The 555,655-nt window shown below is 43.1% G+C and overlaps 2 protein-coding genes across 4 annotated transcripts; both read right to left on the bottom strand.

Annotated features, from left to right (window-relative positions):
• Positions 1-179,773: 179,773 nt before the first annotated feature.
• dhrsx (dehydrogenase/reductase (SDR family) X-linked) lies at positions 179,774-545,021 on the bottom strand. Of its 3 annotated transcripts, XM_072262658.1 has the most exons (8): positions 544,898-545,021; positions 429,793-429,900; positions 408,804-408,872; positions 327,677-327,751; positions 321,261-321,362; positions 280,435-280,642; positions 228,549-228,756; positions 179,774-181,075 (listed from the first exon to the last, which is right to left on the bottom strand). In XM_072262658.1, the coding sequence occupies exons 1-8, from the start codon at positions 544,995-544,997 to the stop codon at positions 180,878-180,880; spliced, it is 1,068 nt and encodes a 355-aa protein (XP_072118759.1). In that variant the 5' UTR covers positions 544,998-545,021; the 3' UTR covers positions 179,774-180,877. The 3 variants fall into 3 exon arrangements, with proteins under 3 accessions (XP_072118759.1, XP_072118760.1, XP_072118761.1); XM_072262659.1 differs by lacking the exon at positions 327,677-327,751; XM_072262660.1 differs by lacking the exons at positions 327,677-327,751; positions 408,804-408,872.
• LOC140200025 (E3 SUMO-protein ligase ZBED1-like) lies at positions 519,106-544,984 on the bottom strand. The gene is made up of 2 exons (XM_072262657.1): positions 544,898-544,984; positions 519,106-522,185 (listed from the first exon to the last, which is right to left on the bottom strand). The coding sequence occupies exon 2, from the start codon at positions 522,131-522,133 to the stop codon at positions 520,148-520,150; it is 1,986 nt and encodes a 661-aa protein (XP_072118758.1). The 5' UTR covers positions 522,134-522,185; positions 544,898-544,984; the 3' UTR covers positions 519,106-520,147.
• Positions 545,022-555,655: the final 10,634 nt, after the last annotated feature.

Below are 555,655 nucleotides of genomic sequence, written 5' to 3'. Positions count from 1 at the left end.
GAGTGGGTATGTGGAAAGACCTGCTGGGGTCATGGTAGAAGCAGATACGTTAGGAGCATTTAAGAGATTCTCAGAGAGGGTCATGGATGACAGAAAAATAGAGGGCTATGTGAGAGAGAATTGATAAATTGGTCCTTGGGAGTAGGTTTAATAGGTTTACACAACATCGTCGTCCGATGGCCTGTACTGTTTTATGTTCTCTGGTGGTTGTCTATCGTGTCTAACGATGACAGGACCTGTTTGGGAGTTTTTAAAGTGGAAAAACCATTGCACCGGGGCAGTTTCACTCTCTCGACCTCAGAAGTGTGGGTCCACTGGTATGAACGAACATCACCAACTGGGGACTTCCTTAGGTTGCAGTGAATGACCATGACATCTTCTGCCCTTCCCTCTCCATGGAACATTGCAGAACTGCCTTCCTAGCCATTGGGCCTCACTGGAGGTCTCATCCGCCGGTCCACCAGAGCTGACTTCACCTGCTGGGACAGGTATGTCCCTACCTCACCAGGGTGTGAGGCCGCCAGCTACCCTCACCTGGTTTAGAGCACCTGTCAAAGCGGTGTACCAAGGTGTGGCCACTGTCGTATGTAAACAGCTGCTTGGAGCCACAGGTGAGAGCTGGGGAGCAGAAGGTGAGTGAGCTGCCCCAGAACGGACATGCCAAACCCCTTCACCAGACTTGCTATCCCTATGTGCACCCCATATATGTTCTAATATACTAATCATAATTTTGCTGTACATATGTCCACAAAGACATTTGTGGAATAATTTCTTCCATAGATCTACTGGAGATCCATCAGCTCTTTATGAAACTTGGAGTCACAGAATGACAGAAGTACACAGCATGGAAACAGGCTGTTCTGCTCACTCATCCATTTTGACCTTTTTTTAATAGCATTTTCCTTTATTTGGCCCATATACCTCTATTCTTTTCTTATCCATGTACCTTATCAAATGCTTTTTAAACATTATTATTTGATCTGCCTCTACCATTCCTTCAACAGCTTGTTCCAAATACTCAACATGAGCTTGCTCCTCAGATCTCCTTTAAATTTTCCTCTCTCACTTTCATAAGACCATGAAACATAGGAACAGAATTAGGCCATTTGGCCCAACAAATCTGCTGCACCATTCAATCATGGCTGATTTATTATCCTTCTCAAACCCATTCTCCTGCCTTCCCCAGTAAGCCCTGAAGTCCTTAATAATCAAGAATCTAGCAACCTCCAACTTAAATATCAAAGATTTAAATAATGGTGCAGCTCGAACAGCTGTAAGGGCCCACTCTGCGTTGTATCTCAATAAAATAAAATATACTCAATGACTTGACCTCCACAGCCTCCTATGACAATGAATTCCACAGATTCACCCTCTGGATAAAGAAATTCTACCTCATTACTGTCCTAAATGGATACTCCTCTATCCTGAAACTGCGTCCTCTGGTTGTAGACTCACCCACGATAAGGAGCATCCTACATATGTCCTCTCCATCCAGATCTTTCAATATTTGATAGGTTTCAATGAGATAACCCCTTTGTTCTTCTGAACTCCAGTGAGTACCAGGTTCACAGACATCAAACGCTCATCATATGTTAACCCTTTCATTCCCAAAATAATTTTCGTGAACCTCCTCTGGACCCTCTCCAATGCCAACACAGCTTTTCGTAGCTAAGGGCCCCAAGATTGCTCACAGTACTCCAAATGTGGTCATATCAATGCTATAAAGCCTCAGAATTACACCCTTGTTCTTATATTCTAGTTCACTCAAAATGAATGCTAACATTGCATTTGCCTTCCTTATCATCAATTCAACCTGCAAGTTAATCTTTAAGGATTCTTGCAGGGCTCCCAAGACCCTTTGTACCTCTGATTTTTGAATCTTCTTCCCATACAGAAAATAGTCTTTGCCTTTTATTTCTTCTACGAAAGTACATGCTCGACTTCCCTACACTATATTCCATCTGCCACCTCCTTACCCATTCTCCCCATCGCAACCTGAAAAGTTGACTGTTCATTTCCATGGATGCTACCTGGCATGCTGAATTCCTCCAGTATCTTGTGTATGCAGACTCCCTGCTTCCTCAACGCTAATTTCTCCTCCACCTGTTTCCACAAATCCATCTAATCTGTTTTCAAAATCATTGACATATAACATGGAAAGAAATGGTCGCAATACCAAATCCAGTGGAACACCACTAGTCACCGGCAGCCAACCAGTAAAGGCCCCCTTTATTCTTACTCTTTGCCTCATGACAAAGGTTTATTTGTTATCAGATTTATTATCACTGGCACGTGATGTGAAATTTGTTAACTTAGCAGCAGTTCAATGCATTACATAATAAAGAAGAGAGAAAAATTAATAATAAATAAGTACATCAATTACAGTAGATATTGAATAGATTAAAAATTGTGCAAAAAACAGAAATACTGTATATTTAAAAAAATGAAGTAGTGTCCAAGGGTTCAATGTCCATTTAGGAGTTGGATGGCAGAGGGGAAGAAGCTGTTCCTGAATTGCTGAGTGTGTGCCTTTAGGCTACTGTGCCTCCTACCTGATATTAATACTGACAAAAGAGCATGCCCTGGGTGCTGGAGGCCCTGGATAATGGATGCTGCCTTCTGAGACATCGCTCCGTGAAGAGGTCCTGGGTACTTTGTAGGCTAGTACCCAAGATGGAGCTGACTAGATTTACAACCCTCTGCAGCTTCTTTCGGTCCTGTGCAGTAACCCCCCCACCCCCATGCCAGTCAGTGATGCAGCCTGTCAGAATGCTCTCCACGATACATCTATAGGTTTTTGAGTGTATTTGTTGACATACCAAAATTCTTCAAACTCCTAGTGAAGTATGGCCACTCTCTTGCCTTCTTTATAACTGCATCAATATATTGGGACCAGGTTAGATCCTCAAAGATCTTGACACCCAGGAACTTGAAGCTGCTCACTCTCTCCACTTCTGATCCCTCTATGAGGACTGGTATGTGTTCCTTCGTCTTACCCTTCCTGAAGTCCACAATCAGCTCTTTCATCTTACTGACGTTGAGTGCCAGGTTGTTGCTGTGGCATCATTCCACTAGTTGGCATATCTCACTCCTGTACACCCTCTCGTTACCACCTGAGATTCTACCAACAATGATTGTATCATCAGCAAATTTATAGATGGTATTTGAGCTATGCCTAGCCACACAATCATGGGTATAGAGAGAGTAGAGCAGTGGGCTAAGCACACACCCCTGAGCTGCATCAGTGTTGATCGTCGGTGAGGAGGATATATTATCGCCAATCTGCACAAATTGTGGTCTTCTGGTTAGGAATTCGAGGACCCCTTTGCAGAGGGAGGTACAGAGGCCCAGGTTCTGCAACTTCTTAATCAAGATTGTGGGAATGATGGTATTAAATGCTGAGCTATAGTCGATGAACAGCATCCTGACATAAGTGTTTGTGTTGTCCAGGTGGTCTAAAGCCATGTGGAGAGCCATTGAGATTGCGTTTGCCATTGACCTATTGTGGCGATAGGCAAATTGCAATGGGTCCAGGTCCTTGCTGAGGCAGGAGTTCAGTCTAGTCATAGCCAACCTCTCAAAGCAATTCGTCACTGTAGATGTGAGTGCTACCATGTGATAACTTTTTCAGGAAGTTATCAGGAAAGTTGATGAAAGCAAGGCAGTGGATGTTGTTTACATGGACTTTAGCAAGGCTTTTGACAAGGTTCCACATGGGAGGTTGTCAAGAAGGCTCAGTCACTCTGTATTCAAGATGAGATAGTAAATTAGATTAGATATTGGCTTTGTGGGAGAAGCAAGAGTGTGGTAGGAAATGGTTACCTCTCTGACTGGAGGCCCATGAGTAGTGGTGCTGCAGTGATTGGTGTCTGTTGTTTGTCATCTAGATCAATGATCTGGATGATAATGTAGTTAACTGGATCAGCAAATTTGTAGATGACACTAAAATTGGAGGTGTAGTGGACAGTGAGGAAGACTATTATGGCTTGCAGTGGAATCTGGATCAGCTAGAAAAATGTGCTAAAGCTGGCAGGTGGAATTTAATGCAAACAAGTGTGAGGTGTTTCTCTTTGATAGGCCTAACCAGGGTAGGTCTTACACAGTGAATGGTAGGGCACTGAGGAGTGTGGTAGAACAAAGGGATCTGGAAATACAGGTCCATAATTCATCGGAAGTGGTATCATTGCAGGTCCTTCATTATCGATGGGTTAAATCCCAGAGGTTCTGAACTTGGGAAGCCCTTCCATCAGAAGAAACACAGCTCTCTAAGAAGATCGCCTCCTTCTGAAAGGGATGTGCAATAAATGCTGGTCTTCAAAACAACATTCACATTCCAGAAGATTAATATTTAATGAAAGCTAATGCTTTATTTCTTGTATAAACTTGTCTAGTGTGGATAGTTTCACTCAATTCAACAGTGAACACAACACATGGACTCACTTTCAAGGACTCTACATCTCGAGTTCTCAATATTTTAATTTATTTATTTGTATTTGTACAATTTTTCTCCTTTTGAAAGTTTGTTGTTTGTCAGTCTTTGTGTGCAGTTTTTCATTGGTCCCGTTCTATTTCTATGTTCTATTGTGAATGCTTGCACAAAAATGAATCTCAGGGTAGTGTATGGTGATATGCAAGCAATGGCCACTTTATTAGGTACCTCCTTGCTTATTTGATTTACTGGTACCTTCCTTCAGCTTGAACCGGTCTGGACATTCTCCTCTGACTTTTCTAATTAACAAAGCATTTTTGCCCACAGAACTGCCACTCAATGGATTTATTTTTTGTTGTTTTTTGCACCATTCTCTGCGAACTCTAGAGATTATTGTGTGTGAAATTCCCAAGAGATCAGCAGTTTCTGAGACACTTGAACCACCCTATCTGGCACCAACAATCACTCCACAGTCAGAGTCACTTAGATCACATTTCTTCCCCATTCTGATGTTTGGTCTGAACAACTGAACCTCTTGGCCAGGGCTACATGCTTTTATGCATTGAGTTGTTGTCACATGGTAGGCCGATGAGATACTTACATTAATGATCAAGTGTACCTAATAAAGAGTCCTCTGAGAGTATACATACTCTGATAATAAGTTTCCTTTGAACTTTGAACAATAGCATCACTGTATGCCCTGGGTGAAAGATGAAGCAACTGCATGTGTTCCCAGTTTGGGTGACCTTGTAATCAGCTCTTGGCAAAGGACTTGAATGATTTGCAGTTATGTACGTGACAACCCCTTCAGACGAAGAATTACAATGATTGTAATTCAGCAGCTGTGGTACTGCTTCAAGCATGAGTCAACGGATTGTGTTTAGAATTCCACCTCCACCCGCTAGCAGTAATTTAAAGACCAACTTAATTGGTCTATGGTACACAATACAACACCTGGAGCTGCCTTTTATTGTAACTAATCTTATTAGAGGAGCACTTAGCACTTCATCCCTGCCACCACCGAGTCTCAAGTCAACCCTGACCAGTCAGAATTAGAATCAGGTTTACTGTCACTTTCGTGGGTCGTGAAATTTGTTGTTTTCTCCCAGTAGTACAGTATTGATTGGCTAGGTTACAATCAATCAATAAATGTAAATAATGTGAAGGAGGAATAGAGAGCTGGTGCTCATGAGCTGATGGTCTTTTTTTTAAATCTGATGCCACAGGGAAAGAAGCTGTCTCTTTAACATCGAGTGTGTGTCTTCAGACTCTTGTACCCAATGATAGTAATGAGAAGAGAGCATAGCCCAGAAGGTGAGGGTATTTAATGAAGGAAGCCTCCTTCTTGAGACACCAACTTTTGAAGATCTCCTCCATGGTGGGGGGATTGTGGCCCACGATGCAGCTGGCTGATTTTATCACCCTCTTCCCCATCTTGTGATTCTCTTCTGGGGGACTCGTGAGGAGATTAGGTTTGTCACCAAAGACACTTGCAAATTTCTACGGATGTACCGTGGAGAGCATTCTATCTGGTTGCATCACTATCCGGTAGAGTGGGCCGGTGGGGAGGGGGGTGGCACTGTACAAGATATAAATAGGCTACAGAAGGTTGTAAACTTAGTCATCCCCATCTTGGGTGCGAGCCTCTCCAACATCCAGGATATCTTCAAGGAGCGATGCCTCAAAAAGGTGGCATCTATTATTACGGACCCCCATCACCCAGGTCATACCCTCTTCTCATTGCTACCATCAGGAGGAAGTGCAGGAGACTGAAGGCACACACTCAACGATTCAGGAACAGCATCTTCCCCTCTGCCATCAGATTTCTGAAAGGACATTGAACCCATAAACACTACCTCACTACTTTCTTTCCTCTTACTATTCTTCTTACTCTAATTCATAGTTTTATTATTATGTATTACAATATATTGCTGCTGCATAACAACAAAATTCACAACATATGCTGGTAATATTAAACTTGATTTTGATTAGTGATCTGCGCTGATTTTTTTTGAGTTGGACCAGCACATTGAAGCATTGCCACTAGGGGGCAGACAAAGCTAACTAACAGCCATATGTGAATTCTCAGGGTGGTTGATCGGGAAATATTAGATTTTTGCCCAATCTTCCAGATTGTCTCCAAAATCAACCTCCATCTGGGTAGTGTATTGATCAAACTTCAAGTTTGGACCATATCTTAGGGCAAATCTTAGGGCTTGATCAGCAAGGAAGGTTTTAAGAAACAATTTTAAAGATGCAGGAGTTGTGGAGAGGCAACCCAAGATTTAAGATTCAAGGTTGTTGATCGTCAGTCTTCAGTACACGAGTGTAAAGGAAAATGAAATGATTGTTACTCTGGATCCAATGCAGCATTAAAAACACAATAACCACAACAAAGAGAATAAATATTAATTTAAAAGCAATCCTATAAAACACAATGTACAGGTAATTGTGTGTTCATAAGCACAGTAGATTCTGTAGATGCTGGAAATCCAAAGCAACACACGTAAAATGCTGGAGGAACACAGCTTTTATGGAAATGAACAAACAGTTGATGTTTCAGGCAGAGACACTTCATCAGTCAATGATTGTTAGTGCCAGATGGGGTGGTTTGAGTATTTCAGAATCTGCTTATTTCCTGGGATTTTCACACTCAACAGCCTCTAGAGTTTACAAAGAACAGTGTGAAAAACAAGTAGCATCCAGTGAGTTATGTGGATAAAATTATCTTGTTAATGAGAGAGGTCAGAAGAGAATGGTAAGACTGTTTCAAGCTGATAAGAAAGTGACAGTAACTCAAATAATCACACGTTACAACAGTGACATGAGAAAAGCATCTTTGAATACACAACATGTTGGATCTTGAAGTGGATGGGTTGATATGAACATACACTCAGTGAGAATAAATCTAATTCAGTTTCTCCCTTTCTCCCTCCACAGATGCTGCTCGACTCACTGAGTTCCTCCAGCAGTTTGTTTTCCTGCTCCCGTTTTCAGTCTCTCTCTTGTTTCTTGTTATTTTCCTGGACTGGTTTCTAGACCAAGCATTCCCAACCTCTTTTATGCCATCGACCACAGGCTGGGCATCCTGATCCAGAGGATTGTTCCAGTAGAGCGTAGCACTCATTTCCTGGGAAGTTTTAAACTGGGAATTAAAAGACTTCTATTATCAATGATGAACATAAAGTTACTGTGTTCGGGAGTATTCTGGAGTTGTGTGAATATAGCAGACATTAAGCAGGCACCAGGCTGCAGATCTGTAAATGTAAATAAATTCAGGAAGCTTGTGCAAGCCTTCAGGTTTTCTTTTTTTGTAAATTGCAAGCAGTATATTGAAGGCAAAAGCACAGGCTGCTCCACAGATTAAGAGACTGCACATGCAAGAGGCAAACATTAAAACAATGGGGTTGTATTAATTGGCTTGCATCAAATCAGGCAACATGGCTAAGTTTTTTGGACCGATGTGACTTGAGTTCAAGCTGGCAGACCAGACAGATGTTGTCACTTAGCATATTAAACATGGTCACGGGTATATGTAATCAATAGGTTTTGAGCACTTATATCTGTGTACTCAGAGACAGCCCTGACAACATTAATTTTGGGTGTCAGGCTCCCTTTGTTAAAAGGTTTTAGAATATTTATGTTAATTATGTTCTTCCAAAGACAATTGGACCTTCTGTAATGAGCTCTTTGGGCTCGTGCAGAGAGCTGGAGAGTGATGGGCTCTGAGGGTTTTAGAGCACCTGAACTGGTTAATTGTTGTTTAACAAGAGTTTAGAGCTCCTTGTGTTTTTTCTCGAGTGACTGGCTCTTTGTAATGTGGTCTCCTGGTGCTTTCTGTTTAAATGTGTTAAGTTTATTTAGATAAGCTCGAGGATTCTGTGTTACTTGTATTATATAAGTGGATGACCGATTGGCACTAATCACGGGATCCTAGTCTTGAGAATGTTACGTCTCACAGTGTCGCTTGGCCAAACTACTGATGTTCTGTTGGAATTCTTATGCATAAACTCTGGTTACCATCTCTACGTTGGAGTCTGTCTTTCCTCTGCTCTTGGATTCTGACATTGTCAACGCTCATCGTGACACCTTCAGTGGAGCCTTATCAATGACAGTGGTCTTCCACTATGTAACTCAAAGGAACCATTTGTCAACCCAAAGTATTGAAGTAAGCAAGATCATTGTAACTATTGAAACTGTATTGTAGCAACTACCATTACCTTTGATCTTAAGAGTATAAAATGTGATGTAACTTTGGGCTTGTGCTCCTCTACCGAGAGTGTCCCCATGAGAATCCTGTTTGTTGTGATGAATAAGGACTTCTATATCATTAGCTTCAGTGTCTGTCCAGTGATTTCAATCACAATCACAACATACTGGACTGTAATTTTTAAAACCCATCTGACTCACTTACATGCTTCAGTGAGGAATCTCTGCCATGCTTAACTCTTCTGGGCTATATGGGATACCAGATCAAAGTTCAAAGTAAATTTATTATCAAGGTATATATATGTCACCATACGTGATACATTTTAACCATATAACCATATAACAATTACAGCATGGAAATAGGCCATCTTGGCCCTTCTAGTCCATGTCGAACGCTTACTCTCACCTAGTCCCATCTACCCGCATTCAGCCCATAACCCTCCATTCCTTTCCTGTCCATATACGTATCCAATTGTTTTTTAAATGACAAAATCAAACCTGCCTCTACCATTTCTGCTGGAAGCTCGTTCCACACAGCTACCACTCTCTGAGTAAAGAAGTTCCCCCTCGTGTTACCCCTAAACTCTTGCCTCTTAGCTCTCAGCTCATATCCTCTTGTTTGAATCTCCCCTACTCTCAATGGAAAAAGCCTATCCATGTCAACTCTATCTATCCCTCTCATAATTTTAAATGCCTCTATCAAGTCCCCCCTCAACCTTCTACCCTCCAAAGAATAAAGACCTAACTTGTTCAACCTTTCTCTGTAACTTAGGTGCTGAAACCCAGGTAACATTCTAGTAAATCTTCTCTGTACTCTCTCTATTTTGTTGACATCTTTCCTATAGTTTGGTGACCAGAACTGTATACAATACTTCAAATATGGCCTCACTAATGCCTTGTACAATTTTAACATTACATCCCAACTCCTATACTCAATGCTCTGATTTATACAGGCCAGCATACCAAAAGCTTTCTTCACCACCCTATCCACATGAGGTTTCACGAACTAGGCACCATTATTCCTATATCCCTCTGTTCTACTGCATTCTCCAATGTCCTACCATTTACCATGTATGTCCTATTTTGATTAGTCTACCAAAATGTAGCACCTCACATTCATCAGCATTAAACTCCATCTGCCATCTTTCAGCCCACTCTTCTAACTGGCCTAAATCTCTCTGCAAGCTTTGAAAACCTACCTCATCATCCACAACACCACGTATCTTAGTATCATCTGCATACTTACTAATCCAATTTACCACCCCATCATCCAGATCATTAATGTATATGACAAACAACATTGGACCCAGTACAGATCCCTGAGGCACACCACTAGTCACCGGCCTCCAACCTGACAAACAGTTATTCACCACTACTCTATGGCATCTCCCAAAAAGAGTGGCAGCAAACGAGAAGCAGTCTACAATTTCTTGAATCACATTACCATCAGTCGCAACCAGGGCTGAGTTATCTGCATACAGAAGCTCTCTGACAAATATCTCTCTTGATTTGGTTGAGGCTTTGAGTCCTGACAGGTTGAACAATTTTCCGCTTCTCATTTGCTGCCACTCTTTTTGGCCTAAGAATCAATGTCTCCAATACTGAACTTCTGTACCAGCCTCCTCCTCTGTGTAGTCCCAGTGAGACCCAGCCACCAGTCATATTGGTCAGTGGGATGGCGCTGAAACGTTCTGACTCTTTCACATACTTAGGAAGTGCTGTGACCAACACCAACTCATCAGGTCTGGAAGTTGAGAGGAAAATTCAATCAGCTAGAAAAGTCTTTGGTGCTTTGCAGAAGTGACGTTGGTCTCGCCATGACATTAAAATGGCAACCAAAGTCAAAGTGTATAACACAGCTGTTTTACCATCTCTGCTTTATTCAACTGAAACAATGACATTGTACCAGAAACACATCAAGAAATTGACCAAGACACAACACAGGCATTTACACCAAATATTACACATCAAGCGGCAAGAGAGGGGACCAGATGTGGAGGTGCTCAAACGTGCTGGGACAGTCAGCGTAGAAACGCTCATTACAGCTTCTCAGCTGCGTTGGACTGGTCACGTCACAAGAATGAGTGATGATCGTTTACCCAAAGCTGTTTTCTATGGCGGCTACACAAAGGAAAGAGGAAGCACGGTGGTCAGAAGCTGCCCTACAAAGATGTGCTCAGGCGCCAGATGAAGAACACCGACGTGAATGTCAACGTCTGGGAGAAAGATGCTTTGGACAGAAGAAGTTGGCACTGCATTGTCAAGAAGTCAATCCCAGCTATCGAGGAGAAAAGGCAGAAGAAATATGAAGCAGGTCATGAACGCAGACATTCGGTGCTAGACCAGTCAAATCACAAATGCAACTAATGTGGGAGACAGTGCCAATCCAATGCTGGTCTTGTGGCCCATAAACCTACCTGCAGAGACTAAACCCTCAGCACAGTCAACATCGAAATCGATGGACAGCCAAAGAAGAAGAGAAGAGGTAGATAGATGGATAAACAATACTGAGAACATGAGTTGTAGAGTCCTTGAAAATGAAGGCATAGGTTGTGATCCAGAGATCTGTTGGTATAGGTCTAACCTGCCTTCTGAAATAGCTAAATAGGTTTAGGACAGTTGGAAAGGACAATAAATGCTGGTCTTGGCAGTGATGGTCACATCCATGATCAAATTTAAATGAGAGAGAGAGTCATAGAGCAGTACAGCACAGAGACAGGCTTTCGGCCCATCTAGACCGTGCCGAACTATTATTCTGCCTACTCCCATCGACCATCACCTGGATCATAGCCCTCCATGCCCCTTCCATGCCCCTTCCATGCAAACGTCTGTTAAAAGTTCGTATCAAACTCACATCTACCATTTCCGCTGGCAGTTCGTTCCACACTTGCACCACCCTCTGTAAATTGATTTAATTGTAAGTTGGCTGCCTTTAATTCTAATTTGATTCCCAAGGAGAGGTGAAATTATTAATGAAAGTATGATTAGTACATTTGTGGATGACATACAATTGTATAGAACACTACAACATGGGTACAGGCCCTTTGACCTATCTAGTTTTCTGCCTATTTCCAGCTACCTACACCTGAACCATATCACTCATACCCCTTTCATGAATGTACCTATTCAAAGTTCTGAAGTTCAAAGTACTTTTTTTTAATCAGTTTATGTATACATTATATAACCTTGAGATTTGTCTCCTAACAGGCAGCCACAAAACAAAGAAACCCAAAAGAGCCCATTTAAAAAAAAGACCTATTCAAACTTCTCTTAAATGTTACAATTGAAACTGTATCTGTCACTTCTGCTGGCAGCTTGCTCCACACTGCCATCACCCTCTGAATGAAGAAGTTTCTCCCAGATTCTCCTTAAATATTGGACCTTTCACCTAAACTGATGACCTCAAACAACCTGAGGGTAAAATGCCAGCTTGTATTCACCCTATCTCTACCCCTCATAATTTTGTATACCTCCCCTCATTCTCCTATTCATCTTTTCCCTATAACTCAGGCCCTCAAGCATTGGCAACATCCTTGTAAATTCTGTGAAACATCCAGGAAAACTGATGGTGCTCTTGGCAGGGAGGAGGATAGTCGTAAACTATAGGAAGAATTGTTCAGGAGGCAGGGTGGGTGGAACAATAGCAGATGAAATTCAATCGTAACTAATTCAAGGTGAAGAATTTAGGAGGACTCAATCTCTCAGCAATATCACCAATTAAAGCACCAAGGAAGTTTGAAATCATTGAGGTGGGGGTGGAAGTGAGCTAGTGTTCAGCCCAGTCTACCAACCTCTCACCCGCTGCTGCCGGTGGAGAGTGTCTACGTGTGATGATCTCTCTCTTCCTCTCACTTGCTGCTCTCGAGGAAAGGCCCACGATTTCAAATGATCTTCCTCTCTCCCTTGATGCTCTCGAAGGATGTCGACGGAGCAAGGTTTAATCAGCGTGATTTGTAGGTTGGATGCAAATTCACATTTTGATGTGTTCTATTGTTCTAGTTGTTCCCTGTTTTTGTTGTTATTTTTGGGTGATTTTTGGTTCAGGGCTGCCTGCAGACAATGAACACTGAGCTGAACTGAATTATGCTTTTTGATTTTGTGTTTTTGTTCTTTTTTTTTGTTGTCATTTGTGCAATTTGATTTTTTCCCATGTGGCGGGTTTGATGATTTTCTTTGAACTGGTTTCACGGTTCTTCTTCATTTCATGATTATCTGTGGAGGAAAACAAATCTCAGACTGCGTCCACACTATGCCGGATAATTTTGAAAATGAAACTTTTTCTCTTCGTTTTGACCCTCTGTCCGCACTAAAACGGCGTTTTCATCCCCCGAAAATGGAGATTTTCAGAAATGGTCTCCAGAGTGAATAAATCTGAAAACGCCTAATATCCGTTGTAGTGTGTACGGGGTAAATGGAGAGATTTAAAAACGCTGTCATGACAACACCACAACAAGAAATCTTTTTCTGCTTCTGCTTGGTACTGCGCAAGAACTGCCGTACGGCTGTTAGAGTGCGCAGTCGGTGTGAATGGCGTGAGAGTTAAATTGTAAAGTGAGCTTTTTTGACTATTTAAAACCGCTGTCATGATATGCCAGGACAGATGGCCTCAGCGCGGCATTTCATTGTTTTCTTGGACGCAAACCCGCACATAACCTAACAATTTCAGAACAGACGGCAACGAGACTGAAGCCAGAAGAGTTAGAAATGTACTCATCAAATACTTTGACCCATAGCTTACTGAATAAATAAGTATACTCACTTTGCCTCATTTTCTGTCCTTGCTTGTATGAAGGTGGTTTACCTATTAATGCAAGTACTTCTCTGACAATAGATGTGTAACAGCCTAATGTAACATTGTATGGAAATACAAGATAACGCTGATGCAGACGTTTTATACATTTAACAAGCTGCTTTATTAATGCAACAGAATTAGTCAGTTTTTCAATGTTCGTCGTCAGCCGGGTCATACTGTCCGTGAACTCCCTGTCGGTTGCCTCCATATGCTCCAGTATTTGTTTTTTTTAGTTTTAAGTCCTCCTGTGCGAGAGCCAAGAGCAATTCCTTTAAAGTTTTTCTACTCTGTGACTGGACAAACGCGCACCAAGTATATCGTTTCCTCTTCGCTTGTTTCCTGTGTCTTGCGCATGCCCAGTAGGAGGAGATTTGTCCAAATATCCGTCTAATGTGGACGGAGATATTTTGAAAAACGCTTAGTGTGGATGCTTGTCGTTTTTACTCGAAACTGGCATTTTCAAAATTACCCGGCGTAGTGTAGACGTAGCCTCAGGGTTTATACTGCATACGTACTTTGATAATAAATGTACTTTGAATTGTTTGAAAGGCTGTAGAGTGAGAAAATACCAGGGTGTAAAAATGATGAAATGCACCTCTGTGGGACCTGCCAAGCCTGTGAGAACGGAAGGGAAAGTGGCCTGTATTTGCAGATTCAGAATCAGGTTTATTGTCACCGGCATATCGGTGAATTTGTTGTTTTGTGCAAGTAGTACAGTGTAATACACAAAAATGCTATAAATTACAATAAGAAATAAAATAAATATGGCTTTCTGAATTGTTCTCCCTTCCTTTCCAGTCTTGATGAAGGGTCTTGGCCTAAAGCATTAACATTTTTTTACCTTTCCGCAGATGCTGCCTGACCTCCTGAGCTCCGTCAGCATTTTCTGTATGCTATTCAGCATTTCCAGCATCTGCAGAATCTCTTGTGTTTAATAAATAAATAAACAAACAAACAAATAAATAAAGAGTGCAAAGGTCGTGTACATGGACGGTTCAGAAATCTGATGGCAGAGGTGAAGAAACTGTTTCTAATATGTCGAAGTTGTGTCTCCATGCTCTGGAACCCCCTCCCTGATGGCAGTAATGAGAAGAGTGCACGTCCACATGGTGAGGGTCCATTATGGTGAATGCTGCCTTCTTAAGGCACTGCCTTTTGAAGATGTCCTTGACTCTAGGAAGGTTAGTCTACCACCCTCCGCAACCTCTTTTCATCCTGTTGATTGGAGCCTCCGTACCAGATGGTGAAGCAACCAGCCAGAATAATCTTCATGGTACCACTGTAGAAATTTGCTGGAGCCTTTGGTACCATGCCGAATCTCATCAAATCCTAATGAACTATCGCTGCATGATTGCATCAATATGTATCAATAATAATCAGAAAGATGACTTAGAGCAGTAATTGTTCTGATACTGAGCTGAAAGTGACAGACCTGAGATCACTTATAACTTCAGTTCCCTGTCCCACTCACTCCCTGATTTTGCTGATTTTGGCCTCCAAATCTGTCCGACTGAAGCCCAGTCTAATTTCAGGTGACAACACTTCAACTCCCTACAATTTCATGAAGCCAAGCATTCTTGTATTAGAACCTTATTAATTTTAGTTAATCTTTAATTATGCTCTCCAACATTGTTCATTCTCTAAATAATAAGACCATGAGATATAGGAGCAGAACTAGGCTATTTGACCCACGGAGTCTGCTCTGCCATTTCATCCTGACTAATCCTTTTCCCTCTCAGCCCCAGTCTCCTGGCTTCTCCCCATCTCCCTTCATGCCCTGAGTAGAACCTATTAACCTCTGCCTTAAATACTCCCAAAGTAGTGTCCTGGTTCACATCTTTACTGTTATGCTGTTGGTATTCATTTAGATAGATAGATAGATATACTTTATTAATATTTTAGATAGATAGATAGATATACCTTATTAATCCTGAGGGAAATTTGGTTTCGTTACAGCCGCACCAACAAAAAAAAGAGCGTAAATATAGCAATACAAAAACCACAAACAATCAAACAACAAAATACAAACTATGCCAGATGGAAAATAAGTCCAGGACCAGTCTATTGGCTCAGGGTGTCTGATCCTCCACGACAGGAGCTGCACGTTCGATGGCCACAGGCAGGAACGACCTCCCGTGCCGCCAAGTGTTGTATCACGGTGGAATGTGGCCGAAGTCCAACAGTAAAAAGTTCAATATCCAGTCTGCAAACACGTTCCTCGATCGTAATATGCCCCGGATTGCACCATCTGTTGTTAACCAGATCAGTAAGGACCCAGCTCCTTTACGCTTACCGCTCTCAGTGCACTTCCGGTCAGCCTGAATGGTATTACCCACTGAACTCCTCTTCTCCATAAGTCTCTGTTGTCTCGACCCAGTCCTCTTTCCTCGACGTTGTGATCCCTCTCTGCATCCTCTGTGTGTTTTCCTCCCGATTTCAGCAGGGGTGTCCACCGCTCTGCTCGCTAAACCGGCCGGCATTAGCTGGTCCCTGGAATGAACAATGCGACCTTGCTTCTGTCCCGCGTGTCGAGATGTAACCATTTCCAGTGCTAAAAGGAAACAAATAAAACTCTCTCTACCAGCATGTTAGAGAGGGTGCAGCTTCGACTGTGTTACCGTGAGAAGAAAAAATACAAAAAATAACATAGAAACATAGAAACATAGAAAATAGGTGCAGGAGTAGGCCATTCGGCCCTTCGAGCCTGCACCGCCATTTATTATGATCATGGCTGATCATCCAACTCAGAACACCGCCCCAGCCTTCCCTCCATACCCCCTGACCCCCGTAGCCACAAGGGCCATATCTAACTCCCTCTTAAATATAGCCAATGAACTGGCCTCAACTGTTTCCTGTGGCAGAGAATTCCACAGATTCACCACTCTCTGTGTGAAGAAGTTTTTCCTAATCTCGGTCCTAAAAGGCTTCCCCTCTATCCTCAAACTGTGACCCCTCGTTCTGGACTTCCCCAACATCGGGAACAATCTTCCTGCATCTAGCCTGTCCAATCCCTTTAGGTTCTTATACGTTTCAATCAGATCCCCCCTCAATCTTCTAAATTCCAACGAGTACAAGCCCAGTTCATCCAGTCTTTCTTCATATGAAAGTCCTGCCATCCCAGGAATCAATCTGGTGAACCTTCTCTGTACTCCCTCTATGGCAAGGATGTCTTTCCTCAGATTAGGGGACCAAAACTGCGCACAATACTCCAGGTGTGGTCTCACCAAGGCCTTGTACAACTGCAGTAGTACCTCCCTGCTCCTGTACTCAAATCCTCTCGCTATAAATGCCAGCATACCATTCGCCTTTTTCACCGCCTGCTGTACCTGCATGCCCACTTTCAATGACTGGTGTATAATGACACCCAGGTCTCGTTGCACCTCCCCTTTTCCTAATCGGCCACCATTCAGATAATAATCTGTTTTCCTATTTTTGCCACCAAAGTGGATAACTTCACATTTATCCACATTAAATTGCATCTGCCATGAATTTGCCCACTCACCCAACCTATCCAAGTCACCCTGCATCCTCTTAGCATCCTCCTCACAGCTAACACTGCCACCCAGCTTCGTGTCATCTGCAAACTTGGAGATGCTGCATTTAATTCCCTCATCCAAGTCATTAATATATATTGTAAACAACTGGGGTCCCAGCACTGAGCCTTGCGGTACCCCACTAGTCACGACCTGTCATTCTGAAAAGGTCCCGTTTATTCCCACTCTTTGCTTCCTGTCTGCTAACCAACTCTCCACCCACACCAATACCTTACCCCCAATACCGTGTGCTTTAAGTTTGCACACTAATCTCCTGTGTGGGACCTTGTCAAAAGCCTTCTGAAAATCCAAATATACCACATCCACTGGTTCTCCCCTATCCACTCTACTAGTTACATCCTCAAAAAATTCTATGAGATTCGTCAGACATGATTTTCCTTTCACAAATCCATGCTGACTTTGTCCGATCATTTCACCGCTTCCCAAATGTGTTGTTATCACATCCTTGATAACTGACTCCAGCAGTTTCCCCACCACTGACATTAGGCTAACCGGTCTATAATTCCCCGGTTTCTCTCTCCCTCCTTTTTTAAAAAGTGGAGTTACATTAGCCACCCTCCAATCCTCAGGAACTAGTCCAGAATCTAACGAGTTTTGAAAAATTATCACTAATGCATCCACTATTTCTTGGGCTACTTCCTTAAGCACCCTGGGATGCAGACCATCTGGCCCTGGGGATTTATCTGCCTTCAATCCCTTCAATTTACCTAACACCACTTCCCTACTAACATGTATTTCGCTCAGTTCCTCCATCTCACTGGACCCTCTGTCCCCTACTATTTCTGGAAGATTATTTATGTCCTCCTTAGTGAAGACAGAACCAAAGTAATTATTCAATTGGTCTGCCATGTCCTTGCTCCCCATAATCAATTCACCTGTTTCTGTCTGCAGGGGACCTACATTTGCTTTTACCAGTCTTTTCCTATTTACATATCTATAAAAGCTTTTACAGTCCATTTTTATGTTGCCTGCCAGTTTTCTCTCATAATCTTTTTTCCCCTTCCTAATTAAGCCCTTTGTCCTCCTCTGCTGAACTCTGAATTTCTCCCAGTCCTCAGGTGAGCCACTTTCTCTGGCTAATTTGTATGCTTCTTCTTTGGAATTGATACTATCCCTAATTTCTCTTGTCAGCCACGGGTGCACTACCTTCCTTGATTTATTCTTTTGCCAAACTGGGATGAACATTTGTTGCAGTTCATCCATGCAACCTTTAAATGCTTGCCATTGCATATCCACTGTCAATCCTTTAAGTGTCATTTGCCAGTCTATCTTAGCTAATTCACGTCTCATACCTTCAAAGTTACCCCTCTTTAAGTTCAGAACCTTTGTTTCTGAATTAACTATGTCAATCTCCATCTTAATGAAGAATTCCACCATATTATGGTCACTCTTACCCAAGGGGCCTTTCACGACAAGATTGCTAATTAACCCTTCCTCATTGCTCAAAACCCAGTCCAGAATAGCCTGCTCTCTAGTTGGTTCCTCGACATGTTGGTTCAAAAAACCATCCCGCATACATTCCAAGAAATCCTCTTCCTCAGCACCTTTACCAATTTGGTTCACCCAATCTACATGTAGATTGAAGTCACCCATTATAACTGCTGTTCCTTTATTGCACACATTTCTAATTTCCTGTTTAATACCATCTCCGACCTCACTACTACTGTTAGGTGGCCTGTACACAACTCCCACCAGCGTCTTCTGCCCCTTAGTGTTACGCAGCTCTACCCATATCGATTCCACATCTTCCCGGCTTATGTCCTTCCTTTCTATTGTGTTAATCTCTTCTTTGACTAGCAACACCACCCCACCTCCCCTTCCTTCATGTCTATCCCTTCTGAATATTGAATATCCCTGAACGTTGAGCTCCCATCCCTGGTCACCCTGGAGCCATGTCTCTGTGATCCCAACTATATCATAATCATTAATAACAATCTGCACTTTCAATTCATCCACCTTATTACGAATGCTCCTTGCATTGACACACAAAGCCTTCAGGCGCTCTTTTACAACTCCCTTAGCCCTTACACAATTATGCTGAAAAGTGGCCCTTTTTAATGCTTGCCCTGGATTTGTCGGCCTGCCACTTTTACTTTTCTCCATAGTACTTTTTGTTTCTACCCTCACTTTACACCCCTCTGCCTCTCTGCACTGGTTCCCATCCCCCTGTAGTGAACTAACCTCCTCACGCCCAGCCTCTTTAATTTGATTCCCTCCCCCCAACCATTCTAGTTTAAAGTCACCTCAGTAGCCCTCGCTAATCTCCCTGCCAGGATATTGGTCCCCCTAGGATTCAAGTGCAACCCGTCCTTTCTGTACAGGTCACGCCTGCGCCAAAAGAGGTCCCAATGATCCAAAAACTTGAATCCCTGCCCCCTGCTCCAATCCCTCAGCCACGCATTCATCCTCCACCTCATCGCATTCCTACTCTCACTGTCGCGTGGCACAGGCAGTAATCCCGAGATTACTACCTTTGCGGTCCTTTTTCTCAACTCCCTTCCTAACTCCCTATATTCTCCTTTCAGGACCTCATCCCTTTTCCTACCTATGTCATAGGTAAATTAAAAAGTAAGAAGAAGAAAGTAAGAATAGATCGGAACGGCTGTACCAGGCTGCATGCACGACCGGCGCATGCGCACTTAGCAGCTCTGTAAGAGCTGATGCTTCTGCTTTCAGCCTGTTTAGGGTTATTATTGAAGATAAGGGATGATGTGGAATGTGTGCCATCCATTTAGCGGGAGATTTTTCTTGGTGAGGGACATTGAGGTTGGTTCAAGAGGAGATGAAGAGAGAAGACACTGGAGAGAACTGGTTGTAGCATACGATCCGATGGGATACCCATTTGTTCGAGATGGATTGCGAGCGACGTTCGGAAGTTGGTGTGTGCTTTCACGCTGACCGAGGGCCCAGCGCGTGAGTGCCAGAGAAGTTCAAGATGAGCGCCAACTTGTGCACATTTGACTGTTTAATTAGAATGGGCCCTTTTCTTTTTGTTATTCTTTACTAAACCTTTAGTTAGGATTGATAAATATAATTCCTTTCATCATATGCAGTGCACTATCTGGTGTTTCATGGCATTAACTTGTAACGGGGTAGCAAATTTCACAGCATCTACACAAACAGGGGGTTGGGGGGGGTGGGGTTCGTGCCTCAATCCCACACGTTTGGCGGGGCCAGAAATTGTCTTCCCTAGACTTAACGCAGCCAATGAAACCAGAGCGTTTCACCAATGACTGGCCTCCACAACTTCCTGTGGCAATGAATTCCACAGATTCCCACTCTCTGGCTAAAGAAATTCCTCCTTATCTCCATTCTAAATGGATGTGCCCCTTTTCTGAGGTTGTGTCCTCTGGCCTTTGACTTTCCCATCACAGGAGATAGCCTCTCCACATCCACTCTATCGAGGCCTTATAACATTCGATGGATTTCAATGAGATCCCCCTCATTCTTCTGAATTCTAGTGAGTACAGGCCTGAGCCATCAAGCACTCTCAGGTCTTTGGAGCAGCATAGTTATCTTTGCCTGTTCCTAAAAGTGCTCCTCTGTTCAGTCAAGGTAGCATGCAGAGGGTGAGAAATATTGTCCGAATTGCCAGGATTTTTTATAGGGTACTTTGTTCTACCACAGCCTTCAGTGTGTCCACTTTGACTCCTAATACAGAGCCAGCGTTTCTAATCAGGTGTTGGCATCACCTGTGTTGATTAGATTAGATTTTTGTGGACATGTGGCCAAGTGGTTAAGGCATTGGACTAGCGACCTGAAGGTCGTGAGTTCCAGCCCCAGCCGAGGCAACGTGTTGTGTCCTTGAGCAAGGCACTTTACCACACATTGCTCTGCAATGACACTGGTGCCAAGCTGTATGGGTCCTAATGCCCTTCCCTTGGACAACATTGGTGTTGTGGAGAGGGGAGACTTGCAGTATGGGCAACTGCTGGTCTTCCATACAACCTTGCCCAGGCCTGCACCCTGGAGAGTGAAGACTTTCCAGGCGCAGATCCATGGTCTCACAAGACTAATGGATGCCTTAAAAAAAAAGATTAGATTAGATTATGAGGACAGTCCTCTTTTATTGTCATTTAGTAATGTTGCCATTGCCCCAGCACACCACCGAATAGAAGATAGTACTATGCCTTTCAATCTAGTAATTATTTTCATGAACCTCCCTAGCACTGTTGTATTTTGCATCTAATTGTTCCTGAATGTTGTTTTTATCTCTCATTGTCTTCTATTTACACTCTTCCAAACAGATAAAGTATAATTAACCAAATGGCTCTAAAAACAATGGTGTCACCTTGACCTCCTCGATCTCTACCCAATGCCACACATTCCTTCTGCTTTCTCTATCTCTCTATTTGCAATTTAAAACAGGAATGTTTTCTCACTTATACAGACTTGTCAAAAGCTCCTTGATCTGAAATATTATCTCTGTTTGCCTCTCCACAGATGCTGCATGACTCACTGAATTTTCTGGTTCAGAAACGATCAGTTTCTGGTTTTAGACACAAGAGATTCTGCAGATGATGGAAACCTTGGCCAACACAGTATTAATTATTTACGTATTTATTATCTTTTTATTTGCACAGTTTGTCTTCTTCTGCTAATTGGTTGCTTGCCAGTCTTCGTGTGTTGTCTTTCAGTGAGTCGATTGCTTTTCTTTGTCCTGGAGTGAATGCCTGCAAGAAAATGAATCTCAGTAGTATATGGTGACCTACAGTACTGTGCAAAAGTTTTAGGCACATGTAAAGAAATTCTGTGATACTTTCAAAAATAATGAAATGAGAAGTTTTAAATATCAAAAAAATACAATAAAGAGCAGTAAACGGTAAAAAAAAATTAAATCAAATCAATATTTGGTGCGACCAAATATTTTAAAACTGCATCAGGTACGTTGTTGTGCAGTTTTATAAGAAAATTGGCTGGTAGGTTGTTTCAAACATCTTGGAGAACTTGCCATAGTTCTTCTGCAGACTTTGAGTGTCTTGCTTGCTTCTGTCTCTCCAGATAATTCCAGACAGCCTCAATGACGTTGAGACCATATAAAAATCTAGGCTCTGTGGAGGCCATACCATCTGAAGCCATATAAAAATCTAGGGTGCCTAAGACTTTTGGACAGTACTGTACACTTACCATACTTTGGTAATAAATTTACTTTGGACTTTGAATTTTGAGGGCTCATGTCAATGTGAACTGTTGTTTCAGGAATGGGAGGCTAGGCTGATTTTGTTCTTCCTAACCCACATTTTCTGATACAGATTTTAAAGTCTCAAGCCTGATCAGTTAACTCTGCACACAAAACAATACAGCACAGTACAGGCCCTTTGGCCCACAATGTTGCACTGACCTTTTAACCTAATCCTTGATCAACCTAACATTTTCTTTCTCCATAGCCCATGACCCGCCATTTTATCTATAATCTGTGTGCCTATCCAACAGTCTTTTAAATGTCCTGAAAGTATAAGCCTTGACCACCACTCTTGGCAGCGTGTTCTAGATACCCACTATTCTATATGTAAAATACCTACCTCTAAAATCTCCTTTAAGCCTTCCTCCACTAACCTTAAAAAGGTGCCCTCTGGTATTAGCCATTGTGCTGGCTGTCCTTTCTATCTTTAGCAACACACTCAAAATGCTGAAGGAACTCAGCAAGTCAGGCAGCTCTATGAAAATGAATAGATAGTCGACATTCTGAGCCAAGATCCTTCTTCAGGACTGAGAAGAAAGGGAGAAGATGTCAGAACATAAAGGTGCGTGGGGGAGGGGAAGGAGGCTAGCTGGACGGTGATAGGTGACGTCAGGTAGGTGGGAAAGGTCAAGGGCTGGAGAAGGAAGAATCTGATAGCAGAGGAGAGTGGACTATAGGAGAAAGGGAAGAAGGAGGGGACCAAGGGAGGTGAGAAGAAGTAAAAGGTCAGACTGGGGAATAGAGGAAGAGGAATTGATGTTCATGCCATCAGGTTGGAGGGTACCCAGGAGGAATATATAGTGTTGCTCCTTCACCCTGAGGGTTACCTCACCTTGGCTTCAACTTTCCACTTACACCCCTTATGTCTCCTCTCATCTTCCTTCATTCCAAAGAGAAAAGCCCTAGTTGAAACCAAGAAGTCCTAGTCTACGTAGCTCATTTCTTGATGCATTCAATCTCTGTGTTGATTACGACCTTCAGCAGAAGATTGAGGAGTGTTGGGTGGGGTGGGGGAGAACCTCATTGAATATTGAAAGACCTGGATAGAGTGCGCACGGAGAGGATGTTTCCTGTCATGGGAGGGGTCTAGGAGCAGAAGACACAGTCTCAGAAGAGAGATGAGGAGAAATTTGTTGAGCCAGAGGGTTGCCAGTCTGTGGAATTCATTGCCACAGACGGATGTGGATCCAAATCATTGGGAATATCTAAAGTGGAGGTCAGTAGGTTCTTGATTAGTCAGGGCATGAAAGATTACAGGAAGAAGGCAGGAGAGTGGGTTTGAGAGGAATAACAAATCAGCCATGTGAGAGTCAGTGGGCTGAAAGGCCGAATTCTGCTCATATGTCTTATGGTCTTATGGTTCTTTTTTAATATTATGGATATACTGTATGCTGGGTTCAGAGCAACAACTAATTCCCATGTTATTGCTCCACCAGCTCATTTATTTTCTGAAAGATAGAACTGCACATGGATATGACTTATACTAGCCTGTCTGCTGCTTAATTGCAGCTGGACCTTACAATACTGATCAAGGCAAATCAATTTAAGCCTGAATTCCATAATCTCATTCTCTCCCACACCACATCAGATCATATTTAATACTAGTGTATAGGGATTAGCAGATAAATTCTTCCTATCTTCACTGATCTTATCTAACTTGTCTCTCAACCAGCAGGGAGTTCAGACTTCTTGGACTCCTGGGACGATTTTTTTCTAAGTAAAGAATTAGAAAATTGCTGGGAGTGAGCATTAATTGTCTAATTCCGTCACTCTTTTAATTTCGTAAACATTTTTCTTTTTTGAATCTATTGATAAGTAGTTTGTTACCTTTTAATTAAATGCTATTAGTGGCAGGGTTTGAACTTTCCATAAGACCATAAGACATACGAGCAGAATTAGGGCATTTGGCCCATCAAGTCTGTTTGACATTTCATCATGGCTGAGACCATTCTCCAGCCTTCTCCCGTCAAGCTTTGATGACCTTGCTAATCAACCTCCTCATTAAATATACTCAATGGCTATGTCTACACAAACCTGTTGTGTATTTTTTTTTTTAGTAATATTTGAATAGGCATCCGTTAGTCTCGTGAGACCATGGATTTGCACCTTGGAAGGTTTCCAGGGCGCAGGCCTGGGCAAGGTTGTATGGAGGACCGGCAGTTGCCCATGCTGCAAGTCTCCCCTCTCCACGCCACCGATGTTGTCCAAAGGAAGGGCACTCGGGCCGAAACGGCTTGGCATCGGTGTCGTCGCAGAGCAACGTGTGGTTAACTGCCTTGCTCAAGGACACAACATGCTGCCTCAGCCGAGGCTCGAACTAGAGACCTTCTGATCACTAGGCCGATGCCTTAACCACGCGCCAATATTTGAATAATATTGTAAATATAATATTTGATTAAACTTTCTTTGTTGTTTACGTAATGTATTACAGGTCACATGTAAAAGTATGTGAATGGCATACGTCACTACGCCACCACGTCATAAGTACACACCTTGGTAAAAGTGAAAACAAAGCTAAGACACAAATTCCTGGCTTCATCTTTTCCTTCAATTAGTTTTTTATTTTAGAGTTATAAAAAATAACAATGGTAATGAGGAAGTTTTAAATGACCCCAACCTGATGAAATGCAGTAAAATGATACCCAGACGGAATAGAATGAGTTGCCCCTCCACCCATGGCACAAGAGGAGGCCATGGACCAACATGTCAGAATGGGAATGGGAATTGGAATTAAAATTTGTAGCTACTAGGAAGTTATGCTTTTGGCAGATGGAGTGGAGGTGCTTGAGGAAGAGGTCCCCCAGTTCACATAGAGGAGGCCTTATTGGGACCCCAGCAGATTTGCAGGTGATATGTCCCCTCAGCTGGAAGGACTGTGTGGGGCCACTAATAGAGGTGAGTGGGCAAGTTGAGAACTGTGCCTGCTTGTGGGAATAAATGCTGGGAGAGAGGTGGAAAAGGGAATCACAGGGGAAGAAAACCCTGCAGAAAGCAGAGGTGGCGGGGGGGGGAGGTAAAGATGCCTTTGGTGTTAGGATCCCTTTGGAGATGGCAGTATTTGTGGGGAATGACGTGTTGGATGTGGAGGCTCATGGGGTGGTAGGTAAGGTCAAGAGGAACTCCAACACTGTTCTGGGGGCGGGAGGACAGGGTAAGTGCAGATGTTCGGGAAGTGGAGGAGTTGCCGATTAGGGCAGCAGCAACAGTGGAGAAAGGAAAACCCTGTCTTTTGAAGAAGGATGACATCTCTGATGTATTGGAAAGGAAAGCCACGTCCTGGGAACAGATGTGGCAGAGATGAAGGAACTGAGAAAAGGGAACAGTATTTTTACAGAAGACGGGGTGGGAAGAGTTATAGCCAAGATAATTGTGGGTATTGGTAGGTTTATAAAAGATGTTGGTCGAGAGCTTGTCTCTGGAGATGGAGGCAGAGAGATTGTGAAAGGGGAGGGATATGTCAGAAATGGACCAAGTGGATTGAAAGGCATGGTGGAAGTTGGAGGCAGAGTTGGTGAGATAGAGGAGCTCAGCGTGGGTGCGTGAAGCAGCACCAATGCAGTCATCAGTGTAGCAGAGAAAGAGTTGAGGAACATTACTGAGGAGGCTTGGAACACGGCCTGCACTGCATTGCCAATAAAAAGGCAGGCATAGCTGAGGCCCATGTGGATGTCCATGGCTACCCCTTGAGTTTGCTGGAAGTGGGAGGAGCCGAAGCTAAAACTTTTGAGGACAAGGACCAGTTCTGCCAGATGGAGGAGGGTGGTGGTGGAGGTGAACTGGTTGGTTCATTTATTAAGAAAGAAGCGGAGAGCTTTGAGGCCTTCTTGATGGTGGATAGAAGTGTGTAGGGACTGGGCGTCCATGGTGATAGTGAGGCAGTCAAAGCCAGGGAATTGAAAGTTACCAATGAGATCGAGAGCATGAGAAAGGTTGTAGGTGGAAAGGGACTAAACCAAGGGGAATAGAATGGAATTGAGGTTTGAGGACATAAGATCAGTGGGGCAAGAGCAGGCAGAGAAAATAGGTCTACCTGGACAGTCAGCTTTGTGGCTCTTGGGTAGGGGGTGGGAGTGAGCAGTGTGGGGTAAGAGAACTATGAATTTGGTGGCAATGGATGGAAGTATTGAGCAGTATTTTGAAACAAATGAAATAGTCAATAAGAGTGTGGGCATGTGGCCAAGTGGTTAAGGCATTAGACTAGCGACTTGAAGGTCATGAGTTCAAGCCCCAGCCGAGGCAACGTGTTGTGTCCTTGAACAAGCCACTTAATCACACATTGCTCTGTGACGACATCAGTGCCAAGCTGTATGGGTCCTAATGCCCTTCCCTTGGACAACATTGGTGTCGTGGAGAGGGGAGACTTGCAGCATGGGCAACTGCTGGTCTTCCATACAACCTTGCCCAGGCCTGCGCCCTGGAGAGTGAAGACTTTCCAGGTGCATATCCATGGTCTCGCAAGACTAGGTGATGCCTTCTAGTCAATAAGAAATGAGTGCCAGTTTTGCTGAGTGTATTGGGTGGGAGGATATACAGTTTGTTTAGAAGTCTGACTGTTTTAACCAAGCTAGTCAAAATGAGCTTTGTTGATATCATGAACACAATGCAGGAACATTTAGAACCAAAAAGATTGTTGATTGCAGAATGCTTTAGGTTTCATTAGCAGAATCAAAAGGAAAGGATGTTCATTTCAGCTTACATAACTGAATTCAAAAAATTGTCTGAGCATTGTCATTTTGGTAATGGGCTTAATGATGTATTGAGATATACAGTAATTTAGTTTGTGGAATTTTATAATAAAGCATTCAAAATGGCTTCTAACTGAAACATAATTCACATTTAAAAGAGCAGTTGAAATTGTTGTATCAATGGAAACAGCAGATAGAGACACAATTGAGTTGCAATCAGGAATTAAAGTGAGTGTGAGCAAAATTGCAACAACTAAATAAAAGCACACCTGGCCAATCAAATAGTGTAACTGTTGTGGTTGGGGCTCACATACACCAGGCCAATGCAGACTTAAAGGTGAAACTTGCAGAAAATGCAAAAAAGAAGCAAGACACATACAAAGAGCATGTCGGCAGACAAAAATAAATGGACTGTATAAGGAAGAGGAAAAGATAAAAAGTCATTTTGCAGTTTCAAAAAGGGCACGAATCTGTATGCTGGATGAAAAATCTGATAATGATGAGCGTGACACCAGACTGAGTAGCCTTGAAATTTACAAGTGAAAACTAACAATAGACAAGCAATATAGCTTACACCAAAAGTGAACAGCAAATTAATTAAAATGGAATTGGACACTGGCTTGGCTGTTTCAGTCATTCCACAAAAAGAGTTTGAATGTCAGTTCGAAGATACCGAACTGAAGTCTGCAGCTATCCAACTAAGAACTTGTACTGGAGAAAAGCTAACTCCTGTGGGAATGCCATTCATAACGGTGCAATACAGCAACCAACAAGATGATTTAGGATTGTATACACTAATATCTGGAGGTGGTTGTTTGGCTGAGACAACTACAACTTGACTGGAGATCCATCCACCATTTGCATGTCACATGCCCTGCAGTAGAGTCAACTGAAAGCAAATTAGGAAAGGTAGTGGATGATGCCACAGCAGCATTCAAGCATGGCATTGGAAAACTCAAACAAATCAAGGGTAAAATGGTGTTAAATGAAAATGCCACACCCAAGTTTTACAAAGGCTTACCATCTGTGATAAGGTAGCCAGTGAGCTAGATAGCATGGACACTGTAGGAATTCTTTTCAAGGTTCAGTGGAGACCATGGTCAATTCCAGTGGTCCCAGTGGCTAAGAAGAATGGGTCTGTCAGGATCTGTAGTGATTTAAGGTCACCATTGGTCCAATACTGGAAGTATATCAATATCTTCTGCCCAAGATACAGGATATTGTTGCAAATGCTTTTGGAGGAAAACTCTTCAGCAAACTGGATTTAGCTGAGGCCTACCTACAAAATGAGATGGAAGAAGAGTTCAAGGTGCTCCTCACCATAAACACTCACAAAGGGTTATATTGCTATAATATGCTTCTACATACCTGAGCTCTGGTAGAATGCTATGAATCAGGTATGCAAGGCTGCCCAGGCACTCAGTATTACCTGAATGACATTATTGTTACCGGTCAGGACGACAAGGAATATTGCCAAAATATCAAGACAGTATTAAAAAGATTAGAAGATTATGGATTCAGAGCACAACATGACAAGGGTAAATTCTTTAAATCAAGCATTACTTACTGTGGTCACGCTAATGACGCACAGGGATTACACAAGTGTGCTGCTGGATGCCTCAAAGCCAAAGGACGTGTCACATTTGCAGTGCTTTTTAGGATTTGTCAATTAAAATCACAGGTTCCTGCCAAACCTAAGTAATGTGCTCCACCCATTGAACTCATTACTGCCAACCAGGAAAAAATGGCAATGAACAAAGCAGTGTGAGGAGGGTCTCCAAAAGGCAAGGGAAATGGTGACAACAGACACTGTACTCACACATTATGATGCACAGCATACAGTGAAGCTTTCCTATGATTCCTCACCTCATGTATGGGCGCTGTCATGTCACATGCTATGAGTGATGGAAGTTAATGCTCTATCGGTTTTGCGTTACATTCCCTTACCATTGCAGAGAAGAACTACGTACAAATTGACAGAGATGCCTTGAGTCTGGTTTGGGGTGTAAAACGTTTCAACCAGTACCTGTATGGGAGAGAGTTTGCTCTCATTACTGATCATCAACCACTTAGTGTCCATTCTGAATCCACAGAAGGGGTTTCCTTTAACAGCAGCAACACAAATGCAGAGATGGGCTCTGTTCCTTGGAGGACACAATTACAAGATCAAATTCAAGAGGATGACTAATTATGGATTTTTCTGTTTACCATTGGAAAAGGAAATACCTGATAAGATTTACAGAAGAGGACACTCCTCTTGACGTATTCTCCTCAACGCAAATCAGAAGTCTCCCTATTATGGCAGAAATAATCCAAAGGGATACCAGAAAAGACCTCACACTGTTTCAGGTCTGCATGGCCACCCAGAATGGCTGGAATATGCTGCAGAAATCCCAGTTACCTCATTTTTACCAGTGTTGGGATGAACTTGCCCTTGACAGAGGTTGCCTTATGTGGAGATTGAGAGTTGTTGTACCATCCAAGCTGAGAGCTAAAGTGTTGGAGTAGCTACATGCCGGTCAACTAGTCATGATCAAAATGAAAGCATTGGCTCAAAGCTTTGTTTGGTGACCTGGATAAATTTGCAGATTGAATAGCTTGCCACGCACTGTTTGGGAACTCAACATGTCCAGTTGAAAGGTGCCCAGAGCTATCAGAACCACTTTCTGCAGTCCCAGAGTCAATCCCTGCAAGCACCATGGAGGAGGCCCCAGAACCTGAGAGTGTTTCAAAGCCACAAGTCTCACCTGCCAACAGACTGATCCCCCCATCAGGAGAGACTTTATCACGCAGGGATAAGAGATCCTCCACAGTGAATACATCTTCAGGCCTGATTGGGACAATTTGAAATTTACTATGCTGTGGATGTTTACATAGTAGTGTATTATACAGTATACTGTGTAAGATGACTAGAGAACAAGACATTACACATTTGAGTTGAGTTGCGTTCAATATTGAGTTGGAGTTTATAGCTGTGTATATATTTGAATATTTGATATTTCAGTAATATTTGAGTTATACACAGTATTGTTTTATTAAGCATTCTTTGTTGTTTACATAATACATTGCAGGTTATATGAAAAAGTGCATGAATGGCATACGTTATCATGCCACAATGTCATACGTGCACGCCTCGCTAAAAGTAAAAACAAAACTAAGACATGCATTCAGGGCTCCATGTTTTCTTTCAATTAGTTTTATGTCTCAGAGTTACAAAACAACAAACTTCACAGATCCATCCACCCTCTGGCAGAAGAAATCCCTCCTCATTTTTGTTCTAAAGGGATGATCTTGTATTTGGAGGCTTTGCCCTCTGGTCCTACACTACTCCACTATAGGAAACATCCTCTCAACATCCACTTTATCTAGGCCTTTCAATGTTCACTTCTTTTATGCTTACAAAAATACGAGACACTCAGAAACACAACAAACCTCTTTAACAGTACTATGAGTTAAGGATATATTTAATTCACGATGAAGTCTAATCTTTATTTTTGGCACAGAATCAGCTGTGTCCTTGAACTAGTACTGCTTTTCCACATTTCTACTGACTTCACTTGACTCAGTCCATACTAGGCATATAACAGGTTAAAATAGTTGTTCCCAAACTTTGGCTCCCAGACCATATCCACAGCAACCCCTCTCCCTTTCAAACCATTACAAAAAAAACTATAAAGACTTATAAGCACAATGAAAGAAAATAAGAACTGTAAATTCAAAGCAGTGGCAAATAATTGCAAAAATTATTCAAATCTATTTTAAGTAACAAATAGAATTATTTCTTTATTTACTTACAGTAAAAACAATTTTCACTAACAATTTTAGAGCATACATAGCAATCCAACTATTCACTACTTCATTGCTTTTTCACCTTTTGATGAGATGGATGGGCTTGGTGCAGTGATATCAACTTCTCAACATCAGGCTGAAAGTCACTCAGAACGAAGGTCCCCATGCTCAGTAATTTGCAGTTTGATTTGTTGCTTTGAAAGAAGCCGTGTGACTGCATTGAAACCACGCTGCACTAAATATGAGGCTGGAAAGCCAATAAAGAATGTCTTGACTTTTTCCACAGTGCAGTATAGCAATCAGAGATTCCTTTCTGCAATCAAAAGACATGATATGATTCTATGAACCTTAGGTTCAGTTCAAAGTCATTTTGTAGCAAGGTCAGTTACTCTTCTGTCCTTCCTGTTAATTCTTCATCACCAGTGTTCAGGAATGGATTTTTTACCCAATCTGTAACTTGGATCGAGAGACGATCCTGAAATCTCTCTGACATGTCTTTATGCAGCTCACCCAGGAGAGTACAGTTTACTTGAAGGTTATCATCTGGTATTCTTTCTCTTCCAACTCAGGGAGGCTCAGCAACTGGAAAACGTCGTGACAGTCAATATTGCACTTAGAAAGGGTTACCTTGGACAGAAATGTGAAAATGACTGATTTGACTTTGGTAAGATTCACATATTGCAATTGAAGATTGATTTCATTAAAATTTGTGAATAATTTTGACAAATAAGCAATGTCATGCCTAATATTCTCAAGTTGATTACTGAATGAAGCATATGAGTCTTCAAAGAATTTTAGCACAGTTCAAAAATCACATAAAAGTGTCTCATTCAGTTTCCTTTAGAGAGCCATCTGGCTTCTGTGTGCAACAGCACACGTTCAAACTGTTCATCATTCTCAATACAAAGCTCTCGAAATGGTCAAGAACTGAAAGCATGGGACTTGATTTTATTTAACGCTGTGATAACAGTATTTAATGATTTGTGCAGTCAATGACTTAGGTTTTTTTGCAACAAGATGTTGTCAATGAACTACATAGTGAATAGTAAATGTGTTAGGTACAGCTTTTTTCAAGCAAATAATAAACCCATGATGGTGTTTTGTCATTGATGGTGTCCCACCAACAAGGAAGAACGTTGGTGAGCGAAATGTCCTCTTTGAAAAGTCCCTCAACACCTGAATTAGACTCCCACTTTGTATCTGTCTCTACTCCCCTTGCAAATAACAACTCCTGAACCATGCTTTCATCTTTTATGAAGTGAACATAACCAAGAAGCAAAGATCCATTGCCTTCAAAGTTGACTAATCTGACTGCAGAGAAAATTCTGTTGTCATAAGTATGTTGCTCAATGTGTCTTCCATATTCTCAGATGTTTCATGCATTAGCCCTTGAAGAGAGTTGTTGCTGAGTGGAATTGTATCAATTATTTGTTCTGGTGACTTACGTAAAACCGTACTCTGAAGCTGCCTTAATGCTGGCAGTTCTTCTCCAATTCTTCATGGGGTTCTTCAGACTTAGCAAAGAGCGGTGAAATGTTTTATGAGGCACGCAAACCATCATTTGTTGTGAAGTGCTGACAAACATGTTTGAAGTATTTTCCATTTCTGAAAGTTTTCACACTTTTACTGAAAGAAAGTCAAATATAATCCCTTATAATCCCTCTGCTGCCCCCCTTACTACCGAGTGCACCCCCCACCCCTTTTATCTTTATAGGCCCTGTAGTGTTCTCGTGCAGTGTGTTGAAACTCTGACTGAACACCAAGTTAAACCAGAGCCAATGAAGACAGAGTCGTAGCAAGGTTAACTATTTACTGTTCACTCTTCCACATTAACATCGTATGGTGAAAACTGTTGATAAAAAAATACAAACATATACAGTGTCTGTTTCATTCTGGAGACCACGCGCGCTCTCTTCTTTTAGCGAGTGTCTCCAGCCGCCCCGAGTAGCGGGTGAGGGGGTTGCGTCAAACCGCGGCCGGGCCCGAGGCCACCCCAGGTTTTTGAAATTGAAAAGCCGACATGCGTGCCACCCAAAATGCGGCTTCCTTAACAGAAACCGCGTTAATATTTTTACTTCAAATACTTTCATAGGAACTTACGGTGTTGCTTCTATAATGTTTCTTTGTGGGTAGAAACAGAGCTCTTCACAATCATGCTGCACGCATGGTACCCGCCTTCACACCTTCCCGAACCGGCAGTTACACATAAGACGCGGCGAAAGCGGAGGTGACATCATCACATGCCACGATATACCATAGACAATGAATTTACCTTTGTTATACTGTAACTTAATTATCAACCTTTAACTTTAACTAGAAAATAGTTACAAACAAATCATTTAAAATGTAGACCCAACAAAGTCAAATAAATGCCTTAAGGACAACCCAGGCCCCGTAGAAACTCCCAGTACTTCCGGGGGTGGAGGTGGTGGTGGTGGCTGGGGACAATATCACACACGTTGGGAAACAGTGAAACAAAAAATTTGTACAACACTGTGGGCCAAAGGGCCTGTACTGTTCTATGTTCTAGCAGGTGAAAAGGTTGGGGAAAACCAAAACATGAGCATGTCTTCCAAGATGGATCTCCAGTGGAGTGCACGCACTCAAACCCAGCTCATTACTAATTCCTCCATTGAAAGAAGGTCCTCCTCACCTCCTTAAATCTGTGCCTTTGTTTTGGGATTGATTTATTATTGTCACATGTACCAAGAAACAGTGAAAAGCTTATTTTACATACTGTTCATTCAGATTAAATTATTACACAGTGCATTGAGCTAGAATATGGTAAAACAATATCAATGCAGAATAAAGTGTAAAAGCCACTGGGAAAGTACTGTATGGGTACTTCACAGTAACATGGGGTACATCCTGTCAGCCTCCAGGGATTTATCTATCCTAATGTTTTTTTAAAGACCCGGCACTACCTCTTTCTTAACCTTTACATGCTCCAGCATATTTGCCTGTTCTATGCTGATCTTACATTCATCAAGGTCCCTCTCACTGGTGAATACTGAAGCAAAGTATTCATTAACGACCTCCTCTACCTCCTCCAACTCGAGGATGTTTCTCCCATTAGCCCTGATTGCTCGTCCATCACTCTAATCATCCTCCTCTTTTTCATGTCTAACACTGTGCAAAAGTCTTAGGCTCATATATATGTGTATATATATATAAGGGTGCCTAAGACTTTTGCACAGTACTGTAGTCATTTTATGTATTGGACTGTAAAGCTGCTGCTGCAAAAAAACAAATTTCTTGACGTATGTGAGTGATGATAAACCTGATTCTGATATGGGTGTTTGTGGTGGACTGGGAGTGGGAAGGGGGCAGGGAGAGGGGAATCATGGTTGGAAAAAGGGAAAGGTCAAGGGGATGGAGTGAGAGCACCAGGGAGACACTCTGTAATGATCAGTTAAACCAATTGTTTAGAATCAAATGACCTTGCCTGGTGTCTCAGGGCTGCGTGTATCTGCACCCACGCCACCCCCTGCTCCTCGCACTCCTTCTCTGCCACCTGTCCCACACTCCTCCCGCATCACTCCACCCTCAGTATTCCCAACACTCTTTGCTCCCACTAGGTCTTCAAATTTGCTCTCCGCTCTACTTTGACAAATACAGCACTATGTAAAAGTCTTTGGCAACCTGGCTATATATATGTGCCGAAGACGTTGGGGTTTTCCTTAATCCTACTCACCAAGGCCTTCTCATGCTCCTTGTAGCTCTCCTAGGTCCCTTCTTAAGCTCATTCCTGGCTACTTTATAACTCTCCAGAGCCCTGTCAGATGCATTAGCTCAAATATGCTTTCTTCTTCCTGCACTAAAAGAACAATGCAAGGAAGAAATTAGGACTTGACAAGGCAGGAAATAGATGAAACTGATAAAAAAAAGTGTAGATAACAATTCCATATTCAGTGATTATTCTGACATGCGACTTTGCTTGGTGATCCTTCTCTTTACCATGCTGAACCAGACTGTGATATACCCCATGGGACAAGAATCTGTTGATATGCACACAGTCAGGGAAAGCAGGATTAAAAGAGCCAAAGTTTTCTATAACAGGGAGAGACAAGATTAGCAGCGAAAAAGAAAAGATATGCGAAACATCTTTGTGGTATTTAGAGCAACTTCCATGAGAGATCAGCGGTGCATTCTTGTTTATTTAAATTCATGTTACATTTTCTGGAACAGCACATTCTCGAGGGAATTTAAAGTATATACACACACACACAAAGTGGGTTATTTTTCTCAGGAGCGATGGAGGCTGAGCTGAGGTCTGATGGAGCTTTATAAGATTGTGAGAGGCAGTGTCGTTTTCCTAAGGTCAAAATGTCTTCTACAAGAGGGAAGGCATTTAAAGTGAGAGGGGGTAATTTTAAAAGAGATGTAAGGGGCAAGTTTTTTATAGAGTGGTTGGTGCCTGAAATGCACTGACTGGGGTGGTGATCGAGGCAGGTACATTAGGGACTTAGAGAGATGTTTAGATAGACACATGAATGTGAGGTAAATGGGAGGATATGGATATGCAGGCAGAAAGGATTAATTTAGTTGGCCATTTGATGATTAATTTAATTGGTTCAGCACAGTATTGTGGGTTGAAGGGCCTGTTCCTGTGCTCTATGTTCAAAATACACACACACAAACACACAAGCATACACAAGTACACACAAGATCAGTGAATTAAGTGACATCTATTTGCTTAGGCAAGCAGAGAAGCACAATATTCTTTTTATAAAGTCCTCCTGCAGCTATAACCCAGAGGAAGCGGAGCTAAGGTTATTCATCAGATCCTATAGGGTTTTCTTTTTCTCCCTCTTCAATCATTCCTGTTTTCATTCACCAAAAGGGCGCAAAACAAAGAAATGCATCAGATGCATCAGAGAGATTTCTGTGGCTTTCCCCTTGCAGGGGTTTCTCGGGCTGTCACGTTGGGCAGTTATTGAGATAAAAGCTGGAAGGAGCCTTCCAGTGGCGTTCTGCCGCTATCATCAGTGACCTGCCCAATGGAAATGTCATCTGAAAAGTTTACTGAGTTTAACTGATAGACGTCAGTATTTATTACAGTCCGTGAACTCAAGTTTACTATACACTTGCCACTGACCTGCAGTTGAGAAGGACCCTGAGCTCTAGGAGAGAAGCATTTTCAGTTGATTGGGACAATTCTAATAGCTTTAAGAGGAATCAATTGAGTATATTGTGCTAGCAAGCACGGTTCTTTCAAAATTTCCAGTAAATAATAATTTTAGTGGTTTTGCATGAAGGATAAATTTCAGCCAGGATGTAAGGAGGAAATGGGCTCAAGGTAGCATAGCAATTAGCAAATAGTTGTTACAACGCAAGCTGTAAGATGAAGGTGCAAACTGAAAGACCTCTTAACAGGGTTAGAAGCTGTAGGGTACATGCTTAGCAGGTCCTGCCTCTGGGGGTGTGGTAAACCATATATATAAGTTGTAACTGGGTTACCTGTCTGGACACGCCCCTCTGCTGACTGCTCCTGTGGCTCCTCCCACAGAGCCCTGAATAAAGGCAATTGCGCCATTGCTCCTCCTCCTCACTCCAGGGCCAGACAGTCAGCATGGAGGTCACATTTTACTGCGAATAAAAGCCTTTCAGTATTTACCCTACTTCCAGTCTTTTGGAGTTATTGAAGGAGCATCAAGGGGAGATTTCACTTTAACAGGATTGTGAACTTTGTCTTGGGTTTACAGAACATGCAGTAAAATTTGGTTCCGATTCCCTCTGCCTGTAAAGAGTTCGTACGTTTTTCTCATGACCCAACAGGCTTTCGCCAGGTGCTTCAGTTTCCTCTCAATCTCCGCAGATATACGGGTTAGGGTTAGTAAGTTGTGGGCATGCCATGTTGTTGCTGGAAGGGTGGTGATCCTTGCGGGCTGCCCGGCACAATCCTCGTTGATTTGATTTGATGCAAATGGTGCATTTTAGCTGTATGTTTCAATGTATGTGCGACAAAATAAAGCTAATAGTCATAGAGTCGTAGAAAAATACAGAATAGAAGAGGCCCTTTGGCCCATCTAGTCTGTGCAGAACTATTTATACTGCCTACTCCCATCGATCTGTACCTGGAGCATAGTCCTCCATATGACTACCAACCATGTACCTATGCAAACTTCTCTTAACCGCTGAAATCGAGCTTGCATGTATTACTTGCACTGGCAGCTCATTCTACATTCTCACAACTCACTGAATCAAGAAGTTTTCCCTCATGTTCCACTTAAACTTTTCACCTTTCCCTCTTAACCCATGACCTCTGGTTGTAGTCCCACCCAACAGTGGAAAAAGCCCGCTTGTATTTACCCTTTCTATACCTCTCATAATTTTGTATACCTCCATCAAATTTCCCCTCAGTCTTCTATGTTCCAAGGAATAAAGTCCTAACCTATTCAATCTTTCCTTATAACTCAGATCCGCCAGTCCTGATACCACGCTTGTAAATTTTCTCTGTGTTCTTTCAACCTTATTTACATCTCTCCTGTACATAAGTGAGCAAAACTGCACGCAATACTCCAAATGAGGCCTCAATAACGTCTTAAAAATTAATCTTTACTAGGTATAGGACTTCCTACATATAACTGAGACAAAGGCACACATCTTGGCCAATAGATGTCTTCCCTGGCAGTGCAGCTGCACCCTCAGCACTGCCTGGCTTTGTGCTTAAGTCTCAGATGTGGGATTTGATTCCACAGTTATCAAATGACATCCAAATAATCTGAGGTAACCTGCCCCCAATAGGGTATTCTTGCTGGTTGGTCTAAGTGGTGAATGTCATCTGCCTGCACCCCTTATCGGAGAGATGAAACTCCACAAAACAATGAATTAGGTGTTTTTATTTGTAGGGTTATTCTCCAAGCCTTGAGGTTAGGTCAAGGTCAATCATTTTGTCACTAGTTGAGATGACATCATCAGTGCGCAATTGCATGTTGTTTCTGCCGAGTGCTCTCATTTATATTGATCTGACACGTTATTCCGATTTGTCAGCTGTCATGCTGGCAGCTAGTCTCAGCTGGGTCCCAGCCAAATGGAGAGCTGAGTGATCTCCGCTGGCCCGTATCCCTGTTTATCAACCGTTGGCTCCTCAGGTGCCTGCCGCTCATCCCTTGGCCCGGATCCCACAGACACATAGCTGCATCCAGTTCAATTTGCTTGGTAATAGAGTCTTCCGTTGAGAACCAAGCTCTTAAGAGTTCTCCTGATTTCCTGATTCCAGGCTCAGTGAACAAAGACGCAGCCAACCTGAGCTACCAATCTTCTCTTTCATTGGAGTGAATGCTTATTCAGTATTCACATTGATTCTGTCAGGGATCTTGGCATGGAAGTGAGAACTTCAGCTGGTCCATACAGTACATTCGCTGACTTGGATGATAGTTTTATCATCTTCATCGTCCTGCATTGTGCTCGTTTTTCCAAGCTAATCCAAGAATGCCTGAGTCTGTGACACAGGATCCAAACTCCTGTCTCTATCAAACCCACTTAACTTCCCCACCCTCAGATCCAGCTTCAGAGATTGAACTACAATTTATTCAGAATAATTCAGCCCCTCGAACAACAATTGCCACTTCAAAACCTCGTAGGAATCTGGGAGCACATTATCATGCGGATGTGTCACACAAAGTACGACAGGAACTCAGCAGGTCAGGCAGAATCGATGGAGAGGAATAAACAGACAACATTTATTCCTCTCCATAGACAGGCATTACCAGTCCTGATGACCGGTCAATCACTAGCTTGTTAATGATCCTTTCTATCTGTCCAACAATCTCCTTGCTTCCCTAACATCAGACAGGACATACCATGGCATTAGGACAAGAGCTGTTAGGATGACAACAGCTTCTTCACCCAGGCTGTAAGAATACAGAATGCCCTGCCACCACCAGTTGACTTTTTAACTTAGGTTGTAAGTGCATCTTATTATTTGTTAACTTACTAGTGGTTATATTACTTTATGTGTTGGAAGTGAGTTATATGTACTGTGTTGTGAACCTTCATCTGGAGGGACGTTGTTTTGTATGGCGGTTTAGGGTTGTACGTGTACAGTTGCATTCAATAAACTAAACGGTTTCGTCCTAAAATGTCAACTGTTTATTCATTTCCATAGATGCTGCCTGGCCAGCTGAGTTCCTCCAGCATTTATGTGCGTTGCTCTAGTTTCCAGCATCAGCAGAATCTCTCATGTTCATCATGTGGCTGTCAGAGGCTCATGAAGAAGTCCAAAGTTCAAGTTTTAAAGTAAATTTATCATCAAAGTACCAATATATCACCATATACAACTCTGAGATTCACTTTTTTGCATTCTCAATCAATCCAGTAACCATAATCTCACTGCCGCCTCCGCAAAGTAGCAAGTGATTGCCAATAAATGTCATGTGGTCAGGCGCAGAGTTACAAAAAATGTAAAACTTGTATTCCATCGTCAGAAATGTTAAAAATTTTGGTGATAGTCACATCAGCCCATTGTACCAGGATTTCAACATCACTTACCTCAGTTGAAAACATTCCAAAGACAGAATAAAATGTACTGACCCAACTATGTACCATGCCATGCTACTGTCAGGGATTTAACTTGTACACAATGTATCTTTGAATTCTCAATTTAGGAGAACAAAGATTGCTTGAAAAATGTCTCAGAAATTATCAGATAAGGCTAAACCGATCCATTCCAGGTTGTAAAAGTTTTTCAGCATTCGAGCAATCAAGCATCCAAATATCTAAACGTGTGCTCAATGCAGAATTAAATCAAAATTTATTGCTCGAGAACAAGGAATTCAGCACACCCGATCTCTGCTGGCTTAAAGAGGTTAGAGATTTCTTTTGTCAGATGTACATTATGTTTACACAGTGAAATGCGTTGCTGGTGTCAAATCAGTGAGGATTGTACAGGGCAGCCCATGAGTGTCGGAACACTTCCATTGCCAAAATAGCATGCCCACAACTCACTAACCCTAACCATACATTTTCTTTTGGAATGTGGCAGGAAACCAGAGCACCCGGAGGAAGCCCACACAATCACGGGAAAAATATTCAAACTGCTTACAGGCAGCAGCGGAAATCAAACCCTAAATCATAGTTCTGTAACCACATGACTAAGTTCTCAACTCTTTTAAAATGCATTCCTTCCAAGGGTAGGACCTGCTAACTATATACCCTACAGCTTCTAAACCTATTAAAAGGAGTCCTGGAGAAGGGTCTCGGCCCGAAACGTCGACTGTTTACTCTTTTCCATAGATGCTGCCTTGCCTTCTTTCTGTTCTTTTATCCATTTTATCCTAAACATATAGGTAACCCACCTCAACCATCTGTTCTAACCGTTCCCAAATACTGAAGTTCCTTCTGAAGTTCATATTGGTCTTACTGTATATCCCAATCAGAATCAGGTTTATTGTCGCTGAATTGTGTGTTGTGAAATCTGTTAAATTGCAGCAGTACAATGCCAGACATAAAATTACTGTAATTTACAGAAACAAATATTGCAAAATACAAGTAATTAGAGATACAGCACAGTAACAGGCCCTTCTGGAGCAACGAGCCCCCCGCCACCCAGTTAGATTCAAAGTACACTCATTATCAAATTATGTATCAATTATACAACCTTGAGATTTGTTTGCTTACAGGCAGTCACAAAGCAAGAAATCCGAGCAACACACACAAAATGCTTGAGGAACTCAGCAGGAAAGGCTGGAAAAAGATACAGTCCTGCCGAAGAGTCTCGGCCTGAAATGTCAGATGTACTCTTTTCCATAGATGCTGCTAGTCCTGCTGAGTTCCTCCAGCATTTTGTGTGTGTCGCTCAGATTTCCAGCATCTGCAGATTTTCTCTTGTTTGTGAAGGAACCCAATTTGAAAAAAAAGACCATAAAATAGGAAAAAAGTACACATCATGAAAGCAATAGAAGCAAACGACAATATTCTGAACCAGACTGAGTCCTTAGATCTGCTCCCAAAGCAGTCGGAGTAGGCCCAGGCCTACTCATATTAGCCATCTTAGATCATCATAACAGAGGAGCGAAAACAGCACAACACTAGCACAGACGATAGCTGCCATAGAGGAATGAACTTCGTGGGAGAGCGAGTGCAATCAGCCCGACTCTCACCTCTGCACTCAGGCTTTCCAGTCAAGCTGTGCCGGCATTGACATTGTCCAAGCACTGAGTAGTGCCTCGCTCTGGGAGCCGGATTCTGGGGCGGCAACGTGCTTGGGCTGCACAGCCTGAAGCCGTTCTCGATCTTACCAAATCGGCTCAGCGCTTGGAGTGATCTAACCTCACACCAGGGTGAAGCGGATGGGAATCAAAACTTTTCCGCATTGACTCCTCTCCAAATTATCCATTCCAACAGTGACAGAGATATGAACTCCATCTGTGGCCCCATCTTGAACACGTTGCCCCTTGGCTTTGTAATACATCCTTTGAATCTTTTTTTTCCTCCACTTGCTTCTTCATTGTTTGTGGTGATAGTCGACAACAATTTACCTCAGTCACCCCCTGTGACCAATTAACCTGGTAACCCAAACGTCACAGGAATGTAGAATAATGAAGTGGTGTTCATGGGTACAAAGTTCATTCAGAAATCTGATGGTGGAGGAGAAGAAAACATTGAATATGGGTCTTCAAGCTCCTGTACCTCTTCCCCAATCATAGTAATGAGAAGAGGTACAGGAGCCTGAAGACCCACACTCAACTTATGTCCCAGCTGGTGAGGGTCTTTTATAATGGATACCAGCTTTTTGAGGCACCACACCTTGAAAGTGTCCTTGATCTGATGGATTTATGATCCATTTGGTGAAGGATGAAGGTATCTGCTGAATTCCCAGTTGAAAAGGTTGCTCCTGTTTGGGAAAATGAAACTTCAAAGAGCATCCTTCCAATCGGACATCTACAAATCCTGAAGGAATTGCAGGAAGCAATGTGTTCCAGCTCAAGATGACTGACTATACAAAACTAACTTCTGAGTCACTCAATTTCTTTCCTTTAAAGGTTGTTAGAGCTGGAGAGATTTTGCTTTCAATGAGCGATACCTCAACCCAACAATCTAGATCCAAAGGACATAAAAAGTCCTGAAGCCTCTGTGGGTATTTTGCTACGGGATAAAGTCATGCTATAGGTGAGCGTCTTTCATTATGGATGCCATCTATTTGAAGCACCAAAACTCGATGGTGTCCTTGATGGATTTGTGATCCTTGTTGACGAAGTATGAAGTTGTTCTCCAGCTGCTGGGTTCCCAGTAGAAAAGGTATAAGGAGATCAGCCAAAAGACTGCCCTAATATTTGGATGCTAAGGGAATCAAGAAATAAGTGGTTTAGGGTCATGCTCTTCAGGGTCATGCAGCACAACAGGTTCATGCTGGCTACAATTCATCCACTTACACTAATCCTACTTAATTCTCCTGAAACCTCCATCAACATCTTGCAGATTCCACCAGTTTGCAAAGGATAGCCAACCTACCGACCACTAGATCTCTGGGATGTGGGAGGAAACTGGAACAGCTGAAGGAATTCAACACAGAAGCAGAGAGAGAGTGTCGAGACGCCACACAGGACAACACCAAAGGTCAAGATCGAGCCTGGGTCACTGGCGCTGTGAAACACAAGTTCCACTAGGTGTACTACCTAACAATGGTCACCAGGATGGACCATGAGCTTATTGAATGATAAAGCAGACTCAAAGGAGTCCTGGTAATTGCTGAGATTTTTTCCTATAAGCTTATAATATGTGCAGTAGTCCTTGGAGTGGGAGGAGCTGAAGCTGGAACCAGAGTTTTTGTGGAGCTGGGAGAATTCTTCCAGTTCACCCATGAAACAGTTGAAATCTCCCACTCTCATGTCTGGTTTTCCCTTTTCAAGGTGGCTGAGATCCTGTCAGAGTCCACGATCTACAGCTGCGCTCAAACTCAAGGGCGGTGAGTTCTCACTCTCGGAACTTGCCGAGCGGCCTGGTGCTTTGGTATCTCCAGGAGGAGCTTGGAAGGTGTGCGCCTTTGGGGCGCGGTCCTGTGGATGACCTGATTCCTGACCGATGTCGCCAGCTGAAGCACTGGGGGAGACCGAAATATCGGGTCAGCGGGCGCCGCCGTTGGAGGCTCTGCACTCAAACGATCTCCCTCTCCCTTTCTTAATGTTGTTGTTCGTCCATCGTTGACGTCGATGAGGACCTCAACACCATAATGATGGTGTCGAGACTAGTGCGTGATTTGGATTTAAGTGAGGGAGAGTTGCACAGCGTCAGCCTCACTCTCTCTTCCCAATTAGTCCACCTTTGGTCCCCACCTGGCACTCAGCTCTCACCCTTTCTTAATGATAAGTGAGAGACTGCTGTCCCCAAGTCAGGGGAACTCAAATAAGTAACGGTGCAGATGGTAACATTGAAACAACGGGCTGTTGGCCTCTCCTTTCGCGGTGACAGGCCTCCCCACTCCTGTGTTAGTGAGAGAGAGAGCCGGCCTGAGGTGCCAGAGTGTTGGGATGGACAGTCGTTTTTGATGGACTCTGGGGGCTTGCTGTGGTGGGGGTTGATGTTCTGTTGACTCAAGTAGGGGGAAGGTTGATGCTTTTGCTGCTGCCTGTGTGTGGGAGGGTGGAGGGGTATCTCTGGGCTTCTAACCTTTTCTATCATTCATTCTTTGGGGTTTTTTTTCTCTCTGTTTCATGGATGTCTGTGAAGAGCAAAGATTTCTGTAGTATCCAAGACATCTTCAAGGAGCGGTGCCTTAGGAAGGCTGTGTCCATCATTAAGGACCCCCATCACTCAACCAGAACATGCCTTCTTCTCATTGTTACCATTGGGAAGGAGGTACAGAACTCTGAAAGCACACACTCTGTGATTCAGGAATAGATTCTTCCCCTCTGCCATCCGATTCCTAAATGGACATTGATCCTATGAACACTACCTCACAGGTTTTTAGTTCTGTTTTATTTGCATATTGTATGTGTTAACTAGGGGGCCGTGCACAATCCTGATTTGATGGAGACAGTCCTGAGAAGCGCGGAGGGTCACCTGGAGAAATTTCTGAATTGTCCGCTTCGCTGCCACTGCTACTGTGCAATCGAGAATCTCCAGAGACAAAGGCCCCAAATCCTCGGCTTTGCCTATTGAGTGTTGCCGGGGTCGGGATCGAAGCGCTCGGCAGAGATGGTGCTCGGTGCTCGGTGTCGGAGAGCTGGTCGGAGGCTCGGACTTTTCGGATGGACTCGGAGTCGGACTGTGGTCGGATGCTTCCAGGATGCTGCATCGGCAAGTTTGCAGCACTGGAGATTCACCATCTGTGTGAGATGATGGGACTTTCGAGAGACTTTGAGACTTTTACTGTGCCCATGGTCCGTTCTTATCAAATTACGGCATTGCTTTGCACTGTTGTAACTATATGTTATAATTATGTGGTTTTTGTTAGTTTTTAAGTTGGTTTGTCATGTGTTTCCATGATATCATTCCGGAAAAACATTGTATCATTTCTTAATGCATGCATTACTAAGTGACAATAAAAGAGGACTGCGTGTCCTCATAATCTAATCTAATCTAATCTAAACTATTTATTTTAACTTAACTATTTAATAGACATGTATGTACTTAATGTAGCTCTGGTTTATTTTCTCTATATTTATTTTTCATGTATTTCATTGTACTGCTGGTTCCTCAAGGCTGTTGTAGCTGGGAGTGGTAATGGGGGCAAGCTCCCGCTACCTACAGTTGAAGTCAGAAGTTTTCATACACCTTAGCCAAATACATTTAAACTCAGTCTTTCACAATTCCTAACATTTAATCCTAGAAAACATTCCCTGTCTTAGGTCAGTTAGGATCACAACTTTATTTTAAGAATGTGAAATGTCAGAATAATAGTAGAGAGAATGATTTATTTCAGCTTTTATTTCTTTCATCACTTTCCCAGTGGGTTAGAAGTTTACATACACTTTGTTAGTATTTGGTAGCATTGCCTTTAAATTGTTTAACTTGGGTCAAACATTTTGGGTAGCCTTCCACAAGCTTCTCACAGTAAGTTGCTGGAATTTTGTTCCATTCCTCCAGACAGAACTGGTGTAACTGAGTCAGGTTTGTAGGCCTCCTTGCATGCTCATACTTTTTCAGTTCTGCCCACAAATTTTTGCTGATGCCCCCGTGATGGAGGAAGAAAGTCCTGGCCTTTCCCCCACTGGGTTAGACAGGGTAAGGGGGGTTAGTGATGGGCAGTCGGTGGTACTGCAGGGTGTGGAAGGAGAGGATGTGGGGCCTGAACGAGAGTCAGACAGTTCCAGGGTGCAGTGGGGTTTGAGTGACCACTCGCGGGAGGGTTTGCCACGTCGCTCCCAAGGGTTCTCTGTAGTGTCTGAGGTGGAAGAGTTAGAAGAGGGGGTAAGCAGGTCTCAGAGAAGTTGGAGCCCCCCAGAGAGGTTGGCCCATGTAGCACCTGGGGAACAGGGTGTGGTCTCCACTGTTTTGGGGAGCTATGTCACTGCTTTCCGCACTTGGATTGGGATTTGTCTTTTGCAGGAAGGGATGACAAATTATTTGAACGTCATAAGGGCATGACTGAATTCAGTGGGCAGAGAATGTAGGGTTCTCAGTAATATTCCTTGTAATGTTAATTGTTAAGGCTGACAAAATGGCTTCTCTGTACTGTTAACTGCTGAGGTAAGGGGTTCTCTGTAGCAACATGTTTGGGTTATAATTAGTGATAATGGGACTTGTATTCATTTGCTAGCCAATGGAAGTCATGTTATTCTATCTGTATGTGCGGGAACCGGAGGAGAAGCGCGGGCTTTTGGTGGAGGAGAAGAGAAGAGGTCAGACGTGAGTCGAGCACTCTGGTAGATCACTGGGAATGATCCCAGCCAAGGGCTGATGGAGTTCGGAGGAGATCGAGGGGAGGAACAGATACCGAATTTCATGAGCTCCAACGAATTATTTGTGCACAGAACTGATAACATTTATTCATTTGGCACCTTTATTTTATTTGTTTCTACTAATCCATCATTGAGAAATAATTATAAAGTGTAATTATTTACTTGCCTATTGCGTACCATCTGATATTTTATGTCGTGGGCTTGTACCTGGGAGCAGTCACACAGTATCTACACCAACGCAGTTACAGAGCTGGCGGGGCCAACGCCAGTTTACCCTAGACGAACGGGAGTCAAGTGGGGCATCGTCGCTACACTGAGTTTAAATGTATTTGGCTAAGGTGTATGTCAACTTCTGACTTCAGCTGTATTAAGTGCTCCCAAGTGCACGACTCAAGTAGCCTCTGACAACCAAGTCGATCTCCTGGCCTTCACATGTCACTTAGCTACTGAGACCGGTGGAACCATTTCTAATGACAGGCAAGTGGGCAAAGCTGGGTTACTGGCACCTTAAAACCAGTTGCTTCAGGCAGATGGGGCTTGTCAGCTGTGGCTGGCAGCTCATCTGGAAGAAGGAAAACTCTGACCTCGAACCTCCGCTGCCTTGCAGCTACACCCACTCATGGGAAAGGTTTCGGGAGAAAACTGCAAGGGGAAAACTGGGGCTGGAGTCCCTAAGGCAGTCCAACATTGAGTTCGATGTTGACCGGCCACTCTGGCAATGCTGCTGGTACCAAACTATATTGGTCTCTGCTGTTCCTTTGGTTTCATCAGATGCATGGAGAGGGGGAGCTTGCTACCTGGGCAACAGCTTGCTGTCCATATCGTACTGCCTAGGCTTGCATAGCTAGATAGCTAGGATGCAATATCCATAGTCAACTTTGACCGACAGAAACCCTCACCATTGTACTGCTGCCGCAAAGTTAACAAATTTCTTGACATATGATATCGATGATATTAAATTGATTCTCATTCTGATTCTGATATTCTCTGATATTAAATTGAACTATTGAACCTTATAGTGCGTATCCTCAGTGAAACTTTACTGTAACCTTCTCAGACTATCACAGCCCGGTACGGAGGTTCCCATGCACAGGTAACCAACAGTGCTGTAGAGGCAGCCAACATCAGCTTGGGCACATTTTCCCGGCATCGAGGACATCTTCGAAAGGTGGCATCTCAGGAAGGCGAAATCCAGCACTAAGGAGCCTCTCCTTCTGCTACACGCTTTCTTGTCATTACCATCAGAGGGGAGGCACAGGAGCTTGAGGATGCGCAGTCAATGATTGAGATATAGCTTCTTACCCCATCCCCATCAAATTTCTAAATGGTCAGTGAATCCCTGAGCAATACCTCGGTATTCTTTTTTTAGCTGTACCATTTACTTATTTTTATAATTTATGGTAATTTTATGCCTTGCACAGAGCTGCTGCCACCAAACAACTAATTTCACATCATGTAAGTCAGTAATAATAAATCAGATTCTGATCTGATTAGGGTGAAGATGGGATGTGGGAAGAGAAAGGGTAAATAACAAAGAAGAATAAATTATTTTTTTAAAAAAACTCTGAGTACCAGCTGGTGATATAAATGGGAGAGAGAGAGACTGGCCAAGATAATTTGCTTTGTCAGAGGGTTAATGAAATGTGCCAACATTCAGAATATTTCGGCCTACAAGCAGAGTAACATGAGGAGAGAATTGTTTGCCTGACCGCTCCTGGCTTCCTGTATAAACAGTTAATTAGCAACAAAATTAAGATGCATTCGCCCGAAGGCAGGACCAGCATCATCTGTGCCTGAGCAGCGAACATGGCACTAACTCATGCTGGGTTTGCTTCAGAGACCGGCTGGAATATATGTCCATCAAGCTTGCGTTATCAGTGATTGTGAGGGATCCCCTTGCTCAAAACCATTAACATCTCTTTGTATGAACCTCCCTCTACAAGTGACATATTTCAAGTTCAAGAACAAGTTTATTGTCATTCAACCATGTTCATGTGTGCAGCTAAACGAAACAATGTTCCTCTGGGACCACGCTGCAAAGCACGATACATATATCACATACAGCACATAAAATAATATTAACAGATGATAAAAAAAATTCTGCAGATATACAAATTGACATAAAGTACATCAATGATACATAGTTAAATATACAACAGTATCATCCTACTGCTGCTGTCATAAATAATGTGTACTTGGTGGTAGAAGGGTGTTCATATGTCTAACAGAAAATTATTTATAATAACCTTCACCAATCCTAACAAAATAAAGATTCTGCTGTTAAAAGTGGATCAGTATTTTTCATGGTTTACCCAGAAAAGATTTTACAGACTTTGGATCACTTTCTATGCCTACCCTTTGCATATATTGCTTCAGCCTCAGTTCTGAATTGACATCAGTCCTTCAGTTGTCAAGGTATATCTTCCTATTTAATCCTGGATTCTGGCCAAGACTATTGGAATATGGCTGCTCCACATTACTCAAAAATGATGTTGGCCATGAAAGGATTAAATTATGGAAGAAAACATCAAACTTGAATGCGTCAAGGACAGTGGAAGTAGACAAATAAATTGCCTTTGTTCTTGCCATGATGCTTGAAAGAATGGAGGCTGCCATTTTGTGAATCTGCTCTGTAGCCTCCATTTTATGAACTGATTCTTGATCTGGGATAACATAATCAGAGCAATTGGACATGGACACAAGGAGTTTCTGCTAAACCTGAGATCAATCTCAGATACTGTAAGCAGTTTGCAGAAATAATCTCGTTATCTTGGCCCAGTGTCTGAGTGACATGGTTTGACTGGTTTAAACCAGTGTCAAATAGAACAAAAGAAGTGACTTAAGGCACGAAGTTGTGTTGCCCTTGGACTATATTCAATGGGAATTGACATAGGTCAGTCAGATGACCTCAAGCCAACAAGACTGAAGTGCTTCGAACTGATAAGAAGTGTTTAAAAGTAAGGGGGTGAGAACTCTGAAGACAAACTATCACAAGGAAGAATCCCCATGCCAGGGGCTGAGAGAAGAAAAGATCAATCATCTGGCCAAGGGGAGGACTTCTATGTTGGCATTATAATTTGGAGAAGTGGTCTGAGTGAGCATTGCTACTGAGGGAACAGTAAAATTCATATCTTGTTGAACAGTAAAATTCATAAATTGTTGGCCAGGGTTCAACATAGTTTTGTTATTGTTGTGTAGAGTCAATAAAGTGTGAGCTTTGATTAATTAAGGGTTGCATAGTGAGTTGCCTAACCTAGAGCCGTTGATGAATACTCCACATGAAGATTCCAATTATTCACAGACATAGTAGATTATCTTGTTATTACTGTAACTCGGAACATGATCTATAGTGTAACAGGTTATGTTATATAACATTCAATATCATACTGCTCCTTGGTGAGTCTCCTGGAGACACAGCAGATAATACCAAGAGACACATGTTCACAATTGGAGTAGGAGCTGGAATTGGTTTAGTATTGTCACATACTGAGATAAAAGGAAACGCTCTCTTGCATACTATTTATGCAGGTCATTCATTACACAGTGCATTGAGGTAGATCAAAGAAAAACAATAACAATGCAGTTCAGCACAGACTAGATGGGTCAAATGGCCTGTTTCTGTGCTGTAGTGCTCTAAGACTCTATAACTAAAATACAACAACAAGGGTGACTTGGATAGGTTAGGTGAGCGGGCAAATTCATGGCAGATACAAATTAATGTGGATAAATGTGAGGTTATCCACTTTGGTGGCAAGACAAGGAAAACAGATTATTACCTGAATGGTGGCCGACTAGGAAAAGGGGAGGTGCAATGAGACCTGGGTGTCATTGTACACCAGTCATTGAAAGTGGGCATGCAGGTACAGCAGGTGATGAAAAAGGCGAATGGTATACTGGCATTCATAGCAAGAGGATTCGAGTACAGGAGCAGGGAGGTACTACTGCAGTTGTACAAGGCCTTGGTGAGACCACACCTAGAGTATTGTGTGCAGTTTTGGTCCCCTAATCTGAGGAAAGACATTCTTGCCATAAAGGAAGTACAAAGAAGGTTCACCAGATTGATTCCTGTGATGGCAGGACTTTCATATGATGAAAGACTGGATCAGCTAGGCTTATACTCTCTGGAATTTAGAAGATTGAGGGGGGATCTTATTGAAACGTATAAAATTCAAAAGGGATTGGACAGGCTAGATGCAGGAAGATTTTTCCCAATGTTGGGGAAGTCCAGAATGAGGGGTCATAGTTTGAGGATAAAGGGGAAGCCTTTTAGGACCGAGATGAGGAAAAACTTCTTCACACAGAGAGTGGTGAATCTGTGGAATTCTCTGCCACAGGAAACAGTTGAGGCCAGTTCATTGGCTACATTTAAGAGGGTGTTAGATAAGGCCCTTGTGGCTAAAGGGATCAGGGAGTATGGAGAGAAGGCAGGTACAGGGTTCTGAGTTGAATGATCAGCCATGATCGTACTGAATGGTGGTGCAGGCTCGAAGGGCCAAATGGCCTACTCCCACACCTATTTTCTATGTTTCCATGTAACTACAGAGAAAGTGCAGTGCAGGTAAACAATAAGGTGCAAGATCATAGTGAGGTAGATTATGAGCTCAGGAGTCCATCTTATCTTAGTAGGGAACCACTTAATATTCTTATGTCAGTGGGATAGACATCGTCCTTAGTTCTGGTGGTATGTGCTTTCAGACTTTTGTATCTTCTTCCCGATGGGAGAGGGAGAATGTCCAGGGTGGGTGAGGTTTTTGATTTTGCTGGCTGTTTTACTGAGGCAGTGAGAAGAATGACCAGTGTCCATAGAGAGGAGGCTGGTTTCCGTGATGTGCAGAGCTCTGTCCACAACTCTCTGCAGTCTCTTGTGGCCACACGCAAAACGGTTGCCGTACCGAACTGTGCAAACCTTTGGTTTGAGATGGCAATGGTGAAGCACAGCGACGATTTGCTGGCAACAAACACAGCTATTAACTATATTAATCACACTTTTTCTCGTAAACAGTCACTACAATCAATAGCTTGTAGCCTTCCTTTCAGAGTTGAGCTACAGAACTTGGCATTTTTGCAGCGTAAGCTGAGGTCTGGATGGTGCAGGATGATTGTGATGTGGCGTGTATAGGCTGAATTGAGGCGGCAGAGCCCGAGCCCAAGCGTATATCAAAGTCCAGGTCTGAGGGCAAGCAATGACCCACGGCTTGGCCAGATTGAAAGGTCGGGGTGTCAGGGTCAGAGGAGAGGGATAGGCCGGTGTCCAGCTCGCTGCTCCATGAGGTTTATTGATCTCTGCACTGAACTGAGGCTGTGGCCTGCGACCAACAGGCTGCTGGATTGGCTGTGACTGACTTTGTGGCTGTGTAGCTTTTCATTGATTCTACTGCGGATCTCTGTTCTACTGTGAACGCCTGCCAGGAACTGACCCACAAGGTAGCATAGGTTGACACATGTACCTCGATAATAAATTTACTTTGAACTGTCTTCTGCTGAATATAGAGGTACAAGTGGCTTGTTTAAAAAAATCACAGCAATGTCACAGATAGAAAGCTTATTTGCTGTCTGCAGCTATCTAAATATATTGAAAATTAAGTAAGGGATGTGCATAGACTGTGTGAAAAATTCCAAATGAAAGTGGCTGTTTAACAGCTGAGCTGCATTTTCCCAAAGGCAGCTTTACAAGCACTAGGTGTGTTGATAAAATCATCCAACCCTCATGGTTTAGATAGATTCTTCAATATGTTTTACACAGCTGTATCTGACTGGAATGTGACTTGCATTTGATCTTCTCTATAACTGGGTGTCATGCTGAATGCTTTCTGCTCATAGTCACTAAATAATGTGAATTCATAACATGCACTTGCACTTTGGGTTCATCTGGTTGCCTGGCTTAATTTATGCTCTGCTATGTTCTTTTACCAGAAATAATTATAGTGTTAGTTGGTGGGATTGCTGTCAGCAGCAACAGGACTTCTTTTCAAACCCTGATGCAATGCTCTTGTACTTGATGCCACCCTTGCTCTGTGGTTCATCTGAGAGAAGGAGCTGGCACGGTTTTGCCCTTGCCAGTTGTTGCATGGCTCATCTGCATTTTTTCAATTATGTCACTGTTCTTCCCGACAATCTGAACGATTCCAATTATTAACAGTACACGACTAGAGAGGTATAAGAAGCTACTGCTTGATAAGTGAGACTCTCCATTAAGCTTTCTTTTAATTTAAATAATACGACAGCGGAATCTGCTCGAGAGGGCATTAAGAGCATATGACATCACAGCAGAATGAGGCCATTCAGTCCATTGAGTTTGCTCTGCTATTCTAGTATGGCTGATTTATTATCCCTCCCAATCCCATTTTCCTGCCTTCTCCCCATAACCTTTGATGCCTTTACTAATTAAGAACCTATCAATCTCCACTTTAAATAGTCATAGTCATACTTTATTGATCCCGGGGGAAATTGGTTTTCGTTACAGTTGCACCATAAATAATAAATAGTAATAGAACCATAAATAGTTAAATAGTAATATGTAAATTATGCCAGTAAATTATGAAATAAGTCCAGGACCAGCCTATTGACTCAGGGTGTCTGACCCTCCAAGGGAGGAGTTGTAAAGTTTGATGGCCACAGGCAGGAATGACTTCCTATGACGCTCTGTGTTGCATCTCGGTGGAATGAGTCTCTGGCTGAATGTACTCCTGTGCCCAACCAGTACATTATGTAGTGGATGGGAGACATTGTCCAAGATGGCATGCAACTTGGACAGCATCCTGTTTTCAGACACCACCGTGAGAGAGTCCAGTTCCATCCCCACAACATCACTGGCCTTGCGAATGAGTTTGTTGATTCTGTTGGTGTCTGCTACCCTCAGCCTGCTGCCCCAGCACACAACAGCAAACATGATAGCACTGGCCACCACAGACTCGTAGAACATCCTCAGCAAATATACACAATATTGTCACCTTCCATTGTTGCCTGTGGCAATGAGTTCCAAAGATACACTATCTTTTGGCTAAAGAAATTCCTTCTCATCTCTGTGTTGGCCTAATCTCAAATAATAATGAGGCAGCCTACAGAGAGGAAGTCATCACCCTGATACAATGGTGTCAAGTAAACAACCCCTCCCTTAATGTCGCAAAAATAAAGGAGCTGGTTGCTGACTACAGGGGGAATGGAGGCAGGCTGACCCCTACTGACATCAATGGATCTGGGGTTGAGAGGGTGAATAGCTTTAAGTTCCTCAGCATACACATCACCAAGGACCTCATATGGTCTGTACATTCTGACTGTGTAGTGAAAAAGGCACAATAGCACCTCTTCCACCTCAGAAGGTGGAAAAAGTTTGGTATGGCCCCCATATCCTAAGAAATTTCTACAGGGGCACAATTGAGAGCATCCTGACTAGCTGCATCACTGCCTGGTATGGGAACTGTATTTCCCTCAATCGCAGGACTCTGCAGAGGGTGGTGCGGACAGCCCAGCACATCTGTAGATGTGAACTTTCCACCATTCAGAACATTTACAAAGACAGGTGTGTAAAAAGGGCCCGAAGGATCATTGGGGACCCGAGTCACCCCAACCACAAATTGTTCCAGCTGCTACCATCTGGGAAACAGTACCGCAGCATAAAAGTCGGGACCAACAGGCTCCGGGACAGCTTCTTCCAGCAGGCAACAGATTGATTAATTCATGCTGATACAAATGTATTTCTATGTTATATTGACTGTTCTGTTGTATGTACTATTTATTATAAATTACTATAAATTATACATTGAACATTTAGACAGAGATGTAATGTAAAGATTTTTAATCCTCATGTATATGGATATAAGAAATAAAGTCAATTCAATTCATGACTAAAGAGATGTCCTTGTAGTATGAGGCTATGCCTTCTAATCCTAGACTCCTACTTCCAATTCTGTATTCAGCTGTAGCTCAGTTCTTGGTAGCTCAGCTCTGAATCGTCACGTTGTGGATTCGAGACCTGCACTGGGTGCTTGTCAGGAGATTAAAGAAAGATAAAGATTAGTTTTATTTGTCACATGTCCATCAAAACATGTGGTGCAAATTGTCATTTGTGTCAAGTCAAATCAGCAAGGATTGTGCTGGGCAAGTTGTGCAAGTGTTGGCAACACTTCTGGCACCAACATGGCATGGCCCCTACTTAATAACCCCAACTGTGCCTCTTTGAAATGTAGGAGGAAAGCAACACGGTCATGGGGAGAATGTATAAACTCCTCACAGACAGTGGTGGGATTGAATCCCGGTTTTACAGCTGGCAATGTGAGAGTGTTACACTAGCCGCTTCACTACTGTGCTGTCCACTGATCACTAATTAGTATCACAAACTGGGCATGCAACAGTCATCTGGGTTTAATAAAATCATGGAGTCATATTGCACAGGGACAGATCCCTCAGACTACCCAGTCCTTGGCATCCCCAAAGAAACCTTCAAGCAACCACCTATACAAATCTTATTGATTGCCACTCAGTCTATTGCCCTCCATAGCCCGATGTTTCAAATTCTCACCGTGATAGAAGATCCTAAACTGAAGTGTTATCTCAGCTTTGTTCTCCATGGAAGCTGCCTGACCTACAGCGTATTTCTTCCTTTTCAGTTAATAATGGTTTTCTTTTCAGATTTCTAACATTTCCCTTCCCCCCACCTTCCTATTAGACAATTTCGGATAGGGAGGGAGGGAACATCGACTCAGACCTCAGACATATAGTCTACAATCTTACATCCTGAGTCTGGTCTTATGTCGCATTGTCACCTCTTTATACCTTTCACTCACTTCTTGAAATTTAGTTTGTACCTTAATATAGAACTTCACTGTTTTTCTCTTCATGTTCTCCCACTCTGCTCAACCGCCCTTGGAGTCTTAAAATGCGTTTTATCTCTAGCATTCCACAAATTCCAATGAAAGCTGTTGTCCAGAAACATTAGGCATCTTTCTCTCTCAATAAGTGCTACCTGAACTGCAGAAGATTTCTAAGCAACACACACAAGTAACTGGAGGAACTCAGCAGGACAGGCAACATCTATGGAAATGAATATAACAGTTGATGTTTCGGGCCGAGAACCTTCAGCAGGACTGGAAAAATAAAGATGAAGATTTAGAAGGTGGGGGGAGGGGAGGAAGAAACACAAGGTGAAAGGAGAAACCAGAAGGGGAAGGGATGAATTAAAGAGCTGGGAAATTGATTGGTGGAAGAGATACAGGGCTCAAGAAGGGGGAATCTAATAGGACAGAACAGAAGGCCATGGAGGAAAGAAAAGGGGGGAGGAGCACCATAGGGAGGCAATGGGCAGGAAAGAAGATATAGTGAGAAAGGGAAAAGGGGATAGTGAATGAGGGGCTCATTACTAGAAGTTTGAGAAATCAATGTTCATGCCATCAGGTTGGAGGCTACCCAGATGGAACATAAGGTGTTGTTCCTCCAACCTCAGTGTGGTCTCATCACAGCAGTAGAGGAGGCCATGGATTGACATATCAGAACGGAAATGGGTAGTGTAATTAAAATGGGCAGCATCTGGGATATTCCAATTTTTCTAGCGGGCGGACCATAGGCGCTTGGCAAAGCGGTCTTCCAATCTATGTCGGGTCTCACTGATACACAGCAGGCCATGCTGGGAGCACCGTACACAGATTATGACCCCAACAGACTCACAGATGAAGTGTCACCTCACCTGCAAGGACTGTTTGGGGCCCTGAATGGTAGCGAGGGGAGGAGGTGCAGGGCCAACTGTGGTACCTGTTCCACTTGCAAGGATAAGGGCCAGCAGGGAGATCACTAGGGAGGGACAAATGGACAAGGGAGTCACATAGGGAGTGATCCCTGTGGAAAGCAGGAAGTGGGGAGGTAGGGAGGAAAGATATGCTTGGTGGTGGGATTCCAATGGAGATGGCAGAAGTTTTGGAGAATTACGTGCTGGATGTGGGGACTGGTGGAGTGGTAGGGGAGGACAAGGGGAACCCTATCCCTGATAGGATGGGGTGAGAGCAGATGTGCGTGAAATGGAAGAGATGCGTTGAGGGTGGCGTTGATAGTGGAGGAAGGGAAGCCCCTTTCTTTGAAGAAGGAGGACATTTCCTTCATACTGGAATGAAAGGCCTCATCCTGAGAGTAGATGGCATGATGAGGCCACATTCTTATCACCTGGGCAGCCTCTAACCTGATGGTATGAACATCGATTTCTCAAATGTCCGGTAAATTTCTCCCCACCCTTTCCTTCACTATCCCCCATCCCCTTTTCCCTCTTTCAGAGTATCTCCTTGCCTGCCCATTTCCTCCTTCTGGTGCTCCTCCCTCCTCCTCTTCCCCCCTTTTTATCTTCCATGGTCTCCTGTTCTCTCCTATTAGATTCCCTCTTCTCTAGCCTTGTATCTCCTTCACCAATCAACTTCCCAGCTCTCTACTTCCCCCTTCCCCCTCCCAGTTTCACCTATCACCTTGTGTTTCTCCCTCTCCTCTCCCACCTTTTAACCACACTCATCTTCTTTTCCCCAGTCCTGCTGAAGGGTCTCGGCCGGAAATGTCGACTGTACTCTTTTCCATAGATGCTGCCTGGCCTGCTGACCTCCTCCAGCATTTTGTGTGAGCTGCTTGGATTTCTAGCATCTGCAGATTTTCTCTTGGTTGCAGAGGATTTCCAACATTTTTAAAACTTGTAATTTGTTCTGAATGCACTCCTTGCAGCCTCAGGAAAAAGGCCAACATAATCAAGGGCCCTTCCCGCCCTTGTCATTCTCTCTTCTCACTCCTGTCGGGCAGAAGACCCAACCTTGTCCTTTGCTCTTTTCCCCACTCCCAGCAAGCAGAAGACAGAAATGCTTAAGAACATAAACCATCAGACTAAATTAGTGCTGCAAACCCTCTGTCATAAGACTCTTGAACAGATCTTATACAGTAAGGATGAACTATGGATTCCTCAGTCTCTCTTGCCATGGCCGAGAATTTTATTTGACCGACTATGTTACATTTTTTCTGTAACTTTAATATGACATTCTGCATCCTTTATTGTTCTTTTATTCTTTTACCGGTTGCAAGATTTGTTTATTTTTTCCCTCTGCATATTGTTTGTTCAACGGTCTTTTTTATGGGTTCTTTTTGATTTCTTTGTTTTGTGGCTGCATGTAAGGAGACAAATCTCAAGGTTGTATAATGTATACATACTTTGATAATAAATGTACTTTGAACTTTGAACTCTTTTTCTTCTGCACTACTTCGAAGGAGTTATAAATGGAATGATCTCTTGGAAAGCATGTTGACAAAAGCTTTTCACTGTATCTCGGTGCATGTGAAAATAATGAACCAATTAATCTTCATCACCGTGATGTATGGTGTGGGTGATAATAGTCCCATCATAGCTCTTGGCAAATTCTTCAGAAGAGGTTTGCCATTGCCTTCCTCTGGGCAGTGTCTTTACAAGACGGGTGACCCCAGCCATTATCAATACTCCTCAAAGATTGTCTGCCTGGCGTTAGTGGTCGCATAACCAGGACTTGTGCTATGCACCAGCAGCTCGCATGACCATCCACCACCTGCTCCCATGGCTTCATGTGACCCTGTTCAGGGGCTACACTTTGCCCAAGACTGACCTACAGACTAGTGGAGGGAAGGAATACTTTATCCCTCCTTTGGTCGAGAAGTATCTCCACCTTGCTACCCCAAATAAACCAACTACCAACTGCATATAGCCTTCTAGCCCCGTGTAATTTTCATGAAGTGTCTTGAACAGGACTGCAATGGATACAGTGTTGGGGGATACTGCTTTATTTAGAGTGTGCATAAGGAACATTATAACATGCATATAAACAGTATGGGGGGTTTATCATTGAGCACATTTACAAGGAGCACTGCCATAGCAAAGCAGCATCTATCATCAAAAACCCTCACTTTCCAGACCATGCTGTCTTCTCGCTACAACCATCAGGAAGCAGGTGCAGGAGCCTTAGGTTCCACAGCACCAAGTTCAGGAATCGCTATTACTCTTCAACCATCAGTCTTCTGAACTAGAGCAGATAACTTCACTCACTTCAACTCTGAACTGTTTTCACAACCGATGGACTCACTTTCAAGGACCCTACAACTCATATTCTCAGTATTATTTATTTATTTATTTATCTATATTATTTATTATTGTGTCTGCATAGTTTGTCTTCTTTTGTACATTGGTTGTTTGTTGCTCTGTGTTTGTAGCTTTTTATTGTCCTACTGTGAATGCCTGCAAGAAAATGAATCTCAGTGTAGTATATGGTGACGTGTATGCAACTTGATAATAAATTTACTTTGAGCTTTAGATTTTGAGAATTCCAATGTAAGAGGAATAGATAGAGTGGATAGCCAGCACCACTGGGCACCACAGCTCAATACAAGAGGACATGGCTTTAAGGTAAGGGGTGGGAAGTTCAAGGGGGATATTAGAGGAAGGTTTTTTACTCAGAGAGCGGTTGGTGCGTGGAATGCACTGCCTGAGTCAGTGGTGGAGGCAGATACACTAGTGAAGTTTAAGAGACTACTAGACAGGTATATGGAGGAATCTAAGGTGGGGGCTTATATGGGAGGCAGGGTTTGAGGGTCGGCACAACATTGTGGGCCGAAGGGCCTTACTGTGCTGTACTATTCTATGTTCTATGTAAAGAGATATGAGGAGTGGAGGATTAGGGATGGTCCTTAAAAATTTGAGCAGGTGAAATTTGAGACAAAAAGTACTTTGTACCCTGGTGCGCAGAACCAAACTTAACATGTAATGTAATTAAAATCAATGGTTAGTACCTTATCATATTATTTGAAGGCTGCTTCTAGCCTTTCTGGCATTGTAATATTGATTAGACATCAAAAAATGCTCATTGTTTCGAGATGTGTTGAAGGAAAGCGAGGCTTGATAGAAACAAAAACCTTTTCCCTTATATTAGTAAACAGAGTAGTTGGATATAGATTCTTCAAAATGTCATTCAGCATTCTTTGTGTTTTATGGGGATTGCAGAGCCAGAATGTGTTCTAACCTTCAGCTACAAAACATTCTTTTAATTAAGAAGAGCTGTGTACCTGTAACTTCAATAATGTTAGCACTTATTTGTGTCACTATCAGGTGTTATGTTCCCTCAAGGCTTCCTTAGTCGGTCGATATCCTGTTTTTTGTGATTATTGTGTTTTTTTCACCTACAAGCAACCTCATTTACTTAAATACCAGAGGTTCTGCAGGTGCTGGGAAATCCAGTATAACGCACACAAAATACTGGAGGAACTCAGCAAGTCAAGCAGCATCCATGGAGGGGAATAAACAGTCAACGTTTCGGGCCAAGGCCCTTCATCAGGGCTGGAAAAGACAGGGGCAGAAGCCAGAATGATAATGTAGGGTGGGGGTGGGGGAAGAGGGGATGGGGTACAGGCTGGCAGGTGATAGGTGAGAGCAGGTGAGTGGGAAGGTGAGGGAGTAGGGGTCATGAAGTAAGAAGCTGGATGATAGGTGGAAGAGGTAAATGGCCAAAGAAGAAGAAATCTGATTGGAGTGTGGACCATGGTAGAAAGTGAAGGAGGAGGGGCACCAGACAGAGGTGATGGGCAGTAAGGAGAAGCAAAATGTTAAGAGGGGACCAGAATGGGGAATGGAAGGGGAAAGCTGGCGGGGGTGGAGAAATTACCGCAGTCAGACAAACCTAACAGTATAAAACAGTTAAGAGCATACCGTATAGATTAATTATGTAAGAGTTGAGATGGTTTGTTTGAAGTTTACAAATCATTGACTAGGCCATACTTGTTGTACTGAAGACTGCACTATGCTGGAAGGAATGTGGAGGAGATTCACCAAGATGTTGCCTGGGATAGAGTATTATAATTATGTGGAGACATTGGGTAGGCGGGGCTTGATTTCCCTGGGAAAGATGCCTGAGTGGTGACCTGGTAGAAGTATATATGATTAGACCATAGGGCATAAGAACATATAATATAGAGTAGAATTAGGCTACTTGGCACATTGAGTTTGCTCTCCATTCAACTATGGTCAATTTATCTTGACCCCATTCTCCTGCCTTCTGCTGGTAAACTTGGATGCCCATTCTAATTCCACACAGATTATGGAAGAGTTAGATGGAGTAGACAGCCAGAAGCCCTTTACCCATATGAGGGGCATCAAAAACAGGAGGACACAGTATTAAAGTGAAAAGAAGGGGATTTTACACAGAGTTGCTGATATCTGTAATGCGCTGCTAGGGGAGGTGGTGGAATCAGAAGCAATCATTGAATTTAAGAGTTATTTAGAAAGACAGTGAAATAGGCAAGGCATAGAGTATGTGACACTCATGTGGCTAAATGGTATGGGTTCGTGTGGATGTGGAGGACCAAGGGCCTATTTCAGCCCAGTACAACTTTATAATTCAGCCAGCTCCATCATGAGCACCAGCCTCCCTAAAATTAAAAATATTTTCTTAGGCCAATACCTCAAAAAATCAACATCCAACATTAAGTATGAGGGGTGATTGATAAGTTTGTGGCCTAAGATAGAGGGAGTTAATTTTAGAAAATCTAGGACGTTTATTTTTCCTACATTTAAACACTTAGTCCAGCGGTCGTGGCGCATACGGATCCCTTCTTTGTTGAAGTCAGCATCTTGGACCTCCAGAAGTGGTCCACAGCAAGAGCGATTGATAAGTTAGTGGCCTAAAGTAGAACGAGATGAGGAGAAACTTTAAACTTTCTGCATTTTCACTCAAAGAGTTGAACTGCACGTACATGTAATGAGAGCTGTATAACTCATCTCCTTCTACCTTAGGCCACAAACTTATCAATCACTCCTGCTGTGGACCACCTGGAGGTCCAAGACACTCTTGTTTCATGCACGTGCAGTTCAACTCTTTCAGTGATAATGCAGAAAGTTTGAAGTTAATAACTCGTCTCCTTCCACCTTAGGCCATGAACTTATCAATCACCCCTTGTACTCCTGTTAGATACGTGGGTTATAACTGAAGAAAAAAAGAGTTGGAGCCACTTAGCACTTTCAGGCAAAGCTGCTTATTAGATGTATTAAGATCAGCCTTACAAAAATTAATGAAAAGAAAATTGTCAATATTTACAAAGGGATATCTACTGAAAAACGCAATAATAACTTCATAAAAGTTGCTGGTGAATGCAGCAGGCCAGGCAGCATCTCTAGGAAGAGGTACGGTGGACGTTTCAGGCCGAGACCCTTCGTCAGGACTAACCGAAAGAAGAGATAGTAAGAGATTTGAAAGTGGGAGGGGGAGGGGGAGACCCAAAATGATAGGAGAAGACAGGAGGGGGAGGGATGGAGCCAACAGCTGGACAGGTGATTGGCAAAAGGGATATGAGAGGATCTTGGGACAGGAGGTCCGGGAAGAAAGACAAGGGGGAGGGGGGAAACCCAGAGGATGGGCAAGGGGTATAGTGAGAGGGACAGAGGGAGAAAAAGGAGAGAGAGAGAAAAGGAATGTGTGTATATAAATAAATAATGGATGGAGTACGAGGGGGAGGTGGGGCATTAGCGGAAGTGTGAGAAGTCAATGTTCATGTCATCAGGTTGGAGGCTACCCAGACGGAATATAAGATGTTGTTCCTCCAACCTGAGTGTGGCTTCATCTTTACAGTAGAGGAGGCCGTGGATAGACTTAAAAGCTCTTCTTTCAGTTAGTCCTGACGAAGGGTCTCGGCCCGAAACGTCGACTGTACCTCTTCCTAGAGATGCTGCCTGGCCTGCTGTGTTCACCAGCAACTTTTATGTGTGTTGTTTGAAATTCCAGCATCTGCAGATTTCCTCGTGTTTGCGATAATAACTTCATACTATTTTTGTCAGTGTGGACTACAGGCTGCTTCGATTTCTCTCTCCTATTGAGAATGATGAAGCCCATTTTATCTTTAATTACCCAGAGAGTTAACTTAAATCTACACATGACGATGCACCCCACAATGTACAGTAGTTACAATTATAATGCAAAATAAATAGAAGTATCTACATTAAATACAGTATACAAACAATATATACATATTTACACATACTTATTACTAAAGAAATGGAATATTCCACCATGTACGGCAGGAAAGGTACCATAAAGTCAGTCTGAGCACATTGGCCATGATGAGGATATACCGGGGAAGACATTGAAGTAGCGCATTCAGTACAGCAGCAGAATGACAAGGCAATGTTCGTGTGTGTGTGTGTAAGGAGTGCATTTACCGAGCGCTCTCCCTTACAAACCCCATCACCCAGGATGTGTCTCTTCTCTATACTACCATCAGCGAGGAGGTACAGGAGCCTGAAGGCACACACTTAATACTTTCAGGAACAGCTTTTACCTCTCCACCATGAGATTCTGAATGGACAATAAACCCCTGCACGCTACCTCACTATTTTTGCTCTCTTTTGCACAACTTCTGCTACATTTTGAATCTGATTCTGTCTCTCTGTGATACCAAAGGTGCTGAATGCACTTGCTTTACAAAGTACAGAGAAAATTTACAAGGATGTTGCTGGGACTGGAGGACTTGAGTTATAAGGAAAGACTGAATAGGTTAGGACTTTATCCCTTGGAATGGACAAGATTGAGGGGAGATTTGATAGGGGTATACAGAATTATGAGGGATATAGATAGGGTAAATACAAGCAGGCTTTTTTCATTGAGGTTGGGTGGGACTATAACCAGAGGTCATGGGGTTAAGGGTGAAAGGTGAAAAGTTGAAGGGGAAACATGAGGACAAACTTCTTCACTCATTGGGTCATGAGAGTGCAGAATGAGCTGCCACTGAAAATGGTGCATACGAGATCAATTTCAATGTTTAAAGGAAGTTTCAATAGATACGTGGGTGGTAGGGATATGCAGGGCTATGGTCCCAGTGGGAGTAGGCAGCTTAAATGGTTTTGGCATGGACTAGATGGGCCAAAGGGCCTGTTTTCCATGATTCTATAACATTCAAATTAACTGAGTCAGATTAACTGATTATACTAACTTTTTCTGAGTCTCCTACTTTGCTTTGGTTTATATTGCCTATTTAACTGCCTTCAGTTTTGGCTCATCATAGAAGCAAAACCCTCCAGATGGAGGGTGCTCAGCTTAATTGGAATGATTTTGAACTCTGTTGTTGCATGTAAATCTTCTGTTCTGTCAGTAAATGTCTTGTTCTGACATTTTAGCCCCAGCTGGACCAGGGCTGAGAAATCTGTTTTCAGCCCCATGATAGTTAGGGATAAAATTAGGCCAGAATACACTGTAATGAAAAGAAGACTGCAATAGAACTGACCACCAATCTGTAACATTTTCTAAGGTGGACCTTTGTTACTGGCGAAGTGCTGGTAAGTTCCACTTTGGAGACTGAGGCTGGGTGAGACTAGAGCTAGAGGTCATAGGTTAAGGGTGAAATATTTAAGGGGAACTTGAGGGGGATCTTCACCCAGAGGCTGGCGAGAGTGTGGAACGAGCTGCCAGCAGACTCAGGTTTGATTTCAACACTTGTACTGTATATAGGTACATACAATTATCAGATTAATTCTGGTGTGATCCTGTCAGATCAATCTATCTACTTTCACTGATTGATTCCTTTGGGGTAAAATTCTTTCAGACATCATTTTGCTCATATCTAGGTCACACTGTCATTGTTAAACGCTGTTGTTATTGAACATTTTTGTTTGTGGTAACACAGATAATTTCCTGAAGATGAATGAAGCCCAAAAGCAAAGTTCTTGGCAGATGATGATCGATGTTGGTTTGCGTTCCGCATTATCAATACAAATGTTGAATTAATCTCCCAAGGGAGCTTATTATTTCTGATTCACTAGCAATTGGTTAAATCATCTGTGCAGATGTTAAGAGTCAAACCTTCTGTTTATAAGTGCAGGTTTTCATTGTTTGTATGATTTTACATCTATATTATTCTATTATAGACTTATTGAGTATGCCCACAGGAAAATGAATCTCAGGGTTGTATTAATGACGTACATATACTTTGATAATAAATTTACTTTGAACTTTAAACTTATTGTATTGATCAGGGTCATTTCAGGCTCTAACCAGAGCTATCTGGTTTGTAATTTGGCATTCTGCCTAATAGTATAATGTTGGACTAAACTGGAAATTATTAATATCCTGCAATCACTTACCATCTTCCTCAGCACCAGCCGTTCTCCATAATTTGATTCTCCATAATGGTCCAAGTATGATCTGCCATCTTTTAACAGGCTTTCAGGCTGCAGAGGAGCTGCGGAGAAAACTTTTAAAAACCTAGCAAAGCATAAGAACATACATATCTGACTGGGTTTCTTTTCTCTTGAGAAGAAATGGTTGAGGGGTGACCTAATAAACATCTTTAAAAGGGGGAAGATTTTGATGGAACAGATTGAAAGTTTCATAGCCAAGTTTACTGTCTTACGCGCAAATACATTTGTGTGCAGGTCCAATGGAGGTCTTAGTTACAGCAGCATCACAGGCACATAGTGTCATATAAACAACATTTGCTACAAAAATCATCAATTAAACATAAATTATACGTGAACTTTACAACAAAATAAACTTTAAACAAAACCGAGTCCATTTTAGTGCAAAAGGGTCAAAGTGTTCACAGTGCAGCTGAACTGTAGTGGTTTTCAACCTCATGGCTGAGAAGTAGCTATTCTTGAACCTGGTGGCGTGGGATTTCAGCTTCTGTACCTCCTGCCCAACTGTAGATGTAAAAAGATGGCATGGCCCTGACGTTGGGGAATCTCTGATGAGAAATGTTGCCTTCTCAAGGCAACGCCTCCTGTAGGAACTACCAAAGGCGGCAAAAGATATGCCCATGATATACTGGGCTGAGTCCACTGCTCTTTGCAACCTCTTACATTCCTGCATATTCAGATTGCTGTACCAGACCATGATGCAACCAGTCAGGATACTTTCAACAATACATCTGTAGCAGTTTGTTAGAGTATTTAATGAGAAGCTGAATCCCCGTAACCTCCGAAGAAAGTTCCAAAGTACATTTGTTATCAACGTATGTATACTTATGTACTACTTATTGATTTCCATGGATGCCGCCTGACCTGCTGAGTTCCTCCAGCACTGTGTGTCTGTTGCTCTGGATTTCCGGCATCTGCAGAATTCTTGTATTTACCAGAATGCTGCCTGGATTGGAGAGCATGTCTTATGAGAAAGCTTGAGTGAGCTAGGTTTTTCTCTTGGAGTGATGGAGAATGAGATGTGAATTAATAAAGTTGAAGAATGATATAGATTGAGTGGACAGCCAGAGACTTACTCCCAGGCAGAAACGGCTACGAGAGCGGACGTAATTTTAAAGAGATTGGATGAAAGTAAAAGGGGGATGTCATAGAGTCATAGAGTCAGAAGTAAGTATTTTTACACAGAGAATGGAACTCCATGCCATTGCTGATTGTGGAGGCAGATACATTCCAGAGACTCTTAAGTAGGCACAGTTACGATAGAAAAATGGAAAGCAGTAAATATCAAGAACATGAGATGAAGAGTCCCTGAAAGTGGACTCAGAGGATTCCATGATCATGCTCAAGGACAGCTTCTATCCTGCAGTTATAAGACTAGTGAATGGGTCTCTTTTACAATAATATGGAACACTGACCTCACAGACTACCTTCTGACAGCCTTGTACCTTATTGTCTGCCTGCACTATGCTTTCTCCATAACTGTAACACAATGTTCTGCATTCGGTTATTGCTTTCCCCTTGCTCTGCCTTGATATATTGATAATCTGTATGCAAAATATAGCTTTCACTGTACTGGCAAACATGGATAAATTGGACGTTGTTGTTACATGTACCAAGCTACAAGGGGTGATTGATAAGTTCATGGCCTAATGTAGAAGGAGTTAATGTTAGAAAACCTAGCACATTTATTTTTCAGCGTAGTTCCCTCCTACATGTACACACTTAGTCCAGCGCTCGTGGAGCATACGGATCCCTTCTTTGTAGAAGTGGTCCGCAGCAGGGGTGATTGATAAGTTTGTGGCCTAAGGTAGAATGAGATGAGTTATACAGCTCTTGTTACATGCATGTGCAATTCAACTGAACTGATCAGAGGGCACGTCATACAGTGCCTGATCCCTAGCAGCAGCATTGGTTTATCTGAGTTGCCACTACGCAGTGCAAGCCAAATATTACTCTAAATTAAAGAATAAATAGTGTAAAAGAGGAATAGTGGGGAAATGTTCATGGACCATTCAGAAATTATTTTGTGGAGGAGAAGAAGCATCTTTGGGCTCCTACACCTGTTTCCCAATGGTAGAAATGATAAGATGGTATGTCTTGACTGATGAGGTTATTAATAAAGGACACTCGAGATTTCCACATGGGTGGGGAGGTTGTGCCTAATTACCAATTATGACTCTACATCCAAGGTTTCGATTACATGTTTTGATATCGGGGTCTATTTATAATTCCAGTTCGCCTGTAGTCCATCAGGGTTGAGGTTTATTGTTGATGATCAAAGGATTGAAGCTCAGTTTATTCAATGCAAAAGCTTTGTCACCATCTCAAGTGTGATCCTGTACTGCTGTCAAAGGCAATAACAATATTTTGATGGTTGCCCGGCATTAACTTTACCCCAGACAAGCAAAGATTCCCAGTAAGATAGCAGGCTGCAGAAAGTGAAATTCAAACCACTGATGCAGTGTTAAAAGACATTCAATTTGAAGATGAAAAACAAATTGTAGCAGTGAAACAGGGCATTTGACTCAGCAGGTCTGCTGCACACGGACTTGCAGCTACCACTCTCCGTCCAGCCTGATCGGTATAAATTCCTCAACTGATATCCGTAACACTGTGCCGGCTGGGAGCTGGTGATTTTATCGACTTTCTGTGTTTGAGTTATAATGCAGTCTGCATCCAAATGTCAATTGGCACATACAGCCTTGCAGGCAAATTAATTTACCCTTGACAATGACTTTGTGACAACCATTTAAGTTTCACTTATTTCAAGCTAGAGTCTTGCTTAAGAGTTTCGTTTGAGGAATTTGAGTTTAATGCCGCTTTGAGCTAAAATTCCATTACTGGCAGCAGCCCTTTCCCCTAGGATGAATTACCACATTGAAGGCACTATGTAACTTTCACTTGTTTAGCGCCTCCAATATGATAATACATCCCAAGGTCATTCACGAGAGTGTTTTCTGTCTCTGATTCATAACAAGGGATATAAAGGCAGGCTAAATTTGGACAGAGAGGCTTGTTTTATGGAGAATATGAAAAAAGAGAGGAAAGATGGAGATTTGGAAAGAATGACTGAAAATGTGACCATTCACGGTCAGACAATTAAAACTTCAGCTGAAGCATAGAGGAAGGCAGTTATAACTGAGAGCTCTAAAGATGGAGGAGGTTACAAGATAATGAGGGGGAAGCCGGGACAGGTTTAAAAGGATGTTTTAATAATGAGGTTTTTCTTATGGGAATAAAGTCACAGAGTGTGGAAATATGCTTTTTGAATCTGCACCAATTATCAACAGGACATTATGTTGGTTGATGTATATGGGTGGTGGGACAGCATGAGTTGGGGCAGCCAGTGGACGAGGTCACTGAAGCAACCGAGCCAGCTATGTTTTGGAGTCATCAAGTCTTCATGTAACCAAGGGGCAGGTGAGGGTTTCAGCTGCAGTGAAGGGTGGAGTCAAGTATGTTGCCTCCCAGGTGCTAGGGTGTACTTCAAGCAGAGGTTGATAGGTTCTTGGTTAGGAAGGGTGTTAAATATTATGGGGAGAAGGCAGGAGAATGGGGTTGAGAGAGGTAGTAAATCAGACACGATGGAGTGGCAGAGCAGACACAATGGGCTGAATAGCTTAATTCTGCTCCTATGTCTTATAGTTCACTTGGCTTCACCAATCACCTATTACCTTGTACTCCTTGTCCTCCACCCACCTTCTATTCTGGCATCTTACCCCTTCCTTTCCAGTCCTGATGGAAGGGTCTTGGCCTAAAATGTTGACCATTATTTCTTTCCATAGATGCTACCTTGACACTTACCTTTTGGAAAATCACCTCGCACTGCTTCGTCCATTGCCATTTCTTCCCATCCACCAAGAATGGTAGTAATGAGTTCAAGGGGTGGAGCACAGTAGCCAGAATTGGCAGGAACCTGTTACAGTAATTGACAAATCCTAATACTGTGACATGTCCCTTGGCTTTAGAGCTTCCACCACTGCTTCAACTCCTCAGCACACTTGTGTAATTCTTGTTCATCAGTGGTGTGGCCGTAGTAACTGATAATGGTTTAAAAAATCTACATAAGCCCATAAAGTTCTTATTTTTTTAACATTGTCTTGAGACTTTGGAGATGTACCTTGTTGTCCTCACCAGTAATAATGATGTCATTGAGAGAACACTGAGTATCTGGGCAGCCTAGCAGCACCTGGTCCCTAGCTTTCTGCCCGAGCAGATGCTGCTCCAAAAATAAGACTATTATAGTGATAAAGCCCTTTGTGAGTGTTTATGGTGAGAAACACTTTGAACTCTTCTTCCATCTCTATCTGGTAGGCTTCAGCTAAGCCCAGTTCGCAGAAGTGTTTTCCTCCAGGAAGATTTGCAAAGGTATCCTCAATCCTGGGCATAGGGTGTCAATCTACTTTCAGTACTAGGTTGATGGTGACCGTAAAATCACCACAAGTCATGACAGACCTATCCTCTTGGCTACTGAGACCACCTGTGTTGTTCTTGAGCTTCTCTCAACCTTGCAAAGAATTCTTTCAGCCTCCATGCATTCTAACTCACTGGCTACTTTGTCATGGATGGTATAAGGAACCAGGCGAGCTCTGTAAAGCTTGGAAGTGGCATTTTTATTTAGCGCTATTTTACCCTTGTAATTTTTGAGTCTTCCAATGCCATCCTTGAATACAGTTGTGGCATAATCTAGTACCCTTCTTAATTCACTTTCAGATGACTCTATTGCAGGGGATGGGGCATGCAAATAGTGGATGGATCTCCATTCAAGTTGCTGTTGTCTCAGCTAGTAATGTCCCCAGAATGCTGGCCCTCCCTGTTTTTAAAACATACAAGCCCGGTGTTATTATATTTCATTGTTACAAATGTCGTTCCCACAGGAGTTAACTTTTTGCCAGTATCATTTCTTGTTTGGATATCTGCAGGCTTCAGTTCAGTATCTTTGAAATGCCATTCAAACTCATTTTGTGGAATGACTAAAACAGCTAAGCTAGTTTCCAAACCAATTTTAATTAATTTGTTATACGTTTATTTTTTTACGTTGCGAATCTCAAGGCTACCCAGTCCTGCATCACTCTCATCACTATCAGATTTTTTCATCAACAGCAAGTAGATTAGTGCTCTTATAGAAACTGCAGCTTGACTTTTTAAAATCTTTTTCTCTTCCCCATGCAGTCCATTATGTTTGTCCGTCCAACATGATATTTGTATTGAGGTAAAATCAATTTCCCTCAGGATCAATAAAGTATGACTATGACTATGACTATGTATGTGTCCTAATTTGTTGCAATTTCTGCAAGTTTTGCTTTTAAATCTACATTGGTCTGGTGTATGTGAGCCATTGCCACAATGGTAACACAATTTGTTTGGCCAGGCAGGTTTCTGTTTAGATGATACAATTATGTTCACACTCAATTTCATTCCTGATTGCAAATCAATTGCAACTCTGACTGCTATTTCCATTGATATAGCGATTTCAACTGTTCTTTTAAATGTGAGTTGTGTTTCAGTTAGGAACCATTTTTGAATTATTTCTTGTAAGATTCCATGAAATAAATTATCTATCAGTGCAACATTAAGCCCATTACTGAAGTGATAATGCTCAGGAAATTTCTTGAATTCAGCCACGTAAGCTGAAATGGACTCCCCTTCCTTTTGATTCAACTTATGAAACCTATAGCGTCCTGCAATTAACAATGGTTTCAATTCTAAATGTTCTTGCGTTATGTTCACTATATTAGCAAAGCTCATTTTGGCTGGTTTGGTTGCACCAGTTAAGATCCTAAGCAAACTGTGTGCTTTTCCATCTATTGCACTTGGTTTTCATTGGTTATTTCATTTGCTTCAAAATATTGCTCAATTCATTCAGTATACATAATCTAATTATCTGTGCAATCAAACACGTCTATCTTCCCAATGTAGCCAGCCATTTCTGCTTATTTATTTTTATTACTATCATCATCATCATCATCATCACTGTTTAGAAACCAGTGAATTTCGTCCATTTTTCCTTTTTAAAAACCCAGCTGTATCTTTCCTCTTCTGAAGAAATGTGTGCTGCAATTTTATTTTAAACTTGAACGCCTCTCCCATCCTTCCGAGAAAAAAGCTGACACTTCAGCAGGTTGGTAGTCATCTCAGGTTCATTTTAGGACTTCCTTGTTAACACTGTTAAGTTTTGTGACTCCAGAAAATAATCAAAATAAAAACACTGGAGCCTGGGGATATTTGTGTACTTAGTTTAATTTCTTTAGTGAGGCACTCTCATGCTGGCATTACCATACATCATTATAGCCAATAATGGCTTACGTAAAAAAAGAATGCTTAATCAAACAATGTATTTACAATATTGTTCAACTATTACTGAAATACTGAATACACTATATTTACTGCCAGATGCAATAAGTTTATAAAGATATTGGCTTCCTTACCCTTGACAGGTGCTCTTATAAGGATAGTGGTTATATCAACAGCCATGGGGAAATCCTAAGTTGGATGGTGCTTTAATTCAGTGTGTGGTGATGAATTTGAATGCACATATTATGACAGAGGCAAGTGATGCTACTAAGTAAGCTGTGCACCTGTTATCTCTCTAAATAAGTTGGACTCTTTTATTCTCCCAGTTGAGAAAAGCATTGAAATCATGAACATTTAGTCCTAGCAAGCATCAATAAATATGGATAAAAAGCCAACTCTCCAGAACAGATTGCTCTGATTCAGTACTTTTCACCAATGAGATTACAAATTAGTTTGCACATTAAATGTTCTGTAATCTATTTCATATCCAAATATAATTAGATATTAATGATAAGGGCTGGGGGAGGTGGGTTGTATTATATCTCTGAAAGAAAGTATGCCCTTTCTTTGGGAAATACACATTAAAAGAACCTGACTCCAAATCTAAATATAATGAAATGACTATCTCAGTTTGAGCATCAAGCAATGTGCTGGGGGGGAAGGGGGAAGGAAGTGTCAATGATTTATCATAGAATAGACAAGCACGGAAACGGGCCCTTTGAAATTACTGGTCCATGCTGACAAAGGTTCCCATTGAAGCAAGTCCAATTTTCCATCATTTGGCCCATAGCCATCCGAATCAGGGGTTCCCAACCTTTTTAATGACATGGACTAATACCAATATGCAAGGGGTCCATGGACCCCAGTTTGGAAAGCACTGCTCCAAATCCTTCCCATCCATGCACCTGTTGAAGCATCTTCTAAATATGATATATGCACCCACCTCAACCACTTCCTCTGGCAGCTCATTTCCTTCTGGACCACTGTTTCAGTGAAGATTGGGACACCTCTTTTCCCCTTATTAGGGAGAGAGAGAGAGAGAGAGAGAGAGAGAGAGAGAGAGAGAGAGAGAGAGCCTGTGGTATGTTGAATTACTGGGTGAATGAGTAGTCTTTGGGGTACTGCAAGTCTGTGTCTTTATTGATGCTTTGCTGCACCCTCGAGTGCTTGGTGTGGGGCGCCAATGCTTTCTTTTTGCTGGTGGGGGAAGGGTGGCGGTCTTTGCCTTGTTGCTGCTTTCGAGTGGTAGGGGAAGCTGAGGGGCTTTGGGGTTCTAACATTTAACTGTCATTCATTCTTTGGGGCACTCCTCTGTTTTCGTGGATGGTTGTGAAGAAATTCAGGGTGTATATTGTATACATTTCTCTGACACTAAATTTACCTTTGAAACCTTTGAAAGAAGTTGACTATCAGGATCCTACAACCCATGGAGACATTGACAATTTCTTCACTCACTCCTCCCTACAGATACTGTCAACCCATTCCTCCTACAGATTGAAACCTACCGAATATTGAAAGTGATGTATGTGCTGGGCTTTAAAAGAATGAGGAGGGGTGTGGATCTCATTGAAACTTACCAAATACTGAAAGGCTGGACGTGAAGAGGATATTTCCTATAGTGGGAGATACTAGGACTAGAAGGCAAAGCCTCAGAATTGAGGAACATCCCTTTAGAACAGGGATGAGAAGGAATTTCTTTAGCCAGAGGGTGGTGAATCTGTTGAATTCATTGCCCGGGACAATGGTGGAAGCTAAGCCATTGGGTTTATTTAATGTGGAGTTAGGTTCTTGATTAGTAAGGGCATCAAAGGTTATGGGGAGAAGGTGGGAAATGGGGATGAAGAGGAAAATAAATCAGCCTTGATCAAATGGTGAATAGCCTAATTCTGTTTCTATGTGTTATGATCGTAAAATTAGAGTTTTTCTGTCAGACTTGAAAAGGAACCAATATTCTCTAACCATGGAGCTGCCCTAGGTACAAAGATCCCCTGTAAAGCAATAAATCTGTATGATGGATTCAGATTCAGATTAATTTATTTATCACATGTATATCGAAACATGTATATTGAATGAGAAATGCTCAGAGGTAGAAATGCTACAACCCATAACCCTAGAACAAAGTGATGCACAATAAGGTTAAAGAACTAACGGGGAAGTTACCTTGCTCAGCAAGTGAATGCATCAAGGCAAAAGATGGCAGCTTATTTATGAACAAAGAGGAAATCCTAAACAGATGGACAGAATATGTAAAAGAATTTTTTGAAGACCAAAGAGGAGAAAAACCGAACATAAAGAAGGATTTTGAAGGACCTAGCATTCTAAAATTAGAAATTCGAGCAGCTGTAAGTAAAACAAAACATAACAGAGCAACTGGTCCAGACAACATCGCTGTTGAAATGATACTGGCCTTAGAAGATTTTGGAATAGAGAAAATAACAGAAATAGCAAATGAAATCTATGATCGTGGGGAGATATCTGATGATTTAAGTAAATCAGTGTTCATCACACTTCCAAAGAAAGAGGGAGCAACAGAATGTGAGTTACATCGTGCAATAAGCCTGATGAGCCACGTGGCAAAAATTATTCTCAGAGTAATCATGATGAGAGCAAGACGCTGTATAAAACCAGAAATCAGTGAAGAACAATGCGGCTTTGTGGGAAACACTGGAACCAGAAATACAATTTTCATGCTACGGATGATCTGTGAACGAGCCATCCAGGTACAAAAAGACATCTACTTATGTTTCAACGACTATACAAAAGTTTTTGACACTGTCAGACAGCAAGATCTTCTGGAAATGCTTCAAGATCTTGACATAGATGGGAAAGATATACGTTTCTTAAGAAACTTATACTGGGACCAGACAACATCCATCAGAATAGAAGGAGAAGTGAGTGAGTATGTGAATATCATGAGAGGAGTCAGGCAAGGTTGTGTCTTTTCGCCAGACTTATTCAACCTGCACAGTGAAAATATCTTGAGAAGCATCAAAGGCATCAAAGGATTCACAATTGGAGGCCATAATATAAATAACATCAGATATGCTGATGACATCGTACTAATAGCTGACTCAGAAACAAAACTTCAAGAACTACTCACTATAGTGGCAGCAGAAAGTAATCGCAGAGGCCTCTCAGTCAACACCAAGAAGACAGAAAGCATGGTCATCTCCAAAAAGACAAACATCCCACAACGTGTGATCAAGGTCGGAAATACAAACATCAAACAAGTCAACAAATTCAAATACCTTGGCAGCCTAATAACAAGTAATGGCAGGTGTGACAAAGATATCAAATACAGAATAGCAATGGCGAAAGAAGCTTTCCAAAAAATGAAGACCATATTAACAGACAGAAAGATGAGCACGTACACTAAAAACAGAATACTGCAGTGCTACATTTATTCTGTCCTGTAAGGAGAAGAAGGCACATTAACAACATTCAAAATGGTACTTGGACAGTTCACATGGATAGGAAAGGAATATAGCATACATGCAAGCAAATGGGACTAGCTTAGATGAGAATCCAGGTCAGCATGGACCTGTTGGGTCAAAGGGTCTGTTTCTGTCTTGTAGGGCTCTATGGCTCTATTTGGAAAAGCGTTGGTGATACTCTCCACAGGAAAAAGAAACGAGAGTTAATGTTTCACATTGATAACCTTACATCAGAACTGCTGAATGGACCTCAAATGCTCAGACAGTTTAAGTCTATCTTTCTCTCACATTGCCTTTCATACTGTTGGAAACTGCTGCTTTTTAAAAGAGTATTCCTTTTTATAAGATTTGTACTTTTTAACAAATTCATGTATTTTACACAGAACGTGATGGTTCATCCCCACTGACTGCCAGAAAGTAGTATAGCAGCTAAACTAACAGTTTATCACCTTTCTTATTTTTCATTGGCTAAGTATTAGCATATTATCCATCTGATGTAATTGTTTTAATTATGTAGCCTATTAACTAGTTTATTCCTATCTGAGGAATTTCTTATCTATAAAAGCGATGGATTTTCCAGAGGCCCCGCCTTTGCTTCTCTCCTATCTTTGGCCTTCACTTTCTTGGCCGTACAGTTACCTCTTAGCATTATTTCTCAGCTCTTTATTTAGTTTGCTAAGTATCTGAATGTTTGTTTGTACACTTAAATAAAAGATCATTGGTGTTAAGACTGCTTGCCATTTTTGACTCCCGGAAGAACCCTAAGGATCAGGAAACAAACAGATCCAGCTTATCAAACGATTCACCTTCTAAAGCTCCACCTGGGAGCCTTGCTGCCATGAAGTCATGAAGTCATCCAGTACAAACTCAGGTTCTTTGGCTCACCATTTCATGCCAACTGCTTAGTTTTGAATCCCATCTTATCCACCCTCATCTCCAGTTTCTTCCACCTACCTGGACATGAAGACCAACTTACCATAGCCAATCATACATCCTTGGGAATATGGGGGGAAACTGGAGTACCCAGGGAAACCCACACAGCCCCTGAGAGACCATGCGAGCTCCACGCAGACAGTACCAGAGTTTGACCCAGGATTGCTGGAACTGTGAGACAGTCTTCTACTTGACGCACCATTGAATCATCCCAAGTGTGAGATTGGCAGCTTTGGCCTCAAGTACCCACCAACGCAACATCTGCCAACTAGCTATTAAATCAATGACCAGATGGTAAGAGCAATGACGGACTTGTATTATCCTGTCAGCTGCTTAAATTTTATTGTGAGTCTTTTAAAGATTAACGTCTTAGATTGATGCATACTTCGAGAGGCTTTCTGGGCAACAAATGCATCCTTCCCATCTGCTAAAGGGCTTTCAACTCTTATCAGCTTTATTACTAAATCCCAGAAAGCACTGTGACTATTCCATAAGAATTAGTGGGGTTATGCTTTTATTTGTCCAAGGTGCATGGGTAAGCCAGCTGTTACCGCCCAAACCTCAGGCTGTCACTTATCTGAGTGCTTTGCCAGGATAGTCTTGAGGCAGGCAAGAAACAATATTGTCCGTGTGATGAAAACATTTGCGCTAATGTCAAGGATCATCTTGATTTGCCATATACATTTACGTGTATTAGAAAATTGCTGTGATGTGTTGGTGTGTGTAGTATATGTGATTTGTAAAACAATGATTGAATGTCTGTCAGGTGGAATGACAACAGAACTCTTACTGAACTCGTAGCATGTGGCGTCTGTGGAGTAATGACTGAGAATGTCTGTCAGTGGGATGATAGCCGGACTCTTTCTGAACTTGACTTATCACTTATATGTAATCACTAATGTACTGTGTAAGCCCAAGGAATGGTGTGTGGCACGGACATTGTGGGATTAATGAATGAGATAACGAGTGAAAGCACAGAGGAACATCTGGAGAAATTTCTGAAATGCCAGTTTGCTGCTGTTGTTACTGGGCAATCGAGAATCTTCCGGAGGGAAGGCCTCAAAATTCCCGGCTTTGCCTGCTGCTGGCGACTGAGACTGAGGTCGAATCGTTCGGATAGAGATGGTGCCTGGGACTCTGTGTCAGAGGGCTGATCGGAGGCTCGAAGTTTTCGGATGACTCAGAGTCAGACTGTGGTCAGGCAAGGCAGGGAGAGTTTTCTTCCTTCTCCCGTCTGCGTGAGATGTGTGACTTCCAAGAAACTTTGAACTTTTTTTACTGTGCCATGGACTGTTCTTCATCAAGTTATGGTACTGTTGTAACTATATGTTATAATCATGTGGTTTTGTTAGTTTTTTCAGTCTTGGTCTGTCCTGTGTTTTGTGATATCACACCGGAGGAATATTGTATCATTTCTTAATGCATGCATTACTAAATGACAATAAAAGAGGACTGCGTGTCCTCATAATCTAAACAAAAGGTAGTCATTAAAATGTCTAGTTGGTGTATGAGGGTATGCTAAAGACTTCTTTGGAAGAAACCAGAAAGGTGCTGGCACAATAACAAAAAGATTTATCTGTCTGTTGGTGAGCCTGCACTTGTGAAGCTTGTATATATGAAGACTTGATTGGATCTTCACCCGGACCGGAATTGTTGATCGGTGCCTGGGACCAAGGGGTGGTCTCATAAGTCAGAATTGGAATTCTCTCAGCAACAACCAAGTGGTGACCAGGAAGCATAAGACCCGAAACCTTTGTGACTTGCTGTGTAGCATCTTACGCAAAACTTCTGACCTCCTGGAATTTCCACACACAACGGTCTCTCGAGTTTACAGAAAAAAGTACAAAAATTAAAAAGCATCTAGTGAGCGGCAGTTCTGTGGGTGTAAATGCCTCGTTAATGAGAGAGTTCAGAGGAGAACGATCTGCCTGATGTAAGCTGACAGGAAAACGACTGTTACTTAAATAACCAAATGATATGACAGCGGTGTGCAGAACACACAGCACTTCAAACATTGAAATAGGTGAGCTACAGCAGCAGAAGACCATGAACATTCACTCAGTGGCCACTTTATTAGTTACAGGAGGCAACTAATAAAGTGGGCACTGTGTGTATATAAAGTTAGAAATGCAGATATGGAATAAAATGTGCATAAATGCATAAATACCATCATGTGTTTACAATTAAACAGCATTATAAAAAGTGGTTTGAAATGTTTACAAAGCAGTGCAGAGACTGAGGTAATTGATAGAGAAGAGTTGGGAGAGCTCTAACAAGATTGGTTGATCAGATGAACTGCCAGGGAGAAATTTTTAAGATAGTGTGGTTTTAGTTAATAGCCCTATAGCACTTTCCAGACGGGAGCATTTGGAAAAGGCAGTTTGTTGGATGGGTAGTGTCTGCAATGACATTTCATGTCCATTTCTTTGTCTTGGACACATACAAGTTCTATTGTAATGTTGGACTGCCCCCGTCCATCTTTTCTGCTGTCCTGACAGTTCGCTATAGTTTTCGTAAGGAGTAAGACCATGAGCCATAAGCGCAGAATTAGGCCATTCAGCACATTGAGTCTGTTCCACAATTTCTCCATGGCTGATTCATTATCCCTCTCAACCCCATCCTCTTGCCTTCACCCTGTAACATTTGACACCCTGACAAATTAAGAACCTATCAACCTCTGCTTAAAATATACCCAATAACCCGGCCTCCACAGCTCTCTGTGGTAATGAATTCCACAGATTCACCACCCTTTGAATAAAGAGGAGCTTTATAAATTTATGCATTATGCACATTTTATTCCATACCTATTCTTCTAAGTTTATTTTTATGTAATTCTTTATTTTGTATATTGTACCAACTAGACAGTAATAGCTGATGTGGAGATGCTCTCTATGATAGCAGTATGGAATTGTTTCTGATCTTAAATCTTTCATCAGTATTCTGCTTCTCTCTCTAATTATACTGCTTGAGAGTTTCCAGAGTGATTTGCTTTTATTTCACATTTTTTTGAACCTGCATTTTTCTTTGACTTTCGATACCATTGGTACCTCTGGTGGAACATTTGGCCAGACCAAGTAACGATGATACATTTCCTTCCCTCAAGAAGATTGAAAGAACGATTGAATAGGTTAGGACTTTATTCCTTGGGATGTAGTAGATTGGAGGGAGATTTGACAGAGATATACACAATTAAGGGGGGTGTAGATAGGGTAAATGCAAGCTGGCTTTTTCTACTGAGGTTGGGTGGGACAACAACTAGAGGTCATGGGTTAAGGTTAAAAGTTGAGAAGATTAAGGGGAACATGAAGGCAAACTTCTTCACACAGAGGGTTGTGAGAGTGTGGAACAAGCTGCCAGTGCAAGTAGTGCATGAAAGCTCAATTTCAACATTTAAGAGAAGTCTGGATTGGTATGTGGATGGTAGGGGTATGGAAGGCTATGGTCCCAGTACATGTCGATGGGAGTAAGCAGTTTAAATGATTCGGCTTGGACTAGATGAGTCGAAGGGCCTGTTTCTGTGCGTGACTTCTCCAGGACTCTATAAGAACATTCGCAAACCAACAATGATTTTAAGGACAAATCATTTTTGAAGCTTGATTTCATTCAAGGGTTATTTAAATTAAATTTTCCAAATAACTGAGTGGGATTTGAACTCAGATCACTGGGTCATTAGTCAGGGTTTTATATCACAAATTCAGTAACTTAGCCCCGATGCTTTGCTAAATTTGTGTTAATTCATGAAACCCATCAAGCTTTCCATTGCCAGACACAAAATCAAGCTGCCAGATGATTTCAAACCAGACCGTTCCTGGGCACTCTCTTCTAACCCAACAACTACCAAGTAAAAATGCTTGAGAGTCATGTAACTCTTTGTTAATTTGACAGATCACCATCTTGATTTCTGAAAGAGGCTAGGGTCTACTTTGTAGGACTTGTAAATTGAATTTCGAGACTTCTGATGAGATGGCAGTGAGTCTTGTTTGAAATTTTGTAGAAAAGTTCAGAATCAAACCCAGTTCTGAACCCAATTATCTTAAGATCACACTACAATTTACTTCAGTAGAAAATACTTTGAGTTTAGCTTTGTTCCTGGTGAAAATAAATTGAATTGTGTAGTAGGATAGCTAATACATATATTTATGCCTCTGTGTCAGAATTTCTGCACCAACCTTTAAAGATTTGATCAAGTACATTTTCTCAAGCCTCAACCTGTCTCTGGCATCAAACACTGAACGTTTCCAAATGGAGGAAAAAAGTTGGGGTTTTTTAAAGGAATATAATGCAGGGAAGTGTTTGGTAATGCACTTTTGAAGAAGAAATAAAGGCATATATTATTTTCTAAACAGGGATTTCAGAAATCAGAGGTGCAAGTGAGTTCTTGTGCAGGATTCCATACAGGTTAACTTGCAGGTTGAGACAATAGTAAAGAAAGTAAATGCAATCTTATCATTCATTTCCAGAGGGCTAGAATACAGAACACCATAAGACCAAAACACATAGGAGCAAGATTAAGCCATCTTCCCATCATATCAGCTCTGCAATTTCATTATGCTTGCTCCATTTCCCCCTCAACCTCATTCTCCTGCCTCCCCTCCATAACCTTTCAGGCCCTGACTAATTCAGAACCTACCAACCTCCACCTTAAATGCACCCATTGACCTGGCTTCTATTTTGTGGCTGTGTCATCTGGTCCTAGACTCCCCCACCAAAGGAAAAATCTTCTTCACTCTATCTAGGCCTTTCAAGATTCGACTGATTTCAATGAGGTCCTGACCCCCATTCTTCTAAATTCGAGTGATTCTAGGCTCTGAACCTTCAATCACTGCTCATATGATAAACCTTCCATTCCCGGAATAAGCCATGGTTATGTTATCCTGCCTTTATATACCTCCTCTTCTTAGGATGTATCTATCCTGTGCCTTCCGATTTGCTCCCAGAAACTCCAACCATGTTATTCTGCTAATATCCCCTTCCAATCAACTTTGGCCAGATCCTCTCTCTTGCTTCTGTAATTCCATTTACTCCACAGTTTTACTGGTTTTAGCTTCTCACACTCAAATTGTAGGGTGAATTCTATCACATTATGATCACTGTTTCCTAAGGGTTCCATAACCTTAAGCTCCCTAATGACATCTGGCTCATTGCAGAACACTCAATTCAAAATTGCTGATCCTCTAGTGGGCTCAACCACAAGCTGCTCCAAAAAGCCATATCAGAGTATTTCACAAATTCTCTCTCTTGGGATCCACCATCAACTTGATCTTCCCAAACTACAAATATATTTAAATCCCCCATGAGTAATGTAACATTGCCTTTTTGACATGCTTTTCTATCTTCTGCTGTAATTTGTAGACCACATCCTGGCTACTAATCAAAGGCCTGTAAATAACTCCCATCAGGGTTGTCTTAACCTTGCGGTTTCTTAACTCTACCCACAAGGATTATACGTCCGATGATCCTATGTCACCTCTTTCTAAAGATTTGATTTCATTTCTTTACCAGCAGAGCCATTCCTCCTCCTCTGGCTGTCCTTTCAATAGATTGTGTGTCCTTGGATATTAAGCACCTAACTATAATTGTCCTTCAGCCATGACCGTGATACCCACAATGTCATTACTGCCAACCGCTAACTGCACTACAAGATAATCTACCTTATTCTGTATGCCGTGTGTGTTCCAATTTAACACCTTCAATCCTGTATTTGTCACCCTTTTCAATTCCTGCCCTTACACTGCAACCCATCCACTGACTGCAATTTTGCCCTATCATCTGCATATCCTTCCTGATAGTCTCACTAAACACTACCTCTGCTTGTAAGCCAACATCCTTATCCTCAACCATATCACTGCAGTTCCCATCTCCCTGCCAATTAGTTTAAACCCTCCCGAACAACTCTAGCAAACCTCCCCAAAGGATATTGGTCCCCCTTGCATTCAGGTGGGTAAGGTGTAGCATATACTTAGCCCTCCCATTTAGGGTGACACGTGAAGCCATGGGAGAAGGTGGCAGATGGTCATATGAGCAGCTGGTGCATATCACAAGTCCTGATTATGCGACCACTGACCTCTGAAGCATATTGATAGTGGCTGGGGTCACCTGTCTTGTAAAGACACTGCCCAGAAGAAAGCAATGGCAAACTACTTCTGTAGAAAAATTTGCCAAGAACAATCATGGTCAAAAACTATGGCTGCCTCACATCATAGAGAAACATAGAAACATAGAAAACCTATGGCACAATACAGGCCCTTTGGCCCACAAAGCTGTGACGAACATGTACTTACCTTAGAACTACCTAGCTTACCCATAGCCCTCTATTTTTCTAAGCTCCATGTATCTATCCAGGAGGCTTTTAAAAGACCCTATCATTTCCACCTCCACCACCGCCGCTGGCTGCCCATTCCAAGCACTCACCACTCTCTGCATAAAAGCCCCTGACATCTCCTCTGTACCTACTTCCAAGCACCTTAAAACTGTGCCCTCTCATGCTAGCCATTTCAGTCCTGGGAAAAAGCCTCTGACTATCCACACGATCAATGCCTCTCACTATCTTGTACACCTCTATCAGGTCACCTCTCATCCTCCGTCACTCCAAGAAGAGAAGGCCGAGTTCACTCAACCTATTCTCATAAGGCATGCTCCCCAATCCAGGCAAAAATCTTGTAAATCTCCTCTGCACCCTTTCTATGGTTTCCACATCCTTCCTGTAGTGAGGCGACCAGAACCGAGCACAGTACTCCAAGTGGGATCTGACCAGGGTCCTATATAGCTGCAACATTATCTCTCGGCTCTTAAACTCAATCCCATGATTGATGAAGGCCAATGCACTGTGTGCTTTCTTTTCCTTAATCCTGTCCGCCAAGGCCTTCTCATGGCCCCTTCTGGCTCCTCTAATTTCATTCTTAAGCTCCCTTCTGCTAGCCTTATAATCTTCCAGATCTCTATCATTACCTAGCTTTTGAACCTTTCGTAAGTTCTTCTTTTCTTCTTGACTAGACTTACAACAGCCTTTGTACACCACGATTCTTGTCCCTTACCATCCTTCCCTGTCTCATTGGAATGTACCTATGCAGAACCCAAAGCAAATATCCCCTGAACATTTGCCGCATTTCTTCCGTACGTTTCCCTGAGAACATCTGTTTCCAATTTCTGCTTCCAAGTACCTGCCTGATAGCCTCATATTTCCCCTTACTCCATTTAAACACTTTCCTAACTTATCTGTTCCTATCCCTCGCCAATGCTATAATAAAAGAGATAGAATTGTGATCACTATCTCCAAAATGCTCTCCCAGTGAGAGATCTGACACCTGACCAGGTTCATTTCCCAATACCAGATCAAGTACAGCCTCTCCTCTTGTAGGCTTATCTACATATTGTGTCAAGAGACCTTCCTGAACACACTTAACAAACTACACCCCATCTAAACCCCTCACTCTAGGGAGATGCCAATCAATATTTGGGAAAATAAAATCTCCCACCACAACAACCCTGTTATTATTACACCTTTGCAGAACCTGTCTCCCTATCTGCTCTTCGATGTGCCTGTTACTATTGGCTGGTCTATAAAAACACCCAGAGGAGTTATTGACCCCTTCCTGTTCCTAACTTCCACCCACAGAGTCTCCGCAGACAATCCCTCCATGACTTCCTCCTTTTCTGCAGCTGTGACACCACCTCTGATCAACAGTGCCATGCCCCCACCTTTTTTGCCTCCCTCCCTGTCCTTTCTGAAACACCTAAAGCCTGGCACTTGAAGTAACCATTCCTGCCCCTCTCTAAGCTCATCCACTTTGTTCATAATACTCCTCGCATTAAAATAGCCACATCTCAAACCTTCGGTCTGAGCGCGTCCCTTCTCTATCACTTGCCTATCCTCCCTTTCGCACTGTCTCCAAGCTTCCTCTATTTGTGAGCCAACCTCCCTTTCCTCTGTCACTTCAGTTCGGTTCCCACCCCGCAGCAATTCTAGTTTAGACTCTCCCTAGTAGCCTTTTCAAACCTCCCCGCCAGGATATTGGTCCCCCTGGGATTCAAGTGCAACCCGTCCTTTTTGTACAGATCACACCTGCCCCAAAAGAGGTCCCAATGATCCAGAAATCTGAATCCCTGCCTTCTGCTCCAATCCCCCAGCCACACATTTATCCTCCACCTCATTTTATTCCTATACTCACTGTCACGTGGCACAGGCAGTAATCCCGAGGTTACTACCTTTGATGTCCTGCTTCTCAACTCCCTTTCTAACTCCCCGCAGTCTGTTTTCAGGACCTCCTCCTTTTTCCTACCTATGTCATTGGTACCAATATGTATCACTGCCTCTGGCTGTTCTCCTTCCCACCTCAAGATATCGTGGACGTGATCAGAAACATCCCGGACCCTGGCACCTGGGAGGCAAACTACCATACGTGTTTCTCTCCTGCATTCACAGAATCGCCTGTCTGACCCCCTAACTATAGAGTCCCCTATCATTACTGCCTTCCTCTTCCTTTCCCTACCCTTCTGAGCCACAGGGTCAGACTCTGTGCCAGAAGCGCAACCACTGTTGCTTCCCCCAGGTAGGCCGTCTCCCCCAACAGTACTCAAACTGGAATACTTATTGTTAAGGGGTACTCTTTCTGGGATACTCCCTAGCATCTGCCTCTTGCCCTTCCCTGTCCTGACTGTTACCCACTTATCTGCCTCCCCAGGCCCCGGAGTGACTACCTGGCTATAGCTCCTCTCTGTCACCTCCTCACTCTCCCTGACCAGACAAAGGTCATCGAGCTGCACCTCCAGTTCCCTAACACGGTCCCTAAGGATCTGCAGTTCGACACACCTGGTGCAGATGTGGCTGTCTGGAAGGCTGGGAGTCTCTAGGACCTCCCATATCTGACATCGAGCACAGAAGACCGGCCTCACACACATACTTTCTGTCTGTATTCTACAGATAACCTACCTTGCCTCGACCCATTATCGCCGAAGCCCTGGTGAGCCAAAGCCTTCCGACTCTGTCTCTCTCTACTCCAACACCTACTGTATATATCTGTCTTCTTTTTAAACTCTTCTCGTTGTTCTCACTGGCTGACGTCCATGCACTCGCGTAGTCGTGCCCCGATCAAACCGCTGAAGAAATAACATGGCACATAGTGATGATTATGATAGGATAGATAGTCACAGGCTTTTTCCCAGTGCAGGGGAACACAAACTGGAAAGCAAACATTAAGGTGAGAGGGGAAAAATTGAAAAGGGATCTGCAGGGGCAGGTTCTTCCATATTAAAGTGGTGCATATATGGCCTGCCAGGGGAAATAGCAGAGCCAGGTACAATTATAACATTTAAAAGACTTTTAGTCAGTATATTGATAGGAGGGGTTTAGAAAGATATGGGCCCAAAGCAGTTAAACATGATCCAACACATTATCCTCTGCAACTTCCGCCACCTTCAACAGGACCCCACCACTAAGCACATCTTTCCCTCTCCACCCCTCTCCACCTTCCACAGGGATCGGTCCCTCCGCGACTCCCTGATCCACACGTCCTTCCCCACGGATCTCCCACCTGGCACTTATCCTTGTAAGCACAAGTGCTACATCTGTCCCTACACCTTCTCTCTTGCCACCATTCAGGGCCCCAAACTGTACTTCCAAGTGAGGCAACACTTCAATTGTGAATCTGTTGGGGTCATCTATTGCATCCGGTGCTCCCGGTGCGGCCTCCTCTACATCGGTGAAACCCGACGCAGATTGGGGGACCGCTTCGTCGAGCACCTCCGCTCCGTCCGCCACAACAGACAGGATCTCCCGGTAACCACCCACTTCAACTCTGCTTCCCACTCCCATTCGGATATGTCCATACATGGCCTCCTCTACTGCCATGATGAGGCTAAACTCAGGTTGGAGGAGCAACACCTCATATACCGTCTAGGTAGTCTCCAGCCCCTTGGTATGAACATAGAATTCTCCAACTTCCGGTAATTCCCTCCCCCTCCCTTCCCCTATCCCTATGTCACTCTGCCCCCTCCCCCAGATACCTACCACCTCTCTCTCGGTTCCGCCTCCTTCTACTACCCATTGTGTTTTCCCCTATTCCTTCTTCACCTTTCCTGCCTACCATCTCCCTGCTTCCCCTCCCCCACCCCTTTATCTTTCCCCTTACTGGTTTTTCACCTGGAACTGACCAGCCTTCTCCTGCCCACCCTCCCCCCACATTCTTTATAGGGCCTCTGCCCCTTCCCCCTACAGTCCTGACGAAGGGTTCCGGCCCGAAACGTCGGCCGATCGTTTCCACGGATGCTGCCCGACCTGCTGAGCTCCTCCAGTGTGTTGTGAGTGTTGCAGTGAAACATGCTCGCCTTGACAGACATCTGGGTTAGCTTTTAAAAAAAGCCTCACTTCAGGCATTGAAAGCACAAAGAAGCTGCGTGCAAACAACAGAAGGAGCTGATGACCTCACAGGCCACCCACCCATATGGAGAAGGGTCTGCAGAGCCCATAATGATCTCATTAACCACCTCAGAACCCACAAAACTAGATTGGAAGCCAGTCATCCCAAATGACTTGATAAGGGTTCTTCCGCCTAATCAGTAAGATTATGAAAAGATTTGGAAACTTGGACATCGAACGGACATTATGAACTTTGTCCCTTTCTTTCCAATCTTGATGAAGGGTCTTGGCCTGAAACGTCAACTATTTATTCCCCTCCATAGATGCTGCCCAACTCACTGAGTTCCTCCAGCATTTTGTGAGCATGTTGCTCAAGATTTCCAGCATCTGGAGAGTGGAATGACGGGGAGCCGCAGGGAATGTAAGCCCAGGCTGTGCCAGAATCAGAATAAGATTCACAGAACATTCCGAGAAATATATGAAGTATTAATATTGACAGTTTGTTTATTTAAACAATTACAGAAATCCCCCTGAGCATTGTTGAGGAGCTTTTCAACAACTGGTCTGATGGACCACTTTGTACAGCTTTTATTGTTAACTGGAACTCTGTCAAGTTTAAATATTGTCCAAGAGTGTGACTGTAAATGTTATTGAAAGGTCTTTGAAAATGGATGCATTTTAATGATGGAGATAATTGAAATGTCAAAGCTCGCTCTGATACATTGTGCATCAGGAATATTTGTTCCTGTACCGAGCGCGAGCATTATCGAGGTTGTGCGGAGCATTTTAATCCAAAGGATAGGTTAGATTGGGAGGGGTGGAAAGCTCAAAGATGTCACTTTTTCAGTCCAGGTCCTTCAAATGCACTTGCAGCTGCCCTGTGCATTTTTATAGGGCAAGGTAAGAGAGGGGTGAACAACCTACTTTTATTTATTCAGATACAGTGCGGAGTTGGCCGTTCCGGCCCTTTTAGCCATGCCACCCAGTATTCCCCCCCCCCCCATTTAATCCTGATCATGGGACAATTTACAATGACCGGTACATCTTTGGACTGTGGAATGAAATCAGAGCACCTGGGTGAAATCCAGGTGATCACAGGGAGAGCACGTAAGCTCCTAAAGGCAGCGGTGGGAATTGAACCCTGGTCGCCTGTACTGTAAAGTATTGTGCTAACTACCGTTCTACCCTGCCTCCCCTAGCTTGCAAGCCAACCATTGAGGACTTTTACAAAAGGGTTGATTTTAATGTTTAACCCTGTTGAAGTCTGGATGTGTGGCCTGACCTCTAATTTCCATAGCAGCAAAATCCTTCTTGACTTTTATCCCAGTGATATCCACTCACTTTGCCTCCAAATATACGTAGAGTTGGTTTATTACTGTCGCGTACACCAAAATACAGTGAAAAAATTGTTTTGCACGCAATCTATACAGATCATTTCAAAATCTAAGTACATTAAGGTTGTACTGAGGGAAAAACAATAACAAGCATAGGAGACAGGCAAAGGTGTGTGGACTGCAGGGGAAAATGAGTGGTGTCCGTGCAGGAAGAGTGGCCCAAATCTAATAGGATTAACGTCAAAAGAATGGCTGAAATCTGCCAATATCCCTCCAGCCCTCCAAAAATGACATCCTTTCTAAAACAGATGAACTAACAAAACCGGTGATACATACCTTCCAGAAACCTGATAACAGAATACATAACATGGTGTTAGGGTTTCAGAGAAAGGGCAGTGTACTTAGCCTATGAGGTACAAGGGCCACGGTGAGGTTAACAGTGAGGTCTAGGGTCCATCTTAGTTTGCAAGAGGTACAGCCTAGAGTTTTATAACAGTAGGATAGAAGCATATTTCACCACCACTGCTATTGTCCCACCCAACGCTCATTTCACCAGCAAAACTCTGGTACCTCTTCCCTGGCTGATTCCTTTCCAGTTCATTCACAAGACCATTAACCGTTGGCTATAGGAGCGGGATTAGGCTATTTGGCCCATCGAGTCTGCTCAACCATTTCATCATGCCTGATCTCTTATCCCGCTCAACCCCTTTCTCCTGCCCTCTCCCTGTAAGCTTTGACACTCTGACTAATCAAGAACCTGTCCACCACCGCTTTAAATGTACTCAATGACTTGGCCTGCACAGCCACTTGTGGCAATGACTTCCACAGATTCACTACCCGCTGGTGAAAGAATTTCCTCCTGACCTCTGTTGTAAATGGACGTCCCTCTAGTCTGAGGCTGTGCCATTTGGTCCTAGTCTCCCCCACCATAGGAAACAATCCTCCCTACATCCATTCCATCCAGACTTTTCAATCACCATTCAATCTGGGAGGAACGCTGTTAACTTTGCCTAGATATTCAGCTGTTTGTTTTGACCCAATATATGGTAAACTAACTCCCCAATTCTGGAGCGACTCAGTATTGTTTATCAAAATGTACTTCCCTGAATTCACAAAAGTCTTCAAGAACACCATACACCATCTCTGAAATTCTCCATTATTTCCTTCCTTGCTGTCATTCAGCCTCATGTTCCACAATGCTTTCGTTAAGCCTCTCTGCTTAATGAACTCTCCCTCTTCCATTAAAAATTTGTTGAACTCCAAACCAGCCTTCTCCTTCCCACCCTCCCCCCATCTTCTTTATAGGGCCTCTGCCCCTTTCCCCTACAGTCCTGACGAAGGGTTCCGGCCAGAAACGTCGACCGATCTTTTCCACGGATGCTGCCCGACCTGCTGAGCTCCTCCAGCATGTTGTGAGTATTGCTTTGACTCCAGCATCTGCAGATTATTTTGTGTTTTTGAAGGACTTTTTGCTCATCTGTTCTAAAGTATTATACTGTGCCTTGATGACAATATCGTTTGCCAGATTATGCCACAGTGGATTACCCTGTGGTATATCACCACATCATGAGTGTTGTATAAACGTGAATTCTCCAATCCTGGCTTTCAATCATCTCCAATCTTAGTCACTTTACTATTGGAAGCTATGACTTCAGTTGCCAAACTCCTAAGCTCTGGATTTTCCTTCTTACATCTCCCTTTCCTAGTTTAAGACATTCATTAAAGCTACAGCTACATACAGTGGCCACTCTATTAGGTACACCTGTACACCTGTGTGTTAATGCAAATATCTAATCAGCCAATCATGTGGCAGCATAAAAACATACAAATATGGTCAAGAAGTTCAATTGCTGTTCAGACCAAACATGAGAATTGGGGAAGAAAGTGATCTAAGTGTCTGTGACCATGGAATGATTGTTGGTGCCAGATGGGGTGGTTTGAGTATCTCAGAAGCTGCTGATCTTCTGAGACGTTCACATGCAACAGTCTGTAGAGTCTACCAATAATGGAGCAAAAGAAACAAAAAACATCCAGTGAGTGGCAGTTCCATGGACAAAAATGCCTTCTTAATGAGAGAGGTCAGAGGGGAATAGCCAGACTGGTTCAAGCTTACAGTTAGTCGGCAGTAGCTCAAATAAGCAAGCATTGTGACAGTGGTGTGCAGAAGAGCATCTCTGAACACACAACATATTGAACCTTGAAGTGAATGGACTACAGCAGCAGAAGATCATGAACATACACTCAGTGGCCTCTTTATTCGGTGCTGGAGGCCACTGAGGATATAATTAAGGTTTTGATCTTAAATCCTAAACACTTCTAGCACCTTGCTTTATATTTCTTCTTCTATTTCTAGCCATGTTCAAACTTTACAGCAGCAATGATTAGGAGGTAGTTAGCTCCCTCTGGTGAAGGGGCTTGTTGTGTCCATTCAGGGGCAGCTCACTCTCCATTGGTCCCCACCAGACACTCAGCTGCGGCTGCAAACAGCTGTTCACACGTGACAGGGGCCACACCCCGGTACACTGCTTTGAGAAGTGGGTTAAACCAGGTGAAGGTAGCCAGCAGCTTCGCACTCCAGTGAGACAGGGACAAGTCTGTCCCAGCATGCAATGCCAACTCTGGCAGGTTGGGTGAGATCCAACGGCCAGGAAGACAGGACTGAAACATAGGCGTGACAAGGTACAGAAGTCATGGTCATCCACTGCAACCCCAGTTTGTGATGCTTGTTCATATCACTGGACCTGGACTTCTGAGGTCAAGAGAGTAGAACTGCACCAGTGAAGTGGCTCTTCTACTTCAAAAACTCCAGCTCAGGTTTCCTGTCATCGTCAGACACAGCGGATAACCATTACAATGGTTTGCTTATTGAATTCAGCATAACAGCCTGGTGGAAGGACCAATTCTATATTCTGAGTACAAAAAAAAATAAAAGCAAAGATTAAGAAAAAAAAGAGTGAGAAGATGAACTCTTCTATATAGGTATAAATTAGAAGGTAGCACTATGAGGAAGTCCAACGCTAAAATGCACAATTCCTTTTCAGAAAAGCTAAGTTCATGCTCGGGACTTGGATCCTGTTAAGCTACCTTGGGAGTCTACCCTACACGTTGAGGTCATTAAAACAAGTGTTGAGGAGAAGCTCAAACCAGCCAGGTTAGATATTGTCAAAGTTCCAACATTATATGCTGGGATTTTCAAACTTTCACAGATCAGGTTCTTCTTGAGAGATCGGTGCTGGTACTGAATACAGAGTAGGCTCTAGACAGGGCTATGTAGGCAATTTGCTGGTAGAAGACAAGCTGGCTGGCATGGTGCCAGATTACAGCTGGTGGGCCCGCATTTGAACAGTTTCTGTAGCAACAAACGTCTTTATGCCAAGAAGAGACAGCTGATAAAGGAAGCTTCTTCTTGTTGCGCACAAGGTGTCAGCTAATTGGAACGGGGAATCCGAGTATCTCTGAACTTTGAGGAGGGAAGACTGAGGGTTAGTCCACGTGCAGTCAACGACTATGCCAAACTCCATCTTTAAACATTACCACACTGAAAGGTCCTGTGGGGCAGCATGTTAGCGTAGTGGCTAGTGTAGTGCCATTACAGCACCGGGGACCAGGGTTCAGTTCCCACCGCTGTCTGTACGTTCTCCCCATGGGTTACCTCCGTGTTCTCCGGGATCCCCCCACACATTCCAAAGATGTGCAGGTCAGTAGGTTAATTGGGCAGTCCGGGTTTGGAAAAACCTGTTACCGTGTGGTATCTCTAAGTAAAATAAAGATAAAACAAGAATCCAATCAGTATCATTTGATAAAGGGGACCTTTATCAAATCTATGTCTTGTAAATTAGAGCGCTAAAGGGGATTGAAATCATCGAGACAGGTGTGAGCGTTCAGCGCTGTCTACCAACACTTCACTCTCTGCCGCCGGAGGAGGTGCCTGTGTGCGGCAGTCTCTCTTTTTCTCTCGCTTTTGAATTGGGACGGCCTGCAGATAACGAACACTGAGCTGAACTGAACTGAAATATGCTTTGGATTTTGTGTCTTATATTCTGTGTTTCTCGCTCGTTTGGTTTGGTCGCTGTTTGCGCAATTTTTTTTGTGCGTGGGCAAGTGGGGTTCGATGTTTGATGTCTTTCTTTGAACAGGTTGGTTCCATGGTTCTTTGTTTCCTGACTGTCTGTGAGGAAGATGAATTTCAGGGTTGTATACTGCATACATACTTTGATAATAAATGTACTTTGAATCTTCGACAGCACCCGCTTCTATCTGGATGCATCACAGTCTGGTACGGCAACTGCTCTGCCCAAGACCACAAGAAATTGCTGAGAACTGTGAACACAGCCCAGTCCATCGTGCAAACCAGAACCCTCTTCACTGACTTGTTCAAAACTTCTCACTGCCTTGAAAATGTAGCCAACATAGTCAAAAGAATCTCCTCCCAGAAGATGCAAAAGATGAGAATACATACAACCAGGCTCTAGGATATCTTCTGTCTCACTGTTATAAGACTTTTGAATGGTCTTCAGAATCAGAATCAGGTTTATTACCTCTGACATATATCATGGGGTGGTGAAGTGGAGATACGTCTCAACCAAAGAAGGTGTAGGGTGTTCCTTCCCTCCACTAGCCTGCAGCTCACCCTTGGGCAAGGTGTAGCACCTGCTTAGCCTCCTGATCAGGGTCACATGAAGCCCTAGGAGCGGGTGGTGGATGGTCGTACGAGCAGCTGGTGCATATCACAAGTCCTGGTTATGTGACCACTGACTCCAGGCAGACAACCTCTGAAGAGTAGTGATAATGGCTGGGGTCACCCGTCTTGTAAAGACACTGCCCAGGAGGCAGCAATGGCAAACCACTTGTAGAAAAATTTGCCAAGATCAATCATGGCCACGGATAGAAGGAAGACCGTGATCGCCCACGTATACAACTCGCCACATGATGATGATATTGCGTCATGTTGTTTCTTGGCCATGGTACAGTGCAATACAGGAACTATAATTACTGTAAGTCACAATAAGAAATATAAAAAATAAATAAGTAGTGCAAAAAGAAAGCAAAATGGTGAGGTAGAGTTCATGGGTTCATAGAACGTTCATAAATCTAATGGTAGAGGGTTGTACCCATGTGAGCTGTTTTTCAAATGTCGAATGTGAGTCTTCAGGGTCCTGTACCTCCTTCCTGTTGGTAGCAACGAAAAGAGGGCTCATCCTGGGTGATGGGGGTCCTTAGTGATGAATGCTGCCTTTCTGAGGTGTCCTCAATGCTGGGGAGGCTAGTGCCCATGATGGAGCTGGCTGATTTTGCAACTTTTCGCAGCTTTTTCAGATCCTGTGCACCTGCATATCAGAGCTGACACAGCCAGTCAGAATGCTCTCCGCGTTACATCTGTAGAAATTGTAGATACTTACCTGATAAAATTACCTACTAATTACTTATACAGAGTAGCTGGACTGGTGTTGGCACAGAGCCAGCAGGAATGCCGGGGAAGGAGCCAGCTGGGATGATGGAGGGGCTGGTCTGGGTTCAGAGGAACAGACCTGGCTGCAGATCATGTTGCTGCCTGTTACCCAAAGACATCAGAGTTTGTGTGTGGAAGTGGCTTACAGTATAACCGTGGGTGATTGTCTCAGACATTTCACTTGTAATTGCAAGACTATGTTGGGCAATTACACAGGCCTATTACCCTTGCCCGGCGGCACGACAGACAACATGGAAGCTGTGCAGCCTCAGTTGCAGCGAAGACTAGGCCTCAAGCCATGGGCTTGACTGCTGCTGCAGACCAGGCGAGGAGATGCTGGGGGCGGTGCAACGTGGCGTCCGTGCTTAGCTGGGAGCTGGCCTCTTCTGTTGGTGCTGCTTTCCCATGATCAATCGATGGATGACAGGCTGGATTGCATGCATCTGTGCACTGCCAGGAAACTGTACCATCAACTGGGGGACATATCGATTAGATTATGAGAACACGCAGTCCTAGTTTATTGTCATTTAGAAATTCATGCATGCATTAAGAAATGGTACAATGATACAAAATTAGGATCTTAGACTAGATATATATATTTTTTTTTAATGTGAATATGCTTCTTTTGTCACTATTTTGTAAGTTTTCTACCTTGGCCCCAGTGGAATGCTGTTTCATTCGGTTCCATCTATGAATAGTTGAATGACAATTAAACTTGATTTGATTTGATATAATTACTGCAATAAAATGAATTCTTGATCTTTCAATCTATTTCATTATGGTCTTTGTACTTTAATGCCAATCTGCAATGCGTTTTCTCTCTAACTGTAAAACTATATTCTGGATTCTGTTATTTTTTTCATTTGGACTGTTTCATTCTACTGACATATGGAATGAGCTGTCTCAATGACATGCAAACAAAAGCTTTTCACTGCATCTTGGTACATGTGGTAATAAACTGATTACCGGTTGCTGGTACCAGTGCTTCGAATATCTACAACAGATATAATCAAAACTGCCCAATGCACCAGCCTATCTGCCATCAAGGACATATATACAGAAAGAAGGCCAGTAACATCATGAAGGATCCCATCCATCCTCCTCGTGAAGTGTTTGCCCACTCTCATCAAGAAGGAGGCTACATGGTAACACTCACCAGGACCACAAGTCTCAAAAACAGTTACTTTCTCCAAGCAGTAAGTCTGATCAAAACCTCCACCCACTAGCCCATCTCTCCACACTCCACATCTCTTCTACTTTATCATTTCCTGTCAGGATCATTTTACATACAGACACTCTTGTACCTAGCACCACTTGATGTACATCCAATCAATCTATGTATATAAGCTATCATATGTATTTATATCTATGGTGTTCTTTTTATTATTGCATTCTTTATCTTATTGCATTTTTTTCATCCCATGTTCTCAAAATTTACTGCTTATTTATTCTTATTACTTCTATTTATTCTTTTGTATTTTGCATTGTTGGGTGCAGTCTTTCATTGATTCTATTATGGTTAATGGAATTACTGAGTGTGCCCACAAGAAAACAAATCTCAGGGTTGTATATGGTGACGTATATGCGCAATACCCTGGTTAAGATTTTTACTGCTAATGCTGTAGGGTATTTTATTTTGTAGCCTTCTGTCAAAGCAGTGTGTCCTGCTGATAGCATGTTTCCATTTCAGCTAAAGATATGGTGTACACTTTAGGAATGTTGTGTCAGCCAATCAGGATGGTGGAGCTGGGAGAAGGTCCTAGAGAAAGCTGGCCGGAGAGAGGTTTGTGACGGACGCTGGTGGGGTTTGTGGTCTGTTTGGCGGGAGCTGCGGAGGGGGCAGGAGGGAAAATGGCTGCAGATGCCGTAGGAAGGAGTGTCCTTGCTGCACAAGGTGCTTTGTGCAAATGAGTGGCTCCGAAGAAGGGCCAATTCTCCTGTGAAAGCAGCCATTTGTTTGAGATTGATTTTGAGTGAAGTTCACAAATGTGTTGTGTGCTTTCACACAGACCGTGGGTCCAGAGCATGAGTAAGATGAGTAACTTCAAGATGATGTGCACATTTAGACTCGGTTAACTATAATGGGCCCTTTTCTTTTTTCCTACTAATTGTTTGATAAAGCTAAGATTTGTAAGTATACTTTCTTTATAACTTCATGCAGTGTACAATTTGTTATTTCTTGTTGACTGACAATTATGTATGGGCAGTGTTTACACAGCATTTGCTCAAATCTTTAATCGAAACATCACAACATTCCTGTTTGGTTGAACCCCCAAATCATACCGAAGCTTAGGTGCCTATTGTTTATGAAAGGTGGCCTTCTCACTGCTGAGTCCTGTGGTTGTTCGGTGCCGGCAAAGAGCCAAGTTTCCACACAAGCCCGGTGATGGGATGCATATGTACTTCGATAATAAAATTTACTTTGAACTTTGAAGTAAAGTTGTCACTGCTGAGCTAAAATGCATAGCCTTGATTATAAGGAAAATGAGATCTAAAATGACCGGTAAAGGAAGATGTATGGCTCAGACGCCGTTTCTCGTTTGTTCTGAGATGATACTCTGACTTCTGAAGGTGTTCTTGAAGCTTCAGAGATGAGCAAATTTTTTTCATCAAACGTGTTTAACCATAAAATGCATGGAAGAATTTGTATTGCTGTTCTCTGAGTGACATCTTACATCACGGAACAGCATGTTGATATAAATAATGGGAAAAGCTTACACCTTTGTTCTTTCCCAAGGTAAGCAATCTGTTGCTCCAGTTTACATTCTTTTTAATTAAGCTATGATATTGGTGTTTTGCCAATATCTTTTCTCCCAAAGGTATTCAGAACGAAAACCAATTACTGTCACCATTTAAATCATCCCCCTTTCAAAGTTATTGCTTGTGGTGAGACAGAAAATAGGAAACAACCCATGCAGCTCAAGAAGTACACTGCCAGCACATAAAATATTCCAAGTCTATTGAAACCTGTCAGCTGGAATTTGTTTTACTAATCACAAGCATAGCACAACCAAATACCAACATCACCAGAAAGGTGCAGGGATTCACCAGGAGCAAATGTGAATTGCTTAAAAGTAAGCAAGGTCGTCCAACTTGACTTTTTAATTTTGCCTGCTTCACTGAGATTTCCTGAGGATGAATGGAAATAGAAAACAAACATTAAAACTGAAGAAACCATTAAAATTTTTTTCTTAATCACTACGGTTCACAAGTCAGCCGAAAAATGCATATTCAATTTATAACACACGGAGCAAGATTTAAAACCTTCCTTGCATAATGAAATACTTTTAATTATTCTTTTGATAACTATCTTGGCTTGTAATGAATGGTGGGTCCTGTTGTACTTTGTTACCTGACTATGGCAAAAGAATCAGAATGAGAATCAAATTTATTACCACTGAGTTAAATGACTTGAAACTTGTTTTAAGGCAGCAGTACAGTGGCAGAAGATGATGACACATCACAAAGGCTGTGAAGGTAGAGGAAGGCTGCAGCAGTCATCTTGCATTCCAAGCCAGTGGATCTCTCAAGGAATGTGTGGTGGCTGCCCATGCATCAGCCTCCCCACGTTAAACGAAGTCAGGCACAGGCGTTCTCCATTCAGAAAGTGAACATCTGGATCCCAGATTGACCTTTACAGCCAACTGAAGACCCACCAATAGACAACCCTCAGGAGAACAAGATACTTGACTCAAGTCATTGCACTACGACTGCAGTGCAAATATAAAAAATTACTATAAATTATCAGAATAAATATTGCAAACAGAAAATTGATATTGGTTTTTGTTCATTATTGTTCTATTATTTTATTTATTTATTGAGATACAGCATGGAAAAGGCCCTTCCACCCTTCGAGAGCCGCACCACCCAGCAATCTCCCAATTTCATCCTACCTAATTTAATCCTAATCACAGGACAATTTATAATGACCAACTAACCTACCAAACAGTATGTCTTTGGACTGTGGGAGGAAACTGGAGCACCCGGAGAAAACCTACACAGTGACGGGGAGAATGTACAAACTCCTTATGGGCAGCAAAGGGAATTGAACCCGGGTCACTGGTACTGTAAGACAATGTGCTAACCACTACGCTACTGTGCTGTCCCAAGACGTATCGAGTTACAGAGAAAGTTTTGTCCTAAGCTGTTTAAATCGATCAAGTTGTGCTGATCAACTGGCTGGAGTGTTCACTGAGATCTTTCACCTTTCAGTTCGGCAGTCTGAGGTACCCACCAGCTACATACAGGTTTCAATTATACCAGTGCTTGAGGAGAATGTGGAACCTGCCTCAGTGACTATCATTTGTAGCACTTTGTCCATTGTGTTGAAGTGCTTTGAGAGGCTGGTGGTGCAGCATATCAACTCCTGCCTGAGAAGTGACTTAGATCCACTCCAATTTGCCCTCTGCAGCAACGGGTCCACAACAGATGCCATCTCACAGGCTCTTCACTCAAACCTGGAACATCTGGACAGCTGAGTTCTTTATGCATTACAGCTCGCCATTCAATGCCATCATCCCATCAAAATTAATCAATAAACTTCAAGTCTTAATATCCACTCGCGTAATTGGATCCTCGATTCCCTCACTTACAGACCCCAATCAGTTCGGATTGGCAACTACATACCCTCCACAATCTCAGTCAGCATAAGTGCATCAGCAGGCTGAGCTTGGCCCCCTGCTCTACTCTCTGTATACCTATGACTGTGTGGCTAAGCATAGCTCCAATGCCATATTTAAGTTTGCTAATGACACTACCGTTGTTTGTCGAATAAAAAGGTGGTAATGAATCTGCATGTTGGAGGGAGACTGAAAATCTAGCTGAGTAGAACATAGTCATAAAACACTATAGGATATTACAGGCACTTCGGCCCACGTTGTTGTGCTGACTATGTAACTTACTCTAGAAACTGCCTAGAATTTCCCTACCACATAGCCCTCTATTTTACTAAGTCTCTTAAAAGACTCTATTGTACCTGTCTCTATGACCATCACTAGCAATGCATTCCATGCACCCACCACTCTGTGTGAACAAACTTACCTTTGACATCCCTCTTGTACCTATTTCCAAGCAACTTAAAACTATGCCACCTTGTATTAGCCATTTCAGCCCTGGGAAAAAGCCTCGGGCTATCCACATGATCAATGCCTCTCACCATCTTATACACCTCTATCAGGTTACCTTTCATCCTCAGTCACTCCAAGGAAAGAAGGCTCAGTTCACTCAATCTATTCTCATAAGGCATGCTCCCCAATCCAGGCAACATCCTTGTATACCTCCTCTACACTCTCTCTATAGTATCTACATCCTTCCTGTAGTGAGGTGACCAAAACTGAACACAGTACTCCAAGTGGGGTCTAGCTAAGGTCTTATATAACTGTAACATTACCTCACGGCTCTTGAACTCAATCCCATTGTTGATGAAGGCATTCACACCATACGCCTTATAACAACACTGTCAACCGACGTAGCAGCTTTGAATGTCCTATGGACAAGAACTCAAGATCTCTCTGATCCTCCACACTGCTAAGAGTCTTACTATTAATATCATATTCTGTCTTCAAATTTGAGCTGCCAAAATTCACCACCTCACTTGTCTGGATTAAAGTCCACCTGCCACTTTTCAGCCCAGCTCTACATTGTATCAATGTCCCGCTGTAACCTCTGACAACCCTCTGGACTATCCTCAACACCCCCAACTTCTGTGTCAACAGCAAACTTACTAACCCACCTTTCTACTTCCTCAATCAAGTCATTTATAAAAATCACGAAAAGGAGGGTTCCCAGAACAGCTCCCTGTGGAACACCACAGATTACCGACCTCCATGCAGAATACGAATCATCTACAACCACCCTTTGCCTTCTGTGGGCAAGCCAGTTCTGATCCGGAAAGCAAGGTCTCCTTGGATCCCATGCCTCATTACTTTTTGAATGAGCCTCACATGGAGAACTTTAACAAGTGCCTTACTGAAATCCATATACACTACATCCACTGCTCTACCTTCATCAATGTGTTTTGGTACATCCTTAAAGAATTCAGTCAGGCCTGTAAGGCACAACCTGCTCTTGACAAAGCCCTGCTAACTATCTCTAATCAGATTATATCTCCCCAAATGTTCATAAATCCTGCCTCTCAGGATCTTCTCCAACAACTTGCTCACCACTGAAGTAAGACTCACTGGTCTATAATTTCCTGGGTTATCTCTACTCCCTTTCTTGAATAAGGGAACAACATTTTCAACCTTCCAATCCTCCAGTACTTTCCCCATCCCTTCTGAGGGAGCAATCGCCTCCCCACAGTAGCTTGGGGTAGATCTCGTCCAGTCCCAGCAACATGTCTAACATAACACCTTTCAAATCTCCAGCACATCCTCCATCTTAATGTCTATACACTCAAGCATTTCGGTCCGTTGTAAGTCATCCCCACAACTGCCAAGGTCCTTTTGACTGGTGACTGGTGACTGGTGCCACAACAACAACCTTTCACTCAATGTCAGCAAGACCAAGGAGCTAATTATGACCTCAGGAGGAGGAAACTGGAGGCCTATGAATCAGTTCTTGTTGGGAGATCAGAGATGGAGAGGGTCAGCAACTTTAAATTCTTCAGTGTTATCATTGCAGAGGATCTGTCCTGGGCTCAATATGTAAGTGCAATTACAAAGAGAGCACAGCAGCACCTCTACTTCCTTAGAAGTTTGCAAAGATTCAGCATAAAACCTTGACGAACTTCTATAAGACCAGAAGACTATAAGATATAGGAGCAGAATTTGACCACTCAGCCCATTGAGTCTACTCCGCCATTCCATCATGGCTGATCCCGGATCCCACTCAACCCCATACACCTCCTTCTCACCATATTCTTTGATGCCCTGACCGATCAGGAAATGATCAACTTCCACCTTGAATACACCCACAGTCTTGACCTCTCCTGTAGTCTATGGCAGAGCATTCCACAGATTCACTACTCACTGGCTAAAAAAATTCCTCCTTACCTCTGTTCTAAAAGGTTGCCCCTCAATGATGAGGCTGTGTCTTCTAGTTCTGAATGCCCCCACCACAGGAAACATCCTCTCCACATCCACCCTATTTAATCCTTTCAACATTTGATAGGTTTCAATGAGATCCCTATGCTTTCATCTAAATTCCAGTGAGTACAGGCCCAAAGCTGCCAAAGGCTCCTCATATGTTAATCTCTTCATTCCCAAAACATCCTCATGAACCTCCTCTGGACTCTCTATAATGACAACACATCCTTTCTGAGATATGAGGCCCAAAACTGTTGACAATACTCCAAATATGGCCTGACTAGTGTCTTATAAAGCCTCATCATTATCACCTTGCTTTTGTATTCTAGTCCCCTTGAAATAAATGCCAACATTTCATTTGCCTTCTTTACCACAGACTCAACCTGTAAGTTAACCTTCTGGGAGTCTTGCACGAGGACTCCCAAGTTCCTCTGCACCTCTGATGTTTGAACCTTCTCCCCATTTAGATTATAGTCTGCACTATTGTTCTTTTTACCAAAATGCATTATCATTCATTTCCCAACACTGTATTCTATCTGCCACTTTTTTGCCCATTCTGCCAATTTGTCTAGGTCCTGCTGCAATCACATTGCTTCCTCAGCACTACCTACCCCTCTACCTATCTTCGTAACATCTGCATACTTTGCCACAAAGCCGTCAATTCCATTATCCAAATCATTGACAAATAATGTGAAAAGTAGCAGTCCCAATACTGACCTCTGAGGAATACCACTGGTCATTGGCAGCCAACCAGCAAAGTTCCCCTTTATTCCCATTCGTTACTTCCTGATTGTCAGCCATTCCTTTATCCATGCCAGTACCTTTCCTGAGGTGCCAAAGGATTTTATCCTGTTAAGGAACCCAATATGTGGCATCTTACCAAATGCTTTCTGAAAATCCAAGTAAATGACATCCACTGCCTCTCGTCTGTCCATCCTGCTTGTTACTTCCTTGAGGAACTCTAATGGACTTGTTAGGCAAGATTTCCCTTTACAGAAACCATGCTGACTTTGGCCTATTTTATCATTAGTCTGCAAGTACCCCAAGTACCCTGAAACCACATCTTTAATAATAGACTCCAACACTCCCAACCACTGAGGTTGATAATTTCCTTTCTTTTGCCTTCCTCCCTTCTTAAAGAGTGGAGTGACATTTGTAATCTTCCAGTCCTTCAGGACCATGCCAGAATCAAGTGATTCTTGAAAGATCATGACCAACGCATCTGCTTTCTCTTTGGCAACCTCTCAGAACTCTGGGATGTAGTTCATCTGGCCCAGGTGTCCTATCCACCTTAAGACCTTTCAAGCAACACACATAAAAGTTGCTGGTGAACACAGCAGGCCAGGCAGCATCTCTAGGAAGAGGTACAGTCGACGTTTCGGGCCGAGACTTTTTGTTGGGACCTTTCAGTTTGTTTTGCACTTTTTCCTTTGCAATAGCAATGGCACTCATTGTCCTGCTTCCTGACATTCACGGACCTCTGGCACACTGCCAGTGTCTTCCACAGTGAAGACAGATGCAAAGTGCCCATTAAGTTCATCTGCCATTTCTTTGTTCCCCATTACTACCTCACCAGCATCATTTTCCAGTGGTCCAGTATCAACTCTCGCCTCCCTTTTACACTTTATATAACTGGAAAAAACTTTTAGTAGCCTGCTTTATATTATCGGCTAGTTTGCCCTCATAAATGATCTTTTCCTTGGCTTGGCTGTTTCTAAACACCATTCCCCACACTCCTCCCGCAACATCAGCATCATCACTCATAGGGTTAGGCCCATGTCTACTGACCAGAGTTCAGTGATGGCCCAAGTGCAAAGAGGGAGATACGGATACAGAATAAACAGTTCAATGAGTTTTAATAAGAACTACTCAAAACAGGTCATCCTTGGGCAAGATGTAGCATCTGCTTAGCCCCCCGCGATCAGGGTCACATGAAGCCATGGGAGCAGATGGTGGATGGTCGTACAAGCAGCTGGTGCACATCACAAGTCCCGGTTATGCGACCACTGACACCAGGCAGACAATCTCTGAAGAGTATTGATAATGGGCGTGGTCACCTGTCTTGTAAAGTGACTGTCCAGAAGAATGGCAATCTGCTTCTGTAGAAAACCATGATTGCCTATGTCCTACAACAAGGTATGTCATGATAATGATGTTCAGAACACAGGAAAATAATAAGCAGGCTAGGCCAACAGGGTCGCTAACCAAAAACTCTCAAACTAACTACAGATTCATACCATCACTGCAGTGTGAAAGCAGTAAGCTACAATAAATTAATACTGCTCCTTCTAACTAAATCTTTCTTATTCTATCTTAATATCTAATTCTATCTTAGTACACCATCTTTCCTGGAACATGGACTAAAGTCAACAGAAAGCAGTGTTAACAGGAATTCTGCAGATGCTGGAAATTCAAGCAACGCACATCAAAGTTGCTGGTGAACGCAGCAGGCCAGGCAGCATCTCCAGGAAGAGACCCTTGATCCAGGAGATCAAGAGATCAAGAGATCAAGATCCAGGAAGTTGACGTTTCAGGCCGAGACCCTTCGATCAGGACTAACTGAAGGAAGAGTTAATAAGAGATTTGAACACTTGAAAAACACTTTCAAATCTCTTACTAACTCTTCCTTCAGTTAGTCCTGACGAAGGGTCTCGGCCTGAAACGTTGACTGTACCTCTTCCTAGAGATGCTGCCTGGCCTGCTGCGTTCAGAAAGCAGTGTTGTCGCTGTGGGTCAATCGAGATTTGAAAAGACTGAAACAAAGGGAGGAGAGTTAAATACTATTACAAAGAAACCCTAATTGGCTGAAATGAGTCCATTCTCACTTGTCTGTTTGCGGTCTTCTTTCAGCTGCCTGCCTGCGAGAGCATCCGGACTCTACAGCAGTGTTCACGGTTGTGACATCTACACCGACCATCATGTGGATATCTTTACAAGTCCCATTTACCGCGCTTGCCCTGAGCCTTGGCCAGTCACAACCTTGCCTCCCTGTGATCGGATGCTCACCTCTTCACCTTGGCTTGTCTTCAAGTAACAGACTAGGGTTTGAAGGAATGTCCTTGTAACCTCAAGGCAAAGATGTGACTTCCCATGCATTCCACATTCTATTGAATTCCAGGCCCCCCCTGCCACCCCGCCCCAGCCAAAGCTAAATAATTGTGTTGTCAGTGTTGTAGGAAATCTGTGAGAAATGCTTTATGGTAATGTTAGGAGTTCTGAGGAGCATTATGCTTCTTTTTAAAATTCTGAATGCGTCATGTTATGCACCAAATTAGCATATGTTCGATTCTATCATCATGATGTGATCTCACTTCCACAACCCTTCTTTAATTCAATGATTCAGAGGTCTGAATATTTAGAATATGGAAGGACAGTCCCTCCCAGGTACAGGGGAATAGGGAAAAAAATATTAACTCTAGACTGTGAGTGGGTGTTGGGGAAAATAACTCTACAATTTGCATTTCGCGGGGGCATGGTACAGAGCAACTGAGAATAAAATCTACTTGTGCAATCTGAGCCAGTGGGTCCCAAGTAGGAATAGCTGAGTCAAAAAAAAACATCAAAAAGAAAATTAGTAGCTTTGCAATTGAAATTCAAGGACCTTGCAGGCTGTCTGACTCACATTACCACTGATCTGGAGACTTAAGAATTCTTCGCCTAGATGTGATAAGCTTCTGTAGTTTAAATATAGACACCATTAAAAATCATACATTTCTGGAGCTGATACTGTATTACAACTGAAATTGACCAAATGTAATAATTTGCAAAACATGCAAAGACTCCCTAATACATTCAGCTCATTCAAAACTAGGTAATAGATAGGCTTACATGTCCTCATCTGCATATGAAGTGTTGGTGGAATTTTTTTTGTGATCCTGCATAATGATTGTGGGAATGAAAATTTTACAGCAACCTCTGAAATCTGTACTTTTAAACTTTTCCTTCATAATTTCACCTGATTTAATTGTGGTTTGACACAAGGGAGGTCAAATTTGATTCACAGAAAAGTGGAGGTGACAAAAGCTTCAGCTACCATAGCGAATGGCCTTGACTGTGGGAGTATTGTATGTTGAGTATTTAATATTTCAGTAATACTTGAGTAATCTTCTAAATATATTGTTTGATTAAGCATTTCTGTTTGTTTCAATTATTCATAACAGGTTATATGTATAAAGACGTGAATTGCATACGTCATCACGTTACCACAGGATACGTGTGCACCTCACTTAAAATAAACACAAAGTTATACTCATATTTTGGGCTCCTGTGGCTTCCTTTGAATTAGCTTAATGTTTTGAAGTTTCAAAATATAACACTCTACACAGCCACTGGAAGGGAATTGATTCAAGGAGGGAAAAAAATGCCAATGCTTGTGCACAGGATCTTCCACATCAAAACAATTTATACCCAATTCATAACCATCCAATATGGACACAAAACAATCCCATTATGTGATGAAAGTCATCTAGTCAAGAACATAGAACATAGAACATTAAGCAGAGTGCAGGCTCTTTGGACACAAAGTTGTGCCGAACTTTTAACTGACTTTAAGATCAATCTAGCCCATCCCTCCCGCATAGCTCTCCATTTTTTCTATCATCCATGTGCCTATCAAATGTTTCTCAAATGTCTTGCCTCTACAGCATCCCTGGCATTCCACACACCCATCACCCTCAGTGTAAAAAAAATTACCTATAACATCTCCCCTACACTTTCCCCCAATAACCTTAAATATACGCCCCCTTGTATTCACCATTTCTGCCCTGGGGAAAAGGTCCCACATCACACCACACCACCATTCATTTATCATTCCCTGTCAGTCATCTTATGTTTAGACACTCCTGAGCCTAGCATCACCTATGGACATACAATCATTCTATGTATATAAGTTATCTTATGTTTTTATATTTAGTGCATTTTTTTATTATTGGGTTCTTTATCTTAGCAAGTGGGAGGAGTCTACATGATCACTCTATCTATGTCTCTTATCATCTTGTACGCCTCAATGATGTCACCCTCCTTTGCTTCAAAGAGAACAGCCCTAGCTCACTCAACCTATCCTCATTGGACATGCTGTCCAATCCAGACAGCATCCTGGTAAATCTCTTCCCCATCCTGTCTAAAGCTTCCACACCCTTCCTCCAGTGAGGGGAGCAGAACTGAATACAATACTCCAAGTGTGATCTAACCAGGGTTTTATAGGGTTGCAACATTATCTTGTGGCTCTTGAACTCAGTCTCCTGACTAATGAAGGCCAGCACACCATACACATTCTTAACAATCCTATTAACTTGCCTGGCAACTTTGAGGGATCTATGGACGTGGGCTCCAAGATCCTTCTGTTCCTCCACACCGATAAGCTTTCTTCCTTCTTTCTCTTCCACACATCCTGCACAATCAGCAAAGCTCACCAGTGCTTCTTCTTTCTAAGGAGGCTGAAGAGAGCTGGGCTTTGCACATCTATATTCACATCATTCCACAGATACACAGCAGAAAAAACAGTTCCACCAACGCTGTCTTTGAAACATCTTAAATATCAGCTGGGAAGATTGAAGAACCAACGTCAGTGTGCTAAATGAAGCAAGAACAACAAGCATTGAAGCCTACGTCATCCAGAACCAACTAAGATGGAGCGGTCATGTTGTTGGATGAAAGACGAACATCTGCTGAAACAAATCTTCTACTCCCAGCTTAAAGAAGGCAAACGTAAGAGAGGCAGATAACAGAAGAGATTCAAAGACGTCTTAAAAGCCAACATGAAGAAATGTAACATCTACATCAACAATTGGGAAACCAATGCCAAGGACAGGAAACTCTGGCAAGCCATCATCTGAGAAGGAACAGCAACTTTCGAAGCCAACAGATGTGCAGAATTAGAAGAAAAGCGAAGAAAATGGAAAGAGAGGCAGCAACAACCAAAGCCCGATCTGCCATCTGGAACTACCTGTCCTGAATGCAGAACCTTCAAAGCCAAGATTGGACTCATAAGCCACTTGAGAGCCCATAAGTAGATCAACAGAACGAAGACCATTATCCTCGACCTTGAAGGACAGCCACGACGACGACACAGCAGACAGCATCCTAGAATGGTACCCAGTGGTGTGGAAGCTGACTGTGGCAGACAGGAAGATTCTAAAACAGGTAATCAGAGCCTCCCAGTGCATTACCAGTACCAGCCTACTCTACCACAACCAAGAACAAATATACAGAAATGTGCCTGAAAAGGGCAAGTAACATCATGAAAGACCCCACTCACCTTGCTTATGGTCTGTTTATCCCACTCCCATCAGGAAGGAGGCTATGTAACATCCACACCAGGACCACCAGACTCAAAAATAATAATTTCCCCAAGCAGTGAGGTTAATCAACACATCCCCCCACTAATTCACCCCTCCACGTATCCTACAGCACCACACCATGACACACCACGACACAGCACAGAAGACTACCACTACTTTATCATTTCCTGTCAGTCACCTTTATGTACAGACACTCCTGCGTCTAGCATCACTGTATATACGATCAATCTATGTATATAAGTTATCTTATGTATTTATATTTAGTATGTTTTTTTTATTATTGTGTTCTTTATTTTAGCAAGCAGGAGGGGTTTACATGATCACAGGATAAAATACAAACTCCATTCAGACACCCCCCAAAGCTCAGGATCAAACCTGGGGCCCTAGTACTATGAGGCATCTACACTAACTGCTACACCACCACGTAACTATCAATAACCTGTTAACCCATTAGGATTTATGAAGTATTTATTGGTAAAAGTGACATGATGGTTACCCAGATACCATAAGAACTGGTTAATTAATGATGTTCAGTGAAGGTACTCATTGAAACAGAGGTCTCAGTGTAGAGTTACTTTACAGAATTGAGGAAGATGAATTGTGGCATTGCCAGTGGTCAATGTTTAGGCCATTGGTCTTTTTGATCTATACCACACCTTCTAAATCGGGTACTATGCAAAAGTCTTAGGCAGATATATATAGCTAGGGTGCCTAAGACTATATTGTACATAGTACTGTATTTGTTGCTGAGGAAAAGAGAGCGAGTTTGTAAATCTGGTTGAGGTAAAAGATGCTGGGAATCACGAGGATGGAGCACTGTGGGGCAAGTGGCAGAGAGAAGGAGTGCCAGGGCGGATGCAGACTCACCCAGCCCTGAGACATTAGGCAAAGTCATTTGATTCAAACAATTGATTTATTGATCATTACAGAATGTCTCTCTGGTGCTTCCCACTCCCTCCCTTCTTCCTTCCCATCTTCCCAACCATGATTCCCCTCTCCCTGCCCCCTTCCCACTCTCAGTCCACAATAGAGACCCAGATCAGTATCGGGTTTATCATCACTCACATATGTCATGAAATTTGTTTTGTTTTTGCGGCAACAGTACAGCACAATACATAAAATTACTGCAGCACTGTGCAAAAGTCTTAGGCATCTTTGCTATATATATATGTGCCTAAGACTTCTGTACCGTACTACTTGGCTAAATCAAGGCTTGGCTATATTGTGAATTACAAAAAGAATAGTTATAGAATTACAATAAAATATTAAGCAGCTGGTAGAATGGGCAGATGAGGTTTGGTATGAAGAAATGAAAGATTACGTACTTTGAAAGGAAGAGGAATGAAAGCTAATGAAGAGGCTCACCCCAAAACATCAACTGTACTCATTTTCATAGATGCTGCCTGGCCTGCTGAATTCCTCCAGCATTTTGTGTGTGTTGCATCTTGAATAAAAGACCATGTTGGATGAAGAAGTGGAAGGGTGGGTTGTGGATAGTGAAGGTGTCGAGGGTTGCAACCTTGGAAAGATGCAGAGCTGGGCAGGGAAGAGATAGGCGGAGCTCTAACCCAGAAATCTGTGAAGTGATTTACTTTGGATGGTCGAATTTGAAGGCAGAATGCAAGGTTAGTGGTAGGATTTCTAACAGTGTGGGGAAACATAGGGGTCTTGGGGCCATGTCCAAAGATCCCTTAAAGTTGCTGCAAAACTTAACAAAGCATATGGTGTGCTGACCTTCATTAGCTGCAGGATTGAGTTCAAGACAAACGAGGTCATGTTGAAGCTCTATAAGTCCCTAGTTAGACCACAATATACATTTAGCTATATATATGTGTATGGATGAATGTCAATTAAACTTGAACCTGGGAATATTGCATACAGTTCTGGTCACCTCATTAAAAGAAGAATATAGAAGCTTTAGAGAGATGCAGAGGAGATTTGCCAAGATGTTTCTGGGATTAGAGAGCATGCTTTATGAAGGTAGGTTGAACGAGCTAGGGTTTTTCTCTCTGGAGCAAAGGAGGATAAAAGGTGTCAACGGAGATGTACAAGATGCTAAGATTGAGTGGATTCATTGTGATTCATTTTCTTGTAGGCATTAAGAAGTAAAATAGAACTTGTGAAAAACTATACATCAACAAAGACTGACAAACAAAGAATGTGCAAAAGAAGACAAACTGCAAATAAAAAACATAAATATATAATACTGAGAAAATGAGTTATAGAGTCCTTGAAAGTGAGTCAGATACATTAGGGGTATTTAAGAAACATTTAGGTAGGCTCATGGATGATAGAAAGTTGCAAGTCTATGTAGGAGGAAAGGTACTGATCTTAGAGTAGGATAGAGGAGAGAAGATTGAAGGTTAATAGGTCAGCACAACACTGTGGGCTGGTGTGCCTATGCAGTGCTGTAATGTTCTCTGTTCTAGCAAATAAACACTTCTTGGGCTTCCAGCCAGGTACAGGTATCGATTTTAACCAATGTTTCAATGACAAACTCTGCCATCTTCATCAGAGATGATGCCAGGGGATGTCTAGTCCAGTGGTATTTATACCCCAATTCTCCATCCCTACTGATTGGTTAGTCCTCATCCAATCAGGTTTCTGCTGTTCCAACTTGTTTACAATCGATTTCCAGTTCTTACTTTGAGCGAGACCCTTGTCTTTGTTAAAATTCTTTTCCACCAGTTTTATTCCAATGGCTTCCTTTACCGAGTGCTCTCAAAAGCCATTGATGTGGTACAGTAGTACCAGAGGAAAATAATTTAAACAAAGATGTAGGCCTTGCGCCAGAAGGGTTTATTTGTCATATACACTGGGAAAGCACTAGATCCTTTTTCTACATTCTATACCATGAAATGAAAGATAATGTACTGCAGAGATGCTGGAAATCCAAAGCAACACACACAAAATTCTGGAGGGACTCAGCAGGTCAGGCAGCATCAATGGAAGAAAGTAATCGTGAGGAAGGGTCTCAGCCTGAAATGTTGACTGTTTACTCTTTTCCATTGATGCTGCTTGACCTGATGAGTTTCTCCAGCGTTTTGTGTATGGAGCTAGGGTAAGGTTTAAATTGAGAGAAGATGTAAAATGGTTAAAGGACCGGATAGAGTGGACAGTGGGAGACTGTTTTGGTATTATTCAGTTTTATTTTACTCGCTCTGCATTCAATGCTCATGCTGTCCACTACTCTGGGCCAACAGCTGTATACTGTCCCTAATGCAAGAGTTCTCATAGTTTGCGATCCAAATTGGCATCATTAAATCATGGCTGGCGTGGTAGAATAAAGGTTATCACACTCTTAACAACACCGGCAAACAGTAATCGGGGCTCAATTCCCACTGGATTCTATCAGGAGTTTGAACGTTCTCCCCATGACTGTGTGGGTTTCCTCAAGGCGCTCCAGTTTCTTCCCACATTCCAAAGATGTACAGGTTAGTGAGGGATAGTGAGTCATGATCATGATATGTTGGCACCGAAAGCAACACTTGTGGGCTGCCCCCAGCACATCCTTGGACTTGCACAACACATTTCAATGTGCATTTAGACGCTTCAATGTATGCATGATAAATAAAGCATATCTTTATCTTTATCATACTTCTTCTTTCCCTTTCTTCGGTGGTCATAGAGTCATAGAAAAATAAAGCACAGAAAGAGGCCCTTCAGCCCATCCAGTCTGTGCTGAACCATTTAACTTGACAGTCATATTTATTGTGTGGATGAGTGTGTGCCTACAAAGACTTACTGTACATTCCCAAACCAAGAGCTGTGGATGAACCAGGAGGTACATCGTCTGCTGAAGGCTAGATCTGTGGCATTCAAGTCTGGTGACCCAGGCCTGTACCAGAAAACTAGGTATGATTTCCAGAGGGATATTTCAAGAGCGAGGAGACAATTTCGAACGAGGTTGGAGGCGACATCAGATACATGGCAACTCTGACAGGGACTACAAGACAATACTTCCTACAAAGCGAAACCCAATAGCATGAATGGCAGCGATGCTTCACTACCAGATGAAATCAATGCCTCTATGCACACTTTGAAAGGGAGAGTACAACTACAGCTGTGAAGATCCCTGCTGCACCTGATGACCCTGTGATCTCCATCTCAGTGGCTGATGTTAGACTGTCTTTAAAGTGAGTGAACCCTCGCAAGGCAGAAGGTCCCGAGGGAGTACCTGGTAAAGCTCTGAAAACCTGTGCCAACCAACTAGCGGGAGTATTCAAGGACATTTTCAACCTCTCACTGCTACGGGCAGAAGTTCCCACTTGCTTCAAAAAGGCAACAATTATACCAATGCCTAAGAAGAAGAATGTGAGCCTTAACCACCCAGTAGCGCTCACATCTACAGTGATGAAATACTTTGAGGGGTTGGTCATGACTAGACTAAACTCCGGCCTCAGCAAGGACCTGGACCCATTGCAATTTGCATGTCGCCACAACGGCAGATGCAATCTCAATGGCTCTCCACATGGCTTTAGACCACCTGGACAACACAAACACCTACGTCAGGATGCTGTTCGTCGACAAGAGCTCAGCATTTAATACCATAATTCGCACAATCTTGATTGAGAAGTTGCAGAACCTGTGCCTCTGTACCTCTCTCTGCAATTGGATCCTCGACTTCCTAATCAGAAGACCACAATCTGTGTGGATTGATGATAATATATCTTCCTTGCTGACGATCAACACTGGCACACCTCAGGGGTGTGTGCTTAGCCCACTGCTCTACTCTCTCTATACCCATGACTGTGTGGCTAGGCATAGCTCAAATACCATCTACAAATTTGCTGATGATACAACCATTGTTGGTAGAATCTCAGGGGGTGACAAGAGGGTGTACAGGAGTGAGATATGCCAACTAGTGGAATGATGCCACAGCAACAACCTGGCACTCAAGGTCAGTAAGACGAAAGAGCTGATTGTGGACTTCAGGAAGGGTAAGACGAAGGAACACATACCAATCCTCATAGAGGGATTAGAAGTGGAGAGAGTGAACAGTTTCAAGTTCCTGTGTGTCAAATTCTCTGAGGATCTAACCTGGTCCCAACATATTGATGTAGTCATATGGAAGGCAAGACAGTGGCTATACTTCATTAGGAGTTTGAAGAGATTTGGTATGTCAACAAATACACTCAAAAATTTCTATAGATGTACCATAGAGACCATTCTGACAGGCTGCTTCACTGTCTGGTATGGGGGGGGGGCACTGCACAGGACCAAAAGAAGCTGCAGAGGGTCGTAAATTGGCCTGCCTGCAGAAGGCAGAGGGTGGTGGTGGAGGGAGTACATTCAGATTGGAGGATTGTGACTAGTGGTGTCCCACAAGTATCTGTTCTGGGACCTCTTCTTTTTGTGATTTTTATTAACGACCTGGATGTGGGGGTAGAAGGGTGGGTTGGCAAGTTTGCAGAGGACACAAAGGTTGGTGGTGTTGTCGATAGTGCAGAGGATTGTCGAGGATTGAAGAGAGACATTGATAGGATGCAGAAGTGGGCTGAGAAGTGGCAGATGGAGTTCAACTCAGAGAAGTATGAGGTGGTACACTTTGGAAGGACAAACTCCAAGGCAGAGTACAAAGTAAATGGCAGGATACTTGGTAGTGTGGAGGAGCAGAGGGATCTCGGGGTTCATGGCCACAGATCCCTGAAAGTTGCCTCACAGGTAGATAGGGTAGTTAAGAAAGCTTATGGGGTGTTGGTTTTCATAAGTCGAGGGACAGAGTTTAAGAGTCGCGATGTAATGATGCAGCTCTATAAAACTCTGGTTAGGCCACACTTGGAGTACTGTGTCCAGTTCTGGTCGCCTCACTATAGGAAGGATGTGGAAGCATTGGAAAGGGTACAGAGGAGATTTACCAGGACGCTGCCTGGTTTAGAGAGTATGCATTATGATCAGAGATTAAGGGAGCTAGGGCTTTACTCTTTGGAGAGAAGGAGGATGAGAGGAGACATGATAGAGGTGTACAAGATAATAAGAGGAATAGATAGAGTGGATAGCCAGTGCCTCTTCCCCAGGGCACACTGCTCAATACAAGAGGACATGGCTTTAAGGTAAGGGGTGGGAAGTTCAAGGGGGATATTAGAGGAAGGTTTTTTACTCAGAGAGTGGTTGGTGTGTGGAATGCACTGCCTGAGTCAATGGTGGAGGCAGATACACCCATGAAGTTTAAGACATTACTAGACAGGTATATGGAGGAATTTAAGGTGGGGGGTTATATGGGAGGCAGGGTTTGAGGGTCGGCACAACATTGTGGGCCGAAGTGCCTGTACTGTGCTGTACTATTCTATGTTCTATGTTCTATATGTAAATCTAGTCAGCTCCATCTTGGGTACTAGCCTACAAAGTATCCAGGATCTCTTCAGGGAGCAATGTCTTGGAAAGACAGTGTCCATTATTAAGCACCTCCAGCACCCAGGGCATGCCCTTTTCTCACTGTTACCATCAGGTAGGAGATACAGAAGCCTGAAGGCACACACTCAGCGATTCAGGAACAGCTCCTTCCCCTCTGCCATCCGATTCCTAAATGGACATTGAACCCTTGGACACTACCTTTTTTTTGATATACGATATTTCTGTTTTTTGCATTTTTTTAATCTATTCAATATATGTATACCGTAATTGATTCACTTATTTTTTCTCTCTGCTAGATTATGTATCGCATTGAACTGCTGCTGCTACGTTAACAAATTTTACGTTACATGCCGCTGATAATAAACCTGATTCTGATTCTGATTCTGACTTGATTTAAGATGACCATCTGAAGCTTGATATGACATTCAATATCCGAGGATGAGATAGAATTAATGTCAGTTTATCACCTGTGTAATAAAATGTTTTAAAAAGTTGTTCCTTGTTCTTACCTGACTCAGCAGCAGCAAGTGTTATTCATAAAGTAGCTAAAGGTATAAAAAATGTCTACAGTACATTTTAAAAGCATTCAGCCCCCAATCTTTGATTCTCATAAATGAGTATTACAGCCAGGGATTTTGATCAATTTAACTGAGAATTTTTACTTGCTCATTTTTTCACAGTGGGGCCCCCAAAATAGGGAAAATTGTAAAGCATGAAAAACGAAAATTTCGAAACCTGGAATGGCAGCAGTTCAAAAGTATTCATCCCCTTTGCTGGGTACTTAGGTGAACCATCTCTTGCAGCTATTACAGCCAGCAGCTTTTTTGGATGGATCTCTATTAGCTTTGCACAAGGTAATGGAGCAAGATTGGTCTATTCCTCCTTGCAAAATTATTCAGCTGTGGCAGCTAGTTGGGGCGCAGTGGTGGATAGCTATCTTGAGGTCTTGCCAGAGATGTTTGATGGGGTTAAGGTCAGGACTCGAACTGGGCCACTCAAAGACATCAATTTTCTTCATTTGAAGCCACTCCATGGTTGCTCTCGCAGTATCCTTTGGGTTGTTGTCCTGCTAAAATACGAACTTCCTCCCCAGTTTGGAAAATCAGATGGTAAAACTTGAAAATAGTTGTAGGGGCTGAATACTTTTTCAAGACACTGTATAGTAGAATTATATACTCACTAACTACTTGAATAAAATAGAGAAGGGAAAGAAAATATTTATCAACCAATCCGATACAACGTCAGAAGGAACCCTAGGTCTGCAGCAGCTTCTTCTTAGCGTATCTGCGGTAAACTATATATATAGGTTGTAACTGGGTTACCTGTCTGGACATGCCTGGACACGCCCCTCTGCTGACTGCTCCTGTGGCTCCTCTCACAGACCCCTGAATAAAGGTGATTGTGTCACTGCTCCTCCCTCAGTCCAGGACAGACACAGCATGGACGAGGACCTATTTTACAGTTATTAAAAGCCTTTCAGTATTTACTCTACTTCCAGTCTTTTGGAGTAATTGATAGTGCATCAGTATCAAAAGTATGTAACACAAAATGGCGGCTGTAAGACAAAATGGAATTAGTGATGAATGTGGAATGTACAGGAGTACTAGTAAACAGCCTTGAGAGTTGTTAACAGTAGAAAATAATTTCTTTTGCAAAACCTGCTGTCTCAATCTTAAGGTTATAACATATTTTTATTATTTATAATTTAGAGATTCAACACGATAACAGGCCCTTCCAGCCCAAGAAGCCCAATGACATGCACGTGGTCAATTAACCTGCTAACCGGTATGTCTATGGTATGCGGGAGGAAACTTGTGCACCCGGAGGAGACCCATGCAGTCACGGGGAGAACGTGCATGCTCCTTACAGACAGCGTCTCTCTCTCTCTCTCTCTCTCTGTATTGTGTCCGTCTGTCTCTTAGCACTGGTCGTGACCCCAGCCGATGGTAAGATTCCCCTTTGCACAAAGAACCAGCCCCTTTTAATACCTTTCAAACCCCTACGCTCGAACTCTTCCATTCCATCATGGTACCAGTCCGTTGCTTCTTATCACTTGTGACCTTTGGCCTAGACACATGAGGTGGCATGGGAGCATAGCGGTTAGCATAAAGCTAATACAGCGCTACCGATATGGGTCAGTATATTATGAATCATTCGGCATATACGCCGGGAAAGCATTAGATTCTTTTTCACTTATCTCTTTGGGGAGGAAGTTCCCTGCAATATTTGCCTCTTTGGATTATTGCATAAAGAGAAGACAAAGCTTTGTCCTTTAGCCTTCCTTTGGAGATGCCGGGACAAGGACGTCATCCCTTAAAAAAGACTATCTTTGTCACCTCCTCTATGTTTTCCTCCAATCGCCTTAAAATTATGCCCTCTGCTATGAGACATTGCTGCCCTGGGAAAAAGTGGCTGGCTGCCTATTCTATCCATGCCTGTTATCATCTAACACCCTTCTATCAGATCACCTCTTGTCCTCCTCTGTTGTAAAGACAAGAGCTTTAAGGAACATAGCTTACATCTGTCTAAAAAAAATCCTGCTTCACAGCAAAGGCTCAATCACCTGCTGCATGAAACTACCAGCAAGGAGCCAGAGAGACAAATTACCCTTCAGATAACCTCTGCTTCATTGGGAAAAGGTGCGTGCCTGTGGTAGCTCAGCTCATCTGACCGGGAGAAAACCTACAGTTTGCTTTTAGGTCTGCACCACTGAGGCTTAGGACGAAATGCAGTTTCTAGTAAAGACAAAACACAAGGAAAAGAAATGTGTGTGGGGAAGGTGGCGAGAAATCAGGCATGTTTGGCTCTGGTACTTTTCACAAACAGCATCTTTCATAACACTTTATGGCTGACTAAATATTTTTGAAACATAGTCTCCTGAAATAATGTAAGAATCAGTGATGGAAATTTTGGTATCATATAGCAACGCAGCACGAATACAGGCCTATTCTCCCCACATTCCCATCAAATAGGGACAACACCAGGCCCTAAAGCCTGCCCCACTGTTCAGTTAGCGCAATGCTATTATCATAAGACCATAAGGTATAGGAGCAGAATTAGGCCATTTGGCGCATCGAGTCTGCTCTGCTATTTCATCATGGATGATCCATTTCCTTCTCAGCACTTTTCCCCATACCCCTTCATGTCCTAAGTAATCAAATTCTACCTCAATTATACCCAGTGACTTGGCCTAGAGAACTGCCTGTGGCAACAAATTCCACACATTCATCATTCTTTAAAGGAATTTGTATGAGCCTCCTTTGAACCCGCTGCAATGTCAACACATCCTTTCTTAGATAAAGGGCACAAAACTGCTCACAATACTTCAAGTGAGGCATCACCAGTGCCTTATAAAGCCTCAACATTTCATCCTTGCTTTTATATTATAGTCTTCTCAAAATTAATGCTAACATTGCATTTAGTTTCCTCATCAGCGACGCAACCTGTTGCTAACAACACCAGCTACCCAGCTACTCAATTCTGCTGCTGTCTGTAAGGATTTTGTATCTGTTCCTCATAGGTTTTGTAGTGACAAAATGCATTTTGTCTGTAACAAAATGGAACCTGTATTGTACCAGAGTGCTTTGCTAATGGTGTTCATCCAACATTATGCTGATTGAACTTGAGTATGTGACAACCTGCTGGCCCACAGGTGCATTACTGGAAGAATGCCAAAAACACTGATAAGCAGACGAACTGAATGCAGCCTGAATTTGAAATTGTGTATAATTTTTTATATATTAGTTTGTGTATAAGTTTTTTTTATAAGACGTAGCAAAAAGGTACTTGACATCTTCCTCCGGGTGCTTCAGTTTCCTCTGACATTCCAGAGATGTATAGATTAGTAGGTGTCACTGTGTGATGCGGACTCATTTGGCTGGAAAGGCCAGTTATTGTATTATATCTCTACATAAATAAATAAAATTCTGATCAATGTCATAAAGATTTAGATGCTACCTGATCGGCTGAACGTCTCCAGTTTCTTTTTCATTTTAATTTTGTAGCATCAGCTTTGACTTAGCGAGAGCAACGTCTGAGCCATTACTTATCGTTTTCAATAATTACTCTGATTATCTACACTGTCACTCTGGAGCAGCACTGAGTACATGCGGCATTATTGGAGATGCCTTCATTCAGATAAAATTAACTTGCTTATTTTCTTCAAATTATTATCTTTTTTTTTACTGTCTGTCTGGGTTGGGATCTCAGATTATCATCTTGTTTGAAGGTTGGAACCTGTTAAATTCCAGAACACCCCCAGCACTGCACTGAAGTGTCAGGCTAGGATTTGTGCTCAAACTCTCATATGCAAAAGAGCAACTTAATGAACCTTGGCTGAGACCACGGCATCAGTGAATCCTAGACGCCACCAAAGGACACACTATTCAGTCCTGAAAGCCAAAGTGTCAAAGCTCACTGTAAGATTGCTGCTTAGATGACATTCTGCTTCAGTGTTTATATATAAACAGCATGAAAGAAGGAAAAGAAAATCACAGTGCAATTATTTTTCATTTCAAAACAACCATTCAGCAGAGCATTATACTGTGAAATAATCTCCTGTGCTCTCTGGCAAAAATGGAATAGAATGCAATATTTACAAGCTTGTAAGATGTAAAATGATTCTTCCATTAGAAGGTGTTTCACATCATTGGCTTGTCACAGAGTTTACATAATGATTAATGACCGAGCCTTTTTTGGACTGAAGCGTAGTCTAAATTGAGTCCTTGCTCTTACTTTGGGCTCTTTCTTGTCACTGAGGTTGGTGCGTGGCAGAATGGGAACAGTCCTGAGCAAGATGATACACTTCCAGGAGAGTTACTGACCCAAGGGACGAGCTCTATCTCAAAGTCAAGTGATAGTCTGTGCCTGAGTCAGTGATTCTGAGTGTAGAGATTAGTACTGGGTTATTATTATACATGTACCAAGATACAGTGAAAAACTTGTCTTGCATACTGTTTATACAGATCAGATCATTACACAGTGCACTGAGGTGGAACCAGATAAAACAATAACAATGAAGAATAAAGTCTACAGCTACATAGAAAGTGCAACGTAAGCAAGAAATGAAGTGCAAACAATAATGTACAAGATCATAGTGAGGTGGATTGTGAGGTACCTTATTGTAAAAGAGGTCCAATAACAGCTGGTAGAAGCTGCTTTCGAGCCTGTTGGTACGAGCTTTCATTCTTTTGCATCTTCTGCCTCATGAGAGAAAAGGGAAGCCTAGGGTCAGTAGGATCTTTGACTATGTTGTCTGTTTTACAGAGGCAGTGAGAAGTACAGACAGAATCCAAAGAGTGGAGGCTGACTATTGTAATCTGCTGAGGTGTGTCTTCAAACCTCTAGTTTCTTGTGGTCACATGCAGAGCAGCTGCTATACAAAGCTGTTAATAATCTACCAGGGGTTTCCAACCTGGGGTCCACAGACCCCCTGCTTAATGGTATTGGTCCAAGGCATACAAAAGGTTGGGAACCCAATGCAGCAATAAAAATTGGTAAGGACAAAGGGAGAGAAGCCAAGTTTCTTCAGCCTCCCAAGGAAGTAGAGATGTTGATGTGCTTTCTTGGCCATGACATCAACATGGATAGCCAAGAACAGGTGCTTACTGATGTTCACTCCGAGGAACTTGAAGCTCTCAACCATCTCACTTCAGCATCATTGACGTAGGCAAAACCATATGGACCACCACCCCTCTTCCTGAAGTCAACGACCAACTCTGTTGGTGACAGTGAGGAAAAAGTGTGATGGGTATTCACGTCCTGGGTCAGGGGACCTCATGTTTTGCCAAGCTCAGCTTTCTAAACGCAGTAGCTGCAACTTGTACTATCAAGCAGTTGCAAATAAACTTCCAACTAACATATGGATTTCAGCAAGGCATATGATAAGGCTTATTGAGAAAGTAAGGAGGTATGGGATCCAAGAGGACATTGCTTTGTGGATCCAGAACTGGCTTGCCCACAGAAGGCAAAGAGTGGTTGTAGACGGGTCATATTCTGCATGGAGGTCGGTCACCAGTGGAGTGCCTCAGGGGTCTGTTCTGGGACCCTTACTCTTCGTGATTTTTATGTGACCTGGATGAGGAAGTGGAGGGATGGGTTAGTAAGATTGCTGATGACACAGAGGTTGGAGGTGTTGTGGATAGTGTGGAGGGCTGTCAGAGATTACAGCGGGACATTGATAGGATGCAAAACTGGGCTGAGGAGTGGCAGATGGAGTTCAACCCAGGTAAGTGTGAAGTGGTTCATTTTGGTAGGTCAAATATGATGGCAGAATATAATATTAATGGTAAGACTCTTGGCAGAGGTATCTTGGGGTCCAAGTCCATAGGACTCTCAAAGCAGCTGCGCAGGTTGACTCTGTGGTTAAGAAGGTGTACAGTGTTTTGGCCTTCATCAATCGTGGAATTGAATTTAGGAGCCGAGAGGTAATGTTGCGGCTATATAGGACTCTGGTCAGACCCCACTTGGAGTACTGTGCTCAGTTCTGGGCACCTCACTACAGGAAGGATGTGGAAACCATAGAAAGGGTGCAGAAGAGATTTACAAGGATGTTGCCTGGATTGGGGAGCATGCTTTATGAGAATAGGTTGAGTGAACACGGCCTTTTCTCCTTCGAGCGACAGAGGATGAGAGCCGACCTGATAGAGGTGTATAAGATGATGAGAGGCATTGATCATGTAGATAGTCAGAGGCTTTTTCCCAGGGCTGAAATGGTTGCCACAAGAGGACACAGGTTTAAGGTGCTGGGAGTAGGTACAGAGGAGATGTCAGGGGTAAGTTTTTTACTCAGAGAGTGGTGAGTGCGTGGAATGGGCTGTCGGCAACGATGGTGGCGGCGGATACGATAGGGTCTTTTAAGAGTCTTTTAGATAGGTACATGGAGCTTAGTAAAATAGAGGGCTATAGGTAAGCCTAGTACTTTCTAAGGTAGGGACATGTTTGGCACAACTCTGTGGGCCGAAGGGCCTTTATTTGCTGTAGGTTTTCTATGTTAATGTTAATGTATATGTATTTTGATAATACTTTTACTTTGTCTCTGACTTTGGCGAGGCATTCCATGCATTCACCACTCTCTGTGTAAAAAATGTACCTCTGACATCCCTCTCCTACTTTCCACAAAACATCTTATTTGCCCCCTCATAGCAAGCATTGCTGCCCTGGGAATTTTCTAGGCACTCAATCTTAGCATCTTGTATGCCTCCATCAAGTCACCTCTCATTTTGCTTCATTCAAAAGAGAAAAGCCCTAGTTCACTCAACCTATCCTCCAAAGTCATGCTCTCTAATCCAGTCAACATCTGGTTAATCTCCTCTGCACACTTTGGAAGGCTTCCACATCCTTCCTATAATGAGGTGACCAGAACTGAACACAATATTCCAAGTGTGGTCTGACCAGGGTTTTATAGAGCTGCAATACTACCTTATGGATCTTGAGCTCAGTCCTCTGATTGAAGATAATAATCTTCCGTTAAAATAACAATGGTCATTTATAGGCAACATAACATTTATTAGTGTTCACTTGCAACATTAAACTATCTCATTTCGAGCTACTACCAGTGTTAGGGTTGAGTTGTTCTCCGATCTTGGCAATCCACTTACAAATGTTTCATCACCATACGAGGATACGTCATGGTCCGAGATTCCTTCACGATATGAAGCACCTCTCCACATCCTCTCTATCTAGGCCTTTCAATATTCTATAAGTTTCAATGAGTACCCCCTCATTCTTCTATACTCCAGTGATTACAGGCTAAGAGCCACCAAACACTACTCATACATTAACCCTTTCATTCCTGGAGTCGTTCTCATGAGCCTCCTCTGGACCCTCTCCAATACTAGCACACCTTTTCTGAGATCAGGAAGGGTATGACGAAAGAACACATACCAATCCTCACAGAGGGATCAGAAGTGGAGAGAGTGAGCAGTTTCAAGTTCCTGGGTGTCAAGATCTCTGAGGACCTAACCTGGTCCCAACATTTCGATGCAGCTAAAAGGAAGGCAAGACAGAGACTATACTTCATTAGGAGTTTGAAGAGGTTTGGCATGTCAACAAAAACACTCAAAAACTTCTATAGATGTACCGTGGAGAGCATTCTGACAGGCTGGTATGGTGGGGGTGGGGGGGCAGGTGGAGGGGCTACTGCACAGGACCGAAAGAAGCTGCAGAAGGTTGTAAATCTAGTCAGCTCTATCTTGGGTACTACCCAGGACATCTTCAAGGAGCAGTGTCTCCGAAAGACAGCGACCATTATTAAGGACCCCCAGCACCCAGGACATGCCCTTTTCTCACTGTTACCATCAGGTAGGAGATACAGAAGCCTGAAGGCACACACTCAGCTATTCAGGAACAGCTTCTTCCCCTCTGCCATCTGATTCCTAAATGGACATTGACCCATGAACACTACCTCACTTTTTTAATACTGTATATATTATTTCTGTTTTTGTATGATTCTTAATGTATTCAATATACATATACTGTAATTGATTCATTTATTTATTTATTTCCTTCTATATTATGTATTGCATTGAACTGCTGCTGCTAAGTTCAAATTTCACGACAAATGCCGCTGACAATAAACCTGTTTCTGATTCTGATTCTGATAACAGGCCTGAAACTGCTCAGAATGCTCCCAGTGCATTCTGCTAATGCCTTATAAAGCCTCAGCATTACATCCTTGCATTTATATTCTGCTCCTTTTAAAATGAATGCTAACATCGCATTTGCCTTCCTGAACACTGACTCAACCTGCAAATTAACCTTTAGGGAACGTTGCACAAGTATGCTCAAGTCGTTTTGCAGCCTGATTTTTTAATTTTCTCTCCAGTTATTCCTTCTACAAAGTGCACGACCACACATTCCCTGCACTGCATTCCATCTGCCACTTATTTGCCCATTCTTTCAATTTGTCAACGTCTTTTTGCAGACTCTCTGCTTCCTCAGCACTACCTGTCCCTCCAGCTACCTTTATATCTTCCACAAACTTGGCCACAAGAAGAAAAGAAACATAGAAACATAGAAAATAGGTGCAGGAGTAGGCCATTCGGCCCTTCGAGCCTGCACCGCCATTCAGTATGATCATCATCCAACTCAGAACCCTGTACCAGCCTTCCCTCCATCCCCCCGATCCCTTTAGCCACAAGGGCCATATCTAACTCCCTCTTAAATATAGCCAATGAACTGGCCTCAACTGTTTCCTGTGGCAGGGAATTCCACAGATTCACCACTCTCTGTGTGAAGAAGTTTTTCCTAATCTCGGTCCTAAAAGGCTTCCCCTTTATCCTCAAACTGTGACCCCTGTGAAGAAATCCGAACACCAATCCCTGTTGTACACACTTGTCAGTGGCAGCCAAGAATAGAACCCCTTTATTCTGACTCTTTCCTCCTGACAGTCAGCCAATCTTCTATCTATGCTAGTCTCTTTCCTGTAATACCATGGGCTCTATCTTATTAAGAGCCTCATTTGCAGCACCCCGTCAAAGGCCTTCCGAACATCGAAGTGCACAACATCAACTGACTCTCCTTTGTCTATTCTGCCTGTTATTTCCTCAAAGAATTCCAACAAATTTGTCAGGCAAGATTTCCTCCTAAGGAAACCATGCTGACTTCAGCCTATTTTATCATGTCCCTCCAAATACCCCAAAACCTCATCCTTAAAAATAGACTCCAACATTTACCAACATTGAGGCCTATAATTTACTGTCTTTTGCTTCCCTGCCTCCTTAAAGAACGGAGTGAAATTTGCATTCCTCCTCCCCCACCCACACACCTTCCTCCTCACCTGGTCTTGAAAGATCACTACTAATGCCTCCACATTCTCTACAGTTACCTCATTCAGAACCCAAAACACAGAACATAAAACATAGAACATTACAGCACAGTAGGGTATTTCTCTTTGGAGAGGAGGGAAAGAGGATACTTGATAGAGGTGTATAAGATGATAAGAGGCATAGATGGAGTAGACAGACAACATCTTTTTCCAAGGGCTGCAGCTTTATAAAACTCTAGTTAGACCACATCATAGGGTTCTGGTCAGCCCATTATAGGGGGGATGTTGAGGCTTTGGAGAAGATGCAGGAGAGGTTTATCGGGATGTGGTCTGGATTAGAAGACCTGCTATAATGAGATGCTGCTGTGGTGGAGGCTGAGGGGAGATCTGATAGAGGTTTATAAGATTACGAGAGGCATAGATAGAGTAAACAGACAATATCTTTCTCCAAGGGTTGAAATGTCTAATACCAGAGGGCATGCATTTGAGGTGAGTGGGGGATAATTTCGAAGGCAGTGTGAGGGGCAAGTTTTTTTACAGAGAGTGGTGGATACCTGGAATGCACTGCCTGGCGTTGTGGTAGAAGCTAAAATGTTAGGGGCTTTTAAGAAATGTTTAGATAAGCACATGAATGTGATGAAAATGGAAGGATATGGACATTGAAGAGATTAGCTTAATTGGCCACTTGATTACTGATTTAATTGGTCTCACACAACACTGAGGGCCGAAGGGCCTGTTCCTGTGCTGTACTGTTCTGTGTTCTATGTTAAATTGCAGTGAGTGAAGAATGTGTAAATAAAGTGCATAGAATCCATTGCAGTCCCAAAGTTTAAATAACAACTCCACAATCACCTAAACGGAGAAGCAGCGAATAGGGAATGCCCTGGATGGCGATGGTCCTTAATGATGAAGGCCAGCACCTTTTGAAGATCTCCTCAGTCAGAATTAGAATCAGAATCAGGTTTAATATCACTGGCATATATCATGAAATTCATTGTTCTTGCGGCAGCAGTACAATGCAACACATGACAATAGAAAATCATGAATTACAGTAAGTGTGTGTGTGTGTGACTATTATATATCATTTATTAAATAGTTAAACTAAATAAGTAGTGCCAAAATAGAGACCAAAAAAAGTGGTGAGGTCGTGTTTATGGATTCAATATCCATTCAGAAACCAGATGGCAGAGGGGAAGAAGCTGTTCCTGAATCATTGAGTGTGTGCCTTCAGGCTTCTGTACCTCCTCCCTGATGGTAGCAATGAGAACAAGGCATGACCTGGATAATGCAGGTCCTTAATGATGGATGCTGTGTTTTTGAGGCATCGCTCCCTGAAGATGTCCTGGTTACTACGGAGGCTGGTGCCCATGATGGAGCTAAGTTTACAACTCTCTGCACCTTATTTTGATTCTGTGTGGTAGCTTCCCTCTCCCCCAGCACCCCTCTCCCATACCAGACAGTGATGCAGCCAGTTAGAATGGTCTCCACGGTACCTGCATATATGGTAAGGAGGCTGAGTTTACAACCCTCTGCAGCTTTTTCTCAACTTGTGATATCGGAGTGTCCATACCAGGTGGTGATGCATCCAGTCAGAATGCTCTTCACAAGACATCGGTAGAACCTCCTGAGTGTCTTTGCTCTCTATTCCAATAAGCAAACATGACACCCAAGGCTATGAGCAAAGAAAGAAAGTCCTGGTGCTAGGACTTCAAGCAACCGGTGGTAGCAGCGTCATGTTTAACGTTGAGCATCTTACAAACCCTTGCTGAAGGATCATTAATTATCTAATGTTTTTCAGGATCCATGTCCATGCTGCTTTTAATAATTTGCTGCATCTAAATTGTCCATTCCTCTCGACAGCACACTCAGTTTGTTTTACCCGGTTGAAGTCCATCGCCATTCTCTTCCCCAAATGATAAAATCAGTCCTCTTGCTCATACTTCTGCCCTATCGAGTATTGAATGTGATAGAGAGGATGTGGAGAGGATGTTTCCTCGACTGGGGGAGTCTAGGACCAGAGGGCACAGTCTCAGGATACAGGGGCATGCTTTAAGAAGAGACTTGAGGAGGAATTCATTTATTTATTTCTTGAAATACAGCACAGAATAGGCCCTCCCAGCCCTTCTAGCTGTGCTCCCCTGCAACCCCCGATTTAACTCTAGCCTAATCATGGCACAATTTACAATGACCAATTAACCTATCAAGAGGAATGTCTTTGCACTGTGTGAGGAAACCGGATCACTCAGAGGAAACCCACGCGGTCACGGGGAGAATACACAAGCTCCTTACAGGCAGCAGCTGGTATTGAACCCGGGTCGCTGGTACTGCAAAGCGTGTACTAACCACTACACTACTGTGCCACCCCAGAGGGTGGTGAACCTGTGGAATTGAATCTGGTGAGAAGGCTGGGTTGAGAGGGATAATAAATCTGCCATGATGGAATGGTGGAGAAGACTTAATGGGCTGAATGGCCTCACTATGCTCTTATGTCATATGGTCTCTGCAATATATTTTGGTAGGTGATGCTTCAAAGAATTCCACGCAATTGTTCCAAACACTAAATCGGAGGTTGGAATAATTTTACTCAGAGGAAAAATCAGTTTGGTCTTCAATAATGCAGCAGAGCATTATTTTTTAATGTATTACAATGCTGTACATCGCCCAATCTGAAGTTTAAAGATTAGTCCTATCTGTTACATGTACATCGAAACAACGAAACACACAGTAAAATGCCCGAGGATTGTGTTAGGGGCAGGCCACCAGACTCACTATGCTTCTGTCCCCAGCAGAAGTGGCACTTGAGGGCTGCCTCCAGCACACCCTTGGCTGTTTCGGTTGTTAACGCAAATGACGCACTTCACTGTATGTTTTCATACACGTGATAAATAAATCTGAATCTGAATCTGAATGCCTTTAAGTAAATAGCACTAACCTATGTGTCTTTTTGGAATGTGGGAGGGAACCCACGTGGTCACAGGGAGAATGTACAAACTCCTTACTTGGTGGAATCGAACCCCAATTTTTCTTACAGCAGGCACAGTAAAGCATCACAATAACCTTTGTGCTACCGTCCTACCCCTCACAAGAGGACAAGAAATCCTACTCCTATGTCTTGCTAGGGGTTTATTAATTTTGCATTTGTTTTCAACTCAATACTTAAATTGGAAGCTTTCTATGTTGGGAAAAATACGCCACTGAGTTTCGTCTCCTCCCAAAGGACCACAACCTTGTTTAGAGACTTGCGTGCCTCAATGACCTAGAGAGCTATGTTGGCTAGAGTCAGGGGTTTATGCTTTGGCTCTTGATCTGGGTCACCCATGCCAAACAGGTCAAAGGGTAGAGGCCTGACTAAGAGTGGTTCCTGGCCGAACCTGGGTTCAACTCAGGGCTAACAACCCTGACTGGTGATACAGAACTGTTATGGAAATGGCAGTGAAGAATCCTTCTGTATTTGAGTGCGATAGTATTCCTGAGTCTCCACCCAGGACAGCAGTGAAAACTGAGAGGAAGCTACTGACATAATGAAGGAAGCCTGGAACCCCACCAGAGAAGGAAGTCCTTCATTGCTGCCCTAAACTCCGCTGGTGTAATGAGCAATAAATAATTTTTGTATTGACACCGTCAGGAAGGTGGCTTTCCATTTGAAAAAAATACAAGTCTGCCAATTTGATGGCATCCTGCAAGAAATTCAGATTGCCCTAAATATCTGGTCAGCGCCTGCACTGAAGTTGCTGTTCATGAGTATTTCCCTCCACACTTACTGTGCTGCCTTCCATAGTAAAGGGAGGGAAAGGGAGAAGGAAGTCAGTGCAGGGCCCCCTTGTGGCCATTCCCCTCAGCAACAGGTATACCCCTTTGCTTACTGTGCTGAGGGGGATGACCTATCTGGGCAAGGCAGCAGCAGCCAGACCAATAGCACTGTGGTCAGCTCTGAGCCTCAGAGGGCAGGATGAAGTCAGGCAGAGCAATAGTCATAAGGGACTCGATAGCTAGGGGGACAGATAGGAGATTCTGCAGCAGCCATAGAGACATGTGTTGCCTCTTGGGTGCTAGGGTCCAGGATGTCTCTCAGCGATTGCAGAATATTCTTGAAGGGGAGGGTGAGTAGCTGGAGGTCATGGTACACGTTGGTACCAATGACATAGACAGAGGGGTAGAGGTCCTGTGCTGTAAGTTTAGTGAGTTAGGAAGGAGGCAGAAGAGCAGGACCTCCAAGGTGGTAATCTCCAGATTGCTCCCAGTGCCGCAAGCCAGTGAAGGTCAGAACGGGAAGATAGCGCAGATGAAAGTGAGGCTGAGGAGATGCTGCAGGGGGCAGGATTTCAAGTTCTTGGATTATTGGAAACTTTTCTGGGGAAGGAGTGACCTGTACAAGTGGGATGGGCTGCTCCTGAACTGGAGGGGAAACAATATCCTGGGAGGGTGGTTGCTAATGCTATTGGGAGGGTTTAAACTAGATTTAATGGTGGGTGGGAACCGAGGTGAAGAGGCAGAGGATGGGGCAGTTAGTGCACAAGTAGTGACAGCTTATTGGGAGTTTATGAGGAAGGAGAGGCAGATGATAGAGCAAAGAAGCACTCAGTCAGATGGTTTGAGATGTGTCTATTTTAATGCAAGGAATATCATAAGCAAGGTGGATGAAATTAGAGCATGGATCAATATGTGGAACTATGATGTTGTGGCAATTACAGAGACTTGGATGTCTCAGGGACAGGAATGGCTGCTGAGTGTGCTGGCTTTAGATGTTTCAAGAGGACAAGGAGGGATGCAAAAGAGGTGGGGGAGTGGCACTGCTAATCAGGAATAGTATCCCAGGAGCAGAAAAGGAGGAAGGCATTGGGGATTGTCTACTGAGTCATTGTGGGTGGAATTCAGAAACAGGAACAGGGCATTAGCTCTACTGGGTGTTTTTATAGACCCCCAATAGTAACAGAGACATTGAGGAGCAGATAGGGAGGCAGATTCTGGAATGGTGCAATAATAATAATAGGCTTGTTGTGATGGGTGATTTTAACTTTCCTAATATTGACTGGTAACACCTTAGAGCAAAGGGTTTAGATGGGGTGGAGTTTGTTAGTCGTGTTCAGGAAGGTTTCCTGATGCAATATGCCAACCAGAGGAGAGGCTGTACTTGATCTGCTATTTGGAAATGAACCTGGTCAGGTGTCAGATCTTGGTGGGAGAGCATTTTGGTGGTAGTGATCACAACTCTATCTCCTTTACCATGGCACTGGAGAGGGTTAGGAGCAGACAATTGGGGAAAACATTTAATTAGGGAAGGGGAAAATATGATGCTATTAGGCAGGAACTTTGGAACATAAATTGGGAGCAGACGTTCTCAGGGAAATGCACGGCAGAAATGTGGCAAATATTCAGGGATACCAGTCAATATTAGGAAAGTTAAAACGTTTGCATAGGTATGTTCCATTGAGGCACAGAAAGGATGGTAGGGTAAAAGAACCATGGCGTTCAAAGGATATAGAAAATCTAGTTAAGAAGAAAAGGAAAGTTGTAAAAGGTTCAAGAAACTAGGTACTGTTAGAGCTCTAGAAAATTACAGAGGTGCCAGGAAGGGGCTCAAGAATGAAATTAGGAGAGCTAGAAGGGGCCACGAGAGGGCCTTGGTGAGCAGGATTAAGGAAAACCCCAAGGCATTCTACAAGTATGTGAAGAGCAAAAGGATGATCTATGTGAGAACAGAATGAATTAGGAGCAATAGTGGAAACATGTTCACGGAGCCGGAGGAGGTAGCAGAGGTAGTTAATGAATACTTTGCTTCAATATTCACCAGTGAAAAGGACCTTGGAAATTGTGGGGATGACTTACAGCGGACTGAAACACTTGAGTGTATGGACTTTAGAAAAGAGGATGTGCTAGAGCTTTTGAAAGGTATTAAGCTAGACAAGTCACCGGGACAGAATGAGATACATGCCAGGCTACTGTGGGGAGTGAGGGAGGAGATTGCTGAGCCTCTGACAATGATCCTTGCATCATCAATAGGGATGGGAGAAGTACTGGAGGATTGGAAGGTTGCAGACGTTGTTCCCTTGTTCAAGAAAGGGAGTAGAGATAATCCAGGAAATTATAGACCAGTGAGTCTTACTTCAGTGGTTGGCGAGTTGTTGGAGAAGATCCTGAGAGACAGGATTTATAAGCATTTGGAGAGATGTAATCTGATTAGGGATAGTCAGCATGGTTTTGTCAAGGACAGCTTATGCCTTAGGAACCTGATTGAATTCTTTGAGGATGTAACAAAACACACTGATGAATGTAGACGAGTGGATGTAGAGTGTATGGATTTCCGTAAGGCATTTAATCAGATTCCCTGTGTGGGGCTCATTCAGAAAGTAATGAAACATGGGATCCAAGGACACCTTGCTTTGTTGATCCAGAATTGGCTTGCCCTCAGAGGGCAAAGGGTGGTTGTAGGTGGTTCGTATTCTGCGTGGAGGACGTTGATCAGTGGTGTTCCACAGGGATCTGTTCTGGGACCCCTCCTCTTTGTGATTTTTATAAATGAAGAAGTAGAAGGATGGATTAGTAAGTCTGCTGATGATGCAAATGTTGGGGGTGTTGTGGATAGTCTAGAGGGTTGTCAGAGGTTAGGATGCAGAACTGGGCTAAGAAGTGGCAGATGGACTTCAACCCAGATAAGTGTGAAGTGGTTCATTTTGGTAGGTCAAGCTTGAAGACAGAATATAGTATTAATGGTAAGACTCTTGGTGGTGAGGAGGATCCACGAGATCTTGGGGTCCGTGTCCATCGGACACTCAAAGCTGCTGCGCAGGTTGACAGTGTTAAGAAGGTGTGTGTTGTGATGGCCTTCATCAACCATGGGATTGAGTTCAAGAGCCGTGAGGTAATGTTACAGCTACATAAGACCTTAGTTAGACTCTACTTGGAGTACTGTGTTCAGTATAAGTGCGAGCTACAAAATTTCGGGGGGGGGTGGTGAACAATTAGGCAGCACTGTAGCGTAGAGGTTAGCGCATCGCTTCACAATACCAATGATCACCAATCAGGGCTCAACTCTCCTCATGAGGGTGAAATTCCTCTGGGCGCTCCGATTTCCTCCCACAGCCCAAACACTTGCAGGTTAGTAGTTTAATTGGTCACAGGGGTACAATTGGATGGTGTGGGCTTGTTGGGTCGGGAGGGCCTACTTCCATGCTGTATCTCTAAATGAAATAAAAATTATTACAAGGTAATTGGAAATCATTGGAACTAATGAATTAAAATGGTTGGCAGAACTTTGATCCAGAGAGGAAGATTTGTGAACACAAGAGAGCAAATTCAGATATGGAGGGGCCATAACAGTGCTAATGACATGGAGGAAGCATCATTACAGAAATGAGTTCACAACTGTAGGTTAGGGATGTAACAATGATCACCCAACCCTATTAGAATTACAGTTGTGCGTGTTTTGAAAGATTATTAGCACTTTTTTGCAAGGTCTCCCTTAGAAATGTTCATGCTGTAGCTTGCGGTGTACCTGACAACAAAAACGGTTTCTCATAACAGCCCGATAAAGGAGACTTCACCCCAGTCCCAGATCTCACACCCCTTCTCTTAATGCACATCCAGAATTTGTTATTTCATGGGGATGTACAGTTCTGTGCAAAAGTCTTAGGCACATATATATAGCTAGGGTGCCCAAAACTTTTGCACGGTACTGTGTTTGTCAACGTGGAGTAGAGAATGAGTTTGTAAATCTGGCGGGAGCAAAGGATGTTGGGAAGGGTGGAGTGCTGCAGGAGGACTGTGGGACAGGGGGTGATAGAGAAGGAGTGCCAGACACACCAGACGCCCTGAGACACCAGGCAAGGTCATTTGATTCCGAACAATTGGTTTATTGATCATTACAGAATGTCTCTCCAGTGCTTCCCACTCCTTCCCCTTTTCACAACCATGATTCCCCTTTCACTGCCCCCTTCCCACTCTCAGTCCACAATAAATACTCATATCAGAATCATCACTCACATAAGTCATGAATTTGTTTTTTTGTGGCAGCAGTACAGTGCAATTCATAAAATTACTAAGGTACTGTACAAAATTCTTAGGCACCCTAGCTATATCTATATTTGCCTAAGACTTTTGCACAGTACTGGATGCTGTGAATTCTTGCAGAGTTAACAGATACACAACCTGGATTTGGTAATGCAGTGACTGTAAAATAAAAGCCTGTGAAAGTGCTTGGTGGCTTCAAATGAAACGCGATGACACATTGTAAAAAAAAATATAAACATGGTGATATTGTGAGTCAGGGAAGATGACGTGGGATCTTGGCATCTTGCACAACTCTGCTTTGCATTCAGTCATGAGCTGCAGTCACTGCTGACCATGCCAATGCTTAGTGTTCATCTGTCATTCTGTCCTGACTAACAGGGTCAATCGGAGGGCGTGTCAAAGACAATCACAACGGTGTGTCTGAAGTCACATACCTTCTTCTTAAGCAGTCCCTTGGGTTCAACAATAACACAACCCCTCTCTAGTTTCCACAATCCCACTGTCTCCCCACCCCTCTCTTTTTCTGTGACTGGAAACAAGCTTGGGTTTGCTTCCTTTCCCAGCTCTGATGGTCATTGCAACATTTAAACAGTAACTCTGTTTCTCTCTCTCCACATATTTCAAAGTTCAAAGCGCAAAGTAAATTTTATTACCAAATTACATATATGTCACTATATGCTGTACAGCCCTGAGATTCATTTCCTTGTGGGTATATTCAACAAATCTATAGAATAGAACATAAGAACAAAAGAAGTAGGAGGAAGAGAAGGCTATCTGGCCCGTCAAGCCTTCTCCGCCATTCAATAGATCATGGCTGATCTGACCATGGACGCATCTCCATCTACCTGTCTTTTCCTCATAACTGTTAATTCTTCTACTATGCAAAAATCTATCCAACCTTGCCTTAAATATATTTACTGAGGTAGCCTCCACTGTTTCATTGGGCAGAGAATTCCACAGATTCACCACTCGCTGGGAAAAGCAGTTCCTCCTAATCTCCATCCTAAATTTAATAGCCATAACAGAATCAATGAAAGACCACCTAACTAGGGCGTTCAACCAGAGTGCAGAAGACAACAAATTGTGCAAATACAAAAAGAAGAAAGAATAATAATAAATAAACAAGCAATAAATATCAAGAACATGAGATGAAGAGTTCTTGGAAGTGAGTCCATAGGTTGTGGGAATACTTCAACGATGGGGTACGTGTAGTTGAGTGAAGTTATCCCCTTTGGTTCAAGAGCTTGATGATTGAGGGGTAGAAACCACTCCTGAGCCTGGTGGTGTGAGTCCTGAGGCTCTTGTACCTTCTTCCTGACGGCAGCAACGAGAAGAGAGCATGTCTTGATGATAGATGCTGCTTTCCTGTCACGTAGATGTATTCAATGAAGAAGAGGGCTTTACCTGTGATGGACTGGGCCAAGTTCACTACTTTTAGTAGGATTTTCCACCCAAGGGCATTGGTGTCTCCATACCAGGCTGAGATGCAGCCAGTTAACATACTCTCCACTACACATCTATATCATCTACCTACAGAAAAGATATCAATAAAATTATAAGGAGTAGAGAGAAAATTTACAAGAATGTTACCGGGTCTCGAATACCTGAGTTGTAGGGAAAGGTTGAATAGGTTAGGACTTTATTACCTTGATTGTAGGACAATTAGAGGTATAGGAAATTATGAGGGGTATGGATAGGCTAAATGCATGCAGGCTTTTTCCACTGAAGTTGGGTGAGACTACAACTAGAGGTCATGAGCTAAGGGTGAAAGGTGGAATTTTTAAGCGATACACAAAGGGGAACTTCTTCACTCGGAGGGTGGTGAGAGCATGGAATAAGCTGCCCATGGAATTGGTGGATTTGGGTTTGATTTCAATACTTGAGAGACATTTGGATAGGTACATGGATGGGAGAGGTATGGAGGGCTATGGTCCATGCGCAGGTCGATGGGACTAGGCAGGTTAATAGTCCGGCATAGACAAGGTGAGACGAAGGCCTGTTCTTGTGCTATAATGTTCTGCGACTAAGAGACAGCAGCACTACATGAGAAAGACCTCCTTTGTGACGCAGAGAACAAGCAGCTGTTGCGAAAGGAGAGACTGAACAACCGAAAGACCCCATTCACCACCTACTCTTGCCCACACGGCACCAGTATATGGGATACAGATTGGCCTCTACAGCCAACTGAGGTCCCACTATAGAAAACCCATTAGAACATCGTACTCAGCTTGAGAGATCACAATACTACAGAATCACCCATCATTATTAAAGTGTAACACTTCTGGCAAAGAATACTGAATACATTAACGGTTTCACGTTCCACAGATTCTGTCTGCCCTGCTGAGAGTTCCCATCATTTTCTGTTTTTTTTATTTTAGCTCTTGGATTTAAGTGACTGTGCAATTGCTTTTCTGTTGTTCTGAAAACATTTCTTGCAGAGCAATTATTGAGAATGAATATAAATGAAATGTCCAGCCATTTCAAGTTCAACTCAAAGTCAAAGCAATTTTATTATCAAAGTACATATATGCCATCATATACAATCTTGAGATTTATTCTCTTGCAGGCACTTACTGGAAAATAAAGAAATACAATAGAATCTATGCAAAACTATACATAAACAAAGACCGACAAACAACTAATATGCAAAAGAAAACAAACAGTACAAAGGAAAACAAGTAAATAAATATTGAGAACACAAGTTGTAGAGCTCTTGAATATGAGTCTGTAGGTTGTGGACACAGTTCAGAGTTGAGGTAAGTAAAGTTATCCATACTGGTTCAGGAGCCTGACGGCTGAAGAGTAATAACTGTTCCTGATCCTGCCCCATAGTAAAAGTGAAAAGACTGCATGGTCTGCTTTATTATTGTCATTGGCGCACATACACAGGGTATAAATGCAATGAAAATTAGCTTTTTGCAGCAGCACTACAACATTACAAAGTGAGGATGAACATAAATTAACATATATTAACATATATTATAAGCACAAGAGATTCTGAAGAAATCGAGAGTAATGGACAGAAAATGCTGGAGAAAATCAGCAGGTCGGGCAGCAGCTACGAAAAAGAGTAAAGGATCGATGGTCCGGGCTGAGATCATGAGGTCCTGATGAAATGTCTCTGTCTGGAGCATCAAGTCTTTATTCCTTCCAATGGATGCCACCTGAGCTGCTGAGATCCTCCAGCCTTTTGTGTGTGTGACATACAGTACAGTGCGTAAGTCTTGGGCACATGTATGTATATAGCTCGAGTGCCTGAGACTTCTGCACAGTACCTTAGTCATTTTAATATTGCATCGTACCTCTGCCACAAAATAAAAACTAATCTCGTGACACATGTGAGTGATGATAAACCTGATTCTGATATGGGTCTCCATTGCGGACTGAGAGTGTGTAGAGAGTGAGAGAGGAATTCTGGTAAACCATATATATATGTTGTAACTGGGTTACCTGTCTGGACACGCCCTTCTGCTGACTGCCCCTGTGGCTCCTCCCACAGACCCCTGAATAAAGGCAATTTCACCTTGCTCCTCCTCCTCAGGCCAGGGGCAGACACTCAGCATGGAGGTCACATTTTACTGTGAATAAAAGCCTTTCAGTATTTACCCTACTTCAGTCTTTTGGAGTTATTGAAGGTGCTTCAGGAATCATGCAACACACATAAAAGTTGCTGGTGAACGCAGCAGGCCAGGCAGCATCTCTAGGAAGGGGTACAGTCGACGTTTCAGGCCGTGACCCTTCGTCAGGACTAACTGAAGGAAGAGTGAGTAAGGGATTTGAACGTTGGAGGGGGAGGGGGAGATCCAAAATGATAGGAGAAGATGGGGGGGCGGGGAGGGATGGAGCCAAGAGCTGGACAGGTGATTGGCAAAAGGGATATGAGAGAAGCCTCCAACCTGATGGCATGAACATCCACTTCTCTAACTTCCGCTAATGCCCCACCTCCCCCTCGTACCCCATCTGTTACCTATTTTTATACACACATTCTTTCTCTCACTCTCCTTTTTCTCCCTCTGTCCCTCTGAATATACCCCTTGCCCATCCTCTGGGTCCCCCCCCTTGTCTTTCTTCCCAGACCTCCTGTCCCATGATCCTCTCATATCCCTTTTGCCAATCACCTGTCCAGCTCTTGGCTCCATCCCTCCCCCTCCTGTCTTCTCCCATCATTTTAGATCTCCCCCTCCCCCTCCAACTTTCAAATGCCTTACTCACTCTTCATTCAGTTAGTCCTGACGAAGGGTCTCGGCCTGAAACGTCGACTGCACCTCTTCCTAGAGATGCTGCCTGGCCTGCTGCGTTCACCAGCAACTTTTATGTGTGTTGCTTGAATTTCCAGCATCTGCAGAATTCCTGTTGTTCAGGAATCATGGTTGGGAAAAGGAGGAGGCAGAGGGGGAGTGAGCGGGAAGCACCAGAGAGACATTATGCAATGATCAATAGATCAATTGTTTGGAATCAAATGACCTTGCTTGATGTCTCAGGCCTGGGTGAATCTGCATCCTTGCCATCCCCCACCCCTGTTACAAACCGCTCCACGTTGACAAATACAGTATTGTGCAAAAGTCTTAGGGTGCTTAATATACATGAGTATATACTGAGAGAGAAAGAAGAAATGTGGGTTTTGCTTGATTTATTCTGGAAGGTCATGCTGTATACTCTATTCCGAACTCTCTATGTGAGCCAGTGGGCCATAAAGAAACCTCAGCACCCAGTGGCATTTTCTGGATGCGATTACCATTCTCCCGTCTGCCTCTGATCTGATTATTAGCTCACTGAATGCTGCAAAATAACACAGTGCAGTCAGCCACTGCACCAATTGTCTCTCTCACTCATTGTAATCTGGAGAAGCTGAGCTCGCTGGAGTTACTTTAATGCAGCACAAATGAGAAATGTAAGACGTGTGTTTTCTTCCTCTTGTGTACAAAAAAAAGCCCCTGAAAGTAAGCTGGGAGGAAAGGTGAGGAGCCGGCATTGATAAAATGAGAAAGTAAAAATCCCCACAGAGCAAAGAAGCAGTAACTGAACAGAAGCAGATCCCGGAGAGTAACTGAACTCGTTACTGTGGCACAAGCTCTTTGAGATTAACATTGCTCACTGTCGAGTTTTAACTCTTCCAGTGACCACCAATGCGCAGCTGAAAGTTGAACGGCTACAGGTACATGTTACCAAAGACTCCCGGCAAATTTTTATAGCTGTACCGTGGAGAGCATTCTGACTGGATGCATCACCGTCTGGTGCAGAGGAGCCAATGCACAGGAGCAGAAAGAGCTGCAGAGGGTTGTAACCTCAGCCAGCTCCATGATGGGCGCTAGCCTCCCCATCATTGAGGACATTAAAAAGGTGGCATCCATTATTATGGACCCCCACCACCCAGGATATTTTAATTTCCCATAACCACCATCAGGGAGGAAGTACAGGAACGTGAAGACACACACTCAGCAGTCTTCCCCTCCACCCTCAGATTTCCGAACGGACCATGAACCCATGAACACTATCTCACTATTTTTGCATTGATATATTAATGCAAAATAGTACCGTATTATACAATATATGTAGTATGTGGTGACAGGAGGGAGGAGAGGAGAAGATGGCGACGCGACGCTGCGCGCGCGGCTGTTCCGAATGAATATCGATATGTGTAACTAGGAGGCCATGCATCAATCCGGAATTGATGGGGACAGCCATGAAAGTGCGGAGGAACATCTGGAACAACTTCTGAAATGCCTGCTTCGCTGCCGCTGCTACTGTGCGATCGAGAATCTCCGGAGACGAGGGCTCCAAATCTTCGGCCTTGCGTATCGTCTGTTGCCGGGGCTGGGGTTAAAACACTCGGCAGAGATGGTGCTCGGTGCTCAGTGTCGAAGAGGAGGTCGGAGGTTCGGAGTTTTTCGGACCGACTGGGAGTCAGACTGTGTTCGGATGCTTCCGGGATGCTGCATCGGCAAGTTGGTGGTGCTGGAGGTTTACCGTCTGCGTGAGATGATGGGACTTTCGAGAGACTTTGAGACTGTACTGTGCCATGGTCTGTTCTTATCAAATTACGGTATTGCTTTGCACTGTTGTAACTATATGTTATAATTATGTGGTTTTTGTTAGTTTTTAAGTCGGTTTGTCATGTGTTTTCGTGATATCATTCTGGAAAAACATTTTATCATTTCTTAATGCAAGCATTACTAAAAGACAATAAAAGGGGACTGTGTGTCTTCATAATCATAAAAAAAAATCATATACACTCAATGGCCACTTTATTAGGGTTTTCTAGAGTTTACAGAGAATGATACAAAAACCAAACAAAAAAATCCCACTGAGCAGCAGTTCTGTGGGTGAAAACATCTTGTGAATGAAACACACGCAAAATGCTGGGGGGACTCAGCAGGTCAGGCAGCATCCGTAGAGATGAATAAACAGTCAATATTACGGGCTGAGTCCCTTTCCCAGGACTGGAAAGTAAGGGGGAAGATGTGAGAGAGGTCAGAGAAGAATGGCCACACTGGTTCAAGCTGACAGAAAGCGACAGTAACTCAAATAACCACATATTACCACAGTGGCACGAAGCGACACGTCTCTGAACGCACAACACGTCGAACCTTGAAGAGGATGGGCTACAGTGGCAAAGACCACGGACATTCTCTCAGTGGCCACTGAGTATGTATCACTATACACTACCTTGAGATTCATTTTCTTGCAGGCATTTACAGGAAAATAAAGAAACGCAATAGAATTGATGAAAAACCATCACTTAAATAAAGAATGACAAACAACCAATGTGCAAAAGAAGACAAACTGTGCAAAAAAAAGTCAATAAGTAGCACTAAGAACATGAGTTGCCGAGTCCTCTGCAGGTTGTGGAATCAGTTCGGAGTTTAAGTGAGTGAAGTCATCCACGCTGGTTCAGGAGCCTGATGTTTGCAGGGTGATAACTGTCCCTGAATTTGGTGGTGGTGAGCAGAAAAACAAGTTGCGGAAGAACTTAGGAGGTCAGGCAGCATCTGTGGGGGGAAGTGAGCAGTCGACGTTTCGCATCAAATCTATTCCCCTGGACTCCAGAGCAATTGACTGTTAAAGTGATCCCACCATTTCAAAAGTACTTCAGCTCATGTCTCTGGATCAATAAATAAGAATACAGGTCCAGTAGGTTAACCACACTGCTGATATTTCCAGATGCACAAAGGTCCCACAAACACCATATCTGTCCACAGCCTCCTCCACTGGCATGACATTCCAAGATGGAAATTAGGGGAACAAAACTTCATATCCTGCCTGAGCAGTAGTCAACCTGGCAGCATGAATGTCAAATATTCAAACTTCCCCTAACTAGTTCCTTTCTGTTCCTTTGCACTATCTTACTGAGCAAACTACTAAGAATGCAGAGGTGCTGTCATGTGTTCTCAGTGATGGCACTTGAACGCTGGTCCCAGGACAGGTCCTTTGATATGATCAAGCAACACACACAAAATGCTGGTGAATGCAACAGGCCAGGCAGCAACTATAGGAAGAAGTACAGTCGACGTTTCGGGCTGAGACCCTTCGTCAGGACTAATGGAAAAAAGAGATAGTAAGAGATTTGAAAGTGGGAGGGGGAGGGGGAGACCCAAAATGATAGGAGAAGACAGGAGGGGGAGGGATGAAGCCAAGAGCAGGACAGTTGATTGGCAAAAGGGATACAAGGCTGGTGAAGGGGGAGTATCATGGGAAATCTCTTACTAACACTTCTTTCCGTTAGTCCTGACGAAGGGTCTCAACCCAAAATGCCGACTGTACTTCTTCCTATAGATGCTGCCTGGCCTGCTGCGTTCCACCAGCATTTTGTGTGTGTTGCTTGAACTTACAGCATCTGCAGATTTTCTCATGTTTGCATTCCTTTGTTATGAAATCTCCTCTCCTCCTCCACTCTCACCCTGAACACTGGCGTGCCTCAAGGCTGTGTGCTGAGCCCTCTTCTGTACTCCCTTTTCACCTACGACTGCGTTCCTGTACATGGTTTTAACTCCATAATCAAGTTCACAGACGACACCACGGTGGTTGGCCCGATCAGAGGGGATGATGAGACGGCCTACAGGGACGGGGTTCAGCACCTGGCCACATGGTGTGCTGACAACAATCTGGCCCTTAACACCAACACCCAGAAGACCAAGGAGATCATTGTGGACTTCAGACATGCTAGGAACCACACTCACGTCCCCATCTACATCAACGGAGCTGTAGTGGGGCATGTATCAGGCTTCAAATTCTTTGACGTCTACATTTCCGAGGATCTCACCTGGTCCCTGAACTCCTCCAGCCTGGTCAAAAAGGCACAACAGCGCCTTTATTTCCTGCGGAGCATCAAGAAAGCTGACCTCTGTCCCAGGATACTGACGGACTTTTACCGCTGTACCATTGAGAGCATACTCACCAACTGCATCTCAGTGTGGTATAGCAATTGTCCCGTATCGGACTGCAAAGCATTCCAGCGTGTGGTGAAACTGCCCAGCGGATTATCAGCACCCAATTGCCCACCATTGAGAACATCTACCATAAACGCTGCCTGGGCAGGGCAAAAAGCATTATCAGGGATGCATCTCACCCTAACCATGGACTTTTTACTCTCCTCCCATCCGGTAGGCGCTACAGGAGCCTCCACTCCCACACCAGCAGGCACAGGAAGAGCTTCTTCCCTGAGGCTTTGACCCTGCTGAACCTCAGATCACAGCGCTAAGCAGTATTGCACCCATATTGTGCTGTCTCAGTACTTTTATATTTGTGTGCTGTAGCACTTACTTTTATTCGCAGTTATTTTGTAAATAGCACTATTCTTTGCATTTCTGGTCAGATGCTAACTGCATTTCATTGGCTTTGTATCTGTACTCGGCACAATGACAATAAAATTGAATCTAACCTAATCTAATCTAAATGATAATGTTTAGGAATTTAAAACTACCGGCCCTCTCCACCTCTGGTCCCCTGATGAGGCCTGGCTCATGGACCTCCAGTCCTTCTTCCTGTGGTTGATAATCAGCTGATGTTGAGTGAGTGGTTGTTATTGTGGCACTAGTCAACCAGATTTTCAGCCTCACTCCTATATGCCAATTCGTCACCACCTTTGATTCAGCCAACAACAGTGATGTTATCAACAACCTTAAATATGGCATTGGAGCTGTGCTAAGCCACAGAATCAGAATCAGGTCTAACATCACTGGCATATGTCGTGAAATTTGTTAAATTGTTAACTTCGCGGCAGCAGTATATAATAATAGAAAAAAATTAATGACAGTATATATATTAAATAGTTTAAATCAATTAAATAAGTCATGCAAAAACAGAACTAGAAAAGTAGTGAGGTAGTGTTCATGGGTTCAATGTCCATTCAGAAATTGGATAGGAGAGGGGAAGAAGCTGTTCCTGAATCATTGAATGTGTGCCTTCAGGCTTCTGTACCTCCTTCCTGATGGTAGCAATGAACACGGTACATCTGAATTTATTTGCGAGTGTCTTTGGTGACGTACCAAATCTTCTCAAACTCCAAATGAAATCTAGCTGCTGTCGTGCCTTCTTTGTAGCTGCATTGATATGCTGGGCTCAGGAAAGGTCCTCAGAGATATTGATACCTAGGAACTTGAAATTGCTCACTCTCTCCACTTCATCAGAGTGTAAGTGAGGTACTGCATCACAGAGGCTGCCGTTCGATCAATAAACAGCAGTGGGTTCAATGTCAATATACATCAGGTTCAGAAAGAGGTTTAAAATGAAATGATCACGTTTCACTGACGGGACTAATTTCCTTGAGGAGGCAACCAAATTGGCCAATGATGAGTAATTATGAAGGTGAAGTTTAGTTGGACTGTGAGGAGGAATTTTAACAGAGATTCGTCCTTGAGGTTTTTAACAAATTAGTTAAAAATTGGTTCACTAGTTTGGAAGCAAGCTTTTGTCAAAATCTTAATGAGTTAATCAATTAAAGCTGCAGAGAGAGTAGAAAAGCAGTGGGAGATGATGGTGTAGGGAGGCACGCGCGGGGGGAGAAAAGAGTGAGTGAGATGGAAGGAAGGAGAGAGAGGTGTGGAAGAGAGAAGGGGAAGAGGGAAAGTGAGAGAGGTGGGTAAGAGGGGGAGTGAGAGATAGATGGAGAGAGAGAGAGGAGAGTGAGAAAGAGGGAGAGAAGGATGAGAGTGAGAGGGAGGGGGAGAGGTAGAGAGAGAGTGAGAGAGGAGACTGGGAGTGCGAAGGAAGAGGGAAAAGAGTGTGAGAGAGAGTGGATAGGAATAGAGAAAAAAGAATGCAGTTAAATTTAGCTCTCTAGCATCAGGATCCCCACTCATACTTTTTTGACAAATATAATCTGAGGATTATCTGCCACTTTGTGCACAGGACAGCAGCAATGAACAGATGGTAGATTAGAAATTACCATTACAGGAGCCCGAAGACCCACACACAGAGAAACAGCTTTCTCCCCGCTGTAATCAGATTTCTGAATGGTCTAGGGACACTATCACATTATTCCTTGTATTCTGACCTCTTTATTTATTTTGAATTGAATTGAATTGTCTTTATTATTTACATCCTTCATATATGAGGAGTAAAAATTGTTACGTTACGTCGCCGTCTAAATGTGCAATGTGCAATTTATAGTAATTTATAATAAATAGTATGTACAACAGTCAATATAACATAGAAATACAGTTGTGTCAGCATGAGTTAATCAGTCTGGTGGCCTGGTGGAAGAAACTGTCCCAGATCCTGTTGGTCCTGACGTTTATGCTGTGGTACCATTTCCCAGATGGTAGCAGCTGGAAGAGTTTGTTGTTGGGGTGACTCCGGTCCCCAATAATCCTTCGGGCCCTTTTTACACCCCTGTCTTTGTAAATGTCCTAAATAGTGGGAAGTTCACACCTACTGATGTGCTAGGCTGTCTGCAGCATTCTCTACAGCGTCCAGCGATTGAGGGAAATACCGTTCCCATATCAAGCAGTGATGCAGCCAGTCAGGATGCTCGCAATTGTGCCCTTGTAGAAAGTTCTTAGGATTTTGGGGCCCATATCAAACTTTTGAGGTGAAAGAGGCTCTGTTGTGCCTTTTTCACCACACAGCTGGTATGTACAAACCAAGTGAGATCCTCGGTGATGCTTATGCCAAGGAACTTAAAGCTGTTCACCTTCTCAACCCCAGATCCATTGATGTCAATAGGGGCTAGCCCGTCTCCATTCCAGCTCCTTTGTTTTTGCGATATTGAGGGAGAGGTTGTTTTCTTGACACCACTGCGTCAGGGTGATAACTTCTTCTTTGTAGGCTGCCTCATTATTATTTAAGATGAGGCCAATCACCCTTTCTCATTGTTACCATCAGGTAGGAGGTACAGAAGCCTGAAAGCACACACTCAGCGATTCAGGAACAGCTTCTTCCCCTCTGCCATCCGATTTCTAAATGAACATTGAATCTTTGGACACTACCTCACTTTTTTTTCATATACAGTATTTTTGTTTTTGCACATTTTTAAAAATCTATTCAATATACGTAATTGATTTACTATGTTTATTTATTATTTATTTTTATTTTTATTTTATTTATTATTTTTTCTTTTCTCTGCTAGATTATGTATTGTATTGAACTGCTGCTGCTAAGTAAACAAATTTCACATCACATACCTGCGATAATAAACCTGATTCTGATTCTAATATCGTCAGCAAATTTAATTAGCAGATTAGCACTGGGGTGGCAACACAGTCAGGGGAATACAGACAGTAAAGAAGGGGGCTTAGGACACAGCCCTGAGGGGCACCTGTGTTGAGAGGGGCAGAGGTGAGGGAGCCCACTCTTACAAACTGCCGACGATCTCACAGGATGTCCAGGACCCAGCTACACAAGGCAGGGTGAAGGCTGAGGTCTCTGAGCTTCTTGTCAAGCCTGGAGGGAATTATGGTGTTGAATGCTGAACTGTAGCCCAAGAACAGCATTCTCACATAAGCTTCCTTCTTCTTCAGATGTGTAAGGACGGTGTGTAGAGCTGTGACTATTGCATCATTTGTCGATAGACTCTGTCAGTATGCAAACTGTCGGGGGTCCAGTGTGGGTAGTAGCAAGCTGCAGATGTAATCCTTGACCAGCCTCTCAAAACACTTGCTTATTATTGAGGTGAGAGCGACAGGGCACCAGTCATTCAGACATCTTACCTTGGTCTTTTTAGGTACCAGAACAATGTTTTGAAGCAGGAAGGCACACTACACTGGGTGAGGAAGAGATTAAAAATGTACATTATGGTAATTTTTTTGACTTTGCACTTTATAGCTACTGCAAAACAATAAAATTCAAGATTATGAGACAGTGAACACAGAACAATACAGGACAGTACAGGCTCTTCAGCCCATAATCCTGTGCCGACCTTTTAACCTATTCCAAGATCAAACTAACTATTCCCTCACACATAACCTTCCATTATTTCTTTCTAAGAGTGCCTATGTAAGTGTCTGTTGCATGTATCTAACGTATCTACCTCTGGCACCACCCCTGGCAAGCAGTCCACGCTCTTCCCACACTCTGACATCCCCCCTATCCTTTCCTCTAATCAAATTAAAATTATGTCCTCTCATGTTAGTCATTGCCACCCTGGGAAAAAGGCCTCTCTCTGTCTATGCAATTTATACACTTCTAACATGCCACCACTCACCCTCCTTCTCTCCAAAGAGAAAAACATTAGCTCACTCAACTTTCCAAAACAATCTTTTTCATTGTACCTCAGAATACGTATCAACAGTTACCAATTTAAGTTACACAAAAATTATTCAAAAAAGAACACAGAACAAAAAAAAACCCGGTCTATTTTTGTGCAAAGCAATCATAGTGTCGCTATACGGCAGCAGTGATTAGGGTTGAGTGGTTGGTTCAAGAACCAGATGATGAATGGGAAGTTGCTGTTCCTGAACCTGGTTGTGAGAGCCTTCTGTACCTCCTGCCCAATGACAGCGGCAGTAAGGTGACATCGCCCTGGCGGCGGGGATCTTTAATGAGAGGTGTTGCTTTCTTGAGACATAGCGGGTGGTATGCCATTACTGCTTTTAACCACTTTTTCACATCATTGCTTTGCAGGAGATGCCACAGGAAGAAGGAATATAAAGCGTATGTGGTGTTAGGTTGGTACTACTTTTGAAGTCAGCGCAGTGCTATTTGTTCAGTAACTATTACGAACTTTGGGTGGGGAAAAAAGGGGTTTGTGTTTCTGTTGTATTGTGGTCCTGCTGAACATGGTGGGCATGGTATGTCGGCGCTGAAATGTGTGGTGACACTTGGCCCCAACACATCCTTGGGTTGTGTTAGATTTTAATGCTAATGATGCATTTCACTGTATGTTTCGATGTACATGTGATAATAGTCATAACTTATTCATAGAGCACTTGCCATACAAATGATGTCATTCGAAGTGCTTTACTAAAGGATAAAGTGCAAATATTAAAATTCAAGATAAAATTATGTTAGTTAAAAACAAAAAACAAGAAAAAATCTGCAGATCCTGGAAATCTTTCCAGGTGAGGTGACACTTCACCTGTGAGTCTGTTGGGGTCATTTACAGTGTTTGGTGCTCCCAGTGTGGCCTCCTGCATATTAGTGAGACCCGACATAGATTGGGAGACTGCTTCGCTGAGCATCTATGCTCCGTGTGCCAGAACAAGCGGGGTCTCCCAGTGGCCACCCATTTTAATTCCAATGTGAGCATCCATGGCCTCCTCCACTGTCGTGATGAGGCCACACTTCGGTTGGAGGAACAAGAACTTATATTCTGTTTGGGTATCCTCCAACTTGATGGCATGAATACTGATTTTTCAAACTTTTGGTAATGCCCCCCAACACCCCCTCTCCATTTCCCATCCCCCTTTCCCTCTCTCACCTCATCTTACCAATCAAATTCCCAGCTCTTTACTTCATCCAATACCCTCCAGGGTTTCACCTACCACCCGGTGGTTCTCTCTCCCCTCCTGTCCCCACACCTTTTAAATCTACTCCTCAGATTTTTCTGGTGAACGCAGCAGGCCAGGCAGCATCTGTAGGAAGAGGTGCAGTCGACGTTTCAGGCCGACTGCACCTCTTCCTACAGATGCTGCCTGGCCTGCTGCGTTCACCAGCAACTTTGATGTGTGTTGCTTGAATTTCCAGCATCTGCAGAATTCCTGTTGTTTGCCTCAGATTTTTCTCCCTGGTCCTGCTGAGGGGTTTCGGCCCGAAACGTCGACTGTACCTTTTTCTATAGAAGCTGCCTGGCCTGTTGAGTTCCTCCAGCGTTTTGTGTATGTTGCTTAGTTAAAACCAAGGTTAAATAAATAGATTTTGTGCAGGCATTTAAAAGTTTCAAGTGAATCCACATCCCTTATATTTTCAGGTATTGAGTTCCACGGTTTAGGAGCACAGTTCAAAAAAGCTGTCCTGCTAGTTATCTTTTGAGGAAGTTTGTTTAAGTTTAAGAGACTGGTGGAAGAAGACCCAAAAGCTCGAGCGGAATTATAAAATGAAAGCGATTCTGTGATGTCCTCCAGACTATTGAGAGTTTTAAAAATAAATAAGATAACTTCAAATCATTTCTGAAAGTTACTGGAAACCAATACAGAGTAGCTAAGACAGGGGTGATACGTTCCCTCATTCTGGTTTTGGTTAAAAATCTATCAGTGGCATTCTGAATGAGTTGACGTTTGTCAATAGATTACTTTGGAAGGCCAGTAAGAAGTGTATTGCAGTAATCTAGTCTATTCGTTATAAGGTCGTAAATTAGTTTTGCAGCATCGTGACATTGCAGAAGCAGATGTACCTTTGTAATATTTCATAAATGTAGAAATGCTGCTCTGGTGACTTTCTTTATCTGAGATTTAGAACAAAAACGAATCTAATTCTGAATCTGAAGAGTGAGGGCACACTGAGCTTTCTGACAAAGGTATCCACATTGAATATTAACTCACTTCTCCTCTGCCAGACCAAAGGCAGCAACTGGGGATGTGTGGGAGTCGGGGTTAAAGAGCGATAAACTATAAAACAGAGCAAGAAAAAGATAGCAAACTATAAATGGTACTTACAGAATACAGAATTAGCTGGATCGGCTAAATAATTGCTGGGGTCAGAAGAGCAGGTCAAAAGCTGGGTGTACTGCAGTGAGTGAGTCAGTTTGACAGAACCACTTACAAGGTGATGTTGGCATTGCGATGGATTGTTCATAGCGTCATAGAACACTGGCCCTTCAGCCTATCTATACTGAACCGTTCTTCTGCCTAGTCCCATTGACCTGCCCCTGGACCATAACCCTCCAGACCCCTCCCATCCATGTGTCTATCCAAACTTCTCTTAAATGTTTCATTCGAACCTGCATTCACCACTTCCACTGGCAGCCTGTTCCACACTGGCACCACCCTCTGAGTGGAAAGGTTCCCCTTAAATATTTCACCTTTCATCCTTAACCTCTGGCCTCTTAATTCTAGTTTTATCCAACTTCTGTGGACAAAGCCCGCTTGTATTTACCTATCATAATTTTTGTATACCTCTACCAAATCGCCCCTGATTCTCCTGCACTCCAGAGAAAAAAGTCCTAACTTATTCAACCTTTCCCTGTGACTTACGTCCTCAGTCATGGCAACATCCTCATAAATTTTCTCTGTACTCTTTCAATCTTATTGATACCTGTTCTGTAGATCAGTGACCAGAACTGCACACAGTACTCCAAATTTGGTTTCATCAATGTATTGTACAACTTCTACATAACATCCCAACTCCTGTACTCCATGCTCCAATTTATGAAGGTCAATGTGGCAAAGACTCTCTTTCTTTCTTTCTTTATTAATCTTTCTATTGATTTAAGAGGAACAGAAATACAAACAAGAGGAGAATTATCTCAAATATATATATATATATATATCAATAACAATACAAACCGAGATTGAGATAGACATTATCAAAATCATACATAGTGTTAAGCTAGTATATAATATATAATAAAAAAGAAAACATCAATTCTTCTCTTATCAGTTCATGAAAAGGAAAGAAAAATCTTTGAATTTAAATGAAAAAAAAACACTACACTATACAAAAAAAAGGTAACAAAAAAAAAGGGACTGGGCAGTCCATTCCGAGGATACGACCAAAAAAAAAGAAAGACTTTCTGATCAAATCTAAAATTTCAAAATAAAAATTGGAAATGTAATAACAAGGACTCGCTTTACTGCCCTATATACCTGTGATGCCACTTTCAAGGAATTATGGATCTGTATTTCCAGATCCCTCTGTTCTACCACACTCCTCAGTGCTCTACCACTCACTATGCAAGTCCCACCCTGGTTTGTCCTCCCAAATGGCAACACCCACATCTACCTCCAGTAACCTCCATCTGCCACTTTACAGCCCATTTTTCCAGCTGGTCCAGATCCCACTGCAAGCTTTGATAGCCTTCCTCGTTGTCCACTACACCTCAGTCTTGGTGTTATCCACAAATGTGCTGACCCAGTTTACCACATTATCACCCAAACCTTTTATATAAATGAATCAGAATCAGAATCAGAAGGGTTTCGGCCCAAAACGTCGACTGTGATTTTTTTCATTACATGCTGCCTGGCCTGCTGAATTCCTTCAGCATCTTGTGTATGTTGTTCAGGTTTAATATTGCCAGCATATGTTGCAGAATTTGTTATCTTTGTGGCAGCAAATACATAATAAGAGAGAGAGAAAAGACTGCGACTTACAGTATAGATATCTACAGTGTTTGTAAGTAGTTAAATTAAATAAGTGGTGCAAAAAATTAGAAATAAATAGGTAGTGAGATAGTGTTCATGGGTTCAATATCCATTCAGAAATACAATGGCAGAGGGAAGAAGCTGTTCCTGAGATGTTCAGTGGGTGCCTTCAGGCTCCTGTACCTCCTTCCTGATGGTAGCAATAAGAAGAGGGCGTATTCTGGATGAAGGAAGACCTTAGTGATGGACACTGTCTATTTGAGGCATCGTTCCTTGAAGATGACAAACAACAATGGGCCCAGGACTGATCTCCACAGCACTCCAAGAGTCACGGGCCTCTAGTCTGAAGCCAAACATTTATTACCACACATAAAAGTTGCTGGTGAACACAGCAGGCCAGGTAGCATCTCTAGGAAGAGGTGCAGTCGACGTTTCAGGCCGAGACCCTTCGCATGAAGCCAGTGTTGAATCCAATCTTCCTGATTGGTCGTGGCTCAAAAAAAATCAAGAAATTCAACACTATCCGTGAGGTACTAGACCCTTGAATGGGACTTCTCTTAACATCTTGTACATTCAATCATCCCATCAGCAGTGTACATTGACTGCAATGTGTACCATCTGTGCAATGCTCTGGAGTGATTTGCCTAGGCTACTCCAACAGTGTCACTTAAATCTACCACTTCTCAAGAAAGGACAAGATTAACAGCTACATAAGAGCATTGCCACTTGCAGGTTCCCCAGAAAGCTGCCCACCATCCTGATTTGGAAATATATCACCTGCTGTTCATTGTTCCTCCAAGAGCACCATAACTTTGTCATGGTTTGGAGGCTTGCGTGCCTCAATGACCCAGAGAGCTATGTTGGCTGGAGTTAGTGCCTTGGGCTTTGACTCTTGGTAGGGTCACCCATGCCAAACACGTCAATAGGTAGAGGCCAGACTAAGAGTGGTCCACCAGTCCTCCAGGTTCAGGGGTTCAGCTCAGGGGCTAACAACCCAACCCTGACTAACCATAAAAAAAAATTGTTACAGAAACGGCAATGAAGATGCCTTCTATAACTGTGTAAGACCAAAGACATACAGAGATGGAGGGCCTTCATTGCTGCCCTAAACGCCAGTGGCATAATGGGTAGATGAACAAATCTATATTGTTACTGGGTCTACATCATAAAACTCCCTAACAAACACAAGAAGTGTGAGAACATTCACACAAAGGACTGCAGTAACTAAAGAGATGGCTCACCCACCACCTTTTCAAGGGCAATTAGGGACATGTAAAAATTCCTGGTCTTGCCAGTAATACACAGATATTGAAAAAAATAATAAACTTAAAAAAGTTAATAGAATAATTAAAGAATTTAAACATATAAATAGAAACGATTAATAGAATAAGTTACAGGAAATGTAGTTACCTTATAGTAGGAGGACACTGAGGTCTTCAGCCTGTTCCATTATTCAATGAGATCATGGTTAATCTGTGTCCAGAATCCACCTGAGCAATAAGCAATCTGCTGGAGGAACATAGTGGTTGAGCAGCATCTGTTGGGATGAGGGAAGGAAGGAATTGACAATATTTCAGGAAGCTCTGCATGTGAACCCCGCTGGTGTGAGCGCGCCAAGAGTGGACACAGGCGGTGCTCACCTGGAGCACTGGGCAGCAGCGGACCGGAGAGATTCAGTGTGAGGCGAGCGCCCGGCGCTTGACCGAAAGCACCAACGCCATCGGCGCAGAAGCTCTCCTCAGAGCCTAGCGGGTGAGCAGTCGTCACATCCCTGCTACTGGTAACCATGTTATCCAGTACAACACGTCGAGAGGTCGGCGACTAAACCAGCTCCCCCACCGGACTCAGTCTGGTGAGGAGGGTGTGAGGACACCCAGCAGGACTGAAAAACAAGACCTGACAAAGGGCAGATGAGCTCCTTGTGAGCCAACGGCCATCTTCCGTGGAAAAGATTAAAGCCTCACCATGTATCTCCCTCTTATGAATCATATGCTATGCACTTAGTTAGAAGAGACATGCATTGTGCAGATGAACCTGGGCCGCTTGCGAGCAATTCTGCTGTACGCAGCCACAAGGAAGAAGATAACGACCTTGGGAATTGTAGACCTGTTGGGAATGAAGGTGGCACACCAAATCTGAAAGGACATGTGGCACTGGCTAATGATAGACTGAAAACTAGGGGAAGTATCTTACGGATAGGGACATGGAATGTTCAAAAAATGTATCAAGCGGGGAAGCTTGATAATGCAATTCTTGAGATATCGCGAATGAAGCTGGATATTATGGGAGAAAGCGAACTCCGTTGGACAGAGCATTGGAATTATTATGAAGAAGAAAATCTACAACGCAATGAATGGGTTTTGGCCCATATCTGATAGTCATATTGGTAAAATTAAAAGGAAAGCCTTTGGATGTTACGATAGTCCAAGTGTATGCACCAACAGGTGAGCATGAGGATGAAGAGGTGGAACGGTTTTATGAGGACATAGAATCGGCTTTAAAAAATGCAAAGAGCTCTGATGTACTTTTCGTTACGGGAGATCTGAATGCTACAGTAGGCAATGTGAAATACAAGGATATCACTGGTCAATATGGCTTAGAGAAATGAAAAAGGGGGAAGATTTATACAATTTTGTGAACAGTATGAGCTGATGGTAGCAAACACATGGTTCAAATTACCCAAACGAAGATTATACACTTGGAAGAAGCCTGGGGATACTGGAAGGAGACAAATTGACTATATTGCAGTGAGGAAACACTTCAGGAGAAGTATTAGGATGGCCAAGACTTATCCAGGTGCCAATATAGGCTCGGATCGCAACCCAATGGTTGTTAGAGTGAAGATTGCACTAAAGACAAAGATTAAGGCTGCAACCAAGAAAGCCAGGCTGGATATGGACTTACTGAAGAAGAGCGAGTATAGTGAAAGATTTTCTGCAGCGGTACAAAATAGGTTTAAAGGACTGAGAGTAGAAAACATGGAGCAGACACCAGATAACATGTGGTCAAACCTGAAGGACTGTATGCAAATGGCAGCTGAAGAATGTCTCCTCAAAAGAAAGCGCATAGCTAAACAAGCCTGGATGACGGATCATGTTCTGAAGCTCGTAAAAGAGACAAGGAAGCACAAGAAGGACATATCTAAGTACAAGGAATTGGACCAACAAATAAGAGCAGAATGTGCAAAAGCTAAAGAGCAATGATTTATCAAACGGTGTGAAAAGATAGAGACCATGGGCATTTTGCATCATTCAAGGGATATGCACAGGGAGATTGCAGAGATGACCAACAGGAACAAGAAACAATTAAGGACTGGCATTATTCAGGACAAGGACGGGAACATACTCTTTGAGAATGACATAGTGGAAAGTAGTTGGATGGAATACATTAGGGAATTGTACTACGATGCTAGAAATGATCAAGTGAGTGAGAAGAACATGGAAAGTCCGGAAATTTTGGTAGCGGAAGTAAGAGCAGCAATTGGAAAGTTAAAAACTGGTAAAACTTGTGGTGTAGATGGTATTACAGCTGAAATGTTGAAATGCCTTGGCGAATCAGAGGTTGAGGAGATCACGAGGCTTTGCAATACAATCTACTCCACAGGAAACTGACCAACAGATTTTGTGGTGTCAGAGTTTGTCATGATCCCAAAGAAAAGTAAGAGCACGAAATGCTCAGGCTTTAGAAATAAAAGTCTTATAGTTCATGCCTCCAAGATCTTGTTATTAATACTTCTAAGCAGAATAAAAAGGACAGTTCTTAATGAAATTAATGAGTGTCAGAACGGATTTATACCGGGTAAGGGTACCCGTGAAGGGATTTTCAATTTGCGAATGATTGTGGAACGAGGTCTAGAGAGAAAAAAAAAGACATTTACATGTACTTCTTGGATTACAAAAAAGCTTTTGACCAAGTCAATCATGAACAGCTGGTCAATTGCTTGAACTCACTGGGGCTGGATGGGAAAGATGTTCGACTGGTTGCGAGTCTGTACTGGCATCAGAAGGCAGTAATAAGAACTAGTGGTGGGAATTCACCGGAAGTTGAGATCCAAAAAGGGGTTCGCCAGGGCTGCATTATCTCCCCTTTATTATTTAACATTTACTCAGAGGTAATCTTCAGGGTGTTGAACGATGAAGCTAGTGTCCAAATTGGTGGAGTGACGGTGAAGAACTTGAGGTATGCAGATGATTCAGTGTTGTTAGCCGAGACTGAAGACGAGTTACTCAGAATAGTAGATAAGATAAATGCTGAAGGAGAACAATTTGGAATGAAAATAAATGCTGCAAAGACGAAGATGATGGTAGTGTCACGGAAGAAAGAAGTCCCCAAAATCAGTATCGAAATTAATGGCGTAGGCATAGAGCAAGTCAAGAAGTTGGACAGATGGTTACAGAGGATGGGAAATGTGATACAGAAATTAGACAAAGAACTGAGATTGCAAAATCAACGTTCTGGATCCTGAGTGACGTGTTGTGTGGCAAGAGGTTGGACTTTGGGCTGCGTTGTAGAATTTGGAAATGCTACGTCTGGAGCAGTCTGTTGTATGGAGTCGAATCATGGACCTTAAGCAAGGAAGCGCAACGACGACTGGAGGCATTTGAAATGTGGTGTTTAAGGAGAATGCAGAAAATTAGATGGGTGATGAAGGTCAGTAAAATGGAAGTGTTGGAGAGAGTGAGGAGAGAAAAGGAGTTGCTGAAGAATGTGCAGAAGAGGAAGCTGGAATATGCCGGGCACTTGTTAAGAGGTGGTGGACTGCAGAAATTGTTATTGGAAGGGATGATAGAAGGAAAGAGGGAAAGAGGAAGGCAGCGAACCACTTGGTACGATAATGTGAAGCAATGGACTGGGTTGAGTTATGCTGAGGCCAGAAAAAGAGCGCAAGATCGAAGAAGGTGGAGGTGCATAGCCGCCAACCCCAGATTCGGGACGGCACCCACTGACTGACTGACTGATGCATGTGAATTGGGGTTACAGCAGGAAACGTAGATAGTTTCTTTTCCCTCACAGTCACTCGACCACTCGACCTTCTGAATTCCTCCAGCAGGTTGTTTGTCACACCAGATTCCAGCATCTTACAATCTCTTATGCTAATCCTTGCTCTAAGGACAATGTCGTGGACGGGTGAGAGAGTACACCCGCGGATGTTGGGCTGCTTCAGGTCAGTGGGTCCTGGGATCGAATATCCGTGTGTGCAGCAGGCGCAGCGTCTGGCCAGTCAGTTCACCTGGAGATCAAACCTGGGGTTTGGAGTCCCAGCTTCAGATAGTCCAGAGATTGAAACCAAAGACTGAGGCCTAAAGGTCAATCAGAAGTCTGGAAATCAAAACCTTATGGATGAAGCCTGGAGACTGGAGGCTTGGAGTTGGAGGACAATCTGTGGGTGTGTGGATGGATGGTTGGGAGGGAGGAAAGGGGCTTGTTTTGCTGTTGTAGTCTTGTTGCTTGTTGTGTTCTTTTTTGTGTGTTCTGTGTTGTTCTGCCTGGCATTGTGGGTATGCTATGTTGACACTAGAATATGTGGCGACACTTGTGGTCTGCCTGAACAACGTATTTCACTGTATGCTTCCATGTACATGTGATACGCAAATCTGAATCTAAATCTAACTCCACTTCCTTCATTTTGCCCTGCATCCCTTCATAGCTTAGAGTCATAGAGTCAAAGAACCTGACAACGAAAATCATATTACTTATTGCCCTTCCTGTATTGAATCATCAATATCAGTGGATTCCTGAAGCACCTGAATTTGATTCCAGTAAGTTTTATCTATGAGTGAAAATCCAGGGGAGATGGAAATGAGTTCAAACAGGAAGTGGTCTTAAACACAAGAGATTCTGAAGATTCTGGAAATTTTGAAGAACACACACAAAGTGCTGGAAAAGCTCTGCAGGTCAGGCAGCATCAATGGACAGGAGTAAACAGCTAACGTTTTGGGCTGACACCCTTCATCAGGACCATAAGACCATAAGACCATAAGACAAAGGAGCAGAAGTTGGCCATTCAGCCCATCAAGTCTTTTCTGCCATTTTATCATGAGCTGATCCATTCTCCCAGTTAGTCCCACTCCCCTGCCTTCTCACCATAACCTTTGATGCACTGGTTACTCAGATACCTATCAATCTCTGGCTTAGATACACCCAATGACCTGGCCTCCACTGCCACCCGTGGCAAAAAATTCCATAGATTCACCACCCTCTGGCTAAAGGACTTGAAAGCAAGAATAATAAAGTGGGGAGAAGGGAAGGAGAGCAAGCTGGCAGTGATTAGTGAGGGGCAAGGTGGGTTGGTGGGGGAGGGGATGAACTAAGAAGCTGGGAGGGGGTAGGTGGAAGGGATAAAGGGCTAAAGAAGAAGGAATCTGATAGGAGAGGATAGTGGACCAGGGAAGAAAGGGAAGCAGCAGGGGCACCACAGGCAGGTGAGGAGCTGGTGAGGGGTGAGAGGGTAATCAGAATGGGAAATGGGAGAAGAGAAAAGGGGGACAGGTGAGAAATGACTGACAGTTAAAGAAATCGACGCTCAAAGAAAGTCTTGATATTTATAAGTACATCTAAAATAAAAGTTGAAGGTATCCATTAAGAGGATTCACATTTTTGGCTTTTAATATTTGACCATTTAGATATCACTGCATCTCATCATTGTATTGGCTAGGGCTGGGTCTAATTTGTCACTTTTATAATTTAGAGCTTCATGTTTTAACTAGCGTTCAATAAATACAGTGCAATTGAAAATATATTTGTCATCTTCCAACACATTTTTTTACAATCTTGCACATCAAGTTAAAATTGCTCTGAAACAATGTGATCAATATGCTTGGATTCTCAATGAATCCTGCACCAAGGCTCCCGAGAGAGTGAGAAATCTCACTTTGGAGACAGGAACATTGCACGCTGAAAAGCAATGGACTTTTTCTTCTGTTCGTTTACAGGAGAGTCAGGTGCTCTGTTGAAAGTGTCCTGACAGACTGCATCGTAGTCTGGAACAGCAAATCCTACACACATGAATGCAAGAGGCTGCAAAGAGTAGTGGTCTCAACAAATAATCTGCTGGATCAAGCAGCATCTGTAGTGGAAGTGAAATTGTCAACAACTTGCGTCAAAACCCATTCTTAACACGAGGAGAGGATAGGAGGGATGGCCAGTATAAAGATGGGAAGGTGGAGTGGTGAGCTAAATGGAATAATTCTTACTCTATTTAAGATTTGGCATGTCACCAAATACTCTAACAAACGTCTATAGGTACAATTGCAATGCACACGAATGCAAGGGAGTGGTGGACACAGCCCAGTTCATCATGGGCACAGACAGGCTCAAGAAGATGGCATCCATCATCACAGATCCCCACTATAAGAGTCACACCTTCTTATCACTGCTCCCATCGGTCAGGAGGTAGAGAAGCATCAAGTACCACACCATTTCAAGAATTATTTTCCTACAACCATCAGGTTCATGAACCAACCTGCACAATCCCAACCATACCTCAGCAATGCTGCAGACCGCCTCTTGCACTACCATGGACTTGCCTCTGATTGTATCTTTTTTTTTTGCACAATTTTTTTCTGTTTCCACTGTCTGTTACAACCTGTGTATAATTTGTATTCTGTGGGGTTATCTGGACCTATGCGCCTGTGAAGCTGCTACAAGCATTTCATTGTTCCTGTACCTCACCATTCTTGCATTCATTACAATAAATTCAACTTGCTTTGATTCATTGCACTTCTGTAATTACCCCAGACGACCCAGTGATCAGCCCATGGCCTGCAAGAAAATGGTTTCAGAAACATTTTCTTGCAGGCAGTTACAGGAAAAAAAAGTACAATAGAATTTATGAGAAACTATATACAAACAAAAACTGACCAGTGTACAAAAAAGAGAGATAGTGAAAATAAAAGATACAGAGAACGTGAGTTGCAAAGAGTCCTTGAAAGTGAGCCTGTAGGTTGTAGCAAGAGTCCCGAGTTGTGGTGAGTGAAGTTATCCACACTGCTTTGGAGCATAGAGATGAAATAGATAGATAGATAGATATACTTTATTAATCCTGAGGGAAATTGGGTTTCGTTACAGCCGCACCAACCAAGAATAGAGCATAAATATAGAAATACAAAAGCCACAAACAATCAACCAACAAAATGCAAACTATGCCAGATGGAAAAAAGTCCAGGACCAGTCTATTGGCTCAGGGTCTGACCTTCCACGGGAGGAGCTGCAAGTTCGATGGCCACAGGCAGGAACGACCTCCCGTGCCGCCCAGTGTTGAATCTTGGTGGAATATGGCCGAAGTCCAACAGTAAAAAGTTCAATATCCGGTCTACAAACACGTTCCTCGATTGCACCATCTGTTGTTAACCAGAACGGTAAGCACCCAACTCCTTTACGCTTACCGCTCTCAGTGCACTTCCGGTCAGCCCGAACGGTCTGGAAGCCGTCCATGGAAAAGTTTTGATCGGGTATGTCCTCGTGCAGCCCCGTTCCAGTGAAACATATAACACTGTACTCCCGAAATGTTCTCTGACGCCTGGCTAGCACCATGAACTCAACCATTTTATTACCCACCGAACTCCTCTTCTCCATAAGTCTCTGTTGTCTCGACCCGGTCCTCTTTCCTCGACTTTGTGATCCCCCTCTGCATCCTCTGTGTGTTTTCCTCCAGATTCCAGCAGGGGTGTCCGCTGCTCTGCTCGCTAAACCGGCCGGCATAAGCACAAGCAGCTGGTCCCTGGAATGAACAATGCGACCATGCTTCTGTCCCGCATGTCGGGATGTAACTATTTCCAGTGCTAAAAACCCAAATAAAACTCTCTCTACCAGCATGTTAGAGAGGGTGCAGCTTCGACGTGTTATCGTGAAAAAAAATACAAAAAAAACGTAAGTTAAAAAGTAAGAAAAAAGTAAGCATCCGATCAGAACGGCTGTAACAGGCTGCATGCACGACCGGCGCATGCGCATTTAAGCACATACAGAACTGGAAACAGTCAGCAACTTAAATTCCTCAGTGTTATTATTTTGGAGGACCTCTTTGAGCCCAGCAATTATGAAGAAAGCACAGCAATGCCTCTACTTCTGGAGTTTGCGGAGATTTGGCATGACGTCCAAAACTTTGACACCTTTTAGAGGTGTGTAGTGCAGAGTATATTGACTGGCGGCATCACATTGGAATCACCATTGCTCTTGAATGGAAAAGCCTACAAAAAGTAGTGGACACGGCCAAGTCCATTACGGGTAAAGCCCTCTCCGCCATTGAGCACATCTGTAAGAAATGCTGTTGCAGGAAATCAGTATCCTTCATCAGGGACACCCCGCCACCCAGGCCATGCTCTCTTCTCATTGTTGTCATCATCGTAAAGAAGGTACAGGAGTCTCAGGACTCACACCACCAGTTCCAGGACCATTTATTATCCTTCAACCATCAGGCTCTTGGACCAGAGGGGATAACTTCACGCAACTTCACTTGCCCCATCATTGAAATGTTCCCACAAGCTTTAGACTCACTTTCAAGAACTCTTCATCTAATGTTCACACTAGTTGAAAGCCCAGGTGGTGTGGTCTTTCATTGATTTAGTTATGGTTATTATTCTATTGTGGATTTATTGAGTATGCCCAAAAGAAAATATATATGCTGACACATATGTTCTTTGATAATAAATTTAATTTGAACTTTGAAGTCTTTGGATTTCGAGCCCTGTGACTCCAGTACATTGCTATCTTTAACTTGGTAGCTTTGAATGATGAGATAGATTATCTTGTTCCCACACAATTAAAGCAGCATGTAGTTCTTTCAAAATTACTATCTGAAATCCATGCATCAAAGACAGTAGTGTACACAAAATATGCTCAGAAATAATGAGTTGAGATCAAAGTACCAATAGAAGCAAACGACGTAGCCCCATCTCCTTTTATCACCATTAGTCAGTGTTTATGACCCTGCAATAGAAACTAATCAACAGATAATGTGTGCTGTTACCGGCAACATTGTGGGCCACTTTGAACTGAACCACAAATCCAGGACCAATTATGAAGTGTAGTAAGCAAAGATGCTAGATTACACCAATTAGCACAGTTCACCGCGCGTGTAACCTATAATAAGGCCCCTCACTGGCTGAGCCAATATTTCTGGTTGGGTGATAATGAGGGGAGATTCTGCACACTAAGGAAAAATTATCCTTAAATATTAGCTTTTCTTGTCATATCAAAATGAACATCAATTTCTCAAACATCTGGTAACTGCCCCTCTTTCACCATTTTCCATTCCCGCTTCCCTCTCTTATCTTATCTCGTTACCTACCCATTACTTCCCTCTGGTTCTCCTCCCCCTTCCCTTTCTTCCATGGTCTTCTACCGTCTCCTATCAGATTCCCCCTCTCCAGTCCTTTATCTCTTTCACCAATCAACTTCTCAGCTCTTTAATTCACCCCTCCCCCACTCCAGTGTTTCACATATCACCTACCACCTTGTGTTTCTTCCTCCCCTTCCCCCATCTTCTTAGCCTGACTTCTCATCCTTTTTTTCCAGTCCTGACGAAGGATCTTAGCCTGAAACGTTGACTGTTCACCCTTTCCATAGATGCTGCCTGGCCTGCTGAGTTTCTCCAGCATTCTGTGTGCGTCGTTTGCATTTCCAGCATCTGCCAGTTTTCTTGTGTTTGTCATACAGTGAAATGCATAATTTTTATCAAATCAGATCACTGAGGATTGTGCTGCGGGCTGCCTACAAGTGTTGCCACACTTGCAACACCCACGAGAAACCAGAGCACCCGGGAAAAAACCCTGTATGATCATAGGGAGAGCATACAAACTTCTTACAGACAGTGGTGGGAATTGAATCCAGGTTGGTGAACGCTGGTGTTGTAAAGCAAAGCTACCATAGCATAGAATAGGGTAGAAAATATGAATATATTTTAGAATAACAGAGGCTTGATTATGGTGCTCTTTTCCTCCGACTTGCGAGAATTTGCTAGGATTTTCTGATGAGAACCACAGTGACACCATCAGCGATCGTGATCTTTATGCATCATGGGGTTCCGTAAATGAATTCAATGAATATAATCTTCCTGTGCATTCTCCCTGGTTTAATGCCTCTCATCATTTTGTAAATTTTGTCTCCCATCAGAGTCAGGCTTGCATGTGCAGGTTCCTCCCAGTCTCCACCCCAGCTAACAGGAATCACCCACCAGTCATTTCTATCTCTTCACCTTCAGCCTATTTAAACCCAGCTGACAGTCACAATCCTTGTTCACTCATACGAACCAGCCGGCCTCAACCAGTTGCTCCTAGCCTTGTTGTGTTTAGTATCTGTTCTCTCTTGTTTTGTGGCCCCTCATGGCCTGTTGTTTTGTAGTTTACTGATCACAGCAGTGGACCCAGTCTTCTGAGGTCAAGCATGTGGACCTGCCCTAGTGCAACAGGCTTTTCACTTTAAAAGCTCCCCCGCACAGGTTTCCTGTCATCGTGGATACAATGGACAAACATCATTAAAGTAACTGCTCACCACTTAAATCATTTCCACCGCTTTGCGTTTCGGTCAAGCCTCCTTTATATTTCGTGGCAGGATGAATGAACGACTGATTGACTCTGCAGACTATGCTCATCTAAAAAAGTTGTCTGCCGAATTGAGCACGTGATCCCGAAGCAGCAAGAAAGCACTGACTACTTGCTCGCCACTCCCTCGCTCTGGATACAACAGCCCCACGGCTGTCAGCCTCCTCACTCTGACAACCAGGTTCTGTTGCCCAAATGCTTCAATGGCGGAGCCTCCTGCCCCACTGCAGCTTATACTTTGAGCTCCAGCCATCTCTTTTGCTACAGACCGAGCCAAGATTCCCTTTGTCATCTCCCTCTCTCTCAAATGAGTGAGCTTTGATGTGGGCTGCCAGAAACTGGGAAAACAACGCAGCCATTTGCAATAAATATGAGGAATTCGCTGCTGATATGTGCCAGGTTTTCGACCATCCGTGAAGTGAAGTTAGCGGTGGATCCCCAACTGCTTCACCTGCATCATACTCACCGCTGGATTACGCTATAGAATTCAGGACCCTTGCAGCAGGTCGCAGTTGAAATGTAGTTCACCTCCACAACCTCCCCCGGGACACTATGTCGGACCTGGGCCCACAGTTCATCTCCTGCTTCTTGTGAATTTTCAGCACCTCAGTGAGTTTGTCCTCTGGCTATCAACCACAGGCTGATGGTCAGTCGGAAAGAACCAATCAGCAGGCGGAGAAGTTTCTGTGATGTTCTGCTGTGTCTAACCCTTCCACACTGAAAAAGTCTCTGCTCTGGAGCAATCTATCCTACAAACTACACATCTCATCCGCCTCAAATATATTACTCCTTGAAGTGCTTTATGGCTACCAACCCTTGTTGTTCCCCATGGTGGAGTCAGCAGTGGAGGACCCATCCACCAGTTTGCTGCTGTTGGAATGCTTGGAAGAGGCCATGGAGGGCCATCTCAGCAGCCTAACATGCCTACTGCTGACAGGCTAACAGCCTTTAGTGCCCACCCAGACTACTCTGGCCTGGGGACCATGTCTGGCCGCCCGCCCAAGATCTGCTCCTGCACACCGAATCATGCAAGCTCTCGCCCCAGTTCATCGGCCCTTACAAAGTTAGCTATTGCATCAATCCAGTCACTTACCACCCTAGGATGGTGGAAGGTGGTCCAGTTTACATGGTTGGCCAGTTGGTACGTCCACATCATTGTGCATGGGGTCTGCAATAACTGGTTGATTGGGAAGAACACAGTCCAGAGGATAGATCTTGGGTACCGTCCAGATCCAACTTGGATCAATTGCTGACTGAGGAGTTTCACTGGACCTGTACAAATTATCCTAGGCCTTTGGGGATCAGCCATTGGGTGGGGGTGGTAATCCTGTCGGTCCTGCACATGCAAGGGTCTTCCCAGTCTCCACTGAGATAACAGGAATCACCCGCCACTCATCATCTGCAGCCTACTTCAAACCATCTCTCATTCACAATCCTTGTTCACTCATATGAACCAGCCAGCCTCAACCAGTTGTTCCTAGCCTTAGATACTTTGTTGTTGTTGTGACAAGAATACACATAGATTACGATGTAGCTGTCCTGTGCTGGCACCAGTGGAATCAGCAGTTGGTCTGCCACCTGTCTTCAGGAGAGAGAGAGATCAGGAAAACAATGGAGCAGCACTTGGAGATGTTAATGAAGAGGAAGGAAGGCTGTCAAGATCGGCTCCCCCTTTGAACCCTGAACTGTTTGAAGTGATGGACAGGCAATACCCCAGCAGGGGGATAAAAAGGGACAGGTTCGCTAAGGCAGACACACACGACATCCCGAGGTAACAAGACCCTGGAAGTGGTGCGTCTCTCACAAGTCGGTGGGAAGTACCGGGCCATAGACGCACAGGGTGGAAAGGCACGATCGGCGGGAACCTGGTGTGTGTCCACCCTTGCCTGGGTGCTGGGTTCACCGCAGAGAAACGATCGTATCTGGAAACAGAGGGGGTCATGGTCGGTGACCTCAGATGACATCACAAAGGACTTGCCCAAAAGCTGACTGCGAAGGTCTGTGTGGAAGCCTTGAATATTCATTCGTTTTGCTCTCTCTCTCCTTCCCCCCACTGTCCATCGCCACGGCAGCGATTACTGCGAACTGAACTGAACTAAATTGAACTGAACTTTGCGTCACTTTGAAACTGGTCATTTACCCCTAGACAACGATAGAGTTTGATTGATCCTGTTATCTTAATTCTGTGTACATGTGTGTTTATCATTGCTGAACTGTTGCATTTATTATCCTTTTGATTAGAGTACTGTGTTGCTTGTTTCTTTAATAAAACTTTCTTAGTTCTAGTAATCCAGACTCCAACTGAGTGATCCATTTCTGCTGGTTTGGCAACCCAGTTACGGGGTACGTAACATTGTGTCATGTTTAGTATCTGTTCTCTCTTGTTTTTGTGGTCTCTCGTGGCTTGTTATTTTTCAGTTTATTATAAAAGTTACTGCTCACTGCTTAATTGATGAGCTCTGAATGTGGGCCAAGCCTCCTCTACATTTTGTGACAATCAGTCTTTGATGTAAACATGGAAGTTTCCTGTGAGAAATCTTTATTGCTTGAAGGATAAGAAGAGCTTGAGGCCATATGGTTATTAACGATGCACATTGGTACATGCATGATGTTTAAGACCACAAGACCCTAAGACATGGGAGCAGAATTAGGCCATTCAGCCCATCGAGTCCACTCCACCATTTCATCATGGCTGATCTCAGGTCCCATTCAAGCCCATACACCTGCCCTCTCACCGTATCCCTTGAAGCCCTGACCAATCAGGAATCTATCAACTTCCGCTTTAAATATACCCACCAGCTTGGCCTCCACCACAGTCTGTGGCAGAATATTACACAGCTGCACCCTCTTTGGCTAAATAAAAATCTTCTTTACTTCTGATCTAAAAGATTACCCCTCAATTGTGAGGCTGTGCCCTCTAGTTCTGGTACCCCCACCAGAGGAAACATTCTCTCCACATCCACCCTATCTAGTCCTTTCAACATTCAGTAGGTTTCAATGAGATCCTTCTTCTAGATTCCAGTGAGTACAGGATTAAAGGCTGGCTGGTGGCATAGTGGCATCAGTGCTGGATTTTGGGGCGGAAGGTCCCGAGTTCAAATCCAGCCGGCTCCTGTGCACGCTTTCCCATGACCTTGTAAAAAAGACATTGCTTGTTACAGAAACGTCAACAGCTAAAATTTGATGGCCTATGCTCTCTCATGAGTTTAAAAGGCAATTTCTCTTTTTTTTCTACAGGATTAAAGCTGCCAAATTCTCCTCATATGTTAACCCTTTCAATCCCTAAATAATCCTTGTAAACCTCCTCTGGACTCTCTCCAATGACAATACATCCTTTCTGAGATAAGGAGCCCAAACTGTTGACAATACTTCAAGTGTGGCCTGACTAGTGTCTTATAAAATTTCAGTATTGTCTTCTTGTTTTTATATTCTACTTCCCTTGAATAAATGCCTTCTTTACCACAGACTCAACCTGTGAATTAACCTTCTGGGAGTTTTGCATGAGGACAACTAGGTCCCTCTGCACCTCTGATGTTTGAATTTTCTCCCTGTTTAGATAATACAAGCAGGAATTGATTGTTCTCTGTCACTGTAATTTGTTCAATCATTAATGCAAGCTTCTACAGTTTGAAAGGGAGAAGATAAAATCAGACACATCAGTATTACCACGGAGTAAATGCCATTACAGAGGTATAAGAAAGGAGCTGGCCAAAGTTGATTGGAATGTGGCATTAGCAGGGATGACGACAGCAGAGCAGTAATGGCTGTTGTTTCTGGGGGCAATTCGGACGGTGCAGAATAAATACATCCCAAAGATGAAGAAGTATTCTACAGGGAGCAAACGTGGCTGACAACGGAATTCAAAGATAGCATAAAAAGAAGGGAGAGGGTATATAATATTGCTAAGATTAGTGAAAAGCTGGAGGATTGGGAAGTGAATTCAGCTGGTCAATACTTTCCATTACACAGCCGCAGAAGTTTATCCAGTCTTTAAGAAGGAAGGAAGGCAGAAGAAAGGAAATTGTTGTAGCCAGTTAGCCTGACCTCAGTGGTTGGGAAGGTGCTGGGGTCCAAGAATGAGGTTTTGGGGTACTTGGAGTCACATGATAAAATAGGCCAGAGTCAGCATAGTTTCCTAAAGGGGAAATCTTGCATGGCAACTCTGTTGGATATCTTTGAGGAATTAACAGACAGGATAGACAAAGAGAGTCATGGATGTTGTTTACTTGGAAGTTCAGAAGGCCTTTGAGAAGGTGCAGGACATGAGGCTGCTTAACAAAATAAGAGCCCATGGTATTACAGGGTTGATACTAAATGGATAGAAAATTGGCTGACTCACAGGACGCAAACAGCAGAAATAAAGGTGACCTATTCTGTTTGGCTGCTGCTGACTGGTGGTGTGCTGCAAAAGTCAGCACTGGGACCGGTTCTTTTCATGTTATATATGAATGACAGAATTGATGGTTCTGTGGCCAAGTTTGCAGATGATATAAAGATAGGTGGAGGGGCAGGTAGTTTGCAAAATGTTTTTGCACCACCCTCTGTAAACTCTAGACTGTCCTATGTGAAAATCCCAGGATTTTAGCAGTTTCTGAGATACTTAAACCACCCCATCTGGCTCCAGCAATCATTCCATGGTCAACGTCACTTAGATCACATTTCTTCCCGTTTGGATGTTTGGTCTGAACAACAGCTGAACATCCTGACCATGTCTGCATGCTTTTATGCATTGAGCTGCTGCCACGTGATTGGCTGATTAGATATTTGCATTAACGAACAGGTGTACAGGTGGCCATGCAGATGCCTGTGGTGAATCAGGGAAATAACAGTATGCTAGTGAGCTCCTTAAAATTTCAAATTGTAGATCACATTGACTTTACCTGCTCAGCCGTGAACACTTAACAAATCAGAATAACTTGTTAATATTTACATGGCCGCACACCTGAATCAATGGCTTCCTGACTAAAACAACTGAACATATTAATAACCAGCAGAAACCATTGTAAGTCAGCAAAGAGAGGATTGGTATAAAAATCACATATAAGAGAAAATATTCAGATGCTGGATCTTCAAGCAACACACACACACAAAATGCTGGAGGAACTCAGCAGGCCAGGCAGCATCTATGGGAAAGAGTACAGTCGATGTTTCGGGCCAAGACCCTTCAGCAGGACTGCCAGGCCTGCTGAGTTCCTCCAGCATTTTATGTTGGTATAAAAATATCAGCCAGCAGAATCTGAAAATTCACTGACACATGATTGCTTATTCTTAGCCCTTAATTCTTCACAGCTGTGAGTCTGTCACTTTATCTAAGACAGCCTTTACCTGTTCCAATCTTCTCAGGTGCTGCAGAATGAACTGAAATGTTGGTTACATGACTGGAACATAACTAAATCGTGATAAACACAAGGGATTCTGCAGATGTCAGAAATCCTGAGCAACACTTGCGTAGTACTGTAGGAACTCAACAGTTCAGGCAGCATCCATGGAGACACACAGTTGACATTTCAGGCTGAGACCCTTCATCAGGACTGGAAAGGAAGGGGGAAGAGGCCAGAATAAGAAGGTTGGGGGAGAGGAAGGAGTACAAGCTGATAAGTGAAAGGTGAAGTCAGATGAGGGGGAAGGTAGGTGGGTGGGGGAGGGAAGAATTGAAGTGAGAAGCTAGGAGTTGATAGGTGAAAAAGGTAAAGGGCTGAAGAAGGAATCTGACTGGAGAGAAGAATGGACCATGAGAGGAAGAGAAGGAGGAGGGACTCCAGAGGGAAGTGATGGGCAGGTGATGAGTAAGACAGGAGAGAGGGAAAATGGATCACTAGCACTAGCCTACCCTACATCAAGGATAGAAAAAAAAAGCACTTGGAAAAAGACCAGCAACTCCATGAAGGTTCAGATCCACCCTGCTCATGGACTGTTTGTCCTACTCCCATCAGGCAAGAGGCTACGTAGCCTCCGTGCCAGAACCACCCGTTTCAGTCCCCAGGCAGTAATGTCAATCAACACTTCCACCTGCTAAGCAGCCCACCATCACTATTAGATCACTTCCTGTCAGAATCATCTTATGTACAGACACTACTGTGCCTAATGTCACTTTATGGGCATACAATCAATCTACGTATATAGGCTATCTTATGCTTTAATATTTACTGTGTTTTTTTATCTTATTGTGTTTTTTGTGCTGCATCAGATATGCGGTAACAATTATTCTGGTTTCCTTTACTCTTGTGTACTGGAAATGACATTGAACAATCTTGAAGAGGGAAGCCAATATGAGGAGTGAAAAAAGAGAGAATGAGGAGGCGGGGGGAGGGGGAAAGAAATTACCAGAAGTTCGAGAAAATCAATGTCATGCCATCAGGTTGGAGGCTACCCAAACAGAATGTGAGGCGTTGCTCTTCCAGCCTTGTGATGGATTTTCACTTCTTGGGTTTTTGCAAAGCTTGCTTTCTAAACACAGATGACACTCGTAACACCAAAAGCAGATGTAAGTAAACTTCCAAATAACACTTTGTTTAGTTTCTGGTCTTCTGTTCCTGAAATGTAAATGGAAAGTTTTAATTAACTCAAAGTTTAAAAAGCACCCTCAAGAGAACAGCTTTGCGAACAAGCTCTGCATTTAGAAGACACTCTGTCTGTGAATAGCAGATGCTAGCTTACAGCACCTGTCTTATTGCTCAAGATGTAGCAAAAGACAATGGGTTGTTTAATTATGGTTGTTTCATACAGATAAAATGACTCTTAATTTGCTTAGTTTAAGGAAATTTGCAGAACAGAGGGATAATATTTAGCATATCAATAACTTATGTGCTTATAGTTGCAAGGTTTTAGAAACATACATAGAAACATACATAGAAAATAGGTGCAGAAGTAGGCCATTCGGCCCTGCAAACCTGCACCGCCATTTATTATGATCATGGCTGATCATCCAACTCAGAACCCCGCCCCAGCCTTCCCTCCATACCCCCTGACCCCCGTAGCCACAAGGGCCATATCTAACTCCCTCTTAAATATAGCCAGTGAACTGGCCTCAACAGTTTCCTGTGGCAGAGAATTCCACAGATTCACCACTCTCTGTGTGAAGAAGTTTTTCCTAATCTCGGTCCTAAAAGGCTCCCCCTCTATCCTCAAACTGTGGCCCCTCGTTCTGGACTTCCCCAACATCAGGAACAATCTTCCTGCATCTAGCCTGTCCAATCCCTTTAGGATCTTATACGTTTCAATCAGATCCCCCCTCAATCTTCTAAATTCCAACGAGTACAAGTCAGGTGTGCTCAAGGAAGTTAGATTTACAGCATTAATTGAGAATTGTGAAAATTAAGCTGAAGTTTATGTCTCAGAAAATGCTTTTAGAACATTTGTCTTGAAAAGGAATAAATGCATGTGAAGTCACCCAAGTTGAGAAAAGAGTATAAATGTACAGAGTAGTTCAATCTTATTAGATAACGCGTAAGGAATATCAAGAACCATGGAAGTAACACAAGATGAATTAGAATCCATTCCTCTTACTTCGGATTCTACGATGTTTGTCTGCATCTTGGCATGCCTTTTTAATTTATCAAAATTGTATCTGTGTTTTGGTAATGCTTTGGTAATTCTCTGTGTTTGAGAAATCCCTTATGCTTAAGAAATGCATTGTGCAAATGCAAAGTTTGAAGTTAATAACTCATCTCCTTCTACCTTAGGCCACGAACTTATCAATCACCCCTGATGAGTTATTAACCGAGGAGTTATTAACTTCAAACTTTCTGCATAATCACTCAAAGAGTTGAACTGCATGTGCATGTAATGAGAGCCGTATAACTCATCTCCTTCTACCTTAAGCCATGAACCTTTCAATCACCCCTGCTGTGGACACTTTCTGGAGGTCCAAGATCCGTATGCTCCACGACCGCTGGACTAAGTGTGTAAATGTAGGAGGGGACTATGTTGAAAAATAAATGTGCTAGGTTTTCTAAAATTGACTCCTTCTACCTTAGGCCATACACTTATCAATCACCCCTCGTATATGTGCTTGAGACTTCTGCACAGTTCTGTAAGTTACTGAAGGAAGTTGCTCTAAGGCGGGGAGGGAACATCAACCCAGACCATGAGAGGCCTGCGTCGGGCATTTTCATGCCTTACAAGACGCAGATTGGAAATCTGTGTGGGGCGCCACTCCTCGCACAAACTAGAGCAATGTGTGATTAGGTGCCTTACTCAAGGGCACAAACATGCTGCTACAGCCGAGGCTCGAACTAGCGACCTTGAGTTAACTAGACGAACGCCTTAGCCACTTGGCCACATGCCCAACGCAAAATTGCTCTAAAATAGCAATAATTGCTGGAAATACACGGTGGGTCTGGCAACATCTGTGATGAGGGAAACAGAATTAATATTATGACCACTATTCATTACACCCACTGAATAATTCCAACATTTTTAAAATATATTTTTATTTAGCGATACAGCACGGTAACTGGTCCTTCCAGCCCAATGAACACGCATTGCCCAATTACACTTATGTGAACAATTAACCTACTAACTCATATGTTTTTGGACTATGGGATGAAACCGGAGCACTCAGAGGAAATCCATGAATCCATGGGGAGAATGTACAAAGTCCTTGCATGCAGTGATGGAATTAAACCTGGGTTGCTGGCACTGCAATCACTGTACCATGCCAAATCATTTCATATTTCCAGTACCCACACAATGTTGTATTTGTTAAGAAATGCCATACCTTACTAGCTTACTGATTAGACCTCAGCTTGAAGTGGGGAGTAGAGTCTGGGCCACTGTACTAGATGTTAAAGGTTAAGACTATTGAGTAGGTGCAGAAAAGATTTACTGGAATATTACCAAGCAGAGATTACCACCTAATAATAGAGGCTATTCTCACAAGAGGGGACATTTAAAGAAGACATTCAAATTATGAGTGGTGTTGAAAGGAGATACTGCTTCCATTGGCAGGAGAAAGATGATTTTTGGACCTTCAGCAGTGGGAAAGTGTAGAGAAATGTTTATTTTTAATTAGCGTGTAACGCACTGCCTGAAAATACAGTGGAAATAGTTTTGACAGTGTCTTTTGAAAAGCAATTGGTTAAATATTTGATGAGATGAATAAGTACAGGATTATAAGAAAAGATCAGGAGATTGAGAATTATTGGATAACCTTCAGAATGAGCTGGATGAAGTCTGAGTGGATCATCCTTCTAAAAAATTCAGTGCTGCTAACCAAATGAATTACAGCCCCTGCTTCCATCTAAACTACCTCTTATTTTCTTTAAATACATCTATCAGTGCTAGGATGGGTTTGATTCTCAAATGTGGTTGTCACAAACTCAGGAGAAATAATCAAACATGTTCCCTCAACACCAATGCGGGCTACCTGTGGAGACTGCACTGCTCAGTGTTAACATTCTTACTTCACATCAAGTGTATAAAATATAATGAAAGACCCCTCCCACCCTACTCATTCTCTCTTCTCCGCCCCCCCCCCCACAGGGTGGAAAATACAAAAAACTTGGGAATGTGTACCACCAGCTCCTATCCCACTGTTATAGATTTTGTTAGAACATTATTGGGTGCCACGGTACTGGCACTATTACAGCTCAGGGCGTCAGAGTTCAGAGTTCAATTCCAACATACACTGTAAGAAAGTTTGTACGTTCTTCCTACGTTGGTGGGTTTCCTCCAGGTGCTCTGGTTTCCTCCCACAATCCAAACATGTATCGGATAGTAAGTTGATTGGTCATTGTAAATTGTCTTGTGATTGCAGCCAGGTCCAGGTGTCCATTTTAACCGACGTTTCAATGATGAATTCCGCTATGACGATGGCGGAGTTTGTCACCGAAATGTCAGTTAAGTTTGACACCTGGACCTGGCTGCAGGTCCGAGAGGTGCTTATGCATCATATATGCTGGGAAAGCAACTGGATCCTTTGTCCTGTGATTAGGCTAGGGTTAAGTCAGCGGGTTGTTAGGCTGTGCGGCTCATTATTCTGGAAGGGCTTGTTCCACACTGTATCTCTAAATAAAATAGAAACAAATAAAATAAGACTCTTTAATGGCCCTCATAAATGATAAAGATGAACACTTAATCTTCAAGTTATCTCATCACGGCCCTGGAACGTTATTTGTTTGCTCGCATGGCACTTTCTCGGTCATTGTTATACCATATTATTCATTCTGTTGTTGTTTTCCCCTTTTGTACTGTACTCTCTCAATGTACTTGTGATCTGTCTGGATGGCACTCAAACAAAAGCTTTACAATATCACAGTACATGTGACAATAGTAAAACATTACAAATTTAATAAGACCAATACACGATAAGATATAGGAGCAGAATTAGACCCTTTGGCCCATCACGTTTGCTCAGCCATTCTATTATGACTGATCCATTTCCCCCTCTGCCCCAATCTCCTACCTTCTCCCTGTATCCCTTCATGTCCTGACTAATCAAAAATATATCAACCTCTGCCTTAAATATACCTGAGGACTCGCCCTCCAAAGTCATCTGTGACAACGAATTCCACAGATTCGCCACTCTCTGGCTAAAAAAATTCCTCCTCAGCTCTGCATCTCTTGTTCTAAATGGATGTCCCTCTATTTTGAGGCTGTGTCCTCCGGTCTTTGTCTCTCCTATCATAGAAAACATCCTCTCCACATCCACTCTGTCGAGGACTTTCAACATTCATAGGTTTCAAAGAGATACCCCCTTATTCTTCGGAATTCTAGTGAGTACGGGGCCCTAGGTCATCAAACTCTCCTCATGTGCTAAGTCTTTCAATCCCGGAATTATTTTCATGAACCTTCTTTGAACCCTATCTTAAAATGAATGTGATACATCAGAGCTGTAGTGAAGGATTGGTACACAGTTTAAGGTGTAACTTTCTGATGGACTGGATGGTGGAGAGTTCCATTCTTATATAAAACTGCTTAGGTTATTAAAAACAAGCCAGGTGATTATTTTGAGGTTTGGGGGATTATTATGTGCAAATATGCTTTTTGATTTCTGCTGTCATCGGGAAGGAGGTACCACACTGCCAAGTTTAGAAACAGTTATTACCCTTGAACCATAAGACTCCTGAATCAGTGTGGATAAGTTTAGCCAGCACAACTCTGAACTGATTCCACAACCTAAGGACTCACTTCCAATTATTTTTGTTTGCACAGTTTGTCTTCTATTGCATATTGGTTGTTTGTCATGCTTTCTGTGTCATTTTATAACCATATAACAATTACAGCACGGAAACAGGCCATCTCGGCCCTTCTAGTCCGTGCCGAACTCTTACTCTCACCTAGTCCCACCGACCTGCACTCAGCCCATAACCCTCCATTCCTTTCCTGTCCATATATCTATCCAATTTAACTTTCAACAACAACATCGAACCTGCCTCAACCAATTCTGCTGGAAGCTCGTTCCACACAGCTACCACTCTCTGAGTAAAGAAGTTCCCCCTCATGTTACCCCTAAAATTTTGCCCTTTAACTCTCAACTCATGTCCTCTTGTTTGAATCTCCCCCGCTCTCAATGGAAAAAGCCTATCCACGTCAACTCTACCTATCCCCCTCATAATTTTAAATACCTCTATCAAGTCCCCCCTCAACCTTCTACGCTCCAAAGAATAAAGACCTAACTTGTTCAACCTTTCTCTGTCTTTTTTACATTGATTCTATTGTATTTACTTGTATCTACTGTGAATGCCTGCAAGAAAATGAACCTCAAAGTAATATATGGTGACATATATATACTTTGATAATGTAGAATGGTTGTGAACACTGGTAGCTCAGGTTGAAGTGTTCGATGTTGGAGTGTTTGCCAAGCTTGTCAATTAGCTTGTAAGCGTTTCATCACCAGCCGAGGCGACATCCTCAGTGCGCAGTTGTTGGCGTTTGTCTCTGGGAGCGCTCATGTTTATATAGGCTCCCGTTCACTTGCCTCGGTCCTGATTGGCTACTCTTTCAGTCAACCTTTGGAGTATATTGGCTCGAGTTTCTTTGGCTCTTAGGGGCTCATATATGACGGCTATTTCAATATGTTTGTTTACAGAGTTATCAGACAAGAACCATGCTCTTCTAAAAATTCTCGTGCCTGTTTCATGTTTGCCTGTGCCAGAATTTCTGCGGTATCTCAGTTAAAGTGATGTCCTTCTTGGTCTTCATGTACAGAGATCAGCGACAATGGATCGTGTCTCCATACTGTCAGTTAGTGTTTCTGTAAGCGAGTTGAGAGTTTATGTCCTCTCTGGCCGATGTAGTTCTTGTTGCATTCTTCACTTCGATAATAAATTGACCTTGAACTTCATAACTCTGACAAAGATTTAATTAGCTGGAAGATGTTTAGGTATATAAAGAGGATCTAATTTGTATTACAAAATACTAAACTAAGCACTGATGTCCAGGAACGTAGATCAGCATTCATGGTGGATGATCTGGAACGAAGTAAACACTAGGACTGATACTAGTAATTCAGTTCTCATCTACATAGGCCGAGTGAGATATTGGGAGAAGCAGGAGTTGTGTGACGATGCAGAGAAAATTTGAAAATTTACAAGGATGTTGCCAGGACTTGAGAACCTGAGTTATATAATACTGTACTAAAGTCTTAGGTGTATATATATATCTATATATATATATATATATATAGCTAGGGTACTTAAGACTTCTGCACAGTACTGTAGGATGGACGGGAAGATGGCGACGCAATGGCAGCGCGCGCGGCTTCTCCGGTGATGAATATCTGTAATCTGTCAAGTAGGGGACCGTGCATAATTCTGATTTGATGGAGACAGACGTGAGAGTACGGAGGAACATCTGGAAAGTGTCTGAAATGCCTGCTTCGTTGCCGCTGCTACTGTGTGGTAACCGGAATCTCTGGAGCAGAAGGCCCCGAATCCTCGGCTTTGCGTGTTTCAGCGGCTGGGGCGAGGTTGAAGACGCTCGGCAGAGGATGGCGCTCGGGAGACTGTATTGGAGGGGCTGGTCGGAGGCTCGAAGTTTTTGGACGGACGGACTCAGAGTCGGCTGTGGTCGGCTGCTTCCAAGGCATCGGCAAGTTGACGGTGCCTGGAAGTTTATGGCAGGGAGTTTCTCCCTTTTGCCGCCTGCTATCGGGGACTCAGGAGTCGATCGACTCAGGGACTTTGAGGCTATTTTTACCGTGCCCATGGTTTGTTCTTCATCAAATTATGGTATTGTTTTGCACTGCTGTAACTATATGTTATAATTATGTGGTTCTGTCAGTGTTAGTCTTTGGTTTGTCCTGTTTTCTGTGATATCACTCCGGAGAAACATTGTATCATTTCTTAATGCATGTATGCATTTCTAAATAACAATAAAAGAGGACTGAGTGTTCTCATAATCTAATCTAAGTTTATGTATTGCAATGTACTGCTGCAAAAAAAAAATTCATGAAATATGTGATTAATGATAAACCTGATTCTGATATGGGTCTCTATTGTGGACTGAGAGTGGGAAGGGAGCAGGGAGAGGGGAATTATGGTTGGGAAAAGGGGAAGGGAGAGGGGAGGGAGCAGGAAACACCAGAGAGGCGTTTTGTAGTGATCAATACACTGATTGTTTGGAATCAAATGACCTTGTCTGGTATCTCAGGGCTGGGTGTGTCTGCAGCCACGTCACCTCACTGCTCCTGGCACTCCTTCTCTGCCACCTGTCCCACACCCCTCCTGCGGAGCTTCACCCTCATCATTCCCAACATCCTTTGCTCCCACTAGATTTACAAACTCGCTCTCCATTCTACATTGATGTGATGTTGAGGCTCTATAAGGCGCTGGTGAGACCTCACTTGCAGTACTGTGGGCAGTTTTGGTCTCCTTATTTAAGAAAGGGTGTGCTAACGTTGCAGAGGGTACAGAGAAGATTCACCAGAATGATTCTGGGAATGAGAAGGTTAACATATGAGGAACGTTTGTCCGCTCTTGGACTGTATTCCTTGGAGTTTAGAAGAATGAGGGGAGACCTCATAGAAACATTTCGAATGTTGAAAGGCATGGACAGAGTGGATGTGGCAAAGTTGTTTTCCATGATGGGGGAGTCTCGTACGAGAGGGCATGACTTATGGATTGAAGGGCACCCATTCAGAACAGAGATGCGAAGAAATTTTTTTAGCCAGAGGGTGGTGAATCTATGGAATTTGTTGCCACGGGCAGCAGTGGAGGCCAAGTCATTGGGTGTATTTAAGGCAGAGATTGATAGGTATCTGAGTAGCCAGGGCTTCAAAGGTTATGGTGAGAAGGCGGGGGAGTGGGACTAAATAGGAGAATGGATCAGATGATAAAATGGCAGAGCAGATTCGATGGGCCGAATGGCCAACTTCTGCTCCTTTGTCTTATGGTCTTATGGTCTTGATAGCTAGCATACTGTGCAAAAGTTTTAGGCACCCTAGCTAATAAATCAATATACCAATTTAATTTCATTTACCAATTCAATTGCTGCGTTCCCTTGTACTACCTCAATAAATTGTTGTAATGAAATGATCTGTACATTAATTATTTATTTTATTTGGACATACTGCACAGGAAAGGCCCTTCCTGCTCACTGAGTCTTGCCACGCAGCAACCCCACCTAGCCTAATCACGGGACAATTTACAATGACCGATTACCCTACTCACTGGTACATCTTTGGACCGTGTGGGAGGAAACTGGAGCACCTGGAGGAAACCTATGCACATATATAGGAAGAATGTACAAACTTTCTTACTGAGCATGCCAGAAATGAACTCTGAAGTCCGATGCCCCAAGCTGTAACAGCATCGCGCTAATTGCTGCGTTACTGTGCTGCCCAGTGATGGCATTCAAAACGAATTTTCAGCACGTGTGACAACAATAAACCAATTTACCAATTCAATTGCTGATCGAAGGTCCCACTACGGGACAACTCAAAACACTAGTTCCGTTGTATGGATATGGAACAGAGTGCAAGTTTATTATCAAAGTACTTTTATGTCACCATATACGAACTTGAGATTTATTTTCTTGCAGCATTCACCGTAAAGCAAAGAAACACAACAGAATCAATGAAAAACTGCGCACAAAGACTGACAAGCAACCAAAGTGCAAAAGACACTACGCAAATACAAAATAAATAAATAATACTGAGAACATGAGTTGTAGAGAAATTGAAAGTGAGTCCATAGATCATGTTGAGTGATCAGTTGAATGTTGTGGGTGAAGTTATCCACGCTGTTTCAGGAGCCTGATTGTTGAAGCTTATTAACTGTTCTTAAACCTGGTGGCATGGGACCAAAAGCTTCTGTACCTCGTGCCTGATGACAGCAACGAGGCGAGAACGTGGCTGCAATGGCAGGAGAGATCGCACATGATAGAAGCTGCTTTCTTGTGCCAGCACTCCTTGTAGATAGGTTCGATGGTGGGGAGGGATTTTCCTGTGATGGACTGGGCTGTGTTCACCACTTTTTTAGGTTTTGCCAGAAGAAGTGGATGAGACAGTTAAAATAGCAGCATGTAAAAGATATTTAGACAGGTACATGGATTGGAAAGATTTAGAGGGTTATGAGCCAAATGCAGGCAAATGAGCTCAGATTGTTCCTGGGTGTCAATATCTCTGAGGATTTATCAGATCGATGCTGCTACAAAGAAGGCACGACAGCAGCTATATTTCATTAGGAGTTTGAGGATATTTGGTATATCAGCACAGACACTCGCAAATTTCTACAGATGTACCATGGAGAGCATTCTAACTGGCTGCATCACCATCTGGTATGTTGTTGCCACTGTACAAGATCGAAATAAGCTGCACAGAGTTGTAAACTTAGTCAACCCCATCATGGGAATTAGCCTCTGTGGTATCAAAGGTGGTGATGAATTGACATATGGGAGGGAGGTATAGTGCATCATCATTTCACTTCCTCTATCACAGTATATTCTTCCTCATGTAGGAAGACCACACTTGTACACAATATTTGAGCTTGGTCCCACCAGGGCCTTAAGTACAACTTCATTTTCATACTCCAACACTCTCTCTTTTCTAATTATCTGCTGCACTCAATAACTAACTTTCAATCATTTGTATACAAAAGTACACGGGTCTTTATGAGCATCAACTTTTCAAATCTGTCACAAATGTCAAAGTAGTCCCCCTTGCTCTTTTTTCCTGCCATAGTGAATGACCCCACAGTTTTCCATCTGCCTCCTCTCAGCTTGCATATCTGCCTGAACCATCATCACAGCCTTTATTCTCCACCTAGCTCCGTACCATTTCAAAACTTCTATATTAGATTAGATTAGATTATGAAGGCACTCAGTTCTCGTTTATTGTCACTTAGAAATGCATGCATTAAAAAATGATACAACGTTCCTCCAGAATGATATCACAAGAAAATACAGGACAAGCCAAGACTAAAACTGATAAAACCACATAATTATAAAATATAGTTACAACAGTGCAAAGCAATACCGTAATTTGATAAAGAGCAGACCATGGGCATGGTTAAAAAAAAGTCTCAAAGTCCCGATAGCCTCATCATCTCATGCAGATGGTAGAAGGGAGAAACTCTCCCTGCCATGAACCTTCAAGCGCCACAAACTTGCCGATGCAGCACGATTGGAAGCACCCGACCACAGCGGACTCTGAGTCCGTCCGAAAACTTCGAGTCTCCGACCAGCCCCTCCGACACAGCCTCTCCGAGCACCATCCTCTGTCAAGCGCTTCGACCCCGCCCCGGCCGCCAAGCAACAAGCAAAGCCGAAGACTCGGGGCCTTCCCCTCCGGAGATTCTGGACCACACAGTAGCAGCAGCAGCGAAGCAGGCATTTCAGAAGTCTCACCAGATGTTCCTCCGTACTCTCACGTCTGTCTCCATCAAATCAGGATTGTGCACGGCACCCTACTTGACAAATAACTGACATCACCACCGGAGTAGCCGCTGCGAGCTGCGTCACGTCGCCATCTTCTCCTCCCTCCCATATATTACACATGATCCCCTTGTTCAAAGAATTGAAATAAATTGTGAGCATCTGTGGCCTAAGCACTAATCCTCACAGCATTCCACCCGTTAAAACCTGCCAATCTGTGACAGAGGGTGCTCAGTAAACGTATTCCTTACACATGTGCATCTACATGTATGCACACAAACACTGCGTTGTCATTCAAATGTCGCTGTGCGCACTTCGATGTCTAACCCTGGAATATTCTTATAAAGGGCTTGGCTTTATGATGGTCTTCCACCATACACAGTAGAATATTCTATTTCTTCAGTGATGGGGATGTGTAAATGTGTATATATTGTTTGTGTACTGTATTTAAGGTAGATACTTCTGTTTATTTTGTAACATGATTGTAAGTACATTGTGGGGTGCATCATATCCTAATTCATGTGTAGTCCTAAGTTAACTTCGTGGGTAATTAAAGATGGCATGCCCGGGTGTCTAAAAAATGGGGCAGATCACTCTCAGTAGGAGAGAGAAAGATTGAGCTGCCAGGAGTTCACACTGGACAAAGTATCGATCTACTTATTGTGTTTTCTGGTAGATATCTTTTTTGTAAATATTTTCAGTTTCCTTTTCACTATTTTCACTAACTTCTACAGATTTTTGATACATCTAATAAACACTTTGTGGCAAAGTTTGTGGATGATACGAAGATAGGCGGAGGGGTACTTTGTTCTGAGGAAGCTTGACAAATTGGAAGAAAAAGCAAAAAAAAGAGTCCAATGAAATAAAGTGTTGGGGAATGTATGATAATGCATTTTGATAAAAGGGACAATAGTGCGGACTATTATATAAATGGGGAGAAGGTTAGAGGTGCAGAGGGACTTAGGAGTCCTCATGCAAGACTCCAAGAGGGTTAACTTACAGGTGAATCTGTGGTAAAGAAAGCAAATGCAATGTTGGCATTTATTTCAAGGGAAATACGAGGGGTGATTGATAAGTTTGTGGCCTAAGGTAGAAGGACTCAGTTTTAGAAAACCTAGCACATTTATTTTTCAACATAGTCCCCTCCTACATTTACACACTTAGTCCAGCAGTCGTGGAGCATATGGATCCCTTCTTTGTAGAAGTCGGCGTCTTGGACCTCCAGAAAGCGGTCCACAGCAGGAGTGATTGATAAGTTTGTGGCCTAAGGTAGAAGGCGATGAGTTATTAACTTCAAACTTTCTGCATAATCACTCAAAGAGTTTATCTGCACATGAATGTAACGAGAGCTGTATAACTCATCTCCTTCTGCCGTAGGCCATGAACTTATCAATCACCCCTTCTGTGGGCCACCTCTGGGAGGTCCAAGATGCCGACTTCTACAAAGAAGGGATCCGTATGCTCCACGACTGCTGGACTAAGAGTGTAGGAGGGGACTATGTTGAAAAATAAATGTGCTAGGTTTTCTAAAATTGACTCCTTCTACATTAAGCCACAAACTTATCAATCACCCCTCACAGAATATTAACAAAAGACGATAATGCTGAGTCTCCTTAAAACACTAGTCAGGCCACACTTAGGATATTGTCAACAATTTTGGGCCTCTTATCTCAGAAAAGAGGAGGTTCATTGAGATTGATTCCAGGAATGAAGGCGTTAACATATGAGGAGCTGTTGGCAGCTTTGGACCTGCACTCACTGGAACTTAGAAGAATGTGGGCGGAATCTCATTGAAACCTACCAAATGTGAAAGGAGTAGATAGGGTGGCTTCACCTGCTGTGACTGTTTTTGATGGTGGGGGTATCTAGAACTAGAGAGCACAGCATCAAAATTGAGGGGTGACCCTTTAAACAGAGGTGAAGGGGAATTTTTTTAGCCAGAGAGTAGTAAATCTGTGGAATGCTGAGCCACAGACTGTGGTGGAGGCCAAGTCCGTGGGTATATTTAAAGCGGAACGTGATCGTCTCTTGATCGGTCAGGGAATCAAAGGATATGGCGAGAAGGCAGGTGTATGGGGTTGAGTGGGATCTGGGATAAGCCATGATGGAATGGCGGAACAGACTCGATGGGCCAAATGGCCTCATTCTGCTCCTATGTCCTATGTCTTGCATGAAAGCGCGAAGCAACTCTAACCATCTTTTCTTCGGTCAAAACCAACGATTGTAACACAATCCTCACTTCTTTCCTTCTCCTGTTTTTCTGTGCGCCATGAAAGCTCACCAGCACCTCTACTTCCTTAGGAGGCTGAAGAAATTCAGAATGTCCCCAGTTTTTATTGACGCACCATAGAAAGCAGTCTGTTTCGATGCTAACAGCTTGGCATGGCAACTACTGTGAATGGAATCACAAGCAACTACAGAGAACCGCCAACACATTATAGTATATCATGGAAAACAGCCTCCCCTCTCTGGACTCTTACGCTTCTCTGTACTTCTCACTGCCTCAGTAAAGTAGCCAATCTAATCAAAGACATCCATCTTAGATAATTTCTCTTCTCCCCCTCCCATTGGACAGAAGATATAAGAGCCTGAAAACGTGTATCACCATTCTCAATGACAGCTTCTATCCCACTGTTATCAGTCTCTTAAACGGATCTCTTCTGTGATAAGATGGACCCTTGTCAGAATCTACTTCATTATGATATTGCAATATTGCATTTTGTTACTCACCTGCACTGCACGTTTTCAGTAGTTTTTCCACTTTATCCTGCATTGTTATTATCTGACATTCTGGCTCGATGCACCGTGTAATGAACTGATCTGCGCAAACAGTACGTGAAACAAGCTTTTCACTGCATCTTCACACAAGTGACAGTAATAAACCAATACCTATACGAACCAGTTCTCAGTCCAGGCCGCTACGTAACCTCTAATAAGAGTCTAATTTTGTTCAATATTTCCCTTACTCATTCTAATGCTTACTCCAAAGCCAAATATACATAAACTGGCTCACCTTAATCTGTTGTACATGTTACTTCATCAAAGAAACTTGAGCGGATTTTTTTTAAGGGATGCAGCACAGTAACAGGCATTTTTGGCCTGACAACAACCGCACGCTGTCCAATCACGCCCATGTGACCAATTACCCTGATAAGCCGTACGTCGTTGGAACGTGGGAGGAAACCCACAGGGTCACGGGGAGAACAGACAAACTCCTTACAGACAGCAGTGGGAATCGAACCCGGGTCACTGACACTGTAATAGTGTTAAGTTAACTGTTACACTCCCAGACATCCCACCCTGCAAAAACTCATTTCAGGGAGGTATCAGCCCCGCCCCTTGCAACCCCATATCCGCCCCCCACGCCGGTCGACCTCCAAGGGTGTATGTAATACTTTGTTTAGTGATTTTGTCTAATCTGTAAACCAAGTTGGGTATATGCAGAAAATGTGACATTAAGATATGTACTTATATTATCATTGAGTCATTTTTTTATTCTATTACAACTTTAAGCAAGTCTACAGGGAGTTTGGCCTCATCACGTAACACATCAATAGCGTAGCTCCTTAGCAGCTAGCCAGCTAGTTGAAATAACATCAGCTACGCTAATGAACGAATGATACCTGTTAAACTCATCTCAACATGTCTTTTACACTTTAACCCACCATGGGCAATAGAAAAGTCACTGTTGCAAACAGTGCAGCGAGCAACACTGTCATTATTTTTGAGGTCGACTGTAAAGCCCGCCCACAGAGAAAACTGATAGGTCTACTTAGCACGAATATAGACCAATCAGGATGCTCACTCTTGCTCTCCCTCTCAAAAAAATCGATTTGCGGGATATTGTATATAATTTCCAGGCATCAGGGAGCCACTATCAATATGCAGGAGACTCCCGGAACTTCCGGGAGAGGTGGGATGTCTGCACTCCAGTGCTGCTCCAAAAAAGAAACCATCTTGTGTATCAGTTTTCAACTTTTGGAAACAAAGGGATGCAGTGTTTCTAATCCTCATTTCTAAGCACAGTTATGTCGTGTTTAGCATGGCACTATTATAATTTGGGGCATCAGAGCTTGGGGTTCAGTCGCGGCGCTCTCTGTAAGGAGTTTGTACGTTCTCCCCGTGCGATGTGTGGGTTTTCTCTGGGTGCTCCAGTTTCTTTCCTCAGTCCAAAGACCTACTGGTTAGTAGGTTAATTAGTCATAGTAAATTGTCCTGTGGTTGGGTCATGGTTAAATCGGGGGTTGTCAGGGATTGCAGGGTGGAGTGGTTTGAAGGGCCCAAAGTGCCTACTCTGCTGCATCTCTAAATAAATAACTGCACACTTGTTTGGAATGTGGGAGGAAACCAGAGCACCCGGAGGAAACCTGTGTGGTCACGGGGAAGAAGGTACAAACATGCTTACAAACAGTGGCGGAACTGAACCCAGGTCTCCGGTGCTATAATAGCATTACTTTAGTCGCTCTGATATGGAGCCACCTCACTACCATGCAGCCATCGAGACAGCATCTATCTAAAATGATTTCCTTTCTTAAATCTGTGTTGACTCTGCCCGATCTTATGACTATTATTGTTGCAGTTTTCCTGATAATAGCACATTCCCACAACTGATAAGCTATGCTTGGGAGATGACTGAGAGAGAGAGATATTAAGCCAGGGCTCTGAGGAAAATTCACAGACTCTTTTTCAAAATGATACCATAGGAACCTTTTTTATTCTCTGAAGCAGGGAGGTAAGGCTTTGGTGTTTTTGCATATCCAGTAGATGGCACGTCATGGAGTCACAAAAGGTCCTTTGGCCCAACTCTTTCGATGGTAATTTGTCTTATCCCATTTCCCTGCAATTGGTCTCTGTCCCATTAAACTCTGTCCATCCACATATATGCCCAAATGTCCCTGAGTGTGGGGAGGGGGGGAAGTGACCTGGTGTTTGGGCAATTTGAACGATAGGCCAGATGGATGGAAAAGGCAGGTTGTTGGGACCAGGGGTGAGGGTTGGGGCTGGTTCTTCTCCACTTTCCTCGGCGCTGAGGCTATGCCCTGCTTCGACTGCTATGGGCTTTGTGTCGGCGAGCTCTGCGACGATTTGCCTCGCTGTGTGATGAACTGAGGCCGAGGCTATGGGCCTGTTCCAGGCTTCGGGTCTATGGACTCACTTTTGCTCTCACTGCTGTTACTTGCTTTTACTGTTTGTACGATTTATGTCTTTTTTCTCTCTCTCTGCATTGGGTGTTCATCTTTTTTAATTGAGTGCTTTCCGGTTTCTTCTTCTGTGGCTGCCTGTAAGCAGACAAATCTCAAGATTGTATAATTTATACATGTTTTGATAATAAATGTACTTTAAACTTTAAATGTTGTAATTGTACCCACCTGCTACCACTTTCTCTGGCAGTTCATTCCATTTACACACCACCTTGTGTGTGAAAAAAATTCTTTTCAGGCCCCCTTTAAATCCATCTCATCTTACATTAACCCTTTGCCCTCTAGATTTAGACTTTCCTATTCCGTGAAAGTGTGGGCACGTGGCCAGGTGGTTAAGGCATTCGACTTGCTTTCTGAAGGTTGTGAGTTCGAGCCCCAGCCGAGGCAACGTGTCGTGTCCTTGAGCAAGGCACTTAATCACACAGTGCTCTGTGACGACACTGGTGCCAAGCTGTATGGGTCCTAATGCCCTTCCCTTGGACAACATTGGTGTCGTGGAGAGGGGAGACTTGCAACATGGGCAATTGCCTGTCTTCCATACAACCTTGCACAGGCCTGCGCCCTGGAGTGTGAAGGCTTTCCAGGTGCAGATCCATGGTCTCGCAAGACTAACGGATGCCTTTCTTTCTTTCTTTCTTTCTTTATTTATTTATTTATTCCGTATATAAAAAAAGATTGTGACCATCAGTAATGATGGAAACAACAGGAATTCTGCAGATGCTGGAAATTCAAGCAACACACATAAAAGTTGCTGGTGAATGCAGCAGGCCAGGCAGCATCTGTAGGAAGAGGTACAGTCAACGTTTCAGGCTGAGACCCTTCGTCAGGACTAACTGAAGGAAGAGTGAGTAAGGGATTTGAAAGTTGGAGGGGGAGGGGGAGATCCAAAATGATAGGAGAAGACAGGAGGGGGAGGGATGGAGCCAAGAGCTGGACAGGTGATTGGCAAAAGGGATACGAGAGGATCATGGGACAGGAGGTCCGGGAAGAAAGTGGGAGGGGGACCCAGAGGATGGGCAAGGGGTATATTCAGAGGGACAGAGGGAGAAAAAGGAGAGTGAGAGAAAGAATGTGTGTATAAAAATAAATAACAGATGGGGTACGAGGAGGAGGTGGGGCATTAGCTTTTCATGCCATCAGGTTGGAGGCTACCCAGACGGAATATAAGGTGTTGTTCCTCCAACCTGAGTGTGGCTTCATCTTTACAGTAGAGGAGGCCGTGGATAGACATGTCAGAATGGGAATGGGATGTGGAATTAAAATGTGTGGCCACTGGGAGATCCTGCTGCAATGACGGAAGTTTAATACGGAAAAGGTTGCATAGGCTCAATGGACCACTTCAAGCTATTAGATAAGCAATTACTTACGAGAAGATCAGCTCATCAGAAGTAGTGGATTCTGGAGAAGGGAAACCCTTAGCAAGTAATTCTATAACCGTGAGCAACTTCTGCGTGTGATAACTAAATACCAGAACGTGGCAGTGACAAAATTCATGCCTACGTTGCTATTCCATTGTCCAAACCTCAGTACATTTGGTGACACCGTATGTTAACTACAGTATGTCATTGCTTTGGATAGATGTAAACAACTGAACTCTGTGGTTTTGGATACTTAATGAGTGTTAACCTTGTGAGGAATTTTATTAATTATTCATGATTATAAAAAAAATTAAGCAGGAATATTCCCACAATTGATTTGTAATTCTTGCCACCTGCCCTTCAAGAAGGAAAACACAGGGTCTCTGAGGAGCAGAGGCCTCTGTCCTTCAAGAGGCCTTATTGCATGCCTCCAGAATCCCAACCAACTTGCAGCTCAGGTTCCAAAGTTCTCTCTGGAGATCTTCATTGTACGAAATGTCTGCTGATTTCATCTTCCGGCCATTGACGAGATAGAAACCTCCAGAGCCTTCTAAGCTGGGTGAGACTGCCGTGTATATCACAGTGGAGGCCCCCTGGCTCGGAGTCTGCAGAAGGAAAGGGGAACAAAAACCGTGAAAGTGAATTTATCGGCCTGCGGACAAAATAGGGGTGAAGCTTTTTAGCCTCTCATTAGTATTACTGAGTAGATTTCATAAAGGAAAATATGCCCAGGAATTGTAAATTGCTTCAAGCTAGACTGCTCTTTGCTGTGCTTTTAACTTTAAGAAGAAACTAAAATTCTTCACTTATCTGCCTGTAAGTTTCATAATGATACCACACGTTGATTAAATCCCCTAGAAGAAGTTAGGGTTGGTGATTAATGGCATTAGGGACTTAAACACTGTGATTTACAGCATTTTCCTGTTAGACCACTCAACCTGGTGAAGAAGAATTGAAATTACATGAAGTAGCAAATGGTTGCAGAATTTTAAAATTCACGAATTTTTTTCTTACCTTCCTGACTATTTTCTTCTCTATCTTAATCAGTCCATAAGACATAGGAGCAGAATTAGGCAATTTGGCCCATTGAGTCTGCTCTGACATATCATCATGGCTGATATTAACAATATTTTTCCTAGTGCATCACATTCTGGGCTTGATCTACCTCTAATTCACCTCCTTTCTTTATCCATTCCTTTTCCAGTACATGGACAGGAAGGGTTCAGCAGATGGACAGGAGGGTTTAGCACATGGACAGGAAGGGTTTAGCAGATGGACAGGAAGGGTTTAGCACGTGAAAAGGAAGGGTTTAGCAGATGGACAGGAAGGGTTTAGCACGTGGACAGGAGGAGTTTAGCACGTGGAAAGGAAGGGTTTAGCAGATGGACAGGAAGGGTTTAGCCCGTGGACAGGAAGGGTTTAGCACGTGGAAAGGAAGGGTTTAGCAGATGGACAGGAAGGGTTTAGCACGTGGACAGGAAGAGTTTAGCACATGGAAAGGAAGGGTTTAGCAGATGGACAGGAAGGGTTTAGCACATGGAAAGGAAGGGTTTAGCAGATGGACAGGAAGGGTTTAGCACGTGAAAAGGAAGGGTTTAGCAGATGGACAGGAGGAGTTTAGCACGTGGACAGGAGGAGTTTAGCACGTGGAAAGGAAGAGTTTAGCACGTGGAAAGGAAGGGTTTAGCAGATGGACAGGAGGAGTTTAGCACGTGGAAAGGAAGGGTTTAGCAGATGGACAGGAAGGGTTTAGTACGTGGACAGGAAGGGTTTAGTATGTGGACAGGAAGGGTTTAGCACGTGGACAGGAAGGGTTTAGCACGTGGAAAGGAAGGGTTTAGCAGATGGACAGGAAGGGTTTAGCACGTGGACAGGAAGAGTTTAGCACGTGGAAAGGAAGGGTTTAGCAGATGGACAGGAAGGGTTTAGCACATGGAAAGGAAGGGTTTAGCAGATGGACAGGAAGGGTTTAGCACGTGGACAGGAGGAGTTTAGCACGTGGAAAGGAAGGGTTTAGCAGATGGACAGGAAGGGTTTAGTACGTGGACAGGAAGGGTTTAGTATGTGGACAGGAAGGGTTTAGCACATGGACAGGAAAGGTCTAGTACGTGGATAGGAAGGGTTTAGCAGATGGACAGGAAGGGTTTAAGATGGACAGGAAAGGTTTAGCAGATGGACAGGAAGGGTTTAGTATGTGGATAAGTGGCAATATGGGCCAAATGCGGGCAAATGGACCCAGCTTGGTGGGTACCTTATTTAGCATGGATGAGTTGGACGTAAAGGCCTGTTTCCATGTTCTGTTAAACTATGACTATTCCACCTCTTTTTCTTGCTTCATCCTTACACTTTTCTAGTGATTCCATTTATTTTGGACTTCGACTGTTTAAGGCTCATTGTCCGGGCAAATGGAAATAAAGACATAGAGTCAAAGAGCACACATCCTCCTACTTACTCTCTCCAATAGTTCACTGTCCTCTTCTATCAGATCCCTTCTTCTGTCCTTTACTTTTTCCACTTATCAACTCCCAGCTTCTTACTTCATCTCCCCTCCCCCTCACTTGGTTTCACCTATCACCTGCCAGCTTGTACTCCTTCCCCACCCCCCAGCTTCTTACCCCTTCCTTTCCAGTCCTATGAAGAGTCTTGGCATTTCAACTTAGAGTATTAATATCTGAGTACTTAATAACATTAATTTACATTTATATAGAATCATTAGCACAGTAAGTGTCTTAGGATATGGATGGTGGGTATTAATTGGTACAGAATTATAATGATATTAGAATACAACATTCAACTAAATTTCTCCATAAAGCACATCCTATCTCGAAGCCCATATAGGTATTACGAGATGCATTCTGATACTTCTCAATAAACAAGATACCTAATGAAATCAGTACAGCAAGCTGTCTACAGGGAGCGTTGTCACAGGAAAATCAAATCCATCATCAGGGTTTCCCATCTATCCAGGCCACGCTCTCGAAGGTACAAGATGCTCAGGACCTAACCACTGGGTTCAGAAACAGTTACCACCCCATAACCATCAGGCTCTTGAACCAGAGGGGATAACTTCACTCAGTTTTACTTACCCCATCACTGAAATGTTCCCACCACTGATGGACTCTCTTTTGAGGACTCGACACTCATTTTCTTGATATTTAACGCTTTTTAATTTATCATTATTATGTTGTTTTGTATTTGCACAGTCTGTTGTCTTTTGTACATTGGTTGTTGTCCATCCTTTTGAGAGTAGTTTTTCATTGATTCTATTTTGTTTCTTGTATTTCCTGAAGAAATTGAATCTGAAGGGTGTATATTGTGTCATATATGTACTTTGATAATAAGTTTTATTTGATCTTTGAACTTTGGGTTTGTCAAAAGCCAGGTTTTACAGTTGGCTTTATGTAACAGTGGAGCTGAGTTCACAACCAGATCTGCCATGATCTTATTGAATGGCAGAGCAAGCTCAAAGGGGCAGACATCTTACTTTCTTATCCATGTTCCATTAAGCTGTGAATTCCGCCATTAAACCAAACCAAGGCCTCTGGAAGGCTGAATGAGTTTGAATTTTAAACCTACTCATGGCTTCATTCAGGCCCAGGAGAAGCAGAAGTCCCTTTCCAGGACACAAATACCCATGGTCGGGCAGTCTCTGTCTAACAGTACAGTGCAGCTTCCCAATGAACACAAGGTATAAAACTGAGAACGTGTGCTTTCAGGCTCATGGACAGCTTCTATCTGGACTCTGGATCGGACCTCATATAATAAAGATGTTCTCTGGAACTCTCAATCTTCCATATCATAGCCCTTAAATGTTATTGTCAGAATCAGAATCAGGTTTATTATCACCGGCATGTGACACGAAATTTGTTAACTTAGCAGCAGCAGTTCAATGAAATACATAATCTAGCAGAGAGAGAAAATAATAAAAATAAAACATAATAAATAAACAAGTAAATCAATTATGTATATTGAATAGATTTTTTAAAAATGTGCAAAACAGTAATACCTTATATTAAAAAAGTGAGGTAGTGTCCAAAGCTTCAAAGTCCATTCAGGAATCGGATGGCAGAAGGGAAGAAGCTGTTTCTGAATCGCTGAGTGTGTACCTTCAGGCTTCTGTATCTCCTATCTGACGGTAACAGTGAGAAAAGGGCATGCCCTGGGTGCTGGAGGTCTTTACCAATGGATGCTGCCATTCTGAGACACTGTTCCCTAAAGGTGTCCTGAGTACGTTGTAGGCTAGTGCCCAAGATGGAGCTGACTAAGTTACAAACTTCTGCAGCTTCTTTCAGTCCTGTGCAGTAGCCCCTCCATACCAGACAGTGATGCAGCCCGTCAGAATGCTCTCCACGGGTCAACTATAGAAGTTTTTGAGTGTATTTGTTGACATGACAAATCGCTTCAAACTCCTAATAAAGTATAGCTGCTGTCTTGCCTTCTTTATGACTGCATCAATGTGTTGGGACCAGGTTAGATTCTCAGAGATCTTGACACCCAGGAACTTGAAGCTGCTCACTCTCTCCACTTCTGATCCCTCTATGAGGATTGGTATGTGTTCCTTCGTCTTACCCTTCCTGAAGTCCACAATCAGCTCTTTCGTCTTACTGACATTGAGTGCCAGGTTGTTGCTGTGACACCATTCTACTAGTTGGCATATCTCACTCCTGTACGCCCTCTCATCACCACCTGAGATTCTACCAACAATAGTTGTATCGTCAGCAAATTTGTAGATCGTATTTGAGCTATGCCTAGCCACACAGTCATGTGTTATACAGAGAGTAGAGCAGTGGGCTAAGCACACACCCCTGAGGTGTGCCAGTGTTGATCATCAGCGAAGAGGATATGTTATTATCAATCTGCACAGTCTGTGGTCTTCCAGTTAGGAAGTCGAGGATCCAATTACAGAAGGAGATACAGAGGCCTAGGTTCTGCAACTTCTCAATCAGGATTGTAGGAATGATGATATTAGATGCTGAGCTATAGTTGATGAACAGTATCCTGACGCAGGTGTTTGTGTTGTTTAGGTGGTCTAAAGTCGTGTGAAGAGCCACTGTGATTGCGTCTGCCGTTGACCTATTGTGACGATAGGCAAATTGCAATGGGTCCAGGTCCTTGCTGAGGCAGGAGTTCAGTCTAGTCATGACCAACCTCTCAAAGCATTTCATCACTGTTGATGTGAGTGCTACCGGGCGATAGTCGTTAAGGTAGCCCACATTATTCTTCTTTGGCACTGGAACTTCTGCCCGTAGCAGTGAGAGGTTGAAATTGTCCTTGAATACTCCCGCTAGATGGTTGGCACAGGTTTTCAGAGCCTTACCAGGTACTCCATTGGGACCTTCTGCCTTGCGAGGGTTCACTCTCTTTAAAGACAGCCTAACATTGGCCTCTGAGACAGCGATCACAGGGTCATCAGGTGCAGCAGAGATCTTCACAGCTGTAGTTGTGTTCTCCCTTTCAAAGTGTGCATAGAAGGCATTGAGTTCATCTGGTAGTGAAGCATCGCTGCCATTCGTGCTATTGGGTTTCGCTTTGTAGGAAGTAATGTCTTGCAGTCCCTGCTAGAGTTGCCGTGCATCTGATATCGCCTCCAATCTCGTTCAAAATTGTCCCTTCGCCCTTGAAATAGCCCTCCGCAAATCATACCTGGTCTTCTGGTGCAGGCCTGGGTTGCCGGACTTGATCTAGCCTTCAGCAGATGACGTACCTCCTGGTTCATCCACGGCTTTTGGTTTGGGAAAGTACAGTAAGTCTTTCTAGGCATTCACTCATCTGCCTGGATTGCACCTTATCTGTCACTGTTACACCACATTCTGCATTCTGTCTTTTTTAATTTTGTACCACCTCAACGTACTGATATAAAGAATGATCTGTCTGGATCAGAATCACCTTATTGCCATTGCGTGATTGTGGTTCAGTGCCAAGCATAAAACACAGGACAATACCAGAACAGACAACACAATAGCAACCATCAATTTACAACATAATAGTGCAAATAGTCATGAGCAATCAATAATTAGCAGAACAGTCACATATGCAAATGTCAGTAATCAAACTTAAATAAATGTGAACATACTGTACATCTGCTTGTTAATGCAAATATCTAATCAGCCAATCACGTAGCTGCAACTTAATGCATAAAAACGCAGAAATAGTCAAGAGATTCAGCTGTTGTTCAGACCAAACATTAGAATGAGGAAGAAATGTGACTTTGACTGTGGAATTATTTTTGGTGTCAGATCGGGTGATTTGAGTATCTCAAAAACTGCAGATCTCCTGGAATTTTCGCGCACAGTACTCTCCAGAATTTACAAAGAATGGTGCAAAAAACAAAAGGCATCCAGCAAGTGGCAGTGCTGTGGGTGAAGCAGCCTTGTTAATGAGAGAGGTTAGATGGGTATGGCCAGACTGGTTCAAACTGACAGGAAGGCGACAGGATCTCAAATAACATTACAACAGTGATGTGCAGAAGAGCATCTCTGAATGCAGGACATGTTGAACCTCAAAGTGGGTGGGCTACAGCAGCAGAAGACCTTGAACATACACTCAGTGGCCACTTTATTAGGTACAGGAGGTTCCTAAAAACCGAATGTATAATACTTTGATAATAAATTTGAACTTTGAACTTTGAATTACCAATCTAGCAGAGAGGAGGAGATGAGCCCTCCAACAAATTAGCCATGAAGATGTTGAATGGCAGGGTTGGCCTCAGGCTCTGAGTGCCTCACTCTTGTTCTTATTTTCTTGCATTGATAAAATAAGGACTTACATTTGTGCGGGGCCATTCACAATTCTGAACCATCCACCTTTACAGCCCAAGAACAACTTCTGAAATACGTTTATTCTTGCAATATCATGGATTTGGATGCTAATACATTTCAGCTTTGGCGAGATACTGAAAGATCAGGCTTCAGATCCTTAAAAACAATTCACTTCTACCCAATTAGAAATCCATTTTATTCCTTCAGTTCATAGTCAAATAAAGGTCGCTGTGATAGACTTTCGATATATGCCTGCTGGGAATGAGTCAGACAAAGAGAAAAAAAATTTAAATAGATATTGACAGGGACAAAATAATTATATTTGTAGGTAACAGTTTGTTTCTGAAAGGATAATTGAGAAAATGTTTAAAACAATAACTAAGTTTTCAGCAGTTGCATATTACCACGCATTGTTTGCCTGACGCACAATAAAGAGTCAGGGCATCACTTGAATGAAATAACAGAGGGGTTATCCCTAGAGCCTTGGAGAGCATTTATCCCTCAGTCAGCTTCACTGATATCCAATTATATGGTCAATATGTTGCAGCTGCTGACTTGATCCATTATTGCAAATGACAATTGCTTTTTCCAAAGAAAACAACAATCAGTGCACAACAAAATAATTGCGTCTTTTTTCTTCTTCAGTCCTTTATCTCTTCCATCTATCCCTTTCCAGCCTCTTGCTTCATACTCCCTCCTCCACCCACCCGCCTTGCCCCTCACCTGCTCTCACCCTTCACCTGCCAGGTGTACTCAAGTCAAGTCACTTCTTATTGTCATTTCCACCGTACAGAACATAGTAAAAATGAGACAACGTTTTCCAGGATCATGGTGCTACATGAAACAAATACAAAAACTACACTGAACTACGTAAGAAAAAACACAAAAACTACACTAGACTACAGTCCTATACAGGACTGCATAAAGTGCACAAAACAGTGCAGGCACAACAATAAATAATAATAAACAATAAACAAGACAATAGGCACAGTAGAGGGCAGTAGGTTGGTGTCAAGCCAAGCTCTGGGTATTGAGGAGTCTGATGGCTTGGGGGAAGAAATTGTCACATAGTCTGGTCGTGAGAGCCCGAATGCTTCGGTGTCTTTTGCCAGATGGCAGGAGGGAGAAGAGTTTGTATGAGGGGTGCGTGGGGTCCTTCATAATGCTGTTTGCTTTGCGGATGCAGCGTGTGGTGTAAATGTCTGTGATGGCGGGAAGAGAGACCGTGATGATCTTCTCAGCTGACCTCACTTCCTTCCCCTTCCCCATCCTTCTTAATCTGGCTTCTCCCCCTCTTCCCCACCAGTCCTGATGAAGGCTCTCGGCCAGAAATGTTGACAGTTTATTCCCCTCCATAGACGCTGCCCGGTTTGCTGAGCTGCTCCCAGAACTTTGTGTGCACTTATAAACATTTCCAGCATCTGCAGAATTTCTTGTGTTTATGGAAATAATTCTTTATAAGGGAGCCACCTTGAGATGCTGGGAGAAATTATTTAACTATATCTATCCTCTCAAACTTACTTGGTTGGTTACAGTGGTTATATTTTCTTAGAATACCAATCTCTGACATACTATAATTCATTTAAAATAAAGAATGATTCCTCTTTCGCACACTTGCATCCCGGAGGTTCAAGTCATGTTAAAATTTCTTTTAATTGAACATAGAACTTTACAGTACAAGCACTTCACTCACAGTGTTGTGCCAACCTCTTAACCTACTCCAAGATCAATCTAACCTTTCCGTCCCACATAGACCCCCATTTTTCCACCATCTATGTGCGTACCTAAAAGATTCATAAATGTCCTTAGCATACCTGTCTGTACTACCACCCTCAGCAACATGTTCCATGCACCCACCACTTTCTCTGTAAAAACGTACCTCTGCCATTCAACCTTCCTCTAATCACCCAAAAATTATGCCCCCTCGTATTAGGGGTAAAATGTCCCTGACTATCCACTTAATCTACACCTCTTATCATTTTGTACACCTCAGTGAAGTCACCTCTCATCCTCTTTTGCTCCAGAGAGAAAAGCCCCAGCTTGTTCAAGGTACATAAGACTCATGAGACATGCCCTGTAGTCCAGACTGCATCCAGGGTAAGTCTCCCCTGCATCCTCTCCAAAGTTCCCACATCTTTCCCTTAATGAAGTGACCAGAACTGAACACAAAAGTGTGGTCTTACTGGGGTTTTATAGAGCTGCAACATTACCTGACATCTCTTTGAATTTTTCTTTGAATGGATAAGAGTTCTTATCTTGCATTCTCCGATTTGTGATGACATAGATTCGGGCCGTTTTCCCATCAAGTCCAGAATCAGAATCAGGTTTAATATCACTGATATGTGTCATGGAATATGTTGCTTTGCAGCAGCAGTACATTGCATGAGTCTTATGCAATCATCATCATGTGCTGTGTCGTATGACAAAGGCAATCATAGTCTCATGGCCATGATTGTTCTTGGCAAATTTTTCTACAGAAGTGGTTTGCCACAGCCTTCTACTGGAAAGTGTTTTTACAAGACAGGTGACCCCAGCCATCATAAAATACTCTTCAGAGATTGTCTGCTTGCCGTCAGTGATTGCATAACCAGGAGTTGTGATATGCACCAGCTGCTCATACGACCATCCACCACCTGCTCCCATGGCTTCACGTGACCCTGATCCGGGGGGGGGGGGGTGCTAAGCAGGTGCTATACCTTGCCTGGATGACCTGCAGGCTAGTGGAGGGAAGGTGTGCCTTACACCTCCTTTGGAAGAGATGCAGCCCCATCCTGCCACCCAACATTGTAATATATAACAATAAAACTATAAATTACAATAATAAATACATATTAAAAAATTAAATTAAAAAAGTAGTGCAAAATACTGAGGCTATTCATTTCCCATGAAGAAATCTGACGGTGGAGGGGAAGAAGATGTTCCTGAAACATTGACTGTGTGTCTTCAGGCTCCAGTACCTCCTCCTTGATCCATCCCCTTATTTATTGCCCTTCTGGCTGGAGTCATAGAATAATGGTGTCACACTTACTGAGGAAATATTCTCTCCATGTCCACTCTATCTAGAACAGGGGTGGCCAAACTTTTACATTCCATGCATCAATTTTTTCACACGAGTTCAGATGCGCCATACAACTCTTGTACCTCCATTCAATTCTTGTAAAAATATGTTAATATAGAACTCGTGCGTGAAAAAACTGACGCATGGAATGTAAAAGCTTGCCCACCCCTGATCTAGACCATTCAATATTCAGTAGGTTTCAATGAGGTCTCCCATCATTCTTCTAAACTTCACAAAGTACAGGCCCAGAAGTATTAAATGTTCCTCAAACATAACCCCTTCATTCCCAGAATCATTCTTGTAAACCTCCTTTGGACCCTCTGCAATGTTAGCACATCCTTTCTTAGATAAGGGGCCCAAAACTGCTCACAATATACCGTGTATTCAATCCTGGTGAAGGATCTCGGCCCAAAATGTAGAGTGTTTACTCTTTTCCATAGGTACTGACCGGCCTGCTGAGTTCCTCAAACGTTTTGTGTGTGTTGCTTTGGATTTCCAGCATCTACAGATTTTATTTTGTTTCAAATCCTACACAAACCCATTTTGTATTCTCACCTTGGTGTTCCCATCACGTCCCATCACATTCTACCACTCAATATTATGCTAGGGCAATTTATAGTGGCTAATTAACCAATGAACCAACCAACCATGTCTTTGGATGTGTGAGCAAGCCGAAGCACCTGGAGCAGATCCATGCAAGGAAGGCCACCCACAAGCAATGTACCCATAAAGGTCTCAAGCAGAAGAATGAAGCTTCCCAATATGCATTCCTTATGATCCTTATAAATATGAGAGAACATGGCTTTAGAGTGAAAGGGGAAAGGTTTAGGGGGAACACTAGGGGGAACTTCTTCACTCAGAGACTGGTGGGAGTGTGGAACGAGCTGCCATCTGACGTCGTAAATGTGGGCTCACTCTCAAGTTTTAAGAATACATTGGATAGGTACATGGATGGGAGAGGTCTGGAGGGTTATGGACTGGATGCAGGTCAATGGAACTAGTGGAATAATATTTTGGCACAAACTAGAAGGGCTGAATGGCCTGTTTTCTGTGCTGTAGTGTTCTATGGTTCTATGGTTCTATCTACCAAGTGAAAATCTTTACCCCTAAACCACCAGGACAAAGTCTAATGTGTTAAATTGATCAATATCGAAATCAGGTTCAATATCACTGAGCTATGCTGTGAAATTTGTTGTTATGCAGCAGCAGTACATCGCAATACGTAATGATAAAAACTGTTAATCACAGTAAGAAGTATATCCCTCTCTCTGGCTATCCATCCCATAGGATGACGATGGTTCCTTTCAGTCAGTTAGTGGGGTTTGTGAGAATAACCCATTCCTCAGAAAGGAACAGCGTGTGCGTGAATGGATCTTAGGTGAGTAGGGGGTTGCACAGGTCCAGACCCACCCTCTCGACATCCCCTCCCAGATCCAGCAGCATGGTGGGGTCCAAGACGGCTGGGGGAAGTTCTGCTGCAGTGAGTGGCCAGACCAAGCTTCGATGCAAGGGATGCCCTTTCCGCGCTTCACTGCACGTGTTTGCTAGATGGCCGTTGACCCTACGAGAGGGTTCATCCGCCCTTTGACAGGTCTTGTTTCTCGTCCTGCAGGGTGTCTAGCCACCCTCCTCACCAGGCGAGCCCAGTGGGGGAGCTGGTTTAGTCGCCGACCACCTGACCATGCGATGGGTAGTACTGGGTTACATGGTACCAGTAGCACTCAGACAAGTGACCTGACACCCAAGTATATATGCATATATTAAAATAGTTAAAATAAATAAGTTGTGCAAAAAGAAAGAAAAAAAAGTAGTGATGTAGTGTTCATGGATTCAATGTCCATTCAGGAATCTAACGGCAGAGGGGAAGAAGCTGTTCCTGAATTGTGGAGTGTGTGCCTTCAGGCTCCTGTATCTCCCTCCTGATGGTAGCAATGAGAAGAGGGCCTAGGTGGTGGGGGTCCTTAATGGTGGATACTGCCTTTTTGAGGCATCACTCACAGTGTAGTGGTTAGCACAGTGCTTTACTGAACCAGCGACTCGAGTTCAGTTCCCACCACTGCCAGTAAAGTGTTTGTATGTTCTCCCCATGATCGTGAGTGTTTCCTCCAGGTGCTCTGGTTTCCTCCCACAGTCCAAAGATGTGCCAGTTGGTGGGTTAATTGTCCCATGATTAGGCTAGGATTAAACTGACTATCACAAACAATAGAAAATCTGCAGATGCTGGAAATCTGAGCAACACACACAAAATGCTGGAGGAACTCAGCAGGCCAGGCAGCATCTAGGAAAGGAGTACAGTTGACGTTTCGGGCTGAAACCCTTCTGCAGGACTGGAGAAAAAAAGCAGAGGGGTAAACTTGAAAGGTGGGGGGGAGGGGAGAGAGAAACGCCAGGCGATAGGTGAAACTTGGAAGGGGGAGGGACAAAGCAAAGAGCTAGGAAGCTGATTGGTGAAAGAGACAGAAGCCATGGAAGAAAGAAGGAAGGGGGGTGGAGGAGGAGCACCAGAGGGACGTGATGGAGGGGCAAAAAGATAACATGAGAGAGGGACATGGGGATGAGAAATGGTGAAGGTGGGGGGGGTAGAGGAGGCATTACTGGAAGTTTGAGAAATTGATGCTCATGCCATCAGGTTGGGTAACCTCCAACCCGATGGCATTTCCATGTGGGTAACCTCCAACCTGATGGCATGAACATCGATTTCTCGATCCAGTAATGCCTCCACCCCACCCCCTTCACCAATTCCCATCTCCTTGTCCCTCTCTCATGTTATCTCCTTGCCCGCCCATCGCCTCCCTCTGGTGCTTCTCGTCCCCCCACCCCTTTCTTCTTTCTTCCATGGCCTTCTGTCTCTATCACCAAACAACTTCCTAGCTCTTTGCTTCATCCCTCCCCCTCCAAGTTTCACCTATCGACTGGTGCTTCTCTCTCCTCACCCCCTACCGTTCAAATCTACTCCTCAGACTTTTCTCTCCAGTCCTGCTGAAGGGATTCGGCCCGAAACGTCGACTGTACTTTTTTTCCATTGATGCTGCCTGGCCTGCTGAGTTCCTCCAGCATTTTGTGTGTGTTGTTTAAATTGGGGGGTTGCTGGGCGGCAGGCTCGAGGAGCCAGAAGTATCATGCTTGCTTTGTAACTGCATCAATATGCTGGGCCCACCTCAGAGATGTTGACACCCAGGTATTGAAATTGCTCACCCTTTCCACTTCTGATGTCTCGATGAGGACTGGTATGTGTTCCCTCATAGAGAAGGTACAAATTTACCTTGGATCATTAGTGGTAAATGAACTGCAGAGTTTCAGATGTCCATTGCACTCCCTTCCTGATATTCACCCTTTAATACAACAAAATGTCAGGAGACAAAATTAACAGCCCAATGATTGTTAGCTGAGATAAAGCCCAACCCAGGATACTTAATGCACAAACATTGGAGGTTCTGCAGGTGCTGGAAATCTTGAGCAACACACACACAATGCTGGAGGAACTCAGCAGGTCAGGCAGCATCTATGGAAACGAATAGGCTGAGACCCATCATCTGGACTGAAAAGGCAGCAGGGCAGAAGCCAGAATAAGGTGGGGGGGGAGGGAAGGAACACACGCTAGCAGGTGATGAGTGAAGCCAGGTGAGGGGAAAGGTGAGTGGGTGGGCAATGAGGGAAAGCACAATATTCAAAATAGCAATATTTTTTATGTGTTAGACCTGAAATGCCTTCAATTAAGGATCAGTTTTAAGCACAACTTCACAAGAAACTGGAGTTTGAGATGAAACAGTTTTATAAATCTTCAAAGCCATCTGGAAACCACTATAGGGTTATTAAATCAAAAGCTTCACACCATCTTAAAAGTTTCATCCCCCAGGCGATTAGTCTGATCAACCATTCTAGTTAGCCCCCAACCCCTCTATGTATTACTCATTTCACTGCACTGCAAACACTTGAAACCACTTTTTTAATGCTGTTTACCTTGTAAGACCCGGCTGGTGGCGCAGTGGCATCAGTGTCGGACTTTGGGACGAAAGGTCCCGAGTTCGAATCCAGCCAGCTCCCCTGCACGCTTTCCATCCGTGCTGGGTTACCAGCTGGTGATCTCTTTGGAAGCTCACCCGGCAGAAGGCAATGGCAAACCACTGCTGTAACTTGCCTCGTACACGGTTCCCCACTACGTCAGAGAGGAGTGGAGGGAAATCGTCCGCTAACCGGAGAAACTCCGGATGCGACGTACCTTTCCTTTCCTGTCCTTACCTTGTAAGTACAGAACTGTGCAAAAGTCTTCGGCATGTATATAGGGTGCCTCAGACCTATACACAGTACTGTACTTGCCAATGTGGAGTGGAGAGTGAGTTTGGAAATCTGACGGGAGCAAAGGATGATGAGAATGGCAAGGGTGGAACACCGTGGGAGGGGTGTGGGACAGGTGGCAGAGAAGGAGTGCCAAGGGTGGTGGGTGGTGCAGGTGCACACCAGCCTGGAGACATCAGGCAAGTTCACCTGATTCCAAACAATTAGTTTATTGATCATTACAGATTGCCTCTCTGGTGTTTCCTGCTCCCTCCCCTCACCCTTCCCCTTTTCCCAACCATGTGCTCTCCCTGCCCCCTTCCCTCTCTCAGTCCACAATACAGACCCATATCTGAATCAGGTTTATCATCACTCACATATGTCATTAGTTTTTTTTGTGGCTGCTGTACAGTGCAATACATAAAATTATTACAGTACTGTGTAAAAGTCTTAGGCACCCTACCCATATATATGTTCCTAAGACTTTTATGCTGGTATTTATGTATTTATGTACATTTTATTCCATATCCGTACATTAATCTCTAATTTTATTTTTATATAATTCTTTTATTCTTTATAATTGTTGAATGTCGTTGCTTCCTGTTGCATGTCGCGCCCTGACCAAAACACCACAGCAAGTTACTAATGCATGTAAATGTACAGTTACATGGTGAATAAAGTTGATCCTTCATCCTTGATACTTGAAATGCAAAGCTGTGGGTGGATGACGCAAGTGTTCACTTTATTTAAATAGCCAGAACTGAAGGACTTTAAGCAGATCCGTAAGTTATTGCCATGGGACCTCCTTTCAGTTGTAGTAATGCGTTGAAATCCATCGTAAGCAGAGGAATAGTGCAGATTTATTGTCAGTCAACTGTACACATGTATACAGCTAAATGAAACAATGTTCCTCTGGGATCAAGGTGCAAAGCACAGTATATATAACACATACACATTAACACAATAATCTTGACAGATAATAAAAAATATTCTGTAGATGTACAAGTTGACATAAAGTACGTATCTGACATACAACAGTATAATGCTACTGGCGCTGTCATAAATAATTTTTACTGGGTGGTAGCCGGGTGTTCAGAACTCTCACAGCTGAAGCTGGAAGGGTCTGTTCCTGCTGTATACCTGGTACTCCAGCTGCAGTGCTGTCGACAAAAAAGCCTTGCAGAGGGTGGTTAGGGGAGCAGAGAAGGTTATTGGGGTCTCCCTACCTTCTGTCCAAGACCTCTTTCAGAGTCGATGCCTCCAGAAGACACGGTACATCATTAAAGACCCTCACACCCTCTCCATGAACTGTTCGTTCTTCTGCCATCAGGCAAACGTTACAGGAGCATGAAAACTAAAACCACAAGGCTACTAACGGCGTTCAGAGAGGCGGGACTGCGCAGGCGTGTGACGTCGGGCAGTGCAGCGCGGCAGATTTAAAAGGGCAGAAATCTTGCTTTGGGTTTGATTCGAAGAAGCAAGTCTGAGAGTCGGAGCGGGAGTGCCGAGAAAGACATTTTTGAAATTTTCATTTTTTTTTCTCCAACGGCGTTCTGAGAGGCGGGACTGCGCAGGCGTGTGACGTCGAGCGGTGCAGCGCGGCAGATTTAAAAGGAACAGAGCCTCATACAGCGGGCAGCATAGTTTGCGGGCTGTGGAGTGAGCTGGGAGCAGAGTGAAGACTTAAGGGCTTCGGCTCAATGGGCTTAGGCGGAAACGGGCGAGGCGAGGAAGGTTTGGTATTCATTTTCTGTTGTTATTTGAGGGGAGGGGCAGTATGAGTGTGAGGGCAGTTTGCTGTTCTTGGTGTCGGATGTGGGAGGCCCTGGAGTCTCCAAGCCTCCCGGACGTCTACATCTGCGCCAAGTGCATCGAGATGCAGCTCCTAAGGGACCGCGTTATGGAACTGGAGCTGCAGCTCGATGACCTTCGTCTGGTCAGGGAGAGTGAGGAGTTGATAGAGAAGAGGAGGCAGGTGGTCACACCGGGGCCACGGGAGGCAGACAAGTGGGTCACGGTTAGGAGGGGGAAGGGGAAGAGTCAGGTAATAGAGAGTACCCCGGTGGCTGTGCCCCTTAACAATAGGTACTCCTGTTTGAGTACTGTTGGGGGGGACAGCTTACCCGGGGGAAGCGACAGTGGCCGTGCCTCCGGCACACAGTCTGGCCCTGTAGCTCAGAAGGGTAGGGAAAGGAAGAGGAGGGCAGTTGTGATAGGGGACTCGATAGTAAGGGGGTCAGATAGGCGATTCTGTGGACGCAGTCCAGAGACCCGGATGGTAGTTTGCCTCCCTGGTGCCAGGGTCCGGGATATTTCTGATCGTGTTCAAGATATCCTGAAGTGGGAGGGTGAGGAGCCAGAGGTCGTGGTACATATAGGTACCGATGACATAGGTAGGAAAAGGGATGAGGTCCTGAAAGGAGAATATAGGGAGCTAGGACGGGAGTTGAGAAAAAGGACCGCAAAGGTAGTAATCTCGGGATTACTGCCTGTGCCACGCGACAGTGAGAGTAGGAATGCGATGAGGTGGAGGATAAATGCGTGGCTGAAGGATTGGAGCAGGGGGCAGGGATTCAAGTTTTTGGATCATTGGGACCTCTTTTGACGCAGGCGTGACCTGTACAAAAAGGACGGGTTACACTTGAATCCTAGGGGGACCAATATCCTGACAGGGAGATTAGCGAGGGCTACTGAGGTGACTTTAAACTAGAATGGTTGGGGGGTGGGAATCAAATTAAAGAGGCTAGGCGAGAGGAGGTTAGTTCACAACAGGGGGATGGGAACGAGTGCAGAGAGACAGAGGGGTGTAAAGTGAGGGTAGAAGCAAAAAGTAGTAAGGAGAAAAGTAAAAGTGGCAGGCCGGCAAATCCAGGGCAAGCATTAAAAAGGGCCACTTTTCAACATAATTGTATAAGGTCTAAGAGAGTTGTAAAAGAGCGCCTGAAGGCTTTGTGTGTCAATGCAGGGAGCATTCGTAACAAGGTGGATGAATTGAAAGTGCAGATTGTTATTAATGATTATGATATAGTTGGGATCACAGAGACATGGCTCCAGGGTGACCAAGGATGGGAGCTCAACGTTCAGGGATATTCAATATTCAGGAGGGATAGACATGAAAGAAAAGGAGGTGGGGTGGCGTTGCTGGTTAAAGAGGAGATTAATGCAATAGAAAGGAAGGACATAAGCCGGGAAGATGTGGAATCGATATGGGTAGAGCTGCATAACACTAAGGAGCAGAAAACTCTGGTGGGAGTTGTGTACAGGCCACCTAACAGTAGTAGGGAGGTCGGAGATGGTATTAAACAGGAAATTAGAAATGTGTGCAATAAAGGAACAGCAGTTATAATGGGTGACTTCAATACATGTAGATTGGGTGAACCAAATTGGCAAAGGTGCTGAGGAAGAGGATTTTTTGGAATGTATGCGGGATGGTTTTTTGAACCAACATGTCGAGGAACTAACGAGAGAGCAGGCTATTCTGGACTGGGTTTTGAGCAATGAGGAAGGGTTAATTAGCAATCTTGTCGTAAGAGGCCCCTTGGGTAAGAGTGACCATAATATGGTGGAATTCTTCATTAAGATGGAGAGTGACATAGTTAATTCAGAAACAAAGGTTCTGAACTTAAAGAGGGGTAACTTTGAAGGTATGAGACGTGAATTAGCTAAGATAGACTGGCAAATGACACTTAAAGGATTGACGGTGGATATGCAATGTCAAGCATTTAAAGATTGCATGGATGAACTGCAACAAATGTTCATCCCAGTTTGGCAAAAGAATAAATCAAGGAAGGTAGTGCACCCGTGGCTGACAAGAGAAATTAGGGATAGTATCAATTCCAAAGAAGAAGCATACAAATTAGCCAGAAAAAGTGGCTCACCTGAGGACTGGAAGAAATTCAGAGTTCAGCAGAGGAGGACAAAGGGCTTAATTAGGAAGGGGAAAAAAGATTATGAGAGAAAACTGGCAGGGAACATAAAAACTGACTGTAAAAGCTTTTATAGATATGTAAAAAGGAAAAGACTGGTAAAGACAAATGTAGGTCCCCTACAGACAGAAACAGGTGAATTGATTATGGGGAGCAAGGACATGGCAGACCAATTGAATAATTACTTTGGTTCTGTCTTCTCTAAGGAGGACATAAATAATCTTCCAGAAATAGTAGGGGACAGAGGGTCCAGTGAGATGGAGGAACTGAGCGAAATACATGTTAGTGGGGAAGTGGTGTTAGGTAAATTGAAGGGATTAAAGGCAGACAAATCCCCAGGGCCAGATGGTCTGCATCCCAGAGTGCTTAAGGAAGTAGCCCAAGAAATAGTGGATGCATTAGTGATAATTTTTCAAAACTCGTTAGATTCTGGACTAGTTCCTGAGGATTGGAGGGTGGCTAATGTAACCCCACTTTTTAAAAAAGGAGGGAGAGAGAAACCGGGGAATTATAGACCGGTTAGCCTAACGTCAGTGGTGGGGAAGCTGCTGGAGTCAGTTATCAAAGATGTGATAACAGCATATTTGGAAAGCGGTGAAATCATCGGACAAAGTCAGCATGGATTTGTGAAAGGAAAATCATGTCTGATGAATCTCAGAATTTTTTGAGGATGTAACTAGTAGAGTGGATAGGGGAGAACCAGTGGATGTGGTATATTTGGATTTTCAAAAGGCTTTTGACAAGGTTTCACACAGGAGATTAGTGTGCAAACTTAAAACACACGGTATTGGGGGTAAGGTATTGATGTGGATAGAGAATTGGCTAGCAGACAGGAAGCAAAGAGTGGGAATAAACGGGACCTTTTCAGAATGGCAGGCAGTGAGTAGTGGGGTACCGCAAGGCTCAGTGCTGGGACCCCAGTTGTTTACAATATATATTAATGACTTGGATGAGGGAATTAAATGCAGCATCTCCAAGTTTGTGGATAACACGAAGCTGGGTGGCAGTGTTAGCTGTGAGGAGGATGCTAAGAGGATGCAGAGTGACTTGGATAGGTTGGGTGAGTGGGCAAATTCATGGCAGATGCAATTTAATGTGGATAAATGTGAAGTTATCCACTTTGGTGGCAAAAATAGGAAAACAGATTATTATCTGAATGGTGGCCGATTAGGAAAAGGGGAGGTGCAACGAGACCTAGGTGTCATTATACACCCATCATTGAAAGTGGGCATGCAGGTACAGCAGGCGGTGAAAAAGGGAAATGGTATGCTGGCATTTATAGCGAGAGGATTCGAGTACAGGAGCAGGGAGGTACTACTGCAGTTGTACAAGGCCTTGGTGAGACCACACCTGGAGTATTGTGTGCAGTTTTGGTCCCCTAATCTGAGGAAAGACATCCTTGCCACAGAGGGAGTACAAAGAAGGTTCACCAGATTGATTCCTGGGATGGCAGAACTTTCATATGAAGAAAGACTGGATGAACTGGGCTTGTACTCGTTGGAATTTAGAAGATTGACGGGGGATCTGATTGAAATGTATAAAATCCTAAAGGGATTGGACAGGCTGGATGCAGGAAGATTGTTCCCAATGTTGGGGAAGTCCAGAACGAGGGGTCACAGTTTGAGGATAAAGGGGAAGCCTTTTAGGACCGAGATTAGGAAAAATTCCTTCACACAAAGAGTGGTGAATCTGTGGAATTCTCTGCCACAGGAAACAGTTGAGGCCAGTTCATTGGCTATATTTAAGAGGGAGTTAGATATGGCCCTTGTGGCTACGGGGGTCAGGGGGTATGGAGGGAAGGCTGGGGCGGGGTTCTGAGTTGGATGATCAGCCATGATCATAATAAATGGCGGTGCAGGCTCGAAGGGCCAAATGGCCTACTCCTGCACCTATTTTCTATGTTTCTATGTTTCTATGTTAAACAGCTTCCTCCCACAGGCAGTCAGACTGCTAAATAGCTGCTCTACCTGACTCTGCTTTGGACACTTTTAACTTGTACTGGACACATATAACTGATTTTAACTGACATGTGGCTGTTGTGTTTTACTATTTATTGTTATGTTTATTATTTAGTGTTGCGTTTGTTATGTTATGATTGCACTGCCCCTGAGAAACGCTGTCTCATTCTGCCCTGCAGAACTGATGTATGGTTAGTATGACAATAAAGTTTTTTGAATCTCGAATCTTGAATCTAAATATGGTTCTGCCTTTGTGTGTGGGCATGCAGCCTCACTTGTGTGGTTTTATACCTTCAGCATGACAGGACAGGAGGAAAGAGAGAATGACCGGGGCGGGAGGCAGTCCTTCATTACACTGGCTGCTCTCCAAAGGCAGTGGAAAGTGTAGATGGAGTCCATGGAGGGGAAATTGGTTTGTGTGATGGACTGAGCTGGGTTCACAACTCTCTGCAATTTCTCGTAGCCTTGGGTACAGCTGTGATACAATGGGGTAGGATGCTTTTTATGACCTATAAAAATTGGACCTCTAAGAACGTAATCAGATCACTTAGTTGTTATCGATGCACTAACTGTAGCCCTTGCACTTCATTTGCCTACCTGCTGTATCAGTCCGGATGAAGGGTCTCCACCCAAAATGCTTGAGTGTTTATTCCACTTCATAGATGCTGCCTGACCTGCTGAGTTCCACCAGCATTTTGTGTGTTTTGCTCTGGATTCCTAGCACCTGCAGGATCTCTTTTGTTTATGACTTGCTGTACTATTATGAAGTCTTTTCGAGGGACTATGTACCTACCCTGAAGCCAGACTGATGAAGGGGATTCATCCCGAAACATCAGCTCTTTATTCCTCTCCAGAGATGCTGCCTGACCTGCTCAGTTCCTCCAGCATTTTTGTGCATGTTGCCATAGATTTCCAGCATCTGCAGAATCTCGTCTGTTTATGGTTTGATGCTCTATCGTGAAGTCTCTTCGATGTACTGTATGCCTACACTGAAGCCAGACTGATGAAGGGTTTTGGCCGGAAATATCAACTGTTTATTCCTCTCCAGAGATGCTGCCTGACCTACTGAGTTCCTCCAGCATTTTGTGTGCGTTGCTCTGGATTTCCAGCATCTGCAGAATGAATTTCTTGTGTTTGCAACTGTAACATTATATTCTGCACTCTGTTATATTTTCTTACAGTATTGGACAGGTATTTGTACATGGAATGAGTCATCTGGATTGCATCAATACAAAAGGTTTTCTCTATAGCTCACTACAAGATTAAAACAATACCAATAGTAGATGCTAAAAGGTTTTTAAAGGTTGATAATGCTTTGATACATAATTTTAAGGTTATTGGAGAAAAGTATAGAGGGGATGTGAAGGGTGGATTTTTTTTTACACAGAGAGTGATGGGTGTGTGGAAAGACCTGCCAAGGGAGGTGTTAGAGGCAGATACATTAGAAGTATTTAAGAAATGCTTATAAACACACAGATGGCAGAAAAATGATGGAAGGATTAGATTGATTTTAGGGTAGATTAAAAGGTTGGCACAACATTCAGCCAGAGACTCATTCCACCGAGATGCAGCACAGAACGTCATAGGAAGACATTCCTGCCTGTGGCCATCAAACTTTACAACTCCTCCCTTGGAGGGTCAGACACCCTGAGCCAATAGGCTGGTGCTGGACTTATTTCCTGCCATAATTTACATATTACTATGTAACTATTTATGGTTTTATTACTATTTAATTATTTATGGTGCAACTAACGAAAACCAATTTCCCTCGGGATCAATAAAGTATGACTATGACTATGACTATGAACATTGTGGGCTGAAGGGCCTGAAAGGTATTGTTCTATGTTCTAATCCTGAAAGGCGTTAAATGGATGCAAATTTATTCTTTTCAACCTCTATAATGAACATCTAAAGTATATCAAAATATACTGATGGAAGGTCTCGGACCGAAATGTTGACTGTTTATTCATTTCCATAGACGCTGCTTGACCTGCTGAGTTCCTCCAGCATTTTGTGTGTGTTCCTCTGGATTTCCAGCATCTGCAGAATCTGTTGTGTTTACAATGCCATTTATGCGTGCATCAGAGAGAACAGGCAGCATAGCAACAGATCTTTCAGTGCAAGTACAAACAAGTTATAAATTATAGTCTATATATCTATTGCTGCTTTGAAAACCCAGCAGCTAGTGGACACACATCTAGGTCTTACAAACAGAAAATAAGATAAATGGTCAGCTTATCTGTTATGGTAGCTGGTTGGGGTTTAAATTAACGCCTATGTTATGAGCTGGTTTAGAAATAAGAATTATGTTCTGTCAAATAAAAGGAGAAATAATTTTTGAAAATTGACTAGCACAAAATCCCCAAGGTCATGATATCCTTGCACAGTGCGCTTTTAGGACAGAAATCTCTGAATCACCAGCTATGACGCAGTTAATCACGCATTACCTTTGAACTTATTTCATGTGTCTTCACTTGATAGTAAGCCATTTTACAAAGGACTTTGGCAAAGGAAAGGTGACATTAAAATTATTTATATGTTTCAGAGGCCTGCGTGACTTGAACTCTCCAGAAAGATGCTGCAGATCAGATTCCTGCTTTCAAACAGCTAAGACGGGATGGCTCACAGCTAGCGTAATCTGTCAAGGCAGATCCACACAAGGTGCGTAGATCATGTCATAAATAATAATCGTGAAGTGAAGCTCATTTATCAGTCACATCTGAAACACCGCATGCATTACTACCTCAAAGCTCGCACTCGTCTTGTGCTCAAGATGGATTAGGTACCGCCGCACTAATGCTGGCTGTGTGATTGGACGATACCTGTATCTATGGCACATGACCCGAGCATCAATGCAATTGAATAGCATGACTTATACTCATAAGTTTTACTTGCCATCATCTCTCTCCATCAAGGTTCACAACTCATTGGATTTTATCTGGAATGGCTGAGGCTCTGGGGAATTTCTGACTGAAATGGGAGGTCCAACTTTGTAAACAAGACCTCCAAACACACCAGGAGGCTTTCTAGGCTCCTATCCAGGCTTGAATAAAAAAATCTCAAAGAGGATTGAAAGACTGAACCTCTGCAGATGCGCATTAGTATCACCACTGTGGCTATGATTGGTCAGCTAAATACACCTGCTCATTAATGCAAATATCTAATCTGCCAATCATGTGGCAGCAACTCAATTAAAGCACGTGGACATGGTCAAGAGGTTCACTTGTTGTTCAGACCAAACACCAGCATGGGGAAAAAATGTGATTTCAGTGACTTTGACCATGGAATGATTGTTGATGCCAGATGGGATGGTTTGGGTATCTCAGAAATTGCTGATCTCCAGAGATTTTCATGCACAAGTCAAAGAGTTTACAGAGAATGGTGAAAAGCAAAAAAAATAACACCCAGTGAGCAGCAGTTCTGTGGGCGATAATCCATTGTTAATGAGAGACGTCACAAGAGAATGGCCAGACTGGTTCAAGTTGACGGGAAGGTGACAATAACTCAAATAACCATATGTTATAACGGTGGTGTGCAGAAGGACATCTCTGAATGCACCACCACATATCCAATTGCAAAAGAGGGCAAATTGTGCAAATAGCAAAACAAAAGTTAATAAAAATACATGGAACATGAACTGCAGGGTCTCCGAAAGAGAGTTCACAGTTGCAGATCGCTTTCAGCACTGAGGCAAGTGAAGTGTGTCCACGAGGCCAATGGCCGCTGGGCAATAACTGCTCCAGAACCTTGAAGTAGATGGGTTACAGCACCAGAAGACCATGAACATTATACTCAGTGGCCACTTTATTAAGTACACCATGTACCTAATAATATGGCCACTGATTGTAGAATCTTCTGGTTTTGACAGAGTTGGGATTTTAAACGTTTGCTGGTGGAAAAGGTGAAGAATCAAAATGATTGCGGGACAGTCCGAGTTCAGATCAATTTTAAAATGTACACATCCAATAAGGTGGAATTGGATCTCATTTATCACTCTCAGTTGGTTTTGAATTTGTTATTGAAGCCTTGAAAGAATGTGTTCTGACTTGGTCGAATACCAAAGCTGGCGAGTCTGGAGGTCTGAGGCTCGATGTCTGTGAGACTGGGCCAGGAACTGGAGGCCTGGAGGCAGCCTGTCCTGGGGTCTGTGTGTGGGTGGGAAAGGGGCTTGCTTAGCTGTTGTTCCATTGTTTTGTTGCTGTTGTTGCTGTTATTGTTGTTCTGCTGACCATTGTGAGCACGCTATGTCGGTGCCAGAATGTGTGGCATCAGCTGCAGGCTGCCCCAGCACGTCCTTGGGTGTGCTGGTCATAAATGCAAATATGGCATTTCATTATACAGTGTGCAACAGCCTTAGGCACATATATAGACTGCACAATACTGTACTTGTCAATGTGGAGTGGAGAGTGAGTTTGTAAATCTATCGGGAGCAAAGGATGTTGAGAATGGCGAGGGTGGAGCCCCATGGGAGGGCTGTGTGACAGGTGGCAGGGTAGGAGTGCCAGGGGTGGGGGGGCGATGTAGGTGCAGACACTCCTAGACCTGAGACACCAGGCAAGGTCATTTGATTCCAAACAATTGGATATTAATCATTACAGAATGTCTCTCTGGTGCTTTCCACTTCCTCCCCCTCTTCCTTGCCCTTTTCCCAGTCATGATTCCCTTCTCCCTGCCCTCTTCCCATTCTCAGTCCACAATAGAGAGCCATATCAGAATAAGGTTTATCATCAATCACATATGTCCTGATTCTTATTTTTTTGTGACAGCAGTACAGTGCATATGTATATTTATATATATGCCCAAGACTTTTGCATAGAGCTGTACATTAAGATTTACGTGATAAATAAATGAATCTGAATCTGACGTGTTCCTGAGTTCTCTTCATTGCTCCAGCTATAATATATTGGTGATTATCCCTTCAAGGAGCAATCAAAATAAGCATCATTATCACTTTCAGTTCCAAACCATTTGTCATGATGGGAGAGCACACTACAACAAGCAGTAAGCTCTATATTACCTTAGGGCAAGGAAGATGTCCAAGTCAGCCCATCCAGACTACGCAGGTTCACAGATCAATCCTATCTCCCTAATAATTTCCCTGTAATCTAGGAGTCTACATACTAGGATAATTTACCAGTTAACCATGTCTGTGGGATATAGAAGGTCATGGGCACACTCAGGGAAACTCATGTGGTCATAGGCTCATAAAACAGTACAGCACAGTATAGGCCTACAATGTTGTGCTAACTATTGACCTTTTACTTTAAGATCAATCTAACCCTGCCCTCCTAAACAGCCCATTACTTTCCATTTTTCTTTCAATCATTTGCCTACCTAAAAGTCTCTTAACTGTCCCTAATGCATCAGACTCTACCACCACTCCCAGTAATGCATTCCACACACCAATCACTCTCTGTGTAAGAAAACTTACCTCTGACATGTCCCCTAAATGTTCCCCCACTCACCTTGAATGGATGTCCTTTGGTGCTCTGGTATATTATCTGAGGCATTGACCGTCTGGATAGTCAAGGGCTTCCTCCCAGGGCTGAAATGGCTAGCATGAGAGGGCGCAGTTTTAAGGTGCTTGGAAGTAGGTACAGAGCAGATGTCAGGGGTAAGTTTTTTATGCAGAGAGTAGTGAGAGCGTGGAGTGGGCTGCCGGCGACATTGACGGTGGCGGAAATGATAGGGTCTTTTAAGAGACTCCTGGATGGATACATGGAGCTTAGAAAAATAGAGGGCTATGGGTAACCCTGGGTAATTTCTAAGGTAAGGACATGGTCGGCACAGCTTTGTGGGCTGAAGGGCCTGTATTGTGCCGTAGGTTTTCTATGTTTCTATGTATCAGCACTGCTGCCCAAGGAAAATGGTGCTGGCTGTCCACTCTATACATGCCCCTTATAATCCTATACACCTCTATATAAGTTATAGAGCACAGAGACAGGCCCTTCCGCCCAGCTGGTCCATGCTGACCACAGCATCCTCCCTGCTAGTCCCAGCTGCCCGCATTATGCCCTTACCCCTCCAAGCCCCTCCCTTCCATGTACCTATGAAAACGCCTCTTAAGTGCTTCAGCTGTATCCATTTCAGCCATTTCTTCTGACAAAGGTTCATATTGAATTTACTGTCAAAGTACATACTGTATATGTCACTATATACTTCTTCAGATTCACTTTCATGCAGACATTAACAGTAGATCAACAAAATTCAATAGAATCAATGAATCACTACACAGAGACGAAGACTGATAAGTAACCAATGGGTAAAAGAAGACAACCTGTGTAAATACAGACAAAAACAAATAATACTGAAAACATGAGTTGTATATTCCTTGAAAGTGAATCCATAGGTTGTTGAATCAGTTCAGTGTTGAGCTGAGTGAGGTTATCCACGCTGGTTCAGGAGCCTGATGGATGAAGGGTGATAGGGAGGAATGTCGACTCAGACCATGAGAGGCCTGCGTCGGGCATTTTCATGCCTTACAAGGCACAGATTGGAAGCCTGTGTGGGGCGCCACTCCTCACACAGACTAGAGCAATGTGTGATTAAGTGCCTTGCTCAAGGACACAAACACGCTGCCACAGCTGAGGCTCAAACTAGTGACCTTGAAATCACTAGACGAACGCCTTAACCACTTGGCCATGTGCCCAACACAAAGGGTGATAACTGTTTCTGAACCTGTTGGTCTGAGACCTGAGGTTCCTGTACCTCCTTCCTGGTGGTAGCAGCGAGAAGAGAGCACGGCCTGGATGAGGATCTCGGCAAAGCCTATCAAGTGTTGTAAGGCCTACATAGACTGGACGAGCAGAGGATGTTTCCAATAGTGGCAGAGCCTAGTACCAGGGGCACAGCCTCAGAGTAGATATACTTTCAGAAATGAGATGAGGAGGAAATTCTTTAGCCGACATTGTGGTGAAACTGCGGAATTCATCGCCACACGTGGCTGTGGAGGGCAAGTTATAGTTAAAGTGGAGGTTGATATGTACATAATTAGTAAGGGTGTCAAAGGATAGGGGGAGAAGGCAGGAGAATGGGGTTGAGAAGGATAATAAATCAGCCATGATTGAATGGGAGAGCAGACTCGATGGTTTGAATGGCCTAATTCTCCCCATATGTCTAATGGTCCCATATAGTGGCACTTCATACATTGACGGTGTGCTGAAAGCCTCACATACTGTTCATAGTTCAAAATCCATGCTGTCATTTTTAAATCTGAGCAGATTTTCAAAATGCTTTAAGTTTACTTTGTACATACATTTTGCACAACCGTTCCCTCCCTATATTCCTGTGATAGGGTAAAAACACAGTCTATTCTCCCAGGCAACACACATCAAAGTTGCTGGTGAACGCAGCAGGCCAGGCAGCATCTCTAGGAAGAGGTACAGTCAATGTTTTGGGCCGAGACCCTTCGTCAGGACTAACTGAAGGAAGAGCTAGTAAGAGATTTGGAAGTGGGAGGGGGAGGAGGCAATCCGAAATGATAGGAGAAGACAGGAGGGGGAGGGATGGAGCCAAGAGCTGGACAGGGGATTGGCAAAAGGGATATGAGAGGATCATGGGACAAGAGGCCCAGGGAGAAGGAAAAGGGGGAGGGGGAAAAAAACCCAGAGGATGGGCAAGGGGTATAGTCAGAGGGACAGAGGGAGAAAAAGGAGAGAGAGAAAAAGAATGTGTGCATATAAATAAATAACGGATGGGGCACGAGGGGGAGGTGGGGCATTAGCGGAAGTTAGAGAAGTCAACGTTCATGCCATCAGGTTGGAGGCTACCCAGACGGAATATAAGGTGTTGTGCCTCCAACCTGAGCGTGGCTTCATCTTTACAGTAGAGGAGGCCGTGGATAGACACGTCAGAATGGGAATGGGGTGTGGAATTAAAATGTGTGGCCACTGGGAGATCCTGCTTTCTCTGGCGGACAGAGCGTAGGTGTTCAGCGAAACGATCTCCCAGCCTGCGTCGGGTCTCGCCAATTATTCTCCCAGGGTAGGAGAATCAAGAACTAGAGGACATAGGTTTAAGGTGAGAGGGCAGAGATTTAATGGAAAGCCAAGAGACAACTTTTTCACCCATAGGGTGGTCTAGAGGAAGTGGTTGAGGCAGGCACAGTAACAGCATTTAAAAGACAGACAGATGGGCAAATGGATTGGAAAGGTTTAGAAGGTTATGGGCCAAATACTGGCAAATGGAGCTAACTTGGATAGAGCTTGTTTTTCAGCTTGGACCAGTTGGGGGAAGGTCCTGTTTTTCAATGTCTTCTGCAAATCCTGATGAAGGGTCTCAGCCCCAAACATAGACTGTTTACTCTTTTCCATAGATGCTGCCTGGCCTGCTGAGCTCCTCCAGCATTTTGTGCTAGTCTTGAAATTATATTTATGTTCAGTTTCAAGCAGTCTATCATAAAGAAAACAAAAAATTCTGAGGAAGCAACACTTGTTGTCCAGTGTCAGATAGAATAGCGATGATTAAGAATGGAGGGGAATGGATCATGTACAGGCAGAAGGCATCGTGTTAAGTGCAGGCACCTTGGGGTGAAGGATTTTGTTTCCGTGCTGTACTGTTCTATATTCTACACGAATCTGACCTGGAATTCATTGCCACAAACAGTTGCGGAGGCCAAGTCATTGGATACATTTAAAGCAGAGGTTGATGGGTTCCTGATTGGTAAGGGTGTCAAAGGTTATGGGGAGAAGGCAGGAGAATGGAGTTGAGAGGGAAAAAAAATCTGCCATGATCAAATGGCAGAGCAATCTTGATGGGCTGAATGGCCTAATTCTGCTCCTAAATCATAGTCATAGTCATAGTCATACTTTATTGATCCCGGGGGAAATTGGTTTTTGTTACAGTTGCACCATCAATAATAAATAGTAATAAAACCATAAATAGTTAAATAGTAATATGTAAATTATGCCAGGAAATTATGAAATAAGTCCAGGACCAGCATGTTGGCTCAGGGTGTCTGACCCTCCAAGGGAGGAGTTGTAAAGTTTGATGGCCGCAGGCAAGAATGACTTCCTATGACGCTCTCTGTTGCATCTCGGTGGATTGAGTCTCTGGTTGAATGTACTCCTGTGCCCACCCAGTACATTATGTAGTGGATGGGAGACATTGTCCAAGATGGCATGCAACTTAGACAGCATCCTCTTTTCAGACACCACTGTCAGAGAGTCCAGTTCCATCCCCACAACATCACTGGCCTTACGAATGAGTTTGTTGATTCTATTGGTGTCTGCTACCCTCAGCCTGCTGCCCCAGCACACAACAGCAAACATGATAGCACTGGCCACAACAGATTCGTAGAACATCCTCAGCATCGTCCGGCAGATGTTAAAGGACCTCAGTCTCTTCAGGAAATAGAGACGGCTCTGATCCTTCTTGTAGACAGCCTCAGTGTTCTTTGACCAGTCCAGTTTATTGTCAATTCGTATCCCCAGGTATTTGTAACCCTCCACCATGTCCACACTGACCCCCTGGATAGAAACAGGGGTCACCAGTACCTTAGCTTTCCTCAGGTCTACCACCAGCTCATTAGTCTTTTTCACATTAAGCTGCAGATAATTCTGCTCACACCATGTGACAAAGTTTCCTACCGTAGCCCTGTACTCAGCCTCATCTCCCTTGCTGATGCATCCAACTATGGCAGAGTCATCAGAAAACTTCTGAAGATGACAAGACTCTGTGCAGTAGTTGAAATCTGAGGTGTAAATGGTGAAGAGAAAGGGAGACAAGACAGTCTCCTGTAGAACCCCAGTGCTGCACGTACTGTGGTCTGCCAGTCAGGTAATCAAGAATCCATAACACCAGGGAAGCATCCACCTGCATCACTGTCAGCTTCTCCCCAAGTAGCGCAGGGCGGATGGTGTTGAACACACTGGAGAAGTCAAAAACATGACCCTCACAGTGCTCGTTGGCTTGTCCAGGTGGGCGTAGACACAGTTCAGCAGGTAGACGATGGCATCCTCAACTCCTAGTCGGGGCTGGTAGGTGAACTGGAGGGGATCTAAGTGTGGCCTGACCATAGGCCGGAGCAGCTCCAGAACAAGTCTCTCCAGGGTCTTCATGATGTAGGAGGTCAATGCCACCGGTCTGTAGTCATTGAGGCCGCTGGGGCGTGGCGTCTTCAGCACAGGGATGAGGCAGGACATCTTCCACAGCACAGGAACCCTCCGGAGCCTCAGGCTCAGGTTGAATACATGGCGAAGTACTCCACATAGCTGAGGGGCACAGGCTTTGAGCACCCTGGTACTGACACCATCTGGTCCTGCAGCCTTGCTTGGGTTAAGACGTTTCAGCTGTCTTCTCACCTGTTCAGCTGTGAAGCCCACCGTGGTGGTTTCGTGTGGGGAAGGGGTATAGTCATAAGAGCAGGGTGAGGGACTGTGAGGAGAGGTAGGAGGGGAGAGTGGAATATGTGTTGGTTGGGGGCCAACAACAGATGACTCATGTGGGGGATGGGCAGGGGCCACAATGTCAAATCTGTTAAAGAACAGGTTAAGTTCGTTGACTAGTCTTACTATCTTATGACCTTCATCACTTCCATGGCAAAGAAACCTTTGTTAAAATGCGTAGCAAAATATGTATAGTTCATAATATGGAGTTGGTCGCTTGGTGTGTGTGTGTATGTGTGTGTGCATGCTCACATGTTTCCACACACGTTATTGTGTGCTTAAACATGGATGTATAGTCCTGTGAAAGCAACACAATTCTTTGAAATATAGAGTATGCACTGGCTATGTGGCATTGACTGCCTACGTTAGTATTCAAAGAATGTCCAACCACTTAGTACGCTAGTAGATATTACATCTTCTACTGAACTTCTGAACTGCGATCACTGCAATCTGCAGCCTGTAATTTCCTTTTTAAAGATGTACTTTTGAACTGACTGAAGGATCTGGCGTTTTTGCGATTTTGACCCTTGAGAGTGCCGCCACTGGGGGTGGACACTGATAGCAGAAGATGGACCCACGGTCAGCTCCATTACCACACGCTGATTAAAGCGTTAAGCAGCATTAAACTCATCGAGGATGAAAGCAGAAAACAAAGCGGTGTTCTGTGCCGTCTGCCTGTGTTTGATGGGCCTCCCTCTCTTCTAGCTACTAACGTTGGGTAGGAGTCTTTGGTCCCACAAGGTTCAGGAGCAGTTTTTGCCCTGCAGCCATTGGCCGCGTGGACACACTTCACTTGCCTCAGTGCTGAAAGGGATCTGCAGCTGTGGACTCTCCTTCAGGGACTCGGCAGTTCCTGTTCCATGTGTTTTTCTTTACTTTTTTTTGGCTATTTGCGCAATTTTCTGTTTTGCAAATTGGATATGTGGCAGTCATGTGTGTGCTTTTTAGTGAATTCTGTTGTGTTTCTTTGTTTTGGGGCTGCCTGCAAGAAGATGAATCTCAAGGTTGTATATGGTACACCTATTTTGATAATAAATGCTCCGAAATGATATCATATTTGTTAAATAGGGGCCATGCACAATCCTGATTTGGTGGAGACAGACATGAGAGGCACGGAGGGACATCTGGAGAAACTTCTGAAATGCCTGCTTTGCTGCCGCTGCTACTGTGCGATTGAGAATCTCCGGAGGGGAAGGCCCCAAATCCTCGGCTGTGCCTACTGCCTGTTGCCGGGGCCGGGGTTGAAGTGCTCGGCAGAGATGGTGCTCGGTGCTCGGTGTCGGAGGGCTGGTCGGAGGCTCGAAGTTTTCGAGCGGACTCAAGAGTCGGCTGTGGTCGGGTGCTTCCAGGGTGCTGCATCGGAAAGTTTGCAGCACTGGAAGCTCATGGCAGGGAGAGTTTCCTCCCTTCTACTGTCTGTGTGAGATGATGGGACTTTCGAGAGACTTTGAGACTTTTTTTTACCGTGCCCATGGTCTGTTCTTCATCAAATTACGGTACTGCTTTGCATTGTTGTAACTATATGTTATAATTATGTGGTGTTTGTAAGTTTTATTTAGTCTTGGTTTGTCTTGTGTTTCTGTGATATCATTCTGGAGGAACATTGTATCATTTCTTAATGCATGCATTACTAAATGACAACAAAAGAGGACTGCGTGTCCTCATAATCTAAAAAAAAATTTGAACTTTGAATTTTGAACTGAATAAGATACCAGACGGAGTACAACACATACACTCAGTGGCCACTTCATTAGGTACACTTCAACACCTGCTCATTAATGCAAGTATCTAATCAGCCAATCACGTGGCAGCAACTCAATGCATGAAAGCATGCAGACATGGTCAAGAGGTTCAGTCGTTGTTCAGACCAAACATCAAAATGTGGAAGAAGGGCTGGCTGGTGGTGCAACAACATCGGCACCGGACCCGGGAGCGGAGGTTCCTGGGTTCGAAACTAGTCGGGTCCGCTCCTGAGTACGCTTTCCATCTGCGCTGGGTTGAGTGTCGCGATCGCAACTCGACCTCGTAAAATAAAGGGAAAATACTGCGAAAATGTCTGTGTGAGGAGTGGCGCACCATACAGTCTTTCTCTCTCTCTCTTCGCGCTTTGTAAAAAGCCATGAAAAAGACATTATCACGGATGGACGCACGGACACGCAGACGCGCACGCACGCACACGCACAGAGTCGCATGCATGCAGGCACACGCCAAAAAAAAAATGTGGAAGAAATGAGATCTATGTGACTTTGACCATGGTGCCAGATGGGGTGGTTTGAGTATCTCAAAAACTGTAGTTGTCTTAGGATTTTCATGCACAACAGTCTCTAGAACTTACAGAGAGTGGTGTGAGAAACAAAAAAAAGACATCCAGTGAGTGGCAGCTCTGAGGGGCAAAAATGCCTTGTTAATGTGAGAGGTCAGAGGAGAATGTCCAGAGTGGTTCAAGCTGAAAGGAAGGCAACAATAACTCAAATAACCATGTATTACAACAGTGGTGTGCAGAAATGCATATCTGAACAAACAACATGTTGAAGCTTTATATGGATGGGCTACAGCAACAGGAGACCATGAATGTACACTGAACAGGCACTTTATTAAGTGCAGGAGGAACCTAAGTGGTCACTGTGTGTGAAATTCGGCAGCAACCAGTCCCTTTCAGACAGAATGGGAAACAATGGCCTCAAAAGAGGAAACCACAAGCATAACATTGCACCAGGCCGCAGTTACCCTCGGATGAGCAGTGGCCGTAAAACCGACATGTGAGTATCACCACAGAGGTGACCACAGCTACTGACAGAGTCCCTGAAGGACATTCATCACTTTAAATTCAGGATGAGATCTGCAGATCTGTCACTTGCTTGCCCGTCTTTGGCACTTTGCAAACATTTGACAAAGCTCTTTGAATTCTGCTTTTATGTCAGTGATAAGATAAATGTAGTATCTGTGCTTTGCTTTTTTTTTATTGCCAACAGCAATGAATAGCAAATGTGCCACGGTCACGGAGATAAAAAGACTTATCACAAGGAGAGATTGGAATTCAAAAGCTGTTCATTAATACTGTGTGCTAATAGGCAACGTGATAATGTGACAGTCCAAACCTTCATGGATTCACAGCTTAACCTGGAGAATTCAGTGTTCCACTCATTGTGAACCTTTGGAATTTTCTACCCCAGAGAGCTGTGGATGTTGGGTCATTAAGCATGTTCAAGCTTTATATAAGGACTGGGCAGAAAAGTGGACATGAGCCAATAAAATGAGTTGCACAGTAGATTTCAGGAGACTGTTGGATACTGGTACTATTTCTTCTGTTTACACTTTCTTATAGAACATCAAACAGTACAACACAGTACGGACTCTTTGGCCTACATCGTTGTGCCGACCTTTTAATCTTTGTGATACTCAGCAGTTAATTTAATCCCTCCCTCCTACATAGCCCATAACCCTCCATTTCTTTTTGATCCAAAGTACCTCTCTTCATCCAAGTCCTGATGAAGGATCTCGACCTGAAACGTTGACTGTACCTCTTCCTATAGATGCTGCATTCATCAGCATTTTTTGTGTGTGTTGCTTGAAATTCCAGCATCTGCAGATTTCCTCGTGTTTACCTCTCTATTAGTTGTCTGTAGTATCCAACATTGATGACTCAGCAATAAGTGGTTCGGCACAGATTAGATGGGCCTGTTTCTGTGCTGTATTTTCTATGACTCTATGACAGGAGATCTGTGTGGGAGAGTTTTTAAAGTGGAAAAGCCATTGCAGTAAGGCAATTCCACTCTCTTGATCCAGTGGTGCAAGTAGACTTCGCAAAATGGGGTCTTCCTTGGTTGCAGTGGATGACCATGCCTTCTGTGCCTTGTCATGCCCTTTGCTGTCTATGGAGCATTGCAGAACCGCCATCCTGGCAGTTGGATCTCACTGTCAATCTCATCTGCCCAGTCTGTCGATGCTGACTTCACATGCTAGGACAGGCATGTGCCTATATGCCCATCTAAGATTCTCTTAAATGTCCTTATCTATCACCAGCCATGGCTGTGCATTTCAGGAACCCACTACTCTGCCTAAAAAAAACTTCCTCTAAACTTTCTTCCACTCACCTTAAATGGGTGTCATTACCTCCTGGGAAAAAGTGCTGACTGTCCACTCTAACTATGTCCTTCATAATCTTATACACCTCTGTCAAGTTGCTTCTCATTCTTTTTCACTTCAAAGAGAAAAGCACTAGATTACTCAACCTTTCGTCACGACATATTCTCTAATCCAGACAGCATCTTGGCCTTCTGGTCAAGATGGCACCTGCGTACAACGCTCCCTTGGTCGACATCTTCTGGATAGACCGCAAAACAGGTTATTTCACTTCTTTTATGTCTGCTTTTCATCTTAAGTGTGTTTCTGGAATTGTTGCAGCCTGTGATTTATAGTTTGAGGATTGATTGTTTGACCCTGTGCTTTGCTGTCTCCGAGAGGATTCCAGAAAGTGAGCGCCTTGAGGCCTAAGAGACAGGTTGCGAGCCGATGTTCGACTCCATTTCACCCAATAAAGCGATGAGGAAGATTGAAACATTGAGGCGAATGCGGAAGGCGAGTGCGGGTTCAGCGCTGACTACCTGCCTTGTGATTGGTGATGGGATCCCTCTGCTGCTGGAGAAGGAGCCTGTGTGGCCTATCACTGTGCCTGGAGGGTAGGCCTCTGCATTTGAGTGGTGTCCCTCTCTCAACGATGTTGAAGGATCAAGGTTCTGCCTTTATGGATGTGGACTATGGACTATGGACCGGGGGGTGGAGTGGGGGGGGGGGTTCTATGTTCCAGTTGTATTTCATGCATGGGAAGGGAGGTTTGGGGGCTGATGTTCTTGTTGAGTTTTGTATATGTGGAGGGGAGCTTGGGGGGAGGGTCTATGTTCTTGCTGCGTTTTGTGTGGGTGGAGAGGTGTTTTGGGGGGGGTCTATGCTCTTGTATTTTATGCAGGGGGAGGGAGGTTTGGGGGCTGATGTTCTTGTGTTTTGTATGTGTGGAGGGGGCTTGGGGGCGAGGGTCTATGTTCTTGTTGTGTGTTGTACGGGTGGAGGGTCTATTTTCTTGTTGCATTTTGTATGGGTGGAGGGGAGTTTGGGGGAAGGGTCCATGTTCTTGTTGTATTTTGTGTGGGTGGAGGGGGAGTTTGGAGAGGAGGGTCTATGTTCCTGTTGCATTTTGTGCAGTGGAGGAAGGCTTGGGGAACAATGATCTTGCTGCGTTTTGGGTGGGTGAAGGGGTTTTGGAGGGTTGATGATTCTGTTGCCATTCTTTTCTCGTGTGTGGGGGGGCAGCTTGCTGTTTCCCTTTGAAATGACTTCCGTGGTTTTCTTTGTTTCGTGGCTATCTGGGGAAGAAGAATCTCAGAGATATATAGTTCGTACATACTTTGACAATAAATGAACCTTTGAACCTTTTGACCCTGATTAATCTCTGAATCCTCTCTAAAGCTTCTGCATTATTCCTACAATGAGGCAACAAAAACTGAACACAATACTCTAAGTCTGGTCTCATTATCATCATCATCATCAGGTGCTATGCCCAGTTTGAGCTTTGACTGCCATGGCCCACACACTCCTGTTTCGGGTCAAGTGGATCAATTTATTGGTATTCATTTCCAATTCTCTGGCTGCTGTCTCCATCATCATTTGTCTTTGTCTTCGTCTTCTAAGTCTGGTCTAACTGGAGTTTTATAGAGTTGTAACATATCAAGGTAATGGGGTACTGATATGTCAATGCTATAGGAAGTGTAAGTCACTCCTTCCCTCCACTAGCCTGCAGGTCAGCCTTGGGCAAGGTACCCCACCTGCTTAGTCTCTCCGATCAAGGTCACATGAAGCCATGGGAACAGGCGGTAGATGCTCATTTGAGCAGCTGGTACATATCACACGTCCTAGTTATGCAACCACTGAGTTCAGGCAGACAATCTCTGAAGAGTACTGATAATGGCTGGTGTCACCCATCTTGTCAAGACACTGCCCAGAAGAAGGCAATGATGAGCTACTGCCGTAGAAAAATTTGCCAAGAACAATCATGGTCATGGAAAGACTATGATTCACCAACGTCATATGACACGGCACATAATGGTAAAAAAAAACGGTAGCAAATCCTCATGGCTCTAGAACTCCAATCCCTTGACTAATGAACATCACAACATATGCCTCCTTAACCACCCTATTAATTTTTGTGGTAACTCTGAGAGATCACTGGACTTGGACCACAAGATCTCTTTGTTCCTCCACATTGCTAACAATACTGCCATTAATGTTGGACTAGTCCAGCAAGAATGCAGCATGTCATACTAAAACCAGAATAAGAGCATGCCACACAGCCATTAGAATTGCTATGTACAATATTAGAGCATAACAAAACAGAACAGAGAGTGGGCAACATGGCCCCTGAAGTCCATCTAAGAATCAGAATCAGAATCAAGTTTAATATCACTGGCATCTGTCGTGAAATTTGTTGTTATGTGGCAGTAGTACATTGCAATGGGGGCATGTGGCCAAGTGGTTAAGGCATTGGACTTGCTATCATGGTCTCGCAAGACTAATGGATGCCTTTACTTACTTACATTGCAATACAAAATAATAAAAACTGTAAATTACAGTTAAAAGTATATATATTAAAAAAGTTAAATTAAATAAGTAGTGGAAGAAGAGAGAAAAAAAAGTAGTGAGGTAGTGTTCATGGGCTCAATGTTCATTCAGAAATTTGATGGCAGACGGGAAGAAACAGTACCTGAATCATTTGAGTCTGTGCCTTCAGGCTTCTGTACCTCCTCCCTGATGGTAGCAATGAGAACAGGGAATGTCCTGGGTGATGGGGATCCTTAATGGTGGATTCTGCCTTCTTAAGGCATTGCTCCTTGAAGATGTCCTGGATGCTGGAGAGGTTGGGGCCCATGATGTAACTGACTGAGTTTACAACTTTCTGCAGCTTGTTTCATTTCTGTGTTGTGCCACCTCATTGCCCCCCCCCCAACTACCAGATGGTGATGCAGCCAGTTAGAATGCTTTCCACAGTACATCTGTAGAAACTTGAGAGTGTCTTTGGTGACGTACCAAATCTCCTCAAGCTCCTAATGAAATATAGCTACTGTCCTGCGGTCTTTGTAACTGCATCGATATATTGGGCTCAGGAGTGTTCCTCGGAGATATTGATACGCAGGAACTTGAAAAGGCTCATTCTTACTGCTTCTGGCCCTTCTGTGGGGACTGGTGTGTGTTTGTTCATTTTAACCTTTCTGAAGTCCACAATCAATTCGTTGGTCCTACTGACATTGAGTGTAAGGTTGTTGCTGAGACACCACTCAACTAGCTGATATATCTCATTCCTGTACGCAATCTCTTCACCATCTGAAATTCTGTCAACAAATTTATAGATGGTATTTGAGCTGTGCCTAGCCACATAGTTCACCACTAAACATCACCGTGACTGATCTGATCCAGTCTCATTTCCTCTTCAGAGAGTCGCAGAGTTATACAGCATGGAAACAGGTCCATCAGCCCTAATTGTTCATGCCATCCAAGTTGTGTACTGCAGCTAGTCCTATAGTATTGGCCTCTGGTCCATATCAGTCTAAAGCTTTCGTATCTACGTACCTGTCTAAATGTCTTTTAAGCATAGTAAGTGTACCCACCATTATGACTTCCTCAGGTAGCTTGTTCCACATACCCATCACCCTCCATGTGAGAAAATTGTGCCTCAGATCCCCTTTAAACAACACACACAAAATGCTGGATTGAATGGCAGGGCAGATTCATTGGGCCAGACGACCTAATTCTGCTCGTATATCTCATGGTCTTTATTTGCATGAGATGTCTATGCCTGTTTTAAAATAACCACAGCAAAGTCTTTGTTAAGTGGAAATGAAAGGAAGTTCATGCAGTGACTCGATTACTGAGTTTGCACGCCATGTGATTTTAAATCTGTCACACTACGGGCCAGAGAGACAGAGACATTAAACTGTAGACGGTGATATCTTCCTTGACAACAGAAGATAAACTTAAAATATACTCTGCTTTTTCTGTGCCTTGTCCCTTTTGCTAGAGAACATGAATGTTTGTGTTAGAATAAAGCACAGCAGTTCTGTTAGAATTGTCTTGGAATAATTATGCTGATATTATCTTGTTTTAAGTTGTTCATCTGTGAAGTTTGAGCTTCCTATCTGAAGAAAATAAACTTTCAGCTGTGGATTAAGCAAAGGCAGATCCAGGGCACCTGCACAGCTGTGTAGTTTTGTAATCCTTTACAAATGACACACAGTAGCTACAAAAATATTAGTGACTGATCAATAGTTTTCCATACCCACACACTCAGGATGCAGTGATTTATGCTCAGAAGAAGATATAACAGAATTGGAATAGAACCCAACGAGTTTACATTGCCTATCATGTTTCATATTGCTTCCTTCCATCCTATTTCATAGAACAGAATACAATACAATTTTATTGTCATTGCTCAAGACAAGATCGTTGTGGTACCCTAATCAGAATGCTCCAATGTGTCGGTCCATGGCCTCCATTTGTGCCACGATGAGGGTGGAGGAACAACACCTTATATCCCATCTGGGTAGCATCCAACCCGATGACATGAATATCAGTTCCTCCTTCTGGTAAGCAAATCTCCCCCACCCCCTTCTCTATTCCGCACTCTGACCTCTTACCTCTTCTCACCTGCCTATTACCGCCTCCTGAATCCCCTCCTCAATCCCTTTCTGCTATGGTTCACTTGACTTTCCCACCCACCCAGCTTCACCTATCGCTTTCCAGCTAGCCTTCTTCTCTCTCCCCCACCCTCAAACTTTTTTATTTGGACACCTTCCCCCTTCCTTCTCAGTTCCGAAGAAGGGTCTTGGCCCGAAAAGTGGACTATCTATTGATTTCCATAGATGCTGCCTGACCTGCTGAGTTCCTCCAGCATTTTGTGTGTGTTGCTTTAGATTTCCAGCATCTGCAGATTTTCTCTTGTTATATGACGCGGCGATCATGACCTTCCATTTGTCTTAATATTTCCTTGATGCTGTTGTTCTTATTCTTTTCCCTAACCATGACCATGACTGTTCTTGGCAATTTTTTCTACAGAATTGGATTGCCATTGCCTTCATCTGGGCAATGTCTTTACAAGACAGGTGACCCTAGCCATTATCAATACTCCTCAGAGATTGTTTGCCTGGTGTCAATGGTCACATAACCAGGACATATGATATGCACCAGCTGCTCATACGGCCATCCATCCCCTGCTCCCATGGCTTCACGTGACCATGATCAGTGCTAAGCAGGTGCTACACCTTGCCTAATGGGGACCTGTAGGCTAGCGGAGGGAAGGACTGCCTTACACCTCCTTTGATAGAGATGGATATCTGCCCCACCAGCCACGGTGCTACTCCAGTCTGTGCAAAACACATATTTACAGTGCATGCAGTACAGTTTAATAAAAAAGAGTTCCCATTTTTTTTTGGCGTGTGCCCTGCGTGCGTGCTAGTCTGTGCGTGTGCGTCTGTGTGTCCGTGCGGGCGTCCGTGATGATGTCTTTTTCATGGCTTTTACAAGGCGCGGAGCAAGAGAGAGAGAGAGAGAGAGACTGTGTGGTGCACCACTCCTCACACAGACATTTTTGCAGTATTTTCCCTTTATTTTACCAGGTCGAGTTGCATTCTCGCCACTTAACTTGGCATGGATGGAAAGCATACTCAGGGGTGGACCCGACTAGTTTCAAACCCAAGAACCTCCGCTCCCGGGTCCAGCGCCAATGTCGTTGTGCCACCAGCCAGCCCAAGGGTTCCCATTTTGACATGCAACAAGTGATTTTAATAGTCCATAACACTCAAAGGCTATTGGCAAGCTGGAGTGTAGCATTATTCAGCCACAAAACAGCCCTCGGGAAGAAGCTGTTTTTCAGTCGTTCTGTCTTGGCTAAGATATTTCTGCACCTCCTACCAGATGGCAGGAGATTGAACAGACAGTGTCCAGGATGGGATGGGTCTTTAATGATGTTTCGAGCGTTGTAAATTGTTTCCAAGTCCGGTAGTTGAGTCCCAGTGATGTACTGAGCCATCCTAATCACCCACTGGAGTGCTCTGTGATCTGTCTTGCTGCAGCTAGAGCACCACACTGTCATTCTGTATGACAGTAGCTCTCTATCGCACATCGATAAAAGTTTATCAGCAACTTTCATCTCTATAGCATTAGGACAAGAACCATTAGAAATGGGAAGCAGCTTGTTCCCCCGGACCATAAGACTACTGAATTCCCTACCAGCACCCAGGACTCATTACGTGTGAAGTTCCAATAGTGTTATGCTGTTTACTTTTTAACTTGCGTCATATATGCATCTTATTATCTGTTAATTTATTTGTGGTAATATTACTTTATGTCTTATGTGTGTGAATTATAGATATGTACTGTGTTGTAGACCTTGATTCGAGGAACATTGTCTGATTTGGTAGAATACAAGTTTATGGTTGCATGACAATAAACTTTAGCTTGAACTGATTCTTCCCTCCTTAGGCACATATTCAGCTTTCTTTTACATGAATTTATGGCATTCACTTATGGCATGTGGTAATGGGCAAACATTCTGCCCACTTTGAGTAATGACATTGTCCTTGAATTACCCAAACACGAGGAAATCTGCAGATGCTGGAGTTTCAAGCAACACACACAAAAGATGCTGGTGAACGCAGCAGGCCAGGCAGCATCTCTTAGGAAGAGGTACAGTCGACATTTCAGGCCGAGACCCTGACGAAGGATCTCGACCCGAAACGTCGACTGTACCTCTTCCTAGAGATGCTGCCTGGCCTGCTGCGTTCACCAGCAACTTTTATGTGTGTTCCTTGAAATACCCATTGGATTTGTTAATGATTATTGTTGTGTTTGTGCACAACTACATATCGATTAAATAAAAGCATGCACTTGGGAGATGGCTTTAACTGGGGTATTCAGATCGCAATGAGAGAGTGCGGGAGAGAGAGAGGGAGAAAACAATGGGCAACACTAGACCACAGTGCTTGCGCAGGCAATAGATCAATATGTGGTGGTAAGGGGGGGCTATTACTCTAAAAGAAATAGATACATACATTACACTTCCTCCCTCTTTAGATCAATGCAACATAAAACTGTATCTGCACAAAACATTTATTTCTCTTTCATAAACCTATATTCTAAATAAAAATGCTTTCACAATAACAGTCCATATCTAACTTCACAGTTCTGAAGACTCAGTGCTTTGGGTGGAACTCTGTTCCATTCAGAATAACGCCTCTGGTCCTGTGGAGCAGCATCAGGTTTGGTAGGTGTCTTGTCTAACACCATATTCTCAGTTTTCCGTGCTAGGTTGCTGTCAGTGACATGATCATCACTGAAAGTTAAGTCCGGTGACTGTAATGTGTCCGTCTTGTCAGATGCAGTTGACTCAGGTGCATTCTTCAGTTGAGCATCCGGTATCTGCTCCGCATGACATCTCCTTGTCTGATCTCCACCATCCACTGTGTACATCAGTGGTCCAGTTCTTGTAGCTGTCCTACCGGGTGTCCACTTGTCTTCTTGGTAAGCATGTGCTAGGACTTCCTTCAATCCTGAAGAACCTTGTTGCATCACTTAGCAACTGGCTGAACTGTTTATTCTGCACTTCCCCGGTAGATCTGGTTTCAGGAGGTCTATGTGAGATCTCAGATTCCTGTTCATGAACAGCATTGCAGCTGTTGGATTTGTCGTTGCACGAACAGAGTTCCGATATACAGAAAGGAAGTTGTCCACCTTGTGCTGTAGAGAAATATCCTCCTTGTCCATCACCTTAATGGAATTCTTGAAGGTTTCATAAACTTTTCAGCTAACCCATTCATTGCTTTGTGGTGAGAACCTGACTTGTGATGTCTGATGCCATTTTTCTTCATGAACAGTCGGAATTCTTCTGACATGTATTGTGATCCGTTGTCACACATAATTTGTTCTGGTAAGCCATGTCTGGCAAAGGTAGTCCTCAGAGCAGAGGCAGTCTTTGCTGAGGTGGTGGGCTTCATTGGTCTAACCTCCGGCCACTTGGAGTAAGCATCCACAGCAATCAGAAACATGGGAGTCATGAATAGCCCAGCAAAGTCAGTATGCACTCTTTGCCATGGTGACAACGGCCACTCCCACAGGTGTAACAGTGCACTTTGAACTCTATGGTATCCTAAACAGCTTGTGGCCATGTTTCAAATCTCTTTATCTATTCCCAGCTACCACTTGCAGCTCTGGGCAAGACCCGGCATCTTGATTGTATCCAGGTGTCCTTCATGCAGATTTTCTAACACTTTGGTGCACACTTTAGAGGGAACTACAACAACAGATCCACACATCAGCATTCTTTGACATTCCAGTTGGTCTTGTCTCACTGAGAACTCTGGAAATATAGGGTTACCGTGAGCTGGCCATCCTTCCATCATGATTTTATAGACTTTTGACAATGTCCGGTCATTCCTTATTTCCCTTTGTATTTTGGAATATATTACTGGCAACTGGACCACTAATGTGGTGTGGAATACTTCTGTTGGTCACAGCATGAAAACATTTCTTCTTCAGTTGACAGTAATGGAAGACGTGACAAGCCATCAGTGTTTCTGTGTTGCTTGGTACCCTTGAACTCTATGTCATAAGAGTGGGCTCCTAGGAATAGTGCCCACCATTGTAACCGGGTAGCCGTCATCACTGGAGATCCCCTCCTGGGTTTGAAAATGGACACAAGGGGTTGGTGATCTGTCACTAGCATAAACTTTTGTCCATAGAGGTTGTGGTGGAACTTCTTTATTCCCCATACGAGACTAAGGGTCTCTCGGTCGATCTGTGTGTAGTTGCATTCTACGCTCGTCAATGATCTTGAAGCAAACACAATTGGGCGTTCAGATCCATCTTTCATAATGTGTGACAAACGGCTCCACTGCCATCAGGGGATGCATTGCATGCCAGTCTGATGGGTAGGGATGGGTCATAATGGGTGAGCAGTTCATCAGATGTTATTAGTCTTTTTGTTTTCTTGAATGTTTTTTCACATTTTTCTGATCATTCCCACTTTGCTCCTGTCTGTAACAGTGTGTTGAATGGATGCAGTACTGTAGCAATGTTTGGGAGAAACTAGTGGTAGTCGTTTACAAGGCCCAAGTATGATCTGAGTTGTGACACATTCTCAGGTTTGGGTGCCTGTAGCATTGCTTCAGTCTTCTCTTGTGATTTATGTAAGCCTTGCTTGTCAATGATATGTCCACAATATTGGATATCATTCTTGAAAAACTCGCATTTCTCTCTTGTTGTGCGCAGACCATACTCACTCAGCCTGGTAAGCACTTTACCAAGGTTCTGGAGGTGCTCTTCACCAGTCATGATGATGTCGTCAAGGTAACATGTTGTTCCTGGGATATCTTGGAACACTTGGTTTGCTCTTTGCCAAATTGCTGGAGCTGATGTGACGCCATAGATGAGACAATTGTACTGGAACAGTCCCTTTTGAGTGTTAATTGTAAGGAACCTCCTGCCTGACTCTTCACTCTCCAATTACAGATAGTCTTGTGACAAGTCAATCCTTGAAAGCCTGTCCCTGCCTGCCAAAGAGGCAAAAATGTTTTCTGTTCGTGATAGGGGATACTGCACAGTATGCAGCACAGGGTTGATGCTCACCTTGAAATCCCCACATATGTGAAGGGCTCTGGCCTTCCCTTTCTTGATCACAAGGTCAGTGGGTGTGGTCTAATCGTTCCGCTCTACATTGGAGAAAACTCCAGATGCCTCCGAGCTCTGCAGTTCAGCATCCACTTTAGAACATAGTGCTTAAGGCACGGGGTATGCTTTATGGAATCTTGGTATCGCTGTTTCACTCAGTTCAATTCTGGCCTTCATGCCTTCTGAGTTTAGCAATACCATTCTCAAACACCTTCTCATTAGTGCTAAGCAGCTGTGTCAGTTTCTGGTTAGTGCTACCATTTGGGCTGCCGTTCCCTGTTGATGTCACACTGACAGCTTTGATTGAGTATCAGCCTAGTTAGATTTTTCTCAACAATTCACGTCTGTAAAGTGCTGGCCCTTCACTTTTCAATACCTAAAGTGCTAACTCTGAAACATTTACCTTCACTTTGCCTTTGGCAGATACTTTTTCACCTGTGTAAGTCTTTAGTATCACAAAGGTCTTCTCTAATGGTAACTTAGAAAACAGTCTGCTGGAGTCAGCCTCTGGAATTATGGACAAAGCTGACCCTATACCCAGCTCCATTTTCAGTTTTACACCAGACACATCTATTATGATCCAGGTGATTTCCTGATCTGCTTCAGTTATACGATGCAGCTCACCTTTGTCAGACTCTATATTGACTGATTCTGTTTTATATTCGGGAACTTAAATGTATTTGTTTAGTTCTGTCTTTCAGACTTTTCACTTGGTTGTGCTTTTTGCCTGCCTTGCGCATTCTCTCTATGAGACCTTGTCTGTGACACTTTCTGCACACTTTTTCTTTGAACGTAGGAGGATTTGCCACATCGACGGCATCTTTGGCTTTTTGAACCGTTCGGGGACATTTTGTGCATTTCACATTCGAATCTCCTTTTCTGCTGCATCCTTTGCTGCAGTATCTAAAGGATCTAAAGGATAATGGTCAATGCCCGTTCTAAGGTTAGGTCTCTTTCAGATAATAGCTTCTTTTGAGTGCATTGGCTATGCATGCCACATACAAACCTGTCTCTTAATGCATCAGAAAGTACACCTCTAAGATCACAGTACTGGGAAAGCTTGCACAGTTCTGCAATGTATTCAGAAAGGCTTTCATTCTTGGCCTGGTTCCTCTTGTAAAATCTAACTCTCTCAGCTATTACCAGTAATTTTGGGCTCAAGTGGTTTTGTAACATCGTAACAATTTCATCCATCGTCTTGCTTGCTGGCTTGCAGGGGTAGGTAAGTTAAATAAGAGACTGTACGTTCTTACACCCATTAAGCTAAGAGCATAGGGGCTTTCTTTTGCTCCTCCACATTGTTCGCGTTACAATGCAGACCCACCTTCTCAATATATGGCTCCCAGTCTTCATTAGCGCTATCAAATTCATCAACTTTCCCAACTTTATTTTCACCTTAACTTCAGCGCATCTTTCACTGTGCGCTGTGCTGAACTCACACCTTTGTTAGCGTTCATGACGGCTTTCTCGTACTGTTACTCTCGTTGTTTCGTCCTGTAACAGTTCATGATATTTTCAGACATTCAGCTTTGTACTCATCACCAATCTGTTGTGTCTGTTCACAACTACATATATATGAAATAAAAGTATGCACACAGGATACAGCTTTAACTGGTATATTCACATTGTAGCGTGAAAGAGAGAGAACAACATGCATGCACAGACAGCAGGTTAATATGGAGTGCTACGGGGGGGGGGAGGGGGGTCATTGCTATAAAAGAAATCGATCCATACATTACACCTATCAAGTCCATATGACTGTTAGTTTCAAACTTTCCTGTAACACAGCATCTTCTTTTATGTATCCTGACAAATTCTTTCATTATCTCATTACATCACATTATTAATGTAAGATTTGTGTAAATGGTGATCAGTATGGAGTCAGTGAGCCCAGGGGCCTGTTTCCATATTGCACGACTCTGTTGGTGACTTGGTCTTTATCATGTCCTCATTTGTTTTCCTCTTTCCTTTAGAAAAGTATCCAAGCTTGCTCAACCCTTCCGAGTTGACATAGCCTCTTAAGCACAACAGATTCTGCCAATGCTGGAAAGCAATAGCATCACACACAAAATGCTGTTGGATCTCAGCAGGTCAGGCAGCATCTATGGAGAGGAAAAACACTCTGGTGCCACTCTGGTCATTATCTACCTGTATCTGCTGTTGGCCTGATCAATTGCAGTTAAGGGGGGGACCTTACTACAGATAAAAATAGTGTTACTCATTGATGCAAGTGATTACTATCCTGGGAGTATTTGCTACTCAGATCGTAGTCCTGCAAAGAGCAGCATTTTATTCTCCAGTATAATTGTGAAAGGAAATGAGCTGCTTGTTTTCATTTGGTGGTATTTTTGGTTATGGTTCAGAAGGCTGGGGTTCAAATTGACAATAAACTGGACTGGTCAAAGAACACTGAGGCCATCTACAAGAAGGGTCAGAGCTGTCTCTATTTCCTGAGGAGACTGAGGTCCTTTAACATCTGTCGGACGATGCTGAGGATGTTCTACGAGTCTGTGGTGGCCAGTGCGATCATGTTTGCTGTTGTGTGCTGGGGCAGCAGGCTGAGGGTAGCAGACACCAATAGAATCAACAAACTCATTCGTAAGGCCAGTGATGTTGTGGGGATGGAACTGGACTCTCTGATGGTGGTGTCTGAAAAGAGGATGCTGTCCAAGTTGCATGCCATCTTGGACAATGTCTCCCATCCACTACATAATGTACTGGTTGGGCACAGGAGTACATTCAGCCAGAGACTCATTCCACCGAGATGCGTCATAGGAAGTCATTCCTGCCTGTGGCCATCAAACTTTACAACTCCTCCCTTGGAGGGTCAGACACCCTGAGCCAATAGGCTGGTCCTGGACTTATTTCCTGGCATAATTTACATATTACTATTTAATTATTTATGGTTTTATATTGCTATATTTATATTCTATTCTTGGTTGGTGCAACTGTAACGAAAACCAATTTCCCTCGGGATCAATAAAGTATGACTATGACTATGACTATGACTAAATCTTACTCCATGAATTTGAGTAGAAAAAAGGTTAAAAATTAAATTTATTGTTTGCACCAATGATCAACACAGTCCGAGGATATGCTAGGGGGCATCCTGCAAGTGTCATCATACTTCTGGTGTCAATATAGCATGCCCACAGCTTACTAACCCTAACCTGTACCTCTTTGGAATGTGGAAGGAAATCAAAGCACCCAGAGGAAATTCATGCAGTCATACAGGGAACATAAAAATTCCTTATAGACAGCCGTGGGAATTGACTAGGGATCTTTCAGCTGGCTGCACTAATTGCTACCTAATCAATGTTGAATGTCCAATGCATAGCGGAAAGAGTGCCAAGAGATCTTTTGCCTTCACATTAGATATAAAGTAGGTATTGCTTTAATGTTTCATCCAAAAGTACTTGATTAGTAGGGGTGGTCAGAGGTTATGGAGAGAGAACATGAGAATGGTGCTGAAAGGGAAAATAAATCAGCCATCATCGAATAGTGGTGGTTTGATGGGCTGAATGTCCTTATTCTACTCTTACATTTACTGATCTTGTAGTGAATGAATGGAGTCTGTAACCGTAATTCACTCTTCAATATTCTATTGGAGACAGGGACCTGAATCAAGAAACTGCTCTGTGAAGTAAGAGTAGTGAGCCACAGTTCAAAGTTCAAAGCTCAAAGGTAAATTTATTATCAAAGTATATACTGTATATGTCACCATATGTTACCCTGAGATTCATTTTCTTGTGGGCGTTCACAGTAGATACAAAGAAATACAATAGTATCTATGAAGAACTACACACAAAGATGGACAAACAACCAATGTGCAAAAGATGCTTTTATAGGCTTTATGAATTCAAGTATTATTCCCAGTTTCATTTTTGTATGTCTAACTAAACCCATCACAGCATGAACAACAGAGGCTGGATTCGCTTTATGGAGAAAGGCAAGTTTGAACCCAATTCTGGAGTCAACAGTTGGGAGAAATGCATAGCCAAAGCCTCCTACCTGGAAGAGTAACCAGGAGAATAACCATTTGCACAGTTTGAAGAGCCAGGTGGTGTGTTTGTATAGATTGGTGTTGACGACCCCTGGATCCACCACGTTCGAAGTTACGTGGCTCCCCTCCGCTGCTAGCCTTTGCTGCAGTTGGTACGAGAAGAGGACAAGAGCAAGTTTGCTCTGGGCATAAGCTCCATGGGACGAGTAGCTGGTTCTGCACAAAGAACACACCAAATATGACCGGGTCAATAATATACCCTCCATATGCTCAACACCACTCAGAGTAGTGTAATGCTATTACAGTGCCAGTGACGTGCTGCTCCCGCTGCTGCCTGTAATGAGTTTGTACATTCTTCCCATGATTGTGTAGGTTTTCTCCAGATGCTCTGGTTTCCTCCCACATTCCAGACATGTATGGATCATAGGTGATGTGGATTTGTTGGTGGGGGGGGGGGGAATAGGGAGGAAGGGAACATCAATGTATAAGATTAGAACAGTCTACAGAAAGTGGTGAAATACAGCCCGGTTCCTCACAGGTAAAGCTTCCCCCACCGTTGAGCACATCTACAATGAGTGGTGCCACAAGACAGCAGCATCCATTATCAAGGACCCCCACCATCCAGGCCATGCTCTCTTCCCACTACTTTCATTGGGCAGGAGGTACAGGAGCCTCAGATCTGACACCACTAGGTCCTGGAAGAAAGAAGGAAAGAAAGGAGAGAAAGGAAAAAAGAACAAAAGAAGGTATGAATGAGGACCTGAGTTATTAGGAAAAATTGAATAGGTTAGGACTGTATTCTTTAGAATGTAGAAGATTGAGAGCTGATTTGATAGGGATATACAAAATTCTGAGCAGCGTAGATAGGGTAAACGCAAGCAGGCTTTTTCCACTGAGTTTGGGTGGAACTACAACCAGAGGTCATAAGTTAAGGGCGAAAGGTGAGAAGTTTAAGGGAAACATGAGGAGAAGCTTCTTCACCTAGAGGGTCATGAGTGTGTGGAATGAGCTGCCAGCACGTGGTGCATGTGAGCTCAATTTCAACATTTAAGAAAAGTTTGGATTGGTACACGGCTGACTGGGGAGTGGAGAGCTATGGTCCCAGTGCAGGCTGATGGGAGTAGGTTATTTAAATGGTTGGACATGGACTAGATGGTTTGAAGAATCTGTTCTGTGCTGTACTATTCGATGACTATGACTCTTTACAAAAAGGAAAGAAAGAAAAAAAATTGATAGATAGATAGATAGACAGATAGAGAGTATCAGCACTCAAATATTGATCATTCACTAAACAAAGTCATGAGTGTAGTTGAGCATGAGGATGATACCACAGTTATTAGGTTACCAAACTAATATCTAGAAGCATGGGCCATTGATCCAGAGATACATGGCCTTATCCAAGCTCAGCAATCATTATCAATGATGACAACTAGGAATCAATCAAGCTGCTCAGAACCCAGCTGGTTTGTTTCAGGGAAGGGAATTCTCCCATTCTTTCCTCACCTGATTGATTGACCCAAAACAATGTGAATATCTCATATCCGAGAAACAAGAGTCTGTACGTGGCGGAAACTTGAACAACGATCTGCTGGAAGAACTCAGCTAGTCAAACAGCGACTGTGGGAAGAAAGGAATTGTCATTTTGGGTCGAAACCCTGCATCAGCACACGGTCTTACCAGCCTACTGGGTTTCTGAGTCTGACTCACATCTGAGCAAGCCACAGAGACTAGGAAGTTAGGAATAGACCATAAATGCTGCTCTAACCAACAACACCCACATCTTATGACTGAATAGACAGAACCAAAATTTACCTCAATTTCTATTGTTTTGGGACAATTCGCCTGTATTCTCTTTGGCGGATATGGTCATATAGGCACCCTGGCACATTCTGACTTTCCGTGTTTGCAACTGTGGGCGTGATTATCAGTAGGCCATTCCACAATGAAGATACCAACCAATCAACCCTGATCCTACTCTGATCCACTGTCTATACATAGAAATTTTCTGGCAAGAATCACTTGAAGGAAGATAGCAACAAGTGCTGATCACTTATACTTACTTGGTACCCTGACAAAGATTACTTGCTTATAGAGGTACGGTACTGTGCAAAGATCTTAGACACACACATATATGAGCTAAAGTGCCCAAGACTTTTGCACAGTACTATAGTAGTTTTATAAGCCAGCTGGTGGCATAGTGGCATCGGTGCCGGACTTCAGAGCAAAAGCTCCCGAGTTCGAACCCAGCTAGCTCCCCTGGCACGCTTTCCATCTGTGCTGGGTTGAGCGTTGAGCTAGCAACTCGACCTTGTAAAAACAGAAATTGCCTGCTACAGAAACATCAATAGCAAAACGTTGATGGCCTACGCTCTCTCGTGAGTTTAAAAGGCAATTTCCTTCTTTTTTTTATATAGCAGTTTTATGCGTTGCACTGTACTGGCGTACCTGTGCTGAGGGAGATTGTGGAGGAAATGCCTTTGCCAATTCCAAACTGACAGGGGTCTGCAAGTGAAGAAATCAAGGATCCCTTTGCACAAGGAGGTACAGTATTAAAGCTTAGGACTTGAAGCTTAAGGATTAGTTTTGAGGGGATGATGGTATTGAGTTGTTGCCAATGCAGCGCATCTTGATGTATGCATCTTTACTATCCAGATGTTCCAGCATTGAGTGAGGAGCCAGTGAATTGGCATCTGCTGTGGACCTGTCGTGCCAGCAGTCAAATTAGAGTGGATACAAGTTTCTTCTCAGGCAGGAATTGAGACCAACATCTCAAAGCACTTCATCACATTTGATGAGTGAACACTCCAGCTAGTTGATCAGCACAAGTGGGCCAAGTTATTGGGTGTATTTAAGACAGAGGTTCTTGATCAGCCAGGGCATCAAAGGGTATGGGGTGAATGAAGGCAGGGGAGTGGGGATGACTGGAAGAATTGGATCAGCCCATGATTGAATGGTGGAGCAGACTTGATGGGCCAAATGGCCTACTTCTGCTCCTATATCTTATCGGTCTTTAGTACTTGGTAAGTACCCTGTCTAGGCTGGATGCTTTCCATGGGTTCACTCTTCTGAAAGGATGCTCTTATGTCGGGCTCAGAGACGGAAATCATAGGGTTATCCAGGGCTGTGGGAGTTTGTGAAGGTGTCTCAATGCTTTGATGGTCAAAGCGAGCATAAAAGGCATTGAACTCATCTGTTGTCACCTACTGCATGTGGCTTGATTTCACTTTGTAGGAGGTGATAATATTCAAGTCCTTCCACAGCTGTCAAGCATCCTTCAATAACTCAAGTTTGGTCAGGAATTGACACTTCACACGTGAGATGGCTTTCTGGGATCCGTACTTGAACCTCTTGTATTTAACTTGGTCTCCAGACTTTGAATATCTCTGATCTGGCCCTCAGAAAATTGCAGATGTCATCCAGGGCTTCTGGCTAGGGAAGACTCTGAATGATTTTGTGGGGACACACTTGTCTGTGACAGCTGTGATGCATTCGTTCAGATCCTCTGAGGAGTCAGTCCTTGATTAGGCCCAGCCTACTGACTCAAAGCATATCCGTAGCTGCTCTCCTCTGGCCCCTGCAACCACCTCTTTGTTGTCCTTATCTCTGGGCCTTGCTCTTTAGCCTCTCCCTGTGTGCAGATAGGAGACGGACAGCTAAGTGATCAGATTTCCCAAAGTATAGTCTAGACATTCCTAATCAGAGCATAACAGCGGTCAAGTGTGTTGGGACCCGTGGTGCTGCAGTTGATATGTTGATGATAACTGGGCAGAGATTTCCTCAAACAAACCTGACTGAAGTCCCTGACAATGATTGAAAGGCATCGAGGTAGGCTGTTTCTTGTTTGTTAATCATGGCATTCAAAACATCGAGTGCTTGTTTAACATCTGCCTTTAGTGGTATGTAATCTGCGGTTAGGATGACAGAGGGGAAGGCTCTTGGTAAGTAGAACAGTTGGCACTTAATCATCAGATGTTCCAGGTCAGAGGAATGAAAGTGCAACAAAACTGCTGCGTCCGAACTCCACAAAGAGTTCATCACGAAACACAGATTGCTATCTTTTGCCATCTGCGAATCAGCAGTCCAGTCCATTCAGTGTACTGAGAAGCCCGCGGGTCTTACCAATGTATCCTGCATGTCTATATTGAGTCACGTCTCCAAGAAACATGGAACACAGCAATTCCTCATTTCCCTCCGATACAGCAATCTTGCCCTTAGATCCTCAAACTTGTTCTCCAACGATTGTACATTTGCTAACAAGGTACTGGGTAGAGGGAGTTTAATTCCTCAGCATTTCAGCCTGGCTTGGAATCTTCCTCTCTTCCAGATATGGTGATGTACGTTTCAAGGTCACAAAATCTCTAGTTCATTAGGACTGTTCAAAAGTATAGGGAAATTACAGGCTGCAGATTGCAGTGAGAGTAATTCAGCAGAAGTATATTTGAAGTTTTGTAAGCTGCCCACAACATGTTACCATGATTTACCAGTGCCTTTTGTGTTGCCCTTGTACAAGGGAAATGTCACACTAACCTGTATGCACTCCTCTCTGTGAGTCAAATCTCCGCAGTCAGCACAGAATTCCTTAACTGTAGAACATCCGTAAATCCTAATGACTAAATCCTCATTTCCCTCCTGAAACTTATCCCTGAAAGTGTGAGAAGTGCTACAACTGCCCCTACACCTTCTTCCTCACCACCATAGAAGGCCCCAAACAGTCCTTCCAGGTGAAGCAACACTTCACCTGTGAGCCTGTTGGGTCATCCACCATATTCGGGCTTCAGTGCGACCTCTTCTATGAGACTCTTCAATGAGACTCAATGTAGATTGGAGAACTGCTTTGTCGAGCACCTTTGCTCCATCTACTGTAAAAGTCATGATATCCTGGTGGCCACGATGAGGCTGCTGGAGGAGCAAGGCCATAACATAGGAACAGAACTCTGCTGTAATCTGGGAGAACCTATAAAGTATGCACAAAGTGATCAGATCCAATATACAGGATATAGAAACTAATCACATCCAGAACATATTCACACTGAATAAACCCAGCTCAGTATAGACACAGTGACATATCCTGTAAGCATACATTTGTGACATCCTATATGGTATAAATACTTATCACACCCTGTTACCTCAATAAACATATATCATTGTATCGTGTAGACATATATTTTTGCACACTACCAAATCTAATGTCAAATCCTGAATATATTAAAGAGATGTTCCTTTAGAAGAGAGAAGAGGAGGAATTTCCTTAGCTGGATGTGGTGAATCAGAAGGATATGGAAGCCAAGTCATTAGCAATATTTAGATTAGATTAGATTAGATTCAACTTTATTGTCATTGTGTCGAGTACAGATACAAAGCTAATGAAATGCATTTAGCATCTGACCAGAAATGAAAAGAATAATGTTATTTACAAAATAACTGCGAATAAAAAAAGTGCTACAGCACACAAATATAGAAGTACTGAGACAGTACAATACGGATGCAATACTGCTTAGCGCTGTGATGAGGTCAGCAGTGTCACAGTCTCAGGGAAGAAGCTCTTCCTGTGACTGCTGGTGCGGGAGCAGAGGCTCCTGTAGCACCTACCGGTTGGGAGGGGAATAAAAAGTCCATGGTTAGGGTGAGATGCATCCCTGATAATGCTTTTCGCCCTGCCCAGGCAGCGTTATGGTAGACGTTCTCAATGCCGATAATCCGCTGGGCAGTTTTCACCACATGCTGGAGTGCTTTGCAGCCCGATACAGGACAATTGCCATACCACACTGAGATGCAGTTGGTGAGTATGCTCTCAATGGTACAGCGGTAAAAGTCTGTCAGTATCCTGGGAAAGAGGTGAGCTTACAGAGGTAAGGCACAGATATATCGATTCTTGTTCAGTACAGGGGGTGGTGCTAGGGGTTACATGGAGAAGGCAAGAGAATGGGATTGAGAAAGAAGTATCAGCTGTGATTGAATGGCAGAGTAGACTCGATGAGCTGAATGACCTAATTTTGCTCCTATAGGGCACTATGATTATAGCCAGTTTAAAAATAATGTCTCCAATACAACTGCACTGTCCTCAATAAGATGCCAGTCTTCATACTCTGAATTCCATTAAGGGGACAGCATCAAATACAGAAATACACAGCCTATCAGTGCAGTTATTTCATTCATTCCTTTCTCTAGATAATGAAGCTCTTAAATTTATAAGAAAAAAACTACAGAAAATTGAGTAACAGGCACAAAGTGCAGGAGGAACCCAGTAATTTCTTCCCTCCCCGTTCTTCTTGCTTTTTCCATTCCTCTTTCTGGTTACCCCACAATCCTTCTCTTCTCCTCTCCTGTCAATCACCTCCCTCTGTTGCCCCTCCTCCTTCCCTTTCTTCCATGGTTCACTGACCTCTCCTATCAGATTCTTTCAGGTTCCTTCTTCTTCAGTCCTCAGCTTCTTCCACCTATCCCCTCCCTGCCTCTTACTTTATCACCCCTCTCCCACCCATCCACCTGGCCTCACCTGCCAGCTTGTACTCCTCCCTCTTATTCTGGCTTCTTCCCCCTTCCTTTCCAGTCCTGATGAAGGGTCTCAGCCCGATATGTCAACTGTTTATTCCTCTCAATCGATGCTGCCTGACTTGCTGAGTTCCTCCAGCATTTTGTGTGTGTTAATCAGACGCAGAAGCCTGTGGCTTACCAGTGTAGTTATTTAATTCAATCCTTCGATAGGTGATTAAGGATTAATTTCATAAGAAAATGAACATTTACAGGATTTCCGATTTGTCCTGGGAGCAAGTGAAAGTAGTAATTTAGTCAATAGGGTTCTTAGACATAGAATGATGGATACTTGGGAGTAATTACAAGCTAATATCCCAAATTAGTAGCAAATTTACTCCTTAGTACTGGGTGAGATGCATGAAAGCTGTATAAAATCAGCTGGGCATTTCCTGTGTCCTGCTGCTACAATACTAAACAACAAAACCACATAGATAAGGATAGGGTATTGTGTCGGGTTCCTCCTGTGCTTGAGTAGACAAGAGTTAAGGTTATTTCTCAGCAGTCTGTTCGCAGACATGGTAAATGACTCTAATTATGCAAATACTGATGGAAGCTAGGCACTGTCCTGGAGGTATTCCAAATTTTACAATCCTTGGTCGATGATAATAAAAATGCCCCAGGCACGCACGAAGTGAAGGCTCCATCTAGATTGTAATATTCTGCAGAAGAGTTTTGAGAAGATTCTCACAATTACAAAATTGTGATGAAGGGAATGAAACAAGGGTTCAGCAAGTTGATTGGAATCCAGGAGATGCAGATGCTGGTATGTGAAGCAACACACAAGATGCTGGAGGAACTCACTGGGTCAGAAGACATCTGATAGTGGGTCTCAAAAAATCAACCATCCATTTCCCTCCATAGATGTTGCCTGACCTGCTGAGCTCCTCTAGAATCTTGTGTGGTGTTTCACGCCATTGATTCTTGAGTCATTGACTCCTGGGAGAGTGATGATCCCTTTGGTAGAATTAAATAGACTGGGTCTACACTCTCTATACTTTAGAAGAATTGAGACTCATTGAAACACACAATATTCTTACAATCATCATGTGGGATTACAATCTTTCGAATTCTCCTATTAAGAAGGCAACAGGCGCTCAAATGTTGAGCATATTCATTACAGAAACCAATAGATTTTGATATATGAGGTTAGCACAGGAAAATAGCACTGAGATTATAGAGCAGCCCTGAAATGCTGAGATAAACTGGATGTGCAGAGGATGCTTCCAATAGCGGGAAAGTCTAACACCAGCGGGCCCAGCGTCAGAATAGAAGCTTGCTCGCTATAGAACAGAGGTGAGGAGGAATTTCTTTAGCCAGTGGCTGTTGAATCTGTGGAATTCATTGCCACAGATGGCTGTGGAGGCCAAGTCATTGGGTATATTTAAAGTGGAGGCTGATAGGTTCTTGATTAGTAAGAGCATTAAAGGATAAGGGGAGAAGGCAGGAAAATGGGGTTGGGAGGGATAATAAATCAGCCATGATGGAATGGTAGAGCAGACTCGATGGGCCAAATGGTCTAATTCTGCCCCTACATCTTATGGTCTTATCTTATTAATTGGTGGAGCAGATCCAAGAGCTCCAAATGAGCTGCTCTTGCTGTACTTTTACTTCCTTATGATGCTCAATCCAATCCTGAGCTATAAGCAGCATCGCTCATTTAAATATTATTCAACTTTTAGCTAGAAACAGAAAAGATAGATCTACATTAATAGTAAAAATAGAAATTGCTGAAAGCTATTACAGCTATTTATGACTTGGACAATAATCTTTTATTTTATTTTATTTTATATTAGTCAAATAGCTTAGAGTAGGCCCTTCTGGCCCTTTGAGCCATGCTGCCCCAACAATCCTCAACAAATCTGATTAGCCCTAACCTATTCATGAGACAACTTACACTGACCAATTAACCTATCTGGTATGTCTTTGGACTGTGGGAGGAAATGGAGACGGGCTGGTTGGCAAGTTTGAAAACAACACAAAAGTTGATGGTTGTGGACAGTGTAGAGGGCTACCAAAATAATACAGCAGAATCTCTCTCTTCCTCACTTATTCTTTCTCTCTTCTTGTCTGTCTCTGTCTGTCTGTCTCTCTCTCCATCGTTCCATCACCTTGTCAGGACATTTCACTAGGTTCAGAAGTGTCATGTGATGTTTCCCGAAGCACTTAACTTGTTTTCCTGGGGCAATGGTATTACAGGTGTATCGAATGGGAAAGGCTTTCTGTGGGGTGAAATTAAATGGAATTAAATATCTTTTTCATTCATATTTTCTAGTTTTCATGAAAGCTTGTTGATTTTTTTAAATTGGCTTCCATTTTCAATCATGACCTTGCTTTTTCTCTGTTGTTGGATAAATGGAATTTCTGAACAGCTCTTAAAATAGTATTACATACAGTCCAATTTTTTTGATTAGACTTTCAAATAAAAGGAGCAGATTAGGCTATTTGACCTTCCAATTCTGCTCCACCATTCAATTCCGGCCGATTTTATTTCTCAACCCCATACACCTGCCTTTTCCCTTACCCTTTAACCACCTTACCAGTGAAGAATCTTTTAATCGCAATTCTGAGTATGTGTTTTTCATCATGTATAGAAAGGCATGGGTGAAGAAGCTGCACTGATGGGCCACAGGTTTCTTTGTTTGATGTTGTCTACTTCATGGAAATCACAATCCAGACAGCACATTGGTAAACCTCTTCTGCACCCTCTCAAAAGCCTCGACATCCTTCCTGTAATGGGGCACCCAGAAATGTGTGTGTAACATTCAGTTATATTGGCTCGCACATGTCTAGGGGAAATCCCACCCAGCACCTGCCTCAACGCCCCCCACAGGGTCGATTGCCGCCTGAATCAATCCCAAACATCAATCATCAGCCAGCACACCCAGTACGTTTTACCAAGTACACTTTATCGGGATTACTAATTCTATGATATTAATATAAAATCGATACAGAAAAGGAAGTAATGAAAAAAAGGCGTCAAGACTTATCAAAGTCCAAGTTCTTCGTGTAGGAGCTCAATCAATTCCTGGCAACCACGGCTCGGGACCACCCGAAGTGATCGACCGGAGCCTTTCCGCACGTCCGCCGTCCTCCCCGTCTCTCCTCCGACTCCCCGCCAAAAACCCTGTCCCCAGTCATATGATACAGCATTATCATCCGAAAACAAAACGATACATAGAAACCATAGAAACTACAGCACAGGAACAGGCCCTTTGGCCCTTCTTGGCTGTGCCAAACCACTTTCTGCCTAGTCCCACTGACCTGCACACGGACCATATCCCTCCATACACCTCCCATCCATGTATCTGTCCAATTTATTCTTAAATGTTAAAAAAGAACCCGCATTTACCACCTCGTCTGGCAGCTCATTCCATACTCCCACCACTCTCTGTGTGAAGAAGCCCCCCCCCCAATGTTCCCTTTAAACTTTTCCTCCCTCACCCTTAACCCATGTCCTCTGGTTTTTTTCTCCCCTTGCCTCAGTGGAAAAAGCCTGCTTGCATTCACTCTATCTATACCCATCATAATTTTATAACCTCTATCAAATCTCCCCTCATTCTTCTACGCTCCAGGGAGTAAAGTCCTAACCTATTCAACCTTTCTCTGTAACTGAGTAGTTTCTCAAGTCCCGGCAACATCCTTGTAAACCTTCTCTGCACTCTTTCAATCTTATTTATATCCTTCCTGTAATTTGGTGACCAAAACTGAACACAATACTCCAGATTCGGCCTCACCAATGCCTTATACAACCTCATCATAACATTCCAGCTCTTATACTCAATACTTCGATTAATAAAGGCCAATGTACCAAAAGCTCTACTTACGACCCCATCTACCTGTGACGACACTTTTAGGGAATTTTGCATCTGTATTCCCAGATCCCTCTGTTCCACTGCACTCCTCAGTGCCTTACCATTAACGCTGTATGTTCTACCTTGGTTTGTCCTTCCAACGTGCAATGCCTCACACTTGTCAGTATTAAACTCCATCTGCCATTTTTCAGCCCATTTTTCCAGCTGGTCCAAGTCCCTCTGCAGGCTCTGAAAACCTTCCTCACTGTCTACTACACCTCCAATCTTTGTATCATCAGCAAACTTGCTGATCCAATTAACCACATTATCATCCAGATCATTGATATAGATGACAAATAACAATGGACCCAGCACTGATCCCTGTGGCACACCACTAGTCACAGGCCTCCACTCAGAGAAGCAATTCTCTACCACCACTCTCTGGCTTCTTCCATCGAGCCAATGTCCAATCCAATTTACCACCTCTCCATGTATACCAAGCGACTGAATTTTCCTAACTAACCTCCCATGTGGGACCTTGTCAAAGGCCTTACTGAAGTCCATGTAAACAATATCCACTGCCTTCCCTTAGATCATTCTGATCTTCAAGAGGACCAATTTTATCCCTTACCCACTTTCCTGGTAACCTCCTCGAAAAACTCCAACAGATTGGTCAAACATGACCTACCACGCACAAAGCCATGTTGACTCTCCCTAATAACCCCTGTCTATCCAAATGTTTGTAGATTCTGTCTCTTAGTACTCCCTCCAATAACTTACCTACTACTGACGTTAAACTCACCGGCCTATAATTTCCCGGATTACTTTTCGATCCTTTTTTAAACAACGGAACCTCATGAGCCACTCTCCAATCCTCCGGCACTTCACCCATAGACAGCGACATTTTAAATATTTCTGCCAGGGCCCCCGCAATTTCAACACTAGTCTCCTTCAAGGTCCGAGGGAACACTCTGTCAGGTCCCGGGGATGTATCCACTTTAGTTTTCCTCAAGACAGCAAGCACCTCCTCCTTTTCAATCTGTACAGTTTCCATGGTCTCACTACTTGATTCCCTCAACTCCATAGATTTCATGCCAGCTTCCTTAGTAAATACAGACGCAAAAAACCTATTTAAGATCTCCCCCATTTCCTTTGGTTCCGCACAAAGCCGACCACTCTGATCTTCAAGAGGACCAATTTTATCCCTTACAATCCTTTTGCTGTTAATATACTTGTAAAAGCTCTTTGGATTATCCTTCACTTTGACTGCCAAGGCAACCTCATGTCTTCTTTTTGCCCTCCTGATTTCTTTCTTAAGTATGTTCTTGCACTTCTTATACTCCTCAAGCACCTGATTTACCCCCTGTTTCCTATACATTTCATACAACTCCCTCTTCTTTATCAGAGTTGCAATATCCCTTGAGAACCAAGGTTCCTTATTCCTATTCAATTTGCCTTTAATCCTGACAGGAACATACCAACTCTGCACTCTCAAAATTTCCCCTTTGAAGGCTTCCCACCTGCCAATCACATCTTTGCCAGAGAACAACCTGTCCCAATCCACGCTTTTTAGATCCTTTCTCAATTCTTCAAATTTGGCCTTCTTCCAGTTCAGAACCTCAACTCTAGGACCAGATCTATCCTTGTCCATGATCAAATTGAAACTAATGGTGTTATGATCCCCTACACAGTGCTCCCCTACACAGGCTTCTGTCACTTGCCCTAATTCGTTTCCTAACAGGAGATCCAATATTGCATCCCCTCTAGTTGGTCCCTCTATATACTGATTTAGAAAACTTTCCTGAACACATTTTACAAACTCTAAACCATCTAGACCCCTAACAGTATGGGAGTCCCAATCAATGTATGGAAAATTAAAATCCCCTACCACCACAACTTTATGTTTCCTACAGTTGCCTGCTATCTCTCTGCAGATTTGCTCTTCCAAGTCTCGTTGACTATTGGGTGGTCTGTAATACAATCCCACTAATGTGGCCATACCTTTCCTGTTTCTCAGCTCCACCCATAAGGACTCAGTAAACAAGCCCTCTAATCTGTCCTGCCTGAGCACTGCTGTAATATTTTCCCTAACAAGCAATGCTACTCCCTCACCTTTCATTCCTCTGCCTCGATCACATCTGAAACATCGGAAATCTGGAATATTAAGCTGCCAGTCCTGCCCCTCCTGTAGCCAAGTTTCACTAATTGCTACAACATCATAATTCCACGTGTCAATCCACGCCCTCAACTCATCTGCCTTCCCCGCAATACTCCTAGCATTGAAATATATACACCTCAGAGGATTTTTACCACCACTCACAACCTTTCTATCAGCAGATTTGCTTAAACTTTCAACATCATTTATTTTCACCCCAGCCACACTGTCAGCTCTGGCACTCTGGTTCCCATCCCACTGCAAATCTAGTTTAAAGCCCCCCCAATAGCATTAACAAACCTCCCTGAAAGGATATTGGTCCCCCTGTGGTTCAAGTGTAACCCGTCTCTCTTGTACAGGTCCCACCTGCCCCAGAAGAGGTCCCAATGATCCTGAAATCTGAAACCCTGCCCCCTACACCAGTTCCTCAGCCACTTGTTCATTCTCCAGAGCATCCTATTCTTACCCTCACTGGCACCTAGCACAGGTAGGAATCCTGAGATTACCACCCTTGAGGTCCTGCTTTTCAACTTCCTACCAAGCTCTCTATACTCACTGTCCAGGACCTCTTCACTCTTCCTTGCTATGTCATTGGTACCGATGTGCACCACGACATCTGGCTGGTCACCCTCCCACTTCAGAATGTCATGCAATCGATCAGAGACATCCTTGACCCTGGCACCATGACCACCGATTGGTTAATAGCACCCTGCTATCTGTATTAACCCAAGCAACTGTCTAGCTAGAGACTTTCTCAGCATTTAACATAACAAAGAAGCATTCCCCAGTATAACATAACAAAGAAGCCATTTTAAATTTAACATACAAAAAAAAAAGACCCCGTGCATGTGCAATACTCCAGATGAGGCCTAATTAGAGATTTATAAACCTGCAACACACCTTCCTGACTTTTGAACTCAATACCTTGACTAATAAATGCAAGCATGCCGTACGCTTTCTTAACCGCAATATCAAGAGCTACGAAGTTGGGCCTCAAGATCCCTCTGCTCATCAATACTGTTAATGGTCTTGCCCTCAACAGTGTACTGTCTCTTTACATTTGACCTACCATAGTGCAACACTTCACATTTGGCCAGGTTAAACTTCATCTGCCATTTCTCCACCTATATCTGTAACCCATCTACTGTAAATCCTGCTGTATATTTTGCTAGTCATTACGCTATCCACAACACTACCAATCTTCATGTTATCTGCAATCTTACTAACCCACCCAACTACATTTTCAACAGAAGGCAACTAAAAAAGTCATTATGAAGGTAAAAATAGAATACAAAAATAAGCTAGCCAATAATATACAAGAGGATACCAAAAGTTTCTCAGATGGATAAAGTATAAAAGAGAGGCAAGAGTGGATATCAGACAACTGGAAAACGATGCTGGAGAGGTAGTAATGGGGGACAATGAAATGGCGGATGAACTGAAGAAGTATTTTGCATCAGTCTTCATTGTGGAAAATACCAGCAGAATTGTGGAAGTTCTAGGTGTCAGGAGTCATGAAGAAAATCAACTTACCATAACTAGAAAGAAGGTTCTTGGGAACCAGAAAGGTCTGAAGGTAGATACGTCACCTGGACCAGATTTCTGAATCTTTCACACCTCAGAGTTCTGAAAGAGGTGGCTGAAGAGATTATGGGGCATCAGTAATGATTGGTCAAGAATCATTGGATTCTGGAATGGTTCCAGAAGACTGGAAAATTGCAAATGTCACTCCACTCTTCAACAAGGGAGAGAAGCAGAAGGAAACTGAAGGTCAGTTTGTCTGACCTCAGTGGTTGGGACGATTTTGGATTTAATTATTAAGGATGAGGTCTCAAGGTACTTGGAGGTACTGTTTCCTCAAGAGAAAATCTAGCCCGACAAATCTGTTGGAATTCTTTGAAGAAATAAAAAGCAGGATAGACAAAGGAGAAGCAGTTGATGTGTACGTGGATTGTCAGAAGGCCTTGGATAAGGTGCCAAACATGAGGCTGCCTAAGTCAGATATTTCAGTATTACAGTGGAGTAAAGGGAATTACAAAGGCATGAGAAAGGAGTTGGCCAGAATTGATTGGGAAAGAACACTGGCAGGGATGATGGCAGAGCAGCAAGGGCTGGAATTTCCGGAAGCAATTCGGAAGACACAGGATATTTACATCCCATAGTATCCCGTGAGTCCATAGTATTATAGGAAAGATTCCAGTATGGATAAAGTAGTGGCTGATTGGCAGGAGACAAAGAGTGGGAGTAAAGGAAGCCTGTTTTGGTTGGCTTCTGGTGACTAGTAGTGTTCCATATGGGTCTGTGTTGGGACCGATTCTTTTTACGTTATATGTCAATGATTTAGATGATGGAATTGATGGCTTTGTTGCAAAGTTTGCAGATGATATGAAGACAGCGAGAGGGGCAGGTAGTTTTGAGGAAGTAGAGAGGTTACAGAAGGGCTTAGACAGATTTGGAGAATGGGGAAAGAAATGGCAGATGGAATACAGTGTTGGGAAGTGTATGATTATGCACTTTGGGTTGACTATTTTCTAAAAGGAGCAGAAATATGAAAAACTGAGGTGCAAAGGAACTTGAGAGTCTTTGTGCAGGATTCCCTGAAGGTTAATTTGCAGGTTGAAGGTCTGTGGTGAGGAAGGCAAATGTGATGTTAGTACTCATTTCAAGAGGACTAGAATATAAAAGCAAGGGTGCAATGTTGAGACTTTATAAAGCACTGGAGAGGCTTCAGTTTGAGTATTGTGAACAGTTTTGGGCCCCATATCTTAGAAAGGATGTGTGGAAACTGGAGAAGGGTTCCAAGAGGTTCACTAATGATTCCAAGATTGAATGGCTTGTCATATGAAGTGTGTTTGATGGTTCTGGGCATGTATTCACTGGAATTCAAAAAAATACGGGGTGACCTCGTTGAAAGATATCGAATGGTAAAAGGCCTTGATAGAATGGGTGTGGAAAGGATGTTTCCTATGGTGGGAGAGTCTAAGACCAAAGGACACAGCCCCCGAATAAAGGGGTGTCCTTTTAGAATAGAGATGATGAGGAATTTCTTTAGTCAGGGAGTGGTGAATTTCTGGAATTCTTTTTCACAGGCAACTGTGGAGGCCAAGTCCTTATGTATATTTAAGGCAGAGGTTGATAGATTCTTGATTGGTCAGGGCATGAGGGGAAAAGGGGAGAAGGCAGGAAATTGGGGCTGAGAGGAAAATTTGATCAGCCATGATGAAATGGCAGAGTAGATTTGATGGGCTAAATTGCCTAATTCTGCCCCTATATCTTGGTCTTATGGTTATATGTCAATGATTTGGATGAAGGAATTGATGGCTTTGTGGCAGGGTTTATGGACAATACGAAGATAGGTGGAGGGGCAGATAGTGTTGAGGAAACAGGGTATCTGCAGAAGGAGTTAGACACATTGCAAGAATGGGCAAGAAGTGGCAAATAGGGCAGTGTTGGGAATTGTATAGTCATGCACTTTGGTAGAAGGTGCGAAGCGACTTGGAAATCCTCATGCAAGATTCCTTAAAGGTAAACCTGCAGGTTGAGACAGTAGACAGGAACAAGTGCAATGTTAGCATTCATTTCAAGAGGACTAGAATACAAAAACAAGGATGTAATGCTGAGCTTCTCCAAGGCTTTGGTCAGACTGCACTTGGACTATAGTGAGCAGTTTTGGGTCCCTTACCGAAAAAAAGATGTACTGGCATTAGAGAAGGTCCAGAGCAGGTTCACTAGAATAAACCCAGAAATGAATGGGTTAACATATGAGGAGCGTTTAATGCCTCTGGGCTTGTACTCGCTGGAGTTTAGAAGAATGAGCGCAAATCAATGGATAGATTGAAGACCATAAGATCATAAGACATAGGAGCCAAAGTAGGCCATTTTGCCCATCGAGTCTGCAGAGGTTGATAGGTTCTTGATTAATTGGCTTCAAAGGTTATGGAGAGAAGGCTGGAGGAAGGAGTTGGGAGGGATAATGAATCAGCCATGATGGAAGGTGGAGCAGACTTGTTGGGCCAAATGGCCCAATTCTGCCCCTATGTCATGATCTTATGGATAGGTACTTGAATGTCAGAGATATGGAAGGCTATGGTTGGGGTGCAGTTTAGTGGGCTGATGTATTACCCCTCTTTTTTTTTCCTTTCTCCCATGGTCCACTCTTCTCCCTATCAGATTCCTTCTTCTTCAGCCCTTTTTCCTTGCATAAACTTTCAGTTTCTCATTTCATCCCCCCCACTTCCCCTCACCTGGCTTCATCTATCACCTGCCAGCTTGTACTCCTTGCCCTCTCCCCACCTTCTTATTCTGGCCTTCCTTTCCAGTCCTGATGAAAAGTCTCAGCCCAGAAACTTTGAATGTTTATTCCTTTCCCTGGATGTAGCCTGACCTGCTCAGTTCCTCTAGCATTTTGCGTGCTTCCTCTGTGGCGGTAGATAACTTTACTGCAACATCAGACACATGCACAATATATTGCAAACATTTACTCTGTGTTGCTCAGAATAGTGGATTTCCAGACTCAGCTTACTTCCACAGTTGTTCCAATATGTGACTCCTTCCCCACTGTAAAAATAGCATAAAACAGGACTTACAGGACTTGTCCTGTGTGTAAAGAACATCAGTCATTGGCATTTTCAGCTGCTTCATTCCAGATTGTGTCCTATAATCCATCCACAAGGTGTGTTTAAGTTACTTGTGAATCTTTCAGTTGGATATATGGATTCCCACCAAGCAAAGCAATTACCTCCACAGTTATTGCATGGTGTTTCATGAAGATACCAAGAACAATTGTATTCTAAGGCTCCTAGGTGATGCCAGGGATGCTGTTGAAATCGGATGTGGAGAGCAAGCTATCAAGAGCTGATTGAGGAATAACTCAGTGTACTGTAGCACCATCTGTCCCACAGATGTGAACAGTGGTTGGAGAGAAGTGTTCTGTCACTTTTATTTTAATCGTACTTGCAAAAGCACTTCAGAATCTGAAAATTAAACACAAACGCAAGTGGGTGTAGCATTGGGAACTCATCCTGCAGTAGGAAAAGAAGCAGCTCCGTAGAACCTGAAGCTTCCTTCAAAAGCTTCTTACATAAAGACCAGGTGATGGGGCGAAATAATACAGGAAGCCCAGCAGCCCACCAATAAAATTCAAGGTTCAAAGTCAATTTATCATCAAAGTCTGAATATGTCCTTAAAAAGCAGGAAGTTTTTCAATGCGAGTCCTTGATTGGAGTACAGCACTATGTAGCAGAAGCATTCCTGCACAAGTCCGGCAAAGAACTTTAAAAAACAGCAAGTTTTTTAACAAGAGTCTTCATTGGAGTATGGCACAGATGCATTCATGCACAAGTCCAACAAAAAAGCTTTAAAAATGCAGTCTCCATAAAAGAGGTGTACTGTCTAGCAGAGCGATCGTCATGGGAACAGTCATCATCAGAGTGGTAAGGCTTTGGCTCAACAGGGCTTCGGCGAGAACAGGTGGAGGCAAGGTAAGTAGGTAAGCTCATTTCTCATTTCTTATTCCTTTTTTTCTTATTTAACTCTTGAGAGAATAGGGGGTATGACTACAGAGCCAGTGTTCTGTTCTGGGTGTCAGATGTGGGATTTTCGGGAGACTACCAGCCTCCCTGTGGGCCACATCTGCACCAGATGCATCGAGATGCAGCTCCTTAGAAACCGTGTTAGGGAACTGTACCTGCAGCTCGATGACCTTCGGCTTGTTAAGGAAAGTGAGGAGGTGATAGACAGGAGCTACAAGGAGGTAGTCACCCCAAAGCTACAGCAGACAGATAAATGGGTGACCTTCAGGAGGAGGAAGGCAGAACATCATATAGTGGAGAGCCCCACAATAAATACTCCATTTTGAGTACTGTTGGGGGGGATGACCTACCTGGCAGAAGCAACAGCAGCCGTGCCTCTGGCACTGAGTCTGGACCTGTGGCTCAGAAGGGTAGGGAATTGAAGAAGATGGCTTCTGTAATAGGGGACCCTACAGTTAGGGGCACAGATAGGCGATTCTGTGGATACTAAAAAGAAATGTGGATGATTGTTTGCCTCCCAGGTGCCAGGGTCTGCGATATTTCTAAACATGTCCAAGATATCCTGAAAAGCGAGGGAGTGTAGCCAGAGGTCGTGGTACATATTGGTACCAATGACTGAGGCAGAAAGAAGGAGGAGGTCCTGAAAACAGAATACCAGGAGTTAGGAAGGAAGCTGAAAAGCAGGACTTCAAGGGCAGTAATCTCAGGGTTGTTGCCTATGCCACACAACAGTGAGGATAGGAACAGAATGTGGTGGCAGATAAATGTGTGGCTGAAGAATTGGAGCAGGGGCCAGGGATTCTGATTTCAGGATAATTGGGACCTCCTCCAGGGCAGGTGGGACCTGAACAAAAGGGAGGGGTTGCACTTGAATCCAAGGGGGACCAATATCCTTGCGGGCAGGTATGCTAGAGCTGTTGGGAATGGTTTAAACTAATATGGCAGGGGGACGGGAACCAGTATGATAGAGCTGAAGATGAGCCAGCTGGTTTACAAATAGATGATGGATGTAACATGAAGGTAAGGAAGGAGAAGCCAATGATTGGTTACAAATACAGACAGAGCAAAAAGTTAAATTGTACCACAGAGGCAAAGTTCAAAAAGGCAAAGAATGCAGGACTGAAGGTGCAGTATTTAAATGCATGTAGCATTTGGAATAAGGTGGACGAACTCATAGGGCAATTAGAATTGGTCGTTACGACATTGAGGGCATCACTGAATCGTGGCTGAAAGAAGGCCATAGTTGGGAGCTTAACATCAAAAGATACACTTTGTATCAAAAAACTGGCGGGAAGGCATAGGTAGTGGTAACTGCTGCTGTTAAGTTAACAAATTTCACGTCACATGCTGGTAAGAGATGGAATTACATCTTTGGAAAGAGGTGACATAGAGTCAGAGAATGTTGAATCTTTGTGGGTGGAATTAAGGAATGACAAGGGTTAAAGAAAACATTATGGGAATCATATATAGGTCTCCAGATAGTAGCCAAGATGTGGGGCTGAGATTGCAAAGGGAGCTGGAAAAGTCATGTAACAAGGTTAATGGCTATCTTAGATAGGGTGTTGTGTAATAACCCAAATCTTATTAGGGAGCTTAACATAAAGGAACCCTTAGGAGACAGTAATCATTTTATGACTGAAATCACTACTCCAATTTGGGAGGGAGAAGCATAAGTCACACATACCTGTATCGCAAAGGAATAAAGGGAATTTCAGAGGCATGAGAGAGGAGCTTGCCCAGATGGATTGGAGGAGGATACTGGTGGGGATGATGGCAGAGCAGAAATGGCTGAAGTTTCTGGGAATGGTTCACAAGGCGCAGGATCGATATGTCTCACAGAAGAAGAAATTCTCAAATAGCAGGGGCAAGCAACTGTGGCTGACAAGGGAAGTTAAGAATTGCATAAAAGCCAGGGAAAGGGCATTTAAGGTAGCCAAAGTGAGTGGGAAGTTGAATGATTGGGGAGCTTTTAAAATTTAACAAAGGGGAACTAAATAAGCTATAAGAAGGGAAAAGATGAAATATGAGGGCAAACCAGCCAATAATATAAAGTAGGTTATGAAAAGTTCTCTCCATTATATAAAGAATAAATGGAGGATAGAGTTCATATTTTTTTAATATACAGTATTTCTGTTTTTGCACGTTTTTTAAAATCTATTCAGTATACCTAATTGATTTACTTGTTTATTTATTATTATTATTATTATTTATTATTTTTTTCTCTCTGCTAGATTATGTATTGCATTGAACTGCTGCTGCCAAGTTAACAAATTTTACGTCACTTGCTAGTGATAATAAACCTGATTCTGATTCTGGATCAATGGAAAATGATGCTGGTGAAGACACAGAAATGGCAGATGAACTTAATGAGTACTTTGCATCAGTCTTCACTGTGGAAGACACTAGCAGTGTGCTAGAGATCCGTGAGTGTCAGGGAGCAGGAGTGAGTGCCGTTGCTATCACGAAGGAAAATGTGCTAGGCAAATTCAAAGGTGCAGAGAGGATAAATCACCTAGCCCAGATGGACTACATCCCTGAGTCCTGAGAGAAGTTGCTGAAGAGATAGCAGATGCATTGGTCTTGATCTTTCAAGAATCACATGATTCTGGCATAGTCCTGGAGAAATGGGAAATTGCAAAAGTCACTCCACTCTTTCAGAAGGGAGGAAGGTAAAAAACAAAGAAATTATAGGCCAATTAGCCTAACTTCAGTGGTTGGGAAATTGTTGGAATTTATTCTTCATGATGAGGTCTTGGGGTGCTTGGAGACTAATGATAAAATAAGTCAAAGTCAGCATGGTTTCTGTGAAGGGAAATCTTGCCTGGCAGACCTGTTAGAGTTCTTCGAGGAAATGCCAAGCAGGGTTGACAAAAGAGAGGCAGTGGATGTCATTCACATGGACTTTCAGAAGACATTTGATAAGGTGTCACACATGAGGCTGCTTAATAAGATAAAATCCTATGGTGTTACAGGAAAGATACTGGCAGGGAGAGAGGAATAGCTAATAGGCAGGAGGCAGCAAGTGGGAATAAAGGGGGCCTTTTCTGGTTGGGTGCCAGTAATTAGTGGTGTTCCTCAGGGGTCAGTATTGGGACCACTACTTTACACATTGTTTGTCAATGATTTAGAAACACAGAAACATAGAAAACCTTCAGCACAATACAGGCCCTTCAGCCCACAAAGCTGTGCCGAACATGTCCATGCCTTAGAAATTACCCAGGGTTACTCACAGCCCTCTATTTTTCTGAGCTCCATGTACCTGTCCAGGAGTCTCTTAAAAGACCCTATCATATTCACCACCACCACCGTCGCCGGCAGCCCATTCCACACACTCACCGCTCTCTGCGTAAAAAAACTTACCCCTGACATCTCCTCTGTACCTACTTCCAAGCACCTTAAAACTGTGCCCTCTCATGCTAGCCATTTCAGCCCTGCGAAAAAGCCTCTGACTATCCACACCATCAATCCCTCTCATCATCTTATACATCTCTATCAGGTCACCTCTCATCCTTCGTCGCTCCAAGGAAAAAAGGCTGAGTTCACTCAACCTATTCTCATAAGGCATGCTCCCCAATCCAGGTAACATCTTTGTAAATTTCCTCTGCACCCTTTCTATGGCTTCCACATCCTTCTTGTAGTGAGGTGACCAGAACTGAGCACAGTACTCCAAGTGGGGTCTGACCAGGGTCCTATATAACTGCAACATTAGCTCTTGGCTGCTAAACTCAATCCCACGATTGATGAAGGCCAATGCACCGTATGCCTTCTTAATCACAGAGTCAACCTGTGCAGCAGCTTTGTGTCCTGTGGACTCAGAACCCAAGATCCCTCTGCTCCTCCATACTGCCAAAAGGCTTACCATTAATACTACATTCTGTCATCATATTTGACCTACCAAAATGAACCACCTCACACTTACCTGGGTTGAACTCCATCTGCCACTTCTCAGCCCAGTTTTGCATCCTATCGATGTCCCACTGTAACCTCTGACAGCCCTCCACACTATCCACAACATCTTCAACCGTTGTGTCATCAGCAAATTTACTAATCTATCCCCCCACTTCCTCATCCAGGTCATTTATAAAAATCAGATAGAGTAGGGGTCCCAGAACAGGTCCCTGAGGCACACCACTGATGACCAGCCTCCATGCAGAATATCACTCATCTACAACCACTCTTTGACTTCTGTGGGAAAGCCTATTCTGGATCCACAAAGCAATGTCCCCTTAGATCCCATGTCTCCTTACTTTCTCAATAAGCCTTGCATGGGGTACCTTGTCAAGTGCCTTGCTGAAATCCATATACACTATATCGACTGCTCTACCTTCGTCAACGTGTTTAGTCACATCCTCAAAAAATTCAATCAGGCTCGTAAGGCACAACCTGCCCTTCACAAAGCCATGCTGACTATTCCTAACCATATTATGACTTTCCAAATGTTCATAAATCCTCCCTCTCCGGATCTTCTCCATCAACTTATCAACCACTGAAATAAGACTCACTGGTCTATAATTTCCTGGGCTATCTCTACTCCGTTTCTTGAATAAAGGAACAACATCCGCAACCCTCCAATCCTCCGGAACCTCTCCCATCCCCACTGAGGATGCAAAGATCATTGTCAGAGGCTCAGCAATCTCCTCCCTCGTTTCCCACAATAGCCTTGGGTACATCTCGACCAGTCCTGGGGACTTATCCAACATGATGCTTTCCAAAAGCTCCAGCACATCCTCTTTCTTAATATCTACATGCTCAAGCTTTTCAGTCCACTGTAAGTCATTCCTACAATCACCAAGATCCTTTTCCACAGTGAATACTGGAGCAAAGTACTCATTAAGTACCTCTGCGATCTCCTCCGGTTCCATACACACTTCTTCACTGTCACACTTGATTGGTCCTATTCTCTCATGTCTTATCCTCTTGCTTTTCACATACTTCTAGAATGCCTTGGGGTTTTCCTTAATGCTGCCTGCCAAGGCCTTCTCATGGCCCCTTCTGGCTCTCCTAATTTCTTTCTTAAGCTCCTTCCTGCTAGCCTTATAATCTACTAGATCTCTATTATTACTTAGTTTTTTTTTGAACGTTTCGTAATCTCTTCTTTTCTTCTTGACTAGATTTACAACAGCCTTTGTACACCATGGTTCCTGTACCCTGCCATCCTTTCCCTGTCTCATTGGAACATACCTATGCAGAACTCCATACAAACAGCCCCTGAACATTTTCCACATTTCTTCTGTAGATTTCCCTGAGAACATCTGTTCCCAATTTATGCTTCCAAGTTCCTGCCTGATAGCCTCATATTTCCCCTTACTCCAGTTAAATGCTTTCTTAACTTGTCTGTTCCTAATCCCTCTCCAATGCTATGGTAAAGAAGATACAATTGTGATCACTATCTCTAAAATGCTCTCCTACTGAGAGATCTGACACCTAACCAGGTTCATTTCCCAATACCAGATTAAGTACAACCTCTCCTCTTGTCAGCTTATCTAAATATTGTGTCAAGTAACCTTCCTGAACACACCTAACAAACTACACTCCATCTACACCCCTCATTCTAGGGACATGCCAATCGATATCTAGGAAATTAAAATCTCCCACCACAAACACCCTGTTATTATTACACTTTTCCAGAATCTGTCTCCCTATCTGCTGCTCGACATCCCTGTTACTTAGAAAAATTGAGGGCTTGCTTAGAAAAATAGAGGGCTATGGGTAACCCTAGGTAAATTCTAAGGTAAGGATATGTGCGGTACAGTTTCGTGGGCCGAAGGGCCTGAATAGTGCTGTAGGGTTTCTATGTTTCTAGGTTACTATTGAGTGGTCTATAAAAAACAGCCAGTAGAGTTATTGACCCCTTTCTGTTCCTAACTTCCAAGCACAGAGACTCTGTAGACAATAGACAATAGATGCAGGAGTAGGCCATTCGGCCTTTCGAGCCAGCACCGCCAATCACTGTGATCATGGCTGATCATCCACAATCAGTATCCAGTTCCTGCACTATCCCCATAACCTTTGATTCCACTATCTTTAAGAGCTCTATCCATCCCTTTTTTGAAAGCATCCAGAGACTTGGCCTCCACAGCCTTCTGGGGCAGAGCATTCCATATATCCACCACTCTCTGGGTGAAAAAGTTTTTCCTCAACTCCGTTCTAAACGGCCTACCCCTAATTCTTAAACTGTGGCTTCTGGTTCTGGACTCACCCATCAGTGGGAACATGCTTCCTGCCTGCAGCGTGTCTAATCCCTTAATAACCTTATATGTTTCAATCAGATCCCCTCTCAGCCTTCTAAATTCCAGAGTATACAAGCCCAGTTGCTCCAACCTTTCGACATATGACAGTCCCGCCATCCTGGGAATTAACCTTGTGAACCTACGCTGCACTCCCTCAATAGCAAGAATGTCCTTCCTCAAATTTGGAGACCAAAACTGCACACAGTACTCCAGGTGTGGTCTCACCAGGGCCCTGTACAGCTGCAGAAGGACCTCTTTGTTCTTATACTCAATTCTCCTTGTTATGAAGGCCAGCATGCCATTAGCTTTCTTCACTGCCTGTTGTACTTGCATGCTTGTTTTCTGTGACTAATGTAGAAGAACACCTAGATCTCGTTGTGCTTCCCCTTTTCCTAACTTGACTCCATTTAGATAGTAATCTGCCTTCCTGTTCTTACCACCAAAGTGGATAACCTCACATTTATCCATATTAAACTGCATCTGCCATGCATCTGCCCAATCACCCAGCTTGTCCAAGTCACCCTGCATTCTCATGACATCCTCCTCACATTTCACACTGCCACCCAGCTTTGTGTCATTGGCAAATTTGCTAATGCTACTTTTAATTCCCTCATCTAAATCATTAATATATATTGTAAACAGGTGCAGTCCCAGCACTGAACCCTGCGGTACCCCACTGGTCACCGCCTGCCATTCCGAAAGGGACCCGTTAATCGCTACTCTTTATTTTCTGTCAGCTAGCCAATTTTCAATCCATGTCAATATTCTACCCCCAATACCATGTGCCCTAATTTTGCCCACTAATCTCCTATATGGGACTATATCAAAGGCTTTCTGAAAGTCCAGGTACACCACATCCACTGGGTCTCTCTTGTCCATTTTCATAGTTACATCCTCAGAAAATTCCAGAAGATTAGTCAAGCACGATTTCCCCTTCGTAAATCCATGCTGACTCAGACCAATCTTGTTACTACTATCCAGATGTGTCATAATTTCATCTTTTATAATTGACTCCAGCATCTTTCCCACCACTGATGTCAGGCTAACCGGTCTATAATTCCCTGTTTTCTCTCTTCCTCCCTTCTTGAAGAGAGGGACAACATTAGCCACCCTCCAATCCACAGGAACTGATCTTGAATCTATTGAACATTGGAAAATGATTACCAATGCATCCACGATTTCTAAAGCCACCTCCTTAAGTACCCTGGGATGCAGACCATCAGGTCCCGGGGATTTATCAGACCCGACAGCCTATCCAACACCATTTCCTACCTAATATAAATTTCCTTCAATTCATCCATTACCCTAGGTCCTTTGGCCACTATTACATCTGGGAGATTGTTTGTGTCTTCCCTAGTGAAGATAGATCCGAAGTACCTGTTCAACTTATCTGCCATGGATCCCTCCATGTCTTCCTCCTTTTCTGCAGCCGTGGCACTATTTAGGTAATGGAATTGAGGGCTTTGTGGCAAAGTTTGTGGATGATATGAAGATAGGTGGAGGGGTAGGTAGTGCTGAGGAAGCATTACGATTACAACAGGACCTGGACAGATTGGAAGAATGGGCAAAAAAATGGCAGATAAAATACAGTGTTATGAAATGTACGATAATGCATTTTGGTAAAAGAAATAATCGTCAAGATTATTATCTTAATGGGGAGAAAATTCAAACATCAAATGTGCAAAGGGATTTAGGAGTCCTCGTGCAAGACTCCCAGATTAACTTACAGGTTGAGTCTGTTGTAAAGGCGGCAATTACAATGTTGGCATTTATTTCAAGGGGAATAGAATATAAAAGCAAGGAGATAATGCTGAGGCTTTACAAGACACTGGTCAGGCCTCAGATCGCACTTTGAGTATTGTCAACAGTTTTGGGCCCCATATCTCAGAAAGGATGTGTTGTCATTGGTGAGAGTCCAGAGGAGGTTCACAAGGATGATTGTAGGAATGAAGGGGTTAACATATGAGGAGCGCTTGGCAACTCTGGGCCTGTACTCACTGGAATTTAGAAGAATGTGGGGGGATCTCATTGAAACCTACCAAATGTTGAAAGGACTAGATTGGGTGGATGTAAAAAGGATGTTTCCTATGGTGGGCATATCCAGAACTAGATGGCACAACCTCAAAGTTGAGGGGCGGTCTTATAAAACAGAATTAAGGAAAAATTATTTTAGCCTGAGAGTAGTGAATCTGTTGAATGCTCTGCCACAGACTGCGGTGGAGGCCAAGCCCATAGGTACATTTAAAGCGGAATTTGATAGTGTCCTGATTGGTCAGGGCATCAAAGGATATGGTGAGAAGGCTGATGAATGGGGTTGAGTGGGATCTGAGATCAGCCAGGATGGAATGGTGGAGCACACTCAGTGGGCTAAATGGCCTAACTTTGCTCTTATGTCTTCCGGTCTTATGTCACCATATACTACCCAGAGATTCATTTTCATGAGGGCATTCATAGTAGATACAAAGAAATATTACAGAATCAATGAAAATCTACACATCAAGGTGGACAACCAAGGTGCAAAAGAAGACAAAGTTCAAATTTAAATAAAACACATCTTATGATAATAATACAAACACAGAAATCTATAGCACATTACAGGCCCTTCGACCCACAATATTGTGCCAAGCATGTAACTTACTCTAGAAACTGCCTAGGATTTCCCTACTGCATAGCCCTCCATTTTTCTAAGCTCCATATACCTATCTAAGACTCTCTTAAAAGACCCTATTCTATCTGCCTCTACCACCATCACTGGCAGTGTACCCCATGCACCCACCACCCTCTGTGTGCAAAAGTTACCTCTGACATTCCCTTTGTACCTATTTCCAAGCACCTTAAAACTATGACCCCTCGTGTTAGCCATTTCAGCCCCGGGAAAAAGCCTCTGGCTATCCACACAATCAATGCCTCTCATCATCTTATACACCTCTATCAGGTCACCTCTCATCCTCTGTTGCTCCAAGGAGAAAAGGCCAAGTTCACTCAACCTATTCTCATAAGGTATGCCCTCCAATCCAGGCAACATCCTTGTAAATCTCCTCTACACTCCTTCTATTGCATCCACATCCTTCTTGTAGTGAAGTGACCAGAATTGAACACAATACTCCAAGTGGGGTCTGACCAAGTTCCTATATAGATGTAACATTACCTCATGGCTCTTGATCTCAATCCCACAGATGATGAGGCCAACACACCACATACCTTCTTATCAACACTGTCAACCTGCACAGCTGCTTTGAGTGCCCTATGGACTCAGACCCCAAGATCTCACTGATCCTCCACACTGCCAAGAGTCTTACCATTAATACTACATTTTGTCTTCAAATTTGACCTATCGAAATGAACCACTTCACGCTCATCTGGGTTGAACTCTATCTGCCACCTCTCAAGCCGGTTCTGCAACCTATTGGTGTCGCATTGTAACCTTTGACATCCCTCCAGACTATCCGCAACACCCCCAACTTCTGTATCATCAGCAAACTTATGAACCCACCCTTCTACTTCCTCATCCAGGTCATTTATAGAAATCACAAAGAGGAGAGGCCCTAGAACAGATCCCTGTGGAACACCACCAGTCACTGTCCTCCATGCTGAATACGAATCAAGCCAATTCTGGATCCACAAAGCAAAGTCTCCTTGGATCCCATTCCTCATTACTTTTTGAAGGAGCCTCGCATGAGAACCTTACATGGGGAACCTTATCAAATGTCTTACTGATACATAAGTAATAAATAATGCATAAATAATAAATAATATTGAGGAAATGAGTTGTAGAGTCCTTGAAAGTGAGTCCATAGGTTGTAGAATCAGTTGTGATTGAGGTGAGTGAAGTTATCCACTCTGGTTCAGGACCTACTTGTGGTAAGGGACCTAAGGCCCTTGTCTGTCCTTCCTGATGACAGCAGCTAGAAGAGAGTAAGGCATGGATGGTAGGGGCTTTGGAGAATGGATGCTGCTTTCTTCTGTTAGTACTCCTTGCAGATGTGCTCAGAGGTTGAGAGGGCTTTTCCTGTGGTGGACTTTAGCACTGTCAACACCAATCCGTGGCTCCAACACCTATGGGCTCACCTTGCTGAGAGTCAAGACTGGGGGCAAGAATGTCAAGAACAGAGAGGTCAACTGAGTCCACTAGGAGGATCAGAATCAGAATCAAAATCAGGTCTATTATCACTGCCATATGTTGTGAAATTTGTTGTTTTATAGTAGCATTACAATGCAATACATGAAAACATTACTTTAAGTTACAATAAGAAATATGTAAAACATATATAAATAGATAGAGCAAAAAGTGAGGCTCATTCAGAAATCTATTGGTGGAGTGTAAGAAGCTCTTCCTAAAATATTGAGTGTGTGTCTTCAGGCCCTGGTACCTCCTCCTTGATGGTAGCAATGAGAAGAGGACCATGTCTTGGATGGTAAAGGTCCTAAATGATGGATGTTGGCTTCTTGAAGAATCACCTTTTGAAGATTTCCTTGATGGTAGGGAGGCAAGTGGCAATGATGGAGCAGGCTTACTTTATAACCCTTTGCATATTTTCAGTGACCCAGAATTCTTTGTTTCTAGCCGACCCTCTTGCTGTACTATGACAGTGACTGGTCACTGGCATTGGGAGCTGAAGAGCCTGTTCCTGTTTTGTACTCTTCTATGTTATGTGGCTCCTCTGTGGCTCAGTGGAATATCTCTAGAAGCACAGTAAACCAACTTAATTCCTGTCCTTGTCTGAACAATTGTTTTCCGATAGACAGCCACTGAGAGAAAACCTGAAATGAGTACTTTCTCTCCTGATTGAAATCAATTGTATGCCTTCATGGCAAAATGATCAACTAACTCCAAACAAGTATTGATTAGGTATCAGATGGTCCACGAGGAGAGGTGTGTAGAAAGACACTGTGGGACTGTTTTGATCTTTCTAGTTTCTTGGTTATAAATCAGGAAAATGAAGTAATGGAAAGTGACTATGCACAAATGTGTATGAATGGCAGTCAATATACACACAGGAATTTTGTGCTGGCAATCAAAGATGAATTAAAGACCCACATCACTCAGGACATGCCCTGTTCTCATTGCTACCATCAGGGAGGAGGTACAGAAGCTTGAAGACATACACTCAACAATCCAGGACACCTTTCTCCTCTCTGCCATCAGATTTCTGAAAGGACGTTGAACCCACGAACACAACCACAAAACAGTCCTTCCAGGTGAGGCAACACTTCACCTGTGAGTCGGCTGGGGTGATATACTGCGTCCGGTGCTCCCGATGTGGCCTTCTATATATTGGCGAGACCCGACGCAGACTGGGAGACTGCTTTGCTGAACACCTACGCTCTGTCCGCCAGAGAAAGCAGGATCTCCCAGTGGCCATAATTCCACATCCCATTCCCATTCTGACATGTCTATCCACGGCCTCCTCTACTGTAAAGATGAAGCCACACTCAGGTTGGAGGAACAACACCTTATATTCTGTCTGGGTAGCCTCCAACCTGATGGCATGGACATCGACTTCTCTAACTTCCGCTAATGCCCCACCTCCCCCTCGTACCCCATCTGTTATTTATTTTTATACACACATTCTTTCTCTCACTCTCCTTTTTCTCCATCTGTCCCTCTGACTATACCCCTTGCCTATCCTCTGGGTTCCCCCCCCCGCCCCATCTTTCTCCCCGGACCTCCTGTCCCATGATCCTCTCGTATCCCCTTTTGCCTATCACCTGTCCAGCTCTTGGCTCCATCCCTCCCCTTCCTGTCTTCTCCTATCATTTTGGATCTCCCCCTCCCCCTCCCACTTTCAAATCTCTTACTAACTCTTCCTTCAGTTAGTCCTGACGAAGGGTCTCGGCCTGAAACGTCGACTGCACCTCTTCCTAGAGACGCTGCCTGGCCTGCTGCGTTCACCAGCAACTTTGATGTGTGTTGCTTGAATTTCCAGCATCTGCAGAATTCCTGTTGTTTGTTACTTTTTCCACCTCTTTTTGCACTTTTTTAACTTAACTTTTTAAATTAAATAATTTTAATTTAACCATTTTCACAACAAATTTCACATCATAAGCTGGTGATATTAAACCTGATTCTGATTTTTCTCTAATTAGTCCACAAATTTCAAAAGCATTCTGAGGATCAGATTTTGTGGTGGTCTGTGTTTTGTTCCTCAGAAAAATCCTTTAGATTCAATGCAACAGCCTGTTCTAATCTGGATACCAAAAATACTGGCAGGGTGCATCAAAAATACATACTCAGTGCCATTTTACTAAGTGCCTCCTTGACCTAATAAGGTGGCCATGGAGTGTCTATTCACATCTTCTGCTGAAGCCCATCCACTTCAAGGTTCAATGTGTTCTGCATTCAGAGATGCTCTTCTGCACATTACTGTTGTAACCTGTTGTTTTTTAAGTTACTGTCACCTTCCTATCAGCTTGAACCAGCTTGGCCATTCTCCTCTGACGCCGCTCATTAACAAGGCATTTTTGCTATAGTCTGCCACTCCCTGTATTTTTTTTTGCTTTTTGCACCATTCTTTGTAAACTCTAGAGACTGTTGTTATCGGCAGTCTCACGTACACACAACCCTGTAAAAGTATCACCAGCAATAGAGCACACCTGGAGTCTGGTTTTGCTGTAAAAAACCACTATTTTATTAGTAACTACATAATATAGTAACTTAAACCAGGTAAATCAAGAGTTAACGGTGTTATGCATATATAGGTATATATAGGGGTATATAACAGCAGTTTCTGGCCATAAGACATAGGAGCAGAATTAGGCCATTCAGCCCATCGAGTCTGCTCCACCATTCCATCATGGCTGATCCCAGATCCGACCCAACCCCATAGATTTGCCGTCTCATCATATCCTTTGATGCCATGACTGATAAGGAACTATCAACCTCTGCCTTAAATATATCCCCAGATTTGGCCTTCAGCACAGTCTGTGGCAGAGCATTCCACAGATTTTCTACTCTGTGGCGAAAAAAAAATCCTCCTTACCTCTGATCTAAAAGGTCATCCCTTAATTTTGAGGGTGTGCGCCCTGGTTCTGGATACCCTCACCATAGAAAACATCCTCTCCACCTCCACTCTATCTAGTCCTTTCAACATTCCATAGGTTTCAATGAGATCCACCCCACAATCTTCTAAATTCCAATGAGTACAGGCACAAAGCTGCCAAATGCTCCTCATAACGTTAACTCCCACACTCCCGGAGTCATCCTCATGAACCTCCTCTGGACTCTCTCCAATGACAATACATCCTTTCTGAGATATGGAGCCCCAAACTGTACATTTCTATAGATGTACCATGGAAAGCATCCTGACAGGCTGCATCGTTGCCTGGTGTGGCTACTGCACAGGACCAAAAAAAGCTGCAAAGGGCTGTAAATTTAGTTGGTTCCAGCTTGGCTACTAGCCTACTAAGTACCCAGGAGACCTTCAAGGAGTGGTGTCTCAGAAAGGCAGCATCCATTATTAAGGACCTCCAGCACCCAGGGAATGCCCTTTTCTCACTGTTACCATCAGGTAGGAGGTACAGAAGCCTGAAGGCACACACTCAGCGATTCAGGAACAGCTTCTTCTCCTCTGCTATCTGATTCCCAAATGGTCATTGAACCCGTGAACACAACCTCACTACTTCACTTTTTAAGAATAGATTATTTCTGTTTTTGCACAATTTTTAATCTGATTCTGATTCAGACTTACTGAAAATCATAAAAAAAAATACTTCAGCTGCTCGGCAGATGGGCAAAATCCATGTAGAGTTAACAATTCTGGTCATAATCTGTCATCAGAATGCTCCAGTGATAAGAGGCTGCATCTCAAAGATGTGTACATTGGTGGGGTATTTGCATGCCTTGGGTGCACATGAGTGCTTGAATCTGGGGAGGGGGAGTTTGTCATGGCAAGATATAGTTTAGGAAGAACCATTTGACTTCGTATTAATTAATGGTTCAAAGTCAAAGTAAATTTATTGTCAAAGTACGTATATATTACCATATACTAATTTGAGACTAATTCTTTGCAGGTATTTACAGGGGAAAAATTAATTACAATAGAGTTGATGAAAAACCATGCATAAACAAAGACTGACAAACCACCAAAGTGCAAGTTAAAAAAAAGATACTGAGAACACGAGTTATCGATTTATGAGATCTGGAATCCTTGAAAATGAGCTTGGATCTGGTGGGGTCAGCTCTCTGTGGGGGTGACTGAAGTTATCCACACTGGTTCAGGAGCCTGATAGCTGTAGGGTGACAACTGTTCCTGAAACAGGTGGTGTGGGACCCAAGGCTCCTTTTCCTCCTTCTTGAGGCTAGCAGTGAGAAAAGAGCATCGGCTGGATGGTGAGGGTCCCTGACGATGAAATCTGCTTTCTTGTGGTGGTGCTTTGTGTAAATGTGCTCAGTAGTGGGGAGGACTTTGCTTGCAATGGACTGGGCTGTATCCACCACTTTTCAAACTTTTCTGTTCCTGGGCATTGGTGTTTCGTCACCAGGCTGAGATGCAACCAGTCAGGATACTCTTCACTGGGTATCTATGGAGGTTTGTCGAAGTTTTAGGTGACGTGCCAAATCTACACAAACATCTAAGAACAGGGAGATGTTGTCATTGTGGCACGTACTCAATGGCACCAAAGCTCACTCTTCCACCATTCCTGTACTTATCACTGTTGTTCGTCCATCATTGACGTCGATGAGGACCATGATGATGGTGTCGAGACTAGCGTGTGACTTGGATTTAAGTGAGGGAGAGTTGTGCAGCGTCAGCCTCACTCTCTCTTCTCAATTCCCATCTGGATCCAGTGGCAAGACGGCTGGAGGTGGGACTAGGCACAGTGGATGACCAGGACGTCTTCTGTGTCTTGTCCTGCTCTACACGTTCCACGACGCTTGCAGAGACCGCCTTCTTGACCTTTGGACCTTCCATTGGTCTCGTCCGCTCAATCCGCCGGAGTCTGTCTTCACATGCTGGGATAGACAACTCCCTATCTCACCGAGGGTTTGAGACCCGTCGGCTACCCTCACCTGGTTTAGCCGGCTTGTCGAAGCCGTTGCCCGGGGTGTGGCCGCTGTCACATGCAAACAGCTACGGGGAGCCACAGGTGAGAGCTGAGTGCCAGGTGGGGACCAAAGGTGGACTAACCGCCCTGAAAAGGACGTGACATGTTCCCCCACCATTAACATTAATAGACATATTATTCACACACTTCGACCTGGGAAGAAGATTTGGGGGGGGAAGAGTACTGGTGGTATATAACGTTGGCAAACATCTGGAATGGAAAATATATAAAATTAATTGTGTCAATCCATGACCTCCTCTTGTGCAAGCTGAGGCCACCCTCGGGGTTGAGGAGTAACAACTTATATTCCACATGGGTACCCTCCAAACTGATGGTATGAACATCAATTACTCCTTCTACTAAACAAATTTCCCTCCTCCCCCTCCTCTATTCCCCACCCTGACGTTTCTCTTCTCACCTGCCTATTACTTCCCCCAGGACCTCTCCTCCTTCCCTTTCTCCTATGGTCCACTCTCCTCTCCAATCAGATTCTTTCTTCTCCAGCCCTTGACCTTTCCCATTCACCTGCTTCACCTATCACCTTCCAGCTCGCCTCTTTCCTCTCCCCCACCTTTTTATTCTGGCGTCTTCCCCCTCCCTTCTCAGTCCTGAAGAAGGGTCTTAGCCTCAAACGTCAACTCTTTATTCTTTTCCACAGATGCTGCCTGACCTGCTGAGTTCCTTCAGCAGTTTGTGTGTGTTGCTTAAAATTGAAATTGAATACTAAGAAAAACATTATAATGGATTTTGATTATGTCAAACACTGTAGCTTTAATTCACACATTTTCGTATACTGCAGATCCTATAATTTATCTTGTCCAAGCTAATCACAGCTAGATGCCATCTATTGGGAAAATGGTGCTAACAATTTGCCATTTTCAAAGCAGTCAGTCACAGACACCCACTGGCAACCTATTAGCCAAGTCGATTATTTCGGGCATTTCATCAATATGTGTTTTTGCTATATTAACCCATTTATAAAGCTCTGTGGATTTCAAACCAGCTGGGTCATCAAGCAGTTTTAAAAGAGCTGATCACACCTTGTTAATGAGCAATTACTTCATTATTACCATACAGGAGGTGATTGATAAATATCAGGAGATATAATTGCTAATTTGAGACTTCTGTTTTGAAGTACAATGGATAGTTTGTTTCTTAATTTTCTCGGCAAACTGCATTGACTTCAACAGTATCGTAATAAATTATGGGAAAGGTGATGAAGAAAATTTCTGTGAAAAAATTGGTTTTACTTAAAGATCAGCATGAAAAATTAACTCCCAGCGCATGTGTGGATGTGCACTTCCCACTATTCAGGATATTTACAAGGATAGGTATGTAAAAAGGGCCTGAAAGATCATTAGGGACATGAGTTACCCCAACCATAAACTGTTCTAGCTGCTACAATCCGGGAAGCGGTACCACAGCATAAAAGCCAGGACCAACAGGCTCCAGGACAGCTTCTTCCACCAGGCCACCAGACTGATTAATTCATGCTGACACAACTGTATTTCTATGTTATATTGACTGTACTGTTGTACTTACTATCTATTACAAATTACTATAAATTGCACATAGCACATTTAGACAGGGATGTAACATAAAGACTTTTACTCCTCATGTATATGAAGGATGTAAGTAATAAATTCAATTCAATTCCGTTTCTTTCACTACAGATGCTGCCTGATCTGCTGAGCATCTTCAGCATTTTCTGCTTTTATTCCTGAAAGAGCTGAATGAATTGCACTCAGGAGGTACCTAATAAAGTGGCTACTGACAGTATGGCCATGGTCTTCTGCTAGCTATGTGCCAGAGAAAACAGTGACAGCTTATCCACCCTCTCCACATAACTCAAGCCCTCCAGTCGCAGAATATCCTTGTGATTTCTTTCTTCACCTTTTATATCTTGATACTATCCTTTCTATAGCTAGGCAGCTAGAACAGCACACAATACTCCAAGTGTGGTCTCGCCAGGGACTGGTACTTGAGGTCTTAACCCTTGCACTCAAAGGCATTGACCAATGAGCGCAACATCAGTCAGTCAAATATTAATGCACTTATTTTATCAAGATCAATTAGAACATAGAACAGCACAGCACAGGAACAGAACCTTTGGCCCACAATGTAGTAATCAAATGAATCAACTAAACTAATCCCTTACTATGTCCTTATCCCTCCATTTTCCTCACATTCATGTGCCTATCTAAACGTCCCTTAAAAGTTCCTAATGTACCTACTGTACTTCAACCCCACCCCAAGCAGCACGTTCTGGGCACCCACCACTCTGTGTAAAAAAGTGTGCTCCTCACATCTACTTTAAAATTAGCCCCTCTCACCTTAAGTGCATGCAACTTCAGGGAAAAAAGATACTGCCTATCTACCCTATGCCTCTTATAAACCTCTCCCCACAGCCTCCACCACTCCAGAGAAAACAACCTAAGTGTGACCAACCTCTCGCTATTGCACATGCCCTCTAATCCAGGCAGCATCCCAGTAAGCCTCTCCAAACCCTCAACATCATTTCTATCATCAATCATTCAGGGATTCTCCTTAAATCTGGCTAAGTGCACTTGCAGCACGTGCTGTCTGATGTGGGATCATTAAGGAGATAATTTGCATTAAGTAGGACAGTATTTATTTAATCAGTGACATCTACAGTATGCTATTAATCACAGATTTCACCTGCAAATCAGTGTCCAAGCTCATCAATGTTCTCCAGAAATCTGTGATTTTCTTCTCTCTGACAAGTAATTTGAGTTCTCACATTACAGGAAGGATATGCATAGGTCTAAACAGTGCACAGAGGAGATAATGAAGAACCTGAACGTCAGGAGAATTTCAGAAATGAGTCTAGGCTGTGCTTGGAAACTAAACAGAGTTTTAAATGAGGTGTAAAAACATTGTGAGTGTCCTAAACAGATAAAAAACCTAATTCCCTAAACAGAGAAATAAATTAAGTGATGCCTTTGAGGTAATCGATGAAGGGCTCAGAGGGAAAATTAATACAAAGTAATACACACAAAATGCTGAAGGAACCCTGCAGGTCAGGCAGCATCTATAGAAAGGAATAAAGAGTCAAGAGGAATAAACAGTTGACTTTTCGGGCTGAGACCCTTCATCAGGACAGGAAAGGAAGGGGAAAGAAGCCAGGATAAGAAGGTGGGGGGAGGGGAAGGAGTACAAGCTAGAAGGTGATAGGTGAATCCAGATGAGGGGGAAAATCGGTGGGTGGGGGGGTGAAGTAAGAAGCAGGGAGATGATAAGTGGGAAAGGTAAAGGGCTGAAAGAAGGAATATGGTAGGAGAGAATGGTGGACCATGGGAGAAAGGGCAGGAGGAGGACCACCAGAGGGAGGTGATAGGCAAGTAAGGAGAAGAGAAGAGGTAAAATAGGAGCCAGAATGGGGAATGGAAAAAGAGAGAAGGGGAGGGGAGAAATTATCGAAAGTTAGAAAAATTGACGTTCATGCCTGCAGGCTGGAAGCTACCCAGATGGAATATGACATGTTGCTCCTCCAACCTGAGATTGGCCTTATCGTAGCAGTGGACGAGGCCATGGACTGACAATTTAGAATAGGAATGGGGATAGGAATTAAAATGGAAACCCCACTTTTTACAAATTAACACATATGCAGGGTTCTGATCCAAAACATGGACGATTTTTTTCCTCCCACCAATGCTGCCTGACAATCTGTGTAGTTCCAGATTCAAGCATCTGCAATCTCTTGCCTCACTGGAGATAATTGACACCCAGGGGTGTTGGTTCTCTGGAATTCAGTAGTGTAAGCAGAAATTATCAACACATTTGACAGCACTTCATTACGGGCTAAAACCTGTGAATAGGATTAGGATGGATACTCTTTCCTTAGTCTGACTGTGTCATAACTTTATACAATTTATGTCAATCCCACAGGGTAAAAATTATCAGAATAACCGCACTATTATTTAATATATCACTATTAGTTTCTATACAAGAGAAAAAAAGCATAATTCTCTCAGGGCTTAAGCATTATCAGTGCCATGAAATGGAATGCTTTCATTTTAGTCAATCAATCTTCAAATACCTTCAGCCTAATTGGAGCTGATCCAAATGCAGAGTCCTGCCACTCTGCTCAAAGACTCTCAGTTCCAATTTCACACCAACACCCACTACATCCTTATCATGTCATCTTCACTTTCCTACACAAGTCAACCGGATCTCTTAAGTCAGAATATCATTGAGCAGGAGTCCCTCTGCTTGCCTGGGGATATATCTGGCCAAGAAGAGTTTTGCAGTGTGACTAGGAACCATTTTGTTCTGGAGTCTCACAGGCAAACAGCAGCAAATTCATCTTCTTCCTCTTGTTTGTAAGTTTTGAGCTCTGATTCACGTTCTGTTGGTTTTCTGAAGACCAATATAAACTCTCGAATTGTGCACAGAGGCTGTAAAAATCAGCTCTGTTGTTTGAGCGACACACGTCAAAGTTGCCGGTGAACGCAGCAGGCCAGGCAGCATCTCTAGGAAGAGGTACAGTCGAAGTTTCGGGCCGAGACCCTGACGAAGGGTTTCGGCCCGAAACGTCGACTGTACCTCTTCCTAGAGATGCTGCGTTCACCAGCAACTTTTACGTGTGTTGCTTGAGATTCCAGCATCTGCAGATTTCCTCGTGTTTCTGTCGTTTGAGGTTTTTTTGGAGCCAAGATGATTCCAAAATAGCACCTGATGTGGCAGAAGTCATTCCAGAGCTGCACTGGGGAGGATTTTTGCCCATATGTAAATAATGTCTCCCAGAAATATGTAGGCATGCAAATTGCACAGACTTTGACATCAGTTACTGTATAATACTAATCTTGTACCATAACCTTTGCCATGTAGCCCAAAGCCCAATATTTATTTTTTCTTTTTACCAGTCCTTTTTTTCCAATCCTGATGAAGGCTCTTGGCCCAAAATGTCGACTATACTCTTTTCCATAGATGCTGCCTGGCCTGCTGAGTTCCCCCAGCATTTTGTGCGTGTTGCTCTGGATTTCCAGCATCTGCAGATTTTCTCTTGTTTGCCCTTGTTATTACTTATGCACAACCAAATGTGCATTCGGTCGCAAGGACACCTCCTGAAACCACTGATATTTAAAAGGATCATCACCAGAATCATACAGCATGGAATAAGTCTATTTGGCTCAACACATCCATGCTAACCCAGACTCTCTGATCTACAGGCTATTCCCAAGAATACACACACGGAGACAAACATCCAGTGCTGCTGGCAGATCATCAAATAGCTGAAAGATGTCCTTTGGTCTGCCCGAAAGCTGTTGGTGTGCCAATACATCAAGACGCCCGCAAAGGAAGGCACATTCCAGGCTGCAGGAGTACGTGCTGAGGGAAGCACTGAAGCTTGGTGCAGCCACTGCAAGTGCTTGGAGGAGAAGGACCACAGCGTGGGGTTCTTTTGCCTCTGGAAAGGGAGGAGCCGGGTTGGGTGAGGAAGCCCCTCGATTATTGTAGCAGTATTCCAACTCAGAGAGCCATGCGAGTGGAGCAGTGGTATTGATGTGTTGGAATGTTAATAGAACAGTACTGAAAGCATTGCCTATGGATTTAAAGAAAGAAAACATATTGCAAGGCTTATTCTTGTATTTTTCATAATGAATAAAGTTTACATAGATTGAAAAAAAAATTGTCCATGATTGGCCCAACCTGGGGTCTATGAACTACTCGGTTACTGGTAGGGGTCCTTGGGATAAAACTGGTTGGGAACCCCTGCGATTATCCTATTTCTGTCTATGTACTTGTTAAGGTATCTTTTAAGTGCTGTTAATGTACCAAAGGATGTCTTTCACCTATTTGATGATCTGCCAGCAGCACTCGATGTTTGTCGCCATGCGTGTATTCTTGGAAACAGCCTGTAGATCAGAGAGTCCGGGTTAGCATGGATAAGTTGGGCCAATGAGCCTTATTCCATGCTGTATGACTCTGGTGATGATCCTTTTAAATATCAGTGGTTCGGGGAGGTGTCCTTGCGATTGAATGCACATTCGGTAGTGCACAAGTAATAACAGGGACAAGCAAGAGAAGATCTGCAGATGTTGGAAATCCAAGCAACACACACAAAATGTCGGAGGAACTTAGCAAGCAAGGCAGCATCTATGGAAAAGAGTACAGTTGATATTTTGGGCCAAGACCCTTCATCAAGACTGGAAAAAAAGGAAAAAATAAATAAAACAGGGTCACTGGGCTACATGGCATATGTCATGGTATAACATTAGTATTATAGAAACAGGAATATAGAAAATCTACAGCACAATACAGGCCCTTCGATCCACAATGCTGTGCTGAACATGTATTTACTTTAGAAATTATCTATGGTTACCCATAGCCCTCTATTTTTCTAAACTCCATAATAACTGATGTCAAGGTCTGTGCAATTTGCATGCCTACATATTTCTGGTAGATGCTATTTACAAATGGGCAAAAATCCTCCCCAAATCAGCATCTAGAATGACTTATGCCTCATCAGGTGCTATTTTGGAATCATTTTTGGCTCTGAAAATAATTTCAAATGACTGAGCTGATTTTTACAGCCTCCGTGCACAGTTTGAGAGTTTGTTAGTCTTCAGCAATCCAACAGAATGCGAGTCAGAGCCCAAAACTTCCAAGCAAGAGGAAGAAGGTGAATTTGCTTCCGTTTCCCTGTGAGACTCCAGCACAAAATGATTTCTAGTCATATTTCAAAACTCTTCTTGGCCAGAGATACCCCCGGGTGAGCAGAGGGGCTCCTACTCAAAAATATTCTGACTTAAGAGAATGGCCGGACTGATTCAAGCTGACAGGAAGGTGACGGTAACTCAAATAAGCACGAGTTACAATAGTGATGTGCAGAAGAGCATCTCTGAAGTGGATGGGATACAGCAACAGAAAGCCATTGTGGCCATTGTGTTTTATCCATTAATGGTCCTTTGGGAAGAATGAAGTTTAAAGCCAAAGGACGAGATAAAATAAGCCAATACGACATTTTGTTTGTGAATTCATTCCCATTGTGAACACTTGCCATTGGCCTCCTAAGCTATTCTTAGCTGAACAGAAGGTTGAGGAACAGCATTTTTCAATAAATCATCTTCCAACATTACAACAGCACTAACTGAATTCAATAACTTCAGATCATAACTCCTTTGCCATTAATCATACAACAGCTGTTGATAATGACTTTGAAATTCTCATTTACAATATAATCATTAATTCTTTTTACTTTTTTTTTGGTTTATTTTCAAATTATCTTGTTTAGCGCTATGCACACAAAATGCTTGAGGAACTCAACAGGTCAGGCAGCATCTGTGGAAAGGAATAAATAGTCATTGTTTCAGGCCAAGACTCTTCATCAGGACTGGTGAACCCTAATGAAAAGCCTCAGCCTGAAACGTCAACTGTTTATTCATTTTCATAGATGCTACCTGACCTGCTGAGTTCCTACAGCATTTTCTGTGTATTGCTCTGGACTTCCAACTTCTGCAGAATCTCTTGTGTTTATTGTTTTGAACTATCATGCTTTTTACTCTCTTCTGTCCTCCTGCCACAGATCATCTTTCTTATGATCACTTTCCCTTTCCTTGACTGCAAACATGTTTAAATTTGTTCACATCTCTACGTTTGTCGCATTCTTAGAAAACTAAACATTAAACATGCTTCTCATTCATCAACACTGTTATTCCAAAAATTCTTTTGGTTTTCATCTGGATTTCCACCACCCACAGTATTTTATTCTCAAACTAAAAGCTGGTACATTCCAATTAATGGCACAGGAAAGGTTAATGGATATGAGTTCAGAGAAAATTTACAAGGATGCTGCTGGGACTTGAGGGTCTGAGTTACAGGGAAAGGTTGTATAAGTTAGAACTTTTTTCACTGAGGTTAGATGAGACTAGAACGAGAAGTCATAGGGCTAAGGGTGTAAGGTGAAACATGAGGAGGAACTTCTTCACTCAAAGGGTGAGAGTGTGGAGCAAGCTGCCAGCAGAAGTGCTGGGTGTGAGTTTGATTTACTTTTTTAAAAAATAATTGTCATTTGGAAAGAATCAGGTCTAAAGCCAAAGATAAGATGAAATAAGCCAATATGACATTTTGAGTGTCAACCCCTATATTCTCCATATCTCCCCCCCATATATTATTGCCACTCACTCCTCCAAACCCCTGACCATCTCTACTTTATCATTTCCTGTCAGTCATCTTATGTGCAGACACTCCTGTGCCTAGCTTCACTTTATGGACATTCAATCAATCTCTGTATTTGTACCTATTGTGTTTTTATTATTATTGTACTCTTCATCTTACTGTGTTTTTTTGGGTGCTGCATCGGACCTCGATTAACCACTATTTTGTTCCCCTTTATACTTGTGTACTGGAAAGGACATTAAATGATCCTGGATCTTGAATCTTGAATCTAACCCCCTTTATTCTTGCTTCATTCATATTAATTCATCCATTGGCCCCTGCCCCAGACTCTTCATCTTCACACTAGGGGCTATTTACAGTGGCTAGTTGACCTGCCAACCAGTGTGAGGAAACACACAGGGAGAGTGGGTAAACTCCACACAGGCCTGCAGTGAACCCGGGTTGCTGGAGGCAATGGCTTTACCAGCTGCATCACTGCATTGCCCCACTGATCAAAGAACAACAACTATAACTTACATTTGTAGCGAGCCCTTAAGGTAGGGGTTCCCAACCTGGTGTCCACAGACCTCTTGGTTAATGATAAGGGTTCGTGGCATAAAAAAAGGTTGGGAATGTTTGCTTTTTAATGATAAAACACCCTATGGCATCTGAATGGGCTATTATCAACCTAAATATGGTACTGTTTCACAGAAGGGGGATTTGGACAGGTAGCTGCTTGTTAGGCTAAATGTGTGTATTTTATTTTAAAGCAGAGAGAGGTAAAGATAATTGGGGGAGGGAGATTTGTTGTGTGGGAGAAAAAGATAAGATATAGTATCAAAAAGACCATAAGACATTGAAGCAAACTAGGCCATTTAGCTCAGCAATTTGGCTTTGCCATTCATTACAGCTGATTTATTATCGGTCTCAACCTCTTTCTCCGGTCTTCTCCCCATAAACTTTATTTTATTGTCGCCAAACAATTGATACTAGAGCGTACAATCATCACAGTGATATTTGATTCTGCGCTTCGCACTCCCTGGAGTACAAATCAATAGTAAATATTAAAAATTTAAATTATAAATCATAAATAGAAAATAGAAAACGGAAAGTAAGGTAGTGCAAAAAAACCGAGAGGCAGGTCCGGGTATTTGGAGGGTACAGCCCAGATCCGGGTCAGGATCCGTTCAGCGACCTATCACCCTCAGTTTTAAATATCCCCAATGGTTTAGCCTTCATAGCTGCCTTTGGCAATGAATTCCACAGATTCATCATACTCTGGCTATAAAAATGCCTCCACATGTCTATTTCAAAGGGATCTCCTACTCTGAGGCTGTGCCATCTGGCCCTCGGCTCCCCTGCTACAGGAAACATCCTCCCCACATTTGTTCTTTCTAGGCCTTTCAATATTTGATTGTGTTCAATGAGATCCTCCCTCAGTCCTAAATTCCAAAGAGTTCATGCCCAGAGGCACCAAGCGCTCCTCATATGTCAACCCTTTTGTTCCCAGAATCATTCTAGTGAACCTTTTTATGCCATGGACCCCTCCCATCAACGCAGCGATTCGTGAGCCCCAGGTTGGGAATCCCTCCTCTGGGCCCCTGTCACTGCCGACACATCATTTTTTGGGGCTCAAAATGGCTCACAATGCTTCAAGTACAGTCTGACAAATGCCTATAAAGCCTTGCATTTATATTCTAGTCCTCTCAAAATGAGTGCTAACATTGCATTTGCCTTCCTCACCACTGACGCAACCTGCCAGTTAACCCTCAGAGATGGTGAAGCAATTAAATCGGGGACTTACCAGAGAGTAATTTTTTTTAGCTTAGTTTAGTGGTTTTTTTCCCTCAATAACAGGAAATCTTGAGTCTTTTTTTTTCTATGAACTGTTAAGAGGAGAAGTGGTTCTCTTGTCTCTTTATTTTAGCTTAATACTACACATGATTTTGACAGTGTCTATTCCTTTCTTTGTATTAATATTGATATATGTATTTGAGATAACCTCTCCTCTGGTTTGTATTTATCCTTATTCTTTTAAATCAATAAAAAAAATTGAAAGAGGAAAAAAAAAGAGAGAATAAAGCAGGAGGAGTGCTGACAGAGATACAAGAGACAGCAGGTGCTGGAATCTGGAGCAAAAATGACCAAACTGCTGGAGGAACTCAGCAGGTCAGGCAGCATCTGTGAAAGCAGAGGAACGGTCAGTGTTTCAGACCGAGACTCTGCGTCAGGAGGAGTTGCCAAGGTCTCTGAAGCTGGTGGGTCAGGAGATCAATGTTTCAGGCTGAGACTTTGCATCAGGAGGAGTTACCAAGCTGGTAGGTCAGCTGGATGTTATAAAAATAAAGGGGCAAATGCATGGAGGTGTTTGAAAATGATACCAGACGTGACCTACAACTGAATGACGTGAATAATGAAATTTTCACTTTCAAATATGCCTCCTCCTCCACCACCACCTTCTGTTTCCCCCTCTCTTTCCATCCATTCATGGTCCCCCCTGTCACCCAATTTTATCTCCTTCCCACAGTGATGACATTCATCTACTATCCACACGTCTCATTCACTAGATCCCCTCCCTCATCTGGTCCCCATCACCTCCCAGCTTCCCACTTCATTCTTCCCCCCACCCACTTGGCTTTACCTATCACCTTCAAGCTTGCCCTCCCTCTCCTTCCACCACCTGCTTATTCTGGCTTCTCCTCACTTCCTTTCCAGACCTGATGGACAGCCTTGGCCCAAAACATCAACTGTTTATTCCGTTCCATTGATGCCACCTGACCTGCTGAGATCCTCCAGCATTGTACTCCAAAGTACAACACAGAAACAGGCCCTTTGGTCCATCTAGTCCATGCCGAGCCATTTAAAGTGCCTACCCCCATAGCCCTCTATCCATGTATCTATCCAAACTTCACTTAAATGTTGAAATCGAGTTCGCATACCCCACTTGCACTGGCAGCTCATTCCACACTCTCATGGCTCTCTGAGTGAAGAAAATTCCACTCATGTTCACCTTAAACTTTTCACCTTTCACTCTTAACCAATGACCTCTGGTCGTAGTCCCACCCAACCTCAGTGGAAAAAGCCTGCTTGCATTTACCCTAGCTATACCCCTCATAATTCTGCATACCTCTATCAAATCTCCTCTCTGTCTTCTGCATTCCAAGGAATAAAGTCCTAATCTATTCAATCTTTCCTTATTACTGAGGTCTTCCAGACCCAGTAACATCCTCATAAATTTTCTCTGTACTCTTTCCTGTAGGCTGTTAGTCACCCTCCGAACTCGGTCTCCAGCTTCACCCTTCCCTCTCTCCACCCAGCTCTATCTCATCTTTCCTCACCCCTCCTCATTCCAGCTGTTATCAACCCACCAATGTCTCAGCCCTTTCCCTCCCTTCTTTAAACCAGCTACCTTTCCTGTCCAATCTCAATCTTGTTGACAATTCCTCCCCCCCAACCCCCGAGATGCTACTCCCGTTGAATTCCTCCATTTAGTTTATTTTTTTGCTCCAGATTCCAGCATAGAACATAGGACATTACAACATGGTACAGTCCCTTCAGCCCACAATGTCATGCCGACCTTTTAACCTACTCTGAGATGAATGCTTCCCTCCTACATAGCCCTCCATTTTTCTTCCATTCATGTGCCTAAGAATATCTTAAAAACCCCTAATGTGTCTGCCTCTACCACCATCACTGGCAGGGTGTCCCACGCACCCACCAATCTCTGCTAAAGGCCATATCTCTGACAACCCCCCACCCACCCATACTTCCCTCTTATCACCTTAAAATGATGCCCCTTGTATTAGTCATTGCTGCCCTGGGGAAAAGTCACTTGATCGATACCTCTTATCTCCTGTACACCCAGAGCACATGCACCTTGTGTCACCACCATCATCACGTGTGGTGTCGTATGAGGTAGGCAATCATAGTCTATCCATGATCATGATAGTTCTTGGTAAATTGCACAGAAGTGGTTTACCATTGTCTTCTTCTGGGCAGCATCTTTAAAGGAACGGTGACCCCAGCCATTATCAATACTCTTCAGAGATTGTCTGCCTGATATCAGTGGTCACGTAACCTGGACCTGTGATATGACCCAGCTGCTCATACGACCATCTACTACCTGCTCGCATGGTTTCATGTGACCCTGATCAAAGGGCTAAGCAGGTGCTACCCTTTGCCCAAGGATGACCTACAGGCTAGCGGAGGGAAGAAGCGACTTACACCTCCTCTGGTAGAGCCATATCTCCACCTCACCATAAGAGTTGCAAACTCATTTTCGATGTATTGGTGCATGACAAATTGTACTATGCAATAACAATAAAGATATTTCATTTCATTTCACTCTTGGACTTCACTATAGTCGTAATATTCAGGGCAATGAACATTGGATAGGCACCAATGCACAGGAAGCACATCATCATTGATAAAGGGTTGGATGCATGTCAGAAATAGAACTAGATCTGCAGAGGTTACTATTGAGAAAATAACATTTGGTAACACTGAGCATGAAGGCATTTTCATACTACAAAGCCATGCCCCAGCTTTCAAATCTGTCTTTGAAATGATACTAAGCCCAAACCTACTATCCACACATCTCAAGATTATTAACAACCTGACCAGTTCAAACTCTCTTGCTCTCTCACTCTCTTGCCTCCTACTCTGAATTTCCTCTCACCCTTCCATATAAAAACCTGTCATCCCCACACTCCATACTACTGACAAAAAGACATGTATAAACACAAATTATCTTTCATGCCCAGAGATGTAGAAACGCACCTCCACCTCTCTTGTGTCACCATGAGAGTTTTGAACTGAAGACAAAGTTCAACTTGTATTTTTTTTATCACTCTCTACAGAAGTTAATTCAGTAGAGGAATTAACTAACATGAGAGGTCAGTGTGTGGTTTGCTTTCACAGACATCAATAAGCAACTTAATGGGTTCCTGGAGAGAGGAAAGATTGAAACATTAAGGTAATAGGTAAAGTCATTACCTTATTCGTTATTACCATATTGCTCGACCTTATAGCCTCCTCCAGTTTCCACAGGGTCTTACCCCTTTTGTTTTACTGGGCCTTGAAGATTCATTTCTCTTTCACCTGCATCACCATGGTGGATATATTCATGGGCAGTAAATTGGTGTCACTATCCCATCAGCCTTTGCAGTTCTCTGAAGCTCATAAAATCCTCTGTGATTATTTGTGCTGTTGACTTGACAACAATGCAGCAAAGTGCACAAACCAAGCGAGCGACAGCTCTTCCAATGTAACAGAACTGCAATGGACCTGTTGCAATTTGCCTATCGCCACAACAGGCGTGCAAGCGACTGCATTCTCATTGGCTCTTCGCGTGGCCTTGGATCAGCTGGACAATGAAAATACCTATCTCAGGATGCTGTTTACTGACTACAGCTCAATATTTAACACCACCATCCCCACAGTCCTGATCGAGAAGCTACAGAACCTGTGCCTCTGTACCACCCTCTGCAACTGGATCTTCAGCTTTCTAACTGAAAGGTCACAATCTGTGCAGATCTGAAATCACATCTCTACCTCACCGTTGATCAACGTTGGTGCACCACTGGGATGTGCGCTGAGTTCACTGCTCCACTCTCTCAATACCCACAGCTCAAATGTCATCTATAAATTTGCTGATGATATAACTGCTGTTGGCAGTATTTCAGATGGTGATGAGAGGGCAAGATATGCAAGTTAGTTCAGTGGTGTCGCAGCAGCAATGTTGCACATAACGTCGGCAAGACCAAAGAGCTGAGACAAGGGTAAGACAAGGGGACATGAACCAATCTTCATAGAAGTGGATTGGAGAGAGTGAGCAATTTCAAGTTCCTGGGGTGTCATTTACAGTAGAGGAGGCCGTGGATAGACACATATCAGAATGGGAATGGGATGTGGAATTAAAATGTGTGGCCACTCGGAGATCCTGCTTTCTCTGGCGGACAGAGCATAGATGTGCCTCCTCTACTGTAAAGATGAAGCCACACTCAGGTTGGAGGAACAACACCTTATATTCCGTCTGGGGAGCCTCCAACCTGATGGCATGAACATTGACTTCTCTAACTTCCGCTAATGCCCCACCTCCCCCTCGTACCCCATCCGTTATTTATTTATATACACACATTCTTTCTTTCTCTCCTTTTTCTCCCTCTGTCCTTCTGACTATACCTCTTGCCCATCCTCTGGGTTCCCCCCCCATCCCCCTTTTCCTTCTCCCTGGGCCTCTTGTCCCATGATCCTCTCATATCCCTTCGCCAATCACCTGTCCAGCTCTTGGCTCCATCCCTCCCCCTCCTGTCTTCTCCTATCATTTTGGATCTCCCCCTCCCCCTCCAACTTTCAAATCTCTTACTAACTCTTCCTTCAGTTAGTCCTGACGAAGGGTCTCGGCCCGAAACGTCGACTGTACCTCTTCCTAGAGAGGCTGCCTGGCCTGCTGCGTTCACCAGCAACTTTGATGTGTGTTGCTTGAATTTCCAGCATCTGCAGAATTCCTCGTGTTCAGGTGACCAATTAACTACTTTGGAATGTGGGAGGAAACTGAAACACCCGGAGGAAACTCATGTGGTCAAAGGGAGAACATAGAAAGTCCTTACAGACAGCAGTGGGAATTGAATCCATATAAGTATTAAGAAAGAAAGGATCTGCACGTCTTGTTCCTCGACCTGGCCAATGCCTATGGATCAGTTCCTCATTCCCTACTGTGGACTGCTATGCTACCGTGCAATAAAGATAAGGATTGGACCATTTATCTTCTGTGCACCCTATTTTGCCACCCAGGTTTGTAGTCTGATTATCCTCTGTCTGGGCAGGAAACATATGCCATGCAGCACATACCTTATTGTTTCATGAGTACAAATCTGACACAAGAGCTAATTTGTATTCACTGACTGCCTCCCATTCTGTTTTACAGCTGCTTTGTTCTGGTTTGAAAAGGTAAACAACAAGTAGAACCTTCTGCAGCTACATTGGCAACTTCTCCCTCAGGCAATTTTCCTGAGAGGAAAACTGTAATGATTCCTTCTCATTCTATGTTAACATATGCTTCAAGAGCACCACAATATAAAAGAAGAGTGTGATGCTGAAGCTTTATAAGGCACTGGTCAGGCCACACTTGGGAGTGTTGTGAGCAGTTTTAGGACCCATATCTAAGAAAAGATGTGCTGGCATTGGACAGGGTCTAGAGGATGTTCACAAGAATGATCCCAGGAATGAAAGGGTTAACATATAAGGAGCACTGAGCCCATACTTGCTGGAGTTTTGAAGAATAGGGAGGGGTTGTCATTGAAATCTATCAAATACTGAAAGGCCGAAATAAAGTGGACATGGAACAGATGTTTGCAATAGAGGGGGAAGCCTTGGACCAGAGGGCACAGCATCAGAATACAAGGGTGACCCTTTAAAACAGAGAAAAGGAGGAATTTCTTTAGTCAGAGGGTGGTGAATCTGTGGAATTCATTACTACAGTTGGCAGTGGAGGCTAAGTCATTTAGCATATTTAAAGTGGAGGTTGATAGGTTCTTAATTAGTGAAGGTAGCAAAGGTCACAGGGAGAAGGCAGGAGAATGGGGTTGAGAGGGAATATAAATGAGCCATGGAAATGGTGGATAGACTCGATGGGCCAAATGGCCTAATTCTGCTCCTATGTCATAGGACGAATGAGCACAGGAATTCTTCAGAACTCAATCACCTTCAGCAACTTCTAAACCTTTTCGCCAAGAGTAAGGGCAGAAGCTGTAAATTGATCCACCAAGTCGCTCCCCCGTCTCGCTGATTGAGATCCCAGAGCATGAGTAGCAGTGAAGTGGTATATTCCATGCCAAGTTTGCTGGAGTTCAAGAAGGTAGTTCCTCATCCCCTTCTCAGGAAGGGGCCTCAAATTACCAACAGCACCAAGCCACAAAATAAATACTTTTCTAATAAATAATTTAATAAATATTGGAGATAGAATTCAGCCCGTCATACACATTCCGCCATTCAGTCTGATTTCCGCTGCTATGCATGCAGCTACGGTCATGGAGCTTTATAGAACTGAACAGGTCCTTCACCCCCTACCCATCATGGTTCCATAAACCTCGTCCAGCAACCACATTTCCATCTCAACTCTAGTGTTTTCTCTTGATACTGATATCATTATTTGGGGTTCAGAGTTCTGGTTTTCCAAGGTCCGCTGTGTTACAGTGTATTGTCTGACAACAACGTTGTATATCTACCCAATATGGAAATGCCTAGACAGAATGGATGTACAAAGGATATTTCCAATAATGGGAGAAGTCTAGGACCAGAGGACACAGCCTCACGGTAGAAGGACATCCCTTTTAGAACAGAGATGAGGGGGAATTTCTTCAGCCGGGGGTGGTGAATCTGTGGAATTCATTGCCACAGACGGCTGAGGAGGCCAAGTCATTGGGTATATTTAATGCAGAAGTTGAGAGGTTCTCAATTAGTAAGGGGATCAAAGATTACGGGGAGAAGGCAGGAGAATGGGGTTGAGTGGGAAAATAAATCAGCCATGACCAGATGGTGGAGCAGACTCAATGGGCCGAATGGTCTAATTTTGCACCTATATCTTATGCTCTGACAAGTCTGGATAATCTGGACTGAATGTTTTCTATCTCATGTATGGCTGTGTGTGAAATCGTACTTCCAGCGTGAAGCATCAGGTACTTAAAACCCATCTGTTGAATCATTCAGACCAGAGCTCAAAACAGAACTCCGCAGAAATGTAACGTATAACCAGGGTTACAATCCCTGCCAGTAAGGGACACACTTTGTTTGCACAAGTAGATAGATTCGGCAACTCGCAAGTGAATACATATGACACTTGTGTTCCGGCCATTCGGGTTATGGAAGTTCACCCTGACAGAATTTTAAAACATCTGAGATAACAGAGTAAAATTCACTCTTACGGAATCTATGTTGGAAAAAGTGAATAACTAAACAATCTCTTTTACATCTCGTGTTTCTTCATGCTAGCTAGGGCTTTTCTCTTTGGAGAAAAGGAGGATAAGAGGTGACTTGATAGGGGTGTACAACATAATAAGAGGCATAGATCGAGTGGACCGCCAGGCACTTCTCCCCAGTGTGGAAATAGCAACCACAAGGTGATTGGAGGAAAGCATAGGGGAGACGTCAGAGGTGATGACAGAGAGCAGAGGATGTTTGGAACGCGTTGCCAGGGTGGTGGTAGGGGCAGATACATTAGGGGCATTTAAGAGACACTTAGTTAGGCACCTGGATGTTAGAAAAATGGAGGGCTATGTAAGAGGGAAGGGTTAGATTGATCTTAGTGTAGTTTATAAGGTCAGCACGACATTGTGGGCTAAAAGGCCTGTTCTGGGCTGTAATATCAATGTTCTAAGCATGTACAGAAGATATAGCTTCACTTAGGAAAACTGGGATATTGAACTTTCTCTAGGAAATCGAACCTCACCCCTCCACCACCTTCCCTGATAACATGGGGATCACCTGCACACAGTAATGATCAGACTGAAAATGGAGGCATCAATGAGTATGTTCATTTCAATTAACATGGGCACCCATCACCCAGACATGAAAATACAATGATGCTTCTTTAATGAAACAATGCTTAAATTCTCGAACTCCCAACGAATGACCAACACAGTCCAAGGATGTGCTGGGGGTAGCCCACAAGCGTTGTCATGCTTTTGGTGCCAACGTAGCACGTCCACAACTCACTAACCCTTACTGACCAGTACGTTTTTGGAATGTGGGTAGAAACTGGAGCACCCTGAGGAAGCCCACACGGTCAAGCGGAGAGAGTACTAACTCCCTAAAGACAGCAGCAGGAATTGAACCCGATTTTGTCGCTGACATAACCTTATGCGAACTGCTACAGAAATTAATGTTGACCAAGCCAGTGACGGCTACATCCCAAAAGTTATACACTGGTGATGAACGGATGACATGCAAGACAGAGATTTTCACTGTAACTCAGTACACGTGACAATATTAATCCTGGAATCCATACTGGGTTGGGGTCTAGCCCCTTCTGTTGGCGCTACCCTCTGGTGTTCACTCAGTGCTGCCCTCCATTGTTCGCTAGGTGGAAGAACAAGCTGGACCAGGACGAGAGTCATGTCATTCAGGGACTTTGCTATATTATTTTATTTCTTTGCAACTGTATGTTTGTTTTTGTCTGAAATATGTGCTATTTGTGCTATGTGCCAATGGTAATGTGTGTTGCACCTTGGCCCCAGAGGAACAATGTTTCATTTAGCTCTAATCATGTATCGTTGAATGATAATTAAACTAGACCTTGAACTTGAGCTTGATATTAAACCAATTTCTAAGTAAAAGAATTGCAGACATTTATCATTTGTGCAACTGCTGGGGTGGTTCCTTAAACTCAAGTTTTAAAAGTTCTCAGTTAAAAACAAAAAGATATACAGATACAGTGGACAAGAGAGCTTATATCTCAGCATCATATCACACCCAGGCCATGCTCATACCTGCTCTGCAAGTCGTTTAGATTTATCTCTCCGATGTAATGGGTGGCTGAAGAGAGAGTGACGATTCGACTACTGTAGTCACTGCTCCCTGACTGCCTCAGAGCATCCCGGAGGAGATGGGTAAGCAAAAAATGTCCAAGGTAATTCACGCCAAAGTGCTCTTCAAATTCATCCTCTGTGTACCTCTGTGGAACGAGCATCACTGCCGCTGTGATTGGAAATGGAAGAGTGTTAAATTCTAGCACATATAATGCACACACTAGATAATTTATTCATTTACACATTTATATATTTAACCAGATGGGCGGCAGTAAGTAATTTGTCCCCCTTACTGGGCTGGGGCTTTCTATCATAAGAGTCATTATACCATAGACATTTCAGCACAGAAACAGACCCTTCGGCCCATCTTGTCTGCACTGAACTGTTGTTCTGCCCAGTCCTGCCAACATGCACATGGACCACAGCCCTCTATACTCAGGAGTGAATCTGTGGAATTCGTTGCCATAGGCACCTGTGGAGGGAAAGTCATTGGGTATATTTATGGCAGAGATTGATAGATTCTTGATTGGTCAGGGCATGAAGGGAGAAGGCAGGAGATTGTGGCTGAGAGGGAAAATGGATCAGGCATTATGAAATGGTGGAGCAAACTCAATGGGCCAAATGGACTAAATCTGCTCCTTTAATTTATGGCCTTATACTCCTCCCATCCATGTACTTGTCCAAACTTCTCTTAAATGTTGCATGCACCACTTCCACTGGCAGCTGATTCCACATTCACACCTCTGAGTGAAAAAGTTCCTCTTCAGGTTCCCCTTAAATATTTCACCTTTCACCCTTGACCCATGACCTCTAGTTCTAGTCTCAGCACAACGCAGTGGAAAAAGCCTGCTTGCATTTTCAACAACTGGACCTCTTGACCAGGTCTGTATGCTTTTATACATTGAGTTACTGCCACATGATTGGCTGATTAGATGTTTGCATTAACGAGCAGCTGTACAGATGTACAGAGTACCAGATGTACTTGGAGGGAGGAGAAGATGGCGGCGCAATGCAGCTCGCAGCAGCCACTCCGGTGGTGATGTCTGTTATTTGTCAAGTAGGGTGCCGTGCACAATCCTGATTTGATGGAGATGAACGTGAGAGCATGGAGGAACATCTGGTGAAACTTCTGAAAAGCCTGCTTTGCTGCTGCTGCTACAGTGTGATCCAGAATCTCCGGGGGGAAGGCCCCGAGCCCTCGGCTTTGCTTGTTGCTCAGCGGCCGAGGCAAGGTCAAAGCGCTCGGCAGAGGATGGTGCTCGGAGAGGCTGTGTCGGAGGGGCTGGTCGGAGGCTCGAAGTTTTTGGACGGACTCAGAGTCGGCTGCGGTCGGGTGCTTCCAATGGTGCTGCATTGGCAAGTTTGCGGCGCTTGGAGGTTCGGGCGGGGAGAGTTTCTCCCTTCAACCACCTGCGTGAGATGATGAGTCTATTGGGGCTTTGAGACTTTTGTTTTTACCGTGTCCATGGTCTGCTCTTTATCAAATTATGGTATCGCTTTGCACTGTTGTAACTATATGTTATAATTATGTGGTTTTGTCAGTTTTAGTCTTGGTTTGTCCTGTGTTTTCTTGTGATATCATTCTGGAGGAACGTTGTATCATTTTTTAGTGCATGCATTTCTAAATGACAATAAATGAGGACTGAGTATCCTCATAATCTAATCTAATCTAAAAAAAATAAAGTGGTACCCTGTTGTAAGAGGAGCAGCAGGCTGAAGATGACACACTGTGCTGCAGGCCTCTTGCCATCAGAAAGTTAATGAGGCATAACTCCATATCAAAGGAAGGCAATCAAAGTGTGTAGTTAGAAGGCCATCTTCCTGCACCTGCTGGAAACATGGGTTGAAAAATGGCAGGAGGAATTTAATGCGGACAACTGTGAGTTGTCGCACTTTCGGAGGACCAACCAGGGTAGGACTTACACGATGAGCAGTAGGGCACTGAAAAATGCAGTAGAACACAGGAATCTGAGAATACAGATCCATAATTCCTTGAAAATGATGTCACAGTTAGATAAGGTTATAAACTGTGTTTTTGTGACATTGGCCTTCATAAATCAAAGCATCGAGCAGAGGAGTATGGGCATTATGTTGAAGTTGAAGCTACTTAAGATGTTCGTCAAGCTAAATCTGGAGTATTGTGTGCAGTGCTGGTCACCTTCCTATAGGAAAGAGATCAGTAAGATTGAAAGAGAAAATTCACAGGATGTTGCTAGTGATTGAGGGCCTGAGTCAGAGTAAAAGATTGAATAGGTTGGGACTTTACTCCCTGTAGTGTAGGAGAACGAGGGAAGATTTAGTAGATGCAGACAAAATTATGAGGAGTATAGATAGGGTAAATGCAAGCAGGCTTTTTCCAGTGAGGTTGGGAGAGACTACAACTAGAGGTCATGGGTTAAGGCTGAAAGGTGAAATGGTTAAGGGAACATAAGGGGGAATGTCTTCACGTAGAAGGTGGTGCGAGAGTGGACCAAGCTGCCAGCAGAAGTGGTGAATGCAGGTTCGAATTCACCGTTTAAGAGAAGTTTGAGTAAGTACATGTATGGGAGGTGTATGGAGGGCTATGGTCCAGGTTTGGGTCAATGGGACTAGGCAGACTATTAGTTTAGCATAGACAAGACAGTGCAGAAGGCCTGTATCTAAGCTGCAGTTCCCTATAATTCTATGACTCTATGCTTCTATCAAGCCAGGTGAGTGCGGATGTGCACGCACAGGTCAATAGTAACTCCAGGCCAGCAGCCTGTTCCAGCACAAACTGGGACTTGGGCTTTGCTCAATAGGGTCACAGTAACAGAGAGCAGATTAGATTATGAGGACACTCAGTCCTCGTTTATTGTCATTTAGAAATGCATGCATTAAAAAATGATACAACGTTCCTCCAGAATGATCACAGAAACACAGGCCAAACCAAGACTAAAACTGACAAAACCACATAATTATAACATATAGTTACAACAGTGCAAAGCAATACTGTAATTTGATAAAGAGCAGACCATGGGCACGGTAAAAAAAAGTCTCAAAGCCCCGATAGACTCATCATCTCACGCAGGCGGCAGAAGGGAGAAACTCTCCCTGCCATGAACCTCCAAGCGCCGACAACTTGCCGATGCAGCACCACTGGAAGCACCCGACCACAGCAGACTCTGAGTTCGTCCGAAAACTTTGAGCCTCCAACCAGCCCCTCCAACACAGCCTCTCCAAGCACCACCCTCTGCTGGGTACTTTGACCCTGCCCCGGCCGCCGAACAACAAACAAAGCCGAGGACTCGGGGCCTTCCGCTCTGGAGATTCTGGACCACACAGTAGCAGCAGCAGTGAAGCAGGCATTTCAGAAGTTTCACCAGATGTTCCTTCGTGCTCTCACGTCCGTCTCCATCAAATCAGGATTGTGCACGGCACCCTACTTGACAAATAACAGACATCACCACCGGAGTGGCCACTGCGAGCTGCGTCGCGTCGCCATCTTCTCCAGATGGTCAGGGAAGTGAGGAAGCAAAGGAAAGCTACACGTGAGTATTAATGACATCATGACATAATGACATAACAGCAGTATTTCTATGATTAACATATAAATCTACAACTATCAATGACGGTGCAATATGGAGATTGATAGGTTCTTGATTATTAAGGACATCAAAGGATACATAGAAAAAGCAGGAGAATGGGGCTGATAGAGATAGTAAATCAGCCATGATGGAATGGTGGAGCAGATTCAATGGGCCGAATGTCTTATGTTCTCATATTCTTGTGGAAGTTTTGAAAATAAAATATTAAAATTGCTATCAGTATCTCTCAGTTCTGGAAAAAATTATATTCCCAACATTTAAATTTAAGAACAATTCCAAATAAATAAATGGCAGACCTTAACCATAAAGTCTGTTGTATTTCTTTGTTTTCCTATAAATGCCTGCAAGGAAATAATTCTCAGGGATGTATATGGTGACATATATGTACTTTGATAATAAATCTACTTTGACTTTGACTTTAACCTGTCAAATGTATGGCATTACAAGGAAAACCACAAAATCACAATTTTAGGTAATTGATAGAGGGGTGCATGATAATGAAAGACAGAGACAGGGAGGATAGGCAGTGACTTTTCCCAGGTCATAAATGGCTAATTCAACAGGGTAATTGGACAATAGTATAGGGGGGGGGATACAGAGACCAAAGGTGGTGGTAAAGGCAGATATATCCGGAACATTTCAGGAGACCCTTAGAAAGGCACATTGATATAGAACAATGGAGAGCTCTGTGAGGAAGGCTTAGATAGGAACATAGAAAGCCTACAGCACAATACAGGCCCTTCGGCCCACAAAGCTGTGCCAAACATGTCCTTACTTTAGAAATTACCTAGAGTTACCCATAGCCCTCTATTTCTCTAAGCTCCATGTACTTATCCAGGAGTCTCTTAAAAGACCCTATCGTATTCGCCTCCAGCACCACCACTGGCAGCCCATTCCACACACTCACCACTCTCTGCGTAAAAACCCCTGACATCTCCTCTGTACCTACTTCCAAGCACCTTAAAACTGTGCCCTCTCATGCTAGCCATTTCAGCCCTGGGAAAAAGCCTCTGACTATCCACACAATCAATGCCTCTCATCATCTTATACATCTCTATCAGGTCACCTCTCATCCTCCGTCACTCCAAGGAGAAAAGGCCGAGTTCACTCAACCTATTCTCATGAGGCATGCTCCCCAATCGAGGCAACATCCTTGTGAATCTCCTCTGCACCCTTTCCATGGTTTCCACATCTTTCATGTTGTGAGGCGACCAGAATTGAGCACAGTATTCCAAGTGCAGTCTGAGCAGGGTCCTATATAACTGCAACATTACCTCTCAGCTCCTAAATTCAATTCCACGATTGATGAAGTCCAATGCACCATATGCCTTCTTAACCACAGAGTCAACCTGCGCAGCAGCTTTGAGTGTCCTATGGACTCGGACCCCAAGATCCCTCTGATCGTCCACACTGCCAAAAGTCTTGCCTTTAATACTATATTCTGCCATCATATTGGACCTACCAAAATGAACCACCTCACACTTATCTGGGTTGAACTTCATCTGCCACGCTCGGTCTAGTTTTGCATCCTATTGATATCCTGCTGTAACCTTTGAGAACCCTCCACACTATCCACAACACCCCCAACCTTTGTGTCATCAGAAAATTTACTAACCCATCCCTCCACTTCCTCATCCAGGTCATTTATAAAAATCACGAAGAGTTGGGGTCCCAGAACAGATCCCTGAGGCACACCACTGGTCATAGGCCTCCATGCAGAATTGATCATGCAGTTGGTTTAGAGGTTGACATAACATAGTGGGCCTTACTGTTCTACGTTCTAATTATGAAAATCCAGACTGTAGCTCTGGATGAATGCATTTGTGAAACGTACTTTTGAGGTTTTCTGTAAAAATTCAACTATAGAGCTAGCTCAATCTGACAAACAGAAGTGCACTAGTGTTAGTTAATCTACTGGCGTGGAACCATCATATCATATGTTTGATTACCAATAAGTGGGAGGAAAATTAATTCATGATCCAATCTCCAATCTGATTACCTTATATTCTGTAATATATATGGCAGGTCCCTTAATGTTGTTATAGCTGGGGACGGAAATGGGGGCAAGCTCCCACTACCTATTAAATGCTCCCAATGGCGTGTATCTCAGATAGCCTCTGACAACCAAGTGCAGCTCCTGCCCTTCACGTGTGGCTTCGCTACCAAGCCCAGCAGAATTACCGACAGGAGAAGGAGCAAAGGCGGATTACTCATACTGGCGCCTTAAAACCTATCACTTCAAGCAGATAGGGCTTGTCAGCGTGCTTGGCAGCTCATCTAGGAGAAGGAAAACTCTGATCTCAAACTTCCGGTGGCTTGCAGCCATACTCACTCATGGGGAAAGCTTCAGGAGTAATCCCTGAGATAAAAATCCGGAGCTGGAGTCCCCAAGGCCCTACATTGAGTTCAACATTGACTGGCAACTCCTGCGGCGCCATTGGTGCCAAAATGTATCCATCTTTGCAATTCTTCATTGCTTTGGCTCATCAGACATGTGGAGAGGGGGAGCTTGCTCTCCATATTGTACTGCCCTGGTTTTCGTATCTAGAAAGCTAGGATGCAACATCCATGGTTGACCCTGACCAACGGAAGCCTCAGACTACATGGCAGGGACAATCTTTTGATAAGAATAATAATATTAGAGTACTGAGATACAGTAGCTCATGTGAACAGTTCATTATGCATGCAGAATGTTATCTTATACACTGGCCTGTACTAAAGTCAGAAAGATACAAGTTTGTGAAAGAGAGAAGCAAAATCTTGCATTTATCTTGCTCTTCTCTCATACCTTTTAGCACTTAGGAGCCAATAAAATAATCTTGAAAGATAATAACTGCTGTAATGTAGGAAATGAGACAAACAAGTTGCCTGCGCACAACAAGATGATAAATCATAAAGTCAAGAGATTCTGCGGATGCAAAATGCACAAAATGCTGGAGAAACTCAGCAGGCCGGGCACCATTTATGGAAATGAATAAATAGCCGACATTTTGGGCCAGGACCGTTCTTCAGCATTGGAAAGGAAGGGGGAAGACACTGTAATAAAAAGGTGGGGTGAGGGGAAGAAGGATGGCTAGAAAAATGTTAGGTGAATCCAGGTGGGTGGGAAAGGTAAAGGGCTGGATCGGAAGGAATCTGATAGGAGAGCAGAGTGGAGCATAGGGGAAGGGGAAGGAGGTGGCATCCCAGGGGGAGGTGACGGGAAGGTGAGAAGAGTAAAAAAGTCAGAGTGGGGAAATAGAGATTAGAGGGGTGAGAGAGGGATTTTTTTTTTAATCAGAAGGAGAAATCGATATTTATGCGATCAGGTTGGAGGTTACCCAGATGGAATATCAGGGTGCCCTCAAAGTGGCACGAGAGAAGTATAGGTATGTCAGAATGGGAATGGGAATCGTAATGGTTAATGACACATGGGAAAACATCCCCTGCTCATCTACAAATAGAGTCATGATTCTTTCAAGTCAACACAAGAGAATAAACAGGATAAACATCTCATCCAAAAGGGAGCCGCAACCCACTGGACAGTCCATAAACTCTGGCTCGGGAAGGAGATTGCTATTTCCAACATTTCAGACTCTGCGGTTAACATCATTGACACAGAGTTATACAGCACAGCAGACCTTTCAGCCCATCATACTTATGCTGATATAATGTAACCGTCCACACAAATCTCACTTACATGGAAAACTACAGCATAGTACAGAAGCTTTGGCCCATGACGTTATGCCAACCTTTTAAGATGAAAATAATCCTCCTTTTTCTTTCATCCTTGTGCCTATGTAAGAGTTTCCTGAATGTCCCTAATGTATCTGCTTCTACCACCACTCCTTTATCGAGTCATAGAACAATAAACACAGAATTAAGTCCTTCGGCCCAAACAGTCCATTGCTGACCACAGTGCCCATTCCCTAATCCCAATTCTTCCAACACTTGCTCAATCCCTCTACTCCCTTCATGTACCTTTCCAAGTGTATTTTAAAATGATATTCTTGTACCTGTCTCTATCACTTCCTCTGGCAGTTCATTCCGTACAACAACCACTGTCTGTGTGAAAACGTTGCCCCTCAGGCCTATTTTAAATTTTCCCCTGCCCCCTTACCCTAAACCTACGTCCACCAGTCTTGGACTCCCCTACCCTGGAAAAAAGACTAATAGCTTAAGAAATAGGAGCAGGAGTCGGCCATCTGGCCTGTCAAGCCTGCTCTTCCATTCAATAAGATCACGGCTGGTCTGGTCATGGACTCATCTCCAGCTACCCCATAGCCCTTAATTCCCCTACTCTGCAAAAATCTATCCAACCTTGTCTTAAATATATTTTCTGAGGCAGCCTCCACTGTTTCATTGGGCAGAGAATTCCACAGATTCACCACTCGCTGGGAAAAGCAGTTCCTCCTCAACCCTGTATTAAATCTACTCCCCCGAATCTTGAGGCTATGTCTCCTAGTTCTAGTCTCACTTACTAGTGGAAATAACTTTCCTGACACTATCTTATCTACCCCTTTCATAATTTATATGTTTCTATAAAATCCCTTCTCATTCTTCTGAATTCCAGCGAGTATAATCCCAGGTGACTCAATCTCTCCTCATAGTCTAACCCCCTCATCTCTGGAATCAATATGGTGAATCTCCTCTGCACCATCTCCAAAGCCAGTATACCCTTCCTCAAGTAAGGAGACCAGAACTGAACACATACTCCAGATGTGGCCTCACCGGTACCCTGTACAGTTGCAGCATAAACTCCTTGCTCTTAAATTCAATCTCTCTAGCAATAAAGGTTACCTGTCTATACCTGGCATAATTTTAAACACTTCTGTAAGGTCAGCTTTCATTCTCCTATGTCCCTAGGAATAATGACTTTGCCTAGCCAGCCTCTCCTGAAAATACAGGCCCTCTAGTACTGGCAGCATCCTCATAAATCTGCATGCTTTCCAATTTAACTACATCTTTCCTTTAATAAAATGACTAAAATTGGACACAATACTCCAAGTGGAACCTCATCTACTGCAACATAAAGTCTCATCTTGTATACTCAGTGCCCTGATTGTTGAAGGCCAACATGCAAAATGGCTTCCTCACCACCCTGTCTACCTGGGATACCACTTTCAGTGAACTCGGCATCTACAGTACTGTACAAAAGTCTTAGACACATATATATAGCTAGGGTGCCTCAGACTTTAGTACAGTGCTGTATTTGTCGACATGGAACAGAGAGTGAGTTTACAAATCTGGCAGGAGTAAAGGATGTTGGCGAGGGTGGAGCACTGCCAGAGGGGTGCAGGACAGGCGGCAGACAAGCGGTGCAAGGCGCAGAGGGCCAGGGGCAGGCATGGGTGCAGCTTCATCTAGCCTTGACACACCAGGTAAGGTCATTCGATTCCAAACAATTGGTTAATAGGTCATTACAGTATGTCTCTCTGGTATTTCCCACTCCCTCCCCTCTCCCTTCCTCTTTTCCCAAAGATAGTTCCCTTCTCCCTGCCCCTTTCCCACTCTCAATCCACAATAAAGACCCATATCAGAATCAGGTTTATCACCACTCACACACGTCATGAAATTTGTTTTTTTTTGTGGCAGTAGAACAGTGCAATACATAACATTACTACGGCATTGTGCAAAAGTCTTAACCACCCTAACAATGGATATGTGCCTCAGACTTTTGCAGAGTACAGTATACTCCCAGTTCCCTCTGTTCCATTACAATCTCTAGTGCCCTATCATTCAAAGTGTAAGTCCCACACTGGACTGATTTTCCAAAATGTATCACCTCAGACTTATCTGTATTGACATCCATTTGTCACCACTTCACTAATTTTACCAGCCTGCAGCCTGACCTTAGATAAGAAAAAGAATATGCCACTCAGGCTAACATAACAGTTCTGATACTGGACCATGAACCACAGGTCATAAATTCAGATATGACATATACCTAATGTTTTACACGGTAAACAGAGTAGAGCATCACTAACAAGTCAGTATTCATTGCCCATCCCAAGTTGCACTTGACAAGAGGTAGAAGTACTCCTTGTTTGTTGATTGGTGAATTACAACACCGAGACACAGTATCGATGAATCTACTAACCTGTGGTCTAGAAGCAAAAATGCCACTATACTGACATACCGCTTGGTGGCCACTTTATTAGATACACCTGCTCATTAATGTGAATATTTAACCAGCCAATCATGTGGCAGCAACTCAATACATAAATGCATGCAGGTATGGTCAAGTTGTTCAGTTGTTGTTCGGACCAAACGTCAGAAAATGATGCTGGTGAGATAGTAATGAGAAACACAGAAATGGCAGATAAACTTAATGGGTACTTTGCATCAGACACTATCAGAGTACCAGAGGTCCATGAGTACTGGGGAGCAGGAGTGTGTGCCATTGCTATTACAAAGGACAAAGTGCTAGGCAAACTCAAAAGTTTTAATGTGGATAAGTCACCTGGACCAGATGGACTACATCCCAGAGTCCTGAGAGAGGTTGCTGAAGAGATAACAGATGCATTGGTCATGATCTTATAAGAATCATTTCACTCTGGCATGGTCCTAGAGGAATGGAAGATTGCAAATGTCACTCCATTCTTTAAGAAGGAAGGAAGGCAAAAGAAAGGAAATTATAGGCCAGTTACCCTAACCTCAGTGGTTGGGAAAGTGCTGGAGTCTATTATTATTAATGAGATTTCGGGGTGCTTAGAGACAAACAATAAAATAAGTCAAAGTTAGCATGGTTTCTATAAAGGGAAATCTTGCCTGACAAATCTGTTCTTTGAGGAAGTAACAAGCAGGGTGGACAAAGGAGAGGCAGTGGAAGTCATTTACTTGGATTTTCAGAAGGCATTTCACAAGGTGCCACACATGAGGCTGCTCAACAAGATAAAATCCTATGGTGTTACAGGAAAGATACTGGCATGGATAGAGGAATGACTGACAGGCAGGAGGCAGCAAGTGGGAATAAACGGAGCCTTTTCTGGTTGGCTACCAGTGACTAGTGGTGTTCCTCAGGGGTCAGTATTGAGATCTCTATTTTTCACATTATTTGTCAATGATTTTGATAATGGAATTGACGGATTTGTGGCAAAGTCTTCAGATGATACAAAGATAGGTAGAGGGATAGATAGTGCTAAGGAAGCAATGTGATTGCAGCAGGACAAATTGGAAGAATGGGCAAAAAAGGTGGCAGATGGAATACAGCATTGGAAAATGTATGGTAATATATTTTGGTAAAAGGAACAATAGTGCAGACTATTATCTAAACGAGGAGCAGGTTCAAACATCAGAGGTGTAGAGGGACTTAGGAGTCCTCGTGCAAGACCCCAGAAGGTTAATTTACAGGTTGAGTCTATGGTAAAGAAGGCAAATGCAATGCTGGCATTTATTTCAAGGGGAATAGAATATAAAAGCAAGGAGATAATACTGAGGCTTTATAAGACACTAGCCAGGCCACACTTGGAGTATTGTCAACAGTTTTGGGTCCCATATATGAGAAAGGATGTGTTGTCATTGGAGAAAGTCCAGAGAAGGTTCATGAGAGTGATTCCAGGAATGAACGGGTTAACATATGAGGAGCGTTTGGCAGCTTTGAGCTTGTACTCACTAGAATTTAGAATGCGGGGGATCTCATTGAAACCTGCCGAATGTTGAAAGGACTAAATAAGGTGAATGTGGAGAGGATGTTTCCAATGGTAGGGGTATCCAGAACTAGAGGGCACAACCTCAAAATTGAACGGCAACCTTTTAGAATGGAGGTAAGGAGGAATTTTTTTAGCCAGAGAGTAGTAAATCTGTGGAATGCAGTGTCACAGACTGCAAGTCACAGACTGAGGCCATTTAAGGTGAAAGTTGATTGTTTCCTGATTGATCAGGGCATCAAAGGATATGGCGAGAAGACAGGTATATGGGGTTGAGTGTGATCTAGGATCAGCTATGATGGAATGGCAGAGCAGACTCGATGGGCTGAATGGCCTATGTCTTATGGTCGAATGCAGAATATAGATCAACATGGTACAGGATGTTGTGCCAAAATAATGAGGTTCCATTAATTCTGTCAACCATGGTCCATATCCCTCCATTGCCCGCATGTGTGTGTGTGTGTGTGTGTGTGTGTGTGTGTGTGTCTATTGAAGAGCTGCTTAAGCACCTCTACTCTATTTGTTTCCACCATCATCCCTGGCAGTGTTTTCCAGGCACTCTCTGTGTAAAAAATTTCCCAGGCAGGTATCCCATGAATTTTTTGAACTTACTTCCACCACCCTCCCCACCCACAGTTTACCTCAAATCCTCTATTCCAGATGCAGCCTAAACAAACTGATTCCTGCTCTAGTTTGTTATTTTCTTGCAGAAGAATGCACACAAAATGCTGGAGGAACTCAGCAAATCAGGTCATGACCTTCATCTTCTCGGCCCTTAACTAGATGAAGGTCATCAGGTCGATTGTTAATTCCTCTCCATAAATGCTGCTTGACTTGCTGAATTCCTTTGTGTGTGTGTCTGTGTTGCTGTGGATTTTCAGCATCTGCAGAATCCCTTGAGTTTATAAATACAGAACTTCCTTTCTTTAAGAAGATGGCATAAAAATGTAATGAGCAATTTGCATTCATCACAAAATGCCAAATGACTTTGAGGTAAATCATATACATCACCCTATGCATCACAATTAAAGCAACTGGACACAGCAAAAGCAAAAATTGCCTTGGTGTTAGGAATGTCAAGATGAAAGTAATGTGGGGCTCCAATGAATAAGATTTTGGAGCAGATTAATGCGATTATGGAATTGAAGGCAGATTACTATAATTTATGACTGGAATGAGATAATGAGGACAAGCTGACTGTGTTTATTAAACAGCATTGCAAATTAATCAGTAATTCTACTTAATTTCTCATGGTAAATTAAATTTATGACATTTTCTGTACAGACTTAGACTAACAAGAATTCTACAACTGGGACTGAAATACCAGAAGCAGGAACGTAGGGTGAGGAAGTGATTGACAGGCTCCTGCCTGAGCTGCAAGATGAGAAGTTTTATTGAAGCTACACGTGTTGTCTCCCACAACGAGCAAGGCACAGTTCAAAGACGGCCAGCTTTTTGATCAGCAGAGAGGACTCACACTGCGCCCAGTGACTGCACTTAAATGAAACACAGACTGCTGGACTGAGAAGTATGAGGAAACTTTTTGTATTCGGTGGAGGAGGCGGTATGGGAAGCTGTGAGGCCAGCATGATGAAAACTCACTTCTATCTTTATTTTACATGTTTTACCTGTAAATCAAATGCTGTTCAATGAGATAGATGGGCAGCTCATGGCTGGCATGACCATGATGGGCTGAAGGACTTATTTCTTATGCCACATGACTAGAGTTTGAGGAGTTTTGGTACGTCAAATTTCAATTTGCTACATTTGTACCATGGAGTGCATACTGACTGGTTGCACTGCTATCTATGGAGGTTCCAATGCACAAGATTGAAAAAAGGCTGCAGAGGGTTATAGACACAGCCAGCTCCATCACAGGCACAAGCCACCCCACCATCAAGGACATCTTCAAAAAGTGCTGCCTCAAGAAGGAGGCATAGACCATTAAGAACCCTCAGCATCCAGAATATGCCCTCTTCTCACTACCGCCATCGAGCAGGAAGTACAGGAGCCTGAAGATACACACTCAAAGTTTGAGCAACAGCTTCTTCCTTTTTGCATGAGGTTTCTTAGATACGTATCTATCTGTATATCTGTCGAGATGTCTGTTTGTCTACTTATTATTGTAATTTATTTGTACAAATATACCACAGTTGTCACAAACTTTATAAAAACAGGCGTAGGTGAGTGTGCTCCACCAAGTCATTCAGAGTCTTCCCAGGATGACCTAAGAGATCCACAATCTGCTGAGGGCCAGATCAGTGGCATTCTGGTCTGGTGACCAAATTAAATTCAAGAGGTCCGGGTCTGATCTCTAGAAAGCCACCTCACAGGTGAAGTGGCAATTTTGGACCAAACTTGAATCCCTGAAGGGTGATTGACAGCTGTGGCAGGGTTTGAATGCCATCACCTCCTACACAGTAAAAACAACTGACATACAATGGCTTTACAGATGAACTCAATGTCTTTTATGCTCGCTTTGACCATCAAAACATGGAGGCATCTTCATGAACTCCCACAGCACCGGATGACCCTATGATTTCAGTCTCTGAGGCTGAAAGCAACACTGGTGACAACAAGGCTTCGCTCCCAGATGAGCTCAAAGCATTTTATGCTTGCTCTGACCATCAAAACATGGAAGTACCTTCACAAACTCCCACCACCCTTAATGACCCCATGACATCAGTATCTGAGGTCAAATTGAGAGTATCCTTCAGGAGGGTGAAACCATCTGGCCCAGATGGAGTACCTGGCTGGCTACTAAAGATCTATGCTGATCAACTGGCTGGAGTGTTCACTGATATCTTTAGCCTCTTGCTTTGGAAATCTAAGGTATCCACCTAACTCAAGCAGGCTTCAATTATTCCGGTTCCTAAGAAGAAACTGGTAACCTGCCTCAACAACTATCATCCAGTAGCACTTATATCCACTGAGGTGAAATGCTTTGAGAGGTTGGTGATGAAACATATCAACTCCTGTCTGAGAAGCGACTTGGATAACGCTCCAATTTGCCTACCATCACAACAGGTCAACCGCAGATGACACTTCATTTGCTCTTCACTCAATCCTGGAACACCTGGATGCATACATCTGGATGACCTTCAGTGAGAAAAGCACAGCATTCAATACTATCATCCCCTCAAAACTAATTAATAAGCTTCAAGTCCTAGGCCTCAAAACTGCCCTGTGCACTTGGATCCATGATTTCCTCACTTGCAGACCCCAGTCAGTTCAGATTGGTAACAGTATCTTCTCCACAGTCTCCATCAGCACAGATGCACCATAAGACTATGTGCTTGGCCCCCTGCTCTACTCACTTTATACGTATACTGCGAGGCTAAGCACAGCTCCAAAGCCATATTTAAATTTATCGATGACACCACTGTCATTGGTCAAATCAAGGGTAGAAACAAATCAGCATATAGGATGGAGATTGAAAATTTGCCTGAGTGGTGCCACAACGACAACCTCTCATTTAATCCAAGGAAATGATTATTGACTTCAGGAGGAGGAAAGCAGAGGTCTATGAGCCAGTCTGGGGGAATCAGAGGTAGAGAGGGTTAGTAACTTTAACTTCCTCGGTGTTAATATTTTAGAAGGTCTGTCTTGGGTCCAAGAAGTAAGCCTCATTATGAAGAAAGCACGGCTGTGTTTCTATTTTCTAAGCAGTTAGCAACGATTCAGAACTTCGACAAACTTCTTTAGATGTGTGGTAGAGAGTACTATGACTGATTGCATCATGGCCTAGTACAGAAACAACAATGCTCTTCTATGGAAAAGCCTACAAAAAATAGTTGATGCAACCCAGTGATCACAGGTAAAGCCCTCCCCACCATTGAGCATATCTACACACAGAGTGCCATCGCAGGAAAGCAGCATCCATCGTCAGAGACCCTCACCAGCCAGGCCATGCTCTCTTCTCCCTGCTGTCAGTAGGAAGAAGCTAGAGAAGCTCCAGCACTTGCACCACCAGGAACAGTTATTACCCCTCAACCATCAGGCTCTTGAACCATTGGGGATAATTTCACTCAGCTTCACTTGCTCCGTCACTGTACTGGACTCACTTCCATAGAACATGGAACATAGAAAACCTACAGCACAATACAGGCCCTTCGGCCCACAAAGTTGTGCCAAAAATGTCCCGACCTTAGAAATTACTAGGCTTACCTATAGCCCTCTATTTTTCTAAGCTCCATGCACCTATCTAAAAGTCTCGTAAAAGACCCTATCGTATCCATCTCCACCACCGTTGCCAGCAGCCCATTCCACACACTCACCACTCTCTGAGTTAAAAACTTACCCCGACATCTCCTCTGTACCTACTCCCCAGCACCTTAAACCTGTGCCCTCTTGTGGCAACCATTTCAGCCCCGGGAAGTATACTTCATCTCATATTCTGGATATTTATTTATATATTTATATATTTTATCTTTCTTTTTGTATTTTCACAGTTCGTTCATTTTTGCATATTCGTTGTCCTGCTGGGTGCGGGCTTTCATTGATTCTACTGTGTTTCTTGTATTTACCATGTATGCCCACAAGAAAATATATCTTAGGATTGTATCTGGTGACACACGTCCTTTGATAATAAATTAATTTTGAAACTACAGTAATTTTTGTGTTGCACTGCACTGATATCAAAGGCAAAAAATTTCACAACATTTGTTAATGATAGTAAACCTGATTCTGATGCAAAACCTGACTTTTTTACTTCTTGGAAAGAATAAGGAATTAAGATGTGAGGCACCTCACAGGGGAGCCCTGGTTGTGTCTTGAGTTACTCTGTGGCATGTCTGTTGGGTGGAACAAGACCGATACTTAAGCAAGTGCACGCAGCGAGAGTTAAGCATCCATTGCAGCCATACAGTTAAGAAATAAGCTTTTTGGCCCACTATGGACATCCCAGCCCTCAAGTATCCATCTACAGCAGGGGTCCCCAACCTTCGTTGCACTGCGGACCGGATTAATACTGACAATATTCTAGCGGACCGACTGACCCCGGAACAACGGACAAGAGTAGCAGTCAAAAAATATGTTGTGTTTACCCCGAGAGACTACAATGACCATGAAGTCTTGAGCGGGCACCAGTGCGCATGCGTGATCTGCGCATGGGTGTACCTGCTGATATTATTCTCTGCAAGTCGTTTTTGGCGATTCTGTTCGGAGGGGGGCGGTGTTAATCACGACCGGAATATTGGTAATAAGAGGCTAATACACTCAATTTCGTTTCTAAAAGGGTTTATCTAACGAATTTAATATTAAACACACAACGCATATTTTCCTCTCATGAATATAGTGATAAGTCAATCATCAGGGGAGGACGGGGAGTTTGAAGTAAGTATTGAAAGAACTTCCAGTAGAAGTGGTAGAGGCAAGTTCGATATTATTTAAAGAAAAATTGGATAGGTATACGGACAAGAAAGGAGTGGAGGGTTATGGGCTAAGTGCAGGTCGGTGGGACTAGGTGAGAGTAGCGTTTGGCACGGACTAGAAGGGCCGAGATTGCCTATTTCCGTGCTGTAATTGTTATATGGTTATATAAATTACCTATCAGTCAATGGCATCATAACATTTTAAGTAATATTTGGATATTAAACACACAGCACATATTTTCCCCGTATGAACATATAAAATCATTGCAACACACCAATATCGCTGAATCAGTGGGAGCCCTGGGCTTGTTTCCCTGCAACAACACGGTCCTATCGAGGGGTGATGGGAGACAGCGATACTCGAAGGAGGTTCCTTATGTCCAGCCTATTCCGCAATTTAGTTTTCGTTGCATTCATTGCAGAGATATGTTGGGAATGGAAGCAACGTTTTCAGTGCTTTCGTGGCTATCTCAGGATAGTTAGCCTTGACTTTGATCCAGAATGCTGGTAGAGATGTTATGTCAAACATACTTTTCAGCCCGCCATCATTTGCAAGCTCGAGGAGTTGATCTTCTTCCCGCGCTGACATGGATGACGCGCTGTTAATGACCTTGTGTGTGTTCAAGCTCAACAGTGGGCGTGACAGGGAATGAGGAAAGGTGCAGCTGACTCATATCGCCAAATCATATCGTTTCCTCGCGGCCCGGTAGCAAATGCTCTGCAGCCCGGTGGTTGGGGACCGCTGATCTACAGTACTGTGCAAAAGTCTTTGGCACATACATGTACCTAAGACTTTTGCATAGTACTCTATTTGTCAATGTGGAGTGGAGAGCAAGTTTGTAAACCTGATGGGAGTTAAGTATTTTGGAAATGGCGATGGTGGAACGCCATAGGAGGGGTGTGGGACAGGTGGCAGAGAAAGAGTGCCGGGACAGAGGTGGCACGGGTGCAGACACACCCAGCCCTGAGACACCAGACAAGGTCATTTGATTCCAAACAATTGGTTTATTGATCATTACAGAATGTCTCTTCGTTGCTTTCCACTCCCTCCCCTCTCACTTCCCCTCTTCCCAACCGTGATTCCCCTCTCTCTGTCCCCTTCCCACTCTCAGTCCACAAAAGGGACCCATATCAGAATCAGGTTTTATCATCACTCACATAGGTCATGAAATGTGTGTGTTTTTTTGCGGCAGTAGTACAGTGCAATACATAAAATTACTACAGTACCATACAAAAGTCTTCGGTGCCGTAAGTATATATATATATATATGTGCCTAGGACTTTTGCACAGGACTGTATCTCTTCTACCAATATTTCACTTATAGCACGTATGGCCTCACAATTCAATACGCATCTAGATGCTTCTTAAGTGTGTCATGGGAGTACGATCTGCGTCATGCACTCTGGCAGTGTATTTCAGATTCTAACACTCCTGTGTGTTCCTCCAAAGTTCTTGCACAGATCCTAAATATACGCTTCCAAGTTTCCGATACCTCTGCTATAAGGAGACATTTCTTAAGACATTTCCTAATTCAATCCTATCTATGACCCTCATCATTTTGTATATCTCCATCAGTTCCCCCGGTCTCCTCCACTTCAAGGAAAACAAACCCCATTCCAGTCTTTCCTTATGACTGAATCATGCACAATCTAGTCTTGAATGAGTTGTATATTCTCAATGCATATAATTCCACACAATTAAATTCATTGTTTGCTCTAAGATGACTTCTCCATCACACTATGCGGTAAGCATAAAGGAGTTAGGTGCTTACATCGATGACTGCATTGGCATCTGTCCCCCACTTTTCCTTCGCTACATCGACGACTGCATTGGCATCTGTCCCCTACTTTTCCTTCGCTACATCGACGACTGCATTGGCGCTGCTTCCTGCACACATGCAGAACTCGTTGACTTTATTAACTTTGCCTCCAACTTTCACCCTGCCCTCAAGTTTACCTGGTCCATTTCCGACACCTCCCTCCCCTTTCTAGATCTTTCTGTCTCTGTCTCTGGAGACAGCTTATCCACTGATGTCTACTATAAGCCTACTGACTCTCACAGCTATCTGGACTATTCCTCTTCTCACCCTGTCTCTTGCAAAAACGCCATCCCCTTCTCGCAATTCCTCCGTCTCCGCCGCATCTGCTCTCAGGATGAGGTTTTTCATTCTAGAACGAGGGAGATGTCTTCCTTTTTTAAAGAAAAGGGCTTCCCTTCCTCCACTATCAACTCTGCTCTTAAACGCATCTCCCCCATTTCACGTACATCTGCTCTCACTCCATCCTCCCGCCACCCCACTAGGAATAGGGTTCCCTTGGTCCTCACCTACCACCCCACCAGCCTCCGGGTCCAACATATTATTCTCCGTAACTTCCGCCACCTCCAACGGGATCCCACCACTAAGCACATCTTTCCCTCCCCACCCCCGCATTCCGCAGGGATCGCTCCCTACACAACTCCCTTGTCCATTCGTCCCCCCCCATCCCTCCCCACTGATCTCCCTCCTGGCACTTATGCGTGTAAGCGGAACAAGTGCTACACATGCCCTTACACTTCCTCCCTTACCACCATTCAGGGCCCCAAACAGTCCTTCCAGGTGAGGCAACACTTCACCTTGAGTCGGCTGGGGTGATATACTGCGTCCGGTGCTCCTGATGTGGCCTTTTATATATTGGCGAGACCCGACGCAGACTGGGAGACCGCTTTGCTGAACATCTACGCTCTGTCCGCCAGAGAAAGCAGGATCTCCCAGTGGCCACACATTTTAATTCCACATCCCATTCCCATTCTGACATGTCTATCCATGGCCTCCTCTACTGTAAAGATGAAGTCACACTCAGGTTGGAGGAACAACACCTTATATTCCGTCTGGGTAGCCTCCAACCTGATGGCATGAACATCGACTTCTCTAACTTCCGCTAATGCCCTACATCCCCCTCGTACCCCATCTGTTACTTATTTTTATACACACATTCTTTCTCTCACTCTCCTTTTTCTCCCTCTGTCCCTCTGAATATACCCCTTGCCCATCCTCTGGGTCCCCCCCCCTTGTCTTTCTTCCCGGACCTCCTGTCCCATGATCCCCTCGTATCCCCTTTTGCCTATCACCTGTCCAGCTCTTGGCTCTATCCCTCCCCCTCCTGTCTTCTCCTATCATTTTGGATCTCCCCCTCCCCCTCCAACTTTCAAATCCCTTACTCACTCTTCCTTCAGTTAGTCCTGACGAAGGGTCTCGGCCTGAAACGTCGACTGTACCTCTTCCTAGAGATGCTGCCTGGCCTGCTGCGTTCACCAGCAGCTTTTATGTGTGTTGCTTGAATTTCCAGCATCTGCAGAATTCCTGTTGTTTAGGTGCTTACTGTTCTGGTTAACAACAGATGGTGTAATCCGGGGCATATTACGATCAAGGAACGTGTTTGCAGACTGGATATTGAATTTTTTACTGTTGGACTTTGGCCACATTCCACCGTGATACAACACTTGGCTGCACGGGAGGTCGTTCCTGCCTGTGGCCATCGAACATGCAGCTCCTCCCGTGGAGGGTCAGACACCCTGAGCCAATAGACTGGTCCTGGACTTATTTTCCATCTGGCATAGTTTGCATTTTGTTGTTTGATTGTTGGGGGGTTTTGTATTGCTATATTTATGCTCTATTCTTGGTTGGTGCGGCTGTAACGAAACCAAATTTCCCTCGGGATTAATAAAGTATATCTATCTATCTATCTATCTATTCTGGAAATTCTCTATGGCATGCCATCCGAAACTCTGACAAACTTCAACAGATGCACAGTGGAGAGTATCCTAACTGGTTGTGTCATGGTCTGGTATGGAAATACCAATGCCTGGGATCAGAGAAGCCTGTAGGAACTGGTAGATACAGCCCAGTCCATCACAGGCAAAGTCTTCCCCACCAATGAGCACATTTATAAGGATCTCTGCCAAAAGAAAGCGTCATCCATTATCAAGGACCCCACCCACCCAGGCCATACTCTCTTCTTACTACTACCATTAGTTATTACCTTCAACCATTAGGCTCCTGAACCAGTGTGGATAACTTTACTCACCTCAACTCCAAACTGATTCCACAACTGACAAGACTCTACAACTCATGTTCTTAGTATTATTTATTTATTTTATATTTGCACAATCTGTCTTCTTTTACATATTGGTTGTTCATCAGTCTTGTTTATGTATGGTTTTTCACAAGTTTATTACATTTCTTTATTTTCATGTGAATGCCTGCAAGAAAATGAATCTCCAGGTAGTATATGGTGACATATAATGATGTTGGCGTCCGTTCGTGCCAAAGGACAATGGAAACAAGTCTGGGCGGAAGGTATGGAGATCTTGGGATGTTCAGTCATCCAGATCGCCCTCTCAGCCTCACGGGTGTAGTCCAAAGGAAAGCAAAGCAATATGTTTGGCATCAGCTTGGATGCAAGAGCTGCCAGGAGGATGTTCAGTGCCATCCAGCCGCCTTAGGGGCTCTACTCCAGATTTTCTGTCTGAGATTACTCCCATAGCCTTCGTCTCCCCTGAGGCTGCCCACAAGGCAGTGGGGCAATTTACCCATAGCTGGGGATCTGGTTCACAAGCACCACGACATGTCCACGTGCCAGTGGGCCTGCGTGATACGTGTGCAGGGGCCAGACCTCCTTCCCATCCTCTGTAGTTCAACCTGAGTTTGAAGGGTGTTCAGTTTCTGTGTGTCACCAGAGAGGAGGCACTACATGAGGCTTGCTGTTGGAGAGGTATGTACTGGCCGGGAGAGACTTATGCATTCAGCTCTCCCATTCATAAGACTGCTAGCCAGTGTGGTGGAAGCTGAAAGGGAGAGGGACAAGCACTACCCTCTACACTACCACACTAGACGCGTCACAACAACAATTTGACATACGGTGACATACATGCGCTATGATAATAAATTTACTTTCTTTGACTTGGGGTGTATGGGGTTTCAGGGAGGGGTAGCACCTCTGGTGGGGTAACATGTCGTGTCCTTTTCAGGGCAGTTTGTCTACCTTTGGTCCCCACCTGGCACTCAGCTCTCACCTGTGGCTCCCCGTAGCTGTTTGCATGCGACAGCGACCACACCCCAGGCAATGGCTTCGACAAGCCGGCTAAACCAGGTGAGGGTAGCCGACGGGTCTCAGACCCTCGGTGAGATAGGGAGTTGCCTATCCCAGCACGTGAAGACAGACTCCGGCGGATTGAGCGGACGAGATCAATGGAAGGTCCAACGGTCAAGAAGGCGGTCTCCGCAAGCGTCGTGGAACGTGTAGAGCAGGACTAGACACAGAAGATGTCCTGGTCATCCACTGCGCCTTGTCCCATCTCCAGCCATCTCAACTCTTATCTTGCCACTGGATCCGGATGGGAATTGGGAAGAGAGAGTGAGGCTGACGCTGCGCAACTCTCCCTCACTTAAATCCAAATCAAGCGGTTAGTCTCGACACCATCAAGCCAGCTGGTGGCGCAGTGACATCAGCACCGGACTCCGGAGCGAAGGTTCCCGAGTTCAAATCCAGTCGGGCCACTCCCGGGCACACTTTCCATCCGTGCCGGGTTGAGTGTCGAGCTAGCAACTCGACCTCGTAAAAACATACTAATGGTGTTGAGGTCTTCATCGTTGACGATGGACGAACCTTACTTTCTTTGACTTTGAACCATGAATTAATACTAAATGAAATGGTCCTTCCTGAACTTTTTGTTTGCCATGGATCAGACTACGTCTTCGGACCTACGGATTCTAGCACTCGAGTGTACCCAAGGGGTGCAAATACCCTGGCAATGTACACATCTTTGGGATGTGAATGGACATTGGAGCACCCAGGAGAAACAATGTGACAACTGTTCAAAATGCAATTCTTTTACTGGGCAATTGAATGCCATAAATGGGAACATGACAAACTCTGGAGGGTGATCCACATCTTCTCCTTGAATTCTTTTACCTATTTTCCATTTCTTGAGTTCAAGGAGAATAGGGTTCAGGGAAAGTGGATGATATGAAGGCAGCATCTACAGAAAGGAATCAAGAATCAATGTTTCAAGCCGAGACAATTCACCGGGACTGGAAAGGAAGGGGGAAGAAGCCAGGATAAGAAGTTGGGGGGTGGAAGGGAAGGAGTACAGTCTAGGAGATGATAGGCGAAGTCAGGTAGGTGTGGGAGGAGGGATGAAGTGAGAAACTGGGAGGTAAGAGGTGAAAAAGGCAAAGGGCTGAAGAAGAAGAAATCTGATAGGAGAGAAGAATTGACGATGGGAGAAAAGGGAAGGAGAAGGGGCACTAGAGTGGGTTGATAGGTAGGTGAAGAGAAGGGAGGAGGTGGGAGGGGGTGAGAATGGGGAATAGAAAAAGAGCGAAAGGGGAACGGGAGAATGCAGCCATGATTAGGGATGTTGAAGCAGGCTTAAGTGCCTGTATAGCTCAAACCTGCATCTATTCCATATCTTGAAATACAACATGTTTTATCCTTTCATAGAATGTAGGTATTAACAGCAGCCTTCATTGCTCATAAACTCTGCCATGGATGGTCCCAAGCCCGGCTATGGAAGGAAGAGAGTCGGGCAATTGAATAGCAACCAACCCCATCCCATAAAGACCCAGTGCTACAAAAATGCCAACTGAAGTTCTCAAGACCTCATCCCTAGGAGAGGAAGATCTGTTTCTGTGTGGGGCAGGTGACAGAAGTGCCTGCGGGCAGGGGATGGCACAGGTGCAGACACACCCAGCCCTGAGACACCAGGAAAGTTTATTTGATTCCAAACAATTGGTTTATTGATAAGTGCAGAATGTCTCTCTGGTGCTTTCTACTCCCTCCCCACTTCCTTCCCTTTTTCCCAACCATGACTCCCGTCTCCCTGCCCCCTTCCCACTCTCAGTCCACAATAGAGACCCCTATCAGGATCAGATTTATCATTGCTCACAGACATCATGATTTTTTTTTGCGGCAGCAGTACAGTGCAATACATTAAAATTACTACCAAGTAAACTTCCTTTCTGGAATAACATTAGCAAATCAGCTGGGGTTACACAGCACAGTCACCAGTACTGGAATTAGCTTTTTATTTATTCCAGATTTACTTAATTAACTGAATTAAAGTCTCCTATATTTGGTTTCTAATCTTTAGAGTATCCTTACAGGTCAGCTGACAGACTTCTGAGATGACATACTGTGGAAGTTGACTCCTTCTATCTGACATGTTTCCATGCTGCCCATGTCAGTTGAGCTAATTAATAAGGAGCATTGGGAATACCTTCTATGGGTCCAGATAAATAGAGTGAAGTCAGTGAAACTGAAAATTAAGGAGCTCTGGAGGGATGAAACCAAAAGAATCATCTTGAATAAATTAATCTTATCTGTCTCCAATTTTCATATTACGCTTCAGCGGATGCCAAAACATTGATTTTTTTAAGGTAGCTTCTTACATTCACTCAGTGGCCATTTTATTAGGTACACCAGTACACCTGCTCCTTAATGTAAATATCTAACCAGCCAATCATGCAGCAGCAACTCAATGCATAAACAATGCAGACATGGTCAGGAAGTTCAGTTGTTGCTCAGACCAAACATCAGAATGGGGAAGAAATGTGATCTATGGACCGTGGAATGAGTGTTGGTGTCAGATAGGGTGGGTTGAGTATCTCCAAAACTACTGATCTCCTGGAATTTTCATGTATAACAGTCTCTAGTGCAAAAAAAACATCAAAACATCCAATGAGTGGTAGTTCTATGGGCAAAAAGCCCTTGTTAATGAGAAAGGTCAATGGAGATTGGCCAGACTAGTTCAAGCTGACAGGAAAGCCACAGTGACGAGCAGAAGAGCATCTCTGAATGCACAACACGTTGAATCTTGAAATGGATGGGTTACAGCAGCTGAAGAGCACGAACATACATTCAGTAGCCACTTTCCAATTTATTTAATAAATAAAGGCATCCGTTAGTCTTGCAAGACCATGGATTTGCACCTGGAAAGTCTTCACTCTCCAGGGCGCGGGCCTGGGCAAGGTTGTATGGAAGACCAGCAGTTGCCCATACTGCAAGTCTCCCCTCTCCACGACACCAATGTTGTCCAAGGGAAGGGCATTAGGACCCATATAGCTTGGCACCAGTGTCGTCGCAGAGCAATGTGTGATTAAGTGCCTTGCTCAAGGACACAACACAGTCCCTCAGCTGGGGCTCGAACTCACGACCTTCAGGTAGCTAGTCCAATGCCTTAATCACTTGGCCACGTGCCCACACACGTGGAGATACCTAATGATGTGGCAACTGAGTGTAGATTATATGTAGATAGTGCAAATGGGTGGTTCAAACTCTGAAAACAGTTTTGGTACCATTCAGTGCCCCTCACCAATATTCTGTCTCTCAAAACTATTGAAAGACTTTGAATTTCTTATGTTCATAAACATTGAAAAATTTTCAAAAATGATTAAGGACTAGTTCAGTTACAAGTGCTTCTGCAACTGGATCTTTGCCTTCCTCACTGGGGGATCACAGTCAGTGTACATCAATAATAATATCATAAACACAACAGATTCTGCAGATGCCAGAAATCCTGAGCAACATACACATAATACTGGAGGAACTCAGCAAGCCAGGCAGCAGGTATAGTATGGAACAAACAGTCATAATTTAAGCTTTCTGCACAAAACTTCAACTGTTTATTCCTCTCCATTGATGCTGTCTGACCTGCTGAGTTCCTCCAGCATTTTGTGTGTGTTGCTCAGTTATAATATCTTCTCCTTGCTGACAATCAACATGGGCAGACCTCAAGGTTGCACGCTTAGCCCACTGCTCTACTCTCTCTATAGTTGTGACTGCATAGCTAAGCACAGCTCAAATAGCATTTATAAGTACATAGATAACACCACTGTTGGTGGTAAAATCTCAGATGGCAACAAGGAGGCATACAGGAGATAAATCGGCTGTCTGGGTGGTGTTGTAGCAACAACCTCACAGACAACATCAGAGAGACAAAGTAACTGATTGTGGATTTCAGGACGGAAGTTGTGAGAACATCCACCAGTCATCACTGAGGAGTCATTGGTAAAAAAGGGTGAGCAGCTTTAAGTTCCCTGGGATTTTCAGGGAAAATAGTCGCTAGAGTTTACAGACAATGGTGCAAAGAACAAAAAAATCATCCAGGGACCTGCAGTTCTGCGTGTGAAGATACCTTGTTAGTGAAAGAGGTCACAGGAGAACATCCAGACTGGTTCAAGCTGATGGAAAGGTGGCATGTTAAAACATGTCAAATCTTGAAGTGGATGGGCTACAGAAGACCACAAGCATACATTCAGTGACGAATTTATTAGATACCTAATAAAGTGAGCACTGAGTGTAAGTATGGTTCAGAATAACAATTACATCTTCCTTTGCTGAAAGTTTAGCAGCAACTATAGGGTGGACAAACTGGTATTGTGCTTCTCTGGAGCATCAGATGCTGAAAGGAGACATCAGAGCACTTTATCAAATTCTGAAAGGTGCAGACAGGGTAAACAGTCAGAATATTTCAACTTCTGCCCCACCCATCCCAAGTAGAAATATGAAATAACAGGGGACTTCCATTTAAGCTGAGAAGGGGAATGCATGAAGGAAGAATGTGTGGCAAGTTTTCTTTAAATAGAGTGGTAGGTGCCTGGAACAGACTGTTAAGTGTAGTGGTGAAAGCAGAGACTATAATGGTGTTTAAAAGGCTGTTAGACAGGCACATGAATATACAGGGAATGAAGAGATATACATCATGTGCAGGCAGAGGAGATTTAGTTTAAATTAGTCTGTGTTCGGCACATACATCATAGTCTGAATAGGCTGTTGCTAGGCTGTAGTGTAAAACAAATAGAGCCTTTTCCTTTTAAAGACTGATGTATTGTACTCAGCCATGCCTTGTGTCCCAGTTTTACACAGTCACATCAAATTCTAAACTTCTTCACAAAAGAAAACACCTTCTCCATATTCAATCTGTCAAGATGCCTGTCAATCAATTCCTGTTTCCATTTATACATTAAGTATCTGGGTTAAAAACTGAGTAATTTATACTGATCTCTGTTCGGTCATAGTTTCTCTTCTTGAGCTGGCAAAACCATCACACAATTTTGTTTGGGGCATCATAAAAAGGATTTTCCTCTTAGCAACAAAGAGGGAAAATAAATTCCATTTACACTAACAGCAACGGCACAGAAAGAGGCCTCAGTGGTGGTGAATATGCTCTACAGGAAACATACAGCTCCTTTTACAAAGAAAGATCCCATAAATCCTTGCAGCTATTCGAATATTCAGCCATGCCAGATTTCCATGCTGGCTTCTGATTGCCTCCATATCTCCTCTTGCAATTTTTTAAATTTTTGCTTGTAGGCTATTTTTGGGCACCCATTCTCAATGCAACCATTCCTTAAATAAGAGTAGCAGGAAACTTCCTTTTGGTCAGCACTAAGGCCAAATAATTGACTGTGAACTTCAGAAAGGATAAGGCAAGGGACCAGTCCTCATCAAGGGATCAGAAATGGAAAGGGTGAGCAATTTCAAGTTCCTAGGTGTCAACATCTCTGAGGATCTCTCCAAGCCCAACAGATCAATGCAGTTACAAAGAAGGTATGAGAGCAGCTATATGTCATTAAGAGTTTGTGAAGATTTGGTAAGCCATCAAAGACACTCACAAATTTCTACAGATGTACTGTGGAGAGCATTCTAACTGGCTGCATCACTGTCTGGTATGGGTGGGGGCACTGCACAGGATCAAAATAAGCTGCATAATGTTATAAACTCAGTCAGCTCCATCATGGGCGCCAGCCTCCCCAGCACCCGGGACATCTTCAAGGAGCGATGCCTCAAAAAGGTGGCATCCATCATTGTTGGCCCCCATCAACCAGGACATACCCTCTTCTCGTTGCTACCATCAGGGAGGAGGTACAGGAGCCAGAAGGCATACACTCAATGGTTCAGGAACAGCTACTTCCTCTCTGCCATTAGATTTCTGAATGCACATTGAACCCATGAACAGTACCTCACTAACTGCACTACTTCATTTTTGCACTACTAATTTAATTTAACTTTTTTAGTGTATATATATATATATATATATATATATATATATATATATACAGTTTTTATTATTATGTATTTCAATGTACTGCTACTGCAAAACAATAAATTTCACACCATATGCCAGTGATATTAAACCTGATTCTGACTCTGATTAAAGTGATTCGGTGAGTTAATAAAGGAGAAATTCTCTAGAGGTGAAGTTGAAGCAAGGGACACACTGCTAACACGGAGTCATGGGAGATGTTGGGAAACACACTGTTACATGCTGAAATAAGCAGCTAATAAATGTTTATTTCCATTGACACTAATCACATTCATGTTTTTTTTCACAGCAGTAGGTTGGTGATCAAAAAACAAACTGCTGGAGGAACTCAGTATATCAAGCAGCATCTATGGAGGGATGTGGAGAGTTGATTTTTTGGATAGACACCCTTCTGCAGTATGGATGAATTGACCTAAAACATTGACTATCCATTTCCCTCCATAGATGGTACCTGACCTTCTGAGTTTCTCCAGCAATGTGTCATTTTGTTCCAGATTCCTGCATCAGCAGTGGTTTGAGTCTCTAATAGATTGGTGAAACCTAAAAGTAAAGTTCAAAGTTGAAAGTAAATTGATTATAAGACCATATGACCATAAATATAGGAGCAGAATTAGGCCATTTGGCCGTTGAGTGCGCTCCGCCATTTCAACATGGCTGATCCAATTTTCCTCTCAGCCCCAATCTCCTGATTTCTCCCTGTATCCCTTCATGCCCTGATCAATCAAGAATCTATTGACCTCTGCCTTAAATATACATAAAAACCTGGCCTTCGCAGCTTTCTGTGGCAAAGAATTCCACAGATTCACCACTCTTTGGCTAAAGAAATTCTTCCTCATCTCCATTATAAAAGGATGCACCTCTATTCTGAGGCTGTGACTCTCCCACCACAGGAAACATCCTCTCCATATCCATTCTATCAAGGCCTTTCACCATTCAATAGGTTTCAATTAGGTCATCCCCCATTTTTCTGAATTCTAGTGAATTCGGGCCCAGAGCCATCAAACACTCTTCATATACAAGCCTTTCAATCCAGAGATCATTTTCATGAACCTCCTTTGAACCTTCTACAATTTCAGCACATCCTTTCTAAGATAAGGGGTCCAAACTGCTCACAATACTCCAAGTGAGGCCTCACCTGTGCCTTATAAAGTCTAAACATTACATCCTTGCTTTTATATTCTTGTCCTCTTGAAATGAATGCAAACATTGCATTTGTCTTCCTCACCACCAACTTGAGCTACAAATTAAATTCTGGTGAATCCTGCACAAGGAATCCCAAATCCCTTTGTGCCTCAGATTTTTGTATTTTCTCTCTATTTAGAAAATAGTCAAGACTTCCATTTTTTTCTACAAAAGTGCATGACCATACACTTCCTGACACTGTATTCCATCTATCATTTCTTTGTCCATTCTCTTTATCTCTCTGTCCTTCTACAGCCTCTCTACTTCCTCAAAACTACCTGCCCCTCCACCTATCTTCAAATTGTCTGCAAACTTTTCAACAAATCCATCAATTCTATCATCCAAATCATTGACATATAACGTAAAAAGAATCAGTCCCAACACAGACAACTGTGGAATACCACTAGTCACCAGTAGCCAACCAGAAAAGGCTCCCTTTATTCCCACTGTTTGCCTCTTCCCAATCAGCCACTGCTTTATCCATGGTAGAATCTTTCCTGTAATACTACGGGCTTGTAGCTTGTTAAGCAGCCTCACATGTGGTACCTCATCAAATGCCTTCTGAAAATCCAAGTACATAACATCAACTGATTCTCCTTTGTCTATCCTGCTTGTTATTTCTTCAAAGAATTCCAACAGATTTATCAGGCAAGATTTTCCCTTGAGGAAACCATGCCGACTATGGCCTATTTTTATCATATTCCTCCAAGTACCGTAAGACTCAATCATCGACTCCAAAATCTTCCCAACAACTGAGGTCAGATTAACTGCCCTATAGTTTCCTTTCTTCTGCCTCTTTCCCTTCTTGAGGAGTGCAGTGTCAGTTACAATTTTCTAGTCTTCCAGAACCATTCCAGAATCTAGTGCTTCTTGAAAGATCTTTACTAATCCCTACACAATCTCTTCAGCTACCTCTTTCAGAAACCTGGGGTGTACACCATCTGGTCCAGGTGACTTATCTACCTTCAGACCTTTTAGTTTCCGAAGAACCTTCGATCTATTAATGGTAACACACTTCATGGCCTCAAACACCTGAAACTTCTACCATTCTGCTAGTCTCTTCCACAATGAAGTCTGATGCAAAATACTTATTCAGTTTGTCTGCCATTTCATTGTCCCCCATTACTACCTCTCCAGCATCATTTTCCAGCAGTCTGATATCCATTCTTGCCTCTCTTTTACACTGCATGTACCTGAAGAAACATTTGGTATTCTCTTTAATATTACAGGCTAGCTTACTTTCGTATTCTATCTTTACTTTCTTAATAACTTTCTTTACTTTCCTTCTGTTGGTTTTTAAAATCTTCCCAATCCTCTAACTTTCCACTGATGGTTGCTCTATTATATGCCCTCTCTTTGACCTATATCTTTGCTTTGATTCTCTTGTTAGCCACAGTTGTGTTATCTTGCCTTTAGAATACTTTTTCCTCTTTGGGATGTATATATCCTGTGCCTTCCGAATTGCTTCCAGACATTCCAGCCATTGCTGTTCTGCTGTCATCTCTGCCAGTGTTCTTTTCCAATTAATTCTGGCCAACTCCCCTCTCGCACCTCTGTAATTCCCTTTACTCCACTGTAATACAGATACATTTGACTTTAGCATCTCCTTCTCAAATTTCAGGGTGAATTCAATCATATCATGATCACTTTCCCCTAAGGGTTCTTTTACCTTAAGCTCTCTAATTATTTCCAGTTCATTGCACCAGAATTGTCAAAGTACATATAATCATAAAGTGCATAAACAAAGTACATAAAGTACATCATTATCGAAGTACACATACAGACTGTGCAAAAGTATTTAGGCACATATATATAACCAGGGTGCCTAAGAATTTTGCATAGTACTGTAAGAATTTTATGTATTGCATTGAGCTGCTCCCTCAAAAAAGACCAACATGTTTCATGACAAATGTGAGTGATGGTAAACCTGATTCTGATATGAGTTTCTGTCGTGGACTGAGATTCGGAAAGGGACACAGAATCATGGTTGGGAAAAGGGGAAGGGAGAAGAGAGGGAGCAGGAAGCACTAATTGTTCAGAATCAAATGACCTTGCCTGGTGTCACAGGGCAGGGTGTGTCTGCACCAGTGCCATGCAACCCCCACAGCTGTCACTCCCTCTGTGCCACCTCTCCTACATCCCCCCAGTGGCACTCCAAGTTCACTATTCCCAACATCCGATCCGCCCACCAGATATATAAGCTCGTTCTTCCACTCCATGTTGACAAATACAGTTCTGTAAAAGTCTTAGGCACCCTAGCTATCTATCTATATATACACTGAAGACTTTAGCACTGTAGTGTATGTCAGCATACACTATGCTGAGATTCACTTTCTTATAGGCATTCACAGTAGAACAAAGAAATACAACAGAATCAATGAAAAGCCACAAAGCTTGACAAATAATCAACGTGCAAAAGTAGACAAGCTGTAAATATTAAAAAACACAAATCATAATAATTCAATAGAAAGACAGATAAATAAAGGGATAATAGATAAATAACTAAATAAGGAACTCTTTATATTGTTAATGAGTTCCTTCTCCAATCTGTGCTGAACTAAGGGCCTGCGGGTGAATGCTTTTTTGTGGACTTCAGTTCAGAACACTATTTACTTGTGTTTATTGTTTGCATGATTTGTTTTTTTTCTCAGTAAATTGGGTGTTTGATGGTTTTCTTTTATTGATGAGTTCTTTGGGGTTTCTTTGTTTCGTGGCTGCCTGTGGGGAGTTAAATCTCAAGCTTGTATAACGTATACATATTTGATAATAAATGTACAGTACTTTGAACTTTTGAACATCCCTCAGACATGAGAAAAAAAACTTGGAACAATTTAGTTCACAAAAACATTGCCTTTTTGTTTCTAGCAATAATAAAAGAGTACATCACAAATCAATGCTCTTAATTTTTGTCATATTGATTTCTCTATATTGACCACATATACCATCTGATAGAAATATATTTTCACAAAGGCATACTCTTACACAAGCAATAAACAGAACCGTGTCAGCTTTTAATTTTAGATGCCGAGATGGACAGACTTTGGGTCTCAAATGTATTAAGAGTCATGGGGAAGTGATGCATGTATGTAGTTAGGTCAAAGATTAGACGTAATCTCCCTGATCAGCTCTGAGGAGCTAAGTAACTTATATTCGATGTTCAGTTTCACAACCAGCTCTGCAAGAATCAACCCTGCACAAAAAAAAGATTATAGAACAATGGTGATTGTTCGTCGTGTAAGCTATTATTGAATAAATAATTCCATGGGATAGACACACTTTTGTAAAATGAATGGAACGCTGAGCTGAACTGAACTAAAATCTGCCTTTAGATTTTGTGTTTTATATTCTGTATTTTTGCTCATTTTTTGTTGCTATTTGCACAATTTTCTTTTGCACATGGAGAGGATGAGGGAAGTTTAATGTTGGATATTTTTCTTTGACTGGGTTGGTTCCATAGTTCTTCGTTTCGTGACTGTCTGAGGTAAAGATGAATTTCATGGTTGTATACTCCATACATATTTTGATTATAAATGTACTTTGAATCTTTGAGTCTTGAATTATTTCCTTTAGGAGAATGATCCACTGGAAGAAAGGCTTACAGTGACTCAGTGGGTGATGAATATGCAGAGACTGGAGGGATATAAACTACGTACAAGCAAAAGGAATTCTGCGCCATTAGTTTAATTAGTTTGGCACAACATCATGGGCTGAATGGCCTCTTCCTGTGCTGTACTGTTCTATGTTCTATGTTGCTCTGGTTGAAGGAGGAAGATTGGCTGAAGTCACGGCATTTTTATAAAATTCTTCAATGGAATTCTTAGGATCCATGAGAACAGCCAGACGAGACTTGGGCTTATTTTCTCTTCTGAAGAATACCTCTGACAGACCAATACATTTGGTATCAGTGTGCATTTGACTGTATCTGATTTCATTCTCCCTTCATTATCCATTAATTTAAAACCTTAAGATGGAACCAGAAATAAGCAAAGTGGGTACAGTAGCATAGTGATTATTTTGTTCTCATGTAGAAGGTTCAATGATCATAGATTAATTTGAATAACATCATGACAGTTGAGGAATTTAAATGTGCATCATTAAAATAATCTGAATTTTTTTAAAAAATCAGTTGTCATGATCAACTACTAGATTTCTGTAAAAACATTTAATTCATGTCATTAGAACATAGAACACAGAATATGGAAGTTTCCAGCACAATACAAGCCCTTCAGCCCATAATGTTGTGTCAACCATTTAACCTACTTTCAGATCAATCTAACCCTTCCCTCCTACATAGAATTTCATTATTCTATCATCCATGTTCCGATCTATAAGTTTTTTTAAAACTCCCAAATGTATCTGTCTCACTCACCACTCTGTAAAAAACTTATCTCTGACAGCCCCCGTACTTTCCTCCAATCATCATAAAGTTATGCCCCCTCAGAGAAGTGAATTAAGGGAAGGAATCTTTTTATCTTTACAAGATCTGGACATTGTGTGAATGCAGACTCACCTATGACTCAAGGTTTTCTAAAATGGGCTAGTGGATAATCAGTCTTGCCAGTGGTGTCCACATCCCATAAGCAAATGAATTAAAATTCAAAGCAGCACATACAAAATGCTAGAGGAGCTCAGCGGGTCAGACAGCATCTATGGAAAAGAATAAACAGTCGATCTTTTGGGCCGAGACCCATCTTCAGGACTGAGAAGGAAGGTGGAAGATGCCTGAAGAAAAAGGTGCGGGAGGGGAAAGAGGCTAGCTGAAGGTGATAGATAGCTGAGACCAGGTGGGTTGGAAAGGTTGGGGGCTGGAGAAGGAAGAAGCTGAGAGGAGAGGAAAGTGGACAATAGGAGAAAGGAAAGGCAGAGGGGACAACGGGAAGTAATAGGCAGGAGAGAAGTGAAAGGTTAGAGTGGGGAACAGGGGAAGGGGAGGGGGTGGAATTTTGTTCACCAGAAGGAGAAATTGATATTCATGCCATCAGGTTGGAGGGTAACCAGACGGAATATAGGGTGTTGCTCCTTCACCCTGAGGGTGGTCTCATCTTGGCACGAAAGGAGGCCATGGGTCAACACATCAGAAATGGAAAGGGAATCATAAGTAAAATATTTGGCCATCAGGGGTCCCGCTTGTGGCAGATGCTGTGGAAAATTCAGTCTATCCTGCCTCTTCCAAAGAGCTCCCTTTTACTCTCACATCCAACTTATGAACATAAGAAAAAGGAGCAAGAGTATCCCTGATCCCATCCCTGCTTATCCATTAGGTCAAAACAGAAGGCAGTCTAGAGGCATTGGTGAGTCTGGGGTCATATATAGTTCAAATCCAGTAAAGATAGAAAAGTTCCTTCCCGATCCCCCTTCCCCCTTTAATGACATGAATTAAAGGTTTTTACAGCAACCGAGTAGTTTTGTGATCGGTATTACTGTCTTTTTTTATTTCAGATTAGGCCATCTGGCAAATCAAGCCTGCTCCATTAATTAAGCTCCACATTAATGCCTTTTTCCCCTTAAACTTGAATTCCCTTACTATGCGAAAATCTACCTATGTCTTAAATATATTTATTGAGGCAGCCTCTCCTGCTTCCCCGGGCAGAGAATTCCACAGATTTATTACATGGAGTCCTTAGATTTACAGAGTCACTCGGCACAGAAACAGGCCCTTCAGCCCAAAAGGTCCATGCTGACCATGATTCCCATCTAAGTTAGTCTCATCTGCCCACATTTGTTCCTTATCCCTCTAAGCCAGGGGTTCCCAACCTGGGGTCCATGGACCCCCTCACTTAATGGTATTGGTCCATGGCATAGAAAAGATTAGGAACCCCTAGTCTAAACCATTCCTATCTATGAACCTATTAAATGTTATTAATATACCTGCCTCAGCCACTTCCTCTGCAATGTTAGCTCTAATTATATTTTTACAGCTGCACAGTCCAACCACTGCCCTGAGCAGAAAATTGTGCGGCACTTTAATAAAATGTTATATAAAAGAAAATCCCATCTACTCGGCAACAAAGGCTATGTGCATAGGAGCATTTCAGTTACCGCGCGGCTGTGCACCTGTGCAGTTGAGAGGGAACAGTATTCCCCTAGTAATTCATTCCATATACCGACCACTCTGTGAGTGAAAAATTTGCTCCTCAGGGTTTGGTTACATCTCTCCCCACTCACTTTAAATCTATAGCCTTCAAGTACTTGATTCCTTAACCCTGGGGAAAAGAAGACTGCACATTCACCCTGTCTATGCCATCACAATTTTAAGATAGCTCTATAAGATGACCCAGACACGAGGAAATCTGCAGATGCTGGAAATTCAAGCAACGCACATCAAAGTTGCTGGTGAATGCCGCAGGCCAGGCAGCATCCCTAGGAAGAGGTACAGTCGACGTTTCGGGCCGAGACCCTTCGTCAGGACTAACTGAAAGAAGAGATAGTAAGAGATTTGAAAGTGGGACGGGGAGGGGGAGATCCGAAATGATAAGAGAAGACAGGAGGGGAGGGGTGGATCTAAGAGCTGGGGAAGGGAGCGGATCATGGGATGGGAAGCTTGGAGAGAAAAAGAAGGGGGGAGGGGAGCCCGGAAGGTGGAGAGCAGGCAAGGACTTACAGTGAGAGGGACAGAGGGAGAAAAAAGAGGAGAGGAAAAAAAGAGGGAAAAAATAAAAAAAATATATAAAATAAATAAATAAGGGATGGGGTGTGAAGGGGAGGATGGGCATTAACAGAAGTTAGAGAAGTCAATATTCATGCCATCAGGTTGGAGGCTACCCAGACGGAATATAAGGTGTTGGTCCTCCAACCTGAGTGTGGCTTCATCTTGACAATAGAGGAAGCCGTGGATAGTCATATCAGAATGAGAATGGGACATGGAATTAAAATGTGTGGCCACTGGGAGATCTTGCTTTCTCTGGCTGACAGAGCATAGGTGTTCAGCAAAACGGTCTCCCAGCCTACATCGGGTCTCGCCAATATATAGAAGGCCACACCGGGAGCACCAGATGCAGTATATCACCTCAGCCGACTCACAGGTGAAGTATCGCCTCACCTGGAAGGACTGTCGGGGGCCCTAAATGGTGGTGAGGGAGGAAGTGTAAGGGCATGTGTAGCAGTTGTTCCGCTTACAAGAATAGGTAACCTACCACCCCACCAGCCTCCGGGTCCAACATACAATTCTCCGTAACTTCGGCCACCTCCAACGGGATCCCACCACTAAGCACATCATTCCCTCCCCCTTTCTGCTTTCCGCAGGGATCGCTCCCTACGCGACTCCCTTGTCCATTCGTGCCCCTCATCCCTTCCCACTGATCTCCCTCCCAGCATTTATCCTTGTAAGCGGAACAAGTGCTACACATGCCCTTACACTTCCTCCCTTACCACCATTCAGGGCCCCAAACAGTCCTTCCAGGTGAGGCAACACTTCACCTGTGAGTCGGCTGGGGTGATATACTGCGTCCGGTGCTCCCAATGTGGCCTTCTATATATTGGCGAGACCCGACGCAGACTGGGAGACCGCTTTGCTGAACATCTACGCTCTGTCCGCCAGAGAAAGCAGGATCTCCCAGTGGCCACACATTTTAATTCCACATCCCATTCCCATTCTGACATGTCTATCCACGGCGTCCTCTACTGTCAAAATGAAGCCACACTCAGGTTGGAGGAACAACACCTTATATTCCGTCTGGGTAGCCTCCAACCTGATGGCATGAACATTGACTTCCCTAACTTCCGTTAATGCCCCTCCTCCCCTTCTTACCCCATCCCTTATTTATTTATTTTATAATTTTTTTATTTCCCCCCCCTTTTTTTCTCTCTCTCTCTTTTTTCTCCCTCTGTCCCTCTCACTACAACTCCTTGCCTGTTCTCCACCCTCTGGATTTCCCTCCCCCCTTCTCTTTCTCCCCAGGCTTTCCATCCCATGATCCTTTCCCTTCTCCAGCTCTTGGCTCCATCCCTCCCCCTCCTGTCTTCTCCTATCATTTTGGATCTCCCCCTCCTGTCTTCTCCTATCATTTTGGATCTCCCCCTCCCCCTCCCACTTTCAAATCTCTTACTATCTCTTCTTCCAGTTAATCCTAACGAAGGGTCTCGGCCCGAAACGCCGACTGTACCTCTTCCTGTAGATGCTGCCTGACCTGCTGCGTTCACCAGCTTTTTTTGTGTGTGTTGTCTATAAGATGACCTCTCATTTTCCTAATGCTCTAGTGAAAAGTGTTCCAACCTGCTCGAACTCTCTCCATAACTTAGTCCCTTGAGTCTAGGCACGGTAGTGTCGTGGTTAATACAGCATTTTGCAGTACAAATGACCCGCATTCAATTACTGCTGCTGTCTGTCAGGAGTTTGTATGTTCCTCCCGTAACCTTACGCATTTCCTGCCATGGTCCAACGATGTCGTGGTTGGTAGGTTAATTGATCATTGCATATTGTCCCATGATTAGGCTAGAATTAAATCAGGGGATTGCTGGGTGGTGTAGCTCAAAGGGCTGGAAGGGCCTATTCCGCAGTGTATCTCAATAAATAAATAAATAAACAAACAAACAAACAAACATCTTGGCAAATATCCTCCGTACTCCTTTTTCAGCTTTAATAAACCTTTTCTGTAGCAGGGAAACTAAAACTGAACACAGCATTCCTAAAGCAGCCTCTCCGATTCACACATGCTCTATACAGGGCTTCCCAATCTGGAGCCCACAGACTCCTTGCTTACTGGCATAGGTCCATGGCTTAAGAATGGTTGGGAATGTCTCATGCACTCCTGATATACAGAGCTGTCACCTAAGGAGCTGACTTATTTTTTAAACAGTGTGAATGCCAACACTTGTACTGTAAACCTAAATGATTCTGTGATTAAAGAAAGCAATTTCTTTTTGATTATTATCATTCAATACATTTCAACAACCTTTTCAGGTTATGGATTACAGATCTGAACAATCAAATGCTAATCGGAGTAACACTATTCTCCTCTTCATTTCACAGATTCCAGTTGGTTTCACTTGGCCTCCTTTCTACTTAAGAACTGATTTTCTTTCAAATCCGATTCTCTCCGTGAAGCTTAATTTTTAATTTCGCTTTTTGTCATCCCTGTTATCGTATTAAGCTTCTCTCTCTGAACTTCATCATTGGCACCAGTTTCAAAATAAATCGAGAAATATTAAACCAGGAATAGATACAGATAATCACACCACGGTATCAGAAATGAACCAAAACACAGATAAAGTGCACAGATAAAGTGACAGTTAAGTTACGCTACGATCTCTGAGAAAATTGCACAAATATATCTTAGTTCAAGTTTATTGTCATTCAACAGTATACACGTATACCAGCAAACAAAACAATGCTCCTCCGGACTGAGGTATAAAACACAGTACATATAATTCACACACAACACATAAAGTAAAATTACCACAAATAAATTAACTAATAATATATTCCAGTAGATTGATATTTAGCATAAGATGCATTTATGACACAAGTTTTAAGGTAAACACTACAATGCCACTGGTGTTTCATGCATGATGAAACCTGGGTAGCGGCAGGGAGTTCAGTAGACCAACAACATGGGGAAGAAAACACAAAATAATCTGCAGATACTGGGATCAAAGCAACACTCACAAAGGGTTCCGGCCCGAAATGTCGACTCATCGTTTCCACTGACGCTGCCCGACCTGCTGAGTTCCTCCAGTGTATTGTGCGTGTTAACATGGGGAAGAAACTGTTTCCCATCTTAACAGTCACTGTTCTAATGTTATAGCTCCTCTTGATTAGTAAGGGTGTTAAAGATTAGGGAGAGAAGGAAGGAGAGTGGGGTTGAGAGGGTTAATAAATCAGGCAACGATAGAATGATGGAGCAGAGTCAATGGGGAAATAGCCTAATTCTGCTCCTACACCTTATGGTCTTATTACAGGAAAGAAAGCATGAAGCGAGCAGAGTTATGCTATGCAATTATCTTAGAATAAATGTTGCAGTTTGGATAGTACTGTAATTCACACATTATGCATGATCCAGATAATCTCAAAGATTAGTATGGTGTGGGAGCAAGCAGATTCATCACCAGGACACTCAGAACAACAAGCTACAGACCACCAGCACTTCAATATTGTTTCCTTTCTGACAGGCTGGATTTGCTTCTCTTGGACCTTGAGGTGGGGGGATAGCAGGATAGAGTCAGAGAGTAATGGAGCACTACAGCATAGAAACATGACCTTTGACCCATACTGGACCATCAACTTGCCTAGTTCCATCAACCTTTACCCAGACCACAGCCTTCCATACACCTCCAATCCATGTGGCTATCCAAATTTCTCTTGAATGTTGAAATTGATCCTGCATTCATCACTTCCGCTGGTAGCTTGTTCCACGCTCTCACCAGCCTCTGAGAGAGCGTGGAACAAGCCCCTCATGTTCCTTTTGAACTTTTCACCTTTCACCCTTAACCAATGTCCTCTCAAGCAACCTCAGTGGAAAAACCCTGCTTGCATTTACCCTATCTATACCCCTCATAATTTTGTATGCCCCTATCAAATCTCCCCTCATTCTTCTGAGCTCTAGGGAATAAAGTCAGGTATATGGAGGAATTTAAGGTGGGGGGGAGTTATATGGGAGGCAGGGTTTAAGGGTTGGCACGACATTGTGGGCCGAAGGGCCTGTACTGTGCTGTACTATTCTATGTTCTATGTTCTAAGTCCTAACCTAATCAATCTTTCCCTATAACTCAGGTCTTCAAGTTCCAGCAACATCCTTGTAAATTTTCTCTGCACGCTTTCAAACTTATTGACATCTTTCCTGTAGGCAGGTGACCAGAACTGCACACAATTCTCCAAACTAGTTTTATAAGCATCTTATAAAACTTTTACATATCATCCCAACTCCTGGACTCAGTACTTTGATTTATGAAGGCTAATATGTCAAAAGCTTTCTGCTCGGCTCTATCTACCTGTGAAGCTTGGGATGTGTGGGGTGGGGTTCCTGACTGAGGTATACAAAGTTATCAAGTGCATAGCCATGGTGGGGGGTATGGATAGATTCAATAGTAACAATCAAAAATTAATTGCTTGCAATAGGATGGAATCATTGAAACTTACAATGCTGCCTTTCCTCTTAATGGACATGGCCATAACAAGAGAGCGCTGGTTTGCAAGGGAATAGAATTTTAGAGGGGAATTGAGAAATAAGGTTTCATCCCAAGACATGGGTGAAATTTGGAACAAACTGGGGGAGGAATGGGTATAGGCAGATACTCTCATAATATTTAAGTATTGATAGAAATGTCATTACATAGAAGGCATGGCTCCCTCTTCTTCCCCGATGAGGCCACACTCAGGTTGGAGGAGCAACACCTTACATTCTGTCTGAGTAGCCTCCAACCTGAAAGCATGAACATTGACTTCTCTAACTTTTGTTCATTTCTTCTCCCTCCTTCTTTCTTTTTCCATTCCCCATTTTGGCTCCCCTCTTACCCCTTGTCTTCTCCTCACCTGTCCATCACCTTCCTCTGGTGCCCCTCCTCCTTCCCTTTCTCCCATAGTTCAATCTCCTCTCCTCCTTTTTTGGCTCTTTACCTCTTCCACCTATCACCTCCCAGCTTCTTACTTTACCCCCATCCACCTCCCTCCGCCCTTACCTGGTTTTAACCATCTCCTGCCAGCTTGTACTCCTTCCCCTTTCCGTAATTTATTATCCCAGTCTGCCCCCACTTCCTTTCCAGTGCTGATGAAGGGTCTCAGCCCAAAATGCAACGGCTTATTTCCCTCCAAAGATGCTGCCCAACCTGCCGAGTACCTCGTTGACATAGAAGGCTATGGACAGAGTGCTAGAAAACTGAATTAGAACAGAACTTCTAAGGTCCAAGCTTCTTGTCACATCAAGATGAGTACTTGATGGTCAGCATGGACCCGATGGGTTGCAAGGACTGATTCTGCATTATACACTCTGTAACCCCATAAGGATAAGTTACAACTCACCGTTGTTCACCAAGACGTGAAGTGGAAGGTTCCTTGCTTTGAAATGTTCCACAAATTGTCGTATGGACTGCAATGAAGCCAGCTCTAGGTACATAAACTCCACTGCGAATGAAAAGAGAAAGAAAATATTATTTATAACAACAAGGGTGAGAGGGGAGAGACTTAAAAGGGGGCTGCAGTACAACTTTTTCATGTAGAGGGTGATAAGTATATGGAATGAGCTTCCACAGGAAATGGTTGAGGCAGGTACAAGAGTATCGTTTAAAAAGCACTTGGTTATGTACTTGGTATTGTTCCTTAAGATTGTTCTAGCTGGGGGTGGTAATGGGGATAAGCTCCCACTACCTATTAAATGCTCCCAATGGCATGCATCTCAAATAGCCTCTGACAACCAAGTCCAGCTCCTGGCTTTCACATATGGCTTAGTTACTAAGCCCAGCAGAACCATTTTTGCTGATAGGAGAAGGGGTAAAGGTGGGTTACTGGCACCTTAAGACAAGCCGCTTCAGGTAAAATGGGGCTCCTCAGACATGGTTGGCAGTTCATGTAGAAGAAAAGCTCTGATCTCAGACCTACATTGCCTTGCGGCCTTATCCGCTCATAAGGAAGGTTTCAGGAGTAAACGCTGAGGAAAAGTCCGGAGCTGGAGTCCCTAAGGCTGTCCTACATTGAGCTAAATGCTGACTGGCACCTCCTGGTGCCAAACTGTATCGGTCTCTGCCATTTCTTTGGATTCATCAGCTACATGGAGAGGGGGATTCTGCTATACGGGCAACAGCCTGCTCTCCATATCATGCTGCCTTGGCTTGCCTGCCACATAGGTAGCTGAGGTGCAACTTACATGGTTGACCCCAACCAACCATGCGCCTCATTGGTTAGATACATGGGGGAATACAGCTTGAATGCAGGAAATGGGATGAGCTAAATGGAAAATGTGGTCCGCAATGGACTCATTAGACCAAAGGGCCTGTTATATGCTGTATTACTCTATAACTCTATCATCTTACTGCTAACGAGTCTCAGTAGCAAATATTAAAAATTCATCACTGACAGACAAGAGGTACTGTCATTAAAGTTATAGTTAAGCAGATACCTTTCTGTGTTTGGATAGAGGGGCAAAATTTTGAATTATCTTCCAATATTTGAATAAACCCTTTGATGCAAAGAGATGGTTCAATAGCGAAAGCCAGCAGGAGCTTGGGATGAAAACAACAACTTGCATTTATATTTCCATTTTGGTAATTAGTGTCTTATAGTCATTTAAGACAATGAGACCATAACATATAGAAGCTGAGTTAGGCCATGGAGCCCATCGAGTCTGCTCCAACATTTCATCATGGCTGATTTACTATCTCTCCCACTTTAGGAAACACCCTCTCCACATCCACTCTATTGACACGATCCTTCTGCTCTTGCCATGTCATCAGGATAGCGAACGGTATTGACCTCTGAGCACCTCGGAGCCAAGCTCTAAGACCAACAGCGCAAGTTGCGCAACAAATCTGAGGAGCCCAGGCTTTGTCTTAGTCGCCAATTTTACACCCAGAGTAGAGCTCATGAGCTCATAAGAGAAGATATGCACCGTCTTTGAGATAATAGCATATACTCGCCACAAATATAACAGGGAGTATCGTGGGTGCTGCAACATTGGTGAAGCATTTTACTATCACAAATACTCCTGAAAATACGATTACTTTATTATAATGAGTACACATAATATGTTATGTGCATGTAGAACATGCGTATCAATGTGATCGCAAACCGATATACATGTAAACGCAATGCATAGTATGATGTATGTGTGACGTTTTTATAGCCTTTCTAAAACATGTCCTGTTACGCATTATCCACCCTGCCTAAACATGCACAGGCATGTCTGGACAAGATAGAAAACTTTTCAGCTTTCATTGTAGGCAATATTTTAATTGACTTCAATTATGAATTGAAATAACAAATACAGGCTATTTCAAAAAAATGGTGCGTGATAGGAAAATTTCATGGTGATTTTCATGATTATCAGCCCAAATTCCAAAAGTATTCAGGAAACAAAATCTTGGTTGTCCAGTGTAATTAATCATTATTACTAAGATCTTCCAGGACACTGGAAAGATAACCCTGTGGAAACATCTTAATGGGAGCTAGAAACAAAAAGTAATACACACAAAATTCTGAAGGAACTCAACAGGTTAAGCAGCATCTATGGAACAAAATAAACCGGACCAATACTCTTGGCCCAAAATGGCAACTATTTATTCCCCTCCATAGATGCTGCCTGACCTGTGGTATTCCTCTATGGAGGGGAATAAACAGTTAACATTCTGAGCAGAGACCCTTCATCAGGTTTATTTCATTCCATAGATGCTGCCTAACCTGCTGAGTTCCTCCTGCATTTTACCATAAGACCATAAGACAAAGGAGCAGAAGTCGGCCATTCAGCCCATCGAGTCTGCTCTGCCATTTTATCATGAGCTGATCTATTCTCCCAGTTAGTCCCACTGCCCCGCCTTCTCACCATAACCTTTGATGCCCTGGCTACACAGATACCTATCAATCTCTGCCCTAAATACACCCAATGACTTGTCCTCCACTGCCGCCCGTGGCAACAAATTCCACATATTCACCACCCTCTGGCTAAAAAAATTTCTTCACATCTCTGTTCTGAATGGGCGTCCTTCAATCCTTAAGTCATGCCCTCTCGTACTAGACTCCTTCATCATGGGAAACAACTTTGCCACATCCACTCTGTCCATGCCTTTCAACATTCGAAATGTTTCTATGAGGTCCCCCCTCATTCTTCTAAATTCCAAGGAACACAGTCCATGAGCGGACAAACATTCCTCATATGTTAACCCTCTCATTCCCAGATTCATTCCAGTGAATCTTCTCTGTACCCTCTCCAACGTCAGCACATCCTTTCTTAAATAAGGTGCCCAAAACTGCCCACGGTACTCCAAATGAGGTCTTACCAGCGCCTTATAGAGTCTCAATATCACATCCGTGCTCCGATACTCTATTCCTCTAGAAATGAATGCCAACATTGCATTCGTCTTATTCATCACTGACTCAACCTGGAGGTTAAACTTAAGGGTATCCTGCACGAGGACTCCTAAGTCCCGTTGCATCTCAGAACTTTGAATTCTTTCCCCATTTAAATAATAGTCTGCCCGTTTATTTCTTCTACCAAAGTGCATAACCATACACTTTCCAACATTGTATTTCATTTGCCACTTCTTTGCCTATTCTTCCAATCTATCCAAGTCTCTCTGCAGACTCTCTGTTTCCTTAGCACTGCCGGCCCCTCCACCTATCTTCGTATCGTCAGCAAACTTAGCCACAAAGCCATCTATTCCATAATCCAAATCATTGATGTACAACATAAAAAGAAGTGGCCCCAACACGGACCCCTGTGGAACACCACTGGTAACTGGCAGCCAACCAGAATAGGATCCCTTTATTCCCACTCTCTGTTTCCTACCAATCAGCTAACGCCCTATCCACGTATGTACATTTCCCATAATTCCATGGGCTCTTATCTTGTTAAGCAGCCTCATGTGTGGCACCTTGTCAAAGGCCTTCTGAAAATCCAAATATACAACATCCACTGCATCTCCCTTGTCTAGCCTACTTGTATTTTCCTCAAAAAATTGTAATAGGTTTGTCAGGCAGTATTTTCCTTTAAGGAATCCATGCTGAGTTCTGCCTATCTTGTCATATGCCTCCAGGTACTCGGTAACCTCATCCTTGTCAATCAACTCCAACAACTTCCCAACCACGATGTCAAGCTAACAGGTCTATAATTTCCTTCTTGCTTCCTTGCCCCCTTCTTAAATAGCGGAGTGACATTTGCAATCTTCCAGTCCTCCGGAACCATGCCAGAATCTATTGACTTCTGAAAGATCATCGCTAATGCCTCCGCAATCTCCACAGTTACTTCCTTCAGAACACGAGAGTGCATTCCATCTGGTCCGGGAGATTTATCTACCCTTAGACTATTCAGCTTCCTGAGTACTTTCTCTGTCATAATTGTGACTGCGCACACTTCTCTTCCCTGCCACCCTTGAGTGTCCGGTATACTGCTGATGTCTTCCTCAGTGAAGATTGATACAAAATACACGTTCAGTTCCTCTGCCATCTCTTTATCTCCATTACAATTTCTCCAGCATCATTTTCTATCGGTCAATTATCTACCCTCACTTGACTTTTACTCTTTATATACTTGAAAAAGCTTTTAGTATCCTCTTTGATATTATTTTCCAGCTTCCTTTCATAGTTCATCTTTTCCCTCTTAATGACCTTCTTAGTTTCCTTTTATAAGCTTTTAAAAACTTCCCAATCCTCTGTCTTCCCACTAATTTTTGCTTCCTTGTATGCCCTCTCCTTTGCTTTAACTTTGGCTTTGACTTCTCTTGTCAGCCACGGTTGCATCCTTTTTCCATTCGAAAATTTCTTCTTTTTTGGAATATATCTGTCTTGCACCTTCCTCACATCTAGCATAAACTCCAGCCACTGCTGCTCTGCTGTCCTTCCCACTAGTGTCCCTTTCCAGTCAACTTTGGCCAGTTCCTCTCTCATGCCACTGTAATTTCCTTTACTCCACTGAAATACCGACGCATCAGATTTTGGCTTCTCTATTTCAAATTTCACAGTGAACTCAATTATGTTATGATCACTGTCTCCTAAGGGTTCCTTCACCTCAATCTCTCTAATCACCTCCGGTTCATTACACAATACCCAATTCAGTACAGCCAATCCCCTAGTGGGCTCAACAACAAGCTGTTCTAAAAAGCCATCTCGCAGACATTCTACAAATTCTCTCTCTTGAGATCCAGTGCCAACCTGATTTTCCCAATCCACTCACATGTTAAAATCCCCCACAATTATCATAACACTGCCCTTCTGACAAGCCTTTTCTATTTCCTGTTGTAATTTGTAGTCCACATCACTGCAGCTGTTTGGAGGCCTGTATATAACTGCCATCAGGGTCTTTTTACCTCTGCAATTTCTTAGCTCAACCCATAAAGATTCTGCACCTTCTGATCCCATGTCACCTCTTTCTAATGATTTAATATCATTTCTTACCAATAAAGCCACGCCTCCCCCTCTGCCTACCTGCCTATCTTTCTGATACACCGTGTATCCTTGGATGTTCGTCTCAGTGATGGCCTCAATATTATACCTGCCAATCTGTAGCTGTGTGACAAGATCATCTTCCCTTATTCCTTATGCTGCGTGCATTTAAGTATAACACCTTAAGACCAGTACCTGGTACTTTTTGTTTTGATTGCACTGCAACTCATCCCAATGGCTACAAATTTGCCCCATCACCTGCCTGTCTTTCCTGACATCTTTACTGCTCATTATCTTAGATTTATTTCTGTTTTCCCCTTCCACTGTTCTATCATTCTGGTTCCCATCCCCCTGCCAAATTAGTTTAAACCCTCCCCAACAGTTCTATTAAACCTTCCCGCCAGGATATTAGTCTCCTTTGAGTTCAGGTGTAACCCGTCCATTTTGAACAGGTCATACTTCCCCCAGAAGAGATCCCAATGATCCAAGAATCTGAAGCCCTGCTCCCTGCACCAGTCTGTCAGCCACGCATTCATCTGCCTGATCCTACTATTCTTGCCCTCGTTAGCACGTGGCACAGGTAGCAATCCTGAGATTACTACCCTGGAGGTCCTGCTTCTCAGCTTCCTTCCTAACTCCCGGAAATCTATCTTCAGGACCTCCTCCCTTCTCCTATCTATGTCATTGGTACCAACATGTTACAAGACATCTGGCTGCTCGCCCTCTCCCTTCAGAATATTTTGGATCCGATCTGAGAGATCCCGTATCCTGGCACCTGGGAGGCAACACACCATACAAGTATTTCTATCAGGCTCACAGAATCTCCTGTTTGTTCTCCTGACTATGGAATCCCCTATGACGACCGCATTCCTCTTCTCCCTCCTTCCCTCCTGCACCACAGTGCCAGGCTCAGTGCCAGAGACCCGGTCACTGTGGGCACCCCCGTCAGGTCATCCCCCTCATCAGCATCCAGAACAAGATACTTGTTGCTGAGGGGGACAGCCACAGGGGTGCTCTCCACTATCCGGGCATTTTCCTTCCCTCTCCTGACAGTCACCCAGTTTTCTGACCCCTGTAGCCGAGGGATGACTCCCTCCCTGTTGCTCCTGTCTATCACCTCTTCACTTTCCTTGATAAGCAGTAGGTTATCAAGCTGCCACTCCAGATCCCTAACACGGTCTCTGAGTAGCGGCATCTCGGTGCACCTGGCGCAGATGTGGCCATCAGGGAGGCTGGAGGTCTCCCAGGATTCCCACATCTGACACCCTGAACAAAGCACTAACCCTGCAGGCATGCTATCTAATTCTACAGGAATGAAACAGGAAAAATAAGTTTACTCACCCACTTACCTCGCCAAACAGACGAATTTTTTAAAACCGTTGGCTGTGTGAGCCTTGCTGTTCCTGTCTGTCTGGGCCGATTCGCTAAGGGGAAAAAAAAGAGTTGGTGCCTCGTTCTCGCCTCTTCCCGTTGAAGCCAAAGCCCTACACTCTGCTACCATCCATTCCGCTGCCCACTGTATAGGGTGGTCTTCTTTTTAAACTCTCCGCGCTGTCCTGTCTACATCACGCGCCTGCTGTGGTAAACTATATATATAGGTTGTAACTGGATTACCTGTCTGGACACACCCCTCCGCTGACTGCTCCTGTGGCTCCTCCCACAGACCCCTGAATAAAGGCGATTGGGCCATTGCTCCTCCGCTCAGTCCAGGGGCAGACACTCAGCATGCTGGAGGTCACATTTTACTGCTAATAAAAGCCTTTCAGTATTTACTCTACTTCCAGTCTTTTGGCGTTATTGATGGTGCATCACCTGCGCAGTCTCGTCCCTCTTGCACTCAAAGAAGTTTTTAAAAAAACTGCCTTCCTTCAGAACTCAGCTCCCATGCCACTCTTCTTGTCCTGATCCAAAAGACAGCCATTGGAAGTACCCTTCCTTTTTAAAATCTCCGCGCTGTCCTGTCTGCGTCGCGCACCTGCGCAGTCTAGTCCTTCCTGCACTTTTCTGTCAGTTACACTGGATTACCAGCATCTGCAGAATCTGTTGTGTTTAGAAGCACAATGTGACCTGCCATCCTCCCTTGGAAATACTCTGGCAATCCTGTATTGTTGCTGGTCCAAAACTGTGAGGATCCTTACTCAACTGAACATAGAAGTACCTTCAACACAAGGACCTCAATGGTACAAGAATCTCCCAGTTAGGTTGTGTTAGTTAAGGTCATAGAGTCATAGAAAAGCATAGCACAGAAGCAGCCCCTATAGCCCATCTAGTCCACACCTAAACAATTAAACTGCCTACTCCCATCGACCTGCACCAGGAACATAGCCCTTCATACCACTACCATCCATGTACCCATACAAAGTTCTCTTAAATGTTGAAATCAAGCCCACATGCACACTTGTGCTGGCAGCCCATTACACGCTCTCATTGAATTGAATTAAATTGAATTGACTTTATTACTTACATCCTTCATATACATGAGGAGTAAAAATCTTTACGTGACATCTCTGTCTAAATGTGTAATGTGCAATTTATAATAAATATTATGTACAACATAATATTTATAGTCAATATAACATAGAAATGCAGTTGTGTCAGCGTGAATTAAGCAGTCTGATGCCCTGGTGGAAGAAGCTGTCCCAGAGCCCTTTGGTCCGGGCATTTCTGCTGCGGTACCGTTTCCCGGATGGTAGCAGCTGGAACAGTTTGTGGTTGGGGTGACTCAGGTCCCCAGTGATCATTTGGGCCCTTTTTACACATCTTTCCTTGTAAATGCCCTGAATAGTGGGAAGTTCACATCTACAGATGCGCTGGGCTGTCCGTACCACTCTCTACAGAGTCCTGCCATTGAGGGAAGTACAGTTCCCATACCAGGCCATGACGTGTGAAGAAGATTTCCTTCATATTCCCCTTAAGCTTTTCACCTTTCACCCTTTACCCATGACATCTGGTTGTAGCCCCACCTAACCTTAGCAGAAAAAGTCTGCTTGTATCTATCCATACTCCTCATAATTTTGTACACCTCTGCCAAATCTCCCCTCAATCTTATATGTTCCAAAGTCCTAAGCTACTCAGTCTTTCCTTATAACTCAGGTTCTCCAGTCCTGGTAACATCCTTGTAAATTTTTTCTGTACTCTTTCAACCTTATTTATACTTTTCTCCTGGGTAGGTGACCTAAACTGCACACAATGCTTCAAATTAGGCCTCATCAATGTCTTATACTACTTCAACATAACATCTCATCCCCTGTACTCAATATATTGATTTATTAAGGAGTAGGTGTCAAAAACTTTCTTTAGGACCCTGTCTACCTGTGCCTCCACTTTCAATGAATTATAGACCTGTACTCTCAGATCCCTTTGTTCTACCGCACTCTTCAGTACCCTACCATTCACTGTGTAAGACCTACCCTAGTTGGTCTTACTGAAGTGCAACACCCCACACTTGTCTGCGTTAATTTCCATCTGGCATCTTTCAACCCATTTCTCCAGCGAGTCCAGATCCCACTGCAAGCTCTGATAGTCTTCCTCGCTGTCCACTACATCCCAGATCTTGGTGTCATCTGCAAATTTGTTGATCCAGTTAACCACATTATTGTCCCGATCATTGATATGGGTGACAAACGACAACAGACCCAGCACCAATCCTTGCAATACTCTACTAGTCACAGGCTGCCAGTCAAAGAGGCAACCCTCTTTCCTGGCTTTTCTCTCATAAAGCCAATGCCAAATCCAATTTACTACCTCATCTTGAATGTCAAGCGTCTAATCTTTCTTGACCAACCTTCCATGCTGAACCTTATCAAGTGCTTTACGAAAGTCCATAAACTGCCTTCATCAACTTTCCTGATAACTTCCTGAAAAAACTTCATAGGATTGGTTTGACATGACCTACCACGCATGAAACCATGCTGACTATCCCTAATCAGTCCATTTCTTTCCAAATACTCATATATCTGGTCCCTTAGAATACCTTCAAATAACTTTCCCACCACTGACGTCAGGTTCCCCAGCCTATAATCTCCTGTTTCATTTTTAGAACCTTTCTGAAACAGCCTTTCTGACACATTTCCCTGTAATGTTTCAAAGTACGAGATAACTAAATAAATATGAATTCAAATTAATTGGAAAGAAATACTGAGCTCCAGCAGTGACACCAACACGCTATGGGTGAGCATGTTAAGTGATCACTAGTGAGGAAAGGTTTTGTACCCACTACGAAGATGAGAGGGGACTTGATTGAAACATCTCAAGTCATCTTAGCAGGCTGGATAAAGAGAAGATTCTTGTGAAAGAATCCAGAATTTGGTGCTTCTGTTTAAGTGCCAGCTGGTGGATTAAATCAGCTTAAGGTTGTGTATTAGCACTCTCAATGGCTCCTTAGCTCCGAAAGCAAGTGTCCTCTTGCCATCAAAATATTCCAGGGCGTGCTAATAGAACAAATACCACAGTCAATAAGGCCATAAGACATAGAAGTGGAATTAGGTCATTCAGCTCATCGAGTCTACTCCATCATTCAATCAGGGCTGATTTATTTCAGTAAGATCCCTCTTCATTCTCTAAACCCCCGTTACCGCAGATCTACAACCTCATATGCTATCCCTTTCATTCCCGGGATCATTTGCATGAACCTTCTCTGGACCTTCTCCAATGCCAGTACACCAAAGCTGCTCAAAATACTGTTAAGTGCGGTCTGACTAACATCTTGCCTCAGACTATTAAACATAATACATGAATTCTGTTACTTGGCTATAATGAATGAGATTTCCACCTTAAAATCAATTAATTATTTTCAGACAAGCAGTACTACTGGCATTTTAATTTACAGATTTCCAGCATTCACATAATATTTCCTTTTGATTAATGATAATGATTCTGTTTTGCATATGAACATATGAATCAGGAGTAGGAGTAAGCCACCCTATCCTCAGTCTTGCTCTGCCATTCAATAAGATTGCAGCTGATTGATATTAAATTTACAATCCATTACTTTTGAATAGTAGCACCACATTTTAAATCCCTTCACGAAAGAAAATATCCTCTCCATGTTCAGCCTGTCAAAATGCCTCAAGATGTATCAATCAATTCCTGTGTTTATTTATGCATGAAATATCTGGGTTAAAATTGGCTAATTTATATTAAAATCATGGTTTTGGCAAGAGTTATTTGCCTCTGGTAGTGGGAAAAACAGTTACACAATTTTGTTTGATGATCATAAACAGGAATTTCCTCTGAGCCATAAGAGAAAAATATCACATGTATACCAATGGCTACAACACAGAAAGCCATTTGGCCCATCACCTCAATGGTGGTGGCTATGCTCTACAGGAGCCAACTTTTTACAAACAAAGATCCTAACATACTTTGTGGGTATCATTAGCGGGTGACCAGTTGTAAAACAAATAGAAATGAGATGCACATGAAGGTAAGACATTTTATGAAATGGTTTGTGGTTCGACGATTAGCATAAAGGAGAATTGCTTTCCTCTTCTTTATTATTGTTGCACGGGATCTATTGTATCCCATTGGGAGAGGTGACCATCATCATTGCATACTATATCCTCAGATGTTAACGGTTCATGAAGTAGAATGTAAACCCTTTAACTTCCCCTTGTATTTGTTTGCCTGTGACCTTAAATTATATCCTCAGATTGAAGTTGCCATTATTAGGAAGAAGGTTCAAGGGAAACTGAAAAGTCTAAAGTCAGAATATAAAAAATTTTATTAAGACAAAAAGGATCTACATCCAATTGTTTATATTCTAATATAGGAACTAATCTAATCCATATGAATATAGAGTAAGGAGTTTGTTAATGTGATTTAATGTACTGTATCTGGTATTATTATATTTTGTTTTTTGTTTTATAATATGTATTCACTTGAACTCTGTATTCTTCTATATATGGAAATCAAAATCAATAAAAAATATTGAAAAAGAAAAGTCTGAAGGTAGATACATCGCTTGGACCAGATGGTGTACACCCCAAGGTTCTGAAAGAGGTTGCTGAAGTTATTCTGAAGAAATGAGCAATGATCCTTTAAGAGTCACTACATTCTGGAGCGGTTCCGAAGGACTGGAAAATTGCAAATGTCACTCCACTCTTCAACAAGGGTGAGAGGCAGAAGAAAGAAAATTATAAGCCAAGTAGTCTGTCCTCAGTAGTTGGGAAGATGTTGGAGTCAATTGTTAACGATGTGGTTTCTGGGTACTTGGAGGCAAATGATAAAATAGGCCATAATCAGATCACAATCAAGAGAAATTCTGCAGATGCTGGAAATCCAAGCAACATCCTCCAGCATTTTGTGTGTGTAGGCCGTAATCAGCCTAGTTTCCTCAAGGGAAAATCTTGCCTGACATATCTGTTGGATTTCATTGAAGAAGTAACAAGCAGGATATACAAAGGAGAACTGGTGGATGTTGTGTACTTGGATTTTCAAACAGCCCTTGACAAAGTGCTACATATCAAGCTATTTAACAAGAGCCCATAGTATTACAGGGAAGATACTAGCATGGATAGAGCATTGGCTGATCGGCAAAGAGTGGTAATAACTGCCAGTAACTAGTGGTGTTCCATGGGTGTCTGTGCTGGGACCACATCTTTTTACGTTATATGTCAACGACTCAGTTGACAGAATTGATGACCTTGCTGCAAAGTTTGCAGACAATACAAAGATAGGTGGAGGGGCAGGTAGTTTTGAGGAAGTAGAGAAGTAACAGAAGGACTTAAACAGATTAGGAGATTGGGAGAAGATATGGCATATGGAATACAATGTCAGGAAGTGCACTTTGGGAGAAGAAATAAAAGATTAGACTATTTTCTAAATGGAGAGAAAATTCAAAAATCTGAGGCACAAAGAGTCTTTAGAGTCCTTGTACAGGATTCCCTAAAGGTTAATTTGCAGGTTGAGTCAGTGGTGAGGGAAGGCAAATGTGATGTTAGTATTCATCTCAAGAGACTAGAATATAAAAGCAAGGATGTAATGTTGAGGGTTTATAGAAGCCTCACTTGGAGTATTGTGATCAGTTTTGGGCCCCTTATCTCAGAAAGGATGTGCTAGTACTGGAGAGGGTTCAAAGGAGGCTCATAAAAATGATTCCAGGATTGAACGGCTTGCCACATGAAGAATTTTTGATGCCTGTGGGCCTATATTCACTGGAAGTCAGAAGAATGAGAAGTGGCCTAATTGAAACCTATCAAATTTTCAGTGGATGTGGGGAGGATGCTTTCTATGCCGGTGAAGACTAGGACCAGAAGGCACAGCCTCAGACTAGAGGCGTGCCCTTTCAGAATGGAGATGAGGAGGAATTTCTTTAGCCATAAAGTGGTGAATCTGTGGAATTCATTGCTACAGGCAGCTGTGGAGGCCAAGGCTTTATGTATATTTTAGGTAGAGGTTGATAGCTTCTTGATTGGTCAGGGCATGAAGGGATACAGGGAGAAAGCAGGAAATTGGGCCTGAGAAGATAAAATGGATCAGCCATGATGAAATGTCAGAGCAGACTCGATGGGACAAATGGCCTAATTCTGCACCTCTGTCTTTTGGCCTTATGGTCTTAATACCAATTCTTTTGCAGTGGAAACTGTTTCGCTCTCTGTTGAATTTTACCTAACCCAAGGAGATCAGTGTCAGTTCCTCTGATCTACACATACAACTGAACGCACTCACAATCAAAACCATCAAATATCCTGTCTATACCAACATGGAAACATAGAAACATAGAAAACCAATAGCACAATACAGGCCCTTCGGCCCACAAAGCTGTGCTGAACATGTCCCTACCTTAGAACTACCTAGGCTTTACCCACAGCCCTCTATTTTTCTAAGCTCCATGTAGCCATCCGGGAGTCTCTTAAAAGACCCTATCGTTTCCACCTCCACCACCGCCACCGGTGGCCCATTCCACGCACCACTTGCTGCATAAAAAACTCACCCCTGATATCTCCTCTGTACCTACTTCCAAGCACCTTAAAACTATGCCCTCTCGTGCTAGCTATTTCAGCCCTGGGGGAAATACTCCGACTATTCACACGATCAATGCCTCTCATTTCCTTATATGCCTCTATCAGTATCTTGTACACCTCTATGATTTGTTAAAATCATAAACATATTGATGAAGGTAGAGTAGTAGATAAGGATGAATGTAGATTTTAGTAAGGCATTTGACAAGGGATCATGGAAATGTGGATTCGGAATTGGTTTACCCACAGAAGGCAGAGGGTGTTTGCAGATGAATGTATTCTTCCCGTAGAAAACAATTTCCTTCATCAAGTTCCAACACCACCTCTGGAATGCTCTCTTCTCGCTGCTGCCATCAGGAAGGAGGGACAGACAGGAGCTTTAATCCCACGTCATCAGGCACAGGAACAGTTATTACTGTCAGCCAGATGGGATGCATGGTGGAAACCATCATCAAGGAGCACAAGAAATGTATCCATCTGGGTTACCCGGAGAAATTGGTGGTAGCAGAGCCCACAGGTTTGACTTTGATGACACAAAACTACTGTGCCATGCCAACGGCTTTTGGGACACCTGGTAAAGGGAGCCATTGAAATAAAACTAGAGGAAAAGAATTTTAACAAAAATGAAGGTCTTGCTCTAAGTAAAAACTGGAATTTGATTGTAAAAAAGATGGGAGAGCAGAAACCTGATTGAATGTGGACTAACCAACAGAGGAATACCACTGGACTAGATATGTCCAGGCATCACCCCTGATGAAGGTACAGAGTTTTTCATTGAAACATCCGTTATAATCAATACCTGAACCTGGCTGGAAGCCCAAAAAGAGCTTATTCAGAATGGATAACTTCACTCATCTCAACATTGAACTGATTCTGCAACCTATGAACTCACTTTCAAGGATTCTACAATTCATGTTCTCAGTATTATTTATTTATTACTATTTATTATTATTTATAAAAACACATTTTTTCTCAGCTCATCCTGGTAAAGTCTGAGGTGTGGGCCTAGCCAAGCATGCTCATTTCTCAATTGCTATGAAATTTCTGACTATTTTAGTGGAGTTTAGTACTGTGGCTTTCTGAAAATTTTCATAGATATTACTGTGTACCCTAATTGTTTAATGCTATTGTGTAGTGACTTTGGGATGCTGCTAGTTATAGATGTTACTATCGGGACATGTTCCAAAGTCCTTCAATTTCCTCTTTTAATTCAGCATATTTCTGACGTTTATCACTTCTTGATTTCTGTATGCTGCGTGTGTTTGGAATGGCTATATCTATTAAGTAAGTTGTTTTTGCTTGTTTATCCTGTATTATTATGTCCAGACAGTTATTATGGATTGTTCTGTCTGTAATAACAGATCTGTCATCATATAATTTGCGATATTCTGACTCTAAAACTAGATCAGTCTTGTATTTATAGTAAGGTATGACTTCTTTATTGTGTTTGTATTTTAAAGCAAGATTTTGATGAACAATGTTTGCCACCTGATTGTGCCTGTGTAAGTAATTAGATTGAGTTAAACCGCTACAGGATTGTTTCTGGTTTCCCTTAGCATTTTGCACATTTATCATCTTGGTCCTTTATTATGTATTTTTAAGAAATTTTTGTTTTAACCACCTGGTCCTGTATTGCCACAAGGAACTCTTCTATTTCTGCGAAGCGGTCTCCAACTCTGAGCCAGGTGTTCAATGCTTCCTTGTCAACATCAGGTCTGTTCGGATTGTGGGGACGTCTTCCATGGAGGGTTATGCTCTTCCACTGATTATCCTTTTCTTCAACAGTGATAATATCTTAAGTTTTTGGGATTGTGCTCTCACTTAAGTTTAGTAATGTATACAGTATTTTTCTTTGTAAATTTTCCAGATCGGTTTTGGAACAAGATATTATGCAAAAGAATATGTTAATATAGGTATAGTGAAAGTGTTATATGCCTTTGTTACATTTTTACTATTGAGCTCTGTTTGGCAGATTTCCTTAAGCCTTAGACCATAATACCATAAGATATAGGAGCAGAATTAGACCATTCAGCCCATCGAGTCTGCTCTGCCATTCCAGCATGGCTGATCCCGGATCCCAGCCAACCCTATGCTCTTGCCTTCTCAGCATATCTTTTGATGCCCTGACCAATCAGGAAACAATCAACTTCCTCCTGAAATATACTCACGGACTTTGCCTCAAAAGCAGCTGTGGCAGAGCATTCCACAGATTCACTACTCTCTGGCTAAAAAAAAAATTCCTCCTTACCTTTGTTCTAAAGGATTGACGCTCAATTTTGAGGCTGTACCCTCTAGTTCTGGATGCCCCCACCATCCGAAACGTCCTCTCCACACCCACATTATCCAGTCCTTTCGATATTCGGTAGGTTTCAATGAGATCTCCCTGCATTCTTCTAAATTCCAGTGAGTATAGGCCCAAAGCTACCAAATGCTCCTCGTATGTTAAACCCTTCATTCCCGGAATCATCCTTGCGAACCTCCTCTAGACTCTCTTCAATGACAGCACATCCTTTCTGAGTTATGGGGCCGAAAACTGTTGACAATACTCCAAGTATGGCCTGACTAGTGCCTTATAAAGGCTCACCATTATTGCCTTGCTTTTATATTCTATTCCCCTTGAAGTAAATACCACCATTGCATTAAAGTAAATTCTTGAAGTAAATTCTATCAGAAGTTTTTCCTTTAGTGCATTCTTTTTGCTTGTCGATATCCCAGATACTTTAGAAGTTTCATATTCATCCATTGGTTGTCTTGTATCCTGCTGCTTTGCTTTGTATTCCACTAGTTTATGTTTAATGTTCTGCACTTATCCGGGCCAAAGTTCATGTTTTTAACTTTTGAAAATAGTTCTACTATTTGAACTCAATCACAAGCAAAAGAAAATCTGCAGATGCTGGAAATCTAAGCAATACGTACAAAATGCTGGAGGAACTCAGCAGGCCAGGCAGCATCTATGGGTAAGAGTACTGTCAGTGTTTTGGGCTGAGACCCTTCATTAGTGTCTTGATAAAGGGTTTCGGCCCGAAACGTCGATTGTACTCTTTGCCATAGATGCTGCCTGGGCCTTCTGAATTCCTCCAGCATTTTGAGTGCGTTGCTACTATATGAATCAATTGCTTTGGCTTTACTGATGAAGGAACACATAATTTCAAAGGTGTGTTAAGGAATAGCTCACTTCATTGTTTCTGATTTGAAAACCAAATTTCTTCCGATTCAGTAAATAAGAGAGCGGGTTTAAATCTAGACAGAACCATAGTGGACTTAGAGAGTTGCCTTGGAAGAACCCGTTTAAAGAAAAACATCAAAACACACCCCGTCATGTGCCAAATAAAATTGCACAAACGGCAACAAAACAAGAGAGTGAAAACGTAGCATGTAATACACAAAATCAAAAGCCATATTTCAGTTCAGCTCAGCGCTCATTTGTCTGCAGACCACCCCCATTCAAAAATAGCAACCATAAGAAAAATGAGTGACCGGAAAAATAGAAGACATAACATGCCGATGAAACCTTGCTCCGGCACCATCCTCTGACAGCATCAAGGAAGAGAGAGATCACTTGAGTGCAAGGACCTACCCTCGGGAGTGGGGAGAGGGAGAGACGGAGAGAGGGAGAGGGAGAGGGAGAGGGGGAGAGGGAGAGGGAGAGGGAGAGGGAGAGAGGGAGCGGGAGAGAGGAAGAGGGAGAGGGAGAGAGGGAGAAGGAGGGAGAGGGGAGGGGAGAGAGGGGAGGGGGAGAGAGGGAGGGGGAGGGGAAGGGGAGGGGGAAAGGGAGAAGGAGAGGGAGGGGATGGGGAGAGAGAGGGAGAGAGGGAGAGGGAGAGAGGGAGAGAGGGGGAGGGGAGAGAGGGGAGGGGGAGAGAGGGAGGGGGAGGGGAAGGGGAGGGGGAAAGGGAGAAGGAGAGGGAGGGGATGGGGAGAGAGGGAGAGAGGGAAAGGGGGAGAGGGGGAGGGGGAGGGAGAGGGGAGAGAGGGAGAGAGGGAGGGGGAGGGAGGGGAAGGGGAGGGGAAAGGGAGAAGGTGAGGGAGGGGAGGGGGTGAGAGAGAGAGAGGGAGAGGGAGAGAGGGAGAGGGGAGAGGGAGAGAAGGAGAGGGAGGGGGAGAGGGAGAGAGGGGGGATGGGGAGAGAGGGAGAGAGGGAGAGGGGAGAGATGGAGAGGGAGGGGTGAGAGAGTGGGGAGAGAGGGTGGGAGAGGGAGGGGAAGGGGAGGGGGAGGGGAGGGGAGGGGGAGAGAGGGAGAGGGAGAGGGGAGAGAGGGGAGGGGGAGAGGGGGAGAGAGGGAGAGGGGGAGGGAGGGGAGGGGAAAGGGAGAGGGAGGGGAGAGGGGAGAGAGGGGGAGAGGGGGAGAGGGAGAAGGAGGGGGGAGAGAGAGAGGGGAGAGGGAGGGGAGGGGGAGAGGGAAAGGGGAGGGGAGAGGGAAAGGGGAGGGGGAGAGGGAAAGGGGAGGGGGAGGGAGAGGGGAGAGGGAAAGGGGGAGTGGGAGGGAGAGGAGAGGAGAAAGGGAAAGGGGCGGCCGAGGGAGAGGGGAGAGGGGACAGGGAAGGGGAGGGGAGAGGGGGAGGGAGAGGGAGAGGAAGAGGGAGAGGGAGAGGGAGAAGGAGAGAGAGAATGAGAGAATGAGAATCACATGCAGACACACTGCTCCAGCAGCAGTGAGTAAAGGCTGGCAGATGGCGCTGAACACTCACTCATCTCCACTGTTCTGGAGGAACAGAAGGATCTTGGTGTCCATGTTCACAGATCCCTTAAATCTGTCACACAAGTTGATAGGGTGGTTAAGAAGACATATGGTGTGTTGGCCTTCATCAACTGCGGTACTGAGTTCAAAAGCCATGATGTAATGTTGCAGTTCTGTAAAGCACTGGTTAGACAACACTTTGAGTATAGTGCTCAGTTTTGGTTGCCTTGGAGAGGGTGCAGAGGAGATTTACCAGAGTGTTGCCTGGATTAGACACATGTCTCTCAAAAGGAAAAATTGACTGAGCTAGGGATTTTCTCTTTGGATTGAAGGAGAATGAGAGGCAAACAATCATCATAAGCTATAGCCTGTAACTTCCTTTTGGACTTGGAAGCGACTTGATGTGGCAGAACCAAGGTGAGTTGAGGCAGTGGGCCCGTAGCCAGGAGAGAGGAGGACCTGAGGTTCGACTGATTTAAGTAACTGGCTGTATTTGATAGGTCGGCTACAGTGCAAATTGAGACCCTAGAGGATATCAAAGCAACTGAACTCGATGTTCGGGCAATGATTTAAATGGGAGCCAAATCAAAGTGTCAGGGTCCAGGCCCCAGAGCATATCAAAGTGACTGAACCCAGTGTTTGGACAATGATTTAAGCTTTGGGCTAGGTTGAAAAGGTCGAGTGTCGGGACCCGAGGGAAAGACCGGTTCAGCTTGCTGCTCCATAATGTTTTGGCTTTGTCCTGCACTCTGGGTTTCAGACTCTCTTTGTGAACTTCAGTTCAGAATGCTATTTGCTTGAGGTTACTGTTTGCATAATTTGACTTTTTTAAAATTTCTCTGTATTTTGGGCAGTTGACCTTTTTTAAGGGCTCTTTTGGGTTTCTTTGTTTTGTATTTGCCTGTTAGGAGACAACTGTCAAGGTTGTATAATGTATACATACATTGAACTTCGAATTTGATTGATAGGTATAAGATTAGGGTTAATAATGAGTTTGAGTACAGAGAGGAAATTAAGAACCTGGTGGCATGGTGCAAAGACAATAACCTATCCCTCAACGTCAGCAAGACGAAGGAATTGGTTGTTGACTTCAAAAGGAGTAGCGGACCACACGACCCCATTTACATTGGTGGTGCGCAAGCGGAACAGGTCAAAAGCTTTAAGTTCCTCAGGGTCAATATCACAAATGACCTGACTTGGTCCAACCAAGCAGAGTCCATTGCCAAGAAGGCCCACCAGCACCTTTACTTCCTGAGGAAGCTAAGGAAATTTGGCCTGTCCCCTAAAACCCTCACTAATTTTTATAGATGCACCGTAGAAAGCATTCTTCTGGGGTGCATCACAACCTGGTATGGAAGTTATCCTGTCCAAGACCAGAAGAAGCTGCAGAAGATTGTGAACACGGCCCAGCACATCACACAAACCAATCTTCTATCCTTGGACTCACTTTACACCGCATGCTGTTGGAGCAGTGCTGCCAGGATAATCAAGGACACGACCCACCCAGCCAACACACTTTTCGTCCCTCTTCCCTCCGGGAGAAGGCTCAGGAGCTTGAAGACTCGTACGGCCAGATTTGGGAACAGCTTCTTTCCAACTGTGATAAGACTGCTGAACGGATCCTGACCCGGATCTGGGCCATACCCTCCAAATATCTGGACCTGCCTCTCGGTTTTTTTGCACTACCTTACTTTCACTTTTCTATTTTCTATTTATGATTTATAATTTAAATTTTAATATTTACTATCCATTTGTACTCCAAGGAGCACAAAGAGCAGAATCAAATATCGCTGTGATGATTGTACGCTCTAGTATCAATTGTTTGGCGACAATAAAGTATAAAGTAAAAGTACACAGTATTATAAAAAGCATAAAGAGGACAACAAATACCCTTTTCCCAGAGCAGCAATGGCTAATAACAGGAAACTATTTAAGGTGAATGGTAAAAAGTATAGCGGGGATGTTAGAAGCCGGTTTATCTTACAGAGAGTTGCGGGTGCCTAGAAAGCACTGGCGGGTTGCTATTGGAGGCAGACATATTAGGGACATTTAAGAGACTCTTAGATAGGCACATGGATGTAAGCAAAATAGATTATTATAGGCTGTGTAAGAGGGAAGGGTAAGAATGATTGTGGAGTTTGTTTATGTGGGTCAGCACAACATTGTGGGCTGAAGGGCCTGGTGTTGTGCTGTACAGTTCTCTGCTGTTATATTGCACTGCTGCTAAAACGATAGATCGTGGTGATATCAGGAGAGCTTGAGTGTTATGTCAGCCTGCTGTTTTTGTTAGAATCTCTAAGGTATTCACCTGGCACTCTGCTTGTGCATTCCGTCAGCAGTAGCTGACATTGACTAGAGTGTGGCTCCAAAGCACTCCAGTATTGAAATGAATTTCAACAATACTCAAACAAATTGGTACCAATACATCAAAGGGACACATTGACAAGTACAGTAATCTCTGAAATGGCACATAACACTTGCTTGCATAGGGATCTAGTATTCAGCATGGCTGCAGGCAGTCTGCGGAAGCATTTGTACTCTAACAAATGATGAAATCCAAAATTATGGCAAAGAATATACTGCAAGGAGAACGAGTAAATCATTGAATTAATGTTTCCTCGAGGTAATGTAACAGAATAATAACTGAAATGCATGAATCAGAGACTGGTGCTCTCAAGGTAAAATTATAAATGATTTGTTAAATTAAACCCGACTAAGTGTATTAGACAGTGTGCCGAACCTTAATTTGTAAATTACTTTGCAGAAGGAAATAAGAAGTTGCAGAATAAAGAAAGATGGAGTGACATGTCAGCTTATGAAAGCTTTTGTCCGTAAGTTTCATCATTAAAAACTCAAGTCTTAGCAACGGTTTCCTTTGATCACAAAATCCCAAAAACCCAGTAAGTTTAAAGCTTGTTTCAAACCTGCAACTAAAATGTTGGCAACGTTTCTGAAATCTATACTCGCTGGCCACTTCATCAGGTACTGCCTGTACTTGTAAAGTGGCCACTGATTGTGTGTTTGTGGTCATCCTCTGCTGTAAAGGTTCAAAGTACTGTGTGTTCAGAGGTGCTGTTCTGCACACCACTGTTGCAATGCGTGGTTATTTGAGTTACTGTTGCCTTCCTGTCAACTTGAATCAATCTGGCCATTCTCCTCTGACCTCTCTTATTAACAAGGCATTTTCACCCACAGAACTGCTGCTTACTGGATGCTTTTTGTTTTTTTTTGCACCATTCTCTGTAAACTCTAGAGACTGTTATGCATGAAAATCCCAGGAGATCAGCTGCTTCTGAGATACTTAAACCACCCCGAATGGCACCAGCAATCATTCCACGGTCAAAGTCAGTTAAATCATACTTCTTCCCCATTCTGATGTTTGGTCTGAACAACAACTCAACCCCTTGACCATGTCTGCATGCTTTTATACATTGAGTTACTGCCAAATGATGGGCTGATTAAATAACTGCATTAACAAGCAGGTGTACAGGTGTATCTAATAAAGTAGCCACTGAGTGTAAACTAGACCGTTCCAGCCCCATAATTTGGAAATTAATTTTTGTGCAGAAGAAGATGAGAAGTTGTAGTATTAAATCAAATACAGAGTGAGGAAAGGTGGAGTGACGTGTCAGTTTATGAAAGCTTTTGCCCACAAGTCTCGTCATAAACAATTCATGTCTTAGTCGTGGTTTCCTTTGATCACAAAATCCCAATAACCCAGTAAGATTAAAGCTTCTTTCAAATCTACAACTAAAATGTTGGTGAAGTATTTGAAATACATATTTGAGGATGAAAAGGATTTATCTGCAGCACACAGCAAATCCTAAAAGAAACCATGTAAGTGTCCTACAATGGAAGCAAATACTCTAGGATCAAGAATCAGATATCAACTTTATTCACCACCTACATTTATAAGTCAATAAGACCATGAGGTAAAGGAGCAGAATTAGGCCATTAGGCCTATTGAGTTTGTTCCACCATTTCATCATGGCTGATCCATTGTTTTCCCTCTCAGCCCCAATCTCCTGCCTTCACCCCATATCTTTTCATGCCCAGACCAATCAAGAATCTATCAACATCTGCCTTAAAAGCATGCAAATACCTGGCCTCCTCAGCTGCCTGAGGCAATGAATTCCACAGATTCACCACTGGCTGGCTAAGGAAATCCCTCCTCATCTCCATTCTTAAAGGACACTTCTATGCTAACAGATATGGAATAAAAAGTGCATAAATATCAGCATCTATTTACAATGTAAACAACGTCATAAAGAGTGGTTTAAAGTGTTTACAGTGCACTGATAGGGGTAATATATAGAGGGGAGTGGGAAGGCTAACTAGAGTGGTTGATTAGATGAACCACCCGCGGAAGGAACTTTTACGATGGCAAGAAATGCTTGTTTTGATAGCCCTATAGCTCTTTCCGGAAAAGGCAGTTTGCAGGTTGGGTAGTGTATGCAAGGATTTTTCCTGGCTGCTTCTTTGTCCTGGATATGCACAATCCTTCAGTGAAGGAAGACTGCAGTCAATAACCTTCAAAGTTCAAAGTTCAAAAACTTAGCCTGTGTGCCTTAAGTTTGGCCTGATATGGAAACACCAATGGCCTTGAATAGTCATAGTCATACTTTATTGATCCCGAGGGAAATTGGTTTTCGTTACAGTTGCACAATAAATAATTAAATAGTAATAAAACCATAAATAGTTAAATAGTAATATGTAAATTATGCCAGGAAATAAGTCCAGGACCAGCCTATTGGCTCAGGGTGTCTGACCCTCCAAGGGAGGAGTTGTAAAGTTTGATGGCCACAGGCAGGAATGACTTCCTATGACGCTCAGTGTTGCATCTCGGTGGAATGAGTCTCTGGCTGAATGTACTCCTGTGCCCACCCAGTACATTATGTAGTGGATGGGAGACATTGTCCAAGGTGGCATGCAACTTGGACAGCATCCTCTTTTCAGACACCACCGTCAGAGAGTCCAGTTCCATCCCCACAACATCACTGGCCTTACGAATGAGTTTGTTGATTCTGTTGGTGTCTGCTACCCTCAGCCTGCTGCCCCGGCACACAACAGCAAACATGATTGCACTGGCCACTACAGACTCATATGGAATGGAATGGAATGGAATGGAAAAGCATACAAGAAGCGGTGGATACAGCTTAGTCTTTCACTGGTAAAGCCCTCTCCACCATTGAGCACATACATGGAGCATTGTCATAGGAAAACAGCATCCATCGTCAAGGACCTGCACCACCTAGGTCATGCCCTCCTCTCGATGCTGCCATCAGAGAGAAGACACAGGAGCCTTAGGATCGACACCACCAGGTACAGCAACAGTTATTACCCCTCAACCAAAGGGAATAACTTCACTCAATTCCACTTGTCCCATCACTGAATTACTCCCACACCTCTGGACTCACATTCAAGGATTCTTTATCTCATGTTCTTGATATTTATTGCTTATTTATTTTTTATTATTATTTCTTTTATGTTTCTCTTCTTCTTGTATTTCTAGTTTGTTGTCTTTTGCACATTGGTCGTTTGTCCATCCTAGGTGTGCAGTCTCTTATTGATTCTATTGTGTTTCTTGTACTTACTGCGATTACTCACAAGAAAATGAATCTCAGGTTTGTATATTGTGACATACATGTACTTTGATAATAAATTTACTTTGAACTTCGAGATCGAGTGGATAGCCAGCATCTTTCTCCCAGAGTGGAAATGACAAAATACAAGGGAACATAACATTAACCTGACTGAGGGACTGTACAAGGGGATGTCAGAGGCAGGTTTTTTACACAGTGGTAGGCACTTATTTATTTATATTTCTCTCTCTCTCCCTTTCGTATTTGCACAGTTGCACATTGATGTCCTTTGCACGTCGGTTGATTGCCCGTCCTTCATCAGTCATGGCACTGAGTTGGCAAGTCATGTTGCATCTGTATAAAACTTTGTTTGAACCATGTTTGGAATACAGCGTGCAGTTCTGCTTGACACATTACAGGAAGAATGTGGTGAATCATAGAGTCATTGACTGATAGAAAAGTACAGCACAGAAACAGCTCTTTGGCCCATCTGGTCCGCGATAAACCATTTAAGCGGCTTACTTCCATTGACCTGCACCCGGACTATAGTCCTCCATACCCCTACCATCCATGTACCTATCCAAACTTCCCTTAAACAAGCTCACATGCATCAACTTGTGCTGGAAGCTTGTTCCACACTCTCGCAACCCTCTGAGTGAAGACGTTTCCCCTCATGTTCCCCTTAAACATTTCATCTTTCACCCTTAACTCATGACCTCTAGTTGTAGTCCCACCCAACCTCAGTGAAAAAAGCCTGCTTGCATTTACCCTATCTATACCCCTCATAATTTTGTATACCTCTATCAAATCTCCCCTCAATCTTCTATGTTCCAAGGAATAAAGTCCTAACCTATTCAAACCTTTCCTTATAACTCATGCATTCCAGTCCTGGTAACATCCTGGTTTATAGTGCATGAGTTATGCGTCACAGTTACAGGACCTTCCCTCCCTCGGGTTGCACCGTTTAATCAATCAAGGACACGACCTACCCAGCCAACACACTTTTCGTCCCTCTTCCCTCCTTGAGAAGGCTCAGGAGCTTGAAGACTTGTACGGCCAGATTTGGGAACAGCTTCTTTCCAACTGTGATAAGACTGCGGAACGGATCCTGACCCGGATCTGGGCCATACCCTCCAAATATCCAGACCTGCCTCTCGGTTTTTTCTGCACTACCTTACTTTCCCTTTTCTACCTTCTTTTATGATTTATAATTTAAGTTTTTAATATTTACTATTGATTTGTACTCCAGGGAGCGTGAAGCGCAGAATCAAATATCACTGTGATGATTGTACGCTCTAGTATCAATGGTTTGGCAACAATAAAGTATAAAGTATAAAGTAATTACACCACGTGAACAATTAACCAACTAATCTTTGGAAAGTTTGAGGAAACCCATGTGGTCACAGGGAGAACATACAAACACCTCACAGAGAAACGGTGGGAATTGAACTTGGGTCGCTGGCGCTGCTAACTGCTATGCCACCATGCCATCCCAAATGAGAGACTGTACAAAGTTGGGTTGCTTTCTCTGCAGTGTCAGAGGTTGAGGGGACGAAGCAAAGATGAGGTAGATTGTCATGACTGACAGTCAGATCTCCAGGGTGAAATGCCAAATATGAGAGGGAATACCAGTAATTTCAGAGTGTGATGCTTAAAAGGAGATGGGCAAGTCTTTACTTTATCCACACAGAAAGTGGTAGGTATCTGAAACATGCTAGGGGAAGAGATGATGCAGATATTATTGCAGTGTTTAAGAGGCATTTTGAGAGGCACATAAACATACAAGGAATGAAGGGATATCAATCACTTGCAGGCAGATGGAATTGGTTTTAAGTAGGCATCATGATTGGCACAGACATCATAGGACAATGGACTATGTAATGCCAGAGCCAGCAACTGAGAGATTAAGATTAAAAGACTAATGGCTGGTATATTGGGTGGTGAGGTGGAAATAAAATATCTTCAGTAAATATATTTAAGACAAGGTTGGATAGATTTTTGCATGATAGGGGAATTAAAGGTTACGGGGGAAAGGCAGGGAGGTGGAGATGATTCCATGACTAGATCAGCTATGATCTTATTGAATGGCGAAGAAGGTTTGGCGGGCCAGGTGGCCTACTCCTGCTCTTATTTCTTAAGTTTTTACGTTCTTATAAGTCTCTACCAAAGGGGGTGTAAGGCACTCCTTCCAACCACTAGCCTGCAGCTTGTCCTTGGTCAAGTGCTAGACCTGCTTAGCGCACAAACCCCCCGCCCCAGTCAGGGTCACAATGCTGGATGGTCGTATGAGCAGCTGGTGCATATCACAAGTCCTGGTTATGTGACCATGGATGCCAGGCAGACAATCTCTGAAGAGTATTGATAATGGCTGGGTTACCCATCTTGTAAAAACACAGCCCAGACGGCGGCAAAGGCAAATTAGTTGTGTAAAAAATTTGCCAAAAACAATCATGGTCATAGGCCATGATCATCCATCTCATACAGCACAGCACATGATGATGATGGCTGCTACATGAAGGAAAAGGCATTTTTTGAACAACAAAATGAGTATGTCCTTTTCACCTACATTCACTATGCTACAGCATTCTTTTAAGCAAATCAAAGATAATACATTACAATTAAGTCTACAAGCATTAGACAAAACCCCTTAATATGTCCTTGTGGTAAAACACCAGTTTTAATCCTAAATGCTTCAATTCATCTTTGTCGCAATGTGGGAGCATTTGAAAAAGACAAGGTTTACATCAATCCTAATTTAGACCTGAAGAGTTTAGGATGCATTGCTGTGTGAAATGTAGTTAAAAATGTCTTAATTAAAAAGAGAGACTTCCATTTATAAAACCCTTCTCACTATCCGCACTGCACTTTCTCTACAACTGCAACGCTACATTGCACTTTTTACTACCTCAACGTACAATGCAAAAGTAAAGTTGAATACCAAAGGACATTTATCTCAAATGTGCAATTATCCACTCCAGAAAGACAAACAGAAAGGTAGTGCATATTTACAGAGTAATAGATTATTGCTATTCTCATTGCTACCATCAGGAAGGAGGTACAAAAACATGAAGACACACAGTCAATGATTCAGGAACAGCTCCTTCCCCTTGGCCATCAGATTTCAGAATGGACATTGAATCCATGAACACTGCCTCACTACTTTTTTCCTCTCTTTTTGCACTTTTTAATATATATGTACTTCTTACAATAATTTATGTTTTTAATATTATGTATTGCATGTACTGCTGCCGCATAACAACAAATTTCAAGACATATGCTAGTGATATTAAACCTGCTTCCAAGGAGTAACGGTTTGCTTTCCTTTGCCTCAGGGCCTAAAATGCTTTGGCAATTCAAGTATTTGTCCAGATTCTTCTTAAATATTGTGAGAGCACCGGCCTCCACCTTCTCAGGCACAACTAGAGTATTGTGTGAAGCTTTGGTCTTTATCTAACAAAGTTGTCACAACCACAGATTTGGCAGCGCAGCAAATCCAGCGATTGCGCTCATGAATATACATGTGTCAGCTAACTATTATTTCATTGTGACGGTACTTAACTCTATTCTTTTCATCGTACCACTTGTCATCTCATGTTCTTGATATCTATTGCTTATTTATTCATCATTATTTTTTTCTTTTGCATTTTCACAGTATTTTCTATATTGGTTGTTTGTCCTGTTGGGTGTGGTCTTTCATTGATACCATTATGTTTTCTTGGATTTACTGAGTTTGCCTGCAAAAAATGAATCTCAGGGTCATATATGGTAACATATAATACTGTGCAAAAGTGTATATACTGGCATGTATATATAGGTATAGCAGAGAAAGGACAGGCAGATGACAGGGCAAAATTGCAGTCAGTGGGATGAGTTGAAGTGTAACATGGGTGTAAAGTGGAAAAGGGTGATGAATACAGGACTGAAGGTGTTATAGTTCAATGTTCACAGTATACAGAATAAGGTAGTTGACCCTGTAAGCACAGTTAGAGATTGGAAGGTACAATAATATGGGCATCACTGAGTCGTGGCTGTAAGAAGATCATAGTTGGGAGCTTAACATCTAAGGATACACTTTATATCGAAAGGACAGGCAGGTAGGCAGAGGGGATGGGTGGCTCTGTTAGTAAAAAATGAAATACAATTATTAGAGAGAGGTAACATAGGATCAGAAGCTATAAAATCTTTGTGGGTAGAGTTAAGAAACTGCAAAGGTAAAAAGACCCTAATGGGAAATACATACAGGCCTCTGAACAATAGCCAGGTTATAGGATATAAATTACAATGGGAGATAGAAAAAGCATGTTCAAAGAGCAATTTTATGACAGTCATGGGGCAGGGGATTAGGAACATCAGATTGGTGTTGGCTCACAACAGAGGGAATTTTAGAATGCCTGTGAGATGGCTTTTTAGAGCAGCTTGTGGTTGAGCTTACAAGGGGAAAGGCAATTCTCGATTGATTGTTGTGCAATGAACCAGATTTGATTAGGGACCTTAAGGTAGAGGAACCCTTAGGGGGCAGTGACCATAACATGAAAGAATTCACCTTGCAGTTTGAGAGGGAGAAGATAGTCAGAAGTATCAGTAATACTGTGGAGTAGAGGGAATTACAGAGTCATGAGAGAGGAGTTGGCCAAAGTTGATTGTAAGGGGACACTAGCAGGGATGATGGTAGAACAGCAATTGCTGAAGTTTCTGCAGGCAATTCAGAAGGCTCAGGATAGATACATCCCAAAGAAGAAGAAGTATTCTAAAGGGAGGATAAGACAACTGTGGCTGACAAGGGAAGTCAAAGACAGTATAAAAGGAAATAAGAGGACATATAGTATAGAAAAGATTAGTGGGAAGTTAGAAGAGTGGAAAGCTTTTAAGAATCAACAGAAGGAAACTAAAAAGACATTAGGATAGAAAAGATGAAATATGAAGGCAAACTAGCCAATAAAGAGGAATACCAAAAATTTTTTCAGATATATAAAGGGTAAAGAAGAGGTGAGAATGGATATCAGACCACTGGAAAATGATGCTGGAGAAGTACTAAATGGGGATAAAGGAATGGTGGATGAACAGAGATGTATTTTGATTCAGAATTCACTGTGGAAGATAGTAGATGTATGCCAGAAATTTAAGACTGTCAGGGGGCAGAAGAGAGTACAGTAACTATTACTAAGGGCAAGATGCTTGGGAAGCTGAAGGGACTGAAGGTAGATAAGTCACCTGGACCAGCTGGACTACACCCCATGGTCGTGAAAGATGTAGCTGAAGAAATTGTGGAGGCACTAGTAATGATCTTTCATTACTAATGAAAGTAAGGATCATTAGGGATCCGAGTCACCCCAACCATAAACTGTTCCAGCTGCTACCATCCAGGAATCAGAATCAGAATCAGGTTTATTATCACCGGCATGTGACGTGAAATTTGTTACCTTAGCAGCATCAGTTCAATGCAATACTTAATCTAGCAGAGAGAGGAAAAAATAATAATAAATAAATTAAAACATAATAATAATAATAAATAAGCAAGTAAATCATTACGTATATTGAATAGATTAAACAAAACGTGCAAAAGCAGAAATATTGTATATTTTTTAAAAAGTGAGGTAGTGTCCAAAGCTTCAATGTCCATTTAGGAATCAGATGGAAGAGGGGAAGAAGCTGTTCCTGAATCACTGAGTGTGTGCCTTCAGGCTTCTGTACCTCCTGCCTGATGGTAACAGTGAGAAAAGAGCATGCCCTGGGTGCTAGAGGTCCTTAATAACGAACACTGCCTTTCTGAGACACAGCTCCTTGAAGACGTCCTGGGTACTTTGTAGGCTAGTGCCCAAGATGGAGCTGACTAGATTTACAACCTTCTGCAGCTTCTTTTGGTCCTGTGCAGTAGCCCCTCCATACCAGACAGTGATGCAGCCTGTCAGAATGTTCTCCACAGTACAACTATAGACGTTTTTGGGTGTATTTGTTGACATGCTAAATCTCTTCAAACTCCTAATAAAGCATAGCCGCTATCTTGCCTTCTTTATAACTGCATCGATATGTTGGGACCAGGTTAGATCCTCAGAGATCTTGACACCCAGGAACGTGAAGCTGCTCACTCTCTCCACTTCTGATCCCTCTATGAGGATTGGTATGTGTTCCTTCGTCTTACCCTTCCTGAAGTCTGTAACCAGCTCTTTCATCTTACTGACCATTCCACCAGTTGGCATATCTCACTTTTGTACGCCCCCTCGTCACCACCTGAGATTCTACCAGCAATGGTTGTATCCTCAGCAAATTTATATATGGTATTTGAGTGTTTGGTATTTGAAACAGTACCACAGCATAAAAGCCAAGACCAACAGGCTCCGGGACAGCTTCTTCCACCAGGCCATCAGACTGATTAACTCATGCTGACACAACTGTATTTCTATGCTATATTGACTATCCTGGTGTACATACTATTTATTATAAGTTACTATAAATTGCACATTGCACATTTAGACAGAAGCATAATGTAAAGATTTTTACTCCTCATGCATATGAAGGACGTAAGTAATAAAGTCAATTCAGAATCACTTGATTCTCAAATGGTTCCAGAGAACTGGAAAATTGCAAATGTCACTCAACTCTTTCAGAAGGGAGGCAGAGTAAAGGAAATTATAAGCCAGTCAGCCTGATCTCAGTGGTTCAGAAGATGTTGGAGTCTATTATTAAGGATGAGTTCTGGGGTATTTGGAGGCACATGATAAAATAGGCCAGAGTCAGCATGGTTTCCTTAAGGGAAAAGATTGCCCAACAAATCTGTGGGAATTCTTTGAGGAAGTAACAGGCAGGTAGACAAGAGAGTCAGTGGATATTATTTATTTTGATTTTCAGAAGCCCTTTGACAAGGTGCTGCATATGAAGCTGCTTAACAAGAAAGGAGCCCATGGTATTACAAGAAAGATACTGGCATGGGTAAAGCAGTGGCTGACCGGCAGGAGGCAAAGGATGGGAATAAAGGGGCGTTTTCTGGTTGGCTGCTGGTGACTAGTGGTGCTCCACAGGAGCTGATATTGGGACTGCTTCTTTTCACGTTATACTTCAATGATTTAGATGATGGAATTGATGGCTTTGCGGCCACGTTTGCAGATGATACGAAGATAGGTGGAGGAGCAGGTAGTGTTGAGGAAGCATGGAGACTGCAGAAGGACGGACAAAGTGAGAGAATGGGCAAAGTGGCAGATGGAATATAGTGTCGGGAAAAGGATAGCCATGCCCTTTGGTAGAAGGAATAAAGGCATTGACTATTTTCTAAACCGGGAGGAAATTCAAAAATCAGAGGTGCAAAGTTACCTGGGAGTCCTTGCACATGATTCCCTTGCAGGTTGAGTCAGTGGTGAGGAAGGCGAATGCAATGCTAGTAATCATTTCAAGAGGATTAGAATGTAAAAGTAAGGATGTAATACTGGGCTTTATAAGGCATTGGTTGGACAGCACTTGGAGTAGCATGAGCAGTTCTGGGTCCTTTATCGAAGAAAACATGTGTTGACATTGATGAAGGTCCAGAATCAGACACAAAAGCGGATCCAGGAATGAAATGGTTAACATATGAGGGGTGGTTGACAACAACTGTACAAAAACACTTTCATACCACTTGCCTTCCTAACTCCCTTCTGCATATGCATGCTGCCTTTCAGTAGCCTGTATACAAGATCCTTGAAATATCACCACCCAGGAATGCCTACTGTGCTATTCCATGCCCTCACTTCAGGAAGTCTGATCACCTAGCTGTACTTCTACTCCCTGATTATAGGCAGAGACTGAAGACTGCAGTGCCAGTAGTGAGAACCAAGAAGGTTTGGACAAGGGAAGCACAGGAGTGCCTACAGGACTGTATTCAGGGATTCATCTTCCAATCTGGATGAGTATGCTGCAGTTGTTACCAACTTCATTAAAACCTGTGTGGATTTGTGTGTGCCTACAAAGACTTACTGTGCATACCCTAACGAAAAGCCGTGGAAGAACCAGGAGGTATGTTGTCTCTGAAGGCTAGCTCTGTGGCATTCAAGTCTGGCAACCCAGTTCTGTACCAGAAAATCAGGTATGATTTGCAGAGCAACACACATCAAAGTTGCTGGTGAACGCAGCAGGCCAGGCAGCATCTCTAGGAAGAGGTACAGTCGACGTTTCGGGCCGAGACCCTTTGTCAGGACTAACTGAAGGAAGAGCAAGGGCGAAGAGACAATTTCGAATGAGGTTAAAGGCGACATCGGATGTACAACAACTCTGGCAGGGTTTGCAAGACATTATTTCCTGCAAAGCAAAACCCAATAGTATGAATGGCAGTGATGTTTCACTACCAGTTTAACTCAATGCCTTCTATGCACGCTTTGAAAGGGAGACTATAACTACAGCTGTGAAGATCCCTGCTGCACCTGATAACCCTGTGATCTCTGTCTCAGAGGCCAATGTTAAGATTGTCTTTAAAGAGGGTGAAACCTTGCAAGGCAGAAAGTCCCGATGGAGTACCTGGTAAGGCTCTGAAAACCTGTGCCAACCAACTGGTGGGAGTATTCAAAGACATTTTCAACCTCTCACTGTTACGGGCAGAAGTTTCCACTTGCTTCAAAAAGGCAACAATTAAACCCATACCTAAGAAGAATAATGTGAGCTGCCTTAATGACTATCACTCATTAGCACTCATATCTGCAGTGATAAAATGCATGACTGTGTGGCTAGGCATAGCTCAAATACCATCTATAAATTTGCTGACGATACAACTATTGCTGGTAGAATCTCAGATGGAGCCGAGAGGGCGTACAGGAGCGAGATATGCCAACTAGTGGAATGGTGCCACAGCAACAATCTGGCACTCAATGTCAGTAAGACGAAAGAGCTGATTATGGACTTCAAGAACAGTAAGATGAAGAAACACATACCAATCCTCATAAAGGGACAAGAAGTGGAGAGAGTGAGCAGTTTCAAGTTCCTGGGTGTTAAGATCTCTGAGGACCTAACCTGGTCCCAATCTATCGATGCGGTTATAAAGAAGGCAAGGCAGCGACTATACTTCATTAGGAATTTGAAGAGATTTGGTATGTCAACAAATACACACAAAAACTTCTATAGATGTACCGTGGAAAGCATTCTGAGAGGCTGCATCACTGTCTGGTATGGGGGGGTGGGGTACTGCATAGGACCGAAAGATGCAGAGGGTTGTAAATTTAGTCGGCTCTATCTTGGGTACTCGCCTACAAAGTAACCAGGACGTCTTCAAGGAGCTGTGTCTCAGAAAGGCAGTGTTCGTTATTAAGGACCTCCAGCACCCAGGGCATGCTCTTTTCTCACTGTTACCATCAGGCAGGAGGTACAGAAGCCTGAAGGCACACACTCAGTGATTCAGGAACAGCTTCTTCCCCTCTGCCATCCGATTCCTAAATGGATATTGAACCCGCGAACACTACCTCACTTTTTAAATATATATTATTTCTGTTTTTTGCATGATTTTTAATCTATTCAATACACATATAGTGTAATTTATTTATTTATTTATTTATTATTATTATTATTATTATTATTATTATCATTTAATTATTTTTTCTTCTACATTATGTATTGCATTGAACCGCTGCTGCTAAGTTAACAAATTTCACAATACATGCTGGTGATAGTAAACCTGGTTCTGATTTGTCCACCATTGTAAAGACACTCTTCTTTTCTGTTACCTGCACCAAAGTGAGTATCTTCACAATTTTCCACATAATATCACATTGAAACCTATTGAATATTGACAGACCTGGACCGTTGCACCACTGCCATGCCTGGGATCAGCTTTCACTAAAGCTGAATTCTTCCTGTCCAACCACCTGGTGCTGATCATCCAGATACATTCTGGTGTCACTGGATAGAGCCACCCAGGCTATCTAAAACAACATCTGTACAGAGAGTTCCCTCTGGCACAGAACAACCTCTGGACTGAGCTTTCTACAAAAAGTCACATGATCAGACCACTCATGGAGTACTGTGAGATTTTGGGCCCCTTATGTACTAGCATTGGAGGGGGTCCAGAGGAGGTTCATCAGAATGATCCTGAGAATGAAAGGGTTATCACGTAAAGAGTTTTTGATGGCTCTGGGCCTGTACTCACTGGAATTTAAAAATGAGAGGGGATCTCACTGAAACCTATCAAATATTGTAAGGCTTAGATCAGGGGTTCCTAACCTGGGGTCCACAGACACCTTGCTTAATGGCATAACAACATTGGGAACCCCTGCACTAGATAGAGTGGACTTGGAGAGGAAGTTCCTATGGTGGGGAGTCTTGGACTAGAGAGCTCAGCCTCAGAATACAAGGACATCCCTTTAGAACACGGATCAGCAATAATTTCTTTAGCCAGAGGGAGTTGGTTCAGTGCACTTTATTGCCACAGACAGCTGTGGAAGCTAAATTATTGGATTATTTAAAGTGCAAGTTGATAGGTTCTTGATAAGTCAGGGCATCAAATGTTACGGGAAGAATGCAAGAGAATGGGAATCAGAGAGATAATAAATCAGCCATGATGATATGGCAGAATAGACTTGATGGGCTGAACAGCTTAATTCTGTTCCTATGTCTTACAATCTTATGGTTGTATATTACATCTTCTATGTTCTTTCCCACTTACTTGGATAATCTGCATTCTCTTGTAGTCCTTAAAAATTCCCCTCCCTATTCACAATTCCACCTAGTTTGGAGAAAGATGACATTTGATCCCCTCAACCAAATCAAATCTGCTACTGAATGGCAGGGGAGGTTTTTTGGGCTATGAGGCCACTAATTCCTGTTTTTTAATGTGAAAATTGTGTAAATTTACTGTCTTTTTTCCAATCCTCTGCACATATTGAGATGCAGCCTTCTAATTAAACGACAATCAACATATAATCTGCGGTATCATTAGAGATCAATTTACTCCTTAATGAACCTTCAGTAGATTTCACGTCCGCAGAATGTCGCATAACCAACAGGAGTGCCGGATGTAATATTCTTTGATATAAAGTGTTCTTCTGTTTTGGAGAAAATCGTTGAATTAAAACACGATCTTGGAAGGAAATGTTCCATCGCTTCAATTAGAAAAATACATCTTTCAGATGCATCTATTCTGTATTTCTTTGAAACACATTTGCAATTCAGAACTTCTATTATTAAGGATAAATGTCCCATCATTTTACAGGACCAATCATTTTGATGCATTCATTAGATGTCACCATAGTTACTTGGAAATATGATTCAATTTCTCAACCAATACGGTTTTGAGCCAAATGGCTTCAGGATCTGAATGCAGCCATTCATTCTGAAGAATTTGCCTCTCATTTTACAAGGTTATCTCTTATAAAGTTTGGATCTATAATACTGATGGCTCTTTCAATACAAAGGGATTGTGCCAAGGTGAGGCTACCCTCGGAGTAGAGAGCAATACTTTATATTCCGAATAAACTCTTCTTATGCTTCCAGACAGGTATAGGTATAGGTTTTAACTGGCATTTCAATGACAAACTTTGCCATCTTCATCAGGGATAAAGCCTGGCTATGTCTAGTCCAATGGTACTTATATCTCTGTTGTCTGTCCCTCATGATTGGCTAGTGCTCATCCAATTAGGTTTCAAACTACCGTGCCACACCAATGGCTTTTCGGACCACCTGGTAAAGGAAGCCATTGAAATAAAACTAGAGAAAAAGAATTTTAACAAAGACAAAGGTCTCGCTCCAAGTAAGAAATGGAACTTGATTGTAAACAAGAATGGACAGCAGAAACCTGATTGGATGAGACCTAACTAATCAGTCGGGACAGATAATAGAGGTATGAATACCACTGGACTAGACATGCCCAGGCATCATCCCTGATGAAGAGGGCAGAATTTGTCATCGAAATGTTGGTTAAAATTGATACCTGTACCCAGCTAAAAGACCAAGAAGAATTTATTCATCATATATGCCGGGAAAGCACTAGATCCTTTTTCATTTTATATTCCGACTCGATAGATTTCAACCTGATGGCATGAATAATGATTTCTCCTTGCGGTAAAATAAAAATTCCCTCTCCCTCCCCTCTTTACCCCCACTCTGGCCTCACCCTTCGCCTTCTAGCTATTCTCCTTCCCCTCCCCCCACCTTTTTATTCTGCGATCTTCCACCTTCACTTTCAGTCCTAAAGGAGGGTCTCGGCCAGAAATATCAACTGTTTATTCACTTCCATAGATGCTGCCTGACCTGCTGAGTTCCTCCAGTGTTTTGTGTAGGTTTGAAAATTAGTCCTTGCAAAATTGGTGGACAAAGTATTAGTCAAATATGGTAACACGTGCAGCGAACCTGGATACTGGAGATGGGAGGCCCAGAGGCTTGTCCTAGATTTGGAGGACTGCCCATGTGTGTGTGCTTGGGTGGGAGGGAGGAAAGGGAAGGGGCTTGATTTGATGTTGTTTTGTTGCGTGTTGTTGTTCTGCTGAGGATTGCAGGCATGCTATGTTGGCATTGAAACATGTGACGACACTTGCATTAGCATCCTTATGTATGCTGGTTCTTAATGTAAATGATACATCTCACTGGTCGTTTCAAACTACGTGCAATAAATAAATCTGAATCTGAAAACCTTGAATCTGCTCAGGAATACACCTCCATTACAATTGCTAAATGGGATTAAGAAAAGGTCCTTCAAGAAGTAAGTACAGGCACATAGGCCAAATGACCTTCTGTGCTGTGTCTTTCTCCTAGATGCCTTTCCCATCCTCACCACTGTAAAAAATCTGTCAAATCCTGAGTTAATACTCCATTTGAACAAGTGCTGTTAGCTAAATTAGTATTGTCATTAGAGGGTAGATGTTGACAGTACTCTTTACAGACATTGTTCTCCTGTCTTGTTCAATTTGTCAAAGATTTTTGTGAGAAAATCATGTCAGTAAGTCAGAAGAAAGGAACTCACCACAAGACAATTGTACTTCCATCAGTTCACTAACTATCGCATATCATTTCCAGGTGAAACACATTAAAGCAATAACTAAACAACATCCTGGTCCAATCATCTCCAATGGACGCTCAAGTTCAAGTTTAACTGTCATTCAAACGTACACGAATATAGCCAGATTAAAGAGTATTCCTCTGGGACCAAGATGGAAAACACATTACCAACAGCACACAGCACACTGCACATAGCAAATAGCACAAATGGTACATATGGTTACGATTTCAGAATAAAACTTAGTTACAAAGAAAGAAATAATACAGCCAAAGTCCCCGAAGGGCATGATTGTAGATTGTCCAGGTCCAGCTTGTTCTTCTACCGAGCAAATACTGGAGAGCAGTACCGAGTGAAGACTGGGGCAACCCTGAGTGAACACTGGAGGCAGCACCAATGGGAGGGGCCAGCCCCAAAGCCAGCACGGATTCCAGCGCACCTGGGCAGATGCCCCTTCTCTCTCCCATATTACCTTGGCCTTTCACCCCTAGGAGACGGCAAGAGGCGGCTGTGTCCGATGTGATCATACGGCCTAGGCCTAATCCTTGATGCAGCTGAGGCAACGCAGCTCTCCTGCCATCGGTCTCACCAATGAACCAGTGAACTGGACTTACATTATTCTACATTACCAATGTCCAACAGGGTCTTGTGATCACAGTAAAAATGTCCAAAACAATTATTCGCTCCAATTATTGGATCATGTACCGTCTTGGCACAATGGTATGCAGCAAGTCCTGGCACCAACACAACAATGATGTACAATAACTCGAGCTCCCTCGCTATTAAGCAACTTGCTGACGGGATTGTCCTGCAGGACTGATGCTCTTAGTATCTGGCAGAGCTCCGGCCTGCCAGAGCAAAGCCTTTCTGTCAAAGTTCAGTCATGAAATGTGCTCAAGGAATGGGCAGAGGAAATATTTCAAGACTACTGGGAAGAAAAGTGATGGCAACTCTAAATTGTACAATAATTGCAAATTCTTTAGAACAGAAGTTGTATAAGATTTTGATGAGGCCTATTTTGGAGTATTGTGTGCAGTTCTGGTCATTGACCTACAGGAAAGATATCAACAAGATTGAAAGAGTGCAGAGAAATTTTAAAAGGATATGTCTGGACTTGAGGATCTGAAGGACAGGGAAAGGTTCAGTAGGTTAGGATGTTTTCCCCAGAAAGTATATATATGAGAGAGAGAAAGTAAGTAAGTAAATGTAAGCAGGGATTTTCCTTTGAGGTTGGGTGAGACTAGAACTAGAAGTCATGGATTAAGGGTGAAAGGTTGAAAGTTTAAGGGACACATGCGAGAGAACTTCATGCAGAAGGTGGTGAGGTGTAGAATGAGCTGTCAGTGGAAGCCATGGATGCAGGTTTCATTTCAACATTTAAGAGAAATGGATGGGAGAGGTATGAAGGGCTATCATTTCGGTGCAGGTTGATAGGACTGGGCAGAATGATAGGCCAACATGGACTAGATGGGCCAGTTGGCTTGTTTCGGTGCTGTAGTGTACTATGATTCTAAATGAAGAAGTGGAAGCGTGGGTTAGTAAGTTTGTGGATAACATGAAGTTTGGTGGTGTGGATAATGCAGAAGGTTATTATCAGTTACAATGGGACATTGATAGGATGCAGAGCTGGGATGAGAACTGGCAGATGGAGTTCAATGTAGCAAAGTGATACAATTTGGATGGTTGAACTTGAAGGAAGAGTACAATGTTAATGACAGGATTCTTAGCAGTGTGGAGGAAGAGGGATCTTGGGATCCACATCCATAAATTCCTCAAAGTCGCTACACACGCTGATAGGGTAGTTAAGAAGGCAATTGGATTGGCCTTTGTTTGTTGGGGAATTTACTTCAAGAGCCACAGGGTAATGTGGCAGATCTAACCGTGGTGAGACAACACTTAGAATATTATACTCAGTTCTGGTCGCCTCATTATAGAAAGAATGTACAGTTGAAGTCAGAAGTTTACATACACCGTGGCCAAACACATTTTAACTCGGTTTTTCACAATTCCTGATATTTAATCCTAGAAAACATTTCCTGTCAGTTAGGATCGCCACTTTATTTTAAGAATGTGAGATGTCAGAATAATAGTAGAGAGAATGATTTATTTCAGCTTTTATTTCTTTCGTCAGTTTTCCAGTGGGTCAGACGTTTACATACACTTTGTTAGTATTTGGTAGCATTGCCTTTAAATTGTTTAACTTGGGTCAAACATTTTGGGTGGCCTTCCACAAGCTTCTCACAGTAAGTTGCTGGAATTTTGTTCCATTCTTCCAGACAGAACTGGTGTAACGGAGTCAAGTTTGTAGGTCTCCTTGCTTGCACACGCTTTTTCAGTTCTGCCCACAAATTTCCTCTCGGATTGAGGCCAGGGCTTTGTGATGGCCACTCCAATACCTTGACCTTGTTGTCCTTAAGCAATTTTGCCACAACTTTGGAGGTATGCTTGGGGTCATTGTCCATTTGGAGGACCCATTTGCGACCGAGCTTTAACTTCCTGGCTGATGTCTTGAGATGTTGCTTCAATATACAGTACCCACATAATTTTCCTTCCTCATGATGCCATCTATTCTGTGAAGTGCACCAGTTCCTCCTGCAGCAAAGCACCCCCACAACATGATGCTGCCACCCCCAGGCTTCACGGTTGGGTTGGTGTTCTTCAGCTTGCAAGCCTCACCCTTTTTCCTCCAAACATAACGATGGTCATTATAGCCTAACAGTTCAATTTTTGTTTCGTCAGACCAGAGGACATTTCTCCAAAAAGTAAGATCTTTGTCTCCATGTGCACTTGCAAACTGTAGTCTGGCTTTTTTACGGTGGTTTTGGAGCAGTGGCTTCTGCCTTGCTGAGCAGCCTTTCAGGTTATTTCGATATAGGACTCGTTTTACTGCGGATATAGATACTTGTCCACCTGCTTCCTCCAGCATCTTCACAAGGTCATTTGTTTTTGTTCTGGGATTGATTTGCACTTTTCGCGCCAAAGTATATTCATCTCTAGGAGACAGAATGTGTCTCCTTCCTGAGCAGTATGACGGCTGCGTGGTCCCATGGTGTTTATAGTTGCGTACGATTGTTTGTACAGATGAACGTGGTATCTTCAGGCATTTGGAAATTACTCTCAAGGATGAACCAGACTTGACATCATTTTCTGACCTCAATCCGATAGAAAATTTGTGGGCAGAACTGAAAAAGCATGTGCGAGCAAGGAGGCCTACAAACCTGACTCAGTTACAGCAGTTCTGTCTGGAGGAAGGGAACAAAATTCCAGCAACTTACTCTGAGAAGCTTGTGGAAGGCAACCCAAAACTTTTGACCCAAGTTAAACAACTTAAAGGCAATGCTACTAAATACTAATAAAGTGTATGTAAACTTCTGACCCACTTGGAAAGTGATGAAAGAAATAAAAGCTGAAATAAATCATTCTCTCTACTATTATTCTGACATTTCACATTCTTAAAATAAAGTAGTGATCCTAACTGACCTACTACACGGAATGTTTTCTGGGATTAAATTTTAGGAATTGTGAAAAACTGTGTTTAAATGTACTTGGCTATGGTGTATGTAAACCTCTGACTTCAACTGTAGAAGCTTCAGAGAAGTTGCAGAGAAGGTTTATTAGAATGCTGCCTGGACTAGATGGGCTTGTTTTATGAGGACAGGTTGAACAAGCAGTGCTTTTTTTTCTTTGAAGCAAAGGAGGATGAGAGGCAATTTGATGATGATATATAAGACGATAAGGGGCATAGATCAGTGCCTTTTTCTGAGGGTGGAAATAACTAATACGAGAGGGCATAACTTAAAGGTGTTGGGAGGAAAGTATAGGGGGAGGGATATCAGAAGTAGGTTTTTATAAAGAGCGTGGCGGGTGTATGGAACACCCTTCCAGGGGTGGTAGTAAAGGCAGATATATTAGGGACATTTATGAGGTTCTTAGATGCGCATGTGGATGTTAGAAAAATGGAGGACTAAGAGGGAGGTAAGGTTAAATTGATGTTAATGTAGGTTTAAAAAGTCAGCACAACATCAGAGGCTGAAGAGCTTGTACAGTGCTGTATTGTTCTATGTTCTAAAATAACCCGATCGGGAAAGGTTGTCCAGATTAAGGAGATGTGTCGATTCTGAATCGACTTGACTAACCATTTTCAAAACCCATTCCTTTGAAGAAAATCATCATCAACTGTGAGATTCCTATTATAGAAGTCACAGAAAAGTACACCACAGAAACAGGCCCTTCAGCCCATCAAATCCAGCACAAACCATTTAAGCTGCCTATTCCCATTGATCTACACCGGGATCATAGCCCTCGATACCCCTACCATCCATGTATCTATCCAAACTTCTTTTAAACATTGAAAACAAGCTTGCATGGACCACTTGTACTGGCAGCTCGTTCCACACTTTCACAACCCTCTGAGTGAAGAAGTTTCCTCACATGTTCTGCTTAAACTTTTCACCTTCCATCCTTAACCCATAATGTCTGGTTGTCATCCCACCAACTTCAGTGGAAAAAGCCTGCTTGCATTTCCCCTATCTATACCTCTCATGATTTTGTATACTATCAAATGTCCTCTCATTCTTCTACATTCCAAGTCCTAACCTATTCAATCTTTCCTTATAACACATATCCTCCAGACCCAACAATATCCTTGTAAATTTTTTCTGTATGCTTTCAATCTTATTCACATTTTCCCTGTGGGTGGGTGACTGAAAGTGCACACAATACTCCAAATTGGGCTTCACCAATGTCTTACACAATTTCAACATAACATCCCATCTCCTGTACTCAATACTTTGATTTATGAAGACCAATGTGCCTAAATTTTTCTTTATGACCCTATCTACCTGTGACACCACTTTCAATGAATTATGGGCCTGTATTCCTCGATCCCTTTGTTCTACCACACTCCTCACTGTCCTACCATTCACTGTGGAACATCTACCCTGGATGGTCCTACCAAAATGCAAAACCTCACACTTGACTGCATTAAATTCCATCTGCTATAGATCAACTGTGACCAAACCTGCAGGTCTTCATTACCAGGTGTGACAATATTCGGAATTTCAGCAACACACACAAAATGCAGGAGGAAAGCCTCCAGCATTTTGTATGTGTTGCTCAGATTTCCAGCATCTGCAGATTTCTCTTGTTTGTGTTGGGAATTTCAGGATCTGAAACTCATAACTTTTATAGATACATTTTACAACTAATACTCCAGTGCAGGGGTTTCCAACCTGTTTAATGTCATGGACACCTACCATTAACCAAAAAATATGATGATCTTTCCTGGGCCCAACATACTGATGCGATTATGAAGAAGGCATGCTAGTAGCTATATTTCATTAGTAGGAGCTTGAGAAGATTTGGTATGTCACCAAAGTCTCTAGCAAATTTCTACAGATGTACCATAAAGAGTGTTCTAACTGGTGGCACCATCATCTGGTATGGAGGGGTTGATGCACATGATCAAAAAAAGCTGCACAAAGTTGTCAACTTAGCCAGCTCCATCATGGGCACAAGCCTCTCCACTATTGAACACACCTTCAAAAGGCAATGTCTCAATAGTAAAGACCCCATCACCCAGGATGTGCCCTCTTCCCATTACCACCATCAGAGCAGTGGTACAGATGCCTGAAGGCACACACTCAGCATTTTTGGAACAGCTCTTCTGCTTTGCCATCATATTTCTGAATGGACAATGAACCTATAAACACCACCTCACTACGTTTTGCTCTCTTTTTGACCTACTTATTTAATATATATTTCTTATTATAATTTATGGTATATTTTAAGTGTTGCACGGTAATGCTGCCGTAAAACAACAAATTTCACGACATACGTTATTGATGATAAACCTGATTCTGATTCTAAATCAGGGAGCTTACAACATGGAAACAAGCTCCTTGGCCCAACAAGTTCACACCAATCAAGATCTCCATCAAAGCTGGACCCATTTGTCCATGTTTGGCCTATATCCTTCTAAACTCTTCCTATTGGATGTACCTGTCCAAGTGCCTTTTAAGAATTGTCAATGACCTGCTGATTGAATACAACAATTTCCGTTCACATTTTGCCTTTAACATATCTGGAAAGTTTCTGTGGATGCCTGTACAAATAGCAGCAACTCAATGTATCTGTATGCTAATATAGCATCTGCTATTTTTATCCTAGGTGAGAGGGACAGTAATGGTGTTGGTCTTCTGCCATTAGTCTGATATTGGGAGTTGGTATGGAAAAACATCCAGCTGAAATAACCCACACTTTATGCACACATTAGAAGTGTAATCAAATACCTGGGAAAATGAAAACACTCAGCCTTAGAATATGAGAAGTCATGGCCTACTCCCATGGAGCAAATAGATGACAAGACCATAATACCTCAAAACACAGGAGGAGATTTCAGACCATTAAATCTGCTCCGCCATTCGATTATGGCTGATTTATTGGTATGGAGATACCAACAGCCCTGAATGGAAATGGAAAAGCTTACCATAGGTAGTGGATACAGCCCAGCTCATCACAAGTAAATCTCTCTGCACCACTGAGCACATTGCCAAAGAATGCTATCGCAGGAAAGCAGCATCCATCATCAAGAACTCCCAACATTCAGGCCATGTTCTCCTTTCACTGCTGCCATCAGGAAGGAGGTACAGGAGCCTTAGGCCCCTCACCAACAGGTTCAGGAACAGGTATTACCCCACAACCAGACTGGATAACTCAACTCACCCCATTCACAACCTACTCTAAGCACTCACTTTCAAGCATGCTCCAATTTATGTCCTCAATATTATGTTTTACTATTAATCTATAATTATTATTATTTTGTTTTTGTTTCTGTATTTGCACAATTTGTTGCCTTTTGCAGATTGTTTTTTGTCCGCCTTTGCTTGTGTGTAGTTTTTCATCGATTCTGTTGTGTTTCTTCATATTGACTGTGAATGCCCAAAAGAAATTTAATCTCAAGATAATCTATGGTGACTGTGGAGGAAAACATTTTTCGGGGTAGTGGAGGTATAATTTGTCCATCTGTGCTGATCCACCCCACCCTTGACTAAGCTGTTCCACCGTGAACACGACCTGTTATGAGTCAACATGATGCTTTCAGATCAGGTCATGCGTAGCACATACCTCCGTCGCACCGCTCAGGCGTGTTTCTGGGGTACAGGGGCTAGCGACCCTTGTGCCTGTTATCGATGAGCAGCAGCGAACTATCTGAGTGGCCTATTAGAGTTCTCTTTGGGAACTAGCTGACTTGATCAGCATTTCTGATCTGGCTATTGTTCACGATTGCACTTAATAAAAAAAATTTAAAAAGTTAAAGATTTTGAGAGACAAAGGGTTAATATTGGCTTTTGAATATGGAAACCAGTTTGCAACTTAGCTTATGAGAGATATGGCCTTGGCTTTTAGCAAAGACAGTTCTTATGATAAATACTTGCAGTTGCTCATCTTGTAAGAATTAGCCTCAAGGATATGAGACAATCTGTCTGTTAATACAAAGTTGTAGACAGGATTGAATTTTTAATTTTGGCTGTTGCTGTGGGTATTGCTTATCATAAGAGAAATGCATGTGATCCGAGCTTATCTTTTGTAATTCACAAGGGAATTGAACAGCCTTTGTTTTTTGATTGATTTGTACATGAATAAAAGGAGCTGTGCTCCCTGTAGTATTGGGAGTTCAAAACTCACAGTTCGCAGTTCCACTCCCCACGATATTGTGAATAAAGCTTGTGATCGACTTTAATTGAAATATCTTGACAAATTAATTTCCCTAACAGTGACATATATGTACTTTGATAATAAGTTTACATTGAACTTTGAACTCTCAACCTTATTCTCCTGCTTTCTCCCTGCAAAATTCAACACCCTTACTAATCAAAAACCTGGCAAACTCCGCTTTAAATATACCCAATGAGTTGGCGTCCACGGCCATCTGTGGCAATGAACTTCACAGATTCACTATCATCTAGCGAGACAAGTTCCTCCTCATCTCTGTTCTAAGCAGTAGAAAAACTAGAAGTAATTTTTAGCTTAAGTTCCCATTATTGAAAATTCCTCTAAACTAAAACTTGGAGTTTTGTGGAAATAAATAGCAATAAAATCAAATCCAGCTATGTCCCTTGAAAGTTAAGTATTCATTTGTCAGAATCCCCAGTTTTAATTTTGGCTTTGATTTTAAAATGAATAGATGAAAGGTCTTTAAAATTCCGACCAAATGCACAAAAAGGGTACAAATTCTACAGTTACAGGATTTAAACTGATAGCATCACACAGAGTCAATTGGTTCATTGCTGCATCTGAAGCTGACTGATTTAGCCCAGAAATACTACTGAGATTAGCGAATGACATCTGAATTACGATCTTGAATCTGCAAAATTTTAAACACTGTTCTCACAAAGAGGAAGGACACATTACATTTCCATTAGATAGGGATGTGCAGCACAGTGGGTGATATCGTGTTACGCTCAATCTATCAAACTCCAAGCATTCCTGATCTCTGCTGCTGATTAAGAGGGCACATTCCAAGAAAACCTTTCACCAACCCAGGAAGACCCAGAATGCTTTTTGTCATATGGATAGAATTTTAAATATTCGGGGAATTTCAGGTCAATGAAGAAAAATCTACATGACACACTGTCGTAGGAAAGCAGCATCCATTATCAGAGATTGCCATCACCCAGGCCAAGCTCTTTTCTTGCTGCTGCCATCAGGTGGAAGGTACAAAGTTTCAGGACTCACACTACCAGGTTCAAGAACAGTTTCTACCCCTCAATCATCAGACTCTTGAAAAAAGGGGGATAACTACACTCATTTGCCCCATCAGTGAGATGTTCCAACAGCCAATGATCTCACTTTAAGAAATCTTTATCTCGGTATCTCATATTCTCATTAATTATTGCTATTTATTTATATTTTCATTTGCACAGCTTGCTGTCTTCCGCACACTGGCTGCTCTTTCATTGATTGTGTTATAGTTACTATTCTATAGTTTTGCTGAGTATGCCTGCAGCAAAAGGAATCTCAGGGTTGTATATAGCGACATACATGTACTTCGATAATAAAGTCGACTTTAAACTTTGAACTTTGCAAATGGCACTGAGATTAGCGAGGTTTCCCTGAAAGTGGCATTGAAGGTAGACAGGGTAGTGAAAGATTAAAGTGAGATTAGCTTTATACATGTACATTAATGCTATTACAACAGCAATTCCCACCAGTGATCAGTGATCACTGTTCAATTCCACTGCTGTCTGTCAGGAGTTTGTACATTCTCCATGTGACCACGCACGTTTCCTCCGGTTGCTCTGGTTTCCTCCCACATTCCAAAGATGTCGGTTTATTAGGCTAATTGGTCACATGCGTGCAACGGGGGGCTCGTTGGGCCAGAAGGGGCTGTAACTGTGCTGTGTCTCTAAATAAATAAAATAAACACATTAAAACATAGAGTGGAATGCACTATTTGCATCACTGACCAACACAGAGCAAATGTGTTCTGTGACACCATGTTTCTGGCACCAACAGAACATGCCCGTAATTTGCTAACCCTAACCCTACATCTTTGGACTGTGGAAGGAAACCAAAGCACTGGGTGGAAACCCACACATTCACAGGGAGAACACACAAACTCTTACGGACAGTGCTGGAAATTGAACCCAGGTCACCCGCGCTGTAATAGCGTTAGGTTAACCACTACGGTACCATGCTGCCCATAATATGGATGACAGACTGTATCATCCACAGAGTACGGAAGATGCACCATGGCAGACAGGTGGGCCCTACAATGGGTGGTTAAAACTGCCCAACGTATCAAAGGCACAGGCCTACCCGCCATCAGAGATATATATACAGAAAGGTACTGGAAAAAGGCCAGCAATAGCATGGAGGATCCCACCCACCCTCCTTAAGGACTGTCTGTCCCACTCCCATCAGGGAAGAGGCTACACAGCATGGAAAGCAAGACCACCAGATTCAGAAACAGTTGCTTTCCCCAAGCCGTCGGCCTGATCAACACTTTTACCCATTAACCCAAACCTCCACCCCTCCGCCACCACTACATACATATAAGACAATAAGACTTAGGAGCAGAATTAGGCCATTTGGCCCATCGAAACTGCTCAGCCATTCAATCATGGCTGCTCCTTATCTCCCCTCGTCAGCCCCACTCCCCAGCTTTCTCCCCATAATCTTTGATGCCATGTCTAATCAAGAACCCATCAAGAGCCTATCAAGCTCTACCTTAAATACACCCAATGACCTGGCTTCCACATCTGCCTGTGGTAATAACTCCACAAGTTCACCACCTCTGGCTAAAGAAATATCTGCACATCTCTGTTTGAAATGGACGCCCCACAATCCTGAGGCTGTGCCCTTTTTTCCTAGACTCTCCCACCATGGGAAACATCCTTTCCACATCTACTCTGTCTAGGCCTTCCAACATTCGAAGGTTTCAATGAGATCCCCCCCCCATCCTTTAAAATTCCAGCAAGCACAGACCCAGAGCCATCAAACGTTCCTCATACAATAACCCTTTCATTCCCAGAATCATCCTTGTGAACCTCCAGTGAACCCTCTCCAACACCAGCACATCTTTTCTTGCATGAGGGGCCAAAACTGTTCACAATACTCAGGGTGAGGCCTCACCAGTGCCTTTTAAAGCCTCAGCATCACATCCCTTCTCTTGTATTCTAGACTTCTTGAAATGAATGCTAACATGGCATTTACCTTCCTCAGCACTGACTCTACCTGCAAGTTAACCTTCAGGGTGTTCTGCACAAGGACTCCCAATTCCCTTTGCATCTCAGATTTTTAGATTTTTTCCCCTTTTAGAAAATAGTCCGCACATTTATTTCCTCTACCAAAGTGCATGATCATGCATTTTCCAACATTGTATTTCATTTGCCACTTTCTTGCCCATTCTCCTGATCTGTCTAAGCCCTTCTGTATCCTACTGTTTCCTCAACACTACTTGCTCCTCCACCAATCTTCGTATCATCTGCAAACTTGGCAACAAAGCCATCTATTCCATCATCTAAATCATTGATATACAACATAAAAAGAAGCTGTCCCAACACCGACCCCTGCAGAACACCACCAGTCACTGGCAGCCAACCAGAAAAGGATCCTTTTATTCCCACTCACTGCCTCCTACCAATCAGACAATGCTCCAACCATGTTAGTAACTTTCCTGTAATACCATGGGCTCTTAACTTGGCAAATGGTCTCATGTGTGGCACCTTGTCAAAGACCTCCTGAAAGTCCAAATATACAACATCCCTTTATCTATCCTACTTGTAATCTCCTCAAAGAATTCCAACAGGTTCTTCAGGCAAGATTTTCCCTTAAGGAAACCATGCTGTCTTAGTCCTATCTTGTCCTGTGTCACCAAGTACTCCATAACCTCATCCTCAACAATTGATTCCAACATCTTCCCAACCACTGAGATCAGGCTAACTGGTCTATAATTTCCTTTTTGCCTGCTTTCTTAAAAAGTGGAGTGACATTTGCAATTTTCCATTCCTCTGGCACCATGCCAGAGTCCAATGATTTTTGAAAGATCATTACTAATGCCTGCACAATTTCTACCACTACCTCCTTCAGAAACCCCAGCGTGCAATTCATCTGGTCCGGGTGACTCATGTCTTTCAGCTTTTTGAGCACCTTCTCCCCTTGTAATAGTAACTACACTCACTTCTCTTCCCTCGCACCCTTCAACATCTGGCACACTGCTACCACAGTGAAGGTTGATGCAAAATACTCATTTAGTTCACCTGCCATCTCTTTGGCCCCCATTATTCTCCGGGCTCATTTTCTAGTGGTCCTATATCCACTCTCATTTCTCTTTTGTTTTTTTACATACTTGACAAAGGTTTTACTATCCACTTTGATATTGTTTGCTAGCTTGCTTTCATATTTCATCTTTTCCCTTCTAATGATTCTTTTAGTTGCTCTCTGTAGGGTTTTAAAAGCTTCCCAATCCTCTGTCTTTCCACTAATTTTTGGTTTGTTGTATGCCCTCTCTTTTGCTTTTACGTTAGCTTTGATTTCCCTTGTCAGACACAGTTGTACTAGTTCGCCATTTGAGTATTTCTTTGTTTTTGGAATACATCTGTCCTGTACCTTCCTTATTTTTCCTAGAAACTCACGCCATTGCTGCTCTGCTATCATCCCTGCCAGTATCTCCTTCCAACTTACTTCATCTGGTGTCACTTTATGTACAGTACGTACTATCAATCTATGTATATAAGTTTCTTAGAGTCATAGAAAAGTACAGCACAGAAATTGGTCCTTAAGCCCATCTAGTCCGTGCCAGACTATTTAAATTGCTTAGTCCCATCGACCTGCACCTGTACACTGTTTTAGAGGATTACGATAATATTTGCAATGATTGTGTTTTGTTTTTTTTTTATTCTGCTTTTAGGCTTATGGTGTATTTTATATGCTGTAATCATTTTATTCTTATTTTACTTGCTTACTGAAAAATGATAATAAGCATTCATGAATCTTGAAACTACATAAAGATGATAAACAAAAGGTGACCATGCAAACAGGGTTTTCATTTAACGTCTCAGGTGTAAGAGGACACCACAGACCGGACAGCATTCCCGCAGTCCTGCAATGAAATGTTGTCCCGGCTATCTCTGCAATGGAAGCTGAGCATACAGTTACCTGACCATGAAGTGAAAATGAGTCAACTGTATCTTGTCTGATATCACTAGACATATACTTGACATCCTTGGAAAGAGGAGGAAAAGGACTTTGAGACAGCCATGGCAAATAGCTTATACGGTGCTCAGCAGGGACCTGATGCAGAACCGGTGAGAAACAATCCCCCTGTGCTTATCCCTCATTAGTATTCCATCAATTCCTTCTCCAGGAATATGTAAGTTCATTCTGATGTGATGGGCATATTAATGTATCATTTCTCATCCCAAGTGAAAAATTCAATTCTTTTTTTAAATTGAATTCAGGGATTTTCACAAATGCTTCTGAAATCACATTCTGTTCTTTCTTTTTTTGTAATTAAGGACACTGTTCATTGTATAATAAATCAAATTCTGTTTTTATTTTGCTTGACAACAAAGAGTTTTTCTTTAATTGTTGCTTGTGCAACTTTCAATCCCATTCCATTTTCCAGGTCAATTATAAATCAGACCCTTGTAATCTGTTAAATTAGGTTTGTAGAGATGCCGATGTCTCAGGAAAGTTAACAGAATTTAAATATTGCTTACTGAACAAATAAAAGCAGTTTGCAATTTATTTGCTTGACTTCTATCACGAATATTGCTTTGGATCAATGAGATCTGACAGTCAAATGTCCTGGGTCCAGTTGTTAATTTTTAGTTCTGGAACAGATGCACAGATCTCCATTGGATTAGAGCATTCCATATATAGCATCTCACCCCATAAGGTACACGTTGAGGCTTCATACTATTTACCAAGAGATCACAACAGGTTCATCAGATCCATCTATAAATAAAATATTCTTCTTAACAGTATGACTTAACCTTTTGCAGACAGTTTCCAATTCATATTGCATGATATTTGAACCAATATCATTATACTTTAAACAACGTTTAATATTATTAACATTGTAAATATAGTACATGCTGGTATTTATGTATTTATACACATTTTATGCCATATCTGTACTTTAAACTCTAACTTTATGTTATATCAATCTTTAAAAAGCACGAAGTTCAAAGTAAAATTTATTATCAGAGTATATACATGTCATCAGATACAACCCTGAGATTCTTTTTCCTGTGGGCATACTCAACAAATCCATAAAATCGTAACTATAAACAGGACTAATTGTGCAAATGCAAATATAAATAAATAGCAATAAATAACAAGAGCATGAAATAACAAGATAAAGAGTCCTTAAAGTGAGATCATTGGTTGTGGGAACATCTCAATAGATGAATGTAGTTATCCTCTTTTGAGTAAGAGCCTGATGGTTAAGGGGTAGTAACTGTTCTTGAACCTGGTGGTGCAAGTCCTGACACACTTGTACTTTCTGCCTGGTGGAAGCAGCAAGAAAAGAGCATGGCCTTTGATGGTAGATGCTGCTTTCCTGAGACAGCCATTCATAATTGTTGAATGTTATTGTCTTTTGGTGCATGTCATGGCAACGCAACACAGCAAATTACTAATATATGGCTCAGGAACAGCTTCTTCCCCTCTGCTACCTGATTTCTGAATGGACACTGAATCCATAAACACTACCTCATTACTTTTTAATTTCTATTTTTGCACCACTTATTTAATTTAACTATTCAATATATATACTTACTGCAATTCACAGATCTATTATTCTGTATTGCACTGTACTGCTGCTGCAAAAACAGCAATTTTCACGGCATATGCCAGTGACATTAAACCTGATTCTGATTTGGAAACAAGGTGAATAAGGTTTATCATTGATACTTCTCTTTTGATTATCAATATATTTGTTGAAAATTTAATCTGTACAATAGCAAAATGAGTTGTCCAATAAGCAATTTATGATATTCTGAATTGAATTCAAATTCAGCCTGCACTAACTTGGTAGAATGACAATAGTACATTGGAAATAAGGGACACACACAAAATGCTGAAGGAACTCAGCATGATAGGGAACATCTATGGAAAAGAATAAAGAGCCGATGTTTCAGGCCAAGACCTTTCATCAAGGCTAGAATGAAAGGGGGAAGAAGGCAGAATAAAAAGGTTATTCCTTTGCATAGACGCTGCCTGACCTGCTGAGTTCCTTCAGCACTCAATGTGTGTTACTCTGGTTTTCAGCGCCTACAGAATCTTGTGTGTTATTAGAAGTTAGGAAGTTGTTTGGCATATAGCTGTGGAGTTGACTTTTGCTGGATAGGTGGATGAAGAAGGTGGGGGGGGTTGCATGGTGGGTATCAAGTACATCCTTCTGACAATGGGACATCATGCCATCTCAGTGGAGCCCACACTGTCAAAAACCTGACACATCGTTGAAAGCTGTAGCCATCAGCATACTGTTGGATTTCTACTCAAAGTTCAGATGAGATGCAACTCTTTTGCATCTTCTGTTAAAAGTTTGTTCCTGCTTATTATGTCCAGAATTGAGCACTGCACTTCCAGAGATACAAGTGTGCACATACATCATTTTCAAATGGGACCTTGGCATTGTTTCCCAAAGTCCACCGCAGTCCATTCATCATAAAAGGTTTCGCTACCATTGATTACAACCACATGGAGCAGCATCCATCATCCAGGACCCACACCATCCAGACTATGCTGTCTTCCCACTGCTGCCATCGGGAAGGAGGCACTGGAGCCTCAGGTCCCACACCACCAGATTCAGGAACACTTATTACCTTTCTGGCTCCTGAACCAGCATGGTAACTTCACTCACCTCAATTCTGACCTGATTCCACAACCTATAGACTCGCTTCCAAGAACTCTACAACTCATGTTCTCAGTATGTATGTACGTATTTATTTATCTATCTATTTACTTACTTATTATTCTAATCTTTTTTTTGTATTTGCTCAGTTTGTCACTTTTGCACCCTGGTTGCTTGTTAGACTTTGCTTGTATGTAGTTTTTCATTGATTCTATTGTATTTCTTTGTTCGGCTGCAAATGGCTGCAAGAAAATGGATCTTGGGGTTATATCGGGTGACATATACAGTATGTGTTTTGACAATAACCTTACTTTGAAAGTCTAATATGCCAAGCAATGTCAATGATTAATTTTCGACCCTATAACTTCCATTAAAATGTGATATAACAGCCTATTAGTTTTATACTGCAAAAAATTCTGATTCATGTGCAAGCACTGGCGAAGTGATAGCCACATTAGAAGTTACGCTGAACAAACTAAAACACTTGGTTCAATTGGTGAAACAAAAGGCAGGGTAAAGTATGAACTGATTAAGTTTCACTAAACTTTAATCAAGGAAAATATAGGGTGGCTGGCACTGTGGATAAGTAATTGGATTTGCAGCCAGAATCCTAAACCACTGTTGAATCCTGATACCTATTCCAAAGGTTCTTCAGAAGTCCAGAATGAGGCATCAAACTTATTGCTTATGATTGCTTCATTAAATGTTACAAGGTCAAAGAATGAACAAAGAGACAGTTGAGAGAACAATGAAAGGACAAAGGAAAAAGCAGTTGTAGACTAGAGGTAACACAAATTCCAGTGATAACCATTAACCAATAAAATAGCCAAATTAAAGTGGGGTGACACCTGCTGCAGAAATTAAGTTTCTAAAAAATGAAGAAGCAAGTTTTACCATAATTACTGGAAAATTCACTTAAAAATTACATGCATATTGTAATTATATAAAAATACAAGCAAGCACAGGAAAGTTAAATGACAAGAAGAATTACGTTTCTACTGTTACGACTTCGTAACGTACCAGCAGCAAGAGATGACAAATTGAGTCGGGTTTTAATATTAAAACCACTATATTTATTTACATTGACTCAAAATATAGAAAATTAAATAAACTACTTTCTTAAAAAGAAGTTAACAGTGTTTGGCGTCTATAGCTCCCTTACAATCAAACTTAGAACCCATTCTTAACAAATCTTACTCAAGCACAGCCATAAAGTGGCAGTTCAGAGAGTCCCAGTAATTCACAAAATAGGTGAGAGGAGAGGCTTGTGGATTCACAGTGCAGCGCCGAGGCGATCACGAAGAATTCCAAAGATTCCACGGCTAGTGAACGAAGAAACAGTTACCGAAGATCCCAACCGAGAAATACTGTTCCGAAGTCCACGAAGAGCGATTTCACAAAGTCACTGTCACGAAATCCACACCCATGGATCATATGAAGGACAGACACATCTCCACAATGCAGAGTGTGCCGCTGATTAACCCAATCCTTTGGGCATGGGTAAGCATTAAACTTCATCCTTCTCGATTGTAAGCTGTTCCCTGATAGCTCGAAGCCTGTGATCTTCACTCTCTCTCTCTTTCCTTCGACTTCTTCTTTTATACATTTCTTTCCACATTTCTTTTATACCGTCGACATACGTCATAAGGTAACGCTCACAGAAATGAAACTATGGACACGTAACACGACACCCTAATCAAACACCACTTACAGATACCAGCTTGAATTCTAATATTTTAGTTGGTGAGAATAAATACAATTAATTAAATAAATCTACAAATCAGATAACCAGATAAGGGCAATTAGAGCTGGACATTAAATACCAGCATTGGCACTAATGACAAAATATCAGATGAATAAAGACAGAAAGGAGACAATTCAGCAAGTTTTGCCAATACTGGGTCTTCAAAGTACAAAACAGTTAGTCTCCTCAGTTGTATTTTTCCTTATGCCCTGCAATTCGACTCCTTGGTATATTTATCCATTTCCTTTCTTAAGGCTGCATTTGAATTGTTGCATTTCAAGTCCTAATCATTCATTAACACAAGCTAATCTTGTGTTTATGGTCTTCTGCTGCTGTAGACCATCCACTGCAAAGTTCAACATGTTGTGCATTCAGAAATGTTTTTCTGCACATCACTGTTGTAACACATGGTTTTCTGAGTTACTGTCGCCTTCCTGTCAGCTTGAGACCATTCTCCTCTGACCTCTCTCGTTAACAAGGCATTTTGCCCACAGAACTGTTGCTCATTGATTGATTTTTTTTTGTTTTTCACACTATCATCTGTAATTTCTTGAGCCGGGATTTCCAACCTTTTTTATGCCATGGACCAATACCATTAAGCAAGGGGTCTATAGACCCCAGGATGAGAACCCCTTCTCGAGAGACTGTTGTGCAGGAAAATCCTAGCTGTTTCTGAGATACTCAAATCACCCTGTCTGGCACCAACAACCATTCCATGGTCAAAGTCACTCAGATCAAACTTCTTCCCCATTCTGATGTTTGTCTGAACAACAGTTAAACCTCTTAACCATGCCTGCATGCTTCTTATGCACTGGACTGTTGCCATATGATTGGCTGATTAGATATTTGCATTAACAAACAGGTGTACAGGCATACCTAATAAAGACACCACTGAGTATAACACCTCAGTAGAGGTAAACACAAATAGTAGGATTATTGTACAAGTTGGCCACTAATCTGCTTCGCTAAACCAGTCTAGTCTTCGTGGAATCCCAGACTGATCAATAAAGTGATTCTGCAGTTCATAAGAAATTGAAGAGAATATTGGATAAGGCTAATTCAGATGAGTTTGAAGCCATGGATGAGCTATATGCAAAGCAAAAAAAAATGCAGATGCTGGAAATCTAAAATAAAAGCAGAGAATACTAGAAAATATCAATGGAGGAGGGAACAGAATTAACACTTCAGATCAGCAGCCTTTTGTCATAAGTTGTCTGACCTGTTGAGAACCTCAAAGTTCAAAGTACAAGTAAATTGATTATCAAAGTCGCCATATACACCCTTGAGATTTATTTTCTTGCAGCATTTTCTGTTAATACTTCACATACATGCTCTCCTCTTGCTGCTGTCATCGCAAGAAAGGTAGAGGAGGCTCAGGATTCACACCAACAGCTTCAGGAGCAGTTATTAGCCCTCAACCGCCAGGCTATTGAATCAAAGAGGATAATTGACTCAACTCTGTTATAGTTATAATTCTATGGATTTATTCAGTATGCCCACAAGAAGATGTACATGGTGACGTTTGTGTTTTTTAAGAATAAATTTACTTTGAACTTTGAACATATTGACAGACCGAGCAGGGATGACAAATTTCCTTCATGAAAGTTCCAAAATTATTTAATTCAATTAATTTTAATTTAATAATTCCCACCCTGCTATGATGGAATTTGAACTCAAGGCTCCAGATCAGTAATCCAGATTTGTGGACTACTCATGCAGACACTGCACTGCTCCCATATGGCAATGATAAGTAGCAAGATTCTTCAAGGTTTCAATGCAGGTGCCATCTAACCTTGGGTCAGATTGATACTTCGGGTTGGATTGAAGCGGCGAGGCCAAGGTTTGAAAGTGAGAAATGAACCTATGCTTGGCTGATTTAAGCACCGAACCAGATTAAAAAGATCACGGCGTCGAGGCTGAGGGGAAAGGGAATCGGTGTTCAGCTCACTATGCCATGAGGCCTTATTGGCCTCTGCAGCTGTCAGGCCCCTGAACTGGCTGCTTGCCTGTGGACTCACTTTCAGGGACTCTGCTCCATCTTCTCTGTACTATTTGTTTAACTTTTTATTGTTTGCACAATATGTTCTTTTTTCCCCACATTCCCACGTTGGATATTTGACAATCTTTGCTGTGTGTGTGTGTGTGTGTTTTCGTGGATGTTATTGTGTTTCTTTGGTCTGTGGCTGCCGGCAAGAAGATGAACCTCAAGTTTGTATATTGCATTTGATAATAAATGTACTTTGAACTTTAATATTTAATGTTGTGTTCTTTAGGTGAACAACAAGATACCTTCACAAGCAAAGTGCTACAGGGACTCAGCAGTGTCTATGAAGAGGAATAAACCATCAGCATGTAGGATGGAGACACTTCCATCACAGCCTAAAATGTTGACTGTTTATTCCTCCCCACGATGCTGACCGACCCGCTGAGCTCCTCCAGCATTTTTTTACTCTGGATTACCAGCAGCTGAAGAATCTCTTGTGTTTAACATTGACACAAGTGCTGCATTATACAGCGAGGCAAAAGCTTCCCTTGTTTCAATTTGATGCAAAGACATCAGCAATTACCATTCACTTCATCCATACATCCTATTATATTCCTTGTGTACTAACATCAGTCAGAATCAGAATAGGGAGCACAAACAGTACGTAAAGTTCCAGTGAGGGAGTGGTTTTCTGTTGAAAAGGTTGCATTGGTAGATAGTGCGGGCAATTGGTACTGATTCATGCAAATGCAAATTTGATAGATTTTCTTTTCAGAAACTAACAGTAGTTAGTTTTGGGTGCCACAGTAATGTAGCGGTAAGTGCAATGCTGTCACAGCCAGGGCGTTCCAGGTTCAGTGTTGAACTCTGGTGTCGTCTCTAAGGAGTTTGTACATTCTCCTAGTGAACCACGCGGGTTTCATCCGGGTGCTCCAATTTCCTCTTACATTCCAAAGGCAAAAAGTTAAAAGGTTAATTGGTCATTGTAAATTATCCTGTGATTTAATAGGCATCCGTTAGTCTCATGAGGCCATGGATTTGCGCTTTGGAAGGTTTCCAGGGCGCAGGCCTGGGCAAGGTTGTATGGAAGACCAGCAGTTGCCCATGCTGCAAGTCTCCCCTCTCCACGCCACCGATGTTGGCCAAGGGAAGGGCATTAGACTGGTGTTAAACAGGAGGGTTACCGGGCAGTATGGCTCACTGGGCCAAAAGGGCTCGTTTCATGCTGTATCAGTACATAATAAAAAAAATAAAATTATGATTAACATCGTAGTGCAAACTTTGTATAATTTATACATTCTTTGATAATAAATATATTTTGAAATCTTTATTGTAAAAGAGGTACATTCAGGAGTATTATAACAGTGGGATACAAGCCGACCTTGACTCTGGTGGGATGTGTCTTCAAACTTCTGCATTTTCTGGCCAATGGAAGGGGGTGGGGAGTAAACGTGATGGGGTGTGAGGGGTCTGTGATTACATCGATTGTTTTTCTGAGGCAGTGGTGAGAGTGTAGACAGAGTAAATGGAAGGGAGGCTGGTTTACATGATAAACTCAGCTGCATTCACAGCTCTCCACAATTCTTTGTGGTCTTGCCCTTCAAATCCAGGTTCTGAGCATCACTGGCATGAGGAGCATATATTGCCCGTCTCGAAATAGAGTCATAGAAGTACAGCACAGAAGCAGGAACTTCGGCCCATCTAGTCCATGCCGAACCATTTAATCTGCCTATTCCCATCGACCTGCACCAGGACCGTGGCCACCCTACCCTAACCATCCATGTACCTATCCAAACATCGCTTAAGCATTGAAATCAAGCTCGCATGCACCAATCATGCTGGCAGTTCGTTCCACACTCTCATGACCATCTCAGTGAAGAAGCTTCCCCTCATGTTTCCCTTCAACTTTTCACCTCTCACCCTTAACCCATGACACCTGCGTGTCGTCCCACCCAACTTCAGTGGAAAAAGCCTGCTTGCATTTACCTTATCTTTAAGCCTCATAATTTTATATACCTCTATCAAATCTCCCCTCAGTCTTCTACATTCTAAGGCCACTGCAAAATTTCCCTAATTTGCAGGTGAGTTGTGAAACCTGGGGAGAATTAATGAGAATGTTCACACTTCTTACCGAGTTGATAATACAATCTGTACCTAAGAATGTGGCCACTGCGCTACTCTCGCTCACAAAGGCTTTCAGAGAGCATTAAGGCAGAGTGATAGGATCTCTGCGTGAAACCACTGCATCAATTCCATGATGTTCATATTCCATCATCATCGAGAGAAACAGCATGGTTCAAAGTTCAGAAATCAAAGGAAATTTATTATCAAATTACACGCACTCAGTAGCTGCTTTATTATGTATTTCTTATACCTAATAATGTAGCCACTGAGTGTATGTTTGTGGTCTTCTGCTGCATTAACAAAGTTCGATGTGTTGAGTGTTTAGAGATGCTCTTCTGCACACCACCGTTGTAACACATGGTTACTTGAGTTACTATCAGCTTGAACCAGTCTGGTCATTCCCCTCTGACCTCGCTCATGAACAAAGCATTCTCGCCCACAGAACTGCCACTTTCTGGATTTTTTCTTTGTTTTTATTTTACTATTCTCTGTAAACTCTAGAGTCTTTGTGCGTTAAGATCCCTGGAAATCAACGGTTTCTGAGATATTCAAACCTCCCTGTCTGGTGCTGGCATTTATTCCATTGTCAAAGTCACTTAGATCACATTTCTTCCTCGTTCTGATATTTGGTCTGAACAACAACTGAACCTCATGACCATGTCTGCATGCTTTTATGCATTGAGTTGCTGCCACATGATTGGCTGATTAGATAGTTGCATAAATAATCAAGAATTTAGGTGTACCCAATACAGTGGCTAGTGGTAATCAATTTTATTGATACAGAATAGAAAGCATCCTATCCAGATGCATCAAGGCTTGGTACAGCAACTGTTCAGCATGTGACCACGAGGAACTGCAGCACATCACAGAATCCAGCCTCCCCTCCATGGACTCTATCTGTACTTCTCCAGGGCCGTCTCAATAACCAAGCAGGGCCACTGGACTAATTGGGAGAGCCTGGAAAAGAGGAAACTTAGCTGGCGTGACATCTGGGAGATGGAGGGATCTCGGCTAAGTTTTGTCATCAGAGCCACTTATGACTTCCTACCCACACCCCAGAACCTGAACCAGTGGTGGGGAGAAGACCCCGCTTGCTTTCTTTGTCAAGCACTTGGATCACTAAGGCACATTTTAACAGGATGCACCAGGAGCCTCACCAAGGGGCGGTACACTTGGCGGCATTACCAAGTTCTCAGACAGCTGGCATCAATCTTGGAACAGAGGCGAATCAACACAAATGCTCTCCCACAAATATCGGCAGGAAATGTCCACATCACATGATTTGTACCGGCAGGCCAACCTCCAGAGCACCAGATAACATCAAAAGATGTAAGCGTTCTGCAGGTTGCTCAGGATTAGAAAATGGACGTGGACTTCGAAAAAAAGCTTGTGTTTCCCCCAGACATTGCGGCTACAACACTCCGGCCAGACATGGTCCTGTAGTCCACAACAGCCAAGCTCCACACGGTTTCACCCCCCCTTGTTCAATCCCTTCCGACCTATGTTCGTGACACTTCTCACGCTCTTAAACTTTTCGATGATTTTAAGTTCCCTGGCCCCCACCGCTTTATTTTCACCATGGATGTCCAGTTCCTATATACTTCGATCCCCCATCAGGAAGGTCTCAAAGCTCTACGCTTCTTTTTGGATTCCAGACCTAATCAGTTCCCCTCTACCACCACTCTGCTCCGTCTAGCGGAATTAGTCCTTACTCTTAATAATTTCTCCTTTGGCTCCTCCCACTTCCTCCAAACTAAAGGTGTAGCTATGGGCACCCGTATGGGTCCTAGCTATGCCTGCCTTTTTGTTGGCTTTTTGGAACAATCTATGTTCCGTGCCTATTCTGGTATCTGTCCCCCACTTTTCCTTCGCTACGTCGACGACTGCATTGGCGCTGCTTCCTGTACGCATGCAGAGCTCGTTGACTTTACTAACTTTGCCTCCAACTTTCACCCTGCCCTCAAGTTTACCTAGTCCATTTCCGACACCTCCCTCCCCTTTCTAGACCTTCCTGTCTTTGTCTCTGGAGACAGCTTATCCACTGATGTCTACTATAAGCCTACTGACTCTCACAGCTATCTGGACTATTCCTCTTCTCACCCTGTCTCTTGCAAAAACGCCATCCCCTTCTCGCAATTCCTCCGTCTCCGCCGCATCTGCTCTCAGGATGAGGCTTTTCATTCTAGGACGAGGGAGATGTCTTCCTTTTTTAAAGAAAGGGGCTTCCCTTCCTCCACTATCAACTCTGCTCTTAAACGCATCTCCCCCATTTCACGTACATCTGCTCTCACTCCATCCTCCCACCACCCCACTAGGAATGGGGTTCCCCTGGTCCTCACCTACCACCCCACCAGCCTCCGGGTCCAACATATTATTCTCCGTAACTTCCGCCACCTCCAACGGGATCCCACCACTAAGCACATCTTTCCCTCCCCCCCTCTCTCTGCATTCCACAGGGATAACTCCCTACACAACTCCCTTGTCCATTCGTCCCCCCCATCCCTCCCCACTGATCTCCCTCCTGGCACTTATCTGTGTAAGCAGAACAAGTGCTACACATGCCCTTACACTTCCTCCCTTACCACCATTCAGGGCCCCAAACAGTCCTTTCAGGTGAGGCAACACTTCACCTGTGAGTTGGCTGGGGTGATATACTGCGTCCGGTGCTCCCGATGTGGCCTTTTATATATTGGCGAGACCCGACGCAGACTGGGAGACCGCTTTGCTGAACATCTACGCTCTGTCCGCCAGAGAAAGTAGGATCTCCCAGTGGCTACACATTTTAATTCCACATCCCATTCCCATTCTGACATGTCTATCCACGGCCTCCTCTACTGTAAAGATGAAGTCACACTCAGGTTGGAGGAACACCACCTTATATTCCGTCTGGGTAGCCTCCAACCTGATTGCATGAACATCGACTTCTCTAACTTCCGCTAATGCCCCACCTCCCCCTCGTACCCCATCTGTTACTTATTTTTATACACACATTCTTTCTCTCGCTCTCCTTTTTCTCCCTCTGACCCTCTGAATATACCCCTTGCCCATCCTCTGGGTCCCCCCCCCTTGTCTTTCTTCCCGGACCTCCTGTCCCATGATCCTCTCATATCCCTTTTGCCTATCACCTGTCCAGCTCTTGGCCTCTTGGCTCCATCCCTCCCCCTCCTGTCTTCTCCTATCATTTTGGATCTCCCCCTCCCCTCCAACTTTCAAATCCCTTACTCACTCTTCCTTCAGTTAGTCCTGACGAAGGGTCTCAGCCTGAAACGTCTTCCTAGAGATGCTGCCTGGCCTGCTGCGTTCACCAGCAACTTTTATGTGTGTTGTTTGAATTTCCAGCATCTGCAGAATTCCTGTTGTAAGCTGGCATATGTTGTGGATTTGACAGTACCATGGGAAGATGGTGTCGAAGAAGTTTATGAGAGGAAAAAGACCAAGTACTCTGAACTGGCAACTGAAGCTGCCCAGAATGGCTGGAAGACCAAGATTTTCCCTGTAGAAGTGGGATGCAGGGGATTCGTTGCTACATCTACGACCAGTCTATTGAGGAAAATGGGGGTGAGGGGTCACTCCCTCCAATAAGCAATCAGGTCCTTGTCAAATGCAACAGAAGAAAGCAGCAAATGGATTTGGATTAAAAGGAAAGACAACAACTGGGCTGCAAGATGAAGACAGGAGGGTATAGAACTGAGGGGAGTGTATCTGGGACGTCAGGTAGCACCATTGAGCCCTCTGGAGATGTCGTGGGCTTATCAATGAAATGTCAAAGAAGGAGGGTGCCCACCTGATGACCCCGATGACGTACCTGCCCTCCCTCCTTGTCACCACTCCAAACCCACTGCCAGCACCGAGAGTGCCGACTTACCATAGGGATTGAAACATCAAGTCCTAGTAGCTCTACTCTATTCACTGTCTCAGTAAAGCAGCCAGCATAATAAAACACCCCACCCACCCCAGGCATTCTCCCTTCTCCACCCTCCCATGGGGCAGAAGATACAAAAGCCCAAAGGCACATATCACCAAGCTCAGCAGCTACTATCAAACTGTTAGTATGACTATTGAACTTGAGTACAACCTTGAGATCTCCCTTGTTATGCCCTTGTACCCTATTGCCTGCCTGCACTGTAGATGGAACACTATACTCTGCCCTCCCTTATTGCGATTCCCTATACTGCCTCAACGCACAATTGCGATGAAACAGTATACATGGATTGCATGCAAAACAAAGTTTTAAACCATATGTCAGTACATACAGTCCTGTGTGTGTGTGTGTGTCTATCTATGTACATATAGCTGTTTTGCCCATTATGTATTGCATTCTACTGCTGCTGCAAAACAAAATAAAAACAAATTTCATGACACATGTGAGTGATGAGTAACCTGATTCTGATATGGGTCTCTGTTGTGTACTGAGTGGGAAGGAGACAGGGAGAGGGGAATCATGGTTGCAAAGAAGGGAGGGAGTGGAAAGCACCAGAGAGACATTCTGTAAAGATCCACACACCAATTGTTTGGAATCAAATGACCTTGTCTGGTGTCTCAGGGATGGGTATGTCTCCACCCACACCATCCCCCACCCCTGCCACGCCTTCTCTGCATCCTGTTCCACACCCCTCCCGTGGCGCTCCACCCTCACTATTCCCAACCTTCTTTGTTCCCATCTGATTTACAAACTTGCTGTCCACTCCATGTTGACAAATACAGTACTGTGCAAAAGTCTTAGGCACCCTAGCTAAAATTAATGCACAGTACCATATGAGAATAATAATCCAATTATCAATTTAGAATGTGAGAATAAAAAATGGTGCTAATGTAGGATTCAAAACTCAGTAGGCTGAAGGCCTTGTTTCGATGCTGTATTGCTCCTTCTATAAATCCGTGACTACATTGCCTGTGCTGTTTGTTGGTGTCTCACTTTAATTTATAATGATTTGCAAGTTGACCAGTAAAAGAAGTGAACAAGATTACTTTTTAGTAATTGCTACAGGACAATACAACTTGTTATTTAGGGCTCACATTTGCCGTTCCACCAACATCTCATAATTCAGGCAGCATTTTACTTATTGATGAGAGTCTGTCATCATATGAATATTTCATCACATCACTGCAAGGTGAAAACAATTGCAATGTAACTATTTTTTGTGTGTTTGGATTTGAAAACTATTTCAAATAATATGAAAGTAAAGAAAAGAAGCCTTGGATTTATTTAAGACCAGAAAATGTTGAGAATACTCAACAGGTCAGGCAGCATCTGGAGATAGGGGATCAAGATTAATGCTTCAGGTAAATGACACAGCATCAGAACACTTCATCAAGTTGTTTTTACTGTATATAGCACCCTACCTGATAGGATATCCTCTATCCTGTTGTGAAGGGTGCGAAACAGTACACACGATCTCTTTCAGCGCCAGAAATCGCTACTCAGGGTCCGATTCCCACTGCTGTCTTTAAGAAGTTAGTATCTTCTCCCCATGATTGTATAGGTTTCCTATGGGAGCCCCAGTTTCCTCCCACATTCCAAAGACGTATGGCTGGGGTGGGGTTAGTGGGTTGTAGGCTGTCAGCACATTCTCGGACTGTGTTGGTCATTGAGTGAGAACAGCACATTTCACTGCATGTTTCAATGCACATGCAAAGTTCAAATTCAAAGTAAATTTACTATCAAAATACATATATGTCACCATATTCAACTTTGAGATTCAGTTTCTTGTGGGCATACTATAGAATAACAACCATAACAGAATCGATGAAAGACCGCACCAACTAGGATTCAACCAGAGTGCAGAAGACAACAAACTGAGCAAATACAAAAATAAATAAATTGATGACGATGATAATAAATAAACAAACAAACAAACAAATAAATAAATAAGCAAGCAATAAATATCGAGAACATGAGATGAAGAGTCTTTGAAAGTGAGTCCATTGGTTGTGGGAGCATTTCAATGATGGGACAAGTGAAGTGGAGTGAAGTTATCTCCTCTAGTTCAAGAGCCTGATGGTTGAGGGGTAATAACTGTTCCTGAACCCGGTGAGGCCCAAGGCTCCTCTATCTTCTTCCTTATTGCAGCAGTGAGAAGAGAGCACGTTCTGGGTGGTCAGACTCCCTGATGATGGATGCTGCTGGAGGTGGGGGTATGGATAATGAATGCTGCTTTCCTTTGACAGCATTTCATGTAGATGTGCTCGGTGATGGGGAGGACTTTACCTGTGATGCACTGGGCCATATCCACTACTTTTTGTAGGATTTTCCATTCAACGGCATCAGTGTTTCCATATCAGGCTGTGATGCAGCCAGGCAATATACTCTCCACCACACATCTATCGAAGTTTGTCAAAGTTTTAGATATAGCTAATCTTTAACTTCATCTTCATCTCTCTATTTCAGGGTGATGACGTTCCACTTGAACCCTTCACCCAGGTGCTTGTATACAGCACCTTTCATTGCAGCACATTCTCCAATTCTATCATAAATGATGTGTATTTACAGTACCATACATTGGAGGAAATGTTGCGGCCAATTTATACGAGGTCCAAGGTATAAGGTCCAAAACAGAAAGCTACAAAAACTAAAGTGAAAGTTCATTGCAACATTTTAAATCGAATACATGCAATTCTAATTAAATAAATCCAAAAAAATCTAATTACCAGCAAAATGCTTGGCACTAATAGATCAGCTTCTGTCAGCAAGCCAAAGAAATCAGTCAAAGTACATTTATTATCGAAGTATGCATACTTTATACAACCTTGAGATTCGTCTCTTTACCAGCAACCACAAAACAAAGAAAGCAAAAGAATCCATTAAAACAAAAAAAGACCATCAAACAACCACCGTGGAGTGAGAGGGGAAAAAACAGATCGTGCAAACAATAGAAGTAAGCAAATTGCATTGGGAACTGAAGTTCACAAAAGTGAGTCCACAGCCATTTCAGAAGCCAATCACAATTACTGGGTTCAACGTATACCTGTACAATGTGCTGGAGGAGCTCAGCAGGTCAGGCAGCATCTATGGATGGGAATAAACGGTCAACATTGCAGGCCGAGAACTTCATCAGGCCCAAAACATCAACTCTTCCTTCAGTTAGTCCTGACGAAGGGTCTCGGCCTGAAACGTCGACTGCACCTCTTCCTACAGATGCTGCCTGGCCTGCTGTGTTCACCAGCAACTTTGATGTGTGTGGCCAAAACATCAACTGTTTATTCCCATCCAATGATGCTGCCTGACTTGCTGAGCTCCTCCAGAACATTGCGTGTATTGGTCTAAATTTGTAGCATCTACAGTACCTCTAGTGACCACAAATTATTGGGTTAAATTTCACCTGAGAGGTGAAGAGAAACTTTACAATACACCAAAAAAAAACCCTCCACTAATCACATTAAAAAAAGTTGAACGAGTTTTTTTGGAAGAAGGAAACAGTGGTTGATTCAGGTAATACACACCACTCACTCCTGACAAGTTGGTATTATTCACCTTGCTGGATATAAATCCCACACACAGGCATCTAAGGCAGAAAATCTGACTTTGATTTAACTGTGGTATGGTAGAGTAATTCTTTCATTTCCAGAGATTAGTTGGGAACAAAGCTGTAGCTATTTGTAAGTAGAGAGAAATGGCAGCGAGCAGCACAAGCCATTGATAAATGCATGTGACACGTTTGGAAGGGGAAGAAGAGTCTGGATAATGTGGCTTGGAGATAATAGCATTTCAGACTCTGGAAATTGCTTTATCTTTTAGTAATATCCACTCATTTATCAAAATTAGAGCCCTGAACAATACCAATGACATGTGAAATACTCTTCAGAAATCATCAATGTATTTCCAGACTTTGATAGACGCTGTGCTGAATGTAAATGATATTTAAAATAAAAAGAGTTAGACATGGAATCAATGAGGTATTATTTTGTTGTCTGTAATTTTTGTATGATTCATGCAGTATATTGGAGTTTGCTATCCTTTGTCAGTGCCCCAGAATTACTAAGAATACAAAGATTGACAGAGGTGCAGCGGGCGCATTGGAATCTGTGCTGGGTTTGAAGCTGGACCCCACCCATCAGTGCTGCTCCCCAGTGTTCACTGCAAGGAAGGTAAGCAGGATTGCCTGCGTCTGACCCTACACTAGACAAGCTGATTTGCCTTCATCTGCTGAAATAGCATGAGATGAGGAACTGCTACATACTGGTTCTTGAGGAAACGTGGCTCTAGGGCAGGGATTCCCAACACCTTTAATGCCATGGACCACTACCATGAACCGACGAGTCGGTGCACCCTAGGTTGGGAACTTCTGCTCTAAGGCAACATCCTATGCACCATCAACCTTCAGGCCATGTCACTCAGGGACATGTGCCAATATTATTTTTTGTGACTCTATGCACTGTGTTTTGCCCCTTGTCCCTGGAGGAATGCTGATTTATTCAACTGTACAAATGTCTGTGATTGAATTACAATTAAACTTGAACTTGAACTCTTCATCAGTATCATGAACAACACAGAAAAAATATCATACTTACTAAAATAAAGTTATTTTACTTATTTATCGTTTTCTTAGTGCACAATGTAGTGCATGCAATACCTTGAATATTCATACTTTCACTGACACTTCCTGGTCACTGTGTGTGTCACCTATAGAATGCACTGTTTTGGGAATACTCAACAGGTCAGACAGCATCCAGGGAGAGAGGAACAAAATTAACATTCGGACCAAAGACTTTTCGTCAGTTGCTTCATCAAGTTGCTTTTATACACTCAGTGGCTATTTTATTAGGTATAAGAGGTACCTAATAAACTATCCTCTGAGTATATGTTCACGGCTTTCTGCTGCTGGAGCTCATCTACTTCAAGGTTCAACATGTTGTGCATTCAGAGATGCTCTTCTGCACACCACTGTTATTTAGGTTACAGTCACCTTCCTGTCAGCTTGAAACAATCTGGCCATTTTCTTCTGGCCTCTCTCATTAAAAAGTGCCACTCACTGTATGTTTATTGGGGGTTTTTTTTTGCATCATTCTCTGTAAACTCTAGAGACTGTTGTGCATGAAAATCTCAGGAGGTCAGCAGTTCCTGAGATACTCAAACCCATGCCATCTGGCACCAACAAGCATTCCATAAATCACTTAGCTCACATTTCTTCACCACCCTGATGTTTGGTCTTAACAACAAATGAACTTCTTGACTATGTCTGCATGCTTTTATGCTTTGACTTGTTGACACAAGATTGGCTGATTAGATATTTGCATTAACGAGCCGGTGTGAAAGGTGTACCTAATAAAGTGACTACTCTATATACAGTACCTTTCACAACAGCACTGATTGACAAGGACAATATTTCAATACAGTTATGCTTAGAATTATGCACAGAATATAGAATTATTCTTACATGTATATCATAACATATACAGTACTATGCAAAGGTCTTAGACTCACTTATATAGCTAGGGTGCCTAAGAATTTTGCACAGTACTATATTTGTCAACGTGGAGTGGTAGCAAGTTTATAAATCTGGGCAGGGAGGGGAAAAAGGATATTGGGAATGGTGAGAGTGGTACACCGCAGGAGGGGTGGTGGACAGATGGCAGAGAAAGAATCCTTTTCCCTTTTCCCAACCAGGATCCTCCTCTCCCTGCCCCCTTCCCACTCTCAGTCCATAACAGAGACCCATATCAGTAAGTGCCTCAGCCCAATATGTTGATTGTTTATTTCTCTCCATAGATGCTGCCTGACCTGCTAAGTTCCTCCAGCATTTTGTGTGTGTTGTCATGAAAATCATGGGGTTTTATTTTTGTGTCAGTAGTGCAGTGCAATACATATAATTACTACGGTACTGAGGAAATGACTTAGGCACCCTAGCTATATATATTTGCCTAAGATTTCTGCACAATACAGTAACTGAGGGAGGAGAAGATGGCGACGTGACGCAGCTCGCAGCGGCCACTCCGGTGGTGATGTCTGTTATTTGTCAAGTAGGATGCCGTGCACAATCCTGATTTGATGGAGATGGACGTGAGAGCACGGAGGAACATCCGGTGAAACTTCTGAAATGCCTGCTTCGCTGCTGCTGCTACTGTGTGGTCCAGAATCTCCAGAGGGGACGGCCCCGAGTCCTCGGCTTTGCTTGTTGCTCGGCGGCCGGGACAGGGTCAAAGCGCTCGGCAGAGGATGGTACTCAGAGAGGCTGTGTCGGAGGCTCGAAGTTTTCAGACGGACTCAGAGTCCGCTGCGGTCGGGTGCTTCCAATGGTGCTGCATCAGCAAGTTTGCGGCGCTTGGAGGTTCGTGGCAGGGAGAGTTTCTCCCTTCTGCCGCCTGCGTGAGATGATGAGTCTATTGGGACTTTAAGACTTTTTTTTACCGTGCCCATGGTCTGCTCTTTATCAAATTATGGTATTGCTTTGCACTGTTGTAACTATATGTTATAATTACGTGGCTTTGTCAGTTTTAAACTTGGTTTGTCCTGTGTTTTCTTGTGATATCATTCTGGACGAACGTTGTATCATTTTTTAATGCATGCATTTCTAAATGACAATAAAAGAGGACTGAGTGTCCTCATAATCTAATCTAATCTAATCTAACTGTTCATCCCATCATACTTCCTAGCTCTTTAAAAGATCTATCCAATGAGCTGATCCTGGATACTGACCCAGACTACTCCATTAGCAACTCACACACACACATGACCTGTACAACGACAATGGAAGCAGACTGCTGGGAACACCACCACCTAACAGTTCTCCTCTAGGTTATACCAGTGCAGGGGTTCCCAACCTTTTTTATACAATGGACGAATACCATTAAGCAAGTGGTCCATGGCTACAGGTTGGGAACTCCTGCATTAATAGGAAATATTGGTATTTCCTTCATAGTCACTGGACATTTCCCTACTCATTCACACCTTGTGAGCATCTTCATGTAAAGAATAGCAGCAGTTTCAGAAGGTGGTCAACCATCAGAGTTTCAAAGGCTTTTAGAGATTGGTAATAAATCCAATCTCTCTCTCTCTCTTCTGTCCTTCACAGTAAAGTCAAGGATAAGTAAAACTATATTTTGTGGTTTCTAAAAGCTGGCAGTATTTTTCAATCACCTTAGAACATCTCAGATTTTAAGTCTCTGCAGACAGTGGTCTAATAAGACCATCCATCTGTCTCTTTTACTCCGTCCTTTCCAACAAGCAAGTCACAATTACATTCCATCGCCTTCCCAGGAACAGCATGATGGTTTGAAGATGATTCTCGTTATAGTCTTTCTGAAAAAAAGGGAGCTCAAGATAATTTTATCAAGGAAGGTTATGCTTTAAATGGGCTCAACTCTATAATTCATATGATTGAAAGGATCAAGTTCACATGTCTGTAAGAAGAAAGTCTAATATGCCAGGCGACATCTGAATTTTTTAAGCCGATTTCATATTTGGCAGATTAGTAGTTGAACATTAAGTAGAACAACGAGTATTAATAGATGAGAAGAAAATACAGTTAGGGGAGGTGGAGGAGCACTTACAGGGCTGTTTTGAGTCGGTGGACTGGACAACATTCAAGGATTCATCTTCCATTTTGAATGAATATCGACACAGTTGTCATGGACATCATCAAAACCTGTGTGGATGAGTCTGTGCCTTCGAGAGCATTCGGGACATACCCAAATCATAAAGCATGGATGAACCAGGAGATTTGTGCTCTGCTGTGCACTACTCAAGGCACGTGATCCAGAACTATACAAGATATGACCTACGGAAGGCTATCTTAAGAGTAAAAAAACCAATTTGGATTGAGGTTAGATATAGAATCTGATTTTCATGAGCAGGGTTTGCAGGCCATTATTTTCTACAATCAAAACGTAGCATCATGAATGGCTGCCATGCTTCACTCCCAGATGAGCTCAGTGTCTTTTATACATGCTTTGAAAGGGAGAATAAAACTACATCTACGTGAATCCCTTAGCTGTGGGCATGTCGAGATGGTACTGGAAGCAAGGCAACACTTGCAGGCTGCCCGCAGCACATTTCAGACTGTGTTGCTCATTGACACAAACATCACATTTCACTACAATTTTCAATGTTTTTGATGTATGTGTGACAAACAAAGCTAATTATCTTTAAAATCAGCAAAGTGGAGTTTAAAATCTCCTAATGTGGCTCAGTCCAAATTGTTTTTTGATAATACTCCAGATAATCAGTTCAGAATATTTTGCTGCATGTAAGGAGCTGTATATAACAAACTGTTAATATTATTTATTGTATAATACAACTCTAACATTTATGTTTAAATGAAGTTTAATTTACATTAGTTACACTCTAATGCTTCAAGTACATTAACGAGTCTCAGTAATGGTAGCAATTCACATGGTTTAATGATTTGCTACAAATTCCATGGCCATCCCTTATTGGAAGGAATGATCCACTTAGTGGTCACTGTATTAGTTACACCTGTACACTTGGTCACTAACGCACATATCTAATCAGCCTATCATGTGGCAGCAACTCAATGCATAAAAGCATGCAGACATGATCAAGAGGTTCAGTTGTTGTTCAGACCAAGTATCATAATGGGGAAGAAATATGATCTAAGTGACTTTGACTGTGGAATGATTGTTGGTGCCAGACAGGGTGGTTTGAGTATCTCAGAAACTGCTTATCTCCTGGGATTTTCACCCACAACAGTCTCTGGAGTTTACAGAGAACGGTGTGCAAAACAAAAAAAAAAACATCTGGTGAGCGGCAGTTCTGCGGGTGAAAGCGCCTTATTAATAACAGAGCTCAGAAGAGAACGGCCGGACTGGTTCAAGCTGATAGGAAGGCAACAATAACTCATATAACCATGCGTTGCAATAGTGGTGTGCAGAAGAGCATCTCTGAATGCACAATGCGATGAGCCTTGAAGTGTATGGGCTATAGCAGCAGAAGATCAGGAATATACACAATGTCCACTTTATTAGGTAGAGGACATACCAAATAAAGTAACCACTGAGTGTATGTTTAAAGGAAGTTTAATTTACATTTGTTACACTCTAATACTTCAGGTGCATTAATGAGTCTCAGGAATGCATGCAATTTGCAACAGTTCAACGGTATGTTATAAAATCCATGGCTATTCCTTGGTGGAAGGAATGACAGGTTTGCACACCACTTAGTGCATTAACAAATGTGATGAAAATACATTTTTGACCTCTTCAATAGAATTTTAATCATGTTCCTCTTCAAGCTTCATTTTATTCTCCACATAAAGAGAACAACATGGGTACTGTACACTCAATGGCTACTTTATTTATTCAAGTTACTGTCACCTTCCTGTCAGCTTGAACCAGACTGGTCATTCTCCTCTGACCTCTTTCATTAACCATTTTCGCGCACAGACCTGCTGCTCACTTTTTTTTTGTTTTTCGCACCATTCTCTGTAAACTCTAGAGACTGCTGTGCATGAAAGTCTCAGGATATCAGCCATGACGGAGATACTCAAACCACCCTGTCTGGCACCAACAATCATTTCACGGTCAAAGTCACTTAGATCATATTTCTTCTTCATTCTTATGTTTGGTCTGAACAACTGAACTTCTTGACCATGCCACATGATTGGCTGATTAGATATTTGCATTAACAAGTAGGTGTAAATGTGTACCTAATAAAGTGACCACTGAATGTAAATATTCTGACCTCTTCAACAGAATTTTAATTGTGCTCTCCCTTAAACTTGATTTCATTCTCCACAAATATCAAGGCTAATTTATATCCTTTCACTTGCTAAGCTTGATTTATATAGAGCAGTAACCATCCAACAGCTTTACAGGTGAATGTTCCATTGAAGGATGACATAATTTTGCACTTTCTTTTCTAAAGCGGTTCTTGTCCTGTCTGATGGCTGCAACACATTCATGGGCTCCAGTAAATCTCTTTCACAGATGATGGAGAAATAAAGACTCAAGCATTTCTGCTGTACTGGAATGCAGACAATAAGAACCACTTCAAATCATTATCACCAGCTCAAGTACAAAGACAACCATCCCTGCTTCACGGGAGCTTCACTGTCCCAAGCTGAAAGCAAATGATTTTGAAAATGATAGAACATGATTACAGTGGGTGCCACTTAATATCGTTCACTTGTAAAACGGTTGAAGCAATACACATGGGATTCTGAGACCGTAAAACGTTATGCACAAGTGGATAATCAGTACTCTGAGATATATGACCAGCTAGTCATCACAATCAACATCATCTCTCCAAATCCTTGGTGTTATTGAGCAGATTTTGCTATATGGAAACCAACAAAAAGTAGTGGATTCAGCTCAACCTATCACTGGTAAAGCCCTTGCCACCACTGAGCCCAGTTACAAGGAGATCTGTCGCAGGAAAGCAGCTTCAATGATCAAGGGCCCACCACCCCAGACCATGCTCTCTTCTCAGTACTGCCATAGGGAAGGAGGTACAGGAGCCTTATGTCCACAGCACCAAGTTCAGGACAGTTATTGCTCCTCAGCCAAAAGGGGCTAACTTCACTCACTCCAACACTAAACTGATTCCACAATCTATGGACTCATTCTTAAGATTATACAACTAAAGCTCTTGATATTAATTGTTTAGTTATTTATTATCTTTCTGGGGTGGAGGTGTAGCGTCTCTGGTGAAGGGGCTTGTTGTGTCCATTCTGGAGCATCTCACTCACTGGACACTCAGCTCTCACCTGTGGCTCCAAGTAGCTGTTTGCATGTGACAGAGGCCACATCACTTCGACTGAAGAGCTAAACCAGGTGAGGGTAGCCAGCGGCCTCATACCCCAGTGAGATAGGGGCATGCCTGTCCCAGTGTACAAAGTCTGCTCTAGTGGCCTGGGCTACAATGAGATCCAACAGCCAGGAAGGGAATACTGCAACACTCCGTGGAGAGTAAAGGGCATGACGAGGCACAGAAGTGTCATGGTCATCCACTGCATCTTAGGAAGACCCCAGTTTGTGACGCATGTTTGTACCACTGGACTTGGACTTCTGAAGTCAAGAGAGTGGAACAGCCCTAGTGCAAAGCCTGTTCCACTTTAAAAACTCTTCTACTCAGATTTCCTGTCATCGTCGGATACGACGGACAGCTACCCTTTATTATTTTATTCTTCTTTTGTATTTGCACATTTTATTGTTCTTTACACATTGGTTGTTTGTCCATCTTTGTCATGCATTGATGCCTTCGTGTTTCTGCCTACGAGAACATGAATCTCAGAGTAGTACACTGTATGGTTACACTTATGTACTTTGATAATAAATTTGAACTTTGAATTTTGTTTCCAAATTCAATCTTCAATCAATTTCTTTTTCTCATAACTCACATCTACAAAGTGCTGCTAAACACCCACAATGCTGAGTTTACTGCTATACAAGCATTCTTTCATGTAGAGAACTGTCTGTGAGAATCCTGGCTCGGCTGTCAGTTTAATGACATTATTGTGCCCAATGCCAGGGATTTTTAGGGTGCCCAGCGGCATCTCATGTCAGTAAAGGAGACTGGTCTCCACCATAAAGATCATGAGGTCCTTCGTAGAAAACGTTCTTCAAAATCAATAATAGGCTCATTTCTTCACTCATCGTCATCATTAAATTCCATGTTGTATGGCATAGGTGATCATGGTCTCATGACCGTGATTCAAAACTCTTCAGGGATTGTTTGCCTGGTGGCAGTGGTCACATAACCTGGACTTGTGATATTCTCCAGCTCCTCATATGACCATCCACCACCTGCTCCTGTGGCTTCATGTGACTCTAACTGGGGTGTAACGTGCTGTAAGGATTCACTGCTAATGTAATGGTTTCTTTGTAATGTTTCATTGCTAAGGCTAATGTAATGGCTTCTTTGTAATGTTCACTGCTAAGGTAACGGTTTCTCTGTAGCAGCAATGTTTGAGTTATGGCTGGAGATAACAGGACTGTGGTTATGCATGTTAGCCAATAAGAGTTTGTTACTCTGTCTTGTGAATCTGGACGGATGTTTTCCTGCAGTCTTTGTCGAGGAGAGATGAAGAGGAAAGACGTGTGTGGAGAGAGTTGGTAGACCACCGGACGAAGTGGACTGGGATCTGAGGGTCCGAAGGTCGGCGACGCTTGGAGGAGACCAACGTTGGAAGAATGACTACTGAGTGAGCTCCAACGTGAACTTTGGACTTTTCCTTGAATTGGGCCCTTTTTTAATTTTCATTACTAACCCTATATTCAGATTAAGATTCATAAAGTTCAATCATTTAATTGCATATGGTGTACTGTCTGATATTTTGCGATGTGGGTTTGTAACTAGGCGGTACATTGCACAGCATCCACAGAAACGTGATTTCCTAGTTTGGCAGGGCCAAAGGCTGTTTCCCCCAGACGAACACAAGCTGGGCAAGCCTGAGGGTTACAGGGGAAAGGGGGCGATAAGTAGGTACTACATTTTGCCCAAGGGTGACTTGCTGGCAAGCAAAAGGATGGAGTGCCTTACACCTCCTTTGGTAGAGACATATCTCCACCTCACCATAATTTCACTCTTGGACTTCACTATAGTTCTAATAGTCAGGACAAAGAACATTGGATAGGCACCAATGCACAGGAACACATCATCATTGATAAAGGGTCAGATGCATGCCAGAAATAGAATTAGCTCTGGGGAGGTTACTATTGAGAAATTAACATTTGGTAACATTGCATATTAAGGAATTTTCACACTACAATGCAATGCCCCAGCTTTCAAATCTTTCTTTGAAATATTACTAAGACCAAGCCTGCCAGATTGTTAAGATTACTAACAACCTGATCGGTTCAAACTGTCTCTTGTCCTCTCACTCCCTTGCTTTCTGCTCTAAATTTTCTCTCACCCTTTCATATAAAAACCTGTGGTCTCCACACTCCATATTACTGACATAAAGGCATGTACTAACAGAATGATAGAGTTCCTCGTGACCTTACCCAGAGCCTCCAGATCTAACACATCATCCAATGCAACTTCTGTCATCGCCAAAGGGATCCAACCACCAAACATATCTTTACCTACCCCCTCTCTCTATGCTTTCCCCAGGGATCTCTCCTTCCATGGTTCCCTCCCCATTCACTCTTCCCCAATAATATCCCTCCTGACCCTTGTTCCTTCAAGTGGCCTCAGTGCCACATCTGGTCATTCATAAACTCCCTCACCTCCACTCAGGGCCCAAAACTGTCCTTCCAGGTGAGGCAGCACTTCACCTGCAAATCAGCTGGGATCATCTATTGATGAGACTCGTTGTAAATTGGGGGACCACTTCATCAAACACCTCCGTTAACATCCGCCTAAAGCTAAGCTTCTGGGTGGCCAAACATTTTAATTCTGATTCCAATTTCTGTTCCAACAAGTCAGTCTATGGCCTCCTCTTGTGCCAGATGAGGCTACCCTCAGGGTGGAGGAGCAACACCTTATAATCCATCTGCCTTCATTCTGATGGCATGAATATCAATTTTTCCTTCTGGTAAAAAATCTCCCCCCCCCCCCTTTTTCTATTCCCCACTCTAGCCTCTTATCTCTTCTCATCTATCTATCACCTCCACCTGAGACTCCTCTTTTATTCTGATATCTCCCTCCTTCTCTTCCAGTCCTGAAGAAGGTTCTCGGCCTGAAGCGCTGACTGTTTATTTTTCTACAGATGCTGATGACCTACTAAGTTCCTCCAGCATCTTGTGTGTGTTGCTTTGGATTTCCAGCATCTGTAGAATTTCTCATGTTTATGTATTAACACAAATTATCTTCCATGCCCAGTCACCCAAGTTTTATAAGTCATGATTTTTAGATCAGAAGATCAACAAGAATCCCCAGTATTTTAAAAAAAGATTAGCCTATGGAATGTGGCGGGAATCAGGAGCACCTCAAAGAAACCCATGTGGTCATGGGAAGGACGTATAAACTCCTTGACGGCATCACAGTAACGTGGTAATGAGTACAATTGCTTTACAGCACCAACAATCCCCAATTGGGGTTCGGTTTCCAGCACTGTCGGTAAGAAATGTCTGCATGGGTTTCCTCCAGACCTCCAGTTTCTAAGGACGTACAGGTTAGGGTTACTAAGTTGTGGGCATGTTATGTTGGTGCTGGAAGCATGGCAACACTTACGGGCTGCCCCCAACACAATGCTCAGACTGTGTTGGTCTTTGACACAAAACAATATATTTCACTGTATGTTTCGATGTACAGTAAATGTGACAAATTCGATAATTGTTTCTTAACTCTTTGTTACACTTTCATTTAACAATTCGACATAATGATTTTTTAACATACAAGATGGCTTAAGAAATTTAACAATATTTGATTCACAAGCATATGTCAGGATGAGTGAGCAAAGTTTGATCAAAGAACATGGTTTTGAGCATCTCAAGGGGTGGGAAAGAGGAGAGTAGGAACAGAAACATACTACAAGGTTGAGGAAGGAAAAGTCAAGATTTCAGAAGCGGCCAAAACTGGAGAATTGCAGAGATTTTGAAGAGTTAAACAGTAGAAGCAGATGTAGAAAGGGACTATGTCATGAAGCAGATCTGCAGGTTTAGATAGATAGATAGATACTTTGTTGATCCCAAAGGAAATTACAGCATCACAGTAGCATTACAAGTGCTCAGATATCCAAATATACAAATATTAGTAGAGAAATAGAAAGAATAAAAAACAAGTTACTACTAACAGTCTAACAGGAGAGGGTCATCACTTCCCCAGCTATAGGTTGACTCATTATGGAGCTTAATGGCCAAGGGTAAGAACTACCTCACATAGTGCTCTTTGGAACAATGCAGCTGTCTTAGTCTATTACTAAAAGTGCTTCTTAGCCAGGGAGGCGTGCAAAAGATGAGAAACATTGTTCAGAATTGCCAAGATTTTCCATAGGGTCCTTTGTTCTACCACAGCCTCCGGTATGTCCAGTTTGACTCCTAGGACAGAGCCAGACTTTCTAATCAGTTTATTAAGCCTGTTGGCATCACCCATGTTGATGCTATTGCACAAGTACACAACTGCATAAAAAATTGTACTGGCAACAACAGACTGGTATTGCATGTGAAGAAGAGGCCTGCATACTCCAAAGGACCTCAGTCCCCTCAGGAAGTAGAAGTGACTCTGGCCTTTCTTGTACACAGCCTCTGTGTTGGTGCTCCACTCAAGTCTGTCATCCAGGTGCACCCCCAGGTACTTGTAGGTCCTCACCTCATCCATGTCCTCACCATCAATAGTAACAGGGAGAAATGCAGGCTTAATCTTCCTAAAATCTATCACCATCTCCTTTGTCTTACTGATGTTGATCTGCAGATGATTCAGCTTGCACCATTTGACAAAGTCCTCCACCTGGGCCCTGAATTCATCCTCCCGTCCTCCGTTTATACACCCAACAATTGCTAAGTCATCACAGAATTTCTGCAGATGACAGAACTCAGTGTTGTATCTAAAGTCTGAGGTATACAGTGTAAACTGGAAGAGCTGCCAATACAGTCCCCTGTGGGTCCCCAGTGCTGCTTATAGCCATGTCTGACACACAGCTCTGAAACCGCACAAACTGTAGTCAGGTAGTCCATTATACAGGATACAATGAAGTGCAGACCTGCATTGAATGGGGCTTCTCCCCCAGCAACGAGGGCTGTATGGTATTGAAGGCACTTGAGAAATCCAAGAAACATGATCCTCACAGTGATGCCCCACTTATCCAAATGGGAGTAGGCTCTGTTCAGCAGGTAGATTCCAATGTGCTCCTGGTAGGCAAACTGCAAGAAATCGAGGGCTGATCTGATCAGGGGTCCGAGGTGAGCCAGAACCAGCTTTTCTAAGGACTTCATGATGTGTGAGGTCAGGGCCATTGGACGGTAGTCATGCAAGACTTTTGGTTGGCCCTCTTTGGATACTGGGACCACACGTGATGTTTTCCATACAGTCGGGACCCTTTCCTGGCTGAGGCAGATTGAAAGCGTGTTGGAGAACTCCATACAACTGCTTAGCACACTCCTTCAGGACGCTGGTATTCACACCATCCAGTCCCAAAGCTTCACCATCTCTGAGTTTCCCCAGAGCTGTTCTCACCTGCTCAGTAGCGAAGGTGAGTCTTGAGATTGCTTTAAGTGCAAAGACTACAGAGATAACCAAAAATGAGTCTGAACTCCACCATGGGGGTCCCAAACTTGGCTGTGAAAGGGGGATGGTTGGAAATGGGGCTAGTAACCCCATCCCGTAAAAACCCAGGGCTACAGAAACATCAACAGAAGTTCCAAAGATCTCATCTCTGGGAGAAGAAGGATCTTTGAAGATGGACTACACCTGGGAATAATTTGAAAGACTGGGATACGACAGAGGACTCTAATGGCTGGAAGGGCTGGAAATGCCTATTCTGCATTGTATCTTTAAAAAAAATAAATAGGTACGTTTATTTTTCAAGTCAATGCACACAAGCTAATGGCAGTAAGTTACAAAAAGTTGTCTTGAGTCAAGTGTCTTTGTAAATTTTGTAAAGCCACAAGATTTCGAAAACTCTGCCATGGACGGTCCCAACCGCAGCTGTGAAAGGAGGGGTGTTGGACACGGAGCTAGCAACTCCATCCTATTAAAACCTAGAGCTACAGAAGCAGCAACAGAAACTCCAAAGTCCTCATCCTAGAGAGAGGTAGCATCTTGACTTATAAGGCATATGAAGTTCACATAGATCAACATCGAATTAAGTCACATAGATCAACCCTCTATCGGCCCAGGATAGAGGACCCTGTTCCTATTGACAGGAGAAGGGGCAAAGGCAGGTTACTGGTGTCTTATGGGAGACACTTCGGTCAGATGAGGCTCTTCATCCATGGTTGGCAGCTCATCTCGAAGAAGGAAGGATCTGATCTCAAACCTCAGCTGCCTTGAAGCTACATCCACTCATGGAAAAGGCTTTGGGAGTAAGCCCTGAGGAAAATTCTGGAACTGGAGTCCCTAACGCACCCCTGTGTTGAGTTCAACACTGACAAGAAACTCCTGCAACGTCGCTGGTGCCAAACTGCATTGGTCTCTGCCATTCCCCTGAGATTCATTTTCTTGCAAACAAGCATTTACAAATAAAAAAGAAATATAGTAGAATTTATAAAAAAAAACTATATAAGCACAAAGACTGATGAACAATGTAAAATAAAAGACAAACTCTTCAAATAAAAAAAATAATAACATTGAGAACATGAGTTGAAAAGAATCCTTGAAACTGAGTCTACAGATTGTAGATTCAGTTCGGATTAGTGGTGAATGAAGTTACCTAAGCTGGTTCAGGAGCCTGGTGGTTGTTGGATAATAATTGTTCCTGTACCTGTGGTGAGGGACCTAAGGCATCTGTATCTCCCGGTGGTAGTGAGAAGAAGACATGGCCTGGATGGTGAGGGTCCTTGATGGTGACTTTCTTCTGATGGTCCTGATTCCACCCACTTCCCAAAGACATTCTGGCTGGCAAGTTAAGTAGCTTTTGTAAATTACCCCTAAAGTAAGGGAAAATGGGATAAGATGATAAGACCATATGGTATAGGAGCAGAATAACGCTATTTGGACAATCGAATCTGCTCCGCTATTTCATCAGGGCTGATCCACTTTCCCTCTCAGCCCCAATCTCCTCCCATCTCCCTGTATCCCTACATGCCCTGCCTTAAATATACCCAATGACTTGGCCTCCACAGCCACCTGTGGCAATGTATTGCACAGATTCACCACTCTCCGGCTAACAAAATTCCTGCTCATCTCCATTACAAAAGGACGCTCTTCTATTGTGAGGCTGTGTTTTCCGGTCTTAGAATCCCCCACCAAAGGAAACATCCTTTCCACATCCACTCCACTGAGGCCTTTCAACCTTCGGTGGGTTTCAATGAGGTCACCTATCATTCTTCTGAGTTCCAGAGAGTACAGGCCCAGAACCATCAAATGCTCCTCAGATGATAAGCCTTTCAATCCCGGAATCATTTTGTGAACCTCCTTTGAACCTTCTCCAATGTCCGCACATCCTTATAGCTTGCAATCATGCAAGAGAGAATAAGTAGATTATAAAGAAATAAGGGCGGGGGATAGACTTGATGGAATAGCACTGACAACTGACATAGAGTCACTGGGCACAATGGCCTCCCCAATGTCAGAAGGGGAGGTAGGATAGTAGATAGCAAAATGGATGTGTAATTTAAGAGTTCTGATGTGAACTCGAGTAGTTCATCTTCAAGGCTAATGGACCAGTGCTCCAAAATGGGATTAAGATAGATGGATGTATTTTTAAGCAGCAACAACACAATTATTGATTGTAAACGTTCAATGATTTTATAAATGCTTTTTTCATATAAGTATGCTTTACAGCTGTAGCCTAGAGATTAACAGCAGCTTGCATGTACAATAAAAGTATTTTTTTCTAAAATCCTGACTATTAATCTGATAAGTGTTTCCTTTCAATGTTCAAGCTAGCTATAACTGCGCATCAGTGGCTGATAAAAGTAATCTGTACTATCTGAAATGGGTTCTTCTGACTCACAGCTAATGCGAGATACCTGCAGAACCTTTACAACAGAATACGCCGCAATTTAATCTCTTGATTGGTGGAAAATTGCAAAGTGCAGAATCCCAAACAATAAAACAAGATTTGACAGATGGGGAAGGACTTCCAATCCACCTCAGCTCATTCACCTTTATCACAAACTCATTTCATTGTCTCTACTGACAGATAATGGCAGCTCAGAATAGTTCTCCAATCTCCGCTGTAACACGTGGATTTTATGACACCATAAGACCGAAAGATATAGAAGCAGAATTAAGCTATTTGGTCCAGTGAGTCTGCGCTGCCATTCCAGCATGGCTGATTCCACCCCCTTTCACCCCCATTCTTCTGCTTTCTCTACATTACCTGTAAAGCCCTCACTACTCAAGAGCTTAAAGAACTCCACTTTAAATATACTCAATGACTTGGCCGCTGCAGCTGTCTGTGGCAATGAATTCCACAGATTCATCCTGGCTAAAGAAATTCCTCCTCATCTCTGTTGTAAACGAACATACGAGCATCCTTCTACTCTGAGGCTGTGCCCTCTTGTCTTAGACACCTGCACTATAGGAAACATTCTCTCTACATCCACACTATCTAGGCCTTATTTTGTATGACACAACCTTCTAGAATGCTTCCACAAACTTCTCTGGGAACTCCCGATTTATCACATCTTTTGCTATCCTTAAAAGTTTTTTTTTTATTTATATAGCAGTTTTTACATCCCAAACTACTTCAAGTCAATGCTTTACTATGGTTCTATAGTCACTGCTATAATGTTGGAAATGGAACAGCGTTTCTGCTCAGGTGACAATGAAAGAATGTGTATTTCTGTGAAGTTGATTGCAGGATCAATATTGAGTCAGGGTGACTTTCCTAATGGTGCTTTCTATCCTGGCCCTTTTCAGAATCAGAATACTTTATTATCGCCAAGTATGTGGACACATACAGGGAATTTGATGCTGGTTTCCCTGAGCTCTCACTGTACAGAATCAAAAAGCAAACAAAACAATAGTGCAAATAATTGTGAACTATATACAATGAGGTATACCTGTGTATGTACAGGTGGACTTGGTTTATAATAGACTAAAATTCAAGCATTCATAATACTGATGGCATATGGAAAGAAACTGTTCTTGTACCTATTTGTCCTGGCATACAGTGATCTAAAGCGCCTACCAGAAGGAAGGAGTTGGAACAGGTGATGTCCAGGGTGTGGTGGGTCTACAATGATGCTGCTTGCTCGCTTCCTGACTCTAGATGCATATAAGTCCTGGATTGAGGGCAGCTTCACACCAATAATCCTTTCCGCAGCCCTGACGGTTCTTTGGAGTATATTCTTGTCTTGTTTGATAGCTGATCCAAACCAGACAGTGATGGACAAACAGAGGACAGACTGGATTATTCCTGAATAGAATTGAATCAGCAGCTCCTGAGGCAGGTTGTACTTCCTCAGTTGACGTAGGAAATACAACCTCTGCTGAGCCTTTTTGATAAGAGTGTCCGCATTGGGTGTCCACTTCAGGTCCTGAGAGATCGTGACACCCAGAAACCTGAAGGTCTCCACAGCAGACACAATACTGTTGAGTATAGTGAGTGGGGGGAGTATTAGGGGCTTCCCTACAAGTGCCAAATGCTACACCGACCTATTCATCTCCTTCCTCACCACCGTTCAGGGTCGCAAACAGACTTTCCAAGTGAAGTGACACTTCACCTCTGAGTCTGTTGGGGCCATCTACTGCATCTTGTGCTCCGAGATTGGGGGACTGTTTCATCGCGTACCTTTGCTCTGATCACTGCAAAAGACAGGATCTCCCAGTTGCTACCCATTTAAAATCGACTTCCCATTCCCATTCTGACTTATCTGCCCATGGCCCTCTCTACCACCATGATAAGACCAAACTCAGGTTAGAGTAGCAACACTTCACGTTCTGTCTGGCTAGCCTCCAACCTGAAGGCATGAAGATACATTACCACCACTCCCTCCTTCTCTCTTTTTCCATTCCCCATTATGTTCACCTGCTCACCACTTCTCTTCTTCTCACCTGCCCATCACCTCCTTGTGGTTCTCATCCTCTTTCCCTGTCTCCCATGGCCAACTGCCCTCTCCTATTACAGTCCTTCTTCTTCAGCCCTTTACCTCTTCCACTAATCCCATTCAACCTTCTTACTTCAACTCCCCTCACCCACGTGCCAACCTTGCCTGAACTATTACCTGTCAGCTCGCACTCTTTCCCATCCACTTAACTTCTTATTCTGGCTTCTGCCCCCCTTCTGTTCCACTCCAAACAAAGGGTCTTGGTCCAAAACATCGATTGCTTATGCTGCTCCATAGATGCTGCCTGACCTGCTGAATTCCTCCAGCATTTTGTGTGTGTATCTCAAAGTTTCCAGCATCTGTGAGAATCTCATAGTCATAGTCATACTTTATTAATCCCAGGGGAAATTGGTTTTCGTTACAGTTGCTCCATAAATAATACATAGTAATAGAACCTTAAATAGTTAAATAGTAATACGTAATTATGCCAGTAAATTATTAAATAAGTCCAGGACCAGCCTATTGGCTCAGGGTGTCTGACCCTCCAAGGGAGGAGTTGTAAAGTTTGATGGCCACAGGCAGGAATGACTTCCTATGACGCTCAGTGTTGCATCTCGGTGGAATGAGTCTCTGGCTGAATGTACTCCTGTGCCCACCCAGTACATTATGTAGTGGATGGGAGACATTGACCAAGATGTCTCCCATCCACTACTCCTGTGTTCACGAATGGTGTTGTGCAACCTTCTAATGCCTGAGATGACAAACACCTGGTTTAACATTTCACCTGAGTGCAGATACTATAGTGCATTGTTCACTCAGATATGTGTAGCCTCGTCAGATTAGAGCTTGCACACCCAAGCTCCACTGGACTACAAAATTACTACACAAATATAACTAAGACCATAAGACAAAGAAGCAGAATTAGGCCATTTGGCCCATCGAGTTTGCTCTGCTAATCCATCATGACTGATTTATTATCCATCTCATCTCATTCTCTTGCCTTCTCCCTGTAACGTTTGACACCCTTCATCAACTCCGCTTTAAATATACCCAGTGACTTGATCTCTACAGCCATCTGTGACAATGAATTTCACAGATTCACCACCCTCCAGCTAAAGAAATTCCTCTTCATCTCTGTTCTAAAGGGATGTCTTTCTATTCTGAAGCAGTGTCCTTTGGTCCTAGACTTCCCCCGACTATAGGAAACATCCTCTCCACATCAGGACAGTTACAGGGGAGTATTCTACTAAATGAATAGATGCCAGATCAACAGGTCAGTGAAAAACAGATCTGCACGAGCCGTATGCTTTATGACAAAACCACCCTGTCAATATAGCTATTGGACTCCTAGAGTTTGCGACCATGAAAGGATTTAAATATAGTTCATAAGTTCCTGTACTTTGGGGAAACCTGCAGGCAAAGGCCCACTCTGCCTGCTCTGACAGGCTGCAAGAAAATGTTTGAAGTTCAAAGTTCAAATATAGATGACGTTCCATATTAACATGGAAATCGAAAATGGAAAGAGTGCATAAAAGATTTATGTGGATGGTGGCAGGGCTTGAGACACTGAGTTACAGGGAGAGGACAGCCTCAGGAGGAACATCATCTGATGACAGCATGACCACAGGGAGGCGGAGCGGAGTAACGATGGCGCTAAACGGCGACTCCTTTGCTTGCATCTTTGGGAACAGCTCTATTTCCATCTTTAATATCTTTAGTTTTCCCTTTCAGGGTTCTTTTGAAGACTCCGACCTGGAGTTACATGCTGATTTTGGTTCTTTGCAGGAATGGAATCTGCTCTTGGGGTTCCATAACTGGCCATTGTTCGGCACATCAAGGGTTCGGCCTAAGAGTCCGGCTCGGATTTGGAGACCTAGGAACTCGGGGCTCTGGAGACGGGCAGATGGAGGGTCGGTGTCACGACAGGAGACCCGTGTGTCGTCGAGGGAGTCAATACATCTACGGCTGTGTGTCTGGAAGCCCGAGATCTTTGAGATCTTCAGGCACAGAGCTCGACAAAAGCAATGTAACGGACTTCTAGCATCGTAAACCAGCGTGTTGTTTGTTATGTCTCCCCGCTCTCTGGGAAAATGGAGACACCTCCTTCTCCCTTATCAGGGAGAAAGAGAGCCTGTAGTACATCGTATACCAGGTGAAACATGAAGTCTTTGGGGTAACTGCAAGTCTGTGTCTTTGCTGTTGCTTTGCTCACGCTTGAGAGCTTGGAGGCGGGTGCCATTGCTTTTTTTTGCCAGTGGAGGGAGGGGGGATTGTGGCTTGCTGCCGCTAATTCATCGGAGGGGGGGGGACTTTGGGGTTCTAACATTTAACTGTCGCTCATTCTTTGGGGCAATCCTCTGTTTTTGTGGATGGTTGTGAAGAGGATGCATATTGTATACATTTCTCTGACATTAAGATGGACCTTTGAACCTTTGCTATTCTCCCTGGATCTTCTAGATTCCAAAGAGGTGCCAATTGGTGGGTTAACTGACCACTTTAGGTTATCCCTGATGAGGATGGAGAATCAGGAGGGAGCTGATTAGCAAGGGGGAGGGAATAAGCAGAGTATGGGATTGCACGGACTTGGTGGGCTAATGAGACTTCCTCTGTGTCAGACGAAAATAATCCGAATCAGATACAAATACAAGAAAATAACAAAATTATAGATTTATTTTCTGCTGATATGTTAATCACAATCAGTAGTGCTTCTTGTGCATCAAGATGGTGGCAATTTTATTCCTCCCTCCATGAATGGTTGTGTTTTACACTAGTGTGCGTAGCTTTAAGAGGAATGGGGGAAATTAAAGGAGAGTTACGAGGGATTTTTTTTTTTTTTTACACAGAGTGCAAAAACTTGAAACACATTCCCAGGGGTGGTGCTGGTGGAAGCCTACATGACAAGTGTGTTCAAAAGGCATTTAGTCAGGCACATGAACACATGGTAAATGGAAAGACATTGATCAAGTGTATCACAGTCAGCACAGGCAGTATGGGTCAGAAGGCCTGATCCCATGTTATACTGTTCTATGTTTTATGTTAATCAGATCGGGCAGACTTTTTCCACTGAGGTTGGGTGAGACTATAACTAGAGGACACGTGTTAAGGGTGAAAGGTGAAATGTTTAAGAGGAACATGAGGGGAAATTTCTTCACTCAGAGGTTGATGAGAGTGTGGAACAAGCTACCAGCACAAAAGGTGAACGTGATTTCAATTTCAGAATTTAAGACAAGTTTGGATAGGTACATGGGTGGGAGGGCTATGGTCTGTAAGACCATATGGTCCAGGTGTAAATCGACAGGACTAGGCAGGTTTCAGCTTGGACTACATACTGCCAAAGGGCCTATTTCTGTGCTGTAGTTTTCTATGATTCTATAAGGCCAGGACATGGATAAGCACATTGTATTTGTGATATTATAGCCATTACAGAAATATCATTGATGGATGGGCAGGTCTGGCATCTCCAGGGTACAGACACTGCAGGTGGAAGTGGAGGTAAGAGACGAAGGGAGAATTAGAGATTTTGATTAGGGAGAAAATCACAGCGGTACCTAGAGAGGATATCTCCAGGGGATTGCCAGTAAGACTATTATGCATAGAATTTAGAGATAAGAGGAGGGGAATGATCACTTTGATAGGATTGCGTTTTAATCAGTGGGAGTTAGAGAAATAAACATGTAGCGAGCTGCCAAAATAAGAGAGTTGTAATGGTAGGTGATTTCAACTTTCTTCTAAGTTCCCGATTTACTCTGATGGCCTCTACATTTTGTTTGCCCTCACAAACAGGAACATTTTCTTGCATTGCTGTATGAAGACCTTTCACAAATATTTAGTCAACCCTTAGCCTTCTCTTTTCAGGGGTAGAAGTCTAACCTATTTCGTTCTTTCCTCGTAAGCCTTTGGAAATACTTTTTGCAATGATATCTAGTGCATCAGCACCTTTACTTCCTCAGAAGACAAAAGAACTTTTGTGTGTCCCTATTGACCCTCACCAATGCAGCACAGGAAGTATCCTGTCCAGATGACATTATGGCTTTGTTCGGCAACTGCTCTGCTGAAGAGGACAAGAAACTGAGGAGAGTTGTGAACACATTTCATGTAATTTAGCCTCTCCTCCTTTATAATGTCATACACTTCTATAAAATGAAGATGTCATTGGATCGTTAAGGCACAAGAAAGACTGCAGATGTTGGAAACCTGGATCAACATACAAAATGCTAGAGGAACTCAGCAGGTCAGGCAGCACCTGTGGTGGGAAATGAACATTCAATATTTTGCGTCAAGTCCCTTTATCGGGACTGATGAATCTTTCAGCCCTGCTTCATGACCTTTATTCTATATAAGACCATAAGACATTGAAGCAGGATTCTAGTCTGCTCTGTCATTCCACCATGGCCGATTTATTATCCCTCTCAACTCCAAACTCTTGCATTCTCCCCATAATCGGACACCCTTACTAATCAAGAACATGCTTTAAATATACCCTATGACCTGGCCTCCACAGCCATCTGTGGCAATGAATTCCACACATCCGCCAACCTCTGGCTAAAGAAATTCCTCCCTCTCTCTGTTCAAAAAGGATGTCCTTCTATTGTGAGGCTGTGCTCTCTAGTCCTTGACTCCCCTACTTTTGGAAATATCCTCTCCACTTCCACTCCATCTAGGTCTTTCAATATTCAATAGGTTTCAATGAGATCCCCCCCACATTCTTCTAAATTCCAGTGAGTACAGGCCCACAGCCATCAAATGCTCCTCATACATTAACCCTTTTAGCCCCAGGATCATTCAAGTGAATCTCCCCTGGACCCCACACAGTGCCAGCACATCCTTTTTTAGATAAGGGGCCCAAAACTGCTTACAATACTCCAAGTACGATCTGACCAGTGCCTTATAAAGCCTCAGCATTACATCCTTGCTTTTATATTCTAGTGCTCTCGAAAGGAATGCTAACATTGCATTTGCCATCCTTATCACTGATTCAACCTGCAAGTTCATCTTTAGGTCACCTTGCATGAGGACTCCCAAGTCCCTTTGCGCCGCTGATTTCTGATGCTGCTTTCACCCCAAAATCCTCAACTGTTTGAATATGAGGTACTGGATTTCCCCTTCAAAGCACTGAGGATCAGATTGAGACAACTGTTCATTGTTCTGGCATGACAACGGACTCCTCTCAAAACAGTAGCTAATGATGCAGCTAAGCTCCTAAAATCTTCCCAATATTTTATTCATTCTATTTTTATTGAGTTACAGTGCGGAACAGGCCCTTTCAGCCCTTCAAGCCACACCGCCCAGAAAATCCCTGATTTAACCCTGATCACAGGACAATTTACAATGACTAATTAACCTACCAACCAGTACTTCTTTGGACTGTGGAAGGAAACCCACACAGTCATGGGGAGATCATACAAATCCCTTACAGGCAGCAGTGGGAATTAAACCTGGGTTGTGGTACACTAAAGCTTTCTGCTAACCAGTATGTTATTGTGCTGTCCCAGAGGCTATCTCAAATCTCTAAAGAAACTTTCTTTTGTCTCCAAAATGTGAATTTTGAAAACAGAGCAAGGTGTTTCATGTAATCCAGATGCTTCATATCATATTCTGTACATTACCTTTGTTATTCCCAGTTTCTTTTCTAATTCTCTTCACAGACTCTTGCCCTGAATCTTCACTATTGCCAGCTGAAATAAAAAGGAACCATACATAGTTACCAAACAATCTGTTTTCCCACATACACACATACACACAATTATAAGAATATTGAAAGGTTCTCTAGTATGATAAACTGATCTTTTGACCTCACAATCTATCTCGTTATAATCTTGCACCTTATTGGTTACCTATGCTGCACTTTCTTCGGTAGCTGTTAAACTTTATTCTGTGCAACGCACACAAAATGCTCAGCAAGTCAAGCAGCGTCAATGGAAGGGAGCAATTAGTTGACTTTTCAGGCCCAGACCATTCATCAGGACTGGTGAAGTATCTCGACTGAAACGTGAAACGTCAGCCTTAGATGTTGCCTGACCTGCAGAGTTCCAGCATCTGCAGAATCTCCTGAGCTTCTACGCTATTCTGCATTCTGTTACCGCCTTGCCTTGTATTTTCTCAATGCACTGCGTAATGATTGACCTGTATGAACAGCGTGCAAGACAAACTCTTCACTGTGCATGTGATAATAATAAAACCAGTAAAACACGCCACTTGTACCTTCTCACCACACACAGAATGATGGAGGGACTCAGCAGGTCACACAGCATCTATGGAAATGAACAAACAGTTGACGTTTCAGGCCAAGACCCTTCTTCAAGACCAGAAAGGAAGGGAGATGTCAGAATAAAAAGGTGGGGGGGGGGCAGAGAAGTAGGGTAGCTGAAGGTAATAGGTGAAGCCAGGTGGGTGGGAAAAGTAAAGGGCTGGAGAGGAAAGAATCTGATAGGAGAGGAGAGTGGACCGTAGGAGCAAGGGACGGAGACGGGGATCCAGGGGAAGTGATAGACAGGTGAGAAGAGGTAAAGGGCCAGAGTGGGGAATAGAAGAAGAGGGGAGGGGAAGGGATATTTTTAACTGGAAGAAGAAATCGATATTCATGCCACCAGGTATCTTCTGCTGACAACAGTGCACCACAAAAGAGAAAATACTTTATACTTTATACTTTATACTTCATTGTCGCCAAACAATTGTTACTAGAACGTACAATCATCACAGTGATATTTGATTCTGTACTTCACACTCCCTGGATTACAAATATTAAATATTAAAATATTAAAAATAGTTAAAATTAGTAAATATTAAAAATTTAAATTATAAATCATAAATAGAAAACAGAAAAATGGGAAGTAAGGTAGTGCAAAAAAACTGAGAGGCAGGTCCGTATATTTCGAGGGTACGGCCCAGTTCCAGGTCAGGATCTGTTCAGCAGTCTTATCACAGTTGGAAAGAAGTTATTCCCAAATCTGGCCGTACGAGTCTTCAAGCTCAAGAGGGATAAAAAGCCTGTTGGCTGGTTGGGTCGTGTCCTTGATTATCCTGGCAGCACTGCTCCGACAGCATGTGGTGTAAAGTGAGTCCACGGACGGAAGATTGGTTTGTGTGATGTGCTGCACTGTGTTCACGATCTTCTGCAGCTTCTTTCAGTCTTGGACAGGACAACTTCCATACCAGGTTGTGATGCACCCCAGAAGAATGCTTTCTACGGTGCATCTATAAAAATTAGTGAGAGTTTTAGGGGACAGGCCAAATTTCTTTAGTTTTCTCAGGAAGTAAAGGTGCTGGTGGGCCTTCTTGGCAGTGAACTCTGCTTGGTTAGACCAAGTCAGGTCATTTGTGATATTGACCCTGAGGAACTGAAAGCTTTTGACCTGTTCCACTTGCGCACCGCCGCTGTAAATTGGGTCGTGCGGTCCGCTACTCCTTCTGAAGTCAACAACCAATTCCTTCGTCTTGCTGACGTTGAGGGATAGGTTATTGTCTTCGCACCATGCCACCAGGTTCTTAATTTCCTCTCTGTACTTGAACTCATAATTGCCTGAGATACGGCCTACAATTGTTGTGTCATCAGCAAACTTATATATTGAGTTTGATGGAAACTTGGCTACATAATTATGGGTGTACAGTGAGTAGAACAGGGGGCTGAGTACACAGCCTTGTGGGGCACCAGTGCTCAGAGTGATTGTAGAGGAGGGCTTGTCCCCTATTTTTACAGCCTGGGTCCTGTCTGTGAGGAAGTTGAAGATCCAGCTGCAGATCTGAGTGCTAAGACCCAGGTTCCGGAGCTTAGGAATCAGTTTATTTGGAATGATGGTATTAAAGGTAGAGCTGCAGTCAATGAAAAGGAGCCTGATGTATGCGTCTTTATTCTCCAGGTGTTCTAAGGAGGAATGTAGGGCCAAAGAGATGGCATCTGCCATTGACCTGTTGCTCCGGTAGGTGAATTGCAAAGCGTCGAGATTGACCGGTAGGCTGTGGTTGATGTGTGCCATAACCAATCTCTCGAAGCACTTCATAGCAATTGATGTCAGAGCCACAGGTCGATTGTCATTCAGGCATGCCACCTTGCTCTTCTTCGGCACTGGGATTATTGTTGCCTTCTTAAAACACGAGGGGATCTTAGACTGAAGCAAGGAGCAGTTGAAGATGTCAGCAAACAAAATTCTAACTTTTTCTTCATTTAACAGGACAGAAGCTTCACTGGGCAGACCAGCATTCATTGATCATTTCCAATTGCCCTTGAGAAGGCAATAGTGACCTATTTTCCTGACTACTTCTGGTGAACATACTACACAGTGCTGTTGAGGAAGGATTTAAAGGGTTCAGACCCAGAAACAATGAAGGACATATAATGTACTTCCTAGTTATAGGTATTGGTATTGCTTTATTATTGGAACATGCACTAAAATAGAGTAAAAAGCTTGTCTTGCATACTATTCATACAGATCAAACCATAACAAGGTAGATTTTGAGGGCAGGAGTCCATCTTATCATACTCCAGAACAATTTAATAGTCTTATAATAAGGTTCAAAATTCAAAATAAATTTATTACCGAACTACATATATGTCACCATATGCAACCTTGAGATTTGTTTTTGTTGCTCAGTAAATCCAAGAAACTTAATAGAATCAATGAAAGACCACGCCCAACAGGACGGACAAACAATCAGTATGCAAAAGACAACAAACTCTGCAAATGCAAAGAAAAAGACAAATAATAATAATAAATAAATAAGAAATACAATAGATATCAAGTACATGAGAGGAAGAATCCTTTAAGTGATACCATAGGGTGTGGGAGCAGTTGAGTGATGGGACAAGTGAGGTTGAGTGAAGTTTAGCTCCACTGATGCAAGGGCCCAATGATTGAGGAGTATTAACTGTTCCTGAACCTGGTGGTGTGAGTTCTGAGGCTCTTATTCCTTCTTCCTGATGGCAGCAGCAAGAAGAGAGCATTACGTGGGTGGTGGGTGTCCCTGATAATGGATGCTGCTTTCCTGTGACAGCACTCTGTGTATACATGGTCAGTGACGGGAAGGGCTTTACCTGTGATGGACTGGGCTGTATCCACTACTATTTGTAGGATTTTCCACGTTTCCATACCAGGCTGTGATACAACCAGTCAATATACTCTCCACCTCACATCTATAGAGGCTTGTCAATGCCGAATCTTTGCAAACTTCTAAGAAAGTAGTGGCACTACCATGCTTTCTTCATAATCGAACTTTTGTGTTGGGTCCAAGCCTGAAGTGATAACACCAAGGAATTTAAAATTGCTGACCCTCTCCAACTCTGATCCTCCAATGTGGAGGGGCTCATGGACCTCTGCTTTCCTCCTCCTGAAGTCAATGATTAGCTCCTTTCTCTTGCTGACATTGAGCGTGACACTGTTGATCGTCAATCAGCCAGATTTTCAATCTCCCTCCTATATGCAGATTCGTCACCACTTTGAATTGGCCAACGACAGTGGGTTTCAAAGTTTCAAAGTATATTTAATATCAAAGTATCATTTAATTTCACTGTTGTATATTAGATACAACCTGAAATTTGTCCTCTTCCCAGACATTCATGAATTAAAGAAATCCCAGAGAACGAAACCCCAAAAACATCGAAGCCCCAAAGCCCCCCACCCCTCTTCCTTTGCACAAGCAGTAACAAAAGCATCAACACCCACCCACCCACCCCAGCAGAAGTTCCGACCTCTCTAACTGACACCATGCAAACAGCACCAAAAGCACTAAAAAGACCATTCATTCACAGTCTATCAAACTACAGTTCACAAACCAGCACTTTGGTACCTCAGCCAGGCTCTCTCTTTCTCCATTAAAGGAAAGAGAGGTCGCTCCTGCAACGACAAGAGTAGAGACCAGCAACTTGCTGTTCTGATGTTACAATATTCCACATCACTTCTCTGAGCACCACCCCCACTGTCTCAAGGACCAACACGCTCTCTCTCTCTCCCCATCGAAGGAGGGAGGGAGGGGGGGGAGGAGGGAGGGAGAGGGAGAGAGGGAGAGAGAGAGAGAGAGAGAGAGAGAGAGAGAGAGAGAGAGAGAGAGAGAGATAGATAGATATCACTCGAGTACAGTGGCCTGCCTCCGCAGCCGGCAATTAGCAAACACGCCGCCTGCTGTCTCAGTGTTCCAGTCTCAATATTTTAGTCGCCCACAATGCTTCAGTCGGCGAAATCTGTGAGGAGCTGAGTCACCCATGGGGTTGTTCCCTGACTTCCGACATTTCAGTCTCAAGGACGCATATCTTCCAGGCCATTCCTGGAGATAGCCAAGCACTACGCCTCATAGTCAGTTCAAAAATCCACCGCTTCTGAACAACCATCACCTTCAAAAGAAAAGAAAGGCAAGAGAAGAGAAATAAGCTGTTTGTGGATGAACTGGAAGAATTCGCCTTGGTCTGTAGGATCGGCTGCCGCCATCTTTCCTGGGTCCTCCTCCTATTGTCAGCAAATTAGATCGGATTAGATTAGATTATGAGGACACGCAGTCCTCGTTTATTGTCATTTTGAAATGCATGCATTAAGAAATGATACAATGTTCCTCCAGTATGATATCACAGAAACACAGGACAGACCAAGACTAAAACTGACAAAAACCATATAATTATAACATATAGTTACAACAGTGCAAAGCAATACCGTAATTTGATAAAGAGCAGACCATGGCACAGTAAAAAAAAGTCTCAAAGTCCCGATAGCCCCATCATCTCACGCAGATGGTAGAAGGGAGAAACTCTCCCTGCCATGAACTTTCAGCTCTGCAAACTTGCCGATGCAGCACCCTGGAAGCACGCGACCACAGCCGACTCTGAGTCCATCTGAAAACTTCGAGCCTCCGACCAGCCGTCCGACACCGAGCACCGAGCATCATCTCTGCCGGGCACTTTGATCCCGTCCCAGCCGCCGAGCAAAGCAAAGCCGGGGACTCGGGGCGTGCCCCTCTGGAGATTCTGGATCACACAGTAGCAGCGGCAGTGAAACAGGCATTTCAGAAGTTTCTCCAGATGTTCCTCCATGCTCTCACGTCTGCCTCCATCAAATCAGGATTGTGCATGGCACCCTACTTGACAAATAACAGATATTCATCACCGGAGTGGCTGCTGCGTGCTGCGTCGTGCCGCCATCTTCTTCTCATGTGTAATTGACAGTACATATGGAATTGGAGCTGTGCTTAGCCACACAGTCCTCAGTATAAAGTGCGTAGAGCAGGGGTCTAAGCACACAGCCTGGTGGGACACCTGTGCTGATGGAGCTTGTGGAGCAGATGATGTTGCCAATCTGAACTGACTGAGGACTGTAAGTGAGGAAATCCAGGAACCAATTACACAAGGAGGTATTGAGGCCAAGGTCTTGAAGCAAATTAATTAGTTGTGAAGGAATGTTAGTATTGAGTGCTCAGCTGCAGTTGATAAAGATGTTTCAGGGTTGAGTGAACAGTTAATGAAGTGGCATCTGTTGTGGACCTGTTGTGATTGTCGGCAAATTGGAGTGGATCCAAGTCGCTTCTCAGGCAGCCTCTCAAAACATTTCATCACCATGGATGTAAATGCTACAGATGATAGTCGTTGAAACAGATTACCACGTTCTTCTTAGGCAGTGTTATCATTGAAGCCTGCTTGATGCAGGCGGATACCTCAGACTGCCCAAGTGAGAGGTTAAAGATATCGGTAAACACTCTAGCCAGTTGATCAGCCAAGTACGCTTCTGGGTTGGATGCCTTCTGTGAGTTTACCCTCCTGAAAGATGCTCTCATGTCGGCCTCAGAGACTGAAATCACAGGATCTCTGGAGGCTGTTGGAGTTCATGAAGGTTCCTCCAAGTTTTGACAGTCAAAGCGAGCATAGAAGGCATTAAGCTCACCTGAGATAGAAGCCCTGTTGTCACCTGTGTCTCTTGATCTCACTTTGTAAAAGGTAATATCATTCAAGCAATACCACAGCTGTCCAGCATCCTTCATTGATTCAAGTTTAGTCTGGAATTGACAGTTTGCCCACGAGATGGCTTTCTGGAGATCATATCTGGACCTCTTGTATCTTATTTGGTTGCCAGACCTGAATGCCACTGACCTGGCCCTCAGCAGATTGCGGACCTCATGGTTCATCCAGGGTTTCTGGTTATGGAAGACTGAAGGATTTTGTGGGATCACACTCATCTATGACTGTTTTTTATAAAGTCCGTGACAACGATGGTGTATTCATTCAGATCAACTGATGAGACCTTGAACGTGACCCTGTCCACTGACTTATAGTCATAGTCATAGTCATACTTTATTGATCCCGGGGGAAATTGGTTTTCGTTACAGTTGCACCACAAATAATAAGTAGTAATAGAACCATAAATAGTTAAATAGTAATATGTAAATTATGCCAGTAAATTATGAAATAAATCCAGGACCAGCCTATTGCCTCAGGGTGTCTGACCCTTCAAGGGAGGAGTTGTAAAGTTTGATGGCCACAGGCAGGAATGACTTCCTATGACGCTCTGCGTTGCATCTCGGTGGAATGAGTCTCTGGCTGAATGTACTCCTGTTCCCACCCAGTACATTATGTAGTGGATGGGCGACATTGGCCAGGATGACATGCAACTTAGACAGCATCCTTGAAGTAATCCTGAACCTACTCCTCTGCCTCCCACGACCACCTCTGTTATCCTAATCTCTGGAGCTTTGTTCTTTAGCATCTCCCTGTTTGTATGTAGGAGAAGGGCAGCCAAGTGACCAGATTTCTCAAAATGCAGTCTGGGCATGAAATGGTAGGCATTCCTTATCATGGTATAGCAGTCGTCCAATGTGTTGGGTCTTCTGGTGCCACAGGTTATATGCTGATGGCAATTGGGCAGAGGTTTATTCAAACAAGCCTGACTGAAGTCCCCAAATAGGATTTGAAATCTGTCATCGTGAACTGTTTCTTGTCTGGTGAAGGAAGCACGCAGTATCTCAAGTGACTGAGTACAGCCGGCTGGCAGTGTTGTGTAAACCGTAGTCAAGACCATGGAGAAGATCATTTAGGATTATCTGGAGAAAAACTCTCCAGGTAAGTAGAATGGTTAGCAACAGCAGTATAGAAGCTGACCTGGTGGTAGGTTCTTTGAGGCTTTTGTATCTTTCTGCCTGATGGGAGAGGATAGAAGAAACATTGTCCAGGGTGATTGGGACCTTTGATTATGCTAGTTACTTTAGCGATGCAGCAAGAAGTACAGACTGAGTCTATGGAGGGGAGGCTGGTTCCCATAATGTCCTGAGCTGCGCCATAACTCTTGGCAGTTTCTTGGAGTCACGTGCAGTTGCAGTTATGCATCCTGATAGAATGCTTTCTATGATGCATCAATAAAAATTGGTAAGGGTCAATGGGAACATGCCAAATTCCTTTCATCTCCAGAGCAAATAGAGGCATTGGTGAGCTTTCCTAGCTGTGACATCAACATTGTTGATCCAGGACAAGTTTATTGATGAATGAAAATCACTTTGTCCAAATGTTGTACCTGAGCTGTTGAAATGGATGTCAATCTATTGTCCATTATGGAATCACAATACTATGATGGCTTCTGTGACAAGTCAATGATCTACTGTACGTTGTGTGACAAAAGACCATAACCCACTGCACAATGTGACTGGTGGACATACCCTGTGTGCTATAACTTGTATCCCTTTCCATAGTGTAATGATCCCTTGCCTGATATACACTCAGTAGCCACTTTATTAGATATACCTGCACACCTGCTTAATGCAAGTCTCTAATCAGCCAATCTTGTGGCAGCAACTCAATGCCACACACGCAGACATGGGAACAAGGTTCAGTTGTTCAGACCAAATGTCAGAATGGGGAAGAAGTACGATCTAAGTGGCTGATCATGGAATGTTTGCTCATGCCAGACAGGGTGGTTTGAGTTTCTCAGACACTGCTGAACTCCTGGAATTTTCATGCACAACAGCCTGTCAGGACTTGGCTGTGGAGCGGAAGATCACGGAATGAGTTGGAGACAGGTCCTTGTGAATATTACATGCCAGATTTAAAAAGTGAGTGGGGCCTGTTGGAGCTTGTCTACCGAGCTGGCAATTGTTTGGTTTAATAAGAGCCTATGTGAGGTTCCGCAGAGTGGCCAATGTTGGACTGGTCAGGCTCTGTCTCAACAGGCTTGGGCAAGAACAGATGCAGGTTAGAACTTAAGTCTGAGAAGTTAGTATGAGGTGATGCATCCCGGGTGCTGGGGTCCAGGATGTCTCAGAACGGCTGCAGAAGATTCTCAAGAGGGAGGGTGAGCAGCCGGGGGTCCTGGTCCACATTGGCACCAATGACATGGGTAGAAAGGGAGTGAGGGTCCTGTGCAGTGAATATAGCCAGTTAGGGAAGAGGCTGGAGAGCAGGACCCCCAAGGTAGTAATCTCAGGATTACACACAGTATCAAGTGCTCGTCAGGGCAGGAATAGGATGATAGTACAGATGAAAGAATGGCTGAGGAAGTGGTGCAAGGGGCAAGGTTTCTGATTTCTGGATCATTGAGATCTCTTCTGGGGAAGGTATAACCTGAACCCAAGGAGGATAAATATTCTTCTAGTCATCTTGTCTACAGCAGTTGGGGAGGGCTTAAACTAAGTTGGCAGGGGGATGGGATCCACAGGGTTAGGACTGAGGTTGGTGCAGTTGGTATACACGTCGATGCAGTGTGTATTGAGACTGTGAGGAAGGACAGGCAGATGATCGTGCAAAATTGCAGTTAGTAGGATGAGATGAAACTGTTATGGGGGAGCAAAATTGAAAAGAGTGATGAATACAGGACTGAAGGTGTTATATTTGAATGCACACAGTATATAAAATAAAGTAGATGATCTTGGAGATCGGGAGGTATGAGATTGTGGGCATCACTGAGCCATAGCTGAAAGAAGATCATAGTTGGGAGCGTAACATCCAAGGATACATCTTTTATCGAAAGGACAGGCAGATAGGCAGAGAGGGTAGTGCGGCTCTGTTAGTAAAAAACAAAATCAAATCCTGACAAAGCGGTGACATAGGACCGGAAGATATAGGATCCTTGTGGGTTGGGTTAAGAAACAGCAAAGGTAAAAAGATCCTGATGGGAGTTACAGACAAGACCCCAAATAGTAGCCAGGATGTGGGATTAAAATGCAAGGGGCAATAGAAGAAATATGCAACAACGGCAATATTACAATCGCTGTGGGGTTTTCAATATGAAGGTTGCTTGGGAAAATCAGGTTGGTGCTGGATACCAAGAGAGAGAATTTATAGAGTGTCTATGAAATGGCTTTGTAGAGCAGCTTGTGGTTGAGCCCACTAAGGGAAAGGCAATTCTGGATTGGGTGTTATGTAATGACCCAGATTTAATTACAGAGCTTAAAAGTAAAGGAACCCTTAGGAGGCAGTGACCATAATATGATAGAATTCACCTGGCAGTTTGAGAGGGAAGGGATAAAGTCTGATGTAACAGCATTACAGTTCAATAAAGAGAACTACACAGGCACGAGAGGGGAGCTGGCCAAAGTTGATTGGAAGGGGACACTAGCAGGGACGATGGCAGAACAGCAATGGCTGGAGTTGCTGGAGACAACTTGGAAGGTGGAGGCCTTATACATCACAGAGATAAATAATTATTCAAACGGGAGGATAAGGCAACCATGGCTGACAAGGGACATCAAAGATAGTATAAAAGCAAAAGATAAGGCATACAATTAAGAAAAAATTAGTGGGAAGTTAGAGTATTGGGAAGCTTTTAAAAACCAACAGAAGGCACCTAAAAAAACCATAAGGTGAGGAAAAATGAAATATGGTAATATTCATTTGGCCGGTAATATCAAAGGGGATACCAAAAGTTTTTCCAGATATTTCCAGATAGAGTAAAAGAGAGGTAACACTGCTGAAAAATGGCACTGGAAAAGTAGTAACGGGGGACAAAGAAATAGTGGACAAACTTATTTTGTCTTCACTGTGGAAGACACTAACAGTATGCCAGAAATTCAAGAGTGTCTGGGGGCAGAAGCGAGTGCAGTTACTATTACCAAGGCGAAGGTGCTTGGGAAGCTCAATGGTCTGAAGGTAGGTAAGTCACCTGGACCAGATGGACTACACCCCAGACAGGATTCAGCAGCAGAAGACCACGAACATACACCCATTGGCTACTTTATTAGGTACAGGGGGTACCTCACAAAGTGGCCACTGAGTGTAAACTTCCATATATATTGCAGTGGCAACATAATTTTGTGCCCCTTAATGCCAAGTTTACTTTAACAGAGTTCTTGCTCAGAAGGGTTCTTGCTGCTGATCATAATATGATAGAACTCATACTGCAATTTGAGAGGGAGAAGCATAAGTCGCATGTATCAGTATCACAATAGAATAAAGGGAATTACAGAAGCATGAGAGAGGAGTTTGCCCAGGTGGATTCGAGGGGGATTCTGACCAGGATGACAGTGGAACAGAGCTGGCTGAAGTTTCTGGGAATGGTTCACAAGGCGCAGGATTGATATGTCCCACAGAAGTTGTTCTCAAGTGGCAGGGATAGGCAACCGTGGCTGACAAGGGAAGTTAAGGACTACATAAAAGCCAAGGAAAGGGCATATAAGGGAGCAAAAATGAGTGGAAAGTTGGATGATTGAGAAACTTTTAAAATCCAACAAAAGGCAACTAAAAAGGGAAAAGATGAAATATGAGAGCCAACTAGCTAATAATATAAAGCAGGATACTAAAAGTTTTTTTGAGTTAGATAGAGAATAAAAGGGAGGTAAAAGTTGATATTGGACCACTGGAAAATGATGCTGGTGAGGTAGAAATGGGGGACAAAGAAATGGCAGATGGACTTACTGGGTACTTTGCATCTGTCTTTACTGTGGTAGACAATAGCTGTATGCCAGAGGTCCATGACTCTCAGGGCGCAGGAGTGAGTGTCATTGCTTTTACAAAGGAAAAAGTGTGAGGTAAACTGAAAGGTTTTAAGGTGGATAAGTCACCTGGACCAGATGGACTACATCCCAGAGTCCTGAAAGAGGTTGCTGAAGAGATAATGGATACATTGGTCATATTCTTTCAAGAATCACCTGATTCTGGCACGGTTCCGGAGGACTAGAAAATTGCAAATGTCACGCCACTCTTTAAAGAGTGACAAAAGGAAGTCAATTATAGGCTAGTTGGCCTAGCCTCAGTGGTTGGGAAAGTGTTGGAGTCTATTATTAAGGACAAGGTTTTGGGGTACTTGGAGACTAATGATAAAACAAGGCAAAGTCAGCATGATTTCTGCAAAGGGAAATCTTGCCTGACAAATCTATTAGAATTCTTCGAGGAAGTAACAAAAGGGTGGGCAAAGGAGAGGCAGGGGATGTCATTTACTTAGATTTTCAGAAGGCATTTGATAAGATACCACACATGAGACTGCTTAACAAGATAAAATCTAATAATGTTACTGGAAATATATTAGCATGAATAGAGGAATGGCTGACAGACAGGAGGCAGCGAATGGGAATAAAGGGGACCATTTCTGGTTGGCTGCCAGTGACTAGTGGTGTTCCTCAGGGGTCAGAATTGGGACTGCTACTTTTCATATTGTTTGTCAATGATTTAGATAGTGGAATTGATGGCTTTGTGGCAAAGTTTGCAGATGATAAGAAGATAGGTGGAGGAGTAGGTATTGCTGAGGAAGCAATGCAATTGTAACAGGACTTAGATCAATTGAAAGAATGGACAAAAAAGTGGCTGATGGAATAGAGTGTTGGGAAATGTATAATAATGCATTTTGGTAAAAGGTACAATAGTACAAACTGTTATCTAAATGGGGAGAAAATTCAACATCAGAGGTGCAAAGGGAATTAGGAGTCCTTGTGGAAGACTCCCAGACGGTTAATTTACAGGTCAAGTCTGAGGTAAAGAAGGCAAATGCAATGTTGGGCAACACACATAAAAATTGCTGGCGAACGCAGCAGGCCAGGTGGCATGTATAGGAGGAGGTACAGTCGACGTTTCGGGCCAAGACCCTTCGTCAGTACCTCTTCCTATAGATGCTGCCTGGCCTGCTGCATTCACCAGCAATTTTTATGTGTGTTGCTTGAAATCCCAGCATCTGCAGATTTCCTTGTGTTTGCGTTTTTAAATGCAATGTTGGCATTTATGTCAAGGGGAATAGAATACAAAAAAAGGAGATAATGCTGAAGTTTTATAAGGCCACACTTGGACTATTGTCGACAGTTTAGGGCCCCTTATCTCAGAAAGGGTGTATTGTCATTGGAGAGTGTCCAGAGGACATTTCTGGGAATGAATGGGTTAACATATTAGGAGCATTTGGCAGCTTTGAGTCTGTACTCACTGGAATTTAGAAGAAAGTATGAGGATCTCACTGAAACCTACCAAATGTTGAAAGGACTGGATAAGGTGGATGTTTTCTCTGGTGAGGGTATTCAGAACTAGAGGCTACAGCTTCAAAATTGAGGGGAAACTTTTAGAACAGAAGTAAGGAGAAATATTTTTAGCCAAAGAGTGGTGAATTTGTGGAATGTTCTGCCACAGACTGCAGTGGAGACCAAGTCCGTGGGTATATTCAAAGCAGAAGTTGATAGATTCCTGATTGGTCAGGGCATCAAGGGATATGGTGAAAGAACAGGACTATGGGGTTGAGTGGGATCCGGGATCAGCTATGGTGAAATGGTGGAGCAGATTTGATGGGCTGAATGGCCTAGTTCTGCTCCTATGTCTTATGGTCTTGTGGTCTAAGGGTGAAGGGTGATGGGGTGAAGGCAGGGGAATGGTGCTGACAGGGAAAGTAAATCAGCCCTGATCGAATGGTGGAGAAGACTCGATGGGCTGAATGGCCTAGTTCTGCTCCTATGATCAACCTGCTTGACAATCCTTTATGGCAGCCTGCAATGCAATGGTGTAATGGGCCTACTTATCAGAAACACCAGACTCTCCTCAGGCAGCAGCCGAAATTGCACTTCTGACAAAATATTTATCTGCAGTTGCTCTCAGCATTCTGGACTAAAGATAAAGGAAATTAAAAATATTGAAACTTGAGGCTTTAAGTCTTACTGTTTACATGACCGCTTCCGGCACAGCTGGGCATAGCAAACAGCTGAAAAGACCAACTTCAATTCTCTGCAAACTATCACTTAGACACAGCAATTTTTTTAAATTTAAGATTCATTTTTAACATATATATCACCAACTTCATATGATAAATATTTCTGTCCTCACTTCTCCTCCAAGGAAGACTCTTGAGATCAGGGATAACTTGCTTCCAACGCAGATCTGTTGGTTCTAAAGTGACTGAGGCCAATGTAGGAATCGCTACTCTCTAGCACATGGGCCAAATGGGAGGAAAACTTCTTGGATTCAGCTGGATCCACAAGAGCGTAGTGGTTAGCGTACTGCTTTACAGACCAGCGATTGTGGTTCAATTCCTGCCGGTGTCAGCAAAGATTTTCCACGTTCATCCGTGGCTGTGTGGGATTTTTCCGGGTGTTTTCATTTCCTCACACATTCCAAAGACGTACAGATTAGCAAGATGTGGCCATGCTACTTTGGCACCAGAAGCGTAGCGACACTTGCAGGATACTCAAAGCACATCTCCTCTGGGCTTCTCCCCCCGCTCCCTCTTTTCCTTCTCCCTGGGCCTCCCGTCCCATGATCCTCTCATATCCCTTTTGCCAATCACCTGTCCAGCTCTTGGCTCTATCCCTCCTCCTCCTGTCTTCTCCTATCATTTTGGATCTCCCCCTCCCCCTCCAACTTTCAAATCTCTTACTAGCTCTTTCTTCAGTTAGTCCTGACAAAGGGTCTCGGCCTGAAACGTCGACTATACCTCTTCTTAGAGATGCTGCCTGGCCTGCTGCGTTCACCAGCAACTTTGATGTGTGCTGCTTGAATTTCCAGCATCTGCAGAATTCCGCATGTTTACATCTTCAGAATGCATTGGTTGTTGACACAAAATGACGTATTTCACAGTGTTTTCATGTTTCGAAGTACATGTGACAAATAAAGCTAATCTCTTTCTTTCCTATTGTGCCATTTTTTAAAAAAAGTAGTGGTTACCAATACAATAGGTAAAGGACAAAATAATACTTCCTGTTGCACACATCCTTCTGCAGAGCAGAAATAAAATGGATATGTACCAATCACACAGTACGTTGTGCGTCATGGAAACAGCCACCGTTTCATAGATCTTTGTCTACTTTGCTCACTGCCTTGGGAAAGCAGTAGCTTATGGTCGAGACCATTAAGGAAAAGACAATTCTGGATTCTGGAGCTTAGGGTAAAAGAACCCTTAGGAGACAGTGATAGTATGATAGAATTCACCCTGCAGTTTGAGAGGGAGAAGATGAAGTTAGATGTATTACTAATACAGTGGAGTAAAAGGGAATTACAGAGGCATGAGACTGCAGCTGGCCAAAGTTGATTGGAAGGTGACACTAGTAGGGATGCCAGCAAAACAACAATGGCTAAAGGTTCAAATTCAAGTTTATTGTCATCAAGTTTATTGACTGTACCAAACGATACAGTTTAGAACTAAATGAAACAATGTTCCAGTGGACCACAGTGCACCCACAAAACATCTATCACACACAGCACAATAAATAAAATATTACCAAAGATAAGTTAATATAATATAATTCAAAATGTATGTAGTGCACAGCGCGGGTAAATAGTTCACTGTCCTTGTGACGAGACATTGGTGGTGGCAAGTATTCATTGGTCCCTCAGCCTGAAAGAAGAAGCTGTTACTCAGTCTAATAGTCCTAGTCCTGATGCTCCTGCGCCTTCTTTCTGATGGTCATGGGTCAAAGACATTGTGGTAGAGATCCTCAACAATGCATTAGGCCCTTTGTATAGAATGCTCACAAACAGGGAGAAGGGAGAGCCCAGTAATCCTCTCGACAGATTTACTATCCTCTGTACACTCTTGTGGTCCGATGCCTTGCAGCTTCCGGACCTCACAAAGATGCAGCCAGATAGGAAATCAAAATTCCCACTGCAATTAGAATATACCAGCATGGCAACATACAACTCCCAGCCCAATGCTCTTCATCCCACCTTTTCCCGGTTTGTTTTCACAACCTGAGAATACTGTTGGGATTTTCATTACCAACTTTTCTTGCTTTGCCTGTTTCTTTATTGTTCTGTGGTCGGGATTATTATAAGGTATAAAGACATCAGCTTCTACATGACAAGTTTGATTCCTGAAGGTTGCTCTGTGACACCCTATTATCAGGCAGGAGGTATCATAGAATTAGGACAAGAACTGTTAGGATGGGTTCAGCACGCTGGAGGAACTCAGCAGGTCGGGCAGCACCTGTGGAAACGAACAGTCAACGTTTTGGGCCGAGACCCTCCGTCAAGACTGATGAAGGGTCTCAGCCCGAAACATTGACTGTTTGTTTCCAGGGATGCTGCACGACCTGCTGAGTTCCTCCAGCGTGTTGTGCATGTTGCTTTGACCCCAGCATCTGCAGAGTATTTTGTGGTTAGGATGGGTTACAGCTTCCACCCCAGGCCATAAGAGTACTGAACTCACTGCCGACACATATGAATTTCATCATGCAGTCTCATCACACAGAAACAGCAGTAGCATTGTACTGTTTACTTTCTAACTTGTATCATATATGCACATTATTATTTGCTAATTTATTTGTGGTAATATTTACTTTGTGTTACGTGTGTGGGTTATATGTACTGTGTTGTGCACCTTGGTCTGGAGAGATATTGTTTCATTTGGCGGTATGTAAGTGTACAGTTGAATGACAATAAACTGATCTTGAACTATGAGCATTGAACCTTGAATGTGCAACATGGAAATTCAAGATTCAAGATTGTTTAATGTCATTTCCAGTACACAAACGCAAAGGAGAACAAAGTAACTGTTACTCCAGATTCAGTGCAGCACAAACAAATACACCAAGATAATGAATACAATAATAAAAAAGAATAACTGATATGAATATATAAAATAGCTTATGCATAGATTATATATGTCCATAAAGTGACCCTAGGCACAGACATGTTTGAACATAAGGTAATTCTGACAGGAAAAATTGAGTCCTGACAGAAACATAGAAACATAAAAAACCTTAGAAATTACCAAGTGTTACCCATAGCCCTCAATTTTTCTGAGCTCCATGTACCAGTCCAGGAGTCTCTTAAAAGACTCTATCATATTCGCCTCCAGCTCTGTCACCGGCAGCCCATTCCATGCACTCAGCACTCTCTGCATAAAAAACTTACCCCTGGCATCTCCTCTGTACCTACTTCCAAGCATCTTAAAACTGTTCCCTCTCGTGCTAACATTTCAGCCCTGGGAAAAAGCCCCTGACTATCCACAAGATCAATGCCTCCCATCATCTTATACACCTCTGTCAGGTCACCAATCATTCTCCATCGCTCCAAGGAGAAAGGGTCGAGTTCACACAACCTATTCTCATAAGGTATGCTCCCCAATCCAGGCAACATCCTTGTAAATCTCCTCTGCACCCTTTCTATGGTTTCTACATCCTTCATGCAGTGAGGCGACCAGAACTGAGCACAGTAGTCCAAGTGGGGTCTGACCAGGGTCCTATATAGCTGCAACATTACCTCTTGGCTCCTAAACTCAGTCCCATGATTGATGAAGGCCAATGCATCGTATGCCTTCTTAACCACAGAGTCAATCTGCGTGGCAGCTTTGAGTGTCCTATGGATTCAGACCCCAAGATCCCTCTGGTCCTCCACACTGCCAAGAGTCTTACCATTAATACTATGTTCTGTTATCACATTTGACCTACCAAAATGAATCGCCTCACACCTATCTGGGTTGAACTCCATTTGCCACTTCTCAGCCCAGTTTTGCATCCTATCAATGTCCCACTGTAACCTCTGACAGCCCTCCACACTATCCACAACATCCACTTTGTGTCATCAGCAAATTTACTAACCCTTCCCTCCACTTCCTCATCCAGGTCATTTATAAAAAATCACGAAGAGTAGGGGTCCCAGAACAGATCCCTGAGGCACACCACTGGTGACCAACCTCCATGCAGAATATGACCCGTCTACAACTACTCTTTGCCTTCTGCGGGCAAACCAGTTCTGGATCCACAAAGCAATGTCCACTTGGATCCCATGCCTCCTTACTTTCTCAATAAGCTTTGCATTGGGTACCTTATGAAAGGCCTTGCTGAAATCCATATACACTACATCTACTGCTCTTCCTTTGTCAATGTGTTTAGTTACATCCTCAAAAAATTCAATCAAGTTCGTAAAGCACAACCTGCCTTTCACAAAGCCATGCTGACTATTTCTAATCATATTATGCCTCTCCAAATGTTCATAAATTCTGCCTCTCAGGATCTTCTCCATCAACTTACCAACTACTAAAGTAAGACTTACTGGTCTATAATTTCCTGGGCTATCTCAACTCCCTTTCTTGAATAAGGTAACAATATCCACAAACCACCAATCCTCCAGAACCTCTTCCATCCCCATTGATGAGGTAAAGATCATCGTCAGAGGCTTAGCAATCTCCTCCCTCGCCTCCCACAGTAGCCTGGGGTACATCTTGTCCGGTCCCGGTGACTTATCCAACTTGATGCTTTCCAAAACTCCAGCATAACCTCTTGCTTAATATCTAAATGCTCAAATTTTTCAGTCTGCTGTAAGTCATCCCTAAAATTGCCAAGATTGTTTTCCGTAGTGAATACTGAAGCAAAGTATTCATTAAGTACCTCCGCTATCTCCTCCGGTTCCATACACACTTTTCCACTGTCACACTTGATTAGTCCTACTGTCTCACGTCTTATCCTCTTACTCTTCACATACTTGTAGAATGTATTGGGATTTTCCTGAATCCTGTCCGTCAAGGCCTTCTCATGGCCCCTTCTGGCTCTCCTAATTTCATTCTTAAGCTCCTTTTTGCAAGCCTCATAATCTTCTGGATTCCAATCATTACCCAGTTTTTTGAACCTTTCGTAAGCTCTTTTCTTCTTGACTAGATTTACAACAGCCTTTGTACACCACGGTTCCTGTACCCTACCATCCTCTCCCTGTCTCACTGGAACATACCTATGCAGAACTCCATGCAAATATCCCCCGAACATTTGCCACATTTCTTCCATACGTTTCCCTGAGAACATCTGTTTCCAATTTATGCTTCCAGGTTCTTGCCTGACAGCCGTATATTTCCTCTTACTCCAATTAAACGCTTTCCTAACTTGTCTGTTCCTATCCCTCTCCAAAGCTATGGTAAAGGAGATAGGATTGTGATCACTATCTCAAAAAATGCTCTCCCACTGAGAGACCTGACACCTGGCCAGGTTCATTTCCGAATACCAGATCAAGTACAGCCTCTCCTCTTGTAGGCTTATCTACATATTCTGTCAAGAAACCTTCCTAAACACACCTAACAAACTCCACCCCATCTAAACCCCTCGCTCTAGGGTCATGCCAATCGGTATTTGGGAAATTAAAATCTCCCACAACAACAACCCTGTTATTATTACACCTTTCCAAAATCTGTCTCCCTATCTGCTCCTCAATGTCCCTGTTACTATTGGGTGGTCTATAAAAAACACTCAGTGGAGTTATTGACCCTTTCCTGTTCCTAACTTCCACCCACAGAAACTTCGTAGACAATCCCTCCATGACTTCCTCCTTTTCTGCAGCCGTGACACTATCTCTGATCAACAGTGCCACGCCCCCACCACTTTTGCCTCCCTCCCTGTCCCTTCTGAAACATCTAAAGCCTGGCACTCAAAGTAACCATTCCTGCCCCTGAGCCATCCAAGTCTCTGTAATGGCCACAACATCATAGCTCCAAGTATTGATCCACGCTCTAAGCTCAACCACTTTGTTCATAATACTCCTTGCATTAAAATAGACACATCTCAAACCATTGGTCTGAGCGCATCCCTTCTCTACCACCTGCCTATCCTCCCTCTCACACTGTCTTCAAGCTTTCTCTATTTGTGAGCCAACCGCCTCTTCCTCCGTCCCTACAGTTCAGTTCCCAACTCCCCCGTGATTAGTTTAAACTCTCCCTAATAGCCTTTTCAAACCTCCCCGCCAGGATATTGGTCTCCCTGGGATTCAAGTGCAACCCGTCCTTTTTGTACAGGTCACACCTGCCCCAAAGGAGGTCCCAATGATCCAGAAGTCTGAATCCCTGCCCCCTGCTCCAATCCTTCAGCCACGTATTTATCCTCCACCTCACTCTATTCCTATACTCACTGTCACATGGCACAGGCGTAAATCCCAAGATTACTACCTTTGATGCCCTGCTTCTCAACTTCCTTCCTAACTCCCTGTAGTCTGTTTTCAGGGCTTCCTCCCTTTTCCTACCTATGTCGTCAGTACCAATATGTACCACGACCTCTGGCTGTTCTCCTTCCCACTTCAGGATATCGTGGACGCGATCAGAAACATCCCAGACCCTGGTACCTGGGAGGCAAACTACTATCCGTATTTCTTTCCTGCGTCCATAGAATCGCCTGTCTGACCCCCTAACTATAGAGTCCCCTATCACTGCTGCCATCCTCTTCCTTTCCCTACCCTTCTGAGCCACAGGGCCAGACTCTGTGCCAGAGGCACAGCCACTGTTGCTTCCCCCAGGTAGGCCAACCACCTCCAACAGTACTCAAACAGAAGTACTTATCGTCAAGGGGGACAGCCACAGGGGTACTCTCTAGTCTCTGACTCTTGCCCTTCCCTCTCCTGATTGTTACCTACTTATCTGTCTCCCGAGGCCCCGGTGTGACTACCTGTCTAAAGCTCCGCTCTATCACCTCCTCACTTTCCCTGACCAAACAAAGGTCTTCGAGCTGCATATCCAGTTCCCTAACACGGACCCTAAGGAGCTGCAACTCGACACCCCTGGTGCAGATGTGGCCGTCCAGGAGGCTGGGAGTCTCCCGAACTTCCCACATCTGACGCCAAGCACAGAACACCACCCTCACACTCATACTTCCTGTCTGTATTCTACACAGTTTACCTACCTCACCTTGACCCATTATCGCCAAAGCCCCATTAAGTCAAAGCCTTCCTACTCTGTCTCCCTCTATTCTGTCACCCGCTCCTCTGGCGCCTGCTCTATAAAGCTGTCTCCTTTCAAACTTTTCTTGCTGTTCTACCTGGCTGATGTCCACGTGCTTGCACAGTCATGCCCCGATCAAACTGCTGAAGAAATAACCGTCTCCTTTTAAACTCTTCTCGCTGTTCTACTTGGTTGATGTCCATGTGCTTGCGCAGTTGTGCCCCGATCAAAACGCTGAAGAAATAACCTGATGAAGGGTTTCTACCTGAAACGTTGATTAGTTACACTTTTCCATAGATGATGCCTGACCTGCTAAGCTCCTCAGCTTTCTGTGTGTGTTGCTAGGAAAAGATAAAGTATTGGTAGTGAGGGGTGTGGAGGGGTGGGTTAGTGGGTTGAGTTGTTGATCTGTCTTACTGCTTGGGTAAAGTAACTGTTTTTGAGTCTGGTGGTCCTAGCATGGATGCTACGTAGCCTCCTCCCTAATGGGAGGGGAACGAACAGTCCATGAACAGGGCGGGTGGGATCTTTCATGATGCTACTGGCCCTTCCATTGCAAATCACTACTAATTTGACATTAACTTCATATATTATTATATAAAGCAATTACCGATTATCACATGCATTCCCAGTCTTGATAGATGCTTTGCAGTCTCATACCCAATCCCTTGAGCACCTCCAGTCACAATGGCAACTTTCCCATCTTGAGATGGCAGAACTGCAAGAGGAAATAAAACTTAGTTCATATTATATCCATATTTATGCAGAATAATCACAAGAAATAGCTGTAGACTGGCCATATAAATGGACTACAATGCATAGAATGATATTCAAGTCCAATCACACTATTTTGAGAAGCTGAACTCAATTTTAAAAAAACATTATAAAGATATGTTAAATGTGAACATGTATACATACAAATAGAAATTGATTTAAACTATAAGGTTGAGATTTTTCTTGTCAATGAGTTAAAAGTTGTTCAGTCATAAGATGCACTTAAACTGCTGCTTTAATGCATAACAATTATGCCTCTAGGCTTGTTTACATACAGCATGTATAAAGTGGTTAGTTGTGTGGATCTGATATAAGTACTGGCACAATGGAAGCCCATGGTGAAATAAATTAGCATCTTGCGCTTCACACAAAGCTGCACCTCTCCTCACATGTTAACCCTTTCATTCCTGGGATCATTCTCAGGGACCTCCTCGAGACCCTCGCCAATGCAAGAGTCGGGCCGGGTGGGGGAAGGGTGGTAGACACTCCCAGTTTGTCATGTCATAATTTTCAGCACAGCAATGAGGTGTTCAGCTCCAGAGTCTCGAGCGTGTATTCTAGGCTGGCACTGAGGCCATGAAAGAGTGTAACAGAGGTTGAGTCTTTTGGATTAAGGACCTGGGGAACAAGAGGCAGGAAACTGCAGGTGATGAGGGCGCAAAGGGGGGTAGGAAAAGGGTGAAGGGACTTCAGATATGAGGGAAAACAAAGGCGAGAGGATGGGTGAGATATCGAAGATGCTGTCCGGCTGAAGACCACCAAAATAGATTGCTGTATGAGGCATTGGTCCTCCAATCATGGTCTAGCCTCAACTTGACAGCAGAGCTGGCCGTAGACAGATAAATCAGTGTGGGAATGAGAAATAGAATTAAAGTGGCTGGCCACACAGACCCCCTGGCTGATACACAGGGAACAGAGCGAAGGTAGTCGATGAAGTGATCCCCAATCTGTATTGGGTCTCACTCATGTAGAGAGGCCACAGATGGAGTACTGGATGCAGTAAATGACATCGATGAATTCACACGTGAAGTATTGTTTCAGTTCCAGGCTTTCCATTGGAAGACGGGGGTGGAAATAATCCTTATTTTCTGTCGAAGCATCAACCACCAACAGAAATGTGAAATTTGGGATGTACTGAATGTTAGAACATAGAACATAGAGCATAGAAATCTACAGCACATTACAGGACCTTCGGCCCACAATGTTGTGCCGACCATATAACCTAATCTAGAAACTGCCTAGAATTTCCCTACCGCATAGCGCTCTATTTTTCTAAACTCCGTGTACCTATCTAAGAGGCTCTTAGAAGACCCTATTGTATCCGCTTCCACCTCCCCCGCCAGCAGTGCATTCCACGCACCCACCACTCCCCATGTGAAAAACTTACTCCTTGGTACCTATTTCCAAGCACCTTAAATCTATGCCCCCTCGTGTTAGCCATTTCGGTCCTGGGAAAAAGCCTCTGGCTATCCACACAATCAATGCCTCTCATCATCTTATACACCTCTATCAGGTCACCTCTCATCCTCTGTCACTCCAAGGAGAAAAGGCCAAATTCACTCAACCTATTCTCATAAGATACACTCTCCAATCCAGGCAACATCCTTGTAAATCCCCTCTGCACTCTTTTTATAGTGTCCACGTCCTTCCTGTAGTGAGGTGACCAGAATTGAACATAGTACTCCAAGTGGGGTCTGACCAAGCTCTTTTATAACTGTAGAATTACCTCACAATTCTTGAACTCAATCCCATGGTTGATGAAGGCCAACACATCATACCCCTTCTTAACAACACTGTCAACCTGTACAGCAGCTTTGTGTCCTATGGACACGGACCCCAAGATCTCTCAGATCCTCCACACTGATAAGAGTCTTACCATTAACATTATATTCTCATTCCAGTGAAGAACAAAATAATATCCATTATGGCATGAAGCCCTCTTCACAAACACAACATCTCAGTATTTGTTTTCTCTCTGATTCCACAGGAAAGGACCCAGCATTTCTGAGTACCCAGACAGACCAAAGGAAATCCAGAGCAAGATACTGTGTTTTAACCCATCGTTAATAATGTGGTTGAGTCGGCCAAAGCAAATTCTATACACAAGAGATTCTGCAGATATTGGAAATCTTGAGTAACACACACAAAGTGCTGGAGCAACTCAGCCAGTATGGAAAGGAAGAAATATTTGCCATTTTGGGCCAGGACTGGAAAAGAAAGGGCCAGAAGCCAGAATAGTAATTATGAGAGAGGGAGAGGAGTACGCCTTCCCTTTCTTCCATGGCCCACCGTCCTCTTCTATCAGATTCCTTCTCCTTCAGCCCTTCACCTTTTCTATCTATCACCTTCCACCAGTCACTTCCCCCTCACCTGATCTCCCTATCACCTGATAGCTTGCACTTCCTTCCTCTGCCCCATTTTCTAACTTTGACTTCTTCCCCTTGCCTTTGCAGTCAGCAGTTTATTCATTTCCATAGATGCTGCCTGACCTGCTGAGTTCCTCCAGCATCTTGTGTCTGTTGTCCTGGATTTCAGAAAATCTTTCAATGGTGCTGCTTCTGAAAATCCTTTTGTGTCAGGCATCAGCATCATAAGAAGCTTGACCATCAGTGTTAATCTACACACAACTTTGGTAAAATGTGGGTTCTGCTGCTGTTGTTGTGAAGCAGCATGCCTGCCATTCCTTCCAAGGACAAGGATAATGGCGAGAGGAGAAGAGAAGCAGCGCGCCGCGTGTGCACAGCCCTCTGATGAAAAATGATATTGTATCCGTTAAATAGGGGCCGTGGACAATTCTGATTTGATGAAGATGGACATGAAAGCACAGAGGAACATCTGGAAAAATTTCTGAAACGCTCGTTCGCTGCTGTCGTTACTGTGCGGTGGGGAAGTCTTTCGGAGGGTAGGCCTCAAAATTCCCCGCTTTGCCTGCTGTTGGCGACCGAGAAGGAGATCGAATCATTCGGACAGAGATGGCGCTCAGTACTCAGTGTCGGAGAGCTGATCAGAGCTCGAAGTTTTCGGATGACTCAGAGTCGGACTGTGGTCAGGTATGGCAGGGAGAGTTTTTCCTCCTTCTCTACATCTGCGTGAGATGTGGGACATTTGAGAGACTTAGAACTTTACTGTGCTCATGGACTTCTTCATCAAGTTATGGTATTGTTGCACTGTTGTAACTATATGTTATAATTATGTGGCTTTGTTAGTTTTTTTCAGTCTTGGTCTGTCCTGTGTTTTGTGATATCACACCAGAGGAAATATTGTATCATGTCTTAATGCATGCATTACTGAATGACAATAAAAGAGGACTGCGTGTCTTCATAATCTAAATCAGCGATGAGTAAGATTGCAGATCAGCCACTGAGGTTCAAATCAAAAATATGATGCTCAACCCTTGACAACATACACTCAGGGGCCACTTTATTAGACCTCCTGTACCTACTAAAGTGGCCACTGAGAGTGTGTCTGTGGTCTTCTGCTGCTGGTGCCCAGCCACCTCAAGGTGGATGTTCTTCTGCATAACACTCTGGTAACGCATGGTTATTTGAGTTACTGTCACCTTCCAGTCAGCTTGAACCAGTCTAGCCATTTCTCTCATTAAGGAGGCATTTTGGCCCACAGAACTGCTGCTCACTGCATGCTTTTTGCTTTTCGCACCATTCTCTGAAGAGACTGTTCTGTATGAAAATCCTAGGCAATCAGCAGTTTCTGAGATACTCAAACTACCCCGTCTGGCATCAGCAATCATTCTTCGGTCAAAGTCACTTAGATCAAATTTTTCCCCACTCTGATGTTTGGTCTGAACAGTAACTGAACTTCTTGAACTGCGTGCTTTTATGCAATTGAGTTGCTGCCACATGATTGGCTGATTAGATATTTGCATTAATAAGCAGCTCTATAGGTGTACCTAATAAAGTGGCCACTGAGTGTAAATACTAACGTCACAATTTAACCTAAGTTATTTGTGTCTCAAAGTACTGGGGCTGAACAATGACAAATCAACCAAGTTACAACAAAGTAATCAAAACCATAACGAGCCTTAATCGATTCCATTTTTCTAAGTAATCCATTCTCTATGCTTTGTCAGTTCGCCTGAGCCATCGTTACAGCTTCAACTTCTATTTTTATAATAGGTAGCATTCATCAGACAGATTAGACGGGAAAGGGTTTGAAATTTATGCAAAGGGACAAGTTCTCATCTTTCAGAGCAAAATCAAAACATTTTTTTTCACTTCAAATGGTGTTTAATAATTGAATTAGACCCTACAGTGAAATAGCATTGACAGCTAGCAGCAAGTCTGTGTCCCTTAAGCGATATCCAGACACCATGGCTAATGCAAACTTGTGTACCTTTATAATTTGAACACAAACACAACTTCTAAAATCACAAGCATATCTGCATATTTTTAAATATTACCTTAAACTAAGACCCTGTCTCTTTTCTAAGATCAAAAGATACTATTACGTAAAAAGCTGAGGTAATTCTTCTCGAAGTCCTAACTAGTCTTTATACTTTGATTAATGGATTATCTGGTCATTACCATCGTGCTGTTTGTGAGCCTTACTGCATATTAATTCCACACCAGGCTGTGATGCAGCCTGGTACAGAAGCACCAATGCCCTTGAACGGAAAATCCTACAAAAAGTATACAGCCCAGTCCATCATGGGTAAAGCCCTCCCCACCATTGAGCACATCTACACAAAACAATGCACAGGAAAGCAACACCAATCATCAGGGACCCCCACCATCCAAAACATGCTCTCTTCTCACTGCTACCATCAGGAAGAAGGTACTCAGGACCCACAAGGGGAGAATTTCACTCAGCTTCATGTACCCCATCACTGAAATGTTCCAACAACCTATGGGACTTACTTCCAAGGACTCTTCATCTCATGTCCTCGATATTTATTGCCGATTTATTTATTATTATTATTGTTTCTTTCTTTTTGTATTTACACAGTTTGCATCTTTTGCACTCTGGTTGAACGTTCCAGCTGGTCTGGTCTTTCATTGATTCTATTATGGATTTATTGAGTATGCCTGCAAGAAAATGAATCTCAGGGTAGTACAGTGACATATATGTACTTTGATAATAAATTAACTTTGAACTTTGACTGTCTGCCCTTTAAAACAAAGAAGTTGTCCACCTTTTCAAAATAGTTCATTCCCTTTGGAGCACATCAGCACCTTCTGAAAGGAATATGAAAAATGCTAAACAAATATAAGCTTTCATTCTTTTCCTTAGTCTCATCTCATTTTGTTAGGGGACTCTATCAAATTTCCATGGATGTACAAGGGAGAGCATTCTAACTGGATGCATCATCACCATGTACGGACACTCTAATGTGCAGGATCGAAAGAGGATTCGGAGGGTTGCAGTTTCATCCACCTCCATCACACACACAAAACTCCCCATGATTGAGGACACTGTCAAAAGATGGTACTTCAAGAAGGCAGCTTCCATCGGTAAAGACCATCACTGTCTTCCAGTAAGACAATAGCGCGCTTGGATGCAATGGCTTCTACAGAGTCAACAAAAGATGTTATCAACATTTTTTATGATGGCAAAACGCTGTTGGACATTAAGAACTTAAAGCACTGCAGGTCTACCTCAACAGCGAGATGCTTATTTGCAGAGAAACTAAAGGAGCTGGACTTGGTGCGGGCTGTGACACTGCCAGTGGTGTGAATTGAACCCTGATCTGTGATTGCTGTAAAAGTAATTCACTAACGACCGTGTTACCATGCTGCCTCAGACCCCAGACTCCAAGTGAATTCTTTCCAACTACACTACACTCTTGAGAGAATATATTCTAAAAATTCCGGATAACATCCCGGAGAACCTCATCTGCACTCTCTCTATTCCCGTCACATCCTTCCTGCACAGTGGTGACCAAAACCATACACAACAATTCAAGTTCCATGAAATCCATATTTTGTAAAACTGTAACATAACAATCCCATATTCCCGCCACTGCCTGTAAGAGGTTTCTACATCCTCCCCATGACTGTGTGGGTTTCCTCCGGTTGCTCAAGTTTCCTCCCACATTCCAAAGACATACCAGTTGGTAGGTTAATTGGTCATTGTGAATTGTCTCATGATTAGGCGAGGATTAAATTGGAGAATTGCTGAAGGGGAGTGGCAGATCATAGGGCCGGAGGGATCTACTTCGCGCTGAATGCCTATAAATAAATAAAATCTGTATTTTATCTCTAATGCTGCCAACATAGCGCCAAAATAACCCTACCTCAAAAATATTGCAAAAAAAAGTTTTATGGTCACTTCTTGTACTTTCAGACATAGTGAAAAACATATCAAAAGTTGGACAGAAACGGAGCACGGGAAAGTAAAAAAGTAAAAAAATCTGACGTTAAAAAATGGCTGCCAATGAAAAGAATCGGACCCATATCTGTCTTATTTTGCTACATTTCACCATTTCTAACAATGGTAGTGCCATAATTGTGGTATAAAATGTGAATGGGAATACCCACAGTGTGTGTTTTATCGCAAGAACTATGAACCATTATTTCATAACATCATATGACATCCTGTCATAACATCATAGTATTGTCACTGTTAATACAAATGTCTTATTGCTTCAATCAATTTAGGTTTCGCTACCAATGCTCCCTGTCATCCATGGTACCAGGCTACCATGGTAGGGATTGCTAGTGCACTTGTTGCAGCCGATCGAATGGGGTCATGGGAGATGCATCTCAGTACCATCTCAGCTTGCTTGCCGATATTCGCAGCCGCTGGTCATCCAAATTATCTGAAGTCAGTTCGTCTCTATCTCCAGAAGATGCATGCATTGGAGGATGACAACCCTGAGGTTCATCGGAAGTCCCAGTCTGGGTTCCATGTAATCAGACGCAGCAGCCAGTACTGGGCTGGCCTTGGCTCTGATCTTGTGATAGAACAGACACTAATGCGCTCACTAAAAAACCAAGAGGAAGTGGGATGCCAGAGCACCAGAGAGCAGTTTGGGCTATGTCTTCCACTGTGTCATCCTCTTACAAACTTGCCATGCAAGAACTGACGCGAATATTTACACAACAGGTGAACATGAGGAGTTGTCCACCTCCAGAGTGAGTAGAGATGAGGCTGACCTTGAAAAAGTCGCAGCAAAACTGGACTGTTTCATGCCATTTTCGGATGATAAATCATCACGGGGGTTTATGCAAATGAGGATTTCAATGTACATGACCTGTTCGCAATAGAAAATGACATAGTTAGGAAGATGGACGGACACTCTGTTTTCTCGTATTCGCACAAAACGAGTTCGAAGGTCAAGACACTAGCATCCATGTCAAAGTTGCTGAAGACCGTACCATAGATCCAGCGTTGTTAAACCAGAGGTTCCTAGTTGTGTCACAGACAGGTGATCTCCGACTAGACGAAGTGATGAACTATGAACTCTGTCCCTATCCGATGTCTTTGTTTGAAGCAAAGAACATCTTGCGCCAGCCGGATAAGCCACAACTGGCAGAATCGATAAAGAACTATGTCACCTCCAAATCGGACAATGCTGTCACACAGACGGTTCCAGTGACAGATCACTATGTTCTAGATGGGGGATCACTTCTGCACCTCTTAAAGTGGACGGAGGGGTACACCTATAGTTCAATTGCAGATGACTACGCCTCATTCACTGTGAAACACTATGCCAGAGCCACTGTAGTGTTTGATGGTTATGGGGTTGGGCCAAGCATAAAGGACTGTACTCATCAGCGTCGAAGTAGAAATTTGAATACGAACAAGGTGAACATTACAGGGGCAACAAAATTTGTTGGAAAAAAGGAGGACTTCCTGTCAAATGAGGCAAACAAGCAGGTAATTATCCAGCTCATCATGGAATGTTTGCGACAGAGAGGCTGCGAAGTGATTCAAGCTGAAGGAGATGCCGACGTTGAGATCGCAAAAGAAGCCGTCACAATGTCTGCTTTCAAATCTACCACCCTCGTTGGAGAAGACACAGAGCTCCTCGTACTCTTGCTCTACCATGTAGCGGTAACAAACTGCACTGAACTCTATTTCCACTCGGACAAGGCGAAATCAAATGCCTATAATATCAAGGTCCTTAAGCAGATACTCGGAGAAGCAGCTTGTAATGCTCTATTGTTTCTCCATGCCTTTACCGGATGCGACTCAACGTCCAGAGTATTTGGGATCGGAAAGAAGTCAGGGTTCCAAAGAATCATCAAGAAAGAAAAGGGAATCAGAGACTGTTCGAAAGTGTTCTGCTCACCAAAGCAAAGTCAGGATGTTGTAAAAACCAATGGTTGTAGGGAAATGGTGGCGTTGTTCAATGGAAATCAGAACAGCTCCCCGGCATCTATCAGATACAATATGCTCTACAAGAAAATTGCGAGAGCTAAGACTTTCGTCACACCTGAAAGACTGCCACCAACCACCTCGGCCTGTAGATTTCATTTCCTGCGAACTTACTACCAGATTATGGAGTGGATGGGCTGTAGTGATGAAATGGAGCTGTCTGAGTGGGGATGGAGGGTAGAAGGGGAAAAACTCATTCCAGTGATGACAGACAAAAGGCCCGCTCCAGAGGCACTTATTCAGACGATTCACTGCAACTGCTTGGGAGGGTGCGATACGCTAAAGCGTACGGGCAGAAAGCATGGGTTGGAATGTACCAGTGCATGTGGGCATTCCCAAGATGGCAGCTGTGACGATATGACAAATGAGCCAGTCATAGAAGAGGATGATGAATAAGACTGCATCTGAGAAGCCATAAGGTAGCATATTATGTAGCATGACATCAGTACTTAATACCAGAGCTGTCCCTTGATTACAACATTGATGATGTCATGACATCAGTACAAATGCAACTTTCATTCCAGGAACTACTGTTATTTGAAAAACATTGATGAAAAGAGCATTCATTAAAACATCAGGTTTAAAAAACTTGCAATTTGATAGTTATCAGTCAGAGTTTTGACATTTTTCTGCTGGCGGCCATCTTGTTTTTTGATGTCATTTTTGGAGACTTTCCCGTGTGTCAAAATTGTCCAACTTCTGATATGTTATTCTCCACATCAAATAGTACAATAAGTGATCATAAAACTTTTTTTGTAATTTTCTTGGAGTTAGGTGGTATATTGACCAGTCTATTCCTCATTTTTAAGAGTTTAACTCAACAAAGGAAAATAAATTCTTAAGATTTAAAATTTTTAATCAAGTGCTTTTAGGGGGAAGGAGACAGGTACTTATTATTTCATTCAAGAAAAGCTCATCCATCACCATAATTGGACAGCGTAATTTTAGTTTCAAGGTTACAGTCATGGGTTTTTGAATCCCACAACCATCTAAAATAGTTACACAAGAGAAACTGCAGATGTTGTAAATCTTAAGGACTACACAAAATGCTGGCGGATCTCAGTGGGGCTGTCAACATCTATAGAGGGAAATAAACGGTCAAAATTTTAGACCGGGACCTTTCATCAGGACTGGAAAGGAAGGGAGCAGAAGACAGAATAGGAAGGATAGGGGAAGAGAAGAAGTAGTCCTTCCTTTTTTCCCATGCTCCACTATCCTCCTCTACTAGATTCCTTCTTCTTCAGCCCTTCACCTCTTCTATCTTATCTGCTCTGAGCCTCTCACATCATTCCCCTTCTCCCACCCACCTAGCACCTGCCAACTTGTACTCCTTTTCCTTTGATCTATGCCCTCTCACTTCCGATTCCGTTTCCCTAGAAGAAAAGATGGTGTTCATTCACCCTGTCCATGTCCCTCATGATTTTCTACACCTCTCAGTTTCCTAAGAGTGAACTCCTAGCCTGTCCAACACCTCCCTAAGAATTGAAGAACTTATTATAATAACCGTTGCTGAGTTAACAAACGTAACGCGCTGTAAGGTTTCACTGCTAACGTAATGGCCTCTCTGTAATGTTTCACTGCTAAGGTAATGGTTTCTCTGCGGCAGCAGTGTTTGGGTTATAACTAGAGATAACGGGGGCCTTGGAATGTGCGCTATCCAATGAGAGGCATGTTGTTCTTTCTTGTGGGTCTGGGAGAGAAGTTTCTCCGTCTTTTATCAGCAAGAGATGAAGAGAGAAGATGTGAATGGAACGGATTGGTAGACTGGCAGACGGAGTGGATTCGGAGCGAGGGTCCGACCGTCAACGACGCTCGGAGGAGGTTGATGGGGAACGAATGGGCGAATCCGTGAGCTCCAATGTGCACATTAGTCTGTTTCATTAAAATGGACCCTTCTTCTTTTTATTTTCTTTAATAATCCTATAGTCAGATTAAGATTTATAAGGTTTAATAGTTAAATTGCATATGGTGTACTGTCTGATGTTTTGCGGTTCGGATTTGTAATCAGGCAACACATCACGCAGCATCCACACAAACAGGATTTCTCAGTCTGGCTGGGCCAGAGACTGTCTTCCCCTCGACTGGCAGAACCTGAGGGTTACACATAGAACAGTACAGCACAAGAACATTTCCAGCATCTGCAGAAGCCTGGCCTGCTGCGTTCACCAGCAACTTTGACATGTGTTGCCAACACAAGAACAGGCTGCTTGGCCACCCGATGTTGTGACAAACTAATTAATGAAGTAAATAAATGGCTAATTCAACTATCCGGCCAATGGAATATGTATATCTATTCCCTGTACAGTACTTTCATATACCTACAATATAGGCATCTGTTAGTCTCATGAGACCATGGATTTGCACCTTGGAAGGTTTCCAGGGCACAGGCCTGGGTAGGGTTGTATGGAAGACCAGCAGTTGCCCAAGCTGCAAGTCTCCCCTCTCCACGCCACTGATGTTGTCCAAGGGAAGGGCATTAAGACCCATACAGCTTGGCACCGGTGTCATGGCAGAGCAATGTGTGGTAAAGTGCCTTGCTCAAAGATACACACGCTGCCTCAGCCAAGGCTCAAACTAGCAACCTTCGAATCACTAGATAAATGCCTTAACCACTTGGCCACGCGCCAACACATACCTACCTACAATACTGTACAATAATCTTAGGCACATTTATATAGCTAGGGTGCCTCAAACTTTTGTACAGTACAGTAGTAATTTTAAGTATTACACCGTACTGATGCCACAAGAAAAACAAATTTAATGATATATGTAATTGATGATAAACATGATTCTGATACGGGTCCTTTTTGTGGACTGAGAGTGGGAAGGGGGCAGGGAGAGAGGAATCATGGTTGGGTAAAGGGGAAGGGAGAGAGGAGGGAGTGGGAAGTAACAGGAACATTGTATTGATCAATAAACTAATTGTTTGGAATCAAAAGACCTTGTCTCAGGGCTGGGTGTATCTGCACCCATGCCACACCCCACCCCGGGCACTCCTTCTCTGCCACCTGTCCCACAACCCTCCCTCGGCATTCTACCCTCACCATTTACAAACTTGCTCTCTGCTCCACATTGACAAATACAGTACTGTGCAAACATCTGAGGCTATATATATATAGTATGCACCTAAGACATTGGCACAGTACTGTATATAAGAGCTTCTTGAATGTTTCCATCATATTTGCCTCCTCTTTCATCTACGACAGTGCATTTCAGATACCCAAAGTTCAAAATTCAAAATAAATTTATTATCGAAGTGCATATATATCACCACACAACCCTGAGATTAATTTTCTTGTGGGCATACTCAATAAATCCATAATAGAATCGATGAAAGACCACACCAACTTGGGTGATCAATAAGTGTGCATAAGACAACAAACTATGCAAATACAAAAAGAACAAAATAAATAAATAAGCAATATGTATCAAGAACATGACATGAAGAGTCCTTGAAAGTGAGTCCATAATCCACCGCTCTCTGTAGGAAAACTTACCCTGCACATCCTCTTTGAACCTGCTCTCTCTCAACTTAAATGCATGCCCCCTTACTATTAGAGTTATTGAACATCAATGTGTTCACCATTAGGAAGTATCATTTAGTCATAGAAAAGTACAACACAGAAACAGCCCCTTCAGCCTATCTAGTCCATGCTGAACCATTTAAACTGCCTAGCGCCTTCGACCTGCAGCCTGACCATAGCCCTCAGTACCCCTTCCACCCATGTCATTACTTTACCAATTCCTAAACTGCCATACACACAAACTACTTGCCTCCAAATAGACTTTGCCCTCCCAAGCCTAGGATAGAATTAATCAACCTGTCCTTTCTTTGATCAGCTAGATGTGCTTCCTCTGGCCCTGAAACTCATTCTCGCTGATCTGATCAGCATCATTACAGAACATAGAACACGACAGCACATCGCAGGCTCTTCAGCCCACGACCTTATAACCTACTCAACGATTAATCTAACCCTTCCTCCTGCAGAGACTCCATTTTTCTATCATCCATGTGTCTGATTAAAAGATTCCTAAACGTCCGTAATGTACCTGCCTCTACCACCACCCCCGGCAGCGTTTTCCACACAGCCACCACTCTGTGTGAAAAACAAACCTATGACATCCAGCTCTCTTACACTTACTCCCAATCACCTCAGCATTATGCCCCCTGGTATTGTGAGAAAGGGAAACACACACAAATGCTGAAGGGGCTCAGCAGGTCAGGCAACATCAATGGAGGGGAGTAATGTGTTAACGTTTTGGGGCTGAGAATCTTCATCAGAAGGGAAAGGAAGGAATTGGGAAAAAGTGTCCTAGGAAAGAAAGTGAAGGGAAAGGAAGTGGGAAAAAGCCAGAATAAGAAGTTGGGGGGGAGGGGGGTGGGCAGGGGAAGATGTACAAAATGGAAGGTGATAGGTGAAGCCAAGTAAAGAGTAAGGTGGGTGGGTTGGGGGAAGACGTTTTAAATAATTCTATCTAAAATGGCTATTACTGTTTTGCTCTTCACAGGAATTATGTGACAAACATAACCACATTTGAGCAATTTCTACCTGCAGTACAACAACCAATGTCTGTACAATTGTAAACACTCTTTCCTAACAGGAGTCGTTGCTTGGAAGCAACAAAAGTTACGTTTCTTAGGCTGGAAAACTTCATAGCTCAAAGAGATATGCTGTAAACATTTCAGACACTTGCCAGTAGTTTGTGAGCAACTAAAATTGATCTTAAACCGGGAGATGAAAATATGGTATACAGGTTATGTTACAGGACTGGTATCCAAAAGCCCAAGCAATTGATCTGAATGCAGGATTCAAAATTCAAATCCCACAAGGGTAGGGAATCATTCGAATTTTGGAATTAAATCAACCTGGAATAAAAGGTACCTATAAAAATTCTGGATTGCTGTGAAATGTCCATATGTTTTAGGGAAGAAATCCACTACCTTTATCTTTCACCCTTAATCTGCAACCTACGCAGCTCAAACCCAGCAATGCTCTCGGTTCTTAGTTGCCTTCCACAAGGATCTTGAAGGTAATTATAGATGAACACTCCATAAAATGTTCTTGGTTGACCAGGCTTTTATTCCCCTTGACTTGACCTGGTGTTTGTTAATACACCTAGGACAGAAAATAACATGAACTTATACAGTGCTTTTCATATCTCTTTCAAGACTTCATATATATTGGTTGTCTGTCATATCTGATGATGATGGTCAGACTTGGGCAGTTCTGTTGTGTCCGTAGGTATCTGCTAAGTCAAAGTTGTGAGTACTGTAGACATCCACAATAAGGAACTGAAACCCATGCTGCATCTGGAAATGGAGCTGCTGTTACTATTTTCCTTCTTTTTCGGGCAGCGAATAGTACTGCTCGGCGTCTGTCCTCCAGGTTGCTGTAAGTAATTCTAACCAAGGCCCACCAAACACTCCGGTCTCTCCTGCCTTTTTGATTCAAGCCCAGCAATGTTAGCTTTCAGGCAGTCTTTGAACCTCTTGCCTCGATTCCTCTTACCCAATGAAAGCTCACCATATATATATCCTCTTTATTCATCTCTGTAAATGCTGCCCGATTTGCTGAGTTCCTCCAGCATTGTGTGTGTGTTACTCCTGCCAATTTAAACAAATCCCTTCTGCTATATCTCTCCATCCCTTACACAGCCTGTCTAAGCACCTCCTAAACGTCAAAATTTCAAAGTACTTTTATTATCAATGTATACATTTTACAACCTTGAGATTCGTCTCCTTACAGGCAGCCACAAAACAAAAAAACACAAAAGAACTCATAAAAAAAGAAGACGGTCAAACACCCAATGTGGAAGAAACCAAATCGTGCAAACAATAAAAATAAACAAATAGCGTAAACAAACAGCAACTGGAGCAGGACACCCTCAGCCTCAGTTCACTAATCACATCTGTGTAAAAGAATTTGCCTCACAAATCTCATTTAAGCTTTCTCCCTGTCACCCTAAAGCTATGCCACATATTTGGTGTTGTCACTCTGGGGGTAAAAAGGACTAACTGCCCCCATCTATGCTCTCATTATTTTATAAGATTCTATCAGTTCTCCGCCTCAGCCTCCGATGCCTCAAAGGAAACAATCGAAGTTGGTCCAACCTCTCCTTATTGCATCAAATGAATATAAATTAACTAAGTTAACTGCATTCTGCCTCTTAGTGCAGGAAATTCAGTGCGGCAGTCATTACGATCACAGCAGAGAGGTGCAAGGTAGCAACTGAATCTCAGTGAATAGTCACATTGCAAATTGTTTGTGACTTGCCTTCATAATCTCACATGGCCCGAGTCACTTGATTTAATTACTGATTTGACTTAGGCACCGCGAGCCATTGATAATCACATATATAGTTTTCGGCTCTGGAACATGGCACGGTATCATGCCTGGCCTTCTGCTGCGTGCTAACCCAATGATAAATAAGGCTACATAGAACGTAGAGCACCCAGGCCCTTCAGTCCACAATGTTGTGCTGAACTTTTAGCCTACTCTAAGATCACTTCCCTCCTACGTAGATTTGCTATCACCCATTTGTCTGTCTTTTCATCATCTTCATGATTATGATTATGATTATGAAGACACACAGTCCTCTTTTATTGGCATTTAGTAATGCATGCATTAAGAAATGATACAATGTTCCTCCGGTGTGATATCACAGAAACCACAAGACAGACCAAGACTGAAAAACTGACAAAAACCACATAATTATAACATATAGCTACAACAGTGCAAGCAATACCGTAACTTGATGAAGAACAGGCCATGGACACGGTAAAAAAAGTTCAAAGTCTCTCGAAAGTCCCATCATCTCACGCAGATGGGAGAAGGAAGAAAACTCTCCCTGCTGAGCTTCCAGTGCTGCGAACTTGCCGATGCAGCATCCTGGAAGCACCCGACCACAGTCCGACCCTGAGTCATTATGTGCCGTGTCCAATTACGTGGACGATCATGGTCTTCACCTTGATTGTTCCTGGCTTTCTGCAAAAGTGGTTTGCCACTGCCTTTTTCCAGGCAGTGTCAAAACATGACGGGTGACCCCAGGTATTATCACTACTCTCAGGAGATTCCTGATGATGAGTCTCGGCCTGAAACATCGACTATTTACTCTTTTTCATAGATGCTGCCTAACCTGCTGAGATCCTCCAGCATTTTGTGTGAGTTGCTTGGATTTCCAGCATCTGTGGATTTTCTTGTGTCACTGTTTACAGGCCACCTCGATTCAAAATTGCCCAAAATAGCAGCAAAAAAGTGAGCGAACAGAAACCAAAAATACATCATAATGTGACCTCCAGAGTCCAATCCACAAACTGTTGATGAAACCTTGCCCGAGACCCAGAACTCTGGCACCATCCCCCAATAGCACCAAGAGAGAAAGAGAGAGAGAGAGAGAGAGAGACTATCACACGCAGTGGGCAAGAGGCTGGTAGATGGCATTGAGCACCCACTCGCCTCCTGCACTCACTCCAATGATTTCAATCTTCCTCAGCATTTTAATCGGCAAGATCGATGAGAAATGAAGTCAATCAGGGGCTCGCGCCAGGTCTCCAGGATTCTTGGCCTCGAGGCAGCACGCTTCACAGAATACCCTCGGAGACAGTAAAGTGCCAGGTCACTCAATCGGCCCCAAATCGCACCACCAAAATGTAGATCACAGACTCCAACAGTAGCAGAACCACATTTGAAAGAAAAATAAGACGTTCTTGAACCAACGATCAAAACTGTAATCACTATAATATGATCCATTTGACTACTTTGTGCTAAAAATGTATTTTGTTTTTTTTAATACTTTATTTTCAAAAATTTCAAAACAAAACAATGAAATCAACAAAAACATACCAGCTCAGACGTATATAAAAAAGAAATAAGCGAAAAAAAAGACATAACATTAGAGGGATGCCTATTGTACAAAGTGCTCAAAAATACTAAACATTAAATCTCAAATGAGGGTCGTGAGAAATCAGCTGGGGGGAAATTGCTCCTCCGCCCCCGGCCTCGTCCAGGTAGGCAAGAAATGGATCCCAGATACCCGAAAATTTTTTAATTGAATTGGTTCTCAAGAACCTAAGTTTCTCCATCTGTATGACTGAGATCATATCAGCCATCCATCTCCGAAAGGAATGGGGAGAGGGTGATTTCCATTCCATCAAGGTAAGTCTTTTGGCAGCAATCATCCCCAACATCAGAGACTGTTGTATGGCTGCAGGGAAACAAATAGTAGATTGTGAGCAGCCAAATATAGCGAGACCAGCTTCCAAGGGGAAGGATCTTTGAGTACCAGTCGAATATTTTGGACGAAAATTCAGTCAGTAATGGGCGAAACCAAAAGGTGTGTGACAACGTGGCTTCCATCCCATGGCATCTATCACACATTTGTGAGACAGAAGGGTAAATCCTGTGCAATCTAAGTTTAGAGTGATGGAGACGATGGACAACTTTAAACTGGATCAGTTGGTGCCTGCTGTTAACAGAGCAAGCCTGTATCATAGACAAACACTTATCCCAGGCAGTTTCAGATAATTCAGTGCCCAGCTCCTCTCTCCAGGCATCTCTATTCTTCGCAGTAGACGCTACAGTGCAATTATCAAACAAACGTACAAACTTAGAAACGAGATGCCTGGAATCAGGAGGGTTCTTTAAAATATCAAAAAACATAGGATGTGGAAGCATTGGAAAGGGTACAGAGGAGATTTACCAGGATGCTGCCTGGTTTAGAGAGTATGCATTATGATCAGAGATTAAGGGAGCTAGGGCTTTGCTCTTTGGAGAGAAGGGGGATGAGAGGAGACATGATAGAGGTGTACAAGATAATAAGAGGAATAGATAGAGTGGATAGCCAGAGCCTCTTCCCCAGGACACCACTGCTCAATACAAGAGGACATGGCTTTAAGGTGAGGGGTGGGAAATTCAAGGGGGATATTAGAGGAAGGTTTTTAACTCAGAGAGTGGTTGGTGCGTGGAATGCACTGCCTGAGTCAGTGGTGGAGGCAGATACACTAATGAAGTTTAAGAGACTACTAGACAGGTATAAGGAGGAATTTAAGGTGGGGGCTTATATGGGAGGCAGGGTTTGAGGGTCGGCACAACATTGTGGGCCAAAGGGCCTGTAATGTGCTGTACTATTCTATGTTCTATGTTCTATATGTTTCCCTGAAAGGATTTCAAATTTACAAATCTTAGATTGAATGTAGTGTCTAATTTGCAAATAATGAAAAAAGTGCGAATGAGGCAGCTCAAATTTCTCTTTCAGCAGACTAAATGTTGCAAACCCTCCCTCTATGTACAGGTCTTCAATAGAAACTAGACCCTTCTCCCTCCAATCATGGTAGGTTTTATCTGACCATGAGGGTAGAAAGGAGTGATTGAAACAAATTGGTGTTTGTACAGAGATCTCTGGTAAATTCAGAATGCTCCTAATCCGATTTAGAATTCTGACGGAATTTTTCAAAACAAAACTCAAACTTTTTGTAAGTCCCAGGCCTCTCTAACTTGGAGAACAGCATGGCTGGCAAGGAGGAATTGACAACAGAGTTGGACTCCATACAGAGCCACAAGGGAGCCCCAGGGGCTAGGTGATCCAGAGTCCCCTGTTGGCAACACATTAAACCCCGAGCATTGACAGCCCTATAATACTGTCTAAATACGGGTAATCCCAGCCCTTCTTCAGACTTGGGCTTTTGTAAACGAATTTTTGAAATCCTGTGATTCTTATAATTCAGATATAAGACAATATTATGGAGTCCAACTCTTTAAAGAAAGCTGGTGTAAGAAAAATGGGGAGATTTTGACAAAGATAGAGAAACCTAGGAAGGGAAACCATTTAAATTGAATTTATACGACCAATCATGGACAGAGGTAGGGTTTTCCAACTTTCTATATTCTGTTTAAGTTTTGAAATAAACTCCACGAAGTTTAATTTGAATATTAATTTAGGATCTTTGGGGATTGTCGTGCCGAGATAAGTAAAGTGATCTTTAACTATTTTGAACGGGACACTTTCCAAAAAACCTCGCGTGTAGTTGGTGGAGAGGGGCACAAAGTCACTTTTTGTCCAATTGATTGAGTATCCTGATAGGCTGCCAAGAGAGGTGATTAAATCTAGAACAAGAGGGACTGACTTTTCTGAGTTTTGTAAGTAGAGTATCACATTGTCAGCATATAAACTGAGTTTCAATACCTCCCACTTTCAAGCCCAGAATATTTGGGTGACTTCTTATTTTTAAGGCAAAGGGCTCTACCGCGACGGCAGAAAGGGCCGGCGGGAGAGGGCCCCCTGCTGGCTGAACGGTGCAGGGGAAACAGAGTTGACTTGTCACCATTAGTTATAATAGAACGCATTGGGCTGGCGTATATCAGTTTTACCCAGGATATAAATGACTCGCCGAACCCAAACCTGTACAGTGACACAAACATGTAAGGCCACTCAATCTGGTGAAAAGCCTTTTGTGCATCAAGGGATAAAATTGCTGCCCCATTAGCTTTCCCATGATCAGCATATATAGTATTAAGGAGGCATCTGACATTGGAAAAAGAGAACCTACCCGGGACAAATCCTGTCTGATCAGGATGAGTGACAGATGACACATGCTTATTTAGTCAGTTAGCCAGCATTTTAGTAATTACCTTTCTATCAAAATTTTAGAGTGCAATGGGCCTATAGCTGGCCGGGTCTGTTTCCTCTTTATCTTTTTTTAAAATGAGGGAAATGTTAGCCTCGTACAATGTCCTAGGCAAGGCTTTATCTCTCTTGGAGCAAGATATCATTCTGAGGAGAAGTGGGGCAAGGATATCACAGAATTTCTTATAAAATTCACAGCCAAATCCATCCAGCCCAGCAGCCTTGCCGGACGGAAATGACTTAATGGCAGAAGTTATTTCTTCCAATGTGAAGTCAGAATCTAAGTCCTCCCTAGCAGCGTCACTAAGTTTCGGCATTACAAGAGAGTCAAAGAAGTCATTCAAATCAGATTGAGTGGCATTGCATTTAGAGGTGTAGAGTTCGCTGTAAAATTCTTTAAAACAGTCACTTATCTCCTTGGGGTTAGTTAATAGGGTACTCGCCCTCGATCTAACACAATGAATTGACCTTAGGGCCTGGGCGCCCCTGTGCTGCCGCACCAGGAGCCCCCCAGGCTTGTCCCCCATTTCGAAATGCTTTTGTCTTAATTTTAAGAGAAGGTTATTTACTTGACTACCTAAGGTACAAATGTACTCATATTTAAGCTACATTATTTTATTATAATCTTCAGAGGATTTCGAAGCCTGGTATGTCACTTTCAGGGTTGGGAGAGTGTTCTCAATTTCTAATAATCGCCCTTCTCTCTCCCTCTTAGCAGCGAATTCATATGAAATTATATACCCACGAATTACAATTTTTAATGTCTCCCAGAGTGTGGAATCTGACACTTCACCGTTATCGTTAATTTCTACAAAATCTTTTAATCTGGTGGTGATATATTCTATAAATTTCTTATCGGCAAGTAGGGAGGGGTTAAAGCGCCAGAAAGAGATTCGCTTGGAAAGGGAGAGATTTAGGGACATTGTCAAGGGACTATGGTCAGAAATTAATCTATTATGATATTTTGTATTGGTAACACGAGATATTAAATGAGAATCAACCAAAAAATAGTCTATTCTACTATAAGATTTGTGAACATGAGAATAATAAGAATAATCCTTGTCGGTGGGATGTTGAACTCGCCAAATATCTACTAAATTCCTAGATCTAATCAAATTATTTAGGACCTGCACTGACACAATATTTGAGGGCGGGCGGGAGGACAATCTATCTAAATATGGATCCTGGTAGCAATTCAAGTCACCACCGATTATTATATTTGAATTACTGGCATCCAGAAGTAAATCAAAAACTTCCCTAAAAAAATTTGGCTCGTCTGTGTTTGGACCATAAATATTAAGGAAGGTAGCAGAAACGAATTAATGGTGCCAGAGATCATAATAAAACTGCCGAGAGGATTTGTGGTCATGGAAGTGAGTTGAAATGGAATATTTTTCCTAAAGAGGATAGCCACGCCACGGGCATGAGAAGTAAATGGTGACTGGTAAACCTGCGATATCCAGCTAGACCTCAATCTGCGTTGCTCAGTTACTTTGACATGGGTTTCCTGTAGAAAAATCACATCTGCAGATAGAGATTTGAGATGTTTAAAAACTTTATCCCTCTTAACAACATGACCAAGGCCCTTAATATTCTACGAGACTATTGTAATATCTTTACCCCCAGCTGCGTTCTACCGCAAGGCCTCTACAGATGAGAATAAAAAAGAGATTATTAGAGTTGAGCACAAACGTAGTAAGCAATGCAAAATAACTGGCAGCCTCATAAGAACACAACATACACAAAAAAAACATGTCTGAGCTATAAACAAAAACAACACACACCCTAACCCACCCCCCTTTGTGTCTCCCTAAACAAGACACATAGTTCCCCATTTCTATCCCAAAAGGAGCTGCTGGGCAGGTAACTAACATTACACAGTTATCACAAACTCCCCCTCCCCCCCCGAGAAAATTTATAACACAAATTACATAATACCATTAAACAACTGCTATTAGTGCTGGGGAGAGTTATCCAGTGTCCGCACCTGAAGCTGAATATTCATGACACCAACTCAAATTTAATCCTTATAATAACAAAAATATTTAGAATATTCTCTGCAATTAAATCCCAGTGCAGCATACAGCATTGCAAAACTACATATAACAAGCAAGTTCCTCCCCTTATCCCAACAGGAAACCGGCACAAATATAAGCCGACTAAACAGTGTCACTATATCTACTCCCTTTATCGTGCATTATTCCTTTCCAAGAATTGTGCTGCTTCTATCGGGTCGTCATATACTTTAGGCACTCTTCCATCTTGATGATAAATATGGAACGTAGCCGGATACCGCGGGGTGTGCTTGATTCCCCCATCGCGCAGAGTTTGCAGTACATCACGAAAGGCACGACGTTGAGTCATCACCTCTTTAGTATAGTCTAGCAAGATCAAGACCTTGTTTCCCTTGTACTCCATGGGTTGTAGTCTGCTGCGGTGCAGGATCAGCTCTTTCACTTGAAAGTGATGGATACGTGCCAAGATGGTGCGCAGTTTACCACTGGCAACTGGCTTCGGCTGGAGAAAGCGATGCGAGCAATTGACTCTAACCATATACGGGAAATGCTCTTCCCCGAGCAACTTGGGAATCAGTCTGGAAACAAATTCAGTAGGTTTACTATCCTCCTCGCCCTCTTGTATCCCTACAATCTTAATATTATGTCTCTGGGAACGAGCCTCTAAGTCATGCACTTTAGCTTCAAACTGGCTATTTTGTCTCATTAGCTCTGAATACTTAACTTCAAGCTCTTGCATGCATGCTTCAAGGTCACTGGTGGTTAGTTCTCGATTAGACACACGGGCTTGTAAGTCAGCCTGGGAGGCCACAAGCGCCTCAAACTTGGTCTCAAAAACATCCAAGCGGTCATTAAGGCCGCACAGAACTGACTCAGAAATCTCCTGACCTAATTCCTTGCACATGGCGTAAGTTTTATCTGGCAGTATCTCAGACACGGAGAAGTTCTTTACCGACCCGTTGTTAGCACTAACTTCAGTAGTTTGGCAGTCAGCGGTCTTGGCTTTATTTGCCTTCAGCATTGTCAAACTTTTCCAGACACTTAGTTTAGACATACGCTGTTGGCCTATGAATGAATAAAACACGGTATAATAGTATTTTATCGAGGCCTCAGAGAGGAGCACTGACCAAACATGTCTAATCCATACGCATGCGCACTAGCGCCCCTTTTGTTTTTAATTGTATATTTCTCATAAAAGTTGTGTACAATTTATGTTTATCTTGTGGACGCTGCTTAAATGGTGCTGCATATGTGCCTGTGAAGCTGCTGAAAGTAAGATTTTCATTGCACATGTGCTTACAAGGGAAAATCAATAACACAATGTAGAATATACACTCAGAGGCCATTCTATTAGGTACGCCCGTGCACCTGCTCATTAATGCAAATATCTAATCAGCCAATCATGTGGCAGCAACTCAGTGCATAAAATGCAGACATGGTCAAGAGCTTTAATTGTTGTTCAGACCAAACATCAGAATAGGTAGGAAATATGATCTAAGTGTCTTTAACCATGGCAAGATTGTTGGTGCCAGACGGGATGGTTGAGTATCTAAAAAAATGCTGATCTCTTGGGATTTTCACACCAGAGTTTACAGAGAATTGCTGCGAGAAACACCCAGTGATAGGACTGTATTCTTTAGATCGTAGAAGAAATTTGATAGAAGTATACAAAATAGAGTAAATGCAAGCAAGTTTTTTTCCCACTGAGGTTGGGTGGAGGCTGCAACCAGAGGTCATAGTTTAGGGTGAAAGGTAGAAGTTTAAGGGGAACATGAAGGGAAACTTCTACACTCAGAGGGCACAAGTGGTGCATGCAAGCTTGATTTCAATGTTTAAGATAAGTTTGGATAGGTACATGGATAGTAGGGGTATGGAGGGCTATGGTCCTGGTGCAGGTCAACGCGAGTAGGCAATTTAATTGGTTTTGACATGGACTAGATGGGCCGAAGGGCTCATTTCTGTGCCGCACTTCTCCACGACTCTAAGAGCAGCAGTTTCATGGGTGAAAACACCTGTTAATGAAAGAGGTCGGAGGCGAATGGCCAGACTGGTTCAATATGACAAGAAGGCAACAGTAATTCAAACAATTGCGTGCTACAATAGCGATGTGCAGAAAAGCATTTCTCAATACACAATACATCAAACCTGATAGTGGATTGGCTACAGCAGCAAAAGACTACACCGAGTTCCACTCCTGTACCTAATAATAACTGAGTTAGTGTTACTGTTGCAGAGAAAGCGCAGTGCAGGCAGATGATAAGGTGCTTATGACAATAAACTCAATTCACCTTGGGTCTACAGTCACTGTGCCTGCATATTAATATATCAGCTGGGTTTTGTTTCAAGCAAACAGAATGTCAGAACCAATGATTTACAAATTCACTTTAGTGATTGTTCTCATAATTTCCCTGCATAGAATTTCTTCTTGGTGCAGAAAGAAACTTACCAAAACATCAGTGACGGCTCTATATCCTCCCAATGGTCTCAAGATAATGCATAAATCATTCTGTTTTCTTTTCATCTGAGATCTGTTGCACCCAGGAGTGGAGTTGAGTTATCTTGAATTATGCATCCTAATTCCAACAACCGCTTGATGGCAGCTTTGATCCAAGCACCCCCAGCGTTGTAAGAAACCCTGAAACAACCCTCTACAGAGCTGAAATCGAAGCTGATAAATATTCAGATCTTTCCTCTTTAGGTGAATGATCTTGACACAATTAGATGTTTCTTACATTGTTGGCAATCAGAATCTTTTATGTTAAAGGTCTTTACTGTAGATTTCTTCCAACTCCTTTCCACCGCTACCCCAAAATCCCCAGTTTGGATATACAGTAAAAGCAAACCCGAACTCTTACTCAGAAAGAAGCTCTGATATACACTCTATATATACACATGACTGTGTGGCTAGGCATAGCTCAAATACCATCTATAAATTTGCTGACGATACAACCATTGTTGGTAGAATCTCAGGTGGTGACAAGAGGGCATACAGGAGTGAGATATGCCAACTAGTGGAATGGTGCCACAGCAACAACCTGGCACTCAATGTCAGTAAGACAAAAGAGCTGATTGTGGACTTCAGGAAGGGTAAGATGAAGGATCACATACCAAACATCATAGAGGGATCAGAAGTGGAGAGAGTGAGCAGCTTCAAGTTCCTGGGTGTTAAGATCTCTGAGGATCTAACCTGGACCCAACATATCGATGTAGTTATAAATAAGGCAAGACAGTGACTATACTTCATTAGGAGTTTGAAGAGATTTGGCATATCAACAAATACGCTCAAAAACATCTATAGTTCTACCGTTGAGAGCATTCTGACAGGCTGCATCACTGTCTGGCTGCTGAAAGAAGCTGCAGAGGGTGTAAATCTAGTCAGCTCCATCTTGGAATCTAGCCTACAAAGTACTCAGGACACCTTCAGGGAGCGGTGTCTCAGAAAGGCAGCATCCATTATTAAGGACCTCCAGCACCCAGGGCATGCCCTTTTCTCACTGTTACCATCAGGCAGGAGGTACAGAAGCCTGAAGGCACACACTCAGCGATTCAGGAACAGCTTCTTCCCCTCTGCCATACAATTCCTAAATGGACATTGAATCCTTGGACACTACCTCACTTCTTTAAAAAAAATATACAGTATTTCTGCTTTTTTGCACATTTTGTTTACTTGTTTATTCATTATTATTTATTATTTTTATTTTAATTATTTTTTTTTCTCATCCAGGTTATGTATTGCATTGAACTGCTGCTGCTAAGTTAACAAATTTCACGTCACATGTGGGTGATAATAAATCGGATTCTGATATTATCCAATAAATCGATGAGGCCAGACCATCTTAAAAAACAAGGACCAACTTTATTTACTATACAGAGTTCTGTGCAAAGGGTTCGGGCACGTATATAGATGCTGAAGAATTCTGCATGGTACTGCAGTAATTTTATGTAGTGGTCTGTACTGCTGCCACACACACACAAAAAAAACAAATTTCATGACATATACTGTATGAGTGATGATAAACTTGATTCTGATATGCTTCTCTATTGTGGACTGAGATTGGTAAGGGAGCAGGGAGAGGGGAATCATAGTTGGGGAAAGGGAAGGACTGGGAAGCACCAGTGATGCACTCTGTAGTAATCAATAAACCAATTGTTTAGAAACAAATCATCTTGGCTGGTGTCTCAGGGCTGGGTGTGTCTGCAACAGCGCCACCCCACACTGGTCTTGGCACTCCTCCTCTGCCACCTGTCCCACATCCTTCCTGCAGCACTCCACCCTCACCATTCCCAACATCCTTTGCTCCTGCCAGATTTACAAGTTCTTTCTCTGCTCCACGTTGAGTACCATGCAAAAGTCCTAGGTCAGGTGCCAAAGACTTCTGCAAAGTTCTGTACATTTACATGTATTAGGAATTTGCAGTCATGTGCTGGTGCTACATGAAACAAAACACAGCAATATTCAGCAACTATGCAAAAAAATAAAGTTAGAAGTACAAATAGAGAGTAAAATATGTATAACTACATAAATACCAGCATGTATTTACTATTAAACAGTATTATAGAATTTGGTTTAAAGTGTTTCTGGTGCAGTTCAATGCCTGAGGTAAAATCATTGATTAGATAAGCTATCTTGAGGGAGAAATCTTTCAGGATGGCGTGAAGTTTTTGTTTCTGTAGCACCTTCCAGAAGGGAGATTTTAGAAAAGGCACTTGCCAGGTGGGTAGTGTTCGCAATGATTTATCCTGCCCGGTTCTTTGTCCTGGACACATAAAGGTCCTGCAGTGATGGCAGTCCTACATCATGATGCTTACTAGATAGCTGAGGTCTTCTGGATCTTTCAAGAGGTATGATTCCCTCAACTGGCCTCCAGTTTACTCTAAGATCAATCTGACCTTACCCTCCTACATAGACCTCCATTTTACGTTTATCCATGTGGCTAGCTAAGAATCTTTTAAACGTCCCTAATGTATCTGCCTCTACCAAAGTGTTTCACCCACCACATCCTCCATGTAAAAAATATAACTCAAACACCCTGAACTTTCCTCTAATCACCTTAAAATGATGTTGCCTTATATTAGCTATTTCTCCCCTGGGTAAAGAAGGCAAAAATATAACACACCTCAAATCCTGCATTTGAAATGAATACACCACCTAAATGCTGCAGACACTATTAGAAACTTTCGTATGGAGAAGAATTATCACAACTTTTTCTGTAAGTTATTTGCAAACTATATATACCTGTAGGTAGCCCACTCCAGCATTGTACCCATTATTCAATACCCCAAACACAGATGGGAGAGGTGAGATAAATGCTTCTGCCACACACCAGGATGTTTTTGCAGAGGTTGGCATCGCACTGAGCACAAAAGGTTGTAAAAAGGTTGTGCTTGACATTTCAAAAGACTGGACTCTATATAAATCTGATGCACTTTCTTGCCTGCTATTAAAAAGGTCAAAGCCCCAATGCAGAATAGCAAACCATCTACAGAACTTGCAACAGTTCTGTCAAAGATAACTGCAGGGAGCCCAAAGGATGGACTGGTGTGTCGATTTTGAAAGATGCGAATCTTTTTAATTCTGGTCACAAATTTAATCCATGCACAAGAAGTCACTGTAACTGATATAGGTGCAAATGATCCACCACATTTCAGAACCAACATAGGTTTCAAATATCTATCCCTAGGGGTGCTTTACTGTCTTGGGGCAGCACTGTAATGCACCGGTGAGCACAATTGCTTTACAGCACCAGCGATCATCGATCGGGCTTCGATTCCCACCGCTACCTGCAAGGAGTTACACATTTTTGCCGTGACTGCATGATTTTCCTTCAGCTACTCTGGATTCCTCCCACCTTCCAAAGACTACGGTTAGGGTGATGGATAGTAATTTGGGACATGCTGTGTTGGCTCCGGAAGCACGATGACACTGGCGGGCTGTGCCCAGCACATTCCTCATGGATTTGATTTGATGCAAACAACACATTTCACTATTCGTTTCGATATTTCAGTGTACATATGACAAATAAAGTTAATCTTTAGCCTCTAAAATACACATGATCTCCAACAACAATTAAGTTATAACCTCCTCAGAAGTCAGCAGAGATAGTCAGTGTGCCATTTCTGCTGGTCATTAGAATTTTGTTTAATTCACAAGATGAGCACAAGGTCAAAATTTAAATGCTTATTTGTAAATTACCAAGAAAAGATTATGGACTTCTGCCTTGAAATGCTGCAGGCAGTGTGTGTAGGAACACAGAATTTCAAGTTATTAATCATTTAACAACACCTTCTCAGCCTCAGAAGCTGCTCTTTATAGTTGCTCGGCAGACTACTTTCCACGCATTTATTCTAACTAAGCAAACATTCATTCTCACCCCTTATGCCCAGAATTCCACACATTCATTCTTCCTGTGTACTTAATATTTGAGTAATATTATAAATATATTTTTTGATTAAGTATTCTTTGTTGTTTACATAATTCATTATGGGTTATATGTAAAAGTACATGAATGGCATACATCATTACACCACTACGTCATAAGCACACAGCTTGCTAAAAAATAAAAACAAAAATAAGACACACATCTCCTGACTCTGTGTTTTCCTTTCAATTAGTTTTATGTTTTGGAGTTACAAAATATAACAGTGGTGACGAAGAAGTTTTAAACAAACCTGAGATGACTACCTCTTGGGGAAGCGAAGTGAGACATTATAGTTTTTTTTAAAATACAGTGAGATGCTCGAGTTTTTAAAAAAGGGTACTGAAACATTCAAGTTTTTTAAAAAAGGCAGAAAAGGAAGACAAATTCATGGGTTCATAAATGTTGAGTACTGGGTGATAATAATCATAAATACAAAAAAAAGAGCAGAAATAGCTAGCTACATCAGAAAGAAAGACAGCAGAACAGATAACTGTCTGATGTATACTGAGTGAATTGAGCGGTATTTTAAAGCAAATTAAATAGCCAATGAAAAGCCAATTCCAGTTTTGCTGAGTGTAACTGGAGGAAGTGCATACAGTTTGCATTGAAGTTTGACTGCTCCAACCAAACTAGACAAACTTTGCTTTGCTGATATCGTGGAAGTAATGCAGGAACATTTAGAACCAAAATCATTGCTGATTGCAGAAAGCTTGCAGTTTCATAAGCGGAATCAAAAGTCCATTTCAGCTTATGTGGCTGAACTGAAGAGATTGCCTGAGCATTGTCAGTTCAGTGATGGGCTTAATGATGTACTGAGAGATCATTTAGTTTTTGGAATTTTACAAGAAAATGTTCAAAAATGGCTCCTAACTGAAGCACATATCACCTTTAAAAGAGCAGTTGAAATTGTTGTATCAATGGAAACAGTAGACAGAGACATAATTGAGTTGTAGTCAGGAATGAAAGTAACCATAAGCAAAATTGCATCGTCTAAACAGAAACTGGCCTGACTGAAGGAATTGTGTTAAAATTCTGGCGGTAGTTCACATACACCACACCAATGCAGATTTAAAGGTGAAATTTGCAGAAAATGCAACAAAGTAGGACTCATACAAAGAGCATGTTGGGCAGACAAAAATAAATGGAATGCACAGGAAAGAGAAAAAGATAAAAAAATCTATTGCAGTTCGAAAAAGAGAACAAATCTAACATTGATGAGAGTGACACAGGGCTGTGTAACCTTGAGATGCACAGTGTGAAAACTAACAATAGCTCAATAGTTCCACTTAATATCAGGGAATGTGTGCAATATAAAACCTGACAAGCAATATGGCTTACACCAGAAGTGAACGGCACATTAATTAAAACAAAATTGGACACTGGCTCAGCTGTCTCAGTCATTCCTCAAAATGAGTTTAACGGCATTTCAAAGATACTGAACTAAAATACCCAACTAAGAACTCATACTGGAGAAAACATAGGGAATGACATTCATAGCAGTGAAATACAACAACCAACAAGCCACATTGTCTTGTTTCTGGTAAAAACAGGAGGACTAGTATTGTGGGGTTATCACTGGCTGAGACAACTGCAAATTGATTGGAGATCCATCCATGATTTGCATGCCAAACCCCCTGCAACAGAATCAACTGAAGGCAAATTAAGAAAGGTAGGGGGTGAAGCCACAGTAGTGTTCAAGGATCATATTGGAAAACTCAAACATATCAAGGGTAAAAGAATGTTAAGTGAAAATGCCACACCCAAGTTTTACAAGTCCCATCGAGTTCCTTATACCACCTGTGATAAAGTAGCCAATGAGCTAGGTCACATGCAAGCTGAAGGAATTCTTCCCAGGATTGTGAAGTCCATGGGCAACAACTGCGATCCCAGTAGTTAAGAAGAAAGAGTTTGTCAGGATCTATGGTGATTTTAAGGTCACCACCAATAGAATACTGAAAGTAATTCAGGATAAAGGATATTTTTACAAAGCTTTCTGGAAGAAAACGTTTAAGCAAAGTGGGCTTGGCTGAGATTTACCTACGGATAGAGATGGAAGAAGAGTTCAAAGTGTTTCTCACCATAAGTACCCACAAAGGGCTTTATCGATATAATAGGCTTATTTTTGGAGCAGCATCTGCACCTGCACTCTGACAGAAAGCTAGGGACCAAGTGCTGCAAGATTGCCCAGGCATTCAGAGATACGTGGATGACATCATTGTTACCAGTGAGGATGACAAGGAGCATCTCAAAAAATCTCAAGAAAATGTTAAAAAGATTAGAACATTATGGGCTCAGAGCCCAACACGTTTGTTTAAATCAAGCATCACTTGCTGTGGTCACACCATTGATACACAGGATTACACAAATGTCCTGAGGAAACTTAAGCAGTGGTTAATGCCACAAAGCCATAGGATGCTGCAGTCCTTTTTAGGATTTGTCAATTACTATAACAGGTTCCTGCTAAACATGGCTATGATGCTTCATCCCTTGAATTCATTACTAGAGATCAGAAAGAAATGGCTTGGACAAAACATACTGTTTGAAGTGGCTTTCTAAAAGGTAAAGGAAATGGTGATATCAGACAATGTACTCACAAACTATGATCTGTTACATCCAGTGAAAGCTGCCTGTGATGCCTCACCTTATGGTATATGTGCAGTTCTATGTTATGAGTGAAGGAAGTGAACGCCCCATAGCCTTTGCATCAAGTTCCCCTACCACTACAGAGAAAAATTATGCACAGCTTGGCAGAGAAGCCTTGAGTCTAGTTTGGGGGGTGTGAAATGTTTCAATCAGTACTTGTTTGGGAGAGAGTTTTCCCTCAATACTGATCATCAACCACTCGTGTCCATTTTCAATCAACTGAAGGGTGTTTCCTATAACGGTAGCAGTACAAATGCAGAGATGGGCTCCTTTTCTTGGAAGGCACAATTATAAGATTGCATTTAAGAATACAGCTAAACATGGAAGTGCTGATGGATTGTCCTATTAACACTTGGGAAAGGAAATCCTGAAAAAATTACAAAAGAGGATACTAGTCTGGACATATTCTACTTAATGCAAATCAAAAGTCTCCCTATTATGCAGAGATGATCCAAGGAGAAACCAGAAAGGACCCCACACTGTCTCAGGTCTTACATAGTCATCCAAGATGGCTGGAATAGGCAGCAGCAATCCCAGTTAACTATTTGTAATGCTCGCTTCGGCTTGCAGCTTAATATTTGTTCCAGCAGTGGACGAAATTTCCATTGACAGAGGTTGTCCTAAGTGACGATTGAGAGTTGTTGTACCATCTAAGCTGAGAGCTGAAGTGTTGGAGGAGCTACATGCCAGTAATATAGGCGGTGGTCAAAGTGAATGTGTTGGTTCGAAGCTTTGCCTGTTGGCCTGAGATAAGTCAGCAGATCGGACCGCTCACCATGCATTGTTCAGGATGCCAAGAGGAGCGCCTCTCCATTCCTGGGACTGGCCTGCATTGTTCTGGCAGACGATTCATGTGGATTTTGCTGGATCATTCATGGGCACAAATTTCTTGGTAGTACTGGATGCAGCTATGAACTGGCCAGAAGTGTTCCCAATAACCTCCATTACAGCCTTGCACACTGCTGATATGTTGAGAAGTCTCATCTCAAGGACTGGCCTTCGAGAACACTTAGTGACAATGCACCACAGTTTGTTGTGGAACTGTTTCAGTCATTCCTGAAAATGAAAGGAATAAGACATATTGCATCTGCACCACACCATCCAGCTACAAATCGCTTGGTGGAAAGGTTTGTCCAGAGTCTGAAGAAGGGACTGCAATCAATGTTAGCAGACCACACTACACTGACATCGAATCAGAAACTCACCAGCTTCTTCCTTGCATATCGCAATGCAGCACACTCCACAACCAACAATTCACCAGCTATGCTGTTCTGGGTTGTCTCTTGCACTCATACCTGTATCTCCTCAAACCCAATCTCAGAAGGAGTATCCAGAACAAACATCTGAGACAAACTGAGGGCTCTTCAAACAAGGAGATTTGATGTTGCACTCTTGGACAAGCAGTCCTTGTGAGGGACTACAGAGACGATCAGAATTAAAGAGAGAAGTAAACAACACCCCTACACAGTGGAGGTTATGTCTGATGTTATCTGGAGACATATTGATCACTTAAGAGGACAGAACCAATTATTAGAGAAGAAAGGTGACCAGAGCTGTCAGAACCACATCCCAGAGTCAATTCCTACAACCACCACGGAGGAAGCCCCAAAATCTGAGATTGTTTCACAGCCACAAGTCTCACCTTTCAAGCACAGTGAACCCCCTTGTCAGGAAAAACGTTCTCACAAGACTAAGATATCCTCCACAACAATTAAATCTTTAGGCCTGAATGGGATAATTAAAAAAATTTACTGTGCTGTGGATGTCAGTACAGAGTTGAGACGCATTCTATCTTGAGTTGGAGTATACAGCCAAGCAGCAAGTAATGTTGCATGTTTAATATTTCAGTAATATTTGAGTAATATAGGAAATATATTGTTTGATTAAGCACTCTTTGTTTAAATATTTCATTATGAGTTATATGTAAGAGTACGTTAATGGCGTACGTCATTATGCCACCATGCCATCGTTAAAGTAAAAATGAAACTAAGACACACATCTCCCGGCTCCGTGCTTTTCCTTTCAATTAGTTTATGTTTTTGAATTACAAAACACCCCTCTCTTCTCTTCTTCCATTGCTCACCCTGGCTCCTCTATTACTTCTGTTCTCCTTACCTGCTTATCACCTCCTTCGGTTGTCTCTCCTCCTTCCCTTTTTCCATGGTCCACTCTCCTCCCCTATCAGATTCCTTCTTCTTCAGCCCTTTACCATTCTCACTGATCATCTCCCAGCTGCTCACTTCACCACCCTACCTTCCTCCTCACCAGGCTTCAACTATCATCTTCTAGCGTGTACTCCTTCCACACCCTTCAGCTTCTTATTCTGGCTTCTTTCCCCTTCCTTTCCAGTCCTGATGAAGGGTCTCAGCCTGAAACATCGACTGTTTATTCCTTTCCATAGATGCTGCCTGAACTGCTGAGGTCCTCCAGAAATTTGTATGTGCTCACTACCTTGTCCCCTCCCTGTGACAAAGGGCTTTAAAATAATTCAAGTTTATAAAGCACTGGTCTGTCAGTCTGGCTATTTTATAAGCACACAGCTATCATCAGGTGTAACCGTTTCTCTTCTTAATTTCCTGTTTTGTTTAAATTCAAAATTCAAATTAGTTGGTCATGAAATTGTGGACAGCTACATTTCAAATTGTTCACTGAGTTCTGTTTCCAGATGATGGATTTGTTGTGGTGCCAATTCTCAGCTTCCCTTTTAACCCTCTGGATGAAAGCACAGCCTGATATAAGTATCAGATGTTGCCTCATGAACCTGGCCAGGGCATCTTCCTGCACAAGGGTGATGAATCTCCTGCTTGCATGTCCAAGATGGCACACGCAAGAATTTTATTGGCATTGCGGCAAGCAGAGAGGCCCCTCATTCTTTAAACCTTACCCATAGTGAAAAGATACACGGTGGCGATCTTTATTATCAAATGAAGCATCGAACGCTTATTTAAAACCTGACAGTGTTGAGAAGTCTTCACAGGAAGCGTCTCTCGCCGGCTAGACGGTTGCGAGAACACACGACATTGGATTATGCATACTGAAATCCTCATTGACCTGGTCTACATATTGGTAACTGCATAACAAACTGTTGGGTTGTTGGCCAATAGCTTTACTAATATTGTTTTCTTTTGTCACTCGTAAGTGATATTCAGTGATAATAACAGTTTATTCTTGGAAATAATTCAGAAGATGTGTAGCTCAGGTGGTTGATGGTTTGGCTGAATTATTCTTGCAAAAGTTTCATCACCATGCAAGGGAACATCGTCAGTGCACTGTTGAATGTGGTGTGTCCTCCGAAAGCTTGGCCTTCATATGCTTTTCAATCAGCTGATTGGACATCATTTCAGAAACTCAGTTTTGAGGTGGGGAAGAAATCTCGTCACTGATTGGCTGTGTGGCAAACTTTGTGCATTGCGGTCTGGAATTTGGCCCACATCGGCTCATAAATAGGATCAAGGTGAAACACGTTCCCTCATGTCTGTCTATTCTTCTTTTTCTCTAGCCTGAATAGGAACAGGTTAAAATTTGCTTTTAAAAAAAACTATTTATTCTGGCTTGTTAGGGAGCTATAATTGTTTCAGTCAATTACCTAGGTCCATAACAATGTACACTCAGTTCCGCCTGTACCCAATAAAGTGGCCACTGAGTGTATGTTCCACTGTTGTAGCCCATCCACATCAAGGTTTGATGGGTTGTGCATTCAAAGATGCTCTTCTGCATGACACTGTTCTAACACGTGGTTATTTGAGTTACTGTTGCCTTCCTGCCAGCTTGAAACATTTTGGCCATTCTCCTCTGTCATCTCTCATTAACAAAGTGTTTTTGCCCACAGAACTGCCACTCCCTGGGATGTTTGGTTTTTGCACCATTCTCTGTAAACTCTAGAGCCTGTTTTGTGTAAAAATCCCAGGAGATCAGCAGTTTCTAAAATATTCAAATCACCCTGTCTGGCACCAGCAGTTATTTCACAGTCAAAGTAACTGATCACATTCCTTCTCCATTCTGATGTTTGAGCTGACCAACAACTGAGCCTCTTCACCATGTCTGCATGCTCTTATGAATTGAGTTGTTGCCACATGATTGGCTGATTAGATAGTTGCTTGAATAAACAGGTATACAAGTGTATCTAATAAAGTGACCACTGTGTGTAAATGTACAGTTTAGGTGGGATATCTATGCTTGGCTTGAGTTTGTACAAAAGAGGAAAAGGCTATTTAGTGATAAGGCCATTTAGCTAATCGAGGCACAAGAGATTCTGTAGATGCACAGCAACACACACAGAACGCCAGAGGCATTCAGCAGATCAGACAATATCTATGTAGGTAAGTCAACAGTCAGCACTTCAAAGTTCAAAGTAAATTTACTATCAAAGTACATATGTGTCACCATATACAACCCTGAGATTCATTTTCTTGCAGGCATTCTCAATAAATCCATCATCAAATAATAACCAGAATAGGATCAATGAAAGACCACACTAACCAACTGCAAAAGACAACAAACTGTGCAAATACAAAAAAAAGAATCAATATATAAGCAATAAATATTCAGAACATGAGATGAAGAGTCCCTAAAAGTCCATAGGTCGTGAGAACACTTCAGTGATGAGGCCAGTAAAGTTGAGTGAAGTTATTCCCTTTGGTTCAAGAGAATTATGACTGAAGGGTATTAACTGTTCCTGAACCTGGTGGTACTGAGGCTCCTGTACTTTCTTTCCAATGGCAGCAGCGAAAAGAGATCATGACCTGGACAGAAGGGGTCCTTGATTATAAATGCTGCTTTCATGCGACAAACTCCGTATAGGAGAGGAGAAGATGGCGGCGCGACGCAGCACGCAGCGGCCACTCCGGTGATGAATATCTATTATCTGTCAAGTAGGGTGCCGTGCACAATCCTGATTTGATGGAGGCAGACGTGAGAGCATGGAGGAACATCTGGTGAAACTTCTGAAATGCCTGTTTTGCTGCCGCTGCTACTGTGTGATCCAAAATCTCCAGAGGGGAAGGCCCGGAGTCCTCGGTTTTGCTTGTTGCTCGGCAGCCGGGACAAGGTCGAAGAGCTCGGCAGAGATGGTGCTCGGTGTTCGGTGTCGGAGGGCTGGTCGGAGGCTCGAAGTTTTCGGACGAACTCAGAGTCGGCTGTGGTCGGGTGCTTCCAGGATGCTGCATCGGCAAGTTTCGGCGCTGGAGGTTCACAGCAGGGAGAGTTTCTCCCTTCTACCGTCTGCGTGAGATGATGGGCTATCAGGACTTTGAGACTTTTTTTTTCCATGTTCATGGTTTGCTCTTTATCAAATTACGGTATTGCTTTGCACTGTTGTAACTATATGTTATAATTATGTGGTTTTTGTCAGTTTTGGTCTTGGTCTGTCCTGTGTTTCTGTGATATCACACTGGAGGAACATTGTATCATTTCTTAATGCATGCATTTCTAAATGACAATAAACGAGGACTGAGTATCCTCATAATCTAATATGCTCAGTGGTGGAAGGACTCTACCCTTCATCAGGACTGGAAAGAAAGAGGTTAAAAGCTAGAATAAAAGGGTGGCGGAGGAGGAGGAGCACAAGCTTGTAAGTGAAAGACAAATTCAAGTGAAAGGGAGAAGGTAGGAGGGAAAAAGGGAACATGGAATAAAGGGAAGATGCAGGGGAACCAGAGGGAGGAAGGCAAAGATAACAGTGCCTTTATTTCCTGCAGAGCATCAAGAAAGCTCACCTCTGTCCCAGGATACTGACGGACTTTTACCACTGTACCATTGAGAGCATACTCACCAACTGCATCTCAGTGTGGTATGGCAATTGTCCCGTATTGGACTGCAAAGCACTCCAGCGTGTGGTGAAAACTGCCCAACGGAATATCGGCACCCAATTGCCCACCATTGAGAACATCTACCATAAACGCTGCTTGGGCAGGGCGAAAACCATTATCAAGGATGCATCTCACCCTAACCATGGACTTTTTACTCTCCTCCCATCCAGTAGGCGCTACAGGAGCCTCCGTTCCCACACCAGCAGGCACAGGAAGAGCTTCTTCCCTGAGGCTGTGACACTGCTGAACCTCTCATCACAGCGCTGAGTAGTATTGCATCCGTATTGTGCTGTCTCAGTACTTTTATATTTGTGTGCTGTAGCACTTTTTATTCGCAGTTATTTTGTAAATAACACTATACTTTGCATTTCTGGTCAGATGTTAAATGCATTTCATTGGCTTTGTATCTGTACTCGGCACAATGACAATAAAGTTGAATCTAATCTAATCTAAAGTGTCATGAGGGTGGGGAAAGGGAAAGATCTTTCATGTCCAAGCAATGTTTAAAGGTTGCAATTGAATCTGGGATATTCTGATAAGGGCAAAAAACATATTGCGATAAATTTTCTTAATGTATCTTGAAAATGGCAGAAGCAGCCAGCATCTCTAGTAGGGAAGCAGAGATACTGTTTTAAAGGTCCTAAAGAAGACCTGAAACATCAACTGCTTATTCATTTCCATAGATTCTGCCTGTCCTGAGGAGATCCCCTAGTATTTTGTGTTTGTTGCTTTGGATTTCTAGCATCTGGAGACTTGCTTCTGTTTATGTTTTAAAGCTTTCCACTTCATTGTGCCTAACCCCTTGTCTTCCTGTAGAAAACTGGGTCACATTAATTTGATGGACGTTGTTTATTTTTGCATTTACATTGCTCATATTGCCAGAGCAATAATCCAGAACATTGTATTGATAATCTATAGAATGAATTCAAATCCCAGTTGGAAACTGAAGTTTAAAGTGTATTATCAGAGTATGTATATTATATTCATCCTTGAGATTCGCCCCCTTACAAGCAGCCACAAAACAAAGAAGTCAAATAGAACCAAGTAGAAGCCAAAATAAAGAAACTCAAACAACCAATGTGCAGAATAAGAACAAACTGTGCAAACAATAAAAGTAAGCAAATAACTTTCAGAACTGAAGTTCACAAAACTGAGTCCACAGCCACAAAGCCAGTCACAGCCAATCCAGGAGCCAGTTAGTTGCAAGCCAAACCCTCAGTTCAGTGGAGAGACGAGGAAACTAAGAAATATTCCAAGAAATATTGAAGCCACCTCTTTTTGTTCTTTAACCATCTGAAATGGGCTAGCATGCTACTTGGATATATATCGACAGTGACTGGTGAAGAGTCAATACAATTGTTATTTCGTGGGAAAAGCTCTTTTCTTGAAGGAAACATCAGGTTGATTGTTGGTACAATGCAGGAAAACAGCTAGCATTTCTCCTTTTGTATTGTTGATCAAGGAAACGTGGTCACCAGGACAAGGTATGCTGGGCACTTCACTACGGAAGGCCAGCGCTGATGAAGGTAAGTGTGTTCCTGTCACTGAAGATGCTTAAGATTGCTAAATCAGAGTCACTGGTTCATGTCTCACTCCAGCACTTGCATTAAGCCATTGGCATTTAGGGCAGCAATGAAGGTCCTCCATCTCTGGTGGTGTTCAGAGCTTCCTTCAATTGCGTCAGTAGCTTCCTGTCAGTTTTCACTACTGCCAGTCCTGCAAGTCTTGGGTGGAGACTCAGGAATACCATCGCACTCAGGTGTAGAAGGATTCATTATTACTTTACTTTATTGTCACCAAACAATTGATACTAGAGCGTACAATCATCACAGCAATATTTGATTCTGCGCTTCACACTCTCTGGATTACAAACCGATGGTAAATATTAAAAATGTAATATTTTCTGTCACATAAAAGTAGTTTCTGTAACAGTTTTGTTTTACTGGTCAGGTTTGTTAGCCCTGAGCTGAACCCCTGAACCTGGAGGACTGGTGGACCACTCTTAATCTAGCTTCTACCCCTTGACTTGTTTGGCATGAGTGACCCTAACACGAGCCAAAGCATAAAGCCATGACTCCAGCCAACACAGATCTCTGGGTCATTGAGGCATACAAGCCTCCAAATCACAAGTTGTGGTCCCCTTGGAATTCCACTCCAGGAATTTGAACATAAAAGTTTAGCCTTACATTCTTCAGCGGTACCAAAGGAAGTGACACAGTTGCTTCTTCTATTGACAATACAGCAAGCTATTGTTCGCTTGCTTTCAAAAGGAAAGATCAGTGTCACTACATCAATAATAAATGAACCTTCGACCTTTGAAGAAGAGTATGGAGTTAGCCCAGTGTCTTGACTAGAATTTCTACCTCTTTCACTGCTGAATTTCTTAGATCACCATAGACACTGCACTTCAGAAACATTTCACTAAGCTTTATAATGCTTTGTGCATCCTAAAATGAACATGAAAGATGCCAGGAAAATGGCAGTCAAATATCATTTTAAGCAGAATTATTGTATGTTGACCAGTTTTAAAATCCATTAGTTTCTGTTTGATTTTCTCCTGATGCCAATAAAACATTAATTCAATCCTCAAATGGAGTCAAGTGCCAACTGAATTTTAGATTTTTCTTTAGAGGTACAGCATGCTGCCAGGCCCAGTGAGCCCAGCCCACGCCACCCAATTACACCCATGTGACCCATTAACCTACTAACCCACAGAGGCAGTGGGAGAACTTACAAACTCCTTACAGAGACCTCCAGGAATTTATTGAATGAGATCACAATTAATAGAGCCTCTTCACACAGCTGCATCAGAATGGTGGTATTTTGTTCATGCTCACTTCCATTCCTAACTGCAACTCAATTGTGTCTGTCTACTGTTTCCATTGATACAGCAATTTCAACTGCTCTCTTAAAGGTGAGCTGTGCTTCAGTTAGGAGCCACCTTGGAATGCTTTCTTGTAAGATTCCTCAAACTAAATGATTTCTCAGTGCATCATTAAACATATCACTGAACTGACAATGCTAGGACAATCTCTTCAATTCAAATAAGTACACTGAAATGGACTCCCCCTCCTTCTGATTCCATTTATGAAACCTAAAGCATTCTGCAATCAACAATGGTTTTGGTTCAAAATATTCCTGCATTACGTTCACATTATCAGCAAAGCTCATTTTGGTTGGTTTGATTGGTGCAGTTAAACTTCTAAGAAAACTGTGTGCTTTTCTGCACAATGCACTCAGCAAAACTGGCGCTCGCTTTTCATTGGCTATTTCATTTGCTTCAAAATACTATTGACTTTGCTCGATATTCAATATCCAGTTATCTTTCATACAATCAAACACGCCTATCTTTCTGCTCCAGCCATTTCTGCTCTGTTTTTTTCAAATTTATGATTACCGAAATCCGGTATTTAACTGTTTATGAACCCACAAATTCATTAGTTTTCTACCTTGACTGTTTTTAACTCAACTATGAGACATGTACATATGGTGTAATGATGTATGCCATCCACATACTTTTATATACAACCCGTAATGAATTATTTAAACAACAAAGAATGCTTAATCAAACATTATATTTACAATATTACTCAAATATTGGTGAAATATTAAATACACGACAGGGGAGATTAATGGAAGTTAGAGATATTGTATGTGTAACTAGGGGCCGTGCACATTCCTGATTTGATGGAGACAGCCGTGAGAAGCACAGAGGAACACCTGGAGAAACTTCTGAAATGCCCGCTTCACTGTCGCTGCTACTGTGCGATCGAGAATCTCCAGAGGGGAAGGCCCCAAATCCTCAGCTTTGCCTATTGCTTGTTGCCGGGGGCGAAGCGCTCGGCAAAGATTGTGCTCGGTGCTTGGTGTCGGAGAGCTGGTCAGAGGCTCAGAATTTTCTGACGGACTCGGAGTGGGACTGTGGTCGGATGCTTTCAGGATGCTGCATCGGCAAGTTTGCGGCACTGGAGGTTCACCATCCACGTGAGATGATGGGACTTTCGAGTGACTTTGAGACTTTTTAACCGTGTCATGGTCTGTTCTTTATCAAATTATGGTATTGTTTGCATTGTTCTAACTATATGTTATAATTATGAATGGCGGTGCAGGCTTGAAGGGCCGAATGGCCTACTCCTGCACCTATTTTCTATGTTTATATGTGGTTTTTGTCAGTTTTTCGGTCGGTTTGTCATGTGTTTCTGTGATATCATTCTGGAAAAACATTGTATCATTTCTTAATGCATGCATTACTAAATGACAATAAAAGAGGACTGCGTGTCCTCATAATCTAATCTAATCTAAAAAAAAACCTAAGTTCATAACATCAGTTTGGAGGATACCCAGACGGAATATAAGGTGTTGCTCCCCTGACCTGAGAGTTACATCTTCATGGCAGTAGAGGGGAGTATGGGATGGCAATGGGGACTGGAATTAAAATAAAATAAATACCCGCTGGGAAATTCTGTTTGTTGCAAATGGTGCTTGACAAACTGGTCCCCTATATATGTCAGGTCTCACCAATGTCGAGGAGGCCATACTGGGAGCACCGGATACAGTAGATGACACTGACAGAGTCATAGGTAAAGTGTTGCCACACCTGGAAGGATTGTTTGGGGTAATAAAGGTTAAGAGGAATTTTTTGCGCTTTGGAAAACTAAGTTTCGAAGGGTCAATGGACCTTGTAACCATAATGAGAGAATAGAGCACAGCCACCCAATATTAGCCTAGCTTAATATTCTGCTGGTCCTAACACCATATCCATTAACAGCAAGATGAAAGACAGGACAACTGAGGAAGCAGTGCACTGCTAGTCAGACCGTCAAAGACATGAGTTATTAAATCAAGATTCAAGATTGTTTATTGCCATTCATCAGTACATGAGTGCAAAGGAAAAGGAAATGATTGTAGCTCCAGATCAAATGCAGCATAGCAAGTACACAATCAGCATAAGTAACACAATTAAAAAAGCAATAAATATGCTTCATATTAACTTACAGTGCTGTGTTAAAGTCTTAGGCACACATGTATAGCTAGGAGCTAACATGGAGCAGAGAGCAAGTTGGTAAATCTAGCGGGAGCAAAGGATGTTGGGAATGGTGAGGGTGGAGCGCTGCGGGAGGGGTGTTAGACAGGTGGCAGAAAAGGAATACCAGGGGCGGGTGTGTGGCACAGGTGCAGACATACCCCACCCTGAGACACCAGGCAAGATCATCTGATTCCAAACAATTGGATTATTGATAATAACAGAATGACTCTCTGGTGCTTCCTGCTCCCTCCCTTCTCCCTTTCCCACTTCCTAAACATGATTCCCTCTCCCTGCCTCCTTCTCACCCTCTGTCCACAAGAGTCCCATATCAGAATCAGCATTTTCATCACTTACACATGTCATAAAATGTTTATTTTTTGCATCAGCAGTACAGTGCAATAAAAATCACTACAGCACTGTGCCTTCCTACTTATATAAATATGCCTAAGAATTTTGCACAGCACTGTATATACATAGACTGATTGCATGTGTATGAAGTGATGCTAGGTGCATATCTGTACATAAGGTAACTCTGACAGGAAATGAGAAAGTAATGCTGCTGCTGGTTGTGGAGGAGTGGATCAGTGGGTGGAGGTGTTGATCAGCCTGACAGCTTGGGGGAAGTAACTGTGTTTCAGTCTGGTGGTCTTGGTGTGGATCAAGACCGTGCTTCACAGCTCTTTGAAGAACAATTGAGTTCTTGCCACTTTCAAGGCCTTCTGCTGGTTGGGGTCGACCATGGCTATTGTGTCCCAGCTGTCCACATAATACACAAGCTAGCGCAGTACAATATGGAGAGTAAGCCATTGCCCATACAGCAGGTGCCACCTCTCCACGCTGCTGATGAATCCAAAGGAACAGCAAAGACTGATACAGTTTGGCACTAGCTGCATCAGAGGAGTTGCTAGTCAGCGTTGAACTCAACACAGGACTGCCTTGGGGACTCTAGCTCCAGATTTTTCTTCGAGATTTATTCCCAAAGCCTTTCCCATTAGTGGGTATTGCTGCAAGGCAGCAGAGATTTGAGCTCAGAGCTTTCCTTCGCCTAGATGAGCTGCCAGCTACGGATGGTGAGTCCTGTCTGCTCGAAGTGACTGGTTTTAAGACACCAGTAACCCACCTTTCCCCCGTTCTTCTGTCAGTAGAAACGGTTCCGCCTGGCTTAGTAGCTAAGCCGCACTTGAAGGCCAGGAACTGGACTTGGTTGTCAGAGACAATATGAGATGTACGTCATTGGGAATATTTAATAGGTAGTGGAACTTATCCCCATTACCTCTCCCCAGTTATAAAAGCGTTAAGGAACCTCTTGCCATTATCCTGGCTAATATTTGTCCCTCAGCTATCTCTAAAATCTAGCATCTGGTCACTGACATCATTACTGTTTGTGGGACAATGCTGCATGCGATCTAGCTAACGGGTTCTCCTATGACAACAGCGATAACACTTCCAAAATACTTCATTGGCTTTGGGATGGCCTGAAGCCAGGACAGGCAGCGGCAATGCAAATCTTTTTCCTTACTAATCCAGTGACACTTAGATCAAAGGCAGGATTCCTCCACCCACCAACAATAACATCACACTACCAGCAAAGGCCAGGGACTCGGTCCAGGATATCTCTCATCTGACAGGCACAGATGGCTGCTGCTTACACAGGAGCCAGATGATTTTCTGCTTTAATCAGCTGAGTTACTGGAGGAGACAGTAGTTCAAATTTTACTTCCATAGGTCAGAGGCTTAACAGCAGTGAAAAAACATGAACTGAACAGCATCTCAGGGCTTGTTTTGAATCAAGTGCTTCTAATACAATGCAAGTGTTGGACTACTTTCCTGAAGTGAATGCTCACAGCTGTTTAAATTAATCAAACAGCTTTGCACTAAAATCTGCAACAAGAACCAAGTCCTCAGGAATGAAGCACACATAGCAGTAGTTTTATCCTACATTGTAAACCAATTCAGCTAATTAACAACCAAAAAGTGTCAATGTATTTTTAATTAAAAGATAAAATCTTGGCAACAGATACACTCAGTTTAGGTACACCTGCATGTAAATGCAGCCGATCAGCCACTTAATACAGCAACTTAATACAAAAGAGCATGCAGACAAGGTCAAGAGGTTCATTTATTGTTCAAATCAATCATCAGAATGGAGATGAAATGTGATCCAAGTGACTTTGACCATGGAAAGATTGTTGGTGCCAGAAAGGGTGGTTTGAGTAGGTCAAGAACTGATTTTCTGGGATTTTCAACACACAACAGTCTCTAGAATTTACAGAAAATGGAGCAAGAATACAAAAACATCCAGTGAGCAGCGGTTCTGTGAGCAAAAACGCCTTTTTAATGAGAGCGGTGGGTGGCAGAGTGGAGATATATCTCTACCGAAGGAGGTGTAAGATGCTCCCTACCTCTGCTAGCCTGCACGTTACCCTTGGAAAAAGTGTAGCACCTGCTCAGCCCCCTGATCAGGGTCATGAGAAGCCATGGGAGGAGGTGGTGGAAGGTCGTATGAGCAGCTGGTGCTTATCACAACCACTGAGCAGGCAGACAATCTCTGAAGAGTATTGATAATGGCTGGCGTCACCCATTTTGTAAAGACACTGCCCAGAAGAAGGCAACAGCAAACGTCTTCTGTAGAAAAATTTGCCAAGAACAATCATGGTCTTGGGATCATGGTCACCTATGTCGCATGACATGGCACATAATGATAGTGACGATGGATGAGAAAAGACAGAAGAGAATAGCTAGACTGGTTCAAGCTGACAGCAACCCAAATAACTACACATTACAACGTTGGTATGTAGAAGAGCGTTTCTGAGCACACACACATTGAACCTTGAAATGGATGGGTTATAGCAGCAGAAGACCAAATTGGGTTCTTCTCCTGTGGTCACTTTACAGATAAACTCTTGTACCTAATTAAAGAGGCCATTGAGTGTATTATTGGGTTAAAGTACATCTATGAACAAAGTTAACCTTTCAGATATGAGAGTTTTCATCAGGTTCTCTGATCTGATGAACGGTCTCAGTCCCAAAACATTAAATCTGTATTTTCTTTCCACAGATGCTGCCTGACTGTTGAAAGTTGCCAGCATCTGCTGATTTTATTTCAAATTTCTAGCATCCGTAGTGTTTTTTCAATGTTCAGTATTATAGGATTTGTGACCTTAAATATATATTTGTGCAATCAGCCATGTTAACCTCGTTGGAAAAAGGAGGAGTTTGTTTGCACAATTTGTCTTCTTTTGCACATTGGTTGTTTGTCAATCTTTATTTAGGTATAGTTTTTTTACAACTATTATTGCATTACATAGTTTTCCTGTGAACGCGTGAAAGAAAATGAACCTCAAGGAAGTGATTGGTGACATATATCTGATTCCCAAGTGGACATTGAACCCTCGAATACTACCTCACTTTTTTATATTATTTCTGTTTTTGCACTATTTCTTATTTAACTATTCAATATACATATACACACACACACATTTACTGTAATTGATTTACTTATTTATCTTTTCCTCTCTGTTATCATGGATTGCATTGTTCTGCTGCCGCTAAGTTAACTAATTTCACGACATACACCGGTGATAGTCAAACTGATTATGATGTATGTTCTTTGATAATAAATTTACTTTGATTTTGAGGAGGTAAACAGAAGGTCATTGCTTTAACAATCATTACTCCATTCTTACAGTGAAAATGTCACATTTCAGTCTAATAGAAACATTAGATCACTACATACACAGAGTATGTCATGGTCCGGTCCGTGAGCCTGCATTCTGGTTCACGGTCCGGTCCATGGACCCTTATTCCAGGTTTTCCTGTTTTCCCCATTTCTGTTGGGTGCTCTAATTGATTCTCGTTTGGGCAGACACATAAATACCTCCGGAGACCAGAGCTTGGCTGCTAGATTGTTCCTGTCAAAGTCCCCTGTCTGGATCCCTTCTCTGCTCCTGCCTTCTGAAGCTTTGTCCTGCAACCAGTGTGTGAAGCCTTGCCTGCAATCTTTGCCTCCACTACTGTCAAGTTCAACTGTTGGAGCAAGACTGGAGCCTTGTTGTGTCTAGATAAGGAACTATCTTTTGTTGTTTGGAACTGTCTCTTTGTGTCCTTGCCTTTGCTAGGTAGGTCTGGCTGTTTGCTGCTACCTAGTGTTGGGAACTGTCTCTGTGTCCATGCCTTTGCTAGGTAGGTCTGGTTGTTTGCTGCTATCTTGTGTTGGGAACTGTCTTGTTGTGCTCAGCATTCTGTGTATGAGTCCTGGCCCTATGTCCTGTTCCTAAGGAGGGGTCCTGGCTCTGTGTTCTGTGCTCCTGCCTCCCAAGACCAAGTCTGTGCTTTGTGTCCTCATCCTGCTCAGGAGTCCTGCTGCCATGTCCAGTCCTGTTGCCTTGTCATGTCTTGTCCTTGCCTAGATCTGGGGTCTGAGCCTGAGTCAAGACCAGGTTCTGGGTCCCTGTCCAGCTTCTGGCTCGGAGTCCTTGCCCAGGTTCCAAGTTCCTAGTTCCTTGTCCAGGTCCCACTTTCCTAATCTAGTCCTAGCCCAGGCCCTGTATCCTAGTCTTGTCCAGGGCCTGTGTTTTGTCCAGTGATGTTTCTTCCCCACTTCCCTTGCTTACTTGACAAACCTAGTCCAGTTCCAAGTACTTCAGTGTCTGTCTTGCATTTGGGTCTGCTCCCAGTGCCCCCCCATGCCATGACAGAGTACATGTAGTCAGAATAAATATTCAGAATTAATCAGAATAAATATTCCAAGTCAGAAGAAAAGCCTAAATAATAATAAAGAGCTCTGACAGGGAATAGTGTGGCTTGAAACTAGCAGAGCTTGTGTTCTGAATGATGAGAAGGACATGTGTGGTTCACAATCAGGTTTAATATCACTGACATACAGTATACCATGTTTTTTGTTTTGTGGCAGTAGTACAGTGTAATTTATTAAAGATAACTTTAGTTATTGGCATACAGTGCAGACTCAATTTTTCTGGCCCTTCAAGCTGCACTGCCCAAAATCCCCCAATTTAATCCTAGCCTAATCACGGTATCAATTTACAATAACCTACCAACAGATACTGTCTGACTGTTGAAAGTTGCCAGCACCTGCAGATTTTATTTCAGATTTCTAGCATCTGCAGTATGTTCAATATTATAGGGTTTGAAACCTTAAGTATATTTTTTGTAATAATCTATGTTAACCTCATTGGAAAAAGGAGTGTGTCCTTTTGCACATTAGTTGTTTCTCAATCTTTATTTATGTATAATTTTTGGACTGTGGGAGGAAACTGGAGCATGTGGAGGAAACCCATGTAGTGACGGAGAGAACATGCAGACTGCTTACAGGCAGTGGTGGGAAATGGACCGGGATCGCTGGTACTGTAAAGCATTGTGCTAACCACTACGCTATAAATTACAATAAGAAATACAGAGGCATGCAAAAGTTTCGGCACCCCGTTTAAAACTTCTGTTACTGTGAATCATTAAGTGAGTAGATGAACTGATCTCCAAAAATCACGAAGTTAAAGATGAAACATTCTTTTTAACATTTTAAGCAAGATTAGTGTAGTTTTGTTTTCTACAATTTTAGAGTGGAAAAAAGGAAAGGAGCACCATGCACCGCAAGAGATTTGAGCTCTCATATAACTTTTACCAAGGTCTCAGACCTTAATTAGCTAGTTAGGGCTATGGCTTGTTCAGTCATTGTTAAGAAAGGCCAGATGATGCAAATTTCAAAGCTCTATAAATACCCTGACTCCTCAAACCCTGTCCCAACAATCAGCAGCCATGGGTTCCTCTAAGCAGCTGCCTAGCACTCTGAAAATTAAAATAAATGATGCCCACAAAGCTATAAACCTATAAAGGCTATAAGAAGATGGCAAAGCATTTTCAGGTAGCTGTTTCCTCACTTCGTAATGGAATTAAGAATTGGCAGTTAACAGGAACAGTGGAGGTCAAGTTGAGGTCTGGAAGACTAAGTAAACTTTCTGAGAGAACTGCTCATAGGATTGCTAGAAAGGCAAATCAAAACCCCTGTTTGACTGCAAAAGACCTTCAGGAAGATTTAGCAGACTCTGGAGTGGTGGTGCACTGTTCTACTGTGCAGCGACACCTGTACAAATATGACCTTCATGGAAGAGTCATCAGAAGAAAATCTTTCCTGCATCCTCACCACAAAATTCAGTGTCAGAAGTTTGCAAAGGAACATCTAAACAAGCCTGATGTATTTTGGAAACAAGTCCTGTGGACTGATAAGTTAAAATAGAACTTTTTGGCCGCAGTGAGCAAAGGTATGTTTGGAGAAAAAAGGGTGCAGAATTTCATGAAAAGAACACCTCTCCAACTGTTAAGCACGGGGGTGGATCAATCATGCTTTGGGCTTGTGTTGCAGCCAGTGGCACGAGGAACATTTCACTGGCAGAAGGAAGAATGAATTCAATTAAATACCAGCAAATTCTGGAAGCAAACATCACACTGTCTGCTTCTACAACAGGATAATGATCCTAAACGCACCTCAAAATCCACAATGGACTACCTCGAGGTGCAAGCTGAAGGTTTTGCCATGGCCCTCACGGTCCCTCGACCTAAACATCATCGAAAATCTGTGGATAGACCTCGAAACAGCAGTGCATGCAAGACGGCCCAAGAATCTCACAGAACTAGAAGCCTTTTGCAAGGAAGAATGGGCGAAAATCCCCCAAACAAGAATTGAAAGACTCTTAGCTGGCTACGGAAAGCGTTTACAAGCTGTGATACTTGCCAAAGGAGATGTTACTAAGTACTGACCATGCAGGGTGCCCAAACTTTTGCTTCAGGCCCTTTTCCTTTTTTGTTATTTTGAAACTGTAGAAGATGGAAATAAAAAAGTAACCTTAAAATATTAAAGAAATGTGTCATCTTTAACTTTACACCTTTTGGAAATCAGGTCACCTTTTACTCCCTTAGCTATTCACAGTAACAGAAATTTTGACCGGGGTGCCCAAACTTTTGCATGCCACTGTATATATTTTTTAAAAATTTAATTAAGGTGCAAAAACTGAGCAAGAACAGTTCATAGTTTGGTTCACAGCATTACACAAGTCAACATTCTCAGAAATACTTCTGCTGAAATAACTATAGAGCAAAACAAAATCGCAATATGTCAGCTAAGTTCTTACACTGATTTCAAGCTCTGGTGGAAGTGTTGGCATGCATTGGTCCAGTGACACATGAAATATATTAACCAGCATTCACAACAAGAGTGCTTCTGCCGAAATTACTCCATTCCTCATGATACGAAAAGAAGATCAAGATTAGCTTCATTTGTCACATGAACATCAAAACATACAGTAAAATGTGTCATTTGCATCAAATCAAATCAGTAAAGATTGCGCTGGGTAGCCCACAAGCATCCACAAGACCATAAGATACAGCAGCATTAGGCCATATGGTCCATTGAGTCTGCTCCACCATTTCATCACAGCTGATCTGTTTCCCTCTCAGGCCCAATTTCCTCCTCCTTCCCCTATCTCTTCATGCCTTGACTAATCAAGAATCTATCAATCTCTGCATCAAATATACCCAATGGCTTGGCCTCAGCCCCCTGTGCCAATGAATTCCAGATTCATAACTCTCTGACTAAAAAAAGTTCCCTCCAATCTCTGTTCTAAATTGATGTCCCTCTATTCTGAGGCTGTGTCCTCGGGTCCTAGACTCTCCTACTATAAGGAAACATCCTCTCGATAGTCAATCTATCGAGGCCTTTCAACTTTTGATAGGTTTCAATGAAATCCTCCCTTAGCATAATTCTGGTGCTAACATAGCACGTCCATAACTCATTAATCCTTAGCAGTACACTTTTGGAATGCAGGAGGAAACTGGGGCATCAAGAGAAAACCCAAGTGGTCACAGAGAAAACGTATACTACAAACTCCTTACAGAGTGGCTGGAATCAAGCCTTAATCGTACAGCCAGCGCTGTAAAGCATTGTGCTACTGCTACGCAACCACGCCACCCAAAGTTTCTACCTTGATGGTATCATTCACATTAGGTAACAAGAGATCTCGTGTCAGATCTATAGAAGGGAATAAACAGCCGCCGTTTCGAGCCACCTCTGTGACAGCTCACAATGTTCTTTGCTTCAAGAGGAACCCCCAGCTTCTTGGTTGAATTCCCTCAGACATGAAAAAGGCTTGCGAGACCATGGATCTGCGCCTCACTCTCCTGAGCACAGGCCTGGGCAAGGTTGTACGGAAGACCAGCAGTTGCCTGTGCTGCAAGTCTCCCCTCTCCAAGACACCAACGTTGTCCAAGGGAAGGGCATTAGGACTCATACAGCTTGGCACCAGTGTCATTGCAGAGCAATGTGTGATTAGGTGCCTTGCTCAAGGACACAACACGCTGCCTCACTGGGGCTCGAACTCATGACCTTCAGGTCACTAGTCCAATGCCTTAACCACTTGGCCACGTGCTCATGCTGTCTAGAAACCATTCTAGTAAATCTTTCCTTCAATCCTTAGCTTTTAGTTAGTAACATCTACTGGAACCAAAAATCAAATACGGTAGAAAGTACAAAATAAGAAACAATGGGAAAAGCTGAATCTGTGGGAAAAAGTACTTCTGCTGAAAAGTTAACTTTATTTCTAAATACAACGAAAGTTAATAAGCCTATGACGTTTTCTCTGCACAGATGTTGCTTGCTTTGCCGAGTGTTTGCAGTGTTCTCCATCTTTACCACCAACTGCTGTGAGATAGGTGAAATATTGAGAAAACACCAGGCAGCTGGGAACTCAAGGCAGACTACAGTGCAAAGGAAGGGCAGAGATCCAAAAGAAGCAGGAATAAACAGAAAGCAAGAAATGTCTCTTTGAAACACAGTCGCGCTCAAAGACAAGCAGATGCTGTGGAAATTGGCAAGTGCAAGCTGTGTGAAGACTTTCCATTTGTTGTTATCAATTCCTTATTTGATTTCCCAGAAGTCAAAGTCCTTTTTTCAAAAACTGGAATCAAAGCACTATAACCATGACCAAGAGACTGCAGGAAATGACTCTGTGGCCTACATAACAGCTTTGGAAAATTGCAGGCTCCTCTCTCAGGAACACCAATACAATAATTTTTTTTTATTGTTCCTTCAGAGATACTCATTTTGTAACTTCTTTTAAAATGACTTGCTATGTAGAGCAGTGTTCCGTTACAACTACTCTTAATAATGAAGGAGATAATTTACCTCCTTCCTTATGAAGACTTTTCTTTAGCTGGGCGGCAAGGTTGTGTTGCAGTTACTGCAACATTTTACAGCACCAGCAACCAAAGTAACACACGCACAAAATGCTGGAGGAACTCAGCAGGCCAGGCAGCATCTAAGGATGTGAATTGATAGTCGACGTTTCAGGCCGAGACCTTTCTCCAGGACTGAGAAGGAAGGGAGAAAATGCCTGAATTAGAAGGGGGTGAGGGGAAGGAGGCCAGCTGGAAGGTGATAGGTGAAGCCAGGAGGGTGGGAAAGGTCAAGGAGAAGACAGAATCTGATAGAAGAGAAGAGTGAACCCTAGGAGAAAGGGAAGGAGGAGGGGACCCAGGGAGACGTAATGGGCAGGTGAGAAGAGATAAAAGGTCAGATTGGGGAATAGAGATGTGGGGTTATTTGTTAACCAGAAAGAAATATCGATATTCATGCCATCAGGCTGAAGGCTACCCAGATGGAATACAAGGTGTTGATCCTCCACCATGAGGGTAGCCTCACCTTGACACAAGAGGAGGCCATGGACCGACATGTCAGAATGGGAATGGGAATCGAAATTAAAATGTTTGGCCACCGGAAAGTCCTGTTTGAGGTGGATGGAGCAGAGGTGCTCAACGAAGCAGTCCCCCGATTTACAACGGGTCTCACCAATGTAGAGGAGGCCACGTCGGGAGCACCGGACACAATAGATGACCCCAACAGATTTGCAGGTGAGTGTTGCCTCACCTGGAAGAGCTGTCTGGAGCCCTGAACTTAGGTGTAGCACTTGCGCTGTTTGCAGGGATACGTTGGGAGGGAGATTAGTGGGGAGGGACAAATGGACAAGGGAATCATAGAGGGAGCCATCCCAGCAGAAAGCAGAGATGGGGGAGGTAAAGATATGTTTAGTGGTGGGATCCCTTTGGAGATGGTGGAAGTTGTCAAGGATAATGTGGATAGGTACATGGAGCTTAGACAAATAGAGGGCTGTGGGTAAGCCTAGTAATTTCTAAGGTAGGGACATGTTCGGCACAACTTTGTGGGCCGAAGGGCCTGTATTGTGCTGTAGGTTTCCTATGTTTCAATGTTAGACGTGGAGGTTGATGAGTTGGTAGAGAAGGACAAGAGGAATGCTATCACTATTAAGGAGGTTGGAATATGCAGTGTGTGCAGATGTACAGGAAACGGACGAGATGCGGGTGAAGGCAGCATCAATAGTGGAGGGAAGGAAACCCCAATATTTAAAGAAAGAGGACATCTCTAATGTCCTGGAACAGAAGCCGTGCCCTGGGAACAGAAGCAGTGGAGTCAAAGAAACCGAGAAAAAGGATTTGCACTTTTTACAGGAGACAGGGTAGGAAGAGTTGAGATAACCATGAGAATCAGTAGGTTTATAAAAGATGTCAGTTGATAGCTTGCCTCCAGAGATGGAGACGGTCAGATCGAGAAAGGGGAGGGAGGTGTCAGAGCTGGGCCCAGTGAATTTAAGAGCAGGGTGGAAGTTAGAGGCAAACTTAATAAAATTGACGAGCTCAGCATGGATGCATGAAGCAGTGCCGATGCAGTCGTCAATGTAGCAGAGGAAGATTTGGGTAACATTACCAGGGAAGGCATGGAACATGGACTGTTCTATACAGCCAAAGAAGAGGCTAGCATAGCTGGGGCCTGTGCAACTCCCCATGGCTACCCCTTGATCTTGGGGAAGCTGGTAGGAGCCGAAGGAAATTTTATTGACAGTGAGAACCAGTTCTGCCAGACGGAGGAGGGTGATGGCGGAGGGCATTGGTTGGATCTTCTGTCAAGAAAGAAGCAGAGCGCTTTGTGGCCGTCTTGATGGGGGATAGAAGTGTATAGGGACTGAGTGCACTGAGACCGGTAAGCGTAAAGGAGTTGGGGGTTTGTTGTTCTGATTAACAACGGATGGTGCAATCCTGGGCATATTATGATCGAGGAACGTGTTTGTAGCCCAGATATTGAACTTTTTGCTGTTGGACTCCGGCCATATTCTACCGAGATACAACACTGGGCATCATGGGAGGTTGTTCCTGCCTGTGGCCATCGAACTTTGCAGCTCCTCCCGTGGAGGGTCAGACACCCTGAGCCAATAGGCTGGTCCTGGACTTATTTCCATCTGGCATAGTTTGCATATTGTTGTTTGATTGTTTGTGGTTTTTGTATTGCTATATTTATGCTCTATTCTTGGTTGGTGCAGCTGTAACGAAACACAATTTCCCTCGGGATCAATAAAGTATGTCTATCTGTCTGTCTGTAATATCCATGGTGAAGGTGAGGCAGTCAGTGCCAGGGAATTGTAAGTTACTGAGGAGATTGAGGGCATAAGAAGAGTCGCAGATGTAGGTGGGAAGAGACTGAATCAAAGGGGATAGAATGGAATTGAGATACGAGGACACAAGTTCAGTAGAGCAGGAGCAGGCAGAGGAAGTGGACCTACCTGGAGTGTCTGGTTTGTGGATCTTGGGTAGGAGGTGGAAATCAGCAGTGCAGGGTAAGGGAACTATGAGATTAGTGGCAGTGGATGGGAGTTCTCCAGAGCTGATGAAGTCAGTGATGGAGTCAGAGACAGTTTTCTGATGGTCTGGAGTGCGGTTCTCTTCAAGGGCTACGTATGAGAAGGTCTCTGATCGGGATTCAGTTCCCACGGGGAGCTTGCACATTCTCCCCAGGACAGAGTGGGTTTACTTCAGATGCTCCGGTTTCCTCCCACATTTCAAAGGCGTTAGGGTTTAGTAAGTTGTGGGCATGCTATGCTGGAGCCAAAAACATGGTGACACTTCTGGAGAAGTGGTAATGGGAGAGAATTACAAGCAATATAAACCACGGTACTGTATACAAAAAATTGGATTTGAAGGGGGGTAAAAATCTTACAATGTTGCAAAACATTAGAGCTAAGGAAGAACATGGGAATGAAAAGCAGATTGAATTGAGAGCCAATACGTCAGACAACAGTATCTTGTGTCTTGTTCCAGCTTCCAGCGGCTGCAATCTCTTGTGTCTCCAAGATACTGTTGTCTGACTTGTATTGGCTCTCAATCCAATCTGCTTTTCATTCTCATGTTCTTCCTTAGCTCTAATGTTTTGCAACATTGCAACATTGATGAGTTCCTCCCAAGCTGCATCTATTGAGGGATCCTTTATAACACACTAATTTCTTCCAGCACCTTACATGTTGCTAGCAATATGAGGCAAAGCTGAGCAAGCCAGGGTTTTTCTCTTTGGAACAAAGAAGTATAAGAGAAAACTTGATAGACGTGTACAAAATGTTAAGAGGCATAGATAGAGTGGACAGCCAGACATATTTCCCCAGAGCCAGAAATGGCCAATGAGAGAGGGCATAATTTTAAAGTGATTGGGGGATGTCAAAACTTTTTTTTATTTACACAGAGAGTGGTGGATGTGTGGAACACCCTGCCAGGGGTGGTAGTAGAGCCAAATACATTAGGGACATACAAGAAATTCTTAAATAGGCACATGTATGATGGAAAAATTGAGGGAAGGGTTAGATTGATCTTACAGTAGGATAAAAGATTGGCACAACTTTGTGGGCCGAAAGACCTATATTTTGTCGTTGTGTCAAATGTTCCACATTCAAAATCCTGGACTCCAAAGACATAGACCCTTACCATATAACCAGATAACAATTACAGCACGAAAACAGGCCATCTTGGCCCTTCTAGTCTGTACCGAACTCTTACTCTCACCTAGTCCCACCGTCCTGCACTCTGTCCATAACCCTCCATTCCCTTCCTGTCCATATATCTATCCAATTTAACTTCAAATGACAACATCGAACCTACCTCAACCACTTCTGCTGGAAGCTCATTCCACACAGCTACCACTCTCTGAGTAAAGAAGTTCCCCCTCATGTTACCCCTAAACTTTTGCCCTTTAACTCTCAATTCATGTCCTCTTGTTTGAATCTCCCCCACTCTCAATGGAAAAAGCCTATCCACGTCAACTCTATCTATCCCCCTCATAATTTTAAACACCTCTATCAAGTCCCCTCTCAACCTTCTATGCTCCAAAGAATGAAGACCTAACTTGTTCAACCTCTCTCTGTAACTTAGGAGATGAAACCCAGGCAACATTACCAACAGATAACAGGGCGAAATCCAGTTTGAACCTGTCTGTGATTAATAGCTTTGTTCTTCAAAAGAGCGGGTAAGTTTCAGAAGGCAACACACAGCTACCCTTGGCACAAAAGTTCTCAAGGTATCTCAACTGCTTTTTTCAGAGAGCATCTTGTGACATTTTAAAACATTTCTTTTCAAAATGCAGCTGGCATACAATGTGGCAAGGACATCTTTTATTACCCTTACTCAGCTGACTTTTAGGAGCTGATGGGACCACAATGTTCCGAGTGGTAAAAGCATTCTCACAAATGATTAATCATTTCTGAGCTATGAGTATTGAGAAAGGACAAAGATATTTTTGAGTGTTGCTCATAGCATACCAATCAAACAATATTGTAAATATTGGGTTTTTGCCCTCCAAAAATTCAATTTATTTACTGTCAGTTACAATGATTTATCCTCTCAGTTACTTTTTTTTTTAATTCTTAAAACTATTAATCTAATCACCTCATTATTGCCTAAAGTCACACATTCATCACTTTAGGAACAGCTTCCTCCCCACCACCGTTTTTTTGGAGTTGGACTGCGACCAATCACCGAGCAGGATTCATTAAAAAGGATGAATAAAAGTAATGCAGGAGCAAGTGGAGCGGCCACTGTTGTGAGAGTGCCAGTGTTTAGAGTGGAGTTGGCTCATCAGGCTTCAGCGAGGTAGGTATCTGGTAAGTTTCTTTTTTCTTCTTAATTCTTCACTCCACATCTGTTGGGGCATGGTAGTGCAGTGAGAATGGCTCCAGGGGCAATGTTCTGTATCGTGTGTGTGGGATGAGGGAATTCTGGGAGACCTCCAATCTCCTGGATAAACACGTCTGCATCAGCTGCAGCTCCTGACAGAACGTATTAAGGATCTGGAGCTGCAGCTTGATGACCTTCAATCCATACAGGAGAATGAGAAGGTGATAAATAGGAGCTACAGAGAAGTAGTCACCCCTAAGTTACAGGAGACAGATAACTGTGTGACTGTCAAGAGAAGGAAGAGAAATTGGCAGTCAGTGCAAGGGTATGCTTGTGGCTGTTCCCCTTAATAATAAATAAACCACTTTGGATACTGTTGAGGGTGATGACCTACCGGGGTCTGAGCCTCTGGCACTGAGTCTGGTGCTGTGGCTCAGAAGAAAAGAGAAGTGGAGCGGACTGCAGCGTTGAAAGGAGATTCCATAGTCAGAGGCACAGAGATGAAATTCTGTGGGCGCGATCAAGACACCCAGAGAGTATGTTGCCTCACGGGTGCCAGGGTCAGGGATACCTCGGGAATCGGATCCACGGCATTCTCAAGGGGGAAGGTGAGCAGCCAGAAGTCTTGGTACATAATGCAACACTGGCTTAGGTAGGAAAGGTGGAGAGGTCCTGAAGAAACGTTCTAGGGAGCTAGATAGAAAGTTGATAAAAACGGCATCCAGGGTAGTAATCTCTGGATTGCTGCCTATGCCACAAACCATTGAGGGTAAGAATAGCATGTTTTGGCTGAGGAACTAGTACAGGTAGTAGGGGTTTAGATTTATGGATCATTGGGATCTGTTCTTGAGAAGGTATGACCTGTACAAAAGGGACAGGTTACATCTGAACCCGAGGGGGACCAATATCCTTGTGGGCGGGTTTGCTAGAGCTGTTCAGGAGGGTGTAAGCTAACTTGGCAGGGGGATGGGAATCAGAGTGATACTATTGAGGATGAGGTGGTTGGTTTACAAATAGTGCAGCATGCAGTGAGACTGCCAACAAGGAGAGGCTGACGATAGGGCAAAACTGCAGTCAACAGGATGAGTTGTAATATAAAAGGAGGACAAAATCGATAAGGGTGAATAAAGGAATGAAGATGTTATATTTGAAAGTGTGCAGTATACGGAATAAGGTAGATGCATCAGTCTTCAGTGTGGAAGATACAAGCAGTATGCCAGAGTTTGAGAGTGTCAGGGGGCAGAAGTGTATGAAGTTGCCATTACTAGGGAGAAGGTTCTTGGGGAAACTGAAAGGTCTGAATGTACATAAGTCACCTGGATCAGATGGTGTACACTCCACAGTTCTGAAAGAGGTGGCTAAAGACCTTCAGGTATTAATAATGATCTTTCAAGAATCAATTGAATCTGGCATGTTTCCAGAGGAATGGAAAATGGCAAATGTAACTCAACTCTTCAAGAACAGAGAGTGACAGAAGAAACGAAATTATAGGCCAGTTAGCCTGACTTCAATTGGGAAGATACTGGAGTTGATTGTTAAGGATGTGGTTTCGGGGTATTTCGATGCACATGATAAAATAGGCCATAGTCAGCATGGTTTCCTTAAGGGAAAACCTTGGTTGATAACTCTGTTAGAACTCTTTGAAAAAATAACAAGCAGGATAGACAAAGGAGAATTGATTGATGTTGTGTACTTGGATTTTCAGAAGGGCTTTGACAAGGTGCCAAACATGAGACTGCATGATAGGGTTGCCAACTTTCTCACTCGCAAATAAGGGACAAAAGTAGCAGTCAAATATGGGACACTTGTGTTTACCCCGAGAAAGACTACCATGACCATGAAGCCTTGCATGGGCACCTGTGTGCGCATGCATGACATGCGCATGCGTGTACGTGCCGATTTTTTTTCTACAAATCGGTTTTGGTGATTCTGTTCAATGAAACTACACTGTACATACATTATTTCTACTTTATATAGGTTGTGTATTTATCATATCATTCCTGCTTTTACTATATGTTATTTTTGGTTTGGGTTGTTTGGGACGATTTGGTAGGTTATTTTTTGAGCCTTACGTCATTTTGGCATGAAAGGTTTCATAGGAACGCTCTACCTTAGCGGGGGAAATACAGGACAAGGGTGGTCCCGTATGGGACAAACCAATTTAGTCCAATATATGAGATATCCCGGCTAATACGGGACAGTTGGCAACCCTACTGCATGACAAAGTCAGCATGGTTTCCTTAAGGGAAAATCCTGCCTGATGAACCTGTTGGAATTCTTTGAGGAGATTACAAGTAGGACGGATAAAGGGGATGCAGTGGATGTTGTATATTTGGACTTTCAGAAGGCCTTTGACAAGGTGCCACATATGAGGTTGCTTACCAAGTTAAGATCTCATGGTATTACAGGAATGTTACCAACATGGTTAAAGCATTCGCTGATTGGTAGGAGGCAGCGAGTGAGAATAAAAAGATCCTTTTCTAGTTGGCTGCTAGCGACTAGTGGTGTTCTGCGGATGTCGGTTTCGTGACCACTTCTTTTTATAGTCTATATAAATGACTTAGATGATGAAATAGATTACTTTGTTGCCAAGTTTGCAGATGATACAAAGATTGGTGGAGGGGCAGGTAGTGTTGAGGAAACAGATAGGATGCAAAAGGACTTTGACAGATTAGGAGAATGGGCAAAAAAGTGGCAAATAGAAAACCTACAGCACAATACAGGCCCTTCGGCCCACAGAATACAATGTTGAAAAATGCATGGTCATGCACTTTAGTTGTAGAAATAAATGTGTGGACTATTTTCTAAACAAGGAGAAAATCCAAAAATCTGAGATGCAAAGAGACTTGGGAGCCCTTGTGCAGAACACCCTAAAGGTTAACTTGCAGGTTGAGTCAGTGATGAGGAAGGCAAATGCAATGTTAGTATTCATTTCAAGAGGTCTAGAATACAAGAGCAAGGATGTGATGCTGAGGCTTTATAAGACACCGGTGAGGCCTCACCCTGAGTATTGTGAACAGTTTTGGGCCCCTCATCTTAGAAGAGATGTGCTGGCATTGGAGAAGGTCCAGAGAAGGTTCACAAAGATGATTCCAGGAATGAAAGGGTAATCATACAAGGAACGTTTGATGGCTCTTGGTCTGTACACACTGGAATTCGGAAGGATGAGGGGGGGTCTCATTGAAACCTTTCAAATGTTGAAAGGCCTCGACAGAGTAGAAATGGAAAGATGTTTCCCATGGTGGGAGAGTCTAGGACAAGATGGGATAGTCTCAGGATAGAGGGGCGACCATTCAAAACAGATGTAGAGAAATTTCTTTACCCAGAAGGTGGTGAATTTGTGAAATTTGTTGCCTCCTGCATCTGGAGGCCAGGTCGTTGGCTCTTGAGAGGCTCTTGATTGGACATGGAATCAAAGGTTACGGGGAGAAGGCCAGGAAATGGGGTTAAGGAGGAGGAAAAAAAGATCAGCCATGATTGAATGGCAGAGCAGACCCGATGGGCCATATAGCCTAATTCTGTTCCTATGTCTTCTGGTCATATGGTCTTATAACAAGTCATGAAGCCATGATATTACAGGAAAGATACTAATATGGATAAAGCATTGGTTGATTGGCAGGAGGCAAAGAGTGGGAATAAAAGGTGCCTTTTCTGGTTGTTTCTGTCAGCTGCGTAAGTCTAGGGAAGATACCCTCTGGCCCCGCCAAACTTGGGAGGTTGAAGTACAAGCCCCCCAAATCCCCGTTTGTGTGAATGTTGTGTGGATCCTATGTCAGGATGCTGCTTGTTGATCAAGACACGGTTTACTTCCAGACATCAGATTTAGCGATCAGGCCCAAAGGCTTCCCGATACAACGGACTTGGGAGTCCTCGTGCAGGATACCCTTAAAGTTAACCTCCAGGTTGAGTAGGTGGTGAAGAAGGTGAATGCAATGTTGGCATTCATTTCTGGAGGAATAGAGTATAGGAGCAGGGATGTGATGTTGAGGCTCTATAAGGCACTGGTAAGATCTCACTTGGAGTACTGTGGGCAGTTTTGGGTTCCTTATTTAAGAAAAGATATGCTGACGTTGGAGATGGTACAGAGAAGATTCACTGGAATGATTCCAGGAATGAGAAGGTTAACATATGAGGAATGTTTGTCTGTTCTTGGACTGTATTTCTTGGAGTTTAGAAGAATAAGGGGGGACCTCAGAAACATTTCGAATGTTGAAAGGCATGGACAGAGTGGATGTGGCAAAGTTGTTTTCCATGATGGAGGAGTCTAGTACAAGAGAGCATGACTTAAGGATTGAAGGGTGCCCACTGAGAACAGAGATGCGAAGGAATTTTTTTAGCCAGAGGGTGGTGAATCTATGGAATTTGTTGCCACGGGCAGCAGTGGAGGCCAAGCCATTGGGTGTATTTAAGGCAGAGATTGATAGGTATCTGAGTGGCCAGAGCATCAAAGGTTATGGTGAGATGGCGGGGGTTTGGGACTAAATGGGAGATTGGATCAGCTCATGATAAAATGGCGGAGCAGACTCGATGAGCCGAATGGCCGACTTCTGCTCCTTTGTCTATGATCTTATGAATACTCAGGAAGGACAGAATTGCTGATTCAGAAAAAGCAAAAGGAGGTGTTCTGTATTTCATGATAAACTCTGTGATGCTCCAATCTGGTGGTTTTGTTGTAACTCTTGTTCCCCTGACCTTGAGCACCTAACGATCAAATGCCAATCATTTTAATACCAAGAGGGTTCTCCTCCGTGATCCTGACCGCAGTTTACATACCACCAGCAGCCGATGATAATCCAGGACTTGAGGTACTGCATAATGTTGTCACCAAACAAGAAACTAACATTTCAAATCATAGTCATGGATTTCAATCAGGCTTGCCTGAAGAAATCCCTGCCCAATTACCACCGGCATATAATTGCAGCACTAGGAGTCCTACATACTGCTATACAATGGTTCCATGCCCAGACTGCATTTTGGGAAGCCTGAATAGTTAGCTGTCCTTCTCCCATCTGCATACAGACGGAGGCTAAAGAACAAGGCTCCAAAGATTAGGACAACAAAAAGGTGGCCGCTCCTCTTCGAAAGAGGTGGTAGAGGAGCCGCCACAGGATTGTTTCAAGTCGGTTCACAGGACAACGTTCAAGGACTCATCTGTGGATCTGAATGAACGCACGACAGCTGTCACAGGCTTTACAAAAACAGTTGTAGACAAGTGTCCCACAAGATCATTCAGTCTTCCCCAACTAGAAGCCCTGGATGAACCATGAGATCCACAATCTGCTGAGGGCCTAATCAGAGGCATTCAAGTCTGGCAACCAAGAAAGTTATATGAGATGGCAGAATATAGTATTGATGGTAAGACTCTTGGCAGTGTGGAGGATCAGAGGGATCTTGGGGTCCGAGTCCATAGGATGCTCAAAGCAGCTGCGCAGGTTGACTCTGCGGTTAAGAAGGCGTACGGTGTATTGGCCTTCATTAATCGTGGAATTGAATTTAGGAGCGGAGAGGTAATGTTGCAGCTACATAGGACCCTGGTCAGACCCCACTTGGAGTACTGTGCTCAGTTCTAGTCGCCTCACTACAGGAAGGATGTGGATATGATAGAAAGGGTGCAGAGGAGATTTACAAGGATGTTGCCTCGATTGGGGAGCATGCCTTATGAAAACAGGTTGAGTGAACTCGGCCTTCTCTCCTTGGAGCGACTGAAGATAAGAGGTGACCTGATAGAGGTGCACAAGATGAGAGGCATTGATCGTGTGGACAGTCAGAGGCTTTTTCCCAGGGCGGAAATGGTTGCCGCATGAGGACACAGGTTTAAGGTGCTGGGGAGGAGGTACAGAGGATTTGTCAGGGGTAAATTTTTTACTCAGAGAGTGGTGAGTGTGTGGAATGGGCTGTCGGCAACGGTGGTGGAGGCGGATATGATAGGGTCTTTTAAGAAACTTTTGGATAGGTACATGGAGCTTAGAAAAATAGAGGGCTATGGGGAAGTCTAATAACTTCTAAGGTAGGGACATGTTTGGCACCACTTTGTGGGCCAAAGGGCCTGTCTTGTGCTGTAGGTTTTCTATGTTTCTATGAGATCAGGGTACAATCTCCGGAAGGGTATCTCACAGGTGAAGTGGCAATTCTGGACTAAACTTGAATCACTGAAGGATGCTCAACACCCGTGGCAGGGCTTGAATGCTATCACATCTTGCAAAGTAAAATCAAGGAACATGGGTGACAATAGGGCTTCATTTCTAGATGCACTCAATGCCTCCTATGCTCACTTTAACCGTCAAAACATGGAGGAAGCATCACAAACTCTCACAGCCCCTGATAACCCTTTGGTTTCAGTCTCTGAGGCAAACATGAGAGCATTCTTCAGAAGGGTGAGCCTAGAGAAAGCATCCAGCCCAGGTAGGTTACTTAGTCAAGTACTAGAGACCTGTGCTGTTCAACTCCCGGGAGGAGGGGAGAAGCTGGCGGCGCTCACGGCCACTTCGGTGATGATGTCTGTTATCTGTCAAGTAGGGGACCGTGCACAATCCTGATTTGATGAAGACAGATGTGAGAGCACAGCGGAACATCTGGAAAACTTCTGAAATGACCGCTTCGCTGCCGCTGCTACTGTGTGGTAACCGGAATCTCCGGAGCTGAAGGCCCCGAAACCCTCAGCTTTGTGTGTTTCAGCGGCCGGGGAGAGGTCGAAGGTGCTTGGCAGAGGATGGCGCTCGGGAGGCTGTATCGGAGAGACTGGACGGAAGCTCGAAGTTTTCAGACGGATGGACTCAGTGTCCGCTGGGGTCGGCTACTTCCAAGGTATCGGCAAGTTGACAGTGCCTGGAGGTTTATGGCAGGGAGTTTCTCCCTTTTGCCGCCTGCTATCAGGGACTTGGGACTCAATCGACTCGGGACTTTGAGACTTTTTTTTTTACTGTGCCCATGGTCTGTTCCTTATCAACTTATGGTATTGCTTTGCACTGTTGTAACTATATGTTATAATTATGTGGTTCTGTCAGTGTTAGTCTTTGGTCTGTCCTGTTTTCTGTGATATCACTCCAGAGAAACATTGTATCATTTCTTAATGCATGTATGCATTTCTAAATGACAATAAAAGAGGACTGAGTGTTCTCATAATCTAATCTAACTGGCTGCAGTACTCACCGAGATCTTTAACTTCTTGCTTCTGCAATTTGAGGTACCCACTTGCTTCAAGCTAGTTTCAATTATACCAGTGGCTAAGAAAAATGTGGTAACCTGCCCCAATAACTATCGTCCAGTAGCACCTACATCCATGCTGATGAAGTGTTTTGAGAGGTTGGTGATGAAGCACATCAACTCCTCCCTGAGAAGCGCTCTGATTGCCTACCAGTACAACAGGTCCATAGTATTTTATTGGTTGTTCATTCAACCCTGAAACATCTGGACAGCAAAGATGCATATATCAGGATGCTCTTTATCAACTACAGCTCAGCATTCAATACCATCATCCATTCAAAACTAATTAACAAGCTTCAAGACCTTGGCCTCCTTATGTAATTGGATCCTTGATTTCCTCACTTGCAGATGCCAGTCAGTTCAGGTTGGTGACAACATCTCCTCCATAATCTCCATCACCAAGGCTGTGTGCTTAGCCCCCTGCTCTACTCACTTTACACTTATGACTGTGTGGCTAAGCACAGCTCCAATGATATGCTAAGTTTGTCGTAGCCCAAATCAATCAACATATACACTAGTGCTAGAAAGTTTGTGAACCCTGCAGAATTTTCTCTATTTCTACATAAATAGGACCGAAAATGTGATCAGATCGTCACGCCAGTCTTAAAACTAGATAGAGAACACAATTAGGTAAGTAACAGAAAAATCATTATACTTGTTCATTTATTTATTGAGAAAAAGAGATCCAATATTACAATTATTTGTTGGAAAAAAGTATGTGAACCTCTGGCATAATGCCTTCTGAATTGAATTGACTTTATTTCCTACATCCTTCACATATATGAGTAAAAATCTTTACGTGACATCACCTAAATGTGCAATCATACTAATTCATAAATAAAACAGTCAATGTAATATAGAGTACACTCAAGTCAGCGTGAGTTCATCAATCTGATGGCCTGGTGGAAGAAGCTGTCCTGGAGCCTGTTGGTCCTGGCTTTTATGCTGCGGTACCACTTCCCGGATGGTAGCAGCTGGAAAAGATTGTGGTTGGGATGACTCGGGTCCCCAATGATCCTATGGGCCTTTTTTTACACACATGTCCTCGTAAATATCCTGAATCATGGGAAGTTCACAACTACAGATGTGCTGGGCTGTCCGCACCACACTCTGCAGAGTCCTGCGATTAAGGGAGGTACAGTTCCTGTACCAGGCAGTGATGCAGCCAGTCAGGATGATCTCAATTGACAATAGGTGCAGAAGTAGACCATTCGGCCCTTCGAGCCTGCACCACCATTCTGAGATCATGGCTGATCATCTGCTATCAATACCCGGTTCCTGCCTTGTCCCCATAACCCTTGATTCCCCTATCCATAAAATACCTATCTAGCTCCTTCTTGAAAGCATCCAGAGAATTGGCCTCCACTGCCTTCTGAGGCAGCGCGTTCCACACTTCCACAACTCTCTGGGAGAAGAAGTTCCTCCTCAACTCTGTCCTAAATGACCTACCCCTTATTCTTAAACCATGCCCTCTGGTACTGGACTCTCCCAGCATCTGGAACATATTTTCTGCCTCTATCTTGTCCAATCCCTTAATAATCTTATATGTCTCAATCAGATCCCCCCCTCAATCTCCTTAATTCCAGCGTGTACAAGCCCAGTCTCTCTAACCTCTCTGCGTAAGACAGTCCGGACATCCCAGGAATTAACCTAGTGAACCTACGCTGCACCTCCTCCACAGCCAGGATGTCCTTCCTCAACCCTGGAGACCAAAACTGCATACAATACTCCAGGTGTGGTCTCACCAGGGCCCTGTACAAATGCAAAAGGATTTCCTTGCTCTTGTATTCAATTCCCTTTGTAATAAAGGCCAACATTCCATTAGCTTTCTTCACTGCCTGCTGCACTTGCTCATTCACCTTCAGAGACTGATGAACAAGTACTCCTAGATCTCTTTGTATTTCTCCCTTACCTAACTCCACACCGTTCAGATAATAATCTGCCTTCCTGTTCTTGCTCCCAGAGTGAATAACCTCACACTTATTCACATTAAATGCCATCTGCCAAGTTTCTGCCCACTCACCCAGACTATCCAAGTCACCTTGAATTCTCCTAACATCCTCATCACATGTCACACTGCCACCCAGCTTGGTATCATCAGCAAACTTGCTGATGTTATTCACAATGCCTTCCTCTAAATCATTGACGTAAATCGTAAACAACTGTGGTCCTAATACCGAGCCCTGTAGCACCCCACTAGTCACCACCTGCCATTCCGAGAAACACCCATTCACTGCTACCCTTTGCTTTCTATCTGCCAACCAGTTTTCTATCCATGTCAATATCCTCCCCCCAATACCATGAGCTCTGATTTTACCCACCAATCTCCTATGTGGTACCTTATCAAATGCCTTCGGAAAGTCAAGGTACACCACATCCACTGGATCTCCCAAGTCTATCTTCCTGGTTACATCCTCGAAAAACTCCAATATATTAGTCAAGCATGATTTGCCCTTGGTAAATCCATGCTGGCTGGGCCCAATCTTATCACTGCTATCAAGATATGCTGCTATTTCATCTTTAATAATGGACTCTAGCATCTTCTGTGCTCCTGTAGAAAGTTCTTAGGATTTTGGGGCCCATACTAAACTTCCTCAACCATCTGAGGTGAAGGAGGCATTGTTGTGCCTTTTTCACCACCCAGCTGGAGTGTACAAACCATGTGAGGTCCTTGGTGATGTGGATGCCAAGGAACTTGAAGCTGTTTACCCTTTCAACCCCAGATCCATTGAGGTCAATAGGGTTAGCCCATCTCCATTCCTCCTGTAATCCACAACCAGCTCCTTTTTTTTTGTGATATTGAGGGAGAGGTTGTTTTCTTGACACCACTGTGTCAGAGAGATAACTTCTTCCCTGTAGGCCACCTCATTATTGTTTGAGATTAGGCCAATCAATGTAGTGTCGTCGGCAAATTTAATTAGCAGATTGGAGCTGTGGGGGTCAATACAGTCATAGGTATACAACAGCTATTTGGAGTCAGGTGTTCCAATCAATGAGATGAGATTGGAGGTGTGGGGTATAGAGGTGCCCTGCCCTATAAAAAAGGTACACAGTCAGGTTACTGACAGAGCCTGCTCTTCTCCAGAAAGATCTGTTTATGTGCACCATGCCTCGATCAAAACAACTTTCAGAAGACCTTAGAAAAAGAATTGTAGAGATGCATGATGTTCAGGACCGATCAACAGTTACCAGAAACATTTGGTTGAAGTTACCGCTGTACAAGGGGGTCACACCAGTTACTGAAAGCAAAGTTCACAAACTTTTTCCAACAATTACATGTAATATTGGATCGTTTTTCTCAATAATTAAACATGTATAGTGTCTTTGTGTTATTTATTTAATTGGACTCTCTTCAGCTAGTTTTAGGACTTGTGTGAAGATCTGATCAAATTTTAGGTCCTAGCTATGCAGAAATAGAGAAAATTCTACAGGTTTCACAAACTTTCTAGCACCACTGTAGGAGGGAGATTGAAAACCTGGCTAAGTGGTGCCCCAAAAACCATCTCTTATTCAATGTCAACAAGATCAAGGAGCTGATATTGATTTCAGGAGGAGGAAACCAGAGATCCATGAGCCAGTCCTCATCAGGGGATCAAAGGTGGAGAGCGTCAGCAATTTTAAATTCTTCAGTTCTGTCATTTCAAAGGTCCTGCCCTGGCCCCAAAATGTGTGCAATTACAAAGAAGGTGTGGCAGCCCTTCTACATCCTTGATGTTTGCAAAAATTTGGCATGATATTTAAATCTTCAACAAACTTCCATAGATGTCTGGTGGAGAGTATATTGACTGGCTGCATCACAGCCTGGTACGGAAAGACTAACGCCCTTGAACAGAAAATCCTACTAGTGGATGCAGCCCAGTCCATTACAGGTAAAGCCGTCCCCACCATTATGCACATCTACACAGAGCACTGTTGCAGGAAAGCAGCATCCATCATCAGGGACCCGCACCACCCAGGTCATGCTTTCCTCTTGCTGCTGCCATCAGGATGAAGGTACAGGAGCCTCAGGACTCACACCACCAGGTTCTGGTCTTGAACCAGAGAGAATAACTTCACTTGTACCCATCACTGAACTGTTTTCACAGCCTATAGATCACTTTCAAAGATACTTATTTATTAATTTCTTTTCTTCTTCTTTTGTATTTGCATAGTTTGTTTTCCCTTGCACATTGGTTGTCCGCCCTGTTGGGTGTGCTCTTTCATTGATTTTATTGCGGTTATTGGATTTTCTGAGTAAGCCTGCAAGAAAACGATTCTCAGGGTTGTATATGGTAACATATACAATATGTATTTTGTTAATAATTTAGTTTGAACATTAGGATGACTTTGATCCTAAATCACACTTTAAAACAATCCCTGTACACTTTGCATGTGCATTTCATTGCAGAATTTACGGTAGACACGCAACTTAAACATAGACTGCTGTGAAGTAAGTCGTATCTAAAATCAGCGTTCGATTCCTGCCACCGTCTGTAAGGAGGTTGTACGTTCTCCTTCATACCACATGGGTTTTCTCCCACATTCCAAAGACATACAGATTAGGGTTAGTAAACTGGGGGCAGGCTATGTTGGCGCCAGAAACCGACGACACTTGCACAACTTGCTCAGCACAATCCTCACTGATTTGATGAAATCAATGCATTTCACTCTATGTTTCGATGTACATGTGATAATTAAGCTAATCTTTTAATCTTTTTAATGTAATCAGCTCTCAAAGAACACTCATTATTCCACGCATAATCAACAGGAGGACCCACCACAGCAGTGAAGGAAGCTCCAGGAGGTGGAAGCTATATTCTCCGTGAATGGTGTGGCAAAGTAGTCTCCCATGCCACATAGAGCAAAGAACAGAACTTCACAGGCCTTTAGGCCCCATGATATTGTGCCAACCTTTTAACCTGAGATCAATCTTAGACACAAGAGGTACTCCAGATGCTGGAAATCTACAGCAATACACACAGTGTGCTGGAGGAGCTCAGCAGGTCAGGCAGCATCTATGGATGGGAATGAGCAGTCGACGTTCCGGGCCGAGACCTAATGGGTAGTGCATTCAAGTACGATATCCTCCAAAGGAAATGTTCAGGTGACTGTAGAGACCCATATAAACAGGATGCTAGGATGGATTCCCTTAATGGAGAATACCTGTGCGTGACTTTGTTTAACTTAGGGGTGCTGATGCATGGGCAGCCAACAAACGGTTCTTGACAGTTTGGGGTCTGGATCCAGTGTCAACTGGGGACCCTTCACTGCTGTAGCCTTCCTCCACCTTACTACCGTCGTGATGTGTCATCACCTTCTGTCAGCTCCACCAGAGGTACTGGAGCACAAAGAAACAAGTCTGGCAGAGACAGCGGGAGATGTTTTATTCACATCTCCTTGCCAATATTATGGAGTTTGCTGCTTATTTAACCTAACAAGTAGAAATCCAGATCAGAGATCACACCTTAAACTGACAATTCCTGTCACTAAGTGCAGAAATAGCTACTGCATTCCTGATTATTAGATGCCTACTTAATGCTTTGAAAACCTTAGATATAGTCAGGTGCATCAGACACAAAAGTGACTGAGCCAGTTTACCAACAATCAAAGTACATTTATGTTACCATATATTACTTGGGATTCATTTTCTTGCAGGCATCCATAGGAAAATACAATAATTTTTTTTTAGAAAAAAACTATTCATAATCAAAGAATAACAAACATTGATGTTCACGAGACAAATCATGCAGGTAAAAATAATACTGAGAACAAGTTGTAGAGTCCTTGAAAGTGAGTCTGTAGATCACACAAACATTTCAGTGCTGTGGTGAATTAAGTTATTCACGCTGGTTTCAGGAGCCTGAATATTGTAGAGTAATAAGAATACCTTAGCTAAAGTCAAAGTCAAAGTAAAATTTATCAAGGTATGTATATGTTACCATATACTACCCTGAGATTCATTTTCTTGCAGGCATTTATAGAAAATAAAATCATGAGAGATAGGGGCAAAATTAGGCATTTTTGCCCATCAAGTCCGCTCCACCATTCCATCATGGCTGATTTATTTTCCCTCTCAACACCATTCTCCTGCCTTCTCCCTGAAATCTTTGATGACCTAATTAAAAGCCTAACCACCTCGATTTTCAATATATCCAATGCCTTGATCTCCACAGCCGTCTGCGGTAATGAATTCCACACATTCACCACCCTGTCTAAAGAAATTGCACTTCCTCTCTGTTCTCAAGGGATGTGCTAATATTCTGAGGCTGTGCTCTCTGGTCCTCCACTCCCCCACTATAGGAAACATTCCCTCTCTATCTAGGCCTTTCAATATTCAATAAGTTTCAATAAGATCCCCCAATATTGTTCTGCTCCGGCGAGTATAGACCCAAAGCCACCAAATGCTCCTCATACATTGACCTTTTCATTCCTGGGATCATCCATGTGAACTTCCTCTGGATCCTCTCCAATACCAGCACATCCCTACGTAGATAAGGGGCCCAAAGCTGCTCAAATTGTCCAAGTCCATTCTGACTGATGCTTCCTAAAGACTCAGCATTACGTTCTTGCTATATATGAAGAAGTACTTCATAATTTATTTTAAAAAATGCACATAAACAAAGACCGATAAGCATGCAAAGTGCAAAAGGCCAATTATATGTAAACTGCTCGTGTGATACATGCATGAATGAATCTGATTCCTAGGCGTGAAAGTTTCACCCATATCCTGCCAATACTTACTCCTCAACCAACATTACAAAAACAGATTCTCTCGACCTTTGCAGGTTGGTTACCGGGACTTGTGGTGTTGCACATTACAACACTGAATTTTCAAAGTAGTTAAGTTTGCAGTAAACAACTTTGGATGCCCTGAAAATACACGAAAGGTGCTTAAAAAATGCACATTGCTGATAGCCTCGGAGAGGGGGATTTTTTTTTTTTTTTTTTTTTTTTAGGTGGTTGAATGAAATATGTGGCGTGTGGCCAAGTGGTTACGGCATTGGGCTCACGATCTGAAGGTCATGGGTTCGAGTCTAGGCCAGGGCAGCGTGTTGTGTCTTCGAGCAAGGCACTTAACCACACACTGCTCCAGTCCACCCAGCTGAAAATGGGTACCGACAATTGCTGGGAGTTAACCTCGCAATAGACTGGCATCCTATCCGGGGTGGGGGGGGGGGGGTAGTCTCGTACTCTCAGTCGCTTCATGTCACAGAAACCAGCATAAGCACCGACCTGATGGGCCATAAAGGCTCAGGACAGACTTTGATTTTGAATGAAGTATAGAGTAGATATCAAGGTAAGTTTTCTTTTTTATTACATAGAGCGATAGGTGCATGGAATGCCATGTCAGGGCTGGTGGTAGAGGCAGACAGGTTAGGGATATTTAAGAAACCCCCAGATAGGCACGCGGATGACAGAAAAATGGGGAGCTATGTAGGAGGGAAGGGTTAGATTGATCTTAGAGTACGTAATGTTGCAGCTCTATAAAATCCTAGCTAGACCACCCTTGGAATAGAGTGTTCAGTTCTGGTCACCTCATTATAGAAAGGATGTGAAAACTTTAAAGAAGGTGCAGAATAGACTTACCAGGATGCTGCCACTATTAGAGAGCATATTTTATGAGGATGGGTTGAGTGAAGTAGGGTTTTTCTCTTTGGAGCAAAGGGGGATGAGAGGTAACTTGACAGAGGCATATAAGATGATAAAAACATAGATCAAGTGGACAGCCAGAGAATGTTCTCAAGGCAGAAATGGCTAATAGGTGTGGCATAATCTTAACGTGATTGAAGGAAAGTACGGGTGGGGGTGGAGGAATGTGAGAGGTAGCTTTTTTTTTTACGCACACAAAATGTTAGTTGCTAAGGGTGATGCTAGAAACATTAGGGGCATTTAAGAAACTCCTAGACAGGCATATGGATGATAGAAAATTGGAGGACTATGTAGGAGGGAAGGGTTAGATTCAAAGGTTCAAACATTCAAAGGTAAATTTACTATCAATGTGTATATATATGTCACCATATGCTACCCTAAGTTTCATTTTCTTACAGGCATTCACAGTAAATAGAAAGAAACACAATAGGTTCAATGAAAATCTATACACAGCAAAACCCATATGCAAAAGACAACAAATTGTGCAAATATCAAAAAAAAGGTAAGTAAGCAATAAATATTGAGAACTTGAGTTGTAGAGTCCTTGAAAATGAGTCCATAGGTTGTGGAATTAGTTCAGTGATGGGGTGAGTGAAGTCATTCATTCTGGTTCAGGAACCTGACGGTTGAGGTGTAATAACTTGATCTTAAAGTAAGATTGCTCTATGTATGTTCTATCTCTGCAGAGATTACCATTCCCGATGGAAACACTGAAATAACTTGTTGGAAAATTATGCAAAACGTTATGCAAAGTGTTGCTTGAATGTTGCAGGGTTATAAAGGTCATTCTTGTGTTAATGAGGTCCTGAAAGACGGACATAACCTTTAAGAGTTTTAAACCAGTTAGATCACCATAGAAGTGTGGTCATATGGGGAGCCTGACAATAGCAAGTCCTGAAAACAGCAATGCAATAATGATCAATCAATTTGGAAAGCTCTTTTTGAAGAAGGGCAACATTTCACAACAGAGGGGTTCCGTGGCTTTAAAGAGAATGTAAAGCAACAGGTCAACTTAATTTATTGAGTCACTGATGGAAAATTAAACTGTTCGTGCATATCCAGCAAAGATATAGGTACAAAGTGCCATTCCAATGTATAAAACTAGCATGCAATCATACTCTCTAGGTTTTCAGACTGACAAGTTATTGCGTCTAGCCCAAGCAAATAATAAACCCTGGACAGAGGTGATGAGGTGGAACCAATAGCTTCCCAGTAGGGTTCCACACTTCTTCTACAGAGTATATTCAGTGTGGAATCATTTAGGTAGTATGAAAACACTGCATGTATAATGAAAAAAAATCAAAGAATTCAATTTCAACCACAATGAAAATCTGCAAAATATTGCAAATTCTCTGAACCAGAAATGAAAACAAAGTGCTGAAAATATTCAGCAACTCAAGAGGCATCTATGCAGAGAGGAACAAAGTTAACAATCCAGATTAAAGACCTTTCATCCAAAACATTAACTGTTTTATTCTATCCCCTTCATGAGTCTTTTGCAGCATTTTCTGGATTGTGAAGTGCCGTTCATTCCAAATACGCCAATTAGACAGATAACTTCACTCACCTCAACACTGAACTGACTCCACAACCTATGGGCTCACTTTCAAGGACTCTACAACTCATGTTCTCAGTATTACTTATTTACTATTCGTAGTTTTATTTTGCATTTGCAGTTTGTCTTCTTTTGCTCTTTGAGTGCCAGTTTTGTGGAGAGGTCTTCATTGATCCCATTGCATTTCTTTGTTCTACTGTGAATGCCTGCAAGAAAATCAATCTAGGGTAGCACATGGTGACTTACACAGTATGTACTTTGATAATAAATTTACTTTGAATTTCATTGAACTTTGGGAATGTTTTAAACACTGCATACATTTATGAAGTGGATAAAGAGGGCCTTAATAAATGGTTACATCCCGACACGCGGGACAGAAGCAAGGTTGCATTGTGTACTTCGTGGACCAGCAAAGACCAGCCGGCTTAGTGAACAGAGCGGTGGACACCCCTGCTGAAATCCGGAGGAAAACACACAGAGGGAGATCACAAAGCCGAGGAAAGAGGACCGGGTCGAGACAACAGAGACTTTTGGAGAAGAGGAGTTCGGTGGGTAATACCGTTCCAACTGACCGGAAGTGCACTGAGAGCGGTAAGCGTAAAGGAGTTGGGTGCTTACTGTTCTGGCTAACAACGGATGGTGCAATCCGGGGCATATTACGATCGAGGAACGTGTTTGTAGACCGGATATTGAACTTTTTACTGTTGGACTTCGGCCACATTCCACCGTGATACAACACCTGGCAGCACGGGAGGTCGTTCCTGCCTGTGGCCATCGAACGTGCAGCTCCTGTCGTGGAGGGTCAGACACCCTGAGCCAATAGACTGGTCCTGGACTTATTTTACATCTGGCATAGTTTGCATTTTGGTGTTTGATTGTTGGGGGTTTTGTATTGCTATATTTATGCTCTATTCTTGGTTGGTGCGGCTGTAACGAAACCAAATTTCCCTCGGGATTAATAAAGTATATCTATCTATCTATCTAATACTAGTAGTGAGTGAGCACGTGGTCAAGTGGCTAAGGCATTGGACTAACGACCTGAAGGTCGTGAGTTCGAGCCCCAGCCGAGGCAACATGTGTTGTGTCCTTGAGCAAGGCACTTAATCACACATTGCTCTGCGATGACACTGGTGCCAAGCTGTGAGAGTCCTAATGCCCTTCCCTTGGACAACATTGGTGTCATGAAGAGGGGAGAGAGGGGAGACTTGCAGCATGGGCAACTGCTAGTCTTCCATACAACCTTGTCCAGGCCTGCGCCCTGGAGAGTGAAGACTTTCCAGGCACAGATCCATGGTCTCGCAAGACTAAGGGATGCCAGAAAAAAAAATACTAGTAGTCCAAACATTACATATGTGGCTTCCTGTACAATCCCACTGGAAGCCATGCAATCGAAGCAAGAGGCCTTCAAAATGGCCAGTTGATTTTTATACTGTTGTGTCAGTATTATCGCATGTAAACTTCTGGCACAACACATGAACACACACAATAGCTGTCTCAAGAGACCAACATCAGAACATCATTCAAGAGTGTGAACCCTTGCAAGGCGTCAGACACTAATAGTGTACCAGGTAGGGCACTGAAAACCTGTGCCTACCAACTGGCAGGAGAGTTCGAGGACATCCTTGATCTATCACTGCTGCACTCAGAGGCTCTCACCTGCTTCAAAAGGGTGACAATCATACCAGTGCCCAAGAAAAGCAAGCTGAGCTGCCTCAATGACTATCGCCCAGGTACACTCATATCTATTGTGACGAAGCGCTTTGAGAGGTTGGTCATGGCTAGAATCAACTCCTGCCTACGTAAGGACATGGACCCGCTGTAATTTGCCTATCTGCGTAATATGTCTAGAGCGGATGCAATCTGACTAACTCTCCACTTGGCTTTGGATCAGACAATGGCATTACCTACATCAGGCTGCTGTGTATTCATTACAAGCTCAGCATTCAACACCATTGACACCGATCAACAAGCTCCAAAACCTGGGCCTCTGTACTGGATCCTTGACTCCCTCTTCGGGAGACCACAGTCAGTGCAGTGCAGATGGCTTCCTGAAGGGAGAAACTTGCCTGACAAGTCTATAGGAAATTTTTGAGAATAGGCAGGTAAGGCAAAGGGGAGCCAGTGGATGTTGCTTACTTGGATTTTCAGAAGGTCTTAGGCAGGGTGCTTCACACAAGGCTGCTTAACAAATAAGAGTCCACAGTATTACGAGAAAGATACTAGCTTGGATGGAAGTTTAGCTGACTGGCAGGAGGTAAAAAGTAGGCATAAAAGGGGCCACTGGTGACCAGTGGTGTTGCTGAGGAGTCAGTGTTGGGACCGCTTCTTCTCATGTCATATGTCAATGATTTCAATTAATGACCTTGCGACTATGTTTCTGGACAATACAAAAATATTGTATTCATTGGGCAGATTAGGAGAATCGGCAAAAAAAGTGGCAGAATACACTTCAGGGAAGTGTAACATCATGCACTATGGTAGAAGGAACAAAGGTGCAGACAATTTTCTAAACGGGGAGAAAATTCAAAAACAGAGGTTCAAAAGAAAAGGACTTAGGATTCCTTGTGCAGAATTACCTAAAGGTTAACTTTCATGTTGAGACAGTGGTGAGGGAGGCAAATGCAATGCCAGCATTCATTTTGAGAGGACCCGAATATAAGAACAAGGATGTAATGCTGAGGCTTTATCAGACATTGTTCAGACTGCACTTGCAGCATTGTGAGCAGTTTTGGGTGCCTTATCTAAGAAGAGATGTGCTAGCGTTGGAGAGGGCCAGCAGAGGTTGACAAAAATGATTCTGGGAATGAAAGGGTTAACATACGAGGTGGTGTTTGACGGTTCTGGGACTGTACTCACTGGAGCTTAGAAGAATAGGAGGGAGAATCTCGTTGAAACCTATCAAATATTGAAAGGCCTAGAAGGCGTGGATGTGGAGAGGATGTTTCCTACAGTGGAGAAGTCTACGACCAGAGGACACAGCCTCAGAATAGAGACATCCATTTAGAACAGAAGTGAGCAGGAATTTCTTTAGCCGGAGGTTGATGAATCTGTGGAATTCATTAGCACGGACAACTGTGGAGACAAAGTCATTGAGTATATGTAAAACAGAGGTTGATGGATTCTTGATTAGTCAGGGCATCAAAGGTTATGGGGAAAAGGCAGGAGAAAAGAGTTGAGAGGGATAATACATCAGCAATGATAAAATGGCAGCGCAGACTCACTGAGACAAATGGCCTAATTCTGCTCCTAAGCCTTACGGTCTTGTGATCAGAAATAACATCACCTCCTCGCTGAGGATCAACACTGGCACACCTCAAGGATGCGTGCTTAATCCACAGCTCTACTCTCTCTACACCCATGACTGTGAGGCCAACAGGAGTGACATAGATCAAATGGTTGAGTGCTCTCTCAACAACAGCCTTGCAACAAGACCTGAGAATTGGTTGAGGACTTCAGGAAGGAGACAATGGGGCTTCTCACAGGTTGGTGCCGCTTATTTAAAAGGAGAGCTCCGCGGGCATTCAGGTTCATTCTGAAGACCCAATTAGTGACAGGAGCAGGCCACAGCAACTAGGTTTCTCACAGCTTGCTTAAAAGTAGGGAAGGGACAAGCAGGTCAGCCATTGTTGGGAGTAGGCCAGTGCTGAGAGTAGGAGTGTCAGGCTTCGGCTCTGGGTAAGCTTCCGTTACGGTTCCCTTTTATTTCTTTTACTGTACCTAGTGTAGTAAATGGCTGTTGTGTTCTTCGTGCTGGATGTTGGAGTCCTGGGAGACCCAGAGTGTCCCAGGGAACTACATCTGCGTGAAGTGCATCCAGATGCATCACCTTGACGACCGTTTTAGGGATCTGGAGCAGCAGCTGGATGACGTTCGGCTTGCACGGGAGAGTGAGGAGATAAATCGATCAGAGTTACAGGGAAGTAGTCACCCCAAAGTTGCAGGAGGCGAGTAGCTGGGTGACTGTCAGGAGAAATGGAAATGTGAATAGGCAGTTAGCACAGAGCTCCCCTGTGGCCATCTCCCTCAATAATAACTATACCGTTTTGGATACTGTTGTGGGGGATGAACTTCCAGGGGAATGCCACGGAGACTGGGTTACCGGCACTAAGGTGGTGCAGAAAAGAAAGAGGGAGAAGAGGGGAGCAGTAGTGATAGGGGGCTTGATAGTGAGGGGAACAGACAGGAGATGCTGTGGACGTGAACGGAACACCCGGATGGTATGTTGCCTCCCTGTTGCCAGGGTCAGCGACTTCTCAGATTGCATCCACAACATTTTGGAGAGGGAGGGGGAACAGCAAGATGTCTTGGTACATATTGGTACCAATGGCATAGGAAAGAAAAGCAAAGAGCTCCTGAAATGAGAATTTAGAGAGCTAGGTAGAAAGCTGAGAAGCAGGACTTCCTAGGTAGTAATTTCTGGATTGCTGCCTGTGCCATGTGCCAGTGAGGGTAGAAACAGGGTGATTTGGTAAATTAATGTGTCGCTGAGAAGCTGGTGCAGGGGGCAGAGCTTCAGATTCTTGGATCATTGGGATATCTTCTGGGAGAGACTGTTCGAAAGTGACAGTTTACACCTGAACCCAAGAGAAACCAATATTCTCACGGGCAGGTTTGTTAGAGCTGTTGGGAAGCTAATTCCCAACTAATCCCTCTCCTGTCTTCTCCTATCATTTTGGATCTCCCCCTCCCACTTTCAAATCTCTTACTAGCTCTTCCTTCAGTTAGTCCTGATGAAGGGTCTCGGCCCGAAACGTCGACTGTACCTCTTCCTAGAGATGCTGCCTGGCCTGCTGCGTTCACCAGCAACTTTGATGTGTGTTGCTTGAATTTCCAGCATCTGCAGAATTCCTCATGGGAAGCTAATTTGGCGGGGGTGGGGGAGGGGGAACCATAGTGAAGAGATTCAGGATAGGACAGATGGTAAAAAAGCAAAGATAGCATGCAGTCAGACTGTCAGGAAGGGCAGGCAGATGATATGACATAATTGCAGCCAGCGGGACGTGTGTCAGTGCATTAGGGATGTAGAATCAAAAAAGGTAGCAAATATAGTATTCAAAGTGTCATATTTCAATGCATGGAATATAAGAAATAAGGTGGATGATCTTGTTGCACTATTATAGATTGTCAGGTATGGTGTTCTGGCCATCACTAAATCATGGCAGAGAGGGTGGCGTGTCTCTTCTGGTAAAGTATGGCATAAAATCAGTAGAAAGATGTAACATAGGATCAGAAGTTGTTGAATCCTTGTGGATTGAGTTAAGAAACTGCAAAGGTAACAGGACCCTGATGGCAGGTATGTACAGGCCTCCCAACAGTAGCTAGGATGTGCACCACAGATTACAACAGGAAATAGAAAACACGTGTCAAAAGGGCAATGTTACGATAGTCATGGGCGATTTCAACATGCAGGTTTATTGGGAAAATCAGGTAGGAAATGGACATCAAGAGAGAATTTGTTGAATGCCTACCAGATAGCTTTTTAGAGCAGTTTGTCTTTTAGCCTACTAGGGGATCAGCTATACTGGATTGGGTGTTATATAATGAACCGGAGGTGATTAGGGAGCTTAAGGTAAAAGAACTCTTAGGAGACAGTGATCACAATATGATTGACTTCAACTCGAAATTTGATAGGGAGAAAGTAGTCTGGAGTAGCAGTATTTCAGTGGGGTAAAGGAAATTACAGTGGTATGAGAAGTTGGCCAAGGTAAATTGGAAGGAGATGCTGGCAGGGATGACAGCTGAGCAGCAATTTGAGAGTTTTTGGGAAAAATGAGGAAGGTGCAGAATGGATGTATTCCAAAAACAAACAAATAGTCAAATAGTAAAATAGTACAACCGTGGCTGACAAGGGCAAATAAAGGGCATAAAACAAAGCGAACATTAGTGGGAAGACAGAGGATTGGGAAGTTTTTAAAACCCTACAGAGAGGAAATAAAAGAATCATTAGAAGGGAAAAGATGAAATATGAAAGCAAGCTAGCAAACAAGATCAAAGCCGATAATAAAAGCTTTTTCAAGTATGTAATGTGACGAAAAACCAAGTTATCAGAAGATTGATGCAAATGAGAGAGATAAGTGAGACAATGGAGAAACATTCAAAATGTTAATGAGAGAGGAGAGAGAGAGATAACGGAAAGAGACACCAGTCCGAGTATTGACAGACCAATTGCTTTGAACCTGAACTGTTTGAAGTTTGATGGACAGGCGATACCCCAGCAGGAGGATAAAAAGAACAGGTTCGCTAAGGCACGACAGACACCACGAGATCACGAGATAACGAGACCCTGGAAAAGTGGTGTGCCCCCACAAGTTGGTGGGAGTTTGGAGGTCTGATCGCGGGAACCGACCATAGACGCACAGGGTGAAAAGGTACGATCAGCGGGAACCTGGTGTGTGTGTCCGCCCTTGCCTGGGTGCCGGGTTCACCGCGGAAGAACGGTCGTGTCCAGAACAGAGGGGTCACAGTCGGTGACCACAGAAGACATTAAAAGGGTTCACCCGAAAGCTAACTGCGAAGAACAAAGGTCTGTCTGAATCAGATTTGCATATTATCTCACTCTCTCCCCCAACGGCACAACAGCGATTACTGCGAACTGTTCTAAGCTGAACTGAACTCTGCGTCACTTGAGACTGATCATTTTACCCCTAGACTGCGATAGAGCTTGTTTGATTCCTATTACCCTAGTTCTGTGTACATGTGTGTTTTATCATTGCTAATCTGTTGCATTCATATCCTTACGATTAGAGTACTGTGTTACTTATTTTTTTAATAAAACTTTCTTAGTTCCAGTAATCCAGACTCCAACTAAGTGGTCCATTTCTGTTGGTTTGGCAACCCAGTTACGGGGTATGTAACAGTAAAAAATAAAAGAGAGATGAGAGAGGATATAGGACCACTAGAAAATAAGACCGGAGAAATAATAACAGGAGACAAGGAGATAGCAGATGAACTAAATAAGTATTTTGCATCAGTCTTCACCGTGGAGGACACCAGCAGTATGCCAGAGGCTGAGGAGTGTGAGGGAAGAATAGTGAGTGCAGCCACTGTTACAAGGGAGAAGGTGCTCAAAAGGCTGAAAGATCCAAGGGTACGCAAGTCACGTGGACCAGATGAACTGAACCCTAGGGTTCTGAAAAAGGCAGTAGCAGAGATTGTGGAGGCATTAGCAATGATCTTCCAAAAATCATTGGATTCTGGAATGGTGCCACAGGACTGGAAAATTGCAAATGTCACTCCACTATTTAAAAAAGGAGGAAAGCAGCAGGGCAGAAATTATAGACCAGTTAGCCTGACCTCGGTGGTTGGGAAGATGGTGGAGTCAATTGTTAAGGATGAGGTGATGGAGTACTTGGTGACATAAGACAAGACAGGACAAAGTCAGCATGGGAAAGAAAAGTCTTGCTTGACGAACCTGTTGGAATTCTTTGAGATTACACATTGGATAGATAAAGGGCATGCAGTAGAAGTTGTACATTTGGACTTTCAGAAGGCCTTTGACATGGCACCACACATGAGACTGCTTACCAAGTTAAGAACCCATGGTATTACAAGAAAAATACTGGCATGATTACAGCATTGCTGATTAGTAGCAGGCAGCAAGTGGGAATAAAAGGATCCTTGTCTGGTTGGCTGCCAGTGACTAGTGGTGTTCCACAGGGGTCAGTGTTGGGACTGCTCATTTTATGCTGTATATCAATGATTTAGATGATGGAATAGATGGCTTTGTTGCCAAGTTTTCAGATGATACGAAGATTAGTGGAGGGGCAGGTAGTGTTGATGAAACAGGTAGGATGCAGGACTTAGACAGATTAGGAGAATGGGAAGAAAGGGGCACATGAAATACAATGTTAGAAAATGCATGGTCATGCACTTTAGTAGTAGAAATAGATGTGCAGATTATTTTCGAAATGGGGAGAAAATCCAAAATTCTGGGATGCAAAGTGACTTGGGAGTCCTTGTGCAGAACATCCTAAAGGTTAACTTTCAGGTAAAGTTGGCGGTAAGGAAGGCAAATGCAATGTTAGCATTCATTTCAAGAGATTTCACTGGTGAGGCCTCATCTTGAGTATTGTGAACAGTTTTGGGCTCCTCAGAAAAGATGTGCTGGCATTGGTGAGGGTTCAGAGGAGGTTGACAAGGATGATTCCAGGAATGAAAAGGTTGTCATACGAGGAACGTTTGATAGCTCTGTGAGCTTAAGGTAAAAGCTGGAATTTAGAAGGATGAGGAGAGTTCTCATTGAAATCTTTCGAATGTTGAAAGGCCTAGACAGAGTAGATGTGGAAAGGATGTTTCCCATGGTTGAGGAGTCCAGGACAAGAGAGCACAGCCTCAGGTTGGGGGGGGGGGGCGTCCATTTTAGACAGAGATGTGGAGTCATTTCTTCAGCCAGAGAGTGGTGAAATTGTGGGTTTTATTACCACAGACAGCTGTGGAGATCAGGTCGTTGAGTGTATTTAAGGCAGAGCTTGACAGGTTCTTGACTGGACACGGTATCAAAGGTTACGGGGAGAAGGTCAGGGAGTGGGGCTGAGGAAGGGAAAAAAGGATTAGCCATGATTGAATGGCAAAGCAGAATCAATAAGCCAAATGGCCTAATTCTGCTCCTGTGTCTTATAAGCCAAGAGAGCATATACCACTCCTCATCAAGGCATCAGCAGTGTGAAGGGTGAGCAGCTTCAAGTTCCTGAGTGTCAATATCTCTGAAATTCCAACTTGGGCCTAACATATTGATGCAATTACAAAGAAGGCACAGCAACAGCTATATTTCTTGAGGAGTTTGAGGAGATTTGGTAAGTCACCAAAGACTCACAAATTTCTAGATGTACCATAGAGAGCATTCTAACTAGTTGCATCATTGTCTGGGGGACCACTGCACAGGATCAGAAAATGGTGCAGAAAGTTGCCATCTCAGCCAGCTCCATCATGAGCTCAGCTTCCCCAGCATTGAGGACATCTTCAAAAGGCAATGCCTCAAAAAGTCAGCATCCATCATTAAGGAAAGCCGTCACCTAGGGCATGACTTCTCATTGCTACCATCGGCGGGGGGGGGGGGGAGGTACAGGAGGCTGAAGACACACATTCAATGTTTTAGGAACAGCTTGAGATTTTTGAATGGACAATTAATCCATGCACACTACCTCACTATTTTGCGTTTCTTTTTTGTTCTCTTTTTGCACTCCTTAAAGGGATCCGTTAGTCTTGCGAGACCATGGATCTGCGCCTGGAAAGTCACTCTTCAGGGCGCAGGCCTCGGCAAGGTTGTATGGAAGACCAGCAGTTGCCTATGCTGCAAGTCTCCCCTCTCCACAACACCGATGTTGTCCAAGGAAAGGGCAAAGGGCCAATACAGCTTGGCACCAGTGTCGTCGCAGAGCACTGTGTGGCTAAGTGCCTTGCTCGAGGACACAACACGCTGCCTCAGCTGGGGCTCGAACTCACGACCTTCAGGTCGCAAGTCGAATGCCTTAACCACTTGGCCACGTGCCCACACTTTTGTACTCCTTAATACATTTAATATAAATATATATATTTCTGATTGTAATTTTCAGTTCTTTATCGAATAAACAGATCACCGATGCTCACAATGAACTCCAGGTCTCATCAAAGCTTTAGTTCAAACAAGGACCAAAGAGAAGCTGCAAGCAATATACCTTGAATTCAAGGCTGCTTTTAGTTTGGTATGAAGAAGATCCAGTTGAACTAAAGTCAAAAAGGAATTAAAATTTTCTTGAGCCAAGGTATAGCTGGCATAAATCAAGATCTCTGTGGAAACTGAAGCCTAATCCGCTGTTGCAGTTTACCGACCATGGACACAATCTTACTGGCTCTCAGAGAACTACACACAAAATGCTGGAGGAACTCAGTGGGTCAGGCAGTATCCATGGGGAGGAATAAACAATTGGCATTTTGGGTCAAGACCCTTCACCAGGACTGTGTTTATGAATTACTGGCCCTCCAATCAACTTTGGAAAACCTAGACAACAGCACATATAGGTCAGATTGATTGCAGTTAAGCCTTCAATACCATCATCCCCTCACTACTGATCAACAAGTTTCAAAACCTGGGCCTCTGTACCTCCCTCTGCAACTGGATGCTTCACTTCCTCATCATAAGACCACAGTCAGTGCAGATTGGCAATAACATCAACATGCTTACAATCAATACAGACTGTCCTCAAGCATATGTACTTGGCCCAAAGCTCCACTCTCACTACACTCATGAGACAGCTCAAACACCTTATATAAATTCACCAATGACTTTACTGTTATTGGCAGGATAGAGGGATTGAGCTGGCTGAGTGGTGTCATAAGAACAATCTCACACTCAAAGTCACTCAATGATTCAGGAATAGCTTCTTCCCCTCTGCCATCAGAATTTTGAATGGACACTGAACCCATCAACATTACTAAAAGAAAAAAGTAGTGAGGTACTACATATTTACAGTACTTACAAATTTCAGACATAATCCAGCATTGTTAAACCTGATTCTATTCATTAAGACCAAGATTGCTTGTGAAAGGGGAAGTCAGAATACACAGCAATTCTCAGAGTTCAGTGATGTAAAGTGCAAGCATCTTCAATTTCTTGGGCATCAACATGAGAATCTACCTTGAGCTTAACATATTGATGCAATCGTGAAGAACATACCCAGATGGCTCTACTTCACTGGGGGTTTGAGATTTGGTAAATCAGAATAAGGTTTAACATCACCAGCATATGTCATGAAATTTGTTAACTGTGCGGCAGCAGTACAATGCAATACATTATAATATACAGTACCAATAAAAAGTATTCTCTTGCTTGAAAGATTTCATGTTTTATTGATTTACAACATTGAATCACAGTGGATTTAATTTGGCTTTTTTGACACTGTAAAAGGACTTTTGTGTCTAAGTGAAAACAGATTTGTCTATATTTTATTATAATTATTAAACACAATATAATAATTACATAATTACTCACTCCCTTCAAGTCAGTATTTAGTAGATACACCTTTGACAGCAATTACAGCCTTGAGTCTGTGTGGATAGGTCTCTATCAGCTTTGCACATCTGGACACTGCAATCTTTCCCCATTCTTCTTTACAAAACTGCTCAAGCTCTGTCAGATTGTATGGGGATCGTGAGTGAACAGCCTTTTTCAAGTCCAGCTGAAAATTCTCAATTGAATTAAGTCTGTGCTCTGACTTGGCCACTCCAGGACATTAACATTGTTGTTTTTAAGTCCTTCCTGTGTAACTTTAGCTTTATGCTTGGGGTCATTGTCTTGCTGGAAAACAAATCTACTCCCAAGTCGCAGTTCTCTTGCAAACTGCATCAGGTTTTCCTCCAGGATTTTCCTGTATTTTGTTGCATTCATTTTACTCTCTACCTTCACAAGTCTTCCAGGGCCTGCTGCAGCGAAGCATCCCCACAGCACGATGCAACCACCACCATGCTTCACAGTACAGACAGTGTGTTTTTGACAATTGGCTTAGCCAATGTTAGTGTTTAGTTTGATAGCCAAAAAGTTCAATATTGATTTCATCAGACCATAGGATTTTCTTCCAGCTGACTTCAGTCTCCTACATGCCTTCTGGCAAACTCTAGCCAAGATTTTATGTGAGTTTTTTTCAACCGTGGCTTTCTCTTTGCCACTCTCCCATAAAGCTGCAACTGGTGAAGCACTCAGGGAACAGTTGTTGTATGTGCAGTCTCTCCCATTTCAGCCGCTGAAGCTTTTAACTCCTCCAGAGTTATCATGGCTCTCTTGGTGGCCTCCCTCACGAGTCCCCTTCTTGCATAGTCACTCAGTTTTTGAAGCTGGCCTGCTCTAAGCAGTTTTACAGCTGTGCCATATTCTTTCCACTTCTTGACTGATGAAACTGTAATTCAGGGGATATTCAGTAACTTGGAAAATTTCTAGTATCCATCTCCTGACTTGTGCTTTTCAATAACCTTTTCGCAGAATTGCTTAAGAATGTTCTTTTGCCTTCATAGTGTAGTTTTTGCCAGAAACTGACTCACCAGCAGTTGGACCTTCCAGATACAGCTGTATTTTTACTACAATCAATTGAAACACCTTGACTGCACACAGGTGATCACTATTTACCTAATTATGTGATTTCTAAAACTAATTGGCAGCACCAGTGATGACTTGGCTTGTCATATTAATAGGGGTGAATACTTATGCAATCAATTATTTAGCGTTTTATATTTATAATTAATTTAGATCACTGTAGAGATTATTTTCACTTTGACACGAAAGTGACTTTTTCTGTTGATCAGCGTCAAGCCAATTTAAATCAACCGTGATTCGATGTTGTAAAACAATACAACATGAAAACTTCCAAAGAAATAGTGAATTCTTTTTATAGGCACTGTATTAAAAAATTGAATTACTGTGAGAATAGATATATATGTACGCTAATTTAAATAAGTAATGCAGAAACAGAAATAAAAACGTAGTGAGGTAACGCTCATGGTTTCAATGTCCATTCAGACACCAGATGGCAGAGGTAAAGAAGCAGTTCCTGAATCACTGAGTGTGTGCCTTCAGGCTTCTGTACCTCTTTCCTGATGGTAACAGTGAGAAGAAGACACATCCTGGGTGATGGGAGCCCTTAATAATGGACGCCGCCTTTTTGAGGCACTGCTCCTTTAAGATGTCTTGGATGCAATAGAAGCTAGTGCCCATGATAGAACAGACTAATTCTACAATTCTCTGCAGCTTACTATGATCCTGTGCAGTAGCAACACCACCCCCCCATACCAGATGGTGATGCAGCTAGTCAGAATACATCTGTAGAAATTTGAACGTTTTTAGCCGACATTCCAAATCTTCTCAAATCACCAAAGACTTGCAAAATTCTACATTTGCTTGGCGGAGAGTATTGTGACTGGTTGCATCACTACCTGGTATGGAAGCTCCAATGCACAGGATCACTAGAGACTGCAGAGGGTTGTAGACCAGGTCAGCAGCACCACAGGCACAACCCTCTCTGCCATCAAGAACGCGCCTGAGGAAGGAAGCATCTATCACCAAGGACCCTCACCATCCAGGTCATGCCCTCTTTATGTGACTACCATCCAGGAGATAGTACAGGATCATGAAGACCCACACACAATGTTTTAGAAACAGCTTTGTCCTCTCTGCCATCAGATTTTTGAATGGCTCATGTTGTTATTCAACTTTTGCATCATTTATTTTTGTACCATACAGTAATATTGATGTCTTCTAGTTCGGTACTATTGCCACAAAACAACAAATTTCACAAAAAATAATTAACCGGGTTCTCATTTGTGCAGGAAGCCCTCAGCATGAATTCCTTGGCTCAACTGTTTCAATTGCTTAATTGACAATCTTTCACCTTGTCAAGGCCCAATTCATCAAAGAGAAAATGTTTACATATCTAGAGTAACAAGAACTGGATGACTCAAGGCTTAAGCTAGAAGGTGTCAAGTAAAATTCTCACCACTCTAATGCCAGACAATACCCATTTCCAGCAGTATTCAGCTTAACACGCCATGATGGTTATTTCCATTCATAACCTCCAGCACCCAGGGCATGCCCTTTTCTCAGAGTTACCATCAGTTAGAGAAGGCGGGGGAGTGGGACTAAATGGGAGAATGGACCAGCTCATGATAAAATGGCAGAGCAGACTCAATGGGCCAAATGGCCGACTTCTGCTCCTTTGTCTTATAGTCTTAAGTACAGGAGCCTGAGGCTCACACTCGGTGATTCAGGAACAGCTTCTTCCCCTCTGCCATGCAATTCCTAAATGGACACCGAGCCCGTGAACTCACTTTTTAAATACATATTACTTCTGCTTTTGCATGATTTTTAACCTATTCAATATGCGCATACTGTAATTAATTTTTTTTTCTTCTCCTATATTATGTATTGTATTGAACTGCTGCTGCTAAGTTAACAAATTTCATGACACATGACGGTGATAGTAAACCTGATTCTGATTAAATACACATTTGTCCTATGAAGAGCATTTGATGGCTCTGGGCCTGTATTCACTAGAATTCAAAAGAATGGGGGTGACCTCATTGAAACCGATCGAACAGTGAAAGGCTTTGATGGAGTGGATATGGGGAAGATGTTTCCTATGGTGGGTGGGGTCTAAGACCAGTGGACACAGTCTCAAAATGGAGGGACATCCTTTTAGAATGGAGGAGTAATTTTTTTTTATAGCCAGAGTGGTGAATCTATGGAATTCTTTGCCACAAGCAGCTGTGGAGGACAAGTTTTTATGTATACTTACGGTAGTGGTTGATAGATTCTTGATTGATCAATTTTTGATTGATCAGGGATACGGGGAGAAGGCAGGATATTGGGCCTGAGAAGAAAATTCTGGATCAGCCTTGATGCATTGGTGGGGAAGACTCGATGTGCCGAATGGCCTAATTCTGCTCCTATATCTTATGGTCTTACTTGGTCCAGCTACATTAAATGCCAGACGATGCTTTCTCTCTCATGAATGGTTCAGTTCCCAAATGCCCAGTCACCTATCACGTAGAGTGAAATAACTCGCTTATAATTCTGTGCAACACAATTTGTAGCCAACATAGTATGTGCCAATGTATTCATCACTGACCTAAACACCACATCCTAGATTGCACACTGTCAGTCCAGTGTTTGTCATCTACAGAAAGCTCACTGCAGCAATTCAGCCACGCTTCCCCAGCACAATTAGCCTGCAATCACTCAGTAGGAGAGAAATAAGTGATGCATTGGAATAATACCAGTTCCCAAGTCATAATCCAAATCATACTTCATCCTGATATGGATGTTTCTTTTTGCCATTATCTCCCCCTCAATCAGAGTTAACATTTTGGAACTCCTTACATAATAGCACTCAGCGGTATATGCTTAGCCCACTGCTCTACTCTCTCTATACCCATGACTGTGTGGCTAGGCATAACTCAAATACCATCCATAAATTTGCTGATGACGCAACCATTGTTGGTAGAACCTCAGATGGAGACGAGGCATACAGGACTGAGATATACCAACTTGTGGAGTGGTGTCACAGCAACAACCTTGCACTCAACATCAGTAAGATGAAAGAGCTGACTGTGGACTTCAGGAAGACGAAGGAACACATACCAATCACAGAGGGATCAGAAGTAGAGAGAGAGAGCAGCTTAAAGCTCCTGGGTGCCAAGATCTCTGAGGCCCTAACCTGGTCCCAACATATCGATGCAGCTATAAAGAAAGCAAGACAGAGACTATACTTGTTTCGGAGTTTGAAGAAATTTGGTATGTCAACAAATACACTCAAAAACTTCTATACCATGGAGAGTATTCTGACAGGCTACATCACTGTCTGGTATGGGGGGGGAGGGGCCACTGCACAGGACTGAAAGAAGTTGCAGAAGGTTGTAAATCTATTCAGCTCCATCTTGAGCACTAGCCTACCAAGTACCCAGGACATCTTTAGGGAGCGGTGTCTCAGAAAGGCAGCATCCATTATTAAGGACCTCCAGCACCCAGGACATACCCTCTTCTCACTGTTACCATCAGGTAGGAGGTACAGAAGCCTGAAGGCACACACTCAGCAATTCAAGAACAGCTTCTTCCCCTCTCCCATCCGATTCCTAAATGGACATTGAACCCTTGGACACTACCTCACTTTTTTATATATATTATTTCTGTCTTTTGCACGATTTTTAATCTATTCAATGTATGTATACTGTAATTGATTTATTTATTTATTATTATTTTTCTTCTATATTATATATTGCATTGAACTGCTGCTGTTAACAAAATTCACGACACATGCCAGTGGTAATAAACAGGATTCTGATAAATCCAAATCGACACACACAAAATGCTGGAGGAACTCAGCAGGGTAGGCAACATCTACGGAAATTAATAAACCCTTGATGTCCTGGCCCGAGACCTTTCTTCAAGACCAACATAGCATCATTTTCACCATAAACTACTACAACTCAAAGATCTACAATCTATCTTCAGGAAAAAAAAATGGACACTACTACATGTAAACCAACTCCCATAATATTTTTAAATTCAAAAGACCAACTTAAGTACATGCATACCTACAGACTGCAAAACTAGTTTCTTCCCTCTCTCTGGTTTTAGTAACCATTCTTTCTTACAATTTTGTGTGCTTTGATGCTATTTGTTGGAATACTGTGGAGATTATGTTTAACAATACAGTAATTTTTGTGTATTATTGAGGATGTCATGCTGAAGCTTTATAGAGCATTGGTCAGACCCCATTTGGAGTATTGTGAGCAGTTCTGAGTCCCTTATCTAAGGAAGGATGTGCTGGGACTGGAAAGGGTCCAGAGGTTCACAAGAATAATCCTGGGAATGAAAGGGTTCACATACGAGGAGCATTTGATAGCTCAGGCCCTGTATTCGCTGGAGTTTAGAAGAATGAAAGGGGAATCTCATTGAAACCTATCAAATATTGAAAGGCCTAAATAGACTGGACGTGAAGCTTAGGTGATACAGCCTTAGAATACAAGGACATTCCTTTAAAACAGAGGAGGAGGAATTTCTTTATCAAGATGGTGGTGAATCTATGAAATTCACTGCCACCGATGGCTATGGAGCTAAGTCATTTTAAAGCAGAGGTTGATAGATTTTTGATTAGTAAGGACAGCAAAGGTTACAGGGAAAAGGCAAGAGAATGGGGTTGAGATATAACTCAGTCATGATAGAATGTCGGAGCAGCCACAATGGACTGAATGGCCAATTCTGCTCCTATATCATGATCTTATTGGCAAAATTAACTCACAGATATTGTTAATCAAGAACCTATTCATGACATGGGAATGGTCAGAACTCAAGTCTAGTCACCTCTCACACCTATGGCTATAAGAAGCTCCCACAAAAAAAGCACAATTTACAGAATGAATGGAAGTTAATCTGTACATGGATCTAGAGGCAAATAATTAGATCACAGTGAAGAAGCAAATTTTTTCTCCCCTCATTAAGAGGGGCAACATCAAATGTAGCACTTGCAAACACATTAACGCCGTCTCCAAGTATCAAACCAACTTAGTAGTTTGCTGCTTGTATGTAGTTTCAATCATTTACACTTGAGGACCATCAAATGGTCCAATCTTCACTGAATTTTCAGTTGGGAATTATTTCTACCATTAGCCAATAAATCAAAACTCAAATCCACATACTGTTATACTTAATGAATTTGAAAAAGACACTAAACAACTCAATATCAATGTATGCTACACTCAGTGCCCACTTTATTAAGTACCTTCTATACCTAAAAAAGTGATCACTGAGTTTACGCTGGTGGTCTTCTGTAGGTCATCCACTTTAAGGCTTGACATGTTGTGTGTTCAGAGATGCTCCCCTGCACACCACTGTTATAACACATGGTTATTTGGGTTACTGTTGCCTTCCTGTCAGACTGAACCTGTCTGGCCATTCTCCTCTGACCTCTCTCATTAACAAGGCATTTTTGCCCACAGAACTACCCCTCACTGAAAGTTTGTTTCTCGCGCCATTCTCTGTAAACTCCTGCAACTGTTGTGCATGAAAATCCCAGGAGATTAGCAGTTTCTAGATACTCAAACCACCCTGTCTGGCACCAACAATCATTCCACAGTCAAAGTCACTTAGATTACATTTTTTCCCCAATTTTGATGTTTGGTCTGAACAACAGAACCTCTTGACCATGTCTGCATGCTTTTATGCATTGAGCTGCTGCCACATGATTGGCTAATTAGCTATTTGCATAATATGCAGATGTACAGGTGTATTTAATAAAGTAGCCAGTGAATGTAACATGACTATTTAGATGTGACAGAATGAAATTTGCCCAGAGGGGGAATACAGAAGTAATCACACAAGTCAAATGGCTCTAAACAGTAAACGAATTGCATCTCTTGTGAAACTTCGCAAGTTACTTTGCAGAATTTCAAATGTGCTTTAATTGTCAATAAACAAGAGAAAAAAAAGCTGATAACACAACTGGGTAACAGACCACACACAGGAAAGACAAAGCAACAGATATTATTACATGAAGATACAGTGGCCAAGTTATCACGTTAAAGCTTGCAATCATTCATTCCCTTAAAAAAATGACAAAAATAGTGCATGTTTAAAGTTTATTTTATATGGTTCTTACGAAGTTTCCTTCATAAATCATCGAAGCTATAATTTTCTCCAACTTTCAGATCTTAGCCCTTCAAGTACTGTGCAATTTCACAATGCTTGAGTATGCATTATTCCTAATTTGGTGACTGAGATTAAAAAAAGTATGGCAGCAGAATTGAAGGAATGTTCGATTATTGCTCATTTTACTTTCACTGGGAACTAAATGTGTAATATTGGAACATACTTATGGTAAAATGACATTTACTTCCCAATCACCACCTTAGATCAGAGGTCCCCAACCTCCGGGCCGCCGACCGATTCATTGCCACGAAGAATGCAGTGTGCAGCAGTGGCCAGGACGCACCCAGCACATCTTTAAGAAGAAAGCCAAAATAAACAAGCTAATTAATTAGGCTGACTGCATCGCCTCTGATCTGGGCCGACGTTTACGTGCCGGGCAGCACTTAATTAATTAGCTTGTTTATTTCGGCTTTTTTCTTAAAGATGTGCTGGGTGCGTCCCGGCCGCCACTGCACCGCTGTACTCTTCGCGGCAATGTATCGGTCCGCGGCCCAGAGTTTAGGGACCACTGCCTTAGATGATTGACAAAAACAAATATAGATCCTATCAGCATCCGTTTTTAAAATAATTTTTTAAAATCTGTACACTTGGTCATCCATTATATTTTTTCTATATACACCACCTCACATTATATATTCATTCCAAAAAATAAAATTCTTTTATTTAAATCAACAGTAACTCGTTACTTTGATTACTTCTGTTTACTTCTTTAACAACTGAACATAATTGACTTCTTGCCATTAGTCCAGACCTCAGCCCTATTCATCGTCTGCAATGACCTCACGATCAACTCGAGTGTTCTCGTAAAGAAACAGCAGCCGGTCAACTTCAGCTGGTGCCAATTGGTTTCGCTTGGTGTCCACCAGATTACCCGCCGCAGTGAAGAGCCGCTCAGAAGGGACACTCGTGGCAGGAATGCACCAGTACTTCCGCACTAGTTTGATTAGGGTGGGGAATAAAGCCACCCGGTCACACCACCAAGCCAGCGGATCTTCGGCCAATTCCAGGAGCTTCTGGGATTTGTAGTTGCGCACTTCTTCCATGACCTGGGAGCGCCATCCATCTTGATCTTCGTCCCTGCTGCCCGCCTGCCCAAAGATTTCCGCCAGCATGAAGTCGATGCTGCCGGTGCTGTAGGGCTTCATTGACATGACGCGCTTTTTTAGTGGCGGCTCTTCGAAGGCAAAGCTCCCCTCTCCCCCGGCAGGGCTCTCTTTGTCCTTTTCCAAGAGACTGCTGGCTTCCTCTACGAGCTTACTCTCAACTTGTTTCTGCTGAGCGACGGAAAGGAACGGTACTTTCTTGTACCTTGGATCAAGGAACGTTGCAGCATTGAGGAAGAGGTCCAGCTCTGGGGATAACTGGTACGCTTCAGACAACTCTTTGGCAATCGTCTCCTTCACGGCACCAAGCAAATGCGAGTCTGAATCTCCGACCTTCAAGGCTGAGTTCAACAGGACATGAAGAAGGGGTTTTACCATGCTAATGATCGGGTACTTCAATCTGCCCATCATCTCGGTGGCCTGCTGGAATGGCTGCAGCAACTCCACTAGCCCTTCAATTGTGTTCCACTCACTTGCTTCTGGCATTAAGTGGTAATTCATGCTGTCCTCAAACAACACGGCTGCAATTGCTGTGCGTTGCTCCCTCAGGCGCTGCAGCATCGATAAGGCATTTCCCCAAGTGCTGCAGTCATTAACAAGCTGGTGCTGCATTAAATACTGCTGTTTCTGTTTCTCGCTGAGTATACAGGCTGCTCTTGGTGTCATCTTGAAGTACTCGACCAGCTTACTACATTTCAGAAGAAGGGTGCAGAATTTTGGGAGCTGAAGAGCTTGGTTTATGCCCTGATTGATGGCATGGCCAAAACACGGCACGTGCACAGGGAGGTTTAGCAGGGAGCAGGCATTCACCACACTTTCACAGTCACTGCTGGTCGTGGCCCCCAATACATTCTTGCTGATTCCCCATTCTCTGAAGGACTCAACAAGGGAATGTGCCAAGTTCTCTGTTGTGTATTCATCTGCCACTTCAAACGTGGTGAGGCATCTGGAAGAGAACTTCAAAGGGTTTGAGCTGTTGTCTGCACCTCCCAAGAAGTGGGCAGTTAAAGACAAGTAGCATCGGTTTCGGCCCTGTGCTGTCCACATGTCGGCAGTGACACCGCACCACGCTGCCAGAGCCAACTCTTTTTCCACGCCAGTCCGAATAACATGGTAGCGCTCAGGAATAGCTTTGGTTGAGAAATACTTCCTGCCAGGGAGCTCAAACCTTGGGTCAGCCATTTTGAGGAGCTTTTTGAACGTTGGCTCCTCTACCACAGAGACAGGATAAAGCCCCTCACATATGAAGCTGGTGACCACGGTGGTCAACTCCTGGTGTCGTTTACTGTCTTGGCTATAAGAAGTCTTCATGATTGCATCTTGCATGCTCAGATGCGCACCCTCAAGCTCCTGTTTCAAGAAACTAGAGGTAAAGGGCTCTTTAGGCTGTTCACTGTTGCTTTTGACAACTTGATGGAATTCATTGGGATGATTCTTCTCAAGGTGGTACGCAAGGTTGGAGGTGTTTCCAGAATAAGCAATTTGAGCACGGCAAACTCTGCAATAGATTTTCTTCCACTGCAGTATGCATCCTTCAGCATCAGTGTCAAACCCAAAGTACTTCCAGACTTTACTTTTTGCTCTTGGGTGGCAAACTAGCTTTAGGTCTGAGGTGGAGCCTTCTGGGGTCTTGTGCTCCATGGCTGCTTGGACACAATTCTAAACATGGAGCTTTCATCCATTTAACATCAACCTGCCAAATAAAAGAAAGAAAACAATAAGAAGTCCAGTTACAAAAAAAAACAGACATCACTTCAAGGATATGGAGAGCAAAGGCTGCACAATAGTAACCTACCTGATCATGTCCTAAGTAAAAATAAACGAGAACAGAAAGTGAAGGCAGGGGAACTGAAAAGAATGACTCATCAGCTGATGAGTTGGCAAGTAAATTGGACTTGCCTAGCAAGTATGCCAACTGACAGATAAAGGCAGGGTTACAGTTCAAAACCTGAAATGTTTAACATGGATTGGTTTTTATACGACTAGTTATCATGCCTGAGAGTTGCAATGTGTCACAACTGTCAGCATGAATTTACAGTCAAACTCTTTTTTTATACGCAAAGAAAGTCTTGCCATCCTAACTACTCAAAATATACAGTTTGAACAAAAATGGTTTCTCTTCATTGGCAGGAATTTAAAATTAACTGTGATTCAAGAAATCCATGTCTTGGTCTAGGCTTATAGAAGAACAGCAGCAAACCGTACTGAAAAGATGACATATGGGCTAACTTAATTAATTTTCTTGCGGGCATATGCAATAAATCTATAATTGGTATTTATTTATTGTTTGGCGACTATAAAGTATAAAGTATTATTGAAGACCGTGTAGTTGGTATGGTCTTTCATTGATTCTATTATGGATTTATTGAGTATGCCAACAAGAAAATGAATCTCAGAGTTGTATATGATGACATATATGTACTTTGATAATAAATTTACTTTGAACCTTGAATAGAATAACCAGAATAGAATCAATGAAAGACTGCACCAACTTATGCATTGAACCAGTGTGCAAAATAACCTGTGCCAATACACAAAGAAATAATAATAAGCAATAAATAGTGAGATAAAAAATAGTAAGATCAACAAAATGTATCATTAGCTCTCTCCTTTGCATTGGAACAGTCTTGCACCGGTCAATGCAGGTAGTAAGCTTAAATGCAGTCACTATCTTTGCATACTAACAACATGATTTCACTCATTGTACAGTGCAGGCAACTTCACCAGAAACTTGAGAGCCTACCAGCCCTGTGAAGGTATTGGTTGGTGACCATGACCTTAAAGCATGCACTTGTCTAAACAGACTTGACCCACAGATACAATGCCACAATGTAAACAAGTTGATTTTCATAGCTATAACAATTACCTTGCAGATAGTTACAATTATGGTACAGATGGCCCCATTATAATGTAGTATTCCTGCAGAATTAATTCACAATAAAATGCTAAGACCAACTGTCTTCACTGGCATGTACACCCAGTGACCACTTCATGAAGGAAAGGACTGGAACCCAATGTGGTCTTCTGCTGCTGCTCGACGTGCTGCAATCAGAGGTGCTCTTTTGCACCACTGTTACAACCTGTGGTTATTTGAGTTACTGTCACCTTCCTGTCAACTTGAACCAGTTTGACCTCTATGATCTCTCTCGTAGTGGCATCCGTTAGTCTCGTGAGACCATGGATCTGCACCTGGAAAGTCTTGCTTCAGCCTGTGTTAGAGCAGCGTCTGTTGTGGCTGTAGAGTCCCACGTGGGAGTGACAGTCTCGGCTGCAGCGACTGCACTTGAAGGCACTGTCCTCCAGTGTTGTCTTGGTGCTGTTTTTCTGACGAGTGCGCTTTTCTTCAGCAAGCCTCAGCTTCTCTCATTAAGGCATTTTCATTCATACTCACTGGATTTTTTTTTTCTTTCTATTCTCCATAAACTGAGTGAAAATCCTAAGAGATTAGCAGCTTCTGAGATACTCCAACCACCCCGTCTGGCACTAACAATCATTCCATGGTTAAAGTCACTTAGGATCACATTTCTTCCCCATTCTGATGTTTGGTCTGAACAACAATTGAACCTCTTGACCATGTCTGCATGCTTTTATGCATTGAGCTGTGGCCTCGTGCTTGGCTGATAGAATATTTGTATTAACAAGTGTACAGGTGTACCTAATAAAGTGCCACTGAATGTATGCTTCCACAAGTCACTTCCCATTTACCTTTTCTGAGCTTTGAAATGTACATTTCCATTTATTTTGTTCTTATGTACACATAAAATTTCCTCTGAAAGCATGTGGACAATTTGTTTGATATGCTTCTACATTCCAATCTCCAGAGTATAAGCCTTTGTAGTGATATTTAAAGATCAAATCTCTCTATTTACAAGTCAATGTTTACAATATATTTATTCTTTTTAAGTTCATCTTCAGTAATTGTGATGGTGGGAGGTATTACTAAATACAGCCTAGTTATCCATCCCAAGATGAACTGGACACAAATAGATATGCTGGCATTTGCAATTTCCCAATCCTCCAGGACCAGGCCAGAATCAAGTGATTCTTGAAAGATCATGATTAATGCATCCATTATCTCTTCAGCAACCCGTTTCAGGACTCTGGGATGTAGTCCATCTGGCCTAAATGATTTATCCACCTTAAGACCTTTGAGTTTGCCTAGCACTCTTTCCTTTGTAATAGCAATGGCACTCACTCCTGCTCCCTGACACTCACGGACTTCCACAGTAAAGATTAAAGCAAAGTACTTATTAAGTTCATCTTCCATTTCTTTGTCACCCATTACTACATCCCCAGCGTCATTTTCCAGTGCTCCAATATCAACTCTCACCTCTCTTTTATTCTTTATCTAACTGAGTAAGGTTATGCCTTATTCCCATTGCTACTGCCAAGGAGAAAGTACAGAATCCTGAAGGCACACACTCAATAATTCAGAAACAGCTTCCTCCCCTATGCCATCAGATTTCGACATTGAATGGACATTGAACTCATGAACACTACCTCACTACTTTTTTTTGCACTATTTACTTAACTATTTGATACTGTTGCCGCAAAGACAGCATATTTCACAACATATGCCAGTGATATTAAACCTGATTCTGATCTTGGGCAGTAAGAATAAACTGGAAACCAGAGGAAACCCACGTATACAGCGAGTGGTTGATCTCTGGAATGTGCTGCCAGAAGAATGGATCATGGTATCAGAGACGATTGTTACATAAAAAGCCATATGGCCATACACTTAAACAGACAAGAAACAGAAGGATACAAACACCTGGATTAGCGTAGATGACCAAAAAGGTTGACAGGCATGTTGTGAGCTGAAGGGCCTATTTCTGTACTGTACAAACACTATGACACTACCTATGCTCTCCTACAATCTAACTCAATAGCTCTCCAAAGTACCCTTGGAAAGCTGGAAAAAAAGCAGTTGATTCCATGATTTGGTGGACCAGAGTTAGAAACAAAGTCTACAAACTTCTGGATGGTAAAAACAATCCCAGACAGATTAGACCAAAACTCACAAGTTGAGACATGACTGATCAAGCTTTCAAAAGGTAGCTGACACTGGACCAACTGGTAACCCAGCACAAGTGCTGAGAAGATGGAGGGAAACTGGAAAGAACAAAAATGTTATAATTAAAAAAAAATTGTAGCAATCTGTGAAGATAATTCAGAAAATGCACGCCAAGGAAAAGATTTTTTTTATCATACAGTCTTAAGAACTTTGTTAAACAAAATTCTGACATTTTCCTTGCATCTTGCATCAAAATTCTTGCAACTGTTGCCATAAATTTTTGGTGTTGCTTCTTAATGCATTTAGCAACCTGATGGAGCAGAAATATAATGTCATGTCAATTTTAATTGGTCACATGTCATTTAACATCATATTGGTCATTAGAACATAGATCAGATTATTGCAGCATTGACCTTTGGATGCTAAAGTGAAGTTTGATTGTTCTCAAGGTTCTAGGGTTCCATTGTTTTAGATGTGAGAGTGCGTGGGATTAAAGGGAGGGTGGCATTAATAGCCAAAGAAAACGGCAATGCCCAGTTAAGACAGACTGGAAAGCTCAGCATATGAGGCTTTATAGATAGAACTGAAGAACAACAGGAGACTGCATTAATGGGATTATATTATAGACGACCCAACACTCCATGAGATTTACAGGAGCAAATTTGCAGTGAGATTGCAGACTGTTGCAAGAAACATAGGGATGTGATAGGTGATTTTAACTTTCCACAATTTGACTGGGACTCCCAAACTGTAAAAGGGCTGGATGGGAAAAAGTCTGTCAAATGTGTTCAGGAAAGTTTCCTTAACCAGTACATCGAAGTCCCAATAAGAAAGAGTGTGACACTAGATCTCCTATAGGGGAATGAGACAGGTTGAATTTAATTATCATAATACCATTAGTTTCAAGGTGATTATGGAAAAGGATAGGTCTGGTCCTCAGGTTGAGATTCTAAATTGGAGAAAAGCCAATTTTGACGGTACCAGAGAGATTCTGGCAGGTGTGGAATGGAATAGGTTGTTTTCTGGGAAAGATGTACTTGGTAAGTGGGAGACCCTCAAAAGTGACATTTTGAGAGTACAATTTGTATGTTGCGGTCAGAATAAAAGGCAAGGAAAACAGGTTTAGGGAACCTTGGTTTTTGAGGCCCTGGTTAAGAAAAAGGAGGTGCCTAGCAGGCATAGGCATGTAGGGACAAATGAAGAGTATAAGAAATGCGAGACAACACTTAAGGAAATCAGGAGGGCTAAAAGAAGGCACGAGGTTGCTCTAGCAGGCAAGGTGAAGGAGAATCAGAATCAGGTTAATTATCACCAGCATGTGTAGCGAAAGTTGTTAACTTAGCAGCAGGAGTTCAAAGCGATACATGATAATATGGAAAAGAAAAATAAATAAGTAAATAAATTACAGTGAATATACAAATTCATGCTGTCCTCAAACACTGCCACTACTGCTTCTACTTCTTATGTTCTTATATGTATATTGAATAGATTAAACATTGTGCAAAAAAAGTGAGGTAATGTTCATGGATTCAATATCCATTTCAGAATCCTATGGCAGAGGGGAAGAAGCTGTTCCTGAATCGCTCAGTGTCTGCCTTCAGGCTTCAGTACCTCCTTCCTGATGGTAACAATGAGAAGAGGGCAGGTCCTGGGTGATAGGGATCCTTGTAACTATTTTGGCTACTATATGGAGGCTAGTACCCAAGATGAAGCTGACTAATTTTATGACCTTCTGCAGCTTCTTTCAGTCCTGTGCACTAGCCCCCTTGTACCAGACAGTGATGTAGCCTGTCAGAATGCTCTCCACTGTACATCTATAAAAGTTTCAGTGTTGTAGTTGACAAACCAGATCTCTTCAAATTCCTAATGAAATATAGCCACTGTCTGGCCTTCTTTATAGCTGCACTGATATGTTGGGACCAAGTTAGATCCTCAGATCTTGACACCCAGGAACTTGAAATGGCTCACTCTCTCCATTTCTGATCCCTCTGAGTCCCGCATCTTACCCTTCCTGAAGTCCATTATCAGCTCTTTCATCTTACTGAAACTGAGTGTAAGGTTGCTGCTGCGATACCACTCAACTAACTGGTATACCCCACTCCTGTATGACCTCTCATCTCCATCTGAGATTCTATCAACAATGGTTACACCATCAGCAAATTGATAGATAGTATTTAAGCTATGCCTAGCCATACAGTCATGGGTATAAAGAGAATAGAGCAGTGGGCTAAGTACATACGTGTGCCAGTGTTGATCCTAAGGGCTTCTACAGATATAATAAGAGCAAAAGGATAACAAGGAATAAAATTGGTCCTCTGGAAGATCAGAGCGGCAATACGTGCATGAAGCCAAAAGAGATGAGGGAGATCTTAAACGGATTTTTACATCTGTATTTATTTGGGAAATGAACACAGAGTCTATAGAAGGGAAACAAAACAGCAGGAAGGTCAGGTACCCTATGCAGAGAGTTGTAAACTTAAGTCAGCTCCGTCATGAGCACTAGCCTTTTGTATCCAAAACATCTTCAAGCAGCGATGCCTCAAAAAAGTGGCACCCATCAATAAGGACCTGCATCACCCAGGTCATGCCTTGTTCTCATTGTCATTAGGAAGGAAGTACAGAAGTGCGAAAGCACACACTCAATGATTCAAGAACAGCTTCTTCCCCTTTGCCCTCCGGTTCCTGAATGGACATTGAACCCATGAACACTACCTCACGACCTTTTTATTAAATTTCTATTTTTGCACTACTTATTTAACTATTTAATATATATTATTGAGGGAGTGCAGCGTAGGTTCACAAGGTTAATTCCCCGGATGGTGGGACTGTCGTATGTCGAAAGATTGGAGCGACTGGGCTTGTACACTCTGGAATTTAGAAGGCTGAGAGGGGATCTTATTGAAACATATAAGATTATTAAGGGATTGGACACACTGGAGGCAGGAAGCATGTTCCCGCTGATGGGTGAGTCCAGAACCAGAGGCCACAGTTTAAGAATAAGGGGTAGGCCATTTAGAACGGAGTTGAGGAAAAGCTTTTTCATCCAGAGAGTGGTAGATATATGAAATGCTCTGCCCCAGAAGGCTGTGGAGGCCAAGTCTCTGGATGCTTTCAAGAAAGAGATGGATTAGAGCTCTTAAAGATAGTGGAATCAAAGGTTATGGGGATAAGGCAGGAACTGGATACTGACTGTGGATGATCAGCCATGATCACAGTGAATGGCGGTGCTGGCTCGAAGGGCCGAATGGCCTACTCCTGCACCTGTTGTCTACTGTCTATTACTGCAATTCAGTTTTTTCTCATGTATTGCATTGTACTGCTACCGCAAAGTTAACAAATTTCATGACATATGCCGATGATATTAAACCTGATTCTGAACTCCTTTTGTACTGAAGAATGACAATAAACAGTCATGAATCTTGAATCCCATTAAGACCACCCTAATTCTCCAACCTACACTGTGGGAAATTTACTACAAGTAACCTCACCATCTAGTACAGAGGTGTCAAAAAGTTGCAGAGTTGTACACTCAGCCACTCCAACATAGGCACAAGCCTCTCCACCATCGAGGACATCTCCAATTGGCGATGCCAAGGCAGCATCTATCATGAAAGACCCTCACCACCTTCAGCATGCCCTCTTCTCATTACTACCATCATTGAGTACAAGAGCCTGAAGATATATACTCAGTTCTTTAGGATCAGCTTCTTCCATTCCACCATCAGATTTTTGAATGGTCCATGAACGCTACTTCGCTATTTTGCTCTCTTTTTGCACTATTTTTATACATAATTTTATACTAATTTAGAGTAATGTTTGTTTCCATTGTACTACTGTCGTAAAACAACAAATTTCACAACGTACGTCAGCAATAATAAACCTGATTTTGATTCAGTCAAGCCTCTTCTGTTCCTGTCCTTCCACATCTGCTTAATCAGCATAATCCTATATTACCTCCTCCGTATATGCATGCCCACCTCCCCCCCCATATAAATGCATTTTTACTACTCACTTCAATATTGGGATGAACATTTGCGCCACTCTTCAGAAAAGAAACTCGTAATTCCTATTAACTTCTTGATGACACGCTGACGATTCTAGTTACGCTCTGCCACATGGAAACACTAATATTTCCACGCAGGTTGGGTGAGACGAGAACTATAGGTCATGAGTTAAGTGTGAAAGGAGAAATGTTTAAGAGGATCAAATGGGCCAAGGGGCCTGTTTCTCGGTTGTGCTCTATAACTGTATATTAACACCTTCAATTAGGTCACTGTTCAGACAATTTTCATCTTAAATTAATGGAGACCCAACGTGTTTAACCATCAGAGATTATCTGGAAATTCTGATTTCATCCTTGTCAATCTTCTCTGCACCCGCTCCAGTGCCTCTGACAGGAAGGTGACAATGACACAAATAACCATGAGTTATAACAGTGGTGTGCAGAAGAGCATCTCTGAATGCAGAAGACCACAGTGGGTTTCACTCCTGCACCTAATAAAGTGGTCACTAAGTGTAAATTAGCTTTAATACATTATGAGGAGTCCCTTAACACAATATATCTTATGCAGCATGCTCACTACAGTCATGCCACACCCATTGATAGACTGCTAGGGTTATATAATCAATAAAGATAAAAACCTGCATTTTATTCATAGTCTATTATTCTTGGAAGCATGATACACAAGGGCTCATACTTTGATAGATGCTCAAGTTGATCTTATTACCCTTCTCTTTTCTTCTTAACCTTGTCTTCTGATTTCATTCTGAAAGCCATCATGGAAGCAATAATATTACTTGCACATTAATTCCCTTTATAACTTACTTTTGCTTTCCTTCTCCATTTCTCCCCAGTGCCAGAATGAGGGAATAATGCATTAAGAGCTATTTATACAGAAAACTACTAAAGAGAAAAATATTCCTAAAGGAAGCAACTCACTTTTAATAAACACATTCATAGCAAAGTTATTAAACCAGGAAAACACAAGCAACTGCTGGAACCTAAAGCAGCACAGAGATGCTAGAGGGAAATGGGCAGTCGACATTACAGATAGAGACATCAACCGTTACCTCACACCAATAGATGAAGTATCTGAACCCAAAAATACGACTGCCCCTTTCCCCTCTATAGAGACGGCCTAATTTGTTGAGTTCCTCCAGTGTTTTATGCATCGTGGAATGCATTGATTCTAAACTAGGAACCTTTCTTGCAAGGCTGTTGAAGCTATTTTTGCATCACGTGAAACACAGTGAAAGTAAGCAAGATGCTAATGTTTCTCCACAAATGCAGTATCTACACCTGGTCTTGCCTCTCTACAACATCCTGAATAATGTCCATAATGTATCAATAACATAATGTACATGAAATATAAAGTACCAAAGGTCAAGGTAAATTTATTATCCAAGTACTGTACGTATGTGTCACCTAAAATAAATTTTCAAAGACATTCATAGAACAAATACAACAGAATCAATCAAGATGGGCAATCAACCAATGAGCAAATGAAGACAAGCTGTGCGAATATAAAAAAAATGATGAGAACATGACTTGTAGAGTCCTTGAAAGCGAGTCCATAGATCGTGGAATCAGTTCAGTGTTGAGGTGAGTGAAGTTATCCACACTGGTTCAGGAACTTGATGGGTTGAAGATTTCATGTCTTCAGATATATGATACAGGTTGACCTTCACTAATCCTGCACCACTGGGACCTGAGCAGTGCCGGATTAGTGAAAATGCCGAATTACAGAAGGATCACATTAAGTATAATCAGTGCCAGATTATCGAAGGAACCGGATTACAGGTAGTCGGATTAGTGAAGGTAGACCGGTACAAACATGCATTTCTGCACCCCTGGAAGCTTTTATTTTTGTCCATAACTTCAAATAAAAATAAGCAATGCTAATTCAAGATTCAGGATTGTTTAATGTCATTTCCAGTACACAAGTGTAAAGAAGAACAAAGTAATTGTTACTCTGGATGCAATGCAGCACAAAAAAAAACACAATAAGATGACGAACCGAGTAATAAAAAAAATATAAGTACATATGATGGCTTATATACGTTGATTGTACTATATGGAAATAAAGTGACAATAGGCACAGGAGTGTCTGTACATAAGGAGACTGACAGGAAATGATAAAGTAGCGGCAGTGGGCGATATGGAGGGATGGGTTACTACTTCACTGTTGTCACCCCCTTAATTACAGACATCTATTTAGCTTCTTCAGTGGTGTGATGAATAAGCAACTGTTGATCACCACTCAACATCAGATTTAAATTAACACAATAATTGCTCATTACTTGTACAAGTTGCAACACAATAGCAGGTACATTCACTGCATGCCAATAATGTTCCCTATATTTAGAATACTGGAACGGAAAATAGCAAGATTTAGTTCCTTGAGCTTGCTTACCAATTGATATGATCGCCGCTGATCTTCCAACTCAACATCATATTCCTATTTTGCCTGCTTCTCGTTTAATGCCTTTAAAAACAACGTTTCTTCCATTATCTTTAGACCAAAAGACCACAAGACATAGGGTGCATAATTAGGCCATTCAGCCCATCAAGTCTGCTCCACTATTCGATCATGGATGCTTTATTATCTCTCTCAACCTCATTCTCCTGCCTTCTCTTCATAACTGTTGACACCCTTGCAAATGAAGAACCTCTCAACCTCTGTTTTAAGTATACCCAATGACTCTGCCTCCACTGCCATCTGTGGTATTGAATTCCACAAATTCACCACCCCCCCAAGTTAAAGAAATTCCTCCTCATCTCTGATCTAAAGGGATATCCGTGTATCCTGAGGCTACGCTTTCTGGTCCTAGATTCCCCAACTATTGGAAACTTCCTCTCCTTATCCATTCGATCAAGGCCTTTCAATAGGTTTCAATGAGATTCCTCCTCATTCTTCTAAAATCCAGCGAGTACAGGCCAAGAGACATCAAACACACCTCATGCATTAACCCTTCCATGCCTGTGATTATTCTCGTGAAACTCCACTGAGCCCTCTCCAATTTAGCAGATAATTCCACAGGTTTATCACCCTAGTGAAGAAATTCTACTTCAACGCTTCCTTAAATGCTTTACCCCATTGTAGTGTAATCAGTCAAGGCGAGTAAGATGTTCTCCTAAGGGATTGTCTAAAGGTGGGTTCTGAGGTGCCTAGAGACTGATCCAGGATCTACATATTCTGGTGCCCCGTGAGCAAGAGTAAATGTTGGTTATGATTGGTGGTTGAGTCTTTTGGTTGTTCAGTTCCTCCTCTCGTCCACATGGTCTTTACAGAACTGAGAGGTCTCTCTCACGTAGCGCAGCTCCCCGTCGAACAGATTTCTCCAGGTTGATTTTGATGCGATCTCTGAAGAGTTTCATTTGCCACCAGGGGCTCACTAACCTTCCTTCAACTGAGAGTAAAGCATCTGTCTTCACTCACGTCTTACCCCAAATCCAGTGACCATGTATCCAGACACTGTCAATGTGATACCATTTTCTTTGGACATTACTTTTTCATTATGGTGGCATGCAGACCCCGTACTGTTGCTTTGGTCATTCTAAGATTTCGACCAAGCAACACGGAAAGAATAATAAGTGATTGCCAAGTTGGAAGTGGTGGTGTGAGAGGTGTTTTAATAGAGGCGTACAAGATAAGAGCCATTGATAGATTGGACAGCCAGAGACTCCTTCCCAGAGCAATAATAACTAATATGAGGGGGCATAATTTTAAGGTGTTTAGAGAAAAGTATAAGGGAAATGATTCAAGTTTTTTTTTACACAGAGAACGGCGGCTGTGTGGTATGCACTGCCAAGAGTGGTGTTAGAGGCAGATACATAAGAGATATTTAAGAATCTCTTAGATTGGCACATGGATGCTAAAAAAAACGGGCAGCTATGTAGGAAGGTAGGATTAGATTGACCTAAGTGAAAAATGAGCAGAGCAGGGGGCTAAGCACACATCCCTGTGGAGATCGTAGAGGAGTTGTTTTTGCTAATCTGACTGGGGTCTGCAAGTGTGGAAACCCAGGATCCAATTACACAAGGGGGTAATGAGTTAAAGGGTCTGCACAACATTGTGGGCCAAAAGGCCTGTACTGTTCTGTAATGTTCTACATAGGTTCTTTGACAGTATATCTGCAGACAATTTGCATTGCAGCCACACAATACTCATGGTAAAGAAAATGGCCAATGGGTACCGACCACCTAGTGTTAGAAGACCATTTCGTTCATTGTGCAGTCAGTTTGGATTGGCAACAACATCTTTTGTTTTTATTAAGTGCAATCGTGAACAATAGCTAGATCAGAAATGTTGATCAAGTCGACTAGTTCCCAAAGAGAACTTTGATAGATCAATCAGATGGTTCACTGCTGCTCAGCGACAGAACACAAAATCATAAGTACAATTAAGAAAAATTAAAAAATAGTGAAAATAAAATCCATAAAATCCATCAGCACAGGTGCACCACAAGTCTGTGTGTTTAGCCCCCTGCTCTATTTGTTTTATACTTATGACTATGTGGCTAAGTACATCTCCAATGCCATATTCAAATTTGCTGATTACACCACTGTCATAGGCTGAATGAGCATATAGGAGGGAGACTGAAAATCTGACTGAGTAGTGCCTCAACAACAACCTCTTACTCAATGTCAGGAAGGTCAAGGTCCTGATTATTGACTTCAGGGAGAGGAAACCAGAGGTCCATAAGCCCGTCCTCATCGGAGGATCAGAGGTGGAGAGCAACCTTAAATTCCTTGGTTATCATTTCAGAGGACCCATTCAAGACCCAATACATTAAGTGCAATTATGAAGAAAGCACAGCAGCACCTCTTCTTGCTAAGAAGTTTGCAAAGATTTGGCACGATATCTAAAACTTAGACAAACTTCTAAAGATGTGTAGTGGAGAGCATGTTGACTGGCTGCATTCAAGCCTGGTATGGTAATACCAATTCCCGTGAATGGAAAATCAGATAACAAGTGGTGAATACAGCCCAGTCCATCACAGGTAAAGCCCTCCCCACCATTGAGCACATCTATACAGAGCATTGCCGCAGCATTCAGGGACCCCCACCAACCAGGTCATGCTCTCCTCTCACTGGTGCCATCAAGAAGAAAGTACAGGAGCCTCAGGATTCACACCGCAAGGTTCAGGAACAGTTGTTACCTCTCAACCATCAGGCTCTTGAAGCAAAGGGGATAAGTTCATTCAACTTCACTTGCCCTATCATCAAAATGTTCCCACAACTTATGGACTCACTTTCAAGGACTTTTAGTCTCTTGTTATGAATATTTATTGCTTATTTATTATTATTTCTTTCTTTCTGTACTTGCAGTTTGTTATCTTTTGCACACTGGTTGAACACCCAGTTAGCACGGTCTTTCACTGATTTCATTATGGTTATTATTCTATTATGGATTTATTTAATATGTCCACAAGAAAATAAATCTTAGGGTTATATCTGTCCTTTGATAATAAATTTACTTTGACATTGAAATTATAAATGCATTTAAACAGCCCAGATGATATCCAAGTCCAAGGATTGGGGGAGAAATAGAGAAGAAAATCAAAAATAAGATATAAAAGGAATTAAACAACATAGAACAGTACAGCACAGTACAGGCCCTTCGGCCCACAATGTTGTGCCAACCCTTAAACCTTGCCTCCCACATAACCCCCACCTTAAATTCTTTCATATACTGTCCAGTAGTCTCTTAAACTTCACTAGTATATCTGCCTCCACCATTGACTCAGGCAGTGCATTCTATGCACCAACCACCCTCTGAGTAAAAAACCTTTCTCTAATATCCCCCTTGAACTTCTCACCCCTTACCTTAAAGCCGTGTCCTCTGGTATCCAGTGGTGCCCTGGGGAAGAGGCGCTGGCTGTCCACTCTATCTATTCCTCTTAATATCTTGTACACCTCTATCATGTCTCCTCTCATCCTCCTCCTCTCGAGAGAGTAAAGCCCTAGCTCCCTTAATCTCTGATCATAATGCATACTCTCTAAACCACGGAGCATCCTGGTAAATCTCCTCTGTACCCTTTCCAATGCTTCCACATCCTTCCTATAGTGAGGTGACCAGAACTGGACACAGTACTCTAAGTGTGCAAATAATATTATTGCATCCATAATGGCTTTCAGAATGAAATCAGAAGACAAGCCTAGGAAGAAAAGAGAAAGGTAGTTAAGATCAACCGGAGTATCCACTAAAACAGTCGGCAAGAACTCAAAAGGCCACATACCATCCTTCTATGCCTATTATTCTATAATTTTATAATTGTCATCAAGGAATTCTAAATGGCACAGTTAAACTGATACAACCAGCAGTACTTTCTCACAAATGGTACTTGGAAGAGATCTGAAGGAAACTAAATTTATATGCATTAACTTTCAGTCTTCGAAGGCAATGACATAAATTTTGATAAGCCCACATCGAATTGCAACAGAAAGCTTGCTTTGACTGCGACAAATGAACGGAGATCTCACGTAATGGCTTTGTTCAGAAATACAAAGTGAATTTGAAGATGCTTCTTGCATTTAATTGCAGCGTGATTACTCCCATCAGGAAAGCATTGTACTAGCAACACACTTGAGGCTTTCAAATTTATTTTGTTATTCTTTGACAAAATATTCACAAAGCACGTAACACTTATTGCAGGTTGATCCAATCCAGAACTTTTTTGAATGACTTTACAAAAGATATTTTGTAAATCTATCAACACAAGATATATGACCTGCTGAGCACCTCCAGGATTTTGTGTGTGTTGCTCTGGACATCTAGCAAAACTGTACAGTGATAAAGTCCTAGGGTGGGAGAAATATAATATTCCCTAATAAATAATAGCACAGCCCAGTTCTAATAAACTATTATAGGGACTGGAAAAACAAATATTGAAAAGGGGAAGATAGTAGCAAACCTTAAAACAGATCTACATTTCATGGTGATTCACAATTATTTTGAAATACAAGGTAATTTATGTGAGAACTGATCACTACACAAAGACAACCCACAAGGTGCAAGGCATAGGTGGTTACCTAAGCTTGACACAATACCAACCAAAGACAAATACGGGACAGAACTTCGGATGCTGGAGTGGTCCCTGCTGGCCGCACACGGAGCAAGAAATTGACAGCTCTTACTACTGCAGGTCAGAATGGTGAGCATTATTTGCATTGCTGAAGTACCAGACAAAACTATCTCCAAGTCCCACGAGTCTAATTACCTGCTATTGACAATACAAATGCCCAAATCTCAATGATGTTCAAAAACATGACATGACCTGATAGCAAATCACACAACAATCACAAGTCTTCAAATTAAGGTGGGGTTTCTATCAATTTATTTAAAGATACAGTGCGGAACAGGCCCTTCCAGTCAAAAGAAATGTATGGGCCAGGCAACCCAACTATTTAGCGATAGTCTAATCAAAGGGCAATTTACAATGACCAATTAACTGATGAACCAGTACTTCTTTGGACTCTGAGAGGAAACCCATGCACTCATGGAAATCATGTACAAACTTTCTACAAAGGACACCAGAATTGAACTCCGAACTCCAAGGCCTCGGAGGTGTAATAGCATCGCACTAACAGTGACGCTACCACGGTGCCGTTTGGATTCTGACCACTCAAAGGTAATTAGAGACAGACATTTAATAATGGAGCAACAACTCAATTTCCAAGATATAACAGGAGATGAAGGGAATGCATAGATTTAGTTTGAAAGACTGCCATTTACCAAATATAGTCCATTCAGAACCTGATGAAAAATAGAAGACTACAGCACTGGAATAGGCCATTCGGGTCCACGATGTCTGTGCAGAACATGATGCCAAATTAAACTCAGTCTCTTCGGCCAAGGCATCCTACATAGCCAAGGAGCACAACAAATTCCTCTTCTAGCTGAGGAAGCTAAAGAGAGCTGGACTTTGCACATCCATACTCACGTTATTCTACAGAGATGCAGTAGAGAACATCCTAATAAGCTGCATTACTGCATGGTACAGAAACTACACTGAGGCAGACAGGAAGGCTCTACAACAGGTAGTCAAGAAACTGCCCACGTATTACTGGCACTAGCCTAACCGCAATCATGGACATAAATACAGAATGTGCTGGAAAAGGGCCAGTAACATCATGAAGGATCCCACCCACCTTGGTCACAGACTGTTTGTCCCATTCCCATCAGGCTATGTAGCATCCATGTCAGGACCACCAGATTCAAAAATAGTTACTTTCCCCAAGCAGTAAGACAGATCAACACCGCCACCCACTAACACCATCATTACTTTATTACTTCCCATCAGTCACCTTAGGTACAGCCTAGCATCACTTTATGGATATACAATTAATCTATATGCATACAAAAACTATGCTATGTATTAATATTTATGGGGTCTTTTTTATATTATTATAGTGTTCTTTATCTTTTGCAGAGGCTTTTGCGCTGCATCGTATCCGAGGTAACGATTATTTCATTCTTACACTTGTGTACAGGAAATTACATTACAGATTTTTGAATCTTGAATAATTCATGTCCCTCCATATCCTGCACATTCAAGTACCTATCTAAAAGCCTCTTGAACACCACTTTCATAGCTGCTTCCACCACTACCCTTGGCAGCCCATTCCACACACCTAACACAACCTATGTAAATGCATCGCACATCCTCCTTAAACGTTTCCACTCTCATTTTAAATGTGTGCTGTCTAGTATTCGAGATTTCTAAGTTGGGAAAAAGATTCCTTCTATATTCAACATGGCTCAAAATTTTACAAACTTCTATCAGTTTCTACTCAAGTCACTGACTCTTAAAGATAGACATTAGCTTTATTTGTGATATATATATCAAAAAAAATCAAAATGTAGAGTGAAATGTGTCACTTGTATGAACAACCAAGGCAGTCTGAGGAAGTGCAGGGGGCAGAACACATGAAAATAAGGAATGGAGGAGTAGGCCATCTGGCCCATCAAGCCTGCTCTGCCATCCAATAAGATCATGGCTGATCTGGCCATGGACTCATCTCCACCCATCTGCTTTTCCCCATAACCCTCAAGGCTGATTTGTACTTGTGCGACGGGCTGCGCCGTAGGCCTGATTTATACTTCTGCATAGCCCTACACCATAGTGAGCATGCATAGTTATGTCTGTGTCGCTCTGCAATTCACCGCCAAAACGCTAGTTGGCGGTGCGGTTTCTATGCCACTGTGTTGAGTTTCTTCGTGAGAGACATGGATGAGGAAATACATTTCAAATATTTTTGGATGTCGGCAGGTAGATTTGACGATTTGGTTCATCATCTCCAACCATTTATTTCACATCAGTGTACAGACATGGCGGAGGAAAGCAACTGGAAATGCGATGCTACCAAGCGTACCAATCACAGTTGTTGTGGTCTGCGTCACCACGACACGGGAGTTACATTTTTGGGGAGGTGCACGTCACCCTACGGCGTACATTTGATGCAGAAGTATAAATTGAGCTTTAATTCCCCTACTATGCAAAAATCTATCCAACCTTGTCTTAAATATATTTACTGAGGTAGCCTCCACTGCTTCATTGGGCAGAGAATTCCGCAGATTCACCATTCTCTGGGAAAAGCAATTCCCCTTCATCTCTGTCCTAAATTTACTCACTAGAATCTTGAGGCTATGTCCCCTAGTTTTAGTCTCAACTATCAGTGGAAACAACTTTCCTGCCTCTATCTTATCTATCCCTTTCATAATTTTATATGTTTCTATAAGATCTCCTCTCATCCTTCTGAATTCCAGCGAGAACAGTTCCAGGTAACTCACAGTCTAACTCCCTTATCTCTGGAATCAACCTGGTGAACCTCCTCTGTACTGCCTCCAAAGCCAGTATATCCTTCCTCAAGTATGGAGACCAGAACTGCACGCAGTTCTCCAGGTGCGGCCTCACCAGTACCCTGTACAGTTGCAACATAATTTCCCTGTTCTTCAATTCAATCCCTCTAGCAATGGCCAACATCCCTTTGCCTTTTTGACAGTCTGCTGCACCTGCAAACCAACCTTTTGTGAATCCTGCACAAGCACTCCCATCCTTCTGCACAGCAGCATGCTGCATTTTTTTTCCATTTAAATAATAACCTACTCTTCAATTTTTCCTTCCAAAGTGGATGACCTCACATTTACCAACAATGTATTTTATCTGCCAGACCCTTGCCCAATCACCTAACCTATCTATATCTCTCTGCAGACTCTCTGTATCGTCTGCACAATTTGTTTTTCCACTTAGTTTAGTGTCATCAGCAAACTTAGATACACTACATTTGGTCCTGTCTTCAAGATCATTAATGTATATCATGAACAGTTGTAGGACTAGCACTGACCCCTGCGGCACACCGCTCACCACTGACTGCCAACCAGAGTAAAACTAACTGGTCCACAGTTACATGCCTTTTGCCTACATCCTTTTTTGAACAGTAGTGTGACACTTGCTGTCTTCCAATCCGCCAGGAGCTGCCCAGAGCCCAGCGAAGTTCGGTAAATTATCACCAAAGCCTCTACTATAACTTCTGCCATTTCTTTCAGTACTCTGGGATGCATTTCATCAGGACCAGCGGACTTATCTATCTTCAAGCCCACAAGTTTGTTCAGCCTACAGGGAAGAAATCATCTCTCTGACACAGTGGTGTCACGAAAACAACCTCTCCCTCAATGTCGCTAAAACAAAGGAGCTGGTTGTGGACTACAGGAGGAATGGAGAAGGGCTAACCCCTATTGACATCAATGGATCTGGGGTTGAGAGGGTAAACAGCTTTAAGTTCCTCGGCATCCACATCACCAAGGACCTCACATGGTCTGTACACACCAGCTGTGTGGTGAAAAAGGCCTAACAGCTGGTGTGTACAGACCTCTTTCACCTCAGACGGTTGAGGAAGTTTGGTATGGTTTCCCAAATCCTGAGAACTTTCTACAGGGGCACAATTGAGCGCATCTTGATTGGCTGCATCACTGCCTGGTATAGGAACTGTACCTCCCTTAATCGTTGGACTCTGCAGACAATGGTGCAGACAGCCCAGCACATCTGCAGTTGTGAACTTCCCATGATTCAGGACATTTACAAGGACAGGTGTGTAAAAAGGACCCGTAGGATCATTGGGGATGAGCGAGGATTTGGCTAGTCACCCCAACCACAGTCTATTCCAGCTGCTACCATCCGGGAAACAGTACCACAGCATAAAAGCCAGGACCAACAGGCTCCAGGACAGCTTCTTCCGCAAGGCCATCAGACTGATAAATTCATGCTGATTTGAGTGTACTCTATATTGCATTTTTCTGTTCTACTTATTATAAATTACTATGATTGCACATTGTACATTTAGACAAAGACATAACGTAAAGATTTTTACTCACGTATGTGAAGGATGTAAGAAATAAAGTCAATTCAGTTTAGTGAAAGGTATTGTATCGAGGTCCTCACCTGCCATCGCATCCGTAACATCTCTCTTTGACATGTTAGATTTGTTCTCTACCGTGAAGACCAACACGAAATAGCCTCTGCCATTTCCTCATTACCCAATATCAATTCCCTCTTCTCGTCCTCCGTTCACTTTAGCAACCCTTTTCCGCTTTATATAATTATAAAAACTTTTACTCTCCATTTTTATATTTTGTGCTAATTTATTTTCATAATCTAAATTCCCTTGCCTTATTGCTTGCTTAGTGTTTCTTTGTCGTTTTTTAAAGTTTTCCCAGTCTTCTAGTTTCCCTCTACTCTTGGCGACTTTGTACGCATGAGCTTTTAGTTTGCCTTCTTTTATTTCCTTAGTTATCCACGGCTGACTCTCCCCACTCTTGCTGTACCTGCTTTTAACTGGTATATACTTTTGTTGAGCACCGTGAAAAGTCTCTTAGAAAGTCTTCTGCCGTTCCACCATATAGTCTGTGATCCCAGTCTACACGAGCCAAATCCTCCCTCATCCCATTGTAGTCTCCATTGTTCAGGCATGATACACTGGTTTTCAATTAAGCTATTGCACCCTCCAGTTGTATGAGAAACTTAGTCATACTGTGATCACTCTTCCCAAGAGGGTCTCTAAGTACAAGATCACTAATTTTACTTGTCTCATTGCACAGGACCAGATCGAAGATAGCACGTTCCCTTGTAGGTTCAGTAAAATACTGTGCAAGAAAGCCATCACAAATGCATTCTATGAAGTCCTCCTCAAGGCTGCCTTGACCAACTTGATTCACCCAATCTACGTGCAAGTTGAAGTCCCCCATGATAACTGGTGTTCCATTCTTACATGCCTCAGACAGTTCTGTTTATTGCCTGTGCCACTGTAATGTTATTAGTCGGTGGCTGATAGACAACTCCCACCAGTGATTTTTTTCCCTTTACTATTCGTAATCTCTACCTTAATGGATTCAACATTCTGCTCCTTAGATCTTATATCACCTCTCACTATTGCCCTGATCTCATCCTTAATTAAGATGTTACCACATCTCCCTTACCTTCCCTATATATCCTCCCATATTACCCGATATCTTGGATATTTAATTCCCAATCCTTTCCACCCTGCAACCATGTTTCTGTAATGGCCACTAAATCATACCCGTTTGTACTGATTTGTGCAACAAGTTCACTGACCTTATTTCAAATACTACGGGCATTCAGATAAAGTGCGCTTACACTCATTGTGCTTTTAAAATCTTGTAATATTTTTCTCTTTTGCACTTGACCTTTCCTTACTCCACTCTTAATTTTCTCTTTTTTTAATCCTTTGCTTTTTCTTTATCAAAACTATTCCCTTTTACTTTATCCATAAATCTCCAATCTGTTGACCCCCCCCCCAACTATTTAGTTTAAAGCCCTATCCAGAGCCCTAGTTATGCGATTCACTAGGATCCAGGTCCCATCACGGTTCAGATGGAGCAGGTCCCATTGGTACAGCTCCCTCCTTCCCCAATACTGGTGCCAATCACCCATGAAATCAATTCACACCCATGTCTCCCACACCAATCCTTAAACCATGCATTTAACTCTCTAATCTTCTTGATCCTACACCAATTTGCGCATGGCACAGGTAGTATTCCAGAGATTACCACCTTTTTGGTTCAGCTTTTTAATTTAGTCCTTAGCTACTCAAATTCGTCCAGCAGAACCTCTTTCCTCACTCTACCTATGTCGTTGGTACCCACATGGACCAAGACAACTGGATCCATCCCCTCCCACTGCAAATTCCTCTGCAGGTCAGATAAGATGTCCCGAACCCAAGCACCAGGCAAGCAACACAACCTTCCAGACACACTATCCTCGCGAAAGAGAACTCTGTCTATTTCCCTGACTACTGTATATTATCCCCAATTACCACTACATTTCTCTTCTCTCCCACTTCTTGAATGACTCACTGAACTATAGTGCCTCAGGTAGGTTACTCATCCTTCCTACAGCCCCCATTCTCATCCACACAGGGAGCAAGAATCTCAGACCTGTTGGACAAGCTCAAGGGCTGAGGCTCCTCCAGCACTGTCTCTTGGATCCCAGTACCCGCCTCACTCGCAGTCACACCCTCTTGTCCCTGACCACAGACCAAATTTGAGGCAGCTAATCTAATGCGTGTGACTACTTCCTGAAACAGAGAATCCAGGTAACTCTCCCACTCCCTGAAGTGCCACAGTGTTTGAAGCTCAGATTCCAGGTCATGAATCACAATACAGCACATCACATCACCTGATCTTGCATCATCCCTGCCTTATTTAATTAGCTGCAATTCAGTGATTTTTTTATTCAACCACTACAAAAGCCTTACCTGCTACTTACTTGTGCCTCCCCTCCGAACGTCTTGAGCCAAACCCTCAAGTTCCCACTCCTATACTGGTACACTCACACTTTGACCCTGCTTTACTTTTATTTGCTCCTGCTAATGAATGACGAATCGATTGGTCTGCTACTAATGCACCGAGCCCCGCAAAATGCTCCCTTTTTAAACTTTTCTCCCTGACCTGTACAAAGCTCTGTCTCTCTGTACAAATCAACTGGTTTGCTGGTAATGCACCAAGCCTTGCAAAATGCTCCTTTTTAAACTCTTTTCCCTGACCTATGCAAAGCTCTCTCTCTCTCTGCAAATCAACTGGTCCACTGCTAATGCCTGCAAGTAACATTATGTATCTGGCACCAACATAGCATGCCCACAACTTAGTATCCTGTGGGTCACTGGAATGCATGTGGGAGAGAACTGGAACACCCAGAGGATATCCACACAGTCATGGGAAGAACATAGGAATTCTTTGCAGACAGAGTTGGTAATTGAACCCTGATCGCTGGTGCTGAAAAGCATTGCACCTACAGCTATGCCACCGTGCCATTCTCTGTAGTACCCTACCATACCACTACTGTAGTACAGAGAAAACAACCCAAGTTTGTCCAAACTCTGCCTATACCTTACACCCTCTAATCCAGGCAGCGTCCCAGTAAGCCTCTTAAATAATCAGAATTCTCCAAGGAGGGTCAAAATATTCTACAGAAAATTAAACATTTGCCAGAAAAGCAACCAGTATAAGATCACATCTATAAAATTTTAGTACATGATACCATCCTCATCTTCTGCACATCAATATAGTCTCTCAAATCAACCACTGGTTAATCTGTAGTCAAAGAGCACATTCCCAACTACAGTTTGATACCATTTTGTTGTTTTCAATTGCTGTCATTGTTTTTAAAGAAAAACAAAAATTTACATAATTGCAACAAATATTTAACACGTGACTGATCAAAACCTTCATTCAAAATTATTTGCAAATTTATCAAACGATTGCAATTATTGTACATTGCACTTTGTGATTAATCCTCTAACAAGCAGATGATTTACTAATGACAAGTGAGTCTCTGATCTCAACAGAGATGCATTTTATTCCCTGCTTCAAGAGTTTCTCTGGCTGTTTCAATTTGCTGAATCAATCCAAGGCGAATGAGGTGGCGAACGGGGCGTTCTGATGCTGATCAGGAGACAGGACCCACTCTCACATGGGCTGGCTGGAGATGGCGCGGAGAGTGGGGGGCATCCAGGGAGGAGAGGACAGAGTGAGTGATGGGCGGGGGGTGGAAAGAGCAGTTTGAAGGCCAAGCAAGCGGAATGGGTGGGGTGGGAGGCCGGGACAGACAGGGAGGTGTTGGGGAAGCAGGAAAAGATATGGGGTTTAAGGGACACATCAAAGATGGGCCGCGTCAGGACGGGTAAGTGGGGGACCAGGGATAGGGGCTGCGAAAGGGGAAAGGTAGTGGAGGAAGGAGACAGGGGCCCGGGACTGTACAGCGACATCGCTCCTTCTTCTGCCTAGACAACTCCGATTCGGTCACCCGCGGCCCACCGACCGTGTCCCTGCCCCTGCTTCCCACACCCCGAACGCGGACGCCGCTCTAACCTGGCAGTGAGAAGCGGCGCCTCAGCAGTTGCTCCAGCAGAACCTTCAGCCCCACCGCGTACGTCCACAGGCAGGCGGCCAGCGGCGACATGACAGCCATCAGGCAGTACAGCGTGTAACCCGGCTCCCCACTCCCGGCTCCTGCAGCTCACACTTTGGTTCCGCCGTACAATCAGTCCCGTCTGTAGGTCAGTTCAGTAAATGCGATCTGTATCTATGTGAATAGATTCATTCCCATATAATCTATTCAATGAGCGTATTTTTATTATATCTGTGTACAATTCGATGTGTATTATTATTGTGATCAATATATGCATAGTACCTCTCAGAAAATGAACCTATGTATAAATGCATGCATAAAACTTATACATGTACTTCTATAAAGATATGCCTGTATGCATTGAAGGTATTCAAAGACAAAGTCGAGTTATTGACATATGCATAAGTACATATTTGCACAGGTGTAATAAAAACCTGCGTGTAGCTGCATCACAAACACATAGCATTCACAAGAAAAATATAAATTACACAAAGTTATACAAGAAAGAACAAGATTGGAACAAAAAAAATCCGTCGTAGTACCAAGTGATCATAGTGTTGCTATAGTGAGGTAAAGATTAAAGTTGCACTGGTTGTTTCAATAATAATGCTTGAAGAGTAGTTCCTGTTCTTGAATCTGGTCGTGTGGGACTTCAGACTTCTATAGCTCCTGTCTGATGGTCGTTGTGACACTATGGCATGGCCTCCATGCTTGAACCTTTGATGATAGGGGTTGTCTTCAGGAGGCGGCACTTAATGTAGATATTGCAATGGTGGCGAGGGGTGTGCCTTTGATGCATCTGTGTATACATACATGAATACAAAACGTTTATTCATTATATGTATGTCCCTTTAACTAAACAAACCCTTCGGATAGAAAAGAGTATGGAAAATGCTCATGCATAGGTTAATGTAACTTGGAATGCTTTGCACCCCAGTTATTATATAATATGGACAGAGCATGGTGTTGGTTTGATGGCATAGAGGCCAAAGAGGTAATAAAACAGGCTTTCTACTGAGGTGTTTTTTTTGGGGGGGGGGATTGGAATTGGTTCATTATTGTCACTTGTACTGAGACACTGCCAAAAGCTTGTCTTGCATGCAGTTTTTAGAGATCAAACCATTACACAGTGCAATGAGGCTGAACAAGGCAAAATAATAACAATGCAGAATAAAGTGTAAAAGCTGCCGAAATAGTGCTGTGTAAGAAAACAATTAAGTGCAAGATCACAACAGGGTAGATTGTGAGGTTAAGAGTCTGTCTTACTGTAAAAGAAGTCCTTTCAAGAGTCTGATAACAGTGGGATAGAAACTCTCCTTGAGCCTGGTAGTATGTGCTTCCATATTTATTTTTAATCTTCTGCCTGCTGGGAGAGGGGAGAAGAGAGAGTGTTGGGGTGGGAAGGGTTTTTGATTGTACTGGCTGCGTCACTGAGGCAGTGAGAAGAGTCCATAGAGGGGAGGCTGGTTCCCATGGTGCACTGAGCTGTGTTAACAACTCTCTGCAGTTTCTTGCCATCATGTGCTGAACCGGTGCCATACCAAGTCAAGATTAAAACTAGAGGTTTAAGGTAAATGGTGGAATACTTCAGAGAAATCCAAGGGAAAGATTCTTCACTCAGAGGGTGGTGCTGTTGAGTGTGGAACAAGCTGCCAGCAGAGATGAGCAGTAGATATGAGTTCAGATGTAATTTTTTTAGATTATGAGGACAAACAGTCCTCTTTTATTGTCATTTAGTAATGCATGCATTAAGAAATGATACAATGTTTCTCCAGAATGATATCACAGAAACACATGACAAACTGACTGAAAAACTGACAAAAACCACATAATTATAACATATAGTTACAACAGTACAACCCAATACCGTAATTTGATAAAGAACAAATATTTAAGAGATGTTTGGGTACATACATGGGTAGGAGGGGATTGGAGGGATATGATCTGGGTGCATGTAGATGTGACTCAGCAGGTAATCAGATCAGCATGGACTAAATTCAAGAATTCAGTATTCAAGCGCAAACAACAGAAATTCTGCAGATGCTGGAAATTCAAGCAACACACATCAAAGTTGCAGGTGAACGCAGCGGGCCAAGCAGCATCTGTAGGAAGAGGTGCAGTCGACGTTTCAGGCCGAGACCCTTCGTCAGGACTAACTGAAGGAAGAGTGAGTAAGGGATTTGAAAGTTGGAGGGGGAGGGGGAGATCCAAAATGATAGGAGAAGACAGGAGGGGGAGGGATGGAGCCAAGAGCTGGACAGGTGATTGGCAAAAGGGGATACGAGAGGATCATGGGACAGGAGGTCTGGGAAGAAAGACGGGGGGGGGGGACCCAGAGGATGGGCAAGAGGTATATTCAGAGGGACAGAGGGAGAAAAAGGAGAGTGAGAGAAAGAATGCATAAAAATGAGTAACAGATGGGGTACGAGGGGGAGGTGGGGCCTTAGCGGAAGTTAGAGAAGTCGATACTCATGCCATCAGGTTGGAGGCTACCCAGACGGAATATGCCATCAGGTTGGAGGCTACCCCTCCTGTCTTCTCCTATCATTTTGGATCTCCCCCTCCCCCTCCAACTTTCAAATCCCTTACTCACTCTTCCTTCAGTTAGTCCTGACGAAGGGTCTCAGCCTGAAACGTCGACTGCACCTCTTCCTACAGATGCTGCTTGGCCCGCTGCGTTCACCAGCAACTTTGATGTGTGTTGCTTGATTCAGTATTCAAGATTATTTAATATAATTTCCAGTACACAAGTATAAAAGAGAATAAAATTATTGCTACTCAAGATGCAATGCAGCAGAAAAAACTCAATGAGATAAAGAACTGACAGGAAATGATAAAATAGTGGTGATGGGGGTGTGGAGGGGTGGGTTAGTGAATGGAGGCATTGATTAGTCTTACTGCTTGGGGCAAGTAACTGTTTTTGTGTCTAGTGGTCCTGGTGTGGATGCTACGTAGCCTCCTCCCTGAGTGGGACAAACAGTCCATGACAGAGAGCCTTCACGATCTCTCTGGCCTTTATCTGGTATCTTTCTGTATATATGTGGAAAAGCTGGTGCCGATGATGTGTTGGGCAGTTATGACTGCAAATTGTAGAGCCTTTCTGTCCACCACAGTGTAATTTGCTCTCTACTGTGCATCTGTAGAAGGATGTAAGCACAGATGTGCCTAGTCCATTGCTCCCCAGCCTCTCCAGAACGTAGAGGCATTGTTGGCCTCTCCCGATTGTATATGATGTGCTCCAGGACAATGAGAGGTTGTGCAAGATGTGCTCTCCCAGGAGTTTGAAACTGCTCGATGTAAAGAGGGGTACGGGTTCTCCTGAAGTTAATTAACAGATGGGCCAAAGGGCCTGTTTCCGTGCTGTAGTACTCCATGACTTTAATCTCTAATATCTAGTCACTTGCTGGTGATGATGAGCAGACAAAGTACTGAGCTGGACTGGCAAGACCCAGCAAAAATCAACCCAAATCCAAGTGCTTCATCTGAACATTAGATTAGATTAGATTATGAGGACACACAGTCCTCTTTTATTGTCATTTAGTAATACATGCATTAAGAAATGATACAATTTGTTCCTCCAGAATGATATCACAGAAACACAAGACAAACCAAGACTAAAAAAACTGACAAAAACCACATAATTATAACATATAGTTACAACAGTGCAAGAAACACCGTAATTTGATAGAAGAACAGACCATGGGCACGGTAAAGAGTCTCAAAGTCTCTCGGAAGTCCCATCATCTCACGCAGACAGTTGAAGGAAAAAAACTCTTCCTGCCATGAGCTTCCAGCGCCGCAAACTTGGCGATGCAGCATCCTGGAAGCACCCGACCACAGTCCGACTCTGAGTCCGTCCGAAAACTTCAAGCCTCCAACCAGCTCTCCGACATCGAGCACCGAGCACCATCTCTGCCGAGTGGTTCAACCCCAGCCCCGGAAACAGGCAATAGGCAAAGCCGAGGATTTGGGACCTTCCCTTCCGGAGATTCTCGATCGCCCAGTAGCAGCAGCAGCGAAGCGGGCATTTCAGAAGTTTCCCCAGATGTTCCTCCGTGCTTCTCACAGCTGTCTCCATCAAATCAGGATTGTGCATGGCATCCTACTTCACAAATACTATATCAATTCGAAGCGACCGTGCGCGCTGCGTCACGCTGCCACCTTCTCCTTCCCTCCTTGCACCTAATGCACCTAACATGCACCTAATCTACCCAATTCCAACATGTTGAAAACATTAACACAAACAACTCTGCAGATGCTGGAAATCCAGAGCAACACACACAAAATGCTGGTGGAATTCAGCAGGTCAGGCAGCATCTATGGAAATTAATAAACGGTCGAAGTTTTGGGCTGAGACCCTTCTTCAGGACTGAGACGGAAAGAAGAAGATGCCAGAATAAATAAGGTAGGGGGAAAGGGAAGGAGACCAGCTGGAAGGTGAAAGGTGAAGTCAGGTGGGTTGGAAAGGTAAAAGGCTGGAAAAGAAGGAATCTGATAGGAGAGGAGAGAAACGGAAGGAGGAGGGGATTCAGGAGGAGATAATAGGCAGGTGAGCAGAGTGGCGAATAGAGGAAGAGGGGAGGGGGAGGGGAAAATATTTAGTTTTTAATAAAATGAGCAATAGTTTTGACCTTTGCATGTCTATAAGCATTTTGCACCTAATCAATAATCTTCACCCAGCCAACTGAATGGTACTGTTCTGGTTGCCCAGCTATATGAAGGATATTATTAAACCTGGAAAGGGTGCAAAAAAGAAAGATTTACAACAGGGGTTCCCAGCTTGAGGTCCACAGACCCCTCAGTTGATGATAAGGGTCCAGGACATAAAAAAGGTTGGGAACCCCTGGCTGACAAGAATGTTGACAAGTGTGGTGTTATGTTGGATTCTGATGTATTTGTAATCTAAAGATTCTTTGGAAGTTAAGAATGAGACATAAAAAATGTTGCTTATAGTTTTATTAAGTGGTACAGGAGCAAAGAATAGAAAGAAAAGAGGCATGGCGAGAGACAAAAGAAAGAAAGAGAGCAGACAATGTAAAGACTCCGAGTAGTGTGTCTTCTCATACCAGCCTACTGATAACAGAAATTCCACTTATAACGCTAACCAATAAAATACCCATCTTCATGTAATGTGACACCCACCAATGAAAAAAAGACTTTTCCAGAAGAATATAGAGGCAACTGTTACCACCAAAAGTTATTCACCAAACAATTACATGGATAATCACAGGAAGTGATAATAAATTAATAAACAATACATATCAAGAACATGAGATGAAGAGTCCTTGAAGGTGAGTCCATTCGTTGTGGGAACATTTCAATGATGGACTTCTCTTTGGTTGAGGGGTAATGACTGTTCCTGAACCTGATGGTGTGAGTCCTGAGGCTCCTGTACCTTCTTCCTGATGGCGGCAGCGAGAGGAGAGCATGTTTTGCGTGGTGGAGATCCCTGATGATGCTTTCCCACAACAGCATTTTATGTCGATGTGCCCAATGGTGGGGATGGCTTTACCCATGATGGACTCGGCTATATCCAATACTTTTTGTAGGATTTTCCATTCAGGAGCGTTACAAGCATAGGAAAGTTAATCTACAAGGAAAATAACATGCTAACCCAACAGTTACAAGGAAAGGTCCTGGTTATAGGACCACTGACACCAAGCAAACAATCTGTGAAGAGAATTGATAATGGCTGGGGTAGCAGCATAGATAAACCATGATCACCCTTGTCATACGACTCGGCACATGATGATGATAATGATAAGGAAAGTGTGACAGTGGGAAAGTGTGTATGGAACCAGAGGAAATAGCAGAAGATCTTAATGAATGCTTTACTTCAGTATTCACTGTGGAAAAGGATCTTGGTGATTGTAGTGATGACTTGCAGCAGACTGAAAAGCTTGAGCATGTAGATAATAAGAAAGAGGATGTGCTGGAGCTTTTGGAAAGCACCAAGTTGGATAAGTTGCCGGGACTGGATGAGATGTACCCCGGGCTACTGTGGGAGGCGATGGAGGAGATTACTGAGCCTCTGGAGATGATCTTTGAATCATCAATGAGGACGGGAGAGGATCCGGAGGATTGGAGGGTTGTGGATGTTGTTCCCTTATTCAAGAAAGTCAGCAGAGATAGCCCAGGAAATTATAGACCAGTGAGTCTTACTTCAGTGGTTGGTAAGTTGATGGAGAAGATCCTGAGAGGCAAGATTTATGAACATTTGGAGAGGTCTAATATGATTAGGAATAGTCAGCATGGCTTTGTCAAGGGCAGGTTGCGCCTTACGAGCCTGATTGAATTTTTTGAGGATGTGGCTAAACACATTGATGAAAAAAGAGCAGTAGATGTAGTGTATACGGATTTCAGCAAGGCATTTGATAAGGTACCCCATGCAAGGCTTATTGAGAAAGTAAGGAGGCATGGGATCCAAGGGGACGTTGCTTTGTGGATCCAGAACTGGCTTGCCCACAGAAGGCAAAGAGTGATTGTAGATGGGTCATGTTCTGCATGGAAGTCGGTGACCAGTGGCGTGCCTCAGGGATTTGTTCTGGGACCCTTACTCTTCATGATTTTTATAAATGACCTGGATGAGGAAGTGGAGGGATGGGTTAGTAAATTTGCTGATGACACAAAGGTTGTGGGTGTTGTGGATAGTGTGGAGGGCTGTCAGAGGTTACAGCGGGACATTGATAGGATGCAAAACTGGGCTGAGAAGTTGCAGATGGAGTTCAACCCAGATAAGTGTGAAGTGGTTCATTTTGGTAGGTCAAATATGATGGCAGGATATAGTATTAATGGTAAGATTCTTGGCAGTGTGGAGGATCAGAGAGGTCTTGGGGACCGAATCCACAGGACGATCAAAGTAGCTGCGCAGGTTGACTCTGTGGTTAAGAAGGCATACAGTGTATTGGCCTTCATCAATCGTGGTATTGAATTTAGGACCCGAGAAGTAATGTTGCAGCTATAGAGGACCTTGGTCAGACCCCACTTGGAGTACTGTGCTCAATTCTGGTCGCCTCACTACAGGAAGGATGTGGAAGCCATAGAAAGGGTGCAGAGGAGATTTACAAGGATGTTGCCTGGATTGGGGAGCATGCCTTATGAAAACAAGTTGAGTGAACTTGGCCTTTTCTCCTTGGAGCGACAGAGGATGAGAGGTGACCTGATAGAGGTGTTTAAGATGATGAGAGGCATCAATCGTGTGGATAGTCAGGGGCTTTTTCCCAGGGCTGAAATGGCTGCCACAAGAGCGCACAGATTTAAGGTGCTTGGGAGTAGGTACAGAGGAGATGTCAGGGGTAAGTTTTTTATTCAGAGAGTGGTGAGTGCGTGGAATGGGCTGCCAGCGACGGTGGTAGAGGCGGATACGATAGGGTCTTTTAAGAGACTTTTGGATAGGTACATGGAGCTTAAAAAAATAGAGGGCTATGGGTAACCCTAGTTATTTCTAAGGTAGGGCACAACTTTGTGGGCCGAAGGGCCTGTATTGTGTTGTAGGTTTTTCTATGTTTCTATGAAAGGACATTTTCCCTTGGAGTGCAGGAGCCTGAGGAATGATCTTGTCAAAGTTTATAAAATGATCAGTGACAGATAAGGTAAATTGCCATTTTTTTACCCCCGGGGTAGGGGAGTCTAAAACTAGGGGTATAGGTTTAAAGTGAGAGGGAAAAGATTAAAAGGGACCCGAGTGGCAATGTTATTACACAAAGGGTGGTGAGTATATGGCGCGACCTGCCAGACAAAGATTCATTTTTCACGTGTACATCAAAACATGCAGTGAAATGTTTAATTTTCCTTAACAACCAACATTCCCGAGGGTGTGCTGGGTGCAGCCTAGAAGTGTCACCACACATTCTGGCACCAACATAGCATTCCCACAATGCTTGGCAAAACAACACAGAGCACAGCAAGAAAGAAACAACAGCAAAGATCAAGCCCAGTTCTTCCCTCTCACACACGCACGTATACTGTCTTTTAACCTCAGGACAGAAATCCATCCCTAAGGTAGGAAAAATTACAATCTTTAGACCAGTACATGGATAGGAAAGGGTGAGAGTGATATGGGTCAGTTGCAGGTAAGTAGGAATAGGTCAGTTAGTCAACTTGGCTGACATTGATGAGATCGGCCAAAGGGCTAATTTCCATGTTGTATAGCTCTATAACTCTATAACTCTAACATCAGTGCAGGGAAATTTTCTCCCATGAATACAAGTTGGGTATTCAGTCTCTCCACAAAACCACTAGATGATTATAAAAGTCCATTTAGATGTCATCCAGGTGCACCCCAGGTACTTGTAGGTCCTCACCACATCCACGTCCTCACCATCAACCGTAATAGGGAGCAATGCAGGCTTAATCTTCCTAAAGTCCATCACCATCTCCTTTGTCTTACTAATGTTGAGCTGTAGAAGATTCAGCTTGCACCATTTGATAAAGTCCTCCACCTGGGCCCTGAATTCAACCTCCCGTCCTCCATTTATGCACCCAACTATTGTTGAATCATTAGAGAATTTCTGCAGATGACATGATTCAGTATTGTATCTGAAGTCTGAAGTCTACAGGGTTAACAAGAAGGGAGCCAATACAGTCCCCAGTGCTGCTCACAACCATGTCTGATATACAGCTCAGAAGCTGCATAAACGATGATCATTTGCCAGATAAAGACTGATTAACGAAATATTTAGTTGCTTTCCTTGTTTCATTAGTCAGAAGTTGCTGAGATTCACCAGCACCACCTTAAACTAGTCATAGAGAACTGCACTAAGTAAACAGGCCATTCAGCCCATCAAATCCATGCTATCCATTTCCCATTTACACTAATCAATATCAATCCCATTTTTAATTTACTCCACACTCTCTTTAACTCTAGAATTCACTGACACACTTGGAGCAATTTACCATAGACAATTAACTGAACAAACCAGACATCTTTGGGACGTGGGATGAAACTGCAGAAGCCAAGGAAACCCCCATGCTCACAGACTGCACCAGAGGTCAGGACTGAATGCCTCTTTTGCCTCACTACCATCAGGAGTGAGGTACAGGAGGTTGAAGACCCACACTCAAAGTAAACTTAGCATTATAGGAACATTTAATGTTATATAATGCCCTGGTTAAGGACGTGTTTTGTACTTCTGTTGCTATACTGTGAGGTATTTTTATTTTAGCAGTTTTCTGCACATACATTCAGTGTGTCCTGTTAGTTAAGCTTTATAAGCTAGTGCTTTGCCTTTGGATGAATTATGGAGTGTTTGCTCAGCTGAAGAATGTTGTGTCAGCCAACACACATCAAAGTTGCTGGTGAACGCAGCAGGCCAGGCAGCATCTCTAGGAAGAGGTACAGTCAACGTTTCGGGCCGAGACCCTTCGTCAGGACTAACTGGAGGAAGAGCTAGTTAGAGATTTGAAGGTGGGAGGGGGAGGGGGAGATCCAAAATGATGGGAGAAGACAGGAGGGGGAGGGATGGAGCCAAGAGCTGGACAGGTGATTGGCAAAAGGGATACGAGAGGATCATGGGACAGGAGGCCCAGGGCGAAGGAAAAGGGGGAGGGGGGGAAACCCAGGCGCTGGGCAAGGAGTATAGTCAGAGGGACAGAGGGAGAAAAAGGAAAGAGAGAGAAAGAATGTGTGTATATAAATAAGTAACAGATGGGGTACGAGGGGGAGGTGGGGCATTAGTGGAAGTTAGAGAAGTCAATGTTCATGCCATCAGGTTGGAGGCTACCCAGACGGAATATAAGGTGTTGTTCCTCCAACCTGAGTGTGGCTTCATCTTTACAGTAGAGGAGGCCGTGGATAGACATATCAGAATGGGAATGGGATGTGGAATTAAAATGTATGGCCACTGGGATCTCCTGCTTTCTCTGGCGGACAGAGCGTAGGTTTTCAGCAAAACGATCTCCCAGTCTGCGTCGGGTCTCGCCAATGTACAGAAGGCCACATCAGGAGCACCGGACGCAGTATATCACCTCAGCCAACTAACAGGTGAGGTGTCGCCTCACCTGGAAGGACTGTCTGGGGCCCTGAATGGTGGTAAGGGAGGAAGTGTAAGGGCATGTGTAGCACTTGTTCCACTTACAAGGATAAGTGCCAGGATCAGTGGGGAGGGATGGGGGAGACAAATGGACAAGGGAGTGGCGTAGGGAGTGATCCCTGTGGAAAGCAGAGAGAGGGAGAGAGGGAAAAATGTGCTTAGTGGTGGGATCCCGTTGGAGGTGGCGGAAGTTACGGGGAATAATATGTTGGACCTGGAGGCTGGTGGGGTGGTAGGTGAGGACCAGGGGAACCCTATTCCTAGTGGGGCGGCGGGAGGATGGAGTGAGAGCAGCTGTGCGTGAAATGGGGGAGATGCGTTTGAGAGCAGAGTTGATGTTGGAGGAAGGGAAGCCCCTTTCTTTGAAAAAGGAGGACATCTCCCTTGTCCTGGAATGAAAAGCCTCATCCTGAGAGCAGGTGCGGCGGAGACGGAAAGCAGGATCTCCCAGTGTCCACACATTTTAATTCCACATCCCATTCCCATTCTGATATGTCTATCCATGGCATCTTCTACTGTAAAGATGAAGCCACACCCAGGTTGGAGGAACAACACCTTATATTCAGTCTGGGTAGCCTCCAACCTGATGGCATGAACATTGACTTCTCAAACTTCCGCTAATGCCCCACCTCCCCCTCGTACCCCATCCATTATTTATTTATATACACACATTCTTTCTCTCTCTCT

The sequence above is a fragment of the Mobula birostris genome, chromosome 7 (assembly GCF_030028105.1).
Source record: "Mobula birostris isolate sMobBir1 chromosome 7, sMobBir1.hap1, whole genome shotgun sequence".
In the NCBI taxonomy this organism is placed as follows: Eukaryota; Metazoa; Chordata; class Chondrichthyes; order Myliobatiformes; family Myliobatidae; genus Mobula; species Mobula birostris.
This window is presented reverse-complemented; position numbering and strand designations above follow the sequence as displayed.

What these genes read in the sequence shown, in the direction of transcription:
- dhrsx (XM_072262658.1), bottom strand. Translation starts at nt 544,997, where the DNA reads ATGGCTGTCATGTCGCCGCTGGCCGCCTGCCTGTGGACGTACGCGGTG. An exon ending in AGAAACTGGGAATAACAAAG is followed by an intron (nt 327,752 to 408,803) that starts GTAATGTACAGA and finishes TTTTCCCCTTAG; the next exon opens with CGAATCGGCCCAGACAGACA. An exon ending in AAATTCGTCTGTTTGGCGAG is followed by an intron (nt 321,363 to 327,676) that starts GTAAGTGGGTGA and finishes TTTCATTCGCAG; the next exon opens with TGGAGTTTATGTACCTAGAG.
- LOC140200025 (XM_072262657.1), bottom strand. Translation starts at nt 522,133, where the DNA reads ATGGAGCACAAGACCCCAGAAGGCTCCACCTCAGACCTAAAGCTAGTT.